Source organism: Ursus arctos, unplaced genomic scaffold, assembly GCF_023065955.2.
Source record: "Ursus arctos isolate Adak ecotype North America unplaced genomic scaffold, UrsArc2.0 scaffold_29, whole genome shotgun sequence".
In the NCBI taxonomy this organism is placed as follows: Eukaryota; Metazoa; Chordata; class Mammalia; order Carnivora; family Ursidae; genus Ursus; species Ursus arctos.
In genome coordinates this window covers 3,268,579-3,716,100 of record NW_026622974.1, presented here as the reverse complement: position 1 = coordinate 3,716,100, position 447,522 = coordinate 3,268,579, and the positions used below count along the sequence as shown (strand labels likewise).

General features: G+C 50.1%; 13 protein-coding genes and 1 non-coding gene across 25 annotated transcripts; 8 read left to right on the top strand and 6 right to left on the bottom strand.

Annotated features, from left to right (window-relative positions):
- Positions 1-2,032: 2,032 nt before the first annotated feature.
- On the bottom strand, positions 2,033-3,029 carry CIMIP3 (ciliary microtubule inner protein 3). Its single transcript, XM_057303886.1, has 2 exons — positions 2,976-3,029; positions 2,033-2,362 (listed from the first exon to the last, which is right to left on the bottom strand). The coding sequence occupies exons 1-2, from the start codon at positions 3,027-3,029 to the stop codon at positions 2,033-2,035; spliced, it is 384 nt and encodes a 127-aa protein (XP_057159869.1).
- A 14,854-nt stretch (positions 3,030-17,883) lies between these two features.
- CUNH6orf132 (chromosome unknown C6orf132 homolog) lies at positions 17,884-50,583 on the top strand. Its single transcript, XM_026507449.4, has 5 exons — positions 17,884-18,116; positions 28,532-28,638; positions 41,704-41,779; positions 44,314-47,440; positions 48,109-50,583. The coding sequence occupies exons 1-5, from the start codon at positions 17,972-17,974 to the stop codon at positions 48,224-48,226; spliced, it is 3,573 nt and encodes a 1,190-aa protein (XP_026363234.2). The 5' UTR covers positions 17,884-17,971; the 3' UTR covers positions 48,227-50,583.
- Positions 50,584-69,984: 19,401 nt separating this feature from the next.
- Positions 69,985-87,702, bottom strand: TAF8 (TATA-box binding protein associated factor 8). The gene is made up of 9 exons (XM_026507453.4): positions 87,646-87,702; positions 86,693-86,849; positions 83,186-83,284; positions 82,778-82,840; positions 81,597-81,721; positions 79,614-79,761; positions 78,566-78,708; positions 72,033-72,172; positions 69,985-71,747 (listed from the first exon to the last, which is right to left on the bottom strand). Exons 1-9 carry the CDS (start codon positions 87,688-87,690, stop codon positions 71,618-71,620), a joined length of 1,050 nt encoding a protein of 349 aa, XP_026363238.2. The 5' UTR covers positions 87,691-87,702; the 3' UTR covers positions 69,985-71,617.
- Positions 87,703-88,942: 1,240 nt separating this feature from the next.
- On the top strand, positions 88,943-177,778 carry CCND3 (cyclin D3). 3 transcript variants are annotated; one of them, XM_026507460.4, is made up of 5 exons: positions 88,943-89,248; positions 172,041-172,256; positions 175,222-175,381; positions 175,944-176,080; positions 176,585-177,778. In XM_026507460.4, exons 1-5 carry the CDS (start codon positions 89,243-89,245, stop codon positions 176,750-176,752), a joined length of 687 nt encoding a protein of 228 aa, XP_026363245.1. In that variant the 5' UTR covers positions 88,943-89,242; the 3' UTR covers positions 176,753-177,778. The 3 variants fall into 3 exon arrangements, with proteins under 3 accessions (XP_026363245.1, XP_026363246.1, XP_026363244.1); XM_026507459.4 differs by lacking the exon at positions 88,943-89,248 and adding an exon at positions 170,796-171,159; XM_026507461.4 differs by lacking the exon at positions 172,041-172,256 and having other exon boundaries at positions 88,958-89,248.
- On the top strand, positions 134,741-134,847 carry LOC113261375 (U6 spliceosomal RNA). Its single transcript, XR_003318360.1, has one exon. It is a non-coding gene; the product is annotated as a U6 spliceosomal RNA (small nuclear RNA).
- Positions 177,779-178,351: 573 nt separating the features above from the next.
- On the bottom strand, positions 178,352-188,272 carry BYSL (bystin like). The gene is made up of 7 exons (XM_026507462.4): positions 187,685-188,272; positions 184,676-184,838; positions 182,273-182,411; positions 181,803-181,936; positions 181,082-181,242; positions 180,817-180,919; positions 178,352-180,269 (listed from the first exon to the last, which is right to left on the bottom strand). The coding sequence occupies exons 1-7, from the start codon at positions 187,950-187,952 to the stop codon at positions 179,924-179,926; spliced, it is 1,314 nt and encodes a 437-aa protein (XP_026363247.1). The 5' UTR covers positions 187,953-188,272; the 3' UTR covers positions 178,352-179,923.
- A 73-nt stretch (positions 188,273-188,345) lies between these two features.
- Positions 188,346-200,305, top strand: MED20 (mediator complex subunit 20). Of its 5 annotated transcripts, none has more exons than XM_026507464.4 (4): positions 188,346-188,530; positions 191,125-191,279; positions 196,492-196,745; positions 198,430-200,305. In XM_026507464.4, exons 1-4 carry the CDS (start codon positions 188,517-188,519, stop codon positions 198,643-198,645), a joined length of 639 nt encoding a protein of 212 aa, XP_026363249.1. In that variant the 5' UTR covers positions 188,346-188,516; the 3' UTR covers positions 198,646-200,305. The 5 variants fall into 5 exon arrangements, with proteins under 5 accessions (XP_026363249.1, XP_026363248.1, XP_048075534.1 ...); XM_026507463.4 differs by having other exon boundaries at positions 188,389-188,750; XM_048219577.2 differs by lacking the exon at positions 188,346-188,530 and adding an exon at positions 188,540-188,669.
- A 7,464-nt stretch (positions 200,306-207,769) lies between these two features.
- USP49 (ubiquitin specific peptidase 49) lies at positions 207,770-288,458 on the top strand. 3 transcript variants are annotated; one of them, XM_057303870.1, is made up of 8 exons: positions 207,770-207,811; positions 211,170-211,251; positions 232,628-232,701; positions 274,010-275,375; positions 276,702-276,906; positions 280,032-280,140; positions 280,701-280,906; positions 281,886-288,458. In XM_057303870.1, exons 4-8 carry the CDS (start codon positions 274,038-274,040, stop codon positions 282,074-282,076), a joined length of 2,049 nt encoding a protein of 682 aa, XP_057159853.1. In that variant the 5' UTR covers positions 207,770-207,811; positions 211,170-211,251; positions 232,628-232,701; positions 274,010-274,037; the 3' UTR covers positions 282,077-288,458. The 3 variants fall into 3 exon arrangements, with proteins under 3 accessions (XP_057159853.1, XP_057159854.1, XP_057159855.1); XM_057303871.1 differs by lacking the exon at positions 207,770-207,811 and adding an exon at positions 207,919-208,006; XM_057303872.1 differs by lacking the exon at positions 207,770-207,811 and adding an exon at positions 208,751-209,203.
- On the bottom strand, positions 287,021-290,760 carry TOMM6 (translocase of outer mitochondrial membrane 6). The gene is made up of 3 exons (XM_026507469.4): positions 289,627-290,760; positions 289,009-289,113; positions 287,021-288,780 (listed from the first exon to the last, which is right to left on the bottom strand). Exons 1-2 carry the CDS (start codon positions 289,752-289,754, stop codon positions 289,017-289,019), a joined length of 225 nt encoding a protein of 74 aa, XP_026363254.1. The 5' UTR covers positions 289,755-290,760; the 3' UTR covers positions 287,021-288,780; positions 289,009-289,016.
- Positions 290,343-295,519, bottom strand: PRICKLE4 (prickle planar cell polarity protein 4). Its single transcript, XM_026507470.4, has 6 exons — positions 293,857-295,519; positions 293,256-293,363; positions 292,430-292,567; positions 291,941-292,144; positions 291,188-291,392; positions 290,343-290,710 (listed from the first exon to the last, which is right to left on the bottom strand). The coding sequence occupies exons 1-6, from the start codon at positions 293,986-293,988 to the stop codon at positions 290,343-290,345; spliced, it is 1,155 nt and encodes a 384-aa protein (XP_026363255.1). The 5' UTR covers positions 293,989-295,519.
- Positions 295,520-296,784: 1,265 nt separating this feature from the next.
- On the top strand, positions 296,785-306,612 carry FRS3 (fibroblast growth factor receptor substrate 3). 3 transcript variants are annotated; one of them, XM_026507471.4, is made up of 7 exons: positions 296,785-296,869; positions 298,468-298,610; positions 300,244-300,332; positions 301,279-301,465; positions 303,873-304,034; positions 304,862-305,019; positions 305,296-306,536. In XM_026507471.4, exons 3-7 carry the CDS (start codon positions 300,267-300,269, stop codon positions 306,208-306,210), a joined length of 1,488 nt encoding a protein of 495 aa, XP_026363256.1. In that variant the 5' UTR covers positions 296,785-296,869; positions 298,468-298,610; positions 300,244-300,266; the 3' UTR covers positions 306,211-306,536. The 3 variants fall into 3 exon arrangements, with proteins under 3 accessions (XP_026363256.1, XP_026363258.1, XP_044243159.1); XM_026507473.4 differs by lacking the exon at positions 298,468-298,610 and having other exon boundaries at positions 296,792-296,869; XM_044387224.3 differs by lacking the exons at positions 296,785-296,869; positions 298,468-298,610; positions 300,244-300,332 and adding an exon at positions 300,340-300,633 and having other exon boundaries at positions 305,296-306,612.
- A 23,807-nt stretch (positions 306,613-330,419) lies between these two features.
- Positions 330,420-339,232, top strand: PGC (progastricsin). Its single transcript, XM_044387080.3, has 9 exons — positions 330,420-330,478; positions 332,881-333,031; positions 333,328-333,445; positions 334,346-334,464; positions 334,943-335,142; positions 336,935-337,057; positions 337,649-337,796; positions 338,201-338,299; positions 338,988-339,232. The coding sequence occupies exons 1-9, from the start codon at positions 330,420-330,422 to the stop codon at positions 339,138-339,140; spliced, it is 1,170 nt and encodes a 389-aa protein (XP_044243015.1). The 3' UTR covers positions 339,141-339,232.
- A 2,114-nt stretch (positions 339,233-341,346) lies between these two features.
- TFEB (transcription factor EB) lies at positions 341,347-395,699 on the top strand. Of its 2 annotated transcripts, none has more exons than XM_026507475.4 (9): positions 341,347-341,602; positions 388,812-389,040; positions 389,130-389,384; positions 389,891-389,968; positions 391,817-391,937; positions 392,031-392,087; positions 392,742-392,817; positions 393,461-393,608; positions 394,559-395,699. In XM_026507475.4, exons 2-9 carry the CDS (start codon positions 388,834-388,836, stop codon positions 395,045-395,047), a joined length of 1,431 nt encoding a protein of 476 aa, XP_026363260.1. In that variant the 5' UTR covers positions 341,347-341,602; positions 388,812-388,833; the 3' UTR covers positions 395,048-395,699. The 2 variants fall into 2 exon arrangements, with proteins under 2 accessions (XP_026363260.1, XP_048075613.1); XM_048219656.2 differs by lacking the exon at positions 341,347-341,602 and adding an exon at positions 352,997-353,223.
- Positions 395,700-424,288: 28,589 nt separating this feature from the next.
- On the bottom strand, positions 424,289-438,391 carry MDFI (MyoD family inhibitor). Its single transcript, XM_026506956.3, has 5 exons — positions 438,317-438,391; positions 438,096-438,182; positions 430,503-430,685; positions 427,313-427,537; positions 424,289-424,545 (listed from the first exon to the last, which is right to left on the bottom strand). Exons 2-5 carry the CDS (start codon positions 438,169-438,171, stop codon positions 424,289-424,291), a joined length of 741 nt encoding a protein of 246 aa, XP_026362741.1. The 5' UTR covers positions 438,172-438,182; positions 438,317-438,391.
- Positions 438,392-447,522: the final 9,131 nt, after the last annotated feature.

Genomic DNA, 447,522 nt, shown 5'->3' with positions numbered 1-447,522 from the left:
GTCCCCCGGAAGCTTCCATCAAGGCTGCTCTACCAAGATGAACCTCAAGGGGGAGACCATTCTCCAGGCGAGAGGAAAAGGCAATGGTTGGAGGAGTGAAAATGCTGGGCCCCCACCCCCATCCCCACTTCACCCCAGCTTGTTCTCAGGTTTGGGGGGAGGGGCAGAGATGGTTCTCAGACATTTTTGCAGCCTATGGACACAAGCTTCGGGGGTTCAGCAAGGGTCTGTTGGATGATTGGGTGGGTGTATAACTTTTACTGACACCTAGACTGAAAACTTGAATGTATCTCTGCTTTTCAAAATCCAACAAAAATGGCGATAACATTTTTAAACCTACCAACTCACAGAAACCAAGAGAAAAGCAGGTGAGAGGTTCGAATAAAATTTTGGACAACGGGCGGCAGATGGACCAGGAGTAACCGTGTCAGAGCACAGAAGTCAAAACCAACACGTGACAATGCAGGAGGGCGCGGACGAGGGTATAGACGCGGTGCCCAGGCCCGCCACCGACCTCTGCCGGCTAAGAGGTGCAGAAGGTGCCCTGGAAGCTGGGGTGCAGGACGGGGTGGGGGCAGAGATAGGAGGACTGGTGGGAAGCTCCCCAGATGCCCTCCGCAAGGCAGCAGGATGGACATCTCTAGACATCCATCCCCGCCCCTGGCCGTAGGGTAATCTAGAGCTTTGGCCCTGCGAGGCTGGAGAAGAGAGAAGGGCCGCTCCAGAAACTGGGAGTTAAGGGAAAGTCTGCATACAGAGAGACCCCCAGCTCCTTCTCATGCTGGCGCCTCGAACACGGACAGTCGGGCAGGAGCGACCCGGTACAGAGGCCGAATGGCCCGCTTCCGGCCGAGGATCACCAGGCGCTGGAGGAAAGCCTCTGGCTTCGGGGCGAGAGCCTGCCACAGCCAGACAGAAACCCGGACCCTGCCCTGCGAGGTACCCTTAGGAAGGCTGGCGCCCACCACCTTCCTTCCAGAGCAGGCGTCCGGGGAGGCCTGGCCGATGCCTCGGCTGCTTGGCTGGGGCTCTGTCCGTCCATCCCACGCCCGCCCCAGACTCTGCTCCGAGAGGATGCTCCGTCGAACGTACGCCCCGCCGGCCGGGAGCGGCGCCTCCTCGAAACCAGGCCTGCGGGATTCACCCAGCGTGGGCTGGCGGACAGCGGCAACCGGCTCTGGAAAGAAGGAACCCCAGGCTGCAGGCGTCGGCTGCTTTCAGGGGTGGCCGACACGAAGCCGGCGGCCGCGGAGTCGGGAGGAAAGGCCCGCAGTCCGCCCCCTCAGGCCCATCTGAGCTGGTTCCAGCCCACGAGGGGTCCCGTGGCTGCCAGGGACTCCCTCAGGCCACCAGGCTCGGTCAAGCGCCCTCCGCCTTCATCGTTCTTCAGGAAACACGAGGGCCCGTGAGCCTGACTCAGCTCGGGGTCAGCTCTTCTGGACCAGAGGAGAGACAAGATGGCAAATCCATCCGCCTAGCAACCAATGACGAGTCAGAAGGGGCGGTTTGATATAAACCTAGGGCTACAGAGGGGGCCCCCCAAGATTGGGTTTCCCCCTGCATCGTTTCCCCATTTTCCGGGGGCTGCTCCAATCCGGGGTCGCAGTCAGCTGACTTTTCTCTTTGTGGACTTTGGAGGGGTTACCAAGCTTGGACCATGGCGAGGGCGTGGCCAGCACCGGCTTTGCTTGGGACCCGGGCTCTGGAGGGGTGCTGAGGTCACTCTTGGGGCGAGGGGGCTGAGAATCAAGAGCTCCCAAGTCTTCAGGCACGTCTGGACTTGACCCATTATACAACACCTCTGTGGCCTCAGTTTACCCACCCACAGCCACCCATTCAGATGCTGGGGAAAGGAAGGACAAACTTTAATTGCTGCCAAGAGCAGAGACTTCTCTGTGCCGTCGTTGACACTGGGCAGGCACAGCTGTCTCAGCCCAGGCTCGGTCGGCTCCTCCCGGAGGTAACCCTGCCTGGGACCTGGGAGTGGGGGAGGTGGGCAGGAGGCAGGCGGGGGCTTCTGCCTGGCAGGGGCCTAAGAGCGCCACAGGACCGGGGCGGCAGGAGGCACGTCAAAGCGCTTGCGGGTGTGGTCAGTGTCCCTTCGGTACAGGTAGCCGCAGGTAGGCTTCTGCAAGGTGTAGAAGGGGTTCAGGGAGTTGGAGTGCTGGGAGGTGCAGAAGTTGAACCTGAGCTTGTCCAGGTTCCGCCCCCTCGGCTCTACCACCACCGGCACGTAGGCAGCCGCCAGCGTCTGCTTGCGGTCCCGCTTCCACGACCGGGACAGGGGAGGGTGTGGAGACTTCACCTTTTTGCCTGATGGTGTGTTCGGCTCCTGGTTACGTATGGAAGGTTTCTTTGAGTCCTGGGGGGAAGGAGAGAAGGGGAGAGCTGAGGCGTCAGACACCGGGGCTCTCACGGCTAAGGCCAAGGGTAGGAGGGGGGAAGGTGCCACCAGTCAGAAACTTCCAGAGCCACCCCGGAGACACCTCTTCTGGTCAAGGAGCCAGACAGCTCCAGGTAAGGGGGTGGCCTTGAGGGCCCCCTGCCCCACCCCCCGCTTATGCAGACCCCAGCCTCTTCTCAGAGTTCTCTGCCAGCTCAGAGGCTAGGAGCCAGGGCTACCCGCCCCCTCCCCCACGTCCAGCCGTCTGTCAGTGTCCTCCACGTGGCTCCCATCAGGCCCTCCTCTGCCACTGCTCCCGCCTGGCCTCCAGCGTGTCTCCTGCAGGGTTACTCCAGCTTCCCCCAAGTCCTCCTGCCTGCCCGGCTCGGGCCTCTCAGCGCTTCACACTCACACCAAATGAATCTTTCCATATCAACTGCCAGATCGTACAGCTCCCCCCCCCCAAAGCATCTTTTGCTCTCTCCTGCCCAAAGTCTCAAGGCCCCCAGCCTGGAAGGCAAGAACGTGAAGGATGGGGCTCCCATCACCTTGTGCTCTAGCCAGACCACCTGCCCATCACCCCTGGTGGTACCTGATCCTTCCAGACCTCTGGGCCCTTGCTCAGACGCTTCCCCCAGCCCAGCATGCCCTCCCCCCCCCCCCCCCGCCATCCAGCATGGAGATTCTCTTTCCCTTCTGGCCCTGAGCTCCTTAAGGGCTGTGCTCTCTCACCCTTACCCTTGACATAACAGCCTCCCAAATCCTATTCCTTGTTTTAGTCCAGAACAAGGCATTTAGTGAGCACGCAATAAATGTTGGTTCAGTTGAACTGGATTCCAGTGAGGGGTAGCCCCCTCCAACCAGCCAGCCCGTTCTATTTTAGAAAGTCTCTCATCGTTATGAGGTGACAATGCCGGCTCTTCATAATTACCACTCTTGGGTGATGGGGCATGGAGGTCTACGCCTCGAGGAGGCCCCCAGCGTCACACTGGTCACGACCATGTCTAGTGACATTTCTTTACTCCTCCGTTGCTACGCTCGTGACTGCCCCATGCTCCCAGTGTTTGGTTCACCTGTGACCCCCACACCATGTCCTAGGTACCGGATGCCCATTTTACCAGGGACCTTCACAGACATGACAGCACAACCCAGAGGATGAGGTGCCTGTGTGTCGGGCTGGCTCCATCCTGCCCCTCCAGGCCACAGCTGTGCGGGGAACCCACGTCAGCTCAGCCCGGCCTCACAGCCCTCCAACCCCCTGGGGACCTGGGAGGGAACCCCTAGCTACAGAGCCCCTGAAAGCTGAAGCCCTGCCATCTTACAGAGGAAATCCCTGGTACTCGAGAGATAATGTACCCTCTTTCGCATTTAATTTACAAACTACTTGCCCAACTCACACCTGCCCACGGCTTTCCTCCCAAGCAGGCTTTGGTGCTGAAAGTTCCTACCCAGGAATGTGTGTGTTGTCAGCTTTGCCTTTCAAAATCCTTCCTCTCCTTCCAAGCCAGCAGCCCTCTTGACGCCTCCTCCAGGCCCTCCTCATGGGATGTGGTCCTTTGTGAGGCTGGGACAAGGGCGAGGCAAGTGCGCATTTTAAGGAGGCACGAACTCTGAGTCTACAAGGACCCTGAACGCTTCGGTGCCTCTCGCTGCCCTGGCTGCTGTGCTGGCCTCATCCCAATCCCAAATCCCGGTCCTTCCAGGCTCCTGCCAATGTTCCAATGGCCTGTAAACCGCTCCCAGTGTTCAAGGGCACATCCTAGTCACCTTTGTGACCCTGGGGCTTACCCCAGGGCTGGCACACAGCCGAGCTGGACAGAGGGGCAAACGAGTGTTCAGCAGCCTTGCCAGGCTCTTCTGGGCTCAGCGGGGAGGGGGTGGGGGGGTACAAGCAGAGAGGCACACCGGAAATGGGCTCTGACAGCAGTAATCAATAGTCGCTCTGTGAGCACAGCACCAAACTCTTTACATGGATTCTCTCTTCTAATCCTCACATTACCCTTTAAGGACGATATTATTATTAGTGCTATTTGTAGTGCAGCAACTGGAGTAAGGAGGGTAGTCGCCCCTTTAGGGGCAGGCGGCCGGTAAGGAACCAGGCTGGGCCTGACCCAGGCCTGGCTGACCCCGAGGCCCACACGCCATACTCCACGATGCTTACTATGCCCACTGTGCTGGAGGGGGGGGGCTTCCAGGTCATCTCTGCCCACCTTTCGTCAAGGGGCCGAGCTCCTGCCGGGCGTTCTGAGCTGCAGGGGAGCTGCTGAAGGCAAGGGCAGCCAGACCTCCCAGTTCGCCAGGAATGCCGCGGGGCTTTGAATGCTGGATTTTGGCATTCCCCTCCCTTAGCAGAGCTGAGGGTATGGCATTACTGGCTTCATGCAGTCACTCATTCATTCAAAACGATTCCTCTTATAGGTCAGGCTCTGAGTGTGCAAATAACACAAATAGAAACATCTGAAGCCCTGTAGAGCGGGGCCTCCTGCCCTCAGCACCACGGACACTGGGGGCTGAGAATTCTTTGTTGTGGGGCAGTGCCGGACATTGCTGGAAGTTCGGCGTATTAAGTCTGCTTCTGAGGACGTGGGGGTTCTCAGCCCATGGCTGTGGACATGAGGACCTGCTGAGCCCCCCGCCTTCGGTCTTGGCCACCTGGGCCCTGCACCTCAGGCCTGGGAGGCCGGTGTCAGGAGTGCTTTCAGAATGGCTGGGGGGTGGGGTTCTGACCAGAGACCCACAGAAGGAAGGGCGACAGCTTTGCGCATTGGGACTGAGTATCTACCAAGCGCCAGGCCCTAGCCACTCAGATCCGCAAAAGTTCGTTTTTTAAGAGCCGTTGGAGATGTCCCTCCCATTTCTGAGATGTGGAAAATGAGCCTGGAAGGCATGGAGGCATTTGTCTAAGTTCACGACGTTGGGGAGGTGGCATAGAAAGACCCTGCTGAGACTAGTTAGTGCCGGAACCAGGGCTGGAACACTCCCCCCGTCCTCAGCCCAGCCCGGGCCCTGCCTCGGGAGCCCTCCTGCCCTGGTCCACCTGTCGGCGATGCCCCAGTGGCTGCTACTGCAACATTTGGGGCCTGGGCGGGGGGCACCCAGCGCCTTCAGCACATCCAGGATGAGGCCATCACAGAAACGGGGGCAGAGGGACAGTCCCAGGAGGAGGAAGAAGAGGAAAGGGAAGAGGAAGAGAAGACACAGGGGGAGGAGGGGGAGGAGGAGGAAGAGAAGGAGAGGGGAGGAGGGAAGGGAAGCCTGGGCAGCCCAGCCTTGCCCTGCCCTTTCCAAGAGCCCAGCCAGGCTCCAGGTGACTAACCTCAGAGGGCTGAGAACACCCCATCACCAGCCCAGGGCCCAGCACTGGCCAGCTCTGAGGGGAGGGTGGGGCCTGAATGCATGCTTTCCAGGTTAACATCTGGTTTCATGTAACCATCTCCTCCCCTCTCGGGTTCTCCTGTCAAGTGCACTGGGTGGGGGGCTGTGGGGGGGTGCGGGGAGGAGGCATTATGGGTATGACTTTAGGGAAGTGGTTCACAACCAGGGCTCTTTTTCTCTCCTGGGAAAAACATTTGGCAATGCCCAGAGACATTTTTGCTCATCACAGTGGGGATGCTCCTGGCATCCAGTGGGGAGAGGCCAGGGATGCCGCTAAACTTCCTACTGAGCCAGGACAGCCCCCCAGTAGTTATCAGCGCACAATCTCAGCAGTGCCAAGGCCGAGGGGCCTGCCCCAGAGCTTTGAGGACAAGCCCTGACTCCCCACCTGCCTCCTGACTCCCGCGCTTAAGCCTCCCACTCCAGGGGGCAAGGAAGCTTAGAAGTCAAGTAGAGGGTGTCGCCAGCCCCTGCCCTCCCAGTACCCTATTTTTATTTGCACTGCCAGCTCGGGTCAAAACAAGGAAGTTGAATAGACCTCTCCCTCTCTGAGCCCCGGCCCGCAGGCAGACCCTGCCAAGGCCTTCCAGACACACACATCTACATGTTTGTCCCTTCTACCAGGATTTACAAGGGGGAAGAGGGTGAATCAAGGGTGGGGCTTTCCGAGTAGGGCCGGAAGACCTCGTATGGAGTATTTCTGCAGGTCCGGGGAGACACTGTCCTCTCCAGAACTTCAGGCCCACCAACACATCACTAGCCCAGCAGGAGCCGGACGGTCCACCATTAGCGCCTCACTCTTGGAGGGAAGGCCTGGCGCCCTCTTGAAATGCAAATGGCATTGGGTGAGGCAGCTGGTGAAGCCTCCCAGGGCACCTGGTCCTGTGGAATTTTCCCTGGGCTCTGGAGTGTGACGGTCTGAGCTCAGGGCCTCACTCTGCCCTTACAGGTCAGGCAACCTTGGGCAAGTCTCAGATCCTCCTTGAGCTTCTTGTCGGCAAAATGAGGATAATAAGGCTCTCTCCCTCACCAGTGTGCCGTGGGGGAGCAGTGAGTGTGGGAACTGTGGGAGCATAATGCAAATAGTAATTATGATTAACCTCTTCCCGCGGGTACCCGTAGGTAGGTTTTGAACACACTTGGCTTTGCGAGAGCGTGGTGGTGTGCACTGGGGGCAGAGGGGCTGGGAAGGGAGCGGATGAGGAGGCCAAGCCGGGGCCTTAGCTTCCTCGTGAGACTGTCTAGCATGGCGGCTTGGAGTTCAAATTCCAGCTCCACCACTCGCACTTGGTGGCCGATCTTTTGGGAATTTCTAATCCTCAGTACCTCAGTTTTCCTACCTATAAAGTGGGAACAACTAAAGTATCTACCTCATAGGGTTACCATGAGGATTTCATGAGACATCCAACATAAAGTGCCTAGACCTCTCGAACTACTTAATAAACTTTAGCTATCGTTGCTACTTGTTACAACGGAGGCCCCCAGCTCCCAGCCACACGGGTGGGCCAGGCTGGGGCCTTCAAATGCTTTCCGGTCAATCAGACTTCTTAATGCCCTTGGGCAACCCTGTGATGTCATCCCACCTGGTACATCCTTGACCAGGGCCTTTCTTGTCGATGAGATGGAATTTCTGGTGGTCGGGGGCTCCAGAGTCTCCCAGGACCTCTTGGGAAATACTGGGAGTGCCCAGGCGTTGGGGGGGAATTTGCGTAGGCAGGGGCATTGTGACGCCTCTTCGACAGCACAATTCCTTCTGTCTTCCTAAGGAGACACAGGGGCAGGGCTGGGGGCTGAAGTGTCAAGGCCTGGAAGGGTCTTTTCACCTTGACACTGATCCACTCTGCAGTGCCCTCTTCCCACAATCTCTCAGGACCTGTGACCTGTAGGTAGTGGGGTGAGTAGAGAGAGGAGGAAATTATCCTGGTTATTCAGGTACCTCCAAAAATCTTAATGACCCCCCATCGAGTCATCAGAAATTACTGGCGGGAGGGAATGTATCCAACCAACTCTCCCTTCTCTTTCTGTCTCCCCCAAGTTACAGAGGTGATGGCTGCAGGGAGGGAGGAAGGGGTGGATGGATGCATGGACAGACGAAGGAGTGGGAGAGTGTATGGGCAGGATAAGTGTTGGGAGGTAGCTAGACGGGGACGGGCAGATGCCCCCGATCTGAGCCCTGCTCACCTTTTGAGCCTCATCTCTTGCTAGGTTCCCCTCGCTCTATGCAGTAGCTAATTTCCTAAACGTGCCCCGCTCTCCCCACTCCAAGCCTTTGCATATGCCATTCCACGGATGGGTGGCTGGGTGGTGTGGCCGTGGGTGAAGGATAGACAGGCGGTCAGTAAATGGCTAGATGGGTGGATAGTTATGCTGTAGAAGATGGGATGGCAGGCCCAAGAGTCGGACTCCTTGAGCTTGAATCTGGCTCTACCGTTTTACTAGTTGTATGACCTTGGGCAAGTAGTTGGCTTCTCTGTAGTTCTGTTCGTTCATGTGGAAAATGGGCAGACTACAGGTGTCTACCTAGGGGTGGGCAGAGAGCTCAGGACGGTGCCCTGCAGAGTAAGCACTCAGGAACTATGAGCTGTTATTATGGGTGGGCAGGTAACTGGATTGATGGGTAGGTGGCTGAATGGGCCATCCTGTCCCCGTCTTCGAAAACCAGACCCTCCCAACACCAGACTCGGTGGGAACCTTCCAGGAATGTGTCAGAAATCCCACAGGTAGGAAGGGACCTGGTTTCTCCCTGGGGCCAGAGGGGACGGAGGCAGAACAAGCCAGTGACCTCCTGCCTCCTGCCACACTGGCTTGGGCTGGGCCCGGGACTGGTTTCCTTTCTGGTACTGCGTCAGCACTGACTGTTGGTTACGGGGCGGACTTTGGGGCCCTATGGCAGACCGGGAGCTGGGTGTTGACGACATGTGCACTGCTCAGATCTCACACCCTGATGGTAATGACCCTTAATTTCTGAGAGGTTGGGAGGGCCCAGGAGGGGAGGCTGGAGGAGAAGAGGGAGGGGGAAGAGTGGTAATCAGGGCTTACCCTCTCGGAACCCCTGACAGGGATTTCCACGGCTCTGGGGCGATGACGGCTTGCTTGAGAGAGGGAAGGAAGGTGGGAACAGGGCATTCTGGATGGTGTGGCCGGCATCACTGGCTCTGGGGAAAGCAGCCTGCCTCTTGGCCCAGGGCCTGAGGCACCTGTCAAGAAGGAGCCCAGGAGGCAGGCAGGGGTTCAGGGGAGCAGGGCACTACAACGTAGCCCACTCTACACCTTGTCTCAGCCCAAGGGGGAGGTGCTGGGCTAGGTGCCAGGTGACCTGAAACGAATCCCATGGGCTCTCTGGGCCTCAGTTTCTATATGTGCACAATGAGGACGTCCGGTCTCTCCATCTTGGACATTTGAAGGAAGGGGAACCGAATCTCATCCTGAGGACTTCTGACAGGACCCCTCCCCAGGACTGACCATAGGCCTGGACCCTGCCAGGAGTGTCCCCAGCCCGGGCTGTGCCACCCTCTTGGTGGGAACCTCAAGACGGGGCATGGTGGGGGAGACCTCCTTTAGGAAGGCCTGGCCAGTCAAGCCATAGCTGTCTTGTTTCAGTTGTCAATCACGGAATGGTTAAGATCATGGAGAGCCCGGGTGACGTGGTCAGTTACGCATCCGATTCTTGGTTTCTGCTCAGGTCATGATCTCAGAGGGGTGAGATCAAGCCCCGCATTGGGATCCGTGCTCAGCGGGGAGTGTGCTTCTCTCCCTCTGCCTCTCAAATAAACAAATAAATCTTAAAAAAAAAAAAAAAGGAAGAAGAAGAAGAAGATCACGGCCTCTGCGCCTACTGTGCCTGGGTTCAAATCCCAGCACCGCTACTTCTCAGCTATGTGACTTGCCTAAATCACTTAACCTGTCTCTGCCTCAGTCCCTAGTCTGCAAAGTGAGGCTGTTAATAGAATCGACCTGGAGGGCCGCCTCCTCGCCGTGAGCTTCGAGCAGTACCTGCTTCCAGGTAGCTGCGGGCAGCTCTCTTGTTATTATTTCTGAACTCCAGACCACACCGACTCAGTCCTGCCTCCTGGAAGACCACGTTCCTCTGACTTCTCTGTCATACTCCAAGCACCATCTCATTTTATTCATCATCAAAGTGGCTTCAGGGTAAGGACTGACCTGTACTCTTCAGTGGGCACTTGAGAAGGATGGAGAGAGCTGGTGAAGTCCACAGCCCACCTGGAGCACAGGAAACTCACCCGGCACCCACACAGCTTGCCACACACAGCCCCCCCCCCCACCTCCCTGCTGCCAAAGTGCCCTCCCACCGCCTTGCTCTACGTAGGTCTGGTTATTTGGACAGTCTTTCCAGCCCTCCTTGCCTGCTGTGTGATTTGGACAAATGACCTAACCTCTCTGATCCTTCTTTGTTTTTCCTCTGTTGGACTTCAAGTACAGAGGGATGAGTTGTTCGTACCCCTTGTTCATGGTGTGTTATCAGCCCTGGTCTCTGGAGGCCGCCTCTCTCGCACTCATTGTCTGCCTTCATCTCCAGTCCCCAACCATGTCGCTGCCTGCCCCAGCCAGAGGCGACCGCCCTAAAGTACTTAATGAGTATCTTCCTGTCCCATATCCTTCCTTATAAAATATATGTATTGTTGTTTTGCGCGCAGGTCGTCTCCATTACATTAGCGGCATGGTGTGTTTTAGATCTCATTCTGTTTACTTTGATGGCTCCCTACTGTTTTTAAGATCCAGCACCTGGCTCCCCGCTTTCCATCGCCATGTAGCCCACACAGAGCACCTAGCGTGTTTTATGTCTCTGCGCCCCCGCCAGGACTCCCGGGGCCTCCCACTCCCCATCCCCACAGACAACACCGCAATGATATCACACCCTTGGCCCTCTTTGGGGTGGTTTCTTTGGGGCATATTCCTAAGAACAGAATTGATTGGTCATAGATTAGGAGTAAACATCACTTCAAGTCTTCTTTTCTCCATCCGTGAGTGCATCCTCCCGTCCCCGTGGCGCCGATGACGGTAGTGGGTTAACACATGCGGCCCCCCGGCCCCATGGCTGACACAGGAGAGATGCTCCGTGGCTGTTCCCTCCAGACCTCAGGCAGAGCTGGAGGTAGGCCAGCCCTGGGTGGGCTCCCCGAGAAATGCAACCAGAGCTCAAAGTCCCAGCTCAAAGGTTGGCCTGCAGAGCCCGTGAGAAGTGTGTGCGGCTGCGCTGATTGCTAGAGGTACGGACTCATCTGGAATGTTTGAAGCTCCCATGGCCTGGGTGCAGGTCCTGGTGTGCCCGGGGAAGGGCTTACTACATCCCATTTCTCACTCTGTCCTGGGGGCCAGAGTAAGCTCCTCACACGGGAGACGCCAGACAGCCGTATTTGTTCTGCCCCCACTCTGCCAGCCAACGAGCATTTTCACCGGATGTGAAACCACAGCTGCGTACTGGCTACAGACAGAGAGACTGAGGCTCCGGATAGCTCCATGGTCTCACAGGAGGTTGGGGAGGAAGTGGCTCTAGACTAGGCATCTAGTCTCTCCCCTCTCGGACTCTTCAAAAGAAAATGTTTTCCATATTAAATTATGTTATTATCTATGGACTTTTCAGTTAAAACAAATGACCTACCAGCAGAGCACATTACTAACAAGTGAAAAAGCAAAAAAACAGAAAACCCACATGTAGTCCCGGCATCCCAGCTGAATCTTCTCCATGGTTCTGCTCCCTACCAGTCCCCGGCCACTTACAAATCCACTTTCCACATGTATAGTGCAATCTACATGGAAGTTTTGTTTTTTGCACTCAGCAACCTTTTTTTTTTTTTTTTAAACACGTGCACACACACACACGTTATTTCAGATGGTGGGGTGTGTGTTACAATGGGATGTTTTTGCTGGGCTCTCAAGGTGATCTTGCAGACACCTGCCCCACCCTGTCTCCCGGGCCCCAGTGGAATTTTCCTTCTTGAGGTTCTTTTGTTGAATTGTCATTGCCCTCTTGCAGCCTGGTAGGTCCTCTGTTCTGTCTTTGCTGTTCTCTGCTTAGCCCCTCTGCCCAGAGTCAGGGTAGGGACGGGGGCGGGAGCGTGCAGCTACCTGAAGCCACTATCTTGTTGAATCTCGTAATAACCTGACATTCACAGCCCCTGTTAATGTCACTCAGACAGATGGGAGCTCAGTCGTGGCCACACCCTGGCTAAACAGCAGAGTCAGGATTCAAACCTATTCCCCAGCCGGGATCCTTCCCACTATGACACGGTCCTCTCTCAGCAGAGCCCACGGTGACCAAGGGAAATGAGTCTCTTCCCAGCACCCCGCAACATACCACCCCCCACCCAGGGCTGGACTTGGATCTCCACACTCTCGGGGAACCGGGTAATGACTTTCTCTGAGCACCCCTCTCAGGATGTGGGAGTCCACCCCCACTGGACGTCATCTGAGCCTGACCTCATCTCCTGGCACCTGCCCAGCCCAGAGGAATGCCAAGGTCAGGGGATCGGAGCCCACCCTCCCCTGCAGGTGGAAGGAAACAGTTTCAGGAGCTGGTCTGGCATAAGGTGTCTCCAGCCTGGAACAAGAGGCTGGACCAGAGGGTCTGTAGCTCAGGAGCGTGTGGGAGCTGGGGGTGCTGACCTTCGCCCCCGCAGATGCCTGGCTAGGGGTGCAGGGGACCTCGGCACCTCCCCCGCACGGAGTGCATTCTCCCAGCCAAGAGTGCTTGGCTTTGTTGGATGTAGGGAAAGTCACAAAACGGACAGAGCTCTGGCTGGGTCTCTGGGAAGACCACGGCTTCTGGGCCCCTCACCCCATAGTCCAGAAGTGGCCAGGAAAGTCGGCTCTTGGAGGTTCCTAAGTCACTGAGGAGCCGCGACTTAATTACAGGATTGGGTTTTGGCTGTTTCGAGGGGAGCATGTTATTTGGCTGTTTCTTTTACTGGGGGAGCAGGATGAGATGTTGTTATGAGCTGGAGGAGGGGCCCCGCCACAGCAGCAAAGGGCACAGGGCTTGACCCTGCCCCAGGGGACTCAGCCTCCAAAGCTGCCCCGGCCGCCGGGGCAGAACTGGCAGAGAGGGAGTGCCCATCGTTGAACCCAGGCCTTCCACAGACTGCCCCCCCACCAGCCCCCACCAACGGGGACTGAAATCCGGGTGAAATGGGTGGGGAAAGGGCAAAAAGAACCTGACATTCAGACTCTGCAGCCTGCCGGCCTTCGGGTGTTCACGATCACACGGATTCCCCCTCTTCCTCCATTCTCGGCCGAAATGCACCCAGAAAGCGGGCGGGGGGGGGGCAGCAAGGCGAAGAAATGAACAAAAAAACGTGGGCACCAGGCCCTGTGCTGGCATGTCACACCCACGATCTTATTGAATCTTCCTGACAACCCTCTGAGGGGCACTAGGCCTCCCACACTACAGATGAGGACACCGGGGGCGCCTGGGGGGCTCAGTTGGTGAAGCGTCTGCCTTCGGCTCAGATCACGATCCCAGGGTCCTGGATGGAGCCCTGCATTGGGCTCCCTACAGACCTGCTTCTCCCTCTCCTTCTGCCCTTCCCCCTGCTCGTGCTCACGCACGCTCTCTCTCCATCTCAAATAAATAAAATCTTTTTTAAAAAGATGAGGAAACCGGCTAGAGCATTTTTTACTTTCCTATATGCAAAGTGTCCATCAAGACCTCCCTTTCTTCCAGAGAAATGTCCCACAGACTAAAAACTTTGCTCTGTTTCTACCACCGGCGCACAAGTCCTGCCCCCACTCCTCTCCTACTTGTAGTAACGAAGTAAGTAGCCGATTCACCGAGCAGCCGAGCAGCCGAGCAGCCTCCCTTAGCCCCTCAGCCCGCCTCTCCTCTTCCTGCATCCTTCAGCCTGTGCCACATGAGTGTCCTCAAAGCACAACCGTCGGGGCGCCCAGCTGGCTCAGTCAGTGGAGTATGTGACTCTTGATCTCGGGGTCATGAGTTCGAGCCCCATGTGGGGTGTAGAGATTACTGAAAAAACAAACAAACAAACAAAACCCTACAGTTGTTACCGGTCACCAGCGCCTGCTCCGGGTAAGCACTGCTTCTAGACCAGAGCTGCTCAAACCTTAACGTGCTCCTGAGTCACCTGCGGACCTTGTTCAAACCTAGACCCTCTGCTGGGCGCCTTGGTCCATCAGCTCGCTGCATCTCATAACAAGCTTAAACCAATAACCTGTTTGACAGACAGACGGAGGCCCAGAGAGGTTGCCCCGTGTCTGGGATGGGGTTTCTACAGTGCTAGTCGATTCTACACTTCTAGTAAGATCCCAGGTGATACAGAGGCTGCTGATTCATGGACCATACTTGCAGGCTCTCCTGCCTACTTATTTTTCTTTAATTTTTTTATTCTTTATTTTTTTTTAAGATTTTATTTATTTATTTGAGACAGAGAGTGAGTGATTGAAAGCACAAGCCAGAGGAGGGGCAGCAGGAAGGGGCAAAGGGAAGGGAGAAGCAGACTTTGAGTGGGGAGCCTGATGAGGGGCTCGATCCAAGACACCGGGATCATGACCCGAGCTGAAGGCAGACGCTTAACCGACTGAGCCACGCAGGGGGCCCATCTTCTTTATTTTTAATTGAAGTGTAGTTGACACACTTTTCTCTTTAGTTTTGAATGGCAAACACATTTACACGGCCGGAAAATGAAAAAGTATAAAAAGGCCCTCAGTCGAAATTCTCCCTCCCACTTCTACCCCCATCTGCCCAGTTCCCCCCATATCCACCCCCAGTAACCACTTCTAGTAGTTTCTTATGTATCTCTCCACAGTTCTTCTGTGCCAGTACACACATAAGATCACACTTATCTTGCCCCAGAGAGTGGCAAACTACACACACTGTTTTGTCGCAGGTATCAATGTATCTCGGACATAACGACCCAGTCGGCTGACTCAGTCTTCGGAGTGGCGTTATTATTCCATTGTGTGGACGTGCCATAAGTTCCTTAACCAGTCATCTCCAGATGGACAATTTAGGTTGTTTCCAATCTTACCAACTGGTCTTTTTCAGTCCATGATACCCTGGCCAAACTTGCCGTGACCTCCCTCTCACCCCCCAGTTCCCAGCTTCCGCCACACTGAGCTCCTGCAATGTCCTTCACGCCCCCTGCACGTCCTCCCCCGATGCTCCAGCCCACCCTGACTGCTGCTGCTCTGAACCTCTGTCCCCCAGTCTCCTCCTTCTCATTTACTTCCCCTCTTCATTTCTTTTTTTTTTTTTTTTAAGATTTTATTTATTTATTTGACAGAGACAGCCAGCAAGAGGGAACACAAGCAGGGGGAGTGGGAGAGGAAGAAGCAGGCTCATAGCAGAAGAGCCTGATGTGGGGCTCGATCCCAGAACGCCGGGATCACGCCCTGAGCTGAAGGCAGACACTTAACGACTGAGCCACGCAGGGCCCCCCCCTTCATTTCTCCACGTGTCTCTCTCTTGTCTCCCCAATAGATTACAGCAACTAGAATGTTGATGCCATGTCTTTGATTTCTCTGGATCCTTCACGGCCCACAGCTGGCACAGAGAAGTTCTCTAGAATGGTGGAGGATTGCAAATGAATGGAGCCGCTCCCTGGTGGCTCTGCTGGGGCTGGTTCAAGGTAGAAGAGCCCAGGAGCTACCCTAGGTGGGAAAACTTCATGGCTCCGAGGTCTCCAAGAAAGTCTCCACCTCATGCCTGACTGTCTAGAGCACTTGGGCAGTTTATGATAATGTCCAGGGCAGGATAGGACATCTGGGTTTCCCTTGTGCCCTCCCCGTGTGGACGGTGGGAGGAAGCATGGTGCGGAGATTGGAGGGTGGAGGGATGGGTGGTATGCGTATGTGTGTCCTTCCCTTCCCTATTAACATCCTTGTCATCTTTCACGGGCCAGCTCAAGTCTCAAATCTTCCAAGAAGCGTTCCTGGACTTCTCCAGCCCATGCCGACTTCCCGTCCTCTGAATTCCTGCTGTGCGTATAGGTGACACCAATCACTGTTCTGAGCTCAGTCGTCATGGTCTACCACCTTGGGTCACGTACACCTCATCTCCCTGATGAGACCTCAAGATCCTTCAAGGTAGAAATAAAGCTTCTCTAATTTTCCTATATTCCCAGGTACCCCCAAACCCTCAACCCAGAACCAGGCAGCTGGGAGAGCCTCCATAACTGCTCCTGGAATGAATAGCAGTGGGTCTCAGGATTGCCGTGGTAGTTGGTGGGGTGAGACAGGGCTGACCACAGGCGTGTCTCCAACCAATAATATTTGGGGAATACAAGGGTTTCTAAAGATGCTCCTGTTTCCCCTACCCCAGCCCATCTGTTCCTCTTCCCTCTTGCTGGAAAACAATGACCTCACAGCCACAAGCCCCAAAAGCTCAACTCATCCTGTCCCTTAACCTGGAGCAAGTAAAGGGGACTTTAAAAAAATGTCACTGTCATGGAAAACAAAAGCAAGGGGTGGTACTAAATCAGAGCTTAAAGGCACACGACAAGCAAATGCAACGTGTGACTCTTGATTGGACTGTGGATTGGAAAAAAACTAAATAAAAATGACATTTGGGGGGTAATTGAGAAATTTTTAATACTTCAGTGTGATAACTCTTATGGTCACTTAGAAGAATGTCCTGATTCTTTTTTTTTTTTTTTTTTTTTTTTATTCGACAGAGATAGAGACAGCCAGCGAGAGAGGGAACACAAGCAGGGGGAGTGGGAGAGGAAGAAGCAGGCTCACAGCAGAGGAGCCTGATGTGGAGCTCGATCCCATCACGCCGGGATCACGCCCTGAGCGGAAGGCAGACGCTTAACCGCTGTGCCACCCAGGCGCCCCATGAATGTCCTGATTCTTAGGCAATGGATATTGAAGTATTGGCATGCATGGGGAGATGGGCCAGGATATCTACACGTTTCCACCTTCAGCAAAATGAAAATGAAAACATAAAGGTGTGTGTGTGTAGAGAGAGAGAGAGAGGGCATGCGTGCAAATGCGGTAACATGTTGACAATCCAGGAGAAAGGTGTACAGGTGGTCATTTAATGAGTCTTCCAAAATTTTCAGAATGAAAAGTTGAAGGGGAACCACCTTTGATACAAAGAGCTGGACGATTGCAACTATCTGGGGGCACTCAGGGGGAAATATAGGGACTGTCTGTGACTGGTCACCCCCACCAGCTGTCCACTCCCTGCTACCAGGAAGTGTGGAAATCCAATCCCTTGGCTGGGCTCATCCTCTACTCTCAGCAACTTGCACAGTCTCCCAGTCATCAACTCCCAGGACCCCACCTAGGGCTGCGGCCACCAGGCACCCCAGCTAGGACTGTTCCCCCCAGCACCTTAAAGGGCCAGGGCTCCTCTCCCTGGGGGAGGGAACTGAACCCTAAGTGGGCTCGACACACCCTGAGTTTTTAAAAATTATGTTTACTTAACCCACCTTGAGTTTCTAAAAATTATATTCACTTCACTTTACAGAAAAGAGAATTTGATGTACCAAGAAACGCCCAGATTTAGTCGCCCCACATTCTCTTTGGAGCTCAGTCACTGTGGCTATTTTCCACCTTTGTCAACGGATAGGGATACTCCTTTATTGTTTTTCCTCCTTTATCTTTTTTTTTTTTTTTTTTTTTTTCCTGATGGCCATTTCCTTATAATCCACTGCAGGCTCATGGCCCACAGTTTCGAGGGCCCGCAGACCCCTGCCGCCGGCCCGCTTCGGCAGCCAGTGCCCCAGTGCCGGACAAGGGTCCTTGCCGCAGCGCCCGTATTGACCTGGTCATGAACCTCCTTCGAAGTAGGGAACGAGCCCGCCTCCTCCTCCGCCCGGGGAGAGAAGGGGTGGAGGAGGAGGGCCCGCAGGGGACCTGGGGGAGGCCGGCGGCTCGTCTTCCAGGCTGGGCGTGGGCCCGGCGAGGTCCCCAGCCCACCGGGCCGTGCCAACAATGGCCTGTTGTGGAAGGAGGCGGGCAGGAATGCGGCCGGGGGAGTCGGGCGGCGGGGCGGCCGCGGCGGCGGGGCGGGGCCGGGGCTCGGCGGCAGCCACTTACCTGTCCAGGTAGCTCGCATTTCCAGGCGAGCGGCGGCGCCCGCAGCACCTGTCGCCGGTGCGCGCGGGCGGGGAGCCGGGCGGGGGGCATGGGCTGCTAGAGGCCCCTGGGGAGCCGGTGCGGAGTGGGGTCCGGGGCAGGGCGAGGCCGGGGGAGGGAAGGTCCTTCCCCGGGGGCCGCGCGGCCGGCGGCAGCATGAAAAAGAACCAGACGGTACAGGGCACCTTCAGCAAACTCTTCGGCAAGAAGCACGCCAACCCCCCCAGCACCTCCCTCTACGCCACCAACCCCCCCTGGATTTTCACCCAGGAGGCCCCGGAGGAAGGAAGCCGGGACTTCGGTAAGCGCGCGCGGGGTGGCGGGCCCCGGGCCCCGGGGGAGGCGGGAGGCGGGAGGCGAGGCCGGGAAGGAACACGTTGCAACCTGCGCACCGGCCGCCGAGGCGCTGCCGGGAAGGGGAGGCGGCCCGGCTGGGGTCCCGGGAAAGGGCCGAGGGGGCAGAGGTGCGGGGAAGGAGGGAGGCCCCTGCCGCTCGCCGCTGACCCTGGCCGCCGCCCGAGGTGATGATGTTCCCTCCTCAGGGAAACTTCTGAGTTACTGTTGTCAGAAGGGCTTCCTGGGGTTTATTCCCCCCAGCCGAGGACCGGGGTTAGGGGGATCCCTTCAGCCCTCGCCCTTTCTGCCGCGCTCTGTTCCTCCCCTGGCCCAGGTCACAGGCAGAGAGAGGGGCTGCTATCTGGGGTGCTGACACGCTTGGCTCTCTGCACGGGGGGGCGGGCGGCCCAGGAACACTCAACAGGAGCCCCTGCTGGCAAGATGACCAGTGGGTGTGAGACACCAGAGTCCCTTCCTGGGGTCACAGGCTCTTGCCAGCTCGGCCTGGGGCCTGGGTTGTCTATGGGCTCAGACCCAGGAGCCCAAGATGGGACAGCGGAGGCCAGGGAGGCCCTCCTGACTGGCAGCCACCTCGCCCCTAGAGTTAGGGTGGTATACCTCTGCAGGTGCGTGGCCCAGCCCTGGCACTCTGGCTGTGGGTCACCTGGTCACCGCATCTTTTTGCAGTTTGTACCCTCTATAACTGAGGGCAAACCAGTGCGATGGGGACAGGAACTCACTTCCTGTGTATGAGCTGAAGCCTGGGGCCCAAAGACCATCACCCGTCACTGCTTTCGCTCCCCTGCCTTCATTGTCACCCCAGTGTCCTCCCTGATCTTCGTGGCCACGGTACCATGACCCACAAGAGGATGTCACAGCCTGAGCCCTGCCATTGGGTTCAGTTCAGCACCCGGGTTGTCACAGTGGGGACACAAGTCACCTGGACAGGAGAGGACAAACAAGATACCACCTCTTCCTGTCCCAAGGATCTCAGACCAGGGGGTGAACAGAGCTCCCATACATCTTTTTGACCATTCTGAGCCTTTGCTGTAAAACACGAAGTGCGTAAGGAGCAGAGAGGAGACACGACCTCTGCTTGGAGCAAGGGTTTGAGCTGAGAGGGAAGGGCATCAGCATTTTGCAGAGCGAACAGCGGAGCAAAGGCTGGGAGGGGCAGAGCAGTTTGGAGGCGCAGTTTAGGAGCTTACTAATACGTGTGTGCTGCCAAGCGTAGTAACTCTGTGGGGCCCGAACACCCCTCCTCGCCTGTGCAGCACTTACAGACCCCTTGTTAGGTGCAAGGTACCATTCTAAAGTCCGTATGTTGTTGACTTGTTGGACCCTCACCCAACAATCCCCATGGAGTCAGTGAGGCAGGTACTGTTCGTCAGATGGAAACTGAGGCACAGGGAGGTTAAGTAACACGCCCAACATCACACAGCTTTACAAGGCCGTGCCAGGATTTCCTTGTATACAATTCAATGATTATTAGGAGACTTACTGAGTTGTGCGACCATCACCACAATTCGGTTCGAGAACCCTTCCGTTACCCCAAAACTTCCCTCATGAGGCAGAGCCTATATTTGAACCCCACAGCCGGGCTCCAGAGACCACACTCTTAGCCAGCTTGCTGAATTAACTTAGCGGGAGGTGATTCAAGGGTGAATTTGACTTAAGAGGCACCTGCCTGAGAACACGTTTCCCGCCACCCCTCCCCCAACACACACACACGCACACACACACCTTTCCTAAGTGGAGACTTCAGAAATGCTTTAGACCCTTCTCTGTATTTTTGCCTGCACTAATCAGGCTGCTGGTGGGGATCAGTCCCTCTGGTGAGGGAAGCGGAGGCATCATGCCCTGTCACCTAGGGCCAGCTGCAGCCTTCACCAGCCTGGGCAGGGCTGAAGCCCAGGGGGCAGTTCCTCCCATTCCCAGGGCAGGGCTGGGCCTCCAGCTGACTCAGCCTGGTTGCACCCTGCACATGGAGGGGTGGAAAACAACGTGCACCCAGGGGGATGGCTCCCAGTGTTTCCGGGGTGTTCCCCAGGATGTCAGTGGGTATGGCCCAGGGCCTCTTCCCTGCTGAACAGGACATGTGCTTGGGGTTGGAACAGAAGGGGCCAATGTTGGAGATTCTGTGATGGCATGGAGATACCAGACCTGCCTTTGTCTATAAAGTGAAGGCTAGCCACTCCCTGGGCCTCAGTTTTTTCTTCTGTGAAATGGGGATGGTGTCCAGATGGTCTACAGAATGGGTGCTTGAGGTTTGTACATGGCAGTGGTTTGAAGACCTTAAAAAGAAAAGACCGAAAAGCAAGAATTGGCCAATTATAGCCCTGGCTCAAGTCTGGCCCCTGGCCTGTTTCCACAAATAAAGTTTTATTAAAACAGCCAGTCATGCGCATGATTTACATATCGTTTGTGGCTGCTTTCATGCTACAGTGGCATTGTCGCTGCCATAGAGACCGTATGGCTCACAAAGCCCAAAATATTTACTAGCTGGGCCTTTACAGATAAAAAAGGATGACTACTGTATGATTTATTATGTTCAGGTCATTTCGACTCTGAGCGCTTCTTGACCTTACCTGCTACAGCATCTCCCCCTGACACAGCCAGAGACTGGAGGAAACTGAGGCCATCTTAAGGGTTAGGATTAGTATTCCGTAGTGTCCCCGAGTCTGTAACATTCTCTGAGATGCTGGTGCTATTTGGCCCCAGAGAACAGGTGGTGGAACGGAGGGGGAAATCTATGCAGAAGTGTGTACGGGAATTAAGGGGTAACTGGTAACTCTGTGGCTACAGCCACATAAAAATCTGTTTGCATAAGGGTAGGCTGGGCGCCGTGGCTAAAATGCAAACAGTCACGTGAAGGTGGTGATGGCTATGTTTTTCTTTAAACAATTTCCTTGACATATATTCTAATAACTATTAGGAGAGCTTCACTTAATACAAATGCAATCCTAATGAAGCCTCCTGCCTGCCCCCAGTCCACGGAGGGGTCTTAAAAGGCCGCACGATTGTTTTCGAAATGCTTAAGAAAGCAGAGATGTGGATCTTTGCGAATCCTTGACTAGGGACAAGCTGCGGCAGCCAGAAACAAGGGTGACTGTTCTTCTGGACTCCTCCCTTGCGCCTTGGATGAATTAGCCCACCTTCTTTATTCCCCCGCCATGCCCCCCCACCCCAGCAATGGGTCGTCCTCTATTTCTTGCCTTGTTCCTCCAAATGTAAATTGCTCTTGTTACAACGACATAGGACGCTTATTACAGATGCAGATTCTTGCGGTCCCACTCAGGCACACAGTGTCAGAATCACTGGGCCAGGGCCCGGGGTCTGGATTTTTCACCAGCTCTTGGGTGATTCTGTTGTAGGGGGAGACTGGAGATTTGTGGGGTTTCCTTCCCTAGATGGGGTATGGCTATTCTCTTTCCTCCTAGGACTTCCTGCAGGCCTAAATAAATGTGCAGGGACCGGAGCCAGCTCCTGGCCGGAGAACCCCAGTGGTCCCCAGGGTTGGCTGCTGGTTCTAGCAACCCTGCTCCTGGGGGCCCCTGACCTTGTGTCTCAGGCCAGACTGAAAGGTAGGAAGCTGTGAACCCCTGGAGCTGAGCGTGTATTTCCTGCCTGGGCCAGGCTGGCACCAGCCTCCCGAAGGCTGACCTGGGCCTTGCAGGGGTGTGAAGGAGACTGTTGTTTACTCCTGTCTCCTGGAGGTGCGCTGCAGTTTGCTGGCCGGTCAGTGCACACATATACGCCCATTGTCCAAGCTCCCCTCGTCCCTGTGGTTCAACTCCAGAAGGCTCTCCCTTGACCACAGCAGACCAGCTACGGGTGCCCCTTCTCTCCCAGCCAGTACATTCGTAACATTAACAATAATATCATCATTATTATCAGTTATTTACTGACCCAGGCACCATGCTAAGAACTACATACGTTTTCTCAAATGAGGAAACAGTCAAAAGGCTCAGGTAGGTGAAAAGCCTCAGTCATTTCAGCTCAGGGCAGCTCAAATGTTAACCTGCCTGGGGCCTTGTGAAGATCAGATTCTGATGCGGTAGGTTCGGGTGGGGGGAGACTGCACTTCCAGGGTACCCAGGTGGAGTCCTTGGGCGGATCGGGTCTACGGTGGGTCCTAACTAGGAAGCGGAGGGCCTGGTCTGCGGAGCAGCCCCTCCAGGCCCCACCCCCAGGGCCCCGCCCCTCTGTCCCCTCTCCTCTACCTGTGGCTTCCTGCTCAGGCCCAGCCCAACCTTCAGCGTCCCCTCTGCCCTTGGACAAAGGCCTCTCTCTGGTGCCTGGGTCAGGCCTGCTGGGGCTTGCTGGGACAGACTGGCCTTTTCAGGTTCCTGTCATGTGGACCTGTTAATTAGCAAGGAAGGCCCTCATTAATGTCATTTGTAGGTTACATTTGTGGGGCCCACCTGCTGCTTCTCTGAAAGGCTGGGGCTCCTTAGCGACCAAGGATTGGGTGCTCCATCTCTGTGGGGTGGAGGTGGGTCTGTTTGGGGGTTCTGGGTTATTCTGTGTCAAGGCAACAAACTCCCTTGGGTACAGCCCCACCCCTCCTAAGCCCCTGGGATTAGACCCGGGGCCAGTGCTCTTGGGACCATTTGGGGGCTTCTGGAAATTTGGGGCCCCACACCATCACCCCAGCCCTCCTCTTGTCCCTGCCAGCTCCTTTCCCTCCTCTGATTTTGGTAAGCTTCCTGCGACGTAGGAGTAATGATCTGCATTGGACAGGTAGGGAAACAAAGCTTGAGAAAGTGCTCAGAAATCCCCGGACGACACATCGAGGAGCCGCTGTGTGACCCCAGATCTGATTCCTAGGCCCACTTGTTTCCTCTAGACTGCACCCCATGTTGAGTGACTGGAAAAACAGGAGACGGAGGGAAGAGATCCCAGATCTCCGCATTATTTCCCTGCTGTGCTGGCTGTGGCCAGAGGCGGTCTAGAATCAGGTTGCCTGGGCTCGAATCCTGGCCCCTTCCGCTCACCAGCTGTAGGACCTCGGGCAGGGGACCTAACCTTTCTGAACCTCGGTTTCTTCGTCTGCAAAATGGGAATAATAAGAGTGCCTCCCCCAAGGTTTGTGAATGGGAATGTACAGAGTGCTTCAAATGGCGCCAAGCTCATAATACACGCTTAATAGATGCTAGACATTCGCATTTCTTTATTAATTTTCTCTCTAGTTCAGACCTGTCTAGGATTTGGGGAAAGTCTCCACAGAGACTTGTGGCCACTTTGGAGCTGGGTGAGGAAGAGCATTTTACCAGGCTTTCGACCCTGAACTTGGGAGGAAAGACATGCCAAAGACCCAGTGAGACGCTGCTCCTTTTGGCAAGAAGGGGAGAAAGGGGAGGCTGGGAGGGAGGCAGCAGCCGTGCCCAGCCCTCAGCTTCCCCAGAGCAGGCCACCCCACCCACCCCACGGCACTCCACACACACACACACACACACACACACACACACACACCCCAAGAGAACCAGTTTGGGGAGAGGCAGTGAGCCAGGTGCCATATGTAAGGCCTCATTTGTGCCCGGAGCCCAGCACTCCGACTCAGGCACCTTGTTTGGGTCCTGGCACTCGGCTGCTTTGCGACCTTGAACCAGCCCCACCCACTGTGCTCCTCTGTCTTCCCATCTGCCAAGAGCGGTCCCAAATGTCCGGATTCGGAGTTCTCCCTGACAAGAGAACAAAGCCCCCCCCCCCCCCCCGCCTCCCCATGGCTCACCCCGGGGATACAGCTGTTTACCCTTCATTTGCTGTGATTCAAGCTCAGAGCCACAGCCTTGCCAGAGCAAGCTAAGGGGAGGGGCAGAGGGAGTGCAATGATGAGATTGGGGATGATGATGATGATAAGCGGCCCCCCCAGTTATTGAGCAGGAAGTATCTGCTGGGCGCTGTGGTCCCCGGTTGTACACTGTGTCGCCACGCAGCCTCACCGAGACCCCCAGTCGGGATCATCGCTCACAGTTATAAAGATGAGGAACAACCTCCAAGAGACCTAGAAACACGCCCAAGGCCCCTCAGTGAAAAAGCCAAGGAGCAGGGACGAACCACGCTCAGGGGGGCCCTAAACCCGCGCCTCCCCCCTTCCCACACCGGTCTGCCTCCCCTCCCAGCTCCTTGCCTTGCTTTGGCCTCCTCAGAGCCCACGGAGCCTCAGCCTCGACGTCAATACCCTCAAGCCAACGGCAGGGTGGGGTTCTCCCCGAAAAGGCCATGGAGGAGGGGGGCTGCCATCCCCAGGGGGAGGTCTGAGGGGATGCCTCCCTGCTGAAATACGTGTGGCCAACAAGAGTTATTTCGGAACCAGGTTTCTGGATATTAGATGGTATTTATGTGAGCTCAGATCCTTGAGGAAGTGTAAATGAAAAGCTGCCTTTGTTTCCTGTCCATCTGTGAGAGAGAAATGTAACCAAACGCAAAGGGATCCTGGGCACAATCCTGTCAGAAAGAGGATTTCATCTGGCGGAAGCTGGGACTGTGTCAATGATCAGGTTTGGGTACATGGAGGCAGAGCCGAATGTCCTCCTTGTTTCTCGCTGCGCTCGTTTGAGGTGCGTCTGCTGGGCAGAGAGGCTTGTTTGTATCTGGACCGGGCTGTGGTCCACCTGGAACTCGGGCTCTGCTCAGACCCTGCTCCCAGGGCCTCCCAAGGCTTCCTGGCTGCTGGAATTGCCCCAGGGGTTTCCTGAAGATGCCCCCTTTCTCTGGAAGCCTCTGGGTCCATGGTGGCTCTCTGCGCTTCCCTGCCTTCTGAATCCCTCTGGGATGTCCCTCAGGTGTCCCTCTGGGCCGTGTGGCAAGCTCCCGACGACCTCCGAGATCCCCAAGGGCTCTCCTGGTGGGCAAGGGACAGAGTAAAAGGATAGACGCAGAGGAAGTTTCTGGGTTTCAGCGGGGGGTGGGGGGGCAGGGGGACGGGGACAAGATACTAGGATGGCATCTTTTCTATGGAGCTCACTGTGTCCTCAGAGGGCAAGTTGTCCAGCCTCCTCTTTGTCACTCCCTCCACCTCCTCACTTCCCCTTCCCGCCTCAACAGGTGGCCTGGCCCTCCTTTACCTCGTCAGCTGAGGAGGGGCTGCTTCTCAGGAAGGCCCATTCTAGCATCCCTGAGACTGTGATTGGAGCCGAGTTCATTTACTTCCATGGGAAAATCCCCAAGTTGGACACTGTCGTCTTTCTGTTTATTTTGGACCTTGATCTTGAGGCTTAGAAAGCCCTGGCCCTGACCTTGAACCCATGGAGGACCCAGCTCATGGTGGTGGCCCCTCTTGCCTCGCCTGCTGGTGTGCCTTTACCAGTCAGGAACTGAGCCCAGGCATGAGGGGCCCAGGGAAAGTCTGGCAGGTTCCAGTCACACGTCTTTTTTGTTTTGGTTTTTTTCTTAAAGCGACATACATTTATTATCTGAAATTCTGTAGGTCAGAAGTCTGACACCGGTCTCAGGGGGCGAACATGACCGTGTCTGTCAGACTGTTCCTTCCTGGAGGTTGTAGAGGAGAGTCTGTTTTCTCAGCTTTTCCAGCTTCTAGAAGCCACCTACATTCCTTGGCTCATGGCCCCTTCCATCTTCAGGGCCAGCAGTGGCCGGTGGAGCATTTCTCACATCCCACCACCCCGACTCTGTCACTACACTTCCTGCCCTGACCCCCAGGCACACCTCTTAGAACTGGGGAACCAAACTGGATTTCCAAGAAGCGCCCTCGTCGGGAGGGAGCCATCGGGAGGGAGGCACCAGGGCCTTCTGCCCCTGCCTCAAGCACAGCCTCTCGCCCCGGATCGGTTTCCCAGAGAACGACTGTATTTTTAGAAAGGGTTCCCCTGCTGAAAACAACCACAAACCAAGCCGACAGTGCCTCCCAGTCAGGGCTGAGTCATGGAATCTATGAGGTAGGTAGAACCATGGAATCTGTGAGGTGGTTAGAGCCCTTGCACCTGCGTGGGGGTCGGGTTCGGCTCTGCCCCAGCCTGGGAGTGCCCAGGGGCAAGCTTCACTCCCCAGAGCTGCTCCGGTGTTATAGCCAAGACTGTCTTACCCCCAAATAGCACCCCCCCGCCCCTTGCACCCCATCCTCCCATCCACACCCTGTGCTTGGCGGGGTTAGGATTCCCTTACTCTGGAAGCAGGGCATGTAATGGTTCAGAGGTTAGCCCTGGAGCAGAAACCCTGGCTTCATCACTTACGCTGAGGCTTTGAGCAAATTCTTAGACCTCTCTGTGCCCCCATTTCCTCATCTGTAAAATGGGAATGATGACTGTACCAATTGCATGGAACTGTTTAAAAAATTAAGTAAGTTAATAATGTGCAAGATGCCTAGAACAGCGCCTGGCCCATTACAGTTGCTCAGTACGTTTTACCTATTATGATGTATTACTACTGTGACAGGGATCCCCTTGCCGGGTGCTCCCTTCCAGAACTCCTAGACACACAGCAACACCAGCCATCAACGCCATGACAATTCAGCTCTAGAAAGGAGGCTCCGCAGACCTCAACACTAGTGCAGAGACGAGATGATTAGAGAAAAGCTCAGCCCGGGAGCGCGCCTCCCTCGCTATCTCTGTGTGAATCCCACCCCACCCCCAATCCTAGTAAGGGCCCAGCAGCCATATCATGCATGTCAGATTTAGGACTTTGGTGTCCACACAGCACTATCTGGGGAATGTCCTGGGAGATTCTGGTGTCAACATGCAAACTCTTAGAGGCCACAGAGAATCAGGTGGACCTTAGCGGTAGCGTCGTCAAGCTTTCCCATTGTCTCTACTTTTGTGGTTTCTGATTGGGCCAAATCTGCACTCTTATGCTTCCTCTCTCCTCCCCCACCTGCCCCCTGGCACCTTGATCTCCAGGCTCGGGTGTGGAGCCTGGTAGGGACTGGGTGGCCATGGTTTCCCGGAGGGAGCTGGGCAGGGCACTGCTGGGAACTGGAGTTCCTGGGGACTGTGGCGCGCACAGAGAACTCGTCATTTTGGCCCCTTTTCGGAGGTGGAGGATCTTGAAGGTACCAGCCCCTCTCTGCCTGGTGGGGCAGCACGCAATGGGCTCTGCCTCCGATTGCTGTGAGGTTCTCAAGGGTCTTTACGTCACATCCAAAACCCAGATTCTCACACAGAGAGGGCGCTGTGTCTGTAGGCGTGGGAATCTGGGATGAATGCATTCTGATCTCAGGACTTCCCGGACAAGCCCAGTCTCTCTTGAATAAATCTTCTGGCTTTCTCGCAATTTGCTCCTGAAGTTACATGCAGAGGGAAGAGTAATCATGATTTGTTCAATGTTCCAGTTATAGGATTCTGGTTCACTGGGATTTTGACCTTTTTTCTCTTTCCCCTTTGGCTCTAGAGGAACAAAAACGGATGAAAGCCCTTTTTGCTCATGACCAACATAGCAGGAGGTCCACAGTGATCCCTGCTTCTAGGAGGTGATAGTGTGAACCTGGGATGGACTATAACATCCTTATCAATGAGCGTTAAGGGTCATGAGGAAAATTGAGGAAGTATGAATGGCTTCTCACACCCTCCCCACTACTGTAGAAACAACCTAGAGCACAGACCCGGTAACTAGAGGAAGAGAAAGTTCTTTGTATCATCTTCCTACAGGGGAAGGGACCACATTTGTTGAGCACTTACTATGTGTAGGCCACATGAGCTCCTCATAACAGTCCGATAAGGTCAGCACTAACATCGCTCCCATTGTACAGATAGGAAAACTGAGGCCCAGAGAGGTTACATGACACTGCCAGTAAGTAGCCAAGCTGGTATTTCTACTGGGTCAGATAGACCCTACTGTCCTACTCTTTCTGCTGTGCCCTCAAGGGGGCAATGAAGGGAGCCATGGTCACAACCATTGATGGTTTGGGGGACTAAGGAAACCTTGACTTAGAAGAGTCCAGAAGGTGGGTGCTGGGCCACTGGGGGCAGCAGGTGACCTCATCTGCTCTGCTTGTTCCAGATTAGAAATTCAAACACTTGAGAGAAAAGCCACCTTGCGTTCCTCCCTCACTCAGAGATAAGCTTTACCTGGGACATTGGCCACACTCTCAGAGCCCCTAAAGGAGGGACGACTTGTCCAAGTGTAGACTCAGGAGCTGTACAGGGAGGGGGGTCGGGAGGAACATCCTGCCGTGGCAAGCGGGGAACGCTGTAGGAGGCCCCAAGAAACAGCCCCCTGGAGTGCCTCCCAACCGCACTGCAGCGGCCCCATGAGCACCCACCCCGTTGACAGGATCTTATTGTGGAAGGGACGCTGAGCTGAGTAAGGTGGGCCAACCACAGGGCCTGGCTCTCCTCCCTCAGAACTGCAGGGCAGACTAGCTCCGGCGTCCCACAGGCCTTCAATCTCCAGCTCATGGTCTCCTGCACTTGTCTTGCCCAGGTGGCATCTATCATGGAGACAGTCGGTTTGACTCTGTGAGCGAGTCAGGAACAGCCACACTGAAAGCTCGGCCAAGAGTCCGGCCCCTACTGACCTTCCTTCCACTGGTGAGTACCATTCTGTGCTGGGGTCTGAGGGTCTGCTCTGGGTGGGCCACCTCGGCTGCCATAAAGGAGGCAGCCCCTCCAGCTCTAGCCCAGGTGGACATCAGCCTCACCCTCTGTTCATTCCCTTCCTTCCTGATGCCAACCCAGGGTGGCTCCTGGGAGGAGGCACGGCTGAGACGCACAGCAGGAAGGCTGAGATTAGGGGTGTCAGCTCCCCCACGTTGAAACCCTACGAGAGGTTATGGGGAACTTGGGTGCAGAGGCAATGCAGCAATGGGTACCTCTAGCTAAGCGGGATTCGTGTCCATGCTCTGCAAGCACTCACCCCTGCCTGCTCCGTGCCAGGCCTTGCGTTGGATCCCGCACTGCTGCTCTCAAGGGAGGGTAGGAGTGAATAAACAGACTGGAACATAGCCCAGAGCACCAGCAGCCAGTCCACCCACAGGGGTGGTCAGGAGGGCTTCCTGGAAGAGGGTAACACCTGACCTGTCTCAAAGGACAAATAGCAGTGACCGCTGGGAGAAGAGCATTTGGGACAGAATTGTTCGAGGGTCTGAAAGTGCAGGGAACCAAAAACTCCCTTCTGGAGCCGTGGCTGGGCTTTTGTTTGTAGGCAAGGGAGACAGACTCAGAATAACTGCTCTCTGGTGAGTTCTGTTGATTGTGAGACGAGTTCCTGGGTTTTCTGGGACACTGTATGTAGACCAGCGCTAACCCTAACCCTAACCCTAACCTCATATGTCATTTGAAATTTTCTAGTAGCTACACTGGAAGTAAATAGAAATAGGCAGGATTAATTTTAATAATATATGTTACTTAATCCCATATATTTATAAGATTATCATTTCAACATTAAATATATGTTTAAAAATACTACTGAGGGTCACCTGTGTGGCTCAGTCAGTTAAGCGTCTGCCTTCCATTCAGGTCATGATCCCAGGGTCCTAGGATCAAGCGCCACATTGGGCTCCCCGCTCGGCGGAAAGCCTGCTTCTCCCTCTCCCTCTGCCTGCTGCTCCCCGTTTGTGCTCTCTCTTTCTCTGTCAAATAAAAACAAAAAACAAAACAAAAAAATACTACTGAGAGGTTTAACATTTTTTTTTCGTGCTAAGTCTTTGAAATCTGAGGTACTGTACTTACACATGCATCCCACTTCCGATGAGTGACATTTCACTGTGACCAATGGCTACTGGACTGCACGGCCCAGGTCTAGAGCCTAAATTCTAGGTCCAGCCCTGTCTGTCAGGCCTGGCTCCTGGCTGGGACAATGTTATGACTGGTGGCCATGAGCATTTGTGCCACATAGACTGTGGAGGCATCTGGTCGCTCCACTGCCTGCCACAACCACCTCTCTCTCGTCACCTGATTTTTTTTGGGGGGGGTTGTCCAACTTCACCAACCAGACCCCCGAGATTCTGGATGGGAGACACTGAGTCATATTCTCCTTGCTGCATCCCCAAGGCCCGTATGTGGAGGGCTGAGCACACAGAGCTCTGGGAATACAACTTTAATTTGTTTTCTGCTTACAAAAGCGACTTGTGGTGGCTCAGTCGATTAAGCGTCGGACTCTTGATTTTGGCTCAGGTCATGATCTCAGGGTCCTGAGATGGAGCCCCACGTCGGGCTCCGTGCTGGGCATGAAGCCTGCTAAAGATTCTCTCCTTCCCTCTCTCTCTGCCCCTTCCCTCCCCCCTTACACTCTCTCTTTCTCAAAAAATAAAAATAAAATAAGGGGCGCCTGGGGGGCTCAGTTGGTTAAGCGTCTGCCTTCAGCTCAAGTCATGATCTCAGCGTCCTGGGATGGAGCCCTGCATGGGGCTCCCTGCTCAGCGGGGAGTCTGCTTCTCTCTCTCTCTCTCCCTCTCCCTCTGTGTGTGCTCTCTTTCTCTCTCTCTCTCTAGTTCTCACTCTCTCTCAAATAAATAAATAAAATCTTTAAAAAAATAAAATAAAAGTAAATAAACAAAAGCAACTTGTGGAAATTACAGACAAATATGGAAAGTACGAGACCACCCACAAAAAGGTGTAAAGCAAATGAGCCAGGCCCTAACTTTATTTCCAGAGATGCATAAACGTGTTACAGGCGTCATTGCCCCCATAAATGCAGATGAAGTAATGTTGAGATTTTCTATTGTGGAAGGTGAATTAGATTCTCTCCCCTCACCTACCCCCAAGACACATACTCAGAGTTACGGTGGCGTGGGCCCAGGCTGCCCCAGCCATGCCTGTTCTGGTTGTTAGAATATTGAAATAAAGGGCTGCTGCCCCTGGAGCGGCTCCAGCCACTGAAGGGTTAGTTACTGAGGTGCAGCCGAGTTCATTCTGATGGGCCCAAATGCTCCACCTGACCCACCTCCTTGGGTCCCTGCAGTAGTTAGGGCCTGTCCCAGCCTTTCTGCCCTACCCCTTCTGGTTTGGACCCTCCAGCAGAGCACAGGCTGGAGGGTGGGGGTGGCGGAGGGTGGGGGGAGGACACTGGAGTGGGCTTGGCTGGCCGATCCGGCCTGGAGATCCAAGACTGCCTTCCGGGGGCCAGTCTTCCAGGCCAGCCTGTGAGCCAGTCAGGAGATGGGGGCTTCTCCCCAGCAAATCCTTGCGGCTTGCAAGGTCCCCTGCGGTGGCACGGCCATGGTATCGTGGCTCACACATACGGAGCACTTACTGTGTGTTGGGCGCCATTCCAAGTGCCTCCAGTGCATTAACAGAGCCACACCGTCATTAGCCACTATCCATTTTACAGATGGAGAAATTAGAGCACAGAATGGGAAAGTAAACTGCTTAAGGTCACACAGCTCATAAGTGGCAGAGCTGGGGTTTGGAGCCCCACAGCCAGGCTCCAGGGTCCAAGTTCTATGCAGGCCATCCTGTGCTCCCCTCCACCTACAATCTAGAAGCCTTTTTCTTCCCTCCCAGCACCAACCTGTGGAACTCCCTGCATCTCTCTTGTCTGCCTCTCTGAACCAGAGTCTCTTGCCTCTTTGGGGTCATAGACCACATCTATACAATTTTGCTTACAATTTCGGCAGAGGCCCCTCTCAGGCCCCCAGAAGCCCACCTATGATGCATCTTCAGATCAGGAATCCTTGGCCTGATGGCTCGTACCTTGGGGACATCCCTGTGCTCCTGATTCAGGTCACCAGATACACAGTAGCCCCAATATCCTTCATCAGCTGCTCCTGGATTGAGGGGAATCCGATTCCTCTCCCTCGGGCTCCAGGCCAGGGCATTTGCTTTCTTCCAGCTGGGGCAGGAGGCTGGGAGAATAAGTGGGAGGACAGAAGCTCCACGTGGGTGTGGGGTCACACATAGACACACACTTGTGCACAGCCCGCCCCCACAGCCCTGCCAAGTTCGGGTGGATGGGGAGCCGGGCCAGTGCCCAAGCCCTCCCTGCCTGACATTGTCCTGGCCGGGCAGGCCTCGCCCCTCCCTGTCCTCCCTTCCCATACTCAGAGCACACCTCCTAGGCCAGGCTTCCCTGGGGCAGGGGAGGCGCAAGGCAGCAGCGCCCAAGAAACCAGGTGACAGGCCCGGCCAGGCCCACGCTCTTCCTCGAGCTTTGCATGCACCTGAGCTGCCTTCTGGACGCACCCTCACGGCCAGCCCTTCACACGGACCTGCAAGGGGATGGGTGCGAGAGGGGAGGGCGGGAGGAGGCAGGGCAAGGCCAGGGCAGATGCTTCTGATCTGAGGTGGAAGGGCAGAGAACTAAGAGATACTTCCTCAGGCAGCCGCAGCCAAAGACCAGCGATGAAAAGTGCCTCTGGATCCCTCAGTGACTGGGATGGGGCCCAAGTGACGCTCGAGCAGCTGGCACCAGTCTGGGCTCTGCACCTGGGCTGCGGGGTGGCTGAGGGCCAAGCCCTTCCTCTCCTCCGGTCCCTGGCTCCTCACCCATCCATGGGGGTTACACCAGATGGTCCTTCGGGGTCTCCCCAGCTGTAACTTTCTGTGTTAAATAACTCCTAATGGAGAGGCAGGCGGCCCCACAAGCAGCCAGGCCCCTCCCAACACCTAGATCACTCACTGCTTGAGCTCTGTTTCCACTGCTGCAAAGGGCGGCCCTGCAGCCACCCTACTTCCTGCTCCAAGAGCTCAGAAGAACTGGATCGGAATCACCCAACTTCAGAACTGGGGAGGACCTTGGCGCTCATCAGGATGAGAAAACCCAGGCCTGGGGAGGGGAGGATCCAGGTTACACAGCACAGTAGAGGCAGAGATGGGACCCGAGACCAGGTTTCCTCCCAATCCGGTCCTGTCCACACCACCAGGGGCCTGGGCTGAGTAGAGGAAGGATCCTTTTTCTCCACTTACCGCTACCCCTGAGGGGAAGCCGGGCCCAGGACTCAAGCCAGAGCTTGCCGCAGATTTCCAGGACTGAGCTGACAGAACAGCCAGTAGTGGGAAGCTTGTATTTCTCTCTGGGGCTCCCTCTTGCCCTCCCCTGGTCTGAATCAAACCATATCCAGGGTGACGCATGTGAGGAATTAACAATTAAATGCCAATGTGGCAAATATAGGGAAACTGGCTGGACAGGTCCCTCAGGGTGCCGCAGGCGGTGAGAGCTCCCTGGGTCACCCCACCCTATGAGTCAGGCAGGCCTGGCTGTGCCTGGGGAGGTGTCAGGCTGGTCTGGGGGCAGGAAGCTCCTTCTGGATCCTTCCCCCATTCCTCTTCGCCTGGAAGCTCAAAGTCCGCCTGATTTCTGCTTTCCACTGGACCCCCTTTCAGCTCATCTCTGTACTCAAAGTCCACGCTCCCTTTGGGGCTGGGGTTCAAGCTCCTTAGGATGAGCCAAGCAGGGCAGCCAGTGTTGGCTTCTGACTGACTCATGTGGCTGACATTAGCTGGAAGGGTTGCGGGGTGAGGGAGCCCTGTGTGTTTGTGTGGGGGAGGGGGTCAGAGGCCCGTAACAGAATGGAGTGCACATGGAGCCTCCCAACCCCATGGCAGCCCACTGCCTCCTCTACCCACCTGGCCCCTTCCCTCACCGTGAACCTCTGCACCCTCGTCCTACCCACAGACAACACCCCCGTGGCCCCACTATGGGCTCAGGGATATGCACACCCCAGCTTGGGCTACACGCAGGAGGACTAACTGGGGAAGAAGCTCTAGAAGTGGGCTCAGGGAAGCAGGGGGTTCTAGGGGCCTTGGTGCCTGGAGCAAGGTCAAGAAGGGGGCGGGTTGGGTTCTAAGGGCATGTCCCCTTGATCCCATAGACTCTTCACCCCGTAGGGAGCCAAAGCAGGGCCCTCATGGCTCAGAGCCGGGGGGAGGGCCCTGCGTTCATGAGCAGGTTGGCATAGCAGGTAGGTCAGAGGAAGACGGCCTCATTAGTGGAGATTCTTCTCTGACCCCCAGGGGGGAATTGGAGCTGCGACGAAGGGTAGAGGCCAGAGTGGAGGCCGAAATAAAACGCTCACCGGCTGCCCACTCCCGCGAAGCTGCTCTGTGGAGAACACACGGTTGTCTTTCTTGACCCTCTGCCTCCTGCCCCTGCCCGGCACCCCTACCCTCACAGTGCCCTTCAAGGCCAGGCAACACCGAGCTGGCCTTCACCCAGCTGGGGCTTTGGAGGAGGGTTCCCTTGTGGCTCTCACTCTAGAGTTCCATCCCCCTGCTCCCCCAGTCCACAGTGGTCTCCCCCAACCATGGCCAGCTCTCAATCTGACTCAGGGTCATTTCCTTTACCCTCTGCAGCTCCACACCCCATCCCAAGGTGCCCCAGCCACACTCCAGGAGCAACCTGGTGAGGAGGCTCGCATTCCACACTGTGCGGCTAAGACTCAGAGTTGGCCCATGCCCAAGGTCAACCATATGGTGCCCGTTGGCCCAGCCCCTGGTGACCCACCCTTGGGGTTTGGCTGGACTTTGAGGAATCCCAGGCATGAGGATGTGTGTGTCCCAGGCAGGAGGAAGCCAAGAGGGTAGGACTGGAGCCATCAGTGGAGTGAGTCCTGTCCCCCCGAGCCCTTGGTGGGACTCTGACCCCATAAAACTCTAAGGGGAAGGTAACCTACCCTCGAACAGTGAGTGTGTTCCACCATTCCTCTTCTCCTCAACTCTGAAATGTTTGTAGTCAAAGGGCAGGCATTTTCAGTGACTTAGCCTGACCACAGGGAAGCATCTCTCTGCAGCTACAAGCAAGCTAGAGGCTTGGAGACTTGGAGACACTGCCGACCACTGCGGTGTTAGGACCTGAGGGAGGAAAGCCCGTGGGAAATTACCTTTCTGGAGTGCTAACTCTGCAGGATCTCTTTAGGTGTGTGGTGGCCTCTGGGGTCCTAACAAACCTAAGGGAAGTGAGATCATCCCCATTTTACAAATGAGAAAACTGAGCCTCCGAAGGCAAGAGAGGGGCACACTTCTTGAGTACTGACCATGTGTCAGATATGGTCTTTGATTCCTTTGAGACGACGGAGCCCGTCTGGTTTGTCTGACTCCAAAGTTCATGTTATTTTGTCTTGTTTTGTTTTAAGTAGGCTCAACATGGGGCTTGAACTCACGACCCTGAGATCAAGAGTCGCATGCTCTACCAACTGAGCCAGCCAGGTGCCCCAACTTCATATTTAAAAAAAAAACCAAAAAACTATTGTATTGTTTTTTTTTTTTTAATGAAGGACACAGAGGTTCATTGTTAAGAACTGAGAACTAAAGACACGTATAAGGAAGAAAATAAATATAAATATTCTTGGAATTGCCTCCACCCCCATCCTCCCCAGCAAATAATCATTGCTGATAACTTTCCAATATATCAGGCTGTGATGGTTTGTATAAAGCTGGGAGCCTGCTTGCACCCTGTGTGAACAGGGTGAGTGAGGTGATCAATGATCTTAGAGCTTCTAGGCGTTGTCGCGGTGTTGGGACAGGGAGGGGCAGAGGCCCAGTTTCAGGTGGAGGGCCCCACCCTGCAGGGCCCGGGCTGGACTCTGCCCCAGGCTTCCAAGCAGGCAAGGCTCTGAGGCTGCTGAGCAGGGAGGGGCGTGGCCATGGCCGGGGGCGTGGTCAGCCGGGAGGGGCGTGGCCATGGCCTGCCGCCCGCGGGCCCGGGGCTGGGAGGGGGCGGTGCTCACAGGCTCGTTTGTTCTCGGTTGGCTTCTCCGCGCACGGGTAGGTGTGGCCCTCTGTTGATGTGGGCTGCCATCTTCGAAGGGCCACACACCCCTCTCCCCTGAGCCTGTCTGAGGCGCCCGACAGCCCCTGTCGGCAGCGCCCCAGGGCACGGGGCTCTGTCATTTTCTCAGCGCGCCCAGGGAGGCACACCGCCAGCTCCTCCACCGACCGCGGCAAAGGCCCTTGTCTGAGGTCAGCTGGGCCTCACCCTGTGGCTCCTGGAAAAGCAGCTTCAGGAACTCCTCCTTTACCCCACTTGCTTCTTCCCCTCCTGGGAGACAGAGACCGATCTGGAGACGACGGCCTACGTCTGTCCTAAACCCCTGCCATGGAGGCTTGGCCCCGAGTGCCCAGGCCACCGCACGAGGCACAGGGTGAGCAGAGTCACTGGCAGGACACCTTATGGGCCTGGAATCACAGAGCACGATGGGTGAAGTCACCCTGGGCAAGCGGTTACAGAAGAGGCAGGGAGGCCCAGAGAGACAAGTGACTTTGCTCTGAGTTTGTTGGTGGTAGGGCTGGTTCCAGAACACAGACAGGGTTTCCATCTCTCCTGTATTCTTTCTTCCCCTCTTTCCCTCATCCAGGAGTTCATTCACTTAACAAACTTGTAGCGTTGTCCATTCTGTGCCAGTTCACCCACCCGCAGAACCTCCAGAGAGTCTCTTCGAAGGGTGGTGTCTCTGGCTTACTGGGGGTCCCTGCTGCAAGGAGCCCACTTGCTTGTGAGTGAATCCGGTCCCCACGGACACTGGAGTGGGAAAAAGATGAGAACCACTAGTTGGAGCCCAGGGTTTGTGGAGAAGGTGGGGAGAAGATGGCAGGAACTGCCGAAGGGACAACTTATGAAAGGTCTCAAATGCCATGTGAAGGTACTTGAATTTCGGCCTCTGGACCAGTGGAAGGTTTCTGAGCAGGGAAGTGAACCGCTTTGAGATGCATTTCAGAAAGAACATCCTGGCATAGGGTTTAAAGAATGGAATGAGGCAGAGGCCAGGGAAGTATCTGGAGACAATGACAGTAGTTGGTCTATCTGTCTGTCTGGGTAAAAGACAGCGAGGACTGAAGAAGGGGTGAGCCTGAGGGGTGGCAAGAAGAGAGGGACCTGGGAAGCGCCTGGCAGAATCCGGTGACAAGCTGGGCGTGCGGATGATGACTGCGTGTCTGGAAAGACACGGATATATAACTAGTTGTGGATCCTTGGGCAAGTTACTTAACCTCTCTGTGCTTCAGCGCCCTTTTCTGTAAAAGGTAACAGCACCAATCTCATCAGGTTGTTGTGGAAAGTAAATGAGTTAAGAGAAAACACAGAAAGATCACCTGATACAGAGTAAGTGCTAGGAAATCAGCAACTGCCAACATTACTGCTGAGACTGGGAGTACTGGAGACGGTGGGAGAAAGATGGTGTGAGGCGCTGACATCCAGCGAATGAAGAAGCTCTGAGGCTTTCTCGTGCCTTCTCTTTCGAAGGTCTTATCTTTTGACTTTTTTTTTAATTGTAAGATACACATAACATAAAAGTAATCATTGCAACCATTTTAAAATGTATAATTCAGTGGCATTAAGTAACTTTTTCTTTCAACCAATGCTAATATGCAGAAAAGTTACAAGACTAGTACAAAGAACTCTCTAGAGCCTTCACCCACATTCAGCACATTTGGCTTTATTTGCTTCCTCTGTCCTTGATATATACACAGTGTGTCTTCCTGAACCATGGAGACCTTGAGTCCCTCAACCCCTAAAGACTTCAGTGTGTGTAACCTAAGAACAGAGACATTGTCTGCACAACTAGCAAATTCAGGAATTTAATATTATATGATACTTTTAGCTAATGCACGTTTATGTTGTCATTGCCAATTGCCCCAGTTAACGTTCTTCATGGCACGTGTCCCAGGATCCCATTCAGGATCACACGTTGCATTTAGGGGTCACGTGCAAGCCCTCTTCTTAAGGAGGCTTTTCCTCAGTTCTCTGAGGCTCAAGGAGGCAGGTCAGGGAATTCAACACTCATGGAGGCAGGTGCCGTCTACACTGGTGCATTTGCCCACTGAAACACGGCATCATCCAAGCCAGCTCCCTGGGTCTCCCTGATGAGTGAAAGGAGCTCACCTTCTGGGTCTGTTTTTCTAGGACTAATGTGAAAACGAGTTTGTATTTGCCTTGCCTGGACACATGGCTGTGGAAAGGACAGCTAAGTGAACACGCTGGGACTTGTGGGCATGAGCAGGCAGGGGCAGGGCCAGCTGGGGCTTGGGACACAAGGTTAGTTCTCTTCCGTACTGGGAGCTCCTGAACAGATGAGGCTGGACTTCGGGCCATGCCCCAAGGGTGGTGAACAGTGGAGAACCACAGCATCCCACTGCAGGGAGGTGGCAGGCGTGTTCTGGGACCCCCATGTCTGTGGGGAGAACCTAAGAAGCCTGACCTCTGCCTGCACTCCCACTCCAAGGCCGCTCGTGAGACAGACTTCCATCCTGTGGTCTGGGGAGTCTGATGTGTTCCAGAGTTCTTGAAGATCAAAGGGTGGGATGGGCAGTTGTACCCGCGGCCCATAAAATCTGTCCATCTCTCTCTTCCACGCATAATTATACTGAAGCAGCCAGGGTGACCCAGAAGATGCTTCTAGGATTCCAGGCAGCTTAGCTTTGATTGTCCATAATTTTTTCAACTTTGTGGAAGAGAGGACTGGAAGACATAAGCCTTCAGCTAACACTGGTTTTCTGGGTTAGGAATATTATCTCATTTCATCCTCATAATGCCAAGTAGGAAATATTTTGTAAGTGAAGAAAATGGGTGATTGGTAGAAAAGGTGAGTCAGGAGGCCTATGTTAGCAGCTTGGCTCTGTTAAGGGATTTGAGGTCACATAGGGGAAGCTCTTAGTGCTGGCACACAGTAGGTATGTAAGTGATGGTTTCATATCACTGCCACCACTGCTCCTCCAAGGTCATACCCCTGGCAAAATTCAGAGCACGAATGGAATCCAAGACTTTCTATGCTGAGGCCCCATGTCTTTTAAATTTCCAGTTATGTTCAAAAGAGTAAGCAGAAGTCTCAGCCATGGCTTTTGAAGGTCTGGCCTCCACCTCATCAAAAGCGGGTGTACACTTGATGAAGGTTTATTAGACAGTCAGTGGGGTGTGCGTGTGTGTGTGTGTGTGTGTGTGTGTGTGTGTGTTGCATCTCAGAATGTCTTGGGAGACCCTCCTCGGACTGGCTGGCCCCTGTCCCTTCCCCTGGTCCAGATCGCTGGGTTTGAGAGCTGTGAAGAACAGGTGTGTGTTGGCCGTGTGAATCCAGTAGGGAGGGGCAGGAAAAAATTACTGAGAGGCAGGAGAAAGACGATGTCTCATGGCTAGTCCAGTGTCAGAATTCTCCGAGAACGAGCAGATGAGTAGTTTGTTGCCCTCAACTGGCCAAAGAAGAATTCCCGAGGCTGCCCTTGGTAATCCAGTCTCATGGATATTTTCGAAACGCCTGTCTCAAATCCCCCATCTTGTACATGAAGCCACGAGGCCATGAAGCCTGAGAGTTAGCGCCATCAGCCCATGAGTGAGTAACAACATGGCTTACTGTGTGTCCGGCTTTGGGGGATTCGCATAGGACATAGTCCCTGAGCTCCAAGGTCAACCGCATCTCATTGGAGGAACTAGGGGAATACCGAGCAAGCAAACAAACATCTTCCTTTGAGGCCCTTGTTTGCAATGTGTTGCTCTGATGGGCATCAGGTCAGGGGTGTCTGGGTGGCTCAGTTGGTTAAGCGTCTGCCTTCGGCTCAGGTCATGATCCCAGGGTTCTGGGGTCGAGCCCCAGATTGGGCTCCCTGCTCAGCGGGGAGCCTGCTTCTCCCTCTCCCTCTGCCTGCCGCTCTGCCTACTTGTGCTCTCTCTCTCTCTGTCAAATAAATTTTTTAAAAATTTTAAAAAGAAGAGCATCAGGTCAGTGAGGGCTCCTGCTAATAGCGCTTAGTGGGCTCACACTTAACGGGCATTCACCACACACTAGGAATGAAGTGCTTTCTGTGTATTGTGTCATTTGTCCTCACGATTGCCCTAGAATACGTAAATTCTATTTTTATCACCACCTCATAGGCAGGGAAACTGAAACACAGAGAGCCTGAGCAACCAGCTACACCAGCTGCTAGTCCACAGGTAGCAGGTGGCAGATCCGGAATTCAAATCCAGGCGGTCTGGCTCCAAAGCCAGTGCCCTTAGCCCCGTCGCCTCCACCATCCTCCTGGAGGGGCTCCGCTCACCCTGGAAGGATGAGAGATTTCAGAGAAGCAAAATACCGAGGAACGTGAGCACCGCAGACCTGGGGGCGGTCGTACTGATTCTGTGACTATAGACAACTTACCAACTATTTCTGAGCCTCAGTATGTCATCTGATAAATGGGGATAGCATCTTCTTCATGGAGTGCTGTGGTGGAGATCATGTGTGTAGAGCACAGAGCAAGGGGTATTATTGGTGGAAAGAGAGGGTGGGAGGAGGGGCACAGCCTGACCTACACGCAGCCTCAGGGATGTACATGAACTCCATGTATGGGTTGGAAGGGTAGCGGAGAGGGGGGCGGCCAAGCTAGGATGCGGGATGGGTCTATCAGGGTGAGTGGGAAATAAAAGCGGGCTGGGAGGTATGAGGCCAGGGTGTCGAGGACCTTGGAAGCTACCATAAAGCGCTCCACAGCGCTTCAAAACACAGGTGTGTGGACTTTGTTGATGTATGGAAATGTGTATTTGGAAAAAAAAATAGAATGCAAAATAGTATGTACACACCCACAGCTGTGTAAACACATTATGGTCTGTGAGGCTTAAGATCAGAAGGGCATCTGCCGTGCTAGAAATATTCCAGTTCACCGCTTCTAATTTATTTATCTCTCTGGAGATACCTAATGAAAACCAAGACTGAACAGGAGGCCAGGCTGATGGATTTGGCTTTTAACTTGTGGACATGCACGGGGGAGCAAGGCAGATTTGTTTTGTTCTGTTTGAATTGAGATATCATTCATCGACAGTCGACTCTCATTATTTGCGGATTTTGTATTTGCAAATTCGCCTACTCGCTGAAATTTATTTGTAACCCCCTAAAGCAATACTCCAGGCACCGTGGACATGGGCGGAGCTGTGAAAAATTTGAGTCACCTGATGCATATGGTCGCAGCTGAGAGCAAACAAGACACTTTGCCCTCTTGCTTCAGCTCTCATACTGTAGATAAAGGTCCTGTGCTCTTTGGTGCCGTGTTTTTTGTATGTCTTTGCTTTTTGTCATTGGTTTCACTGTTTAAAATGGCCCTCAAGCCTAGTGCTGATGTGCTAAGTGCAAGAGTGCAAGAAGGCTGTGATGCGCCTTACAGAAAAAGTGTGTATGTTAGATAAGCTTTGTTCGGGCTTGAGTTACAGCGCTGTTGGCCGTGAGTTCAATGTCAACGTGTCAGGTATATATTAAATAAGGTGTCTTTGGACAGAAACACACATAAAATAAAGTTCTGTATCGACCGGTTGGTGAAAATGCTTTGACTGAGGTTTGCAGGAACCCAATCCTGTATTTCCCTTTGGGGCGTGGATTCCGCGTTTTCTAATGCAGTGTTCGAAGTGACTTTACAGACCGTAACTACTGCAAATAACAAGACTCACCTGTACATAAAATTCACCCTTTTAAGGTTTTATTTATTTATGGTGGGGAGGGCCAGAGGGACAGGGAGAAAGGGGATCCCAAGCAGGCTCCACGCCAACACAGGGCTTGATTCCATGACCCTGAGATCATGAGCTGAGGCGAAATCAAGAGTTGGACACTCAACCAACTGAGCCAGGCAGGCGCCCCAAATTCGCCCTTTTGTGTTTTAGTGTATTCACGAGGTCACTGCTGACTTTTGAGAAGTAAAATAACCTTCTAGAACAGCAGCCTAAGAATCGTCTCTCTTTCCTTGATCCCTGCTCTCTCTGCCATCTTTCAGAATGCCCAGGAGAACCACGGACTGGCTGTGCCCACCCCCTCGGTCCCAGCAGACTTTGCGGACAAAGAAGTGACAGGTAAGAGGGCCCTGGGCCTGGGGCTTGTCCATCTTCTTTTCCTCCTTCGGCCCAAGCATCCGGCCCACCGCCCCAGCTGGCGATAAAGCCGGAGTCCCCAGGCCTCTTGGCTACGGGCTGCAGTGGGTGGGAGTTGAAGAGAGCCAAGGCTGGCTAAGGCTCACTTCCAGTGGGGGAAGGGTGGTGAGGGCCAAGGCCAGACAGGGGCAAGGGCAGCATGAAGCGGTGGAAAGAATCCTGGAGTCAGACAGACCTGGCTCTCAGTCCCAGCTCCCCTACGGAGTGGCTTTGCTCCTTGGGCAAATCACTGAACCCTTTGCACTTCTGTCTCTGCAAATGAGCCGGGGCCAACACAAGTCCAGTTCTGGAGGAGCAAATGAAATCCGGGATGGGACGTTAGTCACTTCTTGTCATACTTCTGCTCGAAAGGTGCCAGTGACTTCCCAGGTCACTCAAAGCAAAGGTTCTTGCCAGGACTGCCAGAATCTGGCCTCACCCAGGCTCCCCTCCTGCTTTCTCTCCCCATCTCACAGTGCCCCGACCGTTCTGGTATCCCTGCTGCCCTTCAATACCAGGCACATTTCCACCCCAGGTCTTTGCACTGCCGTTCACCCTGCCTCGGCTGCTCTTCCCCTGTACATACGTACTGCTGTCTCCCTCCCTCACTCCCCTGTTGCTCAGCTGTCACCTTCTCGGTGAGGTCTTCTATCACCACCCTACTCAAATTGTACCCCCAGCACCCCTCCTGGCTGTTTTCCACATATTGCTTATCAGCTAATACGGCTCTGGTTCACAGGTATGGTATCGTTGCTTTGCTCATTGCCCCATTAAAATATAAGCTCCAGGAAGGCCAGCATGTTGACTTTTTTTGTTTAGTTTTCACGGCTGTATCACAGCTCTTGGGTGCTTTTTTCTGTTTAAAGATATTTTATTTATTTGAGAGAGAGAAAGCATGAGAGGGAGCACAAGGGCGAGGAGAGGCAGAGGGAGAGGGAGAAGCAGACTTCCTGCTGAGCAGGGAGCCCGACGTGGGCCTCGATCTCAGGACCCCGGGATCATGACCTGAGCCAAAAGCAGATGCTCTACCCACTGAGCCACCCAGATGCCCCAACACTTGGGAGCTAAATGAATGTGAGTCTTTTCTCCTTCTCACCCCCAGTGTGTTTTTTGTCTTGAAGTCAGACAGCTGGGAGGAGCCTTCAGAGCTCCCATTCCCCAGGTTTGCTATGCTCTGTGCTCGCACGACTAGAAACTCAGAGGAGGGGAAGCAGAGGACAGGTGCCTCTAAGAGAGAAATAACAGGGCATCCTGGCGGTCTGCAGACCCTGTGGGGTGGGGGACTGGGGTCCAGGTCCAAGAAGGGAGAGGTGTGAGCTGCTGGGGCCACAGGTGCTTGGCATCTCTTAGCACCTGGGTATTCAGGTCACCTTTTCTCTACACATCCCCTCCCCCGATTCTATCCTGCAGTCCCGAGTCTCTTCCAGAAGCTCTCTGTGAGGTGTGAAGCTGGGTTCTTGGTCGATTCAGGGTCTTTGGAAAGCAGGAGTTGCTTGTGCGTCCTGCTCCCTCCTACGGGTCTTTCACTCGAACTTCCTACTGAGAAGGTCTCCAGGCCCCTGCCCCTGGTCCCAACACTTCCTGCGTTTCTCCCACTTCTGCTGTCTTACAGTCTGCAAAGCTAAGTGCAGGTGGTAGCAATCAAAGCGGTCACTGCTCATTAAGTGCCTACTGTGGGCCTAGCGCCGCGATCAGCCCTTTAGGTGTTTTACGTGAATTCCCTCACGAATCTTCTCAACAGCTTTATGTGGTAAAGCATTGGCGTTCCGCCCATTAAAATGATGATGAAACAGGCTCAGCAAGGTTACCTAGAGTGTCCGAGGTCACACATCTGAGTAAGTGGTAGAGCTGGGATTTGCGCCCCGGCCCTTCTGGCTTTGCATCAGTCAAGGCCCCCGTGAGAAACAGATGGCAACTCAAAGGGGGTAACCAAAGTGTTCAGTAAAGGGGTGACATACGAGGATGTGAGCAGGGTTTGGGGACGAAGTGGATGGTGATGCCCCAGAGGCCGAAGGAGCAGTGGGGAGCTACTCCTATCTCTGAGCTGTGGGACAGAAAAGCAGCCCTTGGTGACTGTGGCCCATCAAGAAGGGAGCCAGGGTGGGGGTGTTGTCAATGCCCTGGCCTCTCTGCCCCCACCCTCTGATCTGCCGGCAGCTCCCATCGGCTCAACCCCCCCGTAGCCAGAGGATAAGGGAGTCCCCGCACACAGCAGGGCAGAGAAGAGTGAAGCAGAGAATATTCAGTCCAGGCTCCAGGGGCTGTGCCCGATAGGCAGGGGCCCCTCCCTAGAAGGGAAAGCCTCACTCCCAGGACAGCTCAGGAGACGGGAGACAGTGCTGCTCCCCCACCTGGTGTTCAGGAGGAAAGACTTGAAGCTGGCCAGTTACTCTCTTGGGTGCTGCCCCGCATAGATGGGCAAGGCTGGTTGGCTTCATTGCCCCCACTTTTCTTTTTGCTTCTCCCCTTTTTTTTAGGTACCAGCTCACTAGTGAACGGCAACCTCCGACTCTACAGCTCTGTGGGTGACCTGAGGCCTGGGCATTATGGGCAGGACCCACTCATCCCCCCACCTCCCCCAGGCCCAGCCCCGGGGCCACCCCCAGACACTTCGCAACCTCGAGAGGAGTCCCCACCACCTCCACCTTCCATGGCTCCTCCACCGCCTCCCCTGCTGATGGAACCCCCACCCCCACCCAGCATGGCCCCACCTCCGCCCCCAGCATTGGGGCCCCCTGCCACCCTCTCCTCCCTTTCCTCCCCATCCACACCAACCCCTCCTGACTTCATTCCTCCTGCCCCACCCTTGGCCTCTCTAGCCCCACCACCACCCCCTCTGCCAGCCTCAGCACCCTCAGCATCTCCTCATACAACAGGGACTCGCCTCTTTCCCTCTGGGGGTGTCACCAAGTGGAAATCGGAGGCAGCACTGAATGGCAGGCAGCCAGAAACCCCCAGAACCAGCCCCCCCCAGAGCCCAGCTGAGCCAAAGGAGAGTCTCCTGGGACCTAAGCCAGACCCCCACCTCACTTTCCCACGCTCATTCAAGGTGCCTCCCCCAACCCCAATCAGGACTTCATCCATCCCAGCTCAGGAAGCACAGGGGACTCCTCTAGAGGAAGAAGGAGCCACCAAAAAAGCCCCCAGTCGACTCCCAGTGCCTCCCAGCTTCCACATCCGGCCCGCATCCCAGGTCTACCCAGATAGGGCCCCTAAGCCAGACCACCCAGGGGAGCTCAGGGCTACAGCACCAGCCAGCCCGAGGCTGGGCCAGTCCCAGTCCTGGATTAAGGAACACGCTGAGACGCCCCCTCCAGCCCCTCCCCTTCCCCCTCCTGCACCCCCACAACCTCCCCCTGCACCGCCACTCCCCCCAGCTGCCCCTTCTTTACCTTCTAACGAGAAGGCAGCTCCTTCACCTTCTGGGTTTACAAAAAACTGCAGATCCAGCCCTGCTGCTCCCAAGCCCAACCCTAACCCCCCCAGCCCAGAGGACACAGCCTCTTCAGCGCCCGTGGACTGGAGGGAACCCAGCCAGATGGAAAAGCTGCGGAGTGAGCTGGCAGCCTATCTCTGTGGCTCCAGGAGGGAGGACCGACTCCTCAGTCACAGGGCAGGCCCCCCGGTGGCCCCTCAGGAAAAGGAGGGCAAGCAGGGCCCCCGCCTGCCAGAGAAAGAGGCTCCCGCAGGCCAGCCAGAGAAGGAGAGCCTCCCAGGTGTTCCTGAGAAGAGTCCCTGCAGCCTGCCCAACAAGGGGGCTGCCACCAGCCCAACCCTCCCTCCTGTGGACTACATCCCCCAAGACTCCCCAACTCCCAGTGTGTGGCAGATCCGCAGTGAGCTGGAGGCCCGGTTCTCCTCGTCAGCAGAGAAGGAAGCCAAGCCCTGCATCGGGTCTCTGCCTCCCAAACCTCAGCTAGAAGGGGCAAGAATCTTGGAAAACAGGGGGGATAATGGCAACTTCTCTAAGCCTGTGGCCAAGAATCTGCCACCGCTATCCACCACCCCTCTGCCAACCACACCACTTCAGTCCAAGGCCACTCCTGGGCCAGCCACACCACCCAAGGCCACGCCTGGGCCAGCCACACCACCCAAGGCCACGCCTGGGCCAGCCACACCACCCAAGGCCACGCCTGGGCCAGCCACACCACGCAAGGCCACTCCTGTGCCAGCCACACCACCCAAGGCCACGCCTGGGCCAGTCACACCACCCAAGGCTGTGCCCGGGCCTGCCACACCATCTGCAGCCACAAGCGTGCCCACCACATCATCCCGTCTGATAGAGAAGAGCCTGGTCCCAGCTGGGCAGTGGGAGAAGCCCAGACCTCAAGAACCGACACCGACCTGCCAGATAGAAGCAGAAGGGCCCCCCACAGAGGCCAGTAAGCCTCCTATACTGGGAGCCCTCTCATCTCCAGCCCTCTCACCAAAGAGATCTCCCCAAGGAGAAGAGGTGACGTTTCTCTACAAGCTCCATCACAGCCAGAAAAGCCCCAGCCAAGAGGTCCCTGTGGGGACAGCACCGCTGGCCATAGGTTCAGCTGTAGGGCCAGGGGAACCTTCGGAGGTGAAGGAGCCCCAGGGGCAGCCAGCCAAGCCCTCCACCTCAGCCCAGCCTGCCGATGAACTCAGGCATCCGGTGACCGGGGAGCTGGTGCAGCCGGGCTCCCCGATGGCTCTGCTCCTTGCGGCCAGGCAGAGGGCCCAGAAGGGGAGGCCAGGAGGGCTGGCCCTGGGCCGGTCCTCCCTGTCAGGGAGCCTCCGTGGCCACAGCAGCCAGCCCCAAGCAGGCTCTGACAGCATCTTCCACAATGAGGGCCGGCCCAACTCCTTCACTGTGGTCCCCAAGTTGCCCAAGGAGCCTGAGAAGGACGCCCAGCTGTCCTCGTCGGCACAGGCCACCATACCCAGTCAGTGGAAGTCCCAGCCCCGCCGAGACCCGGAGGGCACGGAGCCAAGCCTCAGGCACAACGGGACAAAGGCGGAGCCCCAGGCCCCTGTAGCCTGGGAAAGGCCGGCATCCTCCAAACTCCCCCAGGGCAGCCTGCTGCCCAAATCCTTCTCGTCCCCTCCTTCCCCTTCCTGCAAGAGGGACGATGACGATGACGACGAGGGGGAGTTCCACTTTGAGGTCATCCCCCCGCCGCCAGAGTTCAGCAACGACCCTGAGCCCCCCGCCCCGGCCCTGGCCCTCCAGTATCTGGGGCGCCGGGGCTCTCCTCCCCGGACCAACTTCTCAGACTTGGGGCAGCCTTCAGCGCCTCGCAGCTTCTCGCGCTTTCCGGCCGGCGCGCGCCACCCCGGGGCCGGGGGCCTGGAGCGCTTCTCCGGCGGGGGCCGCTCGCTCATCAAGAAGCGCCTGTATGTCGGGGAGCCCCACCGCAGCCCCGGGCAGCCCCGCGGCGGCACTGGCCGCAGCCTGAGCTCCCCCAACTGTTTCGGGCCGCCGCCCGGAGGCCCGGAAATGCGGCGCGTCAACTCGGCGGGCCGCGCGCTCCCTGGAGGCCTGCACGCGCGGAGGCTGTCCATGGAGGGCGCCGCCCGCGGGGAGGCCAAGTTCAAGGCGCCCGGCGGCGACTACGGCTTCACCCCAGCGGCGGGCAGGTAAGCTGGGGGCGGGGCGAGGAGCGCAGCCCGGGGTGGGAAGCCGGGTGAATGCGGGCCCTGCCCTCGGGCCCCAGAGGAGCCCACCCGGCCGTGGCCGCCAGTTGGGGGGACATTGGGTTTTCACTCCTCTGGCTTTCTGGGCAGAGAAAGGGACACGAGGTGCACTTAACCTGGAAAGAGCGCTGTCGGGCGGGGGGGGGGGGGTTGCCTGACCTGCTCACTTATTTCCCACCAGCTCCCTTGTTCTCTCTTTCCCTTCCCTCCTGCTTTCCCCACCAGCTCCCCCTCTTCTGTCTCCTCTTTCCCACTCTCTAGAGACTCAGGTCTTCAGGCTAAGAGTGGTGTGGCCCTTGCGTGCATATGGGGATTTCCCAACAACACAGAGAAGGATCCAGACCCAGGCTAGGAGTGAAGAGTTCTGAACAGAAGGCTATTAGGCACTATTCTGTGGCCAGCCAAGCCTAGCTGGGAGGAGGAGCCCTGTGTCTGTTGAATCAGTTCTGGTGGACCCACCCTATCCCCCCCTCCCCCCCGGGCTTGTGTGGACAGATAACCACAGTGCTGAACCACACATCTTTTCCGCTTGTGCCCTGAGGGAGATGGGAGGGCTGTTGGTTAACTGGCTGCAAATATTAACCTACCTCTCTCCTGCTCCCCTATCCCAGGTCTCCCCACAGCACCCCCCACTATGGAAGCCCCATCAACACATTCACCGTGAGGCCTGGGACCCGCCATCCCATCTCCTATGCCTACTCGGGGAACCACCGGAAGGCCCCGTCTTGAGCCCCGGGTGTTCTCAGCTCTACTCCAAGGAGTCCGATCTGGGTGCTTGTTTTTGTGGGGGTGGGAGGGATGCGGCAGGTGTTAGGGGTCCTGCCTCACACATGGAGGAGTCTTTGTTACCTAAACACAGACAGATGACGAATGAGAAGAGGTGGAAAGATGAAGAGTGGGCTTCTGTTTCCCAAAGCACTGGTGTGGCTGTGGACTGTCTGCACGTGGGGAGGGGAGGGGGAAGGAGGAAAGGGAGGAGGAACTTCTAAGGGCCTGAAGCCTGAGTTTGCCCTATCCGGTACTGTTTGCTTTAGCAAGACTTACTTAAAGCAGTTTTACAAGCATGGCCTACTGAGCGGGTTCTAAAAGCGAGGGGTGGGGCACTAATTCTGAATCCATCTAGATGGCTCTGATTGTCTGCCCGGTGCTCCTGAAGGGCTGAGGCCCAGCTCCATCTGGGTAGGGGTGCAGATAACTGCAGGTTGATCTCTTTAGCCTCCGCCTGTCCACCATTTGCCACCCCAAGAGCTGATTCCTGGGGTGCCTAGCATAGAAGGCACATTGAGGTGGGACCAGGAATAGTCATGGACAACGCGTGGAGAAGGTACGGGAACAGAGTTCTTTGCACTGGTCAAGTGTGGGGATAGGGAGGGTTGATGGTTCCGTTTCCCTGTCCCTGGCCCTTAGCTACTTCGGCTGCCGGGAAGCCTAGGGAGAGAAGACTTGGCAAGTATGGGATGGGAGACAGAGGATAAAGTCTTGTTTTCCTACTCAGACCCAGGCAGCCATGATTTGAGGGATTGGGCCCAAGGAGCCAGAAGGCCTGGGGGCTTGACACCAAAGGCCTATAATGCAGCCAGAACCCATTTGGGAATTTGTGGGGGCATCCTACCCACCCCTCCTTCCCAATCCCAACACTACAGGTCCCCAATATTATGGAGGCTTTAAATTGCATAGTGAAGATGCTGGAAGATGCAGAATGCGAGGTAGCAGAGAGGGGCGCTGGGCTCTGAGAGGCTTTTGCTGCTGATGGGAGTGTGTTTTGGAAAGTCTCGAGTGGTAGGACTGGGCCAGTTCGGAGCAGGGGAGACCTATCAGTAGGGTGACTATTTGTCCTTGGCCTGGGCAATGCGGGCTTATGCCTGTTTGCCAGTGAATTAGACCCCCATCCGCTTTCAAAAGAAGTTCTGGTTTGGATGACATATGTTCCCCACACATATCAGGAAAACAGTATTCCTCAGTCTGTCTGCCCTGTCCCCTCCCTAGGCCGAATTCCTGGGACCTGGCCAAGGCAGGCTGCCTCGGTAAGGAGGAAGGGCAGGGAGTGGCCCATCCAGGAGGCAGGAGGAGGCCGGTAGGGGCAGCCAGGAAGCAGTGCCCTTTGGGGGCAAGATGTTGGACCTTTATGACTTGAGGTAACCAGCCAGGTACCAGGTTGTGGGGACAGCAGATGAGCGATTTCAGGGAAGGAGAATGCAGGCACCCTGATGGGGCAGGATCTGGTCACCTGTGTTCAAGACGCAAACCCCACCCCAACACCAGCCCTGGCCCTATATATATGTATGTATTTTCCCTGTACAATGTTTTATAAAAGTCTTCGCTAATTTATCTGCTGTGTCGGCTTGAGGAGTGGTGTGCGGACTCAGCTGTCTGTTGCTCTGGAGGGAGGGGAAGGGCTGGCTGTCGCTTGGCTTGAGAAATAAACGGGCCCGTTTGGACTGGCCTCAGCTCTGTGGCTGTGGACTGATGACTCGGAGCTCCTCGGCGTGATGAGAGGTGGGAAGAGCTCAGCTGGGGAAGGCTGAGCACGGGGTGGTGGCTGAGCCGGTGAGCCATTTTGCTGGGCCCACACTTTCTCTTTTGACCCTTAGGTTCTCTCGTTCTTGAAATCCTTAAAGGGGAAGAAGCAGAGCTAAGGTCTGGTGATAACAATCTGCATCCTTAAGCAAGACTCTTTGACTCTCTGAACCTCAGTTTCTTCTTCTGTGTAATGGGCATGATAATAACACCTCCCTAATAAGGCTGTTGTGAAGATCAGAGATAGTCACGTGTTCATTAACAAGTCTTTGAGGGATTGCTGGTGGTGGGCACCGTGCTTAGCATGGATAGACATGACTCCTGCTCATGGCAAGTCTAGTGGAGGAGAGAGGGGGTAAAAAGAACACCCAGAAACATCACGCATGATAATAAGTGGTGGGACGGAAAGGCACAGGGAGTGTGAGAATAACTGGAGGGTGGGGGCGAGGAGGGGATTTCCCTTAACCGGGTGGCCAGGGCGGGCCTCTTGAAGCGGTGACATTTATGCCAATTTCGTCAAACCACCCGGCCAGTGTCTGGCAGTCAGTAGTTGCTCAATAAATTGCATTTTTGGCTGATGACTACCTTACATTTGTGTGGGGCCTTTCACAGTTTTCCATAAAGCTTTGACGTGGTGTCTTCAACTTTTCCAGAAGACGAAACTGAGAACCAGAGTGTTCATCTCACGACAGTGTCAGAGAGAGAGCTGTGTTTCCTTCTTTGAGTCTCCCCAGTGGGGGTGGGGCTGGAGCTGGGGGGGAAGGGAGACCAGGAGAATGACTCACTTATTCAGCGGCTCTTGCTTCCAGGAGGGGCCTCCCGGGGCCTCCCCTAGCCTGGGGCTTCATCCTTCTCCTGTCTTCCCCCTGTGAGGCCCTCATCCTGGTAACACAGAGAGCAGGGGCGCCATATCCCATAGGACTTAGGGCTCTGCCTCTGGCCGCTCACCCCTCCCTGACCTTCCTAACTTTTCTCTCCCCTCACCTGGCCTGGGAGGGGCAGAGGGGTGTAGTGGAGGGTCGGGGACCAGGGCCGCACCTCTGGCACTGCCTCGGACAAGCTGTGCCACCACGGGTCTCCGCTAATTCGTCTGAAACACTACAGGGACAGACTTGCGCCGTGCGTGGGTCTTAGACTTCGTAGGGTCCCAGACCTCTTTAAAAGGCTGCTGATGGGGGACAGGAAAAAAATAAAAATAAAATAAAAAGCTGCTGAGAACCATGGATCCTCACCGCCCAAGGGACGCCTCCCACATGCATTTTTACACATTATTTTAGGCAGTTCATAGATTCCCTCCAACTAGGGCTCCGTGGACTTCACATTGAAAATTCCCAATGCAACGTTGGTTGGTCGTGGAAACCAGCAACATGTGCCCTTGGCCGTTTGGAAAGTTCACTGGTTCTCTGTTTATTCACAATCCTCTGAAACGTGTTGGCCCTTGTACTACTCCTGATTCCATTTTGTTGGTGAGAAAATCAAGGCTCTAAGAAGACAAGTGAGTTGCTCAGAATAGCCCACCTGCCTCCAAACTGCGACCCTCCTCACAGCTGCCTCCCTTCCCCCGTATCCACTCACCCATTCAGCCCTCGCCCCATCATGCCACCTCCCAAACTCTCTATCTTTCTAGCAGAGCAGGGGTCAGGAGGGCCTAACGGGGGTACAGGTACTCTGGGGCCGGAAAACGTTAATTGACGTGGGTGCCACGGGTGTTCCTGGATCAGGTTGGCTGCACCTTGGTTTCTGGAACCTCCCAGCAGCTCCCTGGGTGTGGCCCAAACCCCAGCAGCCAGAACCCAGCCCCTCCTGTGAGGCCCCACTGGGCGCAAGGCAGCACTGAGGCAGGTCCCAGGGCAGGCTGTGCTGGAAGCCTGGGGCCTGCCGTCGGGAGTACACGACAGCCCTATCCTCCCCAGTGGAGCCCAGCTTTTCCCAGGCCCCCCTGACTTAAGGGGGGAGGCTTCTCTTGCTCCCAGTGAGCCTTACCCTCCCTTCTGTGGGAAGCTGGAGGATACAGGTGACTTGGGACTGGCAGGTGTGGGAGAGAGGCGACCTGAGTGCCGAGCTATCAGGCGGGCCTGCCCCGCCTGCTCACCCCACCTGCCTACCCGCAGCAGGCCACGGCCACTTTCATCTCCCCTGCTCAAAGGCAATGCTGGCGTCCCGTCATTGGCTGTCCAGGATGGGTGGCCACTGCAGGCAGAGGACCTGGGCCTCCTTCCTCCGAAGCCCCAGGGACGGCCAGCTGCTGTAGACCTGGGGTTCAGGCCTCGGGAAATTTTTAGCAGGAAGGTGAGAGAAGGTGAAGTGCTGGGAGAGGGTAGAGACCAAGACAACACATCATGAATGCTCACTCGTGTACGTGAATAACCCTGTGCTCCCCGCCAATTCCCGGGGCCCCAAAACTTCACTGACATTTGGCCCAGAGGAGCCTCTCCTTTCCCTCCCGGAGAACCATTGGAACCATTGTCTGAGCTACAGAGTGTGTTCTTACGGGCTCTCTTGTCTTCCAGGCTGGCTCCCTTTCCCCACCCAGGTGTCACAGCACCCTGACCTTGGCCTCCAGTCTTCCTTCTGTATAGTTTCTTCTCCGGAAGACTGAGCCCCTCCGCACCAGAGGTCCACGTTTCTTTCTTTCTTTTTTTAAGATTTTATTTATCCATTTGAGAGAGAGAGGGAGAGAGGACACAAGCAGGGGAAGTTGTACAGGAAGGGGGAGAAGCCGACTCCCCGCTGAGCAAGGAGCCCAACATGGGACTAGACATGGGGCTCGATCCCAAGACCCCAAGATCATGACCTGAGCCGAAGGCAGATGCCCAACTGACTGAGCCACCCAGGTGCCCCCAGAGGTCCACATTTCTAACGAGAAAGTGCTCCCTGGACATTTCCAGGTGGATGCCTGGCCAGCCACCCAAATTCAGCCTCTCCAAAAGGGACTTTTTCCCCTTACTTCCTTCTCACACAATTGCAAGACCAGAGCAGCCAGGCCCATCTATCCCTACTCCTGCCGCGCTGCTTCTGTCCCCTCCGCTTCCTCGGGCTGACTCATTCTTCAAGACCCAGCTGAAATCAGCTCCTGCGGGAAGCCCTCCCCAGCCCTGTGCTGCTCAGAAACGCCTCCGTCCACCCTTCAACACCCAGTTCCCTTGCTTGGCTCTTCCCCATCCTGTAGGCTCTGCTCAGACACCCCTCACCCCCTGGGCCACATCAGCTCTTGCTAAAGGCTCCCAGCGCCCCCTGGTCCGCTCACATTGGTGTCACTTGCTCCACGTCTCCCTCCCCCTGCAGCTGGTGAGCTCCAGAACTCAAGGATGGCCGGTCTTGTTCATCACGGTATCCCCAGCGTCTCGTGCGGCTCCTGGCACTCGCAGGAGCACTAAACGTATGTTTGTTGAATGAATCCATGTTGGTATTTAATCAAATACTGTCAAGTACTATTTAAGTTCCTTGAGGGCAAAGATCGTGTCTCCTATGGATTAGTGACCACGTAACTCTCTTGTTTCTGGAGGTGTGTCACCTGACCTAATGCTGAGGTTCTTGGGTGGCACAAAATTATGGTTTTAGAGATGGGGACTCTTAGGTTTCATCACAAAGGTGTCGGGGTGCCTTGGAGTGGCTCTTGCCAGGAAGGCTGAGACACGCTACCCTCTAAGGGGAGACAGGAAGGGCTAGGAGGTGATGCGACCTGATGAGGCTGTTCCCGTGCTTACAAAGGGCCAGGGCGAGGGGTGGCAGGCAGCCTTCATATCAGGTGCCCTGGGAGTTAGCCAGCCTCCTGGAGTTTCCAGCTCCAACCATCCAAAGGATTCCTGTTCTGTTTAACTCCTCTTTTGATGTCCTTTAGTCTCCAGTAATGTTATTCGGAGCCGTGGCCTCTCCCACCTGGGCAATGGGGACCAAGGGGAAAGGCTCTGCCCAATGTGGGCCAGAGAACGAGAAGGAACAGCTCCTGCTCTCCCCCCCCCCCCCCGCCCCCAGAGCATCCCCCAAGAGGAAAGCCTTACGGTTGGCTGTCTTGTTTTCCTTCAACAGCGAGCTACCTGCATGGGGTTCTCGGGGGCTGGCAGAGATCTAAGCGCCGAGCCCGGATCACCAGGCTTGCTGCTTTCAATGTCGTCCCCTTCAGCGTTAGGATCGTGACCCCAGCGCTGCTCTCAGAAGCCGGGCACAGCCAGCACTCTCTGCCGGGTGCTCCCTGCGCATCCTTGAAAATTCAGTGTCTTCAGTCGGTGTTTTCCACAGACGGAGCCTCCGGATTGCTTTTACCTTTCCTCACAGCAGGGGTGGATCTCCTGCCATTTCCTGTCATTGGTACCTAGCTTATTTTGTAAGCCACTCAAAGAGGGCTTGGTAGGCTCTTGTGCTTGTTCTCGTTCTCTCCTCTATCCTGTCTGGGATCTTCCCGTGTTTTGGCTCAAAACTTTTCAGCATTTGTTCCAAATACCTAAGGTTAGCACAGCACCCCATCAATTCCATTCAACACCACTAGGGGGTGCCACTTAGTGCCAGGCAAAAGGCTCGCAGTCCAGAAGACATGAGAGTGTGCACGCATGCGTACACACACACACACACACACACACACACACACACACACACACCTGGAATAAAAAGCAGGAGCGTACAAAGTTCTCCCACCCAGGAGAGCTGGGTAGCCCAATAGAGCAGGCGAGCACATGGGACACTGTTGGCCAAGCACTGTGGGTGGCCCCTCTTGCTGGCCTGTGACCAGTCATCAAGGCTGTCCTCAGCTCCGTGACCCCAGTGGCAGCCCGCGCCTAAGGGGGCAGAGGAAGGGGGGCTGCCCTTTGTTTTCCTTAAGTGTGTCTGACACTTAAACCCTTGGTAAAGAGTGCCCCTCATCCCTGACACAAACACACTCACTGCTGCTGCCTTTTGGTGACTTCTCTTCGCCATTGAAAGCTGCTCTTGACCTTCACTTTAACCTGATTCCTCCAGGGAGAGTGGAGCGGAGTGAGGAGAGGACATCTGGGTAACTTGTCCTTGTGTCCGGCGCTGCTTTCCTTGTTTGTGGGTGTAGCCTTGAATGTGTGTGTGTGTGTGTGTGTGTGTGTGTGTGTGTGTGTGTGTGTGTAGGGGGAGGCGGAGGGAGAGGGAGAGAGGGAGAGAGCGAGAGAGGGAGAGAGGGAGAGAGAGAGATCCTTCTGTGTGCACACGGGCCAGATGTCACCAGCAGGTGGCGCTCTGCTCCCAGGCACCTGACCTCAAGGCTGGCGGGGGGACGGGGTTCAGACTCCCATTCAGCTGGGGTTGACATGGCTCCTTCCAGGATCCAGACTCAGAGCTAAGCGCTGTCCGGTACACCAGTCATTCTCAGACTTGAGCGTGCATCAATAGCACTGGAGGACTTGTCAAAACATCGATTCCTAGAACTCTTTCCCAGAGCTCCTGATTCAGTGGATTTGGGATGGGGCCTGAGAATTCACATTTCCAACACGTTCCCGGGTGGGGCGGCTAGTCCTGAAGGCCCGGGGACCACACTTTGTGAACCGCTGCCACGTGGTATCCCATTTAATCCTCTCTCCTCACTCTGGGGACGTGGTACCACTCCCAACACACCAAAGAAGAGTCTAAAGTACTGACAGGCCAGGTGACCTCGCCTTGGTCTCCGTGCTGGGGCAGCGTGGCCGGGTGGGCGTGGCCACGCCTGTCCGGATTCTGGACCCTGGCCGCTCTTGTTCCAGGAGGGCAATAACAGACAGCAGATCTGGGATAAGCAGGGTACTGGGAGAGGGGCATAGGGCACTGTTACGCTGGAGTAATTCCTCCCGCGTCCAAAGTGTTTTAAAAGCACTTTAGCTTCTATTGATATCTAATCTCACAATATTGGCCAACACTCTTGACCCCGCCTCCCACCCCGTCCCCTTCCCTTTTTAGGACTGAAGTTCCTGAGTCCCTCCCTGAGAACTGTCCTTACTACCTTGGAGCCACCTTTGTCCAAGGTCACACGTGCTCCCTGGGGGCAGCCCCCTTTCACTGATAGAGGCATCCCACCCCACCCCCCCAACTCAGGACAACTCTGGGGGTCATCTTAGCTCCAGGGCTTCTGATGGCCCCTGTCCTGGCAAGCTCAGGCAGTCCAGCTTCTTCCTCTGCCCCACCCCTCCCCCCATTGGGTGTGCATCCTGAAGGCACCCCCCCAAGAAACTCCCTGCACACAAAATCTCTGTCTCCCAGGGAACCTGTCCTGCAAGGACTCGTTGGGTACCGTTCTAAGCATTTACATGTGTTAGGTCATGGGATCCTCCCAACAGCCCCAGAAGGCAGGTGTTTTGTTATCCTCAGTGTATGGATGAGAAACAGGAACAGAAAGGCTAAGTAACTTGCCCAAGGTCACAGAGCTAGCCAGCTGGCAGAACCACAATTCCTATGCAAGCGGTCCAGCTCCGAAGTATGACACAACACTGTCTTCTGGAACCAGCCTCAGGGAAATTAAACAAAGAGAACAGCTGAAGACATTCTGATTTAAGAGGGAAAAAAATCTCTGTGGCCCCCAATTCTTTTCCACCAGGCTCTTGCTGGGGCCTGAACATGCGTAGCCTTGGTGCTTAATTTTAGCTCCGTTGTTCTCATCTGGGGGCTCCCCAGGGGACATTCAGCAATGTCTGGACACTTTCGGTTGTCAGACCTGGGGGGACTCTATGGGCACTTGGCAGATGGAAGTCAGGGATGCTACTCATGTCTTACAACACACAGGGCAGCCCCCCGCCCACCCAGCCCCCTCAATCCAGCCCAAAACATCAGCTTGAGAAACCCTGCCATCTAGGTTGGAGTCTGGTCTCCCTGAAGTCCCAGCGTGACGGCCACTTGAGAGTAGACTCTGGTGGAGGTGGTCAGAGGTCCTTGAGCCTGCGGTTTGGAGAGGGTTTGGAGGGTAAACCTCCTACTTCAAAACCCTTGAAGCACAAATATTATCCCCAGTTGACAGGTGAGGAAACTGGAGCATCAAGTGGGTATGTGAGTAGTGAAAAGAAAGGAAGCTGAGGGCCCTGGAGATGCGCCCTTTCCTTCCTTCATAAGTCAGCAACAGGTCAGCTCAGCAGGCCCAGTTTGGTTCAAGGAAAGATTACAAAGATACCAGGCCCCACATGATCCACTCATTCTTCACCTCTGACCTTCCTCTTGCCACTTTGCCCCTTAACTCTCCATGCTGGCCGCACTGTACTGCTTAACATGCTGAGGCCACTCCTGCCCCAGGGCCTTTGCACTTGCTGTTCCTTCATCACTGAATAGTCTCTTCCAGATATCTGGTCTCATTCTAAATGTTACCCTCTTGGAGAGGCCAGGCCTCCCCTAACTACTCCATAAAAGGGCAATACCCTTCCCCCTCCCTATTCTCATTACTTTGCTTTATTTCTTCCTCAGCACAGATGTGCACCATCTGATGTACAATATATATATTTGTTTATCCTTAGGCCTCTCCTCCCTCATCTCTACACTGATTTACTCACTATCCTTTTCCCACTGGTCCTAATTTTTTAATTTTAATGTTTTTATCATTTATTGCTTCTGCTACAAACTGCCTCTAATCCATTGTGGAATAAAAAGAAATACAAAAAAGAAAGAAAAAAAAAAGAAATACAAAAAGGAACTAGCTCATGATTACACGGTTAATGGCAGAACCATTCGTTAGACTAGTTCTCCTAATAGTTTTCTACCAAGATTTCCAAACAACAAAGTGGAGCAAAGGAACATGCCATCCCACCTCCTCAAGCCTTAGGGGAGAAGCCTGAAGCTGCCACTAAAAAAAAAAAAAAAAAAAAAAAAAAGCAACATTTCTTTGAGGCTTTGCTTTTTATGGACATTTTTCACTTTATTTCCTAAAATATTTATACTTATTCAACTAGAAAAAAAATTTTTTAATTCAACACTTTATTTTTTTTTTTAAGATTTTATTTATTTATTTGACAGAGAGAGACACAGCAGAGAGGGAGCACAAGCAGGGGGAGTGGGAGAGGGAGAAGCAGGCTTCCCGCTGAGCGGGGAGCATGATGTGGGACTGGAACTCAGGACCCCGGATCATGACCTGAGCAGAAGGCAGAGGCTTAACGACTGAGCCACCCAGGCGTCCCTAGAAAAGGTTTTTTAGAAGTTTTTCAATACAAATCATTCCACCACCACAAAACCCAATGTGGAATGCGAGGGCCGAACATGTTGCTGATCTGGGGGCCCAGGGCCCCCTGTGCCACCCCACCTCGCCCCTGCCCCGGAAGAGACTCACAGCAGACGGTACTCCGCAGCTCTGTGTGTAGTTGGCCTCAGTTTCCTGAAGGGCTAGAGTTTGTTAACTCTTAGTTCCCGCCAAGCTGAGTGTGACAACAGGCTTTCTTTCTGGATGTGCTTGGAAGGAGGAAGCCAGGATGTGGAGAAGATAAGACGGTGGTGAGAGCCGGACTGCGGGAGGACTCCAACAGGCCGTGGGCTCCTGAGGTCCTGTCAGGGCTCACAGCGGTTGAGGGAGGGAGGCCTCAAGGACACTGATGGCTCATACATCACCCAGAGCTGAGGCCTGCTCATGCTTGACTGTCTCCCGCACAGTAGGGATCTCTGCAGGGAAGGGACCCAGGCTGCTTCTGGGGCTGCGCTGGCTGGGGGATGGGGAGGGGGCTCATGCCAACTTTCGGAAGAGGACAGAGCTACAAGCTCACCAGTGCCAACATCTGAAACAAAGGCCACCAACACAGCCCTCCTACTTCCCCTCTTCTCGCTCCCTCCCTGCTCAGGCCTCCGGGAAACACAGTGAAGGGGCAGGCCCTGATCCTGTTCTGGTGTGTCACCTTCCGTTGGGACGTGCGCTTGGTCCATAACCCAGGCCCTGGCAACCTTCACCACAGCCGGGAGGCGGGGAGGAAACTGGGAATGATGTCAGTACCAGCACGAGTGTCGCGCTATCATCTCTCCTATCACACCTCTCTCCCATTCTCGCTCTCTCTCAGTCATACCTTTGAGGTATTAGCCCACTTTGGAGATGAGGAAAAGTGAGACGCAGGCGACTCAGTCACTTGCAGCTAGCGGAGCAGAGGGACCCGGGACGGACCGCAGACCTGCTGGCCCCGAAGCCAGTCACCACTCCGCCCCATCACAGCGCTCGGTATTTAGAGGTGGGAAGGAGGGTAAGACTCCCTCCATATGGGCAGTGAAAAGCAAACCGGGGAAAATGAACCAAAAAAGCCAAAGACACAAAAGGTGGCGTTTTATCTGCCACTGCCTGCGTGCCAGGGATGAAAGAACAGATCCCCGTGTGCTTACGCATCCATAGAAGAGCTCTGAAGGGACACACAGGAGACCCGCCCTACCGGCGGCGGGGGATGGGGTGGCAGAAGAAACAGCACGAGGAGGAAGGCTTAGCTTTTACTGTGTATCTTTTTCCACCTTTTGAATTTTGTACTGTGTCCATTTGTCATTTAATACAAATATTTAAATAGTGCCTGGCGCACGGAAGTATCACAGAAGCATGTGCTGGGGCGCCTCGGTGGCACAGTCGTTGAAGCGTCGGACTCTTGGTTTGGGCTCAGGTCGTGATCCCAGCGTCGTGATCTTGGGGTCATGAGATCAAGCCCCAGATCGAGCCCCGAATCGGGCTCCATTCTCCGTGTGGAGTCTGCTTAAGACCCTCTCCCTGGGACGCCTGGGTGGCTCAGTTGGTGAAGCGTCTGCCTTCGGCTCAGGTCATGATCCCAGGGACCTGGGATGGAGCCTCTTGCTAAGTGGGGAGCCTGCTTCTCCCTCTCCCTCTGCCTGCCGTTCCCCCTGCTTGTGCTCTCGCTCTGACAAATAAGTAAAAAAAAAAAAAAAAAAAAAGACTGTCTCTCCCTCTCCCTCTACCCCTCCCCCTGCTCTCTCCCTCTCTCAAATAAATCTTTTTACTTTTAAGTATGTGCTTTTGTCATTATTATTTAGAAATCATAGAAAATTACTTTAAGGGAGAGATAACTTGAGAAGGAAGGGAGAGCAGAGCTGGGGCTGATGGGGTGGGAGTGGGTCTGCCCCAGTCCAGGTAGATGAGTTGGAGATGGCCCCAAAAGGACAGCTACTGGGAACAGCATTCCTGGGTGCTTCTGAAAGCTCAGGAAGGATGCAGGTCTCTCTCATACAAGCTGGGGACACACTCCCTGACAAGATCCCAGAGTTTCCATGAAGCCAGAAGAAGACTTCAGGGGAGACTATGAAACCTGGTACATTCGGGCCTCTGAGAAAAGAAACTAAGTACTTCAGGGGACATGGCAGGACTAGCCTTGGGCTCTTCGAGAACAGGGTCCACGCCTGAATGACCTTCTAGAAGGCTGCGGCTGGCCCTGTCCCCTGGGTGATCAAGAGAGGGCCCAGGCCCAGGTACCACTGTCTCTGACAAGCTTGTTGGAACATTGTCCCTCAACAGGAAGGGTTGGAAGGAGTACAAAACTTGGGCTGGCTTACATGTATGTCTTCTTTGACCTTTTTTGTTCTCCTGGAGACTAGCCAACTTGGGAGCACTTGGTAGCCTAGGACAATGTCTAATCATTCTCCAGAATGTACCTGGCCCAAGAAACATGGGGGAAAGGGGAAGGAACACTGCTTGGCTAATCTTATTTGAATTTTCTGGAGAGGATGGTCAAGGAAGGGGGCAGCTCCTGGCATTGGAAAGGGGTAATGCAGACGGGGCAGCTACTAGGATGATTTCATATGGAGTATACCCCCCCTCTGAGAATGCCGAGTTTCAGAAGGAATTCTCACTCTGCTCCTGTGCATGCCCACCAGGACAATTTGTGAACGGAAAGGACGGGCAGGTGCTCACAGCAGCTCAGGGGCAGTGGAGAAAGCTGGGTTCCAGAGAACATCTTGGGTCCCTCCTCAGCAGGGATGTCGCACTGGGAACACTGTATTTGAAAATCCACTATGGAGAAGTTTACCTCAGTCATAACAGAAATGCAAACTAAAGCTATTCTAAAATACCATTTTTCACTTAGGTTGGCAAAAGATTAAAATCTTGATCACACATTATCTTGACAAGTGTGTAGGGAAATAGGCTCTTTTCCCCTGGAGGGAGAGGCTTAAATGGTACCACCCCTGTGGCAGGCATTGGGCAATAGCTACCAAAATGTGAAATACATATCGTGGGCAAGGAATTCCACTCCCAGGAAGCTGGCCTACAGATAGCCCAGCAAAATGACATCATGTCATCACAGCATTTTTTGTTGGAAATATCCTCAATTTCTCTAAATAAACAGTCAGTGGGGAGGATAATCGCACGGCCTCCCCAGGCTGCTGGGAGGATGCGCGCGCTTCATCCCCGGCAAGGGCTTAGCGCCGCGCCTGGCGTGTAACAGGTCTGTCAATGGATTTGTGCCCAGACGCATCGTGGTTTCTCATGGGCACCCTGACCCTTACAGGATCAAAACAGAACCTCCCGGCAAGGCCAACGAGGCCCTTAGGGTCACCTTTAACCTCCGTTTCCACACTCAGCCTTGTGTTCCCTTCATCCGCTGTGGTCTCTGTCCTCTCTGCCTGGAATGTCCCTTCTTTCCTTTGCTTGATTGCTCAGCCTTAAGGGCCAGATCACGAGTCACCATCCCTGGGACGCTCTTTCCGAACTCTCGGCCCAGAAGGAGCCTGTGACAGCGGGGAGCCTGGGGTGCCCCTGGGGGGCATCATCACACCACACGGTGACACCCTCCCCCCACGCACTTGCTTGCTACGATAAAATGAACGGGAAGAGAGCCCGCTCCACTCCAACAGAACCACGCGAGGGACCATTTTCTAGCTCTAAGGCTGGCGAGCTCCCACGGGTTTGGGGACACAGGAGGCGGAAGTTTAAGAGACAGGCACTGAGGTGAGAGTGTAAGTTGCCACAACTTGTGAGACATCCAGGGACACCTGTCCACGTGTAGTGGGCACTCACGGTGAAATGACAGGCGCACCAATCTGCTCACGGCATCTGTGTGCAGTAGAAGCCTGCAAAGCACCTCCGCGCCCATCACCTGGTTGAATAACGGTGGAGCCGCACTATGGACCACCATTGCAGCCGAGGGACAGAACGAAGCAACTTTTATTACTGACAGGGAACCACTCCCGAATGGTACACTGAGAAGTGGGGGAGAAAGCAAGGATCGTTTATACAGTATCTGCCATTGTGTAAAAAGAGGAGAGAGTATATACAAGCATTTGCATTGTATATACATAAGATTATATTGATAGGGACACACTGGTCGCCTCCAGGGAAGAGACCTGGAAGTCTGGGAAACAGGGCAAGAAGGAGATGCTTAGTCATCCCTTCTTTTTCTATCTTTGAAATTTTCTACCATGTACATAATCTATTCAAAATTAAATTAAACAACTTTTTAGTAAAAAAGGAAAAGCTAGTAATAAAATGGAGAGGAGGGTAAGCCGCTCGCTCCAAGAGGAGGAGAAATACCTTGAATGTGTTTCCAGAAGCGAGAATGTCCATGGGCAATCTTTACCCTCAGGCCGACTGCCCCCCACTCGCACCTGAGCACTGCGGCCTGACTGACGTGCAGAGAATTAAGAACCTGTTTCAGTATGAGCCTGAGTAAAACAGAAGAATGGTAGACCCATCATCAGTGGTTGAGGAAAATTCATAAATGAATGCTTAACAAAGTCCTAAAGAAATCAAATTAGAACTTGGGGCCCCGGGGCTCTTTCATGATGGCAGATAACTGGCGAGGCTCAGGCCATTCCTCTTACACCCAGGGCGCTACTGCTAAGGGCCTGTGAGCCTCCCGACCCTTCTATTTAAAAGCCTCGCAGATCATCAGGAACTCACCTGGGCCAATGAGCTGGCGCAGGGCCCATTCCAACCCCAGACGCCATCAGGTCAAAGGGCCCACTTCGGGGCGCCTGGGTGGCTCAGTCCGTTAAGCCTCTGTCTTTAACTCAGGTCGTGATCTCAGGGTCCTGGGATCGAGCCCCACGTCGGGCTCCCTGCTCTCCTTCTCCCTCTGCCCCTCCCCCCTGCTCATGATATCTCTGTCTCTCAAATAAATAAATAAAATCCTTAAAAAACAAAAAAAACGACCCCTTTCCTGGGGCGATACTGGTGTGGAGCAGGAGGAGATGTTCGCAAACCCAGCCTGCCTAGCTGGGGTGCAACCTGCGGGCCAACGGCCAATGCCGGATTTACAGGGGAGAAGGCTGGCTCCGGCTGGCTCCGGCTGGCTCCGGCTGGCACCAAACCAGCCCCCGAAGACGAAGATGCTACAGGAGGGCCAACAGGAGCCTCAGGGGCTGTGCGGGGGCCTGGTGGGGCCTTGGGGATGGAGGGTACCTGCCCTCCCGCCTTTCTGCAGGCCATCTCAGCTCTCCCCTGTCCCTTACCTCTTCCAGAAGCTTCGCTTGCCAACACCACCCCCTTCAGGCCGGTCTTCAGCCCTCAAGTCCCACCCTCTCCTGACACTTACCCCTCTGTCTAGATGCGTGGTGCTTGTGTTTTTGTCTCCCTGACTACAAGTGAGCGCCTGGGGGAAGAGAGTAACTGTGTGTTTTGTTTCCTCCCTCTCCCTGTTCCTACAGGACTCAGACTGCAGGGAGACGCCCAGAGGCCTGGTTGGCTCTCTTGGGGCCTCCAGTTTGGTGTTGCTGGTTGTCCCCCTTTGGAATCACGTTTGCTAAATGCCAAACTTCGTGGAACTGAGACACGTAGTCTCACACGCCCCTCCAGCCAGAACACCACCCAGCGGCCAGAATGATCCTGGCATTTCCTTGCTACCCAGCACTGAGTAACACCCAAAGCCCTTACCCAGGCCCCGAGGCTTTGCACGGTGTGACCCCCTGCTCCCCCCTGACCCCTCTCCAGGCACACAGCACTTGCTTTCCCCTCTCCCTGGAGTGCTTTTCCACTCGGCTGGCCTCATCGATGCATTCAGAGCCCTGCTCAAAGACAGCTTTCCTTCCCTACCCTTTCTAAGATAGCGACCCTTTTGGGGCACCTGGGTGGCTCAGCGAGTTAAATGTCTGACTTCAGCTCAGGTCATTATCTCAGGGTCCTGGGATCAAGCCCCTTGTCTAGCTCCACGCTCAGAGGGGGAGTCTGCTTCTCCCTCTCCCTCCGCCCCTTCCCTGTTCCTTCTCCACCTGCCCCCTCCCCCTGCTCTTGCTCTCTCAAATAAATAAATAAATAAATAAATAAATAAATAAATAAAATCTTTAAAAAATAAAACAAAATAAAATAAAATAGCACCCCCTTTGGCACCTCGCTCCTCTCAGCTGCTCCTCCAAACCCACTCACTCCTACCTTTCCCCTGCACTGTGCCCTGGGAGGCCGGCCCTCTGGCTTCGCTTCTCTGTTCAGCAGACAACAGGCAGGATACCCAAAGTCTGGAGGGAGGAGCCTGAGGCCAGGGTATTAATTCCCCAGCTGGCTCCTTCCCTCCAGGGTCGCCGTGTGTGACTGGGCGCCTCAATGACCCAAGGCCTCAGCTCTTGGCAGAGGGCACCCACACAGGCCTCTCTCCAGGTTCTGGTAACTGCCCGCTCCCTGTTACCCAGGTATTACACCACCCTTGTGTTCCCCCCTCCCCTCCACCACCGTTGGAGGTAATCCCTTTATTAAATCTTCCTTAAATTACCCAAAGCAGGGGCACCTGGGTGGCTCAGTCAGTTAAGCCGATAATGTCTGTTGAATGAATGAATGAATGAGGAAAGAAAGGATCAGTATAATCCGGACAGGGTATGGAGGCTGGAAGGACAGGCCGGACTGTAGGAGGCGGTGGCCAGGAGGAGCATGAAAGAAGGCATGGGCTGCAGCAGTGATGAGAATGGCCTTCTCCCCCATTGGCATAAACCCCCCGTTGATGTCCTTCTTCGCATTTCTCCACAATCTAATGCTTTTGGTTTTGTTTTCTTCCCACTGGAAGTGAATTCCCTGGGGGCAGGGGCCATGTCTGCCTTGTTCACCGTGGTATCCTTAGAGCCTGGCATAGTGCCTGGCATACACAGAAGGTGCTAGATCCACATTTTTTCACTAAATGAAAGAGATAGGAGTTATCCAAAAGAAACAATGAACTGGCAGAGGCCCTGGGAAGCCAGGTTGGGCAGGTTAGACTTGGGCTGAGGAGCCGTAGGGAAGAACTGCGAGTCGTCCTGCAGGAAGGGAAAGGACTTGTAGGAAGGCGGGCCTGCAGGAGATGCAGGCTGGGGGACAGCAGGGACGTGCGGCCTCAGACTGGAACGGAGGGCAGAGGGGGCAGAATGTGGTGACTGACCCGATGCAGAGGAAGAAGGAAGATTCCAGAGGGTTTAGCCCTGGGGGGCGGGGGGGGCTGAGAGGATGAGAAAATGCTGTAAAGCCTGCCACCAAGGCCTGAGGCAAGTACTCAAGGGCCAGCTGCTGTGGGCCTGTTTCTACCTTCCTTCTGAAGTGGGAAAGCCGGCAGCAGACATGGAATCAGATCCAATCTGACTGCGTTGCATGGAGAGTATGTGGCGAGTGAGCTACAGACGGACGGATCCATAGCTGGGTGGGTTGGGGGAAGAGCCAGCAAAGAAAAGGGAAGCCAAGAGGTAGAATAACAAGGAAAGGAAGCTGCAGGAACAGCTCTGAAGGAAGGGGCAGCCAACAAGGTCACACACAAGAGGCAAAAGCTGGGCTGGACTTCACTGAGGGCCCCAGCCTAGAGGAGCACCTGACTGCTGGCCTCGGGGCCCGGCTGGCAGAGCCAAGGTGCCAAGTCAGGTGGCTTCCGTGTTCGGGAAGGGTTTGCTCCCTGTCCCATCAAGGCATTCCTGGGTACCCGCCCATTTGTGGCAGATTGCTGGCTGTCCTCCAGATCTATTCTCTTGTTCTTTCCATGGAGACAGAGCTCCCAAATTTTACCCGGACACTCAGCTAAAACCCACACTTCCTCACTTCCCTTGCCGTTTGATGGGGCCACTGACTAGGAGGGGGCAGCTTCCAGGGCTTGGGCTCTCCTGTGCAGACGCCACCTCTCTCCTCCTTCCGCCAGGCTGGAACGCGGAGCCAGTGGAGAGGGGGCGGCTGCCTTCCAGCACATGGGTGTGAGCAGCACCTGAGCTGATGGAGGAGCCGTGAAAGGGAAGGACACTTGACACCACCAGGCCACCAAGCCAGCCAGGACCACCTACCCAGACTTTCGTAGAAGGCATACATTTTGGTCTGAAACCACTAGATTTTGGGGACTTTGGGGAGACTCTACAGCCCAACTCATATTGGCACATGCCATTTAATCCAATGGAGATATCACCCGAGGTCAGACCAAAAGGTGTTCCAGCCCGTGTCTGTTTCCACAGGGCAGGGAAAGGGGCCACAGGCATTTCCCCTGACAAGATCGTCACTCTCCTCGTACCAGAATCCTTAGTCTCCTCACAGTCTGCTGCAGATGCGTTATTCGTAAACTGATCAAAGCCCTTCACAAATCTGTTTGTCCCTTCATCTACTTCCTCAAGGAATGGAGAGCTGTGATGGCAGCCTCAGCCTGCCTCCCCATCACCCCCTCTGTGTCACTGGTTCCATCTCTAGCTCCTTCTCCTCCCACCCGCGGGCCAACGGCCGCATGAGTGTGTGGCGGGAATCACTTTGCACACAGCAGCGCTCAGTGAATTTGAGGAAGAAGAAGGTAAAAAGCATGAGCTCGGGAGCAGGATGCCAGGTGCAGACTACAGCTCTGGGACTCAGCAGCCGCGTGGACCGCGGGAAGCTACTGACCTCCCTGCGCTGCCCGGTCCTCAGTTGGAAATGGAAGCAGTAAGAAAATCTACCATGAGATGATTGTGAGGAGTGAGTGAGCCAATACATGTAAAACAGTGATGGGCAAGTTAGTTACGTTCTCAATTAGTATTAGTTTTTATATGTAATTTTTAAAGCAACACGAAAAGTCTGGCACTAGCATAATATTGTCATTTAGAAGCCACGGTTGCAGACACTTCTCAGTAAATCGTCCTCACAAGGTATCATAATTATCCCATTTTATAGCAACTGGTTTGGTGCTCTGCCCCCGATTTCACAGCCGGTCAGTTGTGGGGCCACTGAATCACATGTCCTCTTAGAGCAACTTCAGGATTCTAGAAAAACAAAGCTCAAGAACCTCAGTTCCTTTTACGCTTGTTTCCCCAGAAGCCCAGGCCATTTTGTTACTGGTTTCTCAGTTTTCACTGGTCACCATTTAACTGCCCCCTGGTTAGAAACAAAGGAAAAGGGGCGCCTGGGTGGCACAACGGTTAAGCGTCTGCCTTCGGCTCAGGGCGTGATCCCGGCATTCTGGGATCGAGCCCCACATCAGGCTCCTCCGCTAGGAGCCTGCTTCTTCCTCTCCCACTCCCCCTGCTTGTGTTCCCTCTCTTGCTGGCTGTCTCTATCTCTGTCGAATAAATAAATAGAATCTTAAAAAAAAAAAAAAAAAAAGAAAGAAACAAAGGAAAGGAGCCTGCTGAGTGTCCTCGCCAGAGGCCAGACTGGGGGGCTGCTGACCCAGGAAGGGGGCGTTGAGGATGGGGCGTGCTCATCAGTAAATAGCAAAAGGACTGTTTGTACACTTAGGAGACGTGAAAACCAAGTGCAGTGTGCGGATCTTATATTGATCTTGACTCAAGCAAGGCAACTATTAAAAACAAACAGAAACATTGTTGCGACAACTGGAGAAATCTGAATATGAACTGGATACTAAAAACGAAATCTCTGTTCATTTGTTAAGTATGATATTGACATGGTGATTATATTAAAAAAAAAAAAGAAAGTCTACATCAACCCACACAAACCAGCCCCCCAACACACACACAAAAAAAACTAAGTCTTGACAAAGGTACAAATGTCATTCAATGACGGAAGAGTAGCTTTTCAACAAATGGTGCGGGATCAACTGGACATTTACAGACAAAATAACGAACTCAACCTAAATCTCACATCTCTAAAAATGTACGCAACATAGAACAAGGACTAAAATGTAAAACATAAATTTATAAAAATGTTACCAAAAAAAAAAAAAAAAGGATTTTCAGGAGCTAGGGCTTGGTGAAGAGTTTTTAGACCCAACCCTAAAAATACCCATAAAACAAAACATTGATAAATTGGTCTTCAAAATTAAAAGCTTTTTGGTCTGCGGAAGATCCTGTGGGGAGGACACAAGGACAAGACGTGGAGTGGGAGAGTGTCTGCAAACCACACACCTGACACAGTTCTTGTATCTAGAATAAAGAAATCTCAAAACAAAGGAACAACCCAAAGAGAAAATGGGCAAGAGACTCAACTGGATTCCACCAGATAGCAAATAAGCACATCTAAACACAAGAAAAATACAAATTAAGGTCACAACGAGATATCACAGCCCTGTCAGAATGGCTAAAGCAACATAAAATAATAACACCAAATACTGGTGAGGATGTGGAGAAACTGGTTCACTCACACACTGCTACTGGGAATGCGCATGGTCCAGCTACTCTGGGGGAGTCTCAGTTCCTTTTAACAGTAAATGTGCCATTACCACAGGGCCCAACAATTACATTCTTGGATATTAATTGCAGAGAAGTGAAACTTAAGTTTACATAAAAACCTATACACAAACGTGCGTAGCCACTTTGTTCGTAATAGGGCAAAACTGGGAACAGCCTCGGTGTTCCTCGAAGCGTGAATGCTTACACACACTGTAGTGTATCCATACCATGCAGTATGACTCAGCAAAAACCCCCAAAGGAACTATCCAGACCTACAACCCCGAGGGCTCTTACTCATGCTGAGTGAAAAAAAGCCAACCTTGAAAGGTTATCCCTTTATGATTCCATTTATATTAACAATCTTTTTTTTAACTGTAAATTCTATGCCTAATGTGGGGCTCGAACTCAGGACCCTGCAATCAAGAGTTGCATGCTCCACGGACCGAGCTAACCAGGGGCCCCCATTTATATTAGTAATCTTCACTTATTTATTTTTTAAAGATTTTATTTATTTGAGATGGAGAGAAAACACGAGCAGGAGGAGGGGCAGAGGGAGAGGGAGAAGCAGACTCCCCGCTGAGCAGGGAGCCTGACACGGGGCTCCATCCCAGGACCCTGAGATCATGACCTGAGCCGAAGGCAGGTGCTTAACCGACTGAGCCAGCCAGACGCCCCAACAATCTTTAAATACAGTTATAAAGATGGAGAATAGAAGAGCAGCCACCAGGGTTAGGGATGGGGAGATGGGGTTATGGAGAGACTGCACGAGGGAGGTGGGGGCGGTGAGGGAAATGTTCTGTATCTTGATTGTGGGGGTTGTTACATGAATCCACATGTAAGCAAACTGCACAGAGGACCAGGTGAAATCCGAATAAGCTCTGTGGGTTGTACTGAGGCCAGTCTCCTGGGTCTGATACTGCACCGGCTACACAAGATGCTACCGCTGGGGGAACTGGGCCAAGGGTACGTGGGACTTTTTTCTTTTTCCAACATGCTGTGAAATTAGCATGATGACTTAGTTACAGATTAAATGACACAGGTCTTGCGTTTACTTTAAAACCCAGGAAGAGGGGCACATGCGTGGGTGGCTCAGTTGGTTAAGTATCTTCTGACTCTCCATTTCAGATCAGGTTGTGATCTCAGTGAGATTGCGCCCCCCCCCCCCCCCCCCCCCGCATCCGCTCCTCACTCAGCGGGGAATCTGTTTGTCCCTTTGCCTCCCCTTCTGCCCCTCCCCCTGCTCTTGCTCTCTCTCAAATAACTAAATAAATAAAATCTTTTAAAAAGCCCAAAAAACAAAAAACTCCAGAAAAAAAAAAAAAGTAAAAAAGGTGGGAGACATCAATGAAACAGAACTGAAAAAGACGTTGCTTAGTGTTGAAGCTGGGTGACGGATATACAGGGAAAGCACATACACTTTCCTCACTGTGTTTGAAAATTTCCAAAGTAGAAAGTTTTATACAGTTTCCAGGGGTACTTAGTCCAACAGAAGGACTAAGCCTTAACCGTCTACAGCCTTAACTCCTTGCTGTAACTTCTGAATACAAATTAAGTTCAAAGTATATCATTCTCTTTCATTTGCAAAGTTTTTATTATGACCTTTTACTAAAAGCCCATAAATCACGTCCTTAATCTGGCTCTGTTTACTACCTTTCCCCTTTAAGAAGTCTCCCAAAGTTATAAAAAATAGAAATTTATAAATACACAGTGAGAATTATGCACAGTTTTTACACAAAAACAGTCGGGTCAATGTTTCAAGCTGTCTAATCATCTCCCTGGGGCCTCTCATCCGGAACAGAATTAGGGCCTCCAATCTCAACAGCAGAAGTGGCAACTCTTTCCCAAACCCACCTCCTCCTCCTTCGGCATCGGGCAGGTGCTGGTTTTGGACAGTAATGGTGAAAGAAGAAGTACAGAAATGCTGATGGGGTGGCTGCCCCGAGAGCAGAGAACAGCCAGCCCGCAAGGTCTCAGCCCTGCACCTGCCAGGGCTCAAACCCCGGCCGGTAAACTCAACCGGCCGAGAATCGCCATGAGCCGAATCACAAACTCAGCAAGGGCCTGCTCGGACTGCTGTTCAGTTGAAGAATTTCAGGCCACCACCAACCTGAAGAATGCTTATTTGGTCCGGAGTGGGGGAACCCAAATATCTCCCCAGCACGCCCTCTTCAGGGACTGACAAGCAGCTCTTTGCCTCCAAGTAATGGGATAGAGGGCCCTGGAGCAACAGTGAGGCCAAAGGAACGAGGACCCTGCCGTCAAGTTTTTCAAGTCTTCAAATTCACCCAGAGCCTGGAAGGTGAGGAAATGACTCTGGAAGCAGAGAATCGGGAAAGTTCGATATGGACCTCAGGACGCTAACCCAGGGAACAACCTGTTTATCCTGTGTTAACTCCCAGGTGTTGCAAGCATTTTTCTTCTTTGGACTTGGGTTTTAAATCTCTTCCTTTGGAGACCAGCCAAAGGGTATCAGCTTGCCCAGCATCTTCCTTAACACTTGGGGTTTTTTTTTCTTTTTTTTTGGTTTGTAGGGTACATCAAGGACGAAGTCTTCTCTCCCCAGGAGGAAAAGAGGTTGATCAGATTCAGACCTGCTTCTGGAAGAATACCCCGGCTTGGCCTGCAGGCTCCTCTCAGCCCACTTCCACCATAAGGTGGGACCACGGCCTTAGGTCCACGCCAGCCTTCCAGCAGACCAGCCAGGCCCATCCCTCAAAATCTCACCCTCCCCACCCCCCACCATCAAATCCTTTTCCTGTTGTTTACAATCGGTGATTCCTCTACAAGTCACAGTATAATATATCCACTGATAGGGCTCATCAGAGAAAACCTCTTTCCTGGGATGGAGCAGGACTCAGTTGGTAGTCCCCAAGCACACACCGGAGGGACAGTCCATGACAAATCCCTCAGGAGAGAGAGCGCTGCCCTGCTTTTGGGAGCATTCAGCAAGTGCCAACGAGAGAGTCAGTGCTGCCCTTACGCATCACTCTGACTCCTCTGTGTTTAACATATCTGCGCATGTCTGGTTTTCCAGGGTTCAAAGGAATCAAGTCCTGTAACAGCAACTGAAGTCACCAGGGGCTGCTTCGGCGCCCCACAGTCCAGTCAGGTTAAGAAAGTCTGAGCATCACCATCACGGCTTCCTCCACCCAAATACCCAGTGAAAACAGGTAATCTTAATATTAAGTTTGCTACTAAAATCATGTCCAGTCACACCGGCCGCCTTGGCTTGACTGCAAGGCCACCCTCTCTTCTTCCCTTCAGTGGCTTTAACCACTCCAGGAGAGGGTGTCCGCGTCTCTGTACAAGGCAGGCTTCCTTCTCGGCCCACGAGAGGGACCTAGAAAGAAGAGGAATCCATGGGGCCTGCCTGGTGGGGGCCCCACCTGCTCTCCTTCTAAGGGGGACAGCTCTAGGGCTGTGAGGGCTGGTCCCTGGGCTGCAGACACTCGAACTCTTTGCAACAAGAGGTACACATGGGGGATGAATGAGGAGAGGAAACGGGAAAAGATTTCCCTTTCCCAAGGTTCAGACCCACTGGGGAGTCTCTCTTTTCTGCCAGGGAGCAGAGAAGACCACCTCAGTTGACCAGAGAAGCCTCTCTGCACCCCAGCTTCCAACTCACTTCTTCCTGCGAATCTTGGGTTTCTTCACAGGCCGCAGATAGGGGTTATCGATGACATTCTCCTCCCCGTTCCGGCTTCCCGACAAGGAGGGGTTCTGCTGCAGGACAGAGGTGTTCTCCTTCTCGGCTCCAGAATCATCCTTTGAGCAAAAGCCGAAATAAAGCAAAATACCAATGGCATAAGGGAAGAGATCATGCCCATAATAAGAACTACTATTAGCATCCCTTTCATCAAGCAATTAGAAGCCCAGGAGACCACTTTCTTTCTAATGGACCTATCCCTGCCCCTGGCGAAATGAGGCCCAGGCAAGGGCCAGCAAGCCGAGGAAGATGAGACCAACAGCTTGGACACAGGGCAGCTCAGAAAACACCACTCTGAACCCCTTGAGAAGGTAATGACACGAGTTAGAACAGAGCCCTGGCAGGGGCCGGGAGTCACAGGCAAACATTTAGATGCTCAAGGAGGAAGCCCAGCCTGTGTGGAAATAAAGAAAGAGAGAAGTGACCCGTGATGCTTTGCAGGACACGGGGCCAGAACAAATCATGTCCCCAGGACATCTCCTAGACCAAACCGAATGCAAATCATAATCGATTTCCTCCAGATTCTCAACTATCTGGTTCCTGCAACAGGTACAAATGATCATACTGCTACAGAGGCCAAACACTTCTAGAGCCCTGAGGGTTCCCACCAAGGCAAAGAGAGCGCACAGGCGCCAACACAGGAACGTCAACGACAATCCCCATCTGTGACATGCGGGTCAGCTCTTTCACTGTTTGCTTTTTGAGGAAAGTGATTTGAGAGAAAAGTTTATAGGTTTACATATATTCAACATGACCTCAATTAAAGCATTTTTTAATCATAATGTGTGTAGACATATTAAAAGTAGGTCGAAACATTAGAAACCAGTTCTGGGAATATGGGTGATTGATTCTCCTTTCCCTATTTATACTCTCTTCTGTTTTCCAAGTTCTTTAAAATGAGCAGAAGCTGCAGGGGAAGAGGGAAAAAAACCACACCAAGGACTTGACCTAGAAGCTCAGGCCTGAGGGAGAAGTGACCCGAAGAAGCCTGTTGGGCTGCGCCCCCTGGTGACAGGCCAAGCGTCCTGTCAGTGAGATTCCTGTTAATGTAATTGAGGCAAAAGAGGACCTGACCTCAACCAGAAGATTCTGTTGTCGAAGACAGCAGGGTAGAGGGCGCTGTGATTGGATGACAGGAACAGCAGGTTCCCTCACAAGGGACAGCAGGCGACAGGGACTCTAGGCACAGGCTTAGTACACCTGAAGAAACTGGCTCCCTTCTAGGTTCTGCTGCCCGCCCCTCCGTGCCCCACCAATTCTGTTCCCCCCAAAACCCAGTTCCATCCAGGGTCCCTGTGCAACAGCCGATCCCGTGGGACCACAACCTAGAGCCATTGTGGGCCCTCTGGAGGCTCTCTTGAAAGCGGGTGCCCGCAGGCCAACCTAGCTCATGCCAGACCCAAGGTCTGACCAGGACCAGACCTGCCTAGGGTATTTGGCTCCCAATCTTTCTGAAGGGGTTAATGGCTTGGCTTAGTAACCCACCCCTTATATCCCTGCTGTCTTCTCTACCGGAAACGCCCTGCCTTAAAGTTGCAGCAAGTTCGCTTTAACCATGCCTTAAGTGTTTCCTGAGATAATGAGGATGGGAGGGACAGTCAGGGGCACAGAAAAGCCAGCTCTGGGACCTCTGCCAGAGGGCACTAGGCTCCCTCCATTTGGCTCACTTGTCTCACAAGGCCAGGACGTGGGTCCCGAGTCATGGGACAACAGCTTCTCTTCTCCCAAGTACAGCTGGAAATGCCACTTTCTTGCCTCCTTCAGGGACAGGCAGCCTTGAGACAGGGAGGGATAGGAGTAGATAAAAGTAAAGTACCAAACTCACTGAGATTTGCTTGAAAAAGGTGGGAGCAGAAGAGTCTGTCAGGAGCTCCCTGAGCCTGCGAAGGCCTGAGTGTGTGAGCTCTGGGGAGCCCCCCCACACCCCGGGGTGACTGCGGTGCCTCACAGTTTCCAACACCGTTTTTCTACACTGACCACGGCCGCATGAGCCCCTCTGCCCTTACCTCTCTCCTGACACCCAGGATCGCATAGCCACCTGCTCGCTCAACATCTCCACCCGGCCTCGAGGAGGCACCTCAGACTTCTGTGCCAGAAACGGAACTCCAGCCCTTCCCCTGAGAGCAGTCTTCCCACAGTCCTCCCATGGCGACTCCGTCCTTCCAGCTGTTCAAGCCAAAACTCCACAGTCATCCTTGCTTTTCTTTCTCAGACTCCCACATCCAAATCTGTTAGGGTAACTTCTTGGCCTTACCTTCAAAATACGGGTAGAATCTGACCACTTCCACTCTCTCCACTGCAGCTGCCCTGTTGGACCCCCAGTAGCTCTCGTCAAGACTGTCACAGCAGCTTCCTAACTGACCTCCCCCATAGCCTGCGATCCTTGAGGGAGTTCCGCTATGTCCCTCCTCCGTTTCACACCCTCCCATGACTCCCATGTCACCCACTTAAAAGCCAGTTCTGAAAGCTGACTGCAGGGTCCTACCTGACCTGCCCTCCACCTCCCTCCCACTGCCTCCCTCAGCCACAGCCCTACTCACCTCTGTGTTGTTCCTCAGGGCCTCTGCACTGGCTGCTCCCTTTCCAGAATGCTCTTCCCCAGATATCCACATGGCTCACTTGCTCACTTCCTGCAAGTCTCTTGTCAAATGTCTCCTCAGTGATGTCTACCCTGATACCCTATTTAAAACTGAAGCTTCCATCTTTCACCATGGATCTTCCCCCTCCTTGAACCCCTTGCCCCAACAATAGCATCTCCATCTTTAATAGACTGTAAATGATTCATCTATATATTACGTTCATTGTATCCCCTCCCCCCCCAGCCAACACAGCTTCCAAAAGGCAGATGTTCCGTCTGCTCTGCTCACTGAGGTATCCCAAACACCCAGAACGGTATCTGCCACATACAGGTACTAAATAAATATTTGTTGAGTAAATGAATGGTACATTGTTCACAAAAGAGCAAAAGTTTAGACATGGGTATTATCTGAGGAAGGCAGCTAGTTCAAATATAGAAGGAAAAAAAATTCTCTTACACACTAATTTAAAATGAATAGTCCCTTTATGTTCAAGTACATGGAGAAACCGGAACTGGGTTAAACAAAGTAACCAACTAGCAACAGTCCTCGAAAGAAGTGCTGCCACTGATAGATAAACGAATACTTTAAAATACCAGTTATTTAATTCACTGTGACGATGTCTGTAAACCACAGATAGAAAACATAAGCGTCCACAGGGAGCTGGTGACATTGCGTGGTTATACCCCACAGTGGAGCACGATGAAAGCATAAGGAGGGCTGAAGAAACTCCTGACATACACCTATGGAATGAACACCAAGATACACCGATAAAGGAAAAAAGGAAGGGAAATGGTTTGTGATTTGCTATTTGTGTTTAAAACAAGGAGGAAACTGTGTCTCTGGGAGGATACACAAGAGACTGGTGACACTGGCCGCTTGGTAGGCGGGGAAGTGGATGACAGGGACCATGGATGGGATAAAGGATACATTTCTTTCTACACTGTGAATTTTGAAACATAGGATTGTACTTGCCATTCAGCAGAACAACATGAACAAGTCCAATTAACTGGATATCAATTGTTGCTAGGATTCTTTTCTTGAGGTCTTTTTATTTATTTCTTTATTTTAACAGAAGAGCAGGGGGTCGTACAGCCTGAAACGGTGGGAGGCTGGGAGAGGGAGCCACCAGCCAGGCACCCAATGTAGGCTGCCGAGTTAGGTGTTCCTATCCCTGCCTTGGTACTTCTGAGGAAAGACTCAGATGTTGGGGAATGCGACCCAGGTCATGTTATCTGGAAAGCAGAGCAGTCTGGACTGGAAGCCGGGCCAGCTCGACTCTTCCTACTCTCTGCCGTCTGGCTTGGCCTCTCAGTACCCTGGAGTCCTATAGCACCTCCTGCGTTCCCACAGCCTTGGCTCACTCACGGCCACGACCTCACCTATGTCACCCCCTGTGGTGTCCTGTCACACACCTGCAGGCCTTTAGCGTCTTGGTACTTACAAAGGGATGGTGGTTTTGCTTAGAAGATGCCTCCTGTTCATAAGGTGAACCTCATCTGAGTCCACGACCCAATCACCGTATCTCAGACCAAATTAACTGAGTCCAAAACAGAACGGTAGGATAACAAGTTCCTCTGCTTTAGGTAAAGGCACGGGCTTCTAGCCCTAATTCTGAAAGGAACAATCCAACATTAAAGACACGTGCGTTCAAGCAAGGAGGCCCGTCGGCAAATAACAGAAGACAGCACAGGCCGGCTGCACTCCACCTGCATGCTGGAGCTGCTGGCTGCCACCTGCCGCCTGGAACGGTAGAGAACACGAGGAACGCTTGGTCCAATGACAATCACCAAGGCATCCTTGGCTTCAAAGTCAGGGCCGGCCTTAAAGGATGGATGAATATGGTAAGCAGACCACAGGGTCCCACAAGCCTTAAAGGTATCCAAACTTCTAGAAGTTCTGTGGCTGTACTTGGCACTTTCTCACAAAGATGCAGGAACACGAGTGGGGTCTTATCCTTGTATGTACTGAGTACAACACATCGATACCCAGATGAGAACATCCAAGAGCTCTGACGAGCACGTCTCACCCGCCTTGGCCTCTGTGCCCACGCATTCTATCTCCTCCCCCGGGAGTGAAATGCCCCTAACAAGGCCAACCCTCCACCATGCCCTGTCCCCTAAATCCCTTACCTCTCACCTACCAAAGAACATCAATCCAAAATGTTTCTTTCTCTCCTGCATCCACCTTTCCTCTCTACCAGATCATCCCATCAGCATACTGACATCCTGTTCTTTCTTTTATCTTAAAGAAACAAAAATAAAAATGCCTCTCTTAGCCCCTTAATGTTCCCCCTTGGGCCACCGCTCCATTTTTCTCCTTCCCTTTAGAGCAAAATTCCTTGAAACCATTGTCTGTATAAGTGCTGTCCAACGGAACTTTCTGCAATGATGTCAGGGTTCGCATCTGCACTGCCCCATGTGGTAGCCACTACCCGTAGGTGGCTATTTAAGGAGTGGCCCGTGTGACTAAGAAACTGAATTTTTAGTTTTATCTCAGTTACATTAATTTCAGTTTTTAAAAAAATTTTTAAAGATTTTATTTTTAAGTAATCTCTACACCCAACACGGGGCTCGAACTCACAACCCCAAGATCAAGAGTCACACACTCTACCGACTGAGCCCACCAGGCACCCCTAATTTCAGTTTAAATAGACACACGTGGCTACTGTAACGGACAGCACAAGTCTGTACTTATGGAGCCCAGCTCCTCTTCTTTTTATCCTTACCCACTCCCAGGGAGCTCACCCAGTCTCATGGTTTTAAACACAATCTGCGTGTTGATGACTCTCAGATTCGCATCTCTGCCCGACAGCTCCTCCGACTCCAACTCACATCCATCTCTCCACCTGACATCACCACCGGCTGTCTAATGAGCATCTCAGTTACCCTGTTTCACCGGACTCCTGCCTCTCCCCTAGCTACCTGGCCCACCTAGGGCTTCCCTAGCTTAGCTGAAGGCAACTCCATCTTTCCTGTTGTTCAGGAGAAATGCCTTGCAGTCCTCTTTGGCTCTCTCTTTCTCACAACTCATACCCACTCCATCGCTTGGCTCTGCTCTGAAAATAGTCTAGAATCTGACCAAACAATCTATCTGACCACGTCTCATTGCCTTTGCTTCTACTACCACCGCTCAGTTTACTGCAGAGCCTCCTAAGCGGGTCTCTCTGCTTCTGCCCTTGTCTTCTGCAGTCCACTGTCAACACAGCAACCTGACCTTGTTAAGAAACCTACATCAGACCCTGACCCTCCTCTGCTCAGCATTCCCAATGGCTCCCACCTTACTGAGAAAAAGCCCAGTGTTGAGTACAGGCTTTAAGATGTGACTGACCAGGAGCTCCCCCTTGTTCATGCCACCTTGATGGCCTTGCTGTTCCTCATCTCAACAGCTCCCACCTCAGGGCCTTTGCATCTCCTATGCCCTCTGCAAGGAATGTTCTACTCCCAGATACGTATAAGCCTTATTCCCTTCAGGTCTTCCCTCAAATGTTACCTTCTCAGTCACCCTATCCAGTACCACATCCCCTCATACCCACACTACTTCCTATCTCCTAATTTATCATTTTTCTTAGCTATGTGAAGGCAGGAAATTTTGTCTATTTCGTCTCCTACTAATTCCCCAGTACCCGGAACTGTGCCTGGTTCTGGCAGACACTCGTTCAATATTTGATGAATGAATGAATGGTCCCCATGACATGGACTTATCTCTCACACAAGAGCTCATGTCACACTTGGATCATCATGAGCCCGTGATCTAAGTCCCTAACACAAAGCCAGAGGCCCGGGGTAGGTCATGTCTACTTCCCAGGGTGATAGGCTGAGGGCAGCAGGGGCGAGTTTTAGGGGTACTGTGAAGCAGGCAGAAGGCAGGACCCACCGTACTGATATGAAGAGGGAGGTTCTCTGTGTCTGTCTGCTCATCCTGTTCCGAGGAATCCGTCTCTTCCATCTGTTGCATCTCCAGCTCCGACGGGAGAAGGGCTGTCAGATAGGGGATGGTGAAAGGCCTGGCGGCGATCACTAAGAAATTGGAAGAGAGGCATCATTCCAGTCACGGTGTCCTTGCAGCGGGCTAAGAGCCTCACAACAGATGCGTGAGCAGCAACGAACAACAGTCATGGCTGATGCGCTCGAACACTCATCCCGGACCACACAACGTCCCATACGCTATCTTTAATCCTTGCCTCCACCCTAAGTACGATTGCCAGCCCCATTTTACAGATGAGGACCCTGAGGCATGGAGTGAGCTTCCTATAATGAATGGTGGTGGGAACAGTTCCCCACTCACAGGTTCACGAGAGAATTCAATGAGATAATACAAGGGAAAGGATTAGCTCGGTGTCTGGCACTTGTGAACTGTTAGCGGCTCTTATTCCAGGGCCAGGCCCACAGCAAGCATTCTATAGGGCCTTGCTTACTCAGTCAATCACCCAAACCAATCTCTCTTGTTCAGCTCTGGAAAAACCGAGGCCTACAGAGATGAGGTAACGTGGGCACACAGTGAAATGGCAGAGCTGAGATGAGAACTTCAGTGAGGGGGAGCCTGTGAAAGGACATGGTGAAGAGCAGAGAACGGGGGTGGGGGTGTTCGGTCAGTGCCTCGCCCCCTAATGTCAGTGTCCCTCCTACTGCCAGGGCTTCCCCTTCCACCGGGTGAGTCTCTCTGATGCCTATGGCCAGTCATGCTCAAGGTAGCTTGAACTGAACCTCAAAGAGCTGATCCCCACAGAGGCCATAACAGTTTCAGTCACCGGTTAGGGACAGGCCCTTCAGACGTGGGAACAGGAGCCAGAAGTGTGAAGACCAAGCTGCCCCCAAGACAAAGACAGAGCTCTCGTTTCTTCCTATCATGCTGAGAGAAAGGAAAGATGGAATGATTATTTCAAACGACAAGACAGGGTCCCCAGAGGGGGAGAGACTCTTACATGGAAATGTGCTGACGTCATCTTTGAAAAGACTCTGGGTCTCGCCTGTCTTGGCCATAAAGCGGGTGAGTGCCCGCTCCACGTCCCGCCTCTGGGATGCTGCCTTCTCCCGCAGGACCTGGTAGTCTGACACGGGCTCGCGGTACGTCTGGAAAGTGAAGGGCAAAGACACGAGAGGAATATCCATGGATCATTCTTGCTGTTGTGATGTCCTTCCACCCTTTTGGTGCCCCACTGACATTACTTGGAGCTGAGATCCCCAAGGGCAGTTGGAGGGGCAGAAAGAAAATGATGTAACTATGACTAATATTTATTTTTAAGCTTAAAAATTAAGAAATGCACATTTACTATAGCAAATGCCCCCAGGCCTTCATGTAGCTTCTGTGACAGCTGGTCTCAGGCCCGAGAGACACACCCTGAGGGGAGAGTGGGAATCCCCCAGTCCCACCAGTGTAATAGGACATCCTGCAGCATGTGAGCGGCTGCTTACGTATCGGCCTGTTTTCTTACACCGACCTTTACAAACTGGCTATGTTGTCCCAAAAGGGCCCCTCGAGGACACACAGACTGAGGCTATCACTGTAAGTGCAAGTGAGCAAGAAAACGGTGGGCTGACACTGCCCTGGCTCCTAACGATGAGCTCTTTGGCAATCACGTCACCGAGTGAAAAACGGCCGAGATCTCATTAGGATGAGGAGTTCATGAAAACATTTTAAACTGTTAATGGTAAAACTGCCATTTTAACCATGACCAAAACAGCAACTACTCTTCATGATATGGAGATTAGATTTTTAAAAGAGCTAATGGAACCACTTGGCAGTATCTACTAAAGCTGACCACACGTACCGCCGATGACGCAGCCATCCCGCCCCTGGGTATGTACCCAACAGCATGCGAACATACGAGCACTAAAAGACATGTCACGATTTCAAAAAATAAAACGCAGAGGCGATCCCACGGCTGCCACTACAAAGGAGTGAACGTGTTTCCTGAACCTTTAATGAGGCTGAGAGTATCTGTTCATGCATATAATTTTGGCATACTGTTACATTATATTCATGTCAACAAGCAAACACCGCAATATGCGCTTAATGTTTTTACTGTCAAAGGTACACTAGACAAGAGTGAGAGACTGTTGTAGGTTGAACTGTGTCCCCCCAAAAAGAGATATGCTGTTGAAGTCCTAACTCCGGTACATCAGAATATGACCTTACTTGGAAATGGGATCATTGCAAAATGTAATCAGTTAACATGAGGTCGAACTGGAGTATGGTGGTACTAATCCAATATGACGGTGCCCTTAGAAGAAAATGGTCACATGAGGGGAGATATAGAGGATGCCCCGTGAAGACAGTTGGAGGGACGCATCTATAAGCCAAGGAATGCCACAGACTGCCTACAAACCACTCAAAGCTAGGAAGAGGCAAGGAAGGATTCCCCTGCAGGTTTCAGAGGGAGCCTGCTGACACCATGATTTTGAACTTCTAGCCTCTCGAACTGTAAGACAATGCATTTCCGTTGTTCTAGGCCACCTAGTTTGTGGCACTTTGTTACAGCAGGCAGTCCTATGACACTAATACAGAGACTACTGGTCAAGGACAATGGCCATGTTGCAATGGCGGGTGACCATCTATTCCTGAGGTATGGAGCGATGTCCTGGAGGACTTGCCCCGACAGCCTGCCTGATGGCCATATTTGCACCAGTACATGGGGTGGAGGTGAGGACAAAAGAAGTGTGTGGAAGACCTCTGGGCACACCACACCTTTCCAAGGGAAGGTGAAACTGCGAGTTTGGCAAATGAGAGCACATTCGAACCACGGAGAACACAATTCTCCTCCGCCAAATTATGTGTCAATGAGGAAAGACATTCGGAATTCTGAACCACCCTTTTACCAACAAACTTTTGGACTCCAGTCTGACTGTCAATAGGAACTGACTACTTTTGTATCAGTCACAGTCCCCAGTATGGCCACGTCACTCACCGGAGTTTTGATGTAGGTGTGCGGGTCAGGGAACTCGGGAAAATGGCTGGGGATGTGCGGCGGGTGGGGTCGGTTCTGCCCTGCAGTGAGGGCCTTGGGGGTCACCGGCTGATTGGTCACTGGAGCTGCAACAGAGTCACAACCGGTTACTCCGCCACCCCAGGCCGTGGGTCTCTACCCCATCCCTCCTTTTCTCAAAGTAAATGCTGGACCTCAATGCTCTCACTGTACAATAGGCACTTTGTATTTCTATCAATAAAGAGCCTTCATTGGCTTGAGGACCTGAGAAGGTCACCCCCGCGATGCCCGGCCCTGCTGGATGACCTGGGGTCACAGTCCCACGTACAATAATCTGCCTGCATGCCGCTTAGGTAGGAGAGTGGGTGGCTGTGGCAAGTTAACTACACGAGGGAGCATGCTGAGGAACGAAGGAAATGGGGTAGGCTAGCAACTCTCTTCCCATAGAACCCAGATGACAAAGACAAACCCTGAGCCAGGCAGGGTAAGTCAGGGTGGGCTAAGGAGAACAAGAAGGGATTGAAAATAAAAATGGTCCTTTCCACTGTTACTCTGAGAGAATTTCTTAAAAAGGCGCCACCATGAAAAGAGTGTGGAGAAGAAATGTAGTATATTCTCCCCAAGGTCCTACAAGCCCAAACTACTTACTCCCAAGTCAGTTTATGGCACTCAGTTTATCTAAGGCAGAGGTCATCCAACTTTTGTGTAAAGGGACAGAGTAAATATTCTAGGTTTTGCCAGCCATACAGTCTGTCACCACTACTTAACTCTGCCATTATAGCACGAATGCACCACGGATAGTAAGTAAATGTGGCTGTGTTCCAATAAAACTTTATTTACATAAATAGGCAGTAGGCCTCCAGGCCATAGTTTACGTGACTGAAGACGACTGAGACCTTTCACATTCTTCACACAGCCCTCTTCTGGGGCTAAAGCACAAGGAACCACAGCAACACCTCAGAAACGGTTTACCTTTCTGGTGACTGAACTTCACACCCTAATCCTATTAACCTAAATAAAGATCCTCTTGCAGGTATCCCCAGAGAACGGAAGGGAGCCCACACTGGGAAGTAGCTACAAACCGATCCTTGCCCTATTCAACGAAGTCAGTCCACGACCATTAACTGAGCCCTTACTGAGTCCCTCAGTTCCAAGTCACTTACGGGCAGTGATGACCATCCTCTGAGACCGTTTCGCATAAGCAGGGAGGGTGTCCACATTGAAACCTAAGAAACAGGAGAGCAAAAATCACTGCCCAGACCACCGGCTACTGAACACGGAAGGGGGAGGAACACCACGGCGGCAGAGCTGAAGCCCCCAGCTCGAGTGCTGGGCTGCCGCTCCAAAGCCGCTCCGGCAGAACCCCCCAACAGGAAAGTAGGAGGTCTCGTAAACAGATTCAGAGGAACGCTCTTTTGAGGGAACCCTCTCTCAAGCTAAAAGCAAACCGGGAGACTCATGAGGGAACTCAAGAACACTCGGCAGACGGGGCTGACTCCTGGGGACTCTTCTTTCTCTTGCAGCTCCAGCTCGGCTGCACTGGAGAACTGGAGAACTGGAGGGGTACTCACCCATCTCAACAAGCGTGACCACGATGTCCGACAGTGTGGGCTGCGTCCTGGCTGTGTGCTCACAGTAGGACTTGGCGCTCCTCCCGATTTCTGAAATGTCTGGCAAAGGATCAAAGGCATAAAGTCTTATTCTCAGTTCCCCAAAAGTTAAGTGCAAAATTATCGTGATGAGCCAGCAATTCCACTCCTAGGTAGATACCCAAGCGAACTGAAAACAGACACTTGAGCACCAGTGTTCATGGCAGCATTATTCGCAGTAGCCAAAAGGTGGGCACATCCCCAGATGAATGGATAAACAAAATGTGGTCCACACACACAACGGAGCATTATCCGGCCTTCCGAAGGAATGAAATTCTGATCCAGGCTACAACATGGACAAACCTTGAAAATGCTATGCAAACTGAAATAAGTCAGACATAGAAAGTCAAATATTTTAAGATTCCATTTATATGAGGTACCTAGAGAAAAGAAAAGTCAGACAAAAGGTGGATTTGAGGTTACCAGGAGCTTGGGGGAAGGGGGGATGGGGAGTTAATGTTATGGATATAGTGTTTCTGTTTATTTATTTATTTATTTAAAAGATTTTATTTACTCATTTGTCAGAGAGAGAGCATAAATAGGGAGAGCGACAGGCAGAGGGGGAAGCAGGCTCACCGCTGAGCAGGGAGCCCGATGTGGGACTTGAACCCAGGACCCCGAGATCACGACCTGAGCCGAAGGCACAAGCTTAACTAACTGAGCCACCCAGTTGTCCCAGTGTTTCTGTTTAGATGATGAAAAATAGTGTTGACAGTTGCTCCATATTGTGAATGTATTTAATGCCACTGAATTGTTCATTTACAAATGGTTATGTTGGTAATTTTATGTTATGTATATCTTGCCACCAAAAAAGGGAGAGGAGGAACAAATTTTTGTTTCTTCTATCTGAAGCTGAACTTCTACTTAAGAGTTATTGGGGTGCCTGGCTGGCTCAGTTGATGGGAGTGTGTGACTCTTGATCTTGGGGCTGTAAGTTCAAGCCCCAGGATGGGAGTAGGGATTACTTAAAAATTAAATCTTAAAAAAAAAAAAAGTTATGCCAAAGTCCTTCAGGGAAAAGGGAAGGCATGAAGCTGGGCTCCATAAATGAGGTGGATGGGCAATTTCATGACAACTAAAATTGTGCTGAATTTTACATACAGAAAAGCCTTTTTTTGGGGAGAGGTCCACAGATTTCATCAGATACAAAAGGAGCCCCAAAAGGTAAGGATCACCTGCTCTAGAAGCCCTAATGTTTCAGCAGTTCAAAGCAAGTGGTGTCTGAGAGGGAAGGGTGTTGAGCTGAAGACCGACCACCAACTCACCACTACCCTGGGCAAGTGACTAGTATTGGCTTCCATACCTGAAAATGGTGGGCAGCGTCTGCTTACTGCGGGGAAAACCTAATTAGAATCCTGGTAGAATGTCTTAGAAACAAGCCAGGTGGCAGTTAAAATATCTATGCCCATTTGGCATTTTTCTTTTCTTTTTTTTTTTTTCCTCAGCAGGTCCTAGGATTTCAAAGGAGATGTACAAGAAATGTAGAAAATAGTATTCAGAAACTTTGCTCTGAACCCAGTCTAAGATTGGAGTCCCTAGAAACTAAGTGATTGTAGGCAACAAACACAAAAACGGTGCCTGGTGCTTATAACTAACACAAATCCTGAAACTTTGATCTCCAGAGCTCTTGACAACATGGAAGTGCTCACATCTTAGCGAGACCCCAGCTTAAGCCATCTATCCTCGGTATTCCTTGGAACAAAGTGGCAGAATTTTATACTATTTTCAAGCCTTTTAGTTTCAGTATTCACAGCTTTCCAACACAACTATTTCAGCTCCATCCCCCCTCCTTCTTCTGCGAGAGAAACTATGTCTTCTGAGAGAAAAAAGGCCCTCTTGTCCAGTGGTTATCAGAAAGAACTGCCTCAACCATAAGGACCTTTAAACTCTGAATTCCAAGATCTTTTCAAGAACTGAATTCTTCTCTGTTGGGAACTATTAGTCCATTCTTTCAGGACAAAAGTTCTTGAAGTGTGGTCTGGGAATCCCCAGGCAGCCCTGAAATCCTTTTCAAAGTCCAGAGGCCAAAACTATGTTCATAATTAAGTGAAGACATTCTTTGACTTTTTTTACTCTCATTGTCTCACGTAGTTTTCCAGAGGTTATATGGCCTAGGATGATATCATGGCTCTGAAGGATAATGGAATATGGGCTTGTATATGTTTACATTAAAAATTTTTCTCAATTTTATTTCCACATGTGGCAAGAATCACTCTTTATAAAGCCCATGTAGACAACACTCCTCAGGACCCTCAATATTTAAGAGTCTGAAGAGGCTCTAAGACCAAAACATTTGAGATCACTGCTTTAGGAAAACATTTGGTATTTAAAAGTTCCGAACATCAGCTGCGGAGAGAACCTCACCTCAGACCACGTCCTTCCTGGGGCAGCCCGCAGTGAGTGCCTGATCAAGAACTGAGTACAGAGGCGGGGCCTTTTCGGCCTGACGCGGCCAACTCTGAAGGGCAGCAACAGCTCCAGAACTGTCCATTGAGTTAGCCAATTCTTTATTTGGCCTGCATTGCAGTTCACTTCTCCCTCTGCCCAAACCTTTTTCTTCCTTTCATCTGTAAATGTTGATCCCTCAAAAGACAACTTAAAAATAACCCCATCTTTTTTTTTTTTTTAAAGATTTTATTTACTTATTTGACAGAGACAGCCAGTGAGAGAGGGAACACAAGCAGGGGGAGTGGGAGAGGAAGAAGCAGGCTCCCAGAGAAGCAGGGAGCCAGATGCGGGGCTTGATCCCGGAATCCCGGGATCACGCCCTGAGCCAAAGGCAGACGCTTAACGACTGAGCCACCCAGGTGCCCCAAAAAAATAATCCCATCTTTCATCCCATCCTACTTTCCACCACCTCCCCACCCCAATAGACTAAAGCAGGGAAATACGTTGCTCAAACAGAAAAGCCTGTGTGAGACTACTCCATGCTCCTACACCTCAACCTGTTTCGAGTGTTTTTTTCCATTCTGTAAAATTTATTTGCCCCACCTTTGTATCACATACTATAGCATTTGATTATCCAATGTGTAGCATGTATTCATGGGAATTAATTGTGACTGCAACAAAACTGTTCACTTCTTTGAGCACAGGGAACAAGCAGCAACAACAGCACCAGCAAGGCATCAAGAGCTTACAACATTCCTAACGTCGAATGTTTTACATACGCCCCTCACTTGTCTTCACAACTCCATGAGACACAATTATCCTACTTCACAAATAAGGAAATGGAGGTTCAGGAGGTTTGGTGACTTGCTCAAGCTATGAAACGGCAGAGTGATGGCTTACATCCACATCCATCTGATTCTAAAGCCTGTAAGTCACTTTACTACACTCCTCCTTTTCCTAAATCCTAACATTATCAGATTGCAGGACACAGAACAGATGCTTGGTTGACTCAAGGAAGGCCTATTGGTTCCTGGTACTTACAGCTCTGCAGCATCTCTGTCAATGTTTCCACAGATGCTTTCTCAGCACTCTCGAACCCTGCCTCTGTCAACAAAGAGCTCACAACCACTTGAAGGGTTCGCCTCCGGGCCAGATGGTAGTTGTCAGCAGGGTTAGTGGATTGTTTACTTCCTGATCTCTGTGAATCAGCGCCCCATTAAAAAAAAAGAAAGAAAGAAAAGATTTTCACCCATAGGACAAGGGTGCAGTCAAATAGCTCACCTATCATCAATGGCAAGCAAAGGTTCTTTCGCTAAATATTTATCAGCGCTAAATAAAATATGGTAGCCGCTGGTGTTTAGACTTATAAATCCTGGCCAACTGAGTAATAATCAGGTACCCAAGGGGCTCGAAATATCAAGGAGATACCTAAAACTTAAAACGCCAATAACACAAAATGTCTGGTTTTTTACTTCCTATTTTAGCAGATTATCAAAATATATAGCTGAAAAAATATGCATGATGGGATTGAATCCATGCCCAGCTCCCAGAAAACAATGATCTCTCTCTTTTCCTCCCATCTCCACACCATTTCACCACCCAGAAAAACTAAAACACCACCACACGATGCTGAAGAGAAGAAGGCAAAGGACAACCGCTCAGAAAAGTAGGAAAGCTGAATATTTTGAAACGGGAATCCCTCCCAACTTTGGCTGGCCTATAAGAAGGCGAAACCAGCCTCTTCGGACCAATCAGGAGGTGTTCCGGGTTCCCAACCCCCAACAGGGAAGGAGCCAATCAGTACACGGGTCCACCAACTCAGGAGGCCGTAGCCAAGTCCCAAGGAGGGGGGCATATATGGCCTGAAAGATGCTCCCACCACTCGGAGCTCATAGCGGGGCTGGATTTCTGGCTATGAGCTTGTTGCCCACACTAGGGGAAGTTACAGAATGCCCAGACTCTCTCGGCTTCGGCCCCGCGCCTCCCGCCCTTACCGTTCCGGAGCCACCGGCCCCGGCAGTGGCCGCCGTGTCGGCCATCTTGCTCTGGCGTAATGTGCGCGAGCGCAAGGCAGTATGGGACTTGTAGTCGCGGAACGGGGAGGGGCGGGGGAGGGGCGGAGGGGCGGAGGGGCGGAGGGGCGGAGGGGCGGAGGGGCGGAGGGGCGGAGGGGCGGAGGGGCGGAGGGGCGGAGGGGCGGAGGGGCGGAGGGGCGGAGGGGCGGAGGGGCGGAGGGGCGGGGCGGCGTGCACACCTCGGAGCTTTCCTAAGCCCAGGCGGGTGGGGTGTGTGTGTGTGTGTGTGTGTGTGTCTGAGGACCCCGGCCCACGTGACCGTCAGTGAGTGGTAGGTTCTTGGGGCCCCAGTGAGCCTCGGAATTGGCTACGAAGAGAAGCCCTGAGTCTCACACCGATTCCTAGACGAAATCGTTTCTCATAAAGAGCACATTCCTGGAACCTCCAAACTTGCCTGTTAAGCAACACTTGGCTGGATCCCGCTCGGTCCCAGTGACTTTCTCTGGGGAAGGGGCTTGAGAATCCGTATACTGAAGCTCTCCAGGAAATTCTCCCGAGCGGGAAATTTGTGGAAACCTTATTTTGTGCTGATGGCCCCGCAGCCTGCCAAGGGTCCGCTTGGACCTAGAGCTTACAGACCAGCTAGCCCAGGTTTTCCGCTGCATCCCGCTGCCTTCTCGCCCTCCATCCGCAGGTATTTGCTGGGCGAGGCGGGAGGCGCAGGCGGCGTGAAGCTGTCCGGTTCCCGCTTCACTCCCAGGGCGTTGCGTCCACGCGGTGCTTGTGGTTTTCTGCGTCTCGCACGCTCGCCAGCCACTCTGGGACGGGATTCTCCGTGCCGGGGTGGGGGACCGCTCCGCGCCTCATTCCGTTACGTTTGCGGGTGCCTGGGAGGGTGCAGACGCTGGCTCTGAATCCTAACACTTGCCGGCTGTGGGACTTTGGGCACGTTACTTAGCCACACTGCCTCAGTTTCCTTCCGTGTGTGTGAGTGTGTGTGTGTGTATGAGAGAGAGAAACTGGGGTGGGATTGATAGAAAAGAAAATGAGCTAGCACACACAAAGGGTCTGGCACAGTGGCAGACATATAGTAAGAGGTCAAGAAACAGCACCTAAAGTTGTTTATTTCCTGCGCGCAGCATGAATGACCGGCGAACGCCCCGAGCGCAGAGATCTGGGCACACGAGCCACGCCGGCCCCGCAGGCGCACCTGAGCCCGGGGGCGTTGCCCGCCCCCTCACCTAGGACACGTGGGTCGGGGGCTTCTGGGAGAGCCGCGGGCGGCCGGGGGAGGAGCCGGAGCCCAAACTTTAGTCGAGCCGAGCACTCAGCCTCTTTGTCTCCCCCGCCCCCTCTTCCCCACTTCCTGCCCAGCTTTAAACTCGGGATCCGCGGCGCGGACTTTGTAAACACGCGGCGCCTGCGGGGGTGGAGACTTTTTCTGTTGGGGCGCCTGACCGAGGAGTGCACGCCCCTCCCCACGGCTGGAGGTAGCGACCCCCCACCTTCCAAAGACAGAAGTCTGAGGCGGCGGGAGAATGAGGCCACAATCCGTGCTCCGGGGGGCTCACCTGCTATGGAGGTAGGCTTGATGGCTGAAGAAACCTAGATAGATGGGGTGTCAGCCTCTCCACCCTTCGCCGGGGCCTCCAAGTTCAGGCTGGACGCCTGGGGTAGGGGTCAGAGTTGGGTTGGTTAAGGGTGTCACCGCGTCCTCGTCACCTCCCCGTTGTCCCCCAAAGCTCGGCTCACTTTCTCTCCCAGTGAGCTGTTCTGCACGTAGTTGAAGAGCAGAGACGCCCCCAAAGCCCTGAGCCCTGTCCCCACAGCCCTTCTCCAAGCTGACCTAGAAGCCCAGTGGCCTCACTGGGTTGTCGTCGTTCTTCATACTTCGGAGATAGGGATGGGAGGCGAGTAGGAAGGCAGAACCAATGTGGGCAGGTAGCCTTCGAGTCCTCCTGCCAGCCAGGGCAGAGGGAGGAGGTCAGAAGATGGGACTGGAAGGAAGGACTCTTCAGTGTTTGTCCCTGTGGTGTCTGATGGGCACACAAGCCTCTTCTGTATCTTTTAATGTATTGCCAAGGAGAGTAACTGAAGAAATTGGTTGCTGTTACTAAGGGAGCATAACGGATTCATATGCAAACATTGAGCACCTACTGTGTGTCTGGAATTTGTAGGATGCTGAGAGTGCAACGATGTTATTCATCTACAGCTTGTGTGGGTCATAGAACAACAGAGATAAAGTGCCAGGCTGGGCTGGCTAGCAAGACTCCAGAGAGAAGAGGACTTTGGAGTTGGATTCTGGGTGATGGAGAGTCACCAGGCAGAGAAGGGGTAGGAAGTCTTTGCCGGCCACTTGTTCATTCTGCCGTGTTGTACTGAACCCTGACTGTGGTGTTGGAACTTGGGATACAGTGAGGGCCCAGAAGGCATTCCTGCTCTCTTTAACCCGTTGTCTAGACATGAAGAAGAGCTGGGAATGAACAGGATAAATTCAGGGAAAGGCAAGTTTCTGGGCTGGTCCCTAAGAATCCAGAAATTCCCAGCTGTGTGCAGCTGGGGGTCCACTTGAGGGTTATGTGACCATCCATACAATGTTGGGGTACCCATTTCTCATCCTTGGACTTAAGGACTGTTTCCACTGTTTCCTGTATGCTGCCCACCTCGGTTCTGTTGGGGACCAGACATGCATGGGTGAAAGAGAACTCAAACTCCCATTGTGTTCCTGCAGATTTTTGTCTTTCAACACTTGGGCTCCTTGGAGAGATAACTGATACAACATTTGAGGAATTCATTTACCACCTGTTAGCTATGGCCATACTCTCTGCACAGGCTAGATGCTGGGGACATAATGGTAAACAAGTCAGAGCTTCTATTCTGCCTGGAATTTCCAATCAAAAACATCTCTGAGAATTTCAGCAGGATCCTAGTCCTTGAGACCATGACCACCTTGGTCCTTAGTGCTTCCTCCTTTTTTGTTTCCTTCCCTCAGTGGTTTGGAATACCAGCTGATGCTTATATAGTAATGTCAGGCACCCTTCTAAATATTTAGGGTGTAATGTTTCATTTGATCTCCCTAAATCCTATGAAGTCAGCACTAGGATTATCTCCATTGTATAGATGGGAAAACAGAGGCACAGAGGAGCTAAGTCATTTTTCTAAAGAGTACACCAGAAATAAATGGCAGAGCTGAGATTGAAACCCAGATCACTCGACCTGGGAGCCCTGTTCTTACCCATTAGGCTAGCTGGCCTCCCTGACTGACCACATAGAACATCCACTTAAGCCAAGGACTTAGGAGTTTCCGAAAGGACCTGTAAATTGGGTGGTAGAGAGGAGAGAAATTTTTTAGTTGAGTGTGGGTGCTGGTAACAGTTTACATGGAGCTCCAGTAGGTCTGGAATAGGCTTGTAGGGACTGCACTGAGCTGGTATCCTTTCCCTAAGGCCGTGTGTGTGTGTGTGTGTGTGTGTGTGCGCGCGCGCACGTGCATGCATGCACCAGTGTGTGTTTTCTTGAATAAGCCTTACTCACCAAGAGGAGCGAACGAGTTTGATGCAAGAAAGAAGGCAACATGGATGTAATGTGCCAAAATCTGGGGACGTGGGAGACCAAGACACCTCATTTGGTGAGAATCTTTAAGAGTAGCAGAGATCTTCATAGTTTAGATTCTAAGAGGAACAGTCCAACCTGGCAGCTGAGTAAGGAAGATGGTCAAGTAGTAGAAGCAGTCTTAAGATGTTTGCTCTCAGGGCGCCTGGGTGGCTCAGTCGTTAAGCATCTGCCTTCGGCTCAGGGCGTGATCCCAGCGTTCTGGGATCGAGTCCCACATCAGGCTTCTCTGCTGGGAGCCTGCTTCTTTCTCTCCCACTCCCCCTGCTTGTGTTCCCTCTCTCGGTGGCTGTCTCTCTCTCTCTCTGTCAAATAAATAAATAAAATCTTAAAAAATAATAATAAAAAAAAGATGTTTGCCCTCTTGCCCACAGCTGCTGCATCCCAGAGCTGCCTCTGTGTATCTCACGCCCTCCCTCTGGGCAGGCTAGGACCTTGCCCCGGATGTGAGCCAGGCCACAGGGCAGAGGTTCCATGGATTCCAAGCTGCTTTTCTATTACCTTTCTGAAACTCCAGGCTTTTCTCGAGAGTCGACTGTACTGCACACGTCTAGGAAGGCCTGAAGCGGTCCCCCTCTGCCTGCAGTCAGACCACCTCGTGCATCAGTTTTTGAGAGAAAGGCCTGTGTTGGGGGCGGGAATGGGTGTTGAGGCTGGTAGTTGAGGGTAAAGGGTGGCCACACCAAGATCACAGGTTAACCGGTTGTGAAATTCAGAACCATAGAGACCTCCAGGCCACCCTTCTGCCGTGCATTCTTTCCTCCCTTGTCACAGGGTGGGGTGCGGCGGAACCCTAGGCATGCCCCAGCCCCCTGCCCCAGGCGCTTTCTTGGCTGGGGAGAACAGGTTGTACTCTTGAGAAACCACAAGAGGAAGTTTAAGGAGGGCTGGGGGTGGGGAAAGTTCTGGGGCGCCTGCCAAGTTTCCCTTTCTCTGTTCAGCAGGAGGTATGTTTGTTTTGGTGTGTTTCTCTTACCCTCAAAGACATTTAAATTTTAAACCCTCTGAGTTTCAAAGAGCTGTCAAGACCTGCCCCATTACAGTAGTGGTGGTGGTGGTGGTGGTGGTGGTGGTGGAGGCGGCAGCAGGGGTGGGGGAGTGATGTAGGGCTGGCCAGAAACACCTCCGGAAATGAGACCAGAGCAAGGTACCCTTTTGTTGGATTTCACCTGGCATTCACACTGCTTGGGAAAGGCTGCATAACTCCAGAAGGTCTTCTTTTCTCCTTTTCTTCTCTCTCTTCCCCAAAGCACCCCCTCCAGCCCTGAACTCAGAGGAATGTGCTTATAATGGTCACTTAGGAGCTAAATGATGCAGCCAGGAGCTGTCCCAAGTGTTTTACTGGCCTTATCTCATTTGATACTCCTCACATCGCCAGGTAGTAAATATCCCTATCCCCGATTTACAGATGAGGAAACTGAAACCCAGAGAGGCTAAGAAACTTCCCTGGTCACACAGCTAGTAAGTGGCAGAGCCCAGATTTGAACAGTGGTGTATTTGACTTCAGAGCTTGTGCACTTGACATTTAAATGAACCTCCAGATCAGAGCATCAGTATATATCAGACTTGAACAGTATTATATCATATCAGACCCTGAAAAGTAGGAGGTTGAGATCCAAAGATGTTTTTAAAATGGTGTTGCTACGGGAAGTATGGCTTATGTAGAGAATCAGAAGGCATTCTTTGGAAGTTTATAGAGACTTTTTAAAAGATTTTATTTATTTATTTGACAGAGAGAGGCAGCGAGAGAGAGGGAACACAAGCAGGGGGAATGGGAGAGGGAGAAGCAGGCTTCCCACTGAGCAGGGAGCCCGATGCGGGGCTCCATCCCGGAACGCTGGGATCATACCCCGAGCTGAAGGCAGACGCTTAACGACTGAGCCACCCAGGCGCCCTGGATGTTAATATATTAAAAAAGGATCCCCGAGGGAAGAAAAGATGCAGTGGGTGAATGATTGGCATCAAACTCTGGACGGTTGAAGCAAATGGGGAGACTTAGGAGGGATGTTATAGCTGTGTTCAAATAGTTGAAAGGTTGCCTTTGGAAGCCCCTAGGTAAGGGGGGGGCGCGGGGACTGGGGAGGGCAAATTCCCAAAAAGCGTAAGAACTTTCTGACAGATAGTTGCCTAAAGAAGTGAGTTCCTTATCTGAGGGAGTCTAAAGCACATGCTTAGGAGGGGCTTCTGCTAGTGGGAAGACCTCAAAGCCACTTCCACCTCTAAGCCTCCCATGTGATTATTCACCTGCTTCCCCCTTCCGGGTCATTCCTTTGCTCCCTCTGCTCCCCAGCCCATGGTGATCCCCGTCTGTCCACCAGGTGGGGCTGTTGCCCAGTGTGTTGTCCTTGGGCTGCTAGACTGGGTGAAGAGCACCATCTGGTCCTTTAGCTGCCAGCTGGTTTCATGGGGCCTCTGCCCCACCCCATTCCCAGTTATCTACACGAGGACGCAGGGAGCCACTTTTGACCCAGTGCAACCCCCATAAAATGCTGTCTTAGGTCTCAGACCTTGGCGCCCCTCCTTCCCATAGAGGCCCCTCCCTCCCACACCTTTTCCCCATCCTTGACCTTCCTTTGCTCTTGAGATAGAAGGACCTGTGTGTTGGGAGCAGAGGGCCAGGCCAGCAGCCCTTGTGGGCATGGCCTTTCATAGCCTTCAAAGGCGTGACACCATGTTGTCTCCTTTAAGCGGCCTCAAAAACTGCAGCTCATTTGCCCTCTGCGGCAAGTTCTCCCACCCTGGTTGAAAGGCTCCCCAGAGACAGCCACTCCTCAGGTGAGAGAGCAGAGGCCCAGGCATTGCCTAGGAATGAGGGATAGGAGACGGATTGCTTGGTGCCCCCTCACACCCTTAGAAAGGTACAGAGTCGCTGGGGCCCAAGTGCCTCAGCGCCCCAGCGCCCCAGCGCCCCAGCGCCCCAGCAGGACGGGCTCCTCCACAAAGAGTGCAGTTCCCAGCCCTGTCACCAGAGGGCACTGTGGAGGGCAGGCCCAGAGAAAGAGGCCATAACCAGTAGTGTTCCAAAACGTTTCCTAACCCGTGTCTTCCCTTCTAACAAGGCAGGATGCCCATTTTATAGACGAGCAAACCAAAGCATCATGGGTTAAGCAGCTGGCTTCCATTCACACAGCTGGTCAGTGGCTGAGCTGGAAGTCTGACTTGGCTATTTGGCTGTCAAGTCTGTGCGTAAAACCGCTAATTCGTGTTTTCTCTCGTGGAGTGGTCAAGAGAGCCAGTGCCTAGTAGAGAAACCACTCTGGTTTGAGTGTTAGCTTGGTTCCTTCCTGCCTGTGTGAAGCTGAGTTTCCTCATCTGTCAGGTGGGTGAAACTATAGCCCTTACCTCACCGGGTCCTTGTGGGGATTAATAACGGCTGATATTCCTTGAATGCTTTACTGTATAACCAGTATTCTCTTTTTTGTCCTCGTGGCATTTTTGTGAGGGCAGCGTTGTGGTTATGTCTTTATAGACAAGGAAACTGAGGCACAGAGTGGTTACACAGAGTCAGGGGCTGAGGTTTCAGAGTCTGCCCTCTGCGCTGGGCACATGAGATTAATGCCCTTGAAACCCTGCCAAGTGCCAAAGAGGTCGTGAGTCCTTATAAGCGATACCTCCCCCATCCTAACATGGCTGTAATCATCTTCCAGCCGGAGCTGCTTGAGGTAGACATGGGGGCTCTCCCCAAACCAAGAGGCAAGCCTGGTTTCTTTCCTCACCATCCTACCTATGACTCCCATTTCAGCCTTTTTTTCTAAAATAAATACCAGCCCACAAGTTCTGGCCTGTGGTCAGACAGTTGGACAGAATACTTGAAATTGGGACTGTCCCAGAAACTCCCAGTTCTGGCCCCAGCTTTGTCTGCTCTAACTTGCCCTCCCTCCTGTCCTCTGTTCTCTTCCCTCCAGGCTGCTCCTCCTGCCCCTCCCCTGGGGGCCCTGAGTTCTGGGAAAGGAAGCAGGAACGGGGCCTCAGATGCAGACCTCGGGCTCCAACTTAGGCTCCAGCTGGAAGTGTTGGAGGCTTTGGGAGGAGGGGCTGGCCAGCGGAGAGAGAACAGGGGTACAGAGGGCCCCCAGGCTGCCTGTCCCCAGGAAGGCATCTATCCGTCATAGACTCTTTCCTAAGCTCACTCCTGGGGCCTGAGCAATCCTGTCTGGATAAGACCCAGGGGAGGGTTTACTCCTCTCTGGCAAGTGGCTATCACAGGCTGACTTTGGATTGTGGAGGGGAGGGAGGCTTGCTTCCTCCCAACACCAGGCCCCCCGAGAGTCAAGGCTGTGTTTCCCCTTCCTTCCAGCTCCGTCCCCTTTTCTTTAAACAGTATCTGTTGCAGAACCACCAACTTGGAGGCTGTTCGCATGTGCAATCTATTTTCATCACAGCGAGAGAGGATCTTGGGGTTACAGACTCTCAGATGGACCGGGGTAGCTGAGCGTAGGCCAGAGCGTGGAACATTCTAGTTTTTCCTGGGCCTTCTCCCTTTTTCCTTCCAGTCCGCTGGTACCTGCTGGTCCTAGAGGCAGCCTCTACGTCCTCTTAGAATTGACTTGATCCCACCCCACCCACCAGGCTGAGTTTTTCTCTTGGGTCTCTGTGTCTCCAAAGAAACAGTCTTTTTTGGCTTGGGCCCAGCCTCTTGGGTTCTAACTCAAAGAAACTCTCTTTACAAGCATTGGACGTGAGCTTAGTGCCTCCTGGGTTGTCCTCAGAAAGTCCTGCTTCTTCCCTGTCTTTTCTCTGATACAGCTTCTGGGAGTCATTTTTGGCATTCCTTGTGGGAATCTGTTGTGTGGATTTCTCTGAACCCTCATTTCTTCCCAGGCACATGGCAGCAAACACATTGGAGATAGTGACAGCATATCTTTTGCACAATACTTCCGTAAGCCAGGCGCCGTCATGGGCGCCTAGGGACTGTATGTACCATTTGCGGATCAGTTTATAATAAATATGCATGTTTGTTAACTCATCTCTCATTTGTTCTTCCTAAGAATCCCACGAGGTTCCCTTATTTCACAGGTGAAGAAACTGAGGCATAGAGGTTAAGTAACTTGCCCAAGGTCATACAGCTAGTCAGTCCTGAGAGCTGGGGCTGAAAGAACTCTGACCTGAGTGGAACTTTTCCTGCGTGTTGTGTGTGCTTGTGTGTGTGTGTCTCCACGTGTGTGTGCCCCCCCCCCACCTGGGGTCGTGTGAGACGACCCCAGGGTCTGTTGAGACACTGCCGTGAATGAACACAGCGTCAGGACACAGGAAGCTGGCTGGTAGGCCCCCGAGCTGCCTCCGTGTGCACGATGGTGAATTTGTGTGTGCCCGTCTCTGTGGAGCTGTGATGGTGTGGGTCCGCGTGCCCCAGGCAAGCCCAGAGCCTCCTCCACCCTCAGTGCTCCTGGCCGGAGCTGCAGCGTTGCCCACTAAGCCAAGCAAGACAGAAGGGAGGGAGCGAGGATGGCCCAGCCCTGCCCCAGCAGTCGGGTCAGGTGTCACACAAGACCCAGGAAGCAGGAGTGGGTGGTGGCGATGTGAGCTTTGCTAGGTGGGGCTGGGGCCCTGACCTATCTGGGGAGCCCTGGATGAATCAGCCTGACCACAGCCGCCCCATCTGCAGCGATGGTGCACACAGTTTTTCCTCCGGCTCCCCCTCCAGCGTTCCTTTTCCCTTCCTTCCTCTCCCCCAGATTCGGGCTTCGGTAAGGGTGTGGCTCCAGGGCAGCGGCTGAGGGAGCCCCTCTGGAGTCGGTGGTTAGGCTGAGTCCTCGCGCTGGGCCTGCAGGCTTCACCTCCAAGAGACCCGCCCCCCCCCCCCGAAAGGGGCAGCAGCTGTGGCTGAGGAGGTCTGCCACATGCCCTGTCCAGAGGGCAGGGCTGCATAGGTCTAGCGTCCTGGGCTCACCCACCTGGTATGTCCCTCCCACAGCACCTGGGTGGCCCAGGCGTCTTGTCTTGCTCATTTGTAGCAGAGTCACATTTTAGGCAGTGCTGGGGTCAAGGTCAGTGTAAAAACAAAATCCATCTCGAAGTCACTGTTCAAGTCTCCTGAAACTGCTCACAGAACATAGGATGCATAGCTTGGGGGTTCTCCCCCATCTCTGAGAATCTCCCAACATGGCCAGTTGTCATTGGACTAGATGGCCAAGTCCTTGGTTGAACATGATGCTGAGCGGGAGTTAAGGGACCACATTGTATAAATACTATCGAAGTTTCTGTGGTTGGTTAGTGTCTCCTTCAGTGGGTATAACTGAATTTGTGATCGTGAAAGGGGTCCATTTAGGAATTCGATACGCATTCGCTCATGGGCTCTCATGGGCTCCCTGGGCCACAGGAAGGTTTGAGCGGCAGTGCTGGGAGTCTGGAGGAAGGAGCAGTTGCTTTTGGGTGGATTAACCAGGAATTTCTTCTCAGAGATACCATTGGAGAAAATAAAAGAGAAGTGGACTTAAGGATAAATTATTCAGGAGCAATTTTATTTTATTTTTAAGTTTATTTATTTATTTTTATTAATCGCTAGGGGGCACCTGGGTGGCTCAGTTGTTAAGCGTCTGCCTTTGGCTCAGGGCGTGATCCCAGCGTTCTGGGACCGAGCCCCACATCAGGCTCCTCTGCTGGGAGCCTGCTTCTTCCTCTCCCACTCCCCCTGCTTGTGTTCCCTCTCTCGCTGGCTGTCTCTCTCTCTGTCAAATAAATAAAATCTTAAAAAAAAAAAAAATCTCTACTCCCAACGTTGGGCTCGAACTCTCAACCCCAAGTTTAAGAGTTGCATGTTCTTCCAACTGAGCTAGCCTGGCGCCCCAGGAGCAGTTTTCAATGGTGATGGCTGGGATCACGCCCTGAGCTGAAGGCAGACGCTTAACGACTGAGGCACCCAGGCGCCCCCTTTCTAAAATAATTAACAGCTATTTCTATAATCATTATTTTTATAACAGTAATTAATTTTATTTTTTATTTTTTTTAAATTTTTAAAATTTATTTGACACAAGGAGAGACAGAGAGCACAAGCAAGGGAGCAACAGAGGGAGAGGGAGAAACAGGCTCTCCCGCTGAGCAGGGAGCCAATGCGGGGCTCAATCCCAGGACCCTGGGATCACGACCCGAGCAGAAGGCAGACACTTAACCGACTGAGCCACCCAGGCGCCCCTATAACAGTAATTATTTTTAATATGCCACTTATTTTTTTTAATGGTTTGAAAACTCCAGGGGGACCTGGGTGGCTCAGTCGGTTGAGCGTCTGACCTTTGATTTCAGCTCAGGTCATGATCTTAGGGTCGTGGGATCAAGCCCAGTGTCGGGCCTTGTGCTCAGCGGGGAGCATGCTGGGGAGGGGACGATGGATTCTCTCTCTCCATCTCCCTCTGCACCTCCCCCCTGCACTCGCTCTCTTCCTTTCTTTCTAAAATAAAAAAGTGAATAAAATCTTTAAAAAAAAAGCCTAAAACTCCAGCAAGACACTAGGGCAGAGAGGTGAAGACATGAGGGAAGGTAAAAAGTAGAGAGGGCTGGGGCATTACACCCTTTAAAATTATGGAGGATCCCAAAGAGTTGTTTTTGAAGGTTGTGGCTATTGACATTTAACTTCTCATTTTAAATGCGAAATTTAAAAAATACAAATTCCTTTAAATAGTAAAAACTCATTGTGTGTTAACATAGCATCATATGTTTATAAACTAATATATTATTAAATTACTAAAAATTCATGAGTAGTGTGGCTGTGTCTTACATTTCTTTGCAAACCTCTTCAATGCCTGACTTAGTAGAAGACAGCCAGGTGATCAGGTCCGCTGCTTTCATCTGTCCAGTGTGTCGTCTTGATGTACGAGAAGAAAATCTGGCCTCCGACAGATACGAGGTTGGAAAGGGCGAACGTGTGGACCGGTTTAGGACCTGTGGTCCTAGTAGAACACAGAGCCATTGTGAAGAAGCCAAATCCACAGCATTGGGTCGGGGAGTTTGGACTTTAGGTAGTAGACAGTGGGGAGCCACTGAAGGCTTTTGAGCATGGAAGTGCCATGATCAGACTGTTTTAAGAGGATTTCTAGGGCAGCAGTAGAACAGAGCTGGCCAGAAAATCTACCCAAACTCTAACAAGGATTGAAAGTAGGGTGAGGCCAGTGGAAATGGAAACAAAGGGGCGATCTGGCAAAATATTTTGAAGTTAAAGCAACAGAACTTAGTAATTATTTGGTAGGAAGGTATGAATAATTTTCTGCCCTGGGAAATTGCTCTGCCCTTCCCCCGCTGGGCACTGCGCATACTTCTAACATGAAGTATGTTGTAGTTTGCTGCTTACGTGCCTTCTCTCCTGCTAGGCTACCATGGGTGCCCACAGTGAATGAATGAAAGAGAGTAGGCAGGACCACCCCGGAATGCTTCAGCCTGTGTCGCTGGCAGAATCGTGGTACCATTAAGAGAAATTCAAAGAGCAGGAGGTAAATATGTCCGTTATCATTAAGTATTGCTAAGTAAAGAAGTAAAGGGTAGGAGGAGATGTCAAGCTATGGAGAGAGAGAGAAAATAGTGGGTGGACCTTGAAATATACCACGCTGTTGGTAGGGAAGTATACTTTCCTGGGTTCTAAAGATGGGGGGAGAAGTATAAAAACATCCAGGAGAGATCGCTCCATTGTTTGTTCTTAAGGAACTCAAGTTCAGTTAGGGCAATGTTCTTCAAAACCAGAAATGTTTTCATTTTTTTTTTTTAAAGATTTTATTTATTTATTCGACAGAGACAGAGACAGCCAGCGAGAGAAGGAACACAAGCAGGGGGAGTGGGAGAGGAAGAAGCAGGCTCATAGCGGAGGAGCCTGATGTGGGGCTCGATCTCATAACACCGGGATCACGCCCTGAGCCGAAGGCAGACACTTAACCGCTGTGCCACCCAGGCGCCCCAGAAATGTTTTCATTTTAACCCATTTTATATACATGCACACACACACTCTTGTAGAGGTCTATCCAACAAGTTTCACAAAGCATTACTTAGCCTTACTCCAGATAATGGACTTCTGATATTTTCTTTTATTCTGTTATTTCATTTTCTTGAAATTCTGGTCATGATTACCGTCATGACTTCATGACCCGGTAGAGTGTCCTGACTTGCAGTTGGAAAAACACTAAGTGGGCGAGGTATCCCTTGGTATTCTCGAAGTTCTTTTTGCAGCAGAAATAGATTGTCCAATATGAGGCAAAAGGAATTTACTGGAAGAAGGTTGGGAACTCAGCCTTGCCAAAAAAGCTGGAAGATTAGGTTTGGAAGCGGACAGAAACTGATAAAGTGCCTGAGGGCCAGGCAGAGGGCCCTGCAGGCAGATGCCGGCAGCTGAGTGGTCACCTCTGCCTGGCCAGGCATGGTGGGGACTGCCTGGTGGGGCTGGAGGGGCCGGCCCCGCCCGTGTCTGTGGTGCAGGTAGGCAGGCTGGCTCCTGGATTTGCTAGGGAAGAGGAGGTTCCCCCAAAAGGAAGTGGCAGTGCTGTAGGAAAGAAGACTGGATGCTTGACAGCCACAAGAGAAGAATCTACAAAAGGTTATCATGGCTTTATGCACATAAAAAAGTGTTTGTGGGGCGCCTGGGTGGCTCAGTTGGTTAAGTGTGTGCCTTCGGCTCAGGTCATGATCCTGGGGTCCTGGGATTGAGCCCCATATCAGGCTCCCTGCTCAGCGGAGAGTGTGCTTCTCCTTCTCCCTCTGCCCCTCACCCCTGCTCGTGCTCTCTCTCCATTTGTCTCTCAAATAAATAAAATCTTAAAAAAAAAAAAAGCTGTCTAACAGTGAGTGGTGTCCTTGCACAATAGTGGACCTAAATGGACATGTTCTTGCCCTGCTGGTGGCCTGGTCACATGACAAACTCTCCCTTCAGAAAGCAGTTTGCCTCACAATGGAGCATGACTAAGCAAAATATGGTATATCTAGTAAAGAAAATATTAGATAGCCAATAAAAATGTCAGTTGCCGGGACACCTGGGTGGCGTAGTCAGTTAAGTGCCTGACTCTTGGTTTTAGCTCAGGTCTCATGAGATCGAGCCCCACATTGGGCTCTGTGCTCAGCATGGAGTCTGCTTAAGTTTCTCTCTCCTTTTCCCTCTGCCTCTCCCCTCCATGCACACACTCTCTTTCTCTCTTTCTGTCTCAAAAATAAATAAATCTTTTTTTAAAAAGTCAATTTCAAAAATATGTGATATCACAAAAATTATACAGTCATGTGAAGGAAAACAGGATGCAAAATTGTACATACAATATATTGCAACTATATATTTCATACACACGCAGACACACACACACACACACACACACACACACACACACAGAAGAGACTGGAAGAAAATCTACCAAAATATTAGCAGTGTTGGTTTTGGGGGGCAGTAGAACTATGCGAGATTTTTTCCCCACTTTTTTCCCTTTTTTCCCCCAATGTTCGGTTCTGTAATGACATGAACAAAGTTACAGTCATGAGTCGTGTTTCCGTAAGTATATAGAAAATCCGTCTGAGTTTCATAGTATCTCCTTGGAGACAGTAGATGCCAAGTGAAGCGTTGGCATGAGGCATATGGTGTGCTAGCCCACAGGAGATCCCGATGTGGCCTGGGCAGTGACCGTGGCCTCGTGTTCCCCACTAAGCCAGCACTGTCTGCCGACCCTTCCAGTCCCGTGGCACCAGCAAAACCGAAATACCCAGGCAACTCCGGGGTGGCCAAGTCAGGTTGTCGTGGCGGTTGGGGTGGGTCTTAGATGACACACTTCCAAGCCCCGGTTACCCGTGGATGGATGCAGAGCGGATCTGCTGTCTGGGGCTGGCATTTCTGGGGGGGGGGGGGCGCTGATCGCTCCTCGTCCATGTGAGCAGCTTGGAGCAGTGGGAAACGAAGGTGGTGAGCGCAGAGGCAGGACTATAGCCCACAATATCTGCCTCCCCAGCTCAGCAACAGCGAAGGGGTGGAGCCTGGATTGAGCCCCAAGATAAGGAATACGCAACAGCTGACCGGGAAGATCAAAATAAACAGCTGTGCCCCCGGGAGAATGAACTCCACATTCCATTCTCTGATCCCACCCCCAATTCCCACTTCTCCCAAGCGCCTTCCCCCTCACCACCCCTACGCGTGCACACTCAGCATCCCCATCAGCTAGAAGGGCCTCCCCTCAGCCTTGGCTTAGCTCCCTTAGAACCTTCCCACACCCGCCCCCCCTTAACCAGAGGCTCCGGGGCTGTTCTCCAGCTGTCTGGAAGGAAGTGAGTATTCAGGACAGGTGGCCGGAGGCGGATCAGAGGGGCCTCATGCAGGGCCCAGCTCCACCTGCCAGGCTCGGCCACCCTCAGGCTCACACGTGGGCCCAGGAACAGAAGAGGGCTGGGCGGTGGTGGCGAGTCTGGGGAAGCCGAGGCAGGCCCCGGGGCGGTGTGGGGTGGGTGGGGAGGAGGGTGTGCAGGGGTCCTGATGGCCAGGTCTGTGGACATCGGGTCAGCCCTCACCGGGGGTGGGTCCGGAAGGGGAGACAGACAGCAGGTATAAGAGATGATTTATGGCAGCTCTAGGAGGTCATTCCTTATCATAATGCTTAGGGGAACCCCAGCTCTGAGGAAGCCCGGCAAGCCTCCATGTCTCTTGAGAGTTCAAGGCCCTGCCTCAGACCCCAGACGACTTGCCAAACATGCTAACCTGGAATCTTATTTTTTATTTTAAAATATTTTATTTATTGATTTGAGAGAGAGAGAATGAGCAGGGGAGGGGCAGAGGGGGAGAGAGAGAGAGAGAGAAGCAGACTCGCCGCTGAGCAGGAAGCCCGGACACGGGACCAATCCCAGGACCCAGAGCCCATGATCCGAACTGAAGGCAGGTGCCCAACCGACTGAGCCACCCGGGTGCCCCGCTAACCGGGGATTTTAAATCGAGGAGATAGAGGGAGCAGATATTTCCTATTTCCTGGGGCTGGACCTTGGGCCACCCGGAGTAGTAATTAACACGTTCCTTTATGTCACTCTCATACCAGTCCCAGCCTGAACAGCAGGCCTCAGCGGGACCTGGGCACCGAGGGGCTTAAGGGCAGCACTCGTTCCCATCACATAGGACTGTGTGTTCCCATCACAGCCCAAACCTGGAGAGATTATAGACATAGCTTGCACGCTCCTGAACTTGACCATGGCTTCTGACCCAGGCATACAGAGTATCAAAGCCAGGGGCAGGGGTGGGTGTGCGCCCTGAGGTGTGTTGGGCATCTTCACCCTTGGTGGGGGGTGGCCGGAAGAGGAAGTAAATGGGGGGCTGCGGAGGCTGCCCATTGGCCTGGCTGTCTGAGGAGAGGGCACTCCCATCTGCGCCAGTGCCCAGTGAGGGTGTGTATGGGGACCTCACTACCCTCTCAGTCTTGATCTTGGGGTCAGGAGTTTGAGCCCCAAGTTGGGCATAGAGCTTGCTTTAAAAAAAAGTATTTAGGGGCACCTGGGTGGCTCAGTCATTAAGCGTCTGCTTTCGGCTCAGGGCGTGATCCCGGCGTTCCGGGATCGAGTCCCACATCAGGGCTCCTCTGCTGGGAGCCTGCTTCTTCCTCTCCCACTCCCCTGCTGTGTTCCCTCTCTCGCTGGCTGTCTCTCTGTTAAATAAATTAATAAAAAAAAATAAAAATAAAAGAAATAAAAAAAAGTATTTAGATTTTCAAGATGGTGACAATAGAGCATTAAACCAAGTGGTGGTGGGGGCCTTCTGAGCATGGAGCTCTGTGTGACTGCATAGGTCACATGTCCACGAAGCCAGCCCTGATGGTAGCTAACATATATCAGCCACTTGCTGCCTGCCAGGCACCGTGCCAGGCGCTCACCATGCGTGGTCTCATGCCTTCCTCTCAGCAGCCCAATTATCCCTATTGTGCAGACAAGGAAATTGAGGGATTAGACAAGCCACATAACTTGCTGAGGTCACCAGCTCTTAAGGACCAGAGCAGGGGGAAGGAACCCAGCCTGTCTGTCAGCAAAGCCCAGGCTCTCAACCACCACCCGTGGCCGTTCCAGCCTATAGGGTAGGGAGGTTGCTGGGCAAGGCAGCTGCTTCCCGTCCCCTTTTTTCTGCCCTATCAGGGGCAGGAAGGAAGATGAGGCAAGAAACAGCAGCTGACAGTGTGGGGACAATGGTGGCGGCGGTGAGGGTGGCCAACCCCGGCAGGAGTGGTGGGTGGAGATGGGTGAGATGGGCGCAGGGACAGTGTGAGCTGGAGGCAGCTGATAGACAGCACAGCTGGGCCCTCCGCCCTCTCCCTGCTCTGCCCTGCTCTCACCTGCCACGCTGCCTCTCCCCTCCCGCGCACTCCCCCTTCCCTTTGCCGCTGCCCCTCACAGGGGACGTGGGTCAGGGCTCTGCTCTGGCTGTGCGCCCAGTATTCCCACACTTACCTCCAGGGTAACAGCAGCCACAGCTCAGTGAGCACCTACTGTGTGCCAGGTGCGTGGCCAGGGACTTGACAAGTGGATGACCTTGACTTCCCTCCACAAACCTGTAAACAATGATTATTATCCCACCGAGGCTAGAGAGGCTAAGAGATTGACCACAGCGACAAGGCTGATAAGCGGGAAAGAGAAGATGCAGGCCCAGATCGAACCCCTGGCATTTCCAGCTCCTCCTCACCATCTTCCCCGTAGGACAGGGTTGTCCTGACAAGGTGTGGCGGTTCCCCGAGCGTGGAAGAGCCTCTTCTCACGAGGTCGATAGAGTTTGAGAAATGGTCAGTTTGAGGGAAGAAGACAGTGTGTATCCTGAGGGAGAGAGGCGTTACCTCCTGCCTCCATTTTGCATGAATTGGTTGGGGACCTGGAAGGTCCTCTCGGGCCCTTGGGAAAGCAGACCTCATGGAGTTAGGTGATTGGAGCTGAACCCGTGAGGGAGAAGGCCCCTCACGCACCTTGTACTGAATGGCATCCTGGCACCGAAGATGAACTGGGGTAGGCATTGGCAGGGAGCTAGAGTGCTGTAAACAGAGCTCTCCCAAAATCAGGGGCTGAAACAAAATGGAAATTTCTCACATACAAGTCTGGGTGGGGGATCTGAACCTTTGACAGTGTTGAGGACCCAAGCTCCTCCCATGATGTCACTTCTCCACACCCTGGGATGTTGAAGGCAGCACGCCACCATGTCTCCTGGGTCCGGGGTCCAAGACCTTGCCAGTGGGAAGAAAAGGAAGAGGAGAGGCACTGCCCTTCCATTTCAGGACATGACCTAAACTGGACAGATCACCTATCCCTGTAGCCAAAAGTGGGTCACCTGGCACACTGAGAACTGCAAGAGAGTTTGGGAATCATGTATACTGGGGCTCTTCGTAGGGTACAGGAATGGGAATTGGATTCTGCGGGGGAGGGGCGGCAGTTAACAATGTTCGTCAGTGGATTGAGAAGGGCAGGGGCCTAGAGAGCTGATGTCACATGGTGAGGCTGGTGTTCCATGGGGAACCTCTAAGAGAAATGTTCTCAGGTGGACTTCTGTCTGGGTGAGGCGGGAGGCAGAGGGGCTGGTACCCCCTTGACGAATGCACCGTCTCCGGGACTGCCTCATCTCTGGCCCAAGGTAGAGGGTTTGATTCTCTCTTGCCCTGACCAGAAGCCTCTGGGAAGTCCTTAGGGAGCCCTTGTCCCATTAGCCCTATAGGATCAGGGGGAGCTTCATTCAAGAGCACCATATTCACCCCTTTGGGGGGCCCTCTGTTCTCGGAAGGCATAGGGAAGGGTCATATCCTCACACTTCGGTGAGGTAATAATTATCTCGAGCAACAGGAAACGGAGACATCGAGAGGGTGAGAGATACAGAGAGTTCCAGAGCTCTCGGGGCCAGTCTCAGTCTCTGAGACAGATGGAAAGTAAGCGGAGTAGAAGCAGGAGGTCAAGCTTTGTCAAAAACCACGTGAAACTCCTGGTGGCTTGATGCTGGCAGGCAGTCTGCTGGGTCCAGTACTCGCTCATCCACCCATCCACCCGCTCAGTGTCTGTTTATTGAGCGCCTACCATGGATCCACCTGGCCCTGTGCTCAGTGTGGGCAAAAGAGAAAAGAACAAGGCAGACACGGTTCCTTGCCTCATGGAGCTGATAAGCCCTCAGTTTTCCCTGGTCCCCTGCTGAGGACAGGCTAGGCTATCGCAGCTCTGAGAGAGCCAGCTTTGTGGCTCAGGGCTCCGACGTGCCCATGAAAGCACGGGGCAGGCCCTTGCCTTGGCGCCGGATGCCTGCCATCTTGGGGCAGCAGGGCGCGCTGCGGGCTGGGGCAGGGGGTGGGGGCGCCAGCGGGGAGGGGGGTGAGCAGCATTGGAGTTGCGGTTTCACTTCTCTCTCACATACCAGTGTGGAATCCGTGTTTTCTCAGTCGGTGAGGTTTGTGACTTCTCATCTGAGCCAAGGGGAGATAACTTCCCTCACCCCCTTCCTCCAACCCTGGCTGTTCCTCCAATGCTCCAGGTTGGGTGGGATCCCATCCAACTGGGGCCCTGTGACCCCAGCTCACCAACGGTATCACTTTGCTCCAGGAAAGGGGGTAGTGTGAGAAGTGGAAATCTGTGTGGGAACATTTCCTCTGTGGGGGCCTTTGGTCTCTAAGGCTCTTCTCTGGGCCCCTCTTGGCCTTGCGGTTCCCCCAACTAGCCCAGGAAGGGAGGCACCATGCCTTCACCTCCCCAGAGAGCTGCCCTGGCTCCCTGTTTCCTCTCAGGGCCTGTCCCAGGCCCTCTGCCTGCCTGCGTTGGGTTGCCCTCTCTCACTTTCTTCCTGAGGCCTGGCCTAGTTCAGGCCCTGCTTGCTCCTGTCTGGACCTCTGAGGGGCCTTCCAGTGTCACTTCTTACTCTCTTGCTATGGAACAATGCCAGTGGCATGGCAGAGGAGAGGAACCCCTCTTCATCAGAGGGAGGGCTGAGATCCTCCCAGGATGCAGTCTGTCTTCTTGCCCTTCTTGTCACCCCTCTGTCTCTACCACCCAGTGACTATGTAGTCCTGGTGAGTTTTTCACTCTCTACCGGCCCCGTGCCTCAGTGTCCTTATCTGTGAGATAAGGACAACACTAATACCTACCTCGCAGGGTCCTTAGGAGGCTTCCTGTACACATGGTACTTAGAACAGTGCCCGGCAGGGGCGCCTGGCCGGCTCAGTCTCTAGGACAGTGACTGACACATAGCAAATATTCAGCTATTGTTATGATCCAGGTGTTTGCCATTATGATGAAAACACAGAAGTTTTAGACCCCAACACTGGTATATAAACCCAGGGATCTACAGGGCGCCTGGGTGGCTGGGTCGGTTAAACATCCGACTCTTGATTTCAGCTCCGGTGATGACCTCAGGGTTGGGGGATTGAGCTGCACACAGTCTGCTTGAGATTCTGTCTCTCCCTCTCCCCTCCCCCCCATCTTGTGTGCACACGAGAGTGCACTCTCTCTAACAAATAAATAAAATCTTTAAAAAATAAATAGACCCAGGGATCTGGTCCAGTTAAATAAATAAAAGCCTGGGAGTTACACGCCCCTATCTCTGTGGTCAGTGGGAGGGCGGGGCCCTGTCCGCTTTCCATATAGAGTTTTGGCTTTTAGTGTAGGATTTTGTACTTAGCAGGTATTCAGTCGATGATGGGTGGTGGATCGAGGAGGTGTCACCTGGCATCTTACAGGCACCCAAAGATACGCTGTCAATATTATAGTTTTGAAATATCGTCGATTCTCCTTCTTCACGGTAGTTAGGTTCCATGAAGCTGCTGTGACCACTGATTTAGTGAATACTGAGCCATTGCTCCTAGGAGAATACAGGGTCAGGTTCCTTGGAGCCCCTGGTCACAATGTTTTCGTCAACCAATTAATAGAATACCTTGTTTCATGTGTTGTTTATGTTTAAAGACCGCTTACTTAAAATATATTGTTGATTCATTAATACCGAACTCATGGCCAGGGGCACTGTAACTCGTGTCTGAGCAAAGTTTATCCAGCACACGTGTTTTCTCTGACACGTTACAGAATCTTTAGACAGTACATCAGCCCTACGCTTGGGGGCCATTTTTAAAAATTGATTAATTTTTTAAAAACGATTTTTAATTTATTTGACAGAGTGAGACAGCAAGCACACAAGCAGGGTCAGCAACAGAGGGAGAGAGAGAAGCAAGCTCTCCACTGAGCAGGGAGCCCGACGTGGGGCTCGATCCCAGGACCCTGGGATCATGACCTGAGCCAAAGGCAGACACTGAACCCACTGAGTCGCCCAGGCGCCTCTTGGGGGCCATTTTAAACAGCGAAACCAACAAAAGGGCAAAAAATGTGGAAAAGGTGGCACTAACTAGACTTCTTACAGCATGAGAGCTGAAACAAGAAGGCAGAGCGTGCCTTGTGTGACCCCAGCTAAGAGTAGGTGACTCAGATCTTTCACGGCTCTGTGCATGTCCGAAAATGGCCGTGAAGGCGGCCCGAGTATTGATTTAGGAGTTACAAACAAATTTTAGTGAGTAGGCAAATTTGCAAATGCAAAATCCACGAATAATGAGGATCGGATACCCGCTGCCCAGTGATCAGCAACTCCCTGCAACCTTCAGCCCCTTAAGGGTCGATTGCCTGGCCCAGCAGGGCCCCCCCGCCGCCCCGCACCAGCTCTTGGGTCAGCATCCATGCCGTACCACTGTTGACTCTTGTGGGCACAGGGTACCTTTGGCTGCCCTGGCCTGCAGTGGAGGAGAGAGGAAGCCTTGCCCTGCCCTCCTCCCCCCACCCCAACCCCTATTTCCCCCTGCATGTGAGGCCTCGCTGGTGAACGAGACCCACACGTGCATAAAGGGAGGTAGGGTGACATGAGCGGGCGGCCACCTGTGACTTTTCTCAGCCAAGTGCTGCATCAACACCTGGGGAAGACCCCCTGGCAGTTTGGGGGGGCCTGTTTTGATCTGATCTTTATTTACCCCTCACAAAGGAAGTAAATAAATAGCTCTTTATGTGTGTGTGTGCGCGTGCGCGTGCCAGACTGTAGGTGCCTGCTGCGCGCTGTTGAAAACCGAGACCCGGCCCCAGAGGAAGTGGTCACAGAACGATTGTTTTATTTTCCATTTACCCTTACATCTCTTCCCCACCTCCACCCTTTTTATATGTGCCGAGAAGCTTTCTTTGCCACCCTGGGATCCGATCATTTGTTCCTTCATTTCTTCACCCACTCGTCCTAGCGGGTACTGAACCCACAGGGTGCTAGATGCTGGTGAATAGAAAAGATACCGATAAAAGAAAGTGAGATGGAGAAAGGGCGCCTTGGCCTATGTATTCAGATTGCTCGGAGGACTGCTCATTAGCAGGATGACCGTGGGCAACTTAATCTGTGGGATCACGCGATCTCATCTCACAGGACGGTTTCGAGGATTGGAGTAGGTAGAATAATGATGAGCTCGTAGTCAGCACTCAACGCAAGTGAGTTTCTTCCTTTAAGGACACACTGCGCACATGGGAACAGAGTTTGCGGTTTCCTCTCTGCGCCTCCTACCTACTCCTGTGGCTGCCTGCCTGCCCCAGACCTTCAGGAGCACCTGCCTGGATCACTGCGCGTTTCCACAGCGCCACTGCTCCAAGGCCAGTGGAGCCTTCCCAGGACCTGGGAAATCAAATTCAGCTTATCGTGGTGCTCTGGTTCTCCTAGCGTCTGGGCTCAACCCACCTTTCTAGCCCCTTGACCGACGATCAACCTTTGTAACTCAATTCCTGCCACTAAGAGTGCCTGACCCACCCTGTGCTGCCCCTGCTTCCATCACTTTTCTCTCACTGTCCTCCCTTCCTGGAACACCCCCTAGGCTCCTCCCGTCTACCCTGTCCAAAGGTGGCCATTCTTCAAGGCTCAGTTTACATCCACTTGTCTGTTGGGATACCTGGGTGGCTCAGTCATTTAAGCATCTGCCTTCAGCTCAGGTCATGATCCCCGGGTCCTGGGATCGAGCCCCACATCAGGAGGCTGCTTCTCCCTCTGCCTGCCGCTCCCCCTGCTTGTGCTCTATCTCTGACAAATAATAAATAAAATCTTTAGGGAAAATAAATAAATAAATCCACTTGGCTGCTCCTGCCCCCATAGCCCACCTCCTGGGTGGCTTGTCCTAGGGGATGTTATGTGCGGGGGAGCTTCTTGTCCTTTCTAGAGGACAAGCTCTGCTTCTTTGTTGCCTTCCACCCTTCTTTAACTCAGTCTGTACACAGGATGACCCGCCTGGCCCCAGGGCTTGTCCCCCAGCAGTGCCCATCACTGCATATGATACCCTTCAATAAATGCGGGTCCGACAAATGCGTGAGGGGACACAACAAAAGACTGCACGTATGAAGTCATAGCGTACAGACTCTGTGCCGTGGGCCTTCTGAAGCAAGGGCGAGTCAGGAAGGCTGGCGGTGAGGGGAAGATTCTGGGAGAGCTGAGCAGTCTTAGGAGGGAATGGGTGTCGCTGGGGACATTGGAAGGCAGAGGCCAGGGTGTGGCAGGAGCCACGACCGCCTTGACCAGAGCCAGCAATTTTTGCTCCTGCCCCCACTGCCGCCGCGCCAGTGTCCAGATCTGGGGAGGGCACTGTGGATGGAGGCTTGAACCATCCACATGTGTGGACAGGGTCCTACTGAGGGCCTGACCCACACAGCAGAGCGAGGGAGGACAGAGAGACAGCCAAGAATCTCCTGCATGTTGGGTCACATGTGGACACAGCAGGGCTTGGGAAAGTCATGCGTTCATTCGTATAGTCATTTGTTCATTCAGCCTTTATTTTTCAAGTTTTGCAACAATGATAAAATAAATACTTGCTCGGTATAGGAAAGTTGGACAACGGAGAAAACTGGGAAAGTTAGGAAAAGTGTTTGTAGTTCTTGCCCCCCAAAGACAGCCTTGGTTTACATTCTGTAAGTTTCTTTCTGGTCTTATAGCTTTATTATTTAAATAATTGTCAGCAGTTATGTAAACAGCTCTTTAAATAGCTAATTTTTATATTTCGTTCTTACGTGTATTAAATTAATGAAAAATTATAATTATAAAAGTAAAACAAGCTTTATCATTTTAAGAACAGATGATAGGGAGGAGAAGAGGCACAGCAGCAAAGTCCGCCCTGCTCTCCAAGTCCCCCCTCCCCGGGAAAGCCAGTGGTGGGGGTCAGTGTGTCCTTCTGAACCATTTTCTCTGTTCATATATACTCAGGTGGATTCTTTTAAAATCAGGCCAGAGAATATTGTTTATGTGCAGTCGCTTTTATTTTTACAAAGTTAGAGCCAGTTTGCATGCCCAGTGTTGCATTTCTCTTTTTTTTACAGAACTTTTTCTTATACTATGTAAATATACTTAAATATCTGACATACAAAACAAACCCATACCAGTAACACGTGGTCTAGTTATACTGCAGCCGAACAACCGCCCAGAAATCTGATCTGTACATTTTAGAACATGACTGAACTATCTCATTGATTAATCAAGATGATTTTAAAACCTTAACATTTAATATCTAAAGTATTTTTTTAAAGAGTTTATTTATTTGAGAGAGAGCGAGTGAGTGCACGAGTGGGGGGAGAGGCAGAGGGAGAGGGAGAAGCAGGCTCTCCGCTGAGCAAGGAGCCCCATGCGGGGACTCAATCCCAGATCCCAGGATCCTGAGATCATGGCCTGAGCCAAAGGGAGACACCTAACTAACTGAGCCACCCAGACGCCCCTAGTTAAAGCATTTTTTTTAAAAGATTTTTTATTTGTTTATTTGACACAGAGAGAGACAGCCAGCGAGAGAGAGAACACAAGCAGGGGGAGTGGGAGAGGAAGAAGCAGGCTCATAGCAGAGGAGCCTGATGTGGGGCTCGATCCCATAACGCCGGGATCACGCCCTGAGCCGAAGGCAGACGCTTAACCGCTGTGCCACCCAGGCGCCCCTAAAGCATTTTTTAAAGTAATCTCTGTGCCCAATGTGGGACTTAAACTCACAAACCTAAGATTAAAGCTCACACATTCTACTAACTGAGCCTGCCAGGCGCCCCGCGTGTTAAAATGTTTTTAAAAAGTAGTGGGAGATATCTTTTTTATTTTGTTTTGCACATATAAAACTAAAGGAAAACTGCATTATTAGATCTCTCCAGTCAAGTGAAACTTGCCTCTCAAGCGAACATCTTATGGCCAAAATATAAAATGCTAATTATTATTTTGGAAGAATAAAAAATTCCCAGGCCTTGACTTCCACCTACATAACGTCTTAACAAAAAGACTTTACTGTCAAATATATGCCTAGGCCTGCGTAGTAGTCCTCCCGTATTTTACTTGTTTGCAGGGTTTGCTCAGCGTTTCCTAAGCTTTGTGCTAGGCCCACGAGACAAAATGCCTGCTTTCTGGAACTCCCAAGCTGGTTGAGACCCCAAGGCCTGCACAGATTCCACTTAATGTAAGAAACAGCAGGGATGGATTTTGTGCTGCATGCAATGGGAGCTTGCAAGGGGTGGGGGGCAAGGGCTCAGTCAAGGAAGGCTTTGTGGGGAGAAGGCGCTGCTGCTCTGAGGCCCCAGGTGCAGAGGCCGGAGGACAGAACGGAGGAGCCCCCGTTGCAATGTGACTTATTATCAACCATCCCCCCAGCTCTGGTGGTTTGTTTCTGCTTTTCCTTTGGAGGTGACAGATTCTGAGACCAAGGGCTCCAGCTGTTTATCAGGGGCCATCCCAGGGGCAGGGGCTCCCACTCCCTGCTGCAGAGGCTGTGGGGCCCTGATTAAGGAAACAGCTGAGGCCAGGGACCCACAGCAGAGGGGCGGGAGAACCGGAAGTCCACAGTGGGGAACAGAGGCAGAGAGCTGCCAGAGAGGAGCAGGCTGCGGAGCAGGAGAGAGCCAGCGTCTGCGCCACAAAGCTAGCCCCTCTGTGCTTCGGAGCATGCCCCCGCCCTCCTGCACCTAGTGGGATGCTGCTCCATCCAGGCCCCTTCGGAGGGCACTTCCCCTGAGATTCCATTCATTTACCAAACATGTCCTGATGGCATCACTGCGAATTCATCCGTCTCCCTTGCCCACTTAGCAGGTCAGCCTATTTATTGCAGTTGAAAGAGTGTGAACTCCGGAATCAAGGATCTATACCAGCAGTAACTAATATTTTCGAAGCATTAACATATGCTGGGCACGGCGATTAGTGTTTGGAACCTCTTGTTGTATTTGAATCTGTTGTTTCTCACTTGGTACTTCCCGATAGTCAGAGAGGTAGCAGCTGTCACTATCCCCATGGTGGTTGCAGAAAAAACTGGAGGGCAAAGGGTTTAGGAAGCTGGAAGCATCACAGCAGAAGTCCAAACCCCTGTCCGAGGCTCATTTTCCTCCTTTATAGCAGGGAGATGAAAATAACCTGTTTGGGGCGCCTGGGTGGCTCCGTCGGTTAAGTGTCTGCTCTTGGCTCTGGTCGTGATCCCAGGGTCCTGGGATCGAGCCCTGCATTGGGCTCTTCACACCTACATAACCTCTCAACAAAAAGACTTTACTGTCAAATATATGGCAAGGCCTGCGTAGTAGTAGTAGTGGGGAGCCGGCTTCTCCCTCTCCCTCTGCCTGCTGCTCCCCCTGCTTGTGCTCTCTGTCTCTCAAATGGATAAATGGAATCTTTAAAAAAAGAGAGAAAGAAAAAGAAAATAACATGTTTTTCCCAGGGTAGTTTCGAGAACTAAACGAAGTGCTGTATAGCAGGCACCTTTCCCATTGTAGCCCTCACCCCACTCATTCTGTGTCATCATTCCTTGGGAGCTGCTAGTTTGGTTTGTAGAGTATGGTGGAGTGGTTAAGAGCGTCCATTCTGGAATGTTCAAAATCCAGGCTCAGATCCATGACTGGGCTCAGTGAGCAAGTTAGTTTCTATACCTCTTTGAGCCAATTTCTTTAACTATAATATGAAGGTGATCATGGTGCCTTCCTTATAGAATTGTCTTAGGATTAAAGTGAATGTGTGTATGTGTTTGTTACTGACATTAACTAGAATGGAAACTTCCTTTTTTTTTTTTTTTAAGATTTTATTTATTTGAGAGAGAGAGCATAATCGGGGGAAGGGCAGAGGGAGAAGCAGACTCCCCACTGAGCCTGGAGCCCACTGCAGGGCTTGATCCCAGGACCCCGAGATCACAACTTGAGCCAAAGTCAGATGCTTAACCAATTGAACCACCCAGGCGCTCCTAGAATGAACACTTTCTGAGGGCGGGGTCAATTTCAGGAGGCTGTCACCTGCGTTCTCACTGCCTTAATGAGGCCATATGTAGCTAAGTGTAACAGCAAGGTCAACAAATATCCAGATATTAGAATCTTCCCATACAAAAAAATACTTGCTTATTTTAGAAACTTTGGAAAATATGAAGAAGAAAACGAAAATGAAACATAATCCCATACTCAGAAATAATCACTGTTAACATTTTGGTATATTTCTTTCCAGTCTTGTTTCTATGTAGACAGTTATTTTCCTATAATTGAGATCATGTGCTGTACCCCCCACTGGCCTGGTTGTATATAAGATGAGCATTTTTTAATGTCATTAAAATATTTTTTGAAATAGGGTTACTTCTTTAAAATATTTTTAAAAGTTTATTTACGTAAGTAATCTCTACCGCAGCGTGGGGCTCGAACTCCTGAGATCAAGAGTCCCATGCTCTTCTGACTGAGCCAGCCAGGCGCCCTGAAATAGGGTTATTAATGGCGTTTTGTTTTATTGTGTTTTACTGATTGAAAAGCTGTACATGGAGGGAGTTGATTCCTAGATTGGCGCCATTCTGGAGAGAGGGAGGTCTGTCCTGTCTTGGTGTCGTATACCTTCCTGGGTCCAGAGCAAGTTGTCCATTCATTCATTCAGCAAATATTTATTGGACATCTCTTATGTGCCAGGCATTGTTCTGTGCACCTGGGATACACCGCTGAGCAAAACAGGCAACCCCCCCCCCCAAAAAAAAACTTTCCCTTGTATAACAAGGGGTAAGAGTAGTAGGACAGACAGCGAGTGGTATGCACAAAAAATTAAGCAAAGTCATAAAATTCATTAAAAGGTAATAAGAACTACTGACAAGACAAAAAATATAGAGTTGGGTAAGGAGGGAGAGCACTGGAGAGGGTGACATCTTACAGTTTTAAATAGGATGACCAGTGTCAGGTGCACTGAGAAGGTGGCATTTGAACAGTGATTTGAAGGTGCGGAATTGGCGATATGGCTGGGGCCAGGGGACACGCAGCAGAGGGAAGGAACAGCCAAAACAAAGATCCTGGGACTAGAACCTTCCTGGAGGATTTGAGGAATAGCGAGGAGACCAGTGTGGCTGTCGCAGAGAGTCATTCTTTTTTTTTTTTTTTTTTAAAGATTTTATTTATTTATACGACAGAGAGAGAGAGATAGCCAGTGAGAGAGGGAACACAAGCAGGGGGAGTGGGAGAGGAAGAAGCAGGCTCACAGCAGAGGAGCCTGATGTGGGGCTCGATCCCATCACGCCGGGATCACGCCCTGAGTCGAAGGCAGATGCTTAACCGCTGTGCCACCCAGGCGCCCCGCAGAGAGTCATTCTTGAATGAATGGCTTGACACTTGGAGGGACAGCTGATATGTTGGTTGAGAGAGCCAGGGATCTCAACTGACTGTAAACAAGGATGTAAATTTAATAAAATATAAATTCCAACAAGAACAAAGTTTGCCCTGAAGTTAAAAGTCCTCTGCAAAGCAAGTCACCTCAAGTTCCTCTTGTTGGTAGACTGGGTGTGAATTTTAAGTAAATTAAACAAGTATAGGATAAACAAGATACGGCTTATTATCTTGTGGCTATGCTGAATTCATTTGTTCAGCATGTATCTATTGGATGTCTGTGATGGGGCGCCTGGGTGGCACAGTTGGTTGAGTGTCCAACTCTTGGTTTTGGCTTGGGTTGTGGTCTTGGGGTGGTGAAATCGAGCCCTGTGTCGGGCTCTGCCCTCAACGTGGAACCTGCTTAGGATTCTCTCTCCCATTCCCTCTGTGCCCCCCCCCAAGATAAATAAATAAATCTGATGATGCGGGGCTTGATCCCAGGACCCTGGGATCATGACCTGAGCCGAAGGCAGATTCTTAACCAGCCAAGCCACCCAGGCACCCCAATAAATAAAATCTTTAACAAAAACGACAACAACGAAAGTGTCTATGATGGGCCGGGACTTGTTTTAGGTGCTGGAGAGTCAGAACAAGACAAAGCCCCTGTCTTTATGAAATTGACATTCTAGTGGTGGGGCCTGACCCTGAGCATGCTCAGATACGTAATGTGATGTTGGGTGGTGATAACCAATAGCTGTTAACCGTGGTTCAAGGAGAAAACTGTGGTTGGAGTTGAGTCTAAGTTAATTATGAGTCAGCTGTGTAATTCAGTTTTGAAAAAGCCTAATTCCATTTGAGGCTGTGTGAGCAAGCACTCTCTGCTTTCTGGTTGTCAGGCTGGACCTGGAATATTGCATTTGCATTCTAGAAGGACGGTGACACACTGGAACTTGTATGTCATCCTGTGTCAGGGAGGGAGGTTCCAGCTCAGTAGGTCGAGAAATTGTCTAATGGTCAGAACTGACCAGTAATGGAATGGACTATGAGAGAGGGTGAGAGTCTCATTTCCAAATGTGTTTAAAAAGAGCCTGCATTCATCTGTCCCAGGGTATTAATGAGGACATAATGAATCTGGATTACATATGCATGGCTCCTTCTAGTCCCAGGTAATAGAGAAAAGGATGAGAAAAGGATTTTTGCAAATAACTTGTGTTGTAGAGAATTCCACATTAATTAACCATATTTTAATAGCCTGTGATCACCAAGGGCGTAAGTAGAATCCCAACGTGTAGAAATCACAAGTGCTCCGAATTCTTTCTCTGATCCCATTAGCTCAGTGTCCAGATTTGGGCTTTAGCAATTTCAGAAGGTTAGAGAAAGTTCAGTAGGAAAGTCACAGGATCAGTCAATGCACTTCTTTCCCCTCACCTTCTTATTTTGACAATTTCAGATAGAGAAAAGTTACAAGAATTGTGCAAAAAATCTTCATATAGTCTTCACCCAGAATTCCCACACATTAACATTCCATCGCGTTTGCTTTATCATTCTATCTGGTATATTAATGCATTATTTGAATATAAGTTGCAGGCACTATGTCCCTTCACTCCTAAATATTTTGTATGTACTCTTAAATAAGGGTTTCTCTTACATAACCCCAATAGAATGATAAAAACCAGGAAATTAACATCGACACAATGCTAGTATCTACAGACCTCATTTATACATCACATACATAGTGCCAATGATACACGCTTTATAGCCCAAACAAATCAAAACAAAAACAACAAAGAACAAAGAGTCAGATCATAGGTTACATTCAGTTGTCATGTCTCTGTAGGTTTCCTTTAACCTCACATGGTTCCTTAATTTTTCTTTGTCTTTCATGACATCCAACATTTTTATGGTTGGGTAAAAGACTTTTTAAGCAAAGGCTTTTTAAAAAGTGGGCTAAGACTGGGAGCAGGTCTTGATACGAATCTTCATGTTTCTTTGGTTTATTCATCAAGAACGATTTCCCTGTTGAAGATCCCACAGTGGCTCCATGCTGTCCGTCACATGGAATCCAAATGCCCCCTCTGTTCATTCCTAGGGCGGCCATAACAAAGGACTACAGACTGAGTGACTTAAAACAACACAAATGAACTCTCTCACAGGTCCAGAGGCCAGAAGTCCAAAATGCAGGTGTCAGCAGACCATGTCCCTCTAAAGCCTGTAGGGGAGGGTTCTTCCTCTTTCTTTCATCTTCTGGTATCCCAAGGTATTTCTTGGCCTGTAGCTGGGTCACTCTGATCTGCCTTTGTCTTCACGTGGCCATCTTCCCTCTGTGTCTCTTCTTATAAGGACACCAGTCATGTCGGGTGAAGGGCCCACCCTACTCCAGTATGACCTCATCTTCATTACATCTGCAACAACGTACTCCAGATAAAGTCACATTCTGCGGTACTGGGGGTTAGAATTTCAACGTATCATGTTGGGGGCCATAATTCAGTACCCCTCACCTCATCTTTCCAGCCTAATCCTGCATTTCCTTACCCGTGGCCCCTCTGTTCCGACCACACGAATCGTCCTCAAGAGGGTGCTTGCTTTCTCCCAGACTCAAGGCTTTCTTCCGGCCCTCTCCACTCCTCTCTGCCAATCGGGGCCCCTCTTTGAGCTGACGCTGACAACTTTCATTTACCCAGGGCTTGTTATGTGCCAGGCACGGCTCTAAACTCTTTACACGCAGTGTTCTTTTAAGCCTACCTACGAGGGACCGTCATGAGCCCCATTTTACAGATGAGGAGATAGAGGCACAGAAGGCTTATCTTACTCAAGGCCTCACAACAAAACGATTATCGGACATTTTCCCGGCTTCTTTCCTCCTCGCTCCGGAGTCTTTGCTGGCTGCTCTAGAAGGGGACTCAGTGCCATGAGCATTCTAGTCAGTGGCCCTCTCTGACATTTTCAGAGCCCATGAGCACCCATCATCCTCCACTGCCTCAGTTTACATTGATCCATATGCTGTGTCATCAGTTCTCGGGTGGGGATGGGGAATGGGATTTGGGTTTTTGTTTTTTTGTTGCGGGGGGTGGATTTGGGTTTTTATGTTCACGGCTTCCTCGATGCCCGCCAGAGCCTCTGGCCCTGTACCCTACACCAGTCCTAGCTTTCTCAGCATAGGGCCCAGTGTGTCAAATATATCAACATCTCCCGTGGAGTGTGTCAAAAATATCAAAAATACACAACTTGGGGTCTCCCTCCAGACCTCCTGAATCAGAATCTCTGGTTGGGAGACCCAGAGCCTACCTCGTTAATCAGCTTCCTTGTGATTCTTAATAAATTTGAGAATTGCTGTCGAAGGCCCTCATTGGATGTGTATAAAGCGATTGATTGATTGGTTGACCAGTTGACTGCTTGGATGAACTGCTGCTGTGTGTTTCTCAGGGGGACAGACCAAGAGGAGATTTTAAAATGTCCCGTCACTTTTGCACAGCTCACTTTTTCTGTGAACCTAAGACTGATCTACAAATAAAGTCAATTCTGTTTTTTAAGAGAAGGCAATGGCCCCTCGAGTAACTGAAGACCGTCATGGAATGTTGTAGGGCTTAACAACAGGAACCCGCTCTAGTTGGGTGTGGCCTGTTTCTATTGAGACTTCCGTCTGCGCAGTGATGTCCCATTCAGCGTCCGAGGGAGAGATCTGCTGGTCTCAGACGGGTCCCCACCTGGGCCAGCCCTCCACCCCTTGCCCAAAACTCTGAGAGCCTGGGGGTGACAGAAGACAGTTGCTCTACTCCCTGGAGCAGCCCAGCTGTTTCCCCTAGCCCCTCATTTCAGCCACCTGAACCCATTCACAGTTTTCCTGTCAGTTAACCCGGGCCCCATGACAGTGTGGGAAGGGGCCCCTCTAGACTGGGTGGGGCTGTGTTTCATTTACTGGTGTCCTTCCTCAGGCCTCAGCTGAACAGGTGCAGGCCGAAGCAGCTGGGTGAAATGAGGACATTCTTCCTCTCCCTTTCTCTTCTCCCTCCAACTCCCTCCCCCAACCCAGCCACACTGAAGCCACATCCCATTTCCTCCCCAACTTTCAAAGCTGCTCTCCCCTCTGCCTCCTCCGCCCTCATCCGTCGAAGGGCAGTGCCCCAGGGGAGGGGTTACTTAAACTGGGAGGGGCCGCCCTAAGGGAAAGTGGGAAGCGGTGGGTCGCACCGCCACCCTCCCTTTCTGTTGTGGTGTTTTTTTAAAGAAGGGGACGTGGTGAGATGGAGGTGGTGTCATATGGAGGGGAGAGCAGCTCCAGGGACTACCTAGGTCATGCTACACCTACAGCCTCTAAACTCAGAGAAGACCCAACTGTGAAGTTGGCCAACCCATCCTCTTCTGGGCTGACTTCTCTGCCTCTCCTAGGAGACTAGGGTGGGGAGGGTCAAACTCAAAACCACATTCTAACGAAGGTATTCAAAGTTGCCTTCCCTACATCTCATCCCCATGGAGGATTTCTTTTTTTCTTTTCTTTTCTTTTCTTTTCTTTTCTTTTCTTTTCTTTTCTTTTCTTTCTTAAGATTTTTTAGTTTATTTGATGGAGAGCAAGCCAGAGAGCACAAGAAGGGGAGCAGCAGAGGGAGAGGGAGAAGCAGGCTCCCCACTGAGCAGGGAGCCCCACTCGGGCCTCGATCCCAGGACCCTGGGATCACGACCTAAGCCGAAGGCATGACGCTCAACCTCAACCCACTGAGCCACCCAGGTGCCCCTCCCCTGGAGGGCTCCTTAAACAGGGATTGCTAAGACTCACTCCCAGAGATTCATAGGACCCAGGGCCCGGGAATTCACCTGTCTGGCTTGTTCCCCAGTTGATGCTGCTTCTGCTGGCTCAGGGACCCCACTTATAGAACTGCTGTTCTGAGCCCCCCTGAAGATTTCTGATAAGTGGGCTCAGCCTAGCCACTGCTGGGGGAAGAACAGATCACTCAAGGAAGTTGGGTCCCCAGCGGTGGCCTTATCGCTCAGGCTCAAATCATAACCTCCCCCCCCCCCCCGCAGTTCTGTGTGGTTTAGCTGGGTTTGGATGGGACTCTGGCTTAAGAGAAGAGGGCAGAAAGAAGACCCTCTCTGTCTGCTTGCTTCCTGCTCCCAGGAGCAGTCGGCCTCCAAGCAATGCCTCCCGCCATCTTGAATCTTTTGTCTCTGTGTCTCCTTCCCTGCCGGCCCTGTGTTCTCTGAAGCTTACCTTTCATCTGTATGCTGGGGGGTATTAGGCAGCTAGTCAAGCATGAGGTTCATCTCTATGTGGTGACTTGGGAGTGATCCATCATGACATATTGTAGAGTGAAACCGCTCCACGATGGGTGGAAATGTCCCTGCTTTTGTAAAAACAACCAACCATAAAGCCACACTTGAATATCTGTAGGCATTTACACGCACACAGACGAAACGGTCTGGAAGGACATTCCCCAACGGAAGTTAGCTCTGGAGGGTGGGACGTCTCCCTGCTTCATTCCTCTGCTGCTATACTTGAGAAAGCCTATCTCCCTCTGTAAGTAAAAATCAGTGAGCTGCACATAATAGAAAATGGTACAGCTCCGGAAAGCTACCCTCAACTATTAACAGTGGGGAGTAGGGATGGGGTTGAGGGCTCTCTCTCTCCACACACACCCACGCACACACACACACACACACACTTCTAGGCTGAATTTGCGAAAAGGAAGATTATTAATTTTTTAATTAAAAGAAATCGAGGCTGTCAAGGAAACAGACGGCCACTCCCTCTCCTCCCCCCAGCAGCTGGGGTCCGAAGCCCTTCACACGCGTCCGGCTGCTGTGCCATCGCACCCCTTCCTGGCACCAGCACATTTCTCCACCGAGGGGCCTTCACTTGCTGCGTCCATCTCTCCAACAGCCATTCTTCGGGTTTTAAAGAAACACGACATGTTTTTGTTTGTTGATGGCCAGCATTCCAAAAAAGAAAAAAGAAGTCCCCTAGCCTTAAAACAGCGTCTGCAAACATGACTCGATCTTGTCCAATCCTGTCTGCACCTCACTGCACACGCATGTCCTTTCATGATTGTAATCGGCACAAATGCTATCTTGTGTCCTGAAATGTTTTACGTCACCTAATTTTGTAAGCCCGTCTGTGTGTGGACACAGCATCATCTCTCCTATGAATGGTGCTATGGTTGTTTAACCAGGCCCTGATTGTTAGGCCTTTGGGTGGTTTCCAGTTTTTTGCTATTTATTCATTCACGATTTAACCCTCTGCTTTTGGGCCCCGCCTCCTGCCAGCCTATAAAAACTGCCCTCTTAAAGGTCACTGCTATCGGTCTTCCTCCCGCCACCCGCCCCCCGAATCTCCCAGCCTCTTCTCAGACCTTGACTGAGCCCTTGTCCTGACGTTAATTGGAGGTGGCCTTATTAACCCCCCTCACTGCCACCCATCAGCCCATCCATCAAACCCATCCAGCCTCTGTTCATTGGCTTTTGTTTTTTCTTTCTTTAATCACTTTTTTCTTCCAAATACAGACATTTTGACATTTACATTCTAAAAGGTTAGAACAACTAATAAAGGTGTAATATAGAAAGTAAAAAAAACCATTTTATTTAAACTTTTAAATTGAATAATGAATTATATGATCCAGAAGACTATAAATGCATCTATCTGCCTATTTATATATATATAAATTATGAAGCAGTGTAATAAAACTAAACCTGTGATACCCACCCTACAACTTAAATACAACATCAGTAATTCCATGGACATTTCCTATGCTTCCCTTTTGGTGTCCTCTCTCCAAAAAACACTGCAGACATACTCAGTTTTGTTGATCATTGTCCTAATTAATTTTAGTAACTTACGGATTTGAAGGGTTTCTATCCAAACTGTCACATCATCTATTACTAATGACATTATTGTTTCTTTCTAATTCTGTACCTTGCATTTATTTTCCTTTGCTCTCTGCCGTTGCTCCAATGTAATGTCAACTAGAAGCGGGAACAGCTGGCCTCCTTGACTTGTTCTCGAGTTTGAAGGAAATGCTGCTTTTTTTTTTAAAGTTTGTTTATTTACTTATTTACTTACTTATTTGTTTATTTGTTTATTTATTTATTTATTTATTTTAGTAATCTCTACACCCAATGTGGGGCTCAGACTCAGGACCCTGAGGTCAAGAGTCACATGCTCTTCGGCCTGAACCAGCCAGTCACCCCCTCCCCATTTTTCTTAATTGAAGTATAGTTGACACATGATCACATTAATTTCAAGTAAATAACGTAGTGATTTAACAGGTTCGTAGGTTATGCTGCGCTCACCACAGGGGCGGCTGCCATCTGACCCCATACAACTATTATGCTCCATTGACTATATTCCCTGTGCTGGACCTCTTACTTGTGTGGCTTGTTCTTTCCATAACTAGAAACCGTATCTCCCACTCCCCTTCACTCTTTTGCCCATCCCCCCATCCCTCGGAAGGAAGTGCTTCTTAGGGTTCCTGACTAATAATAATGATTGCTATAGGTTTTTGGTAAATGCTTTTTAACAGGTGTTGAATTTTATCAAATGCTTTTTCTACATCTATTGAAATGATACCATGTGTTTTCTTTTTTCATTGTGAATGCTATAAATTACATTAATATTTTTATGTTAAACTTTCTTTGCATTTCTGGGATAAATTGAATTGTCACATGATATAATCTTTTTATTTTTTATTTCTTTTTAAAAATATTTTATTTTATTTATTTATTTGAGAGAGAGAGAGAGAGAGAGAGCACAAGCAGGGGAGGAGCAGAGGGAGAGGGAAAAGCAGACTCCCCACTGAGCAGGGAGCAGGGACTCCATCCCAGGACCCTGAAATCATGACCTGAGCTGAAGGCAGATGCTTAATCAACTGAGCCACCCAGGTGCCCCTATATTATCTTTTTAATGTAGTGCTGGGTTTGGTTTGGTCTGGTTATATTTTGAACAAACTTGATCAGGATCGACTCCTAAATGATTTAACCTGTCAGTTTTCTTTCTCATACTATATTTAGCTGATTTGGAATTATGATTTTACTAATATCATTGAATAAGTTGAGAAGTTTTCTTTATTTTTTAATTTCTAAGGAAAAATGGCATAAAATTGGAATTGATGCGTTTATGAATGTTTGGTCAAGAATTCCTAGAAAACCTTCTAGACCTGGTTTCATCTTTTTCGGAAGATTTTATATTTTGTGTATGGCTATAGGTAAAGTGACTATGCAACCTGGTTTGCCTGGGCTAATGCCGGTTTTGTCTAGTCCCTGGTGTATTTATGAATAATGCCCCCTTTCACTTGTAAAGATGTCCTGGTTCAGGTAATAAAATATGTGGTTATTCTGCATATAGGACTATATAGGTTTTTCTCTTTCTTTTTGGGTTAGTTTTGGTAAGTTATACTTTTCTGTAATATCTCCAGTTTGCTTCAAATTTCTTGGCATAAAGTTGTTCATATATTTCTCATTTTTAAAAGCCAGCTGTAGGGGCACCTGGTGGCTCATTTGGTTAGGTGTCTCCTTTGGGCTCAGGTCATGATCCTAGGGTCCTGGGATCAAGCCCTGTGTGGGGCTCCCTGCTTTGCTGAGAGTCTGCTTCTCCCTCTCTCTCTGCCATTGCCCCTGCTTGTGCTTTCTCTCTCTCTCTCTGTCAAATAAATAAATAATAAATTAAAAAAAAAATCCTCAGCAGTAGTCTTAAATATATCACTTTTTAAATCTATAACATTGTTTATTTATAACTTTTTTCTTGATCAGTACTACCTAAGTTTTGTCTATTTTGTTAGTGCTTTGAGCATATGACTTTTGACTTTCTTGATTTTCTCTACGATTTCTTTTCATTTCATTAATTTTTGCTCTTATTTTATTGCTTTCTCCTTTCTGCTTTCTTAGGGCTTATTCTGCTGCTCTTTTTTTAACTTCCTAACTTCTGAGCTTGGTTGATCAATTTGGAATGTATTTCTTTTGTAATATGTCCACTTAAGACTATTTATTTCCCTACAAAGTGTTTTGTAAGTTGCATCCTGTATGTTTCTTTCCTTATTGAATATACATATCATACAATGCACAGATCTTAAAATCTTCAGTTTTTTTAGTTTTGGCAAATGTAAATGCCCATGTTGCCATCATCCAAACTGAGATATAGGACATTTCCATCATTCTAGAAAGTTCCATGGCCATGGGGTTCATTATGGATCCGTCTACCCTTCGGCACCGGAGTTACTCAGTTTAGAAATATACTTGGCTCGAAGTTCATCTGAATGGAGTCATACAGTATATACTCTTTTGTGTTTGGCTTTCATCACTCAGTACATGTTGCATGTATTAATTTGTTCCTTTTTATTACCGAGTTTATTCCAATTTACAGATGGGTATATACTACTTGTTGATTCATTCTCTGTTGATGCACATTTGGATTATTTCCAGTTTTTCATTGTTACCATGAATAAAGCAACTGTGAACATCCTTGTACAAGTCTTTTGTGGACATAGACTGTCATTTCTCCTGGGTAGGTTCCTGGAAGTGGAAATGCTGGGTCTGAATGTAGGCATTCCATAAGTTTTACAATATAGCATTTTGATTTTCATTTAGTTCTGGTTCTTAAAAATTTTCCATGAAGATTTTTTTCATTGACCTCTAAGTTATTTGGAAGTGTGTTTTAAAATTTCCACATGGGTGGAACTTTTTGTTGGTGATGATAATTTCTAAGTTCATTCCATTTGGGTCAGTTAATACAGTCTTTGTAGCACACATTTTTTGAAATGTTTTGAGACTCGCCTTAAGACCTAATATGTAGTAAATTTGTATGCTCAAAAAGAATTCGTGTTCTCCAATACACACACGCGTATTTATTTAACAAGCTTGATATCCACACACGTGTACAAATACTATTTTTTGTCTGCTTGATCTATCAATTATTATTTTTTAAAGATTTTACTTATTTGAGAGAGAGAGACAGAGGTAGCAACAGGGAGAGGGAGAAGCAGGCTCTCCGCTGAGCAGGGAGCCCGACACGGGGCTCAATCGCAGGACCCTGGGATCATGACCTGAGCCAAAGGCAGACGCTTAACCAACTGAGCCACCCAGGTGCTCCTGGATCTATCAATTATTTAAAAAGATGGATTAAAACTCTCTTGCCCCGATGCGGATTTTTCAGTTTCTCCTTATAGTTTTGTCAAGTTTAGCTTTATGTATTTTGAAGCTTTTCTTATTTGGGATATGCAGATTTAGAATTATTGCATTATTCTAGCAAACAAATTATTATTGTAGCACATTTTCAAATCATCGTATGGTGACTATCTTTTTAATGCTTTTTGCCTTACCGTCTATTTTTTAAAAATATTCTCTTTATTTGAGAGAGTGAGAGAGAGCACTAGTGGGGGAAGGAGCGGAGGGAGAGGGAGAAGCCGACTCCCCATTGAGCAGAGAGCCTGACCCAGGGCTCGATCCCTGGACTCAGGATCATGACCTGAGCTGAAGGCAGACGCTTAACCAACTGAACCACCCAGGCACCCCTGCCTTAGCATCTATTTTATCCCATGTTAATTGGCATAAACTGGGGCACCTGGGTGGCTTAGTCAGTTAAGCATCTGCTTTCAGCTCAGGTCGTGATTCCAGGGTCCTGGGATGGAGCCCTGTGGCAGGCTCCCTGATTTGCTGGGAGCCTGCTTCTCTCTCTCCTCCCTGCTCATGCTCTCTCCCCCTCTCTTTATCTCTGTCTTTCTTTCTCAAGTAAATAAGTAAATAATCTTTAAAAAAAATTGGCATAAACTTCCTTTCAGTTAGTATTTATTATATTATTTCCATCATTTAACATTCAGCCTTTCTATGTATTATTTCTTTTCTACCTGTGCTTTTAATGAGGCTTGGATTATAAGTCAGAAGACCGTTCTAATCTTGATTGTATCTTGGAGTCTTCAGATTCCTGTCTTTCAACTGAGTATCATAACGGTTGCCTTGCCCATCCCTCTTCACCACATTGCGAGAATCAAATGATATAAGATACGTGAAATCATTTTGCAAACTGTAAAGTGTTTTTGCAAATTATTATCTTTCTAGCCCTTTAATAGTGAGTGTCCCCAGAAGCTTACTTAAAGCCGTAGTGGTTAAGAGCTTAGCTGGTTAGTAGAGCTATACTTGTGCCTTTGTAGATACTGTTTCGTAGGATGGCTGCAAGATGTAAGTGTATGAAAGTACTAAATGAGAGGCGCCTGGCCGGCCCAGTTGGTCGAGCATGCGACTTTTTTTGCTCTTGGAGTCAGGAGTTCAAGCCTCATGTTGGGCGTAGAGTTTAGTTTAAAAAAAATACTAAATTATCTGGGGCATCCTAAGTATTCAATAAATAGTAACTCAATGTCTTTTATGTTTATGATTATGCTTCTTGTGTTGCTCTTGCTTTTATGTGAGTCCTAGCTCCTCAACTTACCAGTATGTGACCATATATGACCAGAGTCTCAGCTTCCTCGTCTTTGAAGTTGCAATAATAATCACTACTTCCTGGGGTTGCTCGGAGAATGAAGTAAAATAATGATGAGGGGCGCCGGGGTGGCTAAGTCAGTTCTTCATCCGACTCTTGGTGTCTGCTCAGGTCATGATCTCGGGGTCGCGAGATCAAGCCCCGCGTGGGGCTCCGGGCTCAGTAGGCAGTCTGCTTGGGATTCTCTCTCTCCCTCTTCCTCTGCCCCTACCCCCCTAAACTTTTTTTTTTTTTTTTAATTAAAGATGACAAGAGCTCGGCGCAGTGCCTGGCTACCTACCACGATCTTGATCAGCAGGACCTCTTCTTCTGTTAAAGTTCTCAGTGTTGACACTTTTCTGATGGCCTAAATCACTTCTGACGTCTTACCCAAGCTTGAAGCCCTTATTTAAAATGCTGGTGGTGTAGGACCACTTGGGTATCTTACCATCGGTTTAGATGTTCTGTTCAAAGCTACACATTGTTCCTCCTTTTCCCCACTGAGTCATCTCAGTTTCTTGAGCACCTGAGTGATGGGCTTGTATTAAGCCCTACATTTAAGGAGCTCACCACCCAAGAGAAGACTGACCCCAAAACTTCCACTAGAAGTGCCATTGTAGAAACTCAGACAAGGTGCTTCAGGAGACCCTGTAGAGAAGAGATGAGCTCTGTGGGGAGGAAGACGGCCAATTTGGGGAAAGCTTCCCAGACAAGCACTGTTGTCTGTCATTCTCCCGGTACAACTGCCTGTATTGTAACGGGGTTACATAAAATCAGACTGCTCTTCTCACTTCATAACCTCCAAGCAGTGACTCAGGGATCTCGGCTTCTTATGTCTTGTGGTAACACAGTGTCTGGGACCTGAAAGCCCTCTATTAAGTGTCTTCTGCCTCGGAGACATCTTTGACATCAGCCACTCCTGACCTGTTCCTATGGCCGCTCTTCTTGGGAAGGCTTGGGCCCTGGAGCAGAGGGGAGTCACTTCAGTAGTCCCATGTGTTCCATCTCTGCTTGAGGAGACCCCCAAATTTTTCTGCCATCTTGTTGACTATAATAATCCTTTCAGCCAAAAAAATTATTTTGGAACTTAGTCAAGTGCTTGGCACATGGTAGGTATACAATAAGTTAGTTAGTTTATTTATTTTAGAGAGAGAAAGAAAGTTCACGACGAGCTGGGGGAAGGGCAGAGGAAGAGGCGGGGGGGGGGCGGGGGGTAAGCAGACTCCCCACTGAGTGTGGAGCCTGACATGGGGCTCGATCCCAGGATCCCGAGCTCATGACCTGAGCTGAAACCAAGAGTCAGACACAACCAGCTGAGTCACCCAGATTCCCCTACAATAAGTATTTTTTAAATGCCTGAACTTCTCTCAGCTCCAGGAGGCGCTTAGAGGTTATTTGCAAGGCTTAATTAGACTCAGCGGCTGATAGATAGAGGGAGATTTTTTTTTTTAAAGATTTTATTTATCTGACACAGAGAGAGAGTACAAGCAGAGGGAGTGGCAGGCAGAGGGAGAGGGAGAAGTGGGCTTCCCGCTGAGCAAGGTACCCAATGCGGGATTCCAACCCAGGACCCGGGGATCATGACCTGAGCCAAAGGCAGTCGCTTAACCGACTGAGCCACCCAGGCATCGCCAGAGGCAGCTTTTGAATACTACACTATTAGGGATGGGAGGATCTCCTTTTTTTGTTTTGTTTTAAGAGCTTGTTTCCTGGTCACCTCTAAACTGCCTCTGAAGGTAAGTAAAAATCACCTCAGTGCTACAGGCTTTCCAGCTCTCTTGCTTCCTCCTGTAGAACCAGAAAGGAAAAGTGAAAGGGTTGAACAGAGGCCCCGGGGGGCCTGATCCTGGAAGGGGAGCTCTCACTGTGCCCTCTCAGCCCTTGGGGAGCACCCAGCAGGGCTGAGCAGGGGTTCTGATGGATTCCACGCTCTAGACTGTCCATGTCCGGCTGTGGGAACTTGGACGAGTTACTCCATCTTTCCGTGTCAGTTTCCTCATCTGTAACGTAAAGATGATAATACCTCTCTCCCCTGGTTTTTAGATTGATCAAGTTAACATAATAAAAAGCACAGGCCAGTGACACAGTGTAAGTGCTATATAATCGTGGATATTGCCATCATTAGCGACAGAAAGGAAACGATCGCCTGAAACCCTAAAACCGTAGACTGAGGCTGTTCTTGGTGTCCAGGCAGACCCTCCTGCAGCTCCCGGTTTTCAGTTCACACTGCGGCTCTAAGTGCTTTGGTAAAGTAAGTGAAATGTACTTTCATGGCCGCCTCAGTCGGGGCTGCGCCCACCTAATCCCTGCTCCCTTACCTGTCTTGCCCCCAGCCGGCCTCGTCTACCCCAGAACACTCCTACTGCTCCCCACCAGCCAGATCTTTGCTCTGCCACCCGCTCACCACCCCACCTTAGTCTGCCTCTATCTCTGTCCCAGGGTCAGGTTCTGCATGTCAGTGCCAACTGGTTAATCTGAGAAACGGATTTATCTGAAAATGCTAATTGGAGCCAGTGCAAAGGTTGCTGCTTCATACAAAGATGCATTATTGACTGGGGCCCTTCTGGAGAAAATGCCCCGCCCGCGTGTCCTGGTCTGTGGAAGGGAGGGATGCAGCAACATCCAAGCTAGGAAGCTGGGAGAGATTTAGGCCTTCCAGCTCCCCTAACAGAAGACGGATCCTCTTTGAGCATCCACCGTCTTGGCTGGGGAGAGGGCACGCAGATATGCGGTCAGGGACGTGACGGGGGAACATGGCAGAGGCATTTAATCAGTAAATTTCTAGATACGGAACTGGGATATAGAAAGGGTGAGACTTGTCTCCGCCTGCAAGGGAAGAAGGAAATGCAAGGACACAATTAATAAGCAGACAGAGTAAGCTGTGTCCTGAGCCAGAACAGACACAAATCAGTGTAGATAGGGTTGGGAGATCCATTCAAACTGGAGGATTTAGATGGTTCCATGGAGAGGCTGATGGTGGCCTTAGAACTGATACCTGCAGAGGATTATTTTTATTTATTTATTTAAAACATTTTTTGAGGAGCGCCTGGGTGGTTCAGTTGTTAAACGTCTGCCTTCGGCTCAGGTCATGATCCTAGAGTGCTGTGATCGAGCCCCTCAGTGGGCTGTCTGCTCAGCGGGGAGCCTGCTTCTCCCTCTCCCACTCCTCCTGCTTGTGTTCCCTCTCTCGCTGTGTCTCTCTCTGTCAAATAAATAAAATCTTTAAAAAAATAATAAAAAATAAAAATAAATTTTTTAAATAAACGCTACACCACATGTGGGCTCAGATTCACAACCCCAGGATCAAGAGTGGCACGTTCCACTGAATGAGCCAGCCAGGTGCCCCTACAAGGATTATTATTTTTTAAAGATTTTATTTATTTATTCCAGAGAAAGAGAGAGAGTGAGCAAGCAGGGAGAGGAGCAGAGGGAGAGGGACAAGCAGACTCCGCACTGAGTGCAAAGCCCAACGCAGGACTCAATCTTAGGACCCCAAGATCATGACCAGGATGAAACCAAAAGTCAGATGCTTAATCACCTGAGCCCCCCAGGAGCCCCCCAGAGGATTATTTTAAAGAGGGGCACCTGACTGGCTCTGCTGGAAGATCGTGTGACTCTTCATTTCTGGGTTGTGTGTTTGAGCCCCACGTTCGGTGTAGAGATTGCTTAAAAATAAAATCTTAAAAAAAGTAAAAATAAAAATGAAGTGTATTAGATTTTCTACTAGTAGTAGAAAATCTACAAATAGTAGAATACAGAAAGAAAAGAAAATCACCCACTCTCTCACGATTGAAGGTGACTTCTGTTACCGGCAGATAATGGGGTTATGGGTAATTTCTGTTTACTATCCATTTCTGTATTTAAGTTTTTTATCACGAGTTTTACAATAAAAAGAATACACATTTATAAAAACAAAATTTAACACACAGAGACAACTCACTGCTAACATTTCAGCAAGCTATCCTCCTAGGCTTTTTGCAATACATAATTTTATCAGTCCATTCGTACAATTATAGATACCTGCTTTTTTCAATTTCTCAGCATTTGCCCTGCTCATTATAAATGCTTCACAGATAGAACTGAGTGGCTGTGGGATGTAATTCACATAACCATTTCCCTCCCCTCGGACTGTAAGATTGTTTACACATTTTTGCTGTCATCAATAACCCTTTGTGGGTTTTTTTGAAGATTTATTTGACAGAGAGAGAGAGCATGAGTGGGGGGGGGAGGGGCAGAGGGAGAGGGAGAGAGAGAATCCCAAGCAGACTCCGCGTTGAGCTTGGAGCTGGACGTGGGGCTCCATTCCATGACCCCGAGATGATGACCCGAGCTGAAATCAAGAGTCGGACGCCCAACCAGCTGAGCCACCCAAGTGCCCCATAAATGACCCCTTGTATACTCCTATACATCATTTTTTAAATTAATAAACTTATTTTTTAGGTTCAGAGAAACTAAGCAAAAAGTGCAGAGCGTTCTCATATACTCCCTGTCCCCGCACATGCACAGTCTCCCCCACTGTCAACCCCACTATGGACTTCCTGCACCAAAGGGCGCATTTGTTCTAATCATTGTCCATTGTCATCATTATCACTCAAGAGCCGTGGTTTACACTAGCTTTACCCTTGGTGTTACACATTTTATGGGTTTGGACAAATGTATAATGACACGTATCCGCCACTGTGGTATCACACAGTCATTCCACTGCCCTAAGAATGGTCTCTGTTTCATCTGTTCATCTGTCCTTCCCCGCTAACCCCGGCAACCACGGATCTTTTTACTCTTTCCATAGTTCTGCATTTTCCAGAATGTCGCGTAGTTGAACTTGTATAACGTGTGGCCTTCTCACATTGGCTCCTCTCACTTAGGAGTACGCATTTACGTTTCCTCTGTGTCTGGGTGAAGCAGAGTTTGTTTATCCATTCACCAACTGAAGGACATCTTGGTTTCTTCCAAGCTTTTGCAATTATAAATAAAGCCCTGTGAACACCCACGTGCGGGTTTTTGTGTGGATGTGTTTTTGGTTCATTTGGGTAAATGCCGAGGAGCACAATTACTGGAATTATGGTAAGAATGTATTTCGTTTTGGGGCACCTGGGTGCCTCAGTCGGTTCAGCGGCTGCCTTAGGCTTAGGTCGTGATCTCAGGGTCCTGGGATCGAGCCCTGCGTCAGGTTCCCTGCTGAGCAGGGATTTTCCCTCTCCCTCTGCCTGACACTCTGCCTACTTGTGCTCTCTCTCTCTGTCAAATAAATAAATAAAATCTTTAAATTAAAAAAAAAAAGAATATATTAGTTTTGTAAGAAACTGCCAGACTAGTCTTCAAAGTGTCTCCAGCATTTTGCATTCCCGCCAGAAACAAATGAGAGTTCCTGTTGCTCCACACCATTATCAGCTTTGGCGTTGTCAGTGTTCCGGCTATTGGCCCTTCTAATAAGTGTGTAATGGTGTGAAATCACAGAAAGAGTATATGGTCGTCTCTGCCCCTGGTGTCAGGCACAGAACTCCTAAACCCCTGTAATTTCCTGTGATAAGAGCCCTAGGAGCCTCTTCCGTTCTGATATTTGATCTTTGACCCAGCTTCCTGACGTAGGGGTCTTAAGTCCCTTGGAATTTCCTGGGTGATAGGAGTGTCTTTTGTTCTAATGAGGTGACTCTGGGTGGGCTCCTGGAGGGCTCCTGGCCTACTCACTAGAAAGACCATGATTAAAAGCTTGGAATTTTAGGGGCGCCTGGGTAGCGCAGTCGTTAAAGCGTCTGCCTTCGGCTCAGGGCGTGATCCCGGCGTACCGGGATCGAGTCCCACATCGGGCTCCTCGGCTATGAGCCTGCTTCTTCCTCTCCCACTCCCCCTGCTGTGTTCCCTCTCTCTCCGCTGGCTGTCTCTCTGTCACATAAATAAATAAAATCTTTAAAAAAAAAAAAAAAAAAGCTTGGAATTTTCAGCCCTGTCCCCCATTCTGGAGAGAGGGGAGAGGGGATGGAAATAGGCTTAATAATTAATGCCTCCATGAGGAAGCGTCCACAAAACCTCAATAGTCTGAGGTTTGGGGAGCTTCCAGGTGGGTAAACACATCCACGTGCCAGGAGGGTGATGCACTCCAACTGCACAGGGACGGAAGCTTGGGACCCTCTCAGATCTTGCCCTATGTATCTCTTCATCTGGCTGATCATCTGGCTTTTATCATATCCTTTAATAAACTGGTAAATATAAGCAACTGTATTCCTGAGATCTGTCAACTAGCAAATTAATCAAATCCAAGGAGGAGGAGGTCATGGGAACCTCTGACCTGTAGACAATTGGACAGAGTTCTGGGTAACCTGGGACTACTTGTGATTGGCACCTGAAGTGGAGGGAAGTCTTGTGGGAGTGAGCCTTTAACCTGTGGGATGTGACACTATCTCTAAGTAGATAGTGTGAGAATGGAGGTAAGTCGCAGGACACCCAGGTGGTGTTGCAGAATTGCTTGGCGTGGGGGAAAAACCCCATGCATCTGGTGTCAGAAGCATTCTGAGTATGGTAGTCATGTGAGAGTAAAGGATAGACGTAGAGGAGGACTATGAGGTTTTTCCTATACCCATGATATCTCATATTTATTTTAATTTTCATTTCCCTGATGACATACGATGTTGAGCATCTCTTCATATGCTTATGTGCCATCTGTATATATTCTTCGGTGAGGTGTCTGTTCAGGATTTTTGCCCATTTTTTAATCAGATTGTTAATTTTCATATTGTTGAGCTTTAAGAATTTATATATTTTGGGGAGTTTTTTTGGTTTTGGTTTTGGTTTTTAAAAGATTTTATATTTGACAGAGAGAGAGAGAGCACAAGCAGGGGCAATGGGACCCTGGGAATCATGACCCAAGCCAAAGGCAGACACTTAACCAACTGAGCCACCCAGGCACCACAAGAGTTTATATATTTTGGACAACAGTCCTTTATCAGATGTATCTTTTGTAAATATTTTATTGTAATTCGTAGCCTGTCTCCTCATTCTCTTAACATTGTCTTTTGCAGAGTGGAAGTTTTTAATTTTAATGAAGTCCAGCTTATTAATTATTTCTTTCATGGATCATGCCATCGGTGTTCTATCTACAAAGTCATGACCTTATCCAAGGTCATTTAGGGCTTTTCCTATGTTATCTTCTAGGAGTTTCATAGTTTAGAGTTTTATGTTTAGATCTGTGATCCATTTTGAGTTAGTTTTTGTGAAGAATGTAGGTCTATATCTAGATTCATTTTTTGCTGGATAGATGTGCAATTGTTACAGTAGCACCATTTATTGAAAACTCTATCTTTCCTCCATCGTTTTGCCTTTGCTCTTTTATTAAAAATCAGTTGGTTAAAGGGGCGCCTGGGTGGCTCAGTCGTTAAGCATCTGCCTTTGGCTCAGGTCATGATCCCAGGTCCTGGGATCGAGCCCTGCGTCGGGCTCCCTGCTCAGCGGGGAGCCTGCTTGTCCCTCTTCCACTCCCCCTGCTTGTGTTCCCTCTCTCTTTGTCTTTCTCTCTGTCAAATAAATAAATAAAAATCTTAAAAAATAATTTAAAAAAATCAGGTGGTTATAGTGCTCGCCTCGGCAGCACGTCTAGTCGAATCAGAATGATACGGAGAAGGTCAGCACGGCCCCTGCGCAAGGATGACGCGCAAATTTGTGAAGCGTTCATATTGTAAAGAAAAAAATATCAGTTGGTTATATTTGTGTGGGTCTTTTTTGGGTTCTGTATTCTGTCCCATTGACATTTTTGTCGATTCTTTCACCAATACTACACTGACTGGAGGTTGGGTATTGTCAGTCTTCTCCGACTTTGTTCTTCTCCTTCAATGTCGAGTTGGCTATTCTGGGTCTTTTTCTCTCCATATCAACTTCAGAATCAGTTTGTTGATATCCACAAAATAAGCTGCTGGACTTTTTATTGGATGGTGTTGAATCTACAGCTCAAGTTGGGAAGAACCGGCATCTTGACAATATCAAGTCTTCCTATCCATGAACATTTAGTTCTTCTTTGATATCTTTCATCAGAGTTTTATCGTTTTTCTGACTTAGATCTGTTTATATGATATTTCATATCAAAAATAAATATTTCATTTTGGAGGGGGCTGCTAATGTAAATGGTAATTTCAAATTTCGCTTGTTCCCCTTGCTAGAATATAGGAAGGTGATTCACTTTGGTATATTAATCTTGTATCCTGCAACCTTGCTACAATTGCTTATTAATTCTAAGACTTTTTGTTGTTGTTGATTCTTTTAAATTTTCCATATAGGCAATCATGTCATCCGTGAACACATACAGCTTTGTTTCTTCCTTCCCAATCTATGTATCTTTTTTTCCCTTTTCTTGTCTTACTATATTAGCTAGAACTTCCAGTACAATATTGAAAACAGTGGCAAGAAGGGACATCCTTAACTCGTTCCTCATCTTAGTGGGAAAACTGAGTTTCTCATCGTCAAGTATGATATTAGCTATAGGTTTTAGATAGATGTTCTTTATCCAGTTGAAGAGGTACCCCTCTATTCCTAGTCGCTGTGAGTTTTTATCAAGAATGGGTGTTGGATTCTGGTGAATGTTTTTTCTGCATCCGTTGATATCATCATGTGATTTTTCTTGTTTAGCCTGTTGATATGATGGATTATATTAATTGATTTTGGAATGTTAAACCAGCCTTGCATACCTGGGATAATTCTCACCTGGTCATGGTATATAATTTTTATACATTGTTGGATTCAATTTATTAATATTTTGTGGAGGATTTTTGCATCTATATTCATGAGAGATTTGGTCTGTAGTTTTTTCTTTTCTTGTAATGTTTTTGTCTGGTTTTGGTATTAGGGTAATTCTGGCCACATAAGAATAGTTGGGATGTATTCCTTCTGCTTCTATCTTCTTTTTTTTTTTTTTTAAGATTTTATTTATTTATGTGACAGAGAGACAGCCAGCGAGAGAGGAAACACAGCAGGGGAGTGGGAGAGGAAGAAGGAGGCTCCCAGCGGAGGAGCCCGATGTGGGACTCGATCCCGGAACGCCGGGATCACGCCCTGAGCCAAAGGCAGACACTTAACGATTGCGCTACCCAGGCGCCCCTTCTGCTTCTATCTTCTGAAAGAGATTCTAAAGAATTGGTATAATTTCTTCCTTAAACGTTTGGTAAAATTTGCCAGTGAACCCATCTGGGCCTGGGGCTTTCTGTTTTGGAAAGTTATTAGTTATTGATTCAATTTCTTTAATAGATAGAAACCTATTCAGATTATCTGTTAGTAATTTTTTTTAAAAAGGATAGATTCCTGGAGATAGGATTCCTAGTCAAGGGTTAACCAGAATCTTGGTGGTTCTCAGTCCTGGCTGGACTTTAGAATCACCTGGGGGAGCTTTTTAAAAGTCCCAATGCCAGGGCACCTGGGTGGCTCAGTCAGTTGAGCGTCTTGCCTTCAGTTCAGGTCATGATCCCAGGCTCCAGGGATCGAGCCGGAGTCAGGCTCCCTGCTCAGTGGGGAATCTGCTTCTTCCTCTCTCTCTCAAATAAATAAATAAAATCTTTAAAAAAATTTACTTTTCTAAAGGAGCCTTTGGCTCCTGCATTGGAAGCAGTGTGTTGTGTGGAGGCCAGAGCGAAAAGCAGGGAGGTCCAGATATAATAGTCTGTTACTCACATGGGTGAGAAATACAGGCGGTTTGAATTTGGGATGTCAAGGGCCAGATGTGGAAAAGTGTTTGGGTTCACAATAGATATTCCAAGGCCAAGCCTATTGAAGTTGCTGATGGATGGGATGTGGGTCATGTGAGAAAAAAAGGAGTCGTATAGAACTCCAAGGTTGGCCCTGAGCCAATGATGGTGGAGCTTTGGGGTAGGGGGACGGTGGGGATGTTGAAAGTGGATTTGGGAGTGAAAGAAGAGTTCAGTTTAAACATAGATGAACCAAAATTCATGTGTCCTTTACAATCTAGAATATGTGTCAGCAAAGGCCCAGGGTGTGTGTAGGAAGTGTTTGAGCAACGAAGATCCCATATGCTAAGGTATGTATTGGGGTGGGGGCCAGGGTATGGAAAAATGGGAGATAAAACACACTGCAGTAGGGGCGCCTGGCTGGCTCAGTTGGTGGAGTGTGCAACTCTTGATCTCAGGATTGTGAGTTCGAGCCCCATATTGGGTGTAGGGTTTACTTAAAAATAAAATCTTAAAAAAAAAACCCCAAAACCACCGTGAACTAAGGAATTTAAAATTTGTATTATAGGAACGGGAGGAGCTTTGGAAATTTTTGAATTATAATTAATATGAACAGAGCTTAGCTTTACAATAACAGTTGTGTGTTTAGTAACATGAAAAATGCCCACGAGATAATTTTCACTAAAAGTTTAGATGTAGTGTTATTATAGCCAAGTTAAAAAAAAAAACACGTATGGATAAAAAAGGAGAGAGGCTGGAAGCAATATTATCAAAATGTTCATAGAGATGGTTTTGGTGGTTGGTAAGACTATGAATAAGATTGGATTCTTTTTGCTTTTCTTTCTGCTTGTCTGTATTTCTCAAATTTTCTTTAACTGAGCGTAACTACTTTTATGATGAGAATAAGCTTAAACCAGCAACTTGAATGTGTGCAAGAGGGCGCCTGGGTGGCTCAGTCAGTTAAGTGTCTGATTCTCCATGTCAGCTCAGGTCTTGATCCCAGGGTCATGAGTTCAAGCCCCACATTGGGCTCCACGCTGAACATGGAGCCTACACAATAAAGGAATGAGTGAATGAATGAATGAATGAATGCAAGATAGGAGGGAAGAGTACATTAGATGCAGAGAGTGGAGGCAGGGAAGTGGGTTGGGTTTACTGCAGCAATCCTGGGGAAATGGAAGGAGAAGTTGAACTGGGGCAGGGGCCATGGGAGGAGGAGGGAAGCAGATGTATTTCTCGCATCCGAATTGGACATGTAAGGAAACCTTTCTCCAAGTGTGATAGTTAAGAGGAGAGGTTCTGGAGCCAGGCTGCTGGCGTTGGAATGTGAACTTGGCCACGTACTTGGGCAAAGTAGTCTTTGCGCTTCCTAAAAATCTGTAAACAGGAATAATAATTACACCTGCCCCATGAGGTGGTTCTAGGAAGTAACCGAGTGAATACATATTAACTAGTCAGCGCAGTGCTCAGCTCACAGGCACTCAGTGTTCTAGCAATTACTCTTACTACTTACCGGGCTTCAAGGAAATTGGTACCGAAGGTGGTCGCAGAATGTGCAGTGGAGTGAAGGGACGAAGGGAACTGAAACATTATCCCCAACAGATTAATTTTTTATGAGTATATTTATATATTTTTTAAAATCCTAGTAGTTAGAGTTTTTTGAAACGAAGTCAGGCTGTCTCAAATGGTGAGCCCCCAACACTGAGGAAGTTCTGAGAAGCGCTACACGGATCACTGGCGGGCTGGTGTAGGGCTGTGATGCCAAACCATCTGTCATCCGAGGATGTCCCGGGTGTTTTGTGTAACTAAGTTCAGTCCATTAAAAATCCATCCTTGGGACGCCTGGGGGGCTCAGTTGGTTAAGCGTCTGCCTTTGGCTCAGGTCATGATCCCGGGGTCCTGGGATCGAGCCCCCACATTGGGCTCCTTGCTCAGCAGGGAGCCTGCTTCTCCCTCTCCCTCTGCTCCCCCTGCTTGTGCTCTCTCTCTCTCTCTCTCTGACAGATAAATAAATAAAATCTTAAAAAAGAGAAAAAAGTACCATCCTTTAGAGGTGCCTGGCTGGCTCAGTTAGTAGAGCATGGGATCTCTTGATCTCGGGGTTGTAAGTTCAAGCCCCACGTTGGGTGTAGAGTTTTAAAAAAATTATCATCGTAATAGTAAAGATTAAACAAACAAATAATAGACACTTAATCACAGGCAACAAATTGAGGGTTACTGAGGGGGAGAAGGGTGGAGGATGGGGTAACTGGGTGATGGACATTAAGGAGGGCACGGGATGGAATGAGCACTGGGTGTTATATAAGACTGATGAATCACTGACCTCTACCTCTGAAGTCAATAATACGTTGCATGTTAATTAATTGAATTTAAGTAAAAAAAATTAAGAAAAGAAAAAAATAAAAATAAAAAATAATAATAAAGATTAGATTTTTTAAAAAAGTATTGTCCTTTATTCTGAGCCCTCTCTAACGGTTTGGTGTTCAGGTATTCTTTGTTTTATGAAATATGGTATATATAGACCAGAGGTTTTTTCCCTAATAACCTCACTTGGCAATAGTCTTAACTTTTTGGTCTCCAAAATTTTGGGGGAAATTTTATTGGTCTTTGAAATGTAAATTTCTGGGAACTAGGGTTGTGGGGAAAATGAATAATTTGGCTAGGCTGCAGTAGGTGCCTTTGACCCCCCTTCTGAGCCTGAGATTCTCTCATTTCAGGGCCACAGGTTGGACCCCCTCATCCCAGTGAGTCATTCTGCAAATGAGAGCTTTTAGGTGGGGCGTTGGGGAAGGGCGTGAATGGTTCTGCACAGCTCTGCCGCTACCACTATTGTAGAGTTCTTCCGATCTACCGTCTTGGCAGCCAGCCTGCGTGAGGGACAGCTGCCCTGTGGCCTCAAGCAAGCAGCAGCGTCACGCATCCTCGTATGCCAACTTGCAGGCGTGTGCTGAAGGCGCCTGGGGGGAGGCTCTGTGCCCTGTGCCACGGGGCCGGGAGGTGTTCCTGAGGTCCGTCCACCGGGCTCTCTACCCCAAGGAGCTTAGAGCCTGCCATCCTTCATCTACAAAGGGCAGTTTTGTTACCACAACTTCCTCATATATAAAATGAGGATAATAGGACCGTCGAACAGCCGTGGCGAGGCATCTCTTCCTAATTCCCTCACCTCCACCCCAAGCTGCAAAGAAAAATCCGACTCCGAGAGGTAGACCATGAGATCAAAACAGAATGGACACAGCAGAGGTGTGCCGAGTTACCTTGCGGAGCATGGCTTCCAGACCATGACACCTGATTGTCACTGGACCCAAACCTAACATAGCTACGAAGAAAGGTCCATTAGCTCTGGATACGTTATTTTATTTTATTTTATTTTATTTTATTTTATTTTATTTACTTATTTATTTTTAAAGATATTATTCATTCGAGAGAGAAAGAGAGAGAGCACAAGCAGGGGAGGGGTAGAGGGAGAAGGAGAAGTGGGCTCCCCACTGAGCTGGGAGCCCAACGCGGGGCTTGATCCCAAGACCCTGAGATCATGACCTGAGCCAAAGGCAGACTCCTAACTGACTGAGCCATCCAGGTGCCCCAGCTCTGGATACTTAAAAAAAAAAAAAGAAAGAAAGAAAGACAGAAAAGGCATGAGGTCACGGAGTAGAGAGGGGGCCTGACCTGGCCTAGTGATTTTCCCTTTTGTGGAAAAATCACCTCTCCCAGCCCACGCTCCCAACGCAGGAACGTGGTTGGCTGCCTCCTTTAGTTCTGCTCCTTTCTCTCCCAAACCCCCTTCTGCTTTGCCTCTGGCTGCCCTTGGGGAAGGGTCTACAAGGAGAGAATGTGCCGGCCAGAGGCCCCAGGTGCCCCTGTCCTGTCCCTGCCCCGTCCCCTGTCACTGTGTCTCCCACTGTTGGTTTACAGCTGGCTGTGTGGGGCGCGCCTCTCTCTTGGGCACTGGTTACCTTGAGTTTTCCTCCAGGAGTGGAGGCCCCCCGGACATGTGGGTAGGTCCTATTTTGGAGCCTGAGAAGCTGAGGAGGTAGGCCCAGCCCTCGCTGAGGTCATGCCCCCCTCGTGGCCTTGGAGCTTGCCTTCTCAGGCAACACCCCGTACGTCCATTGGCTTTACCTTCCCCTCGCTGGAGTTCCTCCAGTTCAGCTCCCCGTGTTCTCGTGAAGATGAAGTCCGTTAGTGGCGGAGAAAGCGCCTTCTAACCTGTTGAAGTGTTATACACATGTAGGCGGTGACCATTGCGATAAGGTGGGATCATGTGTGTATAAAGTCTGAAAAGTGTAACCCTATTGCCATATGAATTACCCTGGTTCTGTTGGAAGTCAAGAACCGTGGGAAATCGACGGTTAGGCTCAAGAGAAATAAGATTGGCCACCTCCCCCCTTTGAGGGTTAAATTGATAATAGTGCCAGTGTTTACCCAGAGGAAGAACTAAGATGGGAACTGAGCTGTGCTGTGGTTCAACAGGTGGCTGCCTCCCTGTGACCCCGGCTGAGTTACGCTGTTGTTGAGTGGTAAGCGGGGCACTTGGGACCCTCCATCAGGAGCCCTCTGCAGACGGCCAGTGAGTTTCCAGTAAAGCTCAAGGGCAGTGCACACCATCACGTGACTCCCCATACCCTGAGCTCGGGCCATTGTCTTTCCATTGGAGTAAAGTGAGCCCCAGCAGCCTCCAGCTGCTCCTGTTCGAGGGGAGAGGGCCAGTGCGTGCTTATGCGGTTCTTGCCCACGACAGACACCCCCAGCGAGGGGCCCACGTGGGCTGGAAACAGGTTGACGGTGCCCATCTGGAGTAGATCAGATGTTCTGTTCCAAGGTGGTGTGTTCTAGATAACGTGGACCTGCGGGGTGCCCCGGTGGCTCAGTCGGTGAAGCGTCTGCCTTTGGCTCGGGTCATGATCCCGGGTTCTGGAGATCGAGGCCTACCTCGGGCTCCTTGCTTGGCAGGGAGCCTGCTTCTCCCTCTCCCTCTGCTGCTACCCCTGCTTATAATCTCTCTCTCTGCCGATAAAAAAATTTTTTTTAATTTTTACTTAAAAAAATTTTTTTAGATAACTTGGACATGCGTTTATATTTAGGAATCCCTTGGCAGGTGAGAGGTGGCATGGGAGTGGGAGGGGACAGTGTCCTGTTAGCTGTACTGAGTACTGTTCTAAGGATTTAACACGTCATCGCATTTGATTCTCACCCCCCTCAAACCCCCGGGTGGTTGAGCCTATTTACAGATGAGGAAACCAAGGAACAGAAGGCTTCATTAACCAGTCCAAGACTGTACAGCTATTTGAAAGTGACAGAACCCAGATTTAAGCCAGGCAGGAAGTCTGACTGTGGAGTCGGAGCTCATTTTATTATTATTGTCATTTTTCCGACGCACACCGAAGGCAGAGAGAGAATGTCAAGGTCACGCAGCTGCTATGTGGTAGACCTGGGAGTCAACCCCAGGTCGGTCCACCTCTGGGGTTCACACCAGTAACCACCACTCAATTCTGCATCCATGGTTGCCCTTAATAGTCAACAGTAACGTACGATATAGTGTTCTATGTAATACAGTATGACATTTTATCATAGTACATTCCCTATTAGAGTATAATCTATTATGAGGTTATGGTTTATTTGACATTTATTGTTGGACATTTAGGTTGTTTCCATTTTGTCCCGATTATAAATAAATGCCAAGTTGTTGCTGTCGTTGTTTTTTAAAGAGAGAGAAATGGTAGGAATGTTGCTTGGTTTATCAGTTTATTTGTTTCTTTTCAAGGATTTAGAGCAGATGGGCCGAGCTCTCAGAAGCTGGAAGAATTGGAGGCTTTGAGTTGACTGCTTGAATGGGGAATGAAATTCTGATTAGGAATGGTGCCAGTGTGGAGAGAAGGAAAGAACAGACCCTGTGCTTCAGCCCAGGGATTTGGCGCTGCCTGGTGAGATAGAAAGTTGGGGATGCATTTCAGAAATATCTGTAATTCCCACTTTGGATATTTGAGTGTTCTCTAGCATTTTCCAGCCCAGCGTCTCATTGACATTACCCAGATACACGTGGGTGGGGCTGGCAGAGGGTGAGCCATTTTCTTCCCCAGATCAGCCATGTGCGGCCATCTGGAGTCACACCATCTGTCCATCCCATGTCCCTTGCTCCTTCAGCCCTTTCCAACTCTGTCTCGCGTTGAAATTCCCCCTTTGGTTCCTATGTCCCAGGTGGAAAACGGACGAGGAGGCCTGAGCACATCATACCCTGTGAGGACCGTAATGGCCTCCATACACTGAGTCCTCAGCATGAATCCAGGCCTTACCACAGCTTTATGGGATGGGGATCGTTACGAAATCACCATCTCATGGAGGAGGAAAAGGAAGCTTCAAGAAGTTAAGGGCTTGTCAAGGCCATGTAGCCAGGCACTGGTGGAGCCAGGGTCCAGAGCCAGGGCTGTCTAAACTCTGTGGCCACATCATGTGAGCTGCTCCCTCTACCCTGCAGCCTTACGATGCACTATAAAAAGAGGACCGTCTAGTTCTTGGGGGGAGTCTGCAGGAAGTCAGCAGGAACGTGTCCAATTACCTCACCGGATTGGCTCACTTAGAGGATGTTGGGACTGCAAAGGATCCTGGAAGTCTCTCTCTCCTACCTTATTTTTAAAGTGTGTCAGACAAGGTCTAGAGTGATCTATGGACTTGCCTAAGGGCAAGATGGTGGCCCGAGCACATTAGACAGAACCAAGGTCTTCCGATGCCCACCCTGTGGCTCTCTAGAGGCAAACAGCTCTTAGCTCAACTCCGTCCGGAGCACTGGGAGTGAAAGCCTGTGCCAGTAGGGCAAGTCTAGAGAAATAGGAGTAGTTTGGTGTGGCTGGGCATTGCTAGGGTTCATGGAGATAGGGAACCACAAGAATCCTCTGATTTTCCACTCCTTTGTCCAGCACACACCTAAATCCTAATTCCACTGTACAGAAAAGTTCGAGTAGGGGCAATTGGCAGGAAGGCTGCGTGGTGTAATGGTTAAGAGTCTGGGCTCCAGGGGTGTCTGAGTGGCTCAGTCGGTTAAGCATCTGCCTTCAGCTCAGGTCATAATCCTGGAGTCCTGGGATCGAGTCCCGAGTCCCGAGTCGAGGTCTTTACTCAGTGGGGAGCCTGCTTCTGCCTCTCACCCCGCCCCCCCCACTTGTGCGTGCTTTCTCTCTCTCTCTACCTCTCTCAAATAAGTAAATTTATTTAAAAAAAAGAGTCTGGGCTCTGACATTAGACAGCCCAGGATTCACATCCAGCCCTGAGCCTCAGTTTCTTCATCCATAAAATGGGAGTTACAACTCCTTATCACGTGGGGCCACGGTAAGAAGGAAACGAGACAACACTTGTAGAGAGACGGGCACAGTTTGTGGAGAGAAGAGAAGACTCTTGGGGTTGTTTGAGTTGGTAGAAAAAGGAGAACACAAAACTGGTAACCAAATATGTGATTTCAACAAAAGGCCAAGTATTTCTTAATTTCATCTGATTCATGATTTCCCACAGGCTTTGTCAGTCGGGTGCTCATTGCACATCCCCACATGGAGGCAAGCGGCTCGGTGACCTCTCTTCTGGTGGGGGGGCATGAGCTCAAGATCATACAAGATGCTTTTTACTTCCTGTCTTACAAGGGGTGGGAGATGGAGAAAGGAAGATTGTTAATATAAACTCGAAATCCAGATCCTTTCTGAAGTACATCTCCTCAGCTGTGTGACCTCAGATGAACCCCTTGCTGTCTCAATTGTCTCTTTACCACAAGGTAATTGAGATGGCCACATAATAGCCACTTTACATGTGGTATCTTATTTAATCCTCAGACGAGCCTGCGAGATAGATATTACCATCACATTTTAGATAAAGGAGACTGCAGTTCAGGGAAGTTAAGTAACTTGTCCAAGGCCACACAGCACACAGCCCAGCGAGTAGTGGGTCTGTGATGTAAGCCCAGGTCTGACCCCAAAGCCCGCGTGCTTCCCGGTCTACCCAGGGTAGATTCATATTTTGTCGGGTCTAAAGGTAATGCAATTTTGGAAGCCCTCTTTAAGGAAAGCAATACAAAATCACAAATTAATATTACAGATACGAGAGTGGATATTTATTGAGATTTTGCAATGAAATCACAACATAGCCGAAAAACCTGTCGAAGCCCAAATACCACAATTGTCACAAAATCCAGAAAAACAACATAATATTTGTGATAATTGCTTGACCCTCCTCTATAACACCTTTGTCCTGTGTCTTCTGGCTACATCCTCTTTGGTTGTATTCCCCTGCGGCAATGATTTGGTAATCTTTTCCATGGAGAAAATAAAAAAGATAACTCAGTGTTTCTCTAGCGTGATCGATTGAAAGTTTTTATTTTCTTAAATTTTATTTATTTACTTTTTAAAGATTTTATCCATCTATTTGACAGAGAGTGCGAGAGAGAGAGAGAGAGAGAGCATGCGTGCACACAAGCAGGGGGAGTGCGAGAGGGAGAAGCAGACTCCCCGCTGAGCAGGGAGCCCGATGCGGGACTCCATCCCAGTACCCTGGGATCATGACCTGAGCTGAAGGCAGACGCCTAACCGGCTGAGCCACCCAGGCGTCCTTGATTGGAAGTTTTTAAAAAAATTATTGATAGTCTAGAAAGGTTTAATTCAGCTTCACAAGTCCTTATTGGTAATGTCATATAAATATTAGGATAATTGTCAATTTTGGGAAAGCCTCCATCACAGTTTCTTCCATAAGATTTTAGGGCATTCCATGTTTCCTGGTGCAGTGATTCACCTAAAATAATCTTTAAATTGGTGACAGTTCTTACCCGATTTTGTGTCAGCTAAATGTTATCTTTGTTATCAGTATGTTGGGTTAAATCGGCAAAAAATTCTCATCTTTTCTAGTACAGCCTCCCGTCTCCCAGCTCCTTAAGATGGAATGAGGGTGGTTATGTTACTGAAAGACTCATAATTAAAGTCCTTTCTCACAAGTCTGTGGCCTTTTCAAGGGAATTCATTACAAAATACCGGATGTGAAAACATTTGAAGCATTTGGATGACTTGGCCTGGAAAGAGGAAGGCTGGAGGCAGCAAAGAAATAACCACCTTCAAGGGTGCGAGCCCTAGTGGGCATGAGAATCAGCGGGGCGTACCTGAGCCTGACTCCGAGATCGGGGTGGGGGGGGGGCCCTCAGGTTCTGCAAGTCCCTTGGAGCCGGTTGCCCTAAAATGGATACAAAGAATAGTAGAGAAGTGTGCGAGTGAGAACAGCTCACACTGCCTCGCTGCGAACTCAGAGTGTGACCCGTGGTCTGGCACGTGCTCTGGGAGCTGTTTCGAAGTGCATAATCGGGGTGGGGTGGGGCGCGTGGGGGCACCGGGCGGGCTCACTCGGTAGAGCATGCGACTCTTGATCTCAGGGTCCCGAGTTCAAGCCCCATGCTGGGCCTGGAGATGAAGGAAGGGAGGGAGGGAGGGAAAGAAAATACCTGATCTCGGGCCCTCCCCCTCAGGACTGCTGAAGGGGAATCTGCATTTTCACAGAGCTGCAGGGGATTATCTGAGAAGCCCTGGACCAGACACTTGAGCTGGAGCTTCCGATGTGCCTGCCCAGGCTTGGCAGCTGTCTTTTTCCTCTCTGTGCCCTTAGCCTTAGGAACTGGCCTCTCTTCCCGCTTCTGGCCGTCACCCATTGTGTGGATTCGTTACATCTCTGTTCCCCCTCCCACCAGACTGCCCTTCCCAGTGCTGCGCACCCAGGAAGTACCATTTACGGAATGCCCACTGCATACCAAGAGCTTTGCCTCTCTTACCTCATTTGGCCCTCACTTCAGGCCTGTAGGCTGAAACAAATATCCCCGTTTTATGTATGTCTGTATGTATGTTACCTCCATGCCCAACGTGGGGCTCGAACCCATGACCCCAAGATCGAGATTCGCATGCTGTACTGACAGAGCCCGCCATGCGCCCCAGATATCCCCCTTTTTATAGATGATGATACTACGGCTCTGTGACTTGCTAGTCATAAGTGGCAGAAACTAGGAACAAACCGCCTCCCCAGGGGTATCTGATTCCAAAGCCTTCAGTAAAGGGATCAGTAAATGTTTCTTATTTACTCAATTATCATTCAAGCATTCATTAATGTTCTTATTTATTCACTGAAGAGGCTTGGGAAGATGAGCGGTAAAATCTGTTTTTTTCTTGGTGAACCCTCTCTAGAACTACAGCTGTCCGGCATCAGCCTTCCAGAGGCAGGGGGCTGGGCTGCAGAAGCCCCCAGCCCATCCCTGTGAGTAGGGAGGTGATACTCCTATGCCCACCCCCTCCCCCCACTTTCATAATGTCCTCCGTGACTCAGCAAAGAAACCATGGGTCTGAAATCAGAGATGAGGCAAAAAAAAACCCCAAAAAACAAAAAACACAACCCTCAAAAATGTTTTCTTTTCCTGAAGGAATTTCCCTTTCATGTTGCTCATTCCCCTGCCAGGGAATCCAGGAAGCCTTGGGCTTGGGGTCAGCTGTGACCCTCCAGTCTGGTTCTCTGGGGCCCACCCCTCCTCCTGACTCCTCCCCAGGTCCCAAGGGACAGCACCAGGCCTTCTTCCTCAGTGGTCTCTGGTTCTGGGCCACCAGGGGCCTGTCCAGCCCAGCTCTCCTTCGCTTATGTTACATCGTTAATCCTGAGCCTGGTCCCAGATTATCTGAGTTCAAATTCTGCCTCTGCCTCTGACATTTGTGTGACTTTGGGCAAGTCACGTCACCTTTCCTCTTCTGTGAAGTGGGGATAACAGTACATTTGAGGGTTAAAATAATTACTCTGTGGAAAGCACTTAGAGCAATGCCTGGCACAGAGGACTCCCCATATAACTGCTCTTGTTGTTCTTACTCGTTAGGTTATTAATACCTGGGCGAGACCTGGGTGATCTCATGCTGAACTTCTCTATCCATTTGTTCTAGCCTCACCCCAGAATTTGCATGGATTCCCAGTTATTCATGCTTTAGAGAGTTTAAGGGGGCAACTGCAAATGAGTGAATACATTAATAAATTAGAAAGCTGTGGGTTGCTCTCTGAAAATGAGATTATTTTAATGGACGATGAGGCGTGAGTCAATCAAGTTTGATTTGGGAATAACCACATGCCATCTAGGGGGAGGGTGGCCCTCTGAGAATTTCCAATCATGGCATAGACGGACCTGCTACCAAAGGCAGTTTGAGAGACTGAGAGACTGATAAATTCAGTGCGAAGATCTCCCGACAACAGGGGAAGAAGAGTAAGTCTTGGCTAGAAGCTGGCGTGTGGTTTCTCAGCCCTGGATGCATTTCAGAATCACCGGGGGACAAATACACAGAACCTGGGCCCACACCTAGAGATTCTGATGTCCAGGCCTGGCAGTGGAACAGGGGCATCAGAATTCTGAAGAAGCTCACCGGGTAATGAGGAATAAAGTCCAACAGTAAGCAGAGACAACCTAATCGTAACACAACACATCACTATAAACTAGTGGGTACATTTATCTCCCCTTCGTAACCATCCCTGCAAGGCTGCTTGCATTAGCCCCGTTTTATAGGTAAGAACACTGAGGTTTGAGGAATTCGGCCAAGGTCACACAGCAGAGCCATTGTTTAATCTAGGCCTGAGTCGGAAGGCCTGAATGCACTGTGCTACATTCCACACCCCAGGAGGTCAGACTGGAAGAAACTTCCCAGAAATTGAAATTAAGATTGTTCCCTCTGATGTAAACTATAAAATCGATACAGAATAGGTCAGAGCAAAGATATGCAAACTGATTTGAAGAGACACAAAGGCTCCTGGAGCCACAGAGGGCTCAACCATAACCTGTGGCCTCTATTAACATATCCAAATAAAGAATGTGGCGGGTGGGGGGGTGCTTGGGCCGGTAGGTCTGACCGTCTGCGGGCTGAGGGACTGAGGGACGGGCACTGGAGGCGTCGTGATCCGGCTGGCCTCCGCTCTTTCCCTGGGCTTCCTTCCGTCCTCTCCGGACCTCTTGGACTGTTGTTTCCTTCCGTGGTTCCTCTTTCTCTACCTGTCCCTTAAAAGAGAGTGTTTTCTGCATTCCTCGTATTCTCCAGGCCACGACGGGGCTGCCCATGCTGAGGACTTCAGAGGTACATACTCCAGATGTCCAGACTCTAGGCATCAAGGTTAAGGTCGGGGAGAGGGGAAGGTGTCATCAGACAGGACTGGGAGCTCACATCGGAGCTGGGTTGCTTGCTGGCTGTGGACCTTAGAAATTTCTTTACACTGTTTTTTTTAAGACTTGGTCTCTTTATCTGCAGAATGGGATATTAATGCCTACCGTACATGATTGCTGTAAGGAGGAAACCAGTAGGCATTCCAAGCACTCGTAAGAACGCTATTAATAGGACCTAGTTATTATGTCCGGCTGACACAGGACTTCTCTGTGGCACTTCAAAAACAACATGTGAAATAGAGAACCTTTTCCCCTAAATCGGTTCTTTCACTTAGGTTCCTAATCAGATTCCATCCAATTCCAGAATCCCTAGAGTCAGCCTGGACTGTCCCTCCACCGCCATCTACATGGCCACTGAGTTCCAGTGACTGTTTCCTGCGTTTCTTCTATTTTCATAAGCCACCCTTGGAATTTCTCATTAGGTTATTGCAAGCACCTCTTTTTTTTTTTTTAAGTTTTATTTATTTATTTATTTATTTATTTATTTATTTATTTATTTATATTTATATTTCTTTTTTTAAAAGATTTTTATTTTATTTATTTGACAGAGAGAGAGACAGCCAGCAAGAGAGGGAACACAGGCAGGGGGAGTGGGAGAGGAAGAAGCAGGCTCCCAGCGGAGGAGCCCGATGTGGGGCTCGATCCCATAACGCCGGGATCACGCCCTGAGCCGAGGGCAGCCGCCTAACGACTGAGCCACCCAGGCGCCCCATCATTTATTTATTTTTAAGCAATATCTACACCCAGTGTGGGGCTCGAACTCATGACCCTGAGAGCAAGAGTCGCCTGCTCTTCTGACTGAGCCAGCCAGGCGCCCCAAGATTATTGCAAGAACCTCTAGACTGCTTTCTCTACTTACTCCTCCCCAAACTCCAAACGCTTGTGTACTCAGGTTCTGGTCCAGATGAAAACCCTTTAATAGCTTTCCAGTGCCTTTAGGACACAACTGAAATTCTGCTGTGGCCACAGGCCCTTCACCATCTGCCCTGTCTTCCTGTCCTGCTCTCCTTCCTGGCGTCAGACTGTCTTGCGCCCTCCCTGCTGGCTGTGCCGGCCCACGCCCCGGATATGCCAGGTTCTCCTCGCCTCCGTGCAGCGTCGCTAGGTTCCCGAGGCTTCTGTCTGTCTTTCCAACAAGACTGAGCCCCTTGAGCTCTCAGCTACCTTTGGGCATCTCTGGATGCCTGGTATGTGACAGGCTCTCACAGTAGGAGGCTCTCCTAATAAGGTTTAATATTTTTGGACCTTTGGTGTGGGCCAAGCCCAGTCCCAAACACTTCATGTCCTCACAACTCTATGGGGTAGGCACGCTTCATTCATCCATTCTGCTGTGCTGGTCTGGGCTCCGGGGATACGGTGGGGTGTGCAGCACGGGGGGTGCTACAAATGAGGGGAGGGGTTTCTATTTTATCTAGAAAGGTCAGGAAGAGCCTCCCTGAAAAGGTGAAAGTGGAGCAGAGACCCGAGGAAAGAAGGAGAGGGAGCTATGTGGGCATCCAGGGGAAGAGTGGTCCAGGCAGAGGGAATAGCCAGGAAAAGGGGATCCTGAGCCCCATTTGACAGATGAGGAAGCCGAGAGTCTAGGTAGATGAATCAAGGTCACAGAAGACGTGAAGGAGCTGGGTGTCAAACCCACGCTCGGTAACTATTGACTCAACCCTTCCTCTGCGCGGTCTTTTGCGGGACCCAGCGGGCGCCTCGGCCGAGGGCGGGCTCTGCGCGCACCCCGGAGCCCTCCAGCTGGAGCTTGCTTCCCGTGTCGAGCAAAGCACGCGCTGGTCCGCGGGCTTGGTATGCAGGGTCACTCGGTGGCTCTGTTTTGCTGTGGGGCGTGTGTCCGCTTCTGTGGCCTTCATCCGAGACAATTAAACTGTATCTACCCTTCCAGCGGTCTCAGAAAGCACACTTCTGCCAAGCTGAGGACCAGAGCCTGAAATGTGGTGACTTGGCCACGGCAAACTCCACCCCCCCCCCGGTCGTAGCCAGAGTGGCCTCTGTGGCCAACTGCTGTACCTCCCCCCGGAGCTTCCTTCGGACTTCGACAGGAGGATGGAGACGAGTGTCTTCTCAGCAGTGGCACCTGAGCTGGCCTCGAAGGACGGAGCGCCGCCAAGAGCGGTGTGGGTGAGGAGCTTAGGTGGAAGCAAGTGTGTGCTACGCAGAATCATGAGTGCTGGACCATGTAGCGCATGTGGAGTATAAGTACGTGGAGGATGTGTTTGTTGAGGGAGAGGAGATAAGGCCGGAGGGAGAACGTAGGGTAGATCGTGACAGCCTTTTTTTTTAATGGCAGACTTGGCATGCCCATTTCAGATAAGTGGTCTGGATTTTATCTCGGTCGTCCTAGGGATTTTAAGGTTTTAAGAAGCCAAGGAAGCATGTGTACATTCCTGATGTTCTTGAAAGAATGCCTGGGCAGTAGTAGTGGGGAGCGGGGTTGCAGGGGGTGCGTGTGGGGAGGGAGACCAGTGGCGGGGAGAGAGGATTGCACCAGTCCAAATGTTAGGTGGGAGCAAGAGGCACTGAAGAAGAATGATGTCAGCGTCTTTAGCTTGGGTGACTCAGTGGACCACAGTTCACTGCCACGTCATACAAAGGAGAAGGAACAGGTTTTGAGCACCTTGAGTTTGAGGCAGCTGTGTGACATCTAGGTGGTGTGTAGGCCAGGAGTTGGGGCTGGAGGTTAGAACTGGAGAAGCATGAAGGCGGAGGCTGAAGGAAGGGGGGGGTGTCTCCGATGTGTGTGTGAGAAGAGAAAACAAGGGCCTTGGCTTAAGCCCTGGAAGATGCTTACTGTTCTCGAGGCTGATGGAGGAAGAGGAGCCAGGGAAGGAGCTGCGGAGGAGTGTTTTGGTGAAGGCATCTCTGGGACCGTCTGACTTAGCTCAGCAGCTGATGGGAGGTGATGGAGGCCATGTCCCAGGGGAACATGCAGTTGACCTAGTCTGGGTTGTCTGTCCAGAGCCACGCAGAGCCCTTCTGCTCAGCCTGGGTTTGTTTGCTTGGTCTTGTGTGGACATCCGTCCAGCCTCCCACTTCTGAGGGAAATCTCCTGAAAGTGGGGATCCTGACTTCTCCCCCATTATTCTCCAGAAAGCTCAGCCTAGGGTTTTGTACACTGTGGGGCTCAGAACACTAATGAGGGAGCTGAATGGCTAAGCAGGGTGGGTGGCTGTGGTGAACTTGGTCCACTTCTTCTCCTTGAGCTCCTTTTTAAGAGGACATCTTGTTTTATGGAATGGGTGTAATCTGCAATCTGAATCTTGAATTGCTTCAGGCCTGCTCCACCCATTGGTCCACCCATCTGCCTGTCTGTCCGGCCGGCCGGCCGTCCATCCATCCATCCATCCTGTATAGACTTTTGCTAAAAGTTGAACACTTTGCACATGGCGTGGGGGGCTCCCAGCACTTGTCATGCATTATCTTACATTACATCTAGCCTCTGAGGTAGGCATGACTACCCTGCTTTGCAGATGAAAAAGTAGATCATTTCCCCCAGGTCACACAAGAAGCGAGGGGTAGATTCAGGCCTGTCTAACTCAGAAGACCCTATGCTCTCAATTACTGATGGTAAGCCCTCCCTAGGTAGGAGGTGATCAGAGAATTCATTCTCCAAACTGGACTACATTAAAAAAAGTTTTATCGAGGGGCGCCTGGCTGGGCTGTGAGTTCAAGCCCCACGCTGGGCATGGAGCCTACTTACAAATAAATTCATAAAAATAAAAAAATAAAAAAGTCTTATTGAGGCCTAATTTTCATACTGTAGAATTTACCTATATCGAGTGTACAATTCTGTGGTTTCTCTGGCATATTTACAGAGCCGTGCAGTCATCGCCATCGTCTCCTTTTAGAACATTTTCATGACCCCAGAAAGAAACTCGGTGCCCGTTAGCGGTCACTCTCCATTACCGTCACCACCCCCACCCTGGGCGACCACTCCTCTGTTTTCTGTCTCTATAGATTTGCCTACTCTGAACACTTCGTATGAATGGAAGCATACGAACTGTGGTCCTACTCTGAACACTACGTATGAATGGAAGCATACGAACTGTGGTCTTTTTGGTTGGCTTCTTTCACTTACCATCAGGCTTCAGGGTTCATTCCCGCCCCGGTGAAGCATTAAGACCGCCTTTCTTCGCGTGAATGGCCGAGTGATAGTCCGTTGTGTGGACATACCGCATTATCTTCATTGGGTTTGTTCAAGTGTGGACCGACATTTGGATTGCTTCCACCTTGGGGCTCTTATGAATAGTAATGATGCTCTGGCATCTGTATGCAAGGTTTTGTGTGGACGTATGTTTTTTATTTTTCTTGCATGTATGCTCAGGGGTGGAACTGCGACGTTAGGCGGTAACTCCGTGTTTAACATTTTGAGGAACTGCCAAACCATTTTCCAGAGTGGCTGCAACATTTTACATTCCCACCAGCAGTTAGAGGGCTCCAGCTTTTCCACAGCCTCACCAGCGCTCGTCATTCCACACCGGGACGCTTTTGATGGCGAAAGGGTATGCCATTAATAATTATACCGGGACAATCAGTAGTAATTGGAACATTTGAACTCTACCTACTTACCAAAAAAAAGTGAGAAGATTCAATTCCTGATTTCAGGGAACTTTTCTGGCCACACGATGAGTCAAAGGCCAAAAACCCCCATTCTTGAGTCAATTAAAGAATCAAGCAAAGGTAAATTATTAAGAAGGAAAGCAAAGCACATTTTATTTCCCCCAGGAGACTGTGTTCTCTTTAATAAGAAAAAAAGAACTGTCTTATATTTGTATTGTTTAGGGCCCCAGGAGTATCTTGGCATGTCGTAAGGTCTCAGTAAGGATCTGGGGAATAAATGAATGAATGAGAATGAATGATACAAGCTCTCCTGGAGGGAATGTAAAAAAAGAAAAAGAGAGCTGAGTCACCTGGCTGGATTTGTGAATTTGGAGGAAGTGTGGATCTTCTCTAAAAATGCACTTTTTTGTTCAGTGTGGTAGCAACACTAATGACAACTTTATTTATAGTTGTTTTTTGTTTGTTTTTTAGCTAATGACAATTTTAAAAGGAAAAAGTAAACAACCTATAATCAGAGGAATCTTAAACTGGATGTTGCGAGTGTGAATGACTGACAGAAGGTGGGAGAAAGACCTTCGGAGCGGGGAGATTGCCTGAACAGGGAGTCTGGAGCCAAAGTGCACAGCTTTACGCAGCACCTTGTACAGCAGGCTAACCACATTTGGGAATGAAAGGATATGGGACCCCTCAGAGTTTCCAGTGTTTTATTCACAGGAAACGTTGAGAATCATTTAAAAGGACCCTTGACTGGCCTTAACTGGCTGTATGCCCTCGGGCAAGTCAGCTTCCCTCTCTGACCATCATTGATCCTTCCAGCTCTAAATTTCCCTGATTATTCAGTCCTACAGCCCCGGAAGCTTCATGGGATTGGTGGTCCAGGAGCTAGGCCTTGAAGGAAAGAGCTGGATTTGGAGAAAGGGGCAAGATGCCAGTGGTGGGTGATAAGGCCTTGAGGTGGACTGGAGTGCTCTGGCTGAGATAAAATTGGATAGGGTGGTTGGGGCCTCTTGAGGGAGAACTTTAAAAGCCAGGCTGGTTGACTTTTAAATTTGACCCGATAAGCAGGTCCTTGGACTGGAGATGAAAGGAGTGTCTATGAGAGATTAATCTGATGGCTCTGGGCCATTGATCTGGATCTGTCTGGAAGCAGTGTGAAGACCGAGAGGCTCTTGGAGCTTTTGCAATAGTACTAGAAGCCCAGCCCTTCACAAGAGGGTTTGAAACTCCTGCCAGTCTTACTGTGTACATGGCTTCTCTAAAGTTTAATTTCCCTTAACCATAAGTGACTCAAACCATTATTTTTATATTACAACAATTATGGCTCTATTGTACACATGTATATATAAATTTCTTTTTTTTTTTTTAAAGATTTTATTTATTTATTTGACAGAGACAGAGACAGCCAGCGAGAGAGGGAACACAAGCAGGGGGAGTGGGAGAGGAAGAAGCAGGCATATAGTGGAGGAGCCCGATGTGGGGCTCGATCCCATAACGCCGGGATCACGCCCTGAGCCGAAGGCAGACGCTTAACCGCTGTGCCACCCAGGCGCCCCTAATTTCTAAGGCAGAATGTTAGACTTCAAATAAATTTCAGGTTTGCAGGGGGTTAATTTTGGATTATGCTACCAGATTCCTCAGAGAGATGCATTCTCTCTTCTCTGCTGTAAAGGGTTTACTTTGGTGGCAGGTTTTGAGACATTTGCTCAAAGTCTGCTGGAAAGATAGGAAGGGTGGGCTTAGTTTCAGGGGTGGTTTCATTTTGGCTCAGGTAATGGATTAGATGTCGGAAACCAAAGAAAGAAATCCAAGATGGCGCCAGAGTTTAAAATCTGAGGACCAGAAGAAAGACGGTGCTATTCATAAAAGTGTACCACAGGTGAGGGGCGCCTGGGTGGCTCAGTCAGTTGAGCCTCCAGCTCCTGGTTTCAGCTCCAGTCCTGATCTCAAGGTCCTGGATGGAGCCTGAACCGCTCCTGGGGCTTTGTGCTTGGCAGGGAGTCTGCTTGAAGAGTCACTCCATCTGCCCCCTCTCCCCGCCCCGCAGTCTCCAGCATGAGCTTTCTCTCTCTCTCTCTCCTTAAAATAAATAAATAAATTTTTTTAAAAATGTACCAGTTGAGAGAAAGGTGGGAAGATGATGGCCTACCGCGAGAACATTGGGAACAGATGGCCTTGCTAGTCCCAGGAAAGGACTGGGCAGTTTGGACACGGAGGAGGAACTGGCACTTCGGTCTTTCCCTGCCTTTGCTCTTGAAGTTCTCCCACTGGCCTGGACGTTTGGCATTTTGCCTGCTTTACTCTTAATGTATCACTATGAGACAGGATGTTTACTGTAGGGTTTTTGTAGATGTCCTATATCAGACCAAGGAAGTTCCCATCTATCCCTGCTTTGCCAAGAGTTCTTTTCTTACTGTGAACGGGTATAGAATTTTATCAGTGCTTTTTTGGGTATTTGTTGATGTGATCATATGGGGTTTTTTAACCCTTTAATCTTTTCGTGGGGTGACTTATATAGATTTAAAAAAATAAACTAACCAAGCATTTTTGGCATAAAGTCAACACAATCATAACATAGTATCCTTTTATATATTGCTGGAATCAGTTTGCTATTATCTCGCGTTGGATTTTGCATTCATGAGTGTAATTTTCTTTTCTCATACTGTTCTTGTTTGGCTTTGGAATCAAAGTGACACTAAAAATCAGTTGAGAGGGGAAGCCTCTTTTTATATTTTCTGAAAGACTTTAAGTAATATTGAAATGGCTTCTTTCTTGAATTTTCGGTAGAACTCTTTGCCTGGTTGATATTGAAGTTTGTCCCATAATGTGGGTGATAGTAGAGGAAGGAACTTTTATTTGAGGAATTAAATTAAACAATAAGGAAAATCTATTACCTCATACATCACAAAAAGTCCAGAAGCAGGTGTCCCAGGATTGGTTAATTCAGCAGTTCAACAACATTATCAGGGAGAGGAATTTATTCTGCTCTTGTAGCTGTGTCGTTGTCAGGTGTCAGCTTCTTCTCTTATTGCAAGATGGCTGCACTTGCTCCAGCATCACAACACAGTGGTTAGGAGGGTGGGTTTTGCAGCTAACCCTGGTTCCAAATCCCATAGCTATATGACACTGGGTAATGCTTAACCTCTCTGGAAAATGGAATGATAATAGTATTTTACCTCAAAAGTTTAACATTTTATGGATTAAATGCATTAGGGTTTTGTTCTGTTTTTAAGTCTTAGACTAGTGCTTTGCACATGGTAGGCATACAATAAATATTAGCATATCTTTCTCCATTCTCACACAGGGCAGAAATGATTTTTTTTTCTCTTCTACTCTGTTTATTGAAGCCCCTTAGCAGACTTACTTCACATTTATTGGCCAGAATTTGGTAGCTGCCCATTCGTAAACCAGGTGCGGGATTATCATGATTTGGTGGGGAGTAATTTAGATTCAGCCTCAGAGATGAGTGTCTAGCCTCCCGTGAAACACACGACGACCTGACACCTCATCAAAATATGGATGGTTTGCAAGGAAGAAGTTGGAAGGGAGATGATGGGGACTTTTCGGTCACACAAAGAGATACAAAGTAGGAGTCCCCATCCCTGTGGATTCTCCCCAGGGTTCCTTGGAATCATCCCTTAGATTTGCTAATAGCACTTCAGTTTACTTAGTGCTTTTTTTTTTTTTTTAAGTTTCTTTATTTAAGTAATCTCTACACTCAGATGTGGGGCTTGAACCCACAGCCCCGAGATCACGTCACATGCTCTTCTCACTGAGCCAGCCAGGCGCCCCTCCTTAGAGCTTTTCAACTGGTGTGTGATCTCCACTGGTCTCAGAATCCCCTTCTAAGCAGTGTGTGTTGTTGTTATCCCTCTTTTGTAGCTGGGAAACAGGCTCCTGGAGTTGAAGTGTGCTTGCCTGGTTTGTGTGTGTGTGTGTGTGTGTGTGTGTGTGTGTGTGTGTGAGAGAGAGAGAGAGAGAGAGATCTGGATAGAGCCAGGTCCTGGGACTCAAGTCTCAAGTGCTGGTGTTCAGATTCAAAGTTCTGCCCTTTCATTCCTCTTTTGTGATTTCCCAACTCTCATGGACATGCTGTTAAGATTGTTTGTTTGTTTATTTATTTTTGCAAGGGGGGGAACATGAACACGAGTGGGGGGAAGGGCAGAGGGAGAAGCAGACTCCCCGCTGAGCAGGGAGCCCCACGCAGGACTCGATCCTGGAACTCCGGGATCATGACCCAAGCTGAAGGCAGACGCCCAAGGTTGACTGAGCCATCCAGGCGCCTCACACTACTTTAAAATGAGCACAGAACTTAAAAATATTTATTCAGGCTTAGAACTCATGCTCGCTCTGCCAATGTGGTACATGCAGCCGGGCTCCATGCGGCTGCCCACGGCACTCACCACTGCAGTGCACCCCTACTTCCACGCGCCAGCACCGTGACTTTGCCTGATGGCTTGTTCTGTCTGTTGCAGTCCACTGTGCCCTCTCACAGGAAGCAAGTGCTAGGTAGTTAATTCCAGGCCCTTCCCTCCATCCCCAGCAGCCCTCCTCCTCTGGCTGTTGGGAATTGGAGGACAGGTATCCCGGCTCCCTCGCCTCTCCCCTCTGGGTGCAGTGACTGCCAGGCAAGCACTGTTCCTTATCTCCAGCAGAAATGAGCTCTGTTGGCCCACAGTGGTAACTCACCGCATCACGCACTCTTCACTGCCTTCCTCCCCTTTCCGATCTCATTTCCCCACTCCCTTTTGGGTGCTTCCAGGGACCATCTCTCAGGTAAATTACTTCCCTGGAATCCTTGTCTCAGAGTCTGCTTCCAGGGAGCCCAAACCAAGGCAGTCATTTGCTGGCTGGCTGTGTCTACCGTACCTGACTTCTTTGTGTTTCTCTGTTCGCATCCACCATGTGAAGATAGTCACAGCACTTCTGCCTCATAGAGCAAACACGATAAAGCTCTCAGTGCCTGGCTGAGAGAAAGTGCTTGGCAACTATTATCATTAGGACTCTTACCATTATTATTACCACCTAAAATTCTGTGGTGTGCTACGGTACGTGGTTACCCCACAGTTGAGACACACTACTCCTTGCCTCTCCCTTCTTACGCCCCACTTACTCTCTGAGCTCCTGCAGCCCTGCGTCTTCCACCACAGGCTGTCTCCTGCAAATCAGGGGTCCAGGACCACCAGCACCTACCACTCGCGATGCAGCCCAGCCTTCCCATCACGTAAATTACCCCGCCTGTTTCTGGTGGGTGTTACAAATACCCAGGTAAAAGTCTTCTGTACGAATGATTTCTCCATGATGCAGGATCATCGTAGTTATTCGCTTTACACTGGAAACTCTTAAAGTGGGGGCTTCTCATTTCTGACTCATGTCCAGAATATTCTAGGACATCTCCGAGCGCCTGGGTGGCTCAGTCAGTTAAGCATCTGCCTTCAGGTCAGGTCATGATCCCAGGGTCCTGGGATGGAGTCCTGCATTGGGCTCCTTGCTCAGCGGGGAGTCTGCTTCTCCCTCTGCCTGCGGCTCACCCTGCTTGTGCTCTCTCTCTCTCTGTCAAATAAATAAGATATTTTAAAAAAATAATAAAATTGAATTAAAAAAGAATTTTCTAGGACGTCTTAAAGCCTTCCTGAGGCCTTGGCCAAGGAAGATACTTGATAAATGTGGGTTGTTGATCACAGCTCCTGAGTACTTCCTATGAGCCTGGCACTGTTGTCGATATTTTTTCCCATATTAGTTTTTGCCACCACCTATGAGGTCTGCAGAGGAGAAGCCTAGCACAGAGAAGTTAAATAACCTGCCCAGGATCACACAGCCGGCAAACGGCAGAGCCAGGCACCAGCCTCACTCTAGAGCTCACTTGCTTAGTCACGATGCTAACCCAGTGCCAGGACTGTCTGCTGCCTAGAATGAAGCGTGCTGGCTTCTTTGCTTCCCAGCTGAGAGCCCAGGGACAGGTCTCTCTCTGCCAGGTGTTTTGCTGTGGCGGGTTGCTCATTCACCCTGGAGGCTCACATGCTCACCCCTGGCTGTTGAACAGGAATCTCAGAAAGAGTAATAGGACAGGAAAGCTTCATTTATTTCCGAATCCAGACAGCCAGGAAGAGGGAGAAAAAGCAAATATGTACATATATACCCTGTGTTCTAAGTTTATGATAAGGAGCGACTAAACAGGTTCGGGCTAGTACCGGAGGTTTCTTTTCTCAAGCCGTGTGTGTGCTAGAGATTGCAAACTGCTCCCCGCCCCTCCGATCCAATCCCTACAGCATTGTGTGTGCCTGGAAAACAAGAGAATGTGCAGCTGCACTCATGACCGCCGTGCAGTGAAAAGGCTGGGGCTAAGCAATACCTCCCAGCTTTGGGTGGGAACTGTGCTGTCCCCGTGTCCAGCCCCACCCCTCCCCACCAGCTCCCTTACCACCAACAAGTTGCCATTTATCCTGTGACTCATGCTGGCATTTTTCTTACCTCTAGTTTGTTTCATTCATTCATTTATTCATTCATTCATTCATTCATTCATTCATTCATTCAGAAGACATCTTTTGGTCACCTACTATGACCAGGCACCATTCTGCTTTGGTGGGGTGGGGAAGGAACAAACTATAAGCAGATATAGGATGTTAGCGACACACATAGCATCTGTTCCAGAAAGAGCCAAGTGGGTGAGAGAGTAGTGGGAAATGGGGTGGGAGCAGATCACGCAGGGTCTAGGGCACCTCGCAAGGACTTTGGCAGTCACCAGGAGTGGACTGAGGAGCTGCCAGCGCGCTGCTGTGTTGAGACGAGACCGGAGGGGGCACGGGTGGATCAGGGGATACCCACTGGGAGGCTATACCCACCGTGAGCCAGGCGGTGCAACTATGCCAGGATGGTGGCAGTGGGAATAGAGGAAAGGGGAGGGTTGGAGATGTGTTTGGGGGCATAGAATCAACCAGAAATGGGTAATGGGGTGGGTGTGGGAGACCAATAAGGACAAGGAAGGATTGAATTTGGACCAGGGAGGTAGCAGAGGCAGAGAGAAGAGGGTGGTATTTTGAAAGTAGAGCGTCTCTGCTCTGCTGATGAATGGATGTGGGATTTGAAAGAGAGGACTTAGGAATGACACCAAGTGTTCTGGCCTTGTTTTGGAAGGATGAAGTTGCCTTTTGCTAATGTGGGGAAGCCCGTGGGAGAAGCAGGTTTGGAACAGGGGAAAGATTAGGATCTCAGTTTTGGAAAAGTTGAATTTAAAGGTGCCTATTGGGGGCACCTGGGTGGCTCAGTCGGTTAAGTGTCTGCCTTCAGCTCAGGTCATGATCCCAGAGTCCTGCAATTGAGTCCCACGTTGTCGGGCTCCCTGCTCAGCGAGGAGTCTGCTTCTCCCTCCCCACCCCCCCATTCTCTCTCTCAAATAAATAAATAAAATCTTTTAAAAATATAAAAATAATTTTAAAAATACAGGTGCCTACTGGACATCCATGTGAAACGGCCAAGAATGCAACCTCCTGTGTGAAACAGAAACAGAGAACAGGTCAGCTCACATGCCCGCTCTGACTTCTCTGACTCAGTAGTGCTGCCTGCAGTGCTGTGTTGATTGTATTGAGATTTCTTTGTTTAAATATTTTATTTTTTTTTAAGTAATCTCTACACCAAACATGAAGCTCGAACTTACAACCCCGAAATCAAGAGTTGCATGCTCGACTGACTGAGCTAGCTGGGCGCCCCTGTGTTGAGATTTTTTAAGGCTCACCCAGTGTCAGTGGGAAAGTGGTTTTTTGTTATTATTGGTTTTTTAAAATATTTTATTTATAAGCAATCTCTTATACCCAGTGTGGGACTCAAACTCACAACCCCAAGATCCGGAGTCCCATGCTCTACCCTCTGAGCCAGCTGGGTTCCTTGGGAGAGTTTCCTGATGAATAATGAGGCCTGTCTCCGGAGCTGGTTAGGCAAATAATGGTGAACTCTGGGTGTAGGACTTCCTGTTGTGGAGTGGGAGGAAAATGTGAAAAATTCTATTCTGTGTATTTTTGTCTTACCCTTTCAAATTTCGTAGTATGGTCTACAGTGTGCGTGATCGAGTAGAGTAGCAGGTATGGGCACCATTTACAAATTAAGTATTCTATATAGGAATCGATACACTCAGCTTTTCCTGAGGAGTGGAGAAATACTTCTGAAGGTGACTGATTTGAGATATTGTACAAGAAACGCTCAAAAGTATGGCCTGAAACACTGTACGCCCTGATGTATCTCCTGAAGCCTTGAAGAAAAAAACAAAATTACGTTCAGTTTGGTTTAATGCTTGATTTTTCCACTATAAGATATACACTTATTTATTTACCTATTTATTTATTTTTAAGGAGGCTCCACGCCCAGTGTGGAGTCCAACACAGGGCTCGAACTCACAACCCTGAGCTCAAGACTCGGATGCTTAACCGATTGAGCTATCCAGGTGCCCCCAAAATATATGTTTAGACACAACACTACCTGCGTAGTATCTCTACCAAAAATATTTCGTCTTTACATAATCAGGAGAAAATAATCAGACAAACCCAAATCGGCACACTGTCTAAAACCACTGACTTTCAAAAATACCAGTGTTATCAAAGACTTATTTAAAAAACGGGTCAGGGACTGTTCTAGAATAAAAGATTAAAGAGTTAGGGTAACAGTGTATGCATGATCCTTGATGGGATCTTGGGTGGAGGAGGAAAAAAACTACGAAAGGATATTGGTGGAACACCTGGGGACCTTTGTATATTGATTGTTTGTGGTATTGTGTTCGTGCGCACTTTCTAATTGCGATCATTGTTTTGTGGTTGTGTGGGAGACAGCCGCATTCTTCAGAGACACAGGCTGAAATATGTACGGATGAGGAGTTGTGATGTTTGTAATTAGGTCTCCAGTAGTTCAACAGAACACACATGGATTTGGGTGAATTCTACTATTCTTTTTTTTTTTTTTTAAAGATTTTATTTATTTATTCGACAGAGAGAGAGAGACAGCCAGCGAGAGAGGGAACACAAGCAGGGGGAGTGGGAGAGGAAGAAGCAGGCTCATAGCAGAAGAGCCTGATGTGGGGCTCGATCCCATGACGCCGGGATCACGCCTTGAGCCGAAGGCAGACGCCCAACCGCTGTGCCACCCAGGCGCCCCGAATACTACTATTCTTGCAGCTTTTCTGAAGGTTTGAAATATTTTAAAGTAGAAAGTTGGGGGAAAATAGGATTCACATATAGGTTCCTTCAGTTCTCAGAAAACGAGGAAATCCAAGAATGATGTATCAGACCATGTTTATTTTATTTTATTTTATTTTATTTTATTTTATTTTATTTTATTTCATTTCATTTCATTTCATTTCATTTCATTTCATTTCATTTCATTTTTTCCCTCCCCACCTCTCAGACCATGTTTGGTGAACTAGATCGTTTCATCGACCGGAGCACTGTCTTCTTCACCCTCTCGAAGGCAAAGAATTTGCCAAACCTTCACCAAAGCAAGTGTGTTTTATTTTGCAGGTGCCTCCATAACCATTGTATTACATTTGTTATCATAAATAGTCCATACGCATGAAGGAGTTTGTGTCTTTAACGACCGCTGTCACAGCTCACTTTCAGTGGCTTACCGTATGCCAGACACTGGTCTGTGTGTTCTACACAGAAAGAGCCCGTTGCAGCCTCGCCACCGCTCTGTAGGGGAGGTACTATTATTATCCTCATTTTCAGAAAAGGAAACTGAGGCACAGACAGGTAGTATAACTTGCCCACAGTCACACAGCCAGGGATGGGGAGTGCGGAGCCCTGTGGCCCCGGGCCCTGCAGTGCTCACCACTCACCCTGACCACACGCTTCACGTCATGAGCTGGAGCATAGACATTTGCTAGAGCTGCCTGCCCAGGAGGGGGCTTCTACCGCTCAGACTTTTGCTGTTCTCTGAGAGGTTCTGGGTACATGTCCATAGCAGAAGGGGTACTCCTTGAGAGACATAATAATAATAATAATAATAATAATTCGCTGTTCTCTGAGAGGTTCTGGGTACATGTCCATAGCAGAAGGGGTACTCCTTGAGAGACATAATAATAATAATAATAATAATAATAATAATAATTCGCTGTTCTCTGAGAGGTTCTGGGTACATGTCCATAGCAAAAGGGGTACTCCTTGAGAGACATAATAATAATAATAATAACAACAAACAACGACAACAGTAACTGTCATCCTTTTTTTTTTAAGATTTTATTTATTTATTTGAGAGAGAGAGAGAGAGAGAAAATGAGCAGGGGGAGAGGCAGAAGGAGAGGGAGAAGCAGATCCCCTGGGATCATGATCTGAGCCGAAAGCAGACGCTTAACCAACTGAGCAACCCAGGTGCCTCCAGAAACTACCATCTTTGAGCGCTCGCCGTGTGCTAAGCCAAGGTGAGATGTTTTCTGCCTGTTTAGTCCTCAGAACCCCAGCATGGGTATTATCCTCATTGGACAAAAGAGGAAACAGACCGAGAGGTTCCAGTAACTCCCTCAGAGTCATAAGGCCTGGAGGCAGGCTTTGCCCTCTAGCAGCCTGACTCCAGAGCCTTTCCCCACCCCAAGGCTGCCTTGCCTCTACCTGTCCTCTCAATGGGTTTGAAGGTAACTGAGCCACAGAACGGAGACAGGGAGTCAGACAGGGTGGGGGGGGAGGAGGGGAGGGAGGGGAGCTGAGCCTCCCCCATCACTTTCTTCACCCCCTCAGTTCCCAGAGGGGGACATCTCAGTGTCCGAGAGGAGGAGGAGTGGGAGAAGGAAGAAGAGGAGGAAGAAAGCATTGTAATGCTTCCTTCTTGGGGCTTTTCATCTGGCCTGTGGCATTCCATTCCCGCCCCTCCTCTAACTTGCCGTTTCCTTGAGCAACTTTTTCTAATTGAGTGCACCTGGGCAGAAACTCCTCCCATATTGGCCCGGGTCACTGCTTTGTCGTTTTTTGTTTTTGTTTTTTTGTTCTTACAAAAAACAAGGGGAGCCCCTATTCCTTTGCGGTAGAGGTGACTGGTGAAGCCAACATTCCAGGAGCCTCTCTGACCTGGCGCAGCGCTGAGCTCACCTGCCTCCTTAGAGGACAGCCGGCTGGTAGCTGACCGGCTCCTTGGCCCTGGAGGTTCAGGATGACTCAGCCCTGGGCATGGCAGTCCCAGCCTGGGGTGAGGCAGAGGTATCCCTCAAAACGCCCTGCTCACCAGGAGTTCCCTTTCCCAGGGTACAAGTTCTCACCCTACCTTCCAGGACTGTGTAGTCTCTGTGTGCTGCTTCCTCAATAAATCAACAACTAATAAATCAACACACATTCATGGAACAAGCATAAGAGGCAGAAGAGTGAATTAGTTAAGAGCAGGAACTCTGCAGCCAGACTGCCCGGGTGGAAACCTGCCTCTACCACTGACTTCCTGTGTGACCTTGGGCAAATTATTTAGCTACTCTGAGACTTAGTTTCCTTTTATGTAAAACGGGGTGAAATAATAGTATGCTTCTCATAAAGTTGATGTGAAAATGAGACGATTTAATGCCTATCAGGTACGGACAGTGAGTGGGACACAGTGAGCCCTCCATGAAGGACTGATTTTCTTGCTGATGGTCACGACACAGGGCTAGGTCTTGCAGAAGAGACCCAGGCATATAGGACCCAGTCCCTTCCTGAAGAAGAGGCACTATAGCATTAAAAACAATATGGTTTGGGAAGAGCTAAGTAGACCTTCAGTATGTTATTTAACTCCATGGTACCTCAGTTTTCCCATCCAAAAACCATTCTTAGAGGGGGAACAGTGGACCATAAACACCTGCCCAGTGCCTGGCATTTAGCTGAATCTCAATACATATGGATTCTCTTCCCCTTTCCAGGAGCTACACTCGGGATAGGGACAGAGAGCAGGGCCAGAACCAGCCAGCCAAGTGCACAGGTAGAGGGCATGTCCAGTTGGGTGTGCAGCAGTTTGGAGGCCAGAGGATTGGTTCCTGTAGTTGGATTGTCCTAGAGAGGCTTCTTGGAGGAGGTTGGATCTGAGTCCAAGGATGAATAAAGAAATGGAGCAGGGGTGCCTGGGTGGCTCAGTCAATTAAGCGTCTGACTTCGGCTCAGATCACAGTCTCAGGGTTCTGGGATTGAGCCCCACATCAGGCTCTGTGCTCAGCAAGGAGTCTGTTTGTCCCTCTCCCTCTACCCCTCCCCCTGCTCGTGCTCTCTCTGTCTCTTTCTCAAATAAATAAAATCTGAAAGAAGGAAGGAAGGAAGGAAGGAAGGAAGGAAGGAAGGAAGGAAGGAAGGAAAGAGAAAAAGAAAGAAAGAAAGAAAGAAAGAAAGAAAGAAAGAAAGAAAGAGAAAGAAAGAAAGAAAGAAAAAGAAAAGAAAAAAGAAAGAAAGGAAGAAAAAAGAAGAAAAGGAGGGAGGGAGGGAGGGAGAAAAGAAAGAAACAGCAGAGAGGATTAATGGGCTGACCAGTGGTGGAAGGGGAAATGATGAGATGGGGAGGGCAGTGAGAGGTCCTGCCATGTTTTTAGAGGTCTGTAGAGAAGATTCTGTTTCCTCTGTCTCATATCATTGTCTAACTGGAGTTTTCCGGGCTGACTTACATACTTCTTGTTGTAGCTGAAGGCCAGTTCTCTTGGAAGTGAAGGGACCATGGTTATTTCAGACTGGATAAGCTTTTGGTGTTTTTTCTTAAGTACCTCTATGCTTGATACTGGGCTAAAGACCAGGTGAATTTCTCTTTCTTTCTTTTAAGATTTATTTATTTGACAGAGAGAGCGCGTGAGTGCACAAGCAGGGGAAGTGGGAGGCAGAGGGAGAGGGAAAAACAGGCTCCCCACAAAGCGGGGGGGGGGGCTGGGGAGCCCTATGTGGGACTAGAACCCAGGACCACTGGGTGGTTGACCTGAGCCCAAGGCAGTCCCTTAATCAGCTGAGCCACCCAGGCGCCCTCAGGTGAATTTCCATAGACAAAAGCTGCAAGAATTCTGAGGGCCAATTCCCCTGAGAATGTCTTTGGCCATGAATGTAAAAAATAAGGCATAGTCTGAAGTGCGAGAACCAGGCCAGGGGGTGCTTACAGCAGAGAAGTGAGTGACAAAGAAAGAACAGATTGTTAAATCAGTGATAATTTGGGAAAAGTCAGGCTAGAGCCCCACTTAATCTGATATAATGAATAAAGGTATGTAACAATGTACGCATTAAAAAAAAACACACCCAACTTCATGTGCTCTTGAAAACGCAGATTTGTGGGGCCTCATGACAGACTTGAAGAATGAAAAGCCTGAGGCAGGGCCCGGAATACTGCATTTTCAACAAGTTCCCTAGGTGATAAAAAAACATTCATCTGTAAATAATTCCTACATTTTCTTGTAATGCTGCTATAATTTTATTATAGATAAAATTATGATTTTAACGCACAATTCAAAGGCAGAAGTCATTACAGAAAATATCAGTAGATAAGGCTATGTAAAATAAAAAACTTTTATTTGTTAAAAAAAAGAAATCTCCCATGAACCAAAAGTGAAAAGGAAACAATGAACTAAAAAAAATTGCAAAATATATGACAAAGAAATATATGAAAAGGGGTTAACATCCTTCAAATATAATGAGCACTTATAAATCAATAAGAAAAAAATTCTTATAAAAGAACTGGCAAAGGACATAAATAGGTAATCATTTACATAAGACATGTAAATGTCTAATGTCAAAATATTGTTACTGATATTCCACTTCTCATCTGTCCAGTTTTTTGTCCATAAAAAATATAAAGATTTTTTATAATGAAAGATTACTCAGCCATTAAAAAAGGAAGAAATTCTGCTATTTATGACAACACTGACAGACCTTGAGGGCATTATGTTAACTGCAGTAAGTCAGAGAAAGACAAGTACCGTGTGATCTCACTTGTATGTGGAATCTAGGAAAGCGGAACTCAGGTACAGAAAACAGGTTGTTGCTTGTCAGGAGGTGGGAAGGTGTGGTGGGTAGGGGAAATGGCGAAGGTGGTCAAAAGGTACACATTTTTAGCTATAAGGTAGATAAGTTCTGGAGATATAAGGCACAACATGGTGACTACAGTTAACTACGGTATTGTATATTTGAAGGTTGCTAAGAGAATAGATCTTAAAAGTTCTCATCAGAAGGGGAGAAACTGTCATGTGTGAGGTGATGGTTGTGAACTGAACGGCTCGTGGTAGTCACTTTGCAACATATACATATACCAAATCATTATATTGGCTGCCTTAAACTACTAGAACTCAGGTATATATCATATCGCAATAAGCCTGGAAAAAATTTGAAGATAGGAAATAATGGTGATTTACTCTCTCATCAAAGATACAGTTTTCTTATCTCAACAGTCCTACTCAATCATTCTGGAAGTAAAGAAATACCTTTCTTCAGGACAGATCTAGTTTCTGCTTCTGTACTTCAAATGCTACACTTTTTTTTAAAGATTTTATTTATTTATTTGACAGCGCAAGCAGGGGAAACAGCAGGCAGAGGGAGAGGGAGAAGCAGGCTCCCCACTGAGCGCAGACCCTGCCCTGGGGCTCAATCCCATGACCCTGGGATCATGACCTGAGTCAAAGGCAGACACTTGACGACTGAGCCACCCAGGCGCCCCCAAAAGCCACGGTTTTTTTTAGTCCTCCCGCTACGTTAAAGTCTCTTACACTTCCACATCTTTGTCTCCCCAGAACTTCATACCCAATCTTTATAATTTTAAATTTAGTCTTCTCTTTCATGAAAGGGTGCGTTGCCATGATTAGCTAAAGAAATCGCATGTTAGTATTTTGAAGACAGAGGTAAAGGACTTGCAAGGTCAGACAGGGCGCGTGGCGCACGTTCACGCTGATGCAAGTGCTCCGGAATTAAAATACATGGAATTACTGATGTACTATTTTCATCTCTCCAGTTGGTAGTGTTTGTTTTTTCTTTCAAGTTTTCTAGTGTTTGTTCATTAGATCAGTTCAGTTTTTTTTTTCTTTTAAGATTCTATTTAGGGGTGCCTGGGTGGCTCAGTCGTTAACGCGTCTGCCTTCGGCTCAGGGTCCTGGGATCAAGTTCTGCATCGGGCTCCTTGCTTAGCAGCGACCCTGCTTCTCCCTCTGCCTGCTGCTCCCCGGTCATGCTTGCTCTCTCTGTCAAATAAATAAATAAAGCCTTAAAAAAATTAAAGAAAAAAGATTTTATTTATATATTTGACAGAGAGAGGAAGCACAAGGCAGAGGGAGAGGGAGAGGGAGAAGCAGGCTCCCCAAGGAGCAGAGAGCCCGGGGTGATCCCAGGACCCTGGGGTCATGACCTGAGCCAAAGGCAGACACTTAACCAACTGAGCCACCCAGGCGCCCCTCAGTTCAGCTTCTTATCAGGGAAATTTGGTAATAAGAACTGCATCAAAAGCCTTAGACGGTTTCATAACCTTACATTGAGAAATTCCACTTCTAGAAATTAATTCATTTCTAGAAATAATCGTGAATGTGCACAAAGATTATGACAGAAATATTTTACAGTATTGTTTCTAGTAGGGAAGAACTAGAAACAACTTAAATTTCCAACAATACAGTTTTGGTAAAATATATTTTGATACATTCACCAAAGGCATACTACATAGCCATTAAAAATGTAGAATATTAAAAAAATTTTAAAAATGTAGAATATTTAATGACATGAAATAAGTATTAACAGTATTTTTTAGTGAAAAAGAAAACCTTACAAAACAGCTTGCAATTTTATTCCTAAAAATATGTTTATTCATAGAACAATTTTAGAAAGATAAACACTGACTTTAAAGGGTTGTCTCTGGATGGTGAAATTGTAGGTAGTTATTTCCTTTTTTGCGGGGCTTATACATATTGTCTTAAGTTTTCTACAGTGTAAATGAATATTCCTATATGAAAATGATAGTAAAATGTATTTTATTTAAAAAAGCAAGGGCATGTGGCTGGCTTTGTCAGAAGAGCATGCGACTCTAGATTTTGGGGTTGTGAGTTTGAGCCCCACATTAGGAGCAGAGATTACTTAAAAATAAAAAACTAAAAAAAAAAAAACAAAAACAAAAAACCCAAAACAAACCCAGAAACAATTCATTGAGAAAATGCTTAGCGTAAAACTTGCCTCTTCTGTAACTGTCATTTTTCTAACAACTCGCTTCTTTAGTGGCTCTTCCCTGGGGAGGACCCCAGGAGAGGCAGGGATCCCCTTAGGCTTTCTCCCATTTGGAGCCTTGCGGGAGGCCTGTGGTCTGCCTCTTGGTCACATAGCATTCAGCTTTGGGGAAACTGCGAAGTAACCCAAAGTTTGGGAAGTAGAAGAAATGGCAACTGGAAGGTCTTATAGAGTCGGAGCCAGGAACTCCCTTCGCAGAGGAGCTAGTTTCTCCGCCCATGTTTTCCACAAACAGAAACTAAGGCCGACTTCAGGGCTCGTCCAAGGCCACACAGCCAACTGAATGACAAGGTGAGGCCTTGAATCCACGGCCTTTCCGCCCTGTCCTATTACTGCAATATGCAGATTTAGACCAGTGCTTCTCATACTTCATGGTGCGCAGGGATCACCAGGGGTCTTGTGGAAATGCAGATTCGGATCCGGCAGGTCCGGGCTGGGCCGTTTCTAAGCAGCTCGGCGGCAATGCCAATTTTGGGGATCGCAGTTTCAGTGGCTGTGGTGCAGAGCACGGAATCTGGAGCCAGCCTTCAGCTTCCCAGTCCTAGCTCGGCGACAGACTCTGTGATTGTTACTGTGCTTCGGTTTCGTCATCTGCGAAATTCGTCTCCTACCTGACTCGTCGAGTTTCCGTGAGGACTGATTTCCTAAGTTGTGAACACGTTAAATGCTTAGATCGGTGTGCATTAAGAAGTGCCTAGCTTCGTACCATTCATATTCCCCAGAGCCTTCCGTGGTGGAGGGGGGGGCGAACCAGGGTTTGACGAATGAATGAATAACCTTTGGAAGAAAGTTCTTTCCTGGGCGGCTAGAGTCACAGAAGCAAAAGAGGAGGGCCGGTCGGCGCAGCAGGGGGGAAGAGGCCCACCTCCAAGAAGCTTCTCTCCCCGGGGTGGTCAGAAGGGCCGTGGGCGCCCGGAAGCCGGCCGGCCCGCGCCCCGCGGACCAATGCGGCCGCCCGGGGGGAGGGGGCGGCCAGCCAGCCCTTTCCGTCTGGGGCTGCGGCGGCCCCGCCCCTTGGGCCTTTCGCCGCTGAGCATTCCACGGTTGCTACATCGTCGCGAGGGGCGGGGCGCCTGTCAGGGAAGCGGCGCGCGCGCCGGCGCGGGCGGGCTAGGGCTCGGCCGCGCAGTGCCAGCGCCAGCGCCAGACCCGCGCCCCGCGCTCTCCCGACCGCCGCCTGCGTTCTGGCTCGCAAGCCCGAGCTCCCGCCCGCCCGTGCGCTGCCCGAGTATGGAGCTCCTGTGCTGCGAGGGCACCCGGCACGCGCCCCGGGCCGGGCCGGACCCGCGACTGCTGGGGGACCAGCGTGTCCTGCAGAGCTTGCTCCGCCTGGAGGAGCGCTACGTGCCCCGCGCCTCCTACTTCCAGTGTGTGCAGAGGGAGATCAAGCCGCACATGCGGAAGATGCTGGCGTATTGGATGCTGGAGGTATCGCCCGGAAGGGTCTCCCCTCCCCCGCCGCCCGGCTCCGGACATCCCCGGGCCGCCCTGTCGGGGACGTCCTGGTCCCAATAACAATTAGCAAGATGCTTTGGTGGCTCAGATCCCCGGGGCCTGGCCTTTCACTCGGGCACCCTAGCCGCCCGACTGCCTCCGCGGTGTCCCTTTCCCTTCCCCAGCCCTAACTCGGACTGCCGGTCGTTTGGCAACCTCACTAACCCTCTCTGCGGGCCAGGAAAGCGGGACTAGGGCAGCCCTCTCCCCACCGGCCTGTCTCAGCGTCTCCTGCTTCCCTTCCCCGCTCGGATTTCTCAGGAGAGCGCGCCTGGAAAACCCTGGGCTCGGCCGCCCCCGCCCCGGAGCCGGTTCCTGTGTCTGTCGCGGGGTTCTGGCGGGGAAGACGGTGGGGGTGGCGCGCGCTCTGTTCCGGCAGTCAGGGAAATGAAAAGTGCGGGAGGCAGCGGCTGGAGTCCCCTCCCTTCCCTTTGGGTGTGTGCAGTGGGTGGTGGTAATGGGGGTAAGGTCCCAGTTCTCTGGCTACCGTGGGTGACTCTTCCGTTTCCCCAACCCCCTTCACGCCACGGGGAAGGGCCGTCTCAGTTCGGAATCCTTCTCAAGGAACGGAGCCTCTGGCGTACCCCCAGGGGAGGGGGAAGGAGGCAGGCAACTCAGAGGAAGTGGGGGGCGTCACCTTGGGGAAGGCGCATCCTCCTCCGTAGGTTAGTCCTTGTCACTGAAGGTACACTTATCCCCCCTCCCGTTTTTTTGCTCCCCATTCCACTTCCCTTCAGCGCCCCCCGCCCCCCTCCTTTAGTGCTGCAGCGTTTCCCATGCCCCCGCCCCAGAAGTCACTGTGCGCCCTCCCCCAGGTCTGTGAGGAGCAGCGCTGTGAGGAGGAAGTCTTCCCCCTGGCCATGAACTACCTGGATCGCTACCTGTCCTGCGTCCCCACCCGAAAGGCGCAGTTGCAGCTCCTGGGTGCGGTCTGCATGCTGCTGGCCTCCAAGCTGCGCGAGACGACGCCCCTGACCATCGAAAAATTGTGCATCTACACCGACCACTCTGTCTCTCCCCGCCAGCTGCGGGTGCGTGCCTAAGCCTCCCCGCCCCCGACGCAAGACCTCCCCACCAGGAAAAGGAAAGCCAAGGCCTCACAGGCTTTCTGCCTTTGGCGCGGGTAGCAGCCCCTTATTTTTGGACTAAAGATGGGGCACCAAGCTGGGACAGTCAGGGTAGCCCCCAGCCCAGGCTCGGAGCTGCCAGCACCAATCGAATCCCCTTCTCCTGACCTCCAGGGGGTGCCATTCCTTCCTGGTCTTTCCCCCAGATAGCGACAAGTCAAACTGCATGTCTATACTCACTAGTACTTTGCCTCTGGGTTTACACCGCCACCATGAGTTATTTATTGGCAGCAAAAGGACATGCCTGCACACCCCCACTGGAGTGGGGGAGTGGAATGTGCTTCATGTGGGGGAGGGGGCTGCCTTGGTTGAGTCTTTGTCCCAGTGTGGACTTTGTGATTGAAAAACCTCCCAGAGCCGATTAAAGTCGGGCCCTGATTGCTCTCAGGAAGGGCCAAGGAGCTGTCATCCCACCTTGTTTCCTTCCTTTTATATCCCAGAAGAGAGAGCTCCTTCCTTGTGCTTATTCTGAGGAACTCAGCAGCTGCTTCGGGCCTGGTGGAGTCACCTCTCCCTTTCCCCCTCAGCCGAAGGCCAGAGCTGAGAGACCGACAGGGAGCTGAGCTGCAGCTGCTTCCGATGTGATAATGCTGCCCCCCTCCCCGGGCCCACCCACTCCGGCCTGAGGTCTTTCATAACCCTGTGGGGAGCTGCTGTCACTCCTGTGGTTTGGGAAGTGGCTCCCTGGGCCTCTTGCTGGGAACTTGGGCTGGGCTCTTCCCCAGGCAGGGCAAGAGAGTCAAGGCTCTTTCCCCATTGAGCCTGGAGAGGAAGGAGGGGGAGCTGCTTGGATCAGGAAGAGGTTATTTAGGGCAGGCAGATCATCTCCTGGGGAGCCTGGGGGAGAGGATGGGTGAGCTGGCACCTTCCTCCACCTTGCTCTACGGCCGGCCAAGTCTTCTCCTGACCCTGAGAGGAGTCTCTGGGCCTCCTCTCCCGGGGAGGAGGGCAGCATGCAGGCTGCTGTGATTGGCTGGCCCGGAAGCCAGGGTACTGGGGCCCCCGACTGCTGCTTGTCGAGGAACAGGATTCCTCTTCCTGCCAAGTAGCTCTCAGAGATGGGAGTAGGAGGCCGGAGTTGGGAATCCGGGAGGCCCCACAGCTCTTTGTGATGAATCTGGTAGTTTTTGGCAAGTCTGAAGGTGGAGCCAGTTTCCAGGGCCAGCGAGCGAGATGTTTTTGGAGGGGTTTGGGCTGGAAGGTATAAGGGGACTTCCTTTTTGTGAAAAGACTGGCATGGTGTGTGTGCCTTTGTGTGAGGGGAGTTTTTCGGAACAGGCCACAAGGACTCTATCTCCACTCCCTCGCCTGAGCTGGGGGTGGAGTGTGCAGATGCCTTCCTAGAAGGTCAGAGTTGGAAGGGACTACAGAGAACTCCAGTCAGTCCAAATCCTTGTGCAGCAGAGAGGCCCAGTTGAGGCCCAGAGAAGGAGGGGGAAGCATTGCAGTGAAGCAGATGAGGAGGGTCTGGGTCTTCTGGCTAGCCCTGGCTAGCCCAGGTGGCCTTAAAGCCTACTGGTGTGGAAGGTGCCAGCCCCTGCCACTAACCACTCCCAGGGGTGTGTTGTCCACCAAGCAAGGGCTGAGATTTTCAGGAGTTGCCCGGATACAGGGTAAGGTGGCTGCCTTCCCTTACGTGGGACCCTCCTGCTTCCCCACAGGGAGAGCCCCGCTCCAAGTTGCCTTCCAGATGGTTCCTTAGACGCTAGGTGCTTTCTTTTCACTTCTGAGTTAGAAGTTGGAGCACCGGGACAAGCAGGAGTAGAATTCTGGCTTCTCTGCCCAACTTCTTTTGGCTCTGGGCCAGGCTCTTTTCTGTAGGGCCCTTTGAGAGGCTTGGGGCTGATTTGGGAGGATAACTCCCAGATGGGGGCCAGGAGAGGGATGGCTGTGACTGGGGACCTGGAAGAGGTTGGGTGGGGTTGCCATTTCTGCCTCAGTAAGGGGCCAAACCCATGAGTTCCTTCCTGAGATAAAACAATGAAGAAATCCTCACGTGTGCAACTCAGAAATAGGGCCAGAACTAGGAACCCCAGATGAGTGGATTGGGGTGGGGCTTCCAGCCTCCCTCCAGGACATAGCAGTGGTATGTAGGTGTGGGCAGGGGAAGACAGGGTTTGGTCCCTCAAGGATCATCTGGACCCATCCTGTCCAGGTTGACCCCCACTTAGCTTCCTGAGACTTAAATGACACTAGCCGCTGTGGTTCCAGGTAAAGGGGGTGGAATGGGGTGCTACATCTCAGACCCACCCCCCTGTCCCAGCAACGGGATGTGGGTTGGGTTGGGTTGGGCAACCTCCCCTTTGAGGAACCTCAAGGTTGGTTCAGTGGCTGTGTCACTGGAGGCGTGGCCTCGTGTTCATTCTGGTTTCTTCAAGAGGTGTGGACTTGGTTGGGATGCAGAATTGGAGGAGAGGCTAGTGGTGGTCTCCCCTTTCACAAATCCTTGGGATTACGGAGGGGCTTTCTGCTTCACCCCAGAGGAGGCTCAAGGTTCTGATGCTGCCGGTGGTATTTGTTACTGCAGTCTTTTCTTTCAACCCTGGCTGGGGAAGTGCCCAGAGCCCAGCATGAAGTGAGAAGACTTGCATTATTGGCCCCCGAAAGATAACCAAACAGGATTGAAAGAGAGTTTATATCCAACATGTAGTTCTGGCACTTCGTAAGCAAGCAGTAATGCCCAAAGCCAACTCCCCCAGTTCTTCTGTGCCCTGGACTCCCCATTCCACAGCACCAGTCTGTAAACCCAGAAGCAGAACTGGGGTCTTGACCTTCAAGTTTGATGGGCTTCCTTCCCTGTGAGACTTCTGCTTTACTGCCTGCCCTTCCCTCCTCAGCCACTGACTCCACCCTCTTTCCCAACCTCCAGGACTGGGAGGTGCTGGTCCTGGGGAAGCTCAAGTGGGACCTGGCTGCTGTGATTGCCCATGATTTCCTGGCCCTGATTCTGCACCGGCTCTCTCTGCCCCGTGACCGACAAGCTTTGGTCAAAAAACATGCCCAGACCTTTTTGGCCCTCTGTGCTACAGGTAAGAGCCCTTATACGCATTTTTTGCCAAATGAGGAAAATCCAAAGACTTGGAAGGGTGGCATGGAACTGGATTGTGGTTTATACTCCTCTCAAAATATGTGAATATTCTTTCCCCTCTGAGACTGGGGCCTCAGAAAAGGCAGAACATAGTTGGAGCTGTATGGGATTTGAGAGACCCCCCCCCCACACACACACTATGTAGGTGGCTTAGAGCGAAGTGACTTCCTCAAGGTCTCATAGTGATGAAGCTGGGAGCAGAACCAAGGTCTTCTTGACCCTGGTTTTGTTGCCACACCAGGAAGAAACTCATTTATCCACCCCACCCCATCCCTGATCGGGCTCACTTAACCAGCCACCCTGGGCCTGATGGACCTGGGGGTTTGCTGTCCACCCTGGTGCTCTCTAGGAGAGAGGCCCTTTCCTGCCCTCCTCCCTTGCTGCTCTCCCAGCACTCACTGCAGGGCATTTCTTGCTCTCTTCGCGCTACCTGGCACTTATTCTGAGTCATAGGAAGTCCACGCTAAGCCTTTGCCTCATGCTTCCCTCTCCCTCTTTCCAAGATTACACCTTTGCCATGTACCCGCCATCCATGATCGCCACGGGCAGCATTGGGGCAGCAGTACAAGGCCTCGGTGCGTGTTCCACATCCGGGGATGAACTCACGGAGCTGCTGGCAGGGATCACAGGCACTGAGGTGGTGAGTGCAGGGCCCCTGGGACTGCCCCCATCAGCAGTTCCCGAAGCAGCGCTATTCCTGGAGCCTCCAGCAGAGGGAGCTGTGCATCCCTAACCTAGTCCCCGCTCAGGGTTTCAGGTGCCCCACCCTTGGGGCTTCTGTGGCCTTTTATCTCCTCCCTTGGTCTGGGGAAGAGCAGGTGTCTTGGGTGGGTTGAAGGGCACTGTCCCTGGGTGCACTTTTTCTGCCAAATGGTGTGCAGGGGTGGGGGTGGAGGATCTGCTGTCACATGCGGGGCTGCTCTCACACCCCCTTGCCACATCCTCTTGCCAGTTTCTTAGAACTGAAGGCTGATTCCTGGGGCCAGGCTGTGGCCTAACCTCCCCAGACTTCCCTGTGTGCTGGAAGGTGTCCTTCTGCACCTGCTGCCAGATGCTGTGGGCCGTGGGGAAGCAGACCCTTAGTCCCAAAGGGGACCTTCTGCCATCCCACCCAGCAGTCACTCCTCACTGTTCCCGTTTGCAGGACTGCCTGCGGGCCTGTCAGGAGCAGATCGAAGCTGCGCTCAGGGAGAGCCTCAGAGAAGCCGCCCAGCCCTCGCCTAGCCCGGCACCCAAAGCCCCCAGGGGCTCCAGTAGCCAGGGGCCCAGCCAGACCAGCACTCCCACAGATGTCACAGCCATCCATCTGTAGCCCTGGAGAGGCCCCCTCCAGTGGCCACTGGCAGCAGAGGAGGGGACACTGCCACCCACCCCCTCCCTGCCTGCGGGAATGAACCATGCCACATCTGAAGCCTGAGGGGGCTCCTTCCTATTGGCCCCTTGCAAAGCCAAAGGGGTCAGGCCCTACCTATCCCTGCAGTGTGCACTAAGGGGCCTGGCCAGCCATGTTTGGGTGGCCAGCCAGGCTCCTCCTTTCCTCTGCATCTGACCAGCCCTGCTCCTTCCCTGATCCTAGCTGGCGGTGGGCCAGGCTGGTCAGAAATGAAATTGAAGTAGGTAAAATACATGTACCAGCATTCCTCTTTGAGGCCCCCTTATCTCTGGGGCTCTCATGTTCTCAGATGCCAACATGCCCCCAGTGCCTTGTAAAGGTGCCACACCTTCCAGAGTTCTTGCATTTGGATTGGGGTCTTTCTGAAGAAGTTCTGGATATTCTGATAGGACACGTGTGAGGGGAAACAGTCTGGACAGCTCCTCTTGACACACTTTGGAGGCCCCTGCATATCCATGTTCACAGCTGCTCCCAGAGGGCAGGCCCAGGCCTCTGTCAGAGGGGCAGAACCAATCAATTCCTCCTTGCTTTGCTTTCTGCTCAGCTTCTCCTGTGTGATTGAGGGGGGTCAGTGCTGAAGGAAGAGGTGGTTTTAATTTATTAATTGTTTTGAGGACAACTGTAAGAGGGTGTGGTGGGGACCATCTCCCCCACAAGTGGTGGTAACCCTGGTGGTTGCTGCATCCCTTCCCTCTGCTACTGGCTAGATGATCTCTGTGGCCGAGGAGCTGCTACAGCCTGGGGTGGGGCCATGCCCTCCTCTCCCTCTGGCCCTCTGCCCCATCCTCTGGGGGTGAGGGATGGAGCAGGGATAAACTGGAGGTGACTGAGCCCCTGTCTGGAGAGGGAGGCAAGCCCTGTTGACACGGGTCTTTCCTAAGGCCACAAGGTCCAGGCTGGTGGCCCAGGACCATCATGCTACCTTAATAAAGATTCTGGAATAAACCTGGCTTTGGCTTCTTGGGTTGGATGGTGGTATGGGGACAAGCTGTTCCTAGAATGCACAATGTAAGCAGGACAGAAGTTAAGGGTCATGATGCAGGGGGCATCACAAGCCATTTCTGTAAAGGCTCTGTGGGCCATTTGGTTTCTGCCCCAGATATAGTCAGTTCTGCATTACAGTGGGACGTATGCATTCCTAAAACTCACTGCACCATGCAAAATTGCACAATAAAAACCACAGGGCTCATGGGAAAACAGGCTTGAGGCACAATACTCAAAAACTTAATGAGTGACACATTTTTAAGGAAATGAAGTGGACAGCCTAGTTTTTACTTTAAATGGTTAAGAAACATACACACTACAATATGGCCCTTTATCTTGAAAAAGCCCTGAAGTGTGTGTGTGTGTTGAGGAAGCAGAGGTCAGAGGGCTGTGGAAGGCAAGCTAGGACACCAGGTGTGCGTGTGCTTCTCCACACAAGGTAAGCAGGGAGCGCTGGTGACTGAAGCCTGTGCATTCTGTAGTGCCTGGCTTGCCTCAGCTGGGCAGTTTTCATGTGTTTCTCAAAGACAAAAATTCAGATAAATCCGAAATTCATGACCAATTTCTCCCTAAATACATTAACTGGGTTGGGACGAATTCACCAAATGCAAACAAGAAGGGTTCTGGAAGGACTGTACTGGGCAGGTCCACTTACACGCAGATTTTTTCAACAGATGTATAAACTTGGGTATTCATAAACAGTACAGTACTGTAAATGTATTTTCTCTCACAATTCCCTTAACATTTCCTCTTCTCTGGCTTACTTTACTGTAGGAGTACTGTACATATGACCTCTAACCTACAAAACGTGTTAGCTGACGGCTCATGTTATCAGTAAGGCGGATGGGGGTCAACAGGAGGCTAGTGGTAGTTATGTCTGGGGAGTCAAAAGTTTTACACACAGATTTTTGGCTACATGAGGGGGTTGGCGCCCTTAACCCTGCACTCTTCAAGGTCCAACCTTACTCAACTCTGCTGAGGCAGCATGAAAGCACCCATAAAAGCCAAACAGATAGGCATGGCCGTGTCCCAAAACAACTTTACTTATGGACACTGAAATCGGAATTTCATGTAATTTTCACCTATCACAAAATACTGTTAATTTTTTCCCTGATCATTTAAAAAAATGTAAAAATCATGATTAGCTCATGGACTGCAAGGAAACCGGCCTATGACTCTAGTTTGCCAATCCCTGGTCTAAAGCTTTAAGTAGCCAAGAAAGGGAACCTGTCTGGGGGTGACTCCGGATCTACTCATCCCGGGACCTGACCGTATAATTCACTCTAGCTCCAGTTCCAGGGACTTTCTCCCACGGCAGTCCACCCACAGCTGAGACAGGACCGTCTTTTGAACCACTTCCTGGTCGCTGGCATTCCCCCAAAGTAGCCTCTGCCTCTGTGAAGGCTCTACCTGGAGACACAAACTGGAGAAGGTGAAGGGGGTGGGGGGGAGAAGTATCTTCTGTGAACTGTTTAGAACCCATCCCTAGGGACGCCTGGGTGGCTCAGTAGTTAAGCATCTGCCTGCGGCTCGGGTCATGATCCTGGGGTCCTGGGATTGAGCCCCGCATCGGGCTCCCTGCTCAGTGGGGAGCCTCCTTCTCCCTCTCCCACTTCCCCTGCTTGTGTTCCCGCTCTTGCTGTCGCTCTCTGTTAAATAAATAAATAAATAAAATCTTAAAGGAAAAAAAAAAAGAATCCACTCCTAGACAGGAACAGGGAGGGAAGAGCTTCCCTCCAGCTAAAGAGGGAAAGCAAAAAGTTCTCCATTGATCACATTAAAACACAGAAGTTCAATAAATACCTGCCTTTGGTTTTTATCCGCATCCCAGTGACGTGACAACAGCCTGAGACAACCTATTCCAAGCCCAGCCAGGGAGTGGGAACGCTGGCGTGGGGCACCTCAAATCGGGTCTCAGAACTGAGTAGGGATGAAGACCTAGAATGGAGGAGGGAGCCGGCCAGACCCTCCAGTCCTCCCTGTCAGGTGTCGGGAGTCACTCTCACACTGTCCAGATCTGGAGACTTCAGCTGTAAAAGCTCTGTGTCACCAACAGGGAATCCTGGTGTCCTCTCATGTCCCTCAGACCAGGGTAAAGCACTGTCCTCACTCCATGGTGCCTGGCACATCTTCCACATCTCGGGGCACTGCACTCTGAAGCTCACGCCTGATCTCGGGGGACAGCTGCGCGTGGGGCTGCAGCCGAAGCAGTTCCATGAGGGCCTCCTTCTGCTCCGTGGCCAGGTCGGCCTTGTAGCGCTGCACCAAAGTCAGGAGGCACTGGTGCCAGAGCACAGGCAGCTCACGCCTCTCCGTCCGGAAGCCCAGGAAGTGGAAGACCAGGGCGTCCAGCACGCGATAGGGCAGTGCGTACTTCTTATCCAGCAACAGGCGCAGGAAGATGCTGTTGGCCCCGCTGTACTCCATCTCGGCAATTTTCAGCATGGCCGCGCTGGCGGGCAAGGGTTAGCCGTGGGGGAGATGCTGGAGGGCAGATCCGCCCTCTCCTGTCCCTCCTTCCCCTCTCCTCCCCGGCAGGCCCCTGTGCTGTGCTAGTCCTAAGGGGGCCATCTCAGGCCTTCTCACCTCCCCAAATGGACACCCCCTCGGCTCCAATTACCAGCTCTGTGCACACTCACCCCAAATCCCTAAGTCTCGCTCAGCTGCTCTTCTCAGTATCTGGCTAGAATAGATTCAAGCATCTGAAGATCGCCACCCCTAACACACTTTCTTCCCATGCTCCTCATTCATTCATTCATTCATTCATTCATTCATTCATTCATTCATTCAACTATTTACTGAGCACCTGCTGGGCGCCAGGCACTGGGCTCCTGTCTGGGGGCACTTACATTCTAGCAGAATACCAACATGCTCGGGAGCTTCAACAAGCCACAGACTCAGGGCTGTTCTAGCTCCTGCTCCACTCTGTCCGCCCCAATCCTGGGATTCTCCTAGTTGGTATCTCCTGTCTAACTGTCCTCCCCCCTCACCAATACTACCTGGAGTGCAACACAGGGATGGAGCATTTGGTGATGATGCTACCCACGATGATGGCTTCCCGGAGGGTGCAGGTGCCCGACTCGCACAGTGGGATCAGGATCCCTGTGGAGGGTCAGAGGGGCAGTCACTTTGCGTCCGGGGTGAGAAAAAAAGGTGTTACAGCGGGTTCCCACCTACCCGAGACACAATCAGCTCCCAAATCGGGCTTGCTGCTTTCACCTGCAGGAGCTCCGGGCCCTCCCCAGCTGCCTCCTGGGTTCCCACCTTTAAACCAGGCTCCGGGCTTGAACAGGGCCTTCTTGAGTGCCATGTACAGGTGGAAGTTGAGTCGTTTGTACTCAGCAATGTCGTCTCGTACCCGGGGAAGCAGGACAAGGTTGTAGAAGCGCTGAGCCATGCGTTCCTTGAGGTTAGAGGCGAAAATCCTAGGGTTTTTTTGGGGTGGGGGGAAGGATATGGGGGAGACCCCAGGTCACTCGACAGCTTGGCGGCTGGCACTTAAAATATCACCAGGGATGGTGCACACAAGAGATGTGAGGGGTGTGTGGGAGTGAGCTGTGTGCACCTGACCCCGGAGTCAGATGAGAGAGGGCACAGGAGGGGCTACAAGGTGCACCCAGAGTGACCACTATCTTCCGGAGAGCCAGAGTTCTCCACTATCCCCCTTCTGTCCCCAACACGGGTTCTCTCTACCTGCTGTCACGAGGGACCTGAGCGTGCCCGGGGAGCCACAGACTTCGGAGGCCCCTCTGACACACTAGGGCTTATCCCCCAGTAGTTCTGAGCCCCGCTTCTGGAAACTCATCACAGTGGTCGCAACAGGGTCCCGGCCCCAAGATATGAAACAGGAAAGCCGGAGAAACAGTTATCTAAAGAAGCACAAGCTAAGCTCTGGGGCAAGACTAAAAATGAAATGACGATGGCAGAGAAAGCCCAACCCCCAGCCCCCTGCCCCCAGCCCCTACCTAAACCCCCTCTACTCTACCTTGTGGCTTGGTACATAGCCGCTGCGGTCCAGGCCTCGGGCTCCGTCACATAGAGGATCTGCTCCCAGTTGGAGAGCGCAGGAATGATCTTGAAGGCCTTGGGCAGCTTCCCACTGCGGTACTTGGATAACACCTGGGGACAAGGGCGCAGAATCGGCACTGCCAAGGACACGGAAGCTGAGTGCCCTGAGCCCGGGGCGCCGGTGTGGTTTTCACGGCTTAGCTCACTTCATCCTCACAATAACCCTGTAAGGATGTACTCTCAGCACCCTCGTTTTCCAGGGTTAAGGAACCTTCCCGAAGGCCACCAAGTGCCTTAGTGGCAGAGTAGGAATCTGAACCCACACACTCGGGCTCTTAAGTCTGCTCTTGACCCCTGTGCCTCATTTGTGTGGGAAGAGAAAGCCTTAGGTGGGAGCCCACAGCCCCAGGGAGGGTATGCCATCATGGCTCTCCTCTCAGCTCTTACCTCCCGGACTCCTCTGTAGACCTCCAGAACCCGGGGGTCCAGCTGGGGCATGGGAAAGCCTGACACCTCTGACATAACCGTCTCAACTTCTGTCTGCTTCTCGGTCAGCTTCTCCATGATGATGTCAGCCAGCGTACGTCTACGAGTAAGGGAGGTGCGGGAGGGAAGGACATAGGGCTGTCGTCAGTCCAGGAAGCTCCAGAGAGCCCACACAGCCCCTTGTGAGCTCCAGTACACCTGTGATCCCACTGGGATGGGTGGCCCCAGTCTCCCTGGGCCCTACCACCCACCACAGAATCCCTGCAGGGTGCAGAAGACCCGAAAGCCATTCAGCCTGGGTTCAGATCCCGGCTTCTCCTCTCCCTGTAGGACCCTGGGCACACTGCTTGGCCTCTCTCTGCCTCAGTTTCCTCATCTGTGAGACAGGGGTAGTAACAGGACCTAACTCATAAGTCGGGGGTTACAGGAGTTAATGGTTGCACGTTACTTGGAACTGCTAGAGCACGGCAAGTGTGCAGCACGCACGGCCTATCTCCAACCCACCCACCATGTGCTGGCAACATGCGGAGGGCTCTCCCGTTACAAAGTCCTGGTGTGACCTCTTCAGAGCGCCAGACACATCTCCGTTATCTCCCAAGATTTCAAGTAGTGGGGGGCCATTAAGGAGAGACTACGACACAAACTTCCCCCCAATTTCATTTATTAAAATTTATGGAAAGATTTCTAAGATTAACGAGATTCTTCTCGGGTCCCTTACACACACAGGCTATCAACATAACCACATTACGATGGCTCAGCATTACTGTCGCACTGGGCTTTGGTATCATGCGTCTTCCGAAGCTGCTGAGGCATATTCAAGACACCTCCTGTTTTCTCAACACCAGGCACTGAGGCAGGGCCTTGCAGATGTTATCTCATACAGGCTGCGCGACATCTTGTAGACGTGTCATGACTGCCCTTATTCAGACACAGGAACTGATACCCACAGAGGTCAGTAACTCCCTCAAGGTCTCACAGCCTTGGTGGGAATGAAACCTTGGTCTTCCACGTTCTACAGTTCAGGTACTTGACAGGATACTACCATGTGCCCCCAACTGCACAGGCCTCTGACCACTGAGTTCACGTGGGGCTGGGTTTGCTTTCTTTTTTTATTTTTTTTTAAAGATTTTATTTATTCGACAGAGATAGAGACAGCCAGCGAGAGAGGGAACACAAGCAGGGGGAGTGGGAGAGGAAGAAGCAGGCTCATAGCGGAAGAGCCTGATGTGGGGCTCAATCCCATAACGCCGGGATCACACCCTGAGCCGAAGGCAGACGCTTAACTGCTGTGCCACCCAGGCGCCCCTGGGTTTGCTTTCAGAAGGTCCCAGGTGTCATTTCTCAAGACTGTCAGCAGCCCCTGTTTTCGGTAACCGTAAGCAATAAAATCACCCAGCCAATCCTGTCAGAACGCTGTGTTACAAAGGAGTTCAGAGGCGCTGAGTGAGAACCTGAGGGGCTCTCTGGCAGGACAAGCACACCCACCCAGGACACACTTTGTGATGTCTACTTCAGCTGCTGGGCATCAGTGTGGGCGAAGGGCTCATTTCCTCCCTCTGTGCTCTCAGATAAGCGACCACAGAACTCCTTCAGCTTCCCTGTCTTATCTCTCAGTATTATCAGCAATGACAGATGCATTAGCTCCCAAAAGCCTAAGAACTAAGAACAGTGTCATGTAAGTATCACAGGGTCAGAATGAACTGGTTGAGGGCCTTTTATCCGAGACTCCCCTTCCCCTGGGTCACAATCTATGGGCTTAAGAGTTTGGTAGGAGGACCTTCAACGCCCGCATGCTCTGGAGCTGCCATTTAGGATATGTGGCAATACACCGTGCTTCTAACCAGGGGCGACTGCCCACCAGGGAACACGCGGCAGTCTGGAGACATTGTTTGGTTGTCACAATTGGGGGAAAGATCACTACTGGTATCCAGTGAGTAAAGTCAGGCATGCTACTAAACACTCCCCACACCCTCCATCAGAAAGAGAATGCCAGTTGGGCCGAGGCTGAGAAGCCCTGGCCAAAATGAAGCTAAGAGTATGAAAGAGACCTGGCCAAAGAAATCGAGCTTAGCACTAAGAAAACTGAGCAGATCAAAACCAAATCCAATGGGATGGATCGCCCTGGAGACATGAAAAAAGGCCCGGGAGCTGTTTCCCCAGGCAGTGTTACAACAGGTGGACAGATAGGCAGGAGGTCTGGGTCATTCCCGCTGAGGATGGGCCCATTTTGCCAAGTTAGTTCCCCCACAACTAGCTATGCTCAGGCCCTTCCCAAAAGCAGGGAACCAGAACAGCCAGGGTGTATGTTTCCCTGGAGAAAGCTGCCACCGGGACATCCCACAGCCCCGGCCATGCCAGCCCTACCGAGCAGGAGGGTTCCTGTTCATGAACATCTCAATGGCACGCTCATCCTCAGGGTCCACGACCACCTCCGCATGATGGTCCGCCCCCGTCATCGTGGCAGCCTTCTCCAGGGTGGGCCACTCCTCGTCCTCATCATCTGATCCAGCCTGCGGGACTCCTGGTCCTAGAAGAGGAGATGAAATGGATGAGCCAAGGCAAGCCATGGGTGAGAGACATAGAGGTCAATTCGACTTTACCCATCATGCACAGTACAGGCCTCATGTGGACTTGGAACAGATACAGATGGGTGCAGCGAAAGCAATGAAGCACCCACCGTCTTCCAGTTCCCAGGGGCTTCCTGCTCTCAATCTTGCTTGAGAAACAAAATGTACAAATGCGAGCCAAGGCGACAGTGACGCCAGTGAATGACGGTTAACGCACCACACTTGGTTATACAGCAGGAGCTGCTGCAAACACTGTACCTAAGTTTCTTAACACCAAGAAGCAGGTACTACTATTCCACCCAGATTCAGATGGGGACTCGGAAGCACAGGGATGTTAAGCAACTTGCCTAAGGCAGGTAGTCTGGGTTTAGACTACGCATTCTTCACCTCTGTTCTATACACATTGTAGGGCTTCATTTTATGCCAAAATGAGTAGCAGAGGCAGTGTATACCACAGGCATGTAAAAGGTGATGAGCGCAGAGGATGGCCAGGCTCTGGACAGGCAGTGTGGGTGCTGCAGCAGTGTGGTCCAGACATGGGTAACAACGCTGGCAGGAAAGGTTGCTTACAAGAGTATCTAACAGACAGTAGCAGGAAACAAGACTACATGGGTAAAGTAAAGCCAGACCGTGGAGGGCCTTGAGGCCAGGCAACGGAGTTCAGATTTCAATGGAACAACCCTCGCCCCCTTTTGAGAACTTATTTGAGAGAGAGTGTGTGCACATGTGCGCGCGCACGAGCATGAACAAGGGCAGGGGCAGAGGGAGAAGGAAAGGGAGAAGCAGACTCCCCGCTGAATGCAGAGCCAGACGCCCCAAGAGGCTCAATTCCAGGACACCGAGATCATGACCTGAGCCAAAGTCAGACACTTAACCAAATGAGCCACCCAGGCACCCCTGGCACAATCCATTTTTATATCTGATTATTGGAAGGCTACGGCTGGCAGGGCATCTGGAAAGGGATGTAATAATCCAAGCAGAAAAATAAAATGTTACACGTAAACGGCTCATTAAGAACAAAGAAAGTGTGGGCTTTTTTCTCTTTGTTTTAAAGAATTTTATTCATTTGGGAAAGACAGAGAGGGACACGCAGACTCCCTGCTGAGCACAGAACCCAACGCAGGACTCAATCTCAGGACCTGAGCAGAAGTTCGCTGCTTAACCAACTGAGCCACCCAGGCGCCCCCAGGTATTTCCATTTTTAATCGAGTGGCCAGGGTAGGCCTCTGAGAGGATGAAGAATCAGGGGAATAAACCCACAACAGTATGAAGACAAAAGGAATAATGAGGGCAAAAACCCTAACTTACTGTGTTTAAGGAACAATGAAGCCTGTATGGATAAAGAGGACGAGGAGAAAGTAGTAGAAGAGGTCAGATTAACAACAGGGGCAGATCATGTAGGTCTTTGAAGTCCTCCAGCTGTTGTGAGTGGACTGTAAGGGGGATGGGATACTAATCAGGAAGCTACTACAAAAATCCAGGTGAGAGATTATGGTGGCTCAAACAGGACTGTGTTCCAAGGTGATGAGAAGTGGTCTGACTCTGGATCTATTTTGAAGGTAGAGTCAACAGGATTTCCTAACAGATCAGATGTGGAATAAGAAAGAGAGGAGTCCAAAGTGGGGCGCCTGGGTGGCACAGCGGTTAAGCGTCTGCCTTCGGCTCAGGGCGTGATCCCTGTGTTGTGGGATCGAGCCCCACATCAGGCTCCTCCGCTGTGAGCCTGCTTCTTCCTCTCCCACTCCCCCTGCTTGTGTTCCCTCTCTCGCTGGCTATCTCTGTCAAATAAATGAATAAAATCTTAAAAAAAAAAAAATAAAAAGAATACAAAGCTGGAAGCAGTCACCAAGTAGATGGCACTTAAACCACGAAACTGTTAACAGCACCAGAGAAGTGACATGAAGAGAAGTGGTGCAAGAATTGAGCCTTGTGGCACATCAATAAGAGGCTGGGGACAGAAGAGGAAGCAGCAAAAGATACTGAGAGGTAAGGAAGCAGTAAAACAGGAATGTGATGGCTCAGAAGCCATGTAAAGAAACTGAAGCTAGGAGGCCAGTGTTCAATTGTGTCAAACACTGCTCTCAGGACAAACAAAAGATGAGATCTGAGAAATGGATTAAGCAACTCAGAGGTCAACACTTCTACCCTAATAACACTGACCATCTTTTAATTTGTCTCTCTCCCTCTTGAGCACCTAAACAGTATCATTCTTTCTGCTAAGAGCACTCTCCACTTGTTTTTCGGTCTCAGCACAAAGGTCATGCGGTCTGGGAAGCCTGACCCCCCCAAATAATGCTATTGTTATAAGAGAAACTATACTTTATCGTGGAATATATTATTCTAATAATCAACTTAATTGTCTCTCTCTTGGGCTAAACTGTAACCCTGAAGTCAGGCACCTGGCTATCTTGTTTCCTTCTTTACCCAAAGCATCTAAACTCCTAGCGCAGTGCAAAGCGCAGTCTAGTCTTAGACAACCCCCAAGAATGTATAGAACAAATCGATAAATGTTAGGAGCGCTCAGTGACGTCAGCAACTACTTCCTTTGGTCTAACTTAAGGGGTGCCTAGAAGCGAGTATCTAAAATTACAAGTAGGCGGAGAGGGCTCTGACCACCCTAAATCTGCTCCAGAGCTGGGTCTCCCATTTCATTACCTTTGCAAGGGTGTAATGCGGACCCCTTATTTATTTGATTTGTTTTTCTTGATTCCAAACGATTCCCCCGCCAAATTCCTTTTGGCCGTCAAGTCTCCCCCGCCACCCCAACTAACCACCCTCTTCCTGGCACTCATCCCCCACCACTTACCCAGCCGCGTGGTGCGCTCGCGTGGCGCTGCGGGCTTGTCCCCAGTCCCATGTTCGGTCTCGAGTTCCTCCTGCTGCTGCCGTGCTTGCTGCAAGATCCGTCGGGTCAGCCGGGGCCCCACATACTCTTCCTCCTCTTCTCTGGTCCCACGACCCCGCCGCTTTTCCCGGGATCCTGCCCGCACTGCGTCCCCAGCCAGGATCTGCTCAGCCAGAGGCGCATGTTTTTCCTGACCCGCAGCTCCGCGAGCCGCCTTGAATTTGGGCATTTTCCTCCAAAACTTTGCCGGGAAGGTTCACACGTGGGGACTGAGTGGGGGGAAATGGAGAAAAAGCCTTGAGTGCGCTTGCGCAGTGAACTCCCATGTCCCAGGAGGCCCCCTCCACGGGGATTACAGCGCCTCCGAGCGTTCGGAGGCCAGGAGTGCCATCAGCGCCGCCACACACCCTAAAAGAGCTCTTGGGTCCTGGAGCTGGACTCCCGAATAAACTCATTGCATTTAACGTTGGCTTCTCTAAGTGGTGGCAGTCCGAGCGATGATTTTCTACTTTTACGGATCGAGGACCTATATGCCCAGCCAAAAGTGAACTTTCTTCGCAGCAAGGCTGGGGGCGGAGGTCGGGTAGTGACGTCACTGGAGGCGTCACGGAGGAGGTGCCTAGACCTGCCTCTGTTCCTCGTGGGCGCGTCGACTGGACGCTCTGTTTTTACGTCATTTCCGGAGCACCTGCCTCGGCAGAAAATTGCATTGGGGGGGATTCACTTAGTGTGGGCGGCCGGAGAACACTGTGATTCAAGTGTTTTCTTCCTGCCACCTTCCTGGCCCGATACCATGGGAGTGACTTGGTAGGCCCGCAAGGGACTTTGTGGGGCGGCGATTGGGGTCGGGAAGGGCCCTCGGAGCCTGGCGCGTACCCGGGAGGAGGCTCGGGACCAGGGTCCGCGGTCCCCCACGAGCTGAGCAAGATGTCTTCGGAATGTGTGGGTGAGGGAGACACCGTGAGGGCTGCGGATTCTCTGGGCTTGTTTGCTCGAAGATGCTCCCCTTCGTCCTGGAAGGCGGCAGGTGAAAGGTTTTGTCCCAGGAGCCCATCGGTGGCTGTGTACTTCCCGCCGCCCTTCCTTTTCCTTCCTTCCCAGGAGGCCATCGGCTTGGAAGTAGGATGTCCGGACTAGGACCCAATCTGCAGGCGGGGCTAGACGGGGTGCAGGATAGGTGACGAGGAAACCATCTTTTTAAAGATTTTCTCCTGTCCCCCCTGCAGCCACCTAATGCAGTTAGACCAGCCCGTGTCTGGTTCTGGTGTGGCCATTTTAAGATCTTCCGTGTAGAGGGAAGAAAAAAAGAAGCTGTTTGGAGTTAGATGGGGATTCAGGCACTTCACCTCCTCAGGATCCGTTTCCTACTATGTTTAATTATATGGTTGGTCTAGTTTCTATGGACTTTTAATCTTCAACATGATATAAGTGGGGTGGGAGAGAAAGGTATGGTCCTAATGCTCTTGGGGGCATGGGTTCCAAAATTCTAGATTTCAGGTTTTTTTTTTTTTTTTTTTTTTTTGCTTTGTTTTGAATATTGGTAAGTATTAGCATGTTTCTAGGCAGAGAGGGCTGGAGGCTAGGATACCGGAAGTCAGTGGCTGGAGACTGTGGGAACTACTCTTTCTGGTAGCTCAGGTTCTTGTAGGCTTGTCGGTTACTGCACCTTTGTTTTCTGCAGTGGACATCATGAGCCTTTTTTCTAAGTCTTCTGATGTAAGGGGGATATGTGAGGGATGGAATGAAAAGTTTGCAGCATAGAGCCTTGGAACCCTGGAAGCCCCTGTTCTTTCAGTAGAGGACAGAAAGAGGGAATGGGCTGTCAGTCTGTTGGGACCCTTACCAAGTTTTTCACATTCCTGGGACTTTTGACCCCTGTAACATCAGTTTAGGGATTCTTTATATTTCTCAATAAGGCACATCATCTCATTGCTTATGAGACATTTTCTGATGGAGAGTAGTGACAATTTTTAGCAACAGCAGGAATCCAATTTTTATATCTTCATGTAGTTGATTGATCATAAAATAATGCAGTGTCTTCCAAAATTCAGTAACGTATGGTTTTTGTATAGCTAGGTGCCACCTGTAGTAGTTATAAATGTTTTCTTTTGAATCTGTTTCTTTTCCTTAAAAACATATTAACAGGCAGCTGTGTCTCTAGGGAAGCAATCTAGTGTAGTGGATAAGAACACAGACATCTGGGACGCCTGGGTGGCGCAGTCGTTTAGAGTCTGCCTTCCGCTTAGGGCGTGATCCCAGCGTTCTGGGACCGAGCCCCACATCAGGCTTCTCTGCTGGAAGCCTGCTTCTTCCTCTCCCACTCACCCTGCTTGTGTTCCCTCTTTCGCTGGCTGTTTCTCTCTGTCAAATTAATAACTAAAATCTTTAGGAAAAAAAAAAAAAAAGAACACAGACATCTAGCCAGGCTGCCTGGCTTCGAATCTTGGCTACACCACACACCAAGGTATGTTACTTGTACTCTTCTGTACTTCAGTTTCCTCATTCGTAGCAAGGAGATAAATAATAGCTCATCTTACAGGGCTGTTGTGAGGATTCAAAGAATTCATTTGTCTAAAGGCTTTTGGGCACTGCCTGGCATATGGTTGGTGCCTAACGATTGTTACCTACTACTCTAAAGGGGAAGCCAGTTTCACTTACCATAGAAGGAGATCTTGAAAATAACATTATTTCATTGCTTTGATTTTATTCTTGTAAATACTGTTGCCTCTCATTCCTAAAGATTATAAACTTGAGGCTCGCTTTCTCTTTGATCCTAGGGCTGTTGAGTAGAATTTTCCACATGGACAGAAATGTTCTGTAACACCCCTGTCTAATACACTAGCTGCCATCACATGTGGCTGTTGGGCCTTTGAAATGTGGGTAGTGCAGCTGAGGAGTTGAGTTTTTAATTTAACTTGTTTTATTAGTTTAAGTGTAAATAGCCACATGAGGCTTGTGACTACTGTACCGGACGGCACACAAAGTGTCAGAGAAATGGTAAAAACATACTAACCCCAAATTGAGATTTTCACAATATAGTCAGAACTGAAGGAATCGCAAAGGACAGCCCTTTCTCATATGACTCAGTGTTATGGATTGCTCAGTCTCTGTACCAAGAAAAACCTTCTCTTGAACATTGGCACACATGTCCCACTTGGGAAGCACTGGTGTGATAGCTGGAAGTTCACTACACTGATGTGAGTGCCGTGAGACCTGTGTTCTAGTTCTTAGTGGAGCTGTCAGGAACTGTTAACCTCTATTTCCTCATCTTTAAAATGAGAGAAGGGTCAGGGTCGGTGGTCTCTAAGGTGACTCCTAGCCCTGAAGAGCTGATTCTGTGGGTAAATCAGTGAGTGTACATGTGCCTCTGGATACTGATGATTTGGTCCTCTCCCTTCCAGTGTGTCCCAGATGCCCGTGGCTGAGGGCAAGAGTGTCCAGCAGACGGTGGAGCTCCTCACCCGGAAATTGGAGATGCTTGGGGCAGAGAAGCAAGGAACGTTTTGTGTGGATTGTGAGACCTACCACACAGCTGCCTCCACTCTTGGCAGCCAAGGTCAGTGAGATGGGTCTGCAGAATGGCCGGAACCTCGCTTGGAGTTGATTGACATTCATGTTCATTGAAATGTTTATGAGCTTTTGCTAAGGGTGCTATCCTTGAATATGTAGCAGATCGTTCTGAATTCATTAAATCTTGGTCCTTTTCTTTTAGACTGGGCCAATGCTTTAGTCTTTTTGCACTTCGCCCTTTTAAAGCTGCATTTCTCGGGATATTGGTCACTGGCTTACTGCATCTAATCGTCTGGGTTACTTGTTAAAGGTGCAGAGTCCTGGGGCGCCTGAGTGGCTCAGCTGATTAAGCGTCCGACTCTTGATTTTGGCTCAGGTCATGATCTCAGGGTCCTGGGATCAAGTCCGTCATTGGGCTCCATGCTCAGTACAACATCTGCTTAGGATTCTCTCTCTCCCTTTCCCTTTACCCTTTCCCCCATTCTTGCTCTCTGTCTCTCAAATAAGTAAATAAAGTCTTAAGAAAAATAGAGGTTCAGGGTCCCGGCTCTCCTTACCGTCTTGTGCTGCAAGCCTCATAATTATACTTCACCCAGCTCCCTTTATGACCTCTATGCACTCTTAAGTTTGAGAGACTCCTTTTAGGCCCAGAAGTCTATGATTCTTTCACAGCTTTAGAGTTCTTAGAACTTTGTGCAGAAAGGCTTTCAGATTCCTGCATCTAGCCAGCGGCCTTGAATTCCTCATTGGCATGACCTCAACCACTGGATCAACTTTTGTTTTAAATATATTGTGATGGGCTATGGATGGTGGTGGTAGGGAGGCAAAGAGAATCTTTTTTTTTTTTTCCTTTAAATTTTTCTTTAAATTCTAGTTAGTTAACATATAGTGTAATACTGGTTTCAGGAGTAGAATTTAGTGATTCGTCGTTTACATATAACACCGGGTGCTCTTCATAACAAGTGCCCTCCTTAATCCCCATCACCCATTTAGCCCCCACCGACCTCCCTCCATCAACCCTCAGTTTGTTCTCAATTGTTAAGAGTCTTATATGGTTTGCTTCCCTCTCTCTTTTTTTCCCCCTCCTATATGTTCAACTGTTTTGTTTCTTAAATTCTACAGGAGTGAAATCATATGGTATTTGTCTTTCTCTGACTGACTTACTTCACTTAGCATAATACTCTCTAGTTCTATCCACGTTGCAAATGGCAAGATTTTTTTGACGGTTGAGTAATATTCCATTATACATCTGGTATCTATAGATAGATATATAGATTATATACAAGAGACATTAGATATGTAGATAATAGATATGTCTGTATGTGTGTGTATCTATCTTTTTCTATATATCTATCCCATATTTTCTTTGTCCATGCATCAGTTGATGGACATTTGGGCCCTTTCCATAATTTGGCTATTGTTGATAATGCTGCTATAAACATCAGGACGCATGTACTCCTTTGAATCTGTATTTTTGTATCCTTTGGAGAAATACCTAGTAGTGCAATTGCTGGGTTGTAGGATAGTTTCTTCTCTTAAATTCTTGAGAAACGTCCATACTGTTTTCCAGAGCGGCTACACCAGTTTGCATTCCCACCAACAGTGTGAGAGGGTTCCCCTTTCTCCCCATCCTCGCCAACATCTGCTGTTTTCTGTGTTAGAGAACCTTTGAATACGAGTTAGAGAACTTGAGTTCTCTTAGTCTTGGCTCTGCAGTAATTTGACCTAGGACAGTTCCAAAGCACAGTGATTAAGAAGCTAGATCATGGAACCAGACAACTAAGTTCTGGTCACATACTAACTGCAACTTAGGGAAGTCCCACAACCTATGACCGTTTCTATGCCGGTCATTTACCTATTTCCCCATAGATCCATTCCCCACACCTCCCCTGCAGACAGCATTTGCCAGGCCCCCTTTTAGTCACCTTTGGCCAGTGAGGAGCAATGGGTAAGGTTAGAGGACCGAAGAAAGGGAGAGCACAGGTTCTTCTCCTCTCCTGCTTTGGGCGGTGTCTCCGGCTGGACTGTTTCTTCTTTGGTTTTAGCTCCTGCTGGGTGGCCCTCGTGCCTGGCTCTGATGACAGCACATCCTTTCTTTTTCCTTCCAGCCTTAGGGGTGGTAGTAAGTAGCTCCCTGTGCTGCTAATATTTGGGCGGCCTCACCATTTGTTTGGTTTTTTGGTTTTTCCAACCCTGGTATTTTGTTCCCTGTATTAAATCCCCTGCGGGGTCTGTTTCTGTGTCTTCCCAGGACGGTTTTGTCATTTGTAAAATGAAAACATAGTACTGATCCTCTAGTGTTGTGCTAATTAAATAAGTGACTATGTGCAAAGCGCTTAGAACTGAGGTGGTCATGTAGTAAGTATTTAATAAGTAAGAGCTCTACCGAGGTTCGTCCTCAGTAAAATCACAGTGTCACCATTAGTTTTGCCTTCAATATGAAGGATATAGGAATCAAAAGAGATAACAGTTATGAACGCATTTGGAAAACAAAGCATTTGTGCACAGATGTAAGATGGCATACCATGCCTGTGAAACTACCTGTTGTAGGCTCCGTGTTCCAGATCTGACCTTTACTTTTTAAGGAGCTACAGTCTAGCTGGGGAGAGGACACATTCGCAGCACGCAGTGGGGTGGAATGGAAGGAGCAGTAAACTTGAGGTCAGCAGGCCTGGATTGGAGTTCCAGTTGTGCCCCTTACTGCCTCTGTGCCTTTAGATGATCCCAGGTTCTCACGGGGACCAGCATTAACATCACCCAGAGAGCCCATGGACACAGAGAGCGGGGCCCCTCCCAGACTTTTCCACTCAGTAGGTATGGCCTGGGGCAGAGAATCCGCATTTCCAACAAGTGCCCAGGTGGTGGTGCTGCTGCTGCTGGTCCAGAACCCTATAGGCTTCATTTTCCTTGTCTGTAAAAGGGGGACAGTAACGCTGGTTCTGCTTGCTTCACAGGTTTGAACTGATACAAAGATACTTTTTTTTTAAAAGATTTTATTTATTTATTTGCGAGAGAGAGAAAGCACAAGCTGGGGGAGAGGAAGAGGCAGAAGGAGAGGGAGAAGCAGACTCCCCACTGAGAAGGGAGCTTGATGCGGGGCTCTGTGCCAGGACCCGGAGATCACGACCCAAGCCAAAAGCAGACATTTAGCCAAATGATTGTAGTGTATGGGGCCACCCAGGCGCCCCCAAAGATACTTTATTTTGATTTAAAAAAATACTGTTGTCTATAAACAATTGGCAGTGCCATCTTCATTTAAAAAAACCTTAGTTGACTTTCAAAATATTTTCAAGACAGTAAGAACACTTACAGACTCCTATAGGATGGATTAAATAATTACAGTGAGTTTGCGTAAGAACAGAATGACTGATCAGCTTTGGATTTTTTTTCTTTTTTTGAGGGTTGAAATATTTTGCACTGGGCTTAGCAGGAGGTGAAAGGTCTCCATTGGCAGCAAGCGGTCAGGAGGGATGTAGGGTGAGGTTGGCACGGAACCTGTTGAGTTCGGGAAGTGGCAGCAGAGCAGAGGCCTGTGTAGAGGTCTCTCAGCCCTATCTTCTCTTTTCCACTGTTAATCTCTCATCCTTGCCTAGAATATCTTTTCTTCTCTGTGTGGCTGAACCCTACCCTCTCTTCGTATCATAGTTCAGGTCCTGTTTTCTCCATGAACATTTTTCCTGCTGACTCTTGCCCACTTTGATCTCTTTCTGCTCTGGTCTTTTCTTCCTTCCAAGAAGACTTGTGGTCTATCCATGTAAGCACTTTGCTCCTACTGTTTCTTTAAAAGTTTTTCGCCTGTCTATTTATTCATTTTTAAAAATATTTTTCTTTATTTATTTGAGAGAGAGAGAGAAAGAGCAGTGGGGAGGAGCAGAGGGGGGGAGAGAGAGAAAGAGAGAAGCAGACTCCCACCTGAGCAGGAAGCCCGACGTGGGGCTCGATCCTAGGACCCGGAGATCATGACCTGAGCCGAAGGCAGACACTTAACCCACTGAGCCACCCAGGCGCCCCTCACCTGTCTTTAATGAGAGTGTCGGCGTACTGAGGCCAGGCGCTATAAGTCCTCTACTTGAATGCCTCTTAAACCCTAGCACAATGTTGGGGATAGTCAAGTATTTAAGATTTTATAGTTAAGTCTTTTTTTTTTTTTTTAAGATTTTATTTATTTATTTGACAGGGAGAGACAGCCATCGAGAGAGGGAACACAAACAGGGGGAGTGGGAGAAGAATAAGCAGGCTCCCAGCGGAGCAGGGAGCCCGATGCGGGGCTGGATCCCAGGACCCTGGGATCACGCCCTGAGCTGAAGGCAGACGCTGAATGATTAATCCACTCAGGCGCCTCTATAGTTAAGTCTTAAAATACTTGGGATTGTGGTAGTTCATCCATTAATTCTTGTAGTGTATGAGAGGGAGATCTTGCTTTCCATTTTCAGTTAACCAAATATATGTAGCCTGCTTTCTTGCAGAAAATCTCTAGTAGTAATCAATGAGAAAATTCATTTCTGGGGCACCTGGCTGGCTCAGATGGTTAAGGACCTGCCTTTGGCTCTGGTCATGATCTCCAGATTCTGGGTTGGAGCCACGTGTCGGGCTCCCTGCTCAGTGGGGAGTCTGCTTCTCCCTCTCCCTCAGCCTCTCCCCCTGCTCATGTTCTCTCTATGTCTCTCTGTCTCAAATGAATAAATAAAATCTTTAAAAAGAAAAAAAAAGAAAAGAAAATTCATTTTTCAGTGACTGGAAGGGGTAGACTGGGGCTTGAAACCAGACCTTCTGAATTCAGATCCTGAGTCCTTTCTTCAAATGTGCTAATTGCTTCCCAAGTCAGCTGATTCATTAAAGTACTCCAAGGGTTTGGGCACCTGGGTGGCTCAGTCGGTTAAGCGTCTGCCTTCGCCTCAGGTCATGATCCCAGGGTCCTGGGATTGAGTCCCAAGTCAGGCTCCGTGCTCAGTGGGGAATCTGCTTCTCCCTCTACCCCCCACCCCGCTCGTGTGCTCTCTCTCTCTCTCTAATACATAAAATCTTTCTTTTGTGCTCCTCGTGTTTTCTGCAGAGCAGGGTTTTACCATAATGCTGTCTTGCCTGCCGTTCTTCTCCCTTCCTCTTTGGAAAAGACCGTTAGTGAGGAGACTCCCTCCCCACCCCCCCAAGATGGCTGAGGTGATGGCAGGTTGCCCTCTGGCCCTGTTCCGAGCATTTGACTCTGTCCCGGGCTCTCAGACAGAGGTCTTGCTGCTAATCGGCCCTCTGCCCCGCAGGTCAGGCTGGGAAGCTGATGTACGTGCTGCACAACTCCGAGTACCCACTGAGCTGCTTTGCCCTCTTTGAGAACGGCCCTTGGCTTATTGCCGACACCAACTTCGATGTGCTCATGGTGAAGCTCAAGGGCTTTTTCCAGAGTGCCAAGGCCAGCAAGATTGAGACCCGGGGTACCCGTTACCAGTACTGTGACTTCCTTGTGAAGGTGGGCACGGTCACCATGGGGCCCAGCGCCCGAGGCATCTCCGTAGAGGTAAGACCTGGGGGAAATAGGAGCAGTGTGTGCTGAGGGGCTGCTCGGCAGAGGGCTCTGCAGATTTCCACACCCCTCTGAATGCAGACAGGTGTTTCTGCTTTCCTGATCCCTGTCTCCAGGGCGCGTGTGCTCCCCGTCCCTACATCTTTTACCCTTTCTTTAATTATTCAGGCTCTGGCCCAGGGTGGGATTGGGAAGCTGGGGTCACAACAGGTAGAAAGCTTAGGAAGGCTGGCTTGCTGGAGAAGGGAAGGCACGGTCAGGGGAGGCAGGTGAATTGTGATGTGGAGGGACTGGTCCCCCATCAGGACTGGAGCAGACCTGGGCAACTTTTTGTGCAGGTAACTTTTGGGAGGTGAGCCCTAAATCATGTGTTTACATACCTTTCCAGAGTACACCTTAAGATAGGTCGCAAAGGTTGCGTAGCAAGATGAGTCTTTCCTTTTGACGTGCTGTCGACTTCTGTCATGGTGTAAAAAGGTATGTGTGGTGACTTCATCTCTGAGATACATGTTGGAGACCACAAAGAGGGAGTGTGGCAATAGCTGGCTTTGGGAACAGTGAAATTCCTCAGTCTACCATCTGCCCAGTACTGTGTGAGATTTAAAAAAAAACAAACGAAAAAACAGGTGAGCTACAGGGCCTGCCTTTTGAAAACGTGTGATTCAGTAAGCGAGCGAAGCTGAAACACACAGACTGTTTTTGAAGTTAGTCTGTAAGACATTCTCAGGCACAGAATGCTCTGGGAATTCAGGCCAGTGAGAGCACTGCTGACTTTGAGGATTGGGATGCTTTCTTCAAGAGTAGCATGTAAAGAGGGACTTGAATGTAGAGACGTGGGAATAGACAAGGCCCACAAAGCTTTCCAGGTAGAGAAAAGGGCCTTAGTGGTAATTACAGCTCTGAAGCTCCAGAGACCTCTGGGACCAAGGTTTCCTGGCCCCTTTTGGCTTGTGATACACCGCATTTGCTGAGACCCACTGGGAACCCACTGTCTGCTTATTCTTCTTATTTCCAGTTTTGTAGTACAAATGCATCCCAGCTCTTTCTTTACGTGTTTCTCCTTATAATAAGTTACAAATTATTTTTCCTGCCGTCTTTCCAATGAAAAACTAGGAGAAAGGAATGAGAAAGTCTAGGATGTATTTCCTTTGGCCCCTGCCACACTGGTGGAAGATTACTTCTTAGGGTCAGGTGGGGTCTGTTGTGGGGGTAATGTTTGGTCTTAAAGAGACTTAAGAGCATGTGTGTCTCCTTTGCCCCCTGTGGTCGGACACACACACAGAGATACATACACACTCTTACTTTCTCTTGTTCTTCATTTTCTCCCAGAATTTTCCTGAGCTCTCCTTGGGATCTTCATGCAGCATAGCAGGGACTGTACAGTTCTGAGATCATCAAAAGGGGCCTGTATCTGTCTCTGGGTCTTGTGGGTTGGGGTGGTGGGTTGATAACTCCCAAGATGAGAATGTCAGAGATGCTTAAAGGGAATGATGCTGGGTATGTGGAATCCCTGGTGTCTGGGTTGAGTATTTTCCTGTGGAGCAACACTGTGTTAGTAGGTGTGTGTCTTTGGCTTGGGGTTGGAGAAAATGGGAGCAGGGGGCAAGAGGTGCAAGAGAATCAGAAGACCTTGTCCTTGCCCTAACTCAACCTTGTTCTTTGTTCTTTTGGTCCCCAGGTGGAGTATGGCCCCTGTGTGGTAGCTAGCGACTGCTGGAGCCTGCTGCTCGAGTTCCTACAGAGTTTTCTAGGCAGCCACACACCAGGGGCTCCCTCAGTGTTTGGGAACAGACACGATGCCGTCTATGGCCCGGCAGATACCATGATCCAATACATGGAACTCTTCAATAAGATCCGCAAGCAGCAGCAGGTGCCGGTGGCTGGGATTCGTTAGTGACTGGCAGCTGCCCGGCTGAGCTCTGTCACCAGGGGGACTGCACAGGAAGAGCAGGTTCTGCACCCTGAGGCCCCTGGACCCCAGAATCCAGGGGCAGACACGGAGGCTTCTCTCCCTCTTTCCAGCTGTGACTTTTGTTCTGGGGATCTGGACTCCCCTCCCCTGACCCTCACACACAGCCCCCCAGCAGCTGCTTCACCCTACGCCTTACTGGACTTGGCCTGTTCTCAAGAATGATAATTATGAAGAGTGGAGAAGTGTGGAGATTTCCTGCTTTAGGGAAAAAGGTAGGACAGGGCTGTCCCTGCCTAGTGTTGGTGGGAAAGCAGTCTGTATTTCCAGCTATTGAGGATTTGGCCTAGGTCCGCAGTGGTTGGGCCGGGCTGGGCTATAATAAAGACCTCTTCCTCTACCCCAGGGATGCAGTTGGTCCTGTTCTAGAGAAGGAGTAGGAGGCATAACTTGGTGTGATGGCTGTCATTTCCTGACCTGTTTGCTTAAGTGAACTGTGAGATGACTTTTCTAGGCTGTTGCCAGAGTCCTTTGGAGTCTCCCTCTGACATCTTTCCATTCTTTTGTGAATGAGGTTAAGCCACAGGCTAAGTTGCTGTAACAAAGAGAACCTAAAGTACGGTGGCTCCTGGTAGAAGTTTATTCTTCTCTGTTCTAACAGTACAGATGTAATCAGATGGTCTGGGGCAGATTTAACTGTACAAGGTCACCAGGACCTCGGTTTCCTTCTGTCTTCTTCAGCCAACCCTGGGGTGTTGACCTTGCCCTCAAGGTCAAAGCAGACTCCTCAGCTCCGTGTCTACAATACATTGGGGAAAGAGAGAGCAAAGCAGTTTCTTTTTAAAGAATATGACCTGGAGTCACTCAAATCAGTGTGACCGTACTTTGCTGAAAGGGATGCTGGGACATAGAGCCTCCTACTTGGGTGGCCATGTGTCCAGTTAAAACTCAGGGGCTTCTGTGACTAAAAGATGAAGGAGAAAATGGATGTGGGGGCCCAGTCAGAGGCCTCTGCTACATGGAGCTCAATGGATGTTCCCAGGAGGGCCCTTGGTTGTTATTTTGCAGAGTACGCCCCTGGAGCGAAGCCATTTTTTTGTGAATTGCATTGGAATAGGGCAGGTGTCAGAGCCCCTTGTGAGTTTCACTGGCTTAATCACACTGGGCAGTCAGTTCCGCACCCCTTGCCTAAGGGTTCACGGCTTCCTGAGCTCTTTGTCCTCATCTCATTTGAGCCTCCAAGCTGCTCCTTGGACTTACATCGCCTGCTCACCCAACTCCAGCTGCAGAAATGTTCCGTCGGGCTAACATTGATATGTACAGGCAGGGATGGTCTGAGGAAAGATGTTAATGTACTTTATTACAGAGCTGTCCTCAAGGATACCATCCCTCACTGAAGGTACCTCAGAGAAATTAGTTTCAGATCCAATGCCTCTGCAACAGGAATCAGGAGGCGGTCCTGTTTCCCTTGTAGCTTTGGCTGGCCGGAAGCTCAGTTTAACTCTGTAACTGCAGGAATCTGCCGGCTGCATTTTTTGTTCTCCTTTGCCCCTGGCTTTTTTGTTTGGTTCTTTATTTTGTTTTTGCTTTTTTAAATTGAGGTGTGTTTTAGATGTCATTTACAGACAATAAAATGCGTAGATCGTAAGTTTTTGGCCTTCTGATTTATATTTGCTCTCTTCCAGCTTTATCTGTTTGTATTTTTCTGTGGGCTCCCTGAACTCTTTTGTGAGACGAGACAGCATTTTGAATATAATGTATTCTTGAAAATATACACAGATTAAGTGTGGGAAATATAACTCTAGATGTATGCATTTTAGGGAGGGGTTCTGTTCTTTAAAAACTAAAGAGTATAAACTCCCTAACTGCAGTTTGCCTTTCAGACACAATCTTGGCTCGTACATTTCCAGCATTCTTCACTTTTGTTCTTTTCCCTTATTTCAAGCACACATTTAACCAGCATTAAGTCCAGTGGACACCAGATCAGGATTTATGAACTGCCACTTTGGGGATTTCTGTCCATCTTTGTCCTTTGCATCAATTAAAGAAAGTTTATCCCTAAAAAAAGGCAGGTAATGCAATACATTCCTTCATTTAACAAATACGGCTCCGCTAGCAAATTGTCAAAACTGAGCTGGTAACTAGTGGGAAGGGTCCAGATGTCATCCAACTTTTGTGTGCAAGTCGGAATGGGACTTTCAAGAGTCGTTTAGGATTGTCAGTATATCATTTTTGAAAGTTGAGGTTGAATGAAGGCTTAGGAGCATTGGTATAAATTTAAGGAAAAAAGAGCATGGTAATCCTCATTTTATAAATGAGAACTTGAACATGGCTAGTTAATGGAGAGGCCATATGTCTGGGTCTAAATTTTTTTTTTTTTTCTTCTCTGCTGGACTTGCCTTCTTACATCTCCTGCCTTTGCTTCCAGACGCTTTCCCCCTCTTCCCAACTGTAGCCACCCCTAAAGAGCAGAAACTGGGGAATGTCTAAGACCCTGCTAACATGTCACCGTGGTGGGTACCTTTGTCAGAGCCACATAGAAGTCTGCCAGCGTTGACTGTCAGAGCTCTCTAGGGCAGCTGTAGGACTCATCTAGTCCCCCTTTACTGGGAGATGGGGAGGTGGGGGCTCCCATAGAGGTCATGCTGAGAGAGGGGGCTGCAGTTGGGACCAAACTTCAGACTCAGGACCCCTGGCTATCAGCATGTGTCTAAGTGTGGCACCTGGGCTGCAGTGCCAGGTGATTTTAGGTGGAATGTGGAAAACACTTCTATATTAGTACTTCTTTTTTTTTTTTTTAAAGATTTTATTTATTTATTCGACAGAGATAGAGACAGCCAGCGAGAGAGGGAACACAAGCAGGGGGAGTGGGAGAGGAAGAAGCAGGCTCATAGCGGAGGAGCCTGATGTGGGGCTCGATCCCATAATGCCGGGATCACGCCCTGAGCCGAAGGCAGACGCTTAACCGCTGTGCCACCCAGGCGCCCCTATATTAGTACTTCTATCTTATTCTAATGTATATTAGAAAAAAGCAGAACTAGCACTTTATTCCTTAGGATGAGGGTAAGTTTTTAAGAAAGAGTCCGTTCACAAGAACTATTAAGTTCTTGCACCCATGATACCTACAGATGGCAAAATCTGGGATGGCAGAAGGCACATGCTGGGGTTTGGGGAATGCTGTATTCCACCTGTGTCTAGCCCAGCACTTGTATCCATTCCTGTGGGGCCTGCTCTGGTTGTGCTTTCCTCCTGTCTGCTGTGCTGTTTTAATTCTCTGTACTCCTGTTCCAGTGTGCCTTCTGTTTGCTTGCCCCAGATCTTGAGTACCAAGTGGTCAGTCACATTTCCCCCGCCCTCTCTTGGTGTCTCTTGGGAATACCTAGAGACTGACCACTCCTCTCCACCACCGGGTCAGCCCCAACCCAGTGTGCCCAGTATTCATTCATGAGGCTTCAGGATGTAAAAGTATTCTTTCCAAATCCTGGATGATGAAGGAGAGCAGTTAGAAGTTCCCACCTACACATGCCCTCCAGTGTCAAGAGTTGAGACTCTGAGAACATAGAGAGGGCGATAGGCTGAACATTTTGAAGATGTGAATACGGTAGATCTGGGGCCAGGAAGGACTCATGGGTGGCCTGTCTCCAGGTGCATACCTGTAGTTCCCAGTATTGTCTTTCCCTCACCACAGCCTCCCTCTCTGTATCTGCCACTGTCTGGGCCCCTTGGGCTGCAGGCCCCAGTCACAAGTGCCACATGGCAGGGCTGAGATCAGTTGTATTACAAGTTTGGTCCTCTCCTGGGGGTTGGTGTCCTTGAACTTTGAGCAGTCTCTTCTTGGTGATGGACTGTCCCCCAAGGTGAGTTTCTGCCACTGTGCAGAGCATTCCAAAATCAGTCTCTTGGGTTACAAGGGACCCTTTAGGTCCCCTCGTTTGACCATGATTCAGGACTCAGGTCTTTTACATCATCCCTCGCAGAGATCATGCAGCCTTGACTTGGCCTCATCTAGGGAAATTCCTTCCGTGTGTATTTCATTGCTTTTCTCAATAACTGAGACAAATGCAAAATAAGACAGAACATACTTGTCCTTTCCCTCCCGGATCCTGGAGACTGTGTTGTCCTTCATGAGGGAGTTTCTCCCTAGTGGGTGCTGGGGTGTGAGCCCATGATGACTCTAAAGTAGCGGTTCTAACTTACGGCAGCCTAACCCCCGAGGGGAGCCCCGAGAGGACAAAGGCGCCTTGAAATCTTTGTGTGTATGCGTGTGTTTTGTGTGTGTGTGTGTGTAGTTTTGGGGGAATAGGATCTATAGGAGTTCATTAGAGTATCTCAAAGATCTGTGATCTAAAAAAGGATCTCTAAAAGAACAGATCCTAAAGGGAAACAGCAGGAAGGCAAAGGTAAAGCAGATGTGAAATTCAGCCTACTGGCTTCGCACATGCAAGACCTTCCCCTGCCACTCAGAACCCTTCTCGGAGGCCTTATCCAGGGATTTTCCTCCTTCATTTTCTAGTTCTTCAGGCCTTTTGGTCAGTTTCTGGGAAGCGGGACTGTTTTCCTGCTCTTACCTTTCCTGTTGGTTCCCCCTTCTTCTGTCTCTACACACACATGCACGCAACTTTTTATAAATGGGGAAGAGTAAATATATATGAAGAATCTTTCTAGCTTTTTCAGGGGGCCCAGGAATTACTCTTCCATTATTACACACTCCGTGGGATCTGATAATTATTCCGTCGTATTGGAACTTGGCATAATAAGTATGTTTTTGTTGTTTAGAATGATGTCATTGATGAGGCCGAGAAGTAATTCTGCTCCTCTGTGATGAAATTAGCAAGTTAAAAAAAATTCTTGAAACTATGAGGGCAAAGATTCCTAATTCTCTTGCATTCTCAGTTTTATTTGCCATCACATTCCTGCCCCAACAGATGGCATAGACCTGTTTTTAAGGTTAATACGAATTCCGCCGAAATTTGTTTGGAGGCTTTAAAAAAGAATTTAGGGATGCCTGGGTGGCAGTCGGTGAAGTGTCTGCCTTTGGCTCGGGTCATGATTCCAGGGTCCTAGGATAGAGTCCCACATTGGGCTCCTTGTTCAGCAGGGAGCCTGTCTCTCCCTCTGCCTGCTGCTCCCCCTGCTTGTGCTCATTCTCTCTCTCCCTCTCTCTCTCTGAGAAATAAATAAATAAATAAGATCTTAAAAAAAAAAAAAAAAAAAAACCAATTTAGGGAACGTATTTATATATCCTAGATTGTCCCAAAGGCAGAATTCAGTATTGGAAATCTGTCATGTAGGAAGGGCAAAGCTAGGGATGTGGAGGTGACAGGTATTCCAAGGCCACTACTATAGGAGAGAGAACACTGCTTTAGGAGATGGGTGGCTGGGTGCTGGCCGTAGTACTGTCCTGAACTTGCCAGCTACCTTAAGTTGTGTTGGCCTTTGTGGGTCTCATCTGTAAAATGGGAATCAATGATGCCTACTTTCCATGTTTCGTAGGCTTGTTGAGGGGCTCAAGGGAGAATAAATGTCAAAAGCTTTATAGGCAAGGAGATGCCCTCTCTGCTCTTGCTTCTTTTTAATGGTGCTGAAGATACTGGTGGTTGGTTAGGATGTTTAAGCTGGGATGTTATGGGGGCGCCTGGCTGGCTCAGTTGGAAGAGCATGAGACTCTTGATTTCAGGGTTATGAGTTCGAGCCCCATGCTGGGGGTAGAGATTACTTAAAATCTATAAAGAAGTTATGGGGTCATACTGCTTGGTGGCAGGTTAAAATTCTCCCCCAGTGGAAAGAATGCAATTGTAATAGAGAATGAGCAGTGAGGGTGGGTCCCAAGAGGGCAAACAATTGTACACGTATATTTTTTTAACCAGATCAGTGAGCACAGTTATGTGGCACATCTCTGGAGCATGGAACTCTGTTTTTTTAATATTTATCTACAGTGACAAGATTTTACTTGTTCTACAACCTGAAGGGAAAGACGCTCTGCTTTAAAACAAAATAAAACAAATTGGGGTAGAATTCAGTATATCTTCTTTGTGGAAAATACCCATCCCTATTTCCCCTCATCTCCCAGGCCTTAGTTGTGCCTGTCTCTGAGCTGTGTGTGGTGCCATGTGTATTGTGATCACACTCATACCAGTTGTGTCTTTAAAGGACGCTCAGTGTTTGATTCTATTTTCCATTCCTTGTTGATGAACCACTGAAGCTCGTAACTCTGAAACTACGTTCAACCCTTTTTGTTAACTATGCTTCACAGCCTTCTCATATTTGAATTATCTTAAACAGCCTTCTTATTCTGCTTCCATCTAATACACAATTCTCAAACTCCTTAGTCTCAGGACTCCTTGACGCTTTTAAAAGTTCCACAGAGCTTTTTGTTTATGAAGGTTATATCTGTTGATATTTGTCTTATTACAACTTAGGAGGAAAAAAAAGTACTCATTTAAAGGTAAAATAAACCCATCACATGCTAACATGAATATTTTAATGAAAAGTTTTTTTCAAGCAAAAAACTTATACGAGTGACATTGTTTTATATCTTTGCAAATCTCTTGAACGTCCGGCATAATTGAAGACAGTGGATTCTCATATCTGCTTCTTAATTTAGTCTATTAAAATTTGTCATTTTGGTTAAAGAATGTGAATCCAGCCTCCCAGATGTGTAGTTGGAAAAGGGAAGGAGTGTATTAATCTTTTCACATAATTGTGGATATTGTTTGATACTACATCACAACTCTGCTGTTAGTTGCAGTGTGGAATCTCAAATTCTATCAGTGAACATTTATGTAATAACATTCATTGGCTTATTTTGTACTTTGAAGGAATCTTGTACTGATACCTGATGCATTGGTCGTTTGGAAAACATTGCACATCTTTTAGGTGTTGACACATTTCGTTATACAAGATCAAAAAAAATCATATTTGTTAACATCACCACCATTCTCATCAGAAAAGCCTTGGGAGGCTATTAAGTTCACAGCAGTGGATACAGGTTTGCAAAAATTTGAAGTTTGTTTGAGAGCTTGAGTTTGATCATTGCTAACAAGTGTTGTCAGGCTCACTTTATCTTTGAGAAAATATCTGTCAGACACCCGAAGCTGACAAAATATAGTTTATCTGTTAGCTCTTCTCTGTAAAAATGGTGTTCCAGGAAGAAAGTTACTAATTCAGCTCAAAATGCAGAGAAATTGCACAAGTGCTTTTCCTCAAGAAAAAGATGGTACTTAGGAATAGAGGCGCTTTATGCAGATATCCATTTTAATCACGTAGAATGGTACTGAAAAGATGGGTACTTAAAAAAACAAATAATTTTTAGTATTTCATCAAAGACTTCTAAGGTGTTATTTTTCCCATGAGTGGGTGGCAGTGAAGAGTACTTTGACGGGTAGCACAGATGAGTGCTAGTGCCTTGATATGTGCTAAGGCAGCAGTAATTTTACCCGTTGTTACTTTTTGTATCATCAGTGCAAATGTCATCACTGTGACAAAAGCAAATGTCTTATTATGATGAAAATCGTTTTGATCTCAGGGACCTTGTGAAAGAGTGTCAGGGCTTCCCAGGCCACACTTTGAGAACCACTGATTGAATACATGCTCAAGGCACTGAGACTCTTTTCCCTCTAGATTGCTATCCTGAGAACACTCCTTCCTTCAGAAGTCTTAAGTGGCTCTGAAACCCGTCACTCAATAACAGCACCTATGATGTGTCAGGCACTTTGCTAAGGAATTAACATTGAAAAAGATACAATCTTGAATCTCCAATAATTTTGGGGGGGATTTGGGGAGTAAGAGGAGAAAATTGTTAATAAAGGAGTTAAAATGTAAGATGAGATTTTTAAAAAGAATTAAAGGTGATAAGACAACAAAGGGAATGCTAAATTTTAGACCCTACTTTGACCTCTTGAATCACATGGCAAATCCTCACCAAATGAATCAGATCGCTGGGTCATTTCCTTCCATCATCAAACCTCTTAAAAATGTCCAGGTTAATTACCTTTAGACATGTTCTCACACTTAAGTACGCTTGGCTGCAGGCATTGTAGTTTCATGCTTATAAGTGCACTCGCTGTTTCTCCCTTCTAATTTTGTTGTTCTTTAGCTTTTGTGCTTCTCTATTTCATATTGACAAGCCTTGAGCCAGTGTAGCTGTTAACCCATATGTTTCTTTTCTTTGTCTTTCTGTTTACATGTAAGCGTTTACCTGCTGTAGCCATGTGTTGGGTGATGTAACAGTGTTGTTCTGTTATTTGTAACTTGGTGGGGGGGTAACGTCACCTCCCGCAAGTTATGTCAGAACAATGCAGCCTCTGGAGGAAGCCTTTTCTGGGGCAGAAGATACTAGTAGAAATAGCCGCTGTTGTTTCCCTGTGGTTTCCATCTATACGCTCTGCTGGACTTCTTTAAGTTTTTGGCTGTGAACCTCTTCCTTGGGATTTCCATAAAACAGCTGGGTCCCGCCTGGGTCATCCGTGGCGAAAGTCAGACACGTGCTCACCCGTCTGGTAGCCAATAGTAACTTTTGCAAACGCTGCCTCAGGAAACCCCAGGGTTCGGAGGCTGCTTCTTTTGGAACGACACAGTTAATAATCACTTAAGTTTTTTAACAGAACAAAACAAAAACATAGACCGAATAGTGAGAAAGGCTTTCCCCCTTGGCAGTGGGGAGAGATGTTAAAGGAGCTCCAAAAAGTGTGCGGGTAACCAGTGTAGATAGAATTCCTTCACTGTTCCGCGGGCCTAAGTGCAGGGGAGAAGGGGGCGGAGATGGGCTGGGAGAGTCTGGCCCTTTAAGGAGGAGGGACAGCCTTAAGACTCTGTACCTTTAAGAGTCTCTTTGTCTGGAAACCTCCTTATTTACCCTCCTGTGCTTCAACCAAACTTCGACCCGCGATTCACAACGCCCCTCTACGCCGCCGCCCCTTACGCCAGGCTCAAATCGGCCGCACGTTTGTGGCTAACCCTAAACTTTGCGCCCGCGGCGCGAACCCTCGGAGAGGCAGTCTGTGCCGGGGTCGGGGCCGAGCGCTGCGCCGTTGGCGCAATGCGGGGCCCGGGGGGCGGGGCTCCGGCGGGCGGGCCAATGGGCGGGCAGGGGGCGGGGCCGAGTTCGGTTGTCTCGCGCCCTGGTGACAGCTCGCGCGTGCTGATGATGGCGGTAAATAGAGGGGGGGGTCGGGGAGGGGGCGGAGGAGGTAGGGAGGCAGCCAAGGGGGTAGCTCCAGGGGGTGGGGGGACGGGGACCGGGGAGGACGCGACGGCCAGGGAGCCCATTCTAAGACTCGGAGGCGGGGACAGGAGTCTCCGGCACACTGGCCCTCCCCTTTAAAGAAGCCAAATCCTCACACACCGGGTGAGGGGCGACAAAGGCGGCGCGCGCCTCGCGGGCGGGAGGAGCGGCGGCAGGGGGCGGGACCGCAGCGCCGGCGGGCTGGGGGCGCCCGGGGCGGGGGCCGGCGGAGGCGAGAGCCGGCAGTCGGGGCGCGCCGGAGCTTTATTTTGGCGGGGTGGGCGACGACTGGGTTGGGGGTAAAAAAAAGCCTTGTGGGGAGAAGCGAAGGAAGGCTTAGAGGCTCTTGGGGGGAACGGGTCTAAGAATAAGATGAGGAAGATTAAGGAGAGAAAGGGTTAGAAGGCAGGGAGAGTAGGAGTGAGAAAAAGCCAGCCAAGGAGGTAGGAAGGAGGCAGAACCCAGGGTAGGTGTTAAGGAAGCCGGCAGGGAATGAGGTTAGGAAGACCAAGGCTGGGGTTAGGTGTAAGAGCAGGGGTTTGAAGAAGAGAGCTTTGAAGGGGATGGTAGCAGGGTGAGGGTGCTGGGGGAAGAGTTGGAAGTGGAAGGCGAGGAGGGGCAGAGCTGGGGTGATAGTTGGGAGTAGAGGAGAGAGGGTGATTAAGAGCCAGACGTGACAAGGGTGTGAACTAGTGCAGAGCGAGATGAGCTGAAGGGCTAGGACCCGCGAGGGAATCGCGAGGTTCTGAGAAAGGTATGGGTTAGTGGGTGGGCGATGGGTGTATGTTCTTAAAAGTGAGGGAGGGTGAAATAGATACTGGACGAGTACCAGGTGGAGTTAGGAATAAGCGTAGTGGAAGGGTGAAAGGAAACGGATGAGAGGTGGGGCGTTTATAGGACAATTCTGGGGCCAGACAAGCTGAAAGGAGAAAAGAGTAAGGGTGTAAAGAAGTGATGGCGGTCTGGGACAGGGTAACTGGGGAATTGTGTTAATTGACGAGGTTCAGCCAGATCCAAGGTAAAAACAGTGAGGTGGAGAAACAGAGCTGAAAGGGACAGGGCGGAAAGGGGATGGTGAGAAAAGGAAGAGATGGGCCCTGGGTTTTAAAGGATGAGATGGGGTGTAAGGGAAGAGAACAGGGTTAAGGGAAGCTGGAGAAGTCCTGCTGGATGAAGAACTGGGCTAGATTGTACAGGAGTGGGAATCAAATGTGCAGGTTGTGGGGAGATGCTCCAGAAGGTCTGCATGAGTCAGGGCACAGACGCTATAGTGAAGGATCAAGTGTAGGGAGCCTTTGGTGCAGAAGAGGAGGAACCATGGTGAGTGAAAAGAGACCCAGAGATAGGAGTAAACACTGAAAAGTAAGAGTGGAGGGTGTGTGTGTGTGTGTGTGTGTGTGCGTGTGTGTGCAGGAAAGGAATTCTTTGTTGAGAAGAGAACTGTAAGTGTGTTGAAACTGTGGGTCCTTTTGTCCACAAAAAGTAGGAAATACCAGAAACCTCTTTTTCTCTTCAAGGCACCTTGAATTTGCTTCCACCTTTCATTGCTTTTAATTCGAATTTCAAGTCCACTTTGAAAAGATGAGACCCATTTTGATTTGATTTTGTTCTGTGAATGATGAAGCGTCAACTTGGTGTTGAAAACCTCTGCGTTTTGCTAGTGTTGTGATAATGGGAATACAGGTTTTATTTATTTACAGTGTGGCTCTGCCTGTGTAGTGTGATAGTGTTGTATTGTAGCGGGTGTACCTGACAGCGTTGGGCAGAGTGCTTGATCCACAGAGTTTTCATTTTCAATGGAGAGCCCACAGTTGTTGAGGTAGAGAAAGGTAAACATCTTTTTGTTTTGATTTGCATTTTGATTTCTGCCTAATTGTTTTTTGGTGGCTGCAGAATATTGAGAAATCATTCAGAAGAAGGCAAATAACCAACCAGGGAAGTTTGCTAGGGAAGAGATTTAAATCAGGACTGTGAGGGCTTTGAGTTCCTAAGCTGCCTTTAGCTTTATGTGGGACATTTCCCACTGTAGTAGGTGACTCGCCTACTACAGTGAATTCATGAGTAACTTTTTATCATGAAAAAGCCTCCATACAATAATGCAATGCCTTGGACAGCTCCACTGCCTCTCCTGTTTTGTAGTTGTGAATAAAGAAGGCCATATTCATATTAATTTCCTAGAAGCTTTTGATTTTTAAGATACTTCTGGAAATTAAAAGGAAGATGAGAAATTTGGGACAAAATTTAGATTATTCTGAGTATTTTGTTTTGATGATTTTTATTCTGAAGCTTTTGCATTTAGCTAAGAATATGAACGATTATTACTTTTTATTTGATAGTGCCAAAGGATAGCTATAATTTCCTTAAGGAAAAAATGCAAACTGATATTAAGAATCTTATTTGAGGTTATTTTATTAGTGTACATTCAAATATATAAAGATAACTTTTTCAAAATTGTATAAATTTTGAATTGCCACCATTTTATGGGTTTTTGTGTAAATAGCAAAGATGATAGCACTTGTAATAGCAAAATTATATTTTGATTAGTGGATATCAGAAACACTGGTTGTTCATATATGTCAATAACTTAGAATCTAAAGTCTGTCTGGATTCAGCTTCTGTGTTCATGGAATCTGGATTCTCTTAAGCAGGTGTTCAATATTGATTTTGTAATTTAATAGAAGATTTTTAGAAATTACTATTTTTGCTGCTAAATTTCAAGAGGTTTAGTCTGAAATGTTGACTTTCAAGCTGAAGAGTAACTTTGGTATGGGGCACCTGTTTCGGTCGGATGTTTGTGCATATCCCCTTGCTGTCTAGATAGGTTTGGTATGACTCGTAGGTTGTACTCTGTTTATGGTTTTGCCATTTTTATAATATAGTTGTTTTATACGTAATATCCTCATATAAATAATTTTAGACCTATTTGATGTTGATGAAGAATGTATAAACTATAAGGTCAACCAAGGGAAGGAGTCTGTTTGGATCCTGTCTCTTGTTTCTGTATGCTGCAGTAGTGTGCTAAATACACTCATTCTTATTGGGAATGGCTATTTCTCAGTTGATATTTCTAAAACTGAAAATGGGTAATCTTTTGGTTCAGATAATACTATTCATCAATAAGGACTGCAGTGGTAAGTGTAAGCTTTGTTTTCATTTTTTCAAGTGAACTCAGTTGAACTTTATTTTGGTTATAATCTTGTTTGCTAAGCAAAAAACTTTTAAGTCGTATATTCAGATTTGAATGAGTAGGTTGTACATACTGAAATGTTTTTCTGGTTAATCATAGATTCTTTGGATGGGAAGAGACCTTGAAAGGACCTGTAGTTTATCCTGCAACTTCAGTCAATATCCCACTTAAATCATCCCAGGTAGATAAAAATTTATCCTATTTTCATAAATCTTCAGAGATGTGGCAACCTTTGTAGATAATCTGTTCTGGTATTTAATTATTTTCTCTGTGAGGACAGTCTGCCTTCTGTCTAACCAGCATATACCTAGTGCTGTATTTGTATGTGTTCTCTGTTGCCCCATTTTCCATTTTTGAGTGAAAATATTTGCTTACTGTCATATTAAGGAGACTTTAATTCTTCATAAACTTAATAATAATAGCTACCCACGTATATGCTTTTATGCCAGCCACTGTTAAAAGTCCTTTGCAGATTGTAACTCATTTATTCCTAGCAGCAACCCTATGAGATTGGCGCTATTACTGTTCCCATTTTACATGTGATGAAATAAAGGCTCCTTGAGATTTAATGGCTTGCCCTCAAGGTTATACTCAGACATTACCTTTTTTTTTTTTTTTCAGTTGTAGAATTCTGCCAAGTGGTAGGGATAGGATTCGAACCTTGGCATTTTGCAGGCAGTCCGTGCTCCGGTATTACCTCTGCTTGACTGTTGTGAACTGATTCTTCATCATGCTCTTCTCCAGATTAAACAGTGCTGGTTTATTTTATCCTTTAATCTGTCCTGTTTGCCATTCCTTAGATTATCCCTGTGGTTCTCTTATTAACCTTTCCTCAGTTGCTTTCTAGATGGGGAGCCTGGGACAAGCACCATTAAGGGTTACGTCTAATGCAGAGATTACATCAAGGTTCTTACATGCCCTTATTTTTTTCATTACAAAATTGTGTTCATAAAACAAAACAACCCCAAACCCATAAGATGCCTGAGTGCATTGCGGATAAATGGTTACCTATCTATCTTTTTCACGTAAAAAAGGACTTGTTATAAACCGTACAGGTCTATAGTTGATGGGGCGCCTGGGTGGCACAGCGGTTAAGCGTCTGCCTTCAGCTCAGGGTGTGATCCTGGCGTTCTGGGATCGAGTCCCACATCAGGCTCCTCTGCTAGGAGCCTGCTTCTTCCTCTCCCACTCCCCCTGCCTGTGTTCCCTCTCTCGCTGGCTGTCTCTATCTCTGTTGAATAAATAAATAAATAAAATCTTTAAATTAAAAAATAAATAAATAAAAAAATAAACCGTACAGGTCTATAGTTGAGAGATTGTTGCCCATTGAGGAAAAACGGAACTCCAATTTCAGTGCAGATGTCCATAAGCAAAGTCTGTTCAGATTCTCCCTGGTTTTTTACTGTCTTCTCTTTATGTATGTCTGTGTAAACAATATACTAAGTATATTTATGTATACTTTAATTTGGTTAAATAGATCGATCCACCCTTTTTTTTAATTAAGACTTCATTTTTTTAGAGCAGCTTTAGATTCACAGCCAAATTGAGAGGAAGGTGCAGAAATTTCCCAGCCAGCCTCCCCCATTGTCAACATTCCCTCACCAGAGTGGTTCATTTGACAGTTGATCCACTCATTTTTTAAAATAACTAATAATTAGTGTTTACCAAGTACCCAGCATGAGCTAAGTATGTGAATTGTTTGAAACTCTCAACAACCCTGTGAGAGAGCGTCTGTTGTTAATGCTCTTTTGTGCGTGTGACTTTTGATATTTTTATGATGTTTCAAGCTTGTGGAAAAGTTGCAAAGATGATACAGGAACTTCTCTGTACCCTCATTCAAATTCACCAGTTGTTTTTGTTTTGCCCCAATTTGCTTTACCATTTTCTTTCACTTGAGTATATTTCAAGAAAATTTGAAAAAAGTGGGTAGACAGGCCTAATTTTAAAAAGAAAAGGGGGCGGGTGCCTGGGTGGCTCAGTGGGTTAAGCATCTGCCTTTAGCTCAGGTCATGATCCTGGGGTCCCGGGATTGAGCCCCGCATCAGGATCCCTGCTTAGCTTCTCCCTCCATCTTTGCCCCTCCCCCGCTCCTTCTCTTTCTCTCTCTCCAATAAATAAAATCTTTTAAAAAAATAAGAAAGGGAAGAATGTTTTGAATGTTGGTGTGTTTGATTTTAGTTAATCTTGTGATGCAAAGGAATCTCAAGGATGGATTGAGAGTGGATTTGGGGGTTATATGGTTTATTTTCTTCCCTAAATTCTGAAAAACATTCTTTTACCTGAGAATGACAAGTTTGTAGGCCCCTCCCTCATCAGCAAAAACCATGTCCTGGTATACACCTTTGTTGGGGACCTTCTTAGCACCTGGCGTGGTGTGTTCACACACAAGGGAGTCCTCAGAATATGATAGGAGTTAATGATGTATGGATGGTTATTTTTTTTTAAGATTTTATTTTTTATTTGAGAGAGAGAGCAAGCATGAGCAGGGGGAGGGGCAAAGGGAGAGGGACAAGCAGATTCCCCACTGAGTGAGGAGCCCGACATGGGGCTCAATCCCAGCACCCCAAAATCATAACCTGAGCTGAAGTCAGACACTTAATGGACTGAGCCACTCGGGCACCCCATATGGGTGATTATTATGTGAAAATAGGAGCCACAGGCCTGTTCATCACTGTGACTGAGACGTATTTAGGTGAAATACATATATTGAAGATCTTCATGTAGCATCAAGAAGCTGGAAGAGATCTAAGTGCAAGACGTACTTCCTTAAGAACCAGGTTGCAATTAATACAAATAGGTTTGCCTTATGGTAGGGGAATGAGTATAAATATCCTAACATGCTATTACCTTCCCCCAAAATAAACCTAAATTTTGGGAGTCTTTTCAGTTGTCATCATATAAGGAGACTTAGCTGACCCCATCCCACTACTATCTTCCAGCTCATCTTCAGCCTTTATTAAAATGGTAGCGAGTCATTTCATAAAAGCATGACCTGCAGAATGAGGCCTGTTCAGTTTCAGTAAAAGGACTATTAATTGTATTCTGATGTATGTAAAATACAGCACTTGTGGGCTTCTCCCCACCCCACCTCTTTAAGTGATCATCCAAGCTATGAAATATAGCTCCTTACTAAAGCTGATTGTAATAATTAAAAACACTTAGCTTTCATAAGGACGAGAAAATTATAAATTATTTGGAAAGCATTCTTTCCAGTCATGCATTATTGTTTCTGAGACATGGGCAGTTTTAAAGACTATAATACTATTCCTTTGCCATTTACATGTTAATAGAAGTCTGAAAAGTAAGATGCTTTTATGAAATTTTCAGGGCTGTGTTTATTTTATGTCAGGTTGTAAACAGCATTTTGTGACAGGTATTTTCTCTCTTTGTCTTCTATTGAGCTAATTAGTAATTTACACTCTAGTAGCATCTCTTCCAGCCTCACTGTGTGAAAATGCCTGCTACTCTGTGCCTTCCGTGCAGCCTGGGCTGGCAAATGACTGGGGACAGATGTTGGTTACCACATCAGAAGGATCAGGGATAAAATTTATTTTTGTATTGTGTTTTTATAAACATACAGGCTTTTGTATTTGCCCTGCGACTGCCCCAATGCCTACCCCACCCCCATTCAAATAGGAATGTTATGACCTCCTGTAATGCAGAGCTACTGTCCCTGATTCAATTTTGGATTGTTTTCTATTCTGTCCCCCACCCCCACCCCAACACTGTGGGATTTGGGAAGGATTAGCAGGGCAGTCTGGCAGAGTTTAGAGCCCAGGAAGCTGGTCTTCATTGCTGCCTCCCATTGTCAGAACACAGAGCTTCTTGTCATTGCCTTTAGAACCCAGCAATGCTTCTCATTGGGCAAGCTATGTGAGGGGTGGGAGCGGAGCTCTGTTGTTAGTGAGTTAGGAAGATGCTTTCAAAAGATACTTGTATTCCTCCAAAGGAAGGAGAGGTCCTACCTTTGTGTCAGCTTTTTCAAAATGTAGCCATGAGTGACCAAAAGATAATTTATAGCCTGGCTTTAGCACTTTGTCACATTGGTGTTCTGCTCTTTCCTGCCCCCGCTCTATCTCTTTCTGCCAGTCTCTGATACTGGAAGGATGATGTGTAGTATCTGTCATGTGCTCACGTGCATTGGCCATATGGACAGATTAAAGTAGCAAGAGCTTTTGACTTTGAAATAAAGTCTTAAGGATCAGTTTTTTCTATGAAGAATATAAATTTTAATTGAGAATTAAAGGAAGCTTAGAGAGGGGTTTACTGATATATCAGTTTTGAGTCAAAACCTTTCTAGAATGCTAGATAATTTGTGGTACTTATTTTTACAGTTATGGATACTAATTTATCAGGATAATAAGGTCGGAGTCCCTGTTAGAGCTCATTAGAGTCTCCCTGACAAAAATTGTTACCTGGAGGTAGCCACAAAGAAAATTAGGTAAGAAAATGTGTGAATAGCTCTATTCAGCCATCATTGCTAATAGCATTATAATCATAAGCATCTAGCCATTGACAGTGAATCAGCATTTATGAACAGAAGACATCACGTTTATGTAAACATTTACAGACTAGGTAGTTGTGTTAGTGTTTTGTTTTCATAACCTAAAATGCCTACAGCATCCCTCTGGGTGGCATTGCTAGCATCTGCTGCTCTTATTCTCCTCTTTCTGTGTTCTAGTACAGCTACCTGTATCAGTTGTTTTAATGATACTGGGTATTCATGGCCAGACATTAATTATATTCTTGTGCTTTAACATCTAAAAGAGGTCAAAAGTCAGATTAATAAGCAACATTTCATATAAAACAAAATATTGAAGTGGACATCACACAGAGGGGTGTTATGAGTAAGTAAAGATGACAAAGTGAATACATGACTATGGAATTAAATATACTCTTTTAAAAGAAACATTTCTAAAATATATGGCATAGCTTGAAGAACTGATAACAATGCTTTAATGAAGAGATCAAACTCATTCGTGATTGGGATCATTGTCTACTCCATGCTAAAATCTCGGATTGCTTAAATATTACCAGTCTCCCCAGTTATCCTATAAATGTGCTTCTTGAACTTTTTTTCCTCCATAGGCAGTTCAGCTTAGCCTATACCTAATACTAATTAAAAATCTATTTAAGGTATCAATTCAATAATCCTTATCATTTAAGTAAATATAAAATAAAATATACAATTGCCACTTCTTACCTATCAGATTGAAAGATGATGGTAGGTGGTAGAGGCTAAGGATGTGGGGTAGTTGAAACTCTCACACACTGTTGGTGGGAATATAAATTTCCTTGGAGGTAAATTTGGCAGTGTCTATTAGAATTTAAAATGTGTTTACCCTATGACCCTAGAAGTCTAGCAATTCCACTCCTAGAAATCTGTCCTATGGATATATTCATACACTTGCATGAAAAGTGTCAGTACAATAGCATTGTTTGTTATGGGGAAAAATGACACGTGACATTTCCACACAGTGGAACTACCATTAAGCTGTTAGGAATGCAGTGGATCTCTATTTGCTGATGTAGAAAGACCTCCACTGTTAAATTTTATTTTATTTATTTATTTTTAAATACACCTAGAAGCTCTTATTTATTTGTTTAAGTAATCTGTGCTCAGCGTGGGGCTCGAACTCATGACCCGGAGATCAAGAGTCACATGCTCTTCTGAGCCAGGCACATGCCCCTGTTAAATTATATTTTTATTTTTTAAATTATATATTTTTAGAAAGTTATGTTACTGAACAATATATGTAGAATATTTCTTTTCTCATAAAATGTAAGGACTGTTCCGTTTTTTCAGGGGAGGTATTCACTTTTTCCTCTGTGTACTACTATGGTGTTTGCTTTCAATAAGCCTGTGAGGAAGGGGTTCACTGACAACATCTTTACAAGGGGATCTTCTTCTTTTTTTTTTTTTTTTTTTAATTTTTTTAATGTATTTTTATTATATTTTGTTAGTCACCATACAGTACATCCCCGGTTTCCGATGTAAAGTTCGATGATTCATTAGTTGCGTGTAACACCCAGTGCACCATGCAATACGTGCCCTCCTTACTACCCATCACCAGTCTATCCCATTCCCCCACCCCCCTCCCCTCTGAGGCCCTCAGTTTGTTTCTCATAGTCTGTAGTCTCTCATGCTTCATTTGCCCTTCTGATTACCCCCCCCTTTGTTTATCTACAAGGGGATCTTCTGTAATAGAAAGGGAGAAGAAGGAAGCTGGCCAGAGAAGAGAACTGCTTTACTCATATGATATACATTAGTCAAGTATTTGAGTCAGAAGCGAGCACTGGAATGGCAGAAAGGGGGATATAATGGAATTTGAGACCATTTGGTGGAGGTTTTAAAGGCTCATGATAAAGTCTGCATTTGATGTGAAAAATGATTTATAAAATAGAGATGATAAGAGTACCTAGTCCATTGGGTTCTTGTGAGTACTAAATTAAATAATGCGTGTAAAATGGTTAGAACAGTAACTGCCATATAGTAAGTGTTCATTATTAGCTATTATTGAATGAAAATACATTCTCTTTTGTAAGCCTGAATAAATTAACATATTGTCTTTTATTATGTGTGCTGATGATTCTGCTGACCTGTCTGAGGGACCACGTAGCTTGTGTGTTTTTCCAGCAGTACTGATGATTGGACCAACCATTTGTTTTTCTCTTTTGACCTTCCTACCTACTAACTCTTAGTATTAAAATCTGAAATACTGAAGGGTTATAATTTTAGAGCTTTAGACATATGATGTCTTACAAGTTGCTATTGGTTTTGTTTACCAATATTATCATGTATACTAGTTTCCTTTTGGGGTTTGTAAAAAAAAAAGAGGGGAACAGGTAATTTGGGGGGGAAACATCATTTTCTGTGCCTGTGGGATGTGGAATAGATATGTCACTTTGCGCTGAATGTGTTCGTCAGTTTCTGTTAGCAGTGCAGTGTAATGAGCACATTAGCTACCACACCTACATTGGCAGCCAGCAGTCTGCTTGTGAATTCTTTTAGAAAACAGAAATCTGGCGAGAAGCGTTCCTGAGCAGTTGAAATATCTTTGGGAAAATTACATAGAACAAATAAAGTAGAAAAAATTTCTCCTCCAAAAAGAAATTGTTTCACCACTGAAAGCCACAAAAAAAGATGTTTTACTTTACTTTACTTTACATTTACTTTACTTCACTTTATAGTATATGTATTCTGTTGTAAAATTTTTTTTCCTTTCCACTTCTAGTTAAAATGTATCTTAAAACATACATCTTTTTGAGGTTTTAAAATAAAAACCTTCAGCAGAAATAACAATAAAAGTTTATATTTAAGCACAGTACTTGGCACTTAAGAAGTGTTGGGTAACTTTTATTGAATAAATTGATGTGTGCATGAATAAAAAATATTTTGAATTTTAACTTTATACCCTGTGATTTGGACACAGTTTAGCATTGGTGTATAAAGGCCTTCTGTTCAGCCTCCAATTCCATGCCTGTTTTCCTCTCCTACCCCACAAGCACCTTATCTAATGTATTTGATGTATGTCCTTGATTCTATATGCATCTTCCTAAAATGCTTAGTGATTTTTTTTGGTGTACTTATCTTTAATTCCAAAATTGTTCATGACACTACACTGTTGCAGAATTTGGCTATAGAGTTCTCCCTGTAAAAATGCTATAGCTCTGGGCTGGAGTGTCTGGCTGGCTCAGTTCGTGGAGCATGTGTCTCTTGATCTTGGGGTCCTGAGTTTGAGCCGCACGTTGGGTGTAGAGATTATTTAAAAAATCAGATTTATAAAATCTTTAAAAAACAATGATAATATGTTTGAAACAATGAAATAAAAAAATCTTTAAAAAACAATAGCTTTTACTCTGGTTTTACTTTTTTCACTTGGCACTGTTTTAAGATCTATGAATGGTTTTGGATGTACATTTAGCTAATTGCTCCTACCTGCAGCATGCTATTCCATGGTGTGCATCCATTCCCATAGTGATGGGTGCCTAGGCTACCATAAACAGTGCTACCAATAACAGTCTTGTTTGTGTTCATCATGGACATGTTTGAGAATTTCTTTGGGATACAGACTCAGGAGTGGCATTGTAGCATAAACACGGTCAGGCTGCTGAGTGTACACACCTCACAGGCACTGTATTCTCCACCTCCCAACACTTGCTATTGTCCACAGTTCGAATGTTTGCCATTTAATAATGAATTTTCTAATTACTAGTGAGTTTGAACATTTCTTCATATTTTAGTTAACTGTTTCCCTTCTGTGAATAAGCATGAAAGAATATAGTATTAAAAAATTTTTCTACTGAAGTATAATTGATATATAACATTATGTTAGTTTCAGGTGTATAACATGATTTGCTATTTGTATATATTGTGAAATGATCACCACAATAAGTCTAGTAACATCACCATACATTGTTATAAATTTTTTTTTTCCTGCAGTGTAGACTTTTTTTGTACTGTCTTGCTAATTTCCTTAGAGAATAGGTCTGGACATAGTATTTTATTATTGTTTTAAAAGTTGGAGGAGCTTTTGGTTATGCATTATATTTTGCAAGATATTAATGTATTTGCTTACACTTCAAAAAAGGAAGAACATCCTACTTTATGCAGAAGCTTAAAGTATTGTTTTCTTCCTGATTCTAAGAGACTGAAACAAACATATTTTTTTTTATTAATAATGATTTTTTATTATATTATGTTAGTCACCATACAGTACATCTCCGGTTTCCGATGTAAGGCTCGATGATTCATTAGTTGTGTATAACACCCAGTGCACCATGCAATATGTGCCCTCCTTACTACCCATCACCGGTCTATCCCATTCCCCCACCCCCCTCCCCTCTGTAGCCCTCAGTTTGTTTCTCATAGTCCATAGAAACAAACATATTTTTTAAAAATTTTATTTATTTATTCTTAAGTTTTACTTATTTAAGTAATCTTTACACCCCATGTGGAGCTTGAACTCACGACCCCGAGATCAAGAATCACACACTTTTCCAAGTGAGCCAGCCAGGCGCCCCTAAACGAACATATTTTTATGGATTCAACTCGAAAGCTGTGGAGTATGCTACAGTTAAACCACCTTGCTAATTAATCTATTCTCATTGTCTTCCTTTATGCTGAAAGGAGAGCAAGCGTTTTTACCAGAGTAGATTTGGTTGGGAGAGTGCTTCATTTCATTAGTTTAAAAAGATCTCCCCTGGCCACAAATTGGTAGACTATCAAAAAATATTAGCTCCAGTTATTTCCTATGTTTACAGCTTCCCTAGACGTCAGAAAACCGAGTAGTGGGCAACACCTCTCCACTTGTCTGTTTATTGAAGAGCCCAATGCTTGATCCTAAGCATGACCTTAATGCTCATTGACCATAAGTAGATAATATTAAATATGATGAACAAATACTATTTTATATGCATTTGCTATGAGAGGGCTATAGATGTAATTTTTACAGTACTTGGAGATAGAGAAGAACATATTTTCTGAGATGCCATTTCTTAGGCTCTTAGAGAAAGCTGGGCAGCTGTTCAGATTTGCTGGTGAATCCCACTTCTATTTGTTTCCGTCTTCAGGAAAGGATAAATGCCTCTGATACAAAATGTTGACTTGTTTCAACAAATCCACAGTATTTGCGCTTTCCTGAGAAAACAATAGTCTCTTAAGCATTTTCATTTCTTACCAAAATGTGATGCAGTTAAGTTATTCTTTTGACTTTGGTTTAGCATCTGCTTGACTGTGTGAAAAAGGAATTTTAATTTGTGAAGTGATTGATGTAGCTGTGAACTCATAAACTGTGAACTTTACCCAATAATACCGTATATGTTTAATTTTTTCCTTTTTTCCCCCCGGCTTTGAGGTTATGACTTTTGAGTAAGTATCTATCAGCAAAATATTATTTTGTGCTCTTAATTGTTTTCAAGCAAAGCCACACTCTATGCGAAGGTGTGCTGTGTTTTTTCAAATAACTTGATTTTGCTCTGTCTTGAAAATTACATTTTTTATTATTTTCTTTTTCCTCAGAAATCTTGCCTGGAAAATCATATTTTTAGATGTGATTTTAAAACATTCTTTTTTAACCTTTTCAAGAATCTTTTAAAATTTAACATTTATCAGTGCTACGATGCATGTAGCATAAAAAGTACCCTACCTGCTTTTCCTCTCCCCAACATTTGGCCTCTACAGGGGCCTCCATTTTCTATCCTTCCAGCTATTTCTTTTGGTATTTAATGCCACACTTTTAGGCAGTAGGCTTATGCTGCTATTTTTAAAAGTCTGTATAGCTCGTTCTCTAGACCTGCACAGCTCTTATTCTTGGATCTACCTTCCTTCATCTCCCTATGTTAGGATCCCTGTTTCCTGGACCCCACGTCTTCCCTCTTCGGTGTTTATACTTAAGCAATTCTTCCAGAAGGTTCCTAAGAAAAAGCTGCATAGGATGTACATTTGGGAATCTGCATGTATGAAAATGATTCCCTTTTCTGTCATACTTGATTTATAGTTTACCTGGGAATAGAATATAGAATAATTTGCTGAGTTTAACAGGAATTGCTCTATTGATTTTTAGCTTCTGTTGTTGCTAATGAAAAGTCTGATGATGTTCTGACTTTTTTTTTTTTCTTTCCCCTCCTTGGTTGGAGGTGGTTTAGGAGCTGATCTTTGTCTCTGATGTTCTGAAATTTTATGATTATGTGCCTCACTGTGAGCCTTGTTTTATCTGCTGTGCAGGGCACACTGGGGTTCTACTCAATTTGGAAACATAGATTTTTCAGTTCTGGGAGATTTTCTTGAATTCTTAAGTTCTAACCAACCTCCCCCATCTCTCACTTGCCCTGTTTTCCTGTTCTTTCCCTCCTGAACTCTCGTTGTGTTTGGAATGTATGGACTGATGGGTCCTTTACTTTTCCTATCTTTTCTATTTCTCATCTTTTTTGTCTCTTTATTTTCTGGAAGATGTCTTGAACTTCATCTTCAGACTCTTCTAATTAGTTTCATGTTTCTGCTATCATATTTTTAATCTTCAAATTTTTTCTCCGAATGTTGCTTTTTTTTTTTTTTTTTTTTTTAAGATTTTAGGTGTGCCTGAGTGGTGCAGTGAGTTGAGCATCTGGCTCTTGATTTCAACTCAACCCAGGGTCCTGAGATGAAGCCCTGCATCGGGCTCTGTGCTCATTGCGGAGTCTGCTTGTCCTTCTCTTTACCCCTCTGCCCCTCTGTGCATGCGCTTTCTCTCTCTCTCTCAAATAAATAAATAAAAATCTTTAAAAATAAAAAAAAGGAGGGATGCCTGGATGGCTTAGTCGGTTAAGCATCTGCCTTCGGCTCAGCTCATGATCCCAGGGCCCAGGGATCGAGTCCCACAACAGGCTCCTTGATCAGCTGGGAGTCTGCCTTTCCCTCTGCCTGCTGCTCCCGCTGCTTCTCTCCCTCCCTCACTCCCTCCCTCTCGCTCTCTCACAATCTGACAAATAAATAAAATCTTTAAAAAATTAAAATTAAAAAAATATTTTATTTTTATATATTCTCTTCCCCCAACGTGGGGCTTGAACTCACAACCCTGAGATCAAGAGTCACATACTCCACCAACTGAGCCAGCCGGTGCCCCTCTGAATGTTGCTTTTAAATAGTCTATTTTTGTTTCATGGGTAGAATAGCTCTTCTCTGAGTATGTTAATTGTAATTTTTCTTCAGCCTCCTGCACCATCTATTTCCTTAAAATACCTTTACTTGATCATTTCTTTTGGTTTTTCATTTAGGGGATTTCCTTAAATGTATAACCTTGGATGTCTTACTCATGTTCCATAATGAACCACTGAAAAACTGAAAGCTGGATTTCCTGGAGTGAGGGCTTCTAAAGTTGACTGGTGGTATTACTCATTTTAAGGTAGTTAAGAGCTCATTTTTAGCAGTCACTATTTGTAGGTGTTTTTCTGTTGGCTAGTTCTTCCCTAGAGAGAATGCTCCCATCATCAGCTTACACCCCTGGTTGCAGCATTTGGGAAGCTGAGTGGGGAAAGAGCTGGAGGTATCTACCTGTCAGGATATCAACTTTCCCATAATTCCCATCTTTTTAGACTGCTAGGCCTGCCCCTAGTTGTCCTTGAGTCCAGAGTGTCTCTAGTTTCCAGAGTAGGCTTCCCATCCTCTGACCAGTGGCTGCTTGGAGTCAGGCTGGGAATCTTGGGGCAGAACTTTCACCCTGTTCTCCTTTTTCATCCCTGCCTGTTCTCCCCACTTCCGGAGGTATTCTGAGCTTCTCTGGTGTACCCCCAGCACAAGTCAGTTTGATCTGGGGTCCCATTAGCATGCTGTTACGCTCTGCTGAATCACATAACTCCTCCATCTGCTTTCCAGTTTCCACAAACTTTATTGTAGTTGTTTCCTCTCCTGTTCTTCGTCCTTGCAGGTCTTGTTTTTGCTGCTGTTTCAGTGGAGTTCACGGAAAGAGCAGAGAGGTACATACAGGTGTCCAGTGCATCATGTTTCACTGAAAATCCAAACTTACTTCTCTAATGCCCTGTTTCAGTACAAGACTTAATAGGTGGGTGGATGGCTAGTGGCAATTGCAAAATTTTGCCACAGTACAGAATTTTGGATAACACAAATTCGTTTTGCATTTTGCTGTCCTCATGGATTAATGCCTAACATGTAGCTTGCTAAAAGAGATTGATATCTGAGTGGCTTTAGGAACTTTACAGATAGAATAATAGAACTGTAGGTCATTAAGTAACTTAAATGTTCTTTTTATGGACGTGGAAACAGACCCAGAGTGCAGAAGTGGCCTATTTATGTTTGCTTATCTATCTAGAACTGGAACTGAGTCTCTTCTCCAGTTGTCTTTTCCTTACCACTATGATTCTGTCTTCTCCCATTAAAGTAACTGGAAATAGAAGCCCTTTCTCTGTTGCTTATATGAACCAAATGTCCTGTTAACTTTGCATATACTATAAGTTCGCAGTCATGAGTGTGGGGGATTTTTTAAAAATGTTTTTCTTTCTGTTAATTTTTAGGGTCCAGTTTTATTTTGGTGAACTTCAAACTTGAGAAAATGTGTATTTTACCATCTAAAGATGTTTCTGTTTTAAAGAATTTATAGTAAGCATTTAAAAAGTTTCTCTTTTTTCTTCCTCCTATTCCATTCCCAATAGGTTCCAGAAGTTCTTTGAGGGGGAAGGTGGAAACGCTTTCTCGAATATAATTATAGCAGGTGAAATAATTTAGAATAAATCAGGATGCCTGTTAAAATGTGAAAGTAATGTGGGAAAGGGAAGCAGGTGTTACAAAAATATCAACAGGTTTCTTTGGAGCAATCCTAGAGCACTGTCTTTACCAACTTTCCAAAACTCAGTTCTCAATTCTTCTCGTCTAAGGCTTCTTCCTCCATTTTACCCCATGGGACATTAATCTTTTTAAGATTTCATTTATTTATTTATTTATTTGAGAGAGAGAGCAGAGCAAGAGAGAGAGAGCATGAGGGGGGTGAGAGTCAGAGGGAGAGGGACAAGCAGACTTCCCGCTGAGGAGCTTGACATGGGGCTCGATTCTAGGACCCCAAGATCATGACCTGGGCCAAAGGCAGACTCTTCATTGACTGAGCCCTGGGACATAAATCTTTTGTCTTCTTTCCCCATTCCCTCCTATATTCTATACGTGGTACATTTGTCCACAGCACACTGCCAGATTCATTATATGTTGACATAGAATTCTTTGGTAATTTTCATTTCTATGTAAAATCTTTGGGGCAGAACCCCTACATTGTACTTTTGACTAAATTTACTTACATATTTATTGACTAAATTTACTTACATATTTATGGAATGCCTTCTTTGACTGAGGTACTGGGTTCCTCTGTAGGTGCTAGTGTCTGTTGGGGTACATATTAGGTCTTAGATTCCTGATGGTTGGTATAAATTCACTTTTTCCCTAGTCACTATTTCCAAGCAATTGAAAGAAAGGGCTCCACCCCTTCCTTTGCGACACATTGGTGGCTCGCAGTAACAGCTGGGAGCAGAGTGGGGGAAAGCCTGTTGTTTGGAAGCTCAGGAGTCTGATGTTCCCTTATGTGGAAAGTGAACATGTTGTAAGAGAAGTCCTCTGAGATTCCTGACAGCCTCCAGGTTTCATGATCATAAAGAGGTGCTCCCAGTGAATCAGTGACACCCTTTGTAAGAACTAACCCACAAAGAAAAATGTCTCTTAGGATTGAACGGAGTCCAATGGAAGTGTCTCCATAACTGAGCTAAACTTTGCATACATAATCTGAAGTAACCTAGTACACTTAGAATGATGGAGCATTGGTTTCATGTTTTGCTTTTTTTCCTCTCCCCCTCTTCTCCGATTAAGCAGTGGTTTCTTATTATACTTTGGAAATGAATTAACTTTTATTTTTTCTAATTTTTTTGTTGTGAAATATATTTTAAAACATGTACATTTTATTTTAAGATTTTTTTGATTTTATTTTTTTTTTAACAGACTTTTTTTTTTTAAGATTTTATTTATTTATTCGACAGAGATAGAGACAGCCAACAAGAGAGGGAACACAAGCAGGGGGGTGGGAGAGGAAGAAGCAGGCTCCTAGTGGAGGAGCCTGATGTGGGGCTCGATCCCATAATGCCGGGATCACGCCCTGAGCCGAAGGCAGACGCTTAACCGCTGTGCCACCCAGGCGCCCCTGAAGATTTTATTTTTAAGTAATCTCTACACTCAGTGTGGGGCTCAAACTCACAACCTTGAGATCAAGAGTCGCACTCTCTACCAACTGAGGCAGCCAGGTCCCCCAAAACGTATGCACATTTTAAAGACCAGTGAAACAAAAGCCAATATAACCATCCTGTCAGTGTAAAAGTTCCCTGTGTGATGCTCCTTACACCCCACGCCAGGTTAACCACCATCCTGACTGTTATCAGGAAAGTTAGGATTTTGTTTTTTTTATTATGTTTTAAATTCTAAACTTGGAAATGGATCAGCTCAATAACGAGAGGCCTTCAATCTTCTTACATACATGTGTAATTTTTTACACAAGGTAATACTAGAAAAATAATAGATGATGCTATTATGCCATTGACTCTTTTGAGCACTTTCCACATCCTGACTCCCCAGCAGCTGTATGAGGTAGATGAGGAAACTGAGCCCCCGCTACGAATTGGGTCCCATTGAGATTCTAATCCAGCCAACCTGATGCCTAAACCTGCTCTCTTAACCACAACACCGAATTAGGGTATTGTTTTATAATTTGATACAATTTTATATTTTTAAGATCTGGGTTTATTTTGTATCTTGGAATACTTAAACCAGATAACAGGGTAGCCATTGAGCTCTATATTGTTTCTGCTAGAATTGTTTTGTTGGAAAGCTCCACAGGGTTTTGGTTCTTATCCAGTTCTTATCCAAACGCTCCTAACATCTCATTGCTTGGCATGGATAAATAGTCCATCGATTTATCTAAACCTTATTGTATGTTTAGTATTGTCCATTTTAGAGCCCCTTTAAAATATTTATTTTAATATTTAACATTTTGATATTAAATATTAATTTTTAATAATTTGGATATAATGTAGAAGAATTTAATATTAAAATAATTTTAGTATTTTAATATGTATTTTATAAATTAACATTTTAAAGGGAATTTTCAGGGAAAACCAACAGTATCACTTTATGCTTATAGTATAGTGAATGGTGACATGTAAGTTAGAGTTAGCTTTAATTTTTAAAAGAAGAGCTGTGATTATAGGAAACATTTTTCTAATATTCAAAATTCTTACTTAAAAGATTTTCATGTTTGTAAGACACAGTAATATTTGGCACTTGTTTAGATATGATCTCCAAGAGATACCTTCTTTATAAAACTGTTATTGACGCTAGTGAATTTGTTTCCTTTGCAGTATTTTCTCTAAAAACAACTAGCTGCAGTGATAAGTCTTTCTTTCTTTCTTTCTTTCTTTCTTTCTTTCTTTCTTTCTTTCTTTCTTTCTTTCTTTCAGTAATCTCTATGCCCATTGTGGGGCTTCAACTCATGACCCCAAAATTCTACTGACAGAGCCAGCCCGCAGTGATAATAAGTCTTAATGTTTAAATTTTAAAATCAGAAACTGTTTCTGTAGGAGTGCAGATTTACAGCTCAGTCCCCTCTTGAACAAAGCATATAAAGTGCCTCAGGATATCGCTAACTGCCCACTAAATTTTACCACGGCACAAAACTTTACTTAAACCTCCTGTTCTTTGCCACTGATGTAGAGTTACTGGACTTGCTAATTCAAAGCAATTATCTTGGGCCTAGGTACTGCTGTTTTTTCCTTTGTGATCCTGGACTAGTCACTTAACAACCAATTCAAATATCCATTCTTCATCCATAGAGTGCCACTGGTACCTACCTCATTGTGAGAATTAACAGAGCAAATATATGTGAAAACCTCACTTAGCATGGTATCTAGTAGGAGTAAAATAAATGTTCATTAAATGTTTTCTTCTCATTAAAATTGCTGCTCTGTGCTGACAAAATTGTATAGTATTTATAAAACGTGCTTGGTAATGACAGCTAATGTTTTTAAAATGGTTTGAATGAATGCTGGCAGACTGAACTCTACCAATTAATACTATTTATTGTATGTGGGGAGTGGAAAAGTGGGATTAGATTTAAGCACAGTAATGGAGTACAATTCTGGTGTATGCTAGACGGAAGGCCATTTCTGTGGCTGCCACTGCGACTCTACAAACTAAATGGGATTTGGTATTGCTTTTGTTTGCATATCATCTGTGATGATTGGGGAGAACGCAAGTATATCTGCTCTTGCTTTTAAGTCATTTTATTTTTTGGTGAGAAGAAAGATCTTATGCCCTTTAATTCCTATAAGCTGTTAGTTAAGACCAGGATGTTATTTAACTAAAATAAAGATGCAGATACCAAACACATTTTAGGATTCTTTAGCTCCACAGGAAAGATCAGGTTCTTTTATCCTAGCATGCTCCCCCAAGCCCTTGGAATGTTCACATTATCAGTGTTTCTTCTCACCAGAATCAGGATCTGAAGTCTTTGCTATTTTGGGTCATAAGGAAAGAAGAGCTAACCCACGTGTAGCTCTCGTCCGTCTACAGTGCACTTGCACACACACTTTCTCATTTGATCTATGCGGCACCCTCGAAAGGAGTAGAGCTCATGTTATATCCATTTACAAGTGAGAAGGTAGAGGTTCCAAGACATTAGTGAGTTGCCCAAAGGTTACACTGCTAATAAGTGGATAACCTGAGGCTTAAACCCAAGCCTTAGGATTCTAAATCTAAGGGTCTTGCACTCTTCCGTGTTCTTATGTCCCTTATAAATAAACAGACCCATTTAGTATCTTATTACTAGATATGGAAGTCAATCGGAGCAGGTGGATTTCTAAAACTTTTTTTAAAGTTGTATTTATATTTATTTATTTATTTATTTGAGAGAGAGAGCGCGCACCTAGGGATGTGAGCATGAGCCGGGGGAAGGAAGTGGAAGAGGGAAGGAATCCCAAGCAGATTCCATGCTGAGTGCAGAGCCCTAGACTCCGGGCTCGATCCCAGGACCCTGAGATCATGACCTGAGCCAAAACCAAGAGTCCAGCACTTAGCTAACTGAGCCACACAGGCATTTAGGGAAGAACATTTCTAATGTGGGGCTTGACCATCTTTTAGTCTGAGACTCTGGATCTCTTAGACATCATTGTATTGGTCCCAGTTTGTTTTTATTTTGGAAGGCTAAAACAATGTGAGGTGTTTTGTTCTAAAACAAACACATACATGTGGAGAGATGAAAAAAATTACAGTTTACAGTGATAAATGCCATGTGACGTTTTTGGGTTTTGTGGGGTTTGCTTTTTTTTTTTTTAAGATTATTTATTTGAGAGAGTGCCTGAGCAGGGGAGGGCAGAAGGGGCAGAGCAAAAGGGAGAGAATCTTTTTTTTTTTTTTTTTTTTTTAAGATTTTATTTATTTATGTGACAGAGAGACAGCCAGCGAGAGAGGGAACACAGCAGGGGGAGTGGGAGAGGAAGAAGCAGGCTCACAGCGGAAGAGCCCGATGTGGGACTCGATCCCGGATCGCCAGGATCACGCCCTGAGCCGAAGGCAGACGCTTTAACGACTGCGCCACCCAGGCGCCCCGAAAGGGAGAGAATCTTAAGCAGACTCTGCACTGAGCGTGGAGGGCAGTGCAGGGCTTGATCTCACAACCCTGAGATCATGACCTGAGCCAAAATCAAGAGTCAGATGCTAACCATCTGAGCCACCCAGGTGCCCCTGCCACGTGAAGTTTTTAATTGAAAATACTTTGTAAATATTAGAAAGCATATTGCCCAAGAAGTAAAATTTGAGATAAAGGTCAGTTTAAAAGAAGAGGTCCCGTACCAATAATTCATTCAACCAACAATATATATTAAGTCAATAAGACACAAGAATGAATGAGAAGCAATCTGTTCTCAGGAAGCTCATAGTCTAGGTTGACATTCCATGTATAGTGTATAACACAGCTTCATAAACCCATGGACCACATTTCTATTTAATGGTGAAAAAGCATTTTAATAAACAGCTTCTAAGAAATCAGTTCATTTGGCAAGTGAACTTAGATTTTATCACCTAAATTATCCAGAGCCACGGTCAGAGTACATAAGTGCAATCCTAGCACCCTTTGTGTTTCACAGAAAACCATAAATCTGTCCGTTTTGAAGTTTCTGTGCAGAGATCCTAAATTTGAACTTAAACCATTAGGCAGAGCCATTAATTAATGGCAACTAATAACTTAGAATCTTTGAACTTAGAACAGTTCAAGGTTCAGCAGACCTTGAACCTTTTTATTCATGCTATCCATATTGTGCTCTGAAATGTAAAGTGTTATATGTTTCTTTTTACATTATTATTTTCTCTGGGTGGTATGTACAAATTGTGGAATTTCCAAATTTGAGTGGGCCTGGAGATCACAAAACTCTTGAGTGGCAGAGTGTGGACTGAAACCCAGGTTTGCTGATATCCAGCCTAGCTTTCTCTCTTCCTGCCAGTCTGTGCCAGACTTCCTAATTTAGCATCCAAGAGACATTTAATTGTGGTCTTAAAATTTTACATGAGATTTCTTTATTTAGTGGTGGATGCATCTAAAATTTTTCCTTATTGTATGAGTTTACTCTGCCTTTGTATCTTCCAAGCCTTCTGGCTTATTTTTACTTTGATTAGATATGACTGATCAGGGGCGCCTGGGTTGCTTAGTTGGTTAAGCATCTGCCTTAGGCTCAGGTCGTGATCCCAGGGTTCTGGGATTGAGCCCCACGCTGGGGACTCCCTGCTCAGTGGGGAGTCTGCTTCTCTCTCCCCCTCTACCCTCCCTCTGTTTGTGCTCTCTCTCTTACTTGCTAACTCTCTCAAATAACTAAATCTTAAAAAAAAAAAAGAGAGATGACTGATCATTCATAATTTCAAAAATTACTTATGACGTTGACTTTAAAATATGTCATTTTTTTAGACTTTCTACCCAACTACAGAGAAAGCATTGGTTTCTGAGCCATTGGTTCTTCAGCAGTGACAGTGAAAATATGTTTCCACTTCAAAACAGACAGCATTAGTTGTAGCTTCCCGGCTTATCACACCTTCCTTGTCCGCTCTCAGGGCTGTCTTAAGGCACCCGAGACATAGGTGTAGAAGCACTTTGAAAACCATGAAGTACCATAACAATATGTTGCGTGCATGCATTCATGCATGACTCTTCTGATTAATTGTATACTTGAGACATTTTGTCATAAGACATTTTACTACATGAGTTTATAGATTGTAATAGGCCAAATATGTGAGTGGGTCAAGGAAAATACTTAAATCCAGCAAGGCCCTGCTGGTAGTAAAATTATAGACTGAATGGGTGGTAGGAAGTAAGGCTAGAGTGTTAGCGCCTTAGAATATGGATAGAAATGCCAGATTTGAACATTGTTTAGTATCCAGCCTATTCTTTCATCAATATTTACTGAGCACCTAGTAGAGACTAGGCATAGTTTTAGACATCACCGATGTTCACAATAAATAAGACAAGGTACTGTTGTTCTCCAGGAGTTTACAGGGGAAGACAGTTATAGACAAGGTATAACATAGGATAATAAATGTTTGTATTTTGCGATGTACCACATAACTGACCTTGCCAAGAAAGGTATAATCTTGGTTAGATTTTTTTCTAATTTAAATGTATTCATAGTCTTGTGATCAACTTTTTAAACTTTAAAAAATAATATTATAAAATATATACTTAAAATATTTTGAGATATATAACACATAAACTATATTTTAAAATACATAAATTATGGTTAATGTATGTTGAATCCTAGTTATATTTAATATTCAGTTACATTTATTTGAGATATATATAAAATAATATGTATATATTTAGATACCTTAATTACCTAATGAGATACCTAATTTAGATAACCTGAATTACCTAAAATATGAGTCTACTCTACTTGGTGAGCCGTCTGAGCATCCCCTTTCTGACTACATTAAGATTAGAGAGCTCTTCGAGGAGGGCACCACTGCTGTCACTTTGATGTTAGTCTTTGATTCTAGTGTTTCTTCAGAGCAAAAACCTGATTTTGAATCCTAGCTCTGCCACTTAGTAAGTATGGAACTTATTTGTGCCTCTGTTTCAATGTCTGTGAAATGGGAATAAAGATAATACCTAACTCATCGTTGTGAGAAGTGAATGAGTTAATACGTGTGAGAGTGCCTAGACGAGTGTCTGGCACACATTTAAACTGTATAAATGCCATCAGCAGCTATCATCATCATTGTTATTTGACAGAATAAGGTGAGGAAGGTTTTCAAGAATGGACTTTCTCCTCTCAAGCCCTGAAAATTGCTCTAAAGGTAGAAAGATAAAAAGAAGGGAAGGAAGGGAGCTAAACCTTCGTTGATCAAGCAGTGACCTAGCATTTACCTACACTCTCAGTTAGTCCTTACACCCGTGCCCTGAAGTATATTAAGGAAACAGGCTCAGACAAATTAAGGAATTTGCTTAAGGTCTTGTACTAGTTAGTGGCCACCATGATAACGGGTCTTTGCTACTCTGTATCCTGTACTCTTGCCTTGCATGACACCAGAAAATGTCGGAATTCAGCAAGTTTCTCTAGGAGGTAAGCTTGAAATGTGCTTGTTAGGTACTTTATTTTTAAGGACCATTTAAAGGATGTCATCAACGTTTTTAGTTTGTTCCTGCCGTAGTGATTTGTTTTATGTATCTGTGATTCCACCCCTCCCCATTCCAAAGTATATTGCAGTAGTTTAAATGATGTAAGTGGAACCTAGATGGCAAATATTTGGACACACGGAGTCTTATTAATAGTTTTCAGAATTAAGCTGACTTATAATTTCCCAATTTTCAAGATCACTTTGTAATTATTGAAGTCATTACTCCTGAAGTTAATAGCTGTTTCATAGGGCTTTTAAGCCTAAACTCCACGTAGCTACATATCCTAGGTATTGATCCTCTTTGAATTTATAAATAAAATTCATAAAATTGCTTTTCTTTTGCTGTATATTAGCCCAACCTTATCAGTTGTTTCCCCCGTAGGTAATAGAGAAGAGGAAACCTAATCAATGGCTGTGGAATGATATGGAAGAAGATGGAAAAAACTTGTTTAATGGGTAAGAAATAAAACTATAATAAAAAGATTAATGAAAATTATTCATAATAGTGTTATATATGGCCAATCTGTAGTAAGTGGCCAAAATTGGTATACCATTAGGGTGAATGATCAGTCACTGTATTTGTCTTATCCCCATTCTGAACTTTCACCACCTGCTTCCTTCTTAACCGTTGTGAATTTCTCAGTCCTGTGAGTTAACTTAAGCTAAGAGGGGACACAGCTATATTTGAAGATAAAGTTAGGATCTGGAGACTAGCAACCATACTAAAAAATAAGTTTAGGGTAGGTCTTGAAGCTTATTGGTGATTGGATTCTCATTTTCCAAATACTGCTAGCTGCTGAGAGTTTAGGTTTACTGTGGGGATCTTGTTCATTTAGGCAAGTAGAGGTTGTGTCCATGGAATTCCAGAAAGCCCGATAAAACGTGTGACTAAATTTATGAGGAATAAAATGTTTTAATCCTATACGTCCATACATTCTTATTGTCAATAATTCAACCATTATAGATAACCAAAACCCTCTCCCTAAAACTTAGCCCCCTCTCACACTATAAGTGTATGATACGTATTTGTGCAACCTTCTTCTTTGCCTAATGATTAAAAACTTGGGTTTAGAAGCCAGACTGTTTTTGACTAGGCATCATTAACTTGACATTTGGGCAACTTAATTTCTTAATGAACTTAATTCCTTGGGTATGACTGGGGACAGTAAAATTCCTGTCTCATCGTGATGTTGAGGATTAATTGGATAATACATCTAAAAAACTTGGAATAATGCCTGAAACATACTAAGTGTTCAATAAATGTTAGCTATAATTGTCATATGTACTCCAGTTAGCATCTTTATGTGCCAGCCCTGCACAGACGAATCTTTTTTGGATATACTGCCGGAGTTAAGCCATCTTGGATAAGGTTAATCCTGGTGGCAAGGATTTTTAAAGTTTTCACGAAAGGGTTCTTTTTGGCTTCAAGCTTCGATTCTCTCAGAGTATGCTGCTAGGCTTTGTGTGGGAACAGAGTCCTACATCTTCAGCTCTTACTGTGTATCTCGTGGTGTATGTATGATGCTTACAGATCTGCATGAATAAAAGTTATCTTCTGGCTGTGATAGTTTTATCTTGCCCATAGAAGTATCTGTGTTAAAGAAGGATGCATGATTCTCTTGTTTCTAGATAGATATGTCAGATTTTTCTGTTAGGATTCCTTCAGTCTATTTTGAAAGACCAGTCTCTTTCGGTTTCTTTTTTCTTGTTTCACAGAATTGTAGTAATTATGAAAATGTCTTTGATATCTTTTCCATGGCTTGTCAGCACTTTTTCATGTTGTGCAATTGCCTATTTTTAGGAAGGAAGGCCACTAAGATAGTCATCTCTTCTCAATATTTTCCTCCTTATTGTCCTGGGGCCTTATTAGATTATTATGGACCATTCTCTCTGCTGTGACTATTTGAGAAGACTAATATATAAAAACAAGTTAACATTTACTGAATACTTCTTATGTGTCAGGCACTGTTTTAAGTGCTTTAGCCACTTATCATTATCTCATTCAATCCCAGCATCGACTTATGAGGCAGATACTGTTACTATCTTTATTTTAAAAGTTCTGGAAGTTGAGGCACAGATGAAGTAACTTGCCCAAAGTCACATTTCAAGTGGCAGCTTTGGGATTCAAACCTAGGTCCTCTCTGTTCCAGAGCCCGTAACTGCTGGCCCAGTTAATAAACTCGTATAAGGTTATTTAAGGTGGGTGTAAATTTAAATAAGACAATTATGGACTCTGGGAAACAAACTGAGGGCTTCAGAGGGGAGGAGGGTGGGGGAATGGGATAGGCTGGTGATGGGTATTAAGGAGGGCACGTATGCATGGTGCACTGGGTGTTATGCGCAAGTAATGAATCATGGAACTTTACATCAAAAACTAGGGAAGTACTGTATGATGACTAACATAATATTATAAAAAAATATTATTAAATAAATAAATAAGACAATAAAGCCAAATATTTCCTGAAAAAGTCACCATAACTAATCTGATTTTGCTTGCCTGTGGGAAGGAAAATTTGAAATCATGTATCTTCTTAAGCATGGGAAAAATGATGATGTGAGATGATTATCCATAAATAATTATTTGTCTTGGACCATCCTTAAATGAATACAGTTGTTTTGCTTCTTTACGAATCATTTGCAGTAGGTAGAAAATCACTTACACCTAGCTAAGGACCGATATATATGTGTTTAAAAGGGACTACAATGAGTTGATTTGTAGATTGCCATTTAGCTGCTATTTGTAGAAATGGGCTCTCAGAAAGATTGAACTGTGCCAACAGTTCGGAACTGATTAGTGATTGGAAATTGTTCTTTTGTCCTGTTAAATAATATTTGAATGACAGCAGAAAGTTATGCAAGGAAAGGAAAGGCAGGAGAAAGGTGACTTATGGGTCTTATAATTAGAATGTCACTTAGAAGTAATGGTCTAAAAAGTCAATGTACATTAACAATCGACACTTGTCTAGGAACCGGAAGGAGTTATAGTACGTGGTTTTTGTTCGGGGCTGTGTCATTGGCTTTTTTTTCTTCACATAGCAATTCATTTCCCATTGAAATATGGTAAAGTAGAAAGGGTAAGCAACATTTAACATAACAACAACACTGATAAAATGTTTTGGCTTTCTTTAAAGTGTGGCCACACGTGGTCAGCGATGTTTTCCTCTCTCCTCTCCATCTTTTTTAACTCCCATTTCCTGTTTGAGAATCCCTTCTAGGTGTTGGTCAAAACTATGGCTTTTAGCATGCATCTCTTTTACAACAGTGTCTTAGTGAGTGGTTTGGGGACCCCTGAGACTCTTTCAGGAGTCAAAACTATGTTCATAACAATACTAGAACATTATTTGCTCACAGGTATGTAGTGGAGTTTTCCAAAGGCTACATGGTGTGTAACCAAGTGAATACAGAAACAGATAGGAGAATCTGGCTGTGTTCCTTAATCCAGACATTGAAGAGATTTGCAGAAATGTAAAAGAAGGCCACTCTTCTCCAGATTTGCAGTGAGAAGCACTAAGGTTTGTTTCTATGTTAGAATGTAACAGTGACCCCAGTCTAGGCCAGAAAGTCATGGTGCTCCTGTCTAGTGATTGAGCAGATTACGAGTGGTAGGCAGTGCCCACCATGCAACATCTCCCTGTACATTCTAGGGACATCCTGATAGACTGAGGCTATGTCTCCTGATCTAGAGAAGTGAAACTTTTGCTCCTTTTTCATAATTGTGCTGGAGGGTCTATTCCAGATTATAAGGAGCTGTGGAAATCTAGAGAAAGGAGGGCTTGACTTTAGTAGGAACACCATCCAAGCTTGCCAGTGACCCCACTGGTAATGTGCCATATTTGGAGTGTTCTTTGTATTTGTTGCTCCCAACTTTGGGAGGACCTAAAGGACCTTTCAGGACAGCCTTTTATTTGACTGTATTAATTGAGCATCCAAATGTTCCAGCCATGTTCTAGGGACTGGAAATAAGTCAGTGAACAAAATAAAAACAAACATGTCTGTCCTCATGGAGGTTCCATTCCAGCTTCGGAGTTCTTTGCTGTAGTCACAGCTCCTCCTTCAAGGAGGACTCTCAGAGTTGGTGATGGCCATTGTGGTGCTCAAGCCTCTGTGTCTTGAGCAGTGACTGGTAGTTCTCAGTGGCTGGCTGCTAAGGATAGAGTGGAAACTGCTTGACATTTTGTGATCTTTTTTATTATAATTTTTATTTTAAAGTACCAAATGGCTTGGGATTTTTCAAATGGTACATGGAACAATAAAGGTGGCCTATCTAATCACCCTTATTGTGGCTATTTGAATCTTGTTTTCAAGTTAGTGCCCCTTTTGTCAAGAAATTTAACTTAGGGGCGCCTGGGTGGCACAGCGGTTAAGCGTCTGCCTTTGGCTCAGGGCGTGATCCTGGCGTTCTGGGATCGAGCCCCACATCAGGCTCCTCTGCTATGAGCCTGCTTCTTCCTCTCCCACTCCCTCTGCTTGTGTTCCCTCTCTCGCTGGCTGTCTCTATGTCTGTCGAATGAATAAATAAAATCTTTAAAAAAAAAAAAAAGAAATTTAACTTAAAAAAATTAAATACCAACTCATGTTAAATTTATTCTAATTGTTTTTCATTATTTGAAGAAAAATGTTCGTACATGGACAAGATTTTCCTTGCCTGGTGAGTTGCTCCTAAGACCCTGTAATTTGTTTAATAGACTTTTATACAGAAAGAGATTACTTGGCTCATTAGATTGAGTCACTTAATATGACTTGAAGGTTAACTAATGTGGCCATCAGACTCCTGCTCACCGGCTGGACGTCTATCATATCACTAACTCCAGTTGTTTCCACATGCAGACGAATGGGAATATCATTAGAATAGTAATGGAAAAAGAAACTGACATTCAAATTGTGAGTGACCAAAAATTATCTCTAAAGATAATTTTAATTTTTAAGATACACTTTAATAGAAACTCTTTTTTTTTTTTAATTGGGTGGCATTGTGACCTTCCCTTTATTGTAGGTGTTAAAGGAGCTTTTTTTTTTTTTTTAAAGATCTTATTTATTTATGTGACAGAGAGAGGCAGCAAGAGAGGGAACACAAGCAGGGGGAGTGGGAGAGGGAGAAGCAGGGAGCCCAATGCGGGGCTCGATCCCAGAATGCTGGGATCATGACCTGAGCCAAAGGCAGATGCTTACTGAGCCATGCAGGTGCCCCTTAAAGGAGCTTTTTAATCAGAATGCACCAAATGGCTGTTGTCTGTTCAGCATCGCTACCTGCCAGGTATCCATTCCCCAGCTGTGCCTGGCGTTCCAAAGACCAGAACATCTAGGGTTCAAATAAAATCCCTCTCTTCTGCCAGTGGGTAAGACATAGTCTGCTACTCGGGGCGGAGATGGGGGAAACTGAGGGGTCCAATGAACCTTTTTTTTTTTTAATCCCTTAAATCCCACACGTTACCTCTACCTTCAGAGGTATGTGGAGCCTCTAATTTCTGGGCCTTTCCAGGTTCTGAAGTTCTAACTAGCTTGCTTGCTTATTTCACCCTGGTGTGAGTGACATTTAAATTTTAGCATGCTTTTGTCTGTTGCACTTCCCATTCTTCTGTTTGTTTTCCAGAGTGCAAAATTTTGATCTCTTATGTACTATTCTGTCATCTCCCACTCTTTCTGTCCTTATGGATTTATGCCCTTTATTACCCTTTGCTGTGATTTTACTGGGATTTTGAGAGGAAAGGAGATAAATGTGTATACATTCTGCCATGTTTTACTGGAAGCCCAGGTTTTAACATGTATTACTGAGTGCATGCAACATATCAGGAATTGTGTTTCACACTTGTCTTTTCTCTGACTCAAAAATCCCTTCAAATTCTATTGAGGTTAGAATATTCATTCACATTAGTGCTACTCACCTATTATTTTTTGAGCAACTTCTCTATGGTAGGCACTGTCACATAAAGCATTTCATTCAATCATCTCATCCACTCTAAGGCATACAGATATCATACCTCATTTTAATGAATATGGAAACAAATTCAAAGTCACAGGCCCAGTTAAAAGTAATGTTGAGTTTAAGGTAGGCTTTTAAAATAAATATGCTTTCTGTTTATCAGCTATCTGTTGGATATTAGATAGATCATTGTGGGTTGTTTTTTTTTAATGTAAGCTCTGCGCCCAATGTGGGGCTTGAACTCATGACCCCAAGATCAAGAGTCTCATGCTCTACTGACTGACCAACCAGGCACCTCAACCATTGTGTAGTTTTAAGCAGGGGAACACAGCATAGGATGAAAGTGCTGTTTTTATTTAATTTAGTGATAATATTTAAGATACATAGTAGATCTAAAAAGATAACGAGGCATCAAGATCAACTGGCACTAAAGCAGTAATGAATGGCCTGCAGTGTTAAGGGCTTAGATTTGGGGGAGAGAGCAGTAGCAATGAGGAAGGTAATTAGGTTTAAGAAGTGTGTGTGGGGGGGCGCCTGGGTGGCACAGCGGTTAAGCGTCTGCCTTCGGCTCAGGGCGTGATCCCGGCGTTATGGGATCGAGCCCCACATCAGGCTCCTCTGCTATGAGCCTGCTTCTTCCTCTCCCACTCCCCCTGCTTGTGTTCCCTCTCTCGCTGGCTGTCTCTATCTCTGTCGAATAAATAAATAAAATCTTTAAAAAAAAAAAAAAAAAAGAAGTGTGTGTGGGGAGGTGCGTTTGAATCCATTCTCTTCAATGAGCTACTGTAGTAAAGAACTTAGCCCTGAGTCTGGTACTCTAATTTCTGAATACTAACTAGTAGGCTTTGATAACCATCTTGACTGTGACATGAATAAGGAGTTAAAGGGAATGTCAAGTTTTCAAGTCAGGTGAATAGGAGTGCCATATCGAGGACTGAGGGTAAGGTAGGAAGAAGTGCAAGGGGAAATTAGTAAATTTGAACAACATGTGAATGTCATGGTTTTTTGGAAATATGAACATTTAACATGTCTTCTGTATTCCTATCTTTGTTTTTTGGCATTCATCTGAATGTCCTATAATCATATCGTACACTATTACAGAAAGTTGACTTCAGTCACAGGAGTTCTTGGTAGATAATAGTATATACCCATATTTTTAAGCTAATCTTTAGTATTTTTTAAAATTATTTATTTATTTATTTATTTATTTATTTATTTTTAGATTTTATTTATTTATTTGAGAGAGACAGAGAGCATGAGAAGGAGAGGGTCAGAAGGACAAGCAGACTCCCCACTCAGTAGGGAGTAGGGAGCCCAGTGTGGGACTTGATCCTGGGACTCCAGGATCATGACCTGAGCCCAAGACAGTTGCGTAACCAACTGAGCCACCCAGGTGCCCTATTTTTAAATCTTAATTTGAGGTCCATTTTTTTTTCCTTTTTGGAAGCAAGTACTCTGATTTCATTAGCATACAAAGTGTTTATACAAATCAATTCTAAAAGACCAGGAACCCAATGTAAAAGACATGAATGGACAGTTCAGATAAAGAGAAAAAAAGATCAATAGTCACCATAATTAAAGGTACACAAACAAAATATATATGTCATGTATATAATTTTTCAAATGTGAGGTTGAATATTATTTAAAGATGTGTCAATCCCTAGTACTGGGGAAACATGCATTCTCAAATACTACCGATGGGAGGTGAGGGAGAGCGTGTACATCAGTGCAACCTTCTCGGAGGGCAGCTTGATGATATCCATCCAAAATTTAAGTGCATATATCCCTTGACGCAGCACTTCATCTTCTGCAAATTATCTCATAGACTTGCGTAAGTGTGTCATGATATATGCCAAAGAATACCCATGGTGCATTGTTTGAAAATAGCATTAATTCTTCACTCGCAGAGGAGTTAGTTAAATAGGTTATGCAATTCATACCATAAAATATGGTATATAGTCTTTAAAAAGCCAGATGTATGGGAAAATATCCAAGGTGTGTTAAGTTAAAGAAAAAAAAAGATATAGAATAATGTGTCTGCTAAAGTTTGATTTATGTTAAAAATTATGTTTCTAAATGCATAAAATATTTTTGGAAATGTACTCCAGAAGGATGCTCAGTTAACAGCAGTTACCTCTAGAGAGGCAACAGGGATAGAAAGCAGAAGGAGAGCTTTACTCTTATAGTTTTATATTCTGTACACTATTAGTTTTATTTTTTAAGCATATAAAATTAATATGAGAAAACAGGACTCCTGTTGTCCTTTGCTAAACTTTTTTTTTTTTTAAGTAAACTACCCCCAACATGGGGCTCAAACTCACCACCCCAAGATCAAGAGTCACATGCTCTACTGACTGGTAGCCCTCCTTTGCTAAACTTATAATGAACCCTGGGGCGCCTGGGTGGCTCAGTCGGTTGGGGGTCTGACTTGATCTCAGCTCAGGTCATGATCTCAAGATTGTGGGTTCGGGCCTTGTGTTGGGCTCTGTGCTGGGCATAGAGCCTACTTAAAACCAACAAACAACAACAAAACTTATAATGAGCTTTGTTTTCCATAATTAAAAAAATTATTATAGAAAATTTCAAGCTTTGGGGCGCTTGGGTGGCTTGGTCATTAAGCGTCTGCCTTTGGGTAATGGTGTAATCCTGGGGTCCTGGGATCGAGCCCTACATTGGGCTCCTCCGCTAGGAGCCTGCTTCTTCATCTCCCACTCCCCCTGCTTGTGTTCCCTCTCTTGCTGGCTGTCTCTCTCTGTCAAATAAATAAATAAAATCTTAAAAGAAAAAAGAAAAGAAAGAAAGAAAATTTCAAACTTATCTATACCCCTTCCCTCTCCCTTACCCTACTCCTGGATTCTTTTGAAACAAATCCTAGACATTACATTATCTCATCTATAAATAGTTTATTATGTGCCTCTAAAAGGTAAGAATTATTTTTTATAAACATAACCACAATAATTATCACGCATGTAAATATTGACAGTAATTCCTTAGTATCACCAAATATGTTAGTCAATGTGCAAATCTCCCGTTATTTCATTTTTTAAAATAGTTTGCTCATTTGAATCAGGATCCAGATAAAGTTCAAACATTGCAATTAGCTGATAGTATTTCTCTTTTTGACTCCCTCCACTCTTTTTCTTTTGAAACCTCTTTGTCCTATTTGAATAATTTGTCCTCTAGAATTTCCTTCAGCCTGAATATTGGTGACTATATCCAGTGTCAGTTAACCATTATTAGATTGTTTACTATGTTGTCTGTAAATTAGTAGTAAAATCCAGAGACAAATTAGATTCGGGTTCTGTTTCTGAGGAAGAAATTCTTAGTGAGTGTTGGTGTTGTGTGGGGAATGATTTTTTGTGTAGAGTGACCAGTTGACGGCTTCACTGAGAAGGTAACACGTGAGCACATATCTGAATGAAGTGAGGAAGCAAGCCATGCGGATATCTGCGGGAAGAGCATTTGAAGCAGCAGAAACAGAATTGCATGGGTCTTGGGATCAGAGGTTACCTGGTGTGTCAGAGGAAGAGTGAGGAGGCCAGTGGCTAAAGAGGAATACGTGAGCCGGAGAATAATGGGAGCTGGGCCAGAGAGATAGCCTTATTGTGAAATTGTGATGGACAGAAATAGAGTCAAGATTCAGATGGAAGAATCAGTAAGACTTGGGGATCGACTGGATATGGGTGGCAGAAAGGAGGAAGAAGATAGGGAACACAGTGATCTCATAACATGAATATTTTGACTTCATTTAAGAGAATAAAGCAGCTGGAGCAGATAAGCTTAGATACCTGTTATCATGCAAATCTCTTTTTTATTACAACACTGGGGAAGAGGTAATATTGATTACACCCATTATGAAGGGAAAAAATCGCTCTCCATAGAATGGATTTTCCTTTGGTTTTGGTAGTTCTCCAGTTGGGGACAGACTTGACTGCTCAGCTGCCAGGAGAATGTCTGAGTAATGGGGAAGCAGGGCTAGACTAGATACGGACGGAGCCCTTAGGATACTGCACTGCCCCCGACACATTACCACATCCTATATACACAGACACACGCACATCCCATTTGCATTTTGTTCTTCTTTGCAGTCTTTAACAACTCTGCTAAATTCCTAGTTGACATTAACCTAGTTCAGTAGTATTGCGGCTGCTTCTACTGAGAGAGAAGTCATTATGATTTTGTGTCTGTACTAAGCATGGTTTTAGGAGATGCATCCATCCATTAAATCCTCATTTACTAGTGATCTGCATAAGTCTCCATGTGATGCCTGGATGACAAAGAGGACAATGACATGGTCATTGTGCCAGGTCTCAAGGACTTCAAAATCTAATAAGGTGGACAAAGGAAATCAGGGATCACAGTTAGCATGCCATAATATTGGGTATGAAGAAGGTACGGGGAGTCCAGGGAAGGTTTCCTTAAGCTTTAGGCTAAGTGAGACAGACTTCTGGGGTGCCTGGGTGGCTCAGTCGTTAAGCATCTGCCTTTGGCTCAGGTCATGATCCCAGGGTCCTGGGATTGAGCCCCGCATTGGGGTCCCTGCTCAGTGGGAGGCCTGCTTCTCCCTCTCCCACTCCCCCTGCTGGTGTTCCCTCTCTCGCTGTATCTCTTTCTGTCCAATAAATAAATAAAATCTTAAAAAAAAAAAAGACTTCTAAAAGAAGATAACTTCTGAATCCATGAAATTTTCATGTGCTGCCTAATCTGTATGGAACACTCCCTTCTACTTCTGTCCTTTCCAAGTCCTTCAGACCCATCTTCCTGAGGGAGGCTGTGTTTATAGGTCCCTGTGTGACCTTCCTTGTTCTTTCCCAGTATTCTGTATACTATAATAGCCACAAGGAAACAACTCTAGGGTCAGTTAACAGAAAGCAGAGTGCAAGCAGGTTCATATGAAGTTTATTTTATATTAATTCATAATTAAAATTAGTAATACTGTTACACAAATAGAACCATATAGAAGTAGCTTTAGGGGCGCCTGGGTGGCACAGCGGTTAAGCGTCTGCCTTCGGCTCAGGGCGTGATCCCGGCGTTATGGGATCGAGCCCCACATCAGGCTCCTCCTCTATGAGCCTGCTTCTTCCTCTCCCACTCCCCCTGCTTGTGTTCCCTCTCTCGCTGGCTGTCTATCTCTGTCGAATAAATAAATAAAACCTTTAAAAAAAAAAAAAAAGAAGTAGTTTTAAAATACAGTGGCTTCTGGGGCGCCTGGGTGGCTCAGTCAGTTTAGCGTCTGTCTTTGGTTCAGGTCATGATCCCACGGTCCTGAGATCAAGACCTTTGTCCGGCTCGCCACTCGGTGGGGAGTCTGCTTCTCTCTCTGCCCCTCCCCCCAATTCGTGCTCACTCTGTCTCTCAAATAAATAAAATCTTTTAAAAAATACAGAGGCTTCTGTCCTATAGAACAGCATTTCTCAAACTTATGACATTTGTATGCCACCGTCATGACTTTTTTTAAAGATTTTATTAATTTAGTTGAGAGAGAAAGAGAGAGAGTGAGAGCATGAGCTGGATGAGGGGCAGAGGGAGAAGCAGACTCCTTGTTGAGCAGGGAGCCCGATGCAGGACTCAATCCCAGGACTCCGGGGTCATGACTTGAGCCGAAGGCAGATACTTAACCGACTGAGCCACCCAGGCGCCCCCACTGTCATGATTTTTGTCACACATGGGTTAAATTTGTAGAGGTACTTAATATTTTTCTGTAACCCAAATTACTTTTTTTTTTCTAATTTAAAAGCTTACTTGAACCTCATCTTAAAAAATATTTGCGAAGTTATGGATTTTCTGTTGTAAGAATATGTGACTACTATATTAAAATATTTGCCCCTGGAGAGTTCCATTTCTGGATAAGACGGGGTAAGCACATACCACCCAGGCTCTCCCACCGAATGCAGCTAAAAACCTGGGTAGAACACATGGAATCACAATTCGAGGATTCTGAGATGTCACAGTAACAGGGAGATTAGAGAAGAGCAGGATCTGAAGTACCACCATCCAGCTGGGAGTTTCCCTTTTTATTTCAAGTGTCTTCTGTCTGGATTCCGTGCAGCCCAAACCTGGAAGTTGGCACCAGGCAAGAACAGAGAGAGGTCTAGGATAAACCCTCTAGTTCTGACTTGAGTGGAAAAGAAGACTCCTAGCACTCAGAGTGGTAGAAACTGCCCCCTTTAAAAAATTAAAAAAAAAATTTTTTTTTTTTTAATCATTCTGTCATTCCCCAACCCCCAGGAAATCTTGTGTTGGTGCTGGCAATGTCAGCAGCAGGGGCTTACAGATGCCTGAAGCCCTGGAGTTGTGGGGGGGGGGGACCTTTCTTTCCAGTTGGAGAAGCTGTCATCCTAAAAAGGTGGGGGTGTACTCCCATTACTTCTTTCCTTTCTCTGTCTTCCTGCTGCCTAGCTCCCAAATTATGTGGTGGAATGATAATAAAAGCCCCAGGTTTCTGGCTGGAAGACAGGAAAGGGACACTCCAAAGAACTGAAAAGTACCTAGGAGTTAGTGGAGAGGGAGGAGCTTAGGAAAGCAACCCCATAAGGTTGTTTGTGATCTCCTGGGCTCACTCCCAATTGTCACATGCGTGGATGTGTTCCCAAGCAGCATACCAGAAACTTTTGAGTGCTGAGCTATGAGATGAATCACTGTCCAGGTCCTAAACTGGCCACTGGGTTGCGCTCCTGCCAGACATATCGGAATAGCTTTGCAACGGCTTTGAATGTAGAAATGACATTTCAATCATACCCCACAGAAGGTTGCTTGGAACTTGGGACCGGAATCCAACCAGGATGATTGCCTACTAAAGTAAAAATATCAACATTTTCTATAGGATTTAAACAAGACGCAGAGTCTCATAATACTGAAAATGTCCAGGGCAGAATATAAAATTATTTAGCCTACAAAAAAATGGGAAACTCTCAACCAATGTGAAAGACATAACCAGTAGATGCCTACACTGAGAGAATACCTCTTCTCTATACGTGGATTATGCCCTGCCATTCAATTTGATTGGCAAGCCTTGGCCACATGCCCACTGCTGGCCTAGTGACCATTGCCAGGGAGTGCCACGCACAAACGGGCTGACACTTCTCAGGGCCCACCTCTGGAGCTAGTGCTGAGGTCATCTTCTGAAGCACATGACCCTATGGAGGAAGAGTGGCTCCTCAGAGAAAAAAACAGAAGTTCTTACTTCCATACTTCATAAAAACCTATCTAAGTTGGGTTCTCAGATTTTAAGGGACTATTCTATAGTAAGGTACAAAGAGGATTGAAAAGAGAGAACCTGTCAATGGCTCAATACAAATTTTATTAAACCCTTTGTGTGTTTTCCCTTTGTGTATGATTCTTTCTATTTTTATTTTTTAGGCAGATGGGTAAATATGCGTCAAGGCCAACTGTTATTTTAGCACTGAAATAAATAACCAGTTGAAGAATGCAGGTGTAGGGAGCCACACTTTAGCCTTTGTAGCTGAAGATGACAGCCACTGACCAGTAATTGCCATCTCCCTAGCGGGTCCCCACCAGCTGCCTATACTGGTCCGGGATTTGTAGCTGCAGACTCCACGTACTGAATTTGGCACAGTTTGCACCTGTTCTCCTCTCTTCAGAAAGAAATATTCCAGGTGCTCATCCATGCTCCCTCAGTTTATCTGTCACTATGATTTCTGTGAGTTCCCAGTGGTGCTGTATCATTTGAAGTTTTGCTTTATTGTGTCTTCAAAGTGTTTCTTTTTCCTATTCTGCTTGAATTATCTCTGTTCAGCTCATCACACACCAGCTACTTAGGAATGCAAAGCAGAGACGTTTAGAAAGCATGCTTGAGAGAGAGGCTCCTGAGGGTGGCAGCAGAGCTTATTACTATTACAAGTTCTTAACGCCTTAAATGTGTCAGGCTTCAATTAGTGTAGGCAGAAAGGGGTCAGAATGAAGATGGCTTTAAATTGTAAACACTTACAGCTGTAAAATGGCAGGATCAGATTTTCAGGGACTAAGGTGAAGAGGTGACTCATAAGAGCCCAGAGTAATACTTTGCCGAAAAGTACCTCTACATTACCCTTATAATATTTGACCGATGGGAAAAGGGGACTTTGTATGAATCCATTGGAAAGATCTTGTTAGAAAGCAAGCTAGTCCTAGCCCTCACTTCATTGGCAGTGTCAGCTTATGATCTGGAGCAAGTCACAGGATTACTCTGTATGTTGACATTCGAGTTTCTAGAGCTCTAACTCTGTGCCAGACATTGCTCTAAGCATTTTACGTATTAACTCACTTAATCCTTACAACAACCCTATGAAGTAGAAACTATTACTGTTCTTATATTATGGATAAGGAAATTGAGGCCCAAAGAGATGATTTGCTCAAGGCTGTATATAACTAATAAGCACAGAGCTAGAATTCCAACCCAGGCAGCTTCGCTTGACCTTTTAACCACTATGCTATATTGCCTCTCCATTTGTTTATACACGATGTATTAAAAATACCTACCATAACTATTTTTCAGAGTTGTGCAAAGCAGAAAATGAAATAATTAAAAGTTCTTTTAATAAAGAATAATACTTTCCAAAAGAAAACTATAGCATAAGAACCCAACACTAATGCTGGCAATTGCTATGAGAAGGCCATTTCTAGACACTGACATTTAGAATCAGAATCATAAGTCAGGTTAAAAGGCCCTCCAAGGCTTTGTTCTAAGAGGACTTTATCTAAAACAGTGGTTATCAGATTTTAAAAACTTCACAGATCCGCCAAATACACACTTGTGAGCGCGCGCACACACACACACCCCAACCCAAACTACCGTCTGCTATCATTACCATGACAGAAAGGGCATTTAATACCAAGGACGTTGGTGAGATATAATCTCCTAGTAAAGAACAGTTTCCCAAGAACAAAACAGATAGGAATTTTACCCCGGCTAGTGAGATTATTGGTCTGAACATTAGTGGTTGGGGAATTCATTCATGTGAACTGGTGGGTGTAGATCCTGTTGGTTTAGAAGAAAAATTACCTTGGGGTAGAGTGAACTCCCAAATGACGGCATCAGTCCTATCAATTGGAAGCATTTTCAGGTAAATACTAGTTGAGGTATAGTTTATCCTGCTTCTTAGTATAAAGCTTTTGGTGTTTGCCCTGGCAACCTGAGATGCTTTTACCTATCTAGGTTCTGTGTGTTTATTTCTCATCTTCCACGTGAGATTGTAAACTCTGAAGTCACGAGTCTTGTTTGTGTTGAACAAATGTTTTAATACTTTTTCTTCTTTTTTTGATGAGGTAAAAATATATGAAATTTACTGTATCTTAACCATTTTTAAGTGTACAGTTTGTTATCGTGAAGTATATTTACATTGTTGTGAAACAGATCTCCAGGGTTTATTTCTGGGCTCTCTGTCCTGTTCTGTTGGTCTGTTTGTCTTTATGACAGTACCACACTGTTTTGATTACTGAGGCTTTGTAAGAATCCTCCAACCTTGTTCTTTTTGAAAATTGTTTTGGCTTTTTGGAGTCCCTTGAGATTCCATATGAATTTTAGGATGATATTTCTGCCAAAAATGCCATTGGGATTTTGATAAGGATTTTATTGAATGTGGACATCTTAACAATACTGTTTTCTAATGAACATGAGATGTCTTCTCATGTGTTTGTGTCTACTCCAGTGAAGCTATTTGGTCCTGGGCTTTTCTTTTTTGGGAGGTTGTCTGTTTGTTTTTATTGAAGTGTAGTTGGCACACACAGTGTTAGATTAGTTTCAGGTGTATAGCACAGTGATTTGATAAGTCTGTACGTTATGCAATACCCACAAGCGTAGCCACCACCTGTCACCATACAATGCTATTACAACACCATCGACTACATTCCATTGGGATGTTTTTGATTTCAGATTTAATTTCCTCGCTGGTTATTGGTCTTTTCACATTTTCTATTTCTTCATGATTCAGTCTTGTATAGATTGGTAGATTGTGTGTTTTTAAGAATGTATCCATTTCTTCAAAGTTATCCAGTTTGCTGGTGTGCATTTCTGCAGTTCATAGTATTCTCTTATAATCCTTCTTATGTCTGTGGAATTGGTTATAATTTTCCTGTTCATTTCTGATTTTAATTATCTAAGCCTTCGCTTTTTGTCCTAATTAATCTAGGTAAGGGTTTGTCAGTTTTCTTATCTTTTCAAAAAACCTACTCTTAGTTTCATTGACTTTTTTTCCTATTTTATTTTTTTTATTATTATTATTATTATTATTATTATTATTATTATTATTTTACCTAATCTTCGTTATTTCCTTCCTTCTGCTAGCTTTGGGCTTAGTTCTTCTTTTTCTAGTTTCTTGAGGTGCAAAGTTAGGTTCTTGATTTGAGGGTTGTTTTGTTTTTTCTAATGTACACATTTACAGCTATAAACTTCCCTCTTAAAAGCACTGTTTTCACTGGATCCCATAGTTGTGGTTTGTTGTTTTTTCACTGTCTCAAGGTATTTTCTAAGTTCCCTTATGACTTCTTTGACCTCTTGGTTATTTGTGAGTACGCTGTTTAATTTCCACATATTTGAAGATTTTCCAGTTTCCCTTGTGCTATTGATTTCTAGTTTTATGTCATTGTGTTGGAAAGGATACTTTGCATAATTCCAGTCTTCTTGAGTTTGTAAACACTCGTTTTGTGGCCTGACATGTGTTTTATCCATGGAGAATGTTCCAGGTGCACTTGAGAAGAATGTATATTCTGTTGTCGGGTGGAACATTCTGTATATGTCTGTTACGTGCATTTGGTTTATAATGTTCAAGTTCTCTATTTCCTTACTGATCTTCTGTTTGGTTGTTCTATCCATTATTGAAAGTGGAGTGTTAAAGCATCTTATTGTGTTGCTGTCTATATTACATTCAAGTCTGTAAAAATTTGCTTCATATATTTATAGGAGCTCTGAGGTTTGGTGCATAAATGCTTATAATTGTCATATCTTCTGGGTGAATTGACCTTTTTGTCATTATATAATGTCTTTCTTTGTCTCTCATAACAGTTTTTTTTTTAAGTTTTATTTATTTAAGTAATCTCTACACCCCAAAGGAGGCTCGAACTCACAACCCTGAGATCAAGAGTCACATGCTTTTCTGACTGAGCCAGCCAAGCACCTGTCTTGTAACAGTTTTTCATTTAAAGTTTATTCTGTCTGATATTAGTATAGAAACTCCTGCTCTCTTTTGGTTATCATTTGCATGGAATTTTTTTTCCTTCCTTTTTACTTTCAGTCTATGTGTGTTCTTAGATCTAAAGTGATAGTTGGATATAGTTGGATCATGATTTTTAATCCATTCAGGCAATCTGTGTCTTTTGATTGGAGAGTTTAATCCATTCATACTTTCCATAATTATGGTAGTAGAGGACTTACTATTGCCATTTTGTTAATTGTTTCCTGTATGTCTTAAAGCTTTTTTTGTCCCTCATTTCCTTTCTTACTACCTTCCTTGTGTTTCATTGATTTTTGTATGGATATGTTTTTATTCCTATTTCATTTCCTTTTGTGTATATTTTATATTGTCTTAGTGGTTACCATTACAATTATGTAAAACATCACAAAGTTATAGCATTCTCTTTAAACTGATAACTTAACCTGCATACAGAAACTGTACTTCTCTGTAGCTCCCCACGCTTTATTTATTTATTTTTAAGTAGTTTCCATGCCAAATGTGGTGCCCAGCGTAGGGCCTGAACTCCCAACCCCCGAGATCAAGACTTGAGCTGAGATTAAGAGTTGGACACTTAACCAACTGAGCCACCCGGGCACCACCATACTTTATGTTATTGATGTTAGAAATTACATCTTTATATATTGGATACCTATTAACATAGATTAATAGAGTTTTTAAATGTTTTTATCATTTAAATTTTATACACCAAAAATTACTGTAGTACAGATTACTATATTTGTCCGTATATTTACTTTTACTGGAGAACCTTATATTTTTAAATGTTTTTGTGTTGCTGTTCATTGTCTTTTTCTTTCTAAGGATTCCATTTAGCATTTCTTGTAGAGCAGGACTAGTGGTAATGAACTCTCTAGGTTTTTCTTATCTGAGAAAGTCTTAATTTCACCTTCACTTTTGAAGAATAATTGTGTTGGATACAGTATTCTTGGTTGACTGGGTTTTTTTTTTTCTTTCAACACTTTGAATATAGCATCTTTCTCCCTGCTAGCCTACAAAGTTTCTGCTGAGAAATCGTTGATAATCATATGGCAGCTCACTTGTACGTGACAAATAGCTTTTCTCTTGTTGCTTTGAACAATGTGATGTGTCTTGCTGTGGTTCTCCTTGGATTTGTCTTAGTTGGAGTCTTTTGAGCTTTTTGAATCTATATGCCCATTTCTTTCCTCAGATTTGGGATATTTTCAGCCACTATTTCTTCAGATATGCTCTCTACCCGTTTATCTTTATCTTCACTTTCTGGGACTCCCATAACATGTACATTGATCCTCTTAGTAGTGTCGTGTAAGTCCCTAAGGCTGTCTTCACTTTTCTTCATTCTTTTTTCTTTTTTGTTCCTCTGACTTAATTTCAGATGACCTGTGCAAGTTTGTGGCTTTTTTCTTCTGCTTTATCATAATTCCTGTTAAACCCCTCTAATGATTTTTTCACGTCAGTTATAGTATTTTTCAGGTCCAGAATTTTTTTAAAGATTTTATTTATTTATTTATTTATTTGAGAGAGAGACAGAGCACAAGCTGGGAGAGGGGCAGAGAGAGAGGGAGAGGAACAAGCAGACTCCCCACTGAGTGGGGAGCCCAGTGCGGGGCTTGATACCAGGACCCTGAGATCATGACCTGAGCCGAAGTCAGTCACTTAACTCACTGGGCCACCCAGGCACCTCTCAGCTTCAGAATTTCTTTTTCTTTTTCTTTTTTTTTAAGATTTTATTTATTTATTTGACAGAGAAAGAGAGAGCACAATCAGGGGGAGTGGCAGACAGAGGGAGAGGGAGAAGCAGGCTCCCCGCTGAGCAGGGAACCCGATGTGGGGCTTGATCCTCGGACCCTGGGATCATGACCTGAGCTGAAGGCAGACACTTAACAGACTGAACCACCCAGGCACCCCAGAATAGATAGTTTCCATCTCTTTGATATCTCATTTTCTTCATGTATTATTTTCCTGAGTTCATTTAGTTGTCTATTTGTGTTCTCTTTTAGCTCATTGAACATCTTTTGTGTGTGTGTGTGAGAGAGAGAGAGAGAGCAGAGGTGAAGGGCAGAGGGAGGGGGAGAGAGAGAATCTTAAGCAGTCTCCACACTCAGCGTGAGTCCTGACATGGGGCTCAATCTCACAACACTGAGATCATGCCCTGAGCTGAAATAAAGAGTTGGACACCTAACCAACTGAGGCACTCGGGCGTTCCCTCTTTGAACATCTTTATGACAGTTATAAATTTTTTGTCGGGTAGTTCATAGATATGCATCTGTTTAGAATCTGTTTCTACAGTTTTGTGTAATGGCCTTTTGTTGGGCCATGTTTCCCTCTTTCTTTGTCTGCCTTATAATTTTTTACTGGGATTTTAGCATTTGGTAAAACAACCACCTATTCCAGTCTTTGTGTACTAGATTTGTGTAGGGAAAGACCTTCGTCAGTTAGCCCAGCTAGGGATCCTAGGATCCCTCAAACCTTTTCTGATTTCTTGCTCCCCCTGATGTCTGCCTACAAAATGGTATGTCAAACATACCATTTACCTCTTTTTTTTCAGTGGCTTCCAAACTCTGACTCCAGTCTGGTCAGTGCCAAGTCTGGTGAGACATAAATCTGTCCTTCAGAGAACCTTCAGACAAGCCAGAATGTTGGGTGCTTTGTCCATCCTTATTTCATCCAGAGAGAGGAGTCCTGGTTGAGGGGTTTTCCTCCTAGTTGCTCCATGCTGTGCTGTGGAGGGAGGGGGGTATCAATGGGCACATGAGTACAACAATTTCCCCTCCCCGTTTGCTGAAATCTCCTGGTTTTACAATGACTTGGGGCCTGTAGCTTCTCATGTGGTCTCTGGAGTTCTCACGGAAGTGTTCTGATCTATATGTTACGAACGCACTTTCTCTGTTGAGGAATGAGGGCCTGTAACTTCCTAGTCCGCTGTCTTGCTGATATCTTTCCCTCTAATGCTTATCTTTAAAGCATTTTCCTTTGCATTGGCAATAGGAAGAAATGGAAGCTGCCGTGAAGTAATCGATACATATTCTGGCCAAGAAAACAAGATTTAGAAATTAAAAGTACCAGTATTTGGTAGACTGTAGTAAGTGCTCAGCCTATAAATGCAATAGGAGCTTAGAGAGGAACTTCATAAATCTTGAACCTAGAACTGGACAAATAATAAGCTTTTGTGGATGGTAAGCTCCCTGAAGGCAAGGACCATGCCTTTTAAAAAATATTTTATTTATTTATTTGTCAGAAAGAGAGAGCACAAGCAGGGGGAGCGGCAGGCAGAGGGAGAAGGAGAAGCAGGCTCCCTGCCGAGCAAGGAGCTCAATGCGGGACTTGATCCTGGGACCCTGGAATCATGACCTGAGCTAAAGGCAGACGTTTAACCAACTGAGCCACCCAGGTGTCCCAATGATTGTGCCTTTTTCACTATAATGTTTCCAGGGCCAACAGAATACCTAATAGTTATTCAGATTATTTACTGAACAAATAAATGAACCAGAAAGGAGGATAGGCCCTTCCTAGAGGGGGGCAGTATAAGCAAAGGGGAGAAGGCAAGGGTGTGTTTAGTGTGTTTGCGAGGCAATGGATAGTTTAGTTTGTTTACATTGGAGGAAGCATACAGAGATACTCAGAAATAGAGGGGTCAGCTGATAAAGTCTTAAATCTTAAGCAGAAAATAGTAAGGTGCTGTGGACATTTTGGGGGCATTTACTTTTGGAAAGGGCTTTTTGGGTAGATTGGGTGGGAATTATTTTCCATCATGAAGGGAGAATTTTTAAAGTATGAGTGTTTGACTTGATGTGAGTACATAGAAGATAAAGAGAAAGGAAGGAATCCTCGATGAGACAGAACTTTCTATTCTTGGGTAAATGGGAAAGTGATGGTGCTACTCATGGAGATAGGGAGATCAGAGAATGGAAGTGGTTTTGTTTTGTTTTTAACTGGAAAAACATCTCAAGGTGTCTTATTTCAGGTCTTTTAGGTACTGGTTTGTGAATAACGACTTAGTGTTCTCTATGAGCCAAAAGACCTCCTTTTTCAGCTGCCTGCCACTTCCTCTGTCTACTCTTGTTAACTTTCTTCCTACCTGTTCAATTTATATCATTTCATAAACTTTTCCTACCTTTTGTTAACTTGGATTCTCTGGTTCTTAAAACAATAGTTGTGTGTACATCCTAATGCCTTCCATTTTCCACACATGAGTAACCTTGCAAAACTCAATTGCAATCAAGTTGGCTTTCGTGACTGCATTTCAGAATCTTGTAACGGACATGTTAATGGCACAGGCATTTCTCTGAGCTGGCTACAACCTCCCTTGCATGCGAAATGTGTACTTGTCTCCTTCCATCTGTTCACCAAGCCATCCATAAAGTATTGTTAAGCCTTTGCCACTCTGGGAGATACCAAGTAAGCGTAAGACATAGCAACCCTGTAGTAAGCTGTGTTCTCCAACCTAAGGACTGCACCCGTGATGGTGGGTAAAGACTCAGATCGAAGACTTTAGTGGTGGTTTGGTCTCAGGATGGTGGATTTCCCCAAGAATCACCATCACTTCTTTCCCTTGCCACCCTCCTCTCCCCATTATTACTGTTGAATTACTTTTTTTTCCTTCCTATATCTTGGATACAGTCAAGTGTGACAAAACTTGAAGATAGGCAGTACTACTTTTGAATCCTGATTGAATTCTTTTCTAACTATGTGTTCTTAAGGAAGTGATTTAACATTTAAGAAAGCCTCAGGATCCTCATATATCAAATGGGAATAATGGCATCTTGCTGTTTCAGGCCTAGAGAAGTTGTGAAAAATACTTGATACTTGGTGTACCTTAATAATTACTATTGCTATTATTGTATAATCATCGTTCACACTTTGTCAACAGCGTGGGAGCCTTCTTACATAGTGTTTGATGTAATGTTAGAGTGAGGTAAAATATGAGAGTCGGGAATGAAGTGGGTAGTTATAAATTTGAGAATCATAGGGTCAGACATCTCAAAGACATGGAAAACCTAAGATGCCCTATACTACAGAGAAACTCATGAAGACCTTAAGATAGGACACGTTTCTTTTAGTCATCCATGTTGATTTCTTCCTAGTGATGGGCATGTGTGTTTTAGTATTTTTAGCTATTCAAATATGTGAGCATTTGACTTTTTAAAATTTTATTTATTTATTTATTTATGAGAGAGATAGGGCGCAAGCACAAGCTGGGGGAGAGGCAGAGGGAGAAGCAGACTCCCTGCTGAGCCGGGGGCGGGGGGCGATGCAGGACTTGATCCTAGGACCCTGGGATTATGACCTGAGCTGAAGGCAGACGCTTAACCCACTGAGCCACCCAGGTGCCCCAACAAACAGGGCTTTAAAGTCAAATGCTGGGCGCCTGGGTGGCTCAGTCGGTTAAACGTTTGCCTTCGTCTCAGGTCATGATCCCAGGGTCCTGGGATGGAGCCCCATGTCGAGCTCTCTGCTCAGAGGGGAGTCTGCTTCTCCCTCTCCCTCTGTCCCTCCCCCCTGCTCTAGCTCTCTCTCTTTCTCTCTCAAATAAATAAATAAAATCTTTGAAAAAAAATAAAACCCTGTTTGTTGATATGTTAGTAGACCTGCTAATATATTCAACACATTTTTCTAGTTCTGTCTCATTTTAGCATCACCGACAGTGTTTTGTGAAGAGGACAGAATTCTACAATAGCTTTTTAGGAGACACTGCCAAGACAGTTTTGAAATCAGGCACCGAATTGTCTGGGCCAGGTTAATAAATGTTTTCCAAATTAACTGTTAACCCTGCTCTTTATCACTTGGCCCCTTATAGTGTATAGAAGTCTTGCTACTGTTTCTTTTTTTCCTTGAACCCCTATGTGATAATTTTGTCCACACCTGCCTTATTTGAGCCCGGATTCTCACCTATGATGTATGGCAAGTATAAGGGAATTCTCGATCATACCAATGAGAACTAGTGAGAGAGAAGCCTTGCTATGTTTTTCATGGGGAATTTTTTTGTACTTTTTACATTTCAAACTGGAGTCACTTTCCAAAACCTTATATTGTTAGAGTATGGAAGAACCTTTAGAGCAATGTTGGAGGTTGGTGCTTAAACATTTTATCACCTATTATAACTCTTAAGTTATTAATCATTTATTTCAACTATGAGAATTAATAAGGAAACATTTTATATTAAATAAACAAAAAAATTTACTTCCCTAAACATAGATCTGAATTTTTCATTAACTAGAGTTCAAATCAAAGGCAACCTCCAACCCCCTTTCCCCCCAAAAAGGGAGGGACAGAAAAGGTAACTGGAAGTACCACATGATATTTAATCACAAAAGAATAAAAGAAATATTGAATTATGTTTATTCTAGTGTTTTAAGGTGTCAGAGTAGTCAATCATTTGAGTTAATTGATATTTTATAATGTTGCCAATCCTATTTTGACTGGTTCTGTGCCTAATCCATACTTCTTGGTACATCATAGGTGGACCTCAATAATATTTATTGACTGAATTAATTTGTAGTGATAAAATATTTGTTGCCAGAAATGCCCTTTCAAGGAAGCTGGTATCTGTGAACAACACAGTCCTCATAACAGTGAGTTTCTAGTTGAAAGAAACTAACTTCTTTCAAATATGTCACTTTTTTGGGAGCTATCAAAAATGACATTCTTACTGTGCTTGCAGGAAACACACTGTGTATGTGAACTATCTAGAAAGCCAACTCTTTTTAAACATTTGGCTTTTTTGCCAGCACATACCCAGTTTTGCTAAGACATAGGCATTTACCAGTACATACATATGTATGTATATGTATACATATATAGCTACAAAAGCATGAGAGTCCTGTAAAATGTCCTGCAAAGGAACAGGAGCTGGGGAGGAATCAGTGATGTGAGCAGTCATCACAGAACTTCAAAAGATCATCGTCTCTGTGTAATACAGAACAGTTCAACTTATCTGTCAAAGTGATGGAGCTCTACCTAGGATTAAAAAGACCAGCAACTAACATGAGTAAAAGATGCCCAGGAATGATTTGGGATCAAGTTCTTAGTTTTTGTCTGTATGAAGAGCCCTGGGTAAGGAGTGGTGAAAAGTGGTGCAGCCTTTTCTTTAAGGAGCTTGGAGTATGGTGAGGAAACTAGATAAACAACTGAGGGTTGTAAGCAATGAGAGGCGTTCTTTGTTTGTGGGTTGTTTTTTTTTAATATTTTATTTATTTATTAGAGAGAGAGAGAGACAGCCAGCGAGAGAGGGAACACAAGCAGGGGGAGTGGGAGAGGAAGAAGCAGGCTGCCAGTGGAGGAGCCTGATGCGGGGCTCGATCCCACAATGCCGGGATCACGCCCTGAGCCAAAGGCAGATGCCCAACGACTGAGCCACACAGGTGCCCCATAGAGAGGCGTTCTTTGAAGGAGAGATTCAGTGTGCAGTGAAGTGGTCGGGAAAAGCCCAAGGACAGAGCAGACAGGCTAGTATTCCAAGGAAGTCAGTACTATCAGGATTTTGAGTAAATGGTGAGCAGACCAGTCTGGTTGTTTGCATGCAAAGAAAGGGTTCGAGATAATACAGAAGCCACTTTGGGGTCAGATTGTTTGAAATACTTATAAGGGTCTGGCTAAGGGACTTGGGCTTTATCATACAAATAGTGGCAAACTGTTAGAGGTAGCAGTTGTGGGTTTTTGTCGTTGTTGTTTAACTTGGAGCGATGGTTAATGTTAAGTATGGATTTGGAAGGTCAGAAGGGCTAGTGGTGAAGGGAAATAATCAGTTTACTTCAAAAATACTAGCATCACTTTTTGTAGCCATAATGTAGGTTATCTTGTTTGGAGTTTCCTATTATACTCCGAAGTTCGGTCAGCCTGTCAGAGTAGCACCAGTGTATCAGAATCTCCTGGCTGGCTGGCATGGTGCTGCATACTGCTTTCAAAAATACTAATTGCTTGCGAATCTGTTCTGTTTACTCCACTCTTGTCTCTCTTTGTACCGTGAACTTACTATTTACTTAAATATTTTCAAAAGTATAAAACAACAAGGAATTTCTGCAGGGGTTAAGGTAGACACTGGATTAACAAGACAAATTTCCCCAAAGTTTGAAGACCTGTGATCACTGGGAGGAAATGTGGGTCTTGGTTTGAAATTAGCTACATCTACCACAAAAACAATCCTAAAGAGTGCCTAGAAGAGACAGCTTATATAGGTAAGTTTTACCAGACCTTCATGAAACAGATGAACTGTGGAGAATTAAACTGTTTCAGAGGAGAGATAAAGAGGTGAAGCTACCCATCTCATTTTTTTGAGGTTAGTGTAATTTTGTTATAAAAACAGGAGGATGACAGAAGAAAATGAGACTAATCACATTTCTGAATATGAATGAAAATTCTGAATGAAATATTAGCAAAGTAAATGTATCATATTAAAATGCAAAACAAAACATGATGAGATTTTTTTTTTATCATTGTATGCAAGGACGGTTCAATATCAGAAAATCCACCACTGATATAATCCGGCATATTAATTTTTAAGGGGGTATGGTCATATAATTTTCTTAATAAGTTCCAAAGAAAATATTAGATGGAATTTAATATTTAGTCTGATTAAAATTTTCTTTTTACCAAACTAGAAATAAAAGGGAACTTCGTTAACCCAAGTTTAACCAAAACTTCCTATGATAGATATCATACTTAATACTAAAACTGTATACCCATTCCCTCTAATGTTAGGAACAGGACATGGTGCCTACTATCATCTTACTATTTAGTAATAAATTGGAGGTCCTGGTGAATGCCAGAAAAAAAGAAAAAGAAATAAAAGATATGGATAGAAAAGAGAGGACAAAGCTGTCTATATTTGAAGAAGAAGTGGTTATTCAAAGAAAATTCAAGAGAATTGACAAAGTATTAGAGCTAATAGCAGAGTTCAGCGATTTTGTGGTTGAACCATATGAACTTAACATTTTTGTAGGTAAAAACAGTCAAATATCAGTCATTTCATATGATTCAACCTAATAAAAGTTAGTCACATCAATAGCTATTTATTAAATGTATACTTTTTAAAAGATCCCATTCACATAGCCATAAAAAACTGTCAAATATCCAGGAAATCTCTAAATAATAAATATGTTAGTCTCGTGGAGGAAACATATTGCAAGACCTGAATAAATAGAGAGATACTATGTTCATGGATGGAAAGACTTAACTATCTTAAAGAGATTAATTTGCCCCAAATAAGGTTTTATATTATTTTTTAAAGGTTTTAAGTTTTATATTTTTAAGTAATCTCTACACCGAACATGGGGCTTGAACTCATGACCCCGAGATCAAGAGTCACACGTGCTATTCTGACTGAGCCGGTGAGGCGCCCCTCCTGAAATAAGGTCATTCAAGGCAATACCAATCAAAAATTCAAAAGGATTTTTAAAAATAATTTTGTAAGCTGAACCTAAATTTTATATGGTAAAGAGGCAAAAATGGCTAAGGCTGCATTGAAAAAGAATTGTTGAAGAATGGCGGTATAGAATGGCAAGATTTGTGGAGCTTGTCTCTGTAGTAATCAGAACAGCGTGGTTTTGGTAAGGGACTAGTCAGATAGGCCAGCTGAACAGAATAGGAAAATAAATCCAGATGTATTTTAATAAGCTAAGTGTAAAACTTTAAAACTTTCAAAAGATACTATAAAGAGAATATCTTTATTATTTGAATTAAGAAGGGATTTCATAAAATATAAAATCCTAAATTGCATCCTGTGATTGCATTAACTAAATCTTATTTAGGACAAAAGATACCTTAAACAAAAGACAAGCAACAGACTAAGAGAGGATATTTACAACGCATCTACTCAGCAGAGGTGTTGTATCCAGATATATAAAGAACCCATTTCATAAAGAAAAGACAAACAGCGCGCTCCAAAAGTAAGCAAAGGTTAGTTGATCTCTTAGAATATGTAATGCCTATTACTTTATTTCTGCCAACATGGCTGTGTATCTGTTGATAGCACCTTCAAAGCTGTTTAGTTCTTACTGGTTCTGGTAAGTTCTCATGTGAGTGCAGGGTGAGTGGTGAGTGAATGTTCAACATTAGGCTAGTAATCAAGCAAATGAAAACTAAAACAAGGAGATATTTCACATTAGATTGTAAAAATCTAAAGTTCTGACAGTAGTCAATCATATTTGGTTAAGAGCCGGCTTTGGAATCTGTCTTACAGCTCAGCCATGTACCAGCAGTGTGACCTTGGAGAGGTTTCTTTACCTCTCTGAGCCTTTTTATTTTTTTATTCTTTTAAAAATGAGTTTAAAATCGCTTACCTCATCAAGCTGTCAGGAAGAATCAATGTGCATTACATTTGAGAACAGTGCCTGGGTATAGTAATGTCCAATGAATGATAGTTCAGTTATTTATAATGCAGGTTAATTATAAAAATGCAAAAAGTATCTAGAAATTTCGTCCGTGTTCTACTTAGAGAGATCCTAAATAGAGAACTACCCCTGAAATTGCCATTTAGCTAGCTTCTTACTAACCCCCGCAGAATGCATTACCTTGGTGAAGTCATAACGAGAGTCTAGACTTTAACTCTAAAGGTTCAAAACCTCAGTTTTGTGAGAACACGATATGATGTCCAGTTTCTTGGGAACTGACTTATGTGGCCAAAACAATTAGAAGATTCATTTACAGTGAGAAATATAACTGTTAAGCATAGTAGTATTTGAACTTGGTGGTTATTACATTCTCTCCCTGAAGGCAAGCTACATGGAAGATCATTTTTAGTTTTCTGTGCAACCAGTTAATGCAAAGGAAGTCTGCTGAATGTTTTTAGTGATTAATGGTGTCTGGCCCTATTTGATATCACCAGGCTCAAGTAGTTGTATTTACAGCCTGGGAGCTTGTTCCCCTAAGTCATGTAGAAAGAGCATTGTTTCATTATTACTGTGAGGATGCTTCCTCTTACCTTTGGTTTGTAGTCTGTGGTCAGGCAGAGGCTTATATGTCCAGGACAGTCATATTCTTCCTAGCTCTCTGAGGTTATACCTGGGTCACGTTGATTGGGTGTGGGGGCCCCAGAACTCTGCAGTCACTCATACCTCAGGGTTTTGGTATTTTTAACAGATGGATTATTGTGTTTATTACTTTTTTTTTTTTTTCCCTTTCTAACTTCAATCTCAGAAGAGAAATCCTCATCTACACTTTTGGAGACATTTGATATTATTATCATGTGAGAACACAAAGTTCCTTATTCCCTTTTTTTTTTAAGATTTATTTATTTATTTGAGACAGAGAGAGAGTGTACAGGGTGGGGAGGGGCAGAGGAAGAGGGAGAGAGTCCCAAGCAGACTGCACGTAGAGCATGGAGCCCAGCACAGGGCTCGATTTTACAACCCTGAGTCGAAACCAAGACTTGGATGCTTAACATCCACCCAGGTGCCCCAAAGTTCCTTATTTCTGGAACCTACTCAATGATATCAACACCTTAATGGTCCTGCCTTCCTTCCTATTAAAGTCCAGGGCACATCTGGACCTTTGTGAGGTATTTTCTTTACCAGCAGACTCATAAGCTGGACTCTAATTGGAATTAGTAATGCATTAAATGGTTTCTTAGAGGTCTTTTGGTTGGTCTCTTGGAATATTATTATTTTGCTTCTGCCAACATTAGATATTTTTTATCAATAGTTCCTTCAAAGCAGTTTAGTTCTTATTAGTTTGGGTAGGTTCTCATGTAAGTGGTAGGTATAGTGATGATGTATATGTTTTGATGAGTTTGCTATAGCTGAGTTAGGTGGTTTGATGGGCACTTTATTTACCCTTGGCTATAGCCAATTAGTGACCACTAACTTAAAAATAACAAACTGAAGGGGCACCTGGGTGACTCAGTTAAATGCCCAACTCTTGATTTCATCTCAGGTCATGATCTCAGGGTCTCAGGATGAAGCTCTGTGCTGGGAATGGAGCCTGCTTAAGATTCTCTCTTCCTCTCCTTCTGCCCCCCCCCCAAAATAATAAAAATTAAAAATTAACAAACTGAAATTTACTAAGAAGTCAGGCTCAGACAACACATGTTCAAAAATGAAAGGTTCAACTTTAGAATAATTACCTTTCTAGTTACTCGTATATATGAAAAGCTAATGAACTGCATACATCCCTTGTTTCATTATACCTCACTGATATAATTTGGTGGTTATGTACAATGTTCAGCGCAGTTACCACAGGAAACATGGGAGGGTTGCTGGAAAAAATTATGAAATTGTGAGGCTTATTTTTTGTGTTCTTATATATTTTGTTTTAGGGCGCTCCCTCGGTGCCCATTACCCCTTATGGCTCAAGTCTTCCTTCTGTGGGGTCTCAAGCAGCGTTTCAGACTTTCTCTCCCTCTTTAGTTTCTTCCTCCCTATCTTTATCTATACAGCACCCTGTCCCTCAGAGCTCTGCTTCCCACTTCCTGCTATGGTAAATTAATCTGCACTTAGTTGTTAGCCATTGATTGGCTTTATGTGTTTCCCTTATAAGATTCTATATTTGCCTTTAATGAGGATGTCATTGTCTTATCCAAAAGGTGGAGCTCACTGGCAGGGCAGGAGGGTTGGTATCTTTAAAATAAGAGCAGAGGTGGCTGGGATTTGTGGGATTTAAACTACATGAAGTTCATTGCCTGGGTGTGTACTGGCCGTCTTTTCTCTTATGTCTGCTTACTATAGTTGAGTTTCCAGAAGCACTTCTGCTTTATTCTTATACGAGAGATGAGGGTTCATGCACAGTTCATGTCTTTGAAAAGCCTTCTATGCCTTATTTGAAAGAAGGCCTCTTTTATATTTTTGCCATGCAGCACATTCTGTGGGACCTGTAAATATTCAATGGGTATACCCCCACTGGAGAGGGAGCAGAGACTGATTCTGCTTCTTTCATCCAACTGCATTTCATGGTGCTGTGGGTTTGTTTCTAACCTTTTAATTGGACTTGTGCTTTCCTTGCATTGTGTTGCTTTTAAAGGTCTTGAAGACTTAAGAAAAATAGGTAATATTAGAAAGAAATCTTTAATTTGCTTGGGGAAAATGGTGATTTTTCTTATTTTTAATGTAAAAGAATCATCTAATTTCTTGTTGAAGAGTATTTAATTACAAATGCCTTATTAAATGAAACTGTCTGGATAAAATCAACATCAGACAACCAGTTACTGTAAGCTGCTCAGTTAGCCAGCCCAACTTTAGGCCCTGTGGAGGCAAAAATAACTGATAGGTGATAAGGTGGCCAAGTCAGTCAGTACTTGGCTTAGAGGCATGCACTTTCAGAGTACAGTTACATGGCCATTTTATTCGAGCCTCCCTGAAGAGCAACTCCTTGGAGTAGATATTATCACCTCCGATTTTACAGACTGAGAAACAGGCTTATAGTGTGGTTTCTGTACTTGGGAGTGGTATGGAGGAGGGTCCTCCGCCATTTAGCCGATTGCCTTCACTGCCCCCTAGCTCACTCTCACACTCACACTCCTTCAGAGAGGTTGATTGGGTGTGGAGAGATGGGCTGTGCTGACCAGTAAACTGGAGTAATGTGAGGAGCTGTTCCACGAAGGAAGGGAAGATCTCTTGAGAGTTGGGAAAGGCAAGAGCCTGCCCACGGAAATCACGTCTGTGGACAAATTTTGGTAGTGGCCCCTGGGGAAGTAGAGTAGAAATGACCTTGGTACCTTGGCTGATACGAAATTTCACATGATCGACACTTGACCAATGGAGGCTCCGCTATGTCGCCACTCTGCAATAAGCCGGAGAGGTCTGCACTTTGCTGGTCATAAGCTCAAGGGGAGGGAGTGAGGGGGGTTCCCTGTGCAACCATTAGTGCTACTAGAATAGAATTCCTTAGGTTCTCTGTACACCATAAATAACATCCGCCTGCCTGTGTGTACATCTTCTTTTCTAATGAAAACATCATAAACCATGGGTACTCTGTGCTTTTCAGTCATCTTGCTGACGCCTGAATTTTTAAGACTGTTGAAACAGTCTCCTCAGTGCCATATCCTTTTTAAAAATAGATAACACATGATTTCTTTTTCCCAGAAGGTACAGAGGTTGATGACTGAGTCTCCTCTCCATCTCCACCCCTAGTTTGCCACTGCGGGGTGCGTGGTGTTACCAGTTTCTTGTTTAACTCTTACTGCATGGGGGGGGGGTCGTATATGTATAGTTTTTTTTTCAACAGTCATGATGGTACATTATATCCACCATTCTGCCCCTTTGTTTTTTTCGCATACTATATTTTGAATTGTTGTGCAAATAGGTCTGCCTCTTTATAAAACAAAGCAAAATGAACAACAACTGATGGTTTCCATTGTATGGCCCATTTATAATTTATTTAATCTGTTCTCCATTAAAGCGCCTGAGTGTTCTCTTTGTAGCTTCCAGTTTTCTCCTTTTGTGTGTATGTAACAAATACCCCTTTGTATTTGGCCCTTCTTTCTAGACATTTGTCTTCTTTGCTCTTGAAATAAAGTGCTTAAAAATTGTGTCTCCACTCATGCAAAATATGATGGGCCTTTGTCCTGAAAGATGTGCTTTGGTGTATTGATGGGGAAGGCCTGGAACTAAATATACCGCTATCATTTTAAGAAACAGGACATTAGGAAGAGGAGGTTCCCATTTCTTGGAACAGCCACTGAAATAACTAACACTGGCATCTAATCCTGACAATCCATTTCTAAATTCTAGTCAGATTTATTTTCCATTCACAGAAATTGTTCTTTTTTTCCTTTTCCTCTACAGGCAGTTCCTAACGTATATGTGTGTCTTCCATACAAATGGCCATGTGTGGAAAGCCCTCTTCAGCCACGTGGGGGAGTGGGAGGAGGGAGATTTCCCAATTTCACTGCCTGGACTGCAGCTGGGAGAGCAATTCTTGGCATTTCAAGTTGCAACTTTGAATTAATTTTCTCAAACTAGTACATTTGGTAGTTAGCTTCCATCCTGGTAGGGCTGGCATTCTAGTACTATACTGGAGATACGTGATGGGCTGTCACTGGCGCTGTTTATAACATTGCTGCTCTGAGAAGACTACTCCCAAGTCTCAACTGGAAAACAACCTGTTGGTTGATGTTTATGAATATTGGATTGGATCCAGTTGGCCAAGTTTTGCTTTGCCAAACATCATGTGGCCCGGGAGTGACCTGTGTCTGCCCGGGTTCGGAGATTTGTGCTGTTTGATGAGACCACAGTGAGACTTAGGAAGGCACAAGATGAGCGCCTTGACACCTGGATGATCCGAGTTAGTGAGGAAGGAGCAGAACTGTGAAAAGGTGAGGGGTTTTTCTTTTCCAATAAAGGAAGAAGTTTCAGGGAGAAAACATGAGACCGAGCAAGAGCATTTCAACAGACTGACTAAAGTGACTTTGTGACCCCAAAAGACAGAGATACTCAGGAAGTTCTTCTGGGCAAAAATCTGGTAAAATTTTTGAAAGCAACTTTGGGGGGGCCTGCAAAGAAGTTTGCCAGCTGATCCTAAAGGGTATATTTAAGGCCCAGACCAAATGGTATTCTGCCAGCCATCTTCTGTGACTAACGCTGCTGAGAAAAACTGCTTTGATTTGGTGTGTTTGTGTGGAGTGAGGAGGGTGCATTTCAGAGTAAAACTAGATGTGATGGTAAAACGATGATAGAGATGAAAGGTGTCCCAGAATTTCTCTAGTTCGTGATAGGTTTATGTCAAGGTTTTCTTTTGCTACCAGAGAGTATATTCTTTATTGTCTTAAAACAATTTTTTCAGAAGATTTTATTTATTTATTTTGAGAGAGAGAGAGACAGCACATGAGAGAGCAGGATGAGAGGGGAGGAATGGAAGGAAAGGGAGAGGCAGGCTCCCCGCTGAGCAGAGAGCCTGAGGAGATGGTAAGACGGGGGGCTCGATCCCAGGACCCCTGGGTCATGACCTGAGCCAAAGGCAGACACTCGACTGAGCCAGGTGCCCCTGTCTTAAAACAATTTTTATGGAACTTTGTAAGCACACCCTAAAATAAAGAGGATAGTATTATGAGCTCCGTGTGCCCATCAACTAGCTTCAACAGTTATGAATGTTTTGACAATGTTTCTTCTATGTTGCTGCCACTTTCCCCCCCAGGATAGTTTAAAGCAGATTCCATTCATCATAATATTTCACCTATAAATACTTGAGATATCTCTAACATATAAAGACTAAAAAAAGTATAACCACCATACCACTGTCACATTAAACTAATGATTAATGTTTTCTAATACTTAGTCTGTGTTTAAATTTCTCCAGTTGTGGTGGAGAGGAAAGGATTACAAAGAGGCATGAAGAAATTTTGGGGGTGATGGATGTGTTCATGCTTTTGATTGTGGTGATTTTATAAGTATATACCATATGTCAACAACTTATCAAATTATGTACTTTAAATATGTGCAGTTTATGTCACTTCTACCTCAGTGAAACTGTTAAAAAATATAGTGATGTGGGTAGAGGCAGACAATATTTTAAAGCATTTTTCCCCAGTTTTCTGAAAAACATCTTTTTATAGTTGGTTTGTTCAAATCAGGATTTAAATATGAACCACACATTAAATGTGGTTCATATGTCTCTAGGTTTCATATAGTCTATAGTAGTTCTATCCCTTTTTTCTTGATGCCATGTATTTGTTAAAGGCTTCAGATCCTGACCCCATAGGCTTTGCCACACCCGGGGTTTGGTAATCTGGCTAACTGCAGCCTTGGGGTAGTGCGTTCTGTCGCCCACATTTCTCACACCCCGGTAGCTAGATCCAGATGCTTCCCTGGAAGCATTTGTTCAGTTCTTGCAGCCAGAGTACTTTATAGGTGATGCCACTGTGAACTCTTTATTGCATCCTATCAGCGTGTAGCCTGTGATTGTCCTGCTTTTAGTGTAAAACTGACCAGTGGAGTCAGGTGATGTCATCCTTACCCACCCCGATAAAGCTTCCTGGTAGCTTTCGCCTAGTAGTGTAAGGAGCTGCTGCTTCGCTCCGTTATTTCATTAGGGGTAAATTGCTCACTGGGTGTGTGTTTGTGTAATTTTTAATAGCTCTACTAAGGTGTAACTTACATACAATAAACTGCACATATTTAAAGGGCACAATCCAAGAAGTTTGGGCATACATATACACTTTGACATATGTATACATTTCTGATGACTGCCTGCCTGGCTGCTGTGGAGAACCTAGTGTTTTTGAGGCATACTGCAGGGAACAAACCCTGATTCCTGTGCTCAGATGTTTAAAGGTTAACGCTGATTCTCTCAGTGGTGGCAGTCGAAATTTTCCTTGTGGCAGTGGAGTAGAAGAGGAAGCCTTTAGTTTGGACCTTGCTTTAATACTAGCCTGTTAAGTAGACCACGCCGAAACAACATCAGGTTGTAGCAGATAGGCCTCTTTGATTGGGAGGTAGCATAATTACTAAGCTCTGAATTAGCCTTGTTTAATGCTTACACAGCCAACCTGGTTATCCTCTATTCTTGGCTGCCACTTCTCTGGGGAGTCACAGGTAACATTTTAAGAGCACGTGTGTGCCCATGTGTGTTTTCCCTGTGGATTCAGAATTTCTTGTGAGTTCTCTTTTTTGGCCACCTTGTCTCCAGTCTACTATAGTCCTGGACAAGGGGTTAAGTTTTAGGCACAGGCCTCTTTGGCAAGAGCATTAGGCTAATCAGTCAAAAAGTCGGATCTGTCGAAGGCCAGCTAGCTTAGCATTGTTCCACAGATGGCATCTCTCTAACTCCCATCACTCAGCTTTTCCATCTTGAGCAACTGGAGACCTGGATGAAATTGTATATATCTCAGTCCATGATCGTCACGGCTACCAAACAAAAAGCAAGACCTGTTCAGTAGCTTCATTTTGCAAATACTGTTAATAGTAGTACACATAATGCAAGTGTCAGAATGTGAAAACTCAACCTGAGATGGAGACTCTGCAACGAGATGGAAAGATTTTATATTCAAAAGTACTTGTGGGACTCGGAATATACCAAAAATTGTTGAGTTGTATGGTTTTTTTTTTTTTAAGATTTTATTTAATTTGAGAGAGAGGGCGAGGGAGAGAGCGAGCGTATGCATGTGAGAAGGGTGGGAGGGGGAGGGAGAGAAGCAGACTCCCTGCTAAGTGCAGAGCCCGACGTTGGGGCTCAGTCTCATTACCGGAGACCATGACCTGAGCCCAAACCAAGAGTCAGATGCTTAACTGACGAGCCACCCAGGTGCCCCGAGTTCTATGTTTTAAATGAGTGAATTTTATGGTATATAAACTGTATCAAATAAAGTATTAACAAGTATTTGTGAAAATTAAAATACATTATAGAAATGATACTGAGCATTCTAGGAATAGATGAAGACACTGAGAAGAGAGCTGAAGGCAGAATCTTGAGGAAAGTGTACAATTTTAAGGAAGAGAGAGACACGAAAACAGAGAAGGTGTGATTTTCAGACATAGGAAGAAAACCAGAGAACAGTAGCCTAAAATGCAGGCTAATGAACGTAGCTATACGGAAATTGCCAGTGACCTTTGTGAAAATAGTTTCCATGAAATGAATGTGTTAAGGAGTGAGCTGTAAGATGCCGCTGCACATTACCTTGCCAGAAATGAAATGGGCAGAAGGAGGAAGAGCCCAACAACAGTGTCAGTGATCCTCTGGAGACAGGGCAGACTTTTGTCTATATGTCTCTCCTTCTCTGTCTAGACAGGAGCGACTTGGGCATGTGTGTACCTGGAGAGAAAGGTGAACAAAACAGAGCAGAGACTGAAGATACATCCAGTTCTGGCTCTTACTGTGGTCAGAGAAGTTGGTGTTTGGTACAGAGTAGAGCGTTTGTTCCTTGATGGTTGTGCTGTCCTTGTCATTTTCCTGCTGGGCCACAGGCACAGTCCCTTCCCTGGGCAAAGCAGGGCTGTGGGCCCGGGCCAGAGCTCCCTAGATGAACCCTACTCCTTTCTAATCCAAGAAGGCAGGTCCTAATGCAAGTGCGAGAGCCATTATCACATGGGCATAACCTTCAATCTGCTGTCACCCGAGATTAGACACTCATTCCTGAACACCACTCCTTGATGGCCGAGGCCAGGTGAGCAGTGACACAGCTCACGAGGCTCGGGCACACCCAGCATAGCGGCCATACCATTACCTGTGGCCAAGAGCTGCTGCTGCTTCCCTGGCCGTCCATCCCGGCTCTCGGGTTAGAGAGCTAAAGAACACATTTAGTCACAGCCTCTGAAACCCTCTGGGAGAGTTCTGCCTCCCTGGGAGTCTCTGAGCCATGCTCTGACCTATAAGTTACCCTTCTCCTCCACCCCACCCCACCCCCGGCCACCCCCACATTCAAAAAGAATGGGAGAGGGGGAAAGGGGAGCGGCAGTGTGTGGGGACACTACCCACTTAGCCACATCCCCACACATACACTGCCTTAGCAGAGGGCCTCTTCTTTTTTTTTTTTTTTAAGATTTTATTTATTTATTTGACAGAGATAGAGACAGCCAGCGAGAGAGGGAACACAAGCAGGGGGAGTGGGAGAGGAAGAAGCAGGCTCATAGAGGAGGAGCCTGATGTGGGGCTCGATCCCATAACGCCGGGATCACGCTGTGCCACCCAGGCGCCCCCAGAGGGCCTCTTCTGAACACTTTCTTTCACTAACCTCATCCCTTTGAGGCTCTGCTGTGACTTTTTGTTTTTCTTATTTTGTATTTATTGTTTCTGTCTTGTTTTTATTTTAACCATCATCTAAGAATTCAAAAGGCTAGTTTCATTGTATTTATAATACAGCCTTTTAGAGCCTTGCATAATACTCTAGGATGTAGCATTCTTCCCTTTTGGGTTATTAACTGTATCTTTCATCTTTTCCTTAACTGTATATTGGTATTAAATTATATTTTCCCATATCTCTCAGAAACAAAATGTTAACTGAAAACAAAATACATTTTTAATACTTATAAAAATGTATTCACTGTGCCTTTTCAAGGAGTCTTTGCGAGTTTTGTGGTACATGCAATTTAGGGTACATTTAGTAAGTTGAAGGGTTAAAATACCCTGCGCTGTCGCATATGGCAGTGAGCAGAATCGCAGATGTTGATGATACCACGTAATTAGTATTCTTTTATGTAAATGAAGGCTGTCAGCATGTTACCATAGTGTCTACTCTCTCTGAAGCCGGAATTTATGCCACTTGGTCTCACCAAGACCAGGCAGGATTATTCCACTGTCCTCAGTTAAGAACGAAAAAGAAATCAATATGATGAGAGAGAGAAAAGAAATGGAAATCTCCCCAAAGGAGATTATTTTTTCCTATTTGGTTTTTGTTGATTTCTACCCCAGAAGTTTTATTCTGATGATGCAGTTACACATGTAGAATCAGCTAAGAAATTTGCTACATGAGAACAATTGGACTTGTCCAATTAAAAGACAATCATATTTTTAAACTATAGATTTCTGAAAGATGATTGTAATATTCAGTCATGTCATACAGAGACTTTTAAAAAAAATAATGGGATAAGTCTAGAAGTTTCTTACCAGAACAAAAGGCATGAATTGAAGATTTCATTAACTTTTAATTTAATATTTAGTGATACTAACTATAGTAGAATGCTTTTAAATAGTGATTATGTCTTTTAGCTCCAGTTGATTCATAGTTTTAAAATATAATTATAGTAATTAAAGAAGCAAAAGCTAATATTTTCTCAAGTTTACCCCATATGCAGATCAATCCAGGGTGTACAGGACAGTCATTGAAAGTAGCTGATCTGCTTGATGATGGAGAACTATTAAGGCACATCTTGTTCTTTGCCGGTTACACTGCACATTTATCTCGTGGATATTGGGTACCTGTCACACTGAGTGATGTCTGTTTTAAGTGGAAATGTTAGGACTATTATGAGCTTTGGGAACTATGAAGGAAAAGTTGTACATGTCAGAAAAATGTAAAATAGAATTGTTTATGCCTGTGGGTGTTAGGCTTTGTTTTTAAATAAAGTGGTTAGAGTATGTATGAGAGGTAAGTTAAACACATTGTCTTTCTCGAACTAAGTATACCTGGATTGTGTTTTTATTCTTTATCTTGTATGTTGGTTAAAGGGCTTTTTTCTTTTGTGTCACTTTTGGGTGTTTTCCATTTCTCTAGATCCGGAAATGTTTTTTCTCTAGAGAAGCTAGTCTGCCTAGCTTAAATCACTGTGCTGAGGTGCAAAGTAGCCCTGTGTTTTCCTGAATGGATTTACTCTGCCATATGGCAGGTTAGTGAGTCACCACGACAGATTTGTAATGGGAAAAGGGCTGTGCAGGAAGGGATGTGCGTGATCAGCAGATTTATAGATCAGAAAATGAAATCGGAAGAAAGAATTTCCAGAGTGCCCTTTCCGTTTGATAGCTCTCCATGGAGAGGGTGTGGAATGGTTTTTTAGTGTTTTTCTATTTTGGCTTTTGGTTGTTCCAGCACATTTTTTTCTAGCACAGGAATTGATTTTGCAAGGCATCAGTGTTCTAGGTGTTGTGTTGCTGTATTCCTGTTCATGGAGATATTCTCTTTATAGGACTTGAAGCTGTGATGTGTTTCATGTGATAAGATCTCAGTAGCGATTAAATTCCTGAAGACACATCAAAGCTCCTGTTGGCTAAAATGGGGATTTGCCAGGTTTTGAGTCATAAGAAGAGGCTATTCAGATATGATTCAGCGAGTACTGACTCTTTCAAAGGAAAGAAAACAAAAAGAAAAGCCAAATGAGCTGAAGATCTGTGCTATCCAGTATTGCAGCCACTAGCCACATACAGCCACTATTTAAATTTAAATTAAATTAATTAGAATTAAATAAAATTAAAAAGTCAGTCCCTCAGTCTCACTAGCCACATTTCAGGTACTCAGTAGGCACACAAGGCTAGTTAATATGGTATTAGGCAACACAGATAAATTATATTTCCATCATTGCAGAAAGTTCTATTGGACAATATTAGTCAAAGCGGAAGATTTTGAGGAAGAAAATGCTTTCTTTAGTTTCCATGAAGATATCTTCATCCCTAAATAACTTACTAGATTAGAGCAGTGGTTCTAAGGTTTTAATGTACAAGTGAGTCATCTGTAGGGGTTATTTAAAATGGAGCTTTGAGACTCCTCCCCAGACTCTCATCCATCAGGTTTGGAGCTATGACCAGAAATCTGTACATATATATAATATGTATCCTAGGGAATTCTGATGCTGGTAAGTGGCTCAGGAACTACATCTTTAAAAATACTAAGTAAGTGAGAAACTTGGGAATTGCTAGTCTCTTGACTCCCCCCCCCTTCATTCTTCCATTACTGACTTTAATTTGTGTCCCCAGTAATTGGTTGTAAGCATCATGTGTACCCAACTTGAGCTCCTGATCGGTAATAAGTAACAAAAAGAAAATTCATTTATTTACCATCTCATCTTTTAATGTATGTTCTATAAAAAGTAAACAGAAATGTTTATTTCAGTACCATTCTGGACTGTGTGGGAGGGTAATTCTGACAGAACACCTTTGACCACTGAGATTTGAACACCCGCAAAATTACAAAGGAGTAAAAAAAGAAATAGAACACATGGTCCTCTCTGTGAAGATCATATCTAGTTAGGAAATGGATAAATATATCCAGAGACCTGACTTAAAGGGCACTTAGTAAAAAAAATTAATAATTTGAAAAATAATGTAGGAGAAACTAAATCCTGAAAGAACTCAATGGAAAAGCGTGATCCAATCTGATTGAAAATAATAATAATAATCTAGGTTGCTTTCCTTTGTATGATCTTAAGAGCTTCTTATCTAGGGACTTGGCCTTTGCCAATCTGAAATGGGCAATAAAAAATGGGAAGGATCTCTAATTTGGTCCCATGGTATAGTTGTGGGTTTTGGCAATAGGACCAGGCCAAAAAAGGCATCTGGAAACCAACTAAAGGGACTACTCAGAGTGTACTGGATTTAAAACTTCTCTGGGTGACTCCATAATCATGGAACTTCATTTGCTCACAGAAATGAAAGTGGAGAAGAAATGAAGGTGAAGGAAGTTCACTTTATAAGAGGAACTACCTTAGGAATTTCAAATACTGGTCCTGGGAAAGAAAAAAAAAACTGTCAAGGTTCCAAAGAATACAAAGTTTTCTTTTAAAATAATTGTCTAGCCTCTTCTTGAAGAAATTGCCCATTAGGCTTCTCTGAGGAACAATATTGAAGAAGCAATGTTAGGAAGACAGAAAGAAAAAAAAAACTCAATATGTTGTTACTTTTTTATTTTTTAATTTTTTTTAATTTTATTTATTTTTTTAAAGATTTTTATTTATTTATTCGACAGAGAGAGACAGCCAGCGAGAGAGGGAACACAAGCAGGGGGAGTGGGAGAGGAAGAAGCAGGCTCATAGCGGAGGAGCCTGATGTGGGGCTTGATCCTGTAACGCCGGGATCACGCCCTGAGCCAAAGGCAGATGCTTAACCGCTGTGCCACCCAGGCGCCCCGTTGTTACTTTTTTAAAAAGCATTTTCACATATATCATCAGGAAGATTTGCTTTTTTTCCCTTTTTGCCACCACTTGTCCTAAGAGTCAGATCTGTCTAATTCTGTACTTACCTATACTTTCAGTAAAGAAAGTAAACATTTCCCTACCCTTTCTACAAGACGTACATGTTCTTTTCACATTGTCTTAGTCCGTCAGGGTCGCTATAATAAAAATACCATAGACTGAGTGGCTTATGTACAGCAAATTTTTCTTACAGTTCTGAGGCTGGGAAGTCCAAGATCATGGCACCAGATTTCATGTCTGGTAAGGACTTCCTGGTTTGTGACCATAATGCTGGCTTTTCGCTATGTCCTCACATGGGTGAGGGTGATGGAACTGTTTTGTAAGGGCACTAAAAATCCCATTAGTGAAGGCTCATCCCTTGAGGGTCACCCCATTCAGGGCCTAATCATCTCCCAAAGGCCCCACCTCCTACTACCATTACCTTAGTGAGGTGGGAGGTATTGAAGCATGTGAAAGGGGGGTACACAAACATTCAGACCATAGTAGACCTATAAAATGTTATTAAGATTGGGGTGCTTAGCTGGTTCAGTTTGTAGAACACGTGACTCCTGATCTAGGGCTTGTTTGAACAGCATATTGGGCATAGAACCTACTGAAAAGTTATTTAGATTGAGGCTCACACACTACCTCCTTAGAGAGGTTCTTTGGACTCAAGAAAATAAAAATGGTACTTTGTACTATAGAGGACTTTGTCTTTCTTACCTTATCCTGTTACCTCTGCTTTGAAATACATTGAAACCGACAGCCTTTTTGAGGGCCTTCATCTCTCACTGGTACATGAAACATGTCTCTCCTCCCCTCTGTCCCTTTTGTGCAGACAACTAGGATCTTGAACAGTACAAGATATGGAGGCTTTCACTTCCAGGACATCATCTGTTGGTTCAGAATACAAGTCTCTTTCCCCTGGTGGAACTCAGGGTAATGCCATTTCCTCAGGAAGACAGATCAGCCTCACCTAAAAATTAGCTGATATTCAAGAACTATCACAGGCTTAGAAAATGTAAAGATTCAACTTGGTGCTAAGCCCTTCCCCCCAGTATTAATTTCTTTTTTTTTTTTTAACTTCCTTCCAAAGGAACCAATTTTGAATTGAAAAGTAATGAGCATTGAATTGAAAATGCCAGTTGCAAGCCTTTTTTCTAGGAAAATATTTTGGCTGAAAGCTCTCTTTCTCTCTCTCTCTGGGGGCTCTGTCGTGCCAGGTTGAAAGTGTGGAGCCTTCTATAAGACATGGATAGATGCAAACATGTCGGGCGCTTGCGGCTCGCCCAGGACCACTCCATCCTGAACCCGCAGAAGTGGTGCTGCAGGGAGTGCGCCACCACCGAGTCCGTGTGGGCTTGTCTCAAGTGCTCCCACGTGGCCTGCGGCCGCTACATCGAGGATCACGCCCTGAAACACTTTGAGGAGACGGGGCACCCGCTAGCCATGGAGGTCCGGGATCTGTACGTGTTCTGTTACCTGTGCAAGGACTACGTGCTCAACGATAACCCCGAGGGGGACCTGAAGCTGCTCAGAAGCTCCCTCCTGGCGGTCAGGGGCCAGAAGCAAGACCCGCCGCTGCGGCGCGGGCGGACGCTGCGGTCCATGGCCTCGGGCGAGGACGCCGTCCCGCCGCAGCGCGCTCCTCAGGGACAGCCGCAGATGCTCACGGCTCTGTGGTACCGGCGCCAGCGCCTGCTGGCCAAGACGCTGCGGCTCTGGTTCGAGAAGAGCTCCCGCGGCCAGGCGAAGCTGGAGCAGCGGCGGCAGGAGGAGGCGCTGGAGCGCAAGAAGGAGGAGGCGCGGCAGCGGCGGCGCGAGGTGAAGCGGCGGCTGCTGGAGGAGCTGGCCAGCGCCCCTCCGCGCAAGAGCGCGCGCCTGCTGCTGCACGCGCCCCGCGCCGCCGCCCCGCGCCCCGCCTCGCCGCGCGCGCCCGCCGGGGGCCGCCCGCCGCCGCGCCGCGCGCCCGCCATGGCGCCGGGCGTCACGGGCCTGCGCAACCTGGGCAACACCTGCTACATGAACTCCATCCTGCAGGTGCTCAGCCACCTCCAGAAGTTCCGCGAATGTTTTCTGAACCTCGACCCTTCCCAGACCCAACAGCTGTTTCCCAGGGCCCCCAACGGGAAGGCTCCGCTCTCGGGCAGGCCGGCCGGCAGCTCTGCCACCGAGCTGTCGGCCAGGAGCGATGGGGCCGAGGCGTGCGAGAGGGAGGGCCTCTGCTTCAACGGCGGGGCCTCCATCAGCAGGAGCCTAGAACTCATCCAGAACAAGGAGCCGAGCTCGAAGCACATTTCCCTGTGTCACGAACTTCACACCCTCTTCCGAGTCATGTGGTCCGGGAAGTGGGCCCTGGTGTCGCCCTTCGCCATGCTTCACTCGGTGTGGAGCCTGATTCCCGCCTTCCGCGGCTACGACCAGCAGGATGCGCAGGAATTCCTCTGCGAGCTGTTGCACAAGGTGCAGCAAGAGCTCGAGTCCGAGGGCACCGCACGCCGGATCCTCATCCCTTTCTCCCAGAGGAAGCTCACCAAACAGGTCTTAAAGGTGGTGAACACCATATTCCACGGGCAGCTACTCAGTCAGGTAGGTCGGCCCACCCTGCCCCCGACTCTGCCCATCACGTTGCAGGGAGGCTTGCTGGCTAGAGTGTGGGCTTCCGTGAGTGCCTCTGCCAGGTCCCTGGACAGACTAGGATAGCCGACATTTGCTGTGATGACGCCTAACGGAGGGTGGCCATTGTACCTTTCGTTGTGCTGTACGTTGTAATGGCCTTGTTGGTGAACTTGCCTCCTCTATCTGGGCAGATTTTTAGTTGAATTTGCCATATCGTGTTATTTTCAGCGACTATCTAACCTTTAATGACTATATAGGTAATATAATATTCTCGTTGTACTGAAGAACCTATTGTTGGCGTGCCATCCTCATCAGTTTGGGGAAATTGAACAGTTTGCCTATAACCCTGGTTTCACGGTAGTTTGAAAGAGCCTTCCTTCCAGAACATTCTTTACATACAAGGAAGGGAGATGGCAAGGAGGATACCAAAGGCCTAAGCAAGCCCCCCTCCTGTTCCCCATTACCTCTCATTTTCTGGATCGTAGGCCATGTAGGGACATAAACAAAGACTCATAGATAAGACTTTATGAGAATGTGCAGGAAGAATTTTTGAGTTAAAAAGATGGGCAACATAATGAATTCAGGTAAAACCTCTACATTATGTTACTGAGGTTTGTGTCTCAGTATTTAGGGTTTTAAAAGAACAATGAATGGGTTGGGAAGAGGTTTATTTAGGCTTTTGTTTTTTAGCATGTAAAGGGGGAGTGCCTATGGGCACTTCCTCTGCCTGCTGTGGGTCCACAGGAAGAACCGTGCATCTGGGAAGGTTATAGAGGGAGAGGAGGCCTGATCATAAGGTAGTTTGAGGCTCTTTGAATACAGGGATCTGTGTAGGGATACTGCCAGAAACAAGGGCAAGAAAGAGAGGCAAGTTGGAGTGGGTAGAAGTAGCAAAGTTTGGATGAGGAAGGAGTAGCGATGAGAGAAGCAGACAGGAATCTGCCAATTCTCTATCTCAGATTGATCTGAGAATGGTCCCATGATAACCCAGTCTGTGCTGCCACAGCACTGAATGGTAGAGCATGCTTTGGGAGAGAACAGAGAAAGGGGTAGGTGATAATCTCTGTGCTGTGTGGTTTTCCAGTTCCAGCTAGCATCATAGTTAGAAATGTATACGGACAGTAATGTGCTCTAATGCTTTTAAGGTTACATTTATTATTTTAATATTATAATTTAAAAACCTTTGAAAACTATATACTTAGTTTTGGTAAGTTATGTGTTTTATATAAATCGAGCAAAAATGTATGTGGGAAGCGTGGAGGTTATATAACCTGTAAATCAATCTTTTCATCCTAGGTCACATGTGTATCATGCAATTACAAATCCAATACCATTGAGCCCTTTTGGGACCTGTCCCTGGAATTCCCTGAACGGTATCACTGCATAGAAAAGGGGTTTGTCCCTTTGAATCAGACAGAGTGCCTGCTCACTGAGATGCTGGCCAAGTTCACAGAGACAGAGGCCCTGGAAGGGAGAATCTACGCTTGTGACCAGTGTAACAGTGAGTGCTGGGGGGTAGAAGTGGAGAGGGAGAGGGGGGACGTGCATCTGGAATATCAGTGTAAGGTGCTGTTTTTGCCCTTCTGTCAAAAGTAACACTGGTAATACTGATGGTTCTAAAGGATCTTTTAAAGATATTCCCATTTTCCTGAAAACAAGCACGTGGACATCATACATTAAAAAACAAAACAAAACCTAAGAGTTGGGCTTCCTTTGACTCCTGCTGTGATGGATTTTAGTTGTTACCTTGGGAGGCATTTGAAAGTGTGGATCCCGAAATAGGGACTCTAAGAATGTGAGTGCTTAGCTTCGTAGTGCTACAAGGGTCCTGCTTAAAGTCATGAATATAGATCTGACAGTTCTGATTTCATCTAAAGTCAGGTGGCATAGCTTGTTGAGGGTTACGGTATCGGAAACATGTGCCTTGTACTCAGTTTGCAGATTGCAAGTCTCTCAGAACCGATGCTATAGATTGTCGTGAGTCATAAAGTGCATCAGCTTCAGGGTTACTCTCTGCATTTGTTTCTTCCCACGCCTTCACATGCCACGCATCTGGGGAAGGTCATAAGGCAGTAGTTCTCTGTCGTGGCTGTCATTTTAAAGTGGAACTCTTTCCACATGGTTATGTAGGCACCTTATGCAGAGCTCCTTCCGTCTTACCGCACTAACACTTGATGCTTTTGCTAACCCAGCACATTCAGAGCAGATGCAGGGCAAATACTTGGAAGCTCATGTTTGGGTTTTTTGGCATATCAAGATTTGGAAACTAAAATTAATGGATTATGTAGATATCTTGAAATCAATTTGCAGCCATAAAATAATTTGGACTGCAAGTTTTGAGAACCACAATCTTATGATGACCCTTATTAAAATATTTTCATATGGTCTTTTAATATAGTGAACTGTGGGAAACCTATTGTCCCTGAAGAGTCAGGACAAAAATCAAAAATCATGCTTGATATATTATTCTGCCATGTTTAAACAGAATTTGAAATGCTGTACGTGGCTAACTATAGTGTCACTTGCCCTATTCCTTATTGAGATATATAAAGGTAGTGACTTAAATTATCTTATTAGGGCAGTATCTGTTTGGTTTTTTTTAAGGTAGTGATTCCTAAAGCTTTTTACTTGTGAGGAACAGAAGGATGTTAACAGCTTTAACTCCATTATTCTCGGACAGGCGGATTAGGGAGGAAATACTTTTATTTATTTTTGCAAGAAAGGATTGTTTTTCTAGTTGTCAGATGTGCTAATTTATCAGGATTTCTCTAGGCAAGTTCAAACAGTAGCAGGGAAGGAAAGCTATGGCAAAAGGTACAAGATGCATTGTTGTTGCTTGTGAAGTTTCAAAACCATCAGTCTTCTGTCTCTCCATGTGGCCAGCTTAGTCACCAGACCTGATCAATCTCAGTTGAATCAGTAATTTCTTTTTCTTTGTGAATTTCATTTTAGGGAAACAAAGCCTGAGTCTATATTGTCTTCATCTTAGCTCACATACTCCCCCTACTGAGAGTGGCAGTCACTGCCAGCGTTCCCAGGCAGTGCTGCAATAATTTTCGAAAATCTGCTGGTGAATTAGAATGTAAAACAAGGCCAGGCCCTTCTTTGAATTCTCTTTCTGTTCATGCCCCCACGTATCATGACCACCAGCCCTACTGAAAGGTTCTCTGGCACACTCATTCTGCTGCAGTCCTTTATGAGAACCCGCAGCTCCACATCCTCTTGTCCCAGGGAGCCCCGTGAAGCATCATCTGGCTGCGATTTGCTGCCTTTCATGAGTGTTATAGACAGGACTTAGATGTCAAGCTCTTCAGACACTGAAACCATGCTACCTCACAGACAATTAGCAGGCACCACATGGACCACCAGTTTTATATTCCCATCCATTCACTGGTCTAATTAATATAATAACCGGGCAGTCATCAGTAAATGGGTATAGAGAAGGCTTCTGATGGAAATTAAGAGAACTTTATTTCCATTGTTTATGTGATGTAATTTAGAAATGCATTCCCCTCACAGTTCAGTAGCTTTAGAAACAAAATGAGAGTCTGAGCACTGGTTTTGCTTTGGACTGGATGAATTTGGCCAGTCTGTCCAGCTTGTCCTCCATGTCCAGCCATGTGCTTTTATCCAAGAAACATGTTTCAAAAACTAGATACAGCATAAAACTATAAAACCAGCAGTTTCTTTTCTAAATATTTGTATATGTCACAATCCATGCTGAAGAAAGAATCTGTTTAAATATTCTGTCTTTTGGTAATCCTGTGCCCTCTGAATTTTTTTTCCTAAGCCTGAAATATATGCATTATTCCCCGTTTTACAGGAAAGGAAACTGAGGTTGAGAGTTTTGAACAGCATACAGCTAGCTGTGAGCAGGAAATAGGATTAGTCTAGCTGATGAAAACAAAAACTTTTTCAGTTACATTCTGGTGCGTCATAGTTTAAGTGATAAGCACATGTGTAAAGGCATAGAACCCTGACATGTGCATCTGCTCTGCATGCGTGTTGTTGCAGTCACCTTCCAGGATATTCCATTAATAAATCCATCATATCAGGAATATACCACTGGAAACCCATACCAGTTTTGGAGGTAGCGGATGCAAAAATTTGGAAGTGGATATATCAGGATTAGGTTTGGTGGTTTTTCAGTTAACTCAAATAATAGTGACTTTAAAATGAGATATATATATATTTTTTCTATTCTATAAAAGAAGTCTGAAGGACAGTCAGGGACTAGCCTAGTAACTACATGGTCACTGGGGACCCAAGCTCTTTCCACCTTTCAGCGTGACTAGTTCAAGGCTTCCATCCCCAGGGTTACCTCGTGGTCCAAGAGGAGCACTTGGCAGTCATCCTAAGAGTGCCACCACCCAGTTATCCCTTCCGAGTCTGGCAGAACTGCCGTGGCCACACCAGGCGGGCACGTGGGGCTGGGAAATGCCGTCACATTTCCCAGGGTCACAGAGGGTCCCCAGAGGGTCACAGCGCTGCCCCAGATGAAACTGAGGTCCCAGTACTGAGAAATAAGGAGAAAGCATATTGTGTGGCAAGTCATTGTCTCTGCCATAGCCAGGAAAGAACGAGACTCCTCACAATCTATGTCTTATACCTTCCCAAACCATATAGGCAAACGACGAAAATCCAATCCCAAACCCCTTGTTCTGAGTGAAGCTAGAAAGCAGTTAATGATCTACAGACTACCTCAGGTCCTCCGGCTGCACCTTAAAAGATTCAGGTGAGCTTGCTCTGGGGCCTTCCAGGTGGCTGTGAGCTGTGGGGGTAGCTGCCTAAAAGGCTTTGGTGAGGGCAGATGTCTCCTTTGGTGTTGGGAGGGGAAGCCTGTTCCCTAGAGGTCTTGCACTTTCCATGGCGATTAAATGCTTCCTGCCTAGTAAGGCATGTTGATGAGGGGTGGGTGCCCAGGACAGGGCTTCAGCTCGCAGGGCCCTGTCTCATCAGCTAGCCTGTGCTCTGTCTGTGCTGGGAGATTCTCTAGCCTCACTCGGGCTTATAAAGAGTCATCTTCAGAACCAAGTATGACATAACCTGTGAAAAGAAGGGCAGGCAGTAAACTGTAAAAAGATTATTGCCTGCACTGCTTGTTTTAGGGACTTCTGGTTTCAGAGTACATCATGGAACATTCACAGGAAATATATGTGGACATTGATCACTGTTTTATTGATGCAAAAGCCACATCTGGAAGGTTATGTTTTCTCAGTTCCCTGTTTTACCTTCATCTACCTAGGATAACATATGCCATTTTTTACTAGTAAGAACTTTATATCCATGTTTTAGGTGGTCTGGCCGTAATCATCGAGAGAAGATTGGGGTCCATGTCGTCTTTGACCAGGTATTAACCATGGAACCTTACTGCTGCAGGGACATGCTCTCCTCTCTTGACAAAGAGACCTTTGCCTATGATCTCTCCGCAGTGGTCATGCATCACGGGAAAGGGTTTGGCTCAGGACACTACACAGCCTATTGCTACAACACAGAGGGAGGTGCGTGCGCTTGACTCTGTGGGGTGGGAGACACGGAAAAGGGTTGACGTGTCCACATTCCATCGCTTTCCTTTTATTTCATCTATAGGGGGATATTACATACATGAAAATCTAGTGGAAAGGATTATGAAAGTTGGTTTCAAATTTTGGATATATCACCGAGTGACAACCTAAGATTGTCCTAAGAATTGACAGGAACCAACAGATATAAAAGTACTTAGCACGGTTCCTAGCACATAATGCTCAATTAATTTTAGAGGTTTCTCATTATTAATACTTCTGCAGATCTCCATTTCCTTCGTGGTTATGTAGAAACGCTACGACTTTCGTAACCTCATGGAGATGCTGTATGACTCTCACCAGCCCCAGCTCATAGTAAAGCTGAAGACATTTCCTGAGCACTTGCTATGTCCTTACCGTAGGAGGTATGGGGGGTACAAGGGCCCCGCCCAAGGAGCTTTCAGTCCTTGTCCCCCCAGAGCACAGCCTCTCTGCTACTGTGCACTGAGGTGGGTGGGCTGCGGCTGTGTTTTTTGTAATGAACCCCTCGGCCCATACGGTGGCTGGGGTGAAATAACTTTTTATTCCTTCTGAATTCCCTTTTATCACTCCTCCATGTACATTTCACCCCTCTCCTCCTCTTCCCATCTCTTATCCCCCAATCTTCAGGCTACCTTTGTAGAAGGCCCTAGTGGGCAATGAAAAAGCCTGAATAAGATGAGGACAAAAATTACAGTCAGTCGATACTGTAAGTAGTACCACGGTGGGCTTGGGTGGAGTTGAAGCCAGTGGTTGCAGGGAAGTCTGTTCGTTTCATTTACCAGCCTTCCCCGCCCCCCGGCGCCCCCCCCCACCACCAGTCAGGGGTTGGTTCTGTTCAGAACTCCTCTGTCCCTTTCTTCATCTCCTGGTTTTGCCTGCCAATTGGAAATACGACTGGGGTAGTCACTTTCTTTCTTTCTTTCCTTTGGTTTCCTAGGTTTTTGGGTCCACTGCAATGACTCAAAGCTGAATGTATGCAGTGTCGAGGAAGTGTGCAAAACTCAAGCCTACATCCTTTTTTACACTCAAAGAACAGTTCAGGGCAGTGCAGGAATTTCAGAAACCCAACTCCAAGCTCAGGTGCAGTCCAGCAACAACGGTGAGGGCAGACCACGGACCTTCCCCTGAATGGGAGGCACGTTTCAAGGACTGGCTGGCTTTTAAACTATTGATGTTCGTGTATCTTTCCTCTTAAAGGAAATAAGGTTTAGGGCAGGAACAGAGTACTAGGTTTGCCTCACTGGGACTACAGCAGAAGGTGCTAGGTGACTCATGTTCTATCATAAAATCTGTAGTCACTTTCTTTTGAATGGATTTGGGAATTCCCTCCTTTGATAAAACAAATCAAAAGGAGTAACTTCTATGAAGATTCTTTTCATCAGTTGCTTCTGAATAGAGAGGATCTGGGTGGAAGAGAGAGGGGGTAAATTAATCATATGCAGCCAGGAGAGCAGCCATGTTTTCTTTCCATTACACAATTCCCCCACTAATCAGGACCTTCTTGTGGCCCCAGAAGAACCCTTCTGATGTGAGCAGCCCTGGACAGAGCACGTGAGGTGGGTCCCTGGGCTGGCAGCTTGCTGGATGGGAATGGTTCCAAGATAGGAGGTGAATAATAAGGATTTGTCCCCACAAAGGAAGTAACCCTCAAGGGTTGAAAACTAGCAGACTTCCTCTTCCAGTGGAAGAGTGGAATGAGATATAGGGCAAATTTCCCCATGCAAAACAGGTTTTTCAAGTGTCCTACCCTCCCTGGCTGCTGCTGTCATTTAATCATCCCATGTCTTCTGAGACTGGCATGAACATCCCTTCGTTCTAAAGAAGGAGCAGTTCATATGGGGAAGCAATAAACTGGTCCATGACATGTTCTTTGTTGCATGCTGAGCCTAAGGGCACCTGTGGCTACCCAGTTCTGTAGCATATCCCTGGTTCAGGTGTAGGGCAAGCACATGGTTTGGTGTGAACTGGTCTTTAGGTCACTTGTCTGAGGCTGTCTCAGAGTTCAGTTGAGGGTAGGCAGGGATAGCTGGTGGTCCAGGCCTTATCTGAATGCCCATCACCTGTTCTCACCTTGGAGCAGCATGCAGCTTGTCTCAGTCTGCAGCTTCTTTCTTGCACCTGGAGGGCTAGAACATTCTTGTTCAGCACAAGGTTTGGGAACTTCTGCTTTCTAGGGCTTAAGAATCGGCCCCAATATGTCTGAACAGTTCATGGCTGCTGGTCCTGGCCTGTTTCCTCCCAAATTTGATAATCCCTACTGTTTCTTTACCCACCTACACTTAGTCCCTCGGAGAAAAAAAAGTGTCCCGTCCTTTACTTAAGTGCTAGTAAAATACTTGTTTCTTTTTATACTGGGTCAGTTTCTAAGTGGGATGAAATTGCCCAGATGGAAACCCTCCTCCTCCTCCTCAGGCAGCACTGGATTTCCCTTCCCAGTCCTTTAGTTAGACTCACCGGTAGCAGTGAACGCAGACCGGAACTCTCACTGCGGGGGCTGCTGCAGCCTGCCTCAGCCTGTCACTACGAATGCTCATCTTCTGACTGAGCGTATCGTATTAATGTTCAGTTCAGGCAGAGGTACAGTTGTCGCTTGAAGGAAGCAGATGTGGAGGGAGTTTGGGGAAGGGTGGGCGGTTGGGAAAAGAGAGGATAAGAATGAGGGTCGTAGCTTAGGGGTGTTGATGAGCCCCGTTTCCAGAGCAGATCTGTAGCATTTGCTGTTGACTTCTGAGATGGACTCTCCCATAGGACCTGTCAGACAGCACTGAGACATGGAGGAAATTCAGACAGAAAGTGGCTCACCCTGTTAAAGAAGGGGGAGTGACTATATTTTAAATTAAACTTGCTTTTTCCAACACTGTGAGGTTTCTGTAATATTTAGCTTTTATTTGGAAGCGATAGCGTATGGCATTTTTTATGCTGTTTGGTTTATATTGTCTACTGCAGGCTTCTTTGTACAAGCTTGGCCCGGGCTCACCCTCTCCTGGACACTGTTTTAAAGTGTCACAGCTGCCCATGCTGCCGGAGGCTCTGACGTAAAGCTGTCTAGATCCACACTTTTAACTTGGCAGGATTGGTGATGACTTTTTGTGGCAGTGGAAAAGCCTATTAACTCAAAAACAAAAACAAAAACAAAAGCGAAAAAAAAAACCCAAGGAGAGTAAAAAGGAAAATACAAATTGTGCCTCATCTTTCTTCGGATGCTATCTTTGTTATTCTAGAAAAAGAGAACTTACAAATGGAAAAGAACTAATAGAACATCTACTTCATCCCTCAGGCCGTCCAGGGGGAAAGACTTAAGAAAAATGAACATTTAATGGAAAATTAAAAGATCTTCAAATTTAATTTTTAAAAATAGTTTTATACCAAATATTTATGAGAATTATTAAGCAGATTTAAGGACTTTGTGAAATAAGTGCTTAACTTAGCTGAGCACCCATTATCAAATTAGTAAAATTGTTTAAAATGAGTTGGACTAGAAACCACTCCCAGAGTCCTCACTGAGCTGCGTACTCTCGAAGGTGCCCCTGCAGTCACAGACACCTCAGGTACCCAGAGGCAGCAGCACTACCGCTGTTGAGAAGTTAGTATTTATGGAGATTTTTATTAAAGAGTTCCCTGCTGCATAAGCCAATGGCTGTTGTGAGGGAAATGTCCCTTTGCCTTTAATTTATTTACAGATTGGAAGTAGATGGGTTTCTTAGTTGCATCTTACTTTAGACTGAAACATTCTGAAGAGAAGAAGGTAAGAACCAGGTCGACGCTGACTAGATGCTGCCAAATCAAGCCCACGACCCCCTAACTGAACCTTACGGGCCTGCTTCTCCCAGGCGAGCAGTCAGAGTCCCGTTCCGGGAACCCTTCGTAGTTGGCTGGTGTGTTTACTTTCTGCCGTAGCCAGCCAAGATGAGTGCACCCTGGCCCTCAGAAAGGATTTTTACCTCAGTCTAGTTTGACCCTCATACTTGTGGTTGCCTCTGAGATGAGCATCCATGCTAGTGTTAAAAAAAAAAAAATTAGGTATGCCCTCAACAGCCAGGAACTGAAGCTCTTACTAAATGGTGGGCAGAGCTCTTGCCAGTTTTGATCCAGCCCCCTCTCAGGCTGAGGGGGGCAGTGCCACACTGAAAAGAATTTCCAGATGTCTCTTAAAATGTCATGAATAAAATTAGAAACTGTAGAAGTGTTAATGTGTCCTATGGACTCAATAGCAGAGTTTATTTTTGTTTTTAATGGCCAGGCTTCTAGAGTCAATGATTGTATGAGTTCCCTACTCAGGCTATGCTTGTAGCTTCATCCAAGTGCAAGAACTAATGAAGTGGATTGGCTGGCAGTGGGGCATGGCCCTAGCAGGCCCCCCCCCCCCCCCCCCGCATAAGCCTGAGAGGTCGACAGTAGTACAGAATGAAAACTTGGTTGGGTATGGGGGGTGGGATGTGGGTGGGGAGGCAGGGAAGGGGAAATGGAGTTTGTTTTACTTATTGATAAAGCTTTGTGAACTAATTTTATACAATTCATAACATTTGGTGCCTTGTACCCAGTTATGGTTTGCATGGGATTGAAAAGATTAAGGGAAAGGATGCCGCCTTGTCATTTCAGGTGGCAAATGGGTCTGTACAGTGTAAAGGACATTTGATACCAGACTTTTAAAAAGCATTTCATCTCATGTGTGTGAAAGATCATTATTCTTAACCAGCAGGTTCTGAAATTTTACTGTAATGTCCAGAATCTTTGGATTTGTTGACTATTCATCAAATGGCTGCTTTTTAAGGCAGACTGTGTACCCTGTTCTTTCTCACCACCCCTTTTACGTTCCAAACATTAACTCGGTCCTTTTCGGGTAGGCTGGGAGTGCTACCTCTTCTCAAACATACACTATACCCCTGTCGGGTTATATCTTATGAGTGGAAGGGTTGCTTTTCCAGCTGGTTGAAAGAGCACAAATATTCAAAAGGGGCTTTTTTCCCTAATGCTGGGCAACTTATGGTAGAAGTCGAACAAAAATGGTTCCTCCTCAAGTGTTACCTTCATTCGTTCTGCAGTTCTTTTGCACAAAATTTCAGGAAGCAGTGTAGAACACAGTCCCCTATATGTGAACCTTTAGATTGTCGAGCAAGCCAGTGCACTGTGTAGTATGCACGAGAAGCCTCGAAGAACCTGTCCCAGCCCCCCAGCCCCTTCCTGGGCAGGCACCGACTGCGATGGTGCTTAGTGCTGTGGAAGGGGAGGAGACCCAGTCCGCTCACCTGCAGGGCTGTTTAAAGCCTGTTCCTTTTACTCTGACCTTAAGGTTTCCGTCGAGCTCATGAGACTTCACCAAAGGGCGTTTTAAAATAAGCTCACCACTTGAGCACATTTAAGAATTGGTTCCTTCAGCCTAATTACTGGCCTAATTAGGTGAGGAGGTGGTACTTTTGGAGAATCTCCCATGGCAACCTAATGTTTTTACTGGGTAAGTATGCATCTCCCTGGTGGTTCAGATTCTTTTTGAAATCAGCACTAAAGCTGAAAGCGCCTTCTAAATAGGACCGTGAGTTTAATTTAGATCTTTCCCGTTTAACCATTCTCTTGGTCCAGGGCTTCGAGTTTAACCGGTGTTTCTTCCTTCAGCCCACACGTTGCTCTAAATACAACAGAGCTACTCTAGCACTGAGGCAAATGGTCATTTTTGTGGACTCTTTCCATACTTATTCTGCTGGCATGTCTCCATTTAAAATCTAAGCAGGTAGCAGAAGAGACTCCGTGGTACTGTGTTAGCCAGCCAGGGCTGAAAATCATGTGACAGATGTGGGACTGACTCCGCTTGGGAAGAATGTTGTGTTGGAATGGCGAAAGCCAGCATTTTAATTTACAGAATTAATGACTGTTCATCGAAATTTGAGGAAATTGTAGATTTGATAGCTTTACTTGCTAAATTCTTAACACTTTGAGGAATTAAGCCAGTTTAAATGAAACTTTACCTTGCCAGTATTATGGCTTTATAAACCAACTAACAGTAAACACGATTACTTGAAGCTAAAACAAAATTTTGAGTGAAATATGAATTATGCTTTGGAAGTTGCCATGTCTTAATTTTTCCTGGATTTTTATTTTCAACTTTTAAAAACTTTACAAAATACAGCTGCTCACAGTTATGAGTAGATGAGGTCGCAGACTTCAAGGATCTGTGTCATGCCTATGAAGAACAGGAGGTGCTGATATTTCTCAGCAGCGGTCTGATGCAGATCTGAAGGGGCCCAGAATCTGTGCTATGGCTTAAAATTTTCCTTCCTGATCACCATTTGGGAGGTGATGGTTTCAAACCTAAGCCTTGCTCTCATGTATGTGACCCTTCCTCATCGTAACACCCAGTAAGTTGGGTGTTAACACCTGTCAGATCATCTGTAGTCCCAGTGTAGATTCTCGGAGGGTCTTGGCTTCATGGTAAGCCATCCACAGGCGTGACTTCACACACGCTCAAACCCCGCCCTAACAGACGGGACCTACCTGCTTACTGCAAGAGAATGGTGCTTTGTAAAATATATATACACAATCTAATGTTCAAACAGATTTCTTAAGATCTGTGCCGGTAGGGTCAAAAGGGACTGTTTTGTCCTATTTACCTTTTGTGAACAGACTGCTAGACATCTGTCAACTCTAAGAGTTATGCCACTGTGGTGCATTCATACTGAACCCCCCCTTTCCGATTCATGTCCTTTAATTCCATACCAGTTCCAGACTTGGCATGGAAAAGCAGGATTTTAAAAAATGACTAGTAGATGGGGTGCCTGGCTGGCTAAGTCAAAAGAGCATGCAACTCCTGATCTCGAGGTCATGAGTTCAAGCCCCATGTTGGGTGCAGAGAGATTAAATGAACTTTAAAAAATATATTAAAAATGCCTAGAATAAATCAACTAGGAAAAAAAATTGCCTAGGGGAAACTAGCTCCACATCTATCTGAGCCTACATGAGTCTTTTCCATGCCAGTTCCTTATATATTCCATTTCCAAAGAATTCCGAACTCTTGGACAGTGACACTATTGTGAATTTAGGGTCAGAAAACCTCTATTTCCTTGTGAAGAAAGCAGCTTCCTCATGCAGTGTCACCTTAGTGCCCACTGCCCAGGCTTACGTACACCTTGCCTCCACTGCACATCACTGCCCTCTTTCGACCAACAAATCCAACTCGATGGCAGCAACAATGCCCCCCCCCCCTCCGTGCCTGGAAGACCCACATGGTGCACTAAAATGCTATGCAACACCAAATGCGGCTTCCCCTAGTCCTGCTCAAAAGTGGAAATTCCTCAAAAATAGTTTCACCTTATGTTGACATCAATGTACAGTGGCTACAGTTTCCTTTTTGTTTTTCTTTTAATATCAAGCAAACCACCTCTGTTACAATCCATGTTTAGGGCTTGTTCCTGTCTCTTGAGTGTGAAATATAAATCATGTTTTTATGATTTTTGTAAATCTTGACTTTTTACACCTTGTTTTTGTAAGCTGAAGTTTCTTATTAAAAGAATAAAATGATTCTTTGTGTGCAGTCTTTATTCCAAATATTTGTTAAAATACCATTAGGTTATTCCTCAGGACAAGAGCAAAGATCACCCCCTGCAGAAACTTAGGAACTATGTACAGAACTTTACAGAAAAGAGGACACCACTTTGGCTGAAACCTGACTGCTGATCAGAGAATGGAGTTCTGAGCGGGCTCAACAGAGAAAAGGAAATCAGGAAGGGAAGGTGCCCATCTAAATGAAACTTCAACTTCCATCAGGGCAAGTTTTGTGACGGGCACAGATTGGTGGCTCTGTTTTTAGAAGGTTCAAGTACAGCACAGGGGGTTCCATGTGTCTGCAATCAGAGGACAGGACAACACGTGCCATTAGAAATATACATGCACTGAAAGGAAATCAATAAGACTCAAAATTTCTTGCAACATCTGTAAACACATTTAACTAGGAATAGCCAAGGGACTTCTGTCAAGTCTCCTTCCTGTATTTTGTGAATAGATGATATAAATTATCGCTTCTCTCAGCCTCTAGAGCTCCTAGACATGCAGAGCAGTGGTTAAGTGCGTACCGATTTGGCTACACCCCCGGCTGAGGTGCCATTAGGTCAATGTCACTCAAATTCCTGGCCAGCCAAACGCCTGCAGCAAAAAGTCCCAAATTGAGGATCAGGTTCCTGGAAAAAAGACATTTCATTAACCCTGTGGTCACTGAGTCACTTGTCTTTAGTTAACGAAAGATAGTAAAAAATTTACCATCACCACTCTGGAAAAACCATCCGAGGCAAAAACACAGTTCTAGAATCGCAGGAACGTAGGGCTTTACAACTGTACGTTGCCCAAGACCTACACGGTTAAAGTTCGTTCCAGTGTCTAATACGAGCCGGATCAAATGCAAAGGCCAATTACGTACTCGCCCGAAAAGCCGGTCTGTGTTGGCGCCTCTTTTTTTCCCGGGTACCCCTGGTCAGGGTGAGATTCTCTAGACATTGCTCAGTAACTCAAAAGATCGCTTCTGCCGGACGGGAACTCTCCCAGTCAAGGACCTCTCCACAGCACAGCCAGAGCCACTAAGAGGCCAAGAAGCTGGCAATGTACAGGCGCCAGCCTGGGCGAAGAAGCTAAGTAGGGGAGGGACGCAGAGGGGCTCGGAGCACCAGAAACGGACAAGTTCCCGGGGCTTCGGTTACCTCCGGAAATCGTTCCTGTCGGTGGCGAAGCGGTAGACGCCCCGGAGCCAATCGCCCACGTTGTCCGGGATTTCGGGTGCTTCATTTGGCGCGCCGGCAGCGCTCACGCCGACCCCGCTGGAAGCCATAGCTGCACTCTCGGGACCCGCAAGGCCTCTCCTGACGCACGGCTGGGCGTCCGCGGAGCACGCAACTTCCGGTCTCGCACTTCCGCCGGCAACGGGCCGGCAGGGAGCGCCGCGGCTCCAGCTGGGTCTGGCTCCTGGGGGAGAGGAAGAACTCCCGGGCTGCGCGTCCACGAGCTCCGCAAGGCGGGGAGCGCGGCCCCGCCCTACCGTCACCAGCTCGCGTTCCACCTCCGGCTCCCTCCAGGCCTTCGGCTCGCCATCCTGAGCACCGCCACACGTGGTCTCTGAGTGATCACGTCATTGGCTCAGGAAGCTGCTGAGAATGGGGCTATCACACCCTGTGGGGGTGGCCATGGGGGTTAGTTCAGCAGGGGATGCGTAGCTTTGGGGGGTGTGGCTCCCCAAGAAAGTCTCCGTCAGAAGTCATAGATTGCGCAGGCTTAAGAGGGAGCACTCCAAGTTTGTGATCTGGCCGCCTCTCCCAGGCGTGTCCCTGATTGCGTTCAGTATAGGATTTTATAGGAGGAGGAGAGCCTCGCTCTCCCACCTAACAGATCACATCCCCTCCTCTTTCTCCGGGCTGCGCCGCTAGCAAATGGTGCAGTGCTTCCTGGAGGTGTCGCTGTCCCCAGCCTGGAGGCTTCCGGGGGTCTTCCAAGGACCGGGAAGGCGCTGGCCCAAGAAAAAGCCTTCGGGTTCCGAGTCAGAAGAGGAGCAGGTGGGGCAGGGGGCGTCCTCCTTGGCACCGAGGGGCGTCTCCAGGCGGCCCCGCTCCCGCCCTTTGGGTGCCTCCGCCTCGTCCCCAGCTCGACCCTCCTGCTCCGGACTGGATCGAAGCAGCCCTCTCTGGGTTTCCGGACTGGAGAGGGAAGCAGAGGCGAGAAGGGCTGCCCGGGAGGTGGTAGCGGGGTCCAGCAGGGCGCAGTCTCCTTCAACTCTGTCGAGTCTCGCCTCCCCTGTTTCAGGACGGGTCAGAAACGCCCATCTCAGAGCCCGGAGTCTCCCTCTCCCTGATCCGAGCGGGGCGGGCCCCAGAAGCCAGTTCCAGTTGGGGTCCGGCCTCCCGCCCCGCCCCCTAGCCGTGCGCGCCGCGGCTGCCGCCGCGACTCCCCTCCTGGGCTCCCCGCCCTTCCCCGCCGCCGCCCACCAGAGGGCGGCCGCGTCCCCAGTCCGGGAGCGAGTCCTGCGCCGCAGCCCCAACGGTGGCGCGGGATGGGTTCGGGAGGCCCTTGGAGCGCTCCGGCCAGGGACGCGCGGTGAGAGCTGCGGGCCCCGAGGCTTGGGTCTGGGGGGTGCGGTGGGGGGACGGGGGCGCTGCTGGACCGACGGGACGGCGTGGGACCGGGGCGAGGGTCCCAGCCCGGGAGAATCCCCTCCTCAGCCCAGCCCAAGCCGCTGCCCCCTTCCCCTTTGAGCTGCACGTTCTCCCTTACCAAGCGACGCCCTCCCTTCCAGGGTCGGGGCCTGGCTCGAGCCGGCATCCGAATAGCGACTCTCAAAGCAGCTGGGGCAGCAAGGGCTGCCCCCCGGCAAGGCATAACGTCCCCCGCCCAGGGGCCCGGCGCAGTCCTGGCAGCAGAAGTGGTTCTCGTGCCAGCGCCGTCCCTCCGCTTCAGTGCAGCGCCGGGAGAAGATCAGCTGGGAGAGGGAGGGAGAACAGCTCATTCATTCATTCACTCATCCATTCACCCAATAACCACGTCTTATACCCAGTTAACGCTAAAGCACGTCTACAGACATCCCATTTGATCTCAACCACTCTCGGATGCAGGGAGGGCTGATTGGCCTAGCCAGGATCCCGCTAGCAGGTGGCACAGCCTGAAGAAGTGCGGCCCCGGTCGCCTGGATTCCCAACCCAGGGTTCCGCTCGGCCTCTCAGGCTGACATTATGGCAGGTCCTCGCCTGATCAGCTGAGCACAGCACTGGGCACCCGGCAAACCGAGATGAACGTCTGCCCAACAGTCCTTCCTCCGGAGAAAGTCTCTCAGTCCAAGAAAATCTAGGGGACTCTGCTTGCAGTGGGGGAGGGCAAAAGGCAACGGGTTCCCATGCCCAGAACTCAGGTCAGAGCAACAGGGAACACAAAGGTCCCCGGCTGGTTCTGAGTTCTTCACTTCGCGTCCCCTTACATCCTGCCACGTTGGACCCTGGGCAGCCCCCTCCCAGCAACCCGCTTTGCCCGTACCTGGTCACAAGCCGGGCAGCGCGGCCGCAGCAGCTCTGCGTGATGACGGCCGCAGTAGAGAAGCCCGTCGTGGTAGAAGTAGATGAGGTTCATCAGGGCCTGGCCGCAGGCCTGGCAGGCAAAGCAAGCCGGGTGCCAGCGGCGCCTCTCTCCTGCGCGGGCCGCGAACACTCCGTACTCCCCTGGCCTCAGCCGCTCCCTGCACTGCGGGGGAGGGGGGGGGGGCTGGTCAGAGGCCGCACCACGCTCGTAGCTTCCCTCCTGGCTCTTCCATCCCAACCCCAACCTCGACCTCACTGTTCTCCCCATACCCCTGGCAAGCCTGCCTCCACTGCAGGCTCCACCAAGAACCCCTAAACTTGGCTTCTCTTTTTCAAGTGTGCCAAACTGTCAATCCCCCACCCCCTTTTCCTCACCGGAGTCCCTGGAGCTCGCCCCTTCTGCCCAAGTGAGAAGGCAACGGGGAATGGGCGGGGGCACACTACATACCTTCTCGCAGGTGTGTTCTGCCAGCTTGGGAGGTACCAGGCGGGCCACCCCCTGTCCCAGGGCCTCCCGCCTCCGTTGGGCACAGAAGAGCCGCAGCTCAGCCAGCTCATCGTCCCCAAGGGCCAGGCAGTAGCGCTCCTGCAGAAACAGGCCTCCTCTGAGACGGGGGGAGCCTCACAGACAAGACCAGAGTTTGAGGGGAGGGAGAAAGCTTAGCTGCTGGGTCAAAGGGAGGTCGTAGAAGCTCCCGGAAGTGCAGAAGATAACAGCGCAGAAAGGCGTTGAGAAGGAGAGGGAGAGAGGGAAAAGGGATGGAGGAAGTCTACCCCAGTCTCACCTCCCCCCAGGAATGGCCACCACCACCCAGGTCCTGACAGCCCACAGCACTGAGCCCTGTCACCACAAACGTAGATCGTTACCCGCAGTGAGCTGGAGCTCACTATCACTTTCCATTGTTTTTCCAATTAATTCCATGTTCTCCTGTCTTGCCCCCCCTTCAACTGAAGTGTAAGCCTTCTAGTCTGGACACACATAGGGCCCCAATAAATATTTAACCATACTCTCTACATTTGTACATTCCATTATCGGTTTCAAAAGTGGTTCATGTCCATTTTCTCATTTGCTCTTCAACTAAGCACGGTGGGCAGAGCAGAGGCCATTGCGCCCATTGTGGAGACTGGAAAGCTCAGGCTGGGGAGGGGGGATGACTTCCCCAATTAGTGGCAGAGCCAGCCAGGCCCTACATCCGTGTGCTCTGGCTTCTGCACCCACAGTAAACAGAGAGAGGGAGGTAAGAGATCGGGACGCTGGAGAGAGGGAGACCCACATCACTGTCCTGTGGAGGCAGCTGTTGCAGGAGGATCCGAAGCCCAGGCCAGTCGGGGGCCCCGCTGGTGTCCAGGCCAGGGAGCCCCAAGCTCAGAACTTTAGGACCCTGAGGAGATGCAGCGGGAGAAGGGTGGTTAAGTTTGCCTTCCTCTTCTTTCCTCCCTCCTCACTGACACCTCTTCTCCAATCTGGAATGACTCCAAGCACCCCCTCCTTCAAGATCAAGACAAGGACAGCTGATCCACTCCTGCATCTGTGGTCCAATTGAGGCAGGTTGGGGAGGCCCTATACCCCCAAATGGCATCCTGTCTTATGCTTTAAATCACTCCCTTTACTCCACTGGGTCAAAGCCTAGAGTCTGCTTTGACAACACAGACCGCCCCCCCCAGGAGAGGTAATGTGTATTCATGTGAATAAGTTTAAAGTTGAACCCCCATGTCCCATCCTGAGGCGGCTGTAGAGACAGGGATTCCTGCAAAGAGAAAAGGGTCATGGGAGGCTGGGCACAACAGCTAACTACCTTCCAGGTGGTGGAAGTGGGAGGAGGTCTGCAGGATGGAGGGCATGTCGGGTCTCAGAGGGAAGGGAAGGGCTTCCACTACCTGTGAAGTCTCCTCAGGGAGCCCCTCTGGCAAGTGGCCTGGGTCACTGTCCGAGCTGGCTGGCGGACCTGGCTCGTGAGGGCTGAGGCTCTCCCCTTGGGGGGGCCCGTCAGAGTTCAGCACTGACATTGGCGACAAAGTCTGCCCAGAAAACAAGAACACCTTCCATTTACCAGCTGCCTACACTGTGCGAGGCAGTGCTAAGTGCTCTGCAGGAATGATCTTCCATCGTCCCAACCACCAGATGACCTGGGTGGTATTCCTGTCCCCATTTTATAGACAGCTACACTGAGGCTCAGGGAGCAGAAATGCCTGAGGTCACACAGCCACTAAGTGGCTGAGGCCAGGCCTTTCAGCTCCAGAGTTTCTGAAGCTCAGATTCTGGGGGTCTCCCAAGATTGGAAAGGAGGAAAGAGGAGGCCACGACGGAAGGAGAGGGCATTCCCCTTTTCTAGTGAGCCTTTGGGCAGACTGGCCCCTTCCCCGCCTCCCCAGCCTTAACTCCCACCACTGCTCACCGTGCACTGACCACTCCCAACACAGGCCCCACTTTCTTAGCTGCAGGCTCAGGCCTGGTAAAAGGACCACATCAGCAGGAGCCCTTCTCAGCCCCTCCAGCCCATACCCTGAGCTCCAGAGGTAAGTACAGTCTGCACCCCGAGGTTTAGTACTGATGTTTCTCTTTGTGCCCTGTGCCCATCTCAGTTCCTGATCTAGTCTCTAAGCTCGAGAACAGAGGAAAATCTTGTGCTTCTGGCTTCTACCTATAGCAGCAATTTCCAATTTCACTGGATAAATCTAAACACATCTCTTCAGCTCTCCTTGGGACTGGCCTTAGCAGGACCACAGTATCTTGGGGGTGGGGGTGACTACTGAAGTAATAAAGGAAAGGGCCCTGCCCTCAAGGAGCTCATAGTCTGGTGGGTAAGACAGAGATGAGACCCTGCAGAAAGAGGCCAGAGCCCTGGGCAGGTATATACAGCTCCTTAGGAAGAAAAAGAACCAAAGCAAACTTTTCTATAATGTTTACTCCATGCGAGGGACTATACTAGCATTTTACATAATATAATGCATCCTCAAAACAATCCTATCAGGTAGTTTCTGTTATCCCATTTGATGAGTGAAACAAACTGAGGTTAACTTGCCTAAAGTCACACTAGAAAGCTGAAGGATGTCCTAGGAAGAGGTGGCCTTTGAGATCCAGGGTAGATTCTGACAGTAGCTGAGCACAGGAGGGTCTCACCAAATCCCAGGCCTCTAGGAGACCCAGCTGTGGAGTTGGGAACAAGGTTTGGGCTATAACAGTTATATTGCTTCCCAGCCCTGAGCACCCCTCCTACCTGCGCCCCCACCTTCAGATGGCCTGTGCCACCCATCCCTGCTTCCACACCCATCTGCTTCCTTCCTGTTCAGTCCCTCTCGTCAGTTTCCTGTGGAAAGCAGCCAGGATGGGCTGTTCACATTCAGGGCCAGGAGTAGCCACTTCCCCTAACAGCACTGCCCCTGCTCCAGGAAGCAAGAGGTGCTTGGGAGAGGGTCGGGCACAGGATGGGGGCCATCTGGGACCTCAGAGTGGATTTGTACCCCCTCTTCCAAGTTATAGTTTGTATGAAATTGCCCCCCACAGAAACAACCCTCAGAAATCAGCTCTCACCCCTCACCCTTCCATCCTCCCACCTCCACTCAGCACTGGACGACGTCTTACTAACATGCTGGATTCCTTCAAGAATTCCCCTCCCCTCAGGTCTGAACCCCATCTCTCGCCGCACCCCCCCCCCCCCACGGGCAGGTGCAACCGGCCTCAAGAGTTCGACCTTCCCAATCCACCCCTGCCCTCGATGACAGAGCCTGCGCGGTCCTAGGGACTGGGGAGGTAAAAGGTTGGGAAGGTTTTCCGCGGACAGTGAGAGGGAGAAAAGAAGTGCCCGGTCCCGCCAAGTGCCCTCTCGACAGATCCCCAAAGTTTTTTCTTGGACTTCCCCGGGACTCAGCTGGGGTTCCCAGTCTGGCTGCTGGGAGTTTTGGGGAGGGAATGGGATTCCGCTGGGGTCTCACCCTCGCTGCGCGCCGGCGTCCGGGCCGTTCTGGACAGACCCCGCCGTCGGGCCCCCCACCCAGTCCCCACCCCGAGGCCTCAGCGCCTGCCTCTGCCCGCCCCGGGAGCGCGGCCCTTCCTCTCCCACGCCCCCCGCGGCCCCTGCCCGCCCCTCCCGGACTGGTAGAGAGGACGGCTCGGGAGGGGCCTGGAGTTGCAGCCTGAAGGAAAGAATTTGGGGGATCTCAGGGTGGAAAGTGTGCAGGCTCAACTGCCCCCCCTCTCCATCCCAGGGGTGTAGCGCCGTCACGGCGCCCCAGGGGGCACAGGAAAGACACCAGGGAGCTGCCGTCGCGCTAGGTCTTTAATCGCTCGCGGAACAGAACGCCTTTCGGAGCCAGCAGTTCCCCCCTCCCAGACCCTCTCTCGGGTCTCCTAGCGCCGCCCCTCTCTGGGTGTCCTCGCCCTCACCCAGTTGCCTCGGCCGGTCCCCAGCCCTTTTTAGGGATCCCTTGTCTTGCCCTTCTCCCTTCTGTCCCTTCAGGCCTTTCCCCCATCTTTTTTGCCTCTCCTCCACCTCGGTCCCTTTTCTGATCGCGGGAGTGGGAACCTCTGGTCCCAGCTCTGGTTCCCTCCTCAGCCCCGCCCCGCGCCTCGCGCCCCGCGCCCCGCCCCGGCTCAGCTCCTCCCCGCCCCGCCCCCGCGGGGCTAGCTCTGCGGCTGGCCCGGAGCGCCCTCTGGCGTCTGCGCATGCTCCCTGCTCCCGACTGCAAAGTCCTCCAAAGGGACCTTCTAGGCTGCGTGCCGGTCGCCCCCGATCGGGTCGGCCCGCCCGCAGCGTCTCGTTGGTGCTGCCGGTGACCTCCGACCCCGCGGCCGCGGGGCGGGGCGGGGAGGCCTTAGCTCCGGGCGGGCGGCGGCTGCTGCAGCGGGACCCGGGAGCGGGGCCCGGCGCCGCCCGGGCCGCGGGGCGATGTGAGTCGGGGCGCGGCGGGGCGGGGACGAGGCGGTTCCACCGAGGCCGCACCGCGCCGCGCCACAGTCTCCGCTCCCTCCCGAGGAAGCCCTGGGCGGGCGGGCGGTGGAGTCCCGGGGCTGGGGGCGGGGATCCAGGGACGGCGCGCGGCCCCGACCTCCCCCATTGCTTCCCGGTGTCTGTAGAAATTCCCCTGACAACCCCGCAACCTAAATCTGTCGCTCACTCCCCAGAACCACCCCACCCCCACCTCCGGACACACCTTCGCTTGTCCTGGAGCCCTTGGAACCCCCTCACTCCGGCGAATTCTCCTGTTAACGCCCGCAGAGCCACCATTCTCCGGGATGCCCCCAAATGCTTCCAGAGCTCTGCGGTTCCTCTGATCCTGCATACGCCCCATTCTCCCTGCACCATGCTCAAATGCAAAAAACTTGCCCACGTTTTCCCGAGCCCTCATATATTTTGAGTCCCCGTAACCTACCCTGACGCTCCCATCTCCAATCTACACCTATCCCAGACCAGAGCCCCTTCTTCCTGTCCCAGCCAATGTAACCCCCCCCTCACTGAAGTGTCATGATATGTTCTGATATCTTAAAGACAAATGAAGGGGACAGAAAAAGGTGCAACACCCTCCCCCATCTTGCACCCTATAATTCTTGGTTTCACCCTGACTCCCTGTTGGTGGCTCAAGCCTCAGTATTTTCCCAGCTGCCTGTCTTTAGGCTGTGATCACCTCCCTCAGCCTGCTTCTGTCTAGAGAATAAGCCAGGCCAAGTGGGTGGGGGTCCTTTTATCTGGGAAGTTGTACGAGGAAGCAGAGCACAGGGGGCCCTGGGAAAGGATATTGCTTTTGGAAAGCAGGAGGGTGGGATTTCAAGGATCTCCAAGGTCCTGGCTTGTCAACTTGTCCTCCTGGGCCTCATTTCCGAAATTTTGATTTATTATTAGCATTTATGTTAAAATTTTAGGCCTTTAAGAGCTTGGGAGACAGAAAATCTATCAAGCTTCCAGATGTGAGATTGAGAAAGCTTGGTTTGTCCTGGAGGAGGCAAATGTCCATTTTTGTGACCTTTTTCCTACATACTTACCTCTAGAATTTATTTAAGTGAGAAGCCTCCCCGTTTACAGATGTTTCTCTTGAAGACTAAGGCCTTGAGGTGGGAGGTGGGGGATTGCCTTGCCAGAGTCTCCCAGACCTTAGTGGCTACAAAACAGACTAGAATATTTTTCCTGAATCTTAAGCCAGCGTTCTTTCCAATACATCACAGGGTCCTTTTGAGAAAGCTCTCTGTAAAGTTCTCTGTCAAGGTAAGGTGGTGCTTTTGGTGTTGGTTGTAACGGGTTTCTGCTGCGTTCTAAAGGCAGCTGAAAAGGCTGCCTCATTGCTACTCGGGGAGCCGCTCCCACTCAGGGCCTGTGGGACTTACAATTTGTGGCCCCTCTGCCCTTGAGCTCACTTTCTTTGTTGTGTTTCTGTCCTATTAGGACCTGGAACAGATATCCAGGTGGGATGGACTGACAGCAAGTGAGTTTCATTAACAGCTGGGGGTGAGGTTTAAGGTTTCCACTAACCTGTGGTCTCTGTCTCCTGTGCTAGGTGAGCCCCAGGTGTGTCCCAGAGGGATCCAGGGGACTTCTCTGCAGACTGCTTGCCATGATGCCCCACCAAGAACAGGGGGAATAAAGGGGGGTCCTTCCCCATGCCCCTCCCGTGGTCAGCTCCCCAATGGCCTGGGTGAGGTGAGAGCTGTGTATAGGAGCCACTTTTCTGGAGTTCTCCAAGTTGGGTGGAATGGGGGATACAGGTCAGGATTGTTCAAGGCTTTACACATTCATTGGGAGTTTTGGAAGGATATCTGATCTTACAGATTCATTTTTTAAAAGATATATTTACTTATTTTAGAGAGAGAGAGAGAGAGAGAGAGAGAGCGTACAAGCAGAAAGGGCAGAGGGAGAGAGAAAAAGAGAATCTTAAGCAGGCTTCATGCCCAGCACAGAGCCTGATGCAGGGCTCTATCTCATGACCCTGAGATGACAACCTGAACTGGAATCAGGTGTCAGAGACTTAACCAAGCCACCCAGGTGCCCCTTACAGATTCATTTCTTTCTCTCTCTCTTTTTTTTTTTTTTTTTTTAAGATTTTATTTATTTGACAGAGAGAGAGACAGCCAGCAAGAGAGGGAACACAAGCAGGGGGAGTGGGAGAGGAAGAAGCAGGCTCCCAGCGGAGGAGCCTGATGTGGGGCTCGATCCCAGCACTCTGGGATCACGCCCTGAGCCGAAGGCAGATGCTTAATGACTGCGCCACCCAGGCGCCCCTGGAGACTCATTTCTTACATCAAGTTCTGGTTGGGATTGTTGGCTGTGTGTTTCTTTGCTCCCTTAGGTCACTCCAGCTTGGTGGTCTCCTCCCCATTCTAGACAGAGGCCTCACTGTTGTGACATATAATCCAAGTGCCATAATCCCGGAGGGAAAAGCCAGATAGTAAGGCCTCTGGTCTCCCGTTTAGGCAAATGGGAGCAATCCGAGCATTTATCTTTTTAAGGAAGAAATACCTGATGAAAGGTATAAAAAATGTGCTCTGTTTTAAGTTCAGTCTTCTTACTGTAGCTTTTGACCGTGGTGTGATGCCTCAGGGAAGGGACCATCAAAAAGATAAAGTTGAAGATGTTGGGATGGTGGTGAGGGGACAAAAGAAAATCTGGGTGATGTGGGAAGGGTGAGGTAGAAAAGAAGGGAAAAAAAAAAGAGGAAGGTCCAGGCCAAAGTGTGGGGGACTCCCAAGGTACAGTTTCTGTGCTGAATCTGGGTGAAGGCCCTGGACTGGTATCCGGGTCCCTTCGAGGCAAATCGCTTCTTCTGGTCCCCTGCCTATTTATTTATTTATTTATTTGGAGTGGGGGAGGAGCAGAGGGAGAGGGACTAGCAGACTCATGCTGAGCATGGAGCCTGACGCAGGGCTCGATCCCGCAACCCCAAAGATCATGACCTGAGCTGAAATCAAGAGTCGGATGCCTAACCGACTGAGCCACCCAGGCGGCCCTCCCTGCTTTATCCGTGCTTTTCCTGCTGCCCTGGCTTCCATTTGCTTTCATTACATCAGTCAGAATCCTCCTCACTTCTCAAGGTCCAGATCAGATGTTACCTTTGAGAAGCTCTTCCATCCCTCTGTCAGCATTAACCTAACACATGCTAACTTGAATTACCGTTTATCCTGGCCCTGGATGTGAGAGTGTGAATTTCTTAGAGGAAGGACAGGGCCCTACTAGGTCCAGGAGTAGGTGATCACAATGAGGTGGTTCTTCCAGAGTCCCCAGAGCGGGGCTTTTTGGAGCTGACCTTGATGACCTTATCCCTTTCGTTTTCCTCTAGGGCGGACTGGCTGCTCTGACACCATGGGGAGCTGCTGCAGCTGCCTGAACAGAGACAGCGTCCCAGACAACCACCCCACCAAGTTCAAGGTACCCACAGCTCCCTTTTCTCCTGAGCTCCCAGCATGGCCTCCTGGGCTCGGGCCAACCTGGAGTTGGTTTGCCTCCCTAGAGAAGGTGAAGTGACAGGCTGAGGTGGTGGCTCGTGAAGACTCCTCAGGGACCCAGACCACTGCCCACCGTGTGGCTCTCCTACACAGTGAATGTCCTACAAGGAATGCAGAAATACTGGGGTGCAAAAACCGTGCTTTTGGAACATTCAATCCTGCCAGTAGCTCTCTGTAGCCTTACGTATAATTTTTTCTGGAGAAAACAACAAAAGCCTGTGTTTGTGAGTTAATATGCATAAAGTATGCATAATGCACGATAAGCCCTATTTTAGCGTTTGCTGTTGGCTTTGGGAAGCTAAGGCCAGACCCAGTGGACCTGGGCACTCCTGGCCCCTGGTACCGCGCACCTCCCTGTAGGGGAGTCCCCTCCTCACGCCCAGCTTGCTGAGATACACCTTCTCCTGCTCACCAGAAGAGGGAGCCCTCAGCAAGGTCCTAGAGTTGGGGAGGTGGTGGTGGAGGTCTGTTGTCTCGCCCCCCCCGCCCCCCCCCCCCCCCCGCCCTGGGGGCCTTAAGATTTTGAGATTGTAACCAAACCCCAGGCTCCATTAGAATCCGGTCCTTGGGCACAAGCCATGGACCTTGGAGTTCCTCTAACCTTGGTCATCAAACTGCCCAACCTTGGAGGTCAACTGACCACCCCTCCATCACTGCCCAAGTGACAAAGCTGAGGCCTAGGGAAGGACGGTGGGTCAGTGGCGCTGCTTCATCTGCTTGGTCTCCTAGTGGTCACGTGGCATACCGGGGAGCCCAGTAGAGGCAGGTGAGCTCCCTTGGCCGCCCAGCCGCTGCCCCGCATTGGCCTGAGGGACTCCTGAACGTACTTGTTGGACCCACCCACTGAGCCTCTGTTCCCTGGCCGCCAGGTGACAAATGTGGATGACGAGGGGGTGGAGCTGGGCTCCGGGGTCATGGAGCTGACACAGAGCGAGCTGGTGCTGCACCTGCATCGGCGCGAGGCTGTCCGCTGGCCCTACCTCTGCCTGCGGCGCTATGGCTACGACTCCAACCTCTTCTCCTTTGAGAGCGGCCGCCGGTGTCAGACGGGCCAGGGTGAGTCCTGCTGCTGCCGCGCGCTGCACCTGGGCGGGTACTGGGGCAGGAAGTGTGCGCTCGGGACCGTGGGGAGGCCTGTTGACATGGCAGGTGTTGCCCGGGGAAGGGAAGGGTGATGGCCAAGAGCGGCATGTTGATCCGGAACTAAGTGGACTCCCAGCCGAGGCTGTTTGTCCTCAGGCATTGCGGCTCCAGCCTGGGTCCTTTCGTGGGGGCATTTGTTGCACGGTCCATGGGAATGAGCCAGTGCTCCCAGGCCAGAGCCCATCTGGGAAAGCAGGCGATTCCTCCCTCTGTTACTCTAGTTTCGAGGGTACCGCTTGTCCCCTCTGTAGGAACAAACTTTCTTCTGAGCCCCCAGGTCATACACCCTGGAGCCCGTGAATAGCGAAGGGTCAGGCTGGGAGCTCTGGTTACCTTGGAGCCGTGCGGCTTGGGAATGATAGGCTCGGAGGCCGGACTCTTGGGTGTCCGATGTACAGAGTAACTGCCAAGAAGTTAATCTTTGTCTCCTGTCACCCAGAGTGTGATGTATTCTCCCTTCTTCCCCTCTCTCCCTGCAGCCAGGGGTCAGAGAGTAGTGATTGTCCCATGAAGTCAAGGCCAGAGCCTGCCGTGGCTCTTTGAAGGAGGAGCGTGGTCTGGGCTTATCTCCTAGGGCCCAGACCTGAGCTCTGCAGAAGGAGCCCAGCCCGGGCTTGCATTCGATGCAGTCAGGGCTGTGACTGCGGGGTGGCATGAGCAGGCTTCTCTGATGAGGCCAGCGTCACAGCAATGAGTCTCTGACGTGCTGTTGCCTGGGAGCCTTCCCCTCCACGCATCCTCCCTTGTGGACCTTGGAGGCAGGGGTGCTTACACTGGCTGAGCAGAAAGAGGACAGGAAGGGGCTTTTCGTCGTGGGGTTTCAGCCACACTTGGGATTCCAGAGGGGTTGCCCTAGACCTACCTGCACACCGGGTTCTCCTAAAACTCCGGGCTTTCCCAGCCTTGCCTAGCCCCTAACATATCTTGCCAGAAAAGTCCTTTTCCTTCTCTTCCCCTCCAGCCTTGCTGCCCCATTCCTAAAAACCTCAGTTGACCCATATCCCAGCCTGGTTTTATTCATCTTTGTTGTGGATATATGCATGCACGCACCCCAAGTAGCCTCCCCTCAGTGCCGGGCCCTCCTGTTGCCAGGATGGGGTGTGCAGAACCCAGGCTGGCCCAACACCCCAGGGGCATCTTTGGATCCCTTGAATCACAGGAACTCGGTCCAGTGCTGCCATCCCTGGGGCTGTGAGCTGCTGCATTGGGGTCCGAGGCCTGTAAGGGGCTGCATTGTAGAGCTGCATGGTGGCCTGGCCGTGTGTGTCCCGCAGCAAGTCTGCCCATCCTTTCTTCCTTCCGCACCAGAGCTTAAGTTCCGTGAGCCAGGGGCCTATCCAGAGTAGACATTCTCTCTCTGGCCAGACACTGGGCTGAGTACCCAGTGAACAAGCAATGAATAGGACAGACTCTCCTGCCTTCAAAGAGCTTGGACGTGGTTGGGCATTGAGCTGAGGGTTGTGCCCTGGGTAGAGCCCCTTTCTCTGGGGAACAGAGGGTGGCAGGCAGAGGGCGATGGGGCAGATGTGAAGTGGAGTGGTCATTCATCTGACACAGTAGTGCCCGCACTGAATCTGCAGGGGAGACCCCCAGTGGGTGTCTGAAACCACAGACAGTACCGAACCTGTATGTACTGTGTGTTTTCTTACACGGACGTGCCCGTGATACGGCTTAATTTACGAATGAGGCGCAGTGAGAGATGAATGACAATAATAGTAAGGTAAAACAATGGTAACAACATACTGTAATCAACGTTCCGTGAACGTGGTCTCTCTCTCAAAATATCTTACGGTACTATGCTCAGCCTTCCTGTGATGATGGGGGAAGATAGTGTGCCCACGTGCTGAGAGGAAGTGAGGGGAGTGACGCAGACAGTATGAGGTAGCGGTAGGCTCCCGCCGACATGGGGCTCGTCTTCTTCCGGACCCCGCTTGACTGGGAGTCACTGAACCCGCGGAAAGCAAAACTGTGGATAAGGGGCAGCTACTATGCTTTTCTGCTTTGATGTTGACTTCTTGTCCCCTCACCTGTGTACCCCTCACCTGTGAACGTGATCACGCCCGGAGGAATGCAGGTGCGGTATGAGATCTCTAGCTGATGGTAATGGTGAGGGAGGGGGACGGCAGGGCGCCTTGGGCCCAGCTTCTCCCCCAGCTCTTGGATCTGAGGGTGTGCTCAGGAGGAGGGGCCTCCCTGCCCCTGCAGGCCTGGGACTCAAGTTCAGGGACATCCCTGAGCGTCGTGCGTCTGTTCGGCCTCTCTAGCCCCTGCCTGTTGGCGCGTGGTCAGAGGAGCCTCACTTCTTCCTATGCTCCTCCAGGGATATTTGCCTTCAAGTGCTCCCGGGCCGAGGAGATCTTCAACCTGCTTCAGGACCTGATGCAGTGCAACAGCATCAATGTGATGGAAGAGCCGGTCATCATCACCCGCAACAGCCACCCGGCTGAGCTCGGCCTCCCTCGGGCCCCCCAGCCTCCCAATGGTGAGGAGACCCCCTCCCCAGCCTCCGTGCTTGTCCACACGTGCCCGAGCCCAGGGAGGGCCGGGCTTGGAGGCACAAGGCAGGCAGGCAGGTGGGACGGCCGGGCGACCCAGCCTTCCTGGACAGTCGCCCGCCAGCTGATGACTCTTGGGGATGAATAAGTCCTGGTCTGGCCAATCAGGTGACTCAGTCTGAGGCTGGGGAGTCCTGGGCCTTGTAATGACTGATGGTCCGCGAGCAGACAGGAAGACATTGAGTTTCCATGGAAACAGCAGTCTGGAGATATTTTGCTTCCTTCCTCTGTCTACTGGCTCACACCCATCTACCTCGCCTGACTTGGTGCAGGCATCTTTGCCCGTGACTGTTTTCTGGAGAGGTTCCCACACCTTCTGCTTGTTTATTCCCTGAGTCCACACTGAGCTCCTGCTCGGTGTTCTCTCCGTGGGCTGGCCTGTGGGGGAGTGCAAAAGATAGAGAAATGCAGTCCCTGATGTCTGGGAGCTTCCCTGGAGCTCACTGGCAGAGCTAGAATGGGGTGAAGGGACAACGCAGTGACGACAAGGTGGCCTTAAGCGTTTTAGCTAAGGCTGGACCGGGGGAAGTGGAGCTCATGCTGAACTTGGAGGGAAGGGGCAGAGTTTGAGGAACAGAGAGGTGAAAGAGAATGGGGGCTGCCGGTTCAGCGGGGCTCACCACCTGGCGGGCCCTGGGAGTGTCTTGCCTCCCCCAGAAGACCCCGGGACGCCACACGTGCAGTCGCAGGTGATTGTCAGGTGGTGTAAGGAACTCCCCCCCCCCCCACGTGGGCTTGTCTCCTGTGTGCCCAGCTCTAGGCTACACTGTCTCCAGCTTCTCCAATGGCTTCCTTGGCTGCCCGGGAGAGGGCCTGAGATTCTCAGCACCCCGGCGCCCCTCGACGAGCAGCCTGCGACACCCCTCACTTGGGGAAGAGTCCACTCGTGCCCTCATTGCCCCTGATGAGCAGGTGAGGAAGCAGCTGTCTTGCCCCTCCCCATTGCTCTGGGCCGGGGGCGGGGTGCTAGGACACATGGCCGCCTCATAAGGATCATGGGAAGGGAAGAGAATCACCACGGTCCCTTACTGTCCAGAAAAGGGATGCAGCTTCCCTGGGAAGTTGGGTGGACCAGGAAAAGGGGGAATCCAGCTCTTCTCCCCTGTGCCTCTCTTATGCTGTCCCTTCTGCTCTCTCCTTCCTCCCTGCCCTTGCGCCCTCCTGCTTCACTTGGAGTCCTTCCCCCAGTCCCACACCTATGTCAACACGCCAGCCGGTGAGGATGACCACCGCAGGAGCCGGCATTGCCTGCAGCCCCTGCCCGAGGGCCAGGTGCCCTTCCCCCTCCAGCCTGGGGGCCCTGACCCCCGGGACCCCCAGGTGTTCCTGCAGCCGGGCCAGGTGAAGTTCGTGTTGGGCCCCACCCCTGCTCGGCGGCACACGATGAAGTGCCAGGGCCTCTGTCCCAGCCTGCGTGACGCCCCCCCCCACAACAACAACAACGAGGGCGCTTCCGAGTGCCCGGCCCAGCCCAAGTGTACCTATGAGAACGTCAGCGCCGGGCCGCGGCCAGGGGCCAGCTGGAGACTGAGCACAGAGGAGCCAGGCTGGAACAGCCTTGCCCACCGCCGGGCAGCCCTGCTGCACTACGAGAACCTGCCCTCCCTGCCCCCTGTGTGGGAGGGTCAAGCCCGGCAGCTGGGGGAGGAGGCTGGGGATGACGGAGACTCGAGGGATGGGCTCACTCCTTCCTCCAATGGTTTCCCTGATGGCGAAGAGGACGAGACCCCGCTGCAGAAGCCCACCAGCACCCGGGCTGCCCTCCGTAGCCGTGGCGGCTTCCCTGTGCCACTGACCCGCCGCCGAGGCTCCCCGAGGGTCTTCAACTTTGATTTCCGCCGGCCGGGCCCCGAGCCCCCCAGGCAGCTCAACTACATCCAGGTGGAGCTGAAGGGCTGGGGTGGAGACCGCCCCAAGGGGCCCCAGAACCCCTCGCTCCCCCGAGCCCCCGTGCCCACCACCCACCCTGCCCGCAGCTCAGACTCCTACGCCGTGATTGACCTCAAAAAGACCGTGGCCATGTCCAACCTGCAGAGGGCGCTGCCCCGAGACGATGGCACTGCCAGGAAAACCCGGCACAACAGCACTGACTTGCCTCTGTAGGGACTTCCTCGCGCTCTGCCTCACGCTCCTGTCCCCTGAACCCACACCCCGGGTTCACGGTTGCTTCGCAGAAGGGCACCGAGGTGGAACCAGATGCTTCCCTGCGCTGGCTGGCATCCCCAAGGATACCAGCCACTGAGTCTACTGGTCTCCCGAGTTGGGGAGAGAAGGGTGACCGGGCGAGGAGGAAGCCGTGACGTAAACTGTGAAGGGTTCCCCTGATGCATTTAACACCCTCCCGTTATGTCCATTTGTCTTGTCTGTCGTCTGTCTGTGTGTTCTCTTTGGTTGAAATTTTGAAACATTTTGTACCTGTTGATTTTATTTATCAGTTTATTTTTCTATTTATTGTTTTAAATGTAATTTAACATATTTATTATTAATATGATTATTTTTAAATTCTGGCTTGGTGAATGATGTCAAATTCTTAGGGAGTCATTCCTGGCTTGGTTCTGGGTGGGCGTAGGGGAGGCCTTCTAGAGGCAGGGGCTTCATTCTGGGAAATTTTCGGGTGGTGTTGTTCTTGTGGTAAGTCTGTGACCGTTTCTTTTTCTCCTTCAAGAAGCCCCGGCCCAGAACTTAAAGTTGCCAGGGATGGATGTGCTGTCAAAGGAAAGCGACAGGACAGCTGGAGTCCTGGATGCAGAAAGGGGATCTGGAAGGAAAACTGCCCTGATGGGAACAGCCTGACCCTCCTGAGTTGGTGGGGGAGGGCAGGGGTTGGGGGAGAGGGGGCTACACCAGCTTTCCCCTCTCTAGGACGCCCTACTGATGTCCCTTCTGCCACCAGGCAGGTCCCAGGGTTTCCTGATCTCCTTTAACACCTTGGCCCAGAGGTGGACCCTGGATCCTCCTTCGGCACCCCCAGCATGGCTAGATCAAGGCTAGAACCTTTAAGCAGGACTTTGCTAAAAGCCCAGGAATAGCAAAAGGAAAAAACAGAGTGTAATATATCACCAACTCATTGGGCTTGCCTAGTTATTTTCCCAGAGAACTGCTCCTCAGCAACGGACTCTTTGGGGTGCTTCTACCCTACCACAGGAGCCAGCCCTAGCAGAGTCACCACATGTGAACACCTGCCTGGAAGCCGGGGGTCTGCCCAGGGCTGCACGAGCCCCCAGCCTGGTGCAGTGTTGCAGGAGCTCTGTTTCCTCGTCTTGAGGCTGCCTCTCCCTCCTCTCGCCGGCCTCCCTGCCTCCAAGACTCCATTTCTATCTCGGCCCCCTGAATCTAAAGGAAATCCAGCATCTGCGATAAGCTATTCAGGGCCCAGGGGAGGAGTGGGAGCAAGGTTTGTGCAAGACTTAGGGACAAGCCTTCTTGTCTCTGGGCACTGTTTGTGCCCCAGCTCCCTGCCCCACGGAGCAAACAGACCTGTCCTCCTTACTAAGGAAATCGGCCAGGGCGGGGCCTACCCAATACCCTCCCTGCCTGCTGTCCAGGACAACACGGCCCGTGCTTCAATTTCGGGGCTGCCCTCTACCCTGGGTGGGAATCGAACTGACCAGTTTCCAGGCTTCTCCACCCTCGGATGTCACTCTCTTGTCAGTGAATGGGTGACAAGAGAACTGGTCCCAGTGGGATGTGGGAGAGGCCCTTCACCTGGGGCCTAGCAGGGTCCCGGGGCACAGCTGCTGCTACTCTCCCAGAGCTGGCACCAGACTCTTCCCTCAACCTCCTTCTGATCTCTGGACCAGAGGGAGGACAGCTCCGGACTGGGTTCCTCGCACTGTGTCTGCCTGCAGTAGGGGATGATGTCCTCTCTGCAGCCCACCCACGCAGCTCCGTTCTGCTTTCTCCGTGTCCTCCCCACACTAGTCAGGAGTGCTGGTCTCTCCACACAGGAGGGCCACAATGGGGCAGGGGGCGCAGGTATGGCCGTGTCAGTTACACGGGTCTGCTCGGGCTCATCCTGACGGACACTGCTGTGGGGGAGCCCTGCTTGCGTCGAGAACGGGTCATGGTTCTGACTCAGCTATGATCTCTGCTGTCTTGAACAACTGGTCACCCCCAGGGTGCCTCGGCTTTTGCACCTAGAAAACACGGAGCTAGTCGTGAGAAGTAGCCAATGAGATGATGAACACCACGGCACCTTGGAAAGGAGACAGCGGGCGGGCTGTGTGAACAACCCAGCTGTTCCAAAGGGAAAAACCACTGGAAGTCACCACTCTTCAGTCCCGGAGACCCCAGGCCTCCTGCTGCAGCCATGCTGACCGGTGCGGGGAGCAGCTAGCCTTGTCCTCTGGGGTAGCCCCAGACCAAGTCCTAGCGGCTTCCGTGCGCAGGTTTGTGGAGCCTGGGGGTCCAGCAGCCTTAGCCCAGGAACTGGCTCCCAGCCAGTGTGGCTGCCAGCCTTCCTGCTCCCCTCCCCCAGGTCATCACCTCTGACCCATGAGATCAACTGCAGGAATTTTCCTCCGGCGGGGCGGGTGGGGTGTGAGTGGACAGCTTTCCAGGCGGGAAGTGGAGGCTGGGAGTGATGCCCAGGAGGACGACCGCTGCTCCCATGGGGGAGCCTGCCCTGCTGATGTCAGGGTGTGGCGTCCTGACGGAACCATTTCAAAGATCGTCACCAGCATCAGCGAATGTTTGCTGAGCGCTCAGTTCCCTTCTTTAGAAGCAGGCGCTCCCCACCCCCTGGGCTGCCCTCAGGAAAGGACTGGAGCCAGCATCCTGTCCAGGAGTGACCTTTCAGGTCAGACCAGGAGCGGCCCTCCCCAAGCCCACCCTGGGTAATAACAGCACTCTACAATGGTATAAACACAGTCGGCTTTCCAGAGGGCCCCGCGGACCGTTTATCTCTCCCAGTCTCGCCAGGCCGGATTGTTATCACCGCTGTGCAGAGGAGGAAACAGGCCAAGAGGTAAAGTGACTTGCTTCAGGCCACGAAGGTAATTAGTGGCTTGAGCTGGGGCTGCGTGCCAGGCGTGTGTCTTTCTGAGCCCCCACCTGGCCTGAAGGGGCTTCGTTCCCTCGAGTGGGCTGCAGAAAGAGCGTGTTGGGGGCTCTGGCCTGGAAGACTGGGCCTGTGGGACCACCTGCTGAGGCCACATCTCCAGGGCTTCTGCTCAGGAATCCTCGCAAACTCCTAGCCGGGGCCTTGCCTGCTGAACAGGGGACGTGCCCCCCCTACAGCCGCCCCGTGCCTGCCCATCCCTCCCCCTTGACTTCTCTGTTTACATTTTTTTTTTTAATTTGAGTATAGTTGACAAACGAGTTACATTCATTTCAGGTGTACAACTTCGTGATTTGACAAGTTTAGACATGATGCCGTGCTCACGAGTCTAGCTTCCCTCTGTCCTGTCAGGTCGCTCTTACAAGGTCATGGGCTGTGTCCTGAGGCCGTGCCTTGTCTGGACCTCCCGCTCACTTTCCCCGTTTTGTCCAACCCCCCACCGCTCCCCACTGTAACCATCCGTGTGTTCTCTGTATTTATAGGTCTGATTCTGCTTTTTGTTTGTGTATTCACTTTTTTATGTTTATTTTTTTGCAAGAGATTTTATTTATTTATTTGACAGAGAAAGAGACACAAGCAGGGGGAGGGGCAGAGGGAGAGGGAGAAGCAGGCTCCCCGCTGAGCCGGGACCCCGATGCGATGCTCTATCCCAGGACCCTGGGATCACGACCTGAGCCGAAGGCAGACGCTTAACTGACTGAGCCGCCCAGACGCCCTTATTCACTTTGTTTAGATTCCACTTATGAGTGAAATCATGTGGTATGTGTCTCTCAGTCCGACTTATTTCACTTCGCGTGATACCCTCTCGGTCCATCCGTGGTGTCACCAATGGCAGGATTGCCTCCTGTTTATGGCTGCATAATGTTCCATTGTATATGCCGCATTTTCCTTATCTGTTCGTTCATTGATGGACATTCAGCTCTGCCCCCTTTGCTCCTGCAAGGCCTCGGAATGGCTCCCGTTCTGTCGATGGCTGTGCGGGAATCAGCCCGGCCGCGCCTGGCCCTGCCGCCCTCCCCTGACGTGCTGTCTGGGTCCTCACAGGAGCCTGGCTTCGGTTAGGTCAGGGCTTCTCTGAGCTCTGGGGTGCCCTCCGACCAATACCTTAAAGGGGAGTCATATTCCCAGGGGAAGGGGGTTTTAGAATGAGGGACCCCTGGACTTGAGAAAAGAGGCTGAAGGGAAGGGAGGAGAGCTGTAGAGGGCGGAGGGCCTGTGTGGAGCCCCAGGGGCTCTGTGTCTACAGAATCAAGAGTCCAGGATACAATCTCACAGCTCAGCTGAGCTAAGAGCCATTCAGCGATCCTTTTGGCAGGATTCTTGGCGATGTCTATCAGGGTTTTGCTCACATGCTTCCCGGGAGGGGGAGATGGCTATCTCAAAAATCCTCCCTCCAGTCAGTGTTATGATGTCCCTAAATGCCTCTCATTAGGGCCTAATTCTGCTCACAGATCCACACATGGCCCTCTAGTCCCTCTGCCAAGGGTGCTGAACTTCGAAACTTGGCATCACCACTTACTCACAACTGGACTCCTCTGTGCTTTGGTTTCCTCACCAGTGACAGAGAGATAATAACGGTCCCTCCCTCATGGAAACGTTGTGAGGATAAAAATAAGAGAATGCCTGGCCAGCACGAACCATGGCAGCCGGCCCATAGTAAGTGCTCAGTAAACGGCAGACATTTTCACCAGAACGTGGTTCTTTCTGGCATAGCTGGAAAGATATCCACCCCTCTGTCCAGCTCTCTGTGCTCTAGTTTGGCCCAGAATGGAGTGCGTTACCCAGGCTTGACCCTCCCCTTCCGTCAGCCCAGCGTCTTCCTTGTTCTAGACATTATACTCCTGCTAATGCAGCCCAAGTTAGCGCTCCCTTCACTGGCCCTTCTGGCTCTTGGGACCTTAGAGCTGGCCTGAAACCACCAGGTCCTTCCATAGGAACACCTGCAGCGCTCCTCACCCCCGGCCCCCATCTAATATTAGAGTCCTTGGCTTGTTACTTCAAAGTCTGAACTGTCCATTCATTCAGGTGATATTTCTTCTTGGTCATTGGGTCTGTCCTGGAATTTAGAGGCGCCAGCTCTTGCCACGAACACGGAGGTGACGGCAGAGCATAGATGGGGGCTGGGAGCATCAGAAAGGAGGGTCCGGGAGGGGGTTCTCCATGGGCCATGGAGCATGAGTTTGGCTGCATCACTGGGGCCTTCAGCCTAGTTCTTCTAGAAGCTGTACTCTGCCTGCTGTGGTTGTCAGGAAGCCTCCCTGCCACTTGCCTTGCTTCCCAGGTGAACCTCTCTCTTGGCCTCTCTGGGTCCGGTTTCTCCCAGGATGGACATTGCTGACCCACAGCCCTGTGGAGGTCTATAGAGAGGGGCTGGGGAGGTCAGGTGAGTGACAGTATGGCTCGTACTGCAGGTGGAGGTTGTCATTATGCTCATTCTAAGGGATGATTAATATAATGACTGAGTTAATGAGCAGTGTGGGGGGAGGGGCCCTTTAACCCCACTGGGGACTGCTGAGTGATGGGAGTGTTTCCTCAGCCATCCCTCTCCCTGTGGCCTGTCTCTTTAGCTGGGGAGCCATGGTCATTCTGTTACCTCCCTCCACCTGCCCGTCTTTCTCCTGGCTCAGTTTCCCTCTGGGTGAGAAGGCCCCAGAAGGATGAGGCTGGGACAAGGTGTGGGGGCAAGGGTAAGGAAACCTGGAGACTCCGACTCTCTGGGGGAAGGAATGAAATGCGGTGCAGCTCTAATTTTGCCTGGGTGCTGCCTGGGCTGGGGAGAGTCAGGCAGCCAAGTCTGGGGAGGGCTTGGAAGGAAATGGGAGACTGGATGGCATCAGACATAGGGCTGGGTGGGGATGGGGGAGTTTCTAGGTGTTCTTTGAGTCTCTTTGCCTCTCTGGCCCAGTGGGTTGGTTCTGGCCCCTTTCTCTATTCCCCCTGGGACTAAGGAGCCAAAGGAGTAGATCAGTGTATTGATTATCAGGGTTGGGGTGGGGGCACGATGCACAATTGTACAGGTCTAGTGGTCTTGATTTCCCAAGAAAACATTGGACACAATAGGTCTGGGATTCAGAATCCAGATCGTGTGGGCTGAGTCCCAACAAAGCCTCTACTCTCCAAAGCTTGCAGGTGAGGAGGGGAGGCTCACACAAACAGGAGTGTGGGACGTGTGCCTCTGCATTTCAAAAGCTGTGTGACCTTGGGCAGATCACTCACCCTCTCTGAACCTATTTCCTCATCTATTAAGGGAAACTAAAAGCACTTACCTCATAATGTTGTATGTTAAATAAGAAAATGCACATAAAGGGCTCAGTGGGTGCTTGGCACAGAGCCCACGTTTAGTTCTGTTATGGTTGTCACAGTAATAGCCGGTGTTGGGGGAAAGCTTGCTGAAGAAGGTAGACCATGAAGGGTGAGGAGGATTTAGGGGAAGATAAACCAGACCCCTTCCAGACCTCCTCAGAATCTGGAAAAAGGGATGTTCAGCCAAGAAAGAAATAAGGGTAGCTTTGGGGAGTATCCAAGGCTTCTGGATCCTTCCTCTCCCCCATCACTGCTGGGCGCATGAGGACACCCTGGGGCTGTGGGTTCCCCTTCCTGTTCCAGGTCTTAGTTTCCCTGTGTAGTGGGCATGGGAAACCAAGCCCTCTGGGTGTCAAGATGTTGGGGAGAGGAGCCCATACCTGCTGAGGGAGGTCCCTACTGAGGCTGCCTGTCCCCAGCTCCCTGTCCCAGGTCCCAAGCCCCGACCTTGCCCCGATGTGCCACACAAGGAGCCCTGAGGAGAGGGAAAGCCCTAGCGGACTGTGCGCTGCCGCTCACAGGCCAACCTCTCCAGATCCTAGACTAGACTGGCCAGGATCTGGGCTGGGACGACAACCATAGCTCTAGACACGGAGCTTCCTGGATCCATTATCAATGTTTGGTTTGGAACTTTGGAAGCAGTCCCAGTTCCTACTCTTTATCCAGGCCCGGGTGATTAGATTTTCTGGCCTTTGATATGCCCCAGCCTGGGACTCCCCTCCCTGCCACCCAATCCCCACACCCAAGCACTCTCCACCTCCTCACCCAAGGAGACGTGTGTGTGTGTGTGTGTGTGTGTGTGTGTGTGTGTGTGTGTGTGTGTGTGGCTAAGTCCAGCACGGCCCCAACCCAACGACTCCTTCCTGCAGCCCATTCTAACCTGCTCAGCTCCCCACTGCCCCCTCCCAGCAGACTCTCAGGAGGACAGGGGCCGCAGGGGCACCTTCCTAGCCCCTCTGGAGGGCCTGGGAGCTTAAAGGGGAGACCAGTCAAGAACCAGAGGGAGCCTCTGGAAGTTCCCAGCCCCACTGCCAAAGTGGGCCACTCTCTCTCGGGGAGAAACCGAGGCTATGCACACCCACAGGGTGACCGCATGCACAGGGCAGTTAGGACTGGCCTGATGTCAAATGTCTATGGTAAATCAGACCTCTTGTCCTCATTTTCACCTTGGGAAAGAGAGTCACATATAGGTGCTTTCCTGGGTCTCAGCTGGGCTGAGAGGGGCAGCCCCTATGGGGAGGAGGAAGGGCAAGAGGGGAGGGGCAGAAGAGGAGAGGGTGGTATGGAGGAAGAGGGGAAAGAGGGGGAAAGGAAGGGAGCAGGAGGGACAGCAGGGAGGAGGATTACAGGGAGCTCTTCCTTCCTGCCCTGTTCAGAGGAAGGTGTGTGGGCACACATGCTGCCGGGGGGCGGGGGGGGGGGAGCTCGGGCGTAGCCCGACGCTGGACGTGAGCTCTTTTGTGCAAACACAGGCCTCCACGTGTGCATCGGGACGGCGTGAGTGTGGGGTCCTTTCAGCATTTTGCACGGTGAGCCAGGACACACGAGCGCACGCACACGCACACATGAAGGCCCGCATAGCCGTGCGACCTGAGCGGCACTCCGATCTGTTCTGTGCCAGTCAGCTGTGTCCGAAAAAGAACCCCCGTCGGGATCTACCAGACTGACCTCACAGCCCACTAACGAATGGGATGGACAGCATTTGGTGGTTTTGTTTGTGTTTGCAAAGATTTTATTTATTTGAGAGAGAGAGAGCACGAGGGCTGGGGAGTGGCAGAGGGAGAGGGACAAACAGACTCCCTGCTGAGCAGGGAGCCCCACGCAGGGCTCGATCCCAGGACCCCGGGATCATGACCCGAGCCGAAGGCAGATGCTTAACCAGCTGAGCCACCCAGGTGCCCCAGCATTTGTTTTTAAAGTAATCTCTTCGCCCGGCCTGGGGCTTGACCTCATGGCCCCGAGATGAAGAGTCGCATGGTCCACCGACGGAGCCAGTCCGGTGCCCGTGGACAGTGGTTTGAAAGGCCTTTTGCGTGAGGGGGTTCTGCGTGCAAAGTGAGCCGGGATTAGGAGATCCTCTCAGATTGGACTTCTGACACGTAGGGAAGAGGGAAGCTGAAGCCACAGGGAGGCTCTGAAGTCATCTTTAACCTGAAGTGAGTCCCTTGCTCTCCCCCAGGTGTCCTGCACAAGGAACCTGGGGCCTCAGTGCCGCCCTGTACCAGCACAGTCACTCACCGGGCTCCGGAGCCCACCCAGCCTGCTCAATCCAAAGGGCTCACTCTCGGCTGCTTTGCAGCCTTTCCCTTGGTGTCTCCCATTCCTCGGCCCCCAACAACCCTATACAGACCCTGACCGGGCCACATTGGCCCCGCTTTCACATGCCTTGGTCAGAGTGGCAGGACACAACTCCTTTGCTCAGGAAGTCCCATCTGAGGGGAGACAGCCCTGTCCTCAGGGAGCCCCAGTCTGAGGGGAGACACAGCCCCGGCCTCAGGGAGCCCCGGTCTGAGGGGAGACACAGCCCCGGCCTCAGGGAGCCCCAGTCTGAGGGGAGACACAGCCCTGCCCTCAGGGAGCCCCAGTCTGAGGGGAGACACAGCCCTGCCCTCAAGGAGCCCCAGTCTGAGGGGAGACACAGCCCTGCCCTCAGGGAGCCCCAGTCTCATAGGAGAAACCACATCCCTGCTTTTGACAGCTTCGCTAGGGAGCAACCGGAGACTCCTAGAGGAAAGGACAGCACACCTGCGCAGCCATGTCCTGACGGACGGGGTATAAAGCAGTCTCCTTGGGCATTTGCTCTTCAGATCCTGGTAACAGTCCCAGCAGCAGGTCCTACCCTCACTCCCATCAATGATCAACCCGCCGTTTCTCAGGCCCGAGACTTGGCACTTACTACCTGTGGGGTGTCTCCATTCTAACTGCCCAGGGAAAGGGTCGAAGCCAGAGCAGAGGCACGGTGGGCAGTGGGTTAGGATTTGAACCCAGGCTTCTCTGATTTCAGGGCTCAGGTTCTTGGCTGCTGAGTGCCTCAGTCCTTTTCCTCCAGGTCAGGGCAGTAACTGCCTCATGGGGTTCCAGCCTGGGCACCCGCCCTGGGAGAGCCGTTGGCCCCTGTGGCTCCCGGATGACGCCTTCCTGAGGGTCTGTACTCCATGTCTGGCACGGGCAACTACAAGGGGAGCTGGCCACTGCTGTGTAGACTGTCTCTGCTTATCTCCCTGGTCAGAGGCACACCCTCTGGGTCTCTGGGTCTCATAGAAGCTGGGGAGCCCCTATTTGTCACTCACTCCAGCCAAACCCAGCTTCTCAGGGCTGAGAACTAGGACACCCTAAATAAAACAGCTCTGTGGGCTCTGGCTTTGGGGAACAGGCAGGTGGCTGGGGTTCGAATAAAAGGGTGGCAGGTCATTTGGGGAGGAATTGAGCTGCCTGTATGGACAGAGCCATGGATGGGGAGCCCCCACTTGGCAGGACCACTGACTGTATGCTCCAGTGGCCATGACCACTCCTGGGCAGGGCCTCGGTTGTGTGGGGACAGGCTGGGGTCCCTGGCTGGACGTCATCTCCAGCAGACTGCCTCTTGCCATGGGGTCCAGGGCCGGGGGCAGGGGTAAGGAGGATAAATCTAACTCCTAGAGACCCCAGCGCTGGGGCCCTGGGCCCACGGGTAACTAACTGCGTGCTCCGTCCCCCCCAAGGTGCCCAGCCCAGAGGACAGGGGCCCCAGAGGCAAGGATTTCAGGCCACAGCTGTGCCTCCCCCTGGCCGTCTTCTCTCAGGAGCCCTTCCTTCCTACCCTCCGGGGCCTGTGGAATCACGGGTGTGATATGTCTGTGCTGCATTTGCACTAAATATATTACAATTGAGTTGGTCAGTGTGGAGCAGACCAGCGGGTGCCCCGCAAGCCCTGAGCTGGGCGGCGCGGCCTCAGGGTGGGAAGGGTGCCCCGCCCTGTGCCCCACCTGAGACACAACTTCGAGAACTCGAGAACGAGTTCTTTAGGAAGCTGAGCCACGAATGCGAGAATAAGTTCATGGGCTTCAGGGAGAGGCCCCACGAGGAGTGCCAGGCCTGCTTCCAGAACTCCTGCCCCGACGGCCACTGGGAAATGGCTTTAGCGGCCCGAGGAACCAATCCGTCTCTCCAGGGTTTTCTGGCCAGCTGGCAGGGAGAACACGAGAGACACCTAGCTGGGAGGATGTGGCAAGGCGGATGGGAAGGCTCTCATGATTCTGGACTGAGTCTTGTTATCTGGAAGGGCCGCACTGACCTCCAGAGACTGGATGGTACGGTCTGTCTGGGGTCTGATGAGCCGCGAGCCTACGTCAGCATCACAGGCTTTTGAAGAGGCCTGGAGAAGGAGGTGTGGATTAGAAGCCAAGACAGGTCCCATTGGGAGGAAATGGACACAAGAAGACCACAAGACCCTAGTTCTGGCTCCAATTTAGGTGGTGGTGATGACCTTCAACTTCGTTAATTAGCAGCGCAGCAGCTGTGCCCGCCCATCTTTACCTAGACATTGTTTCTAGTTGGCAGAAATAGTCATTAAAAGATAAGAAACTGTGGTCACTGGAGGTCCTGTGGTCTATTCCTCGACCTTAGTTAGTCACGAGACATCACACGCTGCCATGGTTTTACACTATGATTATAACACCTGCACTTCTGATTTTGTACGCATGCAGCCCGTAATTTGAATTTTTTCCATGCAGGCTTACCTTGTTGGCATGATTTTAGTGAGTTGAAACTATCCACTTGCAAAGCTTGTTTTGTCGTCCATTTTAATTTAAAAGTCCATGTCATTTAAAAACAAGCCAAGAAATTAAAATTTTTATCAGAGGTTCCCCCCACCCCCCAAAATCAGTTGTTCTCATTATTTTTGGAATTTAAGATGTGTTGGTGACACAGCTTCATTTTAGATAGCCATTCTTGGTTATTCGTTTCTGTGTTTTTGTAGTCTATGGCATTTCAAAACTGTTGATGTGTTTGTATTATTTGTAAGCTAAAAACCTAGTCGTGTAGAGCTGTCTGTAACAGCCTTTTATTTTTATTTTCTTTTTTTAGAGAGAGAGAACACATGTGCAGGGGTGGGAGGTGGTAAGCAGAGGGAGAGAGAGAATCTTGAGCAGGCTCCTGGCCCAGCGTGGAGCCGACGCAGGGCTCGATCTCAAGACCTTGAAGTCATGATTTGAGCCAAAACCAAGAGTCGGATGCTTAACCGACTGAGCCACCCAGGTGCCCCTTGGAGTTTCCTTTTAAATGTTGATAATTGGCTCCTTTTTCTTTCCTCCTGAAACATAAAAATCTTTAATTGGTATTAATTCTAGTCTGTCCCAGATCTGTTTTACGTTCTATTGTGTAATCGTGAGTTTGTGTGGAGATATTCTCTGTAGATGGTAATACTCTGCAGAAGCCCCAGGCTGGTTTCTGTTTTATTCAGGGATTTTTTTTAAGTCAATCAGAAAAGGGAGAGTGGAGCTTCTTCATGTATAAAACAGCATATTAAATTGGAGCTATTGAAGGGGCGCCTGGGTGGCTCAGGTGGTTAAGCGTCAGACTCTTGATTTCGGCTCAGGTCATGGTCTCGGGGTCGTGAGAGTGCTCAGCACACGGTCTGCTTCACATTCTCTCTGCCTCTGCCTCTGTACCGCCTCCCAGCCAGGCTCATGCATGCGTGCACGTGCTGTTTCTCTCTCTAATAAATAAAGAAACCTTTAAAAAGTTACTGGAGATATTGATGAATCAGCTACCACAGTAATATTGTATCAAAATCATATTTAAGGTAGCTGCTTTTAAGTGTATTTTATAATGTTTGCTTTTTTTTTTTTTTTAAAGATTTTATTTATTTATTCGACAGAGATAGAGACAGCCAGCGAGAGAGGGAACACAAGCAGGGGGAGTGGGAGAGGGAGAAGCAGGCTCATAGCGGAGGAGCCTGATGTGGGGCCCGATCCCAGATCGCCGGGATCACGCCCTGAGCCGAAGGCAGACGCCCAACCGCTGTGCCACCCAGGCGCCCCTATAATGTTTGCTTTTGTAAAAACAATACTGGATGATGAAAGATTAGAGAGAAAATGTTCATCTGTGCAGAGGGTACATTTTCTTCATTAATTATTCCGGAAAAAAAACTCACAGGTTATATATAGGGTATTTTCCGAAAGGACCATTAAAAGAACCTTTTGAGATGAATTAGTATAAAACTATTTTAAAAATTGGCTCACTGTCAAATTGAATGCAACTTTATTTTTTACATACAAGACTGGAAAAAGTGCTGAGTCATTGGCAGTCCTTTACAAATATTCTTCATGGTCACATTCATTAAATGTGACTACATTTCTGAATTTTTGCAAAAATGTATTTTATCATAATAGAATGGCATTATTTTAAGGAGTTTGAAAAACTGACATGGTCAATTCAGAAAAGGAACTGAAGTCTGAGTAAGGTCATCGCATTTATTTATTTTTTTAAATTTTATTTTATTTAAATTCAATTAATTAACATATAATGTATTATTGGTTTCAGAGTTAGAGGTCAGTGATTCATCAGTTGCATATAACACCCAGTGCTCATTACATCATGTGCCCTACTTAATGCCCGTCACCCAGTTACCCCATCCCCCCACCAACCTCCCCTCCAGCAGCCCTCAGTTTGTTTCATATGGTTAAGAGTCTCTTATGGTTTGTCTCCCTCTCTGATTTCATCTTATTTTATTTTTCCCTCCCTTCCCCTATGATCCTCTGTTTTGTTTCTTAAATTCCACATATGAGTGAAATCATATGATAATTGTCTTTCTCTGATTGACTTATTTCACTCAGCATAATACCCTCTAGTTCCATCCACATCGTTGCAAATGTTAAAGATTTTATCTTTTTTGATGGCTGAGTAATATTCCATTGTATAAATATATATATATATATATATATATACACCACATCTTCTTTGTCAATTCATGTCATTGAACATCTGGGCTTTTTTCATAGTTTGCCTATTGTGGATGTTGCTGCTATTAACATTGGGTTTAGGTGCCCCTTCGGATGACTGTGTTTGTATCCTTTGGGTGAATAAGGTCTTTGCATTTAAAACACACACACACACACACACACACACACACATATACCTGATTGATGAGGGAGGTGTGACTTTCATTGTGTCTAGGTCTTATAATTCATAAACATATCCTGTATCTCAGAATAAAAATATTTTTACATATATAAAGTCATGCACGGTAAGGAGTATGTTTAAATTGTTGTAAACAATAACACATCATAAAAGACCACGCTGATCTTGTGTAACTAAGGACTATGAATGAATTTTCTTGATATTTGGTGTTGTGTAACTCAAATGTTTCCATACTCAGGGCCCCCGTTTCCCCTGAGGGAATCACCTTTTAGGTGGGAAGTGGTGTTTTAAGATTACTTTAACATTACCCGGAGCTCTTTGGTTTTTGACTTCTGCACATAATTTTTTTAATTAATTAATTAATTAATTTATTTATTTATTTATCAGAGAGAGAGACTGAGAGAGAGCACGAGCAGGGGGAGCGGCAGGCAGAGGGAGAAGACTCGATCCCAGGACCCCGGGATCATGACCTGAGCCGAAGGCAGATGCTTAACCAACTGAGCCACCCAGGCGTCCCTGCACTTAATTTTTTTTTTAATAACATGATGATGATGGTCCTCTATTGCTTCTAGCAAGGGAATTTTGTTCCACCAGTAATTAAGATCAAATGCTATTAAATGTTCATATTGCCATCCTTCTGTAAATATTCGATTTTTCCTATCATTTAGCACACTGCTGCTTCTGTTTGTCTTAATGCCGGCATTAAGATCAAGAGTCTTTTTTCTGGGGCGCCTGGGTGGCTCAGTCGGTGAAGCGTCTGCCTTCGGCTCAGGTCATGATAGCAGGGTCCTGGGGGATCGAGCCCTGTGTCGGGCTCCCAGCTCAGTGGGAGCCTGCTTCTCCCTCTCCTCCCCACTTGTGCTCTCTCTCGCTATCTCTCTCACTGTCTCTCTCTCTCTCTCTCTCTATCAAATAAATAAATAAATAAAATCTTTAAAAAAAGAGTGTTTTACTACATGAGTGTAGGCTTTGAAAACTTTTATTAAGTTATTGATGAAATTTGACATTTTTCCGTAATCTAGATTTTAAAAAATCACATCATGGCATCATCTTGTCTAAATTCATCTCCATGAAAACTTGCCTTTGCCACCACTAGCCATACTGTACGTTTGTATGTTTAATTTACTTTCACAATAAACTCCCGTGTCGTGAAAAATAAATAAATAAATATATTACAATCAACACATGACTATGCACAGAATACACGCTGGTCCTTAGCTCACGTGGGGGCATCTCCGTGTCTGTGCTACTGGGGACAGTGGTATCACAGGTGAGCCTGCCGGGTCCCCATCAGCTGGGAACTCCCTGAGCAGGGACGGCCTCCCTCCTTCATTTTGGGGGTTCTCCTAGGGCAGGTGTCTTGTCTCCTTTGTCTTCTTCCTTCTGCTCAAATGGTGACTTTATAAAACGTGGATGGAAGTATAATATGCATTCAGAAAGGTACACAGATCGTGAGTATATAGCTCCCTCAGAAGGGGAGCTCGGGTCAAGAAACAGAACACTGTCAGTGCTCCCCAGGTCCTTTTTCCTCTTTAGCCCCGCCTCCAGCCCTGCTCCATTAAGAGAGAGACTCTGACTCAGCTGAGAGTTCCTGGGGGCCTGCCCCTGCTGGCACTTTCACAATCACGGCCTTACTAGATGGTGGCAGCAACCCTGGGGGCAGATGTTATCCCCACTCCCAGTCAGAGAAGCTCAGGCTCGGAAAGGGTAAGTGAATTGCCGGGGCCAAGGGGTCAACAAGTGGTGGAGATTGGCCTTCTCGAGTGAATTGCATGTCACATGTGACCATCACATTCTTTAATTTGTGCAAAGAGGGGTGATGAAGAGTTCGAGGTAGGGTCCACATGTCATCAGAAATAGATGTGCCTGGACATCTCTGAGATTTGCCCGGAAACATCCCTTGCTTCTTCTGGGGACTTCTCCTGTCTACACTCTTCAAAAAATGCTTCCCGAGGGAGCCTCCAGGTTCTCTCTGGGCCCTGCTGCGGGCCGCAGTTGGCTGGTTCAGGAGTGGGTCAGGGATTCAAGGAATTCCTCTGGGAATTCTGGTTTCCTTCTTTTTCTGGAAGTGTGAAAGTCAGCTGTCTGTGGTCAGTAATGTGGAGAAACACACACACACACACACACACACACACACACACACACACACGGTGAGAGAAGGGGTAGGGGGACAGTAGCAAAGCGGGAATGAGAAGAAGCCAAAAGGTCCTAGTGGTGTTTGGATGCCGTCTTCCAGCTGACCCCAAGGCCCTGTCCCATCCTTCCCCTCCTGCAGCTGGGTGGCAGTGTGACACGGCCTGCACCATCCAATGTCCCCCCCACCCCACTTTCCAAGTAAGCCAGCCAGGCAAACTGTGGTCAGGGAGCAAGAGTATGTTAATCAATAGACCAGAGAGAAAAACAATCAGTCTGTCCATTTCTCCACGTCTACACACAGAGCTCAATTTCCAGCTGTTTGAGATAAAGATGGATAAAATGGCCTCCTGTGTACAATGGGGATAAGGTAATTATGGGATTGTGAAGATTGCCTGATAAAACAAATATAAAATACCCTGCCACCCACACCTTCAATGATGGGATATTGTGGCAGGTGAGGAAGTGTAAAACCATTTACAAACCTTGACCCAGCTCTTGCTTACACTAGAATTCTTACTGATAAATATAGAAGGGACGATGGAGCTAGAAACGCCCCAGGGCAAACACCGCCACCATGGCTGTTGGCCGGCCAGAACCAGTAATGGATGTTAAATTCGTGGGCAGAATCCTGCTGAGAAGCAGGACACCAGCACAGTCTCATAGTGTCTCCCACAAGATATTATTAATTATCAAGGGAAAGAGAGTAACTGTACAGTAGAAAAACCTGGCACACCCCACCGTCACCACGTTCTTCAGGTGAAACCCCCAGCAGGGAGCCACCCCCATATCACGCACTCTGACATCGTGCGCTGACAAGGGCGTATCCCCTCGGTGGTTTCTGCCCCCACCTGCGTGCCCTCAGTCTCCTCATGAGAAGACATCAGAGTAGCCAACACTGAGGGCCGCTCCACCTTTACATAAAGCAAGGTGACAAAAGACAAGTGAGGAGCTGTCACAGACTGCAGGTGACTAAGACAGGAAACTAAACACAGCGTGGGAACCCAGATCGAATCCTGAATCAGAAAACGGACATTAGCGGGAAAGCTGGTGAAATTCAAATAAGACCCATAGATTGGTTTTCAGGGTAAATTTCCTGGATTCGATGCCGCATTGTGACATGATGTAAGATGTTAACATTAGGGGATTCTGCATGGAAGGTATACAGGAACACTCTACTATGTTTGCCCCTTTTCTGTAAGTAGAAAATTTTATCAAAATAATTTTTTTTTTTTTACAAAGCATAAATTCTTGAACTTGAAAAAAAAAAATCTCAGGTCTGGTGTCTCCCTAGTAGTTTTGATTGATCTCCTCGTGTAAGATAAAATGGATACAAAATTTAAGGAAGACACCAGAAAGAAAGATAACAGCTGAAACTCTAGGTACACTCCATTAGACAGCTGCCAAAGTCGTAGACAGCCCCTGTGCCCAGAGCTGCAGAGAGGTCTTTTACCTGTGTGGGCTTATTTCAGGGGATCGAATACACAGAGACACAGATCGCTGGCCCAGTCTCCCACTGGCTGCAAGAGACCCCGGAACCAATATTCCTCAAAAGGTACTCTTTTACCTTCTGCTCGAATGACTTTGCTCATGAGGAGCTCACTACTCTCTTCTGGAGGATTATTTGTTTGTGGCCCACATAGTATTGGTCGGAATGAGAAATTGGAATTAATCTAAATAAATAGAGCTAATTAATCCTAGCTATGAAGATGGTAGCACACTGTATAGCTACCAAAAGTGATTAAGAATGTGGCCTTTTTTTTCTTTTTCCTAATTATTATTTAAATTCTAGTTAGTTAACATACAGTGCAATATTGGTTTCAAGAGTAGAAGAATGTGGCTTTTCTTTAAAAAAAATCTTTATTTAAATTCAGCTTAGTTAATATATTCTGTATTATTAATTTCAAGGATAGAATTTAGTAATTCATCCATTGCACATAACACCCAGTGCTCATTCCATCAAATGCCCTCCTTTTTTTTTTTAAAGATTTTATTTATTTATTTGACAGAGAGAGAGACAGCCAGTGAGAGAGGGAACACAAGCAGGGGGAGTGGGAGAGGAAGAAGCAGGCTCCCAGTGGAGGAACCTGATGTGGGGCTCGATTCCAGAACACCGGGATCATGCCCTGAGCCGAAGGCAGACGCTTAAGGACTGAGCCACCCAGGTGCCCCTATCAAATGCCCTCCTTAATGACCATGGCCCAGTTACCCCATTCCCCCACCCCCACCTCCAGCAACCCTCAGTTTGTTCCTTATAGTGAAGAGTCTCTTACGGCTTGCTTCCCTCTCTGTTTTTTTTCTTTTTTAAGATTTTTTTTTAATGATTTTTTATTATATTGTTAGTCACCATACAGTACATCCCCGGTTTCCGATGTAAAGTTCGATGATTCATTAGTTGCGTATAACACCCATTGCACCATGCAATACGTGCCCTCTTTACTACCCATCACCAGTCTATCCCATTCCCCCACCCCCCTCCCCTCTGAGGCCCTCAGTTTGTTTCTCATAGTCCATAGTCTCTCATGTTTCATTCCCCCTTCTGATTACCCCCCCTTTCTTTATCCCTTTCTTCCCCTACCGATCATCCTAGTTCTTATGTTCCATAGATGAGAGAAATCATATGATAGTTGTCTTTCTCTGCTTGACTTATTTCACTTAGCATTATCTCCTCCAGTGCCGTCCATGTTGCAGCAAATGTTGAGAATTCGTTCTTTCTGATAGCTGAGTAATATTCCATTGTATATATGGACCACAGCTTCTTAATCCAGTCATCTGTTGAAGGGCATCTCGGCTCCCTCCACGATTTAGCTGTTGTGGACATTGCTGCTATGAACATTGGGGTGCATATGGCCCTTCTCTTCACTACGTCTGTATCTTTGGGGTAAACACCCAGTAGTGCAATGGCTGGATCATAGGGTAGCTCAATTTTTAACTTTTTAAGGGACCTCCACACTGTTTTCCAGAGTGGCTGTACCAACTTGCATTCCCACCAACAATGTAGGAGGAATCCCCTTTCTCCACATCCTCTCCAACAATTGTTGTTTCTTGCCTTGTCTATTTTTGCCATTCTAACTGGCGTAAGGTGGTATCTCAGTGTGGTTTTGATTTGAATTTCCCTGATGGCTAATGATTTTGAACATTTTTTCATGTGTCTGTTAGCCATTTGTATGTCTTCATTGGAAAAGTGTCTGTTCATATCTTCTGCCCATTTTTTGATTTATTTGTTTCTCGTGTATTGAGTTTGAGAAGTTCTTTGTAGATCTTGGATACCAGTCCTTTATCTGTAGTGTCATTTGCAAATATATTCTCCCATTCCGTGGGCTGCCTCTTAGTTTTTTTGACTGTTTCCTTGGCTGTGCAGAAGCTTTTTATCTTGATGAAGTCCCATAAGTTCATTTTATCTTTTGTTTCTCTTGCCTTTGGGGATGTGTCATGAAAAAGGTTGCTTTGGCCGATGTCGTAGAGGTTGCTGCCTATGTTCTCCTCTAGAATTTTGATGGATTCCTGTCTCACATTGAGGTCTTTCATCCATTTGGCGTTTATCTTTGTGTATGGTGTGAGAGAGTGGTCAAGTTTCATTCTTTTGCATGTAGCTGTCCAATTTTCCCAGCACCATTTATTGAAGAGACTGTCTTTTTTCCACCGGATGTTTTTTCCTGTTTTATCAAAGATTAGTTGCCCAAAGAGCCGAGGGTCCATTTCTGGGTTCTCTGTTCTGTTCCATTGGTCTATGTGTCTGTTTTTGTGCCAGTACCATGCTGTCTTTGTGATCACAGCTTTGTAGTACAGCTCGAAATCCGGCATTGTGATGCCCCCAGCTTTGTTTTTCCTTTTCAACAGTTCCTTGGAGATTCGGGGCCTTTTCTGTTTCCATACAAGTTTAAGGACTATTTGTTCCAGTTCTTTGAAAAATGTCCTCGGTATTTTGATTTTTTTAAAAAGATTTTATGTATTTATTTGACAGAGAGAAAGACAGCGAGAGAGGGAACACAAGCAGGGGGAGTGGGAGAGGAAGAAGCAGGCTCCCAGCGGAGAATGGACCCCGATGCGGGGCTCGATCCCAGAACGCCGGCATCACGCCCTGGGCCAAAGGCAGACGCTTAACGACTGAGCCACCCAGGTGCCCCTTCCTCTCTGTTTTTATCTTACTTTCTTTTTCCTTCTCTTCCCCTATGTTCATCTGTTTTGTTTCTTAAATTCCACATAAAAGCAAAATCATATGGTATTTGTCTTTCTCTGACTGATGTATTTTGCTTAGCATAATACCCTCTAGCTCCATCCACATCATTGCAAATGGAGAGATTTCATTCTTTTTGACTGCTGAGTAGTATTCCATTGTATATATACACCACATCTTCTTTATCCATTCATCTGTTGATGGACATTTGGGTTCTTTCCATAGTTTGCCTATTTGGACATTGCTGCTATAAACATTGGGGTGTGTGTTCCCCTTAGAATCACTATGTTTGTATCCTTTGGGTAAATACCTAGTAGTGCAATTGCTGGGTCATAGGGTAGCTCTATTTTTAACTTTTTGAGGACTGTCACTACTATTTTTCAGAGTGGCTGCACCAGGTTGCGTTCCGACCAACAGTGTAAGAGGCTTCCCCTTTCTCCGCATCCTCGCCAACATCTATTGTTTCCTGTGTTGTTAATTTTAGCCATTCTGACCAGTGTGAGGTGACAGCTCATTGTGGTTTGGATCTGAATTTCCCTGATGCCTAGTGACATTAAGCATTTTTTCATGTGTCTGTTGTCCGTTTGTATGTCATCTTTGGAGAAATGTCTTTTCATGTTTTCTGCCCATTTCTTGACTTTTTTGGGGGGGTGTTGGGCTAGATAAGTTCTTTATAGATTTTGAATCCTAGCCCTTTATCTGATAAGACATTTGCAAATATCTTCTCCTCTTCCATAGGTTGCTTTTTAGTTTTGTTGATTGTTTCCTTTGCTCTACAAAAACTTTTTATCTTTTTTTCCTTTTTAAAGATTTTATTTATTTGAAAGAGAGAGCAGAGAGAGAGAGAGAGCACATGAGTGGGGGGAGGAGCAGAGAGAGAGGGAGAAGGAGGCTCCCCATTTAAGCAGGAAGCCAGTTGTGGGACTCGATCCCAGGAACCTGGGATCATGACCCAAGCCGAAGGCAGATGCCCAGCCGACTGAGCCACCCAGGCACCCCACAAAGCTTTTTATCTTGATGAAGTCCCAATAGTTCATTTTTGCTTTTGTTTCCCTTGCCTTTGGAGACCTGTCTAGCAAGAAGTTGCTGCGGCCAAGGTCAAAAAGGTTGCTGCCTGCCTTCTCTTCTAGGATTTTGATGGATTCCTGTCTCACATTTAGGTCTTTTATCCATTTTTTAGTTTATTTTTGTGTATGGTGTAAGAAAGTGGTCCAGTTTCATTCTTCTACATGTGGCTGTCCAATTTTCCCAATACCACTTGTTGAAGAGACTGTCTTCTTTCCATCGGATATTCTTTCTCGCTTTATTGGAGATTACTTGACCATAGAGTTGAGGGCCCATTTCTGGGTTCTCTATTCTGTTCCACTGATCTATGAGTCTGTTTTTGTGCCAGTACCATACTGTCTTGATGATTACAGCTTTGTAAGAGAACTTGAAGTCTGGAATTGTGATGCCTCGAGCTTTGGTTTCTTTTTCAACATTACTTTGGCTACTCGGGGTCTTTTCCAGGTCCATAACAGATTTTAGGATTCTTTGTTCCAACTCTGAAAAATGCTGAACATGGCTTTTCTTAATGCGTGGCAATGTGTTTTGTAGTAATCTGAGCGACAAGAGCAGAAGAGAAGCAGTGTTTGCACACTGGTTACGGCTGTGTTAAAGCCAAGAGTGTGCATGAAGAGCAAGAAGATAATTCACAACAGTGAAAACAGTTGTAGTTTCAAGATGTCTTGATTTTTAAAAAGTACTATTGTATGGGATGCTATATGAAATTCAGTGTTCAGATTGAAAGGAAAAAACCAACAAACCCACCACTAAAGGGCTTGGGGATTCTCATTTCAAGATTGATTGGGAATGGCCGCGTGGAGCGCTAGATTGGGAGGGATCCTAAGCCCTTGGCTTAGCACTATGAGAAAGAGTGGTATGTTCGAGTGATGTCTGCCAGGGGGAAGGATTAGCAGTGGCAGGGGGCAGCCTCGGTCCTTGCCGTATTCCTGAGACATTCCCAGCAACCACTATGACTTTTGTGGATACTCTGATGAATGAATGAGCTGTGGAAGGAGCCATGTGCAGGAAGAGACCTTGTCTTTTAGTTACAGGCAGTGAGATTTAGAACAAGTCACTGGGAGAGAAGATGGTATAAAATAAACACCATAAGGGAAGGAAAGGCAAAGTCCTCCATAATAGGGGCCAGTGTGAGTATAGGTGGGCACGGTAGAGAAGGCTTCATGGCATTTGTACCGGGTCTTGAAGGAGGCGGGGGTTTTGCGGGTGCAGATGCTTGGGAAGGCATCCCAGAAAGAGGGCACAGCATGGATAAAGGTGTGAAGGTTGGCAAACACCAGGCCTTCTTGGAAGAAAGCAAGGCGGTCACTATGGCTACAGGATAAAGCATGTGCAGGGTAGTGATGGAAGCTGAGCATGCCGTCAGGCCAGAGACAGATGAGGACTTGGGACATCTGAGGGCTGAGGAGTCTGGCTGCTTTCAGAAGCTCAGGTTGAGTAGTTGGGGTTGCAGACACCCCCAGGGCCTGGCAGCCGTCAGACTCTTAGGGACTGCCGGATACAGAAATGGTTGCTGGAGGCGCTGTCCCGGGGAGTCCGCCAGGACTCACAAGACTTAGGGGATCCCATGGATTCTGCTCTATTCATAGGATTTGTCAAGCTTGCAAGGAGCCTATGCCTTTCTTTGGCCCACCCTTTCAAATCTGTGGTTGCCCTGCTCCAGAGAATGCAGTCCCTCATTCCCTTGCCTTCCGTCCCAGAGTCCAATGTGTCCCTGGGGACTGCAGGGAGGAATGGGAGCTGCTTTGCCTTTGAGACACAATCAGGCGGGTACATCCCATTTTGTGCCAATCCTGGGAAGACCTCTAGTGCCCTCTCTCCCCTCCCCCATCATAGGGCTAGGGGAGGCTCTAGGGCTCTGGCTGGGCAGTGCCTGGTGCTGGCCAGAGGCGAATCTCCCCCACTGGCTGGATTATATCAGTGTTTGCGGGTTTGGTTGTGGCCCTTCTGCCTGGGGCTTGAGGGCCTGACAGATGTGTTCAGAACCTTGAGTGTGCAGTACAGGGTGGCGGAGATGGGTTTAGCTTGGGGACGTTTTCCACTCACCTCAAACTGGAGAGCTCCCCTGTGCCAAGCTGGCTCCAGGTCATCTCAGCCAATGAGCAGCTTGTAGCTGGGAAGAAAGGAGGGACCGGAGGTGAGGGAGAGAGGCATGGGGTGGACGAGACTTAGGTGTGGGACAGGGGCACATGAGGGCTTGGAGGTCAGTAATGAGGATACAGGCATTTGAGGAGTACTGAAGACAGGGGCGGAGTCTCAGTGGGGCTGGAGAAGAGAGACAATGAGGAAGAGAGGGAAGGTCTGGCGTGTCCCCTCCTCCTCTGCCCCAGGCCTCTTGTGGTTGCTGACCTGCACCCGGGGAACAGCCAGAGGCCAGTGCGATTTACACCGTGGGTGTGTCCCAAGCACCTGCTGAACCGTGATGACACACTGATCAATTTGAGCTCCATTTGACTGTGGAAGGTTCCAAAGCTTCTGCACATAGCTCTGACTTCAGCCACTGACACGCCAGCCCCACCACCAGCTTCGGTGCTAAGGATCCAGCTATCATTACCGCCATCAGCAGCACCTCACTACTACGAGGTTTGGGGGGGCTGGAAACCAGGACTTGAGTCAGACCTCTGAGGGCATCACCTATAGACAGACCAGCAATTCTCAACAATTTTCGCCTCTAAGGGGACCTTGCAATGCCCTGAGACATTGTTGGCTCACAACGTTTGGACTGCTGGCGGCATCCCTGGGTAGAGGCCAGGGATACTGTTAACAACCAAACAGCACAGAACAGCCCCCCAACAAGGAATCACATGTTGCAAAATGCCAATAGTATGGAGGGTGAGAGACCTGTCTATGGAGGGCTTATGGCCGTCCATGGACCTGGCTGTGGTCCTCGCCCTGCAATGTCACATTATGCCTCCGTTCCTAGACAGGAAGAATTCTCATCTGTGATCTTATGGCAACTCCCATTAGTCACACTTCCTGGCCTCCACAGCTTGTATTAAAAAGTGCAGAAGATGAAAAGTGCTCTGTGGCCACCCTCAAGAAGGAAAACACACAGGGGTGCCTGGGTGGCTCAGTCAGTTAAGCGTCTGCCTTCGGCTCAGGTCATGATCTTGGGTGCTGGGATCGAGCCCCGCATCGGGCTCCTGCTCAGCGGGGAGTCTGTTTCTCCCTGTCCCTCTGCCCCTCTTCCCCAGTCGTGCTCTCTCTCTCTCTGTCTCTGTCTTAAATAAATAAATTGGAAAAAAAAGAAAAAGAAGAAGGAAAATACCCAGAAACAACTGATACGCGGAGCACGGGGTGCAGTGGGGACTGAGGTCAGGCTCCCGCCTGGGGCAGGGAGGTAGGGACTAGGCTAGAACCTGGAGCTATAAAGGCGGAAGGAGCGCTCAGGGCTTCGCTCCACTGCAACAGCCCAACTTGGAGCGGCTCCTCCTCCGTGGGCGGTTGGGAGCCGGCATCATGAAGTGGATGGCGGTGGCCTTGGTCAGCCTCCAGCTCTTGGAGGCGGCAGTCGTCAAGTGAGTCTGGGGCCTGGCGTCTGGAGCAGGAGCCTGGGGAAGGGGACTGGAGCCCTGGGGGGGGGGGGGGTAGCCTGGCCAGGGGCCGCCCCACCGGTCTCTGCTCTGGAGTTTCTGCTGGGGCGGGAAAGGCTCCCTGGGCAGGTGTAGGCTGGGGACTCAGAGGCAGGAGGAGCCACAGCCTTTGCCCTCGTGAAATGTCTGTAACCGAACCAAAGGACAGTTTGTCCGCCAGATGCCCTTCAAGCCAGTAAGAAAAACCAACCCTGAGCTTTTGCGGTGATGCAAGACAGGCTCATTCACTGGTATGGCGCTACCCAGGTGAACAGCTAATGCTCGAAAGTCCCCAGCGCCCTGTTGGCTTGCAAGTGAGGGTTTCTAAGGGGAAATAATGAGAGATGAGGGGCTTGAGGTCATGGGTTCTTCTGAAGGGCCAGGGATTGGGTCAACCTCAAGACCGAATGACTTGTCTTTCTGGTTTCTTTCTTTCTTTCTTTTTTAATTTTTAAAGAATTTATGTATTTGTCAGAGAGAGAGAGCGAACACAAGCAGGGGGAGTGGCAGACAGAGGCAGAAGGAGAGGCACACTCCCCGTGGAGCAGGGAGCCCGATGTGGGACTCGATCCCAGGACCCTGGGATCACAACTTGGGCTGAAGGCAGATGCTTCACCAGCTGAGCCACCCAGGCGTCCCTGGTTTGTCTGGTTTCATTAACTGTGATTGCGTGGCCCTTCCCCTCCCGGCCCTGGATCTGCAAAACATCCCAGCGATGTGTGTCAGGGATGCTATCTCTGTTAGCAGGGGCCACGCACCTTGCGATTGTGCAGACTAATTTGTTTCTTGCTCTCTTGGGCTTCATTTTCATTACCTTAAGCAAGTCGTCCTGGTGTGTTCTCAATAATCTTTAACTATGGCTACATGCCTTGCTGGGGACCTAATCTGCTGGCGGTGGCACTTCCAGGCAAAGGAAAGAACCCAGCCGCTTCCCCATATGATGAGGAAAGATGGTCCTGGGACAGAGTCGGGGTGACTGCTGTCCACACAGACCCTGAATGTTAGGTGTGCTTTCTTCCTGCAGAAAGGAACGGTGATTTCTGGATAGGCAGACATGGGCTAAAAATTCCCTTAAGGCCCATAATTTATTTAGCAGATGACACAGTCATCTAAGCAGAGACACCAGGAACGTAATGTGTCCATGCTGAGGTGTCAGGAGAAAGGGAGCGAGCAGGCATGGCTTCCAGGACATCGCGGGCCACCTCACCGGCCGTGAGGACGGACGGCTCCGCCGCAGAGTCCTAGAGTCCTCGCGGAGACCTGGTGTGATACGGAAGTCCTGTCGAGGCGGTGAGCCGGAGCAGTCTTCAGAGCTCAGTGTGAATGGGTTCAGTGGAGAACTGGGGGCAAAGGCGGGGTCCTGAGGGAATGGGGAATCAGGTGGGGAAAGAAAAGAAAGGAGTGGGACTTCTGGATCTGGAACGAGCCTGAGTGGCCCTCAGAGACCCCCGAGGCAATGGCAGCAAGCAGTTCTTGGAGGAGGAGAACGAAGGGAGACAGGGGCAGACACCCAGACTCCATCAGAGAGATGGTTCCAATTCCGGAGCCGATCTGGGCTCCAGACCACCCAGGCCAACTTCCACCTGCCTGGTGTTGGGAGGAGAGCAGTGATCGGCCCCAGGTCAGACAATTAGGAGCAGGGGCAGACCCACGATCCTGCCTTCTGAGTCTCAGTCTGGTGCTGTCCCCTGTACCCATGCTGGGTCACATTCAGGTGGGGCCAGGTGCCTGAGGGCCACCATAGGAGAGGATCTGGGGTGAGCCCTGCCATCTCTGAAACCTTTCTTAAAATGCATATCTCCTGGGCCGCCTCGTTGGTTGACTCTGCAGACCATGTGACCCTTGATCTCGGGGTCCTGAGTTCAAGCCCTACATTGGATGTAGAGCTTACAAAAAGACAATGCACGTATCCTGCCAAGGCTCATGGCTAAAGTTCCCCCTTCCCCCTTCCAGGGAAGGAATTTATGGGATATCTGAGCCCAGAGGGCCGGGGCGGGAAGAGGACCCTTGAGACAGCATATGGGCATGTATGGGTGAGGGTATTTGTTTTCTGAATCTTGGAACAAGTCCTGAGATGAGCTTTGAAGGAAAGAAAGGGAGAGAGAGACAGAGGGACAGACCCAGGGAAAGAGACATGGAGACAGAGAGAAAGGGTTGAAGCTGGAGCCAGAGCAGGAGTGAGAGGGAGACACACACAGCCCCGCATGATAGGCACAGGGGACACAGGGGCTGGGTGCCTGAGGGATGCGGCTGGAGGTGGCGCGGCAAGGAGGGACGGAGGGACTGGGGCTGTCAGAGGTGCTGTAGGAAGGAGGGAGAGCCCTGCCCTGATGCCAGCCCTTCTGCAGAGTTCCCCTGAGGAAATTAGAGTCCATCCGTGAGACCATGAAGGACAAGGGCTTACTGGGGGAGTTCCTGAGGATCCACAAGAACGACCCTGCCCAGAAATACCACTTCAGCGATCTTGGCATGGTCTATGAACCGCTGGCCTACCTGGATGTGAGTCCTAACCCTCTGTGGGGGTTCCCTCTCCTTGGTGCCAGGGGCTGAGGCTGGGCCCTGGGGGTGCCAACTATCCTCTCTGTACCTTCCCACCCAGCCCTGGGGCCTGCTCCCTTCTCTCACACCCGCCAGCCCTGACTGAGTGTCTGTGTGTTCTGGGCAAGTATGGAAGATAGGCTTGGGCTTCTGCCTCTGGGGTAGGTTGTAGGGCAAGGGCTCTGTCCATGCAGGAGGCTGGGCCTGAGGGTCTCTGTATCCCTCCAGAGCTAACAGCCTGCCCCACGGTCCCCCAGAGTCTGTACCTTGGGGAAATCGGCATCGGGACCCCGCCACAGAACTTTCTGGTCCTTTTTGATACCGGCTCCTCCAACCTGTGGGTGCCCTCGGTCCAGTGCCAGAGCCAGGCCTGTGGTAAGTGCAGGGCTCCCTAGGGAGAGTGGTTGGCAAGGGAGGGCCCTGACAGCCTTGGGGGAAAGGGCGAGCGAGGCAGGACTTGTGGGGCCTGGGTGCTTCAATCCTGAGAGTCAGGGACTTGGCCAGAGTCAAGGGGCATATGCAAGACAGAGGGAAGAGGCTGGCCCTGGACCTGGGTGGTCTCTGTGTCTTCCCTCTCACCAACACATGCTCCTTTACCTGCTCCAGCCCATCCCCTTCTGCTCCGTCCATCCCACTCCGCTCTGCTCCATTCTGTTCCCTGCAGACCACACCATTCCGTCCCACCAAAGTCTACAACATTCTTTCCATTCCACTCCACTGCTTACTAAGTTCTCACTGCGTGTCTCCTAGACACAGGGGAGAACAATATAGGATCTGGTCCCTGTCTTGTAGTTGTATCTGGAGACAGGCCATGTTGCCCTCCTCAAGGCTGCCCTGGTCCCTGCCAGAGCCTTGGGGTTTGGGTCTTGACACTTCTTGTCCAAAGAGTCCCTCATTGGCCGTGTCCCTAGATATCACAGGTCAGGTTCTCGATGGGGTGAGGGTGGAGGGAAGGCAGGGATCCCCTCCTACAGCTGACGAGTAATTTCTCAGGTAGGGATCTGCAAGGGGGTCAGGGAAACAAAGGATTCTAGGCAACCTACCTACCAAGGGTCATGGTCAAAGGACAACCCAAGATTTTGCAAGTCAGAAGGGGCTTTGAGGCCAAGCCTGGCCACCTCACATGGGCCTTCCATGCTGGGAACCCCCTCAGCTGGCCAGCCGGAGACTGGTGTCCCAGGATGCTGAGGCTCCAGGATGGGGGCCAGGCTGGGGCTCAGGTGGGCAGCCCTCCGCTTACCAGCCTGCCTCCCCAAACCCTCCTTCCTGTCACAGACAGCCACTCCCGCTTCAACCCCAGCATGTCCTCGACTTACTCCAGCAACGGGCAGATCTTCTCTGTGCAGTATGGCAGCGGCAGCCTCAGTGGCATCTACGGCTATGATACTCTGAGGGTGAGCCAGGCTGCAGGTCACTCCGTGCCCCAGGATGTGGAGCTGTTCCCCGGGGCTCTGACCTGGCCTGGAAACTCCCAGACCTGAGTCTGACAGGAGATTAGCCAGAGACCCCGAGAATACGGAGAAGCACCTAGTGCTTCAAACCAGGCAATGGGAACACCAAGTGCCCCTTCATGCAGTCACCCAGCCCGCACTGAGTGCACCCCGATGAAGGGGATGACCTGGTCCTTTGGTTAAGAAGCTTAAAGTCAGGGGGGTGGGGCAGGGGGAAGAAGATGGAGGTGGGGGTGCTGCGGTAGCAGCCAGGGAAGGCCACTTGAGAGAAAACCTGACCCTTGCAAGACGTGTCAAGAAGGCAAGGGGCAGGGGTGAGGAAGGGATGAACAAGGGAGCCTCGAGGGTCTTTGTGGAGGAGGGTTATGGGGAGATGAGTGGAGTTATACGTGTCACCTTCCATCCCCTGTGTCCCTTTCAGGTCCAGAGCATCCAGGTCTCCAACCAGCAGTTTGGCCTCAGTGAGCATGAGCCGAGTCCCTATTTCGTCCAGCTGAAGTTTGATGGCATCATGGGCCTGGCCTACCCAGCACTGGCAGAGGGTAGGGGCACCACGGCCCTGCAGGGCTTGCTGAGGGCGGGCCTCCTCTCCAGCCCAGTCTTCAGTTTCTACCTTGGCCGGTAAGAAACCGCTTGGGGGAGTCTCCCCCCATCCTCCCCAGACCCCAGACATGTGAACTCAACGCTTTGGGGTTCGGAGGCCTCCCAGCAGGCATTTGGTTTCAGCTACCACTGTGTCTAGGACCTTCCTCCTGAGCTTCAGAACTGTCCCCCTGTCCACCCCCTTTCGCTCATCCCAGGGTCTGTCCCCAGCCCACTCAGACTTCTCTTCGCATTTCGTGGCCAGTTGGAATCTTTCCCTCTTCTGGGTGAACTTAGCTTTGAGTGCGGCTGCTCATTCTCAGTACCTCTGGGATTTACCTCCTGCCCAGAGCCACAGTTCGCTCATTGCCTTCTGGACACTTCTTTTGTGTACAATCTATTGCCTCATCTGCTTTGATGTATTGTTCTCTCCAGGTCCTGGAGTCGTCTGGTCAAGGTTCGTCATTTGCCCCTAATAAGGTGTTTTCCTCACCATAAACACAAGCGTTGCAGCCATTGAGTGTGGGTGGCCTGGGAGCCAGGAAGTGGGGGCGGGGTGAGTGGACTGGGAGGGACTTTCTTTCCTCTCCAGAGTTAGCCGGCCACCTTCTGGAGATAGTCAGCATCTGCTATCCCGCCTTAATCACCTGACTCTGACTATCGGCAATGTTACCCTGTTCCTAACGTTGCTGACATAGTGTCACCTCTGATTATAATTCGTTTTGAGTTCAGCCCTTAGGAGCTCTGCTCAATTCCACACTCAGGCTTGGCTGCCAGAGGAGGCTGAAAGGAGCAGGGATATCCATGCCTCCTCTCTGCCAAGTCCCCACCTCCCTCCAGTCCCAGCAGAAAAATGACCAATGGGGCTCAGGGTCAAACTCCCAGTGACATACAACACTAGTAGCAAGAAGTGGAAGGGAGAGAGGAAGGGTGTGTGGGAGCCACACAACCAGCAGCTTCCCCAGAGGCCCTGCCTCTGGACCAGGGGCACTGGGAATTCTGAGGAGCCCAGCTTGGAGCTGCAGTGAGGAAGGGGGACACAACTCCTTCCCTCAGCAGGCCTAGTGTAAGGGGTAGACACAGCCCTGCCCTCAGGGAGCCCCAGTCTGAGGGGAGACACAGCCCAGCTGGAGGCGGAGACACAGCCCTGCCCTCAGGGAGCCCCAGTCTGAGGGGAGACACAGCCCTGCCCTCAGGGAGCCCCAGTCTGAGGGGGAGACACAGCCCTGCCCTCAGGGAGCCCCAGTCTGAGGGGGGAGACACAGCCCTGCCCTCAGGGAGCCCCAGTCTGAGGGGAGACACAGCCCTGCCCTCAGGGAGACCCAGTCTGAGGCGGAGACACAGCCCTGCCCTCAGGGAGCCCCAGTCTGAGGGGAGACACAGCCCAGTCTGAGGGGGAGACACAGCCCTGCCCTCAGGGAGCCCCAGTCTGAGGGGAGACACAGCCCAGTTGGAGGCAGAGACACAGCCCTGCCCTCAGGGAGCCCCAGTCTGAGGGGAGACACAGCCCTGCCCTCAGGGAACCCCAGTCTGAGGGGAGACACAGCCCTGCCCTCAGGGAGACCCAGTCTGAGGGGAGACACAGCCCTGCCCTCAGGGAGCCTCAGTCTGAGGGGGGAGACACAGCCCTGCCCTCAGGGGGCTCAGTCTGAGGGGGGAGACACAGCCCTGCCCTCAGGGACCCTAATCTGAGTGGGAAACATAGCCATGCTCTTAGGGCCCCAAGCCTGCAGCCAGGGCAGGACCTCTATTTTTCTTCGAGGTTGAATTCTCAACAGGAAATCTTTTCTATAGCCATTCCCTGATTCACCCTTCCCTTTGCCTTCTGCAGAGATATGAGCTCTCAGAATGGATCAGTTCTCATATTCGGAGAAATAGACCACAGCCTGCACAGGGGACCGATCTACTGGGCCCCCGTCACCCAGGAACGCTACTGGCAGATTGGCATTGAGGAGTGAGTCTGACCTGGGGGCTTGAGGATGTCACAGGCTTCGAGGCATTTCATGTCACACACACACACACACAGGGGTAGGTACTGCTAGGAGGTGGGGATAGGGGACCCCTGAAGCCTGCCCCCCAAAAGCCACAGCTATCCTCTGCTGGAGACTGAAGGCCCAGCTCAGCCTGGAGAAGTGGGTGAGGTGAGAACAATATAAATGGAGAAGGTCTGGAGAAGGTCTGAAATCTCAAACATTATAAACCCTGTGATCCAACACTATGTGCTTACTAACTGGAAACTATGGTGTATTTGGGGGGATTAATGTGGTCATAGTACTTAAACCATTCAGTGACCCTGGCTTTCAGTGTTTCTAGAACCTTCCTTGAAACTTTAAAGAACTACGTTCCATGGCCATTTAGGTGTCCCTGAATAGACTCTGAATGATGTGAGGCAGGGGGATGGCTGGAATAACCTCTGCAGAGTTCTTACCTTCCTGAGGTACACCATGATTCTGTGGCTGTGGCTGTCCTTTGGTGGTGGGGAACACTCACTTCCTAGATGCCCTGAGCTGGAGGTGCTGAGGGCATTCATCTCCTCACCATTCAGGTTCCTCATTGGCGGCCATGCCATGGGCTGGTGCTCCCAGGGCTGCCAGGCCATTGTGGACACAGGCACATCTCTGCTCACTGTACCCCAGCAGTACCTGAGTGCCCTTCTGCAGGCTACAGGGGCCGAGGCGGACCGGTACGGACAGGTGTGTCTGGTGGAGGCATCCCCTTCTTTTGGAGAGGCCCACTGGGAGGCATTTATGATTCTTCTGGGAGTAGCCCCACTCTTGGCCTCCATACTGCTAGCTGCTCCCAAAGCCCTGGAGGTGGGGGCCCTGGGAGGACTGGGGCTGGGGGCCTGGAGGCTGATTTAGGGGGGCCGGAGGCTTGTGCTGAGGGGTAAAGGGTGGTTACTACTGGGCAGAATTCCCTTGGAGCTTCAGCGCCTCCAAGGAAACGGGTTAAACACTTTCCAGGCTTTGGATGAGATCGAACTAACTAGAGTGTGGGGCCAAGCAGGGCAGCTCAGGACCAAGGGCGTTGAGGAGAGGGGCTTGGCAGGTCCTCTCAGGGGCTCGGTGAGGCACCTGGGCCCTGTTCCTCTCTGCAGTTTCTCGTGGACTGTAACAACATCCAGAACCTGCCCACCTTGACCTTCCTCATCGGTCGCGTGCCCTTCTCCCTGCCCTACCACTCCTACGTCTTCACAGTGAGTCTGCAGGGACGTGATGGGTGTGAGGAGGGGCTGGGAGCCGGACACGCTGGGTCTCCTGACCACGTACCATCCCCCAACTCCTTGTGAGCACTGCTCTATTTTCTGCACTCCCTGATTCCAAACTCCTACTCTGGCACGAGGCTATGAAACAGAAGAGTGTCGTCTATTATTACTTAGTGCGGAGAGACACCGGGGTGTTTCTTGAGCACTTACTAGGGTCAGCGCTGTGGGAAGCACCTTGCCTCCCACCCTAGCCCACTGAGCTGTCAGACCGTCCAAGGAGGGAGATGCTAATTTCTATTTTACAAGTGAAAACTTGGAGGTCCAGAGAGGTTAAGAAACAGACACAAGGCTACACAGCTAGTTGGGGTAAAGCTAAACTTGGAAGCCAAGTTGGTCTGGCCTCAAAGCTTTGCCAGCAGGCTGACCTACTCCAAATCAGGAGCAGAAGGGAGGTGGGTGGGAACTTGGGGAGAGGAGACCGCGGTGGTCACTGCAGTCTGCATTTACCCATTGCAGAAATCCCTCCTACTCTGGGGCTCAGTTGGCCTGTGAGCCCTCAAGAGCGGCAAGTCTGGGTCCCTCATTTCTGCATCGAGCTCCTGGCCTGGGGCTCAGGGCTGAACAGCGCCCGGTCCCCATGTGAGCCAATGAATGAGCATCACCCTTCTGTGTCGTGCAGGGAAATGGCATTTGCACCATTGGGGTCCAGGCCACCTACCTGCCCTCCAGCAGTGGCCAACCCCTGTGGATCCTCGGAGGCATCTTCCTCAGGTCCTACTATTCCATTTTCGACATTGGCAACAACAGGGTGGGCTTCGCCACGGCCGCCTAGACTCAGCGCCTGCACGCCTGGCTTCATTCTTCCTCTCCACCCCCCACCCTGCAGGTGCTTCTTTTCTGGATTCAGCCTTCTTTCTCTGGCTCCTGGGCTTTCTGTCGTAATAAATAGTTCTTCTCCATGTTGGCCAGCGTGTTGTTTTTCGAGGCAGTTGTGGCCTATAAGGCTGCTCCTGGTCACAGGGAATGGGAGGGGAGGGTGGGAGTCAGGGGCAGATGTGCCTCTGCTGGACCGTGTTCTCCCTCAGGGGCTAGGAGGTTTGTGGGGGCGGGGAGGGGTGTCACTCAGGCATAAGGTAGGGCCTGGGGAGGGGCCCTGTACCCCTCAGAGCTTGGAGACTCTCCACAGCTTCTCTCTGCTAGTGGTAGTGACATTGAGGCAGGCACTCCTTTGTGATGGGCCAAGGGGCCCTACTGCCACAACCCGAAATCCTCTGCCGACCTAATGGACCGAATGACCAGCAGAATCACCCCAGGCAAGTCCATTAGCACTGTGTCCATCCTCCCACACCTAGGCCTTCATCTCCTCACCTATGATCAAGTTTGCACTAGGAGCTTCTGAGAAATGCTAGATGCCTGGTACCCTTGTGACAGTCATGGGTCCCTCCAGGAGGGGGGTGATGCTCCCAGAACCTATTTCCAGGAGGCCTTCAGAAGGCCTGGGCTGAATGAAGCTGATCATATTTTCACCTAGAGCCCTCTGCCCCATGGGGGAGAAAGCTAGGACTGACGGGGCTTGAGGAGGGGTATTATTGGAAAACCATAATGGGAGAGTGGTAGGCTCCTTGTACACATTTCTGTCACCCTGTCCTTCACTAGTCTGACCCCCAACCTTGCTCCTTATGTTCAGGGGCAGGGGTGAAATACAAGGTCCAAGTTTGGCATTCCATTCCAAAACACGAGGGAAACTGAGGTTTGCCACGTAGTAGTTTCTTTTTTTTTTTTTAAAGAATTTTTTAAAAAGATTTATTTATGGGGCGCCTGGGTGGCACAGCGGTTGAGCGTCTGCCTTCGGCTCAGGGCGTGATCCCGGCGTTATGGGATCTAGCCCCACATCAGGCTCCTCCGCTGTGAGCCTGCTTCTTCCTCTCCCACTCCCCCTGCTTGTGTTCCCTCTCTCGCTGGCTGTCTCTCTCTCTGTCAAATAAATAAATAAAATCTTTAAAAAAAAAAAAAAAAGATTTATTTATTTATTTACTTGAGAGAGAGAGATAGACAGCCAGCGAGAGAGGGAACACAAGCAGGGGGAGTGGGAGAGGAAGAAGCAGGCTCCCAGCGGAGCAGGGAGCCCGATGCGGGGCTCGATCCCAGGACTCTGGGATCATGCCCTGAGCCGGAAGGCAGATGCTTAACGACTGAGCCACCCAGGCGCCCCTGCCGCATAGTAGTTTCTATAGCAACAGCGCACCATCTGGGACCCTACATCTTTCCTAGACTCCCAGAAAGATAACGTGCTGCAGGCCTCCCCTTGGGGTCAGAGAGACCACAGGGTATATCATAGTGAGCTGTAGTTTGTAACATCTTGAAGAAGAAGAAGGAAGAGAGGAGGAGGAGGAGGAGAGGAGGAGGAGGAGAGGAGGAGAGGAGGAGGAGGAGAGGGAGAGGAGGAGAAGAGGAGGAGGAGAGGAGGAGAGGAGGAGAGGAGGAGGAGGAGAGGGAGAGGAGGAGAGGAGGAGGAGGAGAGGAGGAGAGGAGGAGAGGAGGAGGAGGGGAGGAGGGGAGGAGGGGAGGAGGGGAGGAGGGGAGGAGGGGGAGGAGAGGGGAGGAGGGGGAGGAGAGGGGAGGAGGGGGAGGAGAGGGGAGGAGGAGGAGGAGAGGGGAGGAGGAGGAGGAGAGGGGAGGAGGAGGAGGAGAGGGGAGGAGGAGGAGGAGAGGGGAGGAAGAGGAGGAGAGGGGAGGAGAGGAGGAGGAGGGGAGGAGGGGAGGAGGAGGAGGAGAGGAGGAGGAAAAAAAGCGTTCAGAAGGGACAGAAACGAAGTGGAACATAAGTTCTAAGTCAAAAGCCACGTCCATGTACATAGGCCAGGGCCCACAGAGTGGGACTACAAATCCCGGCGTTCCTGGCGGGGCCGACGGGAGGGACTACATTTCCCCGCGGGCGCCGCGGTGGGCCCGCGAGGGGCGGGGCAGGGCGGGGCGGACCGCGGGGGCGTGTGCTGCCCTCTGCCGGGCGCGGCGGGAAGTGGGTGCGGATTGACAGCGGGAGCCCCAGCGCCGGGCGCGGGGCTCGGTGACAGCGGAGGCGGCGGCTGCGGGCTGGACCTAGGGAGCCGCGGCGGCGGCGGCGGCGCCGACGGCAGCTGGAAGGGCGGACGGGGCGGGCCTCCCCAGTGGCGCGGAGCAGGAGGAGTCCGGGAGGGGGCGGCAGGCGCAGCTCGCGGGCCGGACACCTGAACTTGGGACAAGTTTCCAGAGCCGCGGGGGACGGGCGGCGGACGGATTGACCTTCAGAGCTAGGTGAGCGGGACCTGGGGGCAAGGGGTGCGCAGAGGGCCCGGAACCCCGGACCCAGGCTCCCCCGCCCCCATTGTGGGAGCGGGAGACAGGTGGGTGGATGGGGGTGCCGGCTGAAGAGGGGAGAGGGAGTATGTGTGCCGTGCCGCCACCCGCTCCGCTGTCCGTCTAGTCCGGGACGTTCGGCACATGGCCGGAGCGGCGCTGCCTGCGGAGCGCGGGAGCCCCTCCGGCCCCTCACTGCAGGCCCGGGCCGGGGGCGGCTTCTCTGCGACCTTATGTAACCAGGCGGGAGGGGCCGGGGCGGGCATGGGCCTTCCCGGCTCGGGAGCCGGGAGTCGAAGGGGCGGGAGGCGTGGGAGTGAACTTGCAACAACTTTGAGGGACGTGTGGGCCTTGCGCCTACTCCTTCTCCACCGGAGGCGGCTGGGGCGGGTGGTACGGGGGAGGGCGCCGGAGGCCCAGGAGGTGTGCGGGGGCCGAGTCCGGCCCGGCCAGGCCCAACCTGGATGGTCCCGGGGAGTGGGAGGGCTTGGGCGGCGCCACGCCCCCGGGGCTGGGCTGCTGGAGGGTGGCGGGTGGAAGTACTATCCCACCCTCCCTTCCCGTCTCTTCCTCCCCCTCAGGGTCTTGAGAAGCGGCCGGTGCCCGCGTCCCCTGGTATCCCTGAGCTCAGTCTTTTTCTCCCCTTTGCATGATTCCACGACCTCTGGGAACCCTAACCCAGAGCTCACCCTTCGCGCCCCCCTCCTTCGGCTCCCCCGAGCTCCCACCCATCTGCCCGCCCCTAAGTACCCCCCACCTTCTTAGTCTCGAATCCCGGAAAACACGCCCCCTTCCCCTTATTCCAGGAGTTCGTACCGCCCAACCCCTTGCCGTCCCGCCCCCGAAGTCCGCGCTCTGTCTTCTCCCCACCTCCCCGAACCCGGGTCAGCCACGGGGGCGCTGCGCGTGCACCTCCCTTCTCGAAGGGAGCGGGTTGATGCCAGCTCCGTCCCCGCCCCTCGGCCCCGTGCGGGCCGGGGGTTCTGGCTTCACGCGCGGCTGCCCCGAGCCGCTCCGGTTTGCGCGAGCAGGTTCGCGCCGCAGCAGCCTGGCGCGCCCCAGCCCGGCGCCGAGGGGGAAGGAGGGAGGGCGAGCGGGCGGGCGGGCGCGGCTCCTCTGCACGCGCGCCCTCGCGGCCCCGAGCTCCCCCTCCACCTTCCCTGGCCGCCGCTCACCGCGGAGTCCTTCCCAACCCAGTCTGCTCCACCCGGGATTCTCTCGCTTGTCTGTTCTGGGGACGGTTCGGCGCAGACAGTTTCTCGTCTAGACTTGAGCGCAGTGCTTCCTTTGGCTTTACGCCCGCTGGGAAGTGTCAATTAATGACCGCCCAGGCCCCACCCTGAGTGAGGGGGTCTTAGTCGAGCAGGGAAGGGGCAAGGTCTGTGCAGGCCCTTAGTAATACTTCTCAGATGTGGTCTTAGGCCCCTGCACCCACCCGCCTAGTCCAAGATTCCACTGGCCGAAGACCTGGCATTTCTTGGCGGGGGGGGGGTGGGGGGGTGGGGGGGGTGGAGGGGGGAGGTAGCTCTGGTTTCCTCTTGCGCGGCCAGATGCAGTTGGCTCATATCAGAACGTAGTTCCTGGCTCCTTAGCCTGTTTGTTCTGAGGCCCTCTCTGTGCCCAGTCTGGTGGATAGCCTCCAGGCCCTGCCCTCAGGCAGGTAACAGTCTGGGGGAGAGATGCCAGCAATAAAGGCCGGTCTTAGGCACAGCGGAAGGGGAGAGCCCTGCGTCGTAGTTTGCTGGTATGCTAGTACCATGCCTCAGTTTCCCCAGCCATAGGAAAAGAGCAATTCAGTTGGTCCCCTTCTTTGTGCCTGCCCCCTGTCTGCTGGGGTGGGCGAGTTAGGAACCGGAAAGAGTGAATGAAAGGCTGTTTGCGTGTCTCTGTGCTCTGCTTCTCTGGAAGCGAGCTGATACTGCTTACAGTTTACAAGGCCTGTTACAGCTGCAGTGCTATTTTGCCCGCAACTCAGCTCTGGGAGGGGCAGACAAATTGGAATCCTGTCCCCTGGAAGTGGTGCAGGGCATGGGGCAGGGGACATCCTCTCAGGTGAGCACCAAATCCATGGAGAACCAGCTGGTCTGGTGAGGGCTGAGGGCTGGGTGACTCACAGTCAGAGGTAGGCAGGGGGTGGGCAGGGGCAGGCAGGAGCCCATCCAGGAGCCTGGAATGGTGGGGATACCCAGTGCCCACCTCCAATGCCAGTCAGGCCCCCTTGGAGCCTCAGGGCTGGAAAGTTGGTAGGAGGGGCCTCCCACCCTTCAGGACTCGCTGTCCTTTGAGGGTCTGGCTTCTGGCCCTGACCCCTCTTGGGGCTTTGTTTATGGCTGTAATTGTATCATTAGCTGGAGTTTATAGAGTTACTTAGCACCTGCCCCCACAGGGAGTGGCCCAACCACCCCCTGGCTTCTGTCTCTTCCTTTTCAAAGTCAACTTGGTTTCTGCCGGCAGCAGGCAGCAGGGGTTTCCCCAACCGCAGCTGGCATGAATGTCAGGTTGGGCCTTTGTCCTAGGGATGGAGGGCAGTCAGCACTTGGGGCCCAGCTTGGGGCTGCCCTGGAGATGACCGTGGAAATTGGGTTGACCTCCTCTGATACAGAGGGAGGGTGGTCAGGATTTCTCGAGCTGCCCGAAGTGTCCACACCCCAGGATGCGGCAAGTGGATATGTATATAACGTCTCTATCTTCCTCTGAAAAAAGAGAGAGAAAAAGGTGCACTCCTTCTAGGCTGTTGTGAGGATTCAGGGTGGAGTGGTGTCTGGTACATGGTGAGTCCATAGTGTTGCTCTGTGTTTCACTGTGGGGCGTGTGTAACTGGTAGGAGTTTGTGTGTGTAGTTATGAGATGATAGGTATCTAGGTACCTGTGTGTAGATGAATTGTCTATGTGTGTGTCTGTGAGAGTATAACCACACGATACTATATTAATGGAATATTCACCTAGTCTCTCTATGCTATAACAGAACAACATTATAAGAAAATTTAGTTATAAATAATAGTTGCCAACATTTATTGTATATTTACTCTTTAGAGTAAAGTAGGAATGATTCTTTTCATTATCCAGATTCAGAGAAGTTAAGCAAGTTGCCAGAAGTCACACAGCCTGGAAGTGGTAAGGACTCTAACCTAGGTCCAACTGCCTCCAAAATCCATGTTCTGAATCTCTCAAGAAGGCCACTCAGGGTTTCTCAGGAGTTCTCTCCTAAACGGTGGGCAGGTGGGGGTTGGGAACCTTCTTTTACCCATGCAGGGTCTCGTGTTCCGAGTGGTAGGTGGGAACTCGCTGAGGCCTCTGCCCCAGGACCACACCTGTGTCCTGGCTGCTCTTTTGAACTGCTGACACAGGTGACCAAAGGACCTCTGCTGAGGACTCTCCTGACCGCCCCCCCACCCCCGGAGGGAGGAGAGGAGCTCAGACAAGGCTCCCTGGGTCTCCTTGGAAACCTCACACATTAACTTATCGTGCAGCCCTCACTCGGCACTTGTTTACTCAGATGTGGGGGAAAGGCTGTGGCAGCTACTGAGTGAGAACCAGCAGCGAAGTCTCGAGAACGCAGGAGTCCTCTCGCGGCCAGCCTGGATGGCTGCGGCAGGTCCCCCCTTCTGTCAGCCTCTTTTTCCATGGCTGGGAACCTAGATCACCTGTGGGGTCCCCTCCAGTGTGAACCTTCTACCCATCTCTGGCAAAGGCACCCGGACAGGAGGGGCTCCCCAAAGGGAGGCGCGTGTGCTACGGGGAGCAGTGGCTTGGGGGGCACTGCTGAAGTCTACTCCATAGAGCTTGAGCTCAAGGCTGGCCTGGGCAGTGCGACCAGCCAGTTTCTCTTGGGACATAGTCAGAGCCAGCATGTGCTGAGCTCTGAGCTAAGTGCCACGTCGCCGTCGCCGGGAGATTGTTGAGAACAGGAGCTCCAGGGCCGGGCTGCTTTGGCTTGGAATCCTACCTCTGTCACTTCCTAGCTGTGTGACCCCAGGCAAGCTGCTTCACCCTGCCGGTGGCTCCATTTGCACCTCTACAAAGCAAGGATTATGCTAGCACCTGCTTACTAGTGCTGCAGAGAGGGCTAAGAGATGTTTTTTAAGATTTTATTCATTTATTTTAAGGATAGCTGAAGCGGGGGGAGGGACAGAGTGAGAGAGAGAATTCCAAGCAGATTCTGCGTTGAGCTCAGAGCCCGACTCGGGACTCAGTTCTAGGACCCTGAGATCAGGACCTGAGCCGAAATCAAGAGTCAGACGTTTAACTGACTGAGTCACCCAGGCGCCCCATCTGTGCTGAGTATTTGGACACATGCTGCATATATGAGACCTAGAATAGTGTCGTGCTCCAAAATGTTAGTTATTAATCATAATGGACGCTTACAACTCATTTATTTCTTTATTTCTCATTTCCAAGTGAGGAAATAGAGGATAGAGAGCTCTAGCGAAGAAAAAAAAGACTGATGGGTTGCAAACAGGACCCCCCTGCTCATCTAACAGCCTGGAAAGAAATGCCTCACAGGGGGCTTTGCAGCGTCTGTGGCCACAGCCCCCATCATTCCCTGGTGACCACGCCCAGCCCAGCCCAGTCCCTGCGCTTAACAAGATCTCATAGGGAACCTGACCATGCTTGCAGCATCTCTACCGCCCCTGCCCTGCCCCGCCCCGCCCCTGGGGATTGCTTGGGTAGCATCTGGCCTGGCCCCTTACTACCCACCCCTGACCCATGGCTTTCCTCCACGCTTCTGCTGCCCGCCCCTCCTCCTCTCTGCACCGAGGTGCAGACGCCTGGCTGCGGTGTGAGTGAAGGCAGAGGTAATATCCCAGCCATAGGGCAGGATCTGGGACTTCAGTGCTTTGCTGTGGGACGTGCAGCAGTGGGTGACAGCAGAGGTCACCAGAGAGGGGCAGAGTCCTCACGGTTTTCTTTCCCTGGCTCTTAGGTGTGGGCATGAGGAGGAGGAGAAAGGAGGTCTCAGGACCCGCAACCCCTCTTCCTCCAGTCCAGCTTCCTGGGGGCAGGCCTCTTTGTTGGCTTTTATCCCAATAATGGAGACCCCAAAGTAAAATGTGATGCTGTGGGGATTAATCCAAAATTCCAGCAGGTTTTCCAGAAATCCATGGTCCATATTTCCTCCTCCCAGTCCTTGCTCATGCTCGTCCCTTCTCCTGGCACCCCCTCCTCTGCGCCCCTCCCTCTAACCAGGTCCTCTGTCCATCAAGGCGTACCTTCCTGGGAGCCTGGAAGATTGTTCCATCTGACTGTAGCCGTCACTGGATATTATGATCGCCTGGGGAGCTCTTAAAAAATGCTGGTACATTGGGAGCTCCTGGTGGGCTCACTTGGTAGAGCATGCAGTGCTTGATCTTGGGGTCGTGAGTTCAAGCCCTACATAGGGCGTAGAGCTTACTTAAAAAAAAAAAAAACAAAAAAAAAACAAAAACAACCTACCAGTGCATCTGAATCTTGAAAGAGGAGCCTAGGCGTCAATATGTTAAAAAGTCCCCAAATGACTTTGATGCCCTTTCTCCAGGGCAGAGACTCTCAAACTTGCGTGGGCATCAGAATCACCTGGAATTGCTAGGGCTTTACCCCCGGGTTCCTGACTGAGTAGGTCCAGAATCCGTAGGGCTGCAAATTCTAGTAGGTCTGGAATTTGTATTTTGGGTGAGTTCTCAGGTGATGCTAATGCCGCTGGTCCCCAGACCACGCTTTGAGAACTACTCACTGCTTCGCGGCTTCCCAAGCAAGAGCTTTCTGTCTCCCGGGTCTCTGATTGCTTTGGGTCTCTTAGGCCTGTCTTCTTTCTGAAGCCAGGTCCCAAGGGGTGGGGACCACTGTGAAACCATTTGGTGACTCCTAATCCCTGGGATCATCAGCCTCCCTTCCCCTCCCTGGCTCTTACCCCCACCTCCTGTTAAACTGACCTCGGTCCGGCCTTGCAGTCTCGGCACCGCCCTCTGGGACGTGTGCTCAGGAAATATTTGATGCTTGAACAAGGTGAGATGAGGTGGACACCAAAGGACAGCGCTGTCCCCAAGAGGCATCAGAACGCGGGGCAGGATCTAAAGCGCCTGCGAAAGTGCTTGGAGCCAGGGTGGCATTGCTGGATTAGGGGGGCCCTTGGCTCTGTTGAAGTAGGCTGTAGAAAGACCCACCGTGTGACTTTACCTGCCTACCCCGTGGTGGGCAAGTACGGCATCAGTGCTTGAATTGTGTTTCTTATGACTAATAAAAATGATGAAATGTGCACAGAAAGCAACTGTGCCCTTCTCCTTCCTCACCCAGACTAGAGATGTTGGCAGGGGGGTGTCACTGTGGGAATGCAGGTGTGTCTCCATCATCTTCTAGGAGGTCCTGGGCCTTGAGGGCAGCAGATAGTCGGGCCACCTTGGGGGCTCACCTCTGGACTCTTGGGGTGGATCCTTCCTTGGAAGCTGGAGGAGTCGTGCTGGGAGGTGAGAAGAGGTGGTGCCAGGGTCTTCGGCCCTGCAGGGGGGTGGCAGGGGGGGCTTGGCGCCTGAGCTGATCAGTCAACAGGTGAACGGAACACTCCAGCGCCAGCACCCGGAGCCCTGAGGTTGGATCTGTTTTGTGTGCTCCTGTGTCCCCCAGGGCCCAGAAGAGAGCCTGGGGACCCAGTGGGCGCTCAGTAAATTTTTGCGGAGTGAGGGCATGAGTGTGAATTGAGCCCCCATCAAGTGCCCAGAAATGAGAACACAACGGTTCTCTGCCCTGCAGGCAGGGTATCAGCTTCACTATCTAATACTCAGGGTCGGGTACACAGCTGGACAAGGAGAAGCTCCCTGTCTCTCCCCCGCCCGCCCCCCCCGCCACCTGTTCTCCCCAGGATCCAGGTCCAGCTTCACTCTGGTTTAGGGCTGACAGTCTGTCCCTTCCTGTAGAGAGTTTGCCAGCATCCCCCCGCATCCCCCCCCACCCCAGTTCTACCAGTGGGTCTATGGGGTGGGGCTTCGGTTTATTTTCTCTTGTTTGCCAAGGGAAGTCACAGCCTGTCCTCTGCCTTGTTTATAATTGGTTTGGGGACAGCACCTGCCCCAGCCCCCCCTGCAGTCCCTGAGAGGTACAGAGTGGCCAGGAGGTGACACACTATCCTGTCCAGCCCCTGTTGCCTGTTGTCCCCTCCCGGCTCTGGCCAGGTGTGCTCTCAGCTGCCCCTGCAGCGGGGTGCAGCTGGCTCTGCTGTGGGCCGGCTGGCGCTGTGGTGCTGGGAGCCTTAGAAGCTAGCTGCTGCTACCCCATATTTTGGAGAGTGGAGGACTGAGGCCTGGGGAGCATGAGGGAGCCTCTCCAGCACCGCACGGCCTGGGACACCATTAGGGGCAGCAGGCATGAACTGAGCACCTCCTGGGTGCCTAGCGCTGTGCCGTTTGAGCAGGGTGGGTGGGAGTGAGCTCGTCCCTCAAAGCTGACAGGCCAGCGGGGAATTGCAGGAACCACAGACGACAGAGAAAGGAGGATTGGTGGAAGATAGTACAGAAGTACGTATGAACGAATGGAAACGTGTCCAAGCCTGGCCTTTTGCTCTGAAACGCGTTCTTCCTTGGTCTGGAGAGAGTTCTTACCAAAGGGCTCGTGCCAGCATGGAGACCTTGGCTCAGCCCTACCCACCCTCTGGGCCCCAGAAAGGGCAGCTCTATTGCTCCCTGGATCCTTTTACCGGGGGGTCACCTCTGCAGACCCGGGAAGCTTCCCTCCTGGACAGAGTCCTTCCTTTCAGGAAGACTGGAGGCTGCTCAGTGCAAGGGGAGGCCAGGGGAAGGCAGCTGGCCACCCACCTGCCATTTGGAAGCCCCGGGCCACGGGGGAGGTACTAAATTGGGCCCAGCAGCTCAGACCTCTTTGGGCCTGCCTGTTGCTGCGCCCCCAAGACTTGACCTGGAATCTGGGGCGGTGGTTCTGCACCGCCCCCACCCTCAGCACCTTTTCTCCTCCCCTCTTTCCTTTGCCCTCCACATTCCCATCCCTCTGAACCTTCCTCGTGTCAGCCTAACGAGCCCTGCTGTTGCGGGCCCAAAGAATGGCCCAGGGCAGGGTGAGATGGGTGTGAAGGTGCCCACCCTGACACCTCCCCTTGCCCTTGAGCAGCCAGGGGCTTGCGGTGGCTGGGTCACCCTGAGGTGGTGGTGGGGAGATGGGCCAAGGGGTAGCCACCCCTGGCCAGCTGGGGGAGCCCCTCCACAGACAGCCCCCAGGCATCATCAGATACTCCAGACCTGTGACTGACTATAGATTCCCCTCCAGTTTGTTGGGCCTAATTATAGTGGTTTTCAAAGCCAGGAGTGAGAAGATAATATTAGAACTTCCGTTTCTATTTTTTTTTTATATCCCATCCTTTTCTCCCCCTTTTTATTGTGAAATACACCATCACTGCTGATAAGAGCATAAACATACATGTATGCTGCAGTAAGTAATCGTAAACACCCAGGTAACCACTGCCCAGATGAAGAAACAGAATGTTGGCCGCGCCCCAGAATCAGCTTGTGTGCCCCGCCTCTGTCATAACCCCTTCCCCCCAGAGGTCTTTCTGATCATCAGTTCTTGCTTTTCCTTATTACGGAACCACTGATGTCTGCAGTCTTTATCGGAAGAGTTTACTTTTGCCTGATTTTGAATTTGATACAGTTAGCATGACATTGAATGTGTTCTTTTGTGTCAGGTTATTTCCGTTCCACATTTCGCTTGTGAGATCCACCCAGGTGATGACGTGTAGCTCTCGTGTGTTCGTTTGCACTGTTGTACAGTGCTCCCCTGTATGAACTTGCCATCATGTTTGTATCCACCCTGCTACTTGTGGACGTTGGGGCTGCTTTCCTTTTTTGGCTACCATGAGCAGTCCTGTAGGAATATCCTCGGGTGTATTTCCTGGTGCATCGGTGCGTACATTTCTCCAGAGTGCCGATACACCTGAATGGAATTGCTAGAGCACAGGATGTAAGAGGGAGAGGGCCAAGCAGGCTCCACGCTGAGCGCGATCCCTGATCCGGGGCTCGATCCCATGACCCTGAGATCATGACCTTAGCCGAAATCAAGAGTCGGATGCTCAACCGACTGAGCCACCCAGGTGCCCCACCTTTAATAAATATCTTGTTAAGTGGTCGTACCAATTTATTCCTCACCAGTGGCCCCTGAGATCCTCTTGCTCCATATTCTAGCCAACACTTGGTATTGCTAGACTGTTTAACTTCTGCCCTGCTGGTGAGTGTGGCACAGTATCTCATCATGGGTATAATTTGCATTCCCCTTCTCATCTTTTTTTATAGATCTGTTTTTGTGGATGTTTGCTGACCTGTGTGATCTATTCATACATCGGTATTTATAAGCGATTTATGAGAAAAGCGTATACTGGGGATGCTCGACATTTTGTACTCATTAGCGGTGTGCGGTCAGCATGGCTGAAAGACTGTGACAGTACCGAATGCCAGGGAGGGGCCGCAGGTTGGGAGGCCGGAAGGTGGTCTTCAGAGGAGACCCCTGATGGCGCAGCCTCTGCCCAGAGTGTACCAAGGTCCTCTTGCCCGCACATCTGGCAGAGGAGGGGGAAAGCTCTAGGACTAGAGCCCTCAGCAGATAGCGTACAAATTAGCAGGTGCCTGTCCTTCAAGGTCTCCTCGGGCAGTCGTTCTCAACTGGTGGTGATTTTTGCCTCCAGGGGACATTTGGCAATGTCTGATGACATTTTTGGTTGTCACAACTCAGGAAATGCTACTGGCATTTAGTAGGTAGAAGCCTGGCATGCGGCTGAACACCTAAAATGCTCAGGACAGCCCCCCGAAGAGGCATGGTCTGGCCCGGAGTGTCAGTGCTGAGGTTGAGAAACTCTGATCTGGGAGCGGAGCCAGGAGACTGAGATTTGCCATGAACTTGCTGCATAGCCTTGGGGAAGTCTCTTCAGTGCTTGAAGCCTCAGTCCCCTCCTAGGGACAATGAGGGTATGGGGCGGGCTGTGCCCTCCCCTTCGTGAGGCCGTTGTCAGGACTAGGGAGAGGGAGCTTGTGTAGGCACTTTGGGAAGCATCCCTGCCAAGGGGCCTCTGCTCCTTGTTTCCTTTGTGGTACCAGCCCCTCCCCCTTGACTGTGCTCCCTGTCCGCTGAACTGGAGGTGTCAGGTGACCAGCTGTGGGCTCGGCCCTGGTTCCTGCTATTCCAGGCCTCAGGGCTGTGGGGGAACCGCCCTGAGGGCCCCAGGCTTTTGATGAGGGCAGCAAAAATGAGGGGCTCTCTGGGGAACCCCGGGGCCCAGGTAAAGCCATTTCTGACTTTGTCCTTAGCTGGGTGGGAGTCCAAGGTTATGTGGGGTGATAAGGGGTGCCTGTCATATTCTTTATCTGAGGCCCTGTTGGAAGTCCGGGCCATGAGGGGTGGAAGCCAGAGGTCATTCTTGGGGGCTTTGTACACCCAGGCCAGCCTCCTACTTACTCTCTGTGTTCTTCCAGAGTTGCTATCCCAGGGAGGGCCTAGGCTTGGGTCAGAGTCTGGGTCAGAGCCCTCGGGGCCTCTCTGACCTCCCTGTTCTGGGGTGCACTTTACCTCTGTGGCATCTCCAGCCTCCTCCAGAAGTCACGGCCTGCCTGACCTTTCCACCGCACTGTCCCTTCCCGAACCATACTCTCACGAAAGGGCCTAGTGAACTCATCCACCCTGAGGGACAGGTGACTGACAGTGGCTTCGTGATTGCCAGCCTTTCTTGACAAGGAGTATTACCTATCCAAGGTGGGAATCCCTTCCTTAGGCACCAGAAAGAAACGCTAGTGAAATGTCCATTTCTTTGACAGGCTGTTAGAGAAGTACTTTGGGGGCTGAGGAACCTCTGAAATCACATGTGTAGCAAGAGCATGTTGTCACAGGTGAAAATCGTGTGGCGGCTCATACCCTCCCAGAACTTCATAGAGTGATCTTGGTCTCGGGGTCCATTCTAAGGTGGGCTGTATAGGAAGACTATGAACTGGTGTCTGGAGGCCCTGGGAAGGCCCAAGGCCAAGATGGCAGATACATGGTCAGTCAGGAAGGTGGTGGACTGTAGGGCTTCAGGCTAAGAGGATCCATGTCTCCAGGAAGGGCTGGGAGGGTGTGTAGGTTAGGGCTAGGCCTGCATTGGACCTGGTAGGGTTCCTGAAAATTCTTGCCCCTCTGTGCCTCTCCATCTTGGTGCAGGGGCAGCATGGCCTAAGCCCTGTGAGGCCGGGCTGTGTGGGTAGTGTGGGGGGGTGGCTGTCAGAGGCTCAGTCTGGGAGGCGGGAGGGCACTATAGGGGTCCTGGAGCCCAGGGTAGGTGAGATGGGGTGAGACGTGTTGGGAGCCTGTCTGCGTCGGGTAGTCTTGTGGGTATGCGAGGCCTTCCGGGCGGGCGTGCGGTTCCCTCTGCACTGTGAGTAATCCTCGGCCACACTTGCAGCTCCCAGGGGATTGTGCAACTTCCTCTCAGGCTGAGGTGCAGGGGGCTGGGTGAGAAACAGTACTGGGGAGAATGAGGAAACTGGGTCCAGTGCCTGGGGCAGGGGCCTGGCCCTGGGCTCTGGCCCCCCAAGGAGCTGAGCTTTCCCGGGGGCTCCTTCCAGGGGACCACTGTCTCCCAGGTATGAGGGAGTGTGTGTGTGTGTGTGTGTGTGTGTGTGTGTCCTGGGCAGGCGGGTGAGTGGGGATGAGCCCCCCCCCCAAGGGCTGCACTGGCAACCAGGTAGCTTTTGAAGAGGGTTAGGGGAGATATTGAGCAGGGTCAGGGTTGGGGAAGCAGGTGGCACAAAGGAGGGGTCCCTGGCCAGGCTTGGGGGGGACAGGGGACGGGGATGGTGGAAAGCGAGGGAAATCAGGAGTCAGAGGCACTGGCTCCTGCCGTACTTCTGAGGAGCTATGCAACGCAGGTGACCGCAGCACCCCCTGCCCGGTCTCCACATCTCCAGGCTTGTTTAGAGGCTCTGGTGAGGAGGTAACGATGTGCGTAGCCTGGCGCCAGCCAAGCTACAGTACGTACCTCCTTGCCTCGGGGACTGGGAGCAGATACTCTGCCGGTGCCCCTGGGTTCGAATCCTAGCCCTGCTACTCCGCAGCTAAGTGATCCTGGTAAATCACTTAGCCTCTTGGTGCCTCAGTGTCCTCATCTGTAAACGGTGTGGGTTCATTCAGGGGCTTAAAAGGCTTAATTGACGTAGAGCGCTCAGGGCCGCTCTTGGTACACAGTACGTCCGCGCTCTGCACAGGTGAACCTTTCCATGGTGCGTAAGCATGTTTGTGGACAGCAAAAAACTGCCCGCTGTTCGTGTGATTATTTTTGATGGCAGGGCTTTGAGTTGGCACTGGGGATGATAATAAGAAGCGCTCACATTTCCCAGGCCTTACTTCCTTTCAGGTACTGTGCCAAGGGCTTGACCTGCATCAGCCCCTTGAACCCTCAAGAGTCCCCCCTTGGGGTGGGTACTGTCATTACCCCATTTCATAGCCGGGGATGTGGAGGCACAGAAGGGGTGAGTGACTTGCCTCAGGGCAGTGTATCAGGGGGAGGAACCGCAGAATGGTCCACCGGAGCCCTGAAATGGACCCGTCGCCCATCCCAGCCCCTTTCCTGGGTTTATCCGGAGGAGGCGGGTTGGTAGGAGGGAGCAGGGCCCCTGTGAAGGCGAGAGGGCCTCGGGCCAGTCTCCAGTCAAGTAGCCAACTAACATAGAGTGAAGTGAACACAGGGAATGGCTTTTTCGTGATTGGAGTTGGAGTGAGCTTCCTGCCAGTGTGTGGAGTCAAGAGAGGGGCTGCAGACCCTGAGCTGGGGGCGCGGTATGGTGCAGGAGTTATGAATGGGGCCCCAGATTCAGACAGATCTGGCTTTGAATTCTGCCTGAGCCATGTACTGTGTGACGCTGGGCCTCAGTTTCCTCACGTGCAAAACCAGGGTACTAAGAGTCCCTACCGCTTAGGGTGACGGTGAGGATACACCGAGATACCATACCAAGGTGCTTAGCACAGGCCTGGCCCAGAGTGAGTGTCTGATGAATGGGTGCCTTTATTAGGCACCTGTTGTACAGAAGGTCATGTCCTGGGCGGGGAGTCGGGGCCACACAGATCTCCCTAGAGGGCTCTAATTTGAACTGTGGAACAAGGCCACTAACGGGACCCTAATTTCTGGCCATGAAATCAGCTTAGTGGGTCTCAATGAACGGTTTTGTTTTGTTTTTTTTTTTCCAATGAAAAAGAAGATATAGAGAGAACAGCCAGTGCATTGCATGCTATTGGCCAAGTGTTGCTTTGTGCAGCTTTTCTGTTTCAGGTTCACATGTGCGTATATGTGTGCTGTGTGTATGTGTGTGTGTGTACTGGGCCAAATATTTTTCTGTAGATCATGGTCAAGATATTTGGGTCACTTCCTTAGAGATTGCCTCCCTCTTGTGCAATGTTTATGGAATACCTACTGAGTGCAAGACCCAGCATCACATGCTGGGGGCCAGACTGGGAATTCTGGGCCCAGTTCTTAGCATGGTGTATGTGGGTGAGTGGGCCCTGTGGGGGGTCAGCAGAGGGTGAGGTGGCGAGGGAAGGCTTTCTGGGTGATGACATACATTGGGTAGGGGCAGTGTGGGGGTGACAATGCCCAGGGTGAATGGTTGACTCGGGGTCTGGAGCTAGAGAGCCATCTTGGGAGGTGGGGGCTCCCTGTCAGTGGGCTGCAGGGCCAGGCCTGGCCGGAAGTGTCCATGCTAGCTAGAGCAGAGGACTGGGTGGGGGTCATCCCAGGGCACTGGGCAAGGACTGTGCCCACCTTCTCTGGCTGGGGTGGGGTGGGGTAGAGGAAGACTCAGGATTACTGATGCTCCTCCCGTCCCCAAGACTTGCAGGGTCTACAGTGGCTTAGTAAGACCCAGGGCCTGTGCCTTAGCTGTTTCCTCCCCTCCCCTGAGTCTTGGGAGCCTCCTGAGCGTTCTCCCCTCTACTGTCCCAGCTAGCCTCAGTGAGTCTGGCCTAGAACCTGGATCAGCCATGAGCCCTGGTCCGGGGGCCAGAACCCTTTCTACTACTTAGATCTCTGCCCAGGGCCAGTTGGGGCCTCAGCTTCTTCATCTGTAAAGTGGGCATACTAACCCCTGAGCAGTCGGCCTTCCGGTTGGGGGTGCTAGTCTTGTGACCTAATATGGATGAACTGGCTGTAGGAAGTGTGGAGGGTTCTGGGTGGATAGTCATTGTCATCTCTAAAGTTGAGCGAGCTGGGAAAGGTCATGAGTACATCAGCTGCCTGGCTGGAGAGCCCCCGCCTCCCCACCCCATGACCTGGGGCTGTGGGGCAATAGTGGGGAGAGGCCTGTGACCCATGGTGAGCTGGGACTATCCCTGGCTCTGAGGGGGAGATGGCCTTTCAGGGGCCTCAGAGGATGAGACCCAGGTCAAACCTGGGTCTGGGAACCCCCATTTCCAGAGTCCTCCCCTACAAGGGGCACCCTAGGAGCCCCAGCTTGGAAGTGTTGCCAGGTGGGGGGGCAGTGCTCGGGGACTGACCAGCGGAGGCCAATTTCCAGGAAGCCATAGGTGGCTTCTAGCCTGCTGTGCCCAGAGCCCAGAGGCTCAGGTGTGAGCTCCCACAGTAGAATATGGTATCTAATGATAGGTCCCATATACTGAGCACCTGTTTCTGGGCACTGGGTTAAGTGCTTTTGTGCATTTGCAAATTTAATCTTCACAATAGCCTAATACACAGGTCTTTTATTATCCGGTTTTATAGATGAGCAAACTGAGGCCCAGAATGGTGAAGTCTGTCCCCCAAGGGGACCTAGCCTAGTGAGTGGCAGAGCTGGGCTGAGGCTGTGAGTTCTGGATTCAGGTTGCCAGGGTTGAACTCTGGGCGGTACCTCCGACTAGCTGTGTGACCTTGGACACAAGTGACTGAATCTCTTTGACCCTCAGTTTCTTGCTCTTAGAGATGGGATAACATCAGTGCTTTCCTCAAGGGTTCTTGTGAGAATTACAGGAGATAATGCAGGTGACCTGCTGCCCATAATAAGGGCCCAGTAAGGGCCCAGTAAGTACGATCTGCCTCATCGTCTCCTGCCTGCAGCAGTAACCTGCTGGGTGACCTGGGCCAGCTGTCTGCTGCTGACCCCTTCCTCATGTAGGGGAGGAAAACTTTTTCCTTCTTCCCTTCTAGGTTCTTTGGCTGGCCTAATAATTAAATTGACGTAAGTCAGATGGACAGAAGAAAAACAAATTTAATTTTGTATGTACAAGATCCCCAAAGATATGAAGCTCCAAGAAGTGACCAAAGCAGGCAGCTTTTATACCATTCGGACAAAGAAACAATACATTTGTGAAGAATTGACAACAGAAAGGGGTTTGGGCTTGGGGTAGCTAATTAGTAAAGAAGTAACAAGGGTTGTTTATACAGCCTTCTGGGCCCTGAATTCCCTCTTTCTGGTGATAAGGGTGTCTCTCTGCCTCCTGGTACAGGGAGGGTACCTTTCTGGTGGGAGATTTATTTCCTGCTCTCAGGGGCACAAAGGAGGGGCGGAGTGTCCTTCTTGTACCTGCTGTCTCTTAAGTAACTTTAATTCAAAATAATCAACATGGCAAAGCGGCGTATTTGGGGTGGTGTGTTTTGTTCCCCTTCGGTTTCACCTGAAGTCTAGAAGCTGGGCTGGTGAAGTGCTCCATTATTTCATTGGATTAATCTTGAAAAGAGGTCAGTTCAGTTAAGCAGTTGTGTTTCATTTTAGCAGATGGGATGGTCCTGGGCACCCGAAAGTGAGGCCTCTGTCGTGTGAGAAATCAGTACTCAATAAGGCATTTTTATGGAAAGAAAAGCAAACCAAAGGTGAGTGACCAGAGCGGACTACGATCCCAGTTTCTGAGTTCTGGAGGCAGCTGGCTGAGAAGGTTTCGAGATGTCAGGCTCAAAGCATCTTCAGACGGAGTGAGGGCAGACGGGCAATCTGCCAGATCTCCGCGGTTGGCAGTTTGAATGTCTCTGGTGATCTTTACTGAGTGGTCCGCACAGCAACAGGGTTGCCTCTGCATGAGCGGTTGTGGTGGTTTCTCTGAAGTTTCCCTCAAGTTGTTCACACGGGGTAGGGCTTCAGGGAAAAGGGCAGCTTTTATTCTTAGTGATTCTACGTGAAGAGTAGAAGAACATTGGGAGCGTTAGTTTGGAGAGTTGTAGTCAAGTATTGGAGGAAACAGGTAGAAAAGAAAACTTCATTGATAGCTAATAGCACTAGAATCTGATATCCAAAAGGATGTACTATAATTTTTCATCAAAACAATTTTTTTTCTCTACAGTTACCCCCATGACTACCAAAGGTCATCAAAGTAAGACTAATTTGTTTGCAAAATGGGTTTAGTTTGAATAAACTTAACTTACTATTTATAAATGCAGCAAGAACTTGCAACAGACTATAGAGAATATTTTCATCTGCTTTGTTGGAACTTTTCCTAAGGAATCTCAGATTGGACTTTTAAAAGCCTCTCGAGGCGAGGAAGCTGAGGAAGGACGTGTCATCAGGCTTTACCTGCAATCACTCTAGATTTAGGTTAATTCCTCTTTTCTCAGAGTCCCCCAAATATCCTGAGGTTTCTGTGCCTGCTGGGAAGTAACTTTCCTTACTCACCTGGTGAGGCTGCTGGGAAGCCTGTAAGCAGGGTACCAGGCTGATTTCTCCAACAGGCTTTATTGGCTCCACAGAATCCACTTTAGTTCCTTAAAGCTGTCTGGTCGTATCTGAGTCGATGCACGTCTCCCTCAAATATTACATTCCAGTCAAAGCCTTGCTAATATAGCCAACGTTTCCAGTTGTGCCCTGTTATTGGGAGAATAGGTATTTATTGAACTTGTGTAAATAACTATATTGTCGTGAAAATAAGAACACTCACTAAGAGTTTTCAAATTCTGGAGGCGTCAGGTAGGGAGAAAAAGGTCAATGTTTCAATCCTACCGACAAAGGTATAATTTACCAAATTGCTGTAAATCATGGTTTTTTTAAGAGAAAAAAGATTTTTTTTTAAAGTCTGGAAAAAATGAAATATTAAAGATCCAACAATGTTTTAAATAAAAAGTCATAATAATCGTCATCATCTTTATCAGGTAACTCAGTTTCATGTAATTAAGTTTTGTTGGTATTGACCTTTTGTTAACAGTTTTATGAATCCAGTTTTCCCTTAGAGTTCTGCCAGTTTTTGCCCAGTTCAGTGTTATGATCTGCAAGTTACCAGAAACCCACACTCTAGAGTACTTGTCGGAGGCCTTTCAGTGACTCTTTCTGAAGATGAAACACTTTTGTAAAAGTGTCAGAGTAAAACAAGAACTTACATAACTGACAAAACACTTAAAAATGCCTACGGTTAAAGATCTGATTAGAGCTCATTATAATGTTATTGACAAGGATAATTGATTATTTCTGTGACATACATTTTATGATAATAACTAGAATTACAAGTGATAAGATTATATTAAGACATTTCAGATTTCTAGGGCTTTCATACAGTTTCTGGGACACTTATAACATAAACCTATACAAATACATGGTAAAGAAGACTTCGCTTTCTTGGACAGTGCTTCCCATGTGATTTAACATAACAAATAGGTCTAATTAGTTTAAAATTCCCTCCCACCACAGTTTAAGTTTTGTTATTGTTTTTGTTTATTTTAAAAAGAGAAAGAACAAATCGTTTCAGATATTCCAGAGACCCTCTAGAAAATCCCAAAGTTAGTTTAAGGTCAAAAGGACTTTATTTAGAATTTGATTTGGGGAAAGTTTGTCGAACAATATTAAAAAGACTTGAATGCGTGCCAAGAAGATCATAGAGCATAATGAAACAATACTTAATTATCTATTTAACCAAAGTGACAATAAAAGATTTTAAAGGCAAATATAGAAGGTTCTATAGTTGTGAGCAAAACTTAGCTCTTTTCATATTGAGAAGACTTAGTTTCCTTAGGTAATCAAAGGCCTGATAATAAAGACAAATTTAAAAGGTTAAAAAAAAGGAGGGGCAGGACGGGGGGTGGGGGGGGCAGCTAAAAAAAAAAAAAAAGACCTTTTATAATCTCTTATCAGAGCAGACCAATAGTCCAAGAAAACTTTGTCCTATTAGCAGTTTTAGTTTTATAATAGCCAAACTATTGATATTAAAGCTTAGTTTTTAGAACCCTTCTAGTAACAATTTGATTTTAGCCACATAGGTCACACAAAGTAAAATTCTCTCACTCTCTCCCTTTCTTTAACTGTTTTTTAAATGTATCTTCCATACTTCATAACCTTTCCTAACCAAAAAAACTACACCCTGCTTTTTTTGCATAGAGTTGTTTCCCTTACTATTTCTAGTAGTGATTACATATATTAATTAAAATGTTTAACCCTTAAACATTTTAACTTTTAGTGAAAACTAACAAGTAAACAATGGTGAACTGTATGTTACCGCAGCAGTCTATAAATTGGCAAATTTATAAATATATTTTATAATTTCTAGAAGCATGTGCCTTTTTTAATAGTACAATATTTTAATGTTGTCAAGACGTCTTTAACAGACCAAAATATCTTTAGTTCCTCTGTAATAGGAAGACAAAATTTGGTAAACTTACGTTCAGTAATTAATGTTCAATATTTTACTTGGAAATGATATTGATATTCAATGAATTTCTATTATTTAACTTAGCAGAATTAGTGGTGGGAGTTATCAAAAGATTTGGGAAACTTTTTAAAGTAGACATAGTATAAAACACAATTATTGTTGAAAAGTGTACGTAAAAAAAGTTATTAAAAAAAAGTTTACTTAAACATTCTTATCCCATTCAGCTATCTAAATTACCTGTTTTAAACATTATTACTTTTAGATTACCCACAAAAACTTCATGAGACGTTAGACAAAATCAGACATCATCCCAAGGTATTTTTCCCTGCCGACAAATTTTGTAATGGAAAACGTAAACGTACTTGACCAGTAAACCACGGTGGAGTAAAAGTTGTATGTTTGCATCATAATTAATGCTCAGAACTCTGAAGGCACATCTATTTTAATTAAACCAACAAGCTTCAACAAGCTTTTCGTTCCCAAAGATTATCGCAGATCAGTGTGAACTTAAAAAAAACATTGGCTTAATTTTCCTATTTCTGAGTTTTAGTATTCCCTGTCCTTCCAAGTGCTTGTTTCCCCAACTCATTAGAGCTTTTACAGATTAACTTTGGCAATACCATCTGGAGGTGGAAAAATACCATATATTTAGAGCATGCATACAGACACATGTAAATACACAGAGGGACACAAACAGAGACTTTGTAGCCATTGTCCTACAATTTTAGCTGGGAGTCAGGTGCAGTAATACAAAACTCGCAAGTTTATAGAACAGTTGGATCCAAATTGTGTTTCCGGCAGTTGGAACAAGTTAAGTTTACCCACTCAGATGGCTAAAGCTTTTTAAAAAGGACATCTGTGGGCAAGACTACAAGATTTTGCATTAGCCCAATTTTCAAATTGTTCCTTTTTTTTCTCCGCCTGATGAAAAACTTCTCCCTAAAGTTTGCATTTCAAAGAATGGCTCTTAAGGTCCTAGAGAGGATGCGAGCAGAAAATCTGTATCACAAAGGCACAGAGAAAGTATCGAAGTCTTTTCCAAGGAGTTTTGGGTATGTTTGCCTCTTATCAGAGGTCTAGAGTAATTCCTATTTACATTTTTCCTACTTTTTCTTAAGTGCAGGATAAATTCTGTTTCCAATGTCCTGATCTTTTACAATATCTGTGAGCATTCGGAGATGAGTAAGTGAGGTTCGGGGATTGGTGAAGAGAGGTGGGATTCGAAGTGTGTCTAGAGCCACATTTCTGGCTTTGTAGAGATTTGCAAGACAAAGACATTTGTTTCCAGTTCCCCGAGGACTGGATTGTAGCCTGAATAACAAGGGGCTGACCTGCCCATCCAACTAAATTTGCTTCTTTCTATCAGGGAGATTTCCAACTGAGATGGGAAAATTTCTACATCCTAGAGATTCCAGCTGTAAAACAGTGTGTCTACGAGTCTGTCTAAAGCGTTTAACAAAGGCCTTTCTGGACCGCTCACCTTGCGGGGGGCGGGGCGGGGCGGGGGGGCTCTATTCTTGTTCCTGTTACTGAACATTTTCCTCCAGCTGATGCATTGCCTGATCATTTGTAGGAGGGCCTGGGAGAAAGTCCAGTCATCTGTTTTCTTGGTGAAGAGGGGGAGGGGTGCTTTTCCCAGGGAGGCCGCCTGGCTTGTCTGATAACTATAGTATAATCACCGGGTGGGAAGAATGGTCCTTGGCAGCCAGTCGAGGTCCCTATGAGTGGGGTTGTGAGTGACCACTCGTCTTTCTAACTCTTCTTTAAATTTGGTAGGGTCCTCTCAAAGTGGAGGCAAAACGGGCTTTGTAATTTCATTTGGTTGAAAAAGTCCTTCAGGCTAGCCACCCTATGCCTCTGTGTCGTCTTTCTCTTTTGATCTTTCCATAGGTACCAATAAGGCAAGTATTTAGAATGAGCGCTCTCAGTTTGTGTGTGTGTGTGAATATAAGTTTGTTCAAGTCAAAGAATCCATACTCATTGACAAGGAGGATCTTATGTTAATCTTAATAGCGACTCAAACCAGTAAGCCTTTTAATGGCTTAACCATGGACATAAGTGGGGTTCCTAAAGAGGGTGCAAAAGATTCAGCCCTTACAAGATCCAGGAAGTTCACCCCATGTTAGTCTAAGAAAGCAAAGACCTTTGTGGTCATAGGTGGTAATAATGGTGTAGTAAAAATGGCGTCTCTGTGGTCTTTCATGGGAACATTAGATGTCTCCAGTTACGGACCTGCTAATTCGTGACCCGTGGTGGGAGCTACTGGAATGAGACTTCTCCAGTACTACCAAGACAATGCAGGTTGAGACGACAACGGCCTTTGTTGGATTGGGACCCTCTTACGACAGATTCCTCTGAGAGTTGGCATTGTCGAACAATGAGAATGCTGCTTGTGGCTTGGTGTCTTGGAATCCCAGTCTCTTCAGCTGGCTATCAAACATGGTGGGACCTGCGCCTTCGTGCCGGTGAAGACCAGAGAGAGTATCTCACTGATCACAAAGCCAAGCTCTCACGACATAGAATAAGATGAAAGGAAAGGAGACCTCTGGTTCTCCTCCATATGACAAATGACACAAAAGACAGAGACAGAAGAAAACAGTGACGATCTCTGGTTGTCAGAGGATCAATAGAAAACAAAATAACTTATAACACATTTTTACTAGAGTCCCTATACCCAAGGAACTAGTTGACATAAATATTTTCTCTGCCCAATCTAAATTTAGAAAAGAAAAGGACTTGCTACTCTTGCTTTCACCAGAACCAGCAGGCAGAGATCTGGGGGACCCACGTGGTTAAGAATTTTTGACTTCTTTTTTTTTTTAAAGATTTTATTTATTTATTTGACAGAGAGAGAGACAGCAAGCGAGAGAGGGAACACAGCAGGGGGAGTGGGAGAGGAAGAAGCAGGCTCCCAGCAGGGGAGCCTGATGTGGGGCTGGATCCCAGAACGCCAGGATCACGCCCTGATCACGCCCTGAGCCGAAGGCAGATGCTTAAGGACTGAGCCACCCAGGTGCCCCAGAATTTTTGCCTTCTGCTAGCTCTTGCTAGAGGTCCCAGAATCTCTCAGCTGCTTCCAGAGTGAGCCCCTTGTTGGACACCAAAACTGTAGGGGAGGAAAACTTTTTCCTTCTTCCCTTCTAGGTTCTTTGGCTGGCCTAATAATTAAATTGACGTAAGTCAGATGGACAGAAGAAAAACAAATTTAATTTTGTATGTACAAGATCCCCAAAGATATGAAGCTCCAAGAAGTGACCAAAGCAGGCAGCTTTTATACCATTCGGACAAAGAAACAATACATTTGTGAAGAATTGACAACAGAAAGGGGTTTGGGCTTGGGGTAGCTAATTAGTAAAGAAGTAACAAGGGTTGTTTATACAGCCTTCTGGGCCCTGAATTCCCTCTTTCTGGTGATAAGGGTGTCTCTCTGCCTCCTGGTACAGGGAGGGTTCCTTTCTGGTGGGAGATTTATTTCCTGCTCTCAGGGGCACAAAGGAGGGGCGGAGTGTCCTTCTTGTACCTGCTGTCTCTTAAGTAACTTTAATTCAAAATAATCAACATGCCAAAGCAACATGTTTTGCTTTCCTTCACTTGCCCCTCTCAACAGGATTGTTGAGGATCAGTCAGGATGAAAACCCTGAGTCGGTTGTGAGGGAGACCTGAACCCCCAGAGCTGCTAGGAATTTTGAGGAGCTTGGCGCTAACTGCAAAGTCCTGATGCATTTTGTTTGGGCCTGCTTCAAGCTTTCAAGTTTCCTGCCGGCCTTTATAGGCATTTGAATTGGTGACCCCAAATCTACTCCAGGGGACCCCATTTCTACTCCAGGGTTTCCCGAGATGTGTTCTGTGGAAGGGTTTGGTGATCAGGCAGGTATGGGAGATGGGGAGTCAAAAAAAGCAAAATGGAAGAGAAATAAGTCAATCAGAGAAAGATAATTACCATATGATTTTACTCATATGTTGAATTTAAGAAACAAAACAGAGGATCATAGGGGAAGGGAGGGAAAAATAAAATAAGATGAAATCAGAGAAGGAGACAAACCATAAGAGACTCTTAACCATAGGGAACAAACTGAGGATTGCTGGAGCAGGGTGGGTGGTGGGATGGGGTAATTGGGTGATGGGCATTAAGGAGGACACATGATGTAATGAGCACTGGGTGTTCTATGCAACTGATGAATCACTGAACTCTACCTCTGAAACTAATAATACACTATATGTTAATTAATTGAATTTAAATAAAATAAAATATTTTTTAAAAGAAGAAAAAAAAAACCCAAATGGTTTTCTTTGCTGCAGGACTTGTCAGAGCCTTTGATATGCTGATATTCATTGTGTACCTCCAATATGTGGCTGTGATATACTGTAGGGTATCTCAAAGGCTTGGTGTTCAAAACTCCATTTTCCAGATGGAGGAACAGACCTGGAGTGATTCCTAGGAAAATGGTTTCCTCAGATCATGCAGTTATCTCTGATGAAGCTGTCACTAGATCCCAGGGCTCCTGACTTCATGGCCAGTGATCTGCCCAGGACATCCCCTCTTTGCCCTCCTTCCTCCTCCATTCTTCTCAGAGAAATGTTGTATGTAGTGCTGCTCCTTTCCTGAAGACTCCTCACCTTTTTCTGGCCCCTTCCCTCTGGCTGCCAGCAGGATTAGAGGGTGTCCTATTCCCTCTGGGCATTCATTGATGGGAGATGGGGCTGTGCCCGGCACACAGCCTCTGGGCAGCTACTTGCCTGGCCAATGGATAGCAATATTAGGCTGCATCTTAGCTGCGGGGCCGTAGCAAGTTAATTGGGTTTTTTGAGTCCCAGTCTCCTCAACTGTGTCGGAAACTCCTCACCTGGTTTATCACCTGGAGTTGAATATTCAGAGGTTCGGCTCTGACACCATGTTGGAATCTACTCTGTTCGTTTTCAATTCATGTACAGATGCCCACGAGTCTAACTATTCTTATCATTTCTGGGGGGCAATGAGGGAAGGGAGACTCCCGGCCGTGGGATCTAGCATGTTCGCACTCCTAAATTCTGACTTGGGCCCCACACTTGCTGTCTGCCCTTTACGGTGCTGCTGTCTGTCTGGCTCCCCCAACCCCCATCACTTATGAGATGGGCCGGTCTGGCTGACTCTGGGACCCGTTTTGCAGGTGAGCCAGGAGGGGCAGGAGCTGGGGCACCATGTCCTTTCCTGCGGGGGAGTTGGCGTTCAAGTTGGAGAAAGAAGGTTAAGCATCTCAGGGCCTCTGCACAGCCCTGCCTTGAGCTGGGTGGCCTTCTCCAGCCCTGCCTGCTCCTCGATAACCCCCACCATTTACCTAGGGCGGCTGGCCACCTGGCCTGTGGGGTGGGAGGGGGTGTGAGTGTGCCCATGTCTCCGTCAGCCCAGCAGTTGGGGTATAGACCCCCGAGGTCCTGTGTGGACTGCGGTGGGCTCTGCAGGAAAGGCCGGGAGATAGGCCAGGCTGGGCTGGGAGGCGGGAGGAGATGGTGCCTCCCTGGCAGAGTGTCCTCTCCCGGAGGGCTGTTTGCCCGAGTTATTCTTAGCACTGACTCATTATGGAGTCTATTTTTAGCCCTGTTTCTAAGTGTTGCCAACATCTGGTGTAGCTCGTACTGAAGGGGGTAGGGGTGGCAGGGGCGACCCCTTTGGGCTTTGCTAGGGCCTGGAGCCACTGGCAGGAGAGCAAGGACAGAGTCTTGTACCTCCCGCACCTGTCACGACTTGCAGCCAGACACGCAGTTGGTGTCCTATTTGTGCTTGAGTCTTGACGGCTCTCCCACTGTCTCATCCTTCCGGCTCCAGCTTATGTGGCTGGGGCGGGGGGTGAGTGTTCATCAGGTAGGCTTTCCCAGGCCCACCGTTCTCGGAGGTTCCAGTCGGCTTCTGACCCCTGCAGAGAGGGGCCTCAGAGGAGGGAGGGACGCCCCCAGCTCGGGCCCTTGTTGTAGCCCCCACCAAAGGAGGAGCCAGCAGACGTTATGGAGGAGGAGTGCAGCTCAGTGGTTAGGGGTACAGGCTTTGCTGCTGGGGGTCCAGTCCTGGCTTTGCTCCTTCCTAGCTGGGTGACCTGGGCAAGTGTCATCAACCTCTTTGTACCTCAGTTTCCTTATCTGTGGGATAAGGATGGGAGTCTAGTGTTTTGAGGATGAAGATAAGTAGGTATGAAGTGCTGAATAGTGAGTGCTGTATGAGAGGTAGTGGTGTTACTTGGTGGTGGTTATTATTACAGACGAGAAGCTCTGTGTACCCTCTTTGGATGTTGGAATGAGTTGGGTAGGAGGCTTCTCAGCTTTTCTGAGTGAGGTGAGGCTAGGGATGGGGCTCAGAGGGCGGGATGGAACCCGGGCATGGTGATGGCGATTTCTGTAGGGCTGCAGTAAGGGGTGGAGAGCAGAGAGGTGGGTTGGCATGTGGGCTTTAAGCTTCCCGGGTTGAATGAGTTGCTTAACCTTTGTGGACATCCCTTTCTTTCTGTACAAGACAGAGATGATAATAGGCCATAGAATTCTTGCGGGGCCCAGGTGGGAGCCGAACCCGTGAGACTGTGTGTGGGGTGGGGTGCGCTGCTGTGGCCCTTTGTCTGGGGAGTCAGGGAGGAGACCTTGGCCTGGAGGCTTGGACGGGGGGCTGTGGTCCTGCTTTCCCTCAGCTGTGTGGTCTGCACACATCACTGGCTTCCCCTGGGCTTCTGTGACGCAGCAAAGAGACAGAGAAAGCTGGTGTTGAGACTCGTCCTCCAAACCCCAGGGAGAGATTCGGGGACTGTTTGACCTCAGGGGTGGGGAGGCCCCTAGCTGGAGGGCAGGAGTCAGGCCCTCCCCCATCCCCACAGAGCTGCGTCATTCTCCCAGTTTACATATCAAGGTTCTAGGTACATTTGATCTGAAAACAGGGTTCTGCTGCTAGAAAACAGTCCTGGGATCTCTGGTGGGTGACTTCCCAGGCGCCTTGTTGTCATCTGAGGGGCATTGAATCTTGGAGGTGACCTGTGCGGGGGGGTTCCGCTGTGCCGTGGGCACTGGCGCCCAGAGAGTGCTGGGGCTCCCCCCGGGGCATGGGGGCATGGAGGGGGCTGCTGGGCTGCTTTCCTGGGGCGAGGTTGGAGCGCTGCCCTGGCCTGGTTGCCTGCAGGACAGGGGTGCCTTGAAGACAACCCTCAATCCCAGAAGCAGAGGTGGGGCAGAAGGGCCTGAGCCCTGGCACTAGCAGGTGCTCAAGAAATACTTCAGGATGAATGAAGTGGTACCAGTGCCATAGCCCAGAAAAACGGTGCCCCTCCTATGGGGGCAGATCCTCCCCTACCCCTTCCTCTTCCTTCTTGCCCTCGCTCCATGTGCCCTGCTTCGTGGACCAGCCCGAAGCTGCCCCAGCCCTAGGGTCCAGGCTCAGCTGTGCTCATAAACTTGAAAAAAGACACTTAGTCGGAGCCCCAGTTTGACCATTTGTGAAATGAGGGTGATGGGCTCAGCTTCAGAAGGTCCCTCTCTTGTCAGGGCAGGTTGCACACGCACACGCAAACGCACACAGCTCCGTGAAGTAGGCCTGGCTACGGAACGAAGGTCCTCTTCCTCTCCCCAGGCAGGAGCCCCTTCAAGTTCTCCTGAGGTGAAAGTTGGGGTGCTGCAGTGCTCTGAATAGGGCCCCCAGGCTATGATGTGCTGGAGCTGGGGCTCTGCTGGGGATGTGAGGGCCTGTGGGTGTGAGAGGAAGGGTGGGCATCTGACTGTGTCCTCTGGGCTGCAGCTGCCACGGTGACTTTTGTGTGTGACCTTCTGGGAGTGTGGGCGGCCGCCCATAGGGCACATATTTGTGTCGTTAATGTCTGGGTGTGAGGGGGTGTGTGAATGGAGGCAGCGAGGGAGGAGGGAGTGAGGGCAGTTATCTCCTGTTGCGGGGAGCTGCCAGGGCTCTGGGGAGAATGGAAGGTGATTTCATGCAAAGGAGCCCTTCGGTCTCTGCATTTTGGCCACAACCTGAGGTATAGGGTGGCCTGGCTTCCTTCCCCCTCCCCCGCTGCCAGACGCCCATGCTCCCCCTCCCCCTGCCTCAGGGGCAGGGGTCTGCCTTGATCTGCAGTCTGACACCTGTCTCAGAGGGGTTTTGGGGGTTCAGCCGTACCTGCAGCTATAGGAGTGTGTGGGGACCAGGAGGGTATCTAGGCCTCAATTCCAGGCATTAGGTAATCCCCTAAGCCAGAGGAAGTAGCCTGGGGGGGGGGCGGGGCTGGGATGCGATCATTACCCCGTACCAGCCCAGTGGTTTTCCAGCTTGAGAAGACCTGCCAGGGAGGGGAGAGGAGGGCCTCCACCTGCCCACGGTCCCTGCCATCCCAGCTGCAGCCTGTGGTGACTCATTCCCCTGGGGAGTGAGCCGGCTTCTCTCCCCTGGGTCACCCGGGGCCTTGGTGCGCAGCCCAGGTGGGGTGGGGTGGGGGATAGGGGACGGGATTGAGGTTCTCTTTCTGGGGAGAGTGTCATAGCAGACTTTTCTTGTACCTTCTCCTGGCCCTGCAGACTACCTTCCCTTTGCCCACAGTGGAGGTCACGGCCCCACATTACATAATGGGTCCAAAATGCCTCACAAGTGAGCAGCCCAGTGGGGCAGCTGGACCCAGGACTCCCTAATTCCCCAGTGCCCGGCACTGAGCACGTCCCCCATTCCACTGCCTGGGCTCATTGAGGGGGTGGGTGGTGCCTGCTTCCCTACCCACCCCCCAGTGGGGCTGCGCAGCCTGGGAGGGGGGGAGGCCCTCTCCAGGGAAGTGAATTCCTGGCCTGACCCCAGATGCCGGCCTGCCCAGCTCTGCTCCAGGGTAACGCCGGGTGTACACACAGCCCCATTGTACGCCTGGGCTCTGTGCCCGCCATGGGCCTGACACCAGCTCTCTCAACAGCAGTGGCTCCGCAGTTCCTCAGCACCCCTGCCAGGGCCCTGAGCCGTTGGGCCCCTGGTGGGGAGGAAGAAGGACCCATGATCAGGGTGGTGAGCGTATCCTAAGTGGAGGGGCCGGGACCATTCAGCTACTTGAGGAACAAAATGAATTTGTTTCTGTTCTCAAGTGTGAGGGACGGGAGCAGGGAGCACTACCCCCCATTCATACTGGGAAACCTTGGCATCGAGAGGCATCAGTGACTTGCCCAAGGTCACACAGCTACCAAGTGATGGAGCTCGTGGTTGAGCCCAGGCAGCCTTGGGACCGAGTCTGGCTCTCTGTACCACTTATTTCCATGTCAGGGTTCAGGAAAAGGCAGGCCTTCTTTTCACAGCCCAACTTTGGGAACTGTGGCACGCCACTTCTGGAAAGCGTATGTTCCCAGAGTGGAAGGGGGCCTAGGAACGTTAGGGTCTAGAATCTCCATGTGCTTGTGAAAAGTGTGGTAGTTAATTTTCAAGGATGATGTAGGGGGCTGAGTGAGCAGAGCAGCTCTCCAGAGCTGGAAGCAGCTCTGTGCCTCAGTTTCCCTGCTCCACCTGCACTGTATATCTCCTGTGCATCTTGCAAGGGCACAGGAATGTAGAGGTGAGGTGTGGTGAGGGCTGGGGACTGGACCCTTGCACTTTTCCTCTGCTCCACAGACTGGTGGGGAAGCCCCCCTTTCCCAATCTAGATGCCCCTGGAGGCAGGGTGCCAAGGCTTCCAGTTGCTTCTATTCTGAGAGTCCGTCCTGAGCTGCCCCATCTCCTCAGGTTTCCCAGCCTAAAGGGACCTCTGATGCCAGGCGGCCTGCAGAGGGGCAGCCTGGCTCTAGGCTATGAGGGGGTCCCGCTTCTGCCTCATGCCCATGCCCCTCAGGGCAAGATGGCAGGGGCCCAGACACCACTCTTATGGGGTCTGTCCCATTTCTCACTTTCTGGGCTCACCTCTTCCCCACGAGCCCCGACCCCTGGGGCTGAGCAGAGCTGAAACTCCTCCCTTTTCTCAGCCCACCCTCCTTGTCCCCTGTCATCCTGGGCATGGGGCCTGGTCCCCTCCTTTGGTGCCACCTCAGCCCTCTTAAAAAGGACAGGGCATTCTGCAGTGACCACAAGATTGTGCAAGGCCAGGGCTGGGCCGTGGGGACAGGTGGAGGAAAGAGAAACTGGAAGGGGACACTGAAGCCAGCTCCCTTCCCACCCTACCCTGGAGCCTTGTCTCCCTCCCCGCTCCGCTGGGGCTCATCTTTCTCCGTTTATGCCGTTCCCACCAACCAGCCAACACATCTCCATCTGAGGGGACACGTCCACGGGCTTCCAGACATGAGTGGGGGCTGGACATTCTGTGGAAGGGGGATGGGGCAGGGGAGCAGCTGGAGGCCCAGACTGTGTTGGGGAGAAGTGAGGAGGCCTCAGCTCAGCCCAGGGCTGTGTAGGGAGGGCATTCTGGATGCCTTGAGGCCTGGTAGGGAGTATGGCGGACTTTGTCTGGAGGACAGTGGGGTGCCATTGGGGATGACTGAGCAGGGAATGACTTTTCTTTGTTGCTCAGTCCATTTTGTTTCCACTCCCTTGTTCTCTCAGGGCTGTTTTCTTTCTCTTTTTCTCCAAAGACAATAAACCCTTCTCTCTGCTCTTCAGCCCCTTCTGTCTGATTCCTGCTCACCCCCTCCCACATGGTCGTACTCTGTTCTTGGCTTCCTCTGACCACCATCCTGGCCTGCTCCCCCTGCCCGGCTTTGTCTGGCTTCCCCTCCCTCTCCCTGGCCCCTGACCCGCCTTCCCTGAGGTAAGGGTTGGGTGGAGTTGGGCCTTTGAGGAGCGGGCTGTGGGCCTGGTGGGACCTCATAGGGGCCTGGCGTGATGAAGACTGAGCCGGGGGGATGCCCCTCTTCTAACAGAGCTCCCTGTGCCCTTCAGAGAATGACCTGCCCCCGTAGTGTGGCTAGGGCTCCTGAGGAGGGTCCTACTTTCCATTTGTCAGCCTGATAAATGGAGACACAGTTTTCCCTAACAGATACATTAGAGAGGAATGGGCCTTCGTGTTCTTGTTATTAAATGTAGCAGAAAGGATATGGACGCAGATGGGAATCAGACTGCAGACCACTATTGTGTCTTTCCTGTCCCCTTTCACACATCCGTATCTCCCTATTCATGGATGCGTCCCTCCATTACAGCCATCCAGGCATGCATGCGTCCATCCGTTTGTCAGATATTTACTGAGCACCTCTGTTAGGTGCTTTGCAGTGAATCCTTACAGAAATTCTCCAAGGTGGCTGTTTTCTGCATCTTACACATGAGGATACTAAGAGCCCGGGAAGTGAAGTGAGTTGCCAGAGGACACACAGACAATAAGCGACGCATCTGGAATGTTCAGCTCCACCTGCTTCAAAGCATCTGTTCTTAGTGTGGACGCAAGTGGCCTCCCTTGGCGTCCTCAGTACCTGGTCCCTTGCGTGGAGCGTAGCAGCCGTGCCGTGGAGTGAACGGGCGTGCTACGGTTCTGACATGCCGGCGCTCTAGAGTTTGCGCCTCGATGCAGCCTGGGGTCGGGAGGCACTGCTGGGTCTCTAGTCCTCTTGGCATTTGCCGCCGGTAACCTCATGTTGCCATTGAGGCTTCTTCACCACGTGAAGTGCAATCCTGGCTCGTCCTGTCCATCGTGCCAGCTCTGCTTCGGAGGCCAGTCTTACTTCTAACAGGTGGGAAAGTTCTAGGCATGCACTTGGCCGTTGCCCCCAGCCCCAGTCTCCCCTAGCGACTGGGTTCGTATGCACCCACCTCGCAGCTTCTCCACGGGATGGCCAGCCCCCTTCTAATGCTGGCCCTTTTCCTGGGCCTTTCTTTCTGAGCTTTAGAGTTCGCTGCTCGGTCTCAGATCCCGACTGCCTGGTCCGGGCCCATTGGCCGAGACAGGGATGTGAGGGCAGGTAGTTTACCCGGGAAGAGAGCAGCAGTGGGACAGGGTAAGGGAGACGGGGAAGGGAAGGAAGGCAAGACAACGTGCGTTCAGGAGCGGGTGGCTGCGGTGGCTCCTGAGGGTCAGGCTCACTGGGGACCCCCGTGGAACCTGCTTTAGAGTGGCCCAGTGACGGGGTGGGGTGAGGGAACTGCGTGTTTATTCAGTAGCTCCCCTCGGCCCATGGCTCAGGGCTGCCGGGGAAAGGCGGGATGTTGCCTCCGCTGGCTCTGGCTCCAAGCAGAGGAGGCAGGTGCGGGCAGCTGGCAGGGGGTGTGGCTGGGGCCTTGACGGCCTCAGCTGCACTCACCGAGCCCAGGCCAGGCAGTCCGGCCTGTCCCTTGGAGCATGCGTCTTGCCGAGCCCTGTTTCCACAGCTCCCTTCTCTCCATGCCCATGAAGCCGCCTGTCCCTGCCTCCCTGGGCAGACCCTTCCCCCAGGAGCCAGTCACCAGCACCACATTCATTGTGTTCAACAGATACTTAAGGAGCTCCTGCTATGTGCCCGTTGCCATGGATAATAAGAGGAAGCGGTTAGGATTCCTCCAGGCGCTCCCAGCAGAGGAGAGGGACCCAGCGCACATGAGGTCCTTCCCATGTGCCAGACACCGGCAGCCATTTCCAGGCCCCATCCGAGGCAAGTGGACTTCTCTGTGTGACGTCCTCTCCAAGAGGGCGGGACGGATATGCCGGGTAACACATAGCCCGGAGCCACCTTCCAGTCCCCTCCCAGCCCTAGCATCCTGAGACTGTGATTGTAGCGGTTTTGCTGACTTCCTTTTCCTTTCTCTCAGTGCCCCTGCCTCTTCCCCTCCTGGGGCCACTAGCCCCATGGCTGCCACGTGGTTGTCTTCAAGTGCCCTCCCTCCGCGTCTCTATGAGGAACAGGATGCAATTTGCGGGGCAGTGTTGGGGGGAGGTGGCTTTATTCAAGGGCATCCTTCTGTGTCCCTGGTGAAGGCTGTGCCCGGTGCCTGCTTCCTGGAGAGGGGCCTCCTCCCCGCTGACTTCTGCTCCCTCCCCACAGACTCACAGTGCAGTCTCAAGCCTTATGGGGCTGAGGGCATGGGAAGAGCTAAGAGTGGGAAGTGGTGTGTAGGTAAGGCCTTAGGTGTGGGAGTGCGGGGAGGGCAGCTGGGGAGCATGGGGCAGGTGCTGGGCCCGGTGGTGGGTGCATCAGGCCACAGGCAGGCAGGCCAGATCCTCGTCTCTTTGACTTCTCTCTTTAGCTGCTGCCCACAGCCTTTCCCCTCCGGGTTTGGTCCATGGCGCGTGTGCCAGGGTGGGCGGCAGGAGTTTGTCCTTGCGGGCCAACCTCGTGATCTCTGACATTCTCTCCCCATCTACTGTGCACCTGCCCCACTTGGATAGAAGGGTGGCTGTGCTCTTGGCGCTGGCGTGCTGGCATGAGGGTTGGGAGGAGGACGGACACAGTTTATGTGGGACCAAGAGGTGGACTATACGATGAGGCTTTCCATTGGTGGCTCAGGTTGGAGCTGAAGCGACTTTGGTCCAGGGAGGAGGTATGAGGCAGGTACAGGTGGCTGCCCACATCTCCCCTCTCTGGGGACCTGGGGAGGCAGCAGGACACGGTGGGTGGGAGATCATGGAAGGGGGAGAGCAGAGTGACGGGCTCCTCCCCCAGCCCAACATGACAAAATCTAGGGCGCTTGGTTCCTCTCTCTGGCTGGTTCAGGGAATGGTGCTTCTTGTGTGTAAGGACAGAAACCAGAGGTGGGCCAGCTGCTGTGCGAATTTGGAGAGTAAGCCTGGTGTTCCTGTCCTAGCTGTGCGTTTGGTGGGGATGGGGCAGGTGCGGCGGTGCACTCACTCTGTAGGTGGGCCGTGCTGTGGAGGCCATTGCTCCTGCCTGGGGAGAAGTTGGCTGTCAGGCCAGTTGTTCTCTGGCTTCCCAGATGGAGAAGGGGTCGAGGTGCCCACCGGAATGTACCTGGGCAGGACAGAAACGAAGCTTGAGTTTGGGGTCTGAGGCAGCGGCCAGCACTGGGGAGGCCCTCGGACAGGACCCAGGCAAAAGAACCCCTGATTTTGTGCCGCTACTGATGTCCCCAGAAGGCCAGGTGGTGGGGAGGGGGGGCAGGGGGAGGAGGACCAATGTGTAGTGAGCGCACACTGGCTGTCCTGTGGCCTCTGTCCGCGTCGCTGGCCGCCCTGTCCTGCCCCCACCAGGCGTGAGTCAGACCGAAAGCAGAAGCTGCCAGACATTGCACAGGGTGAAGCGAGGCAGAACCAACTGTGCTATTTTGGAACCTGATTAATTCCCCTCCTGTCCCCCACCTCTCTTCTCTCAGGGCTCCCACCCACTCCTGGCCACCAGCACTTTGCCTGTCTCAAGGGGACAGTCGGGTTGGGACTTGATTTCCTCTGGCATGGGTGGGGTGGGGGCCTTCATGTCCTTCCCCTTGCCGGACCCCCTCCCTGGCCTCCCTGGCCGAGTGGTGCTAGCTTCTAGGAGCCAGCCTCCTGGTGTTGGGGGACAGGGTGCCCCCTCCCGGTGGGAGCTCAGGGCCCGCAGGCAGGGCGCCCGGGTGAGATGATGGTCTGTCTGCTTTTGGCGCCGACGTCTCCCTGGACCCTCCCCCCGCCCATCTTTCACCACCCTCCAGCCAACTGTCCCCCTCTCCAGAGCTGTGAGCTACAAGGGCTTCACGGGGCAGCCTCTACCAGCAGCGACTCTTAGAGGGTTGGGAGGGATTTCCGGACCCAGAGGGGAGATATTTTGGGGCCAAGGGCCTTTCCAGAACCCATGACATCACATACCCTGCAGCAGTCCCAACTGACCCCCAATCTGTGGTTCTTTCTTGGGCATCGTAGGCCTGCTTGAGGTTCTGGCCCCACATTTTAGGGTTTCTTTGGAGCCCTCATGAACCTGGGGGCCCCTGGCAGTACAGTCTGCGGTGGTGAAAGAGGTCAGTGGTGTGTGTGTTTCTGAACCAGACACGGAGGTGTAGAGGTGAGAGCTGTCCCCCATCTGTGGGTAGGGCGCGCAACGTTCCCTGCCCCTCCTGAAGCAGTGTGGTCGGAGAGGGGGTGTGTTTGGCTGTTGTTTTGTGTGAGTGTGTGCGTCGGACATGGGCACAGACTCCATGGTATGTTGTGGCTTCGGGGTGGGGGGGACCCTGAGATCAGAGCTTCACCCCGCTGTTTACTTCCCCAGCCACCTGGGGTGGAAGGTTTCATGCATGGTGGGGAGGTCAGCAGGCACATTGCAGGTGACCAATGAAAATGTGGGTCCTTGTTGACCTCAGGTGAGCAGGACTTGGGTTTCTCATGGCTCCGATGGATTTGGGGTTGAGGCAGGTACGAGCAAGGGTAAAGCAGTAAGGAGGAAAGGGTGGTCTCCTAGGCCCGCTGCAGGGGGCTTCAGCACACCCCCTGCCTCTTGTGGAACTTGCAACACGTGTGCAGACGCACACTGTTCCCCCCGGGCTGTGTGGTTGTGATGGTAAGGGTGCGCGTGTGTGCAAGGAGATGCTGTGGGTGTGTGAGTGGGCATGTCTCACGTAGCCTCTCTGGGTTGCTCTTCGCTGGTAGTCGGATGAGTTTCCACAGACCTGGACCGTTCCCCCTCCTGCACAGGCCGGGGCGCTAGCCCCGGGCGAGCACTGAGTGGTCCTGTCTCCGCCTCGGCTTCTGGGCCTGAGAACCAGGGCTGTTTGTTCAGGTTCCCTGTGGGGCCCGAAAGAGCCCTGCTGTCCCTTCAGGTGTTTCTCCCCACCGGGGGCCTGCGCCTCCCCATTGCCTTTTTCCACCCGTCACCCATTTTCCTGCTTCAAACCCGGTGACCAAGCCCGCAGAAGGCTGCGAGTGACTTTAATGCTCCCACAAATCTCCCAGAATGCCATGTTAAGATGCAGGTTCTGACTCAGTAGGCCTGGGCTGTCCTGAGAGCTTGCCTTTCTAACCAGCTCCCAGGGAATGTGAGGCCTGGGGATCCTGCTTTGAGTGGTGAGCGTTAAAAGGCCCTGAGCCATCTAAACTCTGGCCAGACTGACGCTGTTCACCCAGCCAGGGAGCTAACACTCAGGGGCCACCCCCTAGATGCCAGGAGTGTCTCACGCTGCAGTGCCTTGATCCCTTCACCTACTCCGAGGGAGGTGGCATTATCGCCATCCTGTTTTACAGTTGGGGAAACTGAGGCTCTGAGAGACTAAGTTCCTGTCCCGGGTCACACGGCTGGTAAGTGGCAAAGCCAGACTTGAGCTCTGGTCTGTCAGTGTCCAGAGCCTATGAGCATTCCACTAAAGCCCAGTGTCTTCCAGAGAGCTCAGCTGCAGCCGAGGGGGATGGGCGAGGGGATGGCACATGGCGGTCAGGAAGCTGTAGGGAGGCAGACCTGGGAGGCTGAGGGGAAGCAGGGACTGAAGGGGGCAATAGTTCTGGAAGGACAAAAGCTGAGTGTGGCTGGCATCCTGCCACCCCCCCACCCCAGGGCCCCTCCACGAATGCGCTTGCCATCTCCTGCGTCTTCAGGCCCTTTCCAGACAGACTCCCCAGAGGCACCTACCCCACTGCCCTGCTCCCTGTGCTCGCGAGCCTGGGCGGGAGGAGTTGGGTATACGAACTCCTGACCCGGCGCCCCAGGTCCCATGCTACCAGCTGTGTGACCTCAGGCAAAGTGTCAGCCTCTTCTGCGCCTCAGTTGTTCCCTCTCTGAAATGGGGGGGTGTATTACTGCTTCCTCACAGGTGGGTGGGCTTGCTTTGAGGGTGAAGTCAGTGATATATACCCACTCGGAACTGTGCCTGGTGTGCGCTCCGTACGGGTAGTAACGAACAACGCCTGTTGGTTTGTACCTGGGAGACCGGAGGCCGCCCTCTGTGCGTGCTACACGGTTGTCCCGCTCACGCTCATGGGTGTTCTCCTTCCTTCCTTTCCCTTCCCCTCGGCAATGCCTTCATTTCTTTAGCAAAACCGGATACTTAAGTTATAAAGAGATTGTTTTCCGAGTACTCAGAGGCCGATTAACTCCTGAAAAGGAGGCCAAACAGCAGTTCCTTGGTGGTGTGTGAGCCAAGCCACGGTGGGGACTAGAGAGGCCAGTGTGGGGCTGGGGCGGCAAGGGTGGAGACGAAGCCCCCCAGGAGCCGGGGTAGGAGCCAGGGGTGGTGGGTCGGGTGCGCGGTGGTCCGGGGGCCTAGGGCAGGGAAGGCTGGGGCAGGGGGCTTACATGCCGAGCCCGGGTTGGGAGTGAGACGTCAGGTGGAAGTCAGAAAGCATTCTGCCTGCTGGCTGCCTGCTCCTCTGTGGCTGCACCCTGTCCCGCCCAGTGTCACCGAGCCTTCCTGGCTCAAGCACCGGGCCGAAGCACCAGGGTGTGTGCGTGCATGGGATTGCGGTCTCCTGAGGGGAAAGGAAAGCCAAGGCTGGGTCCCCAAGGCTGACACACAGCCCTGGCGTTCCCAGGTGCTGGGCAGCCGCAGAAGTGACGGTGAGGAGCAGTCCCCGCCCTGCAGGCTGGCTCCATGGGCACATGGCCTTGGCCGCATCCATGCTGTCTGGAGCCTCGGTGTGCCTGGACAGAGCAGGAGGGGGCCTGCCAGGGATCCTGTCCTGCCCTCTCACATTATCAACCAGGTTCCAAGGCCCAGAGAGGGACAGGACCTGCCTGAGGTCACAACTGGGCAGTGGGCCAACAACATGCAGGTCTTCTAATACCACGGTGTTCTTGGGAAGCATCCGAGGCCTTTGTGCCGGGGCGAGGGAGCCCTTTTGGAACAGACTCGTTCCCAAGAGTCCAAACTCTCAGGTCTCATCTTCCTCGGTGAGAGCTGTCAGTGACCACACAGGCTGACCTAGCATCTGCAAAAACTCAGCTGATCTTCCCTCAGCGGGGAGAGGGGGCGGGTGGGTGAGCTGGGATGGGCAGGGGGAGGTCCATGGGGGCTTGGGACGCTTGGAGTCCCAATCTCAAGTCCCTTCCCTGCACTTCAGTCCCCTTTTGTATCTGGGGAGCCCCTCCGCCCCTTCTGTCATCCGGGTCAGACCTCTGTCCGCGTAATCACGTTTCTGTCCAGTCAGCTTGGTATAATCTCCCCCTCCCTGTAAGACCCTCTCACGGCCCATGGGAACTGCCCCCGTGAGATCCAGATCTCTCGTCTCCTCAACCCCTGGCAATGGATCAGTCTTGGCTGTTGGGCAGGAGAGAGTTTTCTACAGGCAGGTGGAGTCTGCCCTGCATTTGGGGGTCTCTGGGAGAGGTGTCCAGGCCTCTCTGGGAACCCTTTGTAGGATTCACTGAGGGTGATGGGAGTGGGGCAGGAGTGGGAATTCAGGGGGCATCTACAGAGGTCTTCCTGATAGGCCCCTGGTTTCCCCATCTGTGCGGGAGCTGGCAGTGGTCACGCATCTCCTAGGCTTGCACACCCACCTCACCGTGTTCTCGCAGTGTGACCTTGGACCGGCCACTTTACCTTTCTGCGTCTTGGTTCTCTCATCCGCCAGAGGTGCTCTTTGTCCCGTGGGGTGTTTGTGGGGGACGACTGATCTGATACAGGTCCCGTGCTTAGCTCAGTGCCCTGTCTAGAGTCGGGACTCAGGTTCACCGAGGGAGAGAACAGGTGAGAAATGTGCCGGGTCATTGGACAAGCAGCATCCCGGGGCCCTGCATCTCGTTCTGGGAATTCTGATGGGTGCGATGGGATAGAGGTTCGGAAGAAAGCTGACTTCTCTGGAAGCTTCCTTGTACCCGGGGAGACTGGTAGGTGGTCAGGAAAGAGCTGGAGAACCAAGCAGTATAGCCACAGGCAGGACGCTCAAGGGGACCAGGTGGTCAGGAGGTGGGGGCAAGGGGGCAAGGGGGAGGGGAAAGGCGGCTGCCCGCTGAGGGGCAGGGTGAGGGATATGGGCAGACAGGCAGACAGAGTCTGCGTGTGTGGCTGGGCTGTATTTGTGCATATCACAAGGATAGACGAGGAAGAAAGAAGAAACCTTTCTAGTTTCTTCTCTCCATGAGTCCCTCAGCTACATGTCCCCGTCCCCCAAAGCCCAGCGGCAGTCTTCCTGGGACCTCCTGACAGGGTCCAGCTGGTCCCTATGGGACAGGATGGGCGCCTCTCTGGTCTGGGATCGCCTTTGAAGCCTCTCACGAGCCGCACAATTGCCATGCCTTGCCCCGGGCCAGCAGGCAGGCCAGCCAGGAGGCGCCAGCTCCCACCCTTTCCTGTGAGCTGGGACAGGGGGCTGATGGGCCTGAGCTGCGGGCACTGGAGGCCACTGAGCAGGCCAGGAGCTGCTGTGGCTGCCCTTTGCCTCCCATCTCCTTCCTTTCCCTCCTCCCCACCTCCTGCCTGTGTTCAGAGATTTAAAAACAAGCCCGTGTCCCCACTCCCTCCTCCCCCACCATCGGCCCTGCAGCCGCCCCCCGCCCCCCGCCCCATGGTGGGTCCCCTAGAGGCAGGTGCTCTGTGGCCGAGTGGGGTGCCCTGGGTTTGAGCTTCACTGTGCTGCCACTGCTGTGCTCTGTGCAGACCACCCTTCTGGGGCTTTAGCTTCCGCTTAGAATTCGCTGTTTGTTCCCCAGTCTTTATTCATCACAAACAGGGGATCGTTCAGCCTGGGCCAAGAGTGGTCCTACTTGGCTGAGGGATTCTGTTGCATGAGATACAGAGGCCCACACCCTACTTGAGAGTCTTTCTGACTGTCCAAGGTCAGGTGACGCTCAGCCAGAGGATGGAGGTGGACCGGACCGTCCCTCTAGGGGAGGGTCCTGGAGGGAGCTTTCCCGGGTGATGAACATGTCCTCCATTCTGGTCTGGATGGTGATTACACAGGGGTACGCACCTATAAAAAGGCACCCAGCTATACACTTTAAATCTGTGCATTTTGCTGGGATAAATTATATCTCCATGAAAGGGGAAGAGGCCAAAACGTTAAAATAAAAATGTTAATCACTGACCTCCTCTGAAACCCATAATACAGTATATATTAATTAATTAAATTTTTTTAAAGATTTTATTTTATTTATTTGACAGAGAGACAGCCAGCGAGAGAGGGAACACAAGCAGGGGGAGTGGGGGAGGAGGAAGCAGGCTCTAAGCGGAGGAGCCTGATGTGGGGCTCGATCCCAGAACGCCAGGATCACGCCCTGAGCCAAACGCAGATGCTTAATGACTGAGCCACCCAGGCGTCCCTAATTAATTAAATTTTAAAAAATTAAATTAAATTTAAAATAAAAATGTTAAAAGCACATACCACTGACCCCATTCTTGCTCCTGGTACCAAATACCTTCCAATCAAACAGTGCACACTTACTAAGGGCAGGTGTGGTTTCCATTTGCTCTTTTTCCATCTGGAGGCAGCCGGAGGACCCCACTGTTGCTTTTCATGACCTCCAGGGAACCACTGGACCAGATAACAAACCACCTGAATTATGAAGCGTTTCCAGTTTGCCAGGCACTGTCCTAAGTGCCCCGCCTGCTCATGGTCTCTTTAGAACCCAGAGGTAGGAACATTATCACCACCTGCCTCTCCCATTGCACTGCAGTGAGTTATGTGATCTGCAAGCCCTGGTAAAGAAAATCTTATAAAAACGCAAGGCTCTTGGAGAGGAAACAGTGAGGGTGCCCAGTAATGGGAAAAGCTGGCCCGAGGCCTTCCTGCCCTGTCGCATAAGGAGAGACAAGCTGGGGTTGCTGCTAGGCTACTCTGCCCCAGCCTGGGGTCTTGATACAGCGTGTGTGTGTGTGTGTGTGTGTGTGTGTGTGTGTGTGTGTGTATGGGACCCTTTCTCAAAAGAAACTTGAGATTGGTCCATGGATGCCCTAGGCAGGCATGGACAAAGGGACAGTAAACAGTGACAAAGTAGTGACATCTCTCCCCTGCCCACATTTCCTCCCTTGCAGAGGCTCCCATACTCAGCAACCCAACTTAGGTCACAACTGTTCCAGGAGACGTGGCCCCAGCTGGTAAGCCCCACTTGACTGATGGAAAGACTGAGGCTAGGCTGCGCCACTGAGTCAGACCGGAGGCTGGAACTCAAACCCGAGCATCCTGATGCCAGGTTCTCACAGCATCTTGTGGGCAGGACTGCTGGCTCCTGGGAATCTTATGCCCCCCGCCCCCCAGCTCTCTTTGGGTCTGGGCCAGTGGAAGCCCCCCTCTCTCAGGCCCTGCGGGGATGGTGACCACCTTGGTAATTTCACATGGCCGTGGCCTAAGGCATGGGGATCGTGGGCACATATTTGTTCTGTTTCTTAGTTCATCAGGCCTTCCTTTACCACTGCCTTTGCCAGAGGGAGCTCAGAGAAGACAAAACAAACCAGGTCCTGGAATCTTCCCCTCTCTTCCCTTCCCAAGGCTGGAAGGTTATTTAGGGGGTCACGGGGTCCTTCCCCTGGCCTCCGGGAGCCTCAGGACCTGTTCGGGAGGCCTTCCTTTAGTGGTTGGTTTGATTTCCCCTCCAACACCACTGGGCAGGCTCCCACACAACTGGTAGTTTGTAACACTGTGGAGCAGAAGGAAACTTCTTCCAACCACAGAGGCATAGAACCTAGTAAATGGCTTAAACAGGCATCCTGGCGGCTGGGCTCGTACCCTTTGTTGTTTCAGCTATGAGACATGTGTTTTTCTGGGAATTCAGGAAATTATCTCTGCCCTTTGAGGAAGGGCAGAGTTTTTTCTGCTTGTGTTTGGGGATTCTAGACCATTCCATCGTCCCAGGCACCCGCGGGCCCCCTGGGCTGGCTGAAAGAGATGGGCGACTGAAACCCTTTGATGGCAGGGGGCTAATTCAGTGGGAATCCCTAAAACAAAATGTGGCCACTCCTGCCCCAAATGTGGGATTAACTCTAAACCCCAGGGGCCAGCCTCACCATTCATTAGCTCTGTGGCCTTTGGCAAGTGACCACCTCTCTGTGCCTTTTCCCTCATCTGCAGAGGAGCTGGCAGTACCGGTCCTCAGATCATGAAATAAGTGTGACATTCCAATAAGGTGCTTCAAGCACACCTCACACGGGGTAGGTACACCACCTGCGTTAACTGTTAGTATAAAATACTGTTTTCCAATTAGAAACATGGACGTATTCATGATAGAAAAAGAGTAACATTCCAGAAAGTAAAAATTAAAAAAAAAAAAACCACAAAACCACTCATGATTGCATCATCAAAAGCAGTCTGATGTTTTTGTATATTTCCTCCCCAAAGGGTTTTCTGCCTATAGTTGTACATGGTGATATCGGACCTTATGTTCAATTTTGCCTTCTGCTTTTTGTCACTTGACCTATCAACCTCCGGGTCACTAACTGAAAACACAACATCCCATCAGGAGGAATACAACGGAATTTATTTAAACCACCCTACTGCGGGACAGTGGGATTATTTTTCATTTTTCTCTGTATAATATGATAGGCATCTTGATGTGGAAAAGCCTTCTCTGCGTGTGGGATCCCCTCGCTGGGCTGCTGGCTACTTTCGAAGGCTCTGAACCACGTCGCAAGACTGCTTTTCCAGAGGGCGCACCTGCGCTTGGCAGTCGTGTTGAGGTTGCGTGGGTCCGACGGCATTTTAAAGTCGGAGCCACACGTGGGCAGAGGCAGGGGCCCTATGTTCTGTTCTTCCGTTCAAGGTCTGCCCGCGTTCCCATGTAAATTTTGATGGTAGTATAAACACACGCAGAAAAGCGGACACACTGAGCCGCCGCCTGCATTTCCATAAACTCGACCTTCCGTGTCGCCAACCCTGCATCAAATTACAGAACATTCCTTGTGCCCCCACTGCCAGCTGTCCTGTGCCACGTCTCGGGCACTCCTTCCAAGGTCCCCCCAAAGGATCCTGACTTCTCACAGAGGATTCGTTTTGCCTCTCTGAGCGGTGTAGACACTGATGGTGCTGGGTGCGTTTTGTGGCTTCCCTTCTTTGGCACTGTCTGCGAGAGGCGTTGGTGTCGTGTGTAGCAACAGTGGGCTCGTTCTCATGGTGGAGCAGCATTCCAGGGTGTGTGCACCACAGCTTCCTTACCCGTTTCCCTGTTGATGGACATCTGGTGTTTTCTGGCTTGGGCGCTATCCGTAGGGCTGCTGTGAACGTTCTAGTGCCCTCTGGGGAGCCCATGGCTGCTTTTCTGTTGGGCGTCTACTTAGGAATGGACTTGCTGAGTCATGGGAAGTTTGCTTCCTGCTCCAAGTTTTATTTTTATTTATTTTTTAAGATGTAATTTATTTTATGTTTAGAGGGAGAGAGAGAAAGAGCGCACGCGTGCTCACGTGAGTTTGGAGAGGGGCAGAAGGAGAGGGAGAGAGAATCTCAAGCGGATTCTGCACTGAGCGTGGAGCCCGATGTGGGGCTCGGTCCCACGACCTCAAGATCATGACCTGAGTGGAATTCAAGAGTGGGAAGCTTAACTGACTGAGCCACCCAGGCGCCCCTTCCTGTTCCAAGTTTTAAAGGATCACCTGGGAGGCAGAAAAATCTCCAGAGTTCAGGTCCCACAATTAACTGAGGGGTCCTGGCTCCACTTAGAGCATTTGAGGGGTGCTGCATGACTGTGCTCCCTCCAAAGGCTCATGTCTGGGGTGGTAGTGGAAACAGTTGGACCTGGGGCCTGGCCCTCCAGTTCCAATTGATGTGTGACTTCTGACCCTCTGGTGGCCACTCAGCGTCCCCACCCAGGGTCCTTGGCTGGCTTAACCACCATCCCACTGAGGAGGGCAGGGCTTGGGCCAGACTCTGGGTGGCACTGAAGGAACCCCACCTTTGGATATGACTGGAAGCAGGTGGAGCCCTCCCAAACCCCTGGAAACTGCCCTGTTTTCTTTTCCCCTTGTGTGAAAAGAATCACACGGGGTGCCTGGGTGGTGCCGTCAGTTCAGTGTCTGACTCTGGGTTTTGGCTCAGGTCCTGATCTCAGGGTAGTGAGATCGAGCCCCGCCTCGGGCTCAGCACGCGTGGCGCAGAGCCTGCTTGGGATTCTCTCTCTCTCCCTCTGCCCCTTCCCACCGTGTGCGCTCGCATGCTCTCTCTCTCTCTCAAATAAATAAATCTTAGGAAAAAAAAAGTAAGAATGAGAAACTCTAAGAACCTTGTCTACCACTCCCCAGCCCATAGGTAACCGCTCTGAACAGTTGGGGATACTGGGGAAGCCCGGAATAGAAGCTCGAGAGGGGGAGCTGTGAACCAGGCAGCCTGGTTTAAGTGTCCATTCTGCTACTCATCCGCTGTGCAACCTTGGGCAAGTTATTTCACCTCTCTGTGCCTCAGTTTCCCCCTGAAAACTGGGGGCAGTAATAGTAGTCACAACTCATGTTGTTGTGAAGAATGGATGAGTTAGTACGTGAAAGCACACAGACCAGCCCTGCCCCAGGGCAAGCGTTCAAGAAACCTTCTGATCCTCCTAGTCTGTTCTACATGTTTACCCATTTCCTGTCTAAATGGGCTCAGGCTGTACATTTTATTCTGTAGTTTTCTTTTTCCACTCAATGCTTAACCTTTGAGATCTTTCTAGCTGAGGCTTTCCTGTTCTGGGATCGTCTCTCTCCTTGCCTGTCCCTCATGGAGGCCAGGCATTTCTCCCTGTCTTTCCCCTCCCCCTGTCTACATCTTCCGTTAGGATCTGAGCCTGTTCATACTGACATGTAAATGGCTGATGGGGAGGCCCCGACACGAGCCAGGCCCCGACACGAGCCCTGGCCTTGACTAGAGATGTGCGTGGCTTTGGGGGCAAGCCCAGCATTTGTCTGTTAGCGGATGCCTAAGGGCGCGCTAGGGAGTTCCACAACCCCACCGTGCCTCCTTGAATCCTCACAACAACCCAAGAGGCAGGTGCCTTTATTGGCTCCATTTGACCAAAGAGAAAACCAAGGCACAGAGACATTAAGTGGCTTTCCCAAAGTCACCCAGCCAGTGTGGGTGCAGCGGGGGATGGCGGTGGGGGAGGGCTTCAGCTGCATCTGTTGGACTGGGAAGCTCATTTTGGTCACAACTAAGCTGGAACCCAGACGCAGCTTAGGGCAGGGGGAGTCAGGTGGCAGGTTCAGAGTGAATAGTGGGGCGAGGGAGGCGGGGATGGCTGGTGGATTCTGGGGGCATGGAGAAGGGGTGGCTCTCATGCTCTTGGCTGAAACTTCAGTCCCGGCTACCTCTTCTAGAGGACTCGGGAGAGGCAGGACTTCTCTGGGGCGTTAGACCCCCTAATCCCCTCGGGAGGGTGTTACTGGGGGGCGGGCAGGGGAGAAGATTCTCTAGGGAAACACCCAGCGCTGGTGTCTGCACATAGTGGACACTCAAGGCTTCGGGTGTTACCGAATGCATGAATGGTGGGCCCTTCCCAGGCCTGGTAGGTCTGGAGGTCAGATGCAGGGGAGGGTTTGGCGGTCATATTGGTTCTCCTGCGTCCCTCCTCCCTATTTTTTCTGACCAGACTGGGCACCGGGGGAAGCTGGGGATGGTCCCTCAGCCATTGAGAGCGAGCAGGTGTGCTTGAGGGCTGGGCAGGGAATGGTTAGCATGCCCGGGGTCGCTCCTGGATCACCCCATCTGCCCTCAGATCCCCTCAGGTCCCTCCCTTAACCCTGTACTCACCCCACCCAGGCCAGGCACAGAGTGACCCAGGCAGGGCCAGGGGAGGAGGCTGGGATGTGGGGGGAGGAAGCAGCTCTGTGACTGGGGTGACAGCTTTGACAACGGAGGGCGGGGGAGGAGGTGGGGAAGCTTCACTCTGCTGTGCCCGGGGCCACACTCTGTCAGCAGACAGTGGACAGGCTAAGGCGCACAGACAGGGATGGGGTTGGTCGGGCAGGGCGTCCCGCATCCGTCTTACAAATAGGCAAACCGAGGCTGGCACGGCCAGCGAGAGGCTGAGCAGGACTTAGCCCAGGTTGTCCTGTGGCAGAGCCAGCTCTCGCTCAGCCTGGGACGGGTACCCAGCCCTTTGTCAGAGAAACAAGGGGCTCGTTCTGCCCCAGTCCTCCCCGTGCCGGCTGGCACTGCCAGGCCCGGGGCCACTCCCCCCAATGGGGACCAACTGAAGTCAAATTGTTCCCGAAGGGGCGGGCTCCCCCACGCTGCGTGTGTGAGCATGCAGGGCTGCTGGGTGTGCAGCTGCATGGCCGGGGCTGTGGGCTGGGCTGGGGTCAGAGCCCGTGAGGGCTTCAGGGCTTCAGGGCTGCAGGGCTGCAGGGCTGCAGGGCTGCAGGGGCGGGGGAGGGGTTGGTGGTGAAGACAGGCTACCCCTCTGTAGGAGCACAGGAAAGGGGTGAAGGCTGTCGCCATGTCCCTGCTGCAGGAGAGAAGTGAAGTCTGCTCTTTTCTCCTTGGGGACTGTCCTGTTGGGAGCTGGGCAGAGACACCCTTGGGGCTGATTCACTAATTCCTGGCCTGGGGGGCAGAGAAGGGAGGAAGGAAGGTGAGTAAGGGTCACTGAGTACTCAAAGCTCCAAGGCAGATGGTGTGGACCCGCTTTGCAAGGAAGCAGCTGTGGTGGCAGAGGGAGCCCTGGGTTGGGGTCCGGTGGCCCGGGCTCCGTTTGTGGCCCTGAGCCAACCAGACATGCAACCTGGGACAAGCTCCTTCCGAGCTCTGCGTGGAGACACAGTGGTGACCACCCCCCATCCGCCACCCCCGTGTGCTGGGGAGTCACACAGGACTGGGTCCCAGCTCTGTCTCTGTCACCAGATACCTAACTTCCCTGTGCCTCTGTTTCTCCTTATCTGTAAAAGGAGAGTAATAACCAAAACTACCTCGTGGGGCTGTTTGAGGTTGAAATGCCTGGAACAGCGCCCAGCACACAGTAAATGCTCAGAGAGATGCAAATTATTATTATCTCCATGATCCAGTGATTTTCACTGAATATTTGCCAGTACCTTCCACGAGGTACTTAATGACTTAGTCTGATGTCTGGCATTAGGTAATGCTGCTTTCCTTTGCTATCCCCCGCCCCAGAGGTCTGGGTCTCATTCTTCGGATCCCTGGGCATAGCTCTGGCCTCCGGTCTGTACTACAGCTGATCTTGCCAGTCTTGTGTTTATTCTTTACTTCTCCACTCAGCCTACCAAGTGCCATGCGCTGTGCAAGACACCATCTTTCCACTTAACATGCTCACCAAGCTTCTGACATTGAAATTGAGCTGAAGCTCAGAGAGGTGAAGTGACTTGCCCAAGGTCACACAGCCAAGACGTGGCAGAGCTGGGATTTAAGCCCATGTCTGCCCTGTTTGGTAATGCTTGCTCAACCACGAAGTCATATGGCCTCTTGCAATATCCCTGAGATGGGACCCTCTGCAGGAACCTGTATGGAGCTGGGGAACCCCTGGGGGCTCTGAACCTCTCAGGGAGTCTCCTAGCGGGGAGGGACCTTAGAAATCACCCAGTTCAACCGTTCCATTTTGTGCCTAGGGAGACAAAGCCTCCAAGGGAAGGGATGTGCCAGGATCCCTCAAGGAGCTAGGAACAGAATGGGCCCAGCTGCAGGGCTCAGTCTGTCTTTTACTCCCTCTTTCCAGACTAGGCCTGGGGGCCTCAGTGCCCCATCCCACTGAGACCCATCCATGATCAGGGCTGACGTCCTGGGTGGCGAGAGCCCTCTCTGGACCCTTGCAGGCCCAGGTGCTCTAAAGCGACCTTCTGCACAGGGTTATAATGGCCTGTGGACTTGCTTTTCTCGTTCACTGGACTGTAGACTCCACACGCTCAGGGCTATAGTTAGCTTGCTGCTGTATCGCCAGTGTCTGATTCATAAATAGTAATCATTCCCTGCACACATTTGCAGAACATCTACCGTGTCCCAGGCCCTGGGCTAAAGGCTGGAGGCATAGCAGCGAACCAGACAGAATGCTTCCCCTCAGGGGAGTTTGCATTCCTAGTGAGAAAGAGATAGAGGATGAATGAAATAACTAAGCAAAAATGCGTAATGGTTAAGATGGTGATAAGTGTTATGGAGAAACTCAAAGAAGGAAGGGAGTGTTGGGGGAAGCAGGTAGGGATTTTGCACTTTTGAATAGGTTAGCCGTGGAAGGTCTCTGTAATAATGTGACAGTTGAGCCTTTGAAAGCGTGAAGGTATGAGTGTATCTGGGGGAGGGGCATTCTAGACTGAGGGAAGAGCAAGTGCAAAGGCCCTGAGGTGGGAACGTGCTGCTCTGTTTGAGGGATTAAAAGGAGGCTGGTGGGTGTGGCTGGGGCAGGTGGAACAAGGGAGAAAGTAGGGGGAGATGGGGTCAGAGGGGACCATGAGGTGGGGATGGATCACAGAGGGCCTTTTAGGGTAAGGACTCTGGCTTTCACTGCAAGTGAAATGGGAGCCATTGAGAGTTCTGGGCAGAGGGAGGGACAGGGTCTGACTTAAAAGTTTAGCAGGATCCGTCTGATTACTGAGTTATGACTAGAATGTTGTAGGGCAGGAGAGAAGGGAGTCTGAATGTCAGGAGGCGCCTTCAGGAAGCCAGATAAGGCATGCTACTGACTGGGCCCACGTCGGCGGCCGGCAGGTGGTGGCAGAGGGGACGTATGTGGCCAGGATCACCATGTGGCATGACAGAAAGAGAGGAGTCAAGATCGCCTCTGACCTTTTGGGGCCGTTCAGCCACCATAAACGAGGAAGAGAGGGTGTCCATTTCTGGCCCAGGAACCGGGAAACTCGGGTTCGAGTCTCAGCTCTGTCCCCCTCTTGCTCGGTGACCCTGGGCAAACCCCTTCCCCCTCCTGGGCCTCCAAGTCGTCCTCCCCGGGCCCCGGCCCCCTCCCCAAGACCCAGTGCTCCGAAGACGAGGCACGGTCACAGAGCCGCCACCCCCGCCCGCAGGGAGCCGGTGCCGCTGGCCGCCATGGCGTCGCGCATCGGGCTGCGCATGCAGCTCATGCGGGAGCAGGCGCAGCAGGAGGAGCAGCGGGAGCGCCTGCAGCAGCAGGCCGTCATGCATTACATGCAGCAGCAGCAGCCGCAGCCGCCGCTGGGCGGACCGCCCACCCCGGCCATCAACACCCCCGTCCACTTCCAGTCTCCGCCGCCCGTGCCTGGCGAGGTCCTGAAGGTAGGGCCTGTCCTGCGGGTGGGGCCTGTCCCCTCGCACCCTGCTTCCGGCCCCCCCGGAACCCCTGCCTTCTGCACTCCCCTTCGCAGGTGCAGTCCTACCTGGAGAACCCCACCTCCTACCACCTGCAGCAGTCCCGGGACCAGAAGGTGCGGGAGTACCTGTCGGAGACCTACGGGAACAAGTTTGCCGCCCACATCAGCCCCGCCCAGGGCTCCCCGAAGCCCCTGCCGGCTGCATCCCCAGGGGTGCGGGCCGGACATGTGCTGTCCTCCTCAGCCGGCAATAGTGCTCCCAACAGCCCCATGGCCATGCTGCACATTGGCTCCAACCCCGAGAGGGAGGTAAGTGAGGAGCTGGCCAGTGGCTGCCATGAGCGGAGTGGAGCGGGAGCAGGGTGCCGGGTGCTGTGCTCCTGGGACTGCTAGTCTAATGGCAGAGGCCCGGTGCCGCTGTCAGAGTCCCTCCCCATCTGAGGGGAGACATAGCTCTGTCCTCAGGGAGCCCCAGTCTCATAGGAGAAGCCTCATCCCTACTTTTGACAGCTTTGGTAGGGAGAAACCGGAGACTCATAGAGGAAAGGCCAGCACACCTGCAAAGCCATGTCCAGACAGAAGGTATATAAAGCAGTCTCCTTGGGCACCTTGGTTCCTTGGGAAGAGCCTTGGCCCTGGGCCTGTGGGATCTGGACAACTCATCTCCTCTCTGGATCTTTTTCCTTTTCCCCCAAGATTAGCAGGTTAGATGAGGTGGGCTCCAGGGTCCCTGCAGGTCAGCGGCTGTCCCAGTGCCCCTTCCCTGTGCCTTTCTCTGAGTGGGCCCTCCCCCAACAGACTTCTCTCTCTTTCAGTTTGATGTCATTGACAACATTGTGTGTCTGGATGATGTCCTGGGCTTCATCCATCCTGAAACTCAGATGCCCAATACGGTACTGCTGGCTGGGCTGGGCTGGGGTGGGACTGTCAGAGGGAGGAGCTAGGGGTTCTGCAGTGGCTCTGAGTCTGGAAAGAACTAGAGACAGGGTCCTCACTGGAGCGGGACCATCTTGCTGCAGAGATGAGAGTCATGTCCATCAAATCGTGTGACCAGACCCCAAGGCTGAGCAGAATTGTGACTCCAGAGACATGCCTAGCCTGTGTGCGCGACAGGGCTTCAGTAGAGAGTGGTGGCTGGGCTGTTGGGGAAGGCTTTCTGAGGGGTGGGGGGCGGGTAAGGAAAGGGGCAGGAGGTAGTAGCGCTGGGCCTCAGCAGAGGGGAGGCAGAAAAGCATTCCTGGAGGGAAGCAGTGTGGCCTCGAGCTGATGAATTCCTTTGGGATCTGGGGCTTCCCTCTTCTACAAAGCCTAGGACCCAGCGGGGACTGTATCCCTCACCCCATGGGACAAGTGATAAGGGGCTGGCTTTGTCCCCTCCTTCCAGCAGCCTCCTGGCAGTGTGAATGCTCTCTGGGCCTCCCAGGTAGAGGTGAGGTAGCAGAGGGGAAGGAGCCAGCCTTAGAATCAAGAGGCCGAGCTTCTGGCTTTGGCTGTGACCTTGGCAAGTCCTTTAATTGTTCTGAACCCCATTTTTCTCAGCAGCAGCCTGGGGATGATGCCGTCCCCCTGCAAGATTGTGGGAAGGTTAGATAAGGCAAGAACTGGGGCCTAGCTCTGCACGGGCGACAGATATTCGCACTGAGCAGGTGGAATTGTGGGTGTCCTTGCCCCGTTTTGGAAGGTCCTAAACCTTAGCTGGTCACTCCTGCCCCTTGGGCCTGCGCCTATTACCCTGACTCTGGCCGCAGCTCATGCCACTGAGGGGAAGCCCCCAAGTCTTGCAGTAGGAAGTCAAAGAGTCAGTCCCTGCTCCCCACTGCCCTGGCAACATTGCCCAGTGGCTCAGCAGGACTGGTCGGGACCCGCTGGGTCTGAAACCGGCTGCCAGCAGAGCATGGAACGCTGGGAAGAGGGAGAGGACCAGAAGGCACAAGTATCTGGTCCCCTTAGTGGTTTCCATGTATCTGGTAGGGTGCTTGTGTCCCACCTAGGCTTCTGGGCCTGTGATTTGCTCTGCGTGGTCCTGTGGCAGGAGCTGGGGTGCTCATTCCAGAGCTCCAGTCTGTCCCTGCCAGGCCCCTGCTTCACGCCCCCCCCCAGGCTGCCCATTACAAAATGCCAGTGTCTTTGCAAGTCCAGTCTGGAAGGTCAGCGTCCGGCAGCGTCCCCTGCGCTGCCCACACCACACTGGCTGACCCTGCAGCTTGAGCTGCGGCGGGTGACCACCAGCTCTGTCCAGCCCCGCGTCTTTGCTCTGCCACCCCGCCCTGCGGGTTGTGGTCTAACTCACTTCTCTGCTCAGGACCCAATTCACGTTCCACACCCTCCAGAAACCTTGCAGAAACTCCAACATAGATTAGGTGCTTGTCCTCTGGGCTTCCTAGTGCCTTGGACTTAATCCCCTCATCTGTCACCCCTCAGGGCTGTGACCGGTCTAATCACTCGGCAGGGGTTCCAGCCACTAGGCTGGCTGCTCCTGGAGGCAGGGGCCACGCCTTACTCAGCTCCCAACCCTACAGACTTTCCCATGGAATTGCTGGGTGAAGAGGCCCAGGGTGGATTCTGACATCCTCGAGCTGGCTGTGGAGCCCTTAAAGCTGAAAGTGTGGCCCGGGGGACACCAGTATAGCTTTCCCTGGGTGTCCCTGGGAATGGCTGTTCCTGGGATGATGGGCCCCGGGGAGGGGCCCCCCTGGAGAGGGGGCTGCTCACCGCGTCCCTCTCCCCACCTCACCCCACAGTTGCCCCTGTCCAGCAGCCACCTGAACGTGTACAGTGGTGACCCCCAGGTCACAGCCTCCCTGGTGGGCGTCACCAGCAGCTCCTGCCCTGCTGACCTGACCCAGAAGCGAGAGCTTACAGGTATCACTTCCCCATCTCCCGCTGCCCCGGCTCCCCATTCCTCCTCTTCCTCCCTCCCTCCCAGCACCTTTCTCCTTCTCCCCTGACCTCCAGATGCTGAGAGCCGGGCCCTGGCCAAGGAGCGGCAGAAGAAAGACAATCACAACCTAAGTGAGTCCCCCGGGGCCTTCTGCCTGCCTCCCTCTTCCTTGCTCTCCCCTGGGCTGCCTAAAAAGCCTCTCGGACTGAGCCTCATGTTGGGGGTAGAGTTTATTTAAAAAAAAAAAAAAGCCACTCTGACCTGCGTGGGTTCTAGAAGGGCTTCGCTACCCAAGACCTTAAATCCTCCGTTGATGGGACTGGATGGGTTCAGCACTGCCTTCCTCCCACTGGCCAGGAGAGGGGCCCTGGGGGAAGCGATATTCATGAGATCCCCAGCACTTCAGAAGGAACAGCTTTATCACAGCAGATAGTTTCCTTTAGGGCGTGGAGCCTGGGAACTCTCCGGAAAGGAGTTCCAGCCCTGGTGGCTGGGGGACTTCTGCCCTGGCAGCTTTGCCGTGCTAACAGCTGACCGGTGGTTCCGGCCTGGGCCTGGGCCTGGGGCCCCTCATTCCCATAGCAGTCCCTTCTGTGGGTCACTCATTACGTCCCAGAGGGGCCAAGGCACCCCTCCCCGGGCTGGGCCCTCCCCGGTGGGGGCCTCATCCTCTTCTGTGGGTCACTCATTACTTCCCAGAGGGGCCAAGGCACCCTCCCCGGGCTGGCCCTCCCCGGTGGGGCCTCACCCCTGTAATCGCTCCCTCTGGGATTTGTTCCCTTTAGTTGAAAGGAGGCGGAGGTTCAACATCAACGACCGCATCAAGGAGCTGGGAATGCTGATCCCCAAGGCCAACGACCTGTGAGCGGGTTCTGGGGGAGAGGGAACAAGGGGCGGGGCTGGGGGCGGGGCAGCAGCAGCCGATGCTATTTTGTGAACCCCAGCCTGTGCTGGTTGCCAGGGGCAAGGGCTGGGAGGAGAAGCCCTTGGTTGGGTGCTGCCTGCTAAGAGCTTATCTGTTAGGGGAAAGAAGACCCCTCCCTCGGTCAAATCAGAACAGCTTGAGACTGAGCAAAATCCCGGAACTGAAGCTGGGGTCAGGGAGGGGGGACTTCCTGGAGGAGGAGTCATGCTGGGAACGTTTGGACTTGGACTGGCGCAGAGCGGGTCCAGGGCTGGGAGCAGTGAGAGTGGAGGACAGGTGTGGGTGCTGGTGGCAGGAATGGAAAGCTAGGGAAGGAGGCTGCTCTGAATTGTTTGCTTCCGTGGGATTAGCGAGTTGGGTGACGGCAACGAAATCACCTGGGAGGGTCTGTTCTGTGCAGATGGAGAATGGCCTGCTCCCCACACCAGGGTTGGTCGCATCTGGGGTTTGTGGGCCACATTGGGACAGGCGGCAGAAGCTTCTGGAACCCAAGCAGGGTTTTCCTTTCACCCGTGGCGTGCATGGCGCGTTCTTGGCCCCTCGGCTGAGCCTGTGCCTCTGCTTCTGGCCGGCCCGCAGGGACGTGCGCTGGAACAAGGGTACCATCCTCAAGGCCTCTGTGGATTACATCCGGAGGATGCAGAAGGACCTGCAGAAGTCCCGGGAGCTGGAGAACCACTCCCGGCGCCTGGAGATGACCAACAAGCAGCTCTTGCTGCGCATCCAGGTCTGGCCCCTGCGCGGGACTCCCTGGTAGCTCTGACTCCTGACCCTGGCCTGGCTCTCGGCCTAGGGGGCCGTGCTTGCACTTCGGAAGTTGGGGCAGTGGGACTGGTGCCAATGAAGAGGGAGGACAGACGTGGTGGTTCGCTAACAAGCCACCCCCAGCAACTTTGAGCCACAAGTACCAGCTAGAGGTTCTGTTCTGTGGGACCCTCCCTCTGGGACCCGGGCCAGTGGGCAGGCACGCCTAGAGCCGGCTCCTAAAGCCGCGTGCGACTCCTGAGGTGATGCTTGTTGTTTCTGCTCACGTTGCCTTGATCCGTGCAAGTACCTGCCTACACCTCCCCTCAAGAGGGGGGGAACGTGCAGACCTACCGTAGGGGAGGCAGACAGCTAGAACTGTCTGGGGGAGCGCCAGGTCTCGCCACTGGGGACAGACTAAAGAACAAAGCTTGGGAGACTCAAGCCTCCCACCTAGGGTCTGTCGTCTTTGGATCTGGAGCAGGTCATCTATACGAAGGGTACATGGATGGCAGCTTTTACACTTCTGTTTCTCAGAGGTGGTAATACAGTTGGCATTACCGCCCAGCACGCATAGCCACCGTCGAAGGGAAAAATCAAGGTTTTGTGGAAGAACCCTCCTTAATAGATGAAGAGCATTCTGATGATTTCTATTCTGGTCTAGTCTAGACAAGTCTATTCCGATTAAAACAAAAAGAGAGTGAGCTGGTCAAGACTCACTACAGTGGTTTCACAGCCCACTAATGAGTTGTGACTTGTAGTTTGAAAAAACCCTGGTCTAGACTCCAGTGCCACCCAGTACTTGCTTCCAGCTGAGCCACGTCGTGGTCTTGGGCGCCACGAGGGGAGGGGCCGGGGGGCAGGGTAGCTGGCGCCCACGGGTGTGTGCCCCCAGCCCCCCCCCTCTCTCTCTCTCTGCCCCCACCCCTGCAGGAGCTGGAGATGCAGGCTCGAGTGCATGGCCTCCCCACCACCTCCCCATCAGGCATGAATATGGCTGAGCTGGCCCAGCAGGTGGTGAAGCAGGAGCTGCCCAGTGAGGAGGGCCCTGGGGAGGCCCTGCTGTTGGAGGCCGAGGTCCCGGATCCTGAGCCACTGCCGGTTCTGCCCCCCCAGGCCCCGCTGCCCCTGCCAGCCCAGCCACCTCAGCCACCGTCCCCATTCCACCACCTGGACTTCAGCCATAGCCTGAGCTTTGGGGGCGGGGGCGAGGAAGGGCCCCCAGGCTACCCTGAACCTCTGGGGCCAGAGCATGGCTCCCCGTTCCCCAACTTGTCCAAGAAGGATCTGGACCTCATGCTCCTGGACGACTCCCTGCTACCACTGGCCTCTGACCCTCTCTTCTCCACCATGTCCCCTGAGGCCTCCAAGGCCAGTAGCCGCCGGAGCAGCTTCAGCATGGAGGAGGGCGATGTGCTGTGACCCGGGCTGCCGCCATGCTGGGGAACAGGGGTGGACCTGGGGGCCGGGAGGGCCGGGGCCGCCTCCCTTCCACCCCTCAGGCTGCACTCGTGTGTGACGTAGCCGACTGCCCTGCCTCACTCCTTCCTGTTGGCCCCATTTGGACTTAGTGCCTGCTTGGCAGCCTGTGGGGGCAGGAGAAGCCCCCTACCTGGCTCAGTACTCCCCAGGGATCGCCCTCTTGATGGGGCTGGGTAAGAATAGGCCTTCAGCCCAGCTCCTAGAGGTGAAATCATGAGGGGAAGGGAGGGGACAGGTGTGCTAGAGGTAAGAGGAGGTCCTGGGAGGGGTCTGTCTTCTGAGTCTGATCCCCACCCCTGCCGGGGAAGGACACATGGGAGCAGGGGGTTCAGGAAGTTCCTTCTCTGAGGCAGCGACTGGTCCAGGGGGTGCCCGGGCCTGCCTCTCTGGGAGTCAGATGGCCGCAAGTCTGCCCTCCAGCCTGGCACCCCCACCCCCCTTTGGTGCTAACAGCTCTCTACCAGGTGGTATGAGGGCGGGGGTGGCCGGAAGAGGGGGCGCTGGGTTCCTGTGAGGGCGCGGGGTCACTGCTGGAAGAGCAGCTCCCTCCAGGCTCCCCACTTTGTGCCTTTAGTAAACACTGTGCTTTGTACCTGCTTGTCCTGTGTCTCTTGAGTGGTCTGGGGCAGACACAACGGGAGGATTCAACCCAGTGCACACCATTACGGATTTAGAATTCAAATGACCTTGGTGGGGGTCAGGCTAGGGGGGTACCGAGAGGAGGGAACAAGCCCATCGCCTGTTTTCCCTCACCTCCCAGACTGGCCTCAAGGGAAGCTGGAGATGTAGCCCAACTTAGGCGGCTTGGGGACAGAAAGGGGAGTCATCGTCCCTCCTCATGACCACAAGATGGCGCTGCAACCACACTGGTCCCACACCACCAGCTGTGTCCCGAGACAGCTGAGCTGTGATGTGGGGGACCTGGTTGCTCAGAAACCAAGTCTTCTGTTCTTAGCTGCTGCTTTGGGACACCCTTAGCCCAGTCTACCCCTGGCCCAGGGTGGGGGGCATATTTCTCCTGTTCCCGAATGCCTGTTCTAGTGGTCACCTCTCCAGATTTTTATCCCTCCCTGGGTGGGCTGGCTGACACCTGCTGGAGAAGGTCGAGCTGCCTGCTCCGTGGAGGCAAGACCGGCGTCTCTAGCAGGACAGGCTCCCTAGTAACTGAGGAGCTGGGTCCTCCTCTGCGTTTGGGGAAAGGGGGGCTCAGTTGAGCTAATTGGGTGGAGGCAGGAGTACCGGACTCTGGGTAGAGTCAAGGATGAGGGCCCTGTTCCCTGCTCTGGCATTGTCTGCCAGTGAGACCTCGGCGAATCCTTTACTCTCTCCGGGCTTCTGTTCCCCGACCCCAGCCTGATTCCCATGCACCTCTGCTCTGAGGTCCTGGCATTTTTAGGACCTCACCCAGGTTGGAGAGATGGGCTTGGGGCAGTGAGGGGCAGAGTGGCAGCTTCTTGAGTCCCAGCTGTCTTGGGGGAGGCAGGAGAGCGTCTTTTTGGGCTTTGCCCAGTTCTCTCCTGACTTCCCAGTCTTCAGGCAGAGACCAAATGGTTTTCCCCTCATGGGGCCCTGAGAGGCCGAAGGGGCCTAATTAAAAAAAATTAAAACTCCCAGGATGAAAATGGCTAAGAGGGCAATTTCCTCTGTGCGGAGCTGGAGATCAAATCAACATAGGAGCAATTAACGTGTGAGGGGAGAGAAGGAAAGGGAGCTGGGCGTGTGGGTGCTGATGGTGGCTGGACTGGCGGAGGCTGCAGGATTAATCTCAAGGTCAGATGGAGCCATGGATGACCTTGTGGAGTTACAGCCAGCCCAGGAGCCCTGGTGTCTCCCTCCAGTTCCAGACCCTACCCTGCTGCTGGGACTGTCTCTGCCTTGGGAGCCCCCACCCACCCACCCACACTCAGCCCCTCCTGGGGCAAGCCCTAGACTCTCACTGGGAGATAGCTGATGGGCCCAGACTTGGGCCATGTTGACACTGGAAGGGGAAGGGGTCTGGGAACTCCCAAGTCCAGTCCTTTAGGCAAAATGGAGAACTCTCCTACCCTGTTTTGTTCTTCTCCTTCATCCTGGGGATTCAGTCAATGGACTGGAGATCTGCCCCTCTGCTCCCTTATGCAGCCCCTCAAGACGGCTGTATTAGCCCCTCCACTTGCCTGCTGGCTTCCTGTTCCCTAGATCCTTGGGGTCCTTCCCACTTGAAGCCTGGAAAGCAGGGTCTGGACCCACCTTTGGGCCGGACTGAGGGTGTGAGGGGTTCTGCCCACGAGAGGGCGCCACAGGGCCAGGACCTAGCTGCTGCGGACGCCCACTAGTGGGGGATAGTGGAGTCTCAGCTTCATTGCACATTGCCCGCGATTGGCCTGGGGGCCCTGCCAGTCCTGCGAGTTTGGTTAAGGCAGGCACAGGTGCTCCCTCCAGCATTGCAACAAGCCACCAGCAAGGGTTCTTGTAACTGAGACGGATCTGCATGACTCTTGGCTGAAACAGAGTCAGGCCGGCAGCTCCGGACTGGTGGTTATGAACATCTCTGATTAAATAAGGGGAATGCTTTCTTCATTCGGGCGCTTTATTGATAGACAAGTCCCTAGCAGACTTCAAGTCGACGAGGGGGAAATTATTATTATTTTTTTAATGATTTTTTATTATGTTAGTCACCGTACAGTACATCCCCAGTTTCCGATGTAAGGCTCAATGATTTATTAGTTGCGTATAACACCCAGTGCACCATGCAATACGTGCCCTCCTTACTACCTGTCACCGGTCTAGGGGAAATTATTTTTTAAAAAAGGTAGAGTGGGTAAGCGGGCTGGTGTGAAAGCACAGATGGACCCCTCCAACCCCCTCATTTCACTGAGGAAGCCCCCCCAGGCTTTGAGAACAAAGTGTCAGAAGGGATTGGGGTCTAGGAAAGGGGTCCAAGCTAGGTCGGGGAAGGACGAGAAGCTGTCACACCCTTAGGTCCCCTGTGGGGCCCCAAAGCAAGAGGCAAGGTGCTGGGTGAGAGGACCTGCCATCCTCAGCTCCACTTCCTGTGTCTGTCTTTCCCCACCAGCCGCCAGCTTCTCGCCTCCCTGTACCCTGAGGGAGTTGGGATGTGAGTCCCGCAGGCTAAGACAGACACATTTGCTGGTGTGCATGCCCAGGAAGGTGGCTGTCCACCCCTGCCTTCCACGGGATGTCCCCTTCTGGTTGTTTGGACAGATGGCCAGGAATGGAGGTGGGCCCTGCTGAAGCCCGGCCAGTGGCGCTGGCTCTCTGTTCCTTCGTAGCTACGTCCTCGGTGTCAGGAAGTCCTGGACATCCAACTGCATCTCCCCCGAGGCCCGCTCCGCCATCCCTAGGACAGGGGTGTCTGCGAAGCCAGAAGGGGAGTGAAGCCTGGAAGGGGAGCAGCAGGGCCTTAGAATATCCTCTTTGGGATTTCCATCACCCACTGCTCCTTTAAATCGAGATGCTTCCTTCACTCTCTGGAGAACTCACTTGGTTGAGAGTCCAACACACACTCTGGATCTTCCCCCCACCACACACACACTGCCGCCTAAAAATGAACCCCAAGTATAACACTCTTGCTCTAAACCCATGCCCCCTTCCCCATCTCAGAGCCCGTTGCCCTCCCCAGCCCCTCCCGGCCATCTGGCCTATCAGCCAGAACACCTAGAAAGAGCCCCTTGGCGTCCACTCCTGTCCCTCACCTGCTGGGACCCCCACTTCTCAGGGTCCGGCCCCCATCCCCCTCTCCCGCTCCTTTAGCCTCATCTTTTTTCTTGGCTCTCTCTTTTCCGAGGGGGGCAGTGGAATTTATACAATATTTAAGCAGCCAGAGCCGAGTCTGGGAAGATATTATTAATGTAAAAGGGACGGGCTGCAAATGCTTTTGGACCTGGTTACAATTAGAGGGTGATTTTTCTAAAGGTCAATGAATTCAGATAATATCCACAGGGGGGAGAGAAATTTAATACCTTTTTAGTGAATTAATTAATTATAATATTATATCGGCTTGGGGTTCTTTTCCAGAGTGATTAAGGGAGCGATCCGTCTTCAGTGAGGCCAGGGAGCGGTGCCCGCCGCCAGCAAGGACCGTGTCTCGGGGCTCAGGATGGGGCCCTGCCTGCTCCTCTCACCCCTGCAGCGGCCAGGGAGCTGGCGGGGCTGGCAGGCAGCAGGGGAGGCAGGCAGGACCCGGGCCGGTGAGGCCGGGCACAGTGATTGGCAGTGCCCTTTCTCCTCGGCCTGTGTCCGCAGGCCCAGCCCTCCTCCTGCTGCTTTAGTCGCTGAAGAGCTAAGGCCTGGGTTATGGCCTCCTTCTTTCCACTTGGAGAAACCGAGGCCCACAGGACTCAGAATCCTGCCCGGAGCCCTACTATGAGTTAAGATAGACCAGGGTGGCAGAGCTGGCTGGAAATCACGAGAAGACTGACCCCTCCCCGCCCCCCACCACTGCACCTCCCAAACCATGCCTTCTGGAAAACCCTCTCCACTGGCCAGAGGCCTATGGAGCTGCCTGTGATTTCCCCCTTTCAGAATGGCACGTGCGCAGGCCCTGCTGGTATGATGACAATGCCCCACGTGTGCTGGTAAGTCAAGTTGCTGCCAGGCTTGGTGAAGGAATCGCTCAGTTTCTGTCCGGGACCTGAAAGTGCCCAGGGCTTTCCACCTGCTGGTTCATTCGTTCACGTGACCAGTCGGTCATTCATGCAACTCACCTTTGTGGCACACCCGCTCTCGTGCCATCGCAGATAGACCGAAGCAGCCCTTCTCACACCCCCCACCCACCTCCTCTTAAGCCCCAGTTGCTCCGTGGTCAAAGCACCCACGTTGAGCAGCCCCTGCTGACTGCTAGGGATGCTTGAGTGGCCAAGGGACAGCTCTTGCTCTCCAGGAGCCAGTCCCTGGGGTAGGTGAGGGCAGGGAGATGGGCACAGAGACCATAGGGAAGATTCAGCTAGAGGTTTAAAGAAAGGGAGAGGTGACCCTAAGCTGAGTTGTGAGGACCAGGCTGATGAGAAGAGGGAGAGGGTGTTCCAGACAGGGCGCACAGCGTGAGAAGACCACCCCTGCCCTCCACCCACGGGCCCAGGCAGGCTGACTGGAAGACTCTCCCAAAGGCCACAGGTTCTGGGTCCAGGAAGAAGGCAGGGGGCAGCAAAGCCAAACAGCTCTGGTTTAAACGTGGACTCTGCCAGGCCTTGCTAGGTGATGGAGGGGGGAGGTCTCTGTGCCTCAGTTTCCTCTCCTGTAATGAGGGATTGCAAGATACACCTCCCCAGGCTGTTGCGGAGGTGAAGGAATAACGGAAAGGAAGTGCTAGGCTCAGCATCTCGCCCATGGTGTGGCCCTGGAGGGGGTGGGGGGGTTGGGGCCCCGCCCTGGTTGTGCCTTGGATTCCTTTTCCATCCTGAGGCGGTGCCAACAGAGGTCCCAGCCTGGAGGCCTTTCCTGGGTAGGCGGAGACCAGCGTTCTTCTCCCCTCCTCGCTCAGCCCCTCTTTCCCTTACCGGCTCGGTGCCCCCCTCCGCCCCGGCTGCCCCTCCAGCCCCTCCCCCACCCTCTCCTCCCTTTCCGTGTGCAGCGAGCTGGGGAGGGCCTTCCCATTGTACTATCTTTGGGCCCTAAATTAAAATTGATGACATCTTGAAATGAGCAGTGAGGGTAATTTGGCTTCTGAGCCGGGATGCTAATGAGGCCCCTTAATGGTACCAACGCGGAGCTGACGGGTCGTGTGTCACGCGCGCCGGCGAGAGGGGTAATGGCCGAGGTAAGTGCCGGTAATTACACCCTGTCTCGCTGTATTTTGGCAGGCCTGGTGGGAGAGCGGGGGCTCAATCACCGCCGGCGGGGCCACCCCCCACCCTCCGCGGGCCTGACAGCCAGAGATACCCCCTCGGCCCCGCCAGTCCCCTCATCTCCAGCCCCACCTAGAACGAGCGGCCGGGGGCACAGCCCCTGCACGCTCAGACAGTGTGTGACACGGCACACACGACCACACGCGTGCCAGTCACGCGACAGCGCACCGCCCTCCCCCCGCCTCGGCTTGGGCACGCACCCCCGCTGTGCACACACACTCACTCACAGGCGTGCTCACGCATCATGCTCCCCCGCATACACTGCACACTCTGTGAACACACACGGACACATCGTCAGGACACACACACGGACGTGTGCACACCAACACGCCCTCCCATAGCCCTGCACGCTTCTGGCGCTGTGCCGCCGCCTGTTGTCTCCACGGCTCCCGGCGCGCCTCGGAGATGGGTGTTCTAGTCTCTGTGACCCCGAGACTGAGCTTCGGGAGACGGGGCAACCTGGGCAAATCGCGCCGCAGGGCTCGGGCGGAGGCGCAGCGCTCAGCCGGCTCTACTTGGCCTTCTTGGTGCCCGCCACGTCTCCCCGTAGGCGCACTTGCCCTTGTGCCTCTCAGTGTACAAACACACACGCATGCCTCACACGCACACATATCCGGCGCACGCAGGTCCCATGTCTCCTCTGTGCACCGAGATGCACCTTCCAGTGCCCTGTGCAAACACCGGCGCACCGTTGACACACGTATGCACGGGTGTACTTAGCACGCAGACAGATAGACCCATGTGCGCACATGCTCAGATCACTGACGGTCACACTCCACACACACACACACATGGTGCGCTGGCCATGAGACCACCCCAGGCTCCAGAATCTCAGTTTCTAAAGAAGAGGACTTATGCGCTAACCCACGTCCCTCTGCAGTATTCACCAGTTGTCAGGGCAGAAACACAGCCGCAGGAAGGAGTGAGATGTCCCCTCCCGCCACCCTGCAAAGAAACACACACACATCGTACACGTGTGCACACCCTCAGAACACATGGTGTCTAAGCTCTCCATGCATGCGGTGGGCAGCCTTCAGACGCATGTCTGCACGCACGCTATACACACGCAATGAACACGCACGCACAGCCCTGGTGTGGGGCCCCGAGCGTACCTACTGGTGAAACTGGAAACTCTCCGAAGCCCATGAGTACTTGTGTGTATATCCCGCCCACCGCTCCCTCCCAAACATTTATCGACTCAAGATTAAAGCGGAGGGTAAAAGCACCGACTTTGGAGTCTGACTGTTTGGGCCTTTGAACTGGGTCCATCGCTTTACTTGCTGTGTGACCTTGGGCAGGTTACTTAACGTATCTGTGTCTCATTCTCCTCCTCTGTAAAATGGGGATAGTGACAGTGTACCTATCACAAAGGGACGTTGTGAGGGTCAGAAGAGTTAACAGACGGAGAGTGGAGCATGTCGTGCCTGGCGATCAGGGAGCCCCGGGGAGTGTGGAGGCGATGTGTGTGGTTAGGACAGGGGATGCTCATCGGGGTACGACAAATGCTGAGGAGTGGGCAGCGGAAGCGGAAGAGGGAGTGCCCGCCTAAGGCTGGGATGGTCAGGGAGGCCTTCTTAGAGGAAGAGAGATTTGGGCTGGGCCTTGTAAGAAGAACTGTAGCCCCCGTTAATTGAGCACCTACTCTGGGCTGGGTCCTGCCGTAAGTGCTCTGTATGAATTAACCCTGTGAGTCCTCTGTGACCCCCAGGAGGTGGGTCCTGTCATGTGCACATTATGCACAGGGAGAAAAAGGCACAGGGAGACTTGATAACTTGACCAAGGACAGGCAGGCTTAGGTAAGAGGAGCAGAGGGCACGGGATTCCAGGTGGGAGAGCAGCAGGTGTCAGAAATAGAGCAACAGATGGGATAACACCCCAGAGGGCTTTCCTTGACACACTGTAACAGCTTCCAGATAATGAGAAGCCGGTGAGCATCTGGAGGAACGTGGTGACCTACTTGCTGGGTCTCTTGCAGCCACACCGGGGACGTGTTGGGGGTGTGGGTGGCTGGCACTGCCCACAGCATGTTAAGATAGGTAGGGGAGCGCTGGGTGTCTTCCCCCTCTCGCCCTCCTGGGGCCCAGTTAGGGAAGGGGTGTGTCATCGGAGCGTCCTGGCCCTGGACACCAGGCCTGGCTCTCTGGAAGGGGACCAGATGAGGACTCCAGGAGGGCAAGAAGCTGTGGGAGGAGGTGACAAGGGGCAGTGAGTGCATCTCTGCCCATCCCACCCCGAAGCCAGCACTGTCATGCCCTTGGCGCTGGTGCCCCAGGACTCCTCCACAAGGAGTAAGCCACTCATCAGGGGGCCCAAGGCTCTCCTCAGACAGGCCGCCATATTCCTTCCGGCCTGGTGTCCATCAAACTGTCCCAGGGCCTGACAAGCTGATCTGCTCCCCATCCTTGAGGAGATCCTTGATGTTTTTCTCCCTCAGTGTTGGCACAAGCTGTTCTCATTTGTGGTGCATTTTTCAATACCCAGACAACATAAGTGGCCCAGCCTCTACGAGGCTCTTGGTTCAAACACTTCGGGACCCTGCCACCCTGTCTATCTCAAATCTTTAGGCCGGTGGCGGAAAATGGATAATGGAATACGCCCCCTCTGGTTGGGTAGTTCTTTGGAGTGTTGGCTTATGTCCCTGTTCCCTGGCTTCTGTAGGTTCCTCTCTCTTACCTGCTCCCAATCCACTTGTCAGCTGTCCAAACTCCTGGCCCCAGTGGGCAGCCTTGACTGCAGACACCACAACATGGTCCCTCGGCCCTGTTTTCATTTATACTTTCCCTGTGTCCCAGTGTGCCCCAAACCCGCCCCCTCCCCCGAGACCCAACTCAGAGGCCACACTCCCCCACAAGTAACCTCTGCCCGTCCTCATTTCACGAGGCCCTTCTTTCATGGCACCCTCCTGCCAGCCAGAAGGAGCATGTGAGGAGCGTGGTGGGGCAGGAGAAGCGGCATGGGCTGTGCGCACCACTCCACCCCCAACGTTAGCATCCCAACGCCTCTCCTTTCTAGAGGTGAAAGCTTGGGGAAGTCCTCCCCCACATCTTCAGTTTTCCCTCTTCTGTTGGAACCACTCAACTCCGTCGCTCCCCCCCCCCCCCCGCTGGCTGAGGACTCCCCAGAATTGGTGTGTACTGCATCTGGCCCATGGCAGGAAGGAGAGGGGGTGTCCACTGTGGGGTCATATCATTAATTGTCCAAATCGGGTCACTCTGAGAATGGAAGAAGTCACTGTTAATGACACTAGGGCATCAGGTGAAAATGGACTATTCTAGAAGAAGCAAGATGTGTGTTCCTACATCCACACACAGTGTCACTCCCCTTCCTGTCCTCTAGTAGGGTGAGGTGGGGCCTCGGCGTGCCCCCACGGGCCAGATAGGCTTGGCCACTGAGAGGGCCTGCTTGGGATCCAGAATGGGCTGGGGCACGGGAGGTATATAGAGAGGGTCACATCTGTGGGCAGGTTTTTGGGAGAGGGAGGTGACATCCTAGAGACAGGGAACCTGGAGCTCTTAGGAATGCTTGCAAGGCTAGACAATGGCGAGGAAATCTGAGGAGTGGGAGAGAGGGGTGGAGCACCCCAAATCCCAAGATGCTCTCCTGGAGGTACCGACAACCTCCATTACAGAAAACAGTAAATGCCATCCTTGTGGCTGGCTTGGCAAGGCAGGCCCTCCCCCAAGAGCCTCTCATGCATTAGCTCCGCCAGGACTCACAGCCAGCCTAGGGGGGTGCGGTGGGGTGGCACCATTCCTAGCCCCATTTTACAGATGAGGAAGCTGAGGCACAGAGAGGTTGAGAGTGACTTGCCCAAGGTCACACAGCTAGGAAGGGCAGAGCTGAGACTGGAACCCAGGCACCCTGTCCCTGCTCTCTGAGGGCCCTGCTCCTGGCTCTGCAGAGAAATTAAGCTGTGTTACTGGGGACAGATGGCTCCATGAGGACCGGTACCTTTCTCCTCCAGGTCCCCATTTGGAACACTGGGGGATCTGGGACATTCTGCGGGAGGCCACAGGACCAGTGGGAAGTAGCTTGGAGTCAGACCCAGGTTTGAAGCTGGTGCCAACACTCACCAGCTGTGACCCTCCCGGAGCCCGCCCCCTCATCTGGAAACACCTGCTCCGTTGGGTGTTGGAAGTTCTAGATCCCAAGGTGGGGGAGGTGAAGGGCACGAGCTTTTCGTGAATGCTGGTTCCCTCTTCTCACTGGCCAAGCTGGGCCTGCCCTGGGGTCCCCTCACCCCAAGGCAGCTCCAGAGCACACTTCCACCCTGATATAGGTCAGGGGTTTGGAAGAAGAAAGGCTGCAGGGTCCCGCATCTAAGGTGCTCAAGATGGCCGCAGTTGGCATTATTTATATTCTTATCAGAGGGCGCCTGACTTCAGGCCAGGGCAGTGCGGACTCTTCCAGCTGACCCCTCTCACCTCAGGCTGGGCTCAGGGGCTCGGGTGGGGGTGGGGGCTGCTGCCCGCCAGAGACCCCTTAGGTGCCTTAACTGGTAGGTCCTAGAAAAGGGGAGGGGAGAGGGAGGCTGCCTCCTAACGAACAATTAGTGTCTGCTCTATGGCTAATCATGTGGTTCCGTGTAATTAAGAAGCTAATTAGTGCTGTGTCAGTTAAGGTTTAATTAGTCCCCTCTTTGGAGAAGCCTGAAAGACCCTCATGCTGGAAGCTTCTGGAATGGAAGGTGGGGGGGGGGAGGTGGATGCAAAAAGGGTGTGGAGTGTGTGGAGGGAAGCCCCACTTCCTCTTGCACCTCCTCCAGGTCTGGGATCAGTGACTTATTGCCCCCTGGCCCTATCCTCCCCCCTGGCTCTGGTCATGGAGATTTGGGGGCCCTGCGAGGCTCTCCCTCACTACCAGTGTTTGGTCACCCCAGAGGGAAGACACTCCTGCACAGCTTCCATGGCAGTGGGCCCTTAAGGCATGGCACCCCATTCTCCACACCTGTTTTAGGGAAACTTCAGGGCCTCCCCATTGAAGAAAATGAGGAAATGGGGACCCAGAGAGGTTAAATAACTGATTCAAGGTCACACAGCCAGTTAAGCAGCAGATCTGGGGTTAAACCCCAGGACTGCCAGACTCTGAGACCTGCTCTGAAAATCTAAGCCAGGGGAAGCAAATGTACACAAGGAACCACACATAACCCCAGACCCGTTGCCTATGCTAATGCTTCCCCTTCCCCCAATATCTGGGAGGCTCATGCCTTCATTGATTCAGGTCTCGGCTCGAATATCCGAGAGGCTTCTGTGATCACACTCTATCCCCAGTGCCTGGCACAGAATAGGTATCTGTTGACTGAATGACTGAACAGACCTGTCGTCATGCATAGGGTGACCCAAACACGCTGGACACAAAGAAGGTGAGGGATAAGTGTTTCCTTCCCCTTCCCTCCTCTGCTCCCTATCCCCCCCCCCCCCGCCCCCGCCTGCAGGGCTTCTTTGGGACTCCCTGGATCTCAGCCCTGGAGATGGAAGGACCAAGGCTGGAGAGGGTTGAATAGGGCTCTGTATCTCTGGTTAAACTCCTGCCTCCATCCCCTTTCCAGAGCCTTCCATCGCTGCTTCCTTCTAATTTCTCTCTCCTCTCTCTCTCCTCCCCACCTGGGCATCCCATTTTCCTCTGTTAGTCAGCCATGCCTTGGCTTGCTGGCTGGATACAGGGCAACCCTGGTTACCCCCCTGCAGACAGGAGGCTGCCAACAGCGCTGCCTCGGAGCCAGGCTGGACAGTGGGGCCCTTTCTGTGTGTCCACAAGGAGGGCACTTGGGATGACAGTCGTGTTTGGAGTGTCGTGCTCTGCAGGTTTCCCTCTCACTCTTCAGCTTCCAGCCAGCTGTTTCCAGGGCTCCCCAATCCCCCAACCTGTCTCGCACCCTTTACAGAGGGGTCCCTTCTATGGCTGGGCAGCGTCAGAACTGGGGGCCAGAGCTGTCCATGGCCTTCGCTCACAGTGCACAGAATCCCCCCGCCCTGAACCCTTTCCTCCTGCCCTGTTTCAAACTTTCAACAGCTTTATTGAGATATAATTTACAAATCACAAAGTTCACTCATTTTAAATGTACAATGCAGTGGTTTTTCGTGTATTGACAGGGTTGTGCGACCATCATCATAATCTAATTTTAGCACATTTTCATCGCCCCCAAATGGAACCTTGGGTCCATTAGCAGTCACTCCCTGACAACCACTAATCTGCTTTCTGTCTCTATTAGAAATGCCTATTCTGGACATTCCATAAAAAAGGGGATCGTTCAATCCACCATCTTCTTTCATTTAGCACAATGTTTCCCCCACTCTTTCTACTGTTATAAATAATACTGTGATGGACATCAGACCTTCAGGACCATCAGACCTTGAACATAAGACCTCAAGTACATCTTGAATAATTTCTTTAGGGTAGATTTTGAGATGTGAAATTGTTAAGGCAAAAGACGGGTCATTTGGTTTGATCTATTTCTCATCCCCTTCCGTCTTCACTATCTAATTGGAGCCATTTAGGGTCACCCCCTTTTTCTAGTGCCTTCCCCCCCCCCCCTACCACAACCTCCCACCTCCTTTCACCACCCTTGGTCTCTCTCCTCCTGATTTTGTCATGAGTGCCGACTCTAGCTTCAATTTCCAGCAATGTCTTTGCTGGATCGTTCGCCAATGCTTATGGGAAGCCCACATGCCTTGGTGGTCTCTCAAGCTTTATTGCACCCCCAGGCCTCCTCCCTCCCTCCCTCCCTTCCTTCTTTCCTTGAGGACCTCAGCATCCACCAGCCCAGCCCCCTCACCTGCCTGAGCTGCCCACTTCTGACCTTCTGTGATGGCTTCTGTTGGCTTCGCCTCGAAACTCCAAGTTCCCAAACCGAATACCAGCTGCTCCATGCAGCTTTACCAGATCCCTCAACCCAGAAGCATTGTCTCCAACTCCAGAGCGACACACAGTGGAGGGTGCTGGCTAAGATCACACCTCCTGCCAGGCTTCCTCCACCGGATGAGGGCAGGATGGAGGTTCAGGGCTAGGACAGGCTAAGCGAGGGTCAGGCAGTAAGCCTCTAGCTGTGCTTGGAGGGGGACACTCAACACCATCACTCTGGCACCCATGGTCATCGCTGCATTTCAACAATCCTTTCTAAGCATTTTCTGGAAGGCAGGCCCTGGGCTAGGTCTGGAGACAGGGAGACAAAAAAGGCAAACCTTTGCCTGCAGAGAGCCTACAGTTTAGTGGGAGAGGAGATGAGTAAACAGGCCCTTGGAACACAGGGCAGCCGCTAGTGCTACCCCCGAGGGCTGGCTCTAGGGGTGAGCACAGAGGAGCCTCTGCCTTCCTGCCTTCCTGCCTCGTGGCTGGCCGGCAGCACCAGTAGCGACTAGCAAGTAGCGAGGAGGCCGGGGGCGGGGGGCGGGGGGAAAGGAAGCAGAGGGGTTAGGCTGGAGGAGAGGAGAAAATGAAACACAGAACAGAGATAATTGTTCCTGTTTGACAACTTTTCTAATTAGGGACCAATTATGTCCTCAGGTATCTAAGTGGGGTCCTGGTAGAGTCTCTAATTTGCTAGGTAATTACTGGCCAGTAATTCTACCAGGATGAAATTTGGGGAAGAAATATGTTTTCACAACATTTTGGTTTTCTCTGTCCTGGGGGCTTTCCCAGAAAACAAGCTGGGTCATCTGAACTCTCTCTTCTGCCTCCCATTCCTCATGCCTTCCACTGGTCGGGGGTCCCCTTCCTGGTCTCCAAGCTCCAGAGCTGCCGATCTCCTTGGAAACCACTGGCCAACACCACAAGGATATAGGGATCATCTGTATTTTTGCCTTTCTAGCATCTATCCAGCTTTTGGTAACAAAATTACTATGTACCAGGAAACTGTTCTAGGTCACACACACACACACACACACACACACACACACACACACACACACAGATTTATTTAATTCTATATGGATATCACTGTTACCCCCATTTTATAGATGGAAAAACCAAGGTACCGAGCGGTTAAGTAACATATAGGAATTTATCATAAAGAAATTATCCAAGATGTGCTTCAAGATTTTATGTTCAAAAATGTCCATAATGATGTTATTTATAATGTTCAACATGAATAGTAAGTAGTGGAACCAAAGCAGGAAACCACATAGTCTGGCTCTCGAGGCCGTGTGCTGTCCCTCCCCGGTGACAAGGTTGTTCTGCCTCAGTTTCCTCTGGGAAATCATTCCTTCTTCACTTACTAAAATGGCTTTATTGAGATACACCAGACATTTATTGCGTATATTTAATGTGTACAATTTGATAGAGTCTGATACGTTTCCACCTGTGAAACTATCACCACAATCAAGGTAGTGGTTCATGCTTTTTTGTTTGTCCTAAGAAGTATTTACCAAACCCAAAGTCACAAAGATTTTTATCCTACGTTTTTTCTTGGAATTTTTATAGTTGTAGGTTTTATATTTAGGCCTATGATCCACTTTGAGTTAATTTTTAAATATGGTGCAAGATATGGGTCAAAGTGTATTTTTTTACAGGAAAAGAATGGCCAGAAAATTGTTGTCGTTCGAACATCATTCGTTGAAAAGATGATGCATGCACGCCTTGGCATCTTTGAAATCTGAATTGCATTGGCACTTTGTTGAAAACGAATTGACCATACGTGGGGGGCTCAGTCGGTGAAGCGTCTGCCTTCGGCTCAGGTCATGATCCTGGGGTCCTGGGATGGAGCCCCGTGTCAGGCTCCTTTCTCAGTGGGGAGCCTGCTTCTCCCTCTCCCGCTGCCTGCCTGCTGCTCCCCCTGTTTGTGCTCTCTCTCTCTCAAATAAATAAATCAAATAAATAAATAAAATCTTTAAAAAAATGAATTGCATACGTGTCTATTTCTGGACTTTCCATTCTGTCCTACTGATCTGTTTGGTTATTGGTTCCATTGATCCATTTTTCTGCCTTGATGACTGTAGATTTATATCAGATAGTGTAAGACTCCAAACTGTTCTTCTTTTGCAGTTGTTTTAGCTATTCTAAAACATTTCTCGCTATATATGAATTTTAGAATCAGTTCCGCATAAAAGCCTGCTAGAATCTTGGCTGGGATGGATTGAATCTACGCATCAGTTTTGGGGAGAATTGACAATATTCAGTTTTCTGATCCATGAACACAGTATATCCTTCCATTTCTTCTTTTTTAAAGATTTATTTATTTATTCCAGAGAGAGAGAGAGAGTGCACGAGAGAGAGTGCACATGGGCGGGGGAGGGGCAGAGGGAGAGAGAGACAAGCAGACTCCCAACTTGGGGCTTCATCCCAGGACCCCAAGATCTTGACCTGAGCCGAAACCAAGAGTCTGATGCTCAACCGACTGAGCCGCCCAGGCGCCCCTTCCATTTCTTCTTTGATTTCTCTCAGCAATGTATTTCAATTTTTCAGTGTACCAGTCTTGTGCATCTGTTGTCAGATTTATCACTAAGTGTTTCATAGTTTCCAATGCTATTATAAATGTGTTTTGGGTAATTTTGGACTTACTAGAGGTTTATCAATTTCATTGGATTTTTCTTAAGAAATCAGCTTTTAGTTTTATTCATTTCCTTTGTTGTTTTCTAGTTTTTGTCGCATTGTTTTCTGCTCTGTTCCTTTTTTTAAGGTATGCCTCTGGAGCTTAATTAATTAATTAATTAGAAAAGTAAGTTCTAGGTCCAGTGTGTGGCTTGAACTCATGACCCTGAGATCAAGAGTTACGTGCTCCATCGACTGAGCCAGCCAGGCGCCCCAGTTTCTGCTCTGTTCTTACTATTTCCTTTCTTTTGTTCATTTCAGGTTTCCCTTGCTAGCTCCCTTAGGTGGGAATTCTGATCATCGATTTGAAATCTTTCTTCTTTTCTAATACAGACATTTGCTGGTATACATTGTCCTGTAAGAACTGCTTTAGCTGCATCCTACAAATGTTGGCCTGTATTTTCATTTGCCTTCAGTTCAGAATATTTCCTGGAGAGCGGTGTGGGGGAGGGGGTCAGGAAGACATTGGAGGGTCTCCCTCCCTCCTGTCCCTGGGCTGGCTTCACGGGTTTGCCCGCTCCCCCACCCCGTGCATTGTGCTTTCTGCATCCTCAGCCACACAGCCGGACGCCCTGGCTTTGGCTTCAATCCTGTCAGCCCAGGCTGCATCTGGAGGAAGAAGCAGTTCAGAATCCCAGGACTGCAGGGGGTGGGGGCCAGGCTGAAAGGATGGCTAGTGAGGAAATTTCAGAGGATCGCTGTGGGACACTCAGGAGTGTGTGGATACAGATGTGTAGTCATGCAGGGACCCTGAGCTTCCAGAACTAGGATGTCAGCAGACGGCATGAACATGACCTCTGGTGGCCTTCACTCTTACCAAGGGAGAGGATCTGATGGGGTCAATTGGCCATTCTGTCTGTCATTTGCCTATGTATCCTCAGATCAATTCCTTGCCCTTTCTCTGTTCTGCTCCGTGTCACAGGGACCATGGTCCTTGCCCTTCGTGTTTCTCAGACTCTCTCTTCCCTGCTGAGTTCAGCCAGTGGGGACCACTGGAAGGACATGGTAGGATAGAAGAAAGGGAGCAGTCAGGATATTTGTCTCCTTCTCTGCTTGCCTGGGGTGGCCCCTCCAAGAGGCAGTGTGTCCCCTCTGTGGTTCCAGCTCCCCCAGGCGGCCCTTGCAGCAGTGTCAGTCCTTCTACATGGCCCTGGATTCTGGACTCTGGTAACACCACCTCCTCCTCTTTTCTCTCCATCTCTTCCTAGTGTTGCTAATCTGTGGGATGCCTCCCCATCACATTGGCTTCTCAGTTCCTCCACTGCCCATCAAACCCATTCTCTGTATTAAATCTTCCCCCCCTACCCCCCCCCACAATTTGCGATACTCTGCATTTTCCTAACTGGTCCTGAATCGCAGATTTATCATGATAGCCCCTTTGGCTAGAGTTTTAGGACAAGAGCCCGAGAGATGGCTGGCTTCCTTCATGGCTCAGCCTCCCATTCCTGGTCCGACCAGGCATTATCAAGTTCAGGGCTGCCCTACACTGTCCAGCTTCAAGGGGACCAATCACATAGAGTCACACTAAATTGTGGTCCCTGGAGCTTTTCAGTAGGATGCCCTTCTCCAGGCAGTGGGGTTGGCTTCGCTTAATGTACAGGCAAGATGCATGGCAACTTTTAGTAGAAAAGAACCACTTGGGGTCTCTCTTCTTAGGGGGAGAGGGTATGTCTTATGCACCTGTCCAGTTTTGGCCTCCCAGCAAACTTTCCCTGTTGCTTGGGAAACAAGACCCCTGCTTTGGGAGACTGTTCCTCTCCCCCTGCATGTGGTTCTGATGAGACTCAATTACCACATCCCCTCCCCCAGAGAAGTAAACAGATGACCCAGGCCTGATCAATCTGTGTGTCCAATGCTCCTGGCAACGGGGACTCATGTAGAGGATAGACATCTGATCCAGGAGAGCCATCAGAGCCCTCTCCTAGGATTGACAAGCTAGATGAAGAACGCTTTTCCTATTGGGGTTGTGCTGGCACATCTGATTCCTACCCTGCCTCGCTCTCTCCCCCATCCACCAACGCAGAGCTCTGCCTGCAAGAGGAGACATGGAGGCCAGTATATAAGGAGTCTCCGAGTTAAAACAGAAGGAAGGAGAGAGAGAGAATCCTGGTGGCATCGGGTCCCCTGCTCCCACTGATTGCTGGAAATCTCTTCAATTTTACAAATACCAGAGCGTTCCTTGCAGCTATGAAAGCCAATAAATTCCTTTTTGGCTTAAGTTGGTTTGCATAGGATTTCTGTCACAAGCCTGGTAGACATAGAGCTTTCTGAATGCCTCACCAGAAAAGTGAGATTTGGGGGTAACTTCTCCATTCCTCTCACAGAACAACGTGTGTCAAGAGGAAGGAAGTAGATTAGTTGGTAGGTTTTGTTTGTCAGTTTTATTGAGAAATAATGGGCCCACACTGCTATATGGTATTCTGCATGATAGTTTGATTTATATATGTTGTGAAATGATGACCACAATAGGTTTAGCCAACACCCATCATCTCATATAGATACAATACAAAGAAAAGAAGAAGAAAGAAAAAAAATTTCTCCTTGTGATGACAGCTCTTAAGATTTACTGTTTTAGGGGCACCTGGGTGGCACAGCGGTTAAGTGCTTGCCTTCGGCTCAGGGCGTGATCCCGGCGTTATGGGATCGAGCCCCACATCAGGCTCTTCCGCTATGAGCCTGCTTCTTCCTCTCCCACTCCCCCTGCTTGTGTTCCCTCTCTCGCTGGCTGTCTCTCTCTGTCAAATAAATAAATAAATCTTAAAAAAAAAAAAAGATTTACTGTTTTAACAGCTTTCCTATATATCACACAGCAGTGCCGGCTACGGTCAGCGTGTTGTACATTACATCCCTACCACTTCCTTAGAACTGGAAGTTTCCATCTTTCGACCGCCTTCCTCCGATTCCCCCTCCCCCATTCTCTGACTCTGGTAACCACAAGTATGATCTCTTTTTTCTTTTTGAAGACTTATTTATTTGACAGAGGGGGACAGTGAGAGAGGGAACACAAGCAAGGGGAGTGTGAGAGGGAGAAGCAGGCTTCTTGCCGAGCAGGAAGCCTCTTGCGGGGCTCGAATCCAGAATGCTGGGATCATAACCTGAGCCGAAGGCAGACGCTTAATGGCTGAGCCACCCAGGTGCCCCCCATATGAGTTCTTTATATGTTTTGGATATTAACCCCTTATCAGATATATGGTTTATCGATATTTTTCCCATTCCATTGGTTGGAATGGTTTGTGCTTTTCCTTTTGTCGATGCTTTTTAGTTTGATGTAGTTCCACTTGTTCTTTTCTTTATTTTGTTGCTTCTGTTTTAGATGTCATATCCAAAAAGTCATTATTGAGACCTGTGTCAAGGAGCTTTGTTCCTATGTTTTCTGGAAGTTTCATGATTTCAGATCTTACATTGAACTGTTTAATCCATTTCAAGTAGTGTAAGATAGAGGTCCAGTTTCAGATAAATATCCAATTATCCCAGTACCCTTTATTGAAGAGACTCTCTTTTCTCCTTTGAGTATTCTTGGCTCCCTTGTCAAATTTTAGTTGACCGTATGTACTTGGACTTATTTCCAGGCTCTCGATCCTGTTCCAGTGGTTTATTTGTTTGTTTTCATGCCAGTACAATTATGTTTTGATGACTATAGCTAGTATTTTTTAAAAAGATTTTATTTATTTATTGAGAGAGAGAGAGTGGGGGGAGGGACAGAGGGAGAAGGGATAGAGAGACTCTCAGACAGACTCCACGCTGAGTGTGGAGCCCGAAATGGGGCTGGATCTCTTGACCCTGAGAGCATGACCTGAGCCGAAATCGAGAGTCAGACACTTAACCCACTGAGCCACCAAGCATCCCGACTATAGCTAGTATCCCTTGAAACCGGGGAATGTTCTTTCTCAAGATTGCTTTGGCTATTTCATATAAATTTCCATATAAATTCATATAAATTTCAGGAGTGTTTTTCCTACTTCTGTAAAAAATGCCATTGGGAACTTTTTTTTTTTAAGATTTTATTTATTTATTTGACAGAGAGAGAGAGAGTATAAGCAGGAGGAGGGGTAGAGGGAGAGGGTGAAGCAGGCTCCCTGCGATGCTGGACTCAATCCTAGGACCCGGGATCATGACCTGAGCAGAAGGCAGACTTCCAACTGACTGAGCCACCCAGGCGCCCCGCCATTGGAATCTTGATAGGGATTTCATTGAATCTATAGATGACTTTTTTTTTTTAAAGATTTTTTTAATTTATTTGACAGAGATTGAGACAGCCAACAAGAGAGGGAACACAAGCAGGGGGAGTGGGAGAGGAAGAAGCAGGCTCATAGCGGAGGAGCCCCATGTGGGGCTTGATCCCACAATGCCAGGACCACGCCCTGAGCCGAAGGCAGACGCTTAACCGCTGTGCCACCCAGGCGCCCCTATAGATGACTTTTGGTAGTGTTGACATTTTAACAGTATTAATTTTTTTTGATCCGTGAACTGGGGTATCTTTCCATTTATTTGTGTTTTTTTTGGTTTCTTTCATCAATGTCTTATAGTTTTCAGAATAGAGAATTTCACCTTTTTGGTTAAATTTATTTCTAAGTATTTTATTGTTTTCAATACTATGATAAATGGGATTGATCTCCATTTCTTTTTCAGAAAATTTCCTGTTAGTGTATAGAAATGCTACTGGTTTTTGTATATTAATTTTGTATCCTGAAACTTGACTGAATTCATTGGTTAGGTCTAACAGTTTTGAGTTGAGTCTGTAGTGTTTTCTATACATAAAATTATATCATCTGCAAATAGAGGCAATTTTACCTCTTTCTTTCGTATTCTGATGTCTTTGGTTTCTTTTCCTTACCAGATTGCTTTGGCTAGGACTTCCAGTGCTATGTTGAATAGGAGTGGTAAGAGTGAGAACCCTTATCTTGTTTCTGATTTTAAATGGAAAGCTTTCAACCTTTCACCACAGAGTATGATGTTAGCTGTGGCTTGTCATATATGGCCTTTATAGTGTTCCTTCTATGCCTCATTTACTAAGAGGTTTTATCATGAATGAATGTTGAATTTTTCTGTGTCTATTGAGATGATCATATGACTCTTTGATTTTATTAATGTGGTGTATCACACTCATTGATTTGTGTATGTTGAAGCATGCTCGCACCTGAAGGATAAGTTTCTTTTGATCATGGTGAATGATCCTTTTAATGTGCTGCTGAGTTCTGTTTGACAGTATTTTATTGAGAATTTTTGCATGTGTATTCATCAGAGATATTGGTCTTTAGTTTCCTTTTCTACAACCGGCCTTTTCTGGGATTTTGGTATTAGGATAATGCTGGCCCTGTAGAACTAATTTGGAAAGGAGTGCTCCCTTCTCCTCATATTTTTGGAAGGGTTGGAGAAGGATTAGTGCTAATTCTTCTTTAAATGTTTGGTAAAATTCACCAGTAAAGCCATCTGGTCCTAGGCTTTTCTTTGTCAGGAGATTTTTGATTACTGATTCAATATCCTTACTAGTAATTGATCTAATTAACCTAGACAGATTGTCTATCTCTTCCTGGTTCAGTCTTGGTAAGTTATATGTTTCTAAGGGTTTTTCCATTTCTTTTAGGTTGTCCAGTTTGTTGGTGTATAGTTAGTTGTCCATAAGTCAGTATGTTCTTAGCTATAAGTAATAGAAAGCCCAATTAAAATAGCTTAAATAAGAATTACCAAAGGACGATACTCTGAACAGGTAGTATTTATAAGTAGTGTGGTTGCAGGGTCGGTCAATCTGTGGCTCAAAGGCATCTCAAGGAGCAGGTGTTTTTCTTCTTTCCACTCTAGAATCTTGACCTCCTAGACTGGCTCCCTTCATACTCCTAAGGTGACCATTTCCGACTAGGTTATATGCAAACAATAGTCACTAAAGGCACAAATGGGTATATTCCTGTCTTATGTCCTAGAGCCTTCAGAGACTTACCTTCGGTTCTCACTGGCCAAGGTGGTGTCATATGCCCTTTTTAAAATAAATAACTAACAAGGGAATAAGACCACATGATTGACTTTGAGCAATCATAATTCACTCCCTGGAGCTGAGACCTGCTCTCCTAGACGCTCATGGCTGCTTGGAGAAGAGTGAACTAAATCAGGGATCTTTAAAAAAAAAAAAAAGAAAGAAAGAAAGAAAGAAAGGAAGGAAGGCAGGCAGGAAGGCAGGAAGGAAGGAAGGAAGGAAGGAAGGAAGGAAGAGACTAATGGCTATTGGGTAGGGTAGTTGAAACAGCTAGCCATCCTCCAATATCCAAATCTCCTTTTCTATCAAAATAATAGCAATTGCAGCTGGGCACAGAGTACACTAGAATAAAGTACACTTCCCAGCCTCCTTTGGAGCTGAGCATAACCATGTGACTAACTTCTAGACAATGGGAAGTTAGCAGAAGTTGCACACAGCAGCCTTCAGGAAATCTTCTTTAAGACACATCTGGCATGTGCCCTTTGCTCTCCTGTCTGTTCTTTTCTCCACTTGCTGCCAGGAATGTGGATGCCACCACAATGCACCATGAGAACAAGGGCCATCGCAGAAGAGTGAGCTGCAAGGAGCGTGGGGCTCTGGGAACCTCGAGGAGCAGAGCACTATCCCAGCTCTGTACCATCATCTCCAAACTTATCTACACGATGGAGAAATGAACTTACAGCAGACATCATCCTAAGGAATACAGGCAGTCAGTCAACACCGTCTGCTACAGGACGTGATGGCCCAGGTTATCACAGCAAGTTAACAGAGAGCCTCAATCCTAACCTAGGACCCCTGATTCCCAGCTCAGGGCACATTCTGCTTTCTTGAAAGCAGCATGGTGAAATGAGACGCGTTCAGGTGTTGAAACCAGAAAACCTGAGGTCCAGCCTGGCACTGTGCCTCACAAGAGATGTCATCCTGAAAACGTTAACTTCTCCAAGTCCTTCTTCTCATCTGTAAGATGGGGAGAATGGTTCCTATGCCACATGTGCTGAGCACTTGAGTGAGCCTGGCATGCTCCAAAAGCTAGCTGTGGATTTCTAACAATAACTGAAGGAAGATTAAATAGGCTGTGGACCCTGGTTCATAGGAAATATGGTAGCCAGCTTCCAACAAGATGTGGGGGACTCCGAGGCCAAGTCATTACGCACATTGCGGCTCCTACCTTGGTCTCTTGGGTCACTCATGGGGGAAGTCAGCTGCCCACATGTGAGGACACTCAGCTCTCTGGAAAGGTGGACACACAAACAACTGAGGGCCCCTGCCAAGGGCTGGCACCAACTTGCTGGCCATGTGAGAGAGCCCCCATCCCATCAGGCTTGCAGATGACCAGAGCTCTGGTTGACATCCTGATTGCAGCCTCAAGAGAGACCTGGAAGCTGCCGCACCTAGCTCAGGCCACGTCCACCTTCCTGACCCACAGAGACCCTGTGAAAGAAGAAATATCCAGTATTGTTTCAAGCTGTTATGTTTGGGCTTATTTGTTACATAACAATAGATAATCAGTGCAGTATTCACTCACTAAACATTAGTTCCCTCTTCTTTCTGGGAAGACCCTTCTCTTCTGCACCTCCTTCTCCCACCACGTGAATCTCACCTCCCAGAATGAGGGCTTAGGACGCAGGCATCTGCCCTCCCTGCATACAGAGGCTGTGGGGAAAGGCTGTGGCCGGCCTCCCTGCCCGCTAGCCCCTTTCTCCCTGCCAAACAGCGAATCCAGGTTGGTCTGGATGCCCGTCATGGCAAACCCAGGTGATGGGGACCACCTGTCTGCTCGGACCTTATGAGTGAGTGAAGAGTTCGTTGGCCAACCTCTGTCTGCCTGTATCTCCACCCCTTCGCCTGGAAGCTTCCTCCAGCAGTGCAACTGGGTAGCGAGGGCCAGAAAACTGACACTCCTTTGGGAACGGCCCTCAAGCAGGGACTCGGCTCTCTTGAAGGCGCGTGTCCTCCAGCGCTCAGTGCCAATTGCTCACAGTGGTAACCAATTAACACACCCTTTACTGGCGGCCTTCCCTCCCAGTCTCACTCCCTGCTGCTCCCCCGCTGATGTTTCTTGAAGCCCCTTTCTGAACAACACACTTGCACTCCTAGCCTTGTCTAGGGCCTGCCTCTGGGGGCGCCCAACGTTCTGGACAGAAGTGTAGGTTGACCTTCGAGGTGCGTCTGGGAATGATTTCCTTCCCCTGGTGAAAGGTGCGAGGGGAGAAGGCCTCGTCCCCGTCTGTCTTTTTCTGTTTGGTGTAGATGCTGTTTGTGAGCTTGTTGCCTGGGGCTCTGGTAGCCACTTGGTGACCAGGAGGGAGACGGGGACCACATGCACAGGATGAGAGCTCAGAAGGATGGAAGCCAGGCCCCTGGAGGCATCTGGGAGCCTCTCGACCGACCGGCTGACCGGCTCGGGGTCGCCGAGCTCTGTACTTGCTGGTAAGGAGACGATGCATGTCCTTATAGATTGAGCCACCTTTATTTGGATTTTCTGCTGTTTATAGCCAAACTCAGCCATTACTGATACATCCATTACCAATACAAGCTTGTCCCAGACAACAATCCACATCCCCCGCTTGAAGCCCCCAGACGGGATGGAGAGGGGGCGGGGAGGCCACAGGCTTGAACTCCACAAGTGGCTGAGGACCTGGTGCTGAAGGCCAGGGTCCCAGAGGGGAGAGGGACGAGTAGCAGCAAGGACAGGGGGTGGGGAGGACAAGACGGCAAACCCCATTGAGCCGGCCAGGGTGAGCATTGTTATTGTTATTATTATGGAGCCTTTCAAGGCTCATGCTCGTCCTGGCCTGGCCGGGCCCCACTAATGGCCCTATAAATCCCAGCCATAAAGAGTAATGGGGGGAGACAAATGAGATAATTAGGAATAAATCTCACCGAGGTCTCTATTCCGCAGCGCCCCTGGCCAATCTTCCGAGCCATTAGCCAGCCCCTAATGAACGCCAAGCTGCCCGGTGCGCGAGGCTCCAGGCACAGGAGGGACCTGGGATGAGGGGCACCACTGCCCCCACCGCCCCCCCGGCCGGCGACCTTGGGAGAAGCCGAGGGACGGGCCCCGCAGCCTGCCTGCGTGGCTTTTCTGTCTCCAGGGCCTTGCGGACGGTTCGTCTGCACCGTCCCCTCACTACCTCCCCTCCGCCTTCCATCTCCGCTTCTCTCTCATCAGCCTGTCTCTGTCTGCATTGTGGAACCATGGAAGGTCTGAGTTAGCAGGAATGGAGGGGGCCACCTGACACAACCTCCCCATCTGTCCTTCCTGCCGCCAGTCAACCCCAGGGCAGGGACCCCATCCACACCCCTCTCCCCCAGAACTTTCCTAGGAAGAGGGAGGCCCCATCCACCACCGTGGCTGGCCATGGCGCTTGGGAGCAGCTCTCACTATCAGAGCCTGCCCTCTTGCCTGGGGCTGGGAGTTCTCTCTTGATATGTCGGCTCCTTGGTCTTCCTCTGCCTGCCGGAGCCCGAGAATAAGTCTCAGTCTCCTCCCTGGCTTCGGATATTTGAAGGCCACCGTCCTTGACTTCTCGTCTCTAGCCAAGAGCCCTGAGCTGCATTTGACAATTCAAGGTTTCCAGCCAGGCCTCCCCAACCCAGGCACCTCCTCTGGACCGACACAGAGTAGTCCGACCCCATTGGGACTTCTGTTGTTTTCATCTGCCAGCCCCTCCCCCCTTTTTGGTTACAGCCCCCCTACTTCTTTGGGAAGCTTGCCCTGCTGGATTCCACATGGTTCTGGAGGGGCAGCCAAGTCACCCGCCCTTCCTGGCCACAGAGGCCTGGGCCGTCGTAGCCATCCATCCCTTGACACGGTGACTGGCCCAGGCATGAGGACCCTGGGGGCTCGAGGTGGTAAAATGAGAGATGTTGGGTAGACACAGCTCATGAATGTGCCTCCCTTTCGCACCCCCCCCAGTACCCCCAGAGCCCTACCTGTCTGCATTCGGAGGGGATGTGAGTCCACCCTATGCCGAGTCTTCACATTGTTCCCGGAGAGTCAGAATATAGAAAGGAGCATAACCATGGAGGTGGCAAGAGGCCAGGTCTGTGATGTCTGGACCCTCTGCTGCCCCCATGTGTAACCTGAGGCTCCTTTCCTGCTCAGCGCCAGTCCTGGGAGCTGCCACACTGCCTTCCCACTGCTCCGCAATGGGGAGTGTCTGCAACAACGGTCCCGAGAGCCTCGGGGACCAGCCCTCAGTCCCTCACTGCTGGTTACCTCCCAGTGGTGGTGGTGGTGGGGGGGTAGTTGGCAAAGGCTCCAGGGCATGACTGGTTGCAGGCAATCCAGCATGGAGGCGGCTAACAGGTGTCCCATCCTGGCAGCCCCGGAGCCACGGGATCAGTAGGGCCTGAGGCTCAGTTTGCCCAGCTCTGGGTACCAGCATGGGGAATGCCAATTAAATGTGCCAAAGAATGGAGAGAGGCTGCTAGAAGCCATGCAGGCAGAGGGGCCAGCTGACCACCGCTCCCCTCATTAGCCAGCCCCTAGCTTAGCTACTTGCTCGGTCCTGGGGCAAAATCTTATGAGTCTGGCACACGAGCTCACCCAATGGTCACGGGCAGTCCTGGCCAGAGGCCACTTGGCCTCACCACCTTCTCCTCCCTTAAGTGTAGTAATGCCTGTCTTAGGTTAGACGACTCAGGGCATGAGGATTGCCAGTCAAGAAATCTCCCGGGGCAAAAGGGGGCTGGTGGCCTGCTCCATAGAGGAAGGAAAACCAGAGAGCCGGGCTAGTTCCCTGAGCACTGTGGCAACCATTACATTTCCAGAGTCTCATGGATGTTCCATGGTCTGCATAAGGACACTGAGGCCAAGGGAGAGAGCCTCTTCCCTGGGGCCCACAGCAGAGCCAGGCCTAGAACAGATACCTGGCTCAGACCAGCCGGGCGGCAAGCAGATTGGGGAGCCAATAGAGAACAGCTCTGGAGTGGAGGGGAAGAAGGGTCCAGAACTAGGGCTTGGTAGGGTATCTGGGCAGGACTGGGTGGGTGGATGGGTGGCCTCGAAGACAAATGCCATTGGCTTCTCAGCCCAGATGAGCAGATGAGGGCCAAGTGGGCAAGGCTGGGGGACGTGGGGGGGGTGGCGCGGTGGACAGAGGCTCTGCAGCACAGCCCCAGGCTGAGCAGTGTGGCCATGGCTGCAGGCTCTGAAATGGGAAGAGCCTGAGTGCCCATACGTGTACGTGCGCTGTTGTATGAGAGTGTGGTGTGTGTGACTTTGTGGAATGTATGTGAGTATGTGACTGTAAGGAGAGTCTGTGGGTGGGAGTGTGTGTGTGTGTGTGTGTGTGTGTGTGTGTGTGCTGGGTGTGTGTGTGGGGGGGTGGCTGGCTGAACCCTGCCCCTGTCCTGCCCCCACCCAGCTCAGCCTCTCAGGTTTCAGCCACTGTCCTAAAGAAAACAGCCCGGAGCCTGCAGCAGGAAATCGCTATTTGGATTGGAGAGGCGCCTCTTCCTGCCACAGCCCCCAGGAGGGGAGTGGGCCGGGGAGGGGGCCTTCCTGCCCACCTGGACCAGACCTCAAGCTGGTCATGCGTCCCTCCTCCCGGCCTCCCTAACCTAGGCCCCCAGCTTGGGGAAGACGTGAGGTGGAGCGGGGACTGCATGGAAGCCCCCCTCCCCCCATGGTCTGCCCTCCTCAGGACCGGGAGCCACAGCCGCGAGAGGAGTGGCGCTGTCGGAATCCCACCTTTAGGAATGTTCTACAGACACAGCTTGTTCATGGAAAGGGACGCGTCCACGCAGCCTTGTCTGTCGTAGAGGAATCAAGGCAAGGGGCTAAGCAGGAGCTGGGTCACGGGGTCGCTGCCGCTGGTCCTTCCTTGTCTGTCTAGAGGAATCAAGGCAAGGGGCTAAGCAGGAGCTGGGTCACGGGGTCGCTGCCGCTGGTCCTTCCGTGAGACTCCAGGCTGGTCTTCACTGTGCTGAGGAAGATCCCCCAGACAAAGGGCCAAGTGATAAAAACAGTGCAGGACAATGTGCGTAGAATTTTGACATCTTTGTAAAATAGGAAAAAAAGAGAAAATAGGCGTATATGCTTGTGTATGCACAGGGGAGACCTTGGTACTTTGAGTGTGCAGGACCTAAGCACAAACATTCAGACGGACAGATAGATAAATAACATTGCAGGGCTGAGCAGATAGGGCTTCTCTCTTGGCTTTGGTCTTGACTATGTGACCCTGGACAGGTCCCTTCCTCTCTGTGTCCTGAGTTTCCTACGAGATCCTAAGGTCAGGAAAACCTTGCTGTTGGCCAACTGAGGGCTGTGTACCTGTTGAGGGGGGGACCCACGGTGGTCTGGGCAGTCCTTCTCACCCCCTTATTACCTCATCCTGCTGCCACTGCACCCCCCTCCCAAAGTCATGGGCTGCTCCCCCATATGGCCTTTCTTAAGAGAGTTCACATTTCATCTGGCCCTTTTTCTGAGCTCCCTCCTTCCTTCCAGAATCCCTCCGGGTCACTCCAGCCTTTGTCCTGGAAGCAGTGCCCACCAATTTCTCCACTTTAAGAGGCCTTCCTCAGCCCTGTCTTCTCCTCAGGGTGATCCTGATCCAAACTCGGGACAGTCCCCTCACTCACCCTGGACCGCTCCTGGCTTCCTCCAGGCCCAGGATGGGGTGGGAGGGCTCAGTCCAGCCAGCTCTCCCCACTGTGGGAGCTCCCTCCTGCGATGCCCAGGGCAGCCTTCCCCGCAGATATCAAGAGCGCTGGCCATGGGGCCTCCAAGGCTTCTGCTAGTCCAGCAGATTTTCTTCTTCCTTGGGCCCCTGAATCCCCTGACATTCAGGGGACTGAGGCTGGGCTGAGTGACCTCCACTCAGGCCATACTTGCTTCCCAGCGTGGCCCAGGAGCAAGCCCAGGCTGCAACGGGCCAGAGTTGTCCCCTCCCCGGGCACTGCTCTGCCACCAACATGGGCAGCACCCAAGCCTCTGAGAGCCATCATGTGGAAGGGCTTCCAGAAGCAGGAGTCAGCAGGAGATTAATTAATCAAAACCTGGACACATCTGCTGTTAATTAATTCTATGCCAAGGGTTAACTCTTCCCTCCCTGGGCTCCCCCTCCCTTTGGCGGGAAGAGGGAAATAATGGTGGGGAGTGAATATCCCCTCTTCTTCCTGCCTTGGTGGGGGGGGACATGCAGGGGGGAAGGGACCCCAGAGGGCAGGGAGGCCTCCTCCATCATTTGGGTGTTTTGTGTTGGGGGGGGAGGAGTGTTTGCTTTTGAGACTCGGGGTCCGTGGACACTACTCATGAGTGCTGAGGAGATCTGAGATGGACAAATAACTTTATTTACAGCAACGAATACGACAGACCCACCCTCCATTCCCTCCCTCTCCCCTTCCAGTCTTTTCTATACCGTTCCTGTCCCTCCTGGCCCAGCCCTGCCCTCTGGGGGGCCGCGGGGGGGTCACTGTATGAGTCAGCCCCCACCCCCCAGGGAGGGCCCTGTAAGGAGACTGGGGAAGGGCTTGGCCCAGGGCGGGCTGGGATGTCTCACTTCACATTTTGCTGAGCCTGGGCGGCGGGAGGCGGGCCCCAGCGGCCGTGAGAGGTAGCAAGGCGCACAGCCCGCCGCCCCGCCTCCCGCCGCCCCCGTTCCTGCCCCCCACTTTCACAGTGTTCTGCGGCCCAGGCGGTGGGGCCAGGCTCGGCTCCCTCCTCGGCACCCCCTCCCTCCCCCTCCCCCCTACCTCGTGGGCGCCGCCGCGAGGAGGAGGTGGCGCTGCGGCGGCTCCGCTCCCTCCCCCCTCCCCGGAGCCTCCCCCGGGCCGCGGCGCTAGGGGCGCGAGGGGCGCGAGGGGCGCTGCGGGGGGGGGGGGGGGCGGCGGCGGTCAGGAGGAGAAGCAGAGCCCGCAGCACTCCATGCAGATCTCCAGGCAGTCGGCGGACTCGCAGCAGGCGTCCACGATGCCGCAGTCCAGGTCGCAGGGCAGGTCGCAGTCGGCGCACTCGCCCGAGCTGCAGCAGCAGCAGCAGAGGCACGAGTCCTCGGAGCTGCAGGAGCCGCACGTGGCGCAGTCCAGGACGATGTTGCACAGCGTCAGGAACTCACAGAACAGGCAGGACAGGATGCAGTGGACGCAGCAGTCTGCGGGCACGGGCGGGGCCCAGGGCCGGTGAGAGAGCCAGGGGCGAGAGCCCCAGCCGCCACAGAGGGCTCACTGCCCAGTGCTCCGCTCCCCTCCCGCTGCTCCCCTCCCACTGCTCGGACACATGGGGAATGTGAGGCGCCCAGCTTTCCCGGCTCACGAGCCCAAGGCACAGAGTTACAGGCACCTGGGCACTAAGCTGCAGAGCGAGGGTCTGAGCCTCCAGGGTCTGAGCCCAAGAGGTCTGCTCTTCACCACCCTTAGTCATTTATTTACCAAATCCGCGTCCTAGCACTTCCCGGTTACTCTTTTAAGTGTTTAGGCATGAATGAAATTCATTTAAACTTGCTACAGCTCCCAGAGATGGAGCGGCTCTTAGCCTCACTCTGCAGATGAAGAAACTGAGGCATGCTTCAGAATATACCCAGAATCCTGCCATTCTGCTCATCTCTCACTTGGGCAACTGCAACAGCCTCTCTGGTCGCCTCAGCCCCCACCTTTGACTACCCCTCTCTGTCTACTCCCCACACAGTAGCCCAGAGGGACCCTTGCCAAACTTCAGTCCAGTGCATTCGGCCTGTGCTCAGAACCCTCGGGTGGCTTCCACCTCCCTAGGGTAAGTTCTGGTCTCCTCCCACACTCTGTCCTCGGGGATCACTCTGCGGTGGCCTTCGGGGACCACCCTCTTTAATACTGCAACCCGCCCGACCCCAGCACCCTCAGGCGCTTGCCCTGGCCTGCCCGCCTTTCCCACCTTTCCTGCAGGGGAGGACTTATCACCTGCCATGGCACTACGGGGCTTTCTCCTCCTACTGAAACGGAAGCTCCCCAAGGACAGGCATCTTTGTCCCTTGCAGTCACTGATAGGTTACAAGTCCCCAGAAGGCGCAGGGCTCTGAGGTGCTGAGGAAATAGATGTAAGTGCACGAATGCGCCGGTCTACCCTTGGGCAGCCAGCTGGGGAGTGGTGGAGCTGGGAACCAAACGCAGGCAGGCTGGCTCTGGAGCCCTGTTCTGACCCGCCCTCTGGGCAGCCAGGATGCTGAGCGGATACCCACCCCCAGGGGCTGGGCATGCAGCCGAGCAGCCAGGTTCCCTGGCCAGGTGGGCCCCTGGCACAGGCTGCTGGTCCTGTGGGGGTCTCACACTGCCGTGGAAGGTCTGACTCTCCCACTCCCTTTCTGTGTGGAGGGACTGGGGTCTCCTACAGCTACAACCCCTGCCACCTACCTGCAAACTGCAGGAGGAAGTTCTCTTCAAATGCAAATCCCATGAAGTCACTACCTTGTTTAAAATCCTTCAATGGCTCCCTATTGCCCTCCAGATAAACATTTTTTTTTTTTTGAGAGAGAGAGAGAGAGAGAGAGAGGGAGGGAGCAAGTGCACATGCATGCCTTGAGCGTGTGGGGGTGAGGGGCAGAGGGGGAGAGAGAGAATCTTAAGCGGACTCCACACAAATCACGGAGCTGGAGGCAGGGCTTGATCCCTAGACCTTGAGATCATGACCAGAGCTGAAATCCAGAGTCAGACCCTTAACTGACTCAGCCACCCAGGCGCTGCATGTCTTCCAGATAAAGTCGAAGTCCAGTGCACAGTTTACAAGGTGCCTCCGACCTCCTTGCAGCCCCTGCCTGCTGGGAGTCTCACCTCCCCCCATCCCTCACCTAGAATTTCCTCATCTAGCCGAGCTAGCATTTCGCACTTCTGAGCTAATGCTCCCCTGGCTAGATCCTCCTACTCAGCGCTTAGGCTTGCTCAGACACCTCCGGACCCAGCCCAGACTCCCCTCCCCAGCTTTCTGGGCTGGTGTGGGTGTCCCCTGTGTTTGCATAATCTCCTATGTGTGGCTTTACCTCTGTATTTATCACCCCGGATGGTGATGACCTGTTTGTCTTTCTCATGAGAGCCTTGTGAGGCCAGGGACTGGGTACCCAGTGCATAGCACAGTGCCCGGCTCATAGCACACGCCCAGTACATTTTTAAATGAATGAACATCCCCTTCATAATTAAGACTGTTGGGCAGAATCCGCTCTCTGGGAAGCCGATGAACACGTTACATGCAAATGTGTACACTGAATCCTGTTTGCAGAGGACCAGGCTGGGGTCCCCGAACGTGGACAGGACGCACTTAAAAACTCTGGGGCGAAGGTCAAGCACCACTAAGCTACAGGCAGCCGTCAACCTCGCCGAATTAATGCCCGTTGGGGCGGGGAAGCGGACTGCCCTGGGTGGCTGGGCCGAGGACCCTCGTATTGTGGGAACAGCGGCTGCTGTATCTGGGTTCTCTGCCCTCCCACCACCCTGCACAGCCCTCGCCACACCCCCAAGTAAGTCTCCGATGGTGCCTCATTTTATTCTGCCAGGTGTTCTGCTCTCACTGAACAGGCGGTCCACGCCTTGAGGAAAGTTTTCTTTCCAGAAATGCAGTGACTTATGCTGGCGCGGCCCTGGTGCTTTTATTCCTTGTTACAGCAACTCTGGGAGAGCGTGGACGGGCAGGGGTTGGCCTTGAGAAGGCAGATACGCCTCACTTTCCCCAGCAGGTGTTGTTGGCCAGATTCCCCGGAGCCAGTGTTAAAATCTGGTCTCCTGGGCTCCACCCAAAGGTTCAGACCCCAGAGGCGTGGCGAAGGGATGAGCCTGTGCTTCTAACCCACAGCCCCGTGAAGACTCTGCTGCCGGTCCCTGCTTCGTGCTTGGAGGGGCCTGGCGTGGGAGGGGGAGGCCTCCCTCCGGGAGAGGGGAGAGGGGAGAGGGGGTGCTTACCTTCCTGCGCCTGGAGGGGGATCTGGGAGGCCGTAGATTTCGTGCTGCCCTTGCTCTTCTTGCTGCCCTGGCTGGCGAGAGATGGGTGCGTCTGCAACTTCCGGTGGGCCTTGGGGCCACCCAGGGCACTGCTCCCCGCCCGCCTGGCGCTGCCCAGCTCTGAGGGGTGGCCTGAGCCATTCGCCACTAGTGGGGTACAGCTCAAGGGGTTCCCCTGAGGCTGGCCTAAAGAGATGATGAGAGAGGTTAGTGGGGGTGGGGGACACACAGCCTCCCAGAGCTCTGCCCCAAACCTGCCTGCTTCATTGTTAGATTCGCCACAGGTCACCTAACCGGCCTTGTATTCCGCAGATGGGAAAACTGAGGCCCAGAGAGCAGAACCGACTTGCCCAGAGGCACACAAGGAAATAGTAGAGTTGAGCCTGGCTCATGACCCCCAGGCCAGTGCTCATTCCAGAAGAGACAGAGGTGCAAGGCAACAGGAGGGTCTCAGAGCCCTGGACCCCACCTTCTTACCCACGTGAAATCCATTCTCTTGCTCTTGGGGTCCTGGGGTTCTGGCAAGAGTGGCGGTGGTCAGGGCGGAGGGGTAGGGACTCTTTGGCTGGGGCACAGAGGGACAGCAGTGAAGCAGTTAACCTTCACCTCGGCCCCTGCCAAGCCCCCAGCTGTTTTTGCCCTTGGTGTGCTGGGTGATTTATTGGAAACATGAACGCCCTGGCCCTGGGCTCCAGGGGTGCCTCAGAGCAGCCCCTCTATCTCTTCTCTCCCACCCCAGCTTCCCTGCCCCGTCTGCCTCTGCTGGGTGGCTGGCGGAGTCTCCTAGGGGGCCCTGAGGGTCTGGGTGAGAGGGGAGAGAAGGGAAAAGAGGCCCGTGGTGGGGGATCCCCGAGGCCAGGAACTCCCTGAGTCCCCATCTCAGGCTGAGGGACCAAACTTTGGCTTCATCAGTGGGGTCCAGGGAAGCTGGCCCTGGGGATCCCCCCAAAGCACCCAGTCCCTTTCCTGACCCCAGGTTTGCTCACCTGGAGGTCACGGTTCTGTTTGCAAGAGATGGGCGCAGATGTGTGTGTGTTTGGGTGTGTGTGTGTTTGGGGGAGGGGACTGAGACTGTGACGTGGGCAACTGCAGGCCCCCTTGGCTGCTCAGGGCTGCCGGCTCTTGGGCGGGACCCTCTGTAAAGGCATAAATGTTGGGCACTTCCATCTCCTAGGCACTGGGGTGTGGGTCCCCGACTCCCCCCAGGCCTCTGGGTTTGAGTTACAGGAGGAGGAGGTGTCTGGGGTGGTGGCGGCTGGAGGCTGAGGAGAGGGGGAGGTGGCCTCGGCGCTTGCCCTGACAGAGAGGGCTGGGCCCCTTCTACGACAGGACTGTGGTGACGCCATCACATCATGGAGCACCTTCCGGCCCGCCAGCCACCCTTCCAACCGCATCACACGCTATTCTCTCACGAACCCGCTCAGTTTGTCCCTAGGATGCTATCCACCTTTCACAAACGAGGAAACCGAGTCCCGGAGAAGTACAGGAACTTGTTTAAGGTCCCACAGCTCGAAAGTGTCAGACGTGGGCCCAGCCTGGAGGCCAAGAGCTGGGGCGCAGAGCGCAGAGCAGGGCAGAGGCTGGGAGATGAAGGCCTGGGGACTAAGCTGCTCCTATCGCAGCCATCACTCATCTTGTAACTCATACCGTACACGTTGGGGCTGTTATTAGGCGCCAACAGTGTGCCAAGGGCTTTCTGTAGAGTAGCTTCTTTACGCATCTTGATAGATCTACCCTCGTGGGCCCATCCCACAGATGAAAAAAAACGGAGGCCAAGGTCCCACAGCTAGGAAGTGGAGCAGGGAGGGGATGGAGGCTGCGAGAAAGGAGCCGAGGGCCAGGTGGGGAGTCAGGAGAGCACGGAAGACAGGGCTCTGGAGAAGCTCCGCGCTGGGAGCCTCTGGCCCTGAGGTGTGGCTGGCGCCTGCATCTGGGTAAACAGGGGTAAGGCCACGGGAAGCAGCAGGCCTGAATCATCCTACTCCCACCTCTCGGCCCCACGGCGGGACACCGGCCTGAGTGCTTGGCCAGCTTCCGCGCCCCCTGCCCCGATGCCTAAACATGGGCACAGCGACCGGAGGGCGGGCGTGTGTGGTAAGCTGAGGGCCCTGGGAGGCTCGGGCAGACACAGAGCTTGCCTGTGGCCATAGCCGTGGGGGTGGCCGTGGGGGCTGAGTCACAGAGCAAACACTCGGGCCCATAGACACAGAGGTGTCTGTGCAACTCCCATCCAGGCCCCCTCCTCTGCGGCCACGGCGCTGACCTTTTTCTCTCAGTTCTGCTGGTGGGTGTGTGTAGAGGAGGCTGAGGGCCGTGCGCTAGCAGGATTCAGTAACCCTGACTTCCAGGGAGTCCAGCTCGGCCCCAGATGCCCTGGCCGAAGGCGGCTCCCTGCTCAGCCATGCCAGCTGAGCAGACAGGCCCCGGAAGGAGCACTGGGCCAGGAGACCTGAGTGCCCCAGCTGTGTCCAGGCTGAGTGGTTCTGCGTGCTTCAGTTTCCTCATCTGTAAAATGGACTTGGCACTCGCTGTCCTGCTGCCTCACGACAGGCTAGTTTGAAGTCTGTGAGATCATTCCAGCAAAGAAAGTTGGAAAGTGCAAATGTGTCTATACATTTTGTGGATCTTCTTATTAATTTCAAACGGCCCCGGCCGCCCCTTCCCCTGCTCTTGAGGGTGAGGGGCGAGAGTTCTCTCCCTCCCAGGACCTCCTAGGAGGCCTTGAGCCAAGCCTGGGAATAGGCTCCTTTCTGCTCAGAGTAACTGGGGGCTTCTCTCTTTCCTTTTGACCCTCGATACCCTGAAGGGTGGGGATGCAGCGGACTCTGGCTCGGGGCCCTCAGCACCCCCAGCTCTTTTTTTCCTTTCATATGGCACCACGCCCTCTGCTCTGGAACCATATTGCCTGGAGCCCATCCACCCTCCTCGTGAACTAATATTATATTAATCATTTTGTATGCGGAGGTCTCTTTCCTAGACAGAAAGGATACTGACCGTGTCCTATACCTTTCCGTTGCCCACACTTCAAGGTTCTGGCCCAGTGCTAGACTCCACGGGCACCCACTGTATTTCCGCCAGCCCATAGGGATAGGATTTCCTAGTGTGACCCCCACATGTTACCACTCTCACCTCCCGGCCCCCTAGGACTCACGTGTCACAGCTTCTGTGGGAACATCGAGGTCAGTGCTGTCCAGGGGCTGAGGGGCCCCAGGGCTATTGCCCTGGGGCATGGGGGCTGCCACCTCCTCCAGGGAGCCCTCCTCTAGCGCTGCCTCCGCAGGGTGAGTGGATCCGGTTACTACCTCCAGCCCAGGCAGGAGGGATGGGGTCTGGGCTAGAGAAAAAGCACACGACCAAGGTATATTTTCCCAGTGCCCTCCTGTCTGCACAGCCCCGGTCCCCTTCCCGCAGCCCAGAATGCCAGGAGTCCTCATTCTCGGCCTCTTTGTACCAGCTACCCAGCCCTTTCCCTATCTGGCAACTGTGCCAGGTTCCAACATAGGAAGCTCCCAAAACGCAAGCCAGGAGTGATCAAGGCTGTGTGTGTATATGTGTGTATGAGTGTGCGCACCCGCACACTTGTTGTGTCTGTGTGGTTGTCAGGAAGCGGGGCCGGAGAGGCGAGGTAGAAAGGAACGTGGGGAGAAACATGGCGCAGGAGAGGACACACAGATGGCCAGTGATGGAGGGATAGGGAGAGGCATCCAGAGGGACAGGGAGAGGGAAAGAATCAAAGGGACAGTGAAAGGCAGAAGCAGAGAGAGACATCAGAAGGCAGGACTGGGCACCGAAGGAGGGAGCCCCCAGAAACCCCAGGGACAGACAGCCTGGGACAGGAGGGAGACTCAGCAAAACCAGTGAGGGGGAGGCAGGGAAGGATGGGGACAAAGGCAGGGGCGACAGAGAAGGGAGTGCAGAGCAGGCAGGGAGAGAGAGAGAAAGAGAGAGAGAGAGAGAGACAGCCAGAAGCCAGGTCAGAGAGAGGGGATGACAGTGGGAGAGAGAGAGTCAGAGACCGGGCCTGAGGAGAAGGATGGGCCCGAGGTGGAGAGGCCAGGCAGGAAGAGAGGCAGGGAGCCGGCCCAAGAGGCTGGGAAGAGGCGGACCGCAGCCACATGTAATTACAGTGACCAGCTCGGCCCCTCTGCGCAGGGTGGGCGGAAGGCAGAAATGGAGCCACCTTCAAACCCACAGCTCCTGAGGCAGCAAGACTAGGGCCCCCTGGGCCCAGGGAAAGATTAGGGGGGATGGGAGGTGGGGGAGGGAGGCAGAAAGGGGCCTGAGCTCCCATCCCTCTGTGCCAGCAGGGGTGTAGGAAGGCCTGAGGGTAAGCAGAGAGCAGGGAGGGTGAGTTCAGGGATCATGGGCCAGGGCCAGGCCAGCAATGACAGGGTGTAGGGTGCAGCCCGTGCCTCTCATCAGACCCCCAGTTGTGCAGTCAGGGTAGACAGAGGCTTTGAGAAGTGCCCCCCCACCCCCTGCCATGTTGGGAGCAGGGGAGACATAGAAATGAGAGACTCAGAGGGACACAGAGACCACAAGGGCACAGGCAGACAGAGGAGGAAAAGAAAGGGCAGGAACCCAGAGACTAAACCATCACCACCCGCCTGTGCACACCACACAAAGTGACCAAGACAGGGACACGCCCAGGGCGACTGACAGATAGACAAAGACTAGTGTTGGAAATAGAAACAGACTCAATCACAGAGAACACAGGGCCTACACGCGCTGGCCTTCTCTGAGCTGTCTCCAAGAGAAGCCCGCCAAGACTGGAGGCAGGAGGCCACCGCAGGGGAGCCAGTGAGGGCGGAGCAGGCAGGTCTGGGGGCTGGGAGCAGCCTGGGGGGGGGGGGCATCCAGGGGCTCAGCTGCTCCCCTCCCTGGGCCCTGAGCAATTCTTGTTCCCAAGATCCCTGTCCCCCATGGCCAGGGGGACCAGGCCCCAGGGGACCCAGGTAGGTAGCACAGAGACAGCAGGCCCGATGGACATGCTCACACCTGCGGGGGGGGGGGGGGGGCGGAACCACAGGCCCTTTGCGGAGACAGCAGCCAGAGCAGGAGAGGGGCACAGGGCTCCTGCAAGCTCAGGAGGGCAGCAGAGTCATAGGCTGGGCATCCCTTGCAGTGACCCCAGCTGCTCCGGGAAGGGACAAATCCGTTCTGTCCTGCCCCATACACTCTTTGGGCCAGTTGAGAGCCCCCTCACTCCTGGGTTCATGAGAGAGGAGTCAAATGGCTTTTGGAAGATGGGGGGGGGGGCTGGGACAGGGGGAGCAGGGGAGTCCAGATACACGCAGGGGGGGCGACGCCTGCTGGGTGATGCCTCTCCCAGCCTGAGTTTGGGCTACAACAGCTCAGCCGTGGTTCCTGGGGGCTAACACCAAGCTGGCATGAAGAGGGAGGCTCAGCGCTTGGTCCTAATTCCTAGGAAGGGAGGGGCCTGCCCAGTTCCAGCCTCTGGCCCTAGAAGCACCGTGGTGTGGCCCTGACGGGCAGCGCTGTCTCCCGTGTGGTGTAATGAAGACCAGCGAGGAGCTGGAAGACCCAAGCCCTGGCTTTTACCGGTAACCAACCTGGGCAAGTCACCAGACTCGTGTTCCCTTGTGAGTAAAGGGTGTGTGTGTGGGGTTCCTCCTGCTTATCCCTCAGGGTTTCCAAGAGTAAATGAAATGCTCAGGTCCATGCACCCACCTTCTTCCCTCCCTCCCTGCCTCTCTCCCTCCCTCCCTCCCGCCCTCCCGCCCTTCCCTCCCTCCTCTCCCGCCTCCTCTCCCTCCCTCCCTTCCTTCCTTTCCTCCCCCCTTCCTTCATTCCTTCTTTCCTTCCTCCCTCCCTCCCTGCCCTCCCTGCCTTCCTGTCCTCCCTTTCCTCTCCTCTCCTTTCCTTCCTTTTCGCCTCCCTCCCCCTCCCTCCCTGTGCTGTTTGGTTTAACATTTATTAAGCAGCTATGATGCTCCTGGCAATATGTCAAGTGCTGGGTAGACCAAAATGAGGAAGAGGAGGTCACTGTCTCAGGAGCTGTCTGGGGGGGTGGGGGGCATTCACGTACACCGAGGGGCAAGAGGTACACCAGGGCTGTGGAGCCACAGAAGCTGGGCACTCATCCCAGGGGTGTGCGTGCACGTGCGTTGGGGCGGGGAGGACATTTGCAGAAGAGTAGCAGGAGCCAACACCCTGGGGTAAGCGGCTGCAGCGTGAGTAAGGGAAGCCACAGTGTTTGGCGGTGTTGAGGCTGGGGAGCCTAGAGAACTGGAGCCTCTGGTCGCTTCCCAGGCTCCTTCCTGAGGTCACTGGGATGCACAGGGCTGACACCATTGGTCTTACAGGAGGAACCAGGACCGCAGCTATCTTGGCCCCCCTCTAGGGTAGGGGAGGGATGAAGGCAGGACAGAGGGGTTAGGGAGACTGATCCCCATCTCTGCCCTCCTCCCCCACTGTCGCCACTCTCTGGCAGCCTCTCCTTGTAGGTAACCTATAGGGCTGGTGACCTTGAGGCCAAGGGGGACAAGTAGAGAGCCCAGACCATGTCTCGAGGAGGCCCTACTGCAGGGAACCTGCCGTTCTAGGGTGAGCCTCAGACTTCGGAAAGATATCCGGGAGGAAAGACAATCCAGTCCATTCACCGTGATCTGGAAACACGGAGACACAGGTCTCCTGGAGCCAGGAGGCGACCCGGCAGATGTGACACTGAGGGCAGAGGAGGAACCCGTGCTGAGTGCCCGGAGACACAGAAGCAGAATGAGAAGGCATTAAGAAGTGGTGGGAAGATGGAGCTCTGAACGAGACACAACCCAGAGGGCCCGATGCCGAGAAACAGCTCTCCCTGGAAGCACGCAGAGCAGAAAAGTCAGACAAGTGGAGCACCAGGGCTCAACCATCAAGAGACCAAAAGAGCCTCATATTTCTTCTTGTGACATGAGCCCCTGCTGTTCAGCCACAGAGGGGAGAACATCTCTGTGGAGAAGCTCCCGGAGGAATGTTCAAGAGGGGAGAGATGCAGAGTGGGCTGGAAGGAAGCGGTGGCCAGCACAGCCACACAAAATCTGTGTGGATGTGCAATTCATGTTTGGCATAAAGGTGCCTACCAAAGCCGGCAGGAGGCGGGGGTGGCGCCGGAGTCCCTGGTTAGGGCCCCATCCTCCCGCCCATCTGCCCACCCAGCTGTATCCCTGTTCCTGCTCCGTCTGAGCAGAGGGCCACTTCTGTCTAATGTGCACAGGTGGTCACACATGCCGGTGGCATCTCTGAGCAGAAGCCCCTGCCGCGCAGCTCTTTCTAGGGTCTCTATCTACAAGAGGGGATAGAAAGGCAGCAGCCCCTTATGCCTCAGTACGCTTTCTTCCGTAACACAGGATAGGGATGGAGCCAGTGCCCTGAGTTCTGGAAAGACCTCCCAGGAGGCAGTGGAAACGGGTACTATTTAAATCCATAAGTCTGGGGTGCCCGGGGGGCTCGGTTGGTTAAGCGTCTGCCTTCGGTTCAGGTCATGATCTCTAGGTCCTGGGATTGAGTCCTACATCATCGGACTCCCTGCATAGCAGGGAGTTTGCTTCTCTCTCTCCCTCTCCCTCTGCTCGTGCTCGCTCTCTCACTCTCTCTCTAATAAATAAATAAAATCTTAAAAAAGAAATCCATAAGCCCAGGAGGGAAGGCCGAAAGACTCAAAACTCCAGCAGGAGCCCTGTGGGCTCTTTCTGGCTGCCTGCTGTCCACCAAGGTGAGGGGTGCTCCTGGGCCGAAGAATGGAGGGGACCTCTTCCAGGTGGGATGGGTTCACTCCAAGCCTGGGAAGTGCCCACAGGACCCTCGTTCTGGAGCTCCAATCTCGGGTCACCCAAGCCCAGACCTCCATTGTCTTGTGGACAGTGGATCCAAGCTTCCCTCTTGGAGCGCTGACCGTCTCTGGAGAGAGCCAGGATCGCTGCTCAGAGAGCAGTGACTGGAACCCCACACTCCCATCTCTCCTTGGCCCAGTATTCAAGGCCTCAGGCTATATCTTCAACCTGATGAATGGACAGGGATCCTAGTTCCAGGCAGCCTGACCTCTCCATGGCCCCAGGTCACCACTGGGCCTTCTGACCAATCCCCCCATGCTTACATTGTTCCTCTTGACCAGGTCCTAACCCTCTCCTCTCCCACGCCCCGAATCCAAACTACCATTCAGGGCCCACTCAAGCCAACCGTCCCTCCTTGGAGTGGCCCATCCATTGAGAACTGAGCACCCACTTAGCATTCTCTTATTACTTAGAATTTGGTAGTGAAATCCTAGCACCTCCAGCAGACCGCAGCCCTCCCTAGCTCACTCCCTTGGGGTGGTGTCGGCATTCACCTCTGCACCCCCAGTGGGCACTCAGCAAGTGTCCACTGCTGGGGCGGAGTCCTAGAACTGGGAATGCCCCAGTCAGGGGAAGAAGATAGAATGAGGGGGTGAGGATTAGGGGTGGCACTTGGCTCCAAACCCCAAGGAGGTGAGAATTTGGGCTCACTGGATGCGCACTTGGGACACACCAGTCCCCGTCCTAGCCACCGGGCTGAGGACTGAAGAGGGCCTGAGCTGCCTGGTGAGGCTGGGTCGGGTTGGTTTTATTTTACGTCTGAAGCCTCCAATTCCCCAGGAAATTCAATTTAGAACCAAGAGCAGGAATGTGACGCCTCGGTGCTGGACAGAAATCTGCTGTGGGTTAGGGAGCCAGGCTCTCCAGGGCTCACAGGGGTGGGTGGGGAGGAGGCACTGGAGGGAGCCATGGTGTGGGGGCTTGGCCACCTGTCCCAATCAGAGGTGCCCCAAGTCCCCTCGCACCCAGTCTGCATCCTGGGCAGCTGAGGGCGGGGGTGACTTGCTCCCTGGCTGTTCTGCCAGCCAGGCTCCCAGGGGCAGTGCTCCAGCCTTGCTGTTCTGTCAGCGCTCTGCAGGGAGTGTGGGGGATTCTGGTCTCGGCTTCAGGCGTCTGTGGGGTTTTGGCTGGGTCTCCTGCGGTTTGGGCTTCCTGGGCAGCAGGGCTCATTCTCCCAAGGCGGCAGAGCCAGGCCTCCTCGAGTTATGAAAGCCACATTGTCTGGCCCGGCCCAGGCTGGGGAGGGGGCTCTCTGGGCCTCTGGAGGGCGGGTTGCCTCGAGTTACAGCCTAAGGCTTTACGCTTCCAGGTGGCCCACTCTGCCTCAGCACATTGAGTCCCTCCTCTCCCTGTTGGGACTCAGAACGGGTCACACAGGGCAGGAGATCTTGCAAGGAGGTAGGGTGGGAGAGCAGAGAAAAAGGACAAGCGGAGAAAGCAGGCAGTGCAAAGGGAGAGGGTGGGAGAGGAGAGGCCCAGAAAGTGAGGAGGGGTGAGAGAGGCCAAGAGGGAGAGAGGTTCCCAGACACAGAGAAAGATCCTTCCTGGTCCCGCCCCAACCTCTCTCTCCAGGCTGGAGTCTACTTCTTGGAGGGGCTCATCTCCCAGAAGTCTCTGCTCCAGGGGCCTCACCAAGAGGAGAGAATCTGAGGGCTAGCAGGGATACTCAGCAGAAACATTAGTCCCACGTATGTGCTGGCCCTTGGCCAGCCATCTCCCACTTGTCCTCGCTCTGCTGCAGGAGATGCCCTCCAGCCTGGGCCTGGCTGTGCTGCAGGTAGACCTGGGGAGCTAGGGCCTCTCCAATGGGCACACAGGCATCTATGGGCAGATGTGGAGACGGAGGACGGAGGGGGGAAGGAACTTGTCCAAGGCCATGCAGGGAGTTCGTGTCAGAGGTCCAGCACCAGACCTTCTTATGCTGAGACTCAAAGAGGGGAGAAAGGGAGAGTGGGGGGGGGGGCGGTGAGAGGAAGTCAAAAGAAAAGAGACTAACCTACAGCTGGGACTGAAGTCCCGAAATCCGGGCCTAGACTCCTGCTCTCCACCACGCTGCCCCTGAACAAATCCCAGCTGCTCCTGACTTCTCCCTGGCCCTGCATGCCACTGAGAGCCTCAGCGTTCATGGGCACAGGCGGGAGAAAGGACTGAGAGCCACAGCCCCAGGGCTCCCACCGCATACCCCTCCAAGAGTCACAAAGCCTTCCAGGGTTGGGAGGCTCCTGCAGGAATACCAGAGAGGTTACAGACCCTGTGAATTGGGGCTAGGGGTATTTCACCCCGGCTGTGGGCCCTTGCGCGCGCGCGCGTGTGTGTGTGTGCGTGTGCACGCGAGCGCGCGCGCGCCTGCAGGGTGGGAGCGGCGGGGACAGGCCAGGCCCGGGTGGGGAGGAAGACGAGGGAGACAAGATGGCAAGGAGGGGGAGGGGCCGGGTCCTGGAGCAGTTTTCGGCGGACAAAAGTTTTCGGGAAGCGCTAGGTTCTCGTTGGGTTGGGGGAAGGGAAGGAGAGACTCAGACACCCCAAGCCCCGCCTGAGGCCCCCATAAATATTTACACACTGGGCAGAAACGGTTGGGACACAAATCCCAGACGGACAGACACCGCGGTGTGTGTGTCTGGTGTTGGGAGTGGGGGTAGTTGGAGCCAATTTGGCGCAGACGCCGTCTCCATTCGGCCCTGCCCCCATCACCGCAGCCCTCCACTCTCCTTGGACCGGGTCCCCGACACCCAGATACCCAGTATCCTCACCCCCACCTCCACCCAAGCTCCCCAGAACCGTCTCCCCCGTCTCAGGGAGGAAGAGTGAAAATTAGCAAATCCCCCACCAACTCCCCGAACCTCCCCCCCTCCCCGGCCCGGCCGCCTGCCCCGCTCCGTTCCAGCCTCGCTCTCCATCTGTGGTCCTACCTGGGCCCGGGGCTGCGCTGGGGGCTCCATGGGGCGCTTCGCAGTGAGGGGGGCGCTGACCACTCACCTGGGACATCGGCCCGGGACCTGCAGAAAACAGGGCTCAGCGGGCGGGGCCGACCTTCCCCTCGCGCGAGCAAGGGAGAGGGGGACGCGCAGGGGGTGATCCGGCAGCAGTCGCGCGCCTCCCCCCCTTCCAGCGCGGCCACCGACCAACTTACTCGTGCAAGCTGCGCGCTACTCGCTCGGGCCGCGGGGATCACCACGCGGGGGCTGCCATGCGCGCCTGCGGAGGGCGCCCCAGCCGAGGGGCCGCTAGGCTGCTCGCCTCTCGCCCCGCGCCCCCTCCCCTCTCACTCGCTCCTTTCTCGCATTTCGGCGCCAGCTCGCGCCGCTCGCCCCCTTCCTTCTTCCTTCTCTCCCTCCAGCCCCCTTGCTCCTCCCCCGCTCGCCTCTCCCTTCCCCTCTTCCAGGCCCACCCTCTCCCCGCCCCCTCCTCGCCTTCCCCGTCGCCCCCTCCCCCCCAGGTCCCTTCCCTTCGCCGGGCCTGGCGCTGCCTGGGCCGGACACGTCTGTCCGCGGGGCGCCGCGGCCCGAGCCCCCACAGGAAGCCGACTCCGCGCGTTTCCTCCGCGACCTCGGAGCTGGGCCCAATCTCCCCAAATCTCCGCTAGCCCCTAGGCCCAGCGCCCCGAGGGGCCACCCGAGGAGCTGCGCCTTCGCCTTCTGCCCTAAACTCTGCAAAAGTTTGCAGAAAATCCGGAGAATGAGAGAGAGAAACCTCTCTGACCACAACCACCTCGAGCCAATTGTCTGAATAATTGTGGCCCCAAATCTCGTAGCCCCAAAGATGGGAGTGATCAAGGTCCTCGGGCACCCTTCGCCTACCCCGTCGGTCTCCGCCCAAGGCGGAGGGCTCATAGACCTCGCGCCCACCCCACCAGAAGCTGTCCCGCCGGGAAATCCGGTTAGTGACCATCTAGCCTCACGCGTCCTACTAGCAGCCCCGAGCATCCCTAATCCCCCCAGCCCTGCCAGCTGTGCGTGGGAATTTGTGTGCGAGGACCAACTCTGGAGGCAAAGAGAGGTTCTCCCTTCTTTTGGCTCCAAACCGGAATCCGAGGCCTTCCAAGTTGCGGGTGCTCGGGAAAGAGGAGAGAAGGGGCCCCTCCAAGCAGGGACAGCCCGACGGCACATCTGGAATTGTGAGCTGGGTCCCTCCTCGGGGCCGTGGGGACAGGGAGGAGCCGCCGTCGGGCAGCCCAAGGGAGGCGAGGACCCTCAACGTGACCCCCGGGCCAGGTCCCCGAGAATAGGGGAGGGCTTGGAGCCTGCGGCCCGCCGGCTGGGTCTGGGCGCTCCCGTGGGATGATTCTCAGGTGGGGCCGCCGCTGGGGTGCCAGCGTCTCGGCCACACTTGACCCGGGCCGCCTCGGAGCCGAGTCTGGGCGCCCCACCACGCTGGCCAGCGAGCAATTAGGGAGGCGGCGGCGGGGCCGGCGCCAGGCCAGTTCCCCAAGTCCCGCCTTCCAGCCTGGGCCTGAAGCAGGGGGCTGGGACGCGGGGGGCCAAGTGAGGGACTCGGGGCCTCTCCTTGGCCTCCTTCAGCCCCGGCAGTCGCTACTTACGCAGCACCAAGGCCCCTGCGGCGCCGTCGTGGCCGGGACGGCCGTGGCCCCACGGCGCTCGCCAAGCTCTCGCCACCCGCGACCGCGTCCCTGCGATGAGCCCAGGTGGCTGCGGCCGGAAGGAGGGCTCCCGGGCCGGGAGGCAGCGTCCCGCTCCCCGGGCCGGGCTGCCAGCTGCGGGGCCCTGGCCTGGCGCCCCGGGAGCCAGCTCCGATCTGGCTGCTGTCTGGGAGCTCCGGAGAGCAGAGTGGACTCCCCCTTCCTGGCAAGGGCTGAGTCACCGGGACGCACCCGCGCCCGGGCTTGGCGACTGCTGCATTCTTACCGGCTTACCTGGGCCTGCGGCGCGGGCCTCGCCCTCCTCCAAGGGTGGTGGTGGTGGGGGGAGTTTTCTCCAGGGCAGCCCCCGCCTTCGCTCTCTGTCCTCTCCGGCATACAGGCCCCCCTCCCCAACCACAGACCCTAGCGATGCACCCCTTCTCACTCTCTATCCCCGCCCCTAAACCCCCATCCTTACTGTAAATTGCCTGCTTGAGCTCCAAGTCCTAGGAATCTGGCCCAGTCCTAACTAATATGTTTGGTTTATTGGAAATAGAAAATATGCTTTAAACTGAATCTCACACGGGGGTTTTACAGGTGCGCTCAGTTTGTGAAAATTCAGCAAGGTGAACATTTAGGGTACAGGCACTTTTTTTGTACGCCTATTATGCTTGAATAAAAAGTTTTTAAACAAATCGACATTCCAGGACAGTCCGATGTGATGGCCAGGTGGTGGGCCTCGGCATGGCATGGGACTGCAGTTCACATTCCAGCCCCACCATCCTCATGTTTCCCTGGAGAAGTCTGTTCATCTCTCTGAGCCTCAGGAAGGATGAACATTGCGGCCCTTGGTGTGGAGATCAATCCTTTCACTGTTACCCAGGGCCAGGACTAGGGTAAGGTAAATGGTGCACTTGGCTAGGGCGCAAAATTTAGAAGGGTGCCGACATAAATAACGTTTTAATCCAATATTTTAGTATTTAAAAAATCAGCAAATCACAGCCCTGCCAGACAGCTGTCTATTTTTATAAATAAAGTTTTATCGAAACCAGGGCTGGGGTTAGAGTGAAGCCAGTGAGACAGGATCTTGCAAGTGCAAGCTTAGAGCCTGTGTTGATTTAAAATGTTGGCAATTTGTGCATTGTGGATTTTTTGCAATAATTTTGATTTTTAGACATATTGCAGGAAAATATTGCTTATCTTCATTACTGAGTTTCCTGATGCCCCTTTAAGTTGTGCACCGGAGCAGAGAGCCTTGACCACTCTAGGCCTGAACACCACTCTTCCTGAAGCACCTGGCTAGGACCCCAGGGTAAATGAGCAGAGATTTAAGTTGCCCCTTCCACCTACTCACACACAACACCAGGTAGGCTCTGCTCCCCAGCCCAGGCCTAGCTTTCCTGAGCCCCCCCTGATCAGTTTGGAGTAAAATGCTGAGTCCTTACCATGGCCTCAAGTCTCCCTTAGATGGGTTCTTCCTACCCTTGTGCCCATCTCTCTCATTCATTCCCTTCCAGCCTAGCTGCTTCCTGGGTTTGTTTTTCTACTTGCCTCATGTGCTTGCCGCAGGGCCTTTGCTCTTGCTCTTCTCTCTGCTCAGAATGTGCTTCCCCTAGATCTTCCTATGGCCCCCTTCTTCATTTCCGCATTTCCTCTGCTTACAACACCTTCTCAGAGAGGCCATCCTGGACCCCTCACTGTCCCCTCACCCCACTGTATTCTTCTTCATAGACTTTTCCACCCTGTTTTCTATTACATTTGCTTGTTTATTGGCAGAAGGAAGCTCCAGGAGAGAGGGGACACTGCCTTGTCTGCTGGTGTATTCCCCAGAATTGTGTCTGCCCCAGACAGCTCCGTAGATAGTTCCAGTTTCATAAGAGGCCTGAGGGGGAAAGGGCCTAATGCAAGTCACACAGTGAGTGAGGGGCAAAATCTTACTAAATTCCGGGTTTCCAGACTCCCAAATCAGTGCTCTTTCCAGCCTCCGGGGGGCTTATCCTAATCCGCTCCCCCACCCAGAGCCCTCCAGGCAACGAAGGGTGACAGTGACCCTGCACAGCTCTCCCTTATAGTCCTGCGCACACAGTGCACTCCCAAGCCTGGCCTGGCTCCAGCCCCTGGTGTCCACCCCTTCCCAGTGTCCAGCAGGCGTGCAGGATTCCTCCCGGCTTCCTGTCTCTGGCACAGGGCTGCTCGGGAGCGGGGCGGCTGGGCTGGGTTCCGCAGCTGGACCACAGCTGTGGTCTTTGCCATGCCCGGGAGAATAGGGGACAGGACACGATGGCGCAACCTCCCAGCAGAGGCCTGTGTAGAAGGGGGTGTGTTTGTGTGTGGTGGGGGAGGCTGCTGGATCAGCACTGAGAACCTCCAGCTCCCCTCCCTGAGTCCCTTCTCCTGAAAGAAATGACATGTGACGGAATAAGGGGAGCTCAGCCAGCCCCCGGGCCTGATTCTATCCCTCGCTTCTATTCCTGGTGGTATGTCACATTCAGTAAACCTGAGTTGGGTATGTTCTCTAGGCCAGCCCCTCGCTAGACATTTCTAGATCTGTTGCTTCCTTGAAAATCCACACGGGCTGGATAGTTATCATGCCCATTTTACAGATGAGGAAACTTAGGCCCAGGTAAAGTGACTTGCTCATGGCCACACAACTAGCAGGAGATGTAGCTGGGACTTGTGTCACATTTTCTGAGGCCACGTGCTCATTCCAATTCCTGACCATGGAGGGAACTGTGATATTCTTCCTAAGGTGTCGCCACCCCCAAGCTGCTTGCCGAACATGGAGACAGGGCACTCTGCAACCCATCTCTGTCTCATTGGTACTTGGCGATACCAGGCAGGTAGCAGAGTAGAAATGAGTTGGTTTGGTGTCATGGAACCCCCCACCCCCACCCCCAATCTGCAGCCCAGGTCAGTCACTTCTACCTAGCTATGTGATTTTGGGCAAATCCCTTGAACTTTCTGAGTTGCCCCTTCTGGAAGGAGAGTTCCTACCTCATCCCTGAGCAGGGGCGGGGGGTGGGGTAGAGATTAAATGAGCCCCTGGCATGACTGTCTCTCTGTAAACGTTAACTGTCTTGCCCATACTTCCATCCTCAGTGCTCGCCCCGCAGCAGGTGCGGGGAGCTTCCGACGGCAGCACCGTGTCTGTGGTTCTGAGTATGACGCAGTGCTTCCCAGGCAATAGGCACAGCCAACAGCGCTTTGCATTAATTGGCCAATTCAGTATTCACAGTAGTAAATGTCAATTAATATTAAATACTGATATTTCTCCCATTTCGCAGAGGAGGAAACCAAAACACAGAGAGGTTATGCAACTTGCTCCAGCCCCGCCGCCCTCCATGGGGCGCCATCTTCCCTGGGAGAGAGGAGGTGGCTCAGGACATCCCTGGTCCTCCACCCCCACACAGGACCTCTTCCCCTTCATCCCTGTGGTCATTTAGTTAATTCCGAGCTGTTATGCACATATGAATGTCCTCTTGCAGTGATCTCCAAACTCCTCCTCCTCCTCCTCCTCCTCCTCCTCCTCCTCCTCCTCCTCCTCCTCCTCTTCTTCTTCTTCTTCTTCTTCTTCTTCTTCTTCTTCTTCTTCTCTCTCTCTCTCTCTTTTTTTTTTTTTGGTAATTCAACTTCATAACAATTATAAATAAACCTGTCAAGATTTTCTGGACATGCCAGAATTTGGATTAAAAAAAATACTTTATTTTTTAGAGCAGTTTCAGATTTACAGCAAAATTGAGCACAAAGTACAGGGAGTTCCCATCTACCACATATCACCCAAAGTCCATAGCTCACATGACGGTTCACTCTTGGTGGAGTGCATTCTATGGGTTTGGACAAATGTATAGTGACATATATCCACTGCTATGGTATCAGACAGAGTTGTTTCACTGCTCTAAACCCCCGTGGGCTCCGCCTACTCATCCCTCCTCTCCCCATCCCTGAGCAGCCACTGATCCTTCTCAAGTTTTGCCTTTTCAAGAACGTCATGTAGTTGGGAGCATATAGTTTGCAGACTCTTCAGATTGGCTTCTTTCACTTAGTAATGTGTATGTAATGTTCTTATGTGTCTTTTCATGGCTTGCTAGCTCGTTTCTTTTTAGTATTGAATAACGTTCCATTGTCTGGATGTATCACAGTTTATTTTCCCTGCTCACCTCCTGAACGACATCTTCTTGGTGGCTTCCATGTTTGGGCAATTACGAGTAAAGCCATTATAAACATTCATGTGCAGGTGGACATAAGTTTTCAACTCATTTGGGTAAATACCAAGAACGTGATTGCTGCACCATATGGTAAGAGTATTTTAGTTCTGTAAGAAACTGCCAAAGTTCTTCCAAAGAGGCTGTACCATTTTAAATTCCCACCAGCAATGAATGAGAGTTCCTGTTGCTTCACATCCTCACCAGCATTTGGTGTTTTTAATGTTTTGGATTTTCACCATTCCAATAGGTGTTGGCTGTAGGCATGTCCCAGATGTGCAGTGGTATCTCCTCAATGCTTTCACTTGCACTTCCCTAATGACAAAGGATATGGAGCATCTCTTCATATGCTTGCTTGCCATCTGTAGATCTTTCTCGGTGAGGTGTCTGTTCAGCTCTTTTGCCCATTTTTTGATTGGGTGTTTCATTTTCTTACTGTTGAGTTTAAAGAGCTCTTTGTATTTTGGATAGCAGTCTTTTATCAGACATGCCTTTTGCAAATATTTTCTCCCAGTTTATGGCTTGCCTTCTTAGTCTCTTAGAAGTGTCTTTGGGAGAGCAGAAGTTTTCAGTTGTACTCGTCAATGATTTCTTCCATTGACCCTGCCTTTGGTGTTGTATATAAAAAGTCATCACCAAATGCAAGGTCTTGTAGGTTTTCTCCTACATTATCCTCTAGGAGTTTTATAGTTTCGTGTTTTCATTTAGGTTTATGGTTCATTTTTAGTTAGTTTTTATGAATTGTGTAGAGTCTGCGTCTAGATTCCTTTTTCTGCCTGGGGATGTTCAGTTGCCCTAGCACCGTTTGCTGAAAAGACCGTCTCTGCTCCTTTGTCAAAGATCAGTTGACTATATTTCTGTGGGTCTATTTCTGGCTTCTCTGTTCTGTCCCATTGATCTAGTCGTCTGTGCTTTTACCAGTGCCACACTGTCTTGATCACTAGGATTTTTTCTTAAAGATTTGATTTACTTATCTCAGAGAGAGAGAAAGAACAGAAGCCTGAGTGGGGGGAGGGGCAGAGGGAGAAACAGGTTCCTCACTGAGCAGAGAACCCAACACAGGGCTCCATTGATCCCAGGACCCTGAGATCATGACCTGAGCCAAAGGCAGACGCTTAACCGACTGAACCACCCAGGCGCCCCTTGATCACTGTAGTTTTATAACAAGTCTTGATGTTGGGTAATGTTGGTCTTCCAACTTTATTCTTTTTTAATGTGTTGGCTATTCTAGGTCTTTTGCCTCTCCATAAACAAACTATTTTTAATAGCTTTATTGAGATTTAATTTATATACCATACAATTTACCCCTTTAAAATGTACAATTGAGTGATTTTTGGTATCCTACATCATGAATTGCTTTAAATTTTGGAAAAATATATATAACATCAAAAGTTTTCCACTTTATTTTTAATTGTGCAATTCACTGGCATTTGTTAGTGCAAAACGTTGTGCAAACATCACCACTATCTATTTCCGAAGCTTTTTCATAGCTCCAAGCAGAAATGCTGTAATTCCTAAACTATTGCTCCCTGTGTAGTTTCCCAGCGTGGCCCTGACAAAGCACCAAAGTCTAGGTGGCTTAAAACAACAGAGATTTATTGTCTCCGCAGTTCTGGAGGCGAGGAGTCTGAAATCAAGGTGTCAGCAGAACCACGCTCTCTGACAGCTCACGGCGGGACTCCTCCCTTGCCTCTTCTAGCTTCTGGTGTTTGCTGGCAATCCTTGGAGTCCCTTGGCTTGGAGACACATCACTCCAGTCACATGGCCGCCTTCTTGCTGTCTTCACATCATCCTCCCTCTGTGTCTGTGTGTCTCTGTGTCCGAATGTCCCAGGGCACCAGTCATATTGGATTAGGGCCCGCCCTAATGACCTCCACCTTGTTCAGTCTGCACAGACCCTATTTCTCAATAATGTCACATTCTTGGCACCAAGGGGTGGGACCTCAGCACATCTTTTTTGGGAGACACAATTCAACATGTAATAGTCCCTGTTCCTTCCTTGCCCCTAGCCCCTGAAAGCCTCCTACATACTCTCTTCCTCCTATGAATCTGCTTGGTCTAGATATTTCGTGTAAGTGGAAGACAAGGTTGGTCTTTTTGTGTCTGGTTTCTTCTACTTAGCATAACGTCAAGGTTCACCATGTGGCAGCGTGTGTCGGAGCTTCATTCCTTTTTGTGGCTAATATTCTACTGTATGGATAGACCACATTTTGTTTACCCATCCATTCTTTTTGGATTTGACGGACACTCAGGTTGTTTCTGTCTTCTGGCTGCTATGAATAGTGGGGCAGTGAATGCTGGTATACAAGCCCTTCTGCTTCCTCCAAACTCTGTTGACAGGGCAACTTTTTCAATGTAAACAAATTGAACGCCAATCTCAATATGTGTCTGTTGACTTATAAATGTTATACCTGTGCTATTGTGTTAATATAAAATGTACATGATAAACATCATCAAAGTGGAAAAATAAACAGGGGGGCATCATGTCTGCTGGTTCAGTTGGTGGAGCGTGCAACTCTTGATCTCAGAGTCGTGAGTTCGAGCCCTGAGTGGGGCGTCCCCGCTCTGAGAAAGAAAATCTTAAAAAATAGATAAGTAAACATTTTTAAAAAAGAAAAGCAAAAAGGTGAGACAAAGAGAAAACATGAATGAATCTGGTAGAAATAGAAGTCAATGGAAACAGGTGTTCCTTCTTGAATCCCACTTTGGGGGCAGTGAGGTACTGTTCTTCCTGAAGGAATCTATGTCATTGACAGACTGATCTTAACCTACTGGTTACAGCTTTTCTTGGAACCCATATTCCCTGACAATCTGATGAACACCATGGGCACTCTCTCCCATAAACTCCCCTCAAATAAACACAGCTTTTCCAATACATGCTTGGGAGAGTCATGGACTCCCAGAAAACCTCATTTAAGATTATTTGCCTTAATCTGAAGGACCACTCTGGAGTGGTGGTCCAGGCATCTGCATGGAGTGGAATTTGGAGGTAGGGAGCAAGGATTCTATCCTCCTCTGTGGCCCTGTTCTGAGTTTAGAGGTCTTCGAGAGCAGTCTGACATTATGGAAGAGAGCAAATAAAGCAAAACAAGGGAAAGTAGAGAGAGTGGGATTGAGTCAGATAATCAGAAAACGCTTCTAAATAGCCATGAGAATAAAACAGGTTGGCAGGGGATGAAAGAGGTAGTAGAAGTGAAAGGGGTGTTGAGTGGGGGAGGGGTGTATCCTGGTCCCTGCAGATGCCCATGGTCTCCCGTTGTGGTGGCAGGCGGTCTGGCCTAAAGCAGTCAAGCTGATGGGTGAGACTATGTTAGGGTCCCACTAAGGGGAAAGTCACTGAGAGTTTAGTTTTGGGGTTGGGCTTTCCCTTCTGCTCTGAGCCTTGTAGTAATAAGAAACAGCATTTTCAGGACGCCTGGGTGGCTCAGTAGTTGAGCGTCTGCCTTTGGTGCAGGTCATGACCTCGGGGTCCTAGGATTGAGCCCTGCTTCCTGCTCCGCGGGGAGCCTGCTTCTCCCTCTGCCTGCTGCTCCCTCTGCTTGTGCTCACGCTCTCTCT

Bases quoted from the DNA above. Each gene is read 5' to 3' on its own strand.
- BYSL (XM_026507462.4), bottom strand. From the start codon at position 187,952: ATGCCCAAATTCAAGGCGGCTCGCGGAGCTGCGGGTCAGGAAAAACAT. The intron at 182,412-184,675 runs GTAGGGCTGGCA...CCTTACTCGTAG, and splicing joins AACAGGAACCCTCCTGCTCG to ACGTACGCTGGCTGACATCA. The intron at 180,270-180,816 runs GTAGTATTGGTG...CTTGCCCGCCAG, and splicing joins ATCCCTGTGTTGCACTCCAG to CGCGGCCATGCTGAAAATTG.
- USP49 (XM_057303870.1), top strand. From the start codon at position 274,038: ATGGATAGATGCAAACATGTCGGGCGCTTGCGGCTCGCCCAGGACCAC. The intron at 275,376-276,701 runs GTAGGTCGGCCC...TTTTCATCCTAG, and splicing joins ACGGGCAGCTACTCAGTCAG to GTCACATGTGTATCATGCAA. The intron at 276,907-280,031 runs GTGAGTGCTGGG...CAAACCATATAG, and splicing joins CGCTTGTGACCAGTGTAACA to GCAAACGACGAAAATCCAAT.
- TFEB (XM_026507475.4), top strand. From the start codon at position 388,834: ATGGCGTCGCGCATCGGGCTGCGCATGCAGCTCATGCGGGAGCAGGCG. The intron at 389,041-389,129 runs GTAGGGCCTGTC...TCCCCTTCGCAG, and splicing joins TGCCTGGCGAGGTCCTGAAG to GTGCAGTCCTACCTGGAGAA. The intron at 391,938-392,030 runs GTATCACTTCCC...CCTGACCTCCAG, and splicing joins CCAGAAGCGAGAGCTTACAG to ATGCTGAGAGCCGGGCCCTG.
- CIMIP3 (XM_057303886.1), bottom strand. From the start codon at position 3,029: ATGCTGGGCTGGGGGAAGCGTCTGAGCAAGGGCCCAGAGGTCTGGAAG. The intron at 2,363-2,975 runs GTACCACCAGGG...CCTTCCCCCCAG, and splicing joins CAGAGGTCTGGAAGGATCAG to GACTCAAAGAAACCTTCCAT.
- TOMM6 (XM_026507469.4), bottom strand. From the start codon at position 289,754: ATGGCTTCCAGCGGGGTCGGCGTGAGCGCTGCCGGCGCGCCAAATGAA. The intron at 289,114-289,626 runs GTAACCGAAGCC...TCTTTTTTCCAG, and splicing joins GACAGGAACGATTTCCGGAG to GAACCTGATCCTCAATTTGG.
- FRS3 (XM_044387224.3), top strand. From the start codon at position 300,520: ATGCAGAAATACTGGGGTGCAAAAACCGTGCTTTTGGAACATTCAATC. The intron at 300,634-301,278 runs GTGAGTTAATAT...CCTGGCCGCCAG, and splicing joins AACAACAAAAGCCTGTGTTT to GTGACAAATGTGGATGACGA. The intron at 301,466-303,872 runs GTGAGTCCTGCT...ATGCTCCTCCAG, and splicing joins CCGGTGTCAGACGGGCCAGG to GGATATTTGCCTTCAAGTGC.
- CCND3 (XM_026507459.4), top strand. From the start codon at position 170,962: ATGGAGCTCCTGTGCTGCGAGGGCACCCGGCACGCGCCCCGGGCCGGG. The intron at 172,257-175,221 runs GTGCGTGCCTAA...CCCAACCTCCAG, and splicing joins TCTCTCCCCGCCAGCTGCGG to GACTGGGAGGTGCTGGTCCT. The intron at 176,081-176,584 runs GTGAGTGCAGGG...TCCCGTTTGCAG, and splicing joins GGATCACAGGCACTGAGGTG to GACTGCCTGCGGGCCTGTCA.
- MED20 (XM_057303873.1), top strand. From the start codon at position 189,049: ATGGGGATTCAGGCACTTCACCTCCTCAGGATCCGTTTCCTACTATGT. The intron at 189,108-191,124 runs GTTGGTCTAGTT...TCTCCCTTCCAG, and splicing joins CTACTATGTTTAATTATATG to TGTGTCCCAGATGCCCGTGG. The intron at 191,280-196,491 runs GTCAGTGAGATG...TCTGCCCCGCAG, and splicing joins CTCCACTCTTGGCAGCCAAG to GTCAGGCTGGGAAGCTGATG.
- MDFI (XM_026506956.3), bottom strand. From the start codon at position 438,171: ATGTCCCAGGTGAGTGGTCAGCGCCCCCCTCACTGCGAAGCGCCCCAT. The intron at 427,538-430,502 runs GTGAGTCCTAGG...TCATCTCTTTAG, and splicing joins TCCCACAGAAGCTGTGACAC to GCCAGCCTCAGGGGAACCCC. The intron at 424,546-427,312 runs GTAAGCACCCCC...CCGTGCCCGCAG, and splicing joins CCCCCTCCAGGCGCAGGAAG to ACTGCTGCGTCCACTGCATC.
- PGC (XM_044387080.3), top strand. From the start codon at position 330,420: ATGAAGTGGATGGCGGTGGCCTTGGTCAGCCTCCAGCTCTTGGAGGCG. The intron at 330,479-332,880 runs GTGAGTCTGGGG...GCCCTTCTGCAG, and splicing joins TTGGAGGCGGCAGTCGTCAA to AGTTCCCCTGAGGAAATTAG. The intron at 337,058-337,648 runs GTGAGTCTGACC...CTCACCATTCAG, and splicing joins TGGCAGATTGGCATTGAGGA to GTTCCTCATTGGCGGCCATG.
- TAF8 (XM_026507453.4), bottom strand. From the start codon at position 87,690: ATGGCCGACACGGCGGCCACTGCCGGGGCCGGTGGCTCCGGAACG. The intron at 79,762-81,596 runs GTGAGTGACGTG...TTCACTTTCCAG, and splicing joins ACACCTACATCAAAACTCCG to ACGTACCGCGAGCCCGTGTC. The intron at 71,748-72,032 runs GTGAGTTGGAAG...TCTTCTTTCTAG, and splicing joins CCCAAGATTCGCAGGAAGAA to GTCCCTCTCGTGGGCCGAGA.
- PRICKLE4 (XM_026507470.4), bottom strand. From the start codon at position 293,988: ATGTCAGTGCTGAACTCTGACGGGCCCCCCCAAGGGGAGAGCCTCAGC. The intron at 293,364-293,856 runs GTGGAAGCCCTT...GCATCTCCTCAG, and splicing joins CTGAGGAGACTTCACAGGTA to GGTCCTAAAGTTCTGAGCTT. The intron at 291,393-291,940 runs GTACGGGCAAAG...TCCCTCTCCCAG, and splicing joins GCTGCCCGGCTTGTGACCAG to CTGATCTTCTCCCGGCGCTG.
- CUNH6orf132 (XM_026507449.4), top strand. From the start codon at position 17,972: ATGAAAAAGAACCAGACGGTACAGGGCACCTTCAGCAAACTCTTCGGC. The intron at 28,639-41,703 runs GTGAGTACCATT...GCCATCTTTCAG, and splicing joins TACTGACCTTCCTTCCACTG to AATGCCCAGGAGAACCACGG. The intron at 47,441-48,108 runs GTAAGCTGGGGG...CCCCTATCCCAG, and splicing joins TTCACCCCAGCGGCGGGCAG to GTCTCCCCACAGCACCCCCC.